Raw genomic sequence first — 505,675 nt, 5'->3', positions numbered from 1 at the left:
GCTCCCCTGCTTTCCTAAACCCTCGACACACACACACACACACACACACTTTTAACTCCAACTTTCTCTCCATCCATCCACTCAGCATCCATGTTTTCTCACACTGGCTCGAGCAGCCCCAACAGAACACCCCCCCACCCCGAAAACCCGTCCTGTCCCCGACGAGCAGCCGCACATTCCAGCAGCAACCCCGCTTATTATTGGAGGGAATTTATAGGGCCATTTATTTAACTGGATCTGAATGACATTGGTTCTGGATGAGTGGAGGTAGGGCAAACTGCCGGGCCATGTGGTCCAGGCAAAACAGAACAGGGGATAAATCAACTGACAGGGAGGGAGCGGACGGGGGAGGTTTGGGGGACGGACAAGGAAATCGGGTAAATGTGAGACGGAATAAGCACATCACTTGTACAGTTGTATCATAAAGGCTTCTGCCGTAGCTCGACTTAGAAGCTGAAGGTTAAGACAAAACATGGCTGTGTCGGTTTTCGTCTGTGTACATCACACTCACATGGACACAAACCCAGTGACTGTGCGACGGCAAACATTCCAGGACGTCTGAACGCAAAGAGAGGAAGTACATTACATACCCAGGGGGATCTGTGTGTGTGTGTGTGAGAACAGACAGCCTGACAGGCAACAAGAAAACAAGAAGTGATGCTTTTAAACAATTGCCGCTCTGTGAGTGCGGGTCATTTTTGAAGTGGTTTAAAAAGAGCTTTAAAATGGCTGTGAAGAGTGAAGCAAAGATATCGCACAGCAGCTCGAGATTAGTTCTTTTTCACTTAACTCTCCCCCTAAAGCTGTAGGACTTCACTTAATGAGCAGTTAAGGGTTAAGAACAAACAGGTAGAGATATTTGACCTATTTTATGTCACTATCCTGGAGGTGATTTCAAATCTCACACCTCAGGACACAGCCACAATCTTCCATCCCTTTAACACCTAAAAATGTCCATCTGGACCTTTTTTTGCACAATTTAACCATTAAAGGCGCAGAACATGTCCTGTAATTAAGTGCTTTTGCCCATTTCTTTTCCAGAATAACTTCCAATATCTGGCAACAGTCGGCATTTGTGTCATTTTCACAAACTAAAATGAAGGATATTTAATTAGTTCTGTCAAACAAGCTGGTATTTTGTCTCTTCAAACACCGTCAAAGGGACGACAGACCCCACCAGGCATGTACATGGGCATCATATCGTGCACGGCCCACAATCAGCAAAGCAATGACCCAGGATTTGCTGTCACCCTCTGTACCATTCACTCATCAGCAGATTTAAATGAGTGCACCTGTTCAATCTAATCAGCCAATCACATGGCAGCATGGACAAAAGGACAAGGGGAGACAAATCTCACCTTATCTCATCTTAATTAAAGGCAAATAAAATATGTGAACACATAATGTCCTCATCATTCACTGCCAAAGTTTCTGGTGCGTGATTGTATTTGTTATTTCATTTAAAATTCAGGCTTAAAGTAAAATGACAAATTTAAAAAAATTAAAACTACTAAATTACGGTAGCGTAAGTAATTGTAATTCATTACTTTCCACCTCTGCTCAACCGTTTGCTGCATTCCCCTTGAAAACAATTACAAATACAAATTTAAATGGGAATTATGGCAACTGTAATTACTGTATATGGACACGTTACCAACATCCTTATCAGATTTGATATGATATTGCTTCTGTTGTTTGTTCTCTTTTTTAAATGAGTATTTATTTACTGTGTATTTTTCTGTTATGTTGGCAGAGGCAGATATGAGGCTGGGATAGGGAGAGATATGTTCCTGTGTTTTGTTTAAACAAATGAGAAAACTTTCTATAAGTATTTAACAGTAATTAAACGCTTCGACATAAAGGGGAAAGACACGAGCGGGAATGTGATATTCCCAAATGTGAGGGACGATCAAAGTGCACATGACACGCATTAAAAGACCCAGACAGCATACTGACCTTCATCCATGGATGTAATAAGAGTTTCACTGCACATGCCAACACGTGATACGACCCCTCGTTGTACTTGAAAACAAACGTGATCCGGTGCCACCGAGCCAACGCGCTCCCCGTGGAACATTTTTCCTATTTTAAATTGGAATGAACGAGATGCGGAATAAAAGCCTTCAGAGGAAACCGGATCCCTGTTTACTCAGACCAGACTAATGCAAACACACACACACACATTGCACTAAGGGACTGTCATGACGGCTGTCACAAGTCACAGGTGGGGGTGAGGAGACGGGGGAGGAGTGTGTCCAAATAATCCCCTGCCTTCAAAGTAAAACCTGCTTTACCGACAGACACAAACATCCTGTAACCATGACAAACAGATAATCTGAATCAATGAGCATCATTTATACGCGTTAATTAGAATGAATAATCTCATTATTTACTGGTTAATGACGGATTACAGGGTTTATTTATTTGTTTTGTTTGACTAGAGATCACCAACAACACAGGTCCACACACACAATTTCTTCAGACGAATTAAATATTAGAACTATAATACATGTTTAAATTTACAAACACACATGCACAGAGTAACTAAATGGGAAGAGGTGGAGTGTGGTGTTCTCACCATTGAAAGCAGCAGCAGCAGCAGCAGCAGTTCCCCGTGGACCCATTGCTGTTTACTTTTCTTATTTTGGTCAAGCTGACGGCTCTCTGTTCCAGTTAGAATGCAAACCCACTTCCTGTTTCTGCCCAGTGCCCCCACTCAACCAGAATACCTGAAAAAGGGAAACATTGGCATCATAAAATATAATAAAAAGAAAACTGTTTTGGACAAGAGGTGACTTTATTTAACCTTTTCTATATTTGTGTTCAGCCGTGGCTGCCTGGTCTCATCTAATGTCGAGTATAAATACTTTATTTATACTAGATTATTACAAATAGTAATAGTAAATAGTAAAAGTACTTATTCTACCACTCTCAACAGGTTGATAGTCGTTTTACAGGAAATTGTAAGGGTAACAATGGATAATTAAAGAAATTAAATACAACCTAATATTCATTATCATACTTATTATGTTATGTGGAGAGTTAAAGCTGCAGTTTGCTTGTTTGTTATGTGATAATTTGGCCTCTGTTTGGACTTTGTGAACAGAAACAATGCAACTGTATTTGTTTGCTGCGTCCTGTCAAGCAATACTATCAGACCTGACTGAGGGAGTGTTTGTGAGTACGTACGAACGAACAAGACGCATATATCCGATAAAATCGGAAAATATGTATTCTTTGTGTTTTCAGTCCGTCGTCTCCCGCCTGTCTTGATATAAACAAATCACTTCCTGTGTGCAGCGCGGGAATGTTGCTGTAATGAGAAACACAGAGACGTGTGGAGACCTAATCAACACTGTGTGAAATCATTTGTCATGGATCATGAATGAAAATAGAAAAAAAAAACGTATGACGTTCACTGCAGGCCTGTAAAAGACATCTGTTTCCTAAACATTCAACGTTTTTTTTTTTTCTCTTTTCTTATCCCACTCACTTTTCATTCTTGTTCCAACACATGTCAGAAGGTCCTCTGAGGTCCAGACTCTCCAGCCTCTGGGATGCTGACCCAGGCCCTTCTGCGATAGGTGAGTCCACCTGAAAGCATTCCTGCACTGGGGGGGGGGGGGGGGGGGGATAGCAGAAGAACTGGGGTGAAGTTTGAAGAAGAACCCACCACCACCACCCACGAAGGCCGCTACGCTCTCTGCTCTTCTGAAGGCCTCCTGCCTACTAATTTGCAGCAGTAAACAAGCGTCCGTGACATCAAAGTGTCGACACCAATGAGGCCTGACACGGGAATGGAACTCACGTTCAAGCATGTGTGCAGGTGTGTGTGTGTGTGAATGCACTTATGTGACAAAAATAAGTGCTTCTTCAACACAGGTCGGTAACGTTTTTCCAACACGTGCACAATTTTGATTTGAAAAATACTCAAAGTCAATTTTTTTTTCTTTTTAAATAAATCAATATTATCTTAAAAAACAGGTCGAGTCCAAACAGCATCTATATCCACTTTCATAACACTAACCCGAGTGTGTATATCTGGATGCTTAAAGCATCCATCACTGTGAATGTGTGTATACATGTTTCTTTAGATGGGCCGCCACCCATGGAGACATGTCAGGTAAATATTTGGAGGGTAGAGGAGGAGGGCGGGCGTCCACAGAGAGGGCACATGCCCTCTGAAGCCGTCCATCCACTCCACGCAGGAGTGGACGCATCTGATATGGACGGAGACACCTGATCCTGCTATTAGGTCGCCTCTGAAGCTGAGCAACATCACGGCTCGCCCCAAACATCAACTTGAACCAAAGGGCCTCTCGCCAAATGACTCTGCACGTGTGTGTGCGTATCAACAAACAGCTTAAAGGATTAGGTTATATGTTAGATATGGTCAATATACCAACTTGCTGCAGACAATATTATATTCACACAATTTTTTTTTTTTCATTTGCAAACTCTACCCGGTTACGCAGAAATGCTCTGATACTCAAACTAAAAAGCCTCAGTACACTTCTCAAAAAAGTCTTGACTAGAGGAGAAAAGTAAAACAAAGCACAGGTCTTCAATGGAGATGTGTTAAAATATAGACAGATAACCTATAGCCATGGTTAGCTAATGCTCTCTTACACTTTACTCGATGGGTATTTGACATGTTCACTGTCTGTTAATGTCACTGTCTCATGTCGTGATAGTTACACACTGCTGTGACTCACACCTTCACTTCTAAGTAGATTAACCTCAGAGGTTCAGAGTTTTTAAAAACATAAAACAGACGGTGGATGTTCCGAATTATAGAATGCAATCACTGTTTTATGCACTAAAGGTCGCCGTAGCACATATTTTACAGATTTATCTACATAGAAGTTATCATCATGATAGCTGAGCTTGTCAGTATTAAGGAGTTGTGTAATTATTTTCAGCCCCTTGTAATTCCTGCATGGACGTGCATGCGTGTGTGTGTGTGTGTTGTGGAGGTTTGTTGTCATATGTCACTTGGAGAGACAGGTGACGACAGATGCTTTTCTCACTCTGTTTTCAACAACAGAGCGCCGGCTGAGGGTTAAACATGGAGGAAGACATTGTACTGAGTATGTGGAGAACAACTCGGAGGATTCTACAGATTATCAGTGATGCGTCACTTTCATTTAAGAGGCTTCTGTTATGCAGGTCAGTAGATTTACAGTGTTTAAAAAAGAAAAAAAGAAAAAGTCAGCTGTCCATCGGAGGGGTAAAAATGTCACCTCCTGCTGCGTTAGAGGAGCCGTGTGATTTATGTCATGGTACACAAATGCCCACCTCACCCCTGCGGTGCCAAGTGCTCTTTCACCAGAAAACCACACAGGGGAGCTACTGCTTTTTCCAAGGTCTGTAACAGAGACACTCACATACTGAGAGAAAAAGACACACACACACACACACACTCTCACTGTGTCTCTCCAGCCAAACATTCCCTTCAATCAACCTGCTGCACAGGCTTCAGCACGGATCAGTGGTTGAGCTGGAAGCTAAAAAGGCAGTGATTTCTCAGCACAGCCAATAAAAGAGCAACATTTTACGAGCATTCAAACCTAACATCTGTTGTTTTTTGGCCTTTTTTTATTGTGATTATTAAAATTCCTCTCTGCTTGTTACATTAAGTTAAACTGCGACTAGGGATTGGCAATAAAACATTTTTCAAAATTAGTCACTATTAATAATCACAATGCATGTCGGATCATTTAAGACGACGTTTTGCTTCTTATTTGTGTTTTTAAAACTTCTTAAATCAAGGTTTTACCTCAAAAATTCACAGTCAGTATATATGTCGAGTGTTTGTGGAATAAATAAAAAATTCATCAATATAATATAATGTTATTATAATGATAAATTATGCATTAATCTGTATATTTTGCCTAAGTACCATGTACACAGTTAGGTGTATATGTATATATATATACATATATGTATGTGTGTGTGTGTGTGCATAGTTCTGCCCAAACTCTAGTGTCATTTTAAACAGTTGCATTCATTTTGTACAGTGCAGTACAAATTAAATCATTTTTCTAATTTCATTGTGATTGTGAAGAAAAAGGGTGGACAAAAATGTAATTAAGAAATAAATCTTTCCACCAAAGGGGGAGGGGGGGGGTTCCGGTGATGTCCAACCCTCTTCCTCTTAGTCATTTTGTAAACACAACTTGGTATCTAGGACAGTGATGTCAGATACGGTAAGAGACGGCACAGCAAGCGAGGACATGTTCTTTTAAATATCATTACATTGAGGCTGGCTGAAAATATGCCACTATGACAACACTCAAGATTAATGAGCTGAGGAATCAGACCCAAACACAAGAGCCATTTCTTTCCACATGCAGCTCGCTCTGGTGTTTGGGGCCTTTTTTCCCCAGTGCGAGCCGCATGGGAAGTTGCTCCATTTCTGCCCGTCAGTGTTGCTTAATTCATCTGTCAGAGGGTCCATCCATATTTTATGGTGCGGGACGGGACGATACGGGCATGTGGAATACCTGTATGTAAGCACGGGGCACAGTGGAGTCATGTCAGTGTAAATAAAGGTGTTCAAAATCCACGGCAAATATTGGCCAGTAAGTAAAAGTCAAGTCATTCAATGAAGAAAAAACTGAAGCAGGAATTTAAATGATAAAACTTGCTTTTGGGGAACTGATTGTTCTATGAATAAGTTAAGGACTGTTAATTTATTGATTATAAAATATAATTCTGTGATTTACCCATTCTTTTATTTGGTTAAAATTAAAAAATTTAAGGTAGTACATAACTACCAATTTAATCTTTCAATTATTTCATTATTAAATAAAATGTACATTTACTGAAGCTCCACATAACAGTTTATTTATATCTTAAAAATATATATATAATTTTAATAATAAGTGTTTGAAAAAGTAAAATTTTAAGTTTAAAAACAGTTGATCTAGTTCATTTTCCCCTTTTTTCGTTCATGTAAACAAATCATATACACACAAAAATGAGTAAAGAGAGACAGAAAAGTAGAAAAACAAACAACTAAACAGAAAACTGTAAACATTATAAATCATAAAGGCCCATACCCGATATGTTAAACATACATTTCCAACACAATGGCTGCCATAACTTTTCCCCTGTCATATTTCTCTCTTTTTTTTTAATAATGTGAGTAAAAATGTATGGAATACTATTTGAAGGAATAAAAATATAAAACATACCAAAAAGAAAACCCAAAGAATTCTTGTTATACGATATAAAAAAGAAGCAATATTTTAAATACAGCCAGAAATGTTTAAAACCTAACCTCGATGAAATAAACACGACTGATTGGAGTTTATAAATTATACTAATTACAATATAATCAAAAAACCAGAAATCTTATCATTATTATGTGCTAAATGAATGGATTCCTTGAGTAAATCTTGTTGCTGCCTCAGAACTTTTTCATGTAATCTCTGGACCTGTTGTTTTCTTTGGGCTCTCAAATGTTCCTCGCCACCTCCAGAGCAGGCTAATGGATGCAGATGGAGGAAGTGTTTGACATTATGGACACAGCAGTGCTTGTTTTAGAGGAGCTGGTCATGTGGTCTGCCCTCGCAGGCCACACAGTACCCCCTTAATGTGACCCAGACCCCCCAGCCAACTCCAGAGGGTTTCAGGAACTGTCCACTCTGGGGGAGCCGAGTGTCAGTTTAGCCCCCTAGTGAACACAAGTCAACATGCCTTAATCCCCCGATCCCCTAAAGTTACACTTTTGGTCTGCAATTAGCCATCGAGCTGGATCTCCCCCACGCCCTACTGAGCTCCGTCTCCTCCGAGCTGGGGCTGTGTGGCCGGAGTGTGGAGCTGCACAAGGGGAACCGGAGCTGCCGCTCGCGTTGCTGCTGGTTTCAGTGGCACAGTGCGGCTCCTGCCACATGGTCCCTCATCTCTCACTGTCACTGTGCTGGAGAGGAAGAGATCAAAACAAACATGTGGTGGCAGGGAGCGGCCGACATGATGAATCGCTGTAATCAGCGCGAGACGGCTCAACCCTCGCTCCGATTGGTGAAGGCTGCTTTTTTTATTTTCCGAGTGACTGAGTGACAAGGCTGACAAAATAAGATCTGTGACCTGGAGCGCAGCCGGAGACCCGAGATGTGGCTGATCCTAGCAAAACCCCCACAAGTCCATTTTGCACTGACTTACGTTTACTTCTACTTTTTCATTGCTGAGGAAATATTTCAAACATGGACGCTGCTTGTTGGGCGCCACGTCCATTATCAACTGGCCCAGAGCCATGCCATCAGGGAGGATGGGGGTGCAAATTCCAGGCTTTGGTATCGGCTCCGTTCTGCACATTGTTTACCTCCTGTGTGACTTCCTGCTTCTTCATCATGGAAGAGGAGCACAGGAAGGCCCAATATTCCCCCACTCAACCCAAATCCCCTGTTCGCCCAAACAAAAAGCCACATTGTGGCTCATTTTCCTGTCTCCTCCACTGTGCATTTCCAACCGGGGGGGGGTGTGGCAATAGCATTCCTCAAGGTCAAATCTCTGCACGCTTCTGATCCCCTAATTTCACTGTCTGGAGTTGGTGTCGAAGGGGGGGGGCAGTTCTCTAATGGACACTTTATGCACTTCCTGCCGCTGCTGAGAGGCCATCTTGATCCTGCTGTCACAGAATGGATTGCCGCGTTAAAACCCCACTAAACACCTTCGGCGTTTCAAATTGGGAGACTCATCATCGTGTTGCTGAACGCTGAGGTCAGGAGAAACGGCATTGTTGATTGGACGACTGTCTTTTAAGCACATCAAAGCATTATGGGGGAATCCATTTACTGAATGAAGTGTGTCTCCGAGGTGGCAATGTGTATGTCTAACTCTCTGCTTAGATATTTTCCCATCGAACCAAAACAACTTCCCATGTCTTCTTACTATCCATTAAATTCAACATTTTTTTATTTTTTAATCTGGCAGAGCAAACATTTTAGTCTGCTCATCAGTACAAATGTGACCCAGACTGGATTTTGCCATGTTGTTCTCTTTTTACTTCTAGGTCAAAAGCTGAAGGCCGGGGACTGTGGAACATGTGCAGAGTGCCAAGGTCGGTCTGGTCGTACGTATGCATGCAACAGTCATTTGACTCCCAATCGCATTATCTGCTTTTTGTTTTGTTGGACTAACACGTTTACATTTATTATAAAAGCTGAACATTGAGTCCGACCACCCTGTGCTAACACAGTTATTAACTTCACCATGGGAGGGAGAGTAGTTAATGGGATATGCACATATGATCTCAAACACATGCACAGTGGTGCTGTTTTGAATGGCCTTTGATTGCAGGTCTGTGGTTTAAGGTTTAAGTTCATGAAAGCAGCAAGAGGAGGAGTCAACAACCCAGGGTGACTGTGGAGGGACAGATGGAGAGAGTGACCGCGGGGATGGAAGGATGGAAGGAGTTGGGGGGGGGTGTTGAGGCGTATGGAGCGCCGGTGGGAAGCGGGTCTCAGTCCTGAGCCCCCTCTGCCAGAAACAACAAGCAGGCCTTCTCATATTCAAATAAATACCAAGCCAGTGGGGAGCAGGGAGGGGCGGCAGATAAGGAGGGGGCGAGGGGGCCAACGGCAGAGTCGAGGATGGCTTCTCTGCTACACTGAGGCCTATTTAGGATCACGGGCCAGGCCGAGAAGAGCAAAGCAGGCAGTGACAGATTTATAATGAGCGTCAGACTCTGCCCTTGCATTTCATACCGGGCTTAAGACGTATTAGAGGAGACAAAGGCCGCGGACCCTGCTCGGGCAGAAGAAAGGCATTAATTAATTTGGGCAGATCACGGAGGCCCCCCCCGGGCCCACATCAACGGTTCTTTGTGGCAGGAATGCCAGCTATTTACCGGCGCTGCAGAAGGGCTGCGGGGAGAGGCGAGGTGATGACGACTGGGGCGGCCGTGCAACAGATAGGAAAAGGATACTTTTCAAAAGCTAAAAGCTTCCCAGTTTTAAAACAAAGACGGGAGGGAAAGAGAAGAAGTGATTTTGAAAAGGGATCTGACTGCAGCAAACCCTCCCCACACCCCACACCCCACCCTCCACCCGTCCTATGTCCTACACAGACATTCCAGGCTGTTTTTGCACTCTCTGTCTCCATGAAATTTCGACTCATAACACAAGTGTTCCACACGGACAAACGCGTGCATCGTCCATTTCTTTCTGTTCTGATTCAATAAATACAAAACATGAGACGGAATCTTATGAGTGTTCACCTGGTTCTTCTTCACAGTGCTGCTTCAGGTGTAGCCGAGCTGCAGAGGAGAGGAGAGGGTCGAGGCCGCGCTGCATCAGCCGGGCAGCTCTGTGGGGCACAGTTGGCAGCTGTCGGCCTCATTCTTTAACTCAAGGGAAGACATGCAAGAGAGAGAGAGAGAGAGAGAAAGGAGCCTTCTTCCCAACATAAACAAATAATGGTGGCACACATCTTCCCAGACATCTGCAAAAGGCAGGGAGAAAGTGATAATTGCACTTTTTTTATCTCTTTTTATTTGGAGAAAAAGCAGCTGTGTGAAGTCGTCAAACCTCAAAATTCAAAACAATTCCGACTCAAAATGTGTCTGCGTTGAATAAAAAGAAAAACATCCCATAAACTGTTCCTTTTCCATTTAATATTAATGAAAAGTCTGATTTTACTTTGTAAAATAATATTAGGCATTATAGAATTTAATAAATTAAGCCAGAGATGATAAAACAAAATTTGCTCTTGTCACAATTATAGAGTGAATTTGCTTGTGATGGTTTGCCATCTTTAAAAAGGTGGGTCAAAAGTTTTGGGGGGAAAAAAAATAGTGCAATTAAAAATATAATTCCAGGAAAAAATCTTTTCATATGAATAATATGAAGTCAACACTCATTTTTTCCCACAGTGTTTTATGAATGTGGGAATACATGATGGAATTTACCCGAGACAGACACCAGGGAATCATGATTTTCACCTTTGCTCGGCCATTGTGTTCATGTCCATTGTGTTTTTATGTCCATGATGACCCCGAAATAAAAGAGAGAACAGGGCTGAACAGGAAAAGTGCGTTTATATGCCAACAAGGAAATGTGGTTTGGGCTTATTTATTTTATCTTCTTCTTTATCTTGAGAAAACGTGGAAATCCCTGTAATATTATTACAACAAAGCATTCTGAGCCACACAGGGGTCACATAAATCTACCAGGTGAAAATCCCTGTAACATTTAACAAGAATTGAACAATATATAATATTACTGTAACACGCCCTTTATGACTGGAAGCACAGGAGTCACTATGTAAATGTAAAATATGATATCATATGAAGTGATTTTGTTGCATTAGATGTGATTGTATTGAAACACGTTGAGGGATTAGTGCACTGTGGTCGCCTTTACGCACGAGTGGAGACTTAATGAATGACGATGTGCATCTGCAAACACCTGTGACACAATGTGAACACAGTGTGCAGCAAACTGTGTGCAGCAAACACCAAACACACGCACTTTTTACTGAAATATCCCACTCAAAAAAAAAATCATACCATCAAGCAAGGCCAGAGGGAGGGGGGAAAAAATCCAAATATCCACCAAACCACGCAGTGACAGATGTAGAAATTAAATTATAAATAAGGGAAAATAAATAATGAAAGAAATCGGTTGAAATGTTTGGACGTTTTTAATGAAAAACGCCAATTATATGTGTTTGTGCTGATGTGGATTTCACATTCCGGGAAAAGAGGTGGATTTTTTTTTTGCTTGGAACCGGCGGAGCGAATGAAGACAAACACACATTTAGTCATCCGACAAATTCAGAGCTGCTGCTGCTGCTGCTGTAAGACCGTTTGCACCTGCATTTATTTTAAAGCTTTTCACAAATATCTAAAGACAGTGGAGTTCATATTATCCTACATTAAATACACAATGAAACACAGATATGTGATTGATTAATGATACAGAACAAGAGAGTCATACTACTAACAATACTATGTTTTATTATATTATTTTTTGATAGAAATAACTTGCCTTTATGATAATCAATATTGATATTGATCTTTAGACTCCACCAAGGCTAATTCCGTGTATGTTTGTCAATAAAACACAATTATGGCTTTTAAATAAAAGTATTTTTTCGCACGGGTAAATGCACAAAATAAATCATGTTTTTACAGGTGATAAAATAAAATAAAAAATCACATAAGTTGTAATTAATTAAAATTAATTGAATTGATTCATGTTTATTTTAATTTCTATTCAAAATTCACAGAAACGAAAGTACTTTCGATCATAAAGGAGAGTCCCTGAATTTTGAATTAAGTATGGCTCGTGTCCTTGACGAAAACGTGATTTTAATTGACTTTTTTGTTTGTTTCAGAGCCAATATTCACATGTGCTGAATCAAAGACATCAAAATAAGCTTGTATCAGAAGCTCCAAAAACTGAAATGAAATGATTTTTCTTTCAACTCACAATTTAAGGACAGTATAGTTTTGAAATGCGCCCAAATTTTCCACACACATTTGTATTTGTATGTATTTCATGGATTTTGCTGAGCGGCCGGAGGTCCTACAGATGACTGAACACTTCCTCCTGGCCTGCATCTCTCCGTGCGTTTCCTAAAGCCCCGCGGAGAGAGCGGACACCCCGGGCTCTCTGCTGTCAGCGGTCAACTGCTCACTTCCTCTCCTCCACACTCAGGGATTTAGAGCAATATTTAGATAGGATAAGGTTTTATACTTGGAGCGCGTCGCCTCGGTCCACATAACTTGAGGTGAACGGGAAAAACAATTGTTTTTTATATACATATATATATATATATATTTAGAACGTGTGATTTATTATCAGTAAAATGATGTTAACTTGACATTACTTTGTTTTATAGGACCGAATATGGCACCGAGACTCTCGTAAAATTAACTGTCTCCTTAACACATGCGTAAAGTGTGTGTGTCCAACAGGTTCTTCCAGATACACCGATGGCACAATTAATAACAACAACAACAGCATAGAACAGCAATTTACGAGATCCGTGCTGCGTGGGTGGGGACAGGACACACGATACCTCACATATACGTGTGCGTCTTAGCGCACGAGGAACCATAAGGCATTGTGATGTTATTGTGATTATTATACTTTTCTCTTTTACTCCTGTGCGTAAAATCGCGTGCCAAATGGCACATGCGCTCTGTAGTTTTGTCCCTGATACCTTACGGTGTCTGTTACTGTACATCTTACTATGCACAATGGTTCAGGGATAAAAGGCGATAAATGAAGCACAAGAAAGAAAAAGTGAAAGATGTGTATTTACATTATTCTTTGTGAAATTTTTAAATCGAATCACGTAGAATTTGATCAGAAAACTAATGCAAAAATAATGCATTTAACATGAAAAGCATTGGCTCTAAAAAGACAACTCATATTTTAACTGCTGTTATTTCAAAGAAAAAAATACGGATGTTCTTTTGAAAATGTCTAAATGTTGCATGTAATCAGTATTTAATGTTGATCCTAATGTCTGACACGCTGAACACAAACAGTATGAAATGTGCTACAATAAATACGCTTGTTACTGGATATCACTGTATTGTTAAATTAAATAATTATTATTATAATAATATGAGCGAATTTCGCTGCTGACGATGCTTGCGTGAGATGTGACTGTGCGTCCGCGCTCTGCCGGAGCCAACAGTGGGTGAACATGGAGAAACAGGCTGCTCACACTTTGCCTTAATTGTAGCTGTCAGGTTTGGAGCGCATGTGTTTACACTCTTCAGAAACGGCACACGTGGCTCTGTGGAGCAGTAAAAATCAAAAAGGTGTGCGCCCATGACGCGCAGTGAAACTGAAAATGGTTCTCTATAAACTATACGCAGTGGTTTTAACTGGACAGCTGATAAAATGTGCATGGTTTCATTTATGGAGACTGCGGCTACACACATTGCTTAGTTTATCGCGTGAACCATCACTTGTTCACTTAAAAATGTTTCAAAATAAAGGGCATTCGTGTTGTTGTGAGTTTTTTTTACGCAATGATTGCAATGAAAAATTATAGATTTTTAATTCCATTGAGTCAAACAGCTTTTTCCTGCCATGTGTCACCTGCACGTTCAGTCTTTTTATACTGAGAGGCGCAGAGGTGAGTGTTTTTGGCCGCTCCTGAGGCCTACGAGCTCATTCCAACACAGACTCATCCCAGTTTCATCTGCCCTGCATTTTGTCTGTTATCACCTTAGTATTTACAAAGGAGGCTTCCGACTTGGCATTGATGAAGTGAGGCATCATATCTGATTTTAAAAAAGGGTTGGAGGAACATCATCAGAGCGCACATGTATGTGTACTATCTATCTATCTATCTATCTATCTATCTATCTCAACACATTGCAGTGGTTTATTTACACTCTCCCTCCCACAGCGGAACATCCAAAACAAACAGGACTTAATCCTCTAACTGCTTTATCCCATTAGAACCCCGCTGCTGCTTTCACACGTATTCCATTGACTCTAGTGTAAATTAAAAGACTCGATCCGGCCGCTCTATCACAACACAATCACAGTCTGGATCAGCTGAGCGCTAACGAGGCGGAGAGGTCAAGTCCAGCTCGGGCCTCGGGTGCCACGAGCAGTGTTTATCCGGCTTTAGGACAGCGGACGCAGGGGAATCAGAGAGATAGAGAGACATGTGAGCAGTGTGTGGATGCGTAAAACTCTGTATCCAAACAGTGGCGCGTATACAACTGTAAAAACGAGTGTCATTTCTTAGATGTAGTGACACATCTGCCATGGCTCACTTCTTTTAACTTGCATTTCCATTTGATTTAAAATCAACGTCCATGTTTATGCACGTGTGTGACAACCTGTTGCTACATTGAGTGAGAAAAGTGACATTTTCACACTGAGCTGGTGCGTAAAATACAGTGACTCTGGGACAGAGTAGCACTATCTGCAGCTTGTGCAGCTAAAATATGCACACGCATGCATACCGTGTATATATAGACCCGTAATTTACTGGAAAAGTGGCGCACTTTGAAGCCGGACATTACAGTGACGTTGGAGAGTTGAATTCAAATGACTGACTGACGGGGTCTTATTGGAATAAAACATCCCGTGCAGAGCGCACACACAGTTTTTTCCCCTCCTGCTGGTGCAGGGGGAGGCGTGGATCTTGCTCACTTTTGACATTCTCGTTGCTGTAGTAGCTTCTCCTCAAGGCAGGACTCAGATGACACCTCCCCGCCACAGACCTGAGGAGAAACAAGGGAACTCGCCTTCTCTTTCTCTCCCTCGCGTGTGTCTTCTATGCGGATGAATCATGTTTTGACACCGGGACGTGTTTAGAGGCTCACCAGATGAACTAAAACACGGGAGAGTCTTCCTCACATTTAATCGTGGGAATACTTTTTAGAGCTAATCGCCCCAGACTCTCGCACCCACCGAGCGCCGGTGGCGGAATGTGAAAACCTCCTTTTTGGCGCATGTTCCTCTCCATTGTGCGCTGCCTTCTCCTGCTTTCTGTGCGACTAGAAAGCGGAGGAGAAGGAGGAGGAGGAGGAGAAGGAGAAGGAGGAGGGACGGATATTCCCGACCCGATCTTTCGCCTATGGACGACGACGGTCCCCTCTCTCCAAAGGCGAACGCTTTCAGTATTGCCTCTCTGATTTCGGCTGCAGAGCGAGCAGGAAACGCTGCGTTTGACAAACAGAGAACCGGCCTAGACAAGCCAGACCTGCATAACCACAGTTCCTTTAAAATGCACTACAGCACTGTGACGCGGGAAATGGAAGGTAAACTGTTTGTTGATGCCCATGTAGAGCTGCTGTAGCATGTGCACATCACAGCTGAAATTACGCGCAACAGCGCGCACAAATGGGTGCGTTGTTTTGAATGCATGGACGCAAGTTAAGGGCAAAAAATAATGACACTAATTGTGGCTCAGTTGTGCAAAAATAACACAAATTCGGTCCTGATCATAACCAGCAGAGAGTCTGCAGAGCAGCCACAGTGGAAAAGAAAAAAAAATCTCCATTCCAAACCCAAAGCTTTGCTCAGAGTCAAGTTTAATTCTTAGAAAGGATTACATACATTTGACAATGAGGCTAAAACAGACCATAATAGGCACATGTAACACGCATCATTCCGTCCATCCATTCAACATGGGGCCTCTATTTGTCCAATAACGAGAACGCAACAGTCACCTGCAGCTGCCTGTTTGTTTGTTCATGCAAATCAGTGAGTGTTTACCTTGTAAAACCGTATCCACTGCGTTCCGCCGCTCACATCCTCTATTGTTTGTAAACGGGGCTGATGATGTGGGCGATACCATTATCCAGAAGTTAAACGAAGTGCCGGAAAGCCCATTTAAAAAAAAATAAATAAAAGGACCGCACTTCTCTGTCAATCAGTCCCCGCGTCCCAAGGCGAGGAAAAGGCGCATTACCTGCAGCTCCTTATCTAAATAGAAATAAGAACCAGTTTTATCGCAAAGGGGAGGCCCTCTGCGACAGATAAGAGAGGAGACGGGGTTAACACACACACTCATACACACACTCACACCTACACACAACAGCAGCAGCAGCGGCAGCGGCAGGAGCAACAGGCTCAGAGCGCAAAGCTAAAACTTCACCACAGGCTCGTTTCAAACACTAGATCAGAGACTCTGCGGTACTTTTGGAAACTTTTCGGACGTTTACTTTAGTTTTGAGATCAGACAGAGTGTGTTTGTGTGTAGCGCGCTCGCAGTGGATGCATTAACCTCAGGGATTAACGAAGAACCGAGACGGAAACTTTTCTTAAACCGAATCGGGTGCGTTTTGCGCCTGACAACTCACTGGGAGCTCGCCGAACCCTGCGTCATTTATTTTTGTCTCACTATCTGTGTTTAAAGTGTGAGGCATTTTAAGTAAATCAAGTCTTTTTTTTTTATTTTTGGGATGATTTCAGCCATATCCAGTCCGTGGCTGACGCAGCTGTCCCATTTTTGCGATGTTGCAGCCTTCACGACGAGCAGCCTGAACAGCCTCAACACGCCGGGGGGCTACCACCTCTCTCCGTCCCCCGGGGACCCGTACAGCCAACATGAGACCCACTTCGAGCCGTGCCCGGCCGCCCAGCACAACTACAACTACCCGGGCTCCAACCCGGGCCCGGCGCCGCCGAGCGACAGCGGGACTCCCAACTGCTCGTCGTCGTCCTCCAGCTCCACACCGAACAGCAAAGCCATCGTGAAGAAGAACCCGAAGGTGGCCAACATTAACGTCCAGCTGGAGATGAAAGCTTTATGGGACGAGTTTAATCAGCTGGGCACCGAGATGATCGTCACCAAGGCGGGCAGGTGAGCAGGACGCGTGATGCATATGTGGGAATATGATTTTAATATAATGCAGCAGCAGCTAATATCACTGATATTACAGGGAGTTGTTATTCTCCTAATTTAAGTTTCTTTCTTTAAAATTAAGAGTTAATTAATTATATATAAACACGTACGTTAAAGGACTACATTTTTATATGGAAATGTAATTTAATTGCAAACAAGTTCATGTAAACAAGACTTTTTTTTGTATATTTTTCTTTTGGTCTTCTTAATGGACTGACTTCAATCTACCATTATTTTATAATAATTTCTTCCACACTTTATTAAAAGTTGACCAAAAAAGAGCAACTGTAAACAAAAGACGCTTTTCCTGTATATGCAGCACACTTTTACACCATTAACCTGTGAGAGATAAACACGCAAGCAGGACAATGCAAATCTACACAGAAATAGAAAATACAAATCAAGTGTTTAACACACACACACACACACACACACACTCATAAGAAGCAGTGTTATTATGGTTATGTTGTCATACATTCAGTGTCGCAATACTAAAGTCTTGGTTCTTTATGTCATATATACAGCCCTGAATTCCTGTACTTGCGTAAGCCCAATTTGCAATTAAGAGTAGCTGCTGTTGTTTCTTTATATAGTACGTTTTTTTGCTGCACACACACAAAAGAGTCCTGCACATGTAAATAATTTCATTTTCAACTTTAAACGGACAAACTTGAACGTTTGTGTTGCTGTAAAGTGGCTGAATTAATAAACACACAAGACCTGGATCAATGCATGTGTTATTAAAAATAATATGCAAACTTTTAAAAATTTAAATAATAATAATATTTATCACATTTGGCTATAAATTAAGGTGTGTGATTGTGCAGTTTTATAGATCCAGTAAATATAATGTTAAGTGCAATATTAGTGTTTTTTAAAATTATTATTTATTATGTTTTAATTATTAATAATGCAGTTATTGAAAAAAAATTAATCTGAATATTTGTGATGCAACGAGAGCTGATTTTATCAAGCCTTTTAAATGAATCCTTATTATTATTATTGCAAAAATAATTCAACTTTTTAATTTATTTTGCCCAAAGTTTGACCCTGACTCCAGTGCAGCCCATAAAATATCTCACTAACACTACTAAATACATACATGTGTGTAACTTTCTCTGCCATGAAGACGCGTAAAAATCATTGATTTAAGTCACAAAAAAGTCACGCAGGGCTGCTGAGCGCGTGCACACGCGGGAGAAAGCGGAGGTGCAGCGGAGCACTTTAACACTTTACCAGCTCCTTCAGCCTCACCAAGCCACAACACTGACGTTAATTGAGCGTTGATTTTTTTCAGGATCCCTTTCACTGACTCGGCAGGATTACTCAACTTTCAGCTGATGTTGTTGGGGGATATGGATCTGCCTAAACAGTAACCTAAACCTGGAGGAGGAGGAGGAGGAGGAGAGGGGGGGGAAGAAAAACAAATGTTTGTGTGCGTGGCCACATACCGAGCCGCTGCTTCTTAACAATCAAAGTGAATCCATTAGGGGGAAAAACAATAGAAACTATTCTTACTTAATCGATAGATGTCAAAAATAAATCACCACGCAAAAATAACTGCCTTCATTATCATACTGGACATTTACCCTCCTGCATCCTCGCGTATGCGTCAAATAACGCAAAAATTAAGTCCATGAGCGCGTGTGTTATTTCCACTCTGCGCGCGCGTATACATGCGTAGGCCTCCGTGTGTCTGGATTCCATCAGAGTAGCTGAAGAAAACGAAATGAAAGCCCCAGTTTGCCAGAAGTTACAAGCGCGGAGTGAAAAGACAACAAAGCCAAAAAAAAAAAAAAGCTGCAGTCAGATCAGTGGGAGCTTTATCTGGTTACGCACGGGCTCAATCGCGTCATTTCCAATAATGTGAAGCCTCTGTCATGTTGAAGCCTCCAGCTCAGGCCACACTTCGAAACTGTGCAGACACCACAGCTGGATACAGTGCGAACATGCTGGCTTTGAATAATAATAATAATAGTAACAATTAGAATAATACTTTGGCAGATTAATTTGTTGGCTCCTCTGACTTCAAATAATCCAAACAACACACACACACGATCCAAATTTGTTTTTAGACAATATGACACAGAAATAGCAGCAGCAGCAGCCGAGGACATCATTTAAAGCCTAAATGTAACCGTCGCTTTGTGTTTTCTGTTCTTTTCTTTGCAGGAGAATGTTTCCAACTTTCCAAGTGAAAATATTTGGGATGGATCCCATGGCAGACTACATGCTCCTCATGGACTTCCTGCCTGTAGACGACAAGCGTTACAGGTTGGTCTAACTCGTGTGGACACCTCCTGCACGAGACGCACCTCACATGTGTCTCTGCGGGACAGTAAAACGTTGCACCCGTTCGTTGGTTTTCACTGATGCGCACAAGCCACATCTTTGCGCAGTTAAATTCCAACAGCAGGAGGGGGAAAAAAAATGTCACCATAAATACAAAAATCCTTTAAAAAATAAATCCAGTCACTTGTGGGCAATGATTACCTTCAATTAAATAACGTTCTTAGTGCCAAACACCGGGAAATGAACAGTGGCACAGTTAGTAAACTTTTGTTTTTAACATATAGGAATATAAAAAATATAGCAAAAAAAATAAACAGTATATGCAATAAATAATAAGAACACATATAGTGTAAACAGTGTAGGGCGTTGCACATAAGATATTTGGCACTAATATGAATGATGCATTTGTGAGATACTGCCATTTTATCACTTTTCGTTTTTTATCCTCAGTGTGTAACTTTTTATGTATTTATTTGGGTATTTTATGAACGTTTCTAAGTAATATTCCTCTACGAGTGTTGAACCACTTTTGTTGTTCCTGTTCCTGCGTAAACTCACAGTCAAATTCCTTACACGTGCGTTCATACTTGGACAATGAATTCTAAATACTGGAAGCTCGTGTCTTACCTCTAGTTTTCTTTAAACCCCGCAGGTACGCTTTCCACAGCTCGTCGTGGCTGGTGGCGGGTAAAGCCGACCCCGCCACACCGGGCCGGGTCCACTATCACCCGGACTCTCCGGCCAAGGGCGCGCAGTGGATGAAGCAGATCGTCTCTTTCGACAAACTCAAACTCACCAACAACCTGTTGGATGACAACGGACATGTAAGTACAGTAACACACAGCACACTAAATGCATAATTTAGTTTAACTACAAATTACTTTATAGTTAAAAATACCTGATATTTCATTTTTATCACATTTGTATTTAAACCACTGCGTAAATAATGACATAAACTGCAGAGAATCACAGTGAAATGTAAATAGTAAAAACTCTCCATTTAAAGATTTAAAGAGTCTGCAGAAGCTGAGCCTCCACTGATTGATACAAGTTATTACACCTTAATTCTTTTTTAAATCTATAATGAGATGTTTCCAAAAGTCTATTTTTCACTGTACGACAGGCTTTACTCCAGAAATGACGGCAAGGAAGTGGAATATTTCACCGCTGGAAATAAACTCACTCCCTTTGCCCGAGAGTTTCCGTGATCGTGTGTCACTTCATTAGCTGTGATGGAAATTTAAAAAAGAAAAGAAAAGAAAAAAGAAAAATGGAACTCTTTATAGTGTAAATTAAGAGTAGCCTACGCACACAACTGCAGCAAACAACTTTGATTAGTGCTTTTAAATGTGGTGTAATCAGCCACATAAAACAGGCGTAATACTGAACTATTACAGATTAACATGCAATAAAACAGAAGCACCAGGTTCTTTCTGCATTTAAATCATTAACACGCTCCTTTAATAAGTTTATTGGAAATGAGAAGCGACAAAAACGTTCTCGTTTGAGCTGTGAATGATATAAATGTATACAAGGCTTTGTTTTATTTTACTTATAATTATTTTCATTTCCTTTTAAAATAATAACGTCCAAGAAATGTTGCATTGCGCGCCTCGAGACCTTTGCTACAATGATGGATGATCATTGCGCGCGAGTGCTGATAAACACTTTTGCCTGTTCCAGATCATTCTGAACTCCATGCACCGCTACCAGCCCAGATTCCACGTCGTCTACGTGGACCCGCGCAAGGACAGCGAGAAATACGCAGAGGAGAATTACAAGACCTTCGTGTTCGAGGAGACCCGCTTCACCGCGGTCACAGCGTACCAGAACCACCGGGTAAGAACAACACGTCACCCATTTAAAATAAATCCACATCTGTGTGATGTACAGAAGTACAATTTTTGAAAATGTAAAAATGACCCGAGTTTATATTAATATAAGGTTTTAAATAAAAAAATAAACAGATACACTGAAATATTTCGTTTTCTAAAATGACCCAGTCTCATTAAAATGTTACTGATGATGAAAATGTTTTATAAAAATGTTTGATTTCATTATTTATGAGGATTTGTGTTCCTATGCTGCCGTGCGTAAAAATGGTGCGTGCGCTCTTTGCGCACAGGTTTGGTTCCCCTCTCGTTTTCCCTTTGCTCTGTTTTCCATCAGTTTATGCTGCGTGTGTTTAGATTCACACACACACACACACACCAGTGCGTGCGTGGGTTATTCAGAGAAAAATACAATATTCAGCTCCTATCAGCAGCTCACGAGTGATGGTGAAAAGTCAGTTGCAGTTTATTCCCGCGAGCAGGAAACAAGTGTTCTGTTTCATTTTACATCATGTAACAGGAGGTAATTGTTTTATAAAGGTTGCAGCTACAGTGGGTGAAGTGTCACTTCCCTTAATAATGTGAATCACAACATTAAAAATAATCCATGCACTTGCAACACAGTAAAATAAATGTTGAGGATGAATAAGGCTATTTTTTTTTTTTTTTTTTAAGTTTGAGGCTGGATTGTGCCATTTGTGATCCAAAGAATGAGACTGTGTGCAGCTGTCAGTGTGGAAATCATCACTGTTCATAACAAGACGAGCGTTGTATCAACTGTCAGTTACATAAATGGACTTTGTTTTGAATACCACACTGCAGTGAGGTGAAGGCACAGTCTCAAACAACAGAGCTCGGACTACTTCCAATCACTGCTCTCCTCCCAGTGCATGCAGCACTTATGTTAACATGATATTATGCTCTTCATTTCAGATCACACAGCTGAAGATAGCCAGCAACCCTTTTGCAAAGGGCTTCAGGGACTGTGACCCAGAGGACTGGTGAGTGTTTACATCACAGAAGAAAACAGTAATGCAGTCTTATGATGTAAAAGAAAGAAGTTGACATCAGCGCTCGAGAGCATTTTTTGCAAAACAGTTTTTCCTGTTTGCTTTATTATCCCTCACATGTAGCAGATGGGTGGAGTTTGTCACACACAAAAAAAGGAACACAATGAGCTGCCCAATGTTTCATCATCACTATTATGTTTGAAAGTCAGTCATTGGTGGTTTTATGACACTGACAAATTACCAGGCACGGTCTAATTGTCACAAGTGCAGTAAACACCACCTATGTGGGACAATAAGACAGCTGAAACCTTGTCCAAACGCATTTATCCAGCTCTTAAAATGTCTTTTTTTCCATTATCACACAAACTCAAGCAGTAGCATTCAAGTTTACGGGGATTTCTTGGTTATTTTTACATGAAACAGGCCAATGTGAATTGTGTGAAAGGTCGCTTCACATTTCAGTCACAGCAAAGTGCAGCCACGTCAACGTGTGAATGCTCATTACACGTGTCAGTGTAAACTCTTTTTTAAAATGCATTTGTCAATTTAATACATAATAAAGAATATGTGCCCTTGACATTCATTAAATGGGTATGTAACTGAATCCATTCTCTCTGCTCCAGGCCCAGGAATCACAGGCCAGGCTCGCTGCCAATAATGAGTGCCTTTGCCAGAACAAGAAACCCAATGTCATCTCCACCTCAGCAGAACGGCACAGAGAAAGGTCTGCGGCTCGCTCTGTGTTTCATTTCACAACACTCACGCACGCTATCAAACATCTGAACATGTCGTAAAATATTCACAAGCTTTTTCTTAAGTCTTTAATTCAAACGTGTGGTCTCAGGCTAATCTACCCGACTTTTAATTTAACCTCATCTATCAGTATCAAAAAACATTCTGATACTATTTTACAACAAAGGAAGAAGCTGCAATGAAAACAAGAGCTGATGATGAATTGATTTATTTGTTACTTAATCCATGTCATGTTTCCTAATTATACTCGGGCTGCACCGCGCCCATTAGAAGCTTTAGAGAGAATCTAATCCGACCTAGTTTTAATTATACTAACACTAATTCTGACAAGTTATACCATGGTTATGAAATACTAATATTATAACACACTAGTAACAACTAGTAACAACAACAATACCTTAAAAGCTTTTGAACCAACTACATGTTTTTAATAAAATAGTAATGTAATATTTAATATAATTTATGACTAATACTAATAATACTTTTTACTACTACTAGTAATGATAATATCAACAATACCCAAGTTATGACATGGCCATAACATGCTTTAAAATAATTTGAATGAAATTGAAATAATTGTATTAATACATTTTTATTTGTAATAATAATAATAATAGTTTATATTTATTGTTTACAGACCAGTATTTATATTTTAGCAGATAATTATTATTTACACTTTCAGTACAGCTTTTTACTATGTAGTAATTTTTTTTATTATTATTATTATTATTATATTAATAAGTGCAGTGTAAACTGTTGCTAGCTCCCACCCACTAACACACTGGTGTCGTTACATGTCATAACATACTGCAGCACAACTGAACACACACACATACACTGCTGAGGCCAAGCATTCCCATGTCGCCTGTCACTGACGTTCCTCGTGTCTCTTCCTCCTCCACAGAAGACAGTCGGAGGGAATACGAGCGAGACCCCAGTGGCACGCCCATACACGCCGACCCGGCTCACCAGCTGATGTCCCGCGTCCTCAGCCCCGCCCTGCCCGTCCCGGGAGGCCTCCACGCCGTCCCACTCACCAGCGGTCGACCCAGCCCTCCCCACGACCTCCGTTCAGACCCCCACGCGATTCCCCCCGACACCCTGCACCACCACCCGTACAAGTACCCCACCACGTACGAACACTACCTGGGGGCCAAGACCAGGCCATCACCTTACCCTTTACCCGGCATCAGAGGACACACGTACCATCACCACATGAACCCAGCGACAGCTAACATGTACTCAGCCACCAGCGGCCCCTCTAACTATGACTACGGGCCCAGATAATGACTGTTGTCCACCTCAACCAACAGTACACAGCACTGTGGGAATGGAAAAAGAAACACAGCACAGCTCTGTCTGTTAATCTGGCTGATGCAACCAGTGGTGCGTTCACAGCCTGAATCTCCTCCGCTGGATAAACCCTGGCGTATTTATTCACAAGGGAAACGCATCTTTGGGGTGAACATGGACATCTAAAAAGGGTCCGATTTGACCTTTGAACCCCCAAGTGACAACAGCTCTACATCAGAGCGCCTCTCACCTGAGCGGTGCAGACATTGAGCCAGCAGTGACGCAGCAGAAATGCAGGACCTCTCCTTAACTCAGACTATACCTTGATCACAGACTGGAACTTCTTTTTTTTGGTTTTCGTTTTCTGTGTTGGATGCACTTTTTGATTTGCCTTGTTTTTATTGCTTTCAAAAAAGCCATATGTTATGTAGTCCATCATCAACCTTCTAGGTAGACGAGATGTTTGCATGTTGAGCTCATCGAGAGAGAGAGGGTGTCGAAACACATCAAATGTTTTTGTTTGAGGGAAGAAAAAATAAACAAATACGAGATCTGATGGAGGAACATTCTGAAACTTTTGAGCCGCTCTGAGAAGCTTGCACCATGGCACTGACTTGCAGCAATACAAAGTAAATAAATGAAGCAGAATGACTGTTCTGTATCTGTAAAATAAACAATAAATTCTTGTAATTCATAAAAAGAGACGTTCTTTGTGCAAATCTTCCATTCAGTGTCCCAGCTGCTGCTGCTGCTGCTGCTCCACCACAGAGGAGGAAGGCTTATATAAAAAGTCGTACCTCGCAGATATTATTGTTGAGGTTTCTCCAGATTTGCTGTGTTGAAACGGGGTGAGGCGTCCACAGTCCTCTGCAGTCGGGACCTGGAAGCTGTCGAAAACATTAAACTGCGCTGCAGGACCAACGTGGAAATCTGCATCTGGTTTTATGAAACAAAAAAAAGAAAGCACATACACATACAAAAATAAGTCAGTGACCATATTTCCTGCTTCTACACACTGTGGAGAATTTTGAGAACAGTCACCATCTTGAAAAATTAGCTTTGACGACCCAAAGCTGAGGTGACAGTTTTTCTGTGTCTTATTTCAGGTCAGTCCAGCTCCGAGGTGCAATTGTCCCTCAAAAGGAAACTGTGTGTTACAGTTGACAGTACAACAACAATTCAAGAAACGCAATAAATAAGGACACAGGACAATGTATCTGCTCGGAGTCATAAGTAACAACAGCTGTTAAAACGAAATCAAACATTAATATTTATCCTGTGTTAAAATATTCATTATAGACATGATGTTAATGTGGAAATCAATCAGTGAAACAATCATTTCCCTTCCCTGAAAATATCAATAACATGTCATGACACAGACTGAGGGAACGGACAGCGCTTACATTTCCCTTCTCCCCCCCCCAAAAGGATATCATTGCTCATGTTTAATGGGACAGTTGGCTGATATTTTAAGAATGTCTATCTGTGCAGCCATTTCCATCTTCTATTTGAAGTCCTATGAGGAATGCTTTGTTGTCGTGGTTCATCTAGTTTTTTTTTTTGGGGGGGGGGGGGGGTTTGAGGGGGTCCTGCTCTGGGATTTGTGCCTGTCACGATACAAAAGGGAAACACAAGCTAATGATTCATTTCAATAGTGTACTTTCCCTCCTTGAACCCAGCTGCAACTGGACAGAGAACGGGCGGGAAGCGACGCCTGAGGCTGCTCGACCTCTGACTGTTTAATGGCTGTAAAGGCGTCAAAGGTTAAATAACGTGTCCATGCGTTTAAAGGCAGACTAATTGGCGGTGTCATTTTTTGGTTTGTTTGCTCAATGATGAAAACTTCGGCTGCATTTACTTTGGCTGGTAATTTAACAACAGAGTGACAACTAAATAACTTATTATCAATGCTAATTAGGCTAATAATGTCAATTAGGTAAATATGTTTATATCAAAAGGTGCCCAAGAATCAACTGCTCTTAAGCAGGATGTAATGGTTGTGCTGCCTCCCCGCCCCCCCGCTGAGCTGGAGCTTATGGTGCGAAGGTAACAAGTGGAAAAGTAGGTTCCAAAGGTGATACTGAGACTAATTATAGGTTTCACAACACAGGACACACACACTCATACACAGGATTTCAACTGCAGCTGCATATCAGCTTTTTCAATGTGAATTTTCCGGGTTTCTTTGCTCCTCTATGAAGGTAAGATCTGTGTGGTTTGTTTTTTTTGCATTTAGGGACACACCAAATCAGTTCATCTTGAATAATCTGATAATGAAAATGATCAGTGAATTGGGCTTGAACGCATTAACGTCACGTTCACTTCTGTGGCTTTCAGTGACCAGTTTCAGACTGTTGTCTAAAATAACAGTAATAGTGTTGCAGTGTTGAAGCTGTACTGAGTAAACACATGCAATAAAAGTAGCACTATAAATTACCATAGCACAGTATCAACATAAAACATCATAAGTGTCAATATATTATATTTTTACATTATTATTATTATTATTATTATTATTATTAATAATAATAATAATAATAATAATAAATCATGCTCAGTGCATACTTTTACTGTTTAAGTTGACATTATTACCAACATACAACAACAGCCTGTTTATTTATTGATTTTTCCACCCCCTGGATATCCACATTGGAAACTGATCAGTTTGGTCTGAAGAAATGTGTCAGGCTTATAAAAATAAGAGATTATATTATTCATCTTAAGCATTTTGATTGAGTTTAATTACACTGATTTACAATAAGAATTTAAAGTTTCATTTACAGGTTATAGAATCCAGGCAATAATACGGATATATTTCTTTGTGCATATCAGGGAAATTGTGCCTGCTGGAGGAATTATAATGAATTGCACCTCAATACCAACCAATCTCATCAGTACAGTGTGTGTGTGTGTGTGTGTGTGTGTGTGCGCTATAAGAAACATTTTCTGCACTACATCTCTGCACAGGAACAAAAACAGGCTCTGGCGTGTTTTTACACCAGGTTTAGGCCAATTTCCAACTCAGGGTTTTGATGCATCATTCATGTCACAGTGAAGAGAAGAGCGACTTGCTCATTTCCACTTACGCTGCAGTACCGCTCATATGCCCAGGTGTCTCAGACTGCAGGAGACAGCGTGCCAAGGACTTGCCAGTGACGTATGAGGAGGCAGAGGATGGATGATGATGGGACCCGAGGCATCATCTGACACTCGGCTGCATCTGGAACATCTGTTCTGACAGGCCCATCAGGGTCGGGATGCATTCGCTTCACCTCTGTACACTTGTGGTGAAAAGACTCACTTGGACAGTTACAAAAAAACAAGACAGGTAAAAGCAACTCGACGTCCACCTAAACAACAGAACACATGTTTCACATTTCTCTGCGTCCTCGCGCATGAGGTCGATGACGGACATTTTATGCGACCCATCAAAACACATCACCATCACTGTGCAGGAGTCTTCATACGTTTGTATTCAATCACATTTGAAAATTTGAATAAAATGAAAAATTATTTTGTTATTATCATTCAGTTTTTTCCTTTTACGTTTTCTAAATAAATCAGATTCAGTGTAAGTGAGAACATTTTCTTTACAAAATTGTCATCATATTCTATTGAAAAAGACCTGAGGCAAACAATTGAGCTCATTAACCTGTTGGGAAAATGTTCACTGAGGCTATACATCAAGTGGGAATTAGGCTCTTTTTCCATAGACTTCCATTAAAACTTAATTTAGTTTTTTTTTTTTGTTACAACCAGCAAAGTTGCCCCCCTGGTGGCAATTTAATATATTTCCACTTCCTGTTTGGCTTCAGGAGGAACTGTACAGGCAATCACTTCTACACCAGTACAATCCAACAGATTACGTCCCATCCCAAAGCCAGGCTGACATCTGACCTTAAAGACCAAGGAAGACACACATTCGGTGATAAGTGAAGCACGGGGCCTGTTGTGCCGACAGCTTCCCTGTCCATTTATTGACTTCCTAAATGATCCATTATGAAGTGATTTACGAGGTCCAGCAGCCACTTCTGAGGCCAGTGGGTGTCCGTCTGTCTGCTCCATTCAGCAGACATCTGCACCAGTGGACGCAGCAATTGATTTATCAGAGAATGGACGGAAGCTGGCCCACGCCACTCCGTGTGTTTGTTCAAAGCCAACAGGAGAGTTAGGAAGCTATTATGAATACGAGATGTCACCAGTGGGGTCACACACAAAAGGTATAGATGGAGCTGTGTGAGGGACAAGGAAAACATGTCATTAAAACCAGGCACTTGGTGGTAGAGGGGGACAACGTCCTTAGTCCAGGGGTTTTGTAAACTGACAAAAGCTTTCAACAATTGATGTAATGATAACACTAGATATCAGTATCAGCTTTCACATCCCTTTACCTTTGACATATTACTGAAGAACAATCCAAAAATGACACCTTCCTAAAGATAATGCTGGCAGCGAGCAAAAAACATAGTAAAAAAGTAGAGAATATCTTATAAATATGGACGACTGCATGTTAGATTCAAACCATCATCTAATGGGTTTACACACCGCTGATTAAGCCGCACATGAATCTCTAAGTATCTCAGTATAGAGGTCAGAGGTCGCCCAGCTGCATTCTTGCGCCGCACACAGGAAGAGATTGACGAGTAACAACATTTAGTAAATCATAACAGCTACAAACTGACAACACAAAGACTCACCCATATAAAATGTTACAGAAGTGAATTCTACTGTTCAAACATCTACCTGCTGAGCAGTGTGAGGGGATAAATGCATAACTGATGCTAATGTATACACACAAACACTCAGGTCTGATAGTTTTGCTTGACAGAGCCTGTTTTCAGGTGAAGAACGCAGCATAGAAATGACGCTACGTCGTTTCTGTTCACGTGGACTAAACGGAAGATTAATAAAAATGTCACAAAAAAAGGTTACACACTGCAGCTTTAAAAACAGTTTCAACACAAAACGCAACTTGAATTCGAGGCGTAACACTGGAGTTACACACTTGTTTTCTGGGACAGTAGCATCACAGTAAGGCAGCCTTGTCTGGTAAATGACCTCGTCTTTCCTCTGCTCACTAATGATCGGAGGCCATTATACCAAGTCTGGCTCTTTGATTTCTCAGGCCTTTCCTGTACTGCACGATGAGCTTCTCAGTTCAGGGTCATCCCAGGAGACAAAGCCTTTATGAAGCAGAACATCTAGCGTTTGAAACTCTGCACCCCCCACCTCCCCCCCGGGGCCTCTCAACACAATGTTGTAACACATGAGCTCTCATGCAGAGATATTATTAGAGATGGTGGACAGAAAAACAACACCTCTGTATTTTCTCTGGGACTTTCTTTCTTGACAAATGTCAGTTTGACATCTGTATTTGCATTCAGTTTAAATGTGTGATCAAAGGGATGTTAAAATACAGATTATTTTACTTTTAAAATGTTTCTAAATTCTCCTTTAGTAAAATACTCTTTTGCCTTTTTTTCCTTCTTTAAATGAAGCTCGAATAAAAACAAATCAGTTCATCGACAAATACCGCTTTCCAAGGAGAGCAGGAGCAAAATCAGCAGCTTTGCTAAACCAACATCTCACTATTCTCTGCGTCCGCTGCTGTGATTAACCTTGTTTGACAAACACAGCTCAGGTCAGGCCGCAGCGCCTGTGTGTTCACCTACGACCTGCTAGAATAACAACACTGGATTACACAGCAGCTCAGGTGCGCGCTGTATAGCACAAATTCAAGTCCACTGAAGCAAATCTCCCATCAGATAAGTCAACACAATCACCTTTAGCTGCGCAAACCATCGCGTCAGGCTTTTAGAAAACTGAAGGCTGGAAAACATCTCTAAAGCCGAATTAAACGTTTGAAAGAGAGAGCCATTTTCACTCAGCTTAACACGAAAAATTATATAATGATAAAAAACATCATATTGAAATGACTTCTGATAGAACATATTAGAAAATTTTTCTTATCCGTTTCGTCACATCTTTATCAAATAACTAAATTGTTTTTGATTCTCTTTCGTTTTTGATATTGGACCTTGGAACATTAGCATATCTAATGTACTTGGCATCATTATTCTGGTCATGACACACAAAAAGAAACGGTTTACAAGGTAAAACACAAGCTAATGCAATTTCATATGGCCTTAAAGAAGTCCAGCTCTGAACCCCATCTCCTTGAAATGTCCAATGTCCAGTTTTCTTTATGAGGTGTTCTTTCAGCTGCATTTTTAAAGGGTTTCATTTTTGGTGAATTGCATTGTATTTCTTATTATCTTTGTACACCCGTTTCAAAAATGTGGTTCGGGTAAATAACAGAAATGCTTCTGTGGTACAACTTGGGGGGAAGGTTTTTTTTTTGTTTGTTTTGCTCAATTCTTTGAGGTCTAATGAAATACTTAAGGTTGTAGGAAATATCCAGCAGCAGTCGAATCCCTGCATCAGTCCAGATGACAACGTTTGAGTCAAAGTCTGTTTGTCCTCCTCCAGCTCAGACGTTCAGCTACTGTTGGCTCCCTCGCTGTATATTGACCACAGGCTGATCCTCTGATCTTTGGATCCGGCAGCCAGCAGTCTTTGTCTGGGGTCCTGATGGTCTGAGAAGGCCACACTTAACACCATGTCACTGTGGTACTGAAGCACAGCCAGTGGTCGCAGCTTCTTCCAGCCAAATACCCGCACTCGGTGGTCCCAGCCTGCTGAAGCCAGAAGCTTGCCGTCCTCCCTGACGCACAGCTGGGAAACACCGGGGTTGACTAACGTCACACTGAGGTCCTGGAGCTGTGAAAGTAAAGGATGAGAACACATTAGCCTGTGTTGGAGTCATGTATGTAAATCTGGTCCAACATTACAAATATTTAAAGCACTGCAATATTCCAACCGGTCAAAAAACCCATTTAATCCTCCGTTTGAACGGATTTTTGAGCCGTGCACATTCCTTCTTACCTCATTTTTGTCAGTGAAACAAAGTCCGGTGTCTTTTCCAACACAACGCTAACATGCCCATTCATCTTCCAGCTGTTAACATAGCCATTAATACAGTATTTGTTGCTAACTTTACTTGGTACAAATGCAGAAGTTCAATAATTAATCATAACTAATTGCATTTTCGTGATTCAATTTCTATTTTGTTTCTATTATTTTAAGTCCATATTAAGAATAGAAAACAACGCTTACCAGTGTGCCTTGATTGGGAATGAAATGAATGCAAAGAGAGTAACATTATTTTATTATTTATTATATTATAAAGGTTGGCCCTTAAGGAGTTAACGATGAAAGCACACTTACTGTTGTTTCTTCTTCTGATTGGTTTCATTTCTGGTGCGTTTGTCACATTTGATGCACAGGCAGTGGGAATACTAAATACTAACCACCTTTTTATTATATTAGTGTGAAAGAGGCATTTGTGGAATTTCTCAGAGAAATCTAAAACCTGTGATCAGTGTTAGCGAACGGGTCATTAATTCAATTCATCACTGCCTCCTAAGAAACCGTGGCCAACACAAACACTGACCGAGCTGATCTGATGACGGAGGTCCAAGTGCAAGGCTAGATTTCTGTCAAACTTGGCCTTAGACTCACGGGACTCAATCAGCAGCCCCGAAACATGGGGGCGAGAGAAAACCTCTCTGCGTCCCACTATTTGGTTTTGGAGTTACGGGAGGCCTGATCTGGAAGCGCGGCAGCGCTGCGTTACCTTTGTCACAGTTTCAGAGAAAGAGAGACGGAGCATCTCGCTGAAACACTTGTTTGCAGAGGCCTTGTTGCTTTAAGCTCCTCTGATGAATTACATTCGCATTGAAAGGTCCGGTCAACAGGAGAAGAGACCCGATAAATACACTGTTGTAACATCTGCCTGCTAAAGATTAGCTACGGCTCGCTCTCCCTGTGATCTACAGTGTCCCAAGGACTGTATCAATCTCTCTAAAAGGGGCAACTTTCTGACATATTATAACGAATGGTGGTGAAGATAGCCATCTAAAGGGCCTGCTGTGTTGGACATTCCTGCCGAGCGAACGTGCTCTTTCTACACGGCGAGGATCACGAGATGGGACACAAACATCTGGATATGGGAGCTGAAATCAAACTGGACAGCGTAAAATTGACTTCATAAGCATTGTCTAAGGAGACTAATGGCCTTGGATGGGAGGAGATGGTGGAGAATGTATCTGCGTGCTCCTGTTCCCGGCAGGAACCATCCACAACTTGCATGTGGAAAATATAAGCCAGGTACTCATAGCCCAAGTGAATAAAGTGGAATGCAAAGGGAGAACGAGAGCAGGGGGGAATGTCATTGATCAAAAAACAAAGCAAAAAGTTCAGAACAGGCAATAATCACGGTGATTTCTTTGAGTCTGTCTTTTTTTACCCCATTGCTGGTACCACTAGAATGAAGCACAGTGATTGGTTGGAACAAACAAACCAGATTCACTGATACAAAGAAACCTGTGGGGGTGAAAGATTGTTTGGAGCTTTGTTATTACCTCAAGAATTTGGTATGCCACAACCTCACTGCATCTGGTTTGCATTAGCCCCCTGATAATGATGGGTTTAAGTGTCTGTTTTTGTTTGTTTTGCTTCCCATAGTTTGTGTCAGGGAAAAGGCATTTGTTTCATTAAAGGGTCAAATGTAAGCAGTAAACGGCTAATGATGTAGAAGTGGTCATTCAGCGGGGTCGGTTGGATACTTTCCACAGTCTGAGAAAGCAGAAAGAAAAAGTGGAAAGAAAAAAAAAAGGGGGTCGTCCTGTTTTACAATTAAGACATAATGGTGCTCATGTGAAGCTATGCTGGTTCATATAGGGCAGTCAGTTGTTGATGTTAAGCCTAGAGTCACAAATCTGGGTTTTAAGATGGACAGTCATTTTAATCAGTGCAGTCCAGCTTTTTTTCATTTAAGACTGTTAACAAAAGAAAAAAATATCCTTTCAATGCAGCACTTTGACACAGTAATCTATGCCTTTATTACATCTCGGCCAGTTTAATGCAATGCACTTTATTTATTTAGCCAGTCTTCCCTCTCAAGTCTCCAGCCTGTTCTGAATGCTGCTGCGCGTCTTCTCACTGGAGCACGGAAGAAAGAACACACAACACCCATTTTGGCCTCACTCCACTGATTGCATGTGAATTTAAGAGTTCATTTTAAAATGATTTTATTTGTTTTTAAATCCTCAAATGCTCTCGCCCCGTCTTACCTCATCTTACCTCTGACCTGCTTCACTCATACACCCTGCCCGGTCTCTTAGATACGAGACGTTTTTAATTGTATTGTTATTAATTTTACCTTTGTTGTTTGTCCTGAAGTATTTTATTGTTAGTTTTAGGTCTTTTTCATTTCTATATTTTATTTATCCCTAATATACAAGACTTTATTTCAGCTGTTGTTTCTAAAGTGCTTTGGATTGGTAAACTGAAGACCATAAATTTTTGGTTGTTGGTCTGACAAAAATAATCTAAAGTCACTACATTTTACTACTTATGATATTTTACATACATAATTCACTAAAATTGGTTTTACTATAATTATTCTTATTACTATTATTATTAGTAGTAGTATAAAATTGACTCCAGCTCCCGCCACATCGCCCATGTGGAGGATAAAGCAGTAGAAAATTAAATGATTATTATTCACCAGATAAAGGAGCATAATGTGTAACTGCACATTATGCAAAGTCATTTAGCTTTTTCCTAAAAAGAAAAATTGTTGAATTATAATGTCATTAAAAGGTTCAGTGTGTAATTATTTTCATTTGGCAGTTCGAAGACAACAAAACGGTTCTCAAATCTATTACGGTGACCTGGTGATGTATGAAGAGTTGATTTTCATTTCCCAAGAATGGACAAACTACACTTTGAGTTCTGATGTTAGCTGAAGACTACATAAGTTCTGCAACACACTTGGAGGGGAAGAGTAAGGTGAGGGACATTGAGCTGCCACATGCAACTACACTTCTTACCCCGTCACTGATCACATATCAGAGATGCACTCTAGTAACACGATTATAAAATCTATCTGTGAGGAAATCCACAATTTCTAACAAGAGAGAGAGAGAGAGAGCCTTGGCCTGATATAGTCTTCTTCCCAGAGTCCACGTTAAGGCTTCATCATACATGTTTTTGTTGTATGAACGCTCCTTCCGGCCCTGTGTTACAGCACAAACACCGAGAGCAGACTTGCTGTCTAAACGCCAGCTTTCTCAGCTGTCAGGAGGCTACCAGCTCCGCTCGGCAGCTGCACGGACCCACAACTCCTGCTGTGGCTCCGTGGCAGATCCAACACAAACTCACACTTAAGGATCCTCTTCTGTATCATCTCACCGACAGAGGAGACGTTCAAAAGGAGCGCCCACTTGGCAGCTCTCACTCAAGCCTCGCTGCACTTTTCTCCCACCAGTCTTGGCACCCATCTTGGCGTTCACGCTGTTCTACTGAAATGTCCCATCATCACTCACTCTCTCAAGCCGAGCAGCTGGGAGGCTTTTCGCAGGTATTTCTGACACACCCCATCCCAGAATCACACTCTGCAGCGGGGAGATTACAGCCTTTTGTCACCTTGCCTGTCGGAGCAGGAGATGGATGTGTCAAACAGGTGAGCAGTCCCATTCAGAAAAGATGACGGCCCGCTTGGACACACATTAGTCCAAAACTAAGACAAACAAGGGTGATGTACCTTTTCCAAGGTCAAATTGAAGCACTTTCCAAGCACTTTCAAGAGCTTTTCCAGCAACTTACATCTGTGGTAAATTTCATATGTGCAAAAATGATTAACTCAAATTTGGTTTTAAATCACATTAAATACACGGTATGTCATTCCTGACATTCTCAATCAAAACAATTACAAAAAACCTAGTTTGATGATGTTATGGAGCAGCATGAAGCGAGACCTTCATCTCACTTCCTGATTAAGCGATTGACCCTATTTTTCTATGTGACACCAACTGGACAAATTCCCCTCCCTCCCTCCATCCTTTCTTCTCTCTCTCTCTCTCTCTCTCCACTCGCTACCGAAGAGCATGATTGAAACTATACAGCTGGTGAATCTCAGCTCCACCAGCCAGCAGGTCCATCACTTTCTCAGTCGCACGTGTACAAAACACAACATATCCTAAATCCATTTCAAAATAAAAGCGTTTATGTTCCCCGTTTTAGCTAATGAAAGTACTTTCCTTTACCTCTCTATCTAAATATTTTTATTAGTTTTACGCTGCTGCATTTATCTTTCTTTTTATTGTGAAGCACATTGAAATGCCAGGTTGTTGAAATGTGCAATACAGATAAACCTGCCCTGCCTTATTCTCTTGATTTACAAAAAAAAATCAATGCAATGAAATGTTACATATTAAAAGAGACGGCGATGCGCTATAAACAACCGAAATTGTGTTTTGTACTAGCATAATCATCGTAAATAAAATAAAAACACATGCTTTTTAAACAAAAACTGATTAAAATGATTAAGGCAAACTGCTGAAGTTCAGAACAAGCATCAGAATGAGGAAACAAGGTGATTTAAGTGACTCTGAACAAGGTACGGTTGTTGCTGTCAGACAGGCTTGTCTGAGAATTCAGAAACTGTTGATCTACGGAGATCTCTTTTAATGTTTCCAATAAAAAGTATCCAGATAAGCATTCGTTGTGAAAGTAATAAGTTGCACTTTCAAACCTTAAAAACACAATATTAAAATTCAAGAATTTCAAGCTTCTGTATGAACACTTGACTGAGTTTGGGCCTGAAGTGACCTGAGCCATATGTCAGATCAGTTCTGACTGACAGGTACAGAAACTGACTGAAGATGACAACCAGGTGAACACAGTGAGGATAGTTTTTACATAGCAGTGAATAAGGGGACCAGGGGTTTCAGCTGCAGAGAACTGTCATCAGTCTCGTGAAAAAAAAGCTTGCCGTCAACCATGCTTGATTTGCACTGCTAATCTTCCTCCGTCTATACCTGCTTTCTCTTCCTCCAGTCCGTGACCTCTGTCTTTTTCTTTCTCCCTGAGCAGCCTGTCACCGCACATGTCAATACATTTGAGTGGCCGCCTAAATATACGTCCGTCTGGCTTAACAGCTTGTAAATGCTAACGCCCACGCCCTCGTCGTCTCACCCCGGCGCATTTTCAAAAAATCCACGCTAGAACGAAAGCTGAAGATGTTGCCTCATTGCTTTGAGGAGATATCAGGCGAGCCAGGTCAAACAGCCGATAAAGGCCTGTGGGAGCCATGTGTAATACATTAACCTCCATTCCTGAGGCTATCTGTCTTTATCCGGCCTTGATAAGCTCACTTCGCAGCCCTTCAGCTTCACTAAATCATAACTGGTGCTGTGTTGTGTCACGTTCAGTTTCCCCTCCATGTCTCAAAAAGCATCTATCTGTCCTGCCAGCCCATCGCTCCACACTGGACTGTATCGCCGGGGTAATTTGTGGGAAGTGGGATGCTGTGGCACTTACAGCCTCCTCAGCCTTTATTGCAGCCTCCCACTGTGAACTACTGTTCCCTTTACTGCAGATGTGTTTTTTGTTTGGTTAAGGGGCCTCCGAGGTTTTGATATTTTTATTACCTCTCAGGAGTCATCCGTCAGAACCCGGGGCCTGGATTTGCCACCCGGCATCTGCCTGCTCCCTTCACTGCTGCCACACAAAAATACTTTTGTGGGAAAGAACTGAGGATAGCTGTCTGGACGTCACACTGAGCTGCACTTTAGGATAATTTAAAATCCCTGAGTTGGATCCTTTCCCTCTCCTTGTGCTTTTTTCCTGTCTTCCTTATCCTGGATTACATGCTGAATCAATATTTTGTTGCTTGAGCAAAATAAACCAAATAATTAGTTGCCTCCTGTTATATTGAATCAGATCTTTTGTTGTGTTTTTCTCGACGAGGATTCAAGGTGGAAAAAAAATCGTTTCTAATTCAAGCCATCATTTGTAAAAAGCCTTGGAAAGAATAATAGCCTTTTGCTTTGCAGGAGTGTCCTGTATCAGCTTCAGGTTCCCCTTGGCTTTGATTCATGAGGGTTGGCTGAGAAATGGGAGCATTCACTTTTGCTCATGAAATCAAGAGAAAATATAGCTTGAAATGAGGCGTTTAGTCTCTGAAGTGTTGGCTGTTACATAAAATGAATTATAGCACAAGGCTGAAGTGATCTCTTTTGCTGTGCAGAAGATAATTAAGGCCATTCCCAAGTATTTGTGTGCATGACAGAGCCTTCGTGGACTGTGTGATTTTGTAAGTTCAGTAGTGAAGAGGAACAACAATTCAACTGTACACAAATACATTTCCTATTTCTTATCAGAGATGTAAAAAAAAAAAAAATACATCGCCTAACCGTTTTTAAATCTAGAGCTGTGGATTTTATGGTGGCCTAATGTGTGACTGTGTGTCAGTGTGTGCATGGGTGGCTACACTCTGGAGTGACAGCTCCAGCCCAGTTCTTGGCCCCTGCCCCTGCCAACACTGTGTAACCAGCAGCTGATTTATGGCCCCAGGAGCCCCACTGAGCCTCTTCCTCTTTGGCCCCTAATGTTTTCCAAAAGAGTCTCGTGAAAGGCAGCACTTTTTTTAATAATAGTTTATGGCATTCAGGCTAATGTCTTAAACACCTATTAGTTATCAGGCTGAGGGTACAAGACCTTAACTGGGGACACTTCAGTAGCCCATAATATTAACAGTGTTACAATAGCCAGTAGCCCAAACAGAACACTGGGATGTACTTCTGTTATTGCCCATGCATTTGCCATTTGCACTTACACACACATATTTTAAAGTTTTCTGTAACTACATGTAGTAACATGCAGTACTAAAAGTAAGGAATTAATGTATTTATTAGATTTATTTGAATTGATAATAATGAATTATTACAATTATCTTTAAAAAAACTAGTAAAAAATACATAGCTGTGGATAAATGATAATTAAATAAACAAAATTAATTAATAAATGGTTTATTAATTACTATTTTTACATGTTGGCATTTACAGGACTGGTGTAGTTGAGGATTTTTTAGTATCATTTTGATTTGTTTTGTTATTTTGAGGCTTTTGTTCTTTTATTCACTTCTGTTTTATATTTATCATGTCTGCCTAAATGTTATGCTGTACTGTACTACAGTAACTCTCATAGGGCTATAATGTTTGTCCCCCTCTAAGTGTGTCCCCTCTGCTGACCTGCAGGTTGTTCTGTCTGTCCAGTATCCAAGAGGAGAGCTTCTTTTCAGAGGAGGCAGATATGCCCCTCAGACGCTTGGTGTCAAAGGTCAGGCACATGATGGGCTCAGGGTGGGCTTTGACCTCACTCAGCTTGCACCTCTGGGTTACGTCCCACAGCAACAGGGACCCGTCCTCGTAACCAGCCAACAGGAGAGGCCCAGGACCAGAGTCTGGCTGTAAAGAGAGAGAAAATGATAAGAGAAAAAAAAAAAAAAAGGAGGGGACGCAAGATGGAAAGAGCGGAAAGATCAGTATGAGGTAAGATGAGAAGAGAGCCGTGTCGTCAAAACCACAGAAACCACTGTGTGATGCTGGAAGCTGAGCAGAGCAGAGGTTATCATGGTGGAAGCTCCCGCTGACACTCAGAGACACTGTGGGCTCCATTCGTCAGCCTGCTGCTCCGTCTTCCCACCACTCCATTACACCACTCCTCACTTTGCTCCTCATCTGTATCACTGAGCCACAGAGCTCACTGCCTGCACCCAGAAATACACCGATGTGAAATACTGCAAAAGTAGCGCTTCTCCTCCGGCGGAGATTGGATTTTCATGCTTCATGTTTTATATGCTGTCATTTTTTTGATGACTGTTTTTACACATGAAGATGTCCCTACTGAAAAAGTAAATTATCCTTAATATTGTTGCTGCACATTGTATCTAAACCTAAACCTAAAAATACAAAACATTTTCTTGATTTATTCCAATTTAATGCCAGGACTGCAGTAACACAACAACAATCCGAGATCTGAAAATGGCAGGATTAAATTGCAGCCGCTGTGATGCACTAATTGTATAACTTCAAATTGCAATTTTGATTATAAAAACAATGAATTATTCAGTCATAAATGAAATAAGGTGCACAAACGGGCACCAGACACAAACACAAGCCATATCAATTGCAAATCTATAGACAAATATGTCTATAAATATGTCTAAAAATGTCTTCCCATCCTGAGGCGTCACAGAGAGCCTCTCAGTATCTGCTTGAGCTTCTTTTAAATGTGTCCCTACTCTGTGACAACTTGTAAATCACTTCGGTGAAACAAAGGTGAAATCATCAAATCGGGGGCTTTTTGTGTCTTCACACAACTAAAGGTAAAGAAAGGACAGAAGAAGGTAGAGAAAGGCTAAATAAATCAAACTTCTGTCCATTCTTCTGCCCTTTGGACACACCTTCTCACATGCACATATGTCAGCTATACCCGATGATTTTAAGATGACCATTTAAGAAGTCCTGTAAGTTCAGAGAAAAGACATACAGTGCACGTTCAGGCCCCAGCAAACACACGGTGCCCTGCAGAAGCGAAGGAGGGAGAGAAATTTTTTCCATATGTGCAAAGGGGCCACGTCTGCCAGTTTTTCATCCATCTTTAAATCCTCTTTCTCACTTAACGCTCCATATTTCTCTTTTTCTCCACTTTAAACAAATTATAGACAGAGCTGTGTACTACTTCCAAACACATCAGTGAGGACGAACACTAAGGGATTATGAAAACAAATAAAAACAACTGAAAATCAGTGGCCCCTGGTGGGGCCGGCAGGGCCGGAGCAGAGCATTTCAGGCTTGGGGCCCACCGTTTCACTTAAGTGGAGGACCTCCTTGATTGATGATGTCATGGGTCAGAGGTCAGGGAACCCTGGGAAGACACCTAATTCATTATATCCTCCACAGGCCTTTCTACAAGAGGACTCTCTGCTGGAGAGGGGCTGGGGCTCAGGGAGGAGATTCATCACCACACAACAGCTGGAAAGACAAATGAATGGTAGCTGGTTGAGGGGAAAGCAGCAGCAGCAGCAGCAGAGAGCAATGAAGCTAACGTGGCTGCCATTTTTCCATAGCTGTATTAATGGAGCACAGTGAAGTGCAATAAAACTGCAAATTGCATGTTAAAATGTGTTGTCACAAGAAAGTCTGTCACAATATCAAGTAAGCAGCTGTGATTGTTATTAACAAGTTAACTGTTATTTTATGAAGCTGCACGTCACTGCACTGGTTCAGACAACAGTTATTCAGTCACATGCACAGCATGTCATTTCTGTCATTAGGAGTCTCTCAATCAAAACAATAAGTACAGACCTAGTTTGCACACAAACACAATTTAAAAAACAAAAGACACTGGTGGTTAACAAGTACAACCGAATATTTCCTTCCTTACTGACGATTCATTAAAGGTTTACCTCAATAGTTATAGCAGAAATGAGTAAAGTGGATGACGTAATTAAAGGTGACAAAAATGGAAAGAAAAATATGAATTTCTACATATTTATTCAAAGTTGTTAACATACTGGCTGAGGTAAGAACACTACTCAACAAAATAAATATATACATAAATATAAATTACATGTAGAAAATGTTAAATTGGTTGGTTAATCAATGTCACTGAACTCAAGACTTGAGGGACATTTCATACTTAAAGTGATATGTTGATTTACTTCCTTTAGTCTTTTCTTTTACTCTAAAACAATGTCATTTGGAAGGAAGTTTTAAAATCCCCCACTAAAAATGCAATGAGGTAACCTGTGGAGACACCAAACCTAATCATTTCAAAGTGCTGAACCATAAGATCTAAATTAAATGTTATTCCTTACAGTTCACGTTAAAGCAAATCCAGCCAAGTGTTGCCACAATTATTTCCAATTACTCCAGTCATTGTTTGGTGAGTAAAAATCATGAATATGATGTCACACTTGCACCTTTAATCTAAAAGTCAAAATTGCTCTTATTAAGGTATGAAAAACATTGCTGAAGGGACCAAATGAACCCAAATGAAAGTTTATTATTACATTCTCTTTTCCACTGAATCATTTAATGAATTATAAACACTGCCCTGTAATTATTTAGAGTAGTTAAAAGAAATGTTTTAACGCTAATTCAAACGAGTAATCAAACACAACCGTGTGCCATGTTATTTGGGGTTTGCAGATATTAATTTAAAGTTAATGTCATTTAATTCTGTTTCTAGTGTAATTAAACATCTGCACATGAAACGGCTAAATATTTCTAAATAAATATCAGACTTCACGCTGATTGTGACTAATTTACACTCAACACGTACCATGTCAAATTAACAAGTGCAAAAAAAAAAAGAAGAAATAAATTCGAGGAAAACGTGCGTGTGACATCGTTCCCCAAATATCCTGAGCAACCAAGAGACCAACAGCTTGTTTGCTGATGTGGCCGCCAAAGGCCCGAAGGCAGGCACCGCTTCCACATAAGGAACCAATCGTTTCCTCCGGTTTTTGTCCCGCTCCGCCATGATGTCATGGCCACAAGGCAGCAAGGTGATGAGCTGAGAGTGATGGATATCTGTATAGGAACATTTCCTTTTCCCCCCGCCAGCCTCTGTTCACATTAAAAGCCTTGCACATCATACATCAATGCTGTCCCCCAAGCCAAGCACTGCATCCCCACACAAGTCAAAGCAACATGTGGAGGTACTTTAGGCTGTATTGTTCTCCGCTTTCACGAGAAATCAGATAGTGAGCTCTGTCACCTTTTTCGGAGGAAGCCCAGTATTTCAACTAAAGGCCGCGTGGGACTTTCCTGAGCGGAGGGGGAAAAAAAAGGTGAAGTTTAACACCACATTTAATCTGTTCCATAAAATCCATCAGAGATGGCTCACAGGCCAACGATAAATCTGTTGGTGAGTCGATCTTGGAAATAATTTCTTCTCTTCTCAACGGAGGGGAAAAAAGGAGGGAAGGATGGTGAGAGGAGAGACAGGCAGAGGAGTTAATTGTCAGTAGCTCTTTCCTGCATGGAGAGTGACAGAGAGAGACACTGGAGCGGAGAGAGGGGGTGAGGTGTGGGAAACAGTGGGTACTGATGTGCATTTTCTATGACAGACAAAGGCAGTTTTTGTCGCTTCTGTTTTTGATTATTTTTGACAAAAGGCACGCAAGGAAACATCGACACAATAAAATATCAAATTGTGATAATGTACTGACACTTTGGAGGGGTGTATTGGTATGGAAATATCTGAGAGTTACCGTGAGCATTTCTCTTAAAATATGAGGGGAATAAAATTGCAATGTGACACTTTGCTTAAAGTATCGTAAAATGTTGTCACATCTGTGTTGGGATATATCCATTCGAAAGATTGTTGCCAATACACAGCCCTACCGAGCACTGACAAAACTCAAACTGCTTGTGCTTGTGTGTGCATGTGTGTGTGTATTCTCTCAGTCAGTGTAACAGATGAACATGCCTCAGCCTTGAAAGGAATCAGCCTGAAATGATTTAAAATCACCTGGGCCCTTCGGCTTTGAAGTCAGACAGCTGCCTGTGCTGTATTACAATGATATTATATAATTTATAATGATATAATTGATCATTATGTTTCCTGGCAGTCAACACTGAAGCAGCATTGGTTCATAAATCAGATGATGAAAGGTGGGTGTTACAGTGAAATCAAAGGAAAAGGAAGAAAAACACAAACACCGTGTCAGCAGGCACCGGGAGACTAGTTGGTCTACACGTCTCCATGAAAACACCACAAACACTACGTCACCTTTATGGCTTTTATATTTTGACTTATAAAAGGAACTCTAATTTGTATTACACAAATACAGGTCTAAATGTGTCCAGAATAACAGTTTAGTTTACAACTGCGTGTAAACTACACAGCCCTGAAACATCCACAGTGTGTCCTCCCCCAAAGCCCCAAATCCCAAGAGTTCATAATTAACCATGAAAATAATTACAAGGTCTCGTTAATGGCTGGGAAATAAAACTTTCGACAACATTTACAAAACAGAAAGCAAACTTTTTTTTTGCTCAGATCAGATTGAATGTACAGCTGCAGGCTGATATATCGCTGTGAACCCACAGTGCTCCAAATGTCTAATTACAGTGTTGGTACTCGCTGCCAGCTGAGACAAAATGCCTGGAAGAAATGGATCAGGACAAGTTGTTGGGCTGTAAATCATGAGCCATGTCTCACATGTGCATCTTTGTTGACTTTTCTTTTAATCTGTCAAGTTAAGGGCTGCTGACCAATCAGAATACAACAGGCCAGTCTAGAATAAGCACTTAAACAAACAGGAAAGGTAGATACTCTGCCGTCTGGTTTTTTTGGTTGTGATGTGAGCAGCAATTTTTTTTTAAGTTAAGCTTTAGTTTAAAATGTACTTTATCAAATATGAGGATCTTAATTACTATTAAGTATTACTTAATTATTGAAAATATAAGCAGAAACCGGGATCAGATATGTTGCATAAAGTAACGCAATGTACATCCGAAACTGCAGCCTGTGAGATTTGCAAGCTACAATTTGGAGAAAAAAAACTGTGCAACCCTTTCAAGAGAAATCACAGATTTAGACATGTAGTTCAAAAGGAACATAAACACAATGCAGCAGTCAATACTTGTACTCACCTGCCACAGTTTGATACACATGACCATCCCCACCTTAGCATCTGGTACCAGGGTGCAGACTGGTTTCTTACTGGGCAGATCAATGATCTTGATCTGCAGAAAGAGAAATGAGAGTTAAAATAAGAGAGCAGTCATGCTCGCTGCTCTATGCAGCAGGGAACAACAATACTTTGTGACATCATGCCTGCATTGAACAGGTAAAACGTTTACTACGATCAACATCCTAGAAAACACAAAGGAAAAATCTGTACATCTACAGGTATTTGATCCTTGGAATGAGTGGACAAAATAAAATGACAGTGTAAGAAGAAAAGTCAGAGGATGCAACATCTGTGAACCCTGAAACTTGAGTTAATATTTAGTTTTTCAATTAAACTAGCCGAGTAAAAAACGCTTAACCATCTGGTACAGGAAGAAGAAAATGACTTTAAGGAGTTAAGATACTGTTTGGGTAAAAAGAGATTTATGTGTCAGCATGTAAAAAAACTTTAAAGCAAGGCCCTTGCCTCAAGACCAGACATTTGAAAGGCCTTATTCTAAGGCTACGAGCAAATTAAGTAATTAAACACTCGTATGAACATATTTAAGTGTAGTATTTTCAATTTCTGCTCATAAACCCCTCTAAAATGTTACACAATGAACCTTTAGGATAAAGTGTTAGTGTATAAACTAGTGCACTTTCATCATTTGTATTTTATTGTACACTTTTACCCTTTATATCACAGCATATTACTGTTCCAGGATGTCTGTTTTCATTACGTGGACCCGGTTACAAACACACACAAATTGCAGCGGTTACTATATACAGTCTGTCTACAAGTCATCATTTAGTTGTCCTCTGAAGAGTCAGGACTTCTGCACATCAGCGTGGCTCCAAACAACAGCACAGGACAATTCATTAGCGCAAAGCAGCCGCCGCACTGTCTATAATAAATCCTGCTAAAGTCTGACCCTGCGACATGAACGGTGTTTTCCTGTACACATTGGCACTGATTCTGATAAAATACACAGCATAATGAAGGCAGGCAAGTGTGTGTGTGTGTGTGTGTGTGTATGTATACACCCACATCACTACTAAAGCTCATTCCTTCGACTTCCTCTGTGCTGATGATTCGCATATTCATCCTCATTAGATGAAACAGGCCTTTAAGGGAGTGATCTGTATTTTAGCGCTAGGCCACATCTGTCCTGCGTGTTTATCCCGGCATGTCTGACAAAGAGGGCCTTTAAGGACTTCCCTGCGCCTCAGGTAATCACTGTTCCTGTGTGGCATCACACACTGTCCCATAAATAAAACACCCACACTATTAATTAATGTTCCCACAATGCCAGCAGTCTGCTGGCAGGAATCTCACTGTGAGTAGTAAACAGTAAAACCACCCACCTGAAACAGTTCAGAATAAACCTGCTGCCTGTCTTCTTGATTACACATCTAAATATTAACCTACGTAAATAGGGCTTATACTATTGTTTTTGTGGCGTATGTATTGTTTCTTGAGGGAATTTAATTACGCGGGTGTTTGATTTGCAGACACGTGATAAGCATCTGTCTTGGACAGTTATGTCTGTGGAATGGGGTGGGGAGACAAAATGACAAAATTGGCTGTGGCCTGTTTTGGTCTACCTTTTATGGGTGTGTGTGTGTGTGTGTGTGTGTGTTTCTGTCTGTCTGGTGTCTGTTGGGACAATGGCATTATTGAGGTGCTGGGAGTCACAGGCGCCCTGATGCCTGGCTTGCTGGACTGGGGTTAGCGGAGGCACGTTTGGCTGGATCAGGTGACTGCTCTGTCCCTTTCAAGTGTGGCTCCTCTGCAGAGGAACAAGTAACATGAATCTGGAGGCAATAAAAGATGGCTGAATCGCTGGCTGCCCTCTCCCCATCCTGCTGCACCGTTCACACACTGGCTCCATACAAATCTGCACAGACTTGTGGGTGTTGAACATTAAATAGGAGATAGATTGAAGGTGATGTCATTCCAGTGAATGACCTAATCAAGCCTGGGAATTCTATCCATACAGCTAGGCAAACATCACTATTTCTTTTCAAAGGTGTTTCTGCAGCAAGGACATCATCGTTGAGTTCTTTCTAGGTTCCATCTAGGTACTCTGGCTTCCTTTCACAGTCCAAAAACATGCAATTTGGTGATTAGTTAAGAGGACACTCTAAGTTGACCGTAGACGTGAACGTGAGAATGAACTGTGCTGGCAACCTGTCCAAGTTATACCCTGCCTTCCGTCCTATGTGAGCTGGGATTGGCTCCAGGGCCCCACGACCCTCATGTGGAGAATAAAGCGGTAGTATATTGTAATATTATTATATCGACTTATTTGAAGGTTTGTATATCAGGATAAAGTTTTGGGCCACAAGCAACCAGCACCTATGCTTTCTGCCTATGTGAGAGGAAATGACTTTCCTCACCAGCAGATACAGTCATCATATTGTGTGTCGTGCGACTGTGCGATGAATGATCGCCGTCGCAGAGGTGTGTTCCAGGCTTTAGACTTAAGTCTTCACTGCGTGGCATGTTAGCAGCTTCCAACCAAAATGAAGTGACATTTGGCCAATAGCTGGTAATTAAATACGGCTTTGTTAATGGTGCTGTTTTGATTGCCGTTTGGCATCTTCTGGCAACAAACTCAATGTTTACATGTCTCAATGACTCATGACCCATTAAAAAGACAATCTGTAACCCCTGATTAATTTCAAATCATATTGCAGTCACAAATTTGATTTCTTGGAAAAGATCAAAGCAGTGTGGCCATGGGAAAAAAAACGACCATGCAAAAAGCAACAAACAGCAAAAAGCCACAAATGAGTGTAAAGACAAAGAAGTAAACTGGCAACAGCAAGTCTTCAGGTTCAAGCAGGATTGGATTAAAAAAAAAAAAAAAAACAGGCCAGACTTTTACAACAACAAACCTCCCACCTGCCTATACTGTTTGAGATGTTCCCACACAGACAGAACTTTAAATACTGAGCCATTTTTATATATTGTATGTAGTATGAAAACACTTTGGCAAAAGTACAAATACTACAAAAAAGAACAAAAACTTTAATATGTATGTATAATCATTTTTATGCCATTAATGTCAGCACAAAATAACAAACCACTGAAATACTGAAGCTTGTTTACATGTAATTATCCTTTAAAATGCAACAGGAGGGCCAGAGCATATCCCAGCATGCACTGGATTATAAATGAATGACACAAAGGATTCCTCACTCTCATTCACAATCTTTACACAGATTCAATGTCTCACCTCCTCTGTCTGTTGTCCAGCAAAGGCCAGCAGGGAGCTTCCAGAGCTCGACTCCAGCAGGGAGCACTGACAGAACCCAACGCTGCCAGTCCATACAGAGTCCACTACCTCACTGCGACCTTCTCTCAGGTCCCACTGGCAGACCTGCATGTCCCGTCCCTGACTGCACGCCCAAAAGGAAAATGGAGAAGCTACATGAAGTGAAAGCTAATCAGAAACCTATGACCATATAAAATGTGTTATCCTGACCTGAGGAGGGCTCCCGTTGACTGCAGTGTGTTGACCCAGATGACCGAGCTACCAGAATGACCTTCTAAGTTCCTCTCAGCCCTCCTGCTGTTCAGGTTCCAGATATGGACGACGCCATGTCCTGACCTGCAGAACCCAACAGCATGATGGCAGTTATGTTACTCACACGGTAGAAACAACAACTCTTTCAACACAAAGTGGTCATAATAAACCAAAAAACATTAAAACTACAGTTGAACAATATTAGGAAACAATGTGATATGGAACAACTTTGATAAATCATGCAAAGACAATATAATTACTAAGAAATAAATAATAAAATGCAATTGTTAAACTAATTTCTTGGCCCAATAATCAGTTGGGGTATGAGGGGATATGAGAGGGGAATTTAATTAAAGTGTGCTAAGCCGCTACAGTATACTGAGAGAAAATTATAAAATAAATAAAAAATAACTTTGATAGTACGCTCTTGGCCAACAAAGCTAGCATGAGAAACAATCTCACAATTATCGCATTTCAGAATGTCTCTACAATACGTGTACATCTTTAGTGAAATCACATATCACAGAGATAATACATTTTTAAAATGTTTTGCAGCTATAATCAAAACCATTTCCACAGCTCTTTGCTTCACTCAAACCCAGCAACTAAAGTGTATCGCTAATGACTGGCTTGGCGTCTACTTATCAATCGCAATAAAACAAACCTGTTGACATGTAAGTGTCTCTGATGATGGACTTAAGGATGCACCAAAAAAAAAGAGGCATAAATTGACAGATACAAATCCTCTCCGTTTGGGGACAAAAAGGAGTCTCAAATATGAATATTGAGATAAATAACTCACCCAGAAAATAAGAGGGGAGTGTCCCCTGCAAGGCAGCTGAAGTGAAGGGTGTTAAGGGGCCCTCCAGCTCCCCTCAGGGTGTAGATGGGGGACGGAGCGGGATGCGACATCCCTGGTTCATGCAATCATTGTTTGGATGCTGAGAGCCACTGGGAACAGAGAGAAAAGTGAAGTTGATGAGCATTTTCAGGTGAAGTCAACATTTTCCCCTCAACAAAAAATGGCCAGCAGGAATAAATAAAAGTATCAAACTTAATTTGACTCGATACAATGTAATGTAAGTCTGGTAACAAATATCAGCAGCAATCCTTTTGGTTTTGCACAAACATTAAGAACAGAGTCAGAGAGCAGCTCCATGTTTGCCTTGAAGCCTTTCACCTCCGCCCAGCAGACAGTTATGTTTAATGCACTGTCTCGATTTTCTCTATTGTTAGTAGCTACAAACCCTGTGGCTCTCTCCATCTCTCGCTCTGTATGTCTCTCCAGTTTACGTGATAACACCTCTCTTACTCAATACGTCATAAATCACAACCTCTGACAGCTTAATTACAGTAAACAGACGGAGATTTAAGCTTCTCACTCTGCTTGTGATCAACAGCCGTTGTCCCAAAGGCAGAACTAAGAGCTGAGGCTTTTATGTTGTTTGTAGGCCGGGCAGCTGAGGAAACCCAACCAACCGCAGGTATGCCGCAAGGAAATAATGCATCAACATTCAATGGCAATATAATCACATGTGAGTGTCTGGCTTCAGATAGTGATGATATCCATCTATTCATGCCATTTCTAAGCTTCTTGATCTTCTTGATCATTGATGCTTCGGGGAGTTTAATTAATTGTCAGTATATTTAAATTAGAAAACATTTGTATGCTCAAAATCAACAAAAAAATAAATCATCTCCTACTCAGTGTAATTGAGAAAAATAAACAGCCACTGATTTAAAAAAAAAAAAAAAAAACTTAAATAATAGTGAACCCAATTAACCCAACATTTTAAATAAAAGCTGTCTTGATTTAACTGTCAAGAAGTCTGTCCCTGAGGCTAGTGAGTAAATTCTTCTCTTGGCACGGTGAAAAACAATGTCAACACTGTTATCTGCAATGACTTGTTCACCAAGTCTACATAAGAACAAATCCTACATGTGTTTTTTTTCCCAAAAACACCAACAGCAGCCAAACCACAACATTACAAAACTCAAGCAGAACTAAAGACTGCGCCTGCTTTACCTTACAGATACAGTGGGACATTGTGGAGACATAGTAGCTGCATAGAAAAATGGTTTTAAACAGGACAAAAAATAGCTAGTACAAGAACTAATAATTAATTTCATAATCGATTCATTTGTCAATTATTTTCTCAATTAGTTTGGTTTATACACTTTAGAAAATGTTCATCGGTGATTCCCAAATTTCAAAACGATATCTTGTTTTGTCCACATAAAATATATTTACATATAAGGAGCTACAAATATTGTTTCAATTATTTAAAAAAAAAAGCCGTCCAAGCAATTAATCTATTATCAAAATAGTTGGTGATTCATTTGGTAATTAATTAATAATTGATTAAACGTTGCAGCCCTAAAATCAGTCTTGTCCACAACCACTTTGGTTAAAACATTGCTGGGTTCTCCTAATGCCTCCAAAAATCAAAAACTAAATATTTTACCCAACTCATTCAGTCCTACTGCCAATACACCAAATTAAGATATTATACATTATAGTTTTATGTTCCTATTTCTGCTCCCTTTTTTCACATGATTCTGCTGATTGACAGGTCACTTGCGGAGAAGGTTACAAAGGCAAAAAAATCTAAAGATGATGATGAAACATTAACACATTTAAAAACAGAAAAGCTATGCAAACGTTTTAGGATATAGGAGATGCATTCAGTGAGACCTGCAGACCTTAAAAGACATTAAGTAGAGATTTTAATGATTAATTAATTGCCCAAAATAATTTACCCAATTAGAATTGTATTAATAAGTTAACTGACAGAATCTGTTTTTATCTGTAAGGAGTTTGTCAGGAATTAAAAACAAACTAACTCTCTCCTCTTGATGTTAAAGCAAACGCAACATGTCTTCCCAGGTTTGCCAGGTTGATATCATAGATTTATAATATCTGTGTCATCACAAAAGAGCAACAAGCAGCTTTTTCAAGCAACAGTCTCATTGTTATACTAGGCTCATATAACTTATGTGCTTCCAAAGTTTAAAAATTAAACTTGCGATTACTGACGAGCTTTTATTAACCCATTCTGCTAACGGTTCAGGACAATGAACCTTTTTTAACTCTAATACAAAATGAAGCTAATGAGAAACACTGACAATCACATTCAACCATTAAGTTCCAGCCGGGTTACTAAGCACATCCTCACCCCTCGACCCCACCTCACCCACCCGACTTGACTTTTACTTATCATAACCCTTGCTCCCTGCAATCAGCAGAAACTGAAACTGGAGCCTGAGGCATTCAGGAGCAGCTCATTTCAGGAGGTTAGTGGTTAAATTGTCCATGTGAACCTGTGAAGCAGAAAGACAGACCTCTGACCAGCCTGCCTAATTAAGGATGATACACCACACAGTCTATGGGACTGTTGAAAACACAGTCAACTCACCAGCTATGCTAAATAAGAGTCAAGTGCTCAGTAAGAATGGATAGTGGCAAATACACAGAATGACCATGTTTTTCAATGTTTCCATGCAAATTTGTGCTGTAATCAAGCTAAAGGCCGTGTCATGGTTCAAACATGTGCCTCTTTGTATAAGCTATTGATCAAAAAAAACTTTCACACACCTCTTTGAACCATACCAACAGAAAGCTTTTCAGTGGCCAACTGCACAAACTTGTTTTTGTGTGGTATGAAGAAAATGGCGAAAACCACCGGCACTGTTTGTGTGAGGGTCTATCAGTTAAGCTGCTTCTCCTTTGAATGTATGGGTAAGGCTGCATTCCTGAGCCAGAGTCCTGCGTTTGTGTGAGTGTGTGACAGGGAGAAGCTCACCCTGATAACAGGTGGATTAAGCGTTCATTATTGTCCTCTAAGAGCAGGCCTGCATGAAGCCGTGAGTCACGGACACAGAGGCCTGAAACTGACTGTTTTCAATACCTCAAAAGCACATGGGAAAGTTTCCGCTGGTAATCACAGCTCGCTGTCAATCACATTGGACAGTGACAAATGTCACTTTGCAGGGCTCAAAGACTTCTTAAGCCAACCCTGTATCTGAAAGGTGAGTATACTACTGGCCACTTTCTCCTGCCACCACTTCCTCGACAAACTGCTCCTTTTCTCTTCTCTCCCTCTCTGCGTCAGAATTTCCAGGCGCTGAATATCCCCCCAACAATGACTCTGTTGTGGTAGCTACAAGTGAGTCACCCACAAACCCAAATACAAACACGGAGGTAGCCCAGGAAGGGAGAGACAGATACTGTAAACAAACAACATGGTGGCAGGTTGTCACTCAAATCTATTTGTGAGGCCCCTAAATTGTTCTCTGAGAGAAAGGACCAAACTAACCATCAAGCCAGTCACTTGTCAAATGAATGCAAAATATCTTTTCAAGAAAAGTGACAGAAGGACTGAAAATGCAGTTCAAGTTCAATGTCCAAATCAAAGAACTATTGAGAAACAAAATGTGTGAAACTCTAAGTATTATTTAAAATAATATGGTATTGATATCAGTATCTTGACCCATTCCTTGATTGATGAATGATTTTCTACACTATTTTCAAAAGCAATTGCATTAAACATTAGGGTACAATTCTTAAATTTTAGCTGGCCCTGTCGTCTTCTTACAGTCTAACACAGAGCGACACATACGCGCCCAAAAACACATGTTAAATCTTGTCTTCCTCTTGTCGTTTGGGAATGAGCTCATTGTTTGGTCGTAACTTCCTGCACAGACTGCCAATCATGAGCACAGTTCGAACTTAATAAAACAGCATGCTGCAAGCTTACTGGCTCCCGACCTCTGACGAGCTTAACTCCTTAGGTACCGAAATTAGATATCAAATGACAACACATTTTCATTATTAGGTAATAAAGAGCAAATTTGACACCCAGTCAATACCACAAACGTATTGAAATTCAATACCCAGACATGCATTGGTCCAGAAGTCTTTTTAATATAAAAAATTATATTAAAAAATTTATATAATCACAACATTTTTTTGGACCGTCTCATAAATCTTTAAGTGACATTATGAAGGTCAAACATCCTCAAGGATAAGATCTCAGCAGTTTTATGAAAGTAATTCTAAAGTGACTGAGCAATAATTAAAAAATACTTTCTTATGAGTCAATTTTACAAGAAAAATCTCAGCAGGGAAAAGCAAGCTAGACCCAATTAAGCCTCTGTGTCATGGAGGGGTATAATAAATCACACTGACTGATTAATATACCTGTGCTGGATATGAGAGCCAGTGGGAAGAGGCAAGAGAGGAGTATTGAGGCTCCTGCTGGTCCTGTAACAGATAAGACAGCTCTGGGTAATCTGACTCTAAGTCCGTGGATAAAGGCAGTTTGTCTCTTCTTGGGCCGTCTGTCCACACCTACTAGGTAATTAGGCCTAATTATGAGAGAAAGGTCCGCTTCCCCTTCATGTTATTAAATAAGAGCCAGCCTCGTTCGCCAAGGATCTTTCAACACCAGCAAGGGGCTAGCGACCTTCAGATCAAACGCAGCCACTATCTGTTAGCCCCCCCCCAACAACCAACTCTCTTCCACTGCTTCTCCACTACATGAGGGCTCGGGGAGGGAGGGGGCTCACGGGGGATTCGTTATGATATGAGGAATCAAAGTTTTTTTGAGTAGAAGTGGGGGGGGCAGTCATGCTCACATTCCTCTCTTAGCGCTTTGGTGTCATGTGATCGGCAGCTACCCACCTGAGCTGTCCCCTTGTCAAATTCTGCCATTCATAAATAAGAGCAGGGAGGGAGGGATATACTGATCACAGGGCTTTATTATAGAAGCTTTATAAAGCCCCAGCTTCACAGGAGCCATTATGGAGGCATGGGATCCCAAGATCTCTTGCTGATACCAGCCTCGTCAAATATGAGATCTGAGCTGCATGATGAAAACTCAAAGTAGATTGCACATAGCTCAAAAGCTGCATTCTAGATAGCCTGGCCAGCAAAAAAACAACTTTATAGCCTATCAAACCAAAGGCATTTTTTTCTGTAATGTTTTTCCCAGCAAACATTCAGCTCAGTCAGTCTAAGTCAGAGGAAAAACACCTATCCAATGCATTTCTGCGTCATTATACCTCAACTGATGGTCATTCTGCTGTTTATCATAGTCAGGCAGTGGTCTTATCTGCTGTTTCCCTGCTTTTCACTGTCTCGCCAAGGAGGAATTTCCAGCTCACTGGCTGTGCAGATGGTGGGTGGTGAGTCCACTCGGCAACCATTAGTCAGCCCTTCTGTCCCAGCCTGCCATCCTTTTGAGGAGGAAACCAACGTGCCAAATACAGAGCTGGGGCCATTATAAAAGTCCAGTTAAACAAACAACAAGGGAAGTAGCAAGGAAGACACACCCTTTATTGTGTCTTGGAAGGGGTATCTGGACTGGATAAACAGTTCCGTGTCAGACAGAGGCTGAAGTCAGACACAAGTGCACCAACACCCACTGTCAGTCACAGAACCAATGAGCGGGAAGAGGTGGCATTGTTCGCTTGAATGGCGTGAATGCTGAGCAGGGGCCACTGCAGATAAGAGCTGAATGCCTTGTGGGTGTCATTGAGGCAGGCACTGATGAAGCACTGTGTCAGAGAGTCCTGATTCAGGAGGTCCTGCCTGTGGTCAACAGGTACCAGAGGCTTTATCTGTTTGCATTATCACCCATTTCCTCCATCAGGTCATTTGCCTGGACACTAGAGGATAAAGGAGCACAAGAGGGTTGACAGCTCAAGTGTCATCATACATCTCCACACATTTTGGGTGTGATGGTATTTTGGGCCTATGGGGATTTTGCTATCCATACAGCAAAGACAAGTAAATGTTACTGTAATCCCAAAGGGGCATTATGCAACAGCGGATCAAGAGTTAGTTACTCTTTGTTAAGCAACACATGCCCTAGTATTAAAACTGTCACCCATCATCAGGGTGTGATGAGTGACTGCCTGAGGCCTAAGCAATGAACAGTATAAAGGTTGACAGAGTGCTAACTATTCCTACATAGCACACAGCAAGATCAATTTTTTACAAGCTCATGTGAAGTCAAACCACATCTTCACCAGGGCTGCAAAATTCTTTATATATGCCATTCCAACACCATAGAAAATAATACTAGAATTATATTATTAAAGATAACAGATTGTTTACAGTTGTAATTCAACACTGCCAGATTGGTTGTTATGGCAATAATAATACATAAATGTAACAATGCCTTTAGAAAATAACAGCAGTAATAAAAGCAGTGCCTATTAATACTGCTAGTGATAGTAATTCTGCCGATTTTATCCAAAGCAGATCCATCGATGTAACCCACAAACTACTTCAATAAACATAAGGTGAAGCATAAATATTGATTTAGTGCACATGCCACAATTACTCCCCATTTATTTATTGTCTTTGAGTAATTAAAATAATTAAAAAATATATTTAATAGGGTTTCTAGGGTTCTCATTTCACTTAATTTGAATATGGGCTCTCACAGATTTAATATAAAAGGCATATTCCTATACTGAGATCAACTTTGAATAAAGGTTTGATCACTGAACAAAAATTAACATGAGTCGTAATTTTAAATTGATCAAAAGTGGACATAAAGCTCATTACGGTAAATGGGCAGGGAGATTTGATGTTAAATTGATAAAATCCTGTATGGAGATTAGTATAATCATGTTTTTTATCATGTGAAGCACTTTGAATGACATTGTTTTGTATGAGAGGTACTACCTACTTAAATAAAGTCATTTATAATCGCAAAAATAATTTAACTTCGAACCCGAAGCATTACTTAGATAATATTGGGCTGATAAACGTTGCTACTCCAGGTGTTTCAGGAAGCATTAGCTTAGAGGAGAAGAAACATCTAGAAATATGACGCTTCTGCCTGCAATACACCAACAACAGCAGTACTGCTAAATGATAACATGTTACGTTTGTCAACGCTGGGTAAATAAGGTCACTACATTCAGGCTGGTTTACACAAAACTTGATAAAATACCATTTCAGAGAGAAACCGCAGCGTTGAGAGTTGTCACACAGACTCAGGCAGAGAGCAGGATCCAAACTGTGCGCCGGAGTGGAAGGACCTCTGTTTACAACAGCTGAGCTGTCCATAAATATGCCTGTACAGAAATCCCATTACATTCAGCGGCGGTTCGCTGGAATGAGAGTATAACTAACTAACTAACTAACAAACAACTAACATTGATAGATTAGTTTATATTTAGAACATATATTATTGATAATTTCAAGTACTCAGGACAGTGTGACATTGACCAAGCAATACAGCCAATGCCAGTTTAATTATTTACTATGAAAGAAACCTTTGGATGCCTTCAGATGTATTTTAAATTAAAATGTATATTTTAATTTTAAAAAGAACACAGGGGAGAAAAGGGTTGGAGCGGTGAGGTTACAAAACTAATTTTGCTCTTTTGAATTCCCACCACTTGCTACTTAACTTTTGACAATACCTATCAGGATCATCAGGATCTTTAAGTATTGAACTTGCTAAGCATGATACTGCCTGAACAGGAGTATCTTTATTTTGTTCAGTCTTTTCAGTCTAATTGAGAAAAAGAGACAAAGAAAACACGGGACCTTAATCCACAGAGCACACAGACCTCTTTCATGGGAGTGCTGGGAGAAACCTTTATTTGTCCATTCCTATCGCGGAGAAAGCGGGTTTCAAGCTCGGCTAGTTCTGAGCTGGAAGATTAGATGAAACCAGAGTGGTTTAAACCTCCTCAGTGACTGTGGATTAGAGTCAGACAGTCCCGCTGCTGCACTCAGAAATGAAACAATAAGGAATACAGGTGGCTCAGGGGAGGGTGCACTGTGTGTAAAGCACAGTGGATTTGTCCAAGCAACCAAAAAGCTTCACATAACGTCTACAAAACAAGGAGACAAAATCTCTCTCTGCATCTACATAGACATGGACATATAAAAAGGAAACAGCCTAGGCATGTTATTCAAAACAAAACAGAAAAGTCACAGGTAAATAATCAAATAATGGTTCTATTTTCAGAGTCCACTATCACACTGTAGAACACAATCATGCCATCATTATAATACATGGGACAAACATTTTCATTGAGGGTTAAGAGGAACTTGTATTTAATTCACTAATCACGAGAGAGATAGATCACATTTACATAATCACTTATTGATATACATAAAAAAAGGTTTGTCCGCAGTGAGTTCAAACCAATTAGTGCAAATGGAGGTGGCAGGAAGGTTGCCTTCCCTCAGCAGGAGGTGGCAGAGAGTGTGCAGATACCATGGACAGATACCATGCCCCATCAATTATTCCTGGCATCTCAGCTTACCCAGGGGCAGAGAGGGCGCGGGGGACAATGTCTGGGTGCACTTCAGAGTCAGTATCTTCGTCTCCCTGTGGGTCCCCGGAGGAGAGAGTGGGAGGGCGTGACATAGCCACTGTGTGTGTGTGTGTGTACAGTATCGTTCATACCCAAGAGACTGCCCAGTAAGGAAATCCCTGGAATCCCACTCTCCCGCCTGTCTGTGGGGGCAGGCAGGTCACTTTACTGCTCATCACCAAATTAGAAAAGGCTGTGGGTCAGACTGAGCAGCGTCCAGACCACAGAGAGATAGAAATAGACGTGAGCGCTGCGATCCAGTCTGCTGACACTCATGCACCAGACTCCTCTCCCATCACTGAGCGGTAGAAGACTTTGCAAGATTCCAGGGAAGAATACTAGATTCTGCCAAAAGTCCATCAAGTCATGGATTCACAGAGTGGACACGTGGGACGGTGGATAGGCAGGGGATTTTTTTGTAGTGTACAACTGGAAAAATATTTAGCAAGAATGCCTGAAGATAACAAAAACTTTGCCATCTACAGAGCTATTCAGTATCAAACTGTAGCTACTATTCTAAAAAGGGCTACAGTTTGACACTCAGTATGTTTACATGCACAGTTTCATTGAGCTAAGGTCATAGTCTGACTAAGACAGGCAATCAGACAACTTGCAGAGTGTGACTATACATATACACTATCGATGAATTGCTCATGTTTCCTGTTGACCTTCACGTCACAGCAAAACAAACAGTAATTGAACCTGTTGCACGTGTTAATCGTGAAACTGTACTGCAGCTTATACGCCAAGTCCGATTCCAGTCAGACTAAGCATATACATGCAGGAGTAATTGGACTATGAATCGCATTATTCAGGTATGTTAGTCCGGCTAAGACTAACTCGATATTAGTCAAACTACTCAAAATCGGACTTTTAACATTCATGTAAATGCAGTTTTACAGTTTTTCTCAGTCGCTTTGGTGCTTTTCTCACATCACTATTAATATTTGCACAGTAGGGCATTTCTCAAAACAAAACTTTTTATTATTACTATTATTATTATTATTATTGTTATTGTCATAATTATTATTATTATTATCATTATTCTTGATATTAGTAGAAGTAGTAGTATAACCTCTAGCACATACGTATAGGTTTGGACGCAAATACAACAGCATACAGCATAGACAATACAATATAAAAACAGACATAGAATTAATAATTAATAAAACTAAAGTCCTTCTCATTGCTGGCTGCACACAAGCGTAAAGCTGTGTTGGTGTGAACCTGTGTGAATGTCAGTGGATGAGCATGCATTAAGATATCAGGACAGGAGGGAGAAGATACACAGCAAAAGGGAGTGTACATTGGAGGAGCAGGTATGATTAAAAGTGATGGTGAGGCCTCCCTGCCTGATGTTTTCCTTGGGCATCTGAGCAGGTGTGAATGGACAGAGCTCAGGGAGGCTGAGGAGTGACTGGACCGTCTGTCACTTTGAGCAATAGAACAAAACACAGCTTTAATGAATCAGCGTGACGCGGGGAAAGGGTGCACTATCTGCACCGCTGGACCGTCCTCCCTCGCAGCGGTGAAGAAGGGGAGGCACTCAGCTTTTAAATTTAATATTCTTATCAGTTCTTTTTGAAACTCCTCTTTAATGAAGAAGATGTTTCTCATGGCCACATCCAGCAGCAGCATGCAGGGGGAAACGCTAATCTCTGAAGCTTTATCAGGTCAGCTGTGTCAGTGATGCCATACTTTTATCAGAAAGACTCCTCTTTTTCCTGCTTTTACACACATTGATTTAATTTTTTTTATCCACCCACTTGATCCCCGGGCCCAGTAAGAGCTGCCCGCTGCTCCTGTGCCTGGCTTGTGTGTGTTCTCTACTGTTGTGTAACAGAGATGGGTTAAATGCAGAGGTCAAATTCACTATCACGAATTGGTATGTGTGTGCAAAGATGACTAATTCTTATTCTAATATTACTGATGTAATGAAGCATTACACTTTTAAATCACCTGCACAAATGAATATATCTATTCATTTACCTTCCTATTTACATCTAGGAAGTGGTAAAGAGTTAGACTTTACTAATCTTCAGATTAGTAAAGATGGACATTGAAAAGGTTATCTATGTCTTAGTTACATCTAGATTAGATTATTGTAACTCCCTGTATTTTGGCTTGCACCAATCCTCTCTCAAACGCCTCCAGCTCATTCAAAACACTGCCACTCCTCAATGCTATGGCCCCTCTGTGCCTTTCTGAGCTTGTGCGTCACCGCTACACCCCAACCAGAGCCTTAAGGTCCTCATCCATGTTTCTGACCAACTGCTGCTGGAGGCTCCTAAAACCAGACTTAAGTCTGGAGGTGACAGGGCCGGCTGTCCCCAGACCCTAGAGACTTTTAAATCCTCCCACAAAACAAGCTTCTTCTCTCTGGCATTCATAAATTCATTTTATATTTGAGTGTTTTTACTGTAATGTTATCGTTTTTCTTGTACTTCGACTGCTGTGTGCACATTTTAAGAAGAATATCATAGTTTTGTGCAGCCGCGTGCCGTCGTCACCCAAAGACCGTGGGACATCTTTGTCCCACTGGTGTACTGACGGTCTAAAAATGCCTTTGGGTGGACAGAACCCAGATCAGTGAGGCGAGACGCATGCATGCTATGTGTCTCCTCGTCCAGGAGACGCCTCAACACACAGTAATGACCACTCTTCATGTTGATGCTGCTACTTCATTTCTCATACAGGGTGACATCCGGGCGAAAGGTTACTCTGTCGAGGCTAATTACTGAGCTGGTTATATTTATATCCATGGTCCCGTCTCCTGTGCATGTGTGTGTGTGTAGTTTGGTTGTGACAGAGACATTTAGAAGTATTTGAAACTGTTGAATTTGTTTCGGAAACACGGCGCAGGCGTAGAGTGTAGCTCTCCACAGCTTTATTTTTAAGGGGGGGGGCGATCACGTGTGCTGGATGCAGGTCAGGGCTCACGTTACTGACACACACACTATAACATGCCATGCGAGTCATCTCTCATCAGACCAGGGACCAACAAATAAACACCAGCAAAACTAACCCCCTTCACCCACTCCACGCAGAATGTATGCGTGTCTGTCTGTGTCCTTATTTTTGCTGCCTCCGCAGGAACTTTTCTGACACAAACACTGGTCATTCAGTCAAAATTAAAGCATTTACTATAACAAATGAAAATGAAGTTGGACTTGGCACCGAGTGACACACGAAAGCAAACAGGGAGCACAAGAGCAGGGAAACTGTATGACTATGCTGTACCTGTATGAACTATAATGCAAAGCATTAATCAGGACAGGTTAAAGGTCAAAGTGAGCTATGCTTCTGCTTCAAAACGTACACTATTTTGCCTATAAGTGCATAAAGAAGGCTTTTTATTCTAAAGGATTAAATAAAGCATCCGAAATGTTACACACTGGACCTTTAAAGGGACATTCTGCCACTCGGGAATTGCTGTTATTGCAGTTTGGTCTTTGTGAATCTGTTAAATAATACTATCAGACCTGACTGAGGGAGCCTTTGTGTGTATGTTACACACAGCAGTTTTAAGGTTCGGGTTGGTCTTTAAATAGTGTGTGTGTGTGTGTCAGAGACAGAGAGAGAGAGTGATATTCATTCACAAATTGCTGATCCCACCACACAGAGCTTTCGTTGGCCAAACAGGAAAGACAGCATAAATCAAAGAGGCATCGACAGCAGCCGGAGGGTGCAGCGCAGCATGCCGTCCCTCTGCAACACATAACATGTCCGTCTCTGCAGCTCACACTCTCTCTCTCTCTCTCTGTGTGTGTGTGTGTGTGTGTGTTATGAACGGAACCATCGGCAGGAATTACAATCGCTGCCAGATATTCTCAGATCTCCAGCCAGACACGCTGTCTGCAGAGTGGGAAGCCACCTTGGCATTGGAGGGTGCTTTGATTTATGTGATGTGACTCACACTGATAAGCCCCAGAGCAGACACATTCAAGTTGGTTTCGATGACCTTTCTTCTTCTTCTTCTGGTTAAAACTTTAAGTATAAAGAAGCTTAGATTCTGTTCATAAGTGGATTATCTCTTTGATGAATGTCAAAGGTCATGTTTTTCTGCTCGACTGTCATTTATTGATTATTTTCTTCGTCTAATCATAAATCATTGGATCGAGCTTCTGCATGCTTTAGAGTCAGATCCTATCTAAGTTATCACAGTGTGACACAGTTACTGTTATTGCCAAGTCTAAAAAAACAGGTAATGCTAAGGACTTTATCATCCTCCAGTATTTGCACCTTGTCTAAAAAATGGGATTTCATATGATGTATGTGTTTTAATAAATATTAAAATCATCCATCACTCTCTGAAATGACATCACTGTGAAAGTCCCGTTTCGACTCGAGGTTCACCCGCGCCCAAACAGAGCAGACTGACGGGAATATATGAATCCTAATTGACTGCAGACAAGCGGCTGTCGGGTCGCAGTAATGCACAGGAACGCGTTCTGGCTTTAGCAAGTAATGTTTTCCCTATAAAGTGTCTTAATTTACATTAGCCTACATTTGTCAATTTGCAATAAATAAAGAACAGACAGAGTATGTTATTAAAGTGACACCATGTAGAATTTCGACCTTCAAATAACGTCTCCAAGATTGTTTTGATGGTATATCAACTTACTAACTTTTTAATTTAATTACAGTTTTTGGCACTTTATTTCATCTCCATAGGGCAGCCACTTAGCAGCTTGATCTATTGGGATTCGAACCTGCAACCCTCCAATTACAAGCAAGTAGATTTTTTTGGGTCCCCAAACACATTTGCTGAAGGTTCCCAAACCTTTTTATTTTAAATTCACATGTTTATTATGTTTTAAAAACATGCATTTACATTTTTAATTAATTTGTTTACCATTTCAAATGATTACTACATTATGCACAAACTTGCACTTGTCACTAATTGATATACATTTTCTTTTTTTGTCACAAAAGTTAGACATTTTTAAAAAGTAGGTATAGAAAGTTTGACAGCGTTTAAGGAGGCAAGACAGAAGTAGCCGTTAGCAGAGGGCAACAAAGCGGAAGTCTATGGGAAAATTTTTCACTTGATTTATAACTTCAATAAACATTTTCCAGGGGAGGCAGCGGTCTTAATCACTAGTTTCTGGTCTTGTTCAGAACATGATGTCAATTTTGCAAAGTTATGTTCCATTTAGGACAGACCTTGGTGTTAGAAAGACAAATAGAAAAGGAGGAACCTGTGGGGTCACATGTCATATGGTTGGGATGTCACACACAGATTTCACACAGGTTTTAGGGAGACTGACTTTAAGGGTCCTCTTCTTCAGTGAACAAAGGGCTATGTATTTTTAATCTGATGACAGCAGATTAAAAGAACAGCTTGATACTGTTCAGTTTCCTCTCTTCCAAGACAGGCTCGTAAAAATCCGCTCTGCTGCAGCGCTGCTTCATTTCAGTGCTACTGTTTACAGCGAGGCAGCAATGAGTATTTTAATCCATGTCATGATCTGTCTGGATGAAAGACGTGTGTTTGATCAGACACGCGGCGATGCAAGACGCAACAACATCCTCATAACTTCTAAAAGTCCGACGACGGAGTGCCAGACACGTCCTGTTTGGATTAAAACACCAGTGTGCTGCTTGTGCTTGCGTCCCGATCGACGTGGTTTTGGCATTGACGCACACACCATCTCACCTTTGTTGTGCACTGTCATCAAACATCAGCTCAATTAATCTCAACTTCCATAAGGTAATGAGGCAACTTCCTTTGCGGCTTAAGACCTGACTAAATGATTTAGGAGTGGAGGCCACTGATCATAATTGCTCTCTTCATGATGTCTGCTCGTCCCAACCACAAACGATGACACTAGAGCTCACACTTTTTCACCCTCAGCCAGAGGCGCTCTAGTCTTCTGCACGAGGCTGTGGTCCGCTGGACACTTAGATAAGACAGAAACCCACCGCAGCGCTACATCCAGCTCCTTTTCAAACACCCACATCCTGTCAGATAAAGGCAGCCGCAGAAGCCATGTGTATTGAATTTAGTCGATTCCTGGGGGGGTGTCCTGCCCTTATCAGAAGGTCAGATAAGCTCATTTCACAGGCCCTCACCTCCACTGGGCTACCAACAGTTCCCAAGTGTGACAACAGCTGACCTCGCCCACCGTTTTTCTAAGCGGGTGCAGTTGAACGAGAAGTCAAGGACGCGGAGAAATCAACGGACTCTTGTTGGAAGTTACAGCTGTAGCAAAATCAACTATGCAGACTTTAGATGTGTGTGTGTGTGGGGGGCGGGAGACACAAGGCAACCTTGACTTTGCTGATGGGGAGTAACTGTATCAAACTAACTTGAAATGCCTTTGTTCTGGTGGGACAAAAGAAACAAAGTATTAAAATGAATGTAGCAACTTTGTGCATAATGTAGTAATCATTTGAAATGGTAAACAAATGAATTAAAACCTCATTTGATGCATGTTTTAAAAACATAATCAACATGTTAATTTAAAATAAAAAGGTTTGGGAACCTTCAGCAAATTTGTTTGGGGACCCAAAAAAATCTACTTTGACCCATCTTTGGGTCAGATTAGAGAGCTTGCTTGTAATTGGAGGGTTGCAGGTTCGAATCCCAATAGATCAAGCTGCTCAGTGGCTGCCCTATGGAGATGAAATAAAGTACAAACAACTCATAGTTGTGTATAAAAACTGACGTAGTTAGAGGAAGTAGGTGAGTAAATATGTTTCTGAAGAGTTATTAGTTCTTCAATTGAAGACAATTTTGTCAATTTACAGGACAATAGATGATCAACAGCAAATATGAGTGGACACCTGAGTGATTGACAGCTGGTTTTGTCCAATAGGCCCCTGGTTGGTGACTTCCATAAAGATTTGGTTTAAAAAAAACAAGAGTTATGGCACTGTACATCCTCCTCTCATCACCTCTGATATCATAATATCTATGTGGCTGTTTTGAACATGGGAGGCCAGAAATCTCCTAGACCAGTTTGGGAACTTACCTTAGCTTATCAGTCTGAGTGAGGGCCCCCCACTACATCAAGCCTCCAGAGGATCTCCTCCTGAGCCACCACACCCTGTCCAGGCCCTGCAGGCACCTCAGCCTGACAGCTATAGAGCCAGATACTGGCAGTACAACACAGCAGTCATAATTGGCCCCATTCATTTCTCAAGGATAATCCTCACCCAGGCTGAGCCTCTTTTTTTTTTTTCTACTAATGTTTACACAAGGTATGTATTGATTTCTCCTCCGGAGGCTTTTGCTCCGGCTGAAGGGCTGTGTATCCAGTATATGTGTTTTAACGTGTGTGTCTGACGGGTTCTGCTCTTCCTTTTTACTACTGGAGCTCAATACCTGAAGTGACAAAGGCCTCGTGAATGTCTGACTCACAGACAACTGTCAGCGTTCAATGGGCTGGATTAAGACTGAACATAGAACCGAGCGCACCCTGACATGTTGACATGTTCTACTAAGTGCATTTCAAGGTGGATTTAGCCTGTTTGCTCCATTGTGGAGGGACAGAAGAAACACACTTGCTAAATGGGGCCCGGGTATTCTTTGTGGAGGAGGGTGAACTTTACTCCCACTGTCTGCGTCGGGACAGACACCAGCTTCACTCTGCGGGTGAGAGAGGCTGCTGTGGATCCTGAGGAGGTTCAGGGGTTTCAGAGAGCTCCGTCCTTAACCAAACAAACACAGTGGAATTTCTGCCATTGTTGGTGCGGAGGGTTGAGTGACAGGGCCGCATAGCAGAGCCGCCTGTCAGCGGAGACGACCCGGGGTCAGCGTGTGACCACCCCCTTGTGACACCGCTCAATATTAAGATGGAGACATGCATTTAGAAGTACAAGTCCAAGTAGTTCTGCACATAACCCCAGGCAAACGGTTTCACCGTCTCCTGCATCAATGTTAAGCAAACTGGCTGCAGGCTGTGTGGCTTCCTATTTAGTCCCTTCCTTACTACCTATTTTTTCCTATTTACACACGTGAAAGAGTCAACAGTCTTCTGAACTGACAATGAAAGCGTATGTTGAACTTTAGGTTTGTACACATTAACTGTGTAATCCTTTATGCAAAACACTCAACACTCAATCAGTCGGCATCATTACTTTAATGGCAACACTGTCAACACTTTACATATAAATAATGTAATGCAAACGCTTTAATGGAAAATGACACTTCTCTATTTACAACTACTAAAGTCGGCAGCCAGGTGACATCAGACCTGCACCACCCAAGTTTTAGGTTTTAATGCAGGTCATCATTAACTGGCTGACCTGAAGGTTGAACCCTGACTGCTTGATGCAGGACACAGGTGAGGTCATCTGGTGTTTGAGACGGAGGCGCGAGGAGCCGATCAATGACAATTAAAAGAAATCATTCACAGTGGAGATCTGACATGAAACATTACCATTTCCTTTTTCAGCTGGTAAGTGGTCGCACCGTGTGTAAGATAACAAGACGAGACAAAGCTGGAGGGAAGTGGAGAGTAAAAAGCAAACAGACATTACAGTTGCATTGACGGCCTCAATGACTTCCCTCGCGCTGCCTCGGGCCCGGCCTGGGGTCTCTGAAGTGGCTCGTTAAGCAGAGGAACATAGACTTGATTACACTGGGCAAACACGCCGCTACCGCTCTGTGTTGGTTGGTTCCGTTGATCATTTTCCCCCCTCAACCTGACCCCCCTGCCCCCCCCCCCCCCCAGGCCCCTGCTGTGCAGCAGCGCAGTATGTGAGCCCTCTGTGCTCCGAGTGATAGAGTCAAGCTGTTCCTGCTGAGCGGAGGTCAGGGTCCTTCAGTCAGCACCTCGGCCCTGAATAGAGCACACAGGAATCCCCCTTCCCTCCCTAACCAGGGCTGAAACTCAGCTCTCTCTCCTCCAACCCCGGTCCAAATAAACCTGGTCTTCGCTGTCTTTTTCCTTTCTCCATCTCCTGGCACGCTGTCACTCCCCTCATCGAAATCATTAATCAGACAGGACAGATTAGACTTCAAATAAAAATAAACTACAACCACCAACCTACTCACTCTTAGCTCCCCCGACTTCTGTAGCCGACAGCCATATTGACAGTTCTCCTCCTCCTCCTCCTCCTCCTCCTCTACTTAATAGACGCAAGATGTCCAGTGGAGGCAGCTGGTTGAACGTATGAGCGTGTTGGGCAACAGTGAGTGTCTATTATTGCTTTATTGACATAAACAACTCACCTTATCTTCGATAGTGATGACTCTTAAGGCCTAACCTGTCAGCCATGTAAATACACAACAGATAACCCTTATCGGTTTGGCACCAATAAAGCCAGCGTGCTCTCCAGCTTCACCCAGAAAATACATCTTTATAAACGGGGATTAAAGGGATTATATGTGCAACCTGAATGTATTCAGGCTTATATTATATCCAGTGATTACTGGATACTATTATGTTGCTGTCTTTCCTGCCTTCAGAATAAATATGGAGAAATGGAGGGTGACAGTGCCACCTTTGGGCGAGGGTGAGTAGTACAGCTGTAATACAGCTCTCATTACTGATGTCAATAGATAGGGCTGTTCTGTGCCTGGGCTGTGGCATCCACACAGCTTCTGACAGCAAATGTTTGCAGTCCACCTATAGACCTTCATGATTTAGGACTGAGGAGGAGAAACAGTTTGGGGGTCTGCTGGACTCTCGGACACTAAACAAGCTAGGGTTTCCCTGGCCCGGGTCCTCACTGGCTGACAGACAGGCGGCCTGCCGACTGTTTGTGTGTGTCCATGGGAAATGGGGCGGTGTCGCTGCGGCGACGGCTCTGGGGCCATCCATCAGTGTCATGGGGGATAAGGAGGGGGTGGGGGTGTGTGGTATGTGTCACCTCCAAGACTAATGGACAGGAAGTACAGCCAGAGAAACAACAATATTTGCAGAATATATATTCAGAAAAACGTTAGGGATCGTTCTAGTTTTCTCGTATGGTTTCAACAAAACGTGGGCACAGGCCTTAATCCTGATTGATGAGCCTGTTTATTTAAAAGAAGCTCACTCTGCAGCTTTGGCTCTCACTAACCTGATCTGTAGTGGTGTGTGCTTTTTAAAAACATACACACAACATGTGTACGTGTGAATGTCCGATACACAGGCTGGGTTATCGCATGACCAACTACACCTAGGCAGGACTTCTATGACTGACCTCAGATGAGACTCCGGTGCACAGGAGGTACATCATAAATCTGATGAGGCCATGTCAGCGCAGGAGAGGGAGGAGGAGGAGAAAGCGCGAAACGCCCAGGCTAACTTCTTTCTACTGTCATTGAGGGAGCCTGTGTGCTCACTAGTGCTCAGAGACCGAGGAGCTTAACCTCAGCAACCGGTGACGGTGGCGTCCAAGCCAGAGCGCTTGGTGATGTGGACCTTGACCACCTCCTCTGCACATGTCGGGTGGATGCCTACTGTCTGCAACAGATGGGAATATGTTGCCCCACACCTGAGACACACAGACACACAGAGAGTTCATTCATGTTGCCGTGACTCCTGACTGACAACTGTATAACTTTTCTACTGCTCTTTAATAAGTCCTGCAGTTTGGTGCTTTCAATCATTTCTGTAAGAGCGCCTTTGTCCTCCACATGGTGTGTGAAATTACTGTGAAACAAAAGCCTTAATTTGCCAAGAACATCAGTAACTAATTAGCAATTAATTATATGAAGTTTCATTAAGACATCAAACAGTTGGTTTCTTGTTGGTAAGATGTGTTTTTTTGGTAAATAACTTAACCTTACTTGCATAAAACTGCCAATAGTGAGGTGCACTAAATCACAAAGTGGGATATTTTCGAATAAAATGTATAAAAGGAAGTACATTTAAAATCCCACATCTCCTAAATTATAGGTTAAAGAAATTAGAAGTGAAAATTACACATTGCTGCCCAGTGTTGAGTGTAAGAAAAGCTGGGAGGTTTTTTTGTTTTATTAATCCTTGCTCTAAAAGTTTTTTATTCATGTTTAATGTTTATTTTAATGTGTACTGACTAAAATATGTTCTTATCCATTTCCGAATTAAAACATATCAACTCAACACCATGACTATTTTCATAGTCATTCCACTGGACTAAGGTAAACGGAAAACATTTGCCTTTGCGTGTATTCTGGGGAATTCATTCCTTGTACTTACTGAAAGCCCATAGCAAATCCCTGTGTGACTTCTCCAGCATTTGGACCAGTCAAGTGCAGACCCAGGATCTTCTGACCTCCATCACGCTCACACACCACCTGAGGAGGTAAAAGTGCACATTTAAGACACGGTGGCAGGTGTTCATGGCAAAGACACAGAGGTCAGACACTGAGTTAGTCTCTGTTTAAATGACAGCAGTGTTTAAATTGATACACACACACACATATATATATATATATATATATATATACATAAATAAATATATATACACACACATATATATATACACATAAATATATATACACATAAATATATAAACACATATATATATACATAAATATATAAACACATATATATATACATATATACATACATATATACATATATACACACATACATATATACATATATACACACATATATATATATATATTTAGATGTTTTAAAATAACTATAAAAACTCAGTGAGTCAAACGTACCTTTATGTAACACTGGCTGCTATTTCGCTCAGAGACGGTGAATTCCAGAGGCTTGTAGAAAGCATGGTAGACCTACACAGACAAACACAGGACATATCACTAGAAGAGAAGATGCATGTTGCAGATTTCAATAGCTCCCTGTGGACCATTACTTAAACCAGAAGAGCTTCATTTCAGTGCAAAAAAACTTTCTAATTATCATCATTCAATTTTTGATCATTATCATGACAAACGTGTGATGTGAGTGAAAGTGGAAGAAACTAATTGTGTCAAACATTTCTGTGTTCATCAACTGCTTATTGTTTTCTGTCCATAAAGTTTAAAAACACATCTGAGGTAAAACAGTCATAGCCATGATGTGATATATCTTAATGTGTGTTTGCACAAGTCATAAACATTATGTTGAAATTGAAGTAAATTATTGATATATATATATATATATATATATACACAGGCTATTGTCACCAGCCATTTTTGAAAACAGTCGTGTTCTTAATGCATCAAGCATGCAAACGAATGCACCACAGTTTATCAATAGAATCAGAAAAGGTAGATTGAATGTGCCATCACTCGTACGGTATTGCCACTGTGCCAATTCTTGCACGCAGTTACAGTCTTTGCAAGAGTTACATCGAAATCTCCGCGTTTACGACGCTGAGAGATTTCAAAGTCTTGACTGAGACGTGTGTCTGGTGCATTTTATTCTATGGGGCTAACGTGCCGACACAAGTCGGCGGCCATGCAGCTGTCGGGGGCCTGGTGCTGCAGCTCCTCCTCAGATCTCGGCGCTCCTGTCATCACCCCATACACACCTCAATCAGGCCTTCTGCTCGCCTGTCAGTCACAGCTGCGAGCCCCACCTCACCGGCTAAACCGTTTATCTACGGCCTCGTGCAGGTGTTGGCGGGCATCGGGCTCACCGTGCACGTACACAAGCAGGTAAGACACAGTGCTGCTCTCTTTTGCATTGTGTGTGCGGGCGTGTGCACGCACACCTCAGTGTGTGTTTAGAGCTTATGGTACATTTATTTTTCATGCACGTTGACAGCAGGTGAAGCCACCAACATTGACTGTGCAACTTTGTACTTTTGTGCATGCGTGGCATGCAGCCAGTCATTTAATTTTAGGAATGTGCAGAAATATTATAAACACAATTCTTTCTACATGTCTCATTTGTTATTTTTAAAGTAGTTAAAGAAGTAAAATACTGGGATGAAATTCCTTCATTCAGTTTTTGGTCAAAACAAAACACTTTTGTGTTGTTCCACTGCCAAGTTAAAGATGTATGTCTAACTGTGGCCTCCTTTATTCCTGGCTTATAATTTAAGACATGAACAATATACTTTTTGCATTAGGTTTGATTTATATAAGCTCTATTACTCTGTGTCTATGTGCACCTAGGTCGTATGAAACCACATTTCCATTCTGATGTGTAAATGAGGATGCATATAAGGTACCTTTGGAGAGCTTTGAGCTAATCACCTTCCTTTTACATCATATTTGTTACCTCTATGCCGTCTTTCCCATGCCTCTTCTCCGCCTCCTCCTCTGACAAACCTACACAGCCGTATTCCAGCGGTGTGAATACTGTGGTCGGCACCTGTCACACGAACACAAAGAAAAATGAACCCAGAACAGTATACATTCAGTTGTAGAGATCCCAACCACAAAATACCAGAAATTATATTATTTACCTTTTAATAGAAGTAGCATAAAACAAGAAGCTTTCTTCAAGATAGAGGAAAACACTAGTGTGTACACATGTCTTACATTGTCATAGTTCATGATCTCAGTGCTCTGACCAGCCAGTCTGTGGGCGAGAAGCTTTCCCGCTTTTATAGCTGTCGGAGTCAACTCAGGACGACCCTGAAATGTTTTTTACATTAGTAAACAAATGAAACATATGGTTGACATTAATTTTTAGAAATATTTGACCTGCTTTTTTTCAAGGTGAACAGATGTAAATACAAACAATTAGTGAACCATGAATGAGTGACTGACAGTGGGGAGTGTTAAATATTTAAACCATCTAGCACACTGTGTTTTTCACTTTATTGATCTGGAAGTCTGCCAAAAGAAACAAACACATAGTCATGGACACATTGATAGACACACACACACACACAGAAAGGTGAGGTGTACAGGAAACAGTAGGGCTGCGGGGCAATTCTAAAGGCATGACATAAACTTGTTAAATTACCACTGCACATCCTGTTGTCCAAAACATCTCCTGCACTTCTGCATGCGTGTGAATGTGTGCACTAGCATTCCAGTAACTGTTTATATATCAGACAGCATGAGTCATTATAATGCAGTTCTTGGCAGCACTCTTTCCTGAGACGCAAAAAAAAACTTACAACAAAAAAACAAGAACAAAAAGGGCAACGGATGAATTGTGAGAAAGATAAACCATCTTGGTTTTTACAAAGGGGGGAAAAAAAAAAGAGCTACTGTGACGAGCTGACAGACAGATTGTGGTGAATCACGACTCATCAAAGCTAGCTGCCAATCAAAAAGATGCTCTGCAAGTGTGTGTGTGTGTGTGTCATAAGGCCTAGGAGGCAGACAGGAAGCACACAGCTGGCTGCGATGAAACAACACTGACATTACATTCAGCAGGTATAACTAGTATTAACATGGCCAGTATTTATGTGATGATGGGCTGGAAAAGCTACACTCCATAATTAGTCGTCAACCAAGTACTTTCTGTTGGAAGAGTATATTTTGTTCCTGATCAGAAATAAATGTAACTTTGAGGTAATGATAAAGTTTGATATTTCATCTTATGTTTGCACATCAGGCAGAGGTAGATAAATTCACCACCAAGTTTAGACATACTACAAATCCAAATCGCTGTCATTTAAAGTTTAGACTTTTATCTTGCAGTCAATCCATTTTAAGGTGTTTGTGTCTTTTCATTTCACAAAAAAAAATCAGAGGAATAATAAATTATGAAAAACATTGTCTTGCCCACAACTCTGCTGTTATTCATTCATTCATCTTCTACTGCTTTATCCGCTTACTATACAGTAAATTGCACATAAACGTTCCTATGTGATAAAATGATGATTTCTGGAGTAAAATAACATCAGTGCAACATCAACCAAACATAATCCTGTACTTTATTTACTTTAGTAAACCTGCATATTAAAATGCTTAGGCTGTAGGCATCTGTTGATGAATATAATATAAGAGTGAATGTGATATAAGTACATATTAATATACACAAGTTCACAAAGCACTTTCTTTGCATATACTCATATTTTTTAGTGTTCGTTCACAACCAATCAGTATTTTCTATGATGGTTGAAAATGTCTGTAAGTGTTTGTTTCCAAATCTTAGGAGGTCTGTTTCTGCTGTGAGAGTTGACAACACTTACCTCCCCAATGTCACCAAAGGCGTATATGTTTGGCATCGATGTGGATTCGTCAGCACCTAAAACTATTTTCCCTGTCTCCTTGTTGACTTGGACACCAAGCTTGTCAAGGCCCAGGGCTTTGGTTTCGGGGGCTCTACCTGAGGTCAAGAAGAGAAAAATGGACAATATTTCTTACCTACTGTACCTTTGTTCACAATTCAGAACAGAGGTGAGGAGATGATGTTAAGTATTACAGTAGTTGTGCCATTGTTCAGAATCAAAGTAGTTTAAACCTAGATGCAACAAATAGGGAGGTTATTTGTGGTGTCGACAGCCAAGAGAAAACTGAAAATGAAATTAAAGCTGTATATCAGTAGCTCTCTAAATGCTAAATGATGTCAGGATGCCAACATCAAATGTTTAAGAGCTCCCATTTAAAAGGATTTTTACTGCCGATGTCATTATAAGCATAACACCTTCTCTCTCAGGAAGCAGACATCAACGTGACAATGGCAAATTATTTATATAAATACTACAATATTCACAGTTGATATTTTGCCGGATGGTGCATGATGAAAAATCAAGGGATCACCAAATGATTACAATACATAATCTGGGAACCATGAATAGGGACACGGAATTTTACACCAACCTATCAAGCACAGGCCAATCTATTGTGAAGACTTTGAAATGACATTACATGTAGTTGAATTGAAACATGCAGGTGAAATGTCAGGAGATAAATAAGGATTCATCCTCTGGGGACTGTTTTGAATCATTGCAAAAAAAGTCACTGTTGACCACAGAGCACAGACATTCATATAGAGTTTCGCCGTCAACAACATCTGGTCAGCTGGAGATACGGAGAACTGATGAGCAGCTGGGCATTGGTAATCCCATCAATCCCATGGGACAAACTAAGGTGCGATTTCTGACACTTCCTGGGAGATGGTTGACTGACACTGTCGACACCGAGTCTCCATGGTGATGGAGCATGAACCACTCATTCCTCCGCCCTCCCCATAGCTCCTCATAACCTGCCTGGGTAGCATAATAAACACCCGGCACTGAGGTACCAATGTAGATGCTATCGGACAGCAAAAATAACAAACCCCCGAGACCCTTTTTCCTGACTGGAGCCAAAGAACAACGTGCTCCCCCTCTTCTCAGACCAGGGGGGCTACAGGGACCTGTCTACTGCTCCACAGCATGGGTGGCTGACTGAGATAGAGAGCACAGAGGAGGAAGTGAGGCAGTCATGAGCATTTCCCAAACGCAGGAGTTGTAAATATTTTCTTATATTCGATTGCTACACTGCTGGAATAGTCCATGTATAGATGTAGCCTCTAAAAAAGATATGTTTCACAATAAACCTGGAGATTATATTCCCATTTTAACACTCATGCTTTAATTCAGTTTAGGAATATTTCACATATTGAATAGTTGTGGTTAGAGAAAAATATATATGATCATTTATGTGTTACCCACCAATGTAATTAGAAGCATATTCTGTAACTAGTGTATAACAAGAACATCTTAAACTGATAATAAATGTAGAGATTTGGCTATATTTAATAGAGCTGAAACAATTCATCAATTATTAAATTAATCGACAACTATTTTGATAATCGATTCATCGGTTTGAGGCTTTTTTCATGATTAAAACAAGATTTCCGAATTGTTTAATTGTTTATTTACTTCATTTCGTTGCTCTGGATGACAAAGAAATCTTACAAACCATTTAAATGAGGTTTGTGGACAAAACAAGACGTTTGAGAACATCATCATTTCCAGGTTTGACGAACACCGATCAACATCTTTTAAGGTTCTCTGATATTTTTTGGACCAAACGATTTATCGAGAAAATAATCGACGGATTAATCAATTATGAAAAAAATCGTTAGTTGCAGCTCTACAGTGCAGTATATGTGTTTATATTATATAGCTTATAAATCTTGATAGAGAGTAGGGAATTTGTGTCCATAATGCTTGACACCCTGTCAAGGTGTTGCCTCCACGACAGCTGTTGCAGCTTAAGTATTACATACTTTCATATTTCTGCTGTAAAATATCAAGTTTCAGCATCGGGAACTCCAAAAGGTCTTAGTATACGCCATCAAAACTCTATCAGCAGAATCTGACGGGTGAGTATAAACTTTCTCTGAACACATGAAGCATTCCTGTCTGTAATTCCGATCAGTGCCGCTCTGTGGCAGTGACCATGGCTCCATTGTAAGGGGATGACGCAACAACAGTGAGTTGGCTCTGATAAGGAACATGGCAGGAGCTGGGACACACACCACACACACTGTGGTCAATTTGAACAAAGCCTGTTGTGACATTAAAAGGAAGCCCCTAGATGGCGAGACTAATTAGCCACAACAAACCACCACACAGCTGAAATGAGAGCTGGACGCTTATCTGATCAATCAAATGAACAAAGACAAAAGGCAGAGCAAAATATGTGGGGACTGTTATTCTAAGGAGCATAGATTTTTTACAGGATGCCATAGACTGATTACATGGGTTTATTATGCAAATTGATAGCGGGCTCACAGGAAACAAAGTTCTTAATGTCTGTGTGAACAACTAAAAATCCACCGTAAAGATTTCTGTACTTGTGTTTCTCTGTGGACAGGTGACATTATGCATCGAGAGCTAAGCAACAACTTAATATGACGGCAGTTTGGCTATTTCATACAATAATTTATATAGTAAACTTGAACCAGAGTTGAAATGAAAATTTCAGAGGCATAAGAACAACTTAGAAGTGCCTAGTTGTTGATTTTAAGACTCAAAATGATCACCACAGACCTTAACAAAGTTGAAAATGTATGTAGATATAATTTGAAAAAGAAGGGTGACGGAGCTTTTAAATAAGACACATGTTCCGTTTCTATGTCAATCACAATTGTTTAATCATTCACTAAATAACCAAAATTAATAGTAAAAATTAAACAGCTCCACTTTTTATTTATATATATATTGAATGATTCACAGTACTACAGTAAGACTCTTAACCATATTTGGTTTCAAACTTTAACAAATGCTGTTTTCTCAACTGCCCTTTGCAAATTTTGCTAACCCAAAGGGAAATGTAAAAAAAAAAAAAAGGAGACAGAGGAGCTGTCTGAACTAAACTGAGAGAGTCTAACCAGGGAATGTTTTTAAATGAGGTCCTTACATACAGCAGAGCAAAGCGAGGAGGAAGACTAATGTGTCCACTATCCGCATGCAGACAGGAAGTGTGGAAATGTTCTGTTTCCTGGTGTGTTTCTGTGGGCACACCTGGACAGGGGAGCGGCCATGAGGCCAGGAAAGAGCAGGGGAAAGGTGGCGGCGGGCAGGGCTGGTGAGAAGGATGTAGCGGACAGTGGTGATACTGTCCCCCGGTCCCCTCTGGCCTTTAATAACTCCACAGAGGCCTGGGACACTGCCTGGCCCCTAGTGTAAGGTCACATAAAGGGAAGTGGCCTTGCACTCATAACTCCTGCTGGCACACATCAAAGAGCAGAGGCCACCATGTTACTGGTTCTCACTGGACTATATGGGAACAAAAGTTGCTATGGATATACAGTGAATATAGGAACCTTACAAAGGTTTGGGCAGTAGCACTGAGGTGTTAAATGACTGGCAGTCTTATGCACAGTGAATTAGATCCAAACTATATATGTTTGGTTTAATAATATCAAGTGCTTGGCCGAGTTTCTGTGACAGTGAACTCTCACTCTAACGAGGATCGGAAACATAAGGGAGGCAAAATCTCCCACATGTCATGACAAAAACCTACTGATACAGGCACTCTATGCTGATTTCATTCTCAACAACAGTCTTCTGCTGAGATGATGTGGGAAAGAAAGAACGTCATTTCAGCTGCAGGGGTCACGCACATCCTTGTCACTGTCACACGCACACGCACACACACACACACACACACACACACACACACACACACACACACACACACACACACACACACACACACACACACACACACAGTCTCATAAAGTAAAAACCTGGAAGTCAGAGTTTCGGAAACACGGCGTTGTCTTTGAAAACACAAATAAAGTGACGGGTGTGACTCTGACGGATGTTCCCTCCATTGTTACTCATGCTGCTGGTGGAAAAGAAGAAGTGAAATGGGGGGAATGGCGAACGTATAGATGAGAAAGAGGAGGCAGGGAGCTGGTAGCAGTGGCAGGCAGAGGGCTGTGGGCAGGGATGGCAGAGACAGATGCAGAGTTGGTTTCCGCACGGCTGGCATAGGCAGGAAAGCACAGAGAAGTAGAACAAAGAGGGGAATACAGTGACCCTGTGCCTGGGTGTATCCTGCCCTGTTCTGCCCTTCTCCTACCAGAGAACCAGCAGTGGGTGATTAACACTTCCCCTGGCCATTCCCATCACTCAGGCTTTATTACTTTGTTTTCAGCCTTGATTCTCCTGTATTTGCTGACACTGCATTCTATTTAGGATGACAATGAAATTAATGGTGGCAGGGAGAACACAATCATAGCACCGTTTTATTTCAGGGACCTTTTATTACTAGAGGGAAAAATGCAGGTGCTGATTTACATGTAATCCCGACAAAGGTTTTAAAAATAGGAGATAAATAGGGAAGTCGTTGTGGCCAAGTTGTATAATAATTTAAAGGAATCAACCTAAATAACTTAAAAGGTCAACTGTGTTACATTTTGGAGGGTTTATTGGCAAACATTTAATATGCTTTCTTCAAGTATGCTTGTATATCATTTTATAATTTTAAAATATAATTTGTTTACATGGCTACAGAATAAGCCATTTATAAGTATGTCATATTTCTACAGCGACCTGAACAGACATATCAGTCGGATAGCAGATTGTTGTTATGTAAACAAACAGGGACATCATCCTTACTTTAATCTAAACCTTACCACCCAATTAATTAAATCAAAGGAACAAGATTTAAGTCTCTAGTCAGATAAAACAAGTCCAAGTGACTTTGTAAAGGAAAAAACATGTACAAGTAGAAGTAGAAATCAAGTTTATATCCAAAATCACAAAGAAAAGTTTGGATTTCCTCAAGTTAAAAGTTGCTGTGAGGTTTTGCAAGACATTAAACTGTCAAGTTAGAACATGACACATTAAAGTTTTGCCTTGCATAGTCCGTCTTGTATCAGGTCCAGACTAATACCAATCAAATGTCCTCAGTTTTGCGTCACTAGCCTCAATTGCACACAATTCTCAAGCATACAAGCTTGGAACTTCCACTATTTTCTGTAACCACCACATATAAGCTACTGCCACTTCAGGGTGTTAATGCTCCATTTTACCTCCATGTATACAAGCTTGTTTCTAATTTACATCAAAAGACACACACTGACTCACCAACTGCCCATAACACGGTGTCGTAGGTGTCCTTGTGCTCGCTGCCTGTCTGGGTATCAATCCAGGTAACCTGCAAGGCTCCCGAGGACAGTTTGTCCACTCTCTTTGGGAAACATTTCCATGCAATCTTGGTACCATATGTCTCCATGTAGTCTGTCACAAGACCTGCCATTTGCTGCATAAGAAAAAAACATATACATATACCTTCAAAAACATGACAAAAAACACAATCGTAACAGTTAGACAATCCAGACGGGGGAGCAATACCTGATCAAACCCCCGGAGGGCGATACTGCGAGCCATCACTGTGGTGTCTAAGCCGATACCTGTGAGGAACCCTGCACACTCCAGTGCCACATCTGGTGCAACAACAGGTTAAAGATTAAAGTGCATAGTTTGCATGTACGGTACACACCTGGTGTGTGGTCATAACACAAGTGATATTCTTAACATCGGATAAATTCTTACAAATCAATAAATAGCTAAAAAATAAAAGTCACAGAGCTAATTAACAAAATACATTAACTGTATCTGGAGAAATTTCACAGTGTAACTTAATCTTGGTTCACTAAATAACCAGTACATACAGTATTGCATCTTCTACTGTAAAAAGTCAAAGCAGTTATTCTGAATGTTGAACATTCAGATATACAGTAACATCTGAGTTTTAAACAAGTACTTAGTGCTATTAAGTAATATATTGCTGAATAACTAAATAATCTGATATCAAAGGTTTGTCCAATTGAGTCAATAATTCAACATTTTCTCAACTAATCACCAGGAGACTTGTGCAGTGTTTCCATTCACAAGCTCTCTATAGACAAAGGATACAGCTGGCTCCAACCACAAGTCTGTGGAAAACAAATAAAAGACAAGCTCTCAGTTGAACCAGTACTACAGTAAAAAAAATACATGTCATCATTTTGTGCAGCACACACTGGCCAAATAAAACAAAAGCAAGCCCATAGTTGAAAAAGTTTACTTTAAATACGAGAATTAGAGAGGTGATGAATTATAAAACTTAATAACCTGAGAGGGGGAAGTGAAGAGGTGTGAAGAAAATGTACCAAAAGGGCCAAAGTAAAGGTTGTGTGTGTGTGTGTGGGCATGTGTGGTCCAGGTGAATCCCAAATCTAATCCAGCACTGACATCTGAGTGTGGAGGAAGGCTAATTGCTAGCATTTAGGCTAATCCCTGCGGATGGGGTGTGCCATGTTCAGGGCTCAAGTCCACACATCAGTCCGTTGAGTGAAGCTCATCGCCCGCATGGATGAGGCCCCCCGTCTGCCTTGTTTTTACCACTTCAGCTCAGTATTCCCTTCTCTTTGGGTTCGCTCCACCTGACAGCTCTGGGTGCCTGCAGCACTTCCTGCGGTTGTCCGTGCTAACACCAACCACTAAAAGCCCCAGTGCCCATTTTCCCCACGTCTGTGTAACGCACAGCTGCTCTTAGCACGTATTGTCAAGTGGCTTAAAGAAGATTAGGCAAAGAGCTTTAGCTTGATTCTGCACTTTCATCACTAAGAAACTGTGTCCTTTCCCCTAACACTGCTTCTTACTCACTGAGTCTGATTGTGTCATCCACTGGTCTGAAGTCTACTCTGGTACACTACATGTGTCAAATAAATGGCAATGCCGATACATCTATATAACCATTTCTGACCCTTTTCTATCATGGTATGAAAGCACATTTGGGAAACATGTTGTGAAGAAATGTGGGGGCATTTCTGCCTCCTCAAAATACAGTTTGGGGGCATTTTGAATCATTTCCAAGGCCTTTTTTTTTGTTTGTTTTTCTTTCAAATGATTTGAAAGATTTTTGTACACTGCCAATGTTCTCCAAATCAGATCCAAACCTTTTTAAAAACCATTTAGAAAAAAAATGCCTTCCATAACACTTGACTCTGGCTTTGCAAAAGTTAACTGTTATTTGTTTTATGAATTTCATGGGCAAATTCATATATCTCAGGGGGACATAATACCCATAAAATGTCAACTATGATACAAAGGTATTTAATAAAATGATGTATATCCTGTTTGAGTGCTTCCTACTAAAAGAGTGGAACTTTTGCAACATGTGATCTGTTAATTTGTCTGCTATTTTAATGTAATGTACTTTGTTTCTATAGCCCTTTACAACAACCCACAGTTGACCAAAGTGCTTTACAAAATAGAAACATTACAGACCCACAACATTAAAAGCAGACAGTAAAAACAAATTCATGAAACATAAATCAAAGCATAAAATACCAAATAAAAAGTGAGCTAAAAGAATAAAAACTACAAAAATAACTGTCACCACACTACTGGGTATTAAAATCTATTCTATGAAAATATGTTTTAAGTTTGGATTAAATCAGAAGAATGCATTTGAGTTTGGTTCCTGTCAATACCTGCCATATAAATTACATATGACTATTTAAATGACAAGATTTTAAGATCACACTAAGCTTTATTGTCATCATGCTGCAGTGCAGAAACAATGGAAACCCACTGATACCCCTGACTTCTGAAAGAGAAAGAATCTTCATCTTATGAGCCACATAAATACTGCACATGGACATATCAATGCTGATGTTGGCCTCAGGGAAAACATAATCTCTGACATTGCTCTGCAGTGTGATTTTAAAGTGCAGTGAAAAGCAGTTCAGAAAATACTAATGAGTCCAGCGGCACAAAAATGTAGTAACATGAATCTGTTTCCTGTTCCCTACTTAGATCACTATCTGTGTCTGAGACAAGCTGCTACACTAGATTAAAGGAAATGTCACAGACAGACATCAAACAGTCTAAACGGTAAATGCGTTTAATAAAAAGTATCCCATGTGGTCTCATATTACACTGGAATAAAATCAGGGGGTGATAAACACCAGAAAACTGTTGAGGCTCAGCTCTTTCAGTAGAGAGGTAACGTGGTTTCAGAGCTAAGGCGTCAACTAAACCCACAGGTCCTGTCAAAGATTTTCTGATTGTTCCTCAGAAGCTTCAAAAATAAATAAACAAAAAGACTGGATTTACAGTAGACACTGTCCTGTGTAAATGATAAGAATATTTTGTCTATTAGTGGTTGGTTGAAGCATGAGGACATACAATATGCTTCAAATATCTGTGCTGAAACACTGAGACTATGGTAAATTCGGTAATTTACTGTACCTTTGTAATTTAAGGAGATAGGTAAGAAGTATTTGTCATGGATGCTAATCATTGATACAATGCAAAAACATATGAAATTATTTATCTGAAGCAGATGACACTTAACTTTAATAAGCTTTTAAAATTGTTAGATTTGTTGTTTTAAAAATTCTACGAGATATATAATTATTTCTCAATCTATTTCTTAGAAAAAAACCATAAAATGTGTACCAAGCATTCAAATAAAAATAAATAATAGTAATGACATATATCTATCTCTATATATATATATATATATATATATATATATATATATATATTGTCATCGGTAACATCTGAGTTTGTCCCACTATGTCATGTTCGAGATGGCTGCTGTAAAAAAGTCCCATTACCCCAGGATAATACAGGACCTGTTAAAGCATTACAAACACATTTAAGTCACTTTGCGTCAGCGAGGCCAAAAACAAAAATAATGGTGGGCTAGGACTTTTACACAGTGCAGTAAATGATGATATTTTCCTATTTTTATTTATTAGTGTAGTCAATACATATTATCAGATTATGTTGCAATATAGAATCCATATACGTTAAAACTGCTCCATATTATTCAAGTACACCTTAAGCTTAAACTTCGACCAATATCAGAGTCCTGTTGGCACGTGCTGAGCACATTCTCCCAGTAACACGATGGAGGTCGTCAGCTCTGGGCTTAGTCCCTGAGGCCAAATCTGTCATTTAGCTCTGTGTGAACTCCAAGGCCCATTAGACACACATCATTCGCTGGGAACCTCCATGTCTTTTGGTCTTCTCCTGCAAAGCTGACAGCTCTGCAGGAGCAAAGCCTGGTGCCCCTATTAATGAAGCTAACGCTAACCCACAGCTAACTGCTCACAGCCTGCAGGGAGGCAGATGACTTCTCTAACCACTGCACTCTTACATGAAAGGGTTTCCTGAACACAAGTGCTTTCCCTGAGTGGATAATTCTGCTTCCTATACAAAGGTGTTTTGCTGAATGGTACCGTGGTCACTGTAAGGACGGTTTGTGAACTGTAACTGATTCTGTGTTGCCACCAAGTGGTTAAACAGCAGAGCACATACAACATAGAAGAAATATAATAGCGAAACCAGTGATGCTGAACAAGACAGCATCACAGGTGAAGTGCTGCATGTTGACTACACAAAATACATAAGCAGAACTTGTCAGCCAAAATAATTAAAATCTATTTGAAAAACAATCAGAATTAAAAACAATTAAAATCTCCGCTCCCAAGGTATACAGCCAAGACACACACAAAGCTTAAATATCCAAATTATTTCCGCTTATCTGTTTCCACCACACAAACCGCTGCAACCCAGGTACACCACAAACTCTTGTCACCGTGCGCATGTTGTGCCAAGAGGAAACGTCAGGGAAAGACCAATTAACCAGGTGATGACAGGAGCTAAATGGTTGGATTAAAGGGCTTGTTCTGTAAAGGTCAGGATGCACGCCGCTAATCTGAATCACGAGGCGAAGACAGGCTGACAGGAAAGGAGAAAAACAAACTGCATGTCACCGATGAGTGATTACAGTGCGTGACAGTAGGACATGTTGTGTCAGCAAGCATGGTAGAACCTGGTACAGCAAGACATTAATACTGCAAAGGTCGGAGGCTCCGTTTCTCTTGTACCTCTTTGTTAAGAGAATCTCGGGGATATCAGTATTTTAGATTTAGATAAGTGTCTTTATATCAAGATCTAATACGTAGTATTGCAGTTAAAAAATTAAAAATAATAATCCTCACGTTTTTCCAGGCGATTTTGTCAGCCAGAATATGTCATCACTGGTGATACCATGCTCCATCGCTCCAGGGATCTGCAATAAAAGTCAAAGTAGCGAACATAACCATCAACCTATCAATGAGCTATCACCATATCTATCAATAACAGTCTGCTCTCTAAAACCTACCATTTTTGGTGTGTTGAGACTTGTGTAATCTGTATGTGCCATAGTGGAATGTTTCCAAAACGCACTTCAGCTGTTTTGTCTGCTGCTGTGAGGTCTTTTACTCTCTCACACGCGTTCATGTCTACAATGAATCCAACCAACCCAACAGCACAGACAGAGACAAACAATAATTTTGATGCTTACATTCGTGGGGTACTTAGGCCGTCCACCTGTAGCGATGACGATGTTCTTGGCAGTGACGACCATCTGTATGACAGAGGGGAAATGAGTGGAAAAAACTCTTTGTTCATATCCTTTTAAAAACAAGGAAATGTTCAATGAAAGCAAATGGTCTCCACAGTATTGTGTATTCAGGTGTTGATGGAAACACTCTGTGAAATCACTGAAACAGCACTTGGCTGATACATTGTTATCTATATACAGTGAGTTAGGATCCCAAAGTTGATTGAACTTAGATTGTGTGTCTTAATTTAAAGCAAACAGAAACTTAAACTGCTACGTTCAAAATGCAAGTTTGAATGTTCACTTCACAAAAAGTAAAGCTTTCAATTAAAGGGTTATAGGGAAAGCTAAATATAGACATATGATAAGTAATTTAAAACAATAAAATATTAATAATACCTTTAATTATGGAGCAGCATTCAAAATTATGTTAAAGTACTTTACAGTTAAAAAAACAAACAATAAATGCATGTCAAACTAACAGTAGTAAATATCAAAACATGAAAATAAATAAATAAATTAGTGTCAAGCCCACTAAATATAATTATAATAGTCAGTAAAGTAAATGTGAATTAGCAGCTGACCTCTTTTCCTGCTTTGGTTAATCCTTTAACAGTGTGTTCGTCCACCAGACTTCCTTTCACGTTAAGATACTTTACTTTCCTGCCAAACAGAAAATGAAGACATTACTGCCACTGGTGCATGAACCAGCAGGAGAACAGACCACTGATTGTTGCAGATTTACTCATAACCCTGTCATCATTTCTCAATAACATACTCTACTCTTTACTTTTAAACATTACGTTTTAAACACATTAGATACAGACATTTTGTATGTGTTTCTAATTCCATCCTTGGTTCTGATAGAAAAACAAACATTTTACTGTCATTTTGTCTATGATGTGGTGATGATAAGAGGAAGGAGCTTACGGAATGTACACTTAATTACAATGTTTTACAAAAAAAACCCTGTAAATTCAAAACAATTAGCTGTAATTAATATTAAACCAATTCATTTTATTTAAACTTCTGACTTATAATATTTCATATAATAATAATTCAATTTAAATAAATGAGTAATTTCTTAAATCAAATTAATGTGGTATCTTACACCAGGAGAGTAAGGATCCCTACAGTGGTATAATTACATATACATACATAATATACTTGCGATAGATAAACAAGGACTATTGGTTACTAATCTGGTCAGAAAACACAGCCTAGAGCTAATTGTTAATTAAAAGAAAACAACATCATATTAAAAGAATTATTAACATATTGGATTTCGGCAAAAACCTCATTGGACAGAAAATATATAATACTAGGAGCTTTCACAGAGAGGTGAACACCTGTTTGCCCTCTGGGCAGTCACTCAATCAACATGTAGTCACTGAGTAGGAGTCCCTTCAGCTGTGGACGCATAATACATCATATCTGCTTAACAGCCGAGAAAAAAACTGAATCTCTCTAATGAAACTCTGTAAGACCAGCCAAACCTACCTACATATTAAATTGTATTAACTTACTGATCTCTTATTACCACCTTTAAATCAATTAATTACTTCATTAAGACTTGATCCCAGAAAGAAACAAGTGTGAATGAAGCGAGCTGATGTGAAGTCACTTACTTGTCCTGGAGCTGAACTCTGTGACCCCAGTTCAGTGACCTGACATGGTTCTGAACAGCATCTGCCATGGTGGCCCTGATGAACACAGCACAGGTATTAATGTAAACACATCAGACCCCTGCAGTCCTGATTGACAGTGCAAAGACGAGGCTTTTCAAAATATGTGTGTTAAGTACACTTCAAAAGAATATTAAAAAGGAAAATAAACCCAAATAAAGCCAAGACAGCTCCTTCTATTAAAAAGGCAAAAACTGACCCACTAAACCACAAACACTTCTCATATCATCTCCTTTTATTTAAGTTTCTTTCAAAAGTCATTTTAATAATAATAGAGACAGCCAAGTGTATAAATGTAATAAGCAAGGACGTCTGAATGGCCAGACAAAGATATAACTCAAATCCAGCAGGATCACTTATTCACACTCTCATTTCGAGTTCATTTCATAACCTTGATGCTGTCATGCTGCAAGTATAGCACTAGATGGTGCTGTTCAGCTACTAATTCTCAGCATGATGACACATGACAAACCATGTTGTGCTTGGATTCCACTCACCAGTCATGGCAGACTGGCCCTGGGATCTGCCAGCCAAACTTCTTAGCATCTTTGACTGCAGTGCCAAGCAGAGCAGCCTGGTGCATGAGCTTCTTAGGAATGCAGCCAACATTAACACACGTACCGCCAAGCCCCCACTTGGTACCTGTGTGGAAAAGCATTTCCAGAGGACTTAACAATGACAGGATCAAATCTTCAAACAACAATTGGTATCACAACCTCTATTTTACCTTTGACAGATGGCTCCACATAATCTAAAACGGCAACCTTCTGTCCCAACTGTGCTGCTGTAGACAGTGGATGTGTCATGGTAATGTTCGATTGAGATGTATATGAACACACTGAAAAGGATTTAATTGTGTAAAAACATTAAGAGCTCACCTTCTTTGGAGCAGGCAAGCCCTCCTGAACCGCCACCAATAACCACCAGGTCATAGTCATACTTCCCTGCACAAGAATACTTGCATGATTATTAACAAAATCAAAAGTGTGTACATGACTCCACTTTCACATAGGATTTATATGTATATGTTTTTTAATTCAAAACACCTGGAGGAACACTATTATTCCCACTGTACTATTCCATAAATGGTGTGGTGATCATTATATACACAATGCATACAATCCTGCTGATGCACGTCAGGAGCAACTGTAATTTATTTTGCAAAGTCTTTTTTTAGTGACATAACATAGCTGCATTTACCGGTCTTTTCCTTAATATTAACATGCATGTACGTTAACCTTTTTCTCAGCTATGTCCTTATTTAACCTCTTCTTGGTGTTATAGCAGTTTGCAACCACAATAAGGCACACTGGTTCTATTTTGTCTCTCATTTAGTTTGTTCTTCTTCTTTGGTGTTTAATGGCACTTGACATCTGTGTTGCATTAACCTTCATTTAAACACATTACCTTTATTTTTCCTTAAGCCTAAACTTCATGTAGCTGTAACCCTTTGTTTACCTTAACCTTTTTTTCCCAGCCATGTCCTACTTCTTCTTCTTTGGTATGTTAAGGCGGTGTCCACTATTACACCACTGTCCATTCTCTATCACCTTCTGTCATCTTTAGTCGCTAAGTCAAGGTGAATTTTCGTCTTCGGGGTGTTTAACGGCAGCTTATTAGCAATACTAGCTCCTTCTTCGTAAAACTAATCAGCTGAGAAAGACGTTGACAAGTGTCATGTCTTTTAAAGGTGAAAGATATCAGGTTTTTCACAGCATAATTGTCACGTAAGAGCATGGTGACTCAACACTAACGATGGCTGCGTTCGGTTCATGAAGGTCAGGGCGGTGTGACAGTGAGACAACATGGACCCTGAAACTGTGAAAGCTGAAATGGAACGCAGCCGTTATTATTTAACGTAATTAACACCTGTGATATGTGATACAGACGGAAATTACATGAACGAATCACATTTGTACTTCCAAAAATACCTTCAACTATAACCAAAGTCTGTCATTTTCTTACTTTAAATAAAACATGATAGTTTTACCTGACAGGTTTCTTGTTAAAACAAACAAACTATGAATCCTTTTCCACCGGTGTCTGCCTCTACACAAGGCAGCCATGTTGTTGTTATGAAAGGACCCTGACCGGGTCTGTAGTGGCCAAAGAATTGCCTGAAAAGAAATGAAATCCTTGAATTTCGACTTCAAACTATATCAACGTTCACACCTTTAATGTAAATGATATATGGACATTGTCATGTATAATTTAAACTATTAATTATAAAACAAATTGTCACTTGTAACACGTTTAATTGTGTTTACAATGTAGAAAAACTGCCTGTGAAATTATAAACATTACTTAAAGAGGTTCTTTTGGCAGAGTTCATTAATTAAATCCACTTTTCACCATATATTTGGAATAATATGGATATCTTTAAGCAGCTGACTGGTGAGTCAGGTGAGACAAATGCATCATTATGCATAAGGTGAAGGAAGTGTCCTTGAACATTATTCACAAGCATTATCCTGCCAATTCATATGGTAACATTTAAAAGAGACAACTGTCTCTACAAACTACAAACTGTGTAGTTTATGACAACCATCCTGGAACTGTACTACATCTTTTCTGGCATTGTCCACAGATTCATCATTGTTCATGTTTTGAAATACTTGATTTTTTTGAAAAAAGTGCAAGTCTGGCAATAGAAAACCTATATTTCTTGTTTTTGTAAAAGACATTGAACACTGCATACAAACCATATCCATATCTAACAACCCTCTTCTTTATTTTCCTTTTTGTTATGATTGTATATGTTCTATGGCACATCAGAGGGGTATTCCAGAAAGCAGGTTATGTGAGAACTCTGAGTTTGTTAACCCTGAGATGAGGGAAACTCTGATTTATCCGTTCCAGAAAGAGAGGTAACTTAAACTCTGGGTCTGTTACTGCGGTAACTTACTCTGTGAACATAACCTGCTCGCTGGCAGGTTTACTATAAGAAACCCAGAGTTTCTACCTGTCTCCTCCCACACGAAGAAAGCAGTTAGACATGGATTGCCCATTCATTAGAAATCCAATCGACATCGAAGCCGTATTTATTAGAAATGCATTACGTCGTGAGAGAATCTTCCGACCCAGATTAGACGTTTTGATTAAAAATAAAAGACAAATTCACATGTGATTTGGTTCTTCTTTATTCTCTAAAAGTACAAAAGCAACAGTCAGGATTTGTAATATAGTTCCAACTATTAACATATTTCACATATTCACCTGTTTCACCATGACAATGCACCCACCTCAACTGGCGTTCAAGTAATAGAATTTACAAGTCTGTTATTCTTATTTGCCGGTCCAGGTACACCATTTCTTTCTCGGTTTTTTGAATGGTTTTCATTAGGTGCACCCTGTACAACTCTTTTACCGGCAACTGGGAAACATATGGACGACATTTAATTCCTGCAGTTCTATATACAGATTTAACATGGTATTGACCGAAAATCTCACTGTGTCAAGCTGTGCTCTAGAAGTTGATGGACCCTCCTCATGGTGATGCCCAACCATGTTCTGTTGAAGGACAAGAATGTGCTAGTTTGTCCATTATCTATGCTCATCACTTCAGTGTACATGTCAAACTCCAAATTCCACTCAAGAATGTAAATGAATATGAATGGGTAGAGCAGTGCCAGTAGCTATACATAATATTAAGACACACTTCAATAGGCCCCTCTGGATCTCTCCCTGTGGCAGCAGACAGCTACATACATATATACATACATACATACATACATACATACATACATACATACATACATACATACATACAAGTTTTATTTAAAAAAAAAAAAGACATAAGTGTATACTTGCATCTGATGTAGGCACTTGTGTCCTGGGGGGTGACAGGCTCAGATGAGCTTCCCCCGGGGATGCCTTCAGCCACAGGGCGACCCCTGTATTGGCTGAGAGCCAGCTCCTCAGCCCCTGACAGAGGTGGTGGAGGTGGCCCTCCACCCGTTTTTCGGGCCTCTGCCTTCTTTCTGTTGGCTGAGCAGAACTCAATGTTTGCAATCTGAATTAATATTTACGTTACGTTTAATAGCCTTAGTCAATTAAAAATAAAAAAATAAATCAAAGTGAGGTGCAATCATAGCCTAGCAAAATATGCCTTACCTTTTTGAATGATGTTTTTATGTTTCATTTTGAGCTGCTTCCAAGTCCTCCTTTCTCCTGTTGGATTGCACCTAAATGAAAAACTCAGATTTCATTCCTACTTATATTCATAACTATAGGCTATGCTACGATCTTACGGTTAAATGTTACGTCAATGGAATAGTACATTCAAACTTACGCGTTGACTCGGGCAGCAATTCTCTCCCATGCGGTCTCTCGCTCCTTCGCTGCTGCAGCTGTGTTGCATGTGCGGCGAAATATGTGCTCATATTCTCCGTAGCCCAGCAAAAGGATCTCCAACTCCTTCGCACTGAAATAAGTTGATCTTTTTTTTTTCTCGGTTGTCATGGTGACTCGTGATATCGGGGCTCCATTGATGATGGCTTTTTATAGTGGTTGTGCACGCGCGTACCTCGAGGTTAACATACTCAGAGTTGATTGAACTAACTCAGATCAGCTGTTCTGGAACCGGATACTCAGAGTTTCCCGACTCAGAGTAAGTCAACTCAGAGTTCAGGGATAGACTCAGAGTGTGTTGAACCTGCTTTCTGGAATACCCCTCTGGTGTCTATATGTTGTACATGACTACTTTTAAACTAAAAAACGTTCTCTTGAATAACAGAGAAAGCACTCAGAGAATGCAGTCTTATGCCAAGGCCACTTTGTTCCCCACAGTGCCAATAAAATAAACAAAATCTAATCATTTCTTCTTTAGGCCATGACATCCATTTCCAGGAAATTACTTTAGCGTGATGTTGACAAAACAGACAGACAGACAGACAAACCTGGAGAAAAACATCAATACAGAAGACTCAAGGACAGGTAACAGTTTCTTTCCAGGCATGGTTTATTGAAAACACACCAAATTTATACTCTACAAACCAGTATTTTTCCATTATGTTTAACAAGCGTAATATTTGCCTCTGGGTATTAGTAAAATTAACATATTACATTCTGTCACTGTGGCATCGCTTCTGCTCGCTACCAAAGCATCAACAACTTTACTCCTCTAAGAAATCGGAACCATTTTTTTTTCTTTTCAAATGACTCTATCTCTTTTCAATGTAACACAAGGCAGAAACCCACCGACAGTCTAAACTAATCGGTTTTGGAGGAGGGGGTGGGGTGGGGGGGTGGGGGGTGCAGGACGAATGATGAATGAATGAATCGAGTGGAGCAAGGAGGGAGGAGGGGCTGACAAGGGTGGAGAAGGAGGAGAGATTAACAAACGGGATGGAGAGATGACAGTTGAGAGGGAGGGACAACGTTATATAAAACACACTTATCTTTATATATCATGGAAAAGGTTAAGGCACGTGATAGGTACAAACACATCTGCTACTGAGTAGAACAGTTACTTTATTTTGACGGTCTTAGATCAGCTTTATCTACACAGGTAGGTTTGTTTGATTCAATGTGTGTCCGCGTTCTGCACTTGTTTTACAGTTGCTGGGCATCGTATGTCGTAAACGCACACATGTGCTGCACATCCACACAAAAACCAACATGTATGACGACATGCAAATACACCTCCAAATCCTTTGGTTGTGGCGTTGCACAGTGCAGCCAGGAATAGACAGTCATATGGGTCTATGTATGTTGTAGTGAGGGTTCAGCACAGACGTCTGAGGGCACACAGTAGGGACGCTGGGTCTTGTGATAACTATATTATCCTCTGAAATTAAAATTAAAATTTATACAGTAAGTTGTTTTTTCTTTTTTTAGTTTATTGATTTTTAACCACAACATACAATTTTTGTAAACACTGTGTAAAATATGCAAGCTTTATAAAGTCACATACGTTGCAAAGAAAAAAAATCAGACTTCAATGCAGGCACATGCTGTTCGACTTGATGACGCATGAGTGTTACCAACTGGGATTGGAGTCTCTGTTTCTGTCTCCTAGTCGAGCTGGATTAGGAGACAGGAAGAAGACTGTACACGTTACCGCTTGATTTTGATTGGAGTCTCAACAAGCAAGAGCAAAATGGCAAATAAGATTCTTTCTGTGGTTTTTCTACACCTCAAACTGCTCACCCTAGGACTTTGTAAAAATATATACTATATGACCAAACTCGTTTGTTTAGATTTTTTACAGTGTAATGCAAAACTCCTTTTCTTTGCCTTGAATATCCAGATCCACTCGTACACACATAGACTCTCTTCCCGCACACAAAATGAATTAGTTAATATCCAAATAACACCACAGACAAACTGGCACTTGGAAAGAATAAAATATAAACATCTGTACAGATTCTCCTCATGCTTACAACTGAATGTTTCTCCTTAAGATGCACCTGTGAAAGAGGATTCAGGGCAAATTTGTCTAAATGCATCTGAGAGAAAAATGAAGGGACTTTTATTAACACTGCCACCTCTCGTCTGCCCCACTACCTCTATCCGATCCCCTGATCCCTCCGCTGTGTCTGTTTTGACAGTTATGTACTCATCGCCTTTAGAAAGAACACTGCAGATAAACTATTTTTTTCCGGAAACCTTATTTTTTTTTCACAGATACAAAATATAAATAGGTGATCGTCGGCGTAACTCGACACCATTTGACACACACTTAAGTCACGTGGTTATTTCTTGTTTACAAACATGGTGACCCTTTATTAAATGAGATGTGCTTTCCAAATAATGTGATTTTAATATACAACTAAGAAGTCCGTGATTTTTTTTTAATTGCTTTTTCCTTCCGTGTTTTTTTCTTCTTTTTTTTTCATTTTGAACCTAATATACATTTATATAAAACCAACAAAAATAAAAAAAAAGGTTTTTAGATGTATCCTTTTAACAAGAGAATAATCCACTGCCTCTGTTTCCAAAAAACACAAATCATTTATAAACAAAAAAAAACAAAAAACCTTATATCCTCTTTAATACACATCATTGACAAAGAGCAACCAACCAGGAAATTCAAGGTACCACGTCATCACATGACCAGAGTGGTTGCACATGTAACCACGGTTCTTTGAATGGCTGGTACATGTCGGACCACCTATGAAACAAAGTCTTTCCATTTTTAGTTTGTAATGCAGTGTTGACAGAAAGAGTTTTTCCACCACTTGTACACACGTCGTCCCTTTCATTTTTCACTCTTTTTCTTTTATATATAAAATCGATCAATCACCACTGAATAACATTTGATTTCAAAGCATCTCAGTGCACTTTTTTGTTGTTGTTGTTGTTTGTTGATAAAAAAACACAGTGAACCAAACGGACTGTAAATCTATGCGAGCAGGTTGATCCACTATGCTACATCTCTTTTTAGGCTCGGTTTCTTCTCCTTTCACTCTCACTTTCTCGTGTCCGTCGCACAACAATCAGTGACCTTCGAATGCACCAAATCAAAACTTTCCTCAAACCATCAGAAAAACATTGAAGAAACAATCTTCTTTCACACGAAAAAAGCTGAAATCAATGACATTGATTCCCCCGTTTCTTCTCCTGCTGGTTTCCATCCAACACCACGTTTGGTCTCACTTCCCTTTTCCCTCGCTCCACTTTGCCAACTTGCCGCCACATTTCCATTCCTTCCAACACCGGCCTCTGTCCATTCCTTCACCGGCAGAGCTCGCCGAGAGTCAACACTGTAAAAAAATCACAAGGTGTCCAGTGGGAATGTAGATATGAGTGGTTTCTTCTTATTCTTTTTAAAATATTCTCTGAAAAGCATGAGAATGCTGGCTGCTGCTGGGTAGTCGCTGTTGTGATCATTATTTATTTTTTTTTTTTTATTTATTTATTTTTAAATCCTCTTTTCTGTACAAAGTCCAACTTCAAAGGTAAGCTCCGTGTGAAATGGCAGTGGCGATATGAGAGGTCCTCGTCGAGCTGGGGCGTCGCGCTGTTCTTAATTTAAGCCTGAAGCACACGGACAAGAGAGGACACAATTAGAAGAAGCCTCTCCTGAGTTTACAGCCCACAAATCTCCATTTCCCCGCTTGTTGATGACCAGTATTAACCAATATTGTACTAAAGGATAATATTTTCAGCAAATTTCATGAAAAGACCAAAATGAAAACACTGTTAATATGATTCTGTTGACCTTCACTACTTGTTTTACTGTAGCATTCATCCTCAAAGGCCAATTTGATGGTTATATCTGCAAAAAGTGATAAAAACAATATATATACAATATAGAGTACAACATATCATTGTACTCTAAAACTATTCTTTGTAAAAATTAATAATAGATCGATAGGTTATAGGACTCATTTTAATGGATTCACCTGGAAATATTTAACTGGCAACACATTAGTGTGCTGAGGATCAGATTTGAGAGCCTGAAGAAGTTCACTCATTAGTTGGTTAAAATAGATAAATTCTGGATTTATCTAATATCTGTTAGAATATGAGTTTTCTCCATTTGTTCTCATGATTTTAAAACTGCATTCCATTCGTTTTCTTGGTTTGAAAAGTGCTACGTGTACAAAATGACTGTTATATTCTAATATTTCCACCACTGTTAGTTTTCTCTAACGAGTAACACGAAGTAAAACTCCTCTCTTGCAAGTAACCTTTCAAACTGCCAAAACTTTTACTTTAAGTGGTATAATTGTACGGGAAGTTCATCTACACAGACGTCACTTGTTTTTTGTCTTTTCATGGAATTTGTTTCCAAAAAGAATTATCTGAATTATCTGTTGAAGTGTCAAATAAAACTTAAGCTCCGAGTTGGAGGCACATTTCGCCCGTGACTGGGTTTGGACTGAAATGCTCCTGTTTTAATCCCACTCGTCTCAGACAGCGAGACAGTCGCTTGGCGCGATCACAGCACTTCACAAATCTCGTCGCTGTCAACAAACGTTTCAATCATGACAGTCCAGATGGCAAACGGAGGCAAGAGACAACAAAACAGATGCTTCATGTGCGAGATGAAATCCTGCGGATCGGTGAAAACGACTTACCTGATGATTCACTCTTTTTTTTTTTTTTACCTTTTACTGAAATGGCAACAATCACAATATACACCAAAAAGGTCATGCTATTTTTCAAGAGTCATTCTGTGATGCAATTTTCAGTGACAATGCGAGAGATGGAGACGAGCCGAACAGATGGCCACTGACAAAGATGACTGAGCTACGAGGAAGACAGGAAGCCTCTGGCACAGGAGAGGGCAACAGCAGTGAGGAGGAGGAGGAGGAGATGGAAATGCTGTGGTGCAACAGTGACAACTACTGAAGCTCACCCAGATCATTTGGCAGCTTTGCAAAAGCTATTTAGTTGACATTAAATTGTTTTTTTCCCCTCAAGCACTAAAAGTCAAACAGTTGCTGCATCGTAAATAAATGGAATTGCAGTGTGTATTTATTTTAATGAACCTAATCTGTATGTTTTTAGTAAAGAACGCACATAGAAACCAGGATCTGAACCGGTGACCTTCTCGCTGAGGCAACAATGCTACTCCCTTTCTTTTCTTTTTTTTTCCCTGTGGCTTAATTTGAAAAATGGACGTCTAAGTTACATAAGAAAGCACTCAGTAATCATTTATACCGTGAATTCAAATATGAAATATTCAAATCAAGCACTCCAGACCTCAAAATGTATGTAAATTAAATTCATGTACGCTCTTCCCTCACATGAATTCACATTACATCTCCGCCTACCGCCATATTATAGGCGAGTTGGAAATGCGTATGCTCTCATTATACAGCATGTAGTTTGGCTTCCATCATAAACTTATCAGACTACATGAATTATTTATCCAAGATCATCTCACTCTGACCCAAGGAAAGAAGAAAGGGTGTGTACAACAGTGTAGAGACAAGATTGTGTATTTATGCGTATAGTAGAATGTGTGTGTGTGTGTGCGTCCTTTTATTCTTTTTCTAGTTCGGCTTTTCATTAAGGCATAACTGAGTCTCTGCAAGATCTATCTCGAGTGCAGGAGAATGATTCACCTTCATCATTTCCCACCAGATTCAGCAAAGGCTGTCAGCAGCAACAGCAGTGTGAGTGTGAGGCTCAGTGTACATTTTAATCAGACAGGTGGTGGCAAGTTGTAAACACACACACACCAAAGTACTTTGGCTCATGTATTACAGAGGAGAAAAGACGCATGGAGGTTGTTCATTGAGTGGCAAAAATAAGAACTGCAGCCTCCTCCGTCAGTTACTGTCGGTTTTTATCACCTGTTGATAACGAGGTAATGACATTTAAAATCCTGCCCCGTGTGTTATTCATGACCGTAGACCATATATAAGAAATGAACGCTGCCTGCTCGTTTGAAAAGTGAAGCTTACCAAGGATGGAAGTAGCAGTGATCCACCAGGGGCTGATTCCACTGCTCGCTTTTGAAAGAAGGTCTATGGGAAAATGAGTCTCACTTGATTTATAACATCAGTAAACACTTTCCTGGGAAGTTGTTTGGTCTCAATCACTGATTTCAGGTCTTGTAGAACAGCGTCTCTCAATCCTGGTCCTCGGGGGCCCACTGCCCTGCATGTTTTAGATGTTTAAACCTGGTCCAACACACCTGATTCTAATGAATGGCTGTGATTCCAGGCTGCTCCTGCAATCAAGAGTGCTGGAGCAGGGCAGCATCTAAAACATGCAGGGCAGTGGGCCCTGAAAATGATGCTCCCATTTAGAGGAAAAGAGGCGATAAAGTACGAGTGGACACGAGTGTATCGTCCAATAGGAGCCGGGATGGAGGTGATGACTATGAATGTCCATTTCATTTGTTTTAAGACTTTGTCCATTCCCTGTGTACGGTCTCGGTTCATGACCTTGGAATCTCTATAATAAATGAAATTGTATTGTATTTTGTCCTTCTCTAATACTTTTAAATGACATCATATGTGGGAGGACATTCTCTTGATCCTTTCCTTGCCTTTGCATGTCTTTCATTTGACCCACCTGCTTGCTTGTTAAACAATTAGCCTCTGCAGCATCCATGTTTTTGTTGCCTAGCAGCACCGAACGTGCTGAATGATGGCCCCTGTGATAATAACAGTAATGTCTTAATCCTATTATTTTAAAACTAGGGTTAGGGTTTCCTTCTGAAGACACTGACATGGACTTCCATTGATTTGGACAGAGAAAACAAAGCCTCATTCCTAACCTTAACCATACTCACAATTTACTTAACCTGTTCCTCAAAAATGAGATTCTGCCTCATTAGGATTTTCTTCAACAACAGAGAGAGAGGGAACACTAATGCACGACCAGCCCTCAGTGCCTGGCTGCAGTTGCTAAGCTACAGCTGAACAATTACAGTTTGACTGAGGGGTTCGGGGCATGTTGAACTCTAACAAGAGAGACACCAGTTTCCTGCAATAGATGCTCTTTCAATGTTTTCAATGTTTTCTTTAGAGTTCAAATACACTGCCAACACGACTTTAAAGAAGACTGAAGTGACTTGTTGCAGGGTGCAGGGTGACAACAGGTTTCATGACACAGAGTGAGGATGAAAGGAAAACGGGCGGAGAGGATGAACGTACAGGGTGCTACGGAATTGTGGTTATTTTTGCGGTGCTTTTTCAAAAATGTCAGACCTACCATGCATGCATTTAGACCCAAGAGTCAACAGGCTGGGGCTTAACATCACAAGCGTCCACCAGACTGACCGCAGGCCTGTTACTCCTGATATAGTGTTTCCTATTTGTGTCATTCTGCGGCCACGGGAGGAGGGGTTAAAAAAAAACACAAAACACAAAGAGCAAAACAAAAAAAGAGGTCAATACATTTCAGAGAAACATTCACACACACACACACACACACACACACACACACACACACAGAGTCATCCAGGATCAGAGAAGCCAATGTTAGTTCCCTGCCTTCAGGTAAGCTGGAAAAGAAGTCCAAGTGATTACAACACTGCAGAACAACACATGCAAAATGAAAGAGGGAGAGAGCGGTTTTACAGCCAAGTTGCAGTCAACGCAGGAGGAACACCTCGGGGGAAGTACAGACGGTAGATTTGAAAAGACATCTTTGGACGACTGCTTCACAGCGTGTTCACGCTGAGGTCAAACATGCTGTGAGTTATTCTGTTAGTGGCTTCACTCTGGCCCCTGAAGATGGAATTGAATAATTACAATTGACTAAGATAGAGCTGGTGCAACATGGACACATCTGTACTGACAACATGTCAGAGGAAGAAAACATCCAAATCAACAATGAAACCTGTGATTTAACCTGTTTTCTTAACGCAGTATAGTGTAGAAGTGTACTACCAAACTTTGTACATGGGGGGACCCACTTTTTTTAAAGATGACAAATGACTGCGACCCAATTTCACAACAACAGCAAATTTTGTGCAAAATATAACAAGCATCTGTGACTATTTAAATGTCACTTCTGTAACACCAGCCATTTTCAAGCAATAGCCTGTATGCAAATCCACTTCATAACTTCACTTTACGCAACGTATCATTGAAAAAGTCATAATTTACTTTTTATCTCATAATTTCGACTTTTTTATCTCATAATTTTGACTTAGTATCTCATAATTATGATGTAGTATCTCTTAATTTTGACTTAGTATCTCATATTTATGACTTAGTATCTCATAATTTTGACTTAGTATCTCATAATTATGACTTAGGATTTTATAATTTTGACTTAGTATCTCATAATTATGACTTAGTATCTCATAATTAGGACTTAGTATCTCATAATTTTGACTTAGTATCTCATAATTATGACTTAGTATCTCATAATTAGGACTTAGTAACTCATAATTAGGACTTAGTATCTCATAATTTTGACTTAGTATCTCATAATTATGACTTAGTATCTCATAATTATGACTTAGTAACTCATAATTAGGACTTAGTATCTCATAATTTTGACTTAGTATCTCATAATTATGACTTAATATCTCATAATTTTGACTTAGTATCTCATAATTATGACTTTTTTATCTCATAATTTTGAAGCTCACATGAAGCCATTGCTTACACCAATAAAGGAGGAGGAAACGAGAGAGTGGAAGAATAAAGAGAGAGTGGTGAAAGAGGGTTATCGTCCTTTGTGGTGTGTCAGTTTTCAATCCCATCATCTAGCGTTTAAGTACATCCAATAAAAATCACAAGGAGTGGAGTAGTTAGGAGTCATCTGTCATGTCAGACGTCCTCCTGTGACTGACGGCCAGTCGGCTTAACAATAAGCAACATTTGGCAGCGATGTGAAACGACTGTCTAATCAGAAGACGACACCTGATAATGCTGCAGTCGGTTCACTGCCAACACAAAGGTCATCTCCACGAGGAGCGCTTGTTGGTGGTTTCTTTTAATCAGTCGCAGATTAATGACTTCATAGATGCCAAAAGCTCCATTAACTGGTGGCTCGCGGATCTGAGGCTTTTTGCTGCTGCAAGCAACATTAACAGAGAAGGACAACTTCCAGCGGATTTGAAGAATCTCTAGGATTAATGGCCGATAATGAGGACCACCACAGGGGGCTGGACGTGACAACATTTCAGTGAGACGTGATTATTTCTTGCCCTCGTCCTTCAGGAGATCAAATGAGCTTTGTTTGTACCTTCAATGGCTCCCGTTCAGTCAGGTCCACGGAGCCGTCGACGGTCTTGTATTTGCAGTCCTTGTCTCTCTGGTCGATGGTGGTGTAACCGTCTAATGAGGTCAGAGAACAAAGGTCACTTAATTGCTCCTGATCCTCGCTAACTCAAAGGCATTATTCACGTGTGGTATTAACATCAGCCCAGAGCGTTCAGAGTGTGCGTATCTCAAGTGGGCAGCTATGAGTTCAGGTGTCAACACAAATTTGAGACTCAGCTCAAGTACTACAATTAACTGGGAGTGAGATCCTACACATTAACCCTTTAACACACAGCTTAGAAGTCACACGTCAAAGTCAATGCGTGGTTATTACGGTAAATTTACCCGCACTGTTGCAGGAAGCTGCTGAATCCGCATCTTTGTCGCCAGAGAGTTAGAAAAAACACCTGTGCATAATTCACTTTTTGGTGTTTTTTTTGGCCTGTTTTTGCACATTGAGACAAAGACTCAAATGTGTTTTATCCCAAATGTCTTTTATAGTTCAAGACCTGATGTTCATGTACAACTACAGTGCTTTTTCTCAATAAAACCTTTTGTTTTTCTTCATTTCAAAATGGTTAATACACTACTTTGACATGCAGTGAAAGGTGTTAAAAGGTTAATTTAGTGTTGGATTATATTCAGATGATTAAAGACTGAGCTGCTCTTGAGTAAAAGTTGAAGAAACCAGTAACATTGTGGTTTTTAGAACACAGCAAAAACGTGTGAAACGATGTAAACGGTCAAAGTGAGTGCACGTGTGATACCATCAGTGCATAATGTTACAGTGTTACTAATGACGGCCCAGCTTTGTACAAACATCTTGTCAAGAGAGGGGTCTTGCACACACAGCATCAAAACAGTGTGTCATGTGCGTTAAGCTCGGTCCAAAGCCATCAGACCAAGATTAGAATGTCGGGAATGTTTTTGAATTTATCGGATTTGAACCACGTGACGGTGTGCAATCACATTAGACACTATGGGACAGAGAAGAGAAGCGGCCAGCTCTTCTTTGGCTGAGGACAATCATGCAGTCTGGCTCTTACCTGGACCCAGCTCATCCATAGGTATCATATCACCACTGCCACAATTCCTGGTGCCTGAAAAGCATTCATATACCATTTGTACAAAGGCAGCACACACTGAGTCACTGAGTCACTGAGCCAAAACTGCTGCTGCTGCTTCTCTCGGGGGTAACGGTTATCGGCGGGCAGGCATGAGCGCCGTGTGCATGTATGGATGCAAACAAAAACATGGCAGCCAAAAGAAGAGGTGAAATCTGTTGCTATGCGATTGACTCCTCTGTCAATGAGATGTTTGTTGTTGGGCCAAAGTAGTCCCTCCCTCCCACGCACATACTGCTGTTGCTATAGAAATCCGTTTTGGGTTTTTTTTTGGCTTGGATAGACTCTTGCAGAACACATGGGTGGAGGAATTTTCATCATCAACTCAAAGCCAAGGATTAAAAAATCAGGTTTCAGTTCAACAGCACCACCGTCCATTTTTGAATCATAACATGTGACACACCACAGCTGTCCCAGGCAGGGGGGTGATAATAATAATAACAATAATAATAATAACAACGTGGTAAGCATAGTGCTTTAATGTAATCATGAGAAAAACACCAGCAAGTGGACACACACTGAGCCAAAAATGATATTTTTTTAAACCTGTTTAAAGGACAATACAGGGGGGATATTCCATGTCAGAAGTAGTTTATATTTTCTATTAATCTGTATCTGCAGGGCTTCATGATTGTATTGTAGTATTGTTTTTTTAATCAAACGAAGTGGCCAAAAAACAAAACAAATGTAATGTAGTGTAATGTGTGTGTAGCCACTCTCTTATATTTTATTTGTCTCTGATATGAAGCTGCAACACTGAGGCAATGCTGCAGCACTGTTCCATTATTAATGTGAACATAGGCACTGTAGTTAAATGTTAATCAGTTTCTCACACACACACACACTCCTGCAGTAAATAAGTATGAAATAGTCCTCCAAAACTTCCATTTGAGTAACAAATTTATGAAAAAATTCAGAAAATGTATCAATATTTTTTTGGTTTTTAGGGACATTCAGTGATATTTTACATCTTTTGCCACCTCATTGTCCTCTAAACAGGCAAAAAAAAATGACCACATGTGCAGCACTTTCACTGACCTTGGTTCTTTTCCATCAGGGGTAGAGTGGTGTCATCATAGCCGGGCTTGCCATTCTTGGTTGATTTAGGGGTGACAGTCACAGTGGGCTAAACACAGCATGTTAACACACCAGAATAAAACATTAGATATTTAACTGTTTTACAGTTCCTTGTAAGAAACGTTATTGATAGAACCGTGGTTCTTCTGGAAACTGTAAATCTCCTAATGTTTAAGTCAGATTTTCAGGGGCTGAAATCACAAAAAAAAAAAGCCTTGAACAAATCTTCACCACGAGCACGGCTGTGTACCTGGAAGTGGCTCTTGTTCCAGCCGTCCTTGGTCAAAGCGTTTCTTAGCTCCTTGTAACCCCACACGGACTGCAGCACGTGAGACGCCGCCTTTGTTTCGCGTCCCGATTGGCTGAAAGAAGCACAAGAAAGTCAAAAAAAACAAAACAACGTATGACGATAACACTCGAGCAATTCAAAAACCTGAAACCAAATCGAAATTCTTCGGAACACTCTGTGTGATAGTTGCCTGTCGCTACTGCTGCTATCAATCTCTTTATTCAAAGACTTCAATTCCCCCGGGTGGCTCCAGGGTCTAGTTTTTAATTCGTTGCCTGATGAGCGCACATTTCCCTTCATTAGCTTCCTCTGAGCCACCAGCATTAATTACACGGGGGTGGGGGCTCACTTCAAAGAAAGATGTTAGAGTTCAATCTTAGCTCTCTGCTCTCTGAGTGTACATATATATATATATATATATATATATATATACAGTATATGTATATATATACATATATATATATATATATATATATATATATATATACTGAGTCAATTCCAGTGATCTGGCCTGACTCTATGTACGACCATAACTGCACGCGTCATGTGATGTTGTGCAAACCAACTTCAATTCAGCAGGTCCGACATTATTGCCATATAAAACACCTCTTTAAATACTACGGGCCATAATGTCTGTTAGCTTTCATTATCAAGTTGTTGAGGAGAACTTTGAGAGAAATGACTAATCACTTACTTGTATAAGCAGCGGCTTCGGAGGCACCGCTGTATAACAATGCCCTCCAGTCCTGAAAGCCTGTTAATTAATGTGTGGCGGGCTGAGTGGTATGTGCATGTGTGTGTGTGGGCTCAGCCTTGTTAGAGTATAGTATTGTGGTAGCCAAGCTCAGGCCATTAGAGACACATTACATTATCCTCCATGAATACTAATTTATTAGGCTCACAACGCATATAGTATTCAAGGTCATGCTGTAAGTCTCTTCTGCACTGTATCTGCGGTGAACATGAATGTGGACATGTTTGTGTCTCTTTGATTCACTGGCTGCTGCATAAACTGTGTGGCCTGCAGTACATGCAGACTGAAAACTACAAAAAAACCACACATGAAAGAAAAAGAAGCCCGGAAAAACCGGGGGCCAATTATCACAGGTTCATTCCGTCTCGCGGAGAGATCTAACTCTCTTTTATTCAGACTGATTTTTATGTCATTCTGAGCGGGCGGAACCAATAACAGAAGCTTTATTTACAAACAATGATATCTGACAGGGAAAAAAAGCAGCAGAAACATCTTTGTTTACAACCGAGACGGCTGCAGCTGATGTTCAGAGGTTCCTTGGATACTGACATTATTCACAGTTATTCCCTTTATTCCAAAAAAAGTTTTTGCACAAGAAAAAAACCTTTTTTTTGCACCTTAATTATATGTATGAAACAACGTGTGATGTACTGAAGAGAAGTCCTACCTGGTCCTGTTGATGGCGACCAGCTTCTCGATGGCTTGGGCCTGGATGAGTGAGCGGGCGTTTTCAGAGCTGTCGGTGACGATCTCGTGGATGGTGTTGAGGATGGCGACCACAGTGTCCTCCTCCAGGTTCTTCGCTGGCCGCTGCTGACCACTGGGCAGGTTGCTCACCAAGTCCCGCATGGCATAACTCCCTGTAAGGTGAAGGCGGATTGTTCAGCAGATAATGGTGCTGTGATGATTACACATTGGATGGGATATCACTGGTTGCCAAAAACAGTTTGAATGGAAGTCTATGGGAAAATAAGCCTACTACACTTTCAGGTGTTTTTCAATAGAACGTGGTGTGAATTATGTAAATGATGGTTCTATTCAGGGATAAAGGTCTTGCAGGTTGCAGGATCCAGATCCAGTTTTTCGCAGCTATTATTATTATTATTATTATTTCTTCTGTCTCTACCTCATCTCCCTCTTGTTCCCCCCCCCCATCTGTCCCCCACCTCTTCACGATCTTCACGGTCCCCCATTTTTTGCAGATGGCTGCTTTGAGTCTGGTTCTGTCAGAGATTCTTCCTGTTAAAAGGGCATCTAAGAGTTTTTTCTCTCCACTGATGCCTAGTGCTTGCTTTAAGTCATTTTTATATTTTATTTGTTTTATTTATTTATCGCAGAGCACTTGGATTGAGGCTAAAATGTTTTGTTTTTCAACCAAAAGACTACATCCCTTTTTATGCATAATCAGACTATGCATAATCAGTCAGTCAAAAACTTTGATATTCAGATAGTTGTGCAAATTTAAGTCATTTGCTACTTGTAAATTGTGTATAATGGAGACATAATGGCACGTTTCCACTACCGCGACTCTACTCGCCTCAGCACGGCACGGTTATTTTGTTTTTCCATTAGCGATAGTAACTGGTACCTGGTACTTTTTTTAGAACCTGCTCAGGTGAGCTGATACTATAATACGTGACGTCGTCAGACTGCCGGCCACTGATTGGTCAGAGTGCCGTCACAGGAAGAGGCACAAGAATCAGTTAGTAGATTAGTTAAAAAGACCGAAAATCTGAGTTAATCTCCAACAATTAGCAACGAAATGTCTAAAATCTCATAATTTAACAGAGGAGTCTGGTGTATTTAGGAGTCTGTGCTCCGGTCATGGAAAAAGTACTGAACAAACCTTCTTAACACGTCTCCGTTTAAAATAGTGTATGTAAAGACTGCATGTGACTGAATGTTAATAAAAATGCTGTCTGGCGTCTGTGCGGTGTTCATGGCCGGTGCTTTTTACCGATCAGGTCCTTGTTGCGGCGGTCGATGGACAGGTTACGCAGGGCGATGGCCACAGCTCGGACCACCTTGTCAGAGTCAGAGCGTAGCAGCTCCACCAGGATGGGAAGGCCTTTCTCCTTGCGCACCGTGGCTCGGATGTAGTTGGACCACTGGAAAGCAGACAGAGGGCACGTCGTTACCTCTTTCTCACAACGTTTACCTTCTTCCTGTAGAGTTAAAACGCAATATCATCTCGGATGCTCATGAAGAATTAAAGATTCTCACTTGAGAGCTGCAAATCCAACTTATTTTATGACTTTTTAATCAACCACTCAGGAACTACAGCCAGCTCAGCACTACTCCTCGGTCTGAGCAAATTCATTCCACAGTGGAGCTCTAAGTTCAACCTCCATATAATTTGTCTTAATTTAAACATCAGTACATTTTTACTTGATGTTTTTGTAACATAAAAGATCAGGATCTACATAAAAGGGTGTCTTTTCTAAGTACTGATGCCCCCGGGGATGTAATTAGGCCGAGGAGAGGCACAGTTTAACCACCAGGTGGCAGTAGCGAGCCTCCCAAAACAGGCCAATCCACTGATGGAAGTGACAGCAAAGAATGAGGATTAAATGAAGAAGCTCTGGTATCCTCTCAAGGAGCAGGGACATCCTTTGTCCAGTGATGTGACAGTGTGACGGCCTGCAGCTCTGCACGACCTCAAGTCTGGCCAATTCTGATCAGCTTTGAAATGTTAAAAAAAAAAAAAATGGAGGATTCCTTCTCAAAGTGCTCACCTTAGCTGAAAATCACTACTGCTGAATTATTCAGATCACTAAATATGAGGCTCAGGGCTGGATGAAATCCTAGGAGTCAAGGTGTATTTTTATTTTTTTCCCTGGCACTACTCGCAGATTCAGAGGAATGAGAGATGTGTTTACAGTCTGACACATGGGTGTTAAGTGAAACACTGCTGTGATAATGCTGCCGTGGGCTGAATACAGCCGGCCCGCTGAAAAACATAAGTGATCGCTGACTTTTGCCTGTTGATAATTCACCGTTGCTCTGACTCGCGGCGGCTCCACACGCAGACTCTCTAATTGGAATAAATGCTTCAACCTGGCTTTAGGAAGCACACATTGACCAGACATGTCATGACATGTGCCCTATTTTAGTTATAGAAATCCACAATCGGTAAACAAGAAAAGTCATTTTTTACAAACAGAATGCATCGACTACACATATATCTAAGTGCTTGTATAAGAAAGTACTGCAAGTGTGATGTATTGCTGTTATGATTTTTTTAAACATTGGCTTTACAGCGCTCATTTTTCTTGTTTTCAGTCTCACACTAGCAAATCCATTTTTGATAGATGTTACTGTGTGAGCGACCGGCTGCCAGGTTTGATTGTGTCTCTGTCTTGAAATGCACTTTCAGTTCTCATCCTTGCAATGCTACTTGACTTTTACTTCTTTTTTTTTTGCACCAATCACAAGCTGAAATATCTGTGTATTATGTTTTGCACGTTTCCCCCAACCCTGGACTCACGGTCCACTGTCCGGCGCTGAGGTTTTGCAGAGCACCAGCTGCAGCCTCTAAGGTGTTGTAGTTCTGGCTCTCGGTCAGCAGAGACAGGTAGAGCCTCACCACTTCGGGCTGATACAGCAGCTCGAAGCCTGCAGGGAAATACAGAGAAACACACACATCCTGGTTAGAGTCGCTGACAAAACAGACAGGGCCATTGAGCTGTATGACGGCACAGGCAGCACACTGCGGGAGGATTCTTCAGCATAAGGAAACAGGAAGAAGAAGGAGCTTAGGTCTGATAACTACAGACAACCCTGAGTATCCATTTAGGTTTGACAGGAAATATATAATGGTAAACAGGCACTGTCCACTAGTCTGCAACACCGTCAAAAGGAAATGCTGCAGTACATTTTCAAATACGGAGGAGGCCTTTTAAAACACTTCAGAATTATAAATGAGACAAGCCGTGTTTGAGCTGTCAGCCCTGACCAGAGTATTTTAAGAGGTTTATCTCACTGACACATGGCAAATTCCACTACAGCCAATCATTAGGCCTCCCTCGAACGGAAACATAATTATCAGCTGCCGTACGACACTGAGCAGACGCAGGGAGAGACAGAGGCGTCAAATCACATCAGATCAGCTCCATTCCTGCACATTCTGATTTTTTCTTACTTTTGGTTTAACAGATTTAACACAAGAATCCAATTAAAAGATCAGTACATCACAGACACTTCCTCCATCAAGGTCATTTTCAGTTGGTCATCTCTCCGGAGAGAGTCATACATTTTTTATGGCAGCAGTTTCCACAGAAGGGAACAGGCACAGTTGATAGCAACTGCATGACTTAAAATGTCTTTTGAATCAGTGGCTCGCACTCATTAATATCTTCTGAAGAAAATGAATCAAGGTCAGATTGATGACATGATCTCAATATGAAGTAAACTGTAGAGACATACTGTAAATGTTATGCAACATAATGAACATTAGGATTATTTAATCTCTATAATCTTACAATATTGTAGAAATGAAAAACAACACACACACACACACAATCGCTGACTATGTTACAAAAGCATGTCAGCAGTCAAACGTGCGTAACTGTGCTTTCATTCTATTCTTACATCGGAACAAATCCCAGATGAGCAAACACGAGTGAGTTCTTGTAAAAACAGTGGGTTTTTAAGAGGAGATTTCTTCCCAATAACAATAATAAATGAAAATAACTAGTACCGCGCGCGGTTCTGAACGGGTTCGAGCCGACCCACGCGGGTCGCCGTGTGCCACGGCTCCCCGCGTGCCTCGCGCTCTCACCCGTTCATTCACCGCGCGCGGTACTAGTTATTTTCAGTAATAGTTATTTTCAGCGGCGTCCCCGCGCATGTCGATCCAAATTTCGGGGGGGATCGGGCAATGTATGGCAAAGTTATAGGGCACTTCCTGTTTAAAATGGCTGACTTCCTGTTCGGTCAAATGCGCGTCCGTTAACGAGTTCAGGGAAGTTCCCTTGTCTTACATATCAAGTTTTGTTCAGATCGGACAATCTTAGAGTTTACTTCCTGTTTCAGGCATTCCACTTCCTGTTGGGAGGTCATCTTTTGCAGACATGCTCAGGACAGGTCCCTGGTGTCAAATATAAGCTTTCGTGCAAATCGGACAACGTACGGCAAAGTTAGAGGGCACTTCCTGTTTAAAGTGGCCAACTTCCTGTTTGTCTCTGGAAACATGTTCAGGGACGGTCCCGTAACTCACATATCTAGTTTCGTGTCAATCGGACAATGTAAGACTTTACTTCCTGTTTCGGGTGTTCCACTTCCTGTAGGGAGGTGACCTTTTACGGACATGCTCAGGACAGGTCCCTGGTGTCACATATAAGGTTTTGTGCAGATCGGACAACGTACGGCAAAGTTAGAGGGCACTTCCTGTTTAAAATCGCCAACTTCCTGTTCGTCTCCGTAAACATGTTCAGGGAAGTTCCCTTGTCTTACATATCAAGTTTTGTTCAGATCGGACAATGTAAGACTTTACTTCCTGTTTCGGGCGTTCCACTTCCTGTAGGGAGGTGACCTTTTACGGACATGCTCAGGACAGGTCCCTGGTGTCACATATAAGGTTTTGTGCAGATCGGACAATGTACGGCAAAGTTAGAGGGCACTTCCTGTTTAAAATGGCCGACTTCCTGTTCGGTCAACGGCGTCTCCGTAAACATGTTCAGGGAAGGTCCCGTAACTCACATATCTAGTTTCGTGTCAATCGGACAATGTAAGACTTTACTTCCTGTTTCGGGCGTTCCACTTCCTGTAGGGAGATGACCTTTTACGGACATGTTGAGGAAGGGTCTGGGGTCCCACATACTAAGTTTCAAGTGGATACAACAATCCCTGTTGGAGCAGCATCAAAAACTATAAATGTAATTCTGTCTGCTGTCACCAGGGGGCGCTGTATTTGAAAATGAATATTTTCATATAGACGTGTTCAGGGCAGGACTGTCTTCAATCCTTGCAAGTTTGGTTCAGATCGGACCAGGATTGGCAAAGTTGTAACAGTTTCTTTTTTTAGAATTTTCTACCACCACCAGGAGGCGCTGTTTTCAAAATGTACCGTTTCAGCAACATAGTCGTCTTCAGCAACTAACCATCCTCAACTATAGCAAGTTTGGTTGGGATCAGACCTTCCATCGCGAAGTTATAAGAGTTTCATTGTCTGTTATGAAAAATTATTATTATCTCCAACTTTGGCGCCCCCTATCTCGTACGCCATACAATATTTTAAAAAGCTTTTGATAACTTTTGATGCTCAACTCGTCCACAATGATCTCACCAAGTTTGAAGGTGATCGCACAAAAGCTCTAGGAGGAGATAATTGAAATACAAGCTGTCATATTGTCTGCTGTCACCAGGGGGCGCTGTTTTCGAAATTGAATATTTTCATATAGACGTCTTTAGGGCTGGACTATCATCAATCCTAACAACTTTGGTTCAGATCGGACCAGGATTCGCGACGTTGTAGCAGTTTGATTTTTTGTCCCAAAAATCCGACTTTGCGTCGTTGCCATGGCAACACCGTTAAACGATTTGTCGTCATATTGATCACGCATCATCTACCATGTGTTTTGACTGTTGTCACCAATTTTGAGTGCTGTACGATTATCTGTGTAAAAGTTATTCCCGAAATCGTAAAAAAACTTTTTTTTTGTGTATTTTCTTTCACCACAAGAAGGCGCTGTTTTCAAACTTCACCGTTTTTTCATAGACGTCTTCAGCCATGGCCCATCATCAATGGTAGCAAGTTTGGTTCGGATCGGACCTTCCATCGCAAAGTTATAAGAGTTTTTTTTTTCTGATGCGAAACATCAGAATCATCACAAACTTTGCCGCCCCCTATCTCGTGCGCCGTGCGACATTTGAAAAAACTTTTGATACCGTGAGCTCCTCAACTGGTCCACAGGGACCTCACCAAGTTTGAAGGTGATCGCACGAAAATTCGAGGAGGAGTTAGTTCAAATACCATTGCTGCGAATTCGCCAAAATCGCCAAAAAATCGCCAATCAACCCAAGATGGCGGATTTCCTGTAGGTTTCACGGGAAAGTCGTCATCGACTTTTTTGACCGTCCCCACCTAATGAACGTGTGTACCAAGTTTCGTTCACTTACAGTAAACCCGACATGAGTTGACCTAATAGAAGTTTTTTGCGTGACTTTTTAGCCCCTCCCACTTCCAATTTTCCACGCATTTTCCTCGAACGACTTTCAGACGTAAATTTACACCACGATTGATGCGGTCACAAAAATCTGTGAGTTTTGGGGTATGGGAAAGGCCTCAAAAATGCGATTTACTTTTAGGAATAATAATAATAATAATAATAATAATCTTTTGCATTTCAATAGGGTTCTTGCAACCTTGTTGCTCGAACCCTAATAAAACAACAGCTTGCTATGATCATTCTTTCAGAGCTCTGCGTCATATGGAGCCTCACAGGCAGCCACATGCTCAAGAATGTGTAAAGTATAACACAAGTTTATGTATCTGTCTCTCCTCTTATCTTCTGTTGTTTGCAAAATGATGTTTGAAAACCCCAGTGCGAGGAGGGCACTGGGATGTAAAGTAACCGTGGTTGATTGATGCACACAGGCTGTTAAGGCCCTCACTATATTTATAAAAGTAAATTGTTTTACTTTGTGTTCTGTGTTTTTGTTTTATATGAATGTGACTTGGGCCTCAACAGAAAACTCCTCGGAGGTTATCCTAGGGTTAGCTCTCATTTTCTTTATTGACGAAAATAAAACAGCGAAGAGTGCCGTTTCAGTGCCGGAGAAATACCACTGACACACAAAAGCTGACAGTTGTGTGCCTCTAAATCCACATCTCACACCAATAATTTGCGGGGAGAGTGGAAACTTCAGCACACTCTGCGACTGCCAGATTCAGACACAGCAGCAACATAGTTGTTAGCGCTCCAAAAGAAGTGTTTTTCATCCCTGCGGCGTCTCCCCTCAGGACCATGCCAAGTCTGCACCAGAATGTGTGTGGGAGGAGCTGCCAGGTCAGGAGGATGTTGCCGCTTCAGAAGTCTTCTACTTCCAAAGAAGCAGCAGAGGCAGCGTCCGTCACACATAAGATCCTACTTGTAACCATGTGCGAAAACATGAATCACATCAATGGGTTTCCACAGAGGTGATGCAAGAGGGCTGAAGTTTGCAAACCAGGCATTCGGCTGCATTCTGCGCGCTCCTCATATTCCTGAGTCTACTGGGTGCGCACTCAGCAAACTGGAGACCGTCTTGCAGACAGTCCTGTTGACATACACTTCATCTCCATGCCAGATTCTCTCTGCACACAACGACAGCCATGTTGAACCTCGGTTGCCAAGTTTGCCTGCACACAAAGATGGTGCCTGTTCTCAGCATCTCTTTTTGCATTTAATCCATTTCGTCTTGAAACTCTGGGTTTTGTTGTGTGCAGTAAGTTACGAAAGTGTATTTTTTTTTTTTTTTTTGAGGACAAAAAGAAAACAAATACTGCCTCACAAAGGAGGATGATAATGGTGAGGAATCCTTGAGTCTTAGGCTTATTCCTTTATCTTATAAGATATTCTCACTGGAAAGCCGCAGAATATCTCTGCAAAAGCTTTCACTCAGAGACCACAGCTGAGGCTTATGTTCAGCACTGAGATTAAGGCAAACAGCACCAGGCAGGTAGAGCTCTGTAAGCATCCGTCTACTGTAGCATTGTTGCTGTCGTTATCATCGTCTACCGCAAGAATTTGGACCCGTTCATTTCTAGTTTTCCCGTTTGTTTGACAGAAATACGACTCAGAGGGTCAGAGGAGTTGCCAGTGTGATATTATTATTATATTATACTCTGACACAGACTGCAAACATGGTGAGATTATAGAAATCTGCCTACATGCAGTGGTGTGGTGGATTCACGGCTTGAGCCAGACGAGAGCACAGCACACATGGATTCAAACAGATGCTGTCGTTAGGGTCTCACACCAAAGTTAAACATGAAAATGTAAAAATTCATAATTAGTGTTATAAGTCTGTTTCAAATGTTATTATGTTATAAGTAATGTTATAGGACAGCTAGCGAGACAGCTAGCTAGACAGAGAGATAGACAGCTATCTAGATAGATAGATACAGACAGACAGACAGACAGCTAGCTAGTTAGATAGATAGATAGATAGATAGATAGGCAGACAGACAGACAGATAGATACAGACAGCTAGCTAGCTAGACAGACAGGTAGCTAGATAGCTAGATAGACAGACAGACAGACAGATAGATAGATACAGACATAGATAGATAGATAGATAGATAGATAGATAGACAGACAGATAGATAGACAGACAGACAGACAGAGATAGATAGATAGATAGATAGACAGACAGATAGATAGATACAGACAGCTAGCTAGCTAGATAGATAGATACAGACAGCTAGCTAGCTAGACAGAAAGGTAGCTAGATAGACAGATAGATAGATAGATAGATAGATAGATAGACAGATAGGCAGACAGACAGATAGATGGACAGAGATAGATAGATAGATAGATAGATAGATAGATAGATAGACAGACAGACAGATAGATAGATAGATAGATAGATACAGACAGCTAGCTAGCTAGCTAGACAGACAGGTAGCTAGATAGATAGATAGATAGACTTGATTCACACTGGGTTAGTATGGATGCTGCATTTAAATGTAAGACATATTTTAATATTTAATATTAGCACTTAGCTACTATAGCATTATATAATTGAATGATGATTTGTATAGTACACATCACCCCTAAAAAAAACACACATAGACATTTAGAAGAGGAATTACCACACTGTCTCGTCCAACCACCAAAAAGACACAAAGAACGACATCAGTGCCAACTCCCACTGAGCTCAGCCCAGTGTGTCTTTTCCCCCTTGCACTAAATGTTGGTGTGGCTCTGGCACACGTCACACACAACTGTGGCCTCCTTCCAAGACTCCTGCTGCGCTCTGCTTCGTAACTCATACAGAGGGAGCGACAAACAAACAAACGCACACACAGACACGCACACACAAATACAAATGGGCACATGCGGGAACATACAGTATGCACGAAATTCTCGGGAGCTCTGAGTTCATCCCTAAATGAGGTGAGAGGGGAGGAGCAGCGGGTTATTTTTCAAAGCGCGAGACAACTCCTGCAATTGAGGTGCAGTTTAATTAGTGCCTGGGCACTGAAGAGGAGAGGCTTTGTCATGCTGCGGTGCATGAAAACTGGGTTAGAAACAAAGTTAAGCTGAAGTGATTGAGCGAACCTCGGCACGGAGCAACAGCATTACGACGCTTGAAGCACTTTTCACTATATTGACTGCAATTAAAGCCGATGTGTGGCAGGGTGACAGGCTGATAAATGATAGTGGATTCACTGATAGGTGAGGTAGGGACACTCACTGATTCATTTCTCCGGCCACCTGCCTTGCTCTAGGATAGTTACCTTCAATTGTGTAGAACTCGATATACACTCTGATAAACACACACATTTACAAACACACCAAGCTGTCACCTGAGCACAAAGGGAAAAAAAAAGCTCATTGATCCATTGTGTCTACATCACATACTGGGCCTCTTCGGGTTTCTTCTTGTTTGTTATCAATATTATATATTATATTGTCTTAGATTTTTGGATACATTCATACTGTGATATAGCAGAGGCTGTTTAGTCATTTAAATATTGATTAAAAATACATTAAATTATATAAGAAAACTCTCCTTTGAATTCGACCATATTTATAGTCACTGTCTCTCCAGCCTGTTCTCATTCCAAGAGCATCATGCTGCTCTTTCACGTCCCTTGGCGTCTCCTTATAGAAACACAGGGTATCACTTCGTGTCTGAAAGAGACGCAGCGGGTGGTGCATGTAACTTCACATTGACTTTCACATACTATTGTACAATTTTAGCTTCCTTTTTACTTATTGTTTCTGTCCCTATTTGTCTTTGTTGTTTCTGCCCTGTTTTTATCTTTGCTCCTGAACTTTTGTTTTCATAGTAAAGGGACAGGGGTTGCAAAATGTAGCCTTGGCTAGAAGAAACCCGTATGCATGACATCTGTTTTGTATTTTATAAGAAATAATGTATAATGTGACCTGAGTTCACAACCAAGACGGGCTTTTCTGCATGGAGTTTGCATGTTCTCCCCGTGTGTGGGTGTGTTTTCTCAGGGTTCTACGGTTTTCTCCTACAGTCCAAAAACATGTTTGTCTTTATGTGTCCCAGTGATGGACTGGGGACCTGTCCAGGGTGCCCCCCGCCTTTCGCCCTATGTCAGCTGTGATTGGCACCAGAACCCCCCCCCCCCCCCCACAACCCTCATGTGGAGGATAAAGTGGTAGAAGATGGATGGATAATGTATAATGCATTTGTCCCTACTAAATAAACGTGTCCATAGACACTTAACCATTGCTGTGAGGATCCAGCCGATACTAAGCAGTCACTGAAAAGGATAATATGATATAATTTATGATTTGTTATTGATCACAGAAAAGTAAAGCTAAGTCTGAGCGTCAAAATGCACTGACAGTGTTGTTTACATCTGAGTCAAATTAAAAGCCTCTCTCGTCCAGATTAAAAGTGCAGTATGTAATTGCTGCTGCTATAGGGGGTCTGTCAATCGAAAACAATAATAGCAGGCCTAGTTTGATGACGTTGTGTTAGCAAAGTTTGGCAATTAGCAGCAAATGTCATTGAGTCACAGTGATCCACGAGTGACAAACACACACAATCAAAAAAAAAAAAAAAACACACATATTGACTTCCTTCAATCCTGAGTTAGAGGGTGCAGTCACCTTCCTTCCTTTACCTGTAACCTATATAATGTGCACAAAAATGTACATGACGACAATCAAGACAGACCAGCACTGCCCCAACGTGAACCTAAAACCCAAATTTGATCCCTTTTTGGCACAACACATGAGCTCTTTCTTCAGCAACACAATCACAATGGTCCGCCATGGTCAAAAACACAAAAACAGATTCTTTATCCGACTTCTCTCAGCGCTCTCTCGCCAACATAATACAACTATCTCCTCTTAGATAACCCTTAACAGCGAGTAAGGTCGACAGCTATATGCTGTAGTTTGTCTGCCTCGGGCTCCTGTTGAGTATGGAGTAGCAGCCCACAATGATAGCATTATAAAAGGCTTATTCTACGGTTACAGAAATAATATAACAACTCTTACACGATGAGAATACAACTGTGTTAACATTTGTGTGGAATTTAATTCATTCCAAGTTCTAAAAGTGAGAAAGAAATGTTCCATTTCTGTGAATATAAACGTAGATTTCTATGGATTGACACATCCCATTAGCCTTGTCATATTTAGATAATATTATATTATATCATTAAGTATGCAATACTTTAAAGAATATTACAGTATGTACAACGAGAACTGAGAAGCATACATCATCTCATACATCAGGACAAAACCTAAAAATATTCAGCTATTATTCATAACCCATCTTGCCCAGACCCACTTACATGACACAGCACTACACAATGATTTATCGCCGTCCACGACTCAATGGGGACTTGTCGAGTCAATACAAAGACTGAAGAAGATATAACATATGATATGGATCATGTAAACAAGTATTCTTGTTTGGACATTTCAAATTAAAGGTTATTCTCTTGACATAACAGAGAACATAGGTGTGAGGTGGGATTTTTACAGTTAGTTTGCGACACATAGCCTCAGGTGATTTGTATGCAAAGCAACAACACAGCAGTTCACTAAACTGGATCAGAGACACAAGCCTTAGGAGGTTGTGACTTTCTGCAGAAGCACAGGTTCAATTCTGGTTTGTTTCATCTCCATCTCTCACACTCAGTTCATTCCATCAATAAAAACAAAATGCTTTTTTTTTATATATATACACATAAACAGGAATATTCCCGTTGCTTCGTGGAAGTATTGTCTTTCTTAAAAATATGGGAAAAGCAAGTAGTAAAAATAATGATTGTTTAGTCTTCACAGGTAAGTTTCACACAGACATGGAAAAGATGAAAAGGAAAAAAAAAAAGAGGAGAAAACTTTCAGAGCAACACTGACCACAGGGTCACACTAAATAAAAGTTAAATGAGACGTTTCCACTGGAGAAGCCTGAAGTCGTTAGGTCCCCAGTCTCATTCCACATCTGAAACTCATGCACATTTAACCCTGCCAGAGTGTCTTTACACACATTCACACAGGAGAGTGTGCTTCAGTGCTAATGAAGACTCTTGCAGGGCACAGACACAGCAGGTTTGATGGCACACATCATTTAAAGTAGTATGCTACCGGTGAAATAACGACTCGGTGACTCCTTCAGGTTCGTTAAAAACCAAAAGGTGCGCAATGGAGCCACATAAACAAAACGCGTTAATTGGCGGGGGTTAGTGTGGGCCCCCGTGTGTGTGGGAGAGTTAATGCCGTTCGGAAGGATAACATTCACGGTCTGTGGGTGAAGTTCAAAGTCTGTGGGCGGAGTTCACAACATGCACTTCACTCTGGAGGAGCTCGATGGGTCACAACGTGTTTCTAAAGCCACAAACAGCGTCTGATCTAGATATATGAGCTTTTTCCCCCCCCGCCTTTTGTTTCTTCTCTTTCTGGGGAAACAAATAAATAGAATGTATATTAATTTTGAAGAGCAGTCAGTGTATGCAGTGCAAGGTGCAACTGTCCAATTTATATTGTAAGCAGTGCGGAGAAAATTGATTATCAGCTAGTGCTTGGCGGTATGACCAAAAGTTCATATCTTAGTATCTTTCAAAATTTCGTATTATTATTTTTTTTCCTTGAGTGCGAGTGAGAGAGGCACAGATGTGTGTGTGTGTGTGCGCTGGTATTGTTGCTATTATTACCACAGTTACTTCTTCAGCTAAGCCCTTAGCGGAATATTCCATTTTTCATATCTTGCGGTATACGAATAATTCATATAAACACTGGTATACGGCCCAGCAGAAATGCGAGATTTGAGTCTATTTACATACAGTGCCTGCTCCTCCGCGAGCCCACTGAAAACAAAGATGCTTGGTTCAGTATGGACTGGTTGCTATCATTGGTTTAAAATATCCTTCTCCTGAAGCAGAGGGAGAACAGGCTGGAGGCTCACCCCCTTCCTCTCCACTGCTCTCCTCTGATAGATTTGGAGCTGAGCAGAGCTAAAGCGGGGGGAAAACTGCCAAGCTGCAAAGACTGTTCACCCCTGGCTCACCCTGTCAAACTGACAGGGTTCAGGAGGCAAAGCTTCATTTTCTCCTCTATTGGCATCACTATGGGCAGAACACATTAGCATACCCTTGTGGTGGATTGGCCTCAGTTTGTTGGATATTAACAAAGAGAGGCAGAAGGTAGCAACTGTGCAGCTCTTCCTTTGGACAGCGAACGATGGAGCAGATCAGATCGAAAGGGAAGACACTAGAGATGGCACAGAGTGAATATGTGGCATGCTTCAGTCCATCTATCCTTCCATCTTTGCCATGTCACAACAGGGGTCCTGCTCCAGCAATAGCAAAATCTGTTCCAAGAATCTTTGTCTCCTACCGCTGAGCACAATAGGGCCCCTTTTCATCAAGCTGCTTCTGCAGCGACGGGGTGAACTTCCTCTTTCCTGTGCTGACATGCCAGCAAAGTCCTGCTGCGAGCTTTTAGTCCACACAGTGGCTGCAAGAACACCGAGGGAAAAAAAAAAAATGACACCAAGTTGTCTGGAACATCCAAGAACTCCTTTAATAAAGTACTTTGGACAGAAACATAGAGTCAGTAAGTCTCTCACTCTTGAGCCACATATATTTTCTGTGCCTCACAGCGATGTGGCCTCTCAGCAGATCAACAGGGATAATGTTCTGTTTGTTTCCAATGTTCCTCCTGCTAATGTAATAGTGTTCCAGGGCCTGAGGTGGAGGTGTTTATATTAGGGTCTCTGCCAGGTGAAGATTTTATTTCCCTTTAGATGAAAAACATATTGACAAGATATGTCACTTTTTCGACTTGTGCCGAGTTTGGAAAGTTGTGCCTTTTTTCATATTTGCCAGTATTGAACAAATAGCTTTCAAAACTAATGTCAGCTCCTGTTCAGACACTGTTGTCAGATAGAGCCTCTCAACTGTCTGCGTGTGAAACCACGCCGGGGACGTGTGATGTTCTCTGTCTCAGTTTATACTGTAACCAGGTGCTGCTACTTTCATGTCTGACAGGTAAAAGCCAAATGTCATAAATCCAATTGCTCTTAGTCGACAATAAAAACAACTTGGACAAGCAGCGAGGGAGTAAACCGTGTTCATGGCTCTGTGTTCTCGACTCTGAACGATGACACCTGTGACAGCACTTACTCACTATTGCTACAGAAGTGTTGTGTTGTTTAGAAGCTTGGTGACTTGATGCCAATTGGTCTGACTCTGGTTCAAGCAGATAAGACAATGGGACTCAAAGATGGCGGACACTGTTTACATTCTGGGAATGAGGTCCCGCCCCCCTACGAGTGGGTCTAAAAAGTGCAGAATTAGCCGTGCAGTTCTAAGCCTCGGACCCAGTGTCACTGGTGGGCACGTAACAAAAAAAAAGAATGAAGATATTTCTCAACTCAGGGGAAACTGAGGTTGGGAAGCGCAATTTTTCAAAAATACTATTCTAAATGCAAATCGGTGAAGTATTCCTCTAAGAACCGGCCTTCCTGATCCAGTAAAATCATGGAAATGCTACAAAGCACAACGTAGTATTACCACTTACCTGAAACTAATGGGTAACAACGAATCACTTTTAAATTGGAATTCCAAACGACACCAATAGCAAAGGTTGCAATTTAAAGAATCTATATTTTATGTGTTCTATGTAAATTAAACAAGTAATACATACATGTTGGAAATAATTCATATCCCCAACCTTGCATTGGAATATACTGTGGCTGTATGCAAACTTGTGTAAAGCAGATTCAGCACAGTGACAAGTATATTCTGCATATTAAAAATAAAGCTCTTTGCATTGTGTTTGTACTTAATTGTATGTCGTGCGGAGCTAAAGTCACTTTCCTACATTGTGGACAATAAAGTTGAGCCTAAATCTAATTTATTCAACTCAATAAAACACAGGGAGACAGGGACTCGGATGTAATTCTGTGTTTATCAGTCGTGTGTGTGAGAGACGCGCTCTGCTTTCAGGCGACAGTCACAGGAAAGTCCTGTGAGGGTTGTCTCATATGAATGGGCCTGAGACTGGCAGCTGTCACCCACAGCTGTCTGCTGGTGTGAACCTCACGCGTCATAAACGCGGGGATCCTTCCACCGCTACCCTCCAACACCGTCTACAGCAAACTTACACACAGAGCCATGATGCTGCTGGAGACGAGACCACTCTGCATCCAACACACACACACAAATGCAGTGTCTGCACTATGCTATTCATTTGGCTGCAGATGGAGACTGATGCTCTATAGATAACATCTATGTTCCTCTTTCTTGCTCTCCGTTGTCCCTCTCACATCCTCCCATATTCCCTCTAAAACAGCTCTGCCTACTGATGTAGACAATATAAACAGATGAAAGAGTACATGATGGTGGTACTAGGGGTTGCTATGGAAACCCACTCTCCATCACCTCTCGTTCATATGAGACGGTTGGGCCAACAACAAGCAAATGAGGACAAGGAAATGATTTTGTAATATCACATCAGTGTGAATACAGACCTTTGTATCCTTACCTATAATTCCCATAATCCCTCAATTCCACCGGGACTGGCCAAAACGCTAGTCTGAAGAATAAGTGCTCCGTCTAAGTTTGTGTTTAGCAGCAGCTTTCAGGGATACACAAGTACTTTGTGGATCGGTGTGTGTGTGTGTGTGTGTGCAAGAGAGAGATTGAGAGAGAGAGGGGGGGGGGGAGTGTTTCAGCATCACCTTGAGTGCGTGTTCTCTTTACCCAGGCAAGTCACGTCCTCGCCCAGACACAAACAGAACTAAAAACTCAAGCATCAGCACGGGGCTGCCAGAGAGAAACATATAGAAGTTGCAGAGAAAGAGAGGCTGAGAAGAACGATAAAGATAGAAATGAGGGGACCAGCGAAAAAAGCTAAGCTGTGCAGTGGACAATGTTTCCTATTCCCCCGTTTATTCGCTGGTCATTTACTCACCTGAGCCTAAAAGAATAAAATAACACGCTTAGGTTGCCGCTAGGATGTCGTGCCCCACAAATTCCAACTCATAGGTGATTCCCGAAACACCACAGTTGTACTTGTCTCGCAGGGGAGGCGAGGAGAGGAGAACATGAAATGTAGGGATAATAAAGGCAGAGATGGGGATGGGATGGTAGGTGGGGGGGTGAGAATGAAAAGAAAAATGGGAGGAAAAACAATGGTGACAGAGGAAAGGAAAGCAAGTGGGGAGAGGCGGAGGATGGAGTGAAAGAGGAAGTCGTGACTTGTGCGGTGGATGGGACACTTCGCCGCTCAATACATGCATGGATCCTGTTCGTCTTAGTCCTAAAAGCCATTGTCTTAATAATGAAGAGTTTTAATTTACACTAGAGATCGACAGATTCATCGTTTCTGCGAATTGATCTGCTCCCTCGGCATCGCGACACTGGTTCTGATCGTGCCCAAAGATCATTCCTCTGTAGGGAGGCTCCACAGCCATGGCCTGACACGAATTATGGGTCAACTGCTATATTTACTAAGTTTACGGCCATGTTTTGCTCACAAACACGACAGTTGCGTTCAAAGTCTTGTCAAAAGAATTCCCAACATGCTCCACACGACTCCCTGTGTTTTAGGTTAAGGAATTAACCCCGGTTCTCCGAAACAAGAGCGAGGTCGTGAGCTCTGCAGGCTCTTGTGTTCAATGAACCTCGCAGTTCTCTTCTGTGATAATTGAGGCACTACTCATTACAGTAGGTCATGATGGAAACACACTTATATCATTTATAAAACATTCTTTTTAATCTTTTTAATATTATATCATTGCACGTTTTCTCTGAATCTCACGACATTTCATTGGCAGATAAATCGGCTCTTGGGTTTCAAACCGTGCTGCAAACAATCATTATTCTACCGGCCTTTAAAAATCCAATATGGATCGACCTCTAGCAAATATCAACGGTTACTTAAGCTAAGCAGCCAAACACACGGGGTTTTTATGACAGAATGAAAAAGGCTCGCTGAGAAACGAGAGGCTTGTCATTGTCTCGCTCGTCTACAATTACAGGCATATTGAGATAAACCAGCTTAGTGGAGCGGCGTGGTTGTGGGTGACCACGTCTGATTCGGTCTTTTAATAACCTGCATCCAGAGAATGCGAATCTGTTTTAAAGGCAATAACGTCTGTAATCCAGCAGCAATGGAGCAAAAAATCCATGTCCTTAAAAGACAAATTAAAGGAAGAGGTGGCAAGATGCTGAGGGGAGGGGGGGACGGGGGGACGTTTATTCTCTGCCCTGCAATAAAATAAAATGAAATATGAGTAAATGAGTATGGCTCCTGGTTTTCTTGTTGCCTTTATTTCAACTTTATTTCAGACTAATGGATTAGAGGACAGCGGGACACCGGTCGCCCTACGACAAGTGCACCCCGTGTCTCGGCTCTTCATCAGGAATGCAGGATGTCGACTGTGATGGCGTTCGACAGGGGAGGGATTTCCCGTGTCTCCGCCGGTGTCAGCAGCCATTTCTCATTTAGCATTTCCCTCCAGCCTCGCCCGCCCTCCCCTCTGCGGAATGGCACGCTGAAGTGTGATGGATACTCTGGATTAACTCTCACCCTGGAGGACGGCAGTCTATGCTTTCCTCCTCATATGACAAACACGCACACATTCATCCCCACGCGTAGCGGTGGTCAATTTTCCAAGGTAATATTCTCTCTCTCTGTCGCTGCATCACCATCATGACAAACAACACCACCTCTAATAGCCACATAATACCACCCTCATGGTCAAGGGCACAGTGCATTGTCCTGTATGTGCTTCAGGGATTACTCATGTTGTGAGGACCTACATTAGTTCACACTTTCCCAGTATGGGGACAAAAAGAAAGACCCTATAAGGTAAATGATGACATTTTAAGGTGGAGACAAGTCTCAATGTCCTCTGTGTGAGGTCTAAAAGACGTACAAACCTATCTTTCTGAGGACATTTTGACCACATGTGCCTATGGTGGGTCCTCACTACGATATAAAAACAAGTTTGTGCATGTGTGAGTATTTCAGTGTGTGAATGAGCATGTAAGACTGAGGCTAGACTGTGCACGGACAGCTGTTCGAATGGGGATTTAAACATGTGTGTGTGTGTTTGTGTGCTTATAATAGTCAAATGAAAGGCAATGAGGATGAGATGAGCTGCCCCCCCCGCTGGCTTAAATGAACCCAGTGTCGAATGAAACGCACATTAAACTCCAAAACACTTCTCATTATAGACCAATCAAAAAGACTGGCTGGAACTCTCGCCATCAAAGAGCGTTTCATGTCAGCGTCTCCCGCTTTCGGACATAAATTGATGTCTTCCTCCTCACGGACCCCTGAGATTCGACACTGCACAGAGACCTTGGATTTTTCCTCCCACTGCCACTTCCACGTCCGTTACACACCTAAAGTGTCACACAGAGCATCACATACGGTGCAGCTCGGCCTGGATTTTATGCTCAGAGTAAAACCTTAAAGGAGGGAACGACCGTTTTCATTGGGCGACTGCCAACGCTTGACTCCTCTCTGCCCCATCTGACCCTCTCCTTCGATTCCATGCAAGGACAGCAGTCCTCAGGGTGCATTTAGGCGCTCCTGTTTACAACAGTCTAGACTGTTTACGACCAATATTTCAAGTACTGTTTAGCAGTAACAGGACAGTGGCAAATTCTCCCGGGTTGGCGGGGGAGCCTTTTGTCTTGTGTATTCACCAGTGCAGGTCAGACTAACATTAATCTGCATTTAATTAGATTAAAACATCTCTTGTGGAAACAAGGGATCTTTTGCCTCAAAAGGGGCCAAACAAAGGTTTCAGCCGGCGAGTAAATCTCACTGCACTTCCACAGACTTTCCTGGAAATCATTCTTGAAGCATAATTATCACTTCATAGCATCATGGGACGAGGAACGACCAAGGGCAGTGAGTTCTTTGGTGGAGTAAGCAAGGTTTAAGAGAGAATGTGGATCACTGTTGGAGTTGGAAACACAGAAGAACAGACCTCCTGGGAATAAAATAATTATGGAAACCTCTTTGCATTTCCTACAAAACACCAGGAGGTGTTCTGCGTTCATTTCCCTCACTGATATCCCAGCTTTTCATCACTATCTGTGTGAAATCATTCCAGAGGAGAGGAGTTCAGGGGGGGGAACTGCTTTTCCCATAATGACTTGTTTATTCTTTCTGTGCAGTGCTAAGTTTTATTTTTCTATTTTCAACAAAAGATCAGGATTCAGTTCTAATCTCAGGTGATTGAGGGAGGGAGGCAGGGAGTGGAAGAGTTCACATCTGGACTGAGTTTTTGGTCTACTATTAGACATGACATCATACGGCTACATTGCACTGGGAAATACTTGCCAATTTCAGGTTTAAGTCATTTTAAGTCAAGTTTACTAAGTAGATCTGCAGTATTCTTTATCTTTAGTATCAAGTGTTCCATTTGTATTCACATGACACTGAATCAACGTACAAATATACACTTTTCTATTTCCCTGGACAGTCAGCACAGTACCACACTTCAGTATCTTTTAACTTTTATAATAATATTAGTGCTGTATCCAGTTTGTGAGGCACAGATCCAGCATGGCACCAAAATGTGGGATTTAAAAGGATTCAAAAATTGGTTTGGAAGATGAAAAATTAGGAATGAGAAAGTGCTTTATATATATATCTCTCTCTCTATATATATATATATACATATATATGTATATATATATATATATAAATATATATGTATATATATATATACATATCTATATATATGTATATATATAGATATATATATATATCTATATATATATATATATAGAGAGAGAGAGAGATATAAATATATGTATATATATATATATATGATACAGTATATTCCGGAGAGGAAGAAGGGAGAAAAACATACCAATATATGGTCTCCAAAAAAGAAAACGCCCTCTTGAATGTCCTGACGCTAACTGACGTGAACAGCACCGAGGTTCCCAAACAGGAAATGTGCCAGTGCTGAGAACAGTTAAAAGAACATTTGATTAACTTTCACTAATTGCCAGTTCATACACTTTTCTCCTCACACGTATCCTCGCGCGTCTCCAATTATCCGATTTAATTGTCTCCAACTTATCTCGCCCACTTATCCCGCCACCTGCTGCAGATCTCAGTTGGCCCAGACGGGCGCTCGCACCTGAAGCTGCCAACAACGTCAGGTGCCAAAAGAACAACAACAACAACAACAACAACAACATAACTAAAACAGACTAACTAGGTTACTAGCAGCTAACCAGTCGTTGCACCACTGCATGAGCAATAACTGTGTGGTTTGGTGTTATTATTACCACTGTGACGAGACCCTGAGAACACAGACAGCAACAGTTGGACGGTGTCTCAGTCTCCAAAGGCTTTTGGCTGCGTTTCCAATTGGCTTATTTAATATCAGATAACATCCACTCTCAATACAACGTTTCCACTCGTAGACAACACTTATCTCATGCTGCCTCTCGGGGGGGATTGTTCAGAGCAGAGACATGATAATAGAATAGCTTTTGGTGGTGCGGTGAAGAATTATTATTTTTGAAGTTTAATTCTAGGTTTTATATCTTTGATGTGATTAAGAAGAAGATACGGCTTTATTTTCCCATTTAGCTCTCTTTCCATTTTAGACAACAGAAGTATGAAACCGTTCAGTCACTACTCTATAAACCTTATAAAACACTACAAAGAGTTTGAGAGGTGCCAGACAGTCTGGATCCATCCATGTGTGTGGAGTGGACCCTGCTGGATGTAGTGTAAACACATGTCTATGTGCTATTGTGACATTTTATATTCTTGTTGCTCTGTACGGGACTGTGTGACGGGAATGTGCAGAAGACCATTACTGTCCTCATGTATTATGTACCTGTCTGATGTGTCTCCTGAGGCTCAGACTGAATCATCTTTTCTCTTTCTTTTTTTATATCTCTAAAAAAAATGCATCAATACAACTCCATGTTCATGAAGTGATGCTGGCCGTGACTTGACTCTATGATTTCACAAAAATGACACAGGGCTGTACATGGAAATATATGCGAGAATACAGAGCGATTGTAAAATATCACCTGGGGTTTCTTATACATAGTTTTCTTTTTTAATTTACAGTAAAAAAAACACAGTTTTCCCTCAAATTAATTAGGAAAAATGTATAATGTTCCTGTATAAACAGGTAAACTGTAAAATACAACTTTATTCTGAAAAAAATATCCAGAAATAATTATGTTTTCTTTAATAATGGTACAAAAAACCTGCAGCTGTGGTTGCCAGAATTTCTACTCTTGCCATGTTTCACTGCTAGAACTACTAAGAGTGGTGTTAAATTGTACATTTTATCGTAAAAGTATATGTTTATACTATTCTCTTTGTTGACCAGGCTCTTCAGTGCTGTCAAAATTGCACGTTTTGGAGTAATCCCACTTCACAACACTCTTTTTAAAATTACAGTTACCCTTAGTGCTCAAATAGGTCACATATTCAGGCTTTAAAATTTTTTTCCATTTTCTTAATCAACAATTGTGCAGAAGTCACAAAATTAGACAGCCAAGTGAACTTTGAACTGTGACGGAGTTCCAAATTTCACAAATTCACAAACGATTTTAAACATTTCGAGTACTTTTTGCTCAGTCATGTTCATACAGTTGGTGAAAATGAATAAAAAATGTTGTCGTGCTGAAAAAAGGATAAAAGACACTCCATACTGCACATTCTTACAGCCTCTGTATAAACTGTAAAAGTTTAAACATAGTCATGGAAAAAAGCAGCCGAAATGCTGTGTGTTCTAAGACTTAAGACTAAATTCAATATTGTTATTAGTCTACTTTTGGGAATATAACAGATAACACCGCACATTTCATTCACAGAAAGTCTCAATGGTTTCGTTTCTTTTGATCATCACTTATTCAGTGCGCACGTCCTTCATGTGTGACATTCCATGTGTGAGTGTGGAGGCTGATGTGAAATTCGACAGCAGGAAGTGAGGATGAGGAGGAGGGCCAGGATTCGGCCCCCACTACCTGGCCGTTAAGATTCCTTGGCAACAGAAACAGAGAGCACCTGCACGAGGCCGCCGGTCGGTTTGAAATATGGAACAAACGATTTGATATTCTGCTTTAACTTTGGCTGTGAAGTAGACGGAGAACAGGCCAAAACTTTACCCCCCACTGGAATTGTGCTACAGTGGAGCAGCCTTGGAAGTTAATGATGCAAAAAAGTCTTTATCTTGAAAAATGGATGTGCTTGAACATATTTGCTCACTGTGGCAGGACGTTTATCGTGCCTCCGAGAAAAATGATAAACAATGGCTTCTCTTGGCATGGCTTATGACTGTGGGGATTAAAAGAATCAGATACGTGCCACAGAGCCATTAAGTGAAATATCTCGCCTCTCTGTGCAGCAGCAGCAACAGCAGAGAAAATACAATGAAAGCCCATCTCTCATTTTTCTTATTGCACAGTCGAGGCTGTGAGTTTCCAAAAAGCTCCGATGCATCAGAGGCAGAGAACTCTTATAGCACAACACTCATTAGACAAGGAATGGATCTCCGTGATATCAATGAGGGTTATGCAACGCAAGACATAACAGCTTGCACTATTGTTGTTGTCAACACTAACCCCGGCTCGTGAGACAAAGCAGTGGCACGCGTGATTTGCACGTCGCCTTGGTAAACGCTGCTGTTTTCTCTCGATATCCCGACGTGTGTTTGTCAGAAGAAAGGGCCGCACCATAAATCTCCCCGGGGGACGGAGAGAGCACTCGAGAAGCAGAGAGCAAGAGGAAAGAGAATTAAGTAAGTGAGGCAGAGGAGTGGGAATGGAGAGGGCGAGCTCATGGAAAGCAGCGAGGCTTGACGTCGTCTTTATTGCTTCTTCATAGTGCCATTATTGTCAGATATAAGTAATTGGTGCTCGCTGATGAGGTTGTGATCAATTGGGAGCTCATCGTGAACGACACGCAGTTTGACACATTGATTCATCGTATGGAAATAAGCTCTGGTGATAGAAATAGTGGATTATTTCCTGATTTTATTATATATATATATATATATATGTACGGGAGACTATGGTTCTAAAACTCTGGCACAAAGGAGGTACTTTAGTAATGGAAAACCTCACCAAACCGTGTAGAGTCGAGCCGAGCCGTGCCGTGCCGTGCCGTGCCGTGCCGTGCCGTGCCGTGCCGTGCCGTGCTGAGGCGTGCCGGTACTTAAGTCATACATCAAGTCCGATGTGTCAAAGGCGAATAATTGCAGTCTTATGCATCTTTTGCAGGGATGTGAGGTACCAGTGAGGTTTGCCACTCTTGCCAACAACTCCTCTTCCTCCTCAGGGTTTAATGAAACGGCAGTGAAAACAAAAAAAACCTCCTTATCTCCAGTTAATTAAACAGGTTTTTGTTTTACGTCTGCTCTCAGAAAAATGAGGTGCACACATTCAGTCGTGGCACATCACAACCTCTGTCTCTCCCTCCTTCCTTCCTCCCTTCCTTCCTTCCTTCCCTCACCTGACCTTTCTCCAGTCTGGCAAATGTTCATGACAAATTCTGCCATCAAAATGCAACTTTTTAAACCTCTTTGCTAGTTTTCATTCAGCCACTCTTTGCTCTTTTCACTGCCGCTGTTGCAGGAATGAATAATGCACTGCCAGTAACCCTGTACTACTCTAATGATGTATGAACTGCAACAGGTCCACCCTCCTGGTGCAACTCCACCGACAAAGTCACTCCATTAATTATTTTTGGACAAACTGGACGCATAATTAATTAGGTTTACGGAGTCAAAACAAATAGAAGAAGAAGGAATGAAACCTTTACAGTAGTATGTGTTGATATACAGCCATATGCAGAGTCGCTCATCGTTACAGTCCCATCGTCTGTCCTTAAAAACAAACATTATTGTGCAAAGGACACAGAAAATGGCAGATATTAAACAACTGAACCATGGATTATATGAATCGATAACGGGGCTTTCAAATAGAGATCAGAATGAATCGGAAAATCGATGTTTTGAGCCCAGCCCTGGCCCTGTGTCTCCTGGATGCTGCTTGCTAAACAACCTTTTTATTTATAGTGATAAATCAATAGTTCAAAATTGTGTTTACTTTGGCCCCACACGGCTGAACACCAAGATACACACTCTCAGGTATTTGTGCAGCTATTCGTCTACGTACAGTTCAAATTCAAATCTTAGCCCTAAACTTAACCACTTCCTCAGAAATGAGGTTTTGGTCCTAAACACACAAACACACACACACACACACACATACATACAAACAAACAACAAGATAAATCACTGCCCACTGCAAGGTCCAGGGTTCACCGCCCCGACATCAGATCAGGCCCAGGATACACATGTAATCCCCAGTATCTTTCTTCGCCATCATCGCTGAATGAGGGTTCCACACACACACACACACACACACACACTCTCTGTCTCTCTGCACAGACGACCGGGAGACGTCGTGGAAGGTGGAGGACACGCCTGAGCTGATGGTGTGTTCCCCACAGAGCAAAAAGAAATAAATGTGCTTTAACAGTCCATAGTCTGGTGATTGAGCTTGTTATCCGCGCGATATCTTCTCCTCATAAACGTCGAATATGATTTGTCCGTGCGCGAGCACACACACACACGCAAACACACACACACACACATTTCAACCGTGACATTTAGGTCTATAACACTAATTGCTTGCTCTGGATTCAAAACTCAACACGGGTGTAGTTTCAACATTGTGTAACATAATCGCAGCAAACTTGTAACCGCCTCAGCTCTGCATGCCAGCGAGTAGAGAATACGAATCATCAACCTCGGAGCGCATCACTCACTCAGCTGCTTATTATAATAAACCTCATGCTGTGAAGTGAGATGTGTTTTCTTTTTACAAAAAGATTTATTTTCAACGCTCACACACACACACAAAAATCACTTAGCAGGTCACCTTTATGAGGCCCAGAACAAGTGTTTCCATAATGGATTCAAATAATTGTTTGACACTCTTAGATTTCTATTTACCATATAAACATAAGACTGAGAATCGATTGCACACTTAACTTTCATCAACAATATAATGGCGAGTGCTTCATGGCTCTGCTCCCACTGTCTTATAGGCTTATGTTACCCCTCGACTACAAGACTCCGTACAAGACGATCCAGACCGAGCGCTACCCTGTCTGTCTTCAAGAAGCTCTTGAAAACCCAGCTCTTCCAAGAGCGTCTTCTGTCCTAACACTTACTCTGCACCACCTTCTCCTTGTGCACTTGGATCCACCTCTGCCCACTCGCCCTTGGATAAAAAGCGTCTGCTAAATGTTTCAATGTTAAATCAAGAAATATTTCCCTTCACGAAGCAACTGATCAACCGTTGAAATCCTTCAAAGGCCAGAATATTTAGTTTTGTGTAAATGGAGGGATTTTATCCACAAAAGTCACATAGTCACGTCTTCTACACAACATCTGGATCATGGAGGTTACACTGGAATATCCAAACCAGTGCTGAGCGCGGAAACACATGAGCGCCTACCTTTCGATGGCTCTGTGCGCTTGGGCAGATCCAGTGTGTCGTAGTTTTTGTCATTCTCACAATTTTTTCTGCCTGAGTGAGAGAGAGAGAGAGGAGGGAAGACCATGTCAGTGTCATATTAAGAAACACATGACTATAACATACTGCAGATACCAGGATGACACCAATATGGGTTTGGAAGGCTCATGTTTTTGGATCATAGCTTATTTTGTGACTCAAAATGCTTATAAAGCAAATTACAAATAGGTTCTAGCTACTTAGGGTGAAACAGACCTCAATTGGGATTGTACAAAGTGACAAAATCGGTCTAATCCAAGATCATAATCCCTTCCACACCCACGGACAATAAAGCATTACACGTGCACACAACACAGACGGCGAGAATGGTACGTACAAACACAGATACTGTCATCTGCTGTGGATTTCTAACACTCGTGTGTTCACATAATAGCGTATATGCTCCACACACACACACACACACACAGGAATAGCACAGTAGCTGAGTGTAAAGAGCTAAAGGTCATCTCACATGAGCATGGGGTCAGTGACTGAGTGAGACTGAAGTTGAGGTAAGAAGTTCTAAAGGTAAAAAATATGCTCAAACAGTCACGTTTGTGAAATCAAGTTTGGAAAAGAAAAAAACTTTCTTTTAAGTAAGTGGAGAACGATAAGAGCCAGTTTGTGTTGTCCTCCTATGATGAAGTGATATATGAACGATCAGTGTTGAGTGCAGATGCAAAACAGAAGCTGCAGCTGTTTAACATTAAAAAACATTATGAAATATGATTTAAATAGCCCTCGCAATTCAATTCAATACAAGGACTCTTCAGTATGAAGCTGTGGTTGCACCAGATAATATGCAACTACGACCATGCAGTCTTTAAAGACACTAATGGCGTGTTTCGACAGGCTCTACTCGGCTCGCCTCGGCATGGCACATGGAGGAAGAACTAATATTTTTTTTAACTGATTCTAATATTCTAATGATTCAGTTACACTGAAAACAACTGATTTACAAGTCACTAGTTACTCGTTTGTGTGTTGACTCCACCCATGTAGAATATAGGTGCTATTTTTGTGGGGGAGAGGCAACCTGAACCGTGCCGTGTCGTGCCGAGGCGGAAAAGGGCCATAAGTGAACCGACTTCAACCTCTGACTTCAGTTATTTCAATCAGCTTTTGCCAAGAATGTGACTAAGTCCACACACACACTCACACACACACAGTAGCAGGGCCTGCAGCAGAGCTTGACATTAACACTAAACTCCATCACAGAGGTTGAAGAAAGTCAGTGGCACCTTTTCCAAATCAGTTTGTTTTTATCTTGAGTCTTAAAGTCTCAGCTCAGTCACACACACACACATTCAGACAGAATCTGTGTTTCAGATTATAGATAATTGGTCAAGCTCTACTTACACCCTGACCAAATGGAATAGACTTACCTGTTTCACCAACCGCTCACTTTACTGTTAATCTACTGTATTTTAAAAGACCTTGGAAGAACTAATACATGGTGAAGACTGAGGATGGTGAGGGAATGAATGCATGTAAATTGAGTGAAATCCCCAGATTCTCTAAAGTCCTTGCAAGTTTCTCCATTTTTTGGAGGACACCCAAACCTACATCTACCTATTCTACAAGCAAGAGGAGGAGGAGGAGCACGAGAGGACGAGGAGAGCTGAAGGGAGAAGGGTTGAAGGGGGTACACTCACCTTGATTAAACCATTCCTCTATAGTTAGCCAAGGAAGCAGCAGCAATGCCAAAAAAAACAAACAAAAAACACAAAGCGGGGGAAAGAGAGAAAAGGCATGGTGAAAAAAATGTGCGCGTAAAGAAGCTGTGCAATACACATGAACCGTTTTCATCAAGAGGGTGAAAAAGTTAAGTGTAAAAAAGCCAACAGGAAGAGCAGATAGAAAATAAAAATTAGGTATTTTATATTATGAAAAGTGCAAAGAGCTGACATTAGTCTTTTTTTTTATAGAGAATGAAAAAAAAGAATCAGAAAAGATGACGAAACAGACAAATAAAAAAGAAAGCTGTCAGAGAAAGTCTAGAAAAGACAAAAATGACTTTCCACTGTCAGATGTTAGGTGAATACAGTGAAACATACAGTATATACACAGAAACCACAAAAAACGGCCAGCATTTGCATTCGTGCTTCGTTAAACCGGCCGACGGCGAGCGTAAACAGCCACGAGTCAAAGTGTTTATTAGCCGAAAACAAAGCACGGGCTGCCGAGCGTGTGTTGATCATAATGTTATGCTTTATAGGGAAAGTGACATTAAACTAAAGAGCAGGACAAACACGGCCTACTTAGGGTGACAAATTACCCGAGCCCGGTGCCGACAGTGTTGTTAAACAGCCTGCCTCCGCGCGCGCTCTTTTATGGCTGCATTTAATGTTTCTCTACCTGAGCCTCTTTCCTCAAACAACAGCTTCGGGGTGTGCAGCAGCAGCAGCAGCGGCAGCAGCGGCGGCAGCAGCAGCAGCAGCAGCAGCAGCAGCAGCAGCAGCAGCATCTTGTGTGCGTGGAAGTATCCGAGCGGTTAATGGGCTTCTTTAATAAATCCGTATACGTTAAAGCGCCAGCGTCGTCCCTGGCCCGTGAATCTGAGGGATCCTCCGGCGAGACGCTACAGGTCAGAGGTCAGTGGCTGCTAGTCACACCTCATTGGCGGACTGATTAATAGCGGCCGTTATTGTTTTACAGCCGCGAGATAACGGCCGTCGTTTAGCTTAACAGACGAGGAGGACGCCGATTCAGACGCACGTACACAGGACATCTGTCAGCGACGACAAAAACCTCCCGACGCAGCAGACGGCGATGATGTCAGCGGATGAACATACTGAGGGCGAGAGGTTACAGTCACAGAATAAAGTGCCTTCTTTTCCTCTCGGTGATGTCTGCACGCACATCTTTACGTTTCCTGACACAGTGGGAGCTCACACCGGAGTGAAATCTTAATTAAGTGTATTATTATTGTGAATTATCCTCTCGTTCTAATGTTTCCATGGCTTTTCGCAGTCATATGTTACCCGAAGTAACATTGTACAGTTGATGACTCAATGCAATCAGTGTAATTATGTAGAAACTGAAGTGAGACCTTTAAAAATTCAGTCAAATATTGGTTTTCAGTTTGCGTCATTACGACGGATTTTGGCTGGAACGTGGAACATGTCGTGTTTCTCAAAAAAAGGGGATTGTATCTATGTGGTTTAACCCTCTTATGACCATGCTTCTGCTCCTTTCTGCTCCTTTTTCCAAGATAACTTTCACTTTCGATATCTATTCAACCAGTTAAAGAGGCATGTTTACTCAATAAATGCCTCTGATTGGTGGTGATCTGGTTTTCCCCGTTCTCACCTTTGGCCTTCTTCCCTCCGAAGCAGCCGGCGTCGTCCTTCTTCTTCCTCTGTGGCCCTGCTGAGCCCGGGGCCTGTGGTGCCGAAGGGTCCTGGAACATTTCCGCTCCGGGCACCTCTTTGTGGACGTGGTACGACAGATTCCTCATGATGCAAACACAGTTCTCCACCGACTGGAACAAAAGAGAAGACGGGAAAATCAGGGCGGAAACTCAGCTGTGGACGACATTTGTATTGAATTCTCTCTGTTTTAAGTCAGACCTTATTGTCCATGTCCTTCTTCCCCACAGCTGACTGGAGAGCGTGCAGCAGGGCGTCCACCAATCCCTCGCACTCCCTCAGTCTGCGCCGGGCCTCTGCTCCGTCCGAGCTCACGTTTCTACAGGAAAAGACGATACGAGTGAGCATGTGATGCCAAAAACCATTATTTGAAACACTATCTTAATTAAATGAAACACAACTAAATTGGTCTTTCTACATTTGCTGCTCATGTGATTATGACTCCTATCTCACTGATACAGCAATTCAAAAGCAAATCAGCCAATATAATAATGATTATTGTGACACATTTCACATTATTAAAGAATGATTTTCGAGCACTTAATCTTGTTTTTAATTTACGACCACTCGAAGTTTTTGCCATTCAGTCGTCAGGAGCAACGCAGGGTTAAGTGGCATATACTGTAGACTAGCAGAGCTGGGAATTGAACCCACAACCTTCGAGTTGAACGACGACTCGCTGTACCACTGAGCAACGGTCGCCACAAAACATTAGATGTAGTTTTCCAATTTGCAGAATGAGAGTTGTTGAATAACCACCAGGGGGCGATATCACTGGATGGAAAATAACGGTTTGAATGGAAGTCTATGGGAAAGTTAGCCGATTCCTCACTTGATAACATCACGCACGGCACAAATGAGTGGACACCTGGCAACCGTGTGATTTTCGTGGTTCAGCATGTGGTTCAGTGGCTCCTTTAGGAACGATCTTGAGAAAAACAATGTGTCTAAATGTCATTTTTTTTTGTTGCTATGGAGGGAAATGGCATCCGTGTTACATCAGCTAGCACCCAGAGCTGCAGAGCTGCTGCAGTACGACAGACTGTGAAAGTCAGGGCTTTAAAGAGGGTTAAGGGATAGCTGTGCCTCCCTGCTCCTCACCAGGGACTTCATTTATGAGGCTTCCAACCCACATAATCCCATTAGCCGACCCCCAGTTAGCCCTGTAGAAGAGTGGCAGCCTTGTGGAGGGGAAGCAGTGCTTTATATCGCTGCGTGGACCGAAACAACCAGTCATCTTCTTGCCCAGGGTGCGAGCGGTGACCCACAACTCACGCTAATTAAAACTCATCGCTGACAAAGAGCGGGCAGATGGCACCGGACATCTGGACCCACTCATAAACCAAAACCACCTTCCCCTTTAAACCGGTCCAGAGGAGCGCTCCGCCTTGGGTTTATTTGACAGGAGAGAGTTCAGGGGCAGACACACACAAAAAGAGGTTTTACTGTCAGCTGTGTCTTTTTCAGGGAGCAGTTGTCTTAGCGGTGGGTTTATGGACGTGCAGACCTCCTGGAAGTCTCTGTTGTCCACGCACTGGTTATCTGACAATGTGATACTCATTCTTTTTTGGTCACGTCGTTGTCATAATAAGTAATAAGCAGTGTGCACTCTGAGGTATTAGGTAATGAGGTTGTGAAGATAAGCCAAAATGAATGTGCAAATTAGGGAAATCGGATGATTCAAAGCAGGACGTGGTGCAGAATTGATTATGTTTCGTCAGTACTGGGATTCTGGGAATTGATGTGGTGATCTGCCCCCTTCAGCTTGTCCGCATTGGGTATTTTCTGGTTGACCCATTAAATCACAGACCAAAGCAACTTAAACTGGTGGCTGGTTGTTAGAATTTTCGAGCACCGCTTTGTGTCTTTGTCCTTCAAATATTTGACTTTTTAAGCTGACTAATCATAAATTAAATTTCCACAACAGTCATGTTTTTCTTGCTGTTTCTTCTTCTCTAATTCTCTAATTGGTCTTTGTCAAATGAATCGTAGACTGCCTAGTTCAGTATGGGTTAAACGTATTTGGGCAATAGTAATTCCACTCCCGAATGCATAATCTGCGTTTGTATCTGGCTTTCACAAATTCGATTTAGTACAGTTTCAGTCAGCCTACCGTGTTTACATGTACTTTAAAAGTACCGTTTTAGTTGGATAGTCGTGTAAACATAGTGTGCGGAGTGGTGCAAGCAAATTAGGTCGTGTCCAAACCCAATTTTGCTATTTATACGGCGTGTAATCTTGGCACAAAGGGCTGGTATTTAGTGTCTGGATTGTTAAAATGAACTTTTAAGAGGCGTGCACGGTCTGGCGGGGTACATCCTGGACAGTTTGCCAGTCCATCGCAGGGCCACACACACAGATAGAGACAAACAACCATTCACTCTCACACTATGGTCAATTTAGGGTGTCCAATTTACCTAATCCCCACAATGCATGTTTTTAGACTGTGGAAGGAAGCCGGAGAACCCGGAGAGAACCCACGCACACACAGGGAGAACATGCAGAAAGGCCCTTGTTCCAACCGGGGCTCGAACCCGGGTCTTCTCGCTGCAAGGCGAGAGTGCTAAACACTACACCACCGTGTTCTGCACACTGTCAAAGCGCTATTTAGATGTGGAAAAAAACAACAACGACAACACAATACCAGAATATACTGAAACAGCAGCTCTTAGAGAAACAAGGACGTTCTCTTTTCCGTGGCAAACAAGTGCAGAAACATCTCCTTGAAATCTTCTTACTTTTCATAAGCTTAAACAACGAGATTTCATTATTATCCAGGAAATACTTTGTGAAACCTAAATGTTTTAAGACGATTTTGACTGTGACAGAACAAAAAACACATTTGTACTTGTACTGTCTCATTATTTCTGGCTTAATGGTGACTATGAGGAGCATTTTATCATTAAAGGCAGAGAGACTGAGTGGGTGTGCATTCAGAGGACCGTCTGTATCTGCACGGACGCTGACGGGGGCCGTCGCCGGGATCTGGACGACGTGCGCCTGCTTTATCAGATTGAGTGTGGGTGTGAAGGTCACTCAGAGTCGCGTGGCCATCACAGGACAATAGAGCAGCTGGGAGGAATAGACTGGAGCAGGACTGAGTGACGGAGACTGATGGAGACGGATGGGAGACGCGGCTGACCTCTGCTATCACCGAGCAAGGTCAACCAGCGACACTGAAAAGGCAATATGTGCACCCGAGGGGTGGGTGTCGAATTCGCCTGCGAGGATTACACAGTAGTCTGGATTCTTGTGTCAAATGTCCCATCTATGCTCTATGTTTGGTCTTTGGACATGAGTTTATTTATGTGGACATCTTAATATGTGATTCTGAAGCCTTAGGTGCACCTGAATTACAGGGTGCTTAACAAATAAAGAGCTTAATGTGTTCCATTGTCTGTTAAGGAAAGGTTATTTAAATAACAAATGACAGAATTTGGTTTTTCTTGTATTGCTATCGTATTACGGAAACACGTGTGCAAACCTGCCCCCCCCCACAGGGTAAACACTGCAAATAAGGCGGCATCTATGGACCGTTATAATAAAACTACCCTGCACTTGATTGAGGTGTACGCTGTGTCTCTGTTGGCACAAGTAAACAGATTCTCCCTGGCATCAGCGCGTTCTCCCCGGCTCGCAGACCCTGCGTCTAGGCAACAGCGGGGCTTGGTTACAGTTGCCATGGCGATGGACTCTCATACGCAGCAGTGCCTGCATCAGGGGGTCAAGGGAATGAGAACGACAAGGAGACTCTGCGAGGTGTGACAGCAGTGGGATAAAGTGTGTGGCAGCGGAGGTGAGGGCGGATAGTGAAAAGATGAGAAAAAGTCACAAAGAATGTTGATGTTTGACATCAGAGCATATTCATCAATGATGGAACTGATCTAATGCAACAAAGACACGTGTGAAACTTTCTGTCTGAGCTCGATTTGAATGTTGCATTGATTTGGGTTTCAACCATCATCCACTGCAGGAGATGTTCTTCCCTGGATTACAGTCTGGGGGGGGGGGGGGCTTTGCACAGACCCCGGGAGGAGACAACGAGATGATTACCCACATTCACACTCCCAGACTTACACCTACTGCAACACCGTGTCATTAGGAGCTGAAAGCAAAATGACAGATTGAGTGAGGGAAGTAGACGAGAGGAGATACGCAGGAGAAGGAAAAGCTACTTGGAAGTTAATAACAGGAATTCAACATTGTTGCACTCAAGTTGTCATCCTGGGCTGGAGACAGCTTGTTTTTTTTCTTTCTTTCTTTTCAAATGAGGATGTTTGAGGTTTTACATTTTTCTGATTCACTTGATCTTTTTTTTACCTGACACCTAAATTACTATCAGGTGTTTTGCTGATGCTCCTTTTCACCATAACATGCAGCGTGCGTCATTTTGAATACAGTGAGGCTTCCAGGGATCTGAAGTAAAGCTATCACTAAGAAGTGTTTATAGTAATGGTTAACCGACCGATGTTCTTGAATTCATCAATTGATGAAATATCTCTTCTGATTTCTCGTTTTTTTGTCATGTACAACAAAAAGAAGCACGTCCTCAGAATTAAGAAGCTAAAAGTAGGTAATACTCGCTATTTTTGCTTCAATTTCTGATAAATCTTTTCTTTTAACGGAGCAGAACATGTCAGGGTTGGGGTTTTCTTTTGTATTTTGACTGCTCACACAGAAATGAATGTGTATTATGCACACAGGAGTGGATGCAATGCATGTATTTGTGGCGTAGAGCTTAAACCTCTCTGAAGGTTCACACAGTTTAGTACATTATATGCATTAGTAGTAATAAAGGTTAAATCACAGCTGTTGCAAAGTGTTCTTATTTTCTAGGGATATGTATATACTGCTTTTTTTCTTTGTTTTTTGTGCATGTGCAAAGTCAGTTTGGATTTGATGCATATTTTCTGTGGTTTGTAATAGATCAGTTTAAGGCTTCACGATAAATCGTTAAAAAAAATTGCGATTTTCTCGATAAAAACACATTAAATTGACATAAAGTCGACGTAAAAAGTCACTTCTTTCCAAGAAAATAAAAGCCCTACACTGCTCTTTACTGTGTTTGAGTAAACGATCTGAAAAAAAGCCCTAGTTCAGTTACTCATTATTCCTGTTCCCTGATAACTGCGGCTCACACGGGGGGGTAAAAGTTTTCCTCATCCAAGTTGACGTCTGCGGAGGACGACAATACTAAAATACAATTTCTTTTCTTCAGCCACAACAAGCTTGAGACTGAATTCATTTGTGTGATTATTTAATTGTAGCTTAGTGTGAAGCTAATGCTGCTCATTGGCCCCAGGGTGAAATAGTCTAAAAGTTACACAGCTCATATTAGAATAAATGAATATATATAAAAAAAATGATTTAAATGCAATGAGGGAAACGTGTACAATTCCCCAAATTACAGTCAATAAAATGTCTTCTTATTGAGTTTTTTATCCCTCATTATCTGCCATGAACAAGAACACATACAGTCCTTTTAGATCGGATCACAGATATTGTAATGGATGTAATGTATGTTCCCATGATGTGGTGTTTTTTTTTATACCTGCTCCTGAGGAAGCAATCAACACCACTTTGGTAATAATAGAGTGGGAGAAAGAAGTATGTCGGTGTGTGCTGTGCAGATAAATTGGGGCTTTTCAACTCATAACCGTTCATTATCTCAGGAGTAAAAATAAGACCCGAGGAAGATTGTGGAGAGAAACCCCGACTGCTTCAACTCGTCATTAACTCAACTTGGCTGCAAAATGTCAGAAATTAAAAGAGAAATGCATCCGTCAGCCAACCTGAAATCTACTAATGAAACCGAGAGGGGTTTGTCACATGGGATGAAAAAAAGAATCAATCAGTCTTAAGCATTTGTCCATCATTATGTAAACAATACAGCCTGAGGAATAAATAATAAACTCATGGACATCCTGGGGGTGTGTGTTTATAGGTCACATATTCAGGCTTTAAAAAATGCGTAAAGTAGCAATAATTGTGCGGAAGTCACAGAATGAGATCATTTTTCTTTTCTTTTTGTGCATAAGAATGAGCCGAGTGAACATGGAACTGTGACGTCATTCCAAATTTCACAAATTCACAAACAATTTTAAACAGTTTGAGTACTTTTTTGCTCAGGTGTGTTTATAGAGTTGGTGAAAATGACAAAAAAAATGTATTTACTGCATGTTTAAACATGGAAACATGGAAAAAAGCAGCCAAAATCCTCTGTGTTCTAAGAGTTAACAAACCTTTGGACTAAACCAGAGCTTCTAAAGCATGAGAGGTCCATGAAAATAAAACAAATACATTTATTTTTTCAGTTTTGTAATTAAGCTTCAGATAACATTAAATATTAACGACTAATTTAAAAAGACGCTGTGCAAATTTGAATTAAACAGCTCATGGATAATTTATGAAGTGCTCTGTTTTGTGTTCCAGTTATCCAGCGCTGTCTTCTGCCTGTTTATGAATGAAATCATCAAGTATAAAAATGCCTCATCTTATAGTCTTGCACGTTGATCAGAGCTGTGATTTAAGGCTTCAGAACATTTTCAGCTGCAACATTCATCGCTTTGGAAACGGCTGAACCAAACAAACCTGAGGCAGCCGGACGTGTTCTTGAAGACGGTGGTCCACTCTGCGTCACGGGGCTTGGAGTCCTCATTGGGTTCGTGCTCCCATCCTGAGTGGGGGATAATGACCTCATTGGTCACGGTCTGCAGGCCGTGGTTGATGATCACCATCTTCAGAGGTTCATAGGACGAGAGATTCCACAGGGTTCCTGCAGGGGAGCAGAAGAGGAGGAAGATTAAGATAAAAAAGGGGGACACATTCAGATGACTGTGATAAGAAGAAAGAAATACAGTAGGTACGGATCATGAGGCTTGAGAAAGAGCGTGACAGTGGTGTAATATTAACACACTGTGACACTGACTATAGGTTTCAATAGCAGAAACATGCGGCGCCCGGGAGGTGACAGAGACTGATTTTTTTTTAAAGCCACGCAAGATAATAAAGCGACGCGCAAGATAATAAGTCGAACACGTGAGATAATAAGTCACACGTGGCCCTATAGTGGAAACAACCGTCATTTAAGCTAGGGTAACTTCGAAAGGATGACTTAGTAAAGCACGCGTGACTTAGTAAAGCATGCATGCTACTATTATCTTGCATGTGCGACTTAGTAAAGCATGCGTGCAACTTATTATCTTGCATGTGCGACTTAGTAAAGCATGCGTGCGACTTATTATCTTGCATGTGCGACTTAGTAAAGCACACGTGCGACTTAGTAAAGCACACGTGCGACTTAATAAAGCATGTGTGCGACTTATTATCTTGCACGTGCGACTTAGTAAAGTATGTGTGCGACTTAGTAAAGTATGCGTGCGACTTATCTTGCACGTGCGACTTAGTAAAGCACGTGTGCGACTTATTATCTTGCACGTGTGACTTAGTAAAGCATGTGTGCGACTTATTATCTTGCACGTGCGACTTAGTAAAGCATGCGTGCAACTTATTATCTTGCATGTGCGACTTAGTAAAGCACGTGTACAACTTATTATCTTGCACGTGCGACTTAGTAAAGCACACGTGCGACTTATTATCTTGCACATGTGACTTAGTAAAGCACGCGTGCGACTTAGTACAGCACACGTGCGACTTATTATCTTGCACGTGCGAATTAGCAAAGCACGTGTACAACTTATTATCTTGCACGTGCGATTTAGTAAAGCACACGTGTGACTTATTATCTTGCACGTGTGACTTAGTAAAGCACGCGTGTGACTTAGTAAAGCACGCGTGCGACTTATTATCTTGCACGTGCGACTTAGTAAAGCACGTGTGCGACTTATTATCTTGCACGTGCGACTTAGTAAAGCACGCGTGCGACTTATTATCTTGCACGTGCGACTTATTATCTTGCACGTGCGACTTAGTAAAGCACGGGTGCGACTTAATATCTTGCACGTGTGACTTAGTAAAGCACGCGTGCGACTTAGTACAGCACACGTGCGACTTATTATCTTGCACGTGTGACTTAGTAAAGCATGTGTGCGACTTATTATCTTGCACGTGCGACTTAGTAAAGCATGCGTGCAACTTATTATCTTGCACGTGCGACTTAGTAAAGCACGTGTACAACTTATTATCTTGCACGTGCGACTTAGTAAAGCACACGTGCGACTTATTATCTTGCATGTGTGACTTAGTAAAGCACGCGTGCGACTTAGTACAGCACACGTGCGACTTATTATCTTGCACGTGCGAATTAGTAAAGCACGTGTACAACTTATTATCTTGCACGTGCGATTTAGTAAAGCACACGTGCGACTTATTATCTTGCACGTGTGACTTAGTAAAGCACGCGTGCGACTTAGTAAAGCACGCGTGCGACTTATTATCTTGCACGTGCGACTTAGTAAAGCACGCGTGCGACTTATTATCTTGCACGTGCGACTTAGTAAAGCACGCGTGCGACTTATTATCTTGCACGTGCGACTTAGTAAAGCACGCGTGCGACTTATTATCTTGCACGTGCGACTTAGTAAAGCACGGGTGCGACTTAATATCTTGCACGTGTGACTTAGTAAAGCACGCGTGCGACTTAGTACAGCACACGTGCGACTTATTATCTTGCACGTGTGACTTAGTAAAGCACGCGTGCGACTTATTATCTTGCACGTGCGACTTAGTAAAGCACGCGTGCGACTTATTATCTTGCACGTGCGACTTAGTAAAGCACGCGTGCGACTTATTATCTTGCACGTGCAACTTAGTGAAGCACACGTGCGACTTATTATCTTGCACGTGCGACTTAGTAAAGCCTGCATGCGACTTATTATCTTGCACATGCGACTTAGTAAAGCATGCGTGCGACTTATTATCTTGCACGTGCGAGTTAGTAAAGCATGCGTGAGACTTATTATCTTGCACGTGTGACTTAGTAAAGCATTTGTACAACTTATTATCTTGCACGTGCGACTTAGTAAAGCATGCGTGCGACTTATTATCTTGCACGTGCGACTTAGTAAAGCACGTGTACAACTTATTATCTTGCACGTGCGACTTAGTAAAGCACCCGTGCGACTTAGTAAAGCATGTGTGCGACTTATTATCTTGCGCGTACGACTTAGTAAAGCATGCATGCGCTTTAGTAAAAGGCGCACATGTGCTTTAAAAAATAGTTCAGTTTGTCACCTCCACGGCTCCATAGAAACACAAACTAAACTGTATTTGAATATCATTGTAAGACTTTTATTATTCTCCCCTGAGAGCTGAACTGATTACCACAATGTTTAAATCAATACTCAGTGTATATCAGCCGTATATGACTGTGAGAATAATATCACTGGAGGGAAAGTGAGGTCACATTAATCTTATGATGCTTTATGTCATTTCTAAACTACTACAGTATTGTGTGATGTATATTCTGTGTGTATGGAATCTATGTGTATATTAACTATAACAGCTTTTCTGTCATCACACATAACACACCACACTCTTCTGCTCACAAACAATCCGAGCAGAAGAAAGAAGAAACATGTTCTGTTTGCCAGCACATTTTTTCCATTTTCCACTTGTGCAAAAGGAAACGGGAAGAAAGAAAACCCGGTGATTCAAACCGAGCTGGTTATGTGCACCTTGAGATTCCACAATGAGAGGCGACGCAGACAAAGCAGAGAGGAGGCCATTTGTGGCAGCACACTGAGGCTGCCAAACCTAAAACGGAAAAATAAAATGCTACGCTGAGGCATCAGCAGTCGAAAGATCAGACACATGGAAGCTGCAGAGCCAGGCAACAAGTAAACAAATAAATAAATTGTCAAAAATGTTTGACAGCAGTCAGAGCTGCTGTCTTTATTAACTCTGCTCTCTCCCACTTTCTCTTCAGTGATGTACTCAACATGTATACTGGACCTTTAAGTTTTTGGGAGGGTATTTGGGTTTGGGTTACAAGAACATCCGTTGTCATCATTTCAATAATAACCATGTGGTGAATGTTATGAAACGCTCATGGGTAAATAGAGACAATAACACAGAAGATTGCTGTGAACTGTAGGTCATTAAAAGCTGCCGACACAGACGACATATGGCAAACATCTCTCAGGAGGGAATTCTTCGATTATATTAAAGCTTGAGTCTGTAAGACTGAGAACTAGCAACTAATTTGTCCCACTCCCTCCCAAAACCTTAACCTTTTAAGGTTAACGCTAGGTTTAAAGTAGAGATAGGAGGTGAATTGTTTGATCATAACCTTTCATCATAACGCAAATTTACGCGATCTGAGAGCAAACATCGCTTCTGCACCAGCAGCTTACAGCCTCACAACTACACCAATAGAGCAATAAGGTAGGGTTTTTAAACCAACACTTGTAATTGTTGTTCCAGGTCCCATACAGAAACTTCCTATGCTGCAAATAAACCTTAAAAAAAATGATAAGCAAGTCCAGACAATTAAGACACTTGAAATCGATTCATCTGTCTTCATTGTACACAAAACAAATCAATCAGTTTTAAAGATTTCTTTCTTATATTGAGCGAAGAAATCTGGAAATATTGGCAAGTAACTTGCAACAAACCGATAAAATGGATGATTCATTTAGTAACCGAGTAATAATCGACTAATCGATTAATTGTTGCAGTCATTGTCATGTGCCCATCTGATGAGAGACGGAGTTGTGATACTAAAATGTGAGTATGTTAATAATCTGTGGATAAAACTCACAATCCCTGTCTCCTGCAGTGTGTAATGATTAGTGACCCTTTACTATTGAATTGTATAATATCGCTGAGGATACTTCAGTAAGTTACTACGACACGAGTGTTGTTTGTTAAAAATGACGCATTCAATTGACCGTTTGCAGTGCACTCGATTAATTTGAGGAGAAAACTTCAAAGACGGATCGATCCTCATGCGAATTCTTAAATTAAAAGGAGTTTTATGAAGTCACATTTATGCTAATTTATGGATCACTCACTCGTCTCATCTCATCTACCACTTTATATTCCAGTCGCGGGAGGAAGTGGACATAGGGGGAGAGGCAGGGTGCACTCTGGACAGGTCTTTATGGATATTTATTCACACACACTTGACTTAATTATGTATCACCAGAATGTGTCCTAGTGAATTTAAAAATGTACACATCATGTCTGTGAACTCTGAGGCAAATTGTCGTAATGGGTGTTTTTTTTTTTTTATCGGTGTAAGGATTTTAAAATTCCTTAATTGCGTCCAATTGCTGCAAACTGCTGACAGAGTCACTCACCGCCGACGTCTTTGCTTCATTTCTCTCGTTTCCAGCTATTCACATACGCACTCACGCAGAAGTGCTTAAAGGAGCATGCATGGCATTGTGTGTGCACATTATAGAAATGCACTGGTGTGCACATGTGCAGGAACCCCCGCACTCGGCGATTCCCTCTTGCCTAACGATAACAGACCATTAGCAGAACAGTCAAACTGTCAAACCGCCCCGCCCCTGTTCTCGGAAATGGTTTCTGTACATTTTCCAGACGGTCAATATTTCCTTTGTTGAATCACGCTCTGTGCACACAAACAGTCTCAGTGGACAGGTCTGCACTAAAAATAGCTCCGGGGGGAGGACTGGATTCCTACTCCAGGCATTGACAAAAAAAATGGTTTTTTTTTACATGCAGTTTCCTCACATCTGCACTGTGTGAATGAATAAAGTTGAGCAGAAACATTGGACGTCCATTTACGCTTTGTTTACACTTGGTGACTGAAATAGAGTCCCTGCAGCAGCTGATCTGTGGCTCCACTCTCAGCCACAGGCCACATCCATACGAGCCTGTTTTTGTTTCATACATTCTGCTCCGGAAAACCGCTGTCATCCTCCACACTGCCCTGGTATTTTAGTAGTCCTGAAAGCTAAGAAGCTTAAAAAAAAAAAAAAAAAAAAAAACTGCTGCTGCTGACTGAATTTGTAAAGTCTGCTGCGTTTCAGTCACGAGTGAAAAAACCGACACAACTGGAAACAATGACCCACATTCACCTCCTGACTGGTTCTTATCCGCAGGGACTAAAGTTACCTTTAAAACATTAGACGTATCAGAGCTCAAACACTCGGTTTTAACTGAAAATACTGTTATTAAATGAAAATGTAGTGGTATGGATGTGGGCTGCAACAACTAATTGATTAAAACTGATTACTAAATTAGGTGCCAACTATTTTAATAATCGATTGGCATGGCAGCACAACATCGCTGTATGAGGAACCTGAAGAGGAAGCATGATGGAGATTCACAGTCGTAGTAAGATAAAGAGAAAACAGTGGATATTTCTGTCCATTAAGGTTGTTTTTAAATTGGCCAAAACGGACACAAATTTGTCGAAAAAGGTAGATACGACCGTGTGTTTTTATGCAATTATTCAGAGACATTTTAACGCGAATCCCTCATTTCTTCAAAACAGAAACTTAAGCAATATCTGGTCAAATATATATTAATTGCATTTCCCTTTTGGGAAGAGAGAGATTTTTTCCTTTTTATGTGATTGATAATCAATTCATCGAAAAAAGAATCAACAGATTAATGGATTATCAAAATAATCGTTAGTTGCAGCCCTAATTATCACACAAACTCAAAAGCAAGAAGAAGTGCATCCGTTTTCTCCCACAGTCCAAAAACATGCAATATGGGAATTAGGTAAATTTAGCATAGGTGGGAGAGTGGATGGCTCTCCACCCTATGATATGATATTGGCACATGTGATTGAACATTTTTGGACAGTGTAGATGATTATTACTTAAGTCTTGCTTCCTTAGAAAGAAATGTCTTGTATGACCGTCATTGACGTCACACTCAACCTCAAACCTAATCCAGTTTACTGGGTGCAGCACATGCTCTGAGTAAACACTGACTGACTGATGCACCACCTACTTTCACAGTAAATTTCCCCAAAGCCCCAAAAAAAAGTAATTACACTGCTACGTGAAAGCTGGTTTCATTTTGTGCTTCCTGTGTTTACGTCAACACTCTCAACAAATATGAAATTGATTTCTTCATTTGCAAGCAATTTGAGATTAAGGTGAAACAAGCAAAGGCATCATTTGGATATGGATGTTCCTTCACCGGCACAACTGGAGCTCTGACACCAGTATTGATACAGTATGGTTTAGTTTTTTGTGTCTATATTAGATATTGTCACAGTCTTGGATCCATTAACTAACATGTGTTTCTGGGATGTATAGTCATGCAGTCACACATACAAATACTATAAAATAATACTACAACCCCAGCTCTTACAGGGTTCCTGCAGCTTAAGGCAAGTTAAATTCTAAGACTTTTTAAATGCCACCTAGGAGTGAAATTTAAGTCCAATTTTTACAATAAAGAAAAACAACAAAGCTGCCCAAAACACATTAGTTAGGTACTACTTTGCCCAGATGTTTATTTAAACTTAAAACATGACTTTTTAGTCCAGTGCAAATGTTAGAATATTTTAATCATAAAGATAATCATAAAAGTGTTCACATTTTCAAGACTTTTAAAAGAGGGATTTAAGACATTCTAATACTAATTAAGGCCTTGTTTTTAGATTTATTTTTAAGACCTTTTAAGGATCCACGGGAACCCTGCATTAAGTTGCTACGTGTTTACTCTGGCAACAGCTAATTTTCTTTTTAATTTGGCTCATTACACTTAAAAAAGATGCTACTTCTGGTAGCAGTCAAGGATGACGTTAATCTAATGTATGAAAAAGTAGCCCATTTCATGCACATGCATGAAATCTCTACATTATTTAGTGCAAATACCTTACCCAACATAATTAAACCCAAATAAATTCCCTTCAAAAGATTTTTTAAATCTCACAAAGAAGCATTTCTTTAGTATCATCAGTCTTGTATAAAGTACTTGAAAGCGATACTTCTAGAATACCTTTTAGAATATTACTTGAGTTAAAGTCTTAAAGTACCTGACATTTACTGTACTTCAAAAGTCAAAAGTCCTTTACAATTTTGAATATGACATTTATTGTGGCTTCTTAACAATAAAAGCATAAAAGGTACAGCAACAACAAGCTGCTGGTGTGTTTTAAGTCCATTTGGAGCCAAAATCTGCCACGAACAGCCAGTACAGCCCGTGGCCAAGTGGAAAGGGCACTTGGCTTATAACCCGAGGGTCGCCAGTTCAAATCCCCACCTGGCTGAAAGGGCTGGGGTACCCCTGAGCAAGGTACCCAACTCCCATTGCTCCCCGGGCGCTACTCAGTGTGGCAGCCCACTGCTCCTAATTCTAGGATGGGTAAAAATGCAGAGAATAATTTAATAAAGTATCTAAAATTAAAAACAACTAGTGACGTCAAACAGGCATTATGTCACCAACTCAACTTTTATTTTGTAGTAATGAAGACGGTTAAGGGAAATGTATCAGAGTAAAAGTCGTCAGAAATATAAATAGCGAAGTAGAGTATGTGAAAAGTACAGTAACTAAGTATTTGTACTTCGTTACATTACAACACTGAGCATCATTTCCTCCGATCTCCTCATTCACAAGGTCAGTTTTGTCATTCAGCCCAACCAAACCCACGAGTGTGTGAGCGGGAGTCATGAATCTCGTTAACAACAAATGCGTGTGTGTGTGTGTGTGTGTGTACTCTGGTGCGATGACAGTGAGCCGACATCCGCGACTGCTGCCGGGGCTGACAGCTTGATTACCCCCACTGTTGTGTCACTGGCGTCCCTGTTTGGACGTGACAAGCGACCTCCAAGCATGTAGTCAACACATAAGGAGGAAATTAGTAATGTGAGCATAAAGACAGGTGACGCACAAAGAAAGCGTGTTTCTCGCACACTGTGCTGCTGCTAGTACTAATAATGTATGAGCTTTAGAGCATTTATGGGCTGCAGATTTTTGTTTTTGCAGGGGAAGATGAGACTAAACAGCACATTAATAAATCACAGAATAACTACTCCTTCATTTGCATCATATCGTAGTGTGATATACATAAAGATTTACCGTCATCCACAACTTGCAACTCCTTATATGGACATCCTGGGGGGGGGGGGGTTGTGTTCGTAGGTCACATATTCAGGCTTTAAAAAAATGATGTGTTGAGTCAAAGTTATGATTCATTAATATATCGCATTTTCAGTCAGCAATGTTTGTGAAGAAGTAATTTTTTTTCCTTTTTGCTCATAAAAACGAGCCAAGTGACCTTTGAACTGTGACGTGTTTGCAAATTTCACAAAATCAATCTAATTTTAAACATTTTGAGTACTTTTTGCTCGGGTGTGTTTATATAGTTGGTGAAAAAAGGGTTATAAGACACTGTATACTGGACATTCTTATAGCCTCTGTATAAACTGTACGTTTTTTTTAACATGGTAAGCAGCCGAAATGCTCTGTGTTCTAAGAGTTAAATAAGGGCTCATATTAACGTCAATACTCCAGTGTATTTAACTACATTTTAAGGTATTTTTCAGATAAAAACAATGTGCACCCAGATGAGCATTTAATTAATAGTAAAACATCTAAAACATATATCACATTACCTCTCAGGTATACATGTATACTGTCCCTGCACATGATTTTCTCCTCTGTAGCTGCTTCTTTAGTTTCAGAGAGTTTATTATATTTTATTTATTTTATTGTTGTGCCGAGGCCAGTTGAACATATACTGTACATGCAATAGCAAATGTACTCCTAATCGCAATTATCTAGCTGTGTTAGTCTGACTTTGAGAGTATATAGACAGTATAAAGCCATAGACAGGATAATAAAAGTGGAAGTCATCTTCCACTTCTCCTGAGAACGCCAATGCAAAAGTAATATTATACTGAACAGCCACCAGGGGACCACTGTGCTGGTTTCAAAAAGCAGTCATTTTGAGTGGAAATCTAAGGGGAAATGAGGAGTTAATGGTCTGAATCAGCTCTTCTTCAACAGCACCGTGTCACTTTTTGTAAACAGACGATAAAGCATACATTGCAGGTGATGTCAGTCAAATCAAGATACCGGAGTTAAGATTCATGTTTGTGGCAGCATCGTCTTTTTTAAAGGTCTCACTTATTGCTCATCTACACTAAAATGCAGCCCCGGAGTTTTCAAACAAAAATGGAGCCGACAGCTTTTTTAAACTTCTTTGTGGATGACAGCCTGAAGCAGAATTGTGTGTGTTTTTAAACAAAAACTAGAGTAGTATGGATGTAGCCTAAGCTTTGATGCCCAACAACCCCCCTCTGGCTCTCCACCATTACCTCCAGCACTTTGGGCTGAAACACTGCCCGGCCTGGTGGAATCACTCAGCCAGCGGGGAGGAAAAGCCATGTCTTTGTCTGTGGCTGTGATCCATCAGGAGCGACAGGCATACAGTCCACAGACAGAAGCATTGTTATAGTGCCGTGCAGGTGACGATCTCCATCCCACGTCCTGCCACTGTCTCGGAGCAGCGACTTCATTAGGTGCACGTCGCGGAGTTATCGAGCAACAGCCGAGTTTTTGAGAGAGGAAGTTAGAAGCACAGAGTGTCACAAGGGGGGACTCTGGACTTCAGCTTTGGACAGCTAATGCAATAACAACCGGCAGTATTTGTCGTAATAGGAGGAGCAGACAGACGACCGCAGTGACTGAACTCATATCCCTCAAAACAGCACAACAAAGCCTGTTTTTGAGGGAAATAAGTACATTTTAAGTATTTGAATGTGTACATTTATGCGTGTATTACATGTGTATGGTCTTACATGAGGAGCCACTTCATAAAATGACAAACAAGGAATGAAAAACTCTGACTACCGTGACTCACTGACCCATTTCTGTGTTGTTTTCTTCTTTTCTGTCTTGTTTATATTCCATTTTTTTTCACTTGTGTCCTGTACTCAAATAAAAAGAAAGAAAAGACAACGTTGGAAACTAATAGGTTTATTTTCTTTACGAAAGGGCTATGTCGTCATTTCGAATTAAACTGAATTATCACCCACATTTGAAGTAACTTCAGAGATGATGTGACTGCTCAGAAACTATGAAATACATTTAATTCTCTGAGTTTGCTGTCGAGCAAGATGATAAGAAAGTTGTCTGGCAATGTTTTACTTCAACGTGTGGGTTTGTTTTCTCCAAAGTTTGCTATCTAATAAAATCCCAGCAGGGTCATAAATATCAAATTCCAAGGCTTTAACCATGACCTTTCATAACTACGTCAAACTTCTTTTTCAGCGTCTGGTTTATTAATGTTGTTTATCAGCCAGAAAACGCTCTAAAGGGGTAAACATGAAGAAAACCGTGTAGAAATGCTGTGTGAAATGAAATAAATGTGCGAAACAAGTGACGAAATAAATTGTGATATATAACAAAAAAAAAATAAACTTCCATGCTTGAATTTCCATAAGCAGGAGAAAATGCAGAGAGGGTAAACATCTATGTCACACCAGCCTTTTTCCTTGATTTCTGTTTTCTTCATCCTCACTGCAATCTTGCCACAGGGCAGGTTGAACATGTGCACCATCACCTGCCGCTTCAATCATCCACTGCCAGCGCCAACTGCCAGTTTTCAGTTGTCGGCTATTTGTCAGCACTTTGTCCGACATGAGCCAACGATGCTTCGATCAAAACTGCGCGTGTAAATAAAATGTAGGGCAGAGCAGGAGAACTGTGAGCTCAGTGGAAACCAGAGCTTTTCTCATTTCCCTATTTACTCCTTTGCCTCTCTCTCTAATACCTAGAAGTGAGGGCTGGAGGGACTGGGAAAGGGACTGGGAAAGGGACTGGGAATGGGACTGAATCTGTGGCTGCGGCTAATTGAATTTTCCAGGTACCAGTGGCAGGCATGTTGCTCCTCATGCAGGGCTATTAACTTAGTTCTGCCCATTACCGTTCTCCTCTTCCTCCTCCTCTTCACCCCTGCATGCCATCCATCACACTCACACTGGTAAAGACAAAGGGTGGGAGACTTTGGGGGGGGGGGGGGGGGGGGGTAAAAATGGTGCATTGGAGAACCATGACAGAGGGAGGAGAGAAGGACACCTCAGGATTCCTCAGTGTGAGACTCTGATACAGCAAATGTCGACTTGTACAGAGAAACGTTGTGTCCTTGAGATCACAGTGGGGAACCTCCAGACGTGCCCCCACATGTTTACACTCATTCTGCATTAGTTAAGTTTGGACAATAAATAACCATAAAGGTAGATAATTGTTTTTTTTATATGTTATTATTGTGTTATTACTGCAACTACTGTACCAAGTGGGCAGAAAAATAAGAAGAGAATATTGGCTAGACCGGGGATTGTGATGTTTGAGAAGGGTAGAGAATAATATGGAGGACTATCTTGTTGAGTGACAAAAATGTACTTATTTTCCCATTTAAAAATGTGAATAATATGCATTGAATTGTGTAGACAATAGGGGATTATTGATTTCAGTGCTTTAGACTCGATGAATTGATTATTAATCGATCACTAAATGAATCGTCAACTATTTTGATAATCGATTCAATTGGTTTGAAGATTTCTGATTGTTTTAGCTTCTTAAATGTGAATATTTTCTTTGTTTCTTTGCTCCACATGACAAGGAAATCATTAAAAGTGAATCATTTGGGTTTGTGGACAAAACGAGACATTTGAAAAAACACTGATCAACGTTTTGTGGACCAAACGATGATATTAAAATAATAATAATAAAAAATCAACCGATTAATCAATTCAATCAAAGTAATCTGTTAGTTGTGGCTTGCAAACTAATAATCCATCACCATTTTTGTAACAATAGTGCACACATTTTACTGAGTGATCATATTATGATCGCATACAGTGAGCATAAGCTTTCATTCACAGTAAAAAATGAAAAATAAACAATAATCTAGAGCGGTGATCCACTGCATTTACATGCGCCTCATTCATTGTTCATCCATCTTCATCCAAAGCAGAAAGACATGAACTTCCCTGACTTCGGTGTTTATTTATGGCATGCCATATCACCAACATCCTGCTTTATTTATATTTCACCATTAAAGGTACGCTCTCCATAACTATGAGTCACAGTTACACACACACACACACACACACACTGAAACAGAGCTGAGGCCAAAATACTGAGCCTAAAATAATCCAGTCATTAAAAATGTAATTGGGTGCAGTCAGTGTCAGGAGCACGATGGATATGACGCCGCTTGTTTGACTGAAAAGTCATTGATCAGCTTGTTTACAGGAAGAATCATTTGTAATGCACCAGTGCCTGTGTTTGTAAGATTAAGTAGCCGGAGCAAGAATTGCAAAACAAACAAACAAATATAACTCAATTATATATATATATATATATATATATATATACATATATATATATATTGTCCAGACAATCCAGCACATTATTAACATTTCTTGATTAAAATGCCTTTAAAGACAACACTGCCAACAAACCTGTGGTGATTTACAAGTACAGACTGTGTAGTGTTTCTGTAATTAACTTAAATCCACTTAACTTAGCTTGACATTGACAACACCGGCATTGTTAATGACACTAACAATGGCAAGTGTGTAACTTTAAAACACATCTGCCACATTCAAACCACTGTCAACTGCCAAATGCTGATTAATTATAGACGTTCTGCTTTTAAAGCAATCAAAGACTCATACATGGGCCTTGTAAATAAATACCTTCTGTTCATATAAAGGTGATACCACTGGTTTGATCTACTGTTAATGTCTCAACAGAGAAACAATTTCTTAACATATTGTAAATATAAGTTTAACATTTAAAGCTGCACTGATCCATATAAATGATGTAATGGCATTGTGTGTCTTGTACACTATGTGTATCTTATTATCCACTTGCTCGATGCTCAGCCGCTCCATAGAGAAAGCTTAGAGCAGTGTGTCTAGACGTCGCCGCCGATCATCTTATCATCAATACTCCGTGCATTTCTCATCCGGATGACACGCGTGCGCAGCAGAGCACCTGTCTGACTGGCAGTGCACCAGACTAAGACGTCTCCTTCAGGAAAACCAGCAGACAAAATCTGCTTCATCATCTCCATTTCCACGGAGGTAATTACCAGAGGGCACAAACAGCCCAGAGCCTACCAGGAGGGGAAATAGAATTACACTAAACAGCACAGAGCTCTAAAAATAAGAACTTCTAGTCTGTCTGTCTTGTGTGATGGAAAAAAAGCTCTCTGTGGTTTTACACACATGGGCTGAGGAAAAGGGGGCCTCTATTTAAACCCCCCCAATTATATTTAATTGTAGAAAAACACGGCCAATTCTAGCCACACGAGCTGAGGCTGTAAGCCGAGCTCGCATTGTGACTGGCCTGTTTTCACTGGGGCCACTGGCTGTGGAAACCTAAAGAGGGAGAGAGAGGGAGGGAGGGGGGAAAAGAGCGAGAGTGCAGATAATGAATCAAGGAGAGAAAACAACATTTTGACTGAGTGAAAGAGGGTAGATAATGAGCGGTAGAGAGCCTCCCTCTGGTCTGTCCTCCTTGTCTTATGGTGCAGCGTTATTTTTAGCTGTGATGAGGAGCAACACGGTGCTGTAAAGGCGATCCTTTCTGCTGTGGCACAGTCATCGCTCACCGCGACATCTTTGTCACACCAAAGGAAACACAATTACACACACGCAGACGCCAGGTCACCAGATGCTGGGATTTAAGGATCGGTATCACTGTCAATGCCTTTGAATGGAAGCTGTCGATGGCCATTATCTCACACTGATATCCATTCTTTACAACTGCAGCGTCAACATAACATCCAGATAGAAACCTTTGACAGCTGATGCACAGCTTGAACACAACTGTCTTTGCTGACACTGGGAACTTATCTGACATGTAACCTATTTTTGGTCTTGGGTGGCGCTGGAAACTTCAATATCACTACACTTCTTATTTTTCCACACGCATTCAATGAAAACAAAGGCCCTTGCTCGGGTTGCAAAGTGTGCATAACAGCCACGTATCAGGTCAAATAGTCATGTCGGGGATAAGCAGAGACAGTTTCACTGTTTCCATGACTTTAGAGGACATTGCATTGACTTACATTCATTTCCTGGAGACTTACTCTAACTTTAACCACAATTACTACTGGCCTCATCCTGACCCTGACCCTGACCTTTACCCTAACCCTAACCTCAATCTAACCATAAAACATGTCTTCACCTTAAAATGTAGTCATTTACATTATTAGGACTTACTACTGTAATGTAAATGACTGTGTAATCAGACTCTGATATCAGTGTTTATTAGCATTTCCATTGAGAGCCCCTCTATTTTCTTTTTGCTTGCAGCATTGTCTAATGTTCATTATAAAATCCCCTATTTTATTTTATTATTATAATATTTTATTATTATTGTCGTTATCATTATTAATATTAGTATTGTAATTATTATTATTATTGTTGTTGTTGTTGTTTATTATACTTATTATAATGCACAACGTTTATTTTCATATTCACAGTTTTCACAGTGGTTTAGCCCAGGCAATAAGTTGCTTACTTTGAATAAATTTTTACATTTTTAATAAAAGGAGACTAAAAAAAAGAAAGTCAGTATATATAAATGTGTTTGAAAAAGACTGGTGTATTAAACTGCTAAATCAAAAATTAAATCAGCATTAGCTATGTTTATATGAACCTAAATGTAGAATTCATTTACATTTGGATGTTTATAAGAATGAGTTGTCTTTTCAGTAGAGATGAGCCACTCCCACTCACTGTAGGAGTAAAAAGCTTCATTAAACAATGGCAACATGCTGTAAAGAGGGATGTCCTTCACTGCTGTCATTTGACAAGGATGTGATTGAGGGCTGCAAATGTCAGTTGAAGCATTATGTTATGAAACGTCTGGTTAAAGCTCGGCGGTGTCTCATCCCACATTTTTTTGTGTGACTTGTTGTTTACTGCAACATGAAAAGTGTTCCTTCTTACCGGTGATGAGCTCTCGGACCTCCATGTCGTTGGTCTTCCTCAGCAGGCGGACGAGCGCGGGGATGCCATCGCAGTTCTTGATGGCCACCTTGTTGTCGTTGTCCTTGCCGTAGGAGAGGTTGCGCAGGGCTCCACAGGCTTTGCGGTGGACTTCGGATTTGGGGTGGTCCAGGAGCCCCACCAGAACAGGAATCCCCTTCAGCTGACGCACATCCTTTTTAATCTTGTCATTTTCATAACACAGGTGCTGCAGGTAGGCGGCGGCGTTCGACTTGACCGGATCAATGGGGTGGCCCAGCATGGCGATGACCTCGGTGAGGTCTGGGTCACGCCAGCGCGGGTCCTTGCGGATGCTGTCAATGGAGGGTGAGCGCCGGCCACCCATCCGATCCAGGCTGGCCATGCTACCCCTCTCGGGCTGGGCCAGCGGCGCTGAATAAATGCCATGGATGTAAGGATGGCGCTCATCGATCATCTCTGCCTCAATGTGGTCATCGGCATACCCCCTGGAAGACAACAGAAAAGAGGACGGTGAGGACAAAGGAGATGGACGAGGCAAATGGAGGGTGACTCAGACAGATTTGTCTAAGAGAGGAATTATTCAGCCGCAAGACAGACTTTCAGAGAAGCCAACTGAGGTGAGAGCCACTGACTAATGAGGGTAAAAGGGAAAGCAGAAGAGAGGGTGGGTGAGAGGTTAAAAGATGTGTGCGATAATGGAGGAAACGGACAGAAAGGGAAGGGGGGACGTGTTGGACTGTGCTTTGGAATCCGTCTTTAATGCAGGACTCTCTAAAGGACGGCGGTGGCACAGCAAACAGCAACCTCCTTATTATTCCTACCTGTCAGGTGGTAGCAACAAACACGCCAGACTTCAAACGACATAGTGAAAGTGATTGAGACACAGGAAGCGCTTGCACAAAGAAAAACGAGGCAGTTCACAAGGAAACCGTGAAAAAAGGCACCACCAAAGACAAAGCTTTGAAGGAAGGTCTTGTGAAGTCTTTTTCTTTGCTTTTTTTTTTAAACCATCACATTCAGTCACGAATGGATTTGATGACTTTTCCTTCAGGGGACAGAGAAGGAGCTGTGCTGTCCCCCAGGGAGGACTTTGAGCCCTCCGATGCCCCCAGGGCTTCCTTTGCTCACAGTGCCGAACAATCATGCAGTTGCTAAAATGTTAATGATGATCTCTCCGGGACATCTCTGGTAGCATTAGCCTCATTGTCATTTCTAGTGTTCAGGCTGGGGGCCTAAATAGGGTTGAGCTATATTAATTTTCCGACAAAGGAAAAAGCTCTGTGTCCCAAGCCTCTCAGTGTCTGTGATCCACACTCTGGAGTTTGATATACTCGTATTACTTAAGGGTCTTTAATCACAGGGATCATTTTTCACTTGGACTGGCAACAACTGAGTCAGGGGACTCACATTTCTAACTGTCAGAAAAATGCTCCGCAGAGTCACAACACTTTTCTTTCTCAAGGCACACCAGTGAGTTGGGACGGGGGGAGAATGTTTGGGTAAGAAAAGTTAAGACACGTAGGAAGGAATTTAATTAGGGTTGTGTACTAATGCAAAGTCCTTCTCCACACCCAGCTCGGGGACTTGTTTACCCTCGTCACAACATTCAGCCGCTCTCCTCTCCCCATCTTTGATGTACGGTGGTTGGTGGTAGAACAGAATGGTGGTCAAAGCTGGTGGTTGGCAGGGAACTCCACGCCCAGCAATAATTTTGAATGAGTTTGCTGTTAATTATGTGTTGCAATGTGCTCGGGGAGATTTTTTAAAACGGAACTAAACCAATTGAGGGGAAAACGTTTGGATCGAAGCACTGTAAATAAACAAGTAAAGTGGAGTTCAAGAGTTTATAGTTGGAGAATCGCTCTGCATTTTGAATTGAGATGACAAAGGAAATGATAACCAAAAAAACCAGGCTTCATTTGGCTCCGTTTCTTGTCTACAGGTTAACCACTGAACCTTTCCTGTATTGCTGTTTTTCCTTCTCCTTCTCCTTCTCTCTGGTGAATTGTTTTTGTACCCTGCTGCCTTCACTCTGTCCTGGCCTGTGATTGGCTGGAGTCGTTGCAACCTCCAGCTAGATTGGACAAATTGCTTCAAGGAGTTTCCACATAGCGACTGGAGACTGACGATCAACCATCAACCACACACCACACAGTGAGGACTGGACAATTTATATTATATTTGCATAGCAATGCATAACATTTGTTGCTGTTGATGCTATTATTCTGCCTCTCTTTGGTCTTTGTGAGACAGAAAGACGTTAACATGTGCAGTACCCGTTCAATATGCACCTGTTTCAGGGGGTGCAAGCTGCTCTTTCAGCGATATCGCTTGCATTTCCACGCCAAACGCCATCGAAGTGAGAAGCGTTGCACACGTGCGATGAAGTCAGACGGACAATCCATACATTTATAGATGCTTATAGGACAGCCACAGACCTTTACATGGTAGAGGAAGAAGGCGAACTCAGAGGCAAATTCAAGGCAACAAGGGCAGGACTTACACTCTCAGAGAAAGCTCACCATCATTGTCGTCTAATAGATCACTAGTAAATCACCCTCGCCTCTCTATTTTCCCACACTTTCTCTCACACACAGACCAGGATGTACACTTGTGCAGATGTTGACTCATTTAGATACGGTCCGACGCAACAGGGCCTTCGGTAGAGCATGCCTCGTGACGCTGACTGATGGGAATGTCAGGATTTGCATTTAAATTGGCACCATTGTGTGTAAGGAGGAGGGGGGGGGGGGTAAATTCATTGGATGTGAAAAGGCTGTCCACTGCCAGACGCAATGCTCCGAGCATGATTACAGCGGATCACTCTCCTCATTTTAATTGAGCCCGCTGAATGTCCAGGGCTATTCCTGTGCCTCTGTCTACAAATGTGTGGGCGCGCTTGTTTTGTTCTAAGACACAAAGCACCGAGTAAAAGATAACCCGACGCTGTCGATATGAGGTTGACACAAACTACAGCATTTGTTTCTCGTCTAGTCTTTGTCACATGATCTCCTTGATCGTCTCTCAGTAACTTCATCGTCCTACAATTGTGGCGGCGGCCCGAGCTTTTCTGTTTACATCTGATGCATTCACATTCCATCTCCGCGACGTTTATGAGCTCTTCGATGACTGCCGAGCACACTGTGCATTTATGAATTACGGGCAATCATTTTTTTTTTTATATGCGTCTCTGTGGGACAGAAAACAAAGCGTTTATGTCCTGCCTCTTTGTAATTTGTCCGCCTGTTTTGACAGCATTGACGACATGTTTCGATTCAATCAAAGGCGAGACACATTGCTTATTAGTTTCTTCGATAATTATAGGGGACACTTCTGAGAGACCTCAAACATGACAGAAGGGATGTTTAATAGTATACTGAGTATTTGGCTCCGGAGAGAAAGCGTCTTGGCAGGTTGAGAGAGGGCTGAGTTGACGAGGATCACATCCCTTTCCACAGGCTGATCCCTGCAGACACCACTGGATTGGAATGAAACCCCTTCCTCTCCATTAAATGACAAGCAAATGTGTATTTACGTGTGTTGATGCCTGGGTGCCAGTGTAGTTTGTGAGAGTTCAAAAGCGGCGATTAATCACCAGGGAACGACGACACACGTGTGCAGAGCGGTGCTCATGCACACAAACACAAATTGGACTGAAGGAGAAAGCACAACGCACTCACATCCAGACAGTGAAAGGGAGACATGAGACAGACATCGTCCAAATCAAAGACAGAGGCGTCCTCACACACCCTGAACCTCACAAACTCGGCCACAGATACGTCAGCATTCTCATGCATATGCTAAGGCAAGAAGGATTCCACAGCAGTGACACAATTATTGCCCGGCACCGACGTGAAAGGCATTTTTGGTACTGAACATCTTAATTTTCAGTGGTGGATAATTAAGGGCTTGCAAGGCAACGATAAACTGTAATTAAACAACTTCGGTTCCCAATTTCATTACAGCACTTTGGGGCTGCAGCTTCCTTTTTTGGGGAGAATAAGAATTGCAGTGAGAGCGCGCAGGAAAGCCTATAAAAAAGCAGACTGTCACCTGTTCTGGGTATATATGTATATATATATATATATAAACATATATATATATAAAGGTTTATAGTATCATGATATTTTGATGTCAGCAGATATGAGAGCACAAACATTTGTGTTTTTATCTGCTGCTGCAATTATTCAGGCGGCAGTCAGTCGTGTGTGGCTTCACGTGAGCAGCTGTCGAAGTGTGCGTGTGTGTCATCTGTGAGTGTGCTGATTTGTGTGTGTGTGTTTGTGTGTGTGTGTGTGTGTTGCTGAAGGGGTGTATGTAGCACTTAGGGCTGTGTTGTGACACATGTAAGGCAGGCTACAAATTGCCTGTCACAGCAAGTGCCTCTCACTTGGTCGGGGAAAAAAGTGTGACTCATTTTCTGAGGATGTGGATTCTGACTGAGTGTGTGTGTGCGTGCGTGTGTGCGTGTGCGAGAGCAAAAGTCCAAAGTGTGTAAAGACGCGGTCTGATGAGGCATCTGCTCTTTTCCTGCCTCGTATACATCAGCGGAGGGGCCTTTCGATCCAGCTGGGCGCCTGCAAATCAGAGCGTGTTTACATACGCTGAATTAAGAAGCAAAACAAACTACTGCGCTGACAAGACGCAAACACACCTGGTTGCTGTGTCACATGATTAGCGGTGACACAGGCTGAGACCCACAATCTTCCCAGTCTGACCTCTTAAAGCATCAATATGCTCTGAACTGCTCGGTGACATAGAAAGAAGCTGTGGCTAAGCAGGGAGTCGACGACATAAAGTCTGCAGATGCATGCAATAGTCACTTTAGAATAGAGAATAGAGTGAATCGCTGTTCTTTCATTTATACATTTGAGTTTTGATGTCACACAAAGACACTTCTGCTAGATGAGGGAAGTTGCTGTGACTTATACGTCCCCTCTTACCTGTGTGTCTTTGTTCATGACCCCATTAAAGCTCCTCTCTGAGATGCCAGAAAGATGTGATTGTCTTTCTGGTCTTGTAGCTGCTTTTGGACCTTTTGGAGCTCTCAAAAGTGATAGTAGAATGTGCTGGCACCTTTGCATAAGATGCACTGAGGTGAGTATAAGTATAAGTATAGCTCTGGCAGTGGAAATCGAACATTTTGCCCTAAGACTGGGAGAGAAGTGCAGATATTTAAAAAAAAAAAAAAAAAAAAAAATCACCCGCCACAGATCAATGTTCAAAAGGAAGTCTTTAAAATGCACTTTCCACCAACTCAACTTCAAACCTCTGCTTCATTTGTGGGTGAGCATTCGTTACAAGCCCACGTTTGGGCAGCAATGAAGTGTCTGGGAGATATTAGGGAGTCAAGAGTTCATTCTGGGATCGTATCGGTAGCAGCTAACATGCTCATACTACTCGCTTTCATCCTCTCTTTCATCCTCTCTTTCATCCACGGTCACATCTCCAATCATTCTTAACCTTTACAACAAGCTCGGTAACTTTGTACAAAACATTAATCAAAGACATGCTTTTTCATGAAACGCTTCATGGAGCGAGCTGCTCGAGGACAATAGGCCTCTGTTTACTTGGGCACGCATGGTGTAGGGTAGTGTTTTTTATAACAAGAGCAAGACAATCATATTCCTACTCTCCTTCAGTGTCAGGGCAAACTCTGCACGCATGGATATTAACAAGAATACTCTTTCCGACATGAAAAGAAAACTATGCATACAGTACATGCTTAAGAACAAAATGATCTCCTTCAAGTTCCAGTTGGCTGCAACCTTCAGGATTTAAACCTGAACACAATATACTCTACATATCTGCAATTCCTTTGCTTTGAGGCATTAGCAGACGTTAGTTAAGTTAGTAGTTCTCCTCACCTGACTCTGGGCCCATCACGGAGAGGCTCCCGGTGGGTGCGGCCCCGGTTGGCCCCCTGCAGGGTACGGCGATTAGCAGTGGAGTAGTCGGGCTCCAGCTCATATGGCTCCTCCTCTTCAGGACCCAAGCTGCGACGATCATCCTCCAGTCCGTACGGTTCAGGCTGGAAGCGTTCAGGCTGCGAGCGGTTCAGGTCCACAGTGCTGCTGCCCATGGGCACCTGGGGTTGGGCCACATGGCCATAGTCATCCTTGCGAATAGGCAGCGTGTAGCTGTTCTCTGGCCGGTAGCTGTTGGGCATGTAGGGGTAGCGCGGTGGGCGAAAGTTGACACCGCGTGACAGACTGCCGTAGTTGTCCGTCAGGTCTGCGTAGCCGTCGTGCAGGCCGTAGTGGCGAATGTACTGGCTCTCGGGGGTTTCGCAGTATGAATCGTTGTAGGAGTTGTTGTAGGAGCGCGTCAGGGTGGAGGTCGCCTGAGGCGTGATGAAGCGGTCGCCTCCGTTCTTCATGTAGCGCCGGTCGATGGAGTCCGTGTAGCTGCCCAGTGGGGAGGAGCCCTCCGGCAAGGGCAAGCCATCCGGGCCAAGGGGCACCTGGCGCACTGTCCGCGTGGTCACCGTCTTCACCATCTTAGTCACCTGTAGAAGGGAACACATACACATTTGGCATATTTGGAAACAAAATGACCTTTCACTCACTACACATGAGTGTATCTGTGCCCTGAATCTATTCTTTAAATTTTCTGTGAAATGATGTGCAGGACCAGTTTATGCGGAACTTCACACTGAAGGGTCCTGGCATCCAAACCTGTGTTAAACAGAGAAATAAGCTCCACAGCAGCTCCTGCAAACGACAGCACTGCACCAGGCGCAGCACGAAAGCAGCCATCGCACAGTGCACATGTGTTCAGTGAGGCTCCAGCCTTAGAATGCCACAAAATCAAACAGGCTGACAAAGACACAAAGGGATCAATGAGGAAAACGCACACATTTACTTAGTCGATTTCGTTAGCAGTCGCTTTTCCAAAATGTTCAACCCTGAAAAGAACTATGGTGCATTAAAGGGATTAAAAATGATAATTCATGAAGCCATGGGCTTTTGTGGAACACTTTCCTTACACCTGCTCTTATCTGTTGTAAGAAAAAACACTGCCAGGAAACTCTTGACTCAAAATCCTGCAAACACCGTCTCAGTCGACCGATCGTGCTGTAACTGAGACATCTTGAAGTGACCGCGGATACTTTACACCCCCCACAGGAGCGTGCGTAGCAGGGTGGCATCGCTGATGACCACTCCTGCATATTTCTATCCTTCTTGCTCACTCAATCCTTCAGCTGAGTAACTTCTCTTCTCATCTCTGCTGCTGTCTGACTGAAGAATTGCAGAGAGGGAACGCTCTTCCATCCATGGGCTCTCCGCTCATACAGAAACCAATTTGCTGTGCAGTGAATTCTGTCGTGGCCAATAATTGGCTATAAATTAATCACCAAAATGAATGAGGTTGATGGAAATAAATCGTCATCAGCAGGGGTGCAGGTCTAATGTGGTCCGTGTTGTGCCTGACGAGGTTCATTCCTACTTGACACTGACAGATTGAGTTTCTTGTAAAAACAACAACACTAGACTCGTTCCCTTTTCTGATAATTGCAATATGCTTTCTTCATTTTCCCCCACCAAGGTCAACATTTTGATCTCAATTAGGGGGAAATGCAAAGGCATGTAACGACATCGAGACACCACAGCGGAGCAGTCACCAAAACCACACAGCAATTGTTCACAACAGCATCCTCATTAACGCGGTTTAAACAAGAAATCTCCGCTGTCCTTGGTTCTTGATTACACACTGCCTGTGAGCCGCATAACAAAGCCAGTTTTAGGAAAAGCCAAGGTTCATTTCCATGTTCAGAGTAATTATTGAGTACGCCGTTCTCCCTCGGCTTTGCATGGTTAAAAATAGACCTCACATTAGCTAAATATGACATGTATGGCCTCCTAATAACAAGCTCACGTCCATCCTCTTAATGCCCGGTGGTAAATCAGGACTCCAAGCCAGACCAGGCTGTTTTTGATGTTCATATCATGGGCCCTGCTCATAACCTTTGTCTCTCAAGAGGACTGCAGCAGCTGAATGTCAAACCCTTCATGAAACGGTTAAATCAACCGTTTGATAAATGTCATTTAGGAAATAATTATTAAACATTATTGATTTTCCTGTATGGGAATCCCAATTATCCAAGTAAAGTTATGCCAGAATGCTTTTATTCTTATCTGATTATTTTCTCACACTTTATTTTCAGTAGCGTCATATTTCTACCATCAAATATTCCATTTATTCTATTTCCTTCTGGCTCCCAGAACTAGAGGCAAGTGCAGCAGCTTGCTAGTCTTCATATGCCCAGCTGCTTTTTAGGCAATTTGAAAGGGCTGCAAAGAGAACCCATCACGCAGTTTTCAAACACTCTTTGAAGTACGCTGAACTTCACAAGGCATTAAACTGTCATGCAAGAGAAAATGGTGAGGAGGAGTTGGTCAAAAAAAAGCCTCTGTAATGTGCCGGAGTGGGGTAAACAGGGCTAAAAGAGAATTGGTTAAAAATGTGACGGCGCGTACATGGGGATGTACTACGCGCGTGTGCACATGCATGGTAAGGCAAGAAAAAAAGAAAAAGTCAGCCACAGGCACTTAGACACATAACTTTACTGTTTACCAAGCTGGTAAAAAAAATAAAAAATGGAGGGAGCAGGCGTCAAACTATCCACTTTACAGCATCGTAAGAAGTTTCACAGCCTCTGTGGCATTCACTTTACCGACTGCATAAATGGATACTGTGGCCCGAGGTTAGCGGGAAAAGCACGAGGGAGTAAGTCGCGCTCTTAAGCTCAGGCTCAGTCATGACAGATTATATGACTATTATGATAGAAAGTATAAATAAGGGGTGTGGGCCCGAGACGCACGTGTCAGGCGGCGTGTGGGTCACAGTCGCCGAGCGGTGGACGCGCTGGGTGATTGGCTGTGGTAAGTGGTAAACAAAGTGTGTCAGAGAATTATTATCAGATAAATGAAACCACATGGATGTTCATGTGTAACTGCAGTGCAGTCAGGGCAGTGTCTGCCATGACTGCATGCACCCGTGAAGAATATCTTTGGAAAGACGCTGCGACACGGAGACGGAAACTTTAAACGTGTAAGAGAATTTTTACCGAAAATAAACCAGTGAAATGTTAATGCAACCCTACTCCAATTAACTGTGCGTGGAAACTGTCTGGCTGAGAACACATACATCCCTTTTTCTCCTCTGTGACCAATGTGATGAAAATGGATGAGTGATTTGAAGGACAAATGCTTACTAGAGGTGAAACAATGAATCGATTACTAATCGATTAATCGATTAGTAATCGATTACTAAATGATTCGACAACTATTTTGATAATGAAGCTTTTTTCATGATTAAAGCAAGATTGTTTAAGCTTCTTAAATGTGCATATTTTCTTTATTTCTTTGCTCTGGATAACAAAGAAATCATTAAAAGTGAATCATTTTGGTTTGTGGACAAAACAAGACATTTGAGGGTTTGACAAACACTGATGAACATTTTTTAAGGTTTTCTTACAGTATATTTTATGGGCCAAACGATTAATCGACAGATTAATCCATTATGAAAATAATCGTTGCAGCTCTTATGCAACTAAAAATGTTAAGCAAACTTCCAAGAATTCCTCACCCAACTGCCCTCGATGTACTCCCGTTAAAAAACGGTTTTAGATCACAAATACTGCAAGGAATGCACGTTCACCCTGTTGCCGCTCCTCTGTAATAGCTTGGGAGTTGTGCTGTATTCAGGGAGGAGTAAATACCTTATTACCGCCTGCTCAAGACTGGCTCCCCAGTGTGTGCAGGGAAGCAAAAGGGCTTTTATTTCTTTGTGTAGCTCGCGCCTCCACTCTCATTAGTTCATATCCAGGAGGAAAGACGAGGAATGCCGCTTTTATTGGCTCCGGCTCGGCTCTTCCTTCCAACGTGACTGGCGTTCCATTCATCGTGTCTGTCAGCAGGAAAACCAGGGCTGGGTGATTGCCAAAAGACAGCACAGCATGCCCGGGACAGGAGGATGGACGTGGATCTAATTGACCAGGTACACGCGCTCGGACTTACACACACACACACACCAACATCGTGGTGTTTGATGGTGTGTAGAAAACACTTCCACGTCATAATTGACCTCAAACAAACCTCAGCTTCCCTTCACACTTCCAGACATTCTCTCATACAGAGCCACCACACCTGCTCCTTCCCAACTATCCTAGCCCAGTATTACTGCTGATGCTAAATCAACGAGAAAATGTGTTTACCACCAAACTTTTTCTTTTTCTGCCTGCAAATCAGGCAGATGGGTGAAGCGTCTGCGTTTCATCTTCCAGCAGTCAGATAGGGGATAACCATCAAGGGAAAGGAGTGCGTTAGCATTAGACAGTATGCCAAGAGTTTGGCTCTCAAGAACAGATAAGAACATAAATAAAAGTGAGTCGCTGCAAAATGATGAGAGAGATAGGGAAGGCGGTGTGTGTGTGTGTGTGTGTGTGTGGGGGGGGGGCAACACATGAGAGCGAGTCAGCCAGAGGATATGCAGGGAGGAGAAGAAGAAGAGAGAGGGAAAGTGAGGAAGACACGTGGAGAGGTGTCTTTGTACATGTTCTCAGCTGAGTGAGGGCTCATTTGACTGCACAGAAATGTTGAAGTTCATCCAGAACTTAAATCTGCTTCCTTATTCCAAAAACAAGGTGTCTTTAGGGGCAACTCACATGCAACATCTAAAAACACATGCTTAACATGTGGATGAAGCTTTTAAAGACAGTGCTTCTGTAGCATCCACTGTTAGCACGTAACAAAATCCTGGATTATCAGCAGTGGATTATTATTCCCTCACAGCAGTGTATAGGTGCATCCTATAGTTCAACAACTGATTCACGAGCTTCCTCTGGACGATGGGCACTGCATATCCTTCCCTTCCTCAGCAGCAAAAACCTTTGTTCATGTGATGCATGTACACCAAAGGAGTTCCTAAATCATATGAGTGTGTGTGTGGTTGTGTGTGGCTAATACCCTTGCAGAAAAAAGGCTGTAGGGCTATAGGCCCTCCCTGGTGAGGCTTTTTAATTACAGTTTTCCCGTCTCCTGAGTGGGAGCTCCACACGGCGCTCTCCACTCCTCTAGAAGCCTACGATCGCAGCAGCTGTTCATCGTAGCGACATAAACATACCAAAACGAAACACTGCAGATAATGTTAGCACGTCAAAATCCCGTAAAATGTCGGTGCTTCCGAGTTTCTGAATGAGAATCAGTATTCCAAATTGGAAGTGAAATGTGGACTGACTCCAAGAACACAATGAACAAGGACACGCTGGTGTGATGAGGGTGCAGATTAGTGATTTCACGTGTGTTATTTTCTCATGATTTGGGGTTGACCCTCAGAGAAACACCTCTCTCCACAGTGCCGTGTAAGTGCTGGAGTTGTTTTAAATGTGTTAAAGATTATAGAGATAATCCATACACAATCATACTGCTACGGGGATGTATAATGTGTTATTGTAAAATACTATTTTGTCTTCTCTTACAATGTTTTTTACGGGATGCTGAAAGATAAGTTCCAGAAACAAAAACAAATGGGAACAAAAAGAGAAGGAAAGCAGAAGGAATACGGAAAACAGCATGAGTCTCATCCCAGGACGTGGAAGCAGCAAGCAGTGACTTGAACTTTAATAAAGTATAGACGGGAGCATTATTTGGCTTGTGATGGAAAAGACTGTGTTAGGCACTGCTGCTGTAGCCTGTAGAGTCGAACATACAATGGCAGTGTGGTAATGTGGCAAAGCCATACTGGTATGAAAGTCCACTCACCTTCACGTTGGCCGACACATCCTTATAGAAAAAAAAAAAAAAAACATAGTAGAGGACAAATCAACAAAGGAGTATTCAAAAAGGCACAAAACTGGGGGATTTGGCTCGTAATAATACAATAACCAAATAAACTGAGCCATGAGAGGGAGATGAAACCACTCTGAGCTTTGGAATTATGGGATTTAGAATTCTCAAGGATGGAAACCAGGGAGTTTGAGGTAAAGGACTGTGCGGCTTGAAAGAAGTGATCTACTTCAACTACAATCAAGCAATATTGAAACAGTTCAGAAGGAATGTGTTTTTTTTGGGGGTTTTTTCTGCTTCAGTTCAGCTGCTCATGTGCCACAACAATACAAACGCTCCGGATTCCTGCTAATGTGTGACTGTAGATGAACATCAGCCTCATAAAGTATAACACGCGGTCCATCGGCTTTAGCAGCAGGTCAGAAACACGGTGACTTTCTAAATCCATCTCGAAAGAAAACTAACTTTTTCATTTTCACAATGCTAACATTAATCAGTATCATACAAAAACAGCATTATGCTTGGCAGTAGAAAGTGTAACGCTTAGGGATGCATGATATTGGACTTTTTGACAATATCCAATATGATAATACAGTATATCTATATATATACATATGTATATATATAGATATACAATACATATATACAACCAACATATATATATATATATATATATATATATATATCACTACTACTGAGTATATCAGTACATATTAGTCATACTGGCACATCTTGGTGCGTGATCTTGTGTTTTTGCCAATAACTGATGATACATTTTAAAGCCAATTGTGTGTGATAATATCGTACAACCCCAGTTGCTCTCTGTTCTAATTCATTGCTCGGTGCACCTTCGTGTTATACCTTGGTTTCTGTGCGCCGCGTGGTGCCGTCATCAGAGGTGACCACCGAGACGTGGGAGGTGGGGGTGCCGGGGTCTTCCTCTATGGTGACCGTCTCCTCCACCACCTCCTGGGGCTCCTGCATCATGGCCAGGGATGTGGCGTTGCTGGGGCTCTGCTCCTGCACAAACGGAGAAGACAGACTTATATACTACTGCTACATTTGTTATTATATAAACAAGAAGGTGTAAAAACCAGCACAACATCCAGGTCGTCTTCTATTATATAAACAAGAAGGTGAAACCTTAAATGGGCCACATTTAAATACAGCAGAGGACAATAGAGCATGATGTATGCAGTGAGAATGAAGGGAAGTAAATATGTCATACATAATTTGCAATAAACCACTTGAGCGTCAGTTAATCAGAGTTTGAGTGTGAAACACAGTAGTTGAATCGTCAAGAGAAAGATAACCTGAAGTACAACAATATCTACTATCACAGTTGATGTATTTTAAAACAACACACTGTCAAAGATATGCAGTCCATCAAAAATGTGTCCTAATCATATACAGAGACCATTTGCATACACACTATCCCACCTTGTAAAAAGAAATGTTGAATTGAGAAGGAAAACACTATTGGTACTAAAAGTTGTGGTTCTGTAAGAGTCACTCACTTTCTCATTATCACAGTACTCAATTCCTCAAAAATACACATGAGGGCTGTTACTCTCTACGTGCCGCCATCGGAGACTGTCCTCCAATAAAACGTACATATAGGTCGTATGCAGGAATTACGACCTATGTTTACGTTTTCAAAACATGCGCCCCTAGCGGTTGTATATATAACAGCAACCACTTCCGCCTTAGACGCCGTATCTAGTGGCTTCGCCGATGTCGGCACCGGCAGTCGGCTCAGTAGCGAGAGCGCTGCGCCGGAGCACGGTCGACAATGGTTCGGTCCCTAACTATACCACCTTTTTAATATTTTTTTTATTTTTACTACCTAACCCTGTCTTTTTGCCCTAACCCTACCCTCAGTAACATCTGTGCATATTCGAGTTGGAAAATACTACCTTTACGTCGCATTCAGGGGTTTGAAAAAAACGACCCACAGTCACGTTTTCAGAAAACGACCTATATGTACGTTTTCAGGGGTTGAAAAAATGACTTATATGTACGTTTCAGTTGGAGGACAGGTTGCGCCATCGCCTCTACTGTAACAAACCAAAAAAGTCATAGTTTTATTTATCATTTTAAGCGCAGGATGGAATAAACACTCCCTGAACGGGAAATCCCTGACAACAGGAGAACGCTCCAGCAGCTTTGAATTAAATGTAATAATGTTACATCAGATGGCAAATTGAATTTCTGATATTATTGACCAGAAACAGATCCAGAGTGCAGCACTCTTTTTATTTTACAATATTACCCGTGCATGAGAAAATGCGCTCAGAGCGCACAGATGTCCCTGGAATACAGATATTTATGAGCCAGCTTACAGAGAGTTGCGGTTACTTACTTAAGACTGTGGGGGGAAAACAAAACTTGTTGAGGAAGTGGGAAAAATCCAGAAATACAGTTCCCTGAAATAAAAGTGGGACACCATACAAAGACATCCACCACCCTGTTGCCTTAGGGCAAAACAATAGTCGGTTCCAGCACCCACAATAATGCATCTGTGAGCACAAGTACTCTTGACAATGTCTGTACAATAAACAAGTAAGAAACGATAAGAATATACTTTCTCTATTTTGTTTCTTGTCGTGACAGTTCATGATTTATTTGGCCCCACTATTACATATCCACACACTGCAATGCAGCGTAGCCAGCAATTCCTCACCTCTCGAGACTTGAAACGGAGTAAAAAGAGGGCTGGAGGGCTGTTTTTGAGTCATGATTCTATGAGAGAAGCCGTGCATCCGTGGGTTTAGGATGAAAGTGAGCGTCGGGACCCCGGCTGACCATGTGTGAACATGTGAGAAAAAGAAAAGTGCTTCTTACTGCACATCCTGCTCATGTAAAATGATACGAAGTCCGTGGTCAGAGGTGCAACGCCCTGGCATGGCACGCTGCTCTGCGTGAGTGTAACAAAATTACAGCGCTCATAATGTGGTGGGGGAAGGAAAAGCATGGGGGATGAAAAGGGAGAGGAAATCTCCCGTAATAGAGAGGGTGGTAAGGGAAACAGCTGGAGTAGGATGTTGTAGTGGAAACATGGGAAAAGGGAGAAGCAGGAAGTCTTATGTACAGTATACTCTAGGAAGGCTGTAGTGACCATAATCTTTTTTAAGGCTGTTTGTGTGCACTTCCTGTTCCTTCCCCTTGCCTGGGGAAAATATAATTTAATTCCACATGCTGTATCTGACAAAACAACACCGGCTTTATCTTCATAACACACTGATAGACTTCCTATTATTATAATAACATAATTACGGTCACAGACAAATAGGAAAAGGATCATGTTTGTCCAAGCAATTACAAAAAACTGCGATGTGAGTCAGAGTCAAGGCCGAGGAGGGAGCGAGAGAGAGATTGTTGGTGTTGTTGTTTATTTTACAGTGTTTTCTTGAAACACTACAAGGGAGAGCTGCAGTGGATGCACTGTGAAGGAATGTCTGATTGTTTTCTTCACATCTTTGAAGACACTTCAGTGAATTGTTTTCCATTGATTGGCTTCAGGGCCCCACACCATCCGTCCTCATTGATCTCTCCTCACTTTCTTGTTGATCAGTCAAAAGTTTGCACACCAATGCCAGGGATCTTTTTCCTCTAACGCAACAACTCTCCAGCCTCTCCATGTCCCCCCCACTATAGGAAAAAGACATGGGCTCACACGGAATATGAAAACAGTTCACCTGCTCCTTTCCATCCACTAAATTTGAGTCAATTAGCACCCTGAACTGAGCCTTGTTCGGTCATTACACTTGCAGAGAGGTCTCATTATTGGGGTTAATGACTAGGAAGGCTACCTGCTGCACAGAGAGAGGTACATTCATCTACACACAACCACTGATGAGCTGCAGAAAAGATATTTCTTACAACTGACCTCAAGCTAAACAACATTTCAAATGGTATTCAGAAAACAGTGATTATTCATCTCCAATGAAAAACCTTATTTTATGAGTTGGTAATTGTACACAAGGCTGGCGACCTGCCCAGGGTGAGCCATGCCAAACAACATCAACAGTGATAGACACCAGGTCCCCCTGCAACCAAGGACACGCAAGGATAAGCAGTATGAATGGATGGACACGCTGACTGTACACATTATCCATTTATATCGTGCAATGTTCCAATGAAAACAAGGCACGTACACATGTTTTCCTTATGGTTCTTATAGCATGACTGTTGCTTCTCCTGCACAGGAGGAGGCAGGAACAATGAACATTAAGTCGCTTCAGTTGTGGACCAAACAAACGGCGTTTCATTTCTTTAAAAGGCTCAATTAGTGAACCCAGAGGTTGCTCCGAGGAAATAAGAAAAGCACTATGTTCTTCTACCTCATCCCATCCACCATCCAACCTCTCATGCTTATCAAATCAAATGCTTTTTAAACTCAGAGCCAGGAACCAGGGGTTGATCTGACGCTGATGTTTTGACATGCCACTGCAACAGTAACAACACAGAGCAGATTTATATTTAGTTGGAACGATTTTGGTCACATTGTGAAGACTGGTCGGTCTTAATTTTTTTTTACACAAAAAGTTGTTCAGTCGAGGTGACGGCATCATTTTGTTGAGATAAGAAAGTGTAATTAAGACATTTGTCTAAAAATGAATGAATATTCATGAGCTGAAGCTGAAGAATTCATCATTTCCCTGCAGTCCTCCGACTTCACCCTCCATTTGTTACAACCTGCAGCGTCCCAATTAGACCTCACAAATTCCTATACAGTGCAACTTTAAATCTATAAGTCAATATTGAACTGATGCTTGATTTAAAATCGCAACATAAATAACTGGTTATAATTGTGACTCTAATCATGCAGCGCTATCCTACACTTTTTCCATATGCAACGTTCTTGACAAAGTGTTTGGCAGAGAGGCGGGAGGAAGAGAAGACGGAGGGATCCTCAGAGGGTTGCTGACAAACTGGCATTTTGATCTAAGCTTGACACGGTGTCGCTCATTCACCCTTCCCTCGCTCTCGAGCGAGAGAGCGGAGTTGTACGAGACGATGCCGCCCTTAAATAAATGATTAAAAGCCGTCTGGCTATGAGCTAGCATGGCTGTCTGCGGGTCCCCGGGGAATACGAGGCTGATTCAGAGTCGAGGGGGAAGACTCGGGAAAGAATACCCTTTACTCAAGGGCAGGAGAAGTGGGGCACAGTGAGTTAATGGCTAATCTGGGAGAGATGAAGGATAAAGAGGCAGAGGGGTACAAGAGATAAGAGACAGGGAGAGAGTGCACGCATGAAGATCATGAGGAAATGACTGGAATTAGCCAATAGAACGGTGTGGTAACCTGCTTTAGAATATTGTACTGTTCACTTGTAATGCCCTATATGTCGAAATATCGAAATTTGGGGAAACACTTATAAAACAAACGTAGATCCTATAATTAAACTTCAGAAAAGAGCAATTACTAATCAGTTTTATATTTTTTATTATTACTTTTTTGGGGGTAACGTTATGGAACAAGCTCAATGATTAAAATGAAATTGTGATCTGATGGTTGGAGGGTAAACGTCTTCCAACACATAATATAATATAATATAATATAATATAATATGATATGATATGATATAATATAATATAATATAATATAATATAATATAATATAATATAATGTAATATGTAAGGGTTGTGCTAGTACTACTACTACACCAAAACAAAGCCCTATTGCTACATTACAACAAACTACGACTAAAGCATTTTGCATGTCATACAAAGAATGAGAAGACACTTAAGAACTCATCTATAACTCAGCATTGTCTGACACAATCAGTGCCTCTAAACAATACTCGAGACAAGAGCCCTGAAGCAATTTCCAGTGGATTATATTTCAGTACAATAGACCACGCAGGGACACATAGCTCCCTAATAGTAACTAATCTCGACTGAAACAGATCGCTGTGCCGACAATGGAAAAAGGAGGAGGAATAAGTCGCATACAAAAGCAAGAGATGAAGTGATAGAGTGGTGTCAATTAGCAGCGGCCTGTTATCGCTCTTCAATCCACACCCATTCATCATCTGCGTTCAATAAGCTGCTCGGTCTAGTCTGAGGCTGGAGAGATAGCCAAGTAAAATGGTGGAAGTGGAGAGAGACGTAGAGTGTAGATGAGTAGATGTTCCTTCCTAATGTAGTTGTCCCTGTGAGTTTAACATTGAATTTATATGTTGTTTTTGTTATAGATTATTTAATATTTCCTGTTGGTCTATGCACTAATAAGGATTGCACTTCATTTTCTTTCTACATGTTGATATTCTGATTCTGAAAGGCTGGTATTTTGTTTTTCATTTTGTCGATTTCATTTTCTGCTATAAAACAAAGTCTGTGTACTATTTACTAACTGATGTCTACACTGCTACCTTTTGTAAACAGTGCATTTTCGCTTGAGGAATATGAACATTTTTCCACAAACCCCTTTTCTATCCAAGTTCTCAGATGTGATCTGTCGACTCCAGTATTGCCATGCTCTGCCCTCACATCCACCTGCAAGATCCTGTTGAGAAAAAGTCTACGCACCTTTACAATCCTCTGCAAGAAAAGATTTCTATGACAGTTTTCTTTTGTCTATTATACTGCAGCAGGTGTATGTATCTCACGCTCTCCTATACAACCTCAGTGCAGAGGAATTAGATTTGTCAGTCTGATCTGTGGGTACTTTCAGGCTAGGACAACACAAGCTGTCTGGAGTCACCTTCCTTTCAGAAACACAACATGCCCAGTCTAAGGCCGAGCCCTGTGCAGTGACGTACAGGGTTTCACTGCTGAGACATGCAAGCAATCATTACATGGCTCTTGCAATTAATCCTCCAGCAAAGATTGTCTGGCTAACCTTGGGTTGTCCAATTTCCAATTAGCCTCTTCTGTTTCTGCCACCCGCACTTCCAGCAGCTCTCCACAGCAAAGGATGATATGATGGAGGTTCAAATGAGAGGGAGGGAAACGACAGTGTGAGAGCTTAGTGCACTAGAGTGATCCATTAAAAAAAACTGTAATCTGCGATTGTGTTGTTTGAGGGATGAAGCTGTGGCAAAAAGGGAAGTCAAGTGGGAGAATGAGGAACTATGGAAGCTGACAATGCATGGCCAAGGCCCAAAACAGCACATTTTCCCAGGGTAAAAAAAGGGAGGGGGGGCTTTCAGTCACATCCAAGGCCAGCCAAGTAGGCCACATCTCAGTTACAGTCAGGACAGAGGTCCTAGCTCTCTGGAATGATTGCAAGCCCAACTGACCGTGATCTTTGTGCATTCTTCAAATCTAAATATTCTTGTAGTTAACGCTGTGCAGGGGCAAAGCATACAGATATGCACAAAAATGGCTGTAGGGGAGAGGGCCAAAGCCCTGATGATGCAGTGGAGAATGATGGGACCTTAATCTCTCTGTCTCTGGTGACTGATCCTGGGCCAAATCTGGATTTCTCTCCCTCTCTCATCTCTTTCACGGTTGGCCTCTTGGTTTCAGACGCCTGCATCATTTCCCACCCTGGTAATGCTTTTTCTACCTCTTCCCAGAAGCCCCCCTCTACTCCCCCTCTACTCCCCCTCCCCCTCCATCTGTGCCCTTTTGTTCCTTTGCAGCAGCACCTAGATGAAGGGACAAAACTCGGGTTAGACAGACTGCTTGACACCCTCAAAGACTGCGATCACCTTCAATTCTCACAACCAACAGCCCAACAAAAAAAACCCCGCAGCTAAAGCTTGATTGCCTCCCGACAGGGAATAACGACTACATTTCCCCACTGCAAATCGACTACCTAGAGACACGTGGAAACCCTAGGTCAACCCTTGGCGACACTCGATACTACCTTCATCTCGAGAAAGTCTGATATTCCCGTTCCAAATGGCCCAGGTGATGTTTTGGAGACGGTGGGTAATTTCTTACATATGCCATCGATTAGACACACAAACACGTGCAAATGCAGTCACATGCCACAAATGTTGCCCTCAAAATTCGAGACCTTGAGTCAAATTAGGAGCCAAAACGAAATTACTCTCAACGTTGAATACAATGGTAGCTCTCAGAAACAAGAAGACAAGAAAAACTAGAGTAGAAGGAAAATCAATATGTTGTGCAGAGAGGGACATGACAGATTTCTTTAAAAAAAAAAAGGGATGAGAAACTACTTGGAGTGTGGAGAGTAAAACTAAAAACAATGAACCTTGTAGAGGGAAGCCTAATGTCTGACATCTGATTATTTGGACAGCGGGTGCGGCCAGAGAAAAAGGATTCAGAGCTATACGAGCGGATTCGTGGTAGCTGGCTGCGGTTGATTGATGGTGGGCGGGGTGACGGGTGGGTGGGTTTACTGTGGCAGTGTAAACTCTGGGTTTTTGGAGGGTGCCCTGCCCTCAGCCGCTGGATCACTGTCAGCATGACTATGTCAGAGGACTAGTGACTGCCGTGCATGGAGCAGGCTGTGAGGCAGACTTTGCCAGAAGCTCAGTTCATGTGAGGTCTACTGGAGATTTAGGAGTTGGAAAGGGAACATATGTTCCACTTCCTGAAAGGCTACCAGTGCAACACTTATTGTTCCCCTTGAAAACCTTTCTACAAAAAGTGTCTCCATGTGCAGCCACAGGGTCCACCATTTAGCAGAAATTTACCACCACCCCTTTCTGTGTCTCTTGTTTGGAAAACAGTAAAGCCTGGGGTGGGTATGATGTAGGATATAAGAGGCTTGGCAGGGTGTTCTCACTGTTTTAGGAAAAATACTTAATGTCCTCCTCTGGGACGGGGATATGGAGGGGTGTGTGCGGGGGTTTTCTACAAGTAGAGGGCAGGATGTCATCAAAACAGCATTATAATTCTTAACAAATGTGTGCTTTTGCTGATCTATGTCCAAATATCATAAAAAAAAACTATATTGAATGGAATGCATTCTTTAGTTACGAAATTTTGGACCAAATGAAACCCCCAAAATCTATTACAAAAAGAGTCCAAGCACTCCAAAGCACCTAGGCCATCACCAGAAATGTGCTTGGAAAGCGGCCGTTGTGCACATAGATAACACCTTGCACAGCTAATGCCGTCCATCACAATAAAAGCGACTGATTTTTAAATATGTACTCAGTCAAACGTGATTAACCCTCCTGTGGGGACATTTTTACAGCCTTGTGCCAACCACCTGGTAAAAGATTGTGCTCATTTTGCGGGCAATGGCACGGCGTCAGAGCCAGAGGCGGAGGACAAGTCGCAAGAACTGACAGATGGAGAAATCCCTGCCAATTTACTGCTAACCTTCAACGGGGCGTGAGATAAGAAAAAGGGCGGATGTATGTGTGTCTCATAAAGGAGCTATTGTGCTGTTGGATAAATCTATCAGGAGGCTTAAGCTATGGCCCAGTTAGTTTTATTTATGATTCCCTTTCTGTCAGATGAAAAGAAATGTGATATTGCATCCACTCTGACCTACTCTGCTCAGGAGGTCCTTTGTAGAAGTGCACGTCTGTCGTTGAGCACACAACAGGTCACTGCAGTGATTCCATATGAACACGACACGGTCTTCAGAAGACGTTTTTTCAGAATTGACAGATTATTTTGCAGTACAGGTGAGGAAAAGATACTTGTATTGTAATTCTCTCTAGAACAATTAGGAATCCATGCTGAAAAATCAATAATCGGATTTTGAAAACAATTCTGCTTGTCACTGCAGCACAGCACTCTCATTATGGATTATTGATGCATTAATAACTGTTTCATAATTGAATCACAGCTCTATGTATCGTAATCAAATGGAATTGTGAGGCACATAGAGACTCCCTCTTCATAAACCACGGCTATTCCTTGTTTTCCGCATAAACTGTCTGATTTAAAGAATTCAAAATGGAATTCTGAGTGACGGGCAATAACCTATCTCTACCAAACACTTAGATCACGTAGAAAAAGGGGCTATTTTCACAGATCTAAAAGCTGTGGGTCACAGACACCATGGCCTCCACATCACTCCAGAAACAAAGAAGACAAAGGTAGAAGCTGGAAAAGAAAAATAATTGTGTCTGAGTCTGCACAAGGAGCGATTTAATGATCTGATCTAGGAGAAAGGCAAGGCAGCCATTTCTGCTCGTAATGCATCCCATGGCCTCCAGAAGAGGTAAACAGGGCTAAATTGGAGACAGCATCTGTATTGGTTTGTGACAGATGACACTGTGTCGCAGTTAAGGTTTTTAATCAGAGATTAATCGTGCCACAAAAAACAACAGCTCATTTACAAGCTAATGGAAACAAGTCCACCTGATTTCCTGTGAATATTGAGTAGATGATAAAAATGCAGAGGAACAATAGACCCCGCTCTCACTCTGGTGCTGTGTTCCTGTGAGTGTGTGAATCTCTGAGACTGGGCGAGCGAGACAGAGTCTTTTAAAATCACTTTGAAAGCTGCAAGCTGATCATGAATATTTTAAACTGGGCAGATATCTAAAATATAGTTTTGGTACCGTGCCTTTTTTTTTTTGCATGCAAAATTAGCACGGAGTACATTTCCGGCAAAGGACACTCTGCAAAAATAAATAGTGCCTTTGAAGACATGGCTTCGTCACTATGAAGTGTGGTTTGCTTTACAAACATTTGTCGGATTAATTAAAAACATCAAGGAATCTACATTATAAATTATTCGGTGAGAACTCGTGAGGCTGTATGCTGCATAACGTGTCTTAATGTGTCTTAAAAATCTGTCATGATGCAACCAAATTACATACAAAGTCAACGCAAAGAGCCATCACTGGCCATCACAGTGACAAACGCACAAGTAAGAATATTTCAATGTGTCATGCTGTTGTGTGATCAGTTTTGAGATTTTACAACGTCGTTTCATTTCCGTCATGGATTATGGACGGATTATAGAATGTGCTCATCCTGAACGCCAAGACACTTGCACTTTCACTATTCCACCTGACAATGTGAGTCATTTCAGTTGAGGATGAGCTGATATGATACTCTGTATCAGCATGAGTGCAATGCACGTCAAAATCACTGGATTGGATATTGGAAAAGGACGTGGTTTCGATTTTAACGACTTTGACTTCTAATCTGCTGGAAATACACTCATCGCAGCCCTTACCATGTTTAGCGACACTCTCGCTAACTCACTGTGTATATTTGCACACGGTGAATATTCACATGCAAAATCATATACGGTCGCTATCCTAGCCTAGCAATTAGCTTAGCGGCGATAACATTGCATACTGTGGTTTTAAGACAACTTTACTGAAATGAAAATTATTTTACAGCAAAAGCTCTGGCTCTAGAGCTGCAATTAACGATTATTTTCATAATCGATTAATCTGACGATTATTTTCTCGATTCATCGATTAATCGTTTGGTCCATAAAATATCAGAAAACCTTAAAAAATTCACTTTTAATGATTTCTTTGTAATCCAGAGCAAAGAAACAAAGAAAAAAATTCACATTTAAGAAGCTTAAACAATCAGAAATCTTGTTTTAATCATGAAAAAAAGCTTCAAACCGATTAATCGATTGTCAAAATAGACTTTTAATTTAGTAATCGATTAATAGTTTTTGGCTCTATCTGGCTCCTCCTCTCAAGGGTGTGCATTGCACCCCAATGACCCTGCAGGGTTAGGGTGTAGGGTGTTGATTTGTGGGTGTGAACACACAGTAAAATGGGTGGGGCAACTTTGAATCGCACTTAATACTTACTCCCCGTCTATTATATTCGTTCTCCCTGAGGTGTATAGTCGGATAGGGCATCTTTTTCTTTGCTATCAAGTGTTAGCACTTCTTAAAATTGTGTTCCTGAGTCATACACTATTCATGCTCTGGGTCTGTGTTGTGTTGCACTACAGGTGGTTAGAAGGAGGAGGACGCAGATGAAATATGGATAATCTCCTCTCAGTGTCTGGCTAAGCCCCACTTTGCTGGCACTGCTGCTTCTCAATGTAGCTCCACTCCCACTCAGCCAGCCAGCTGCAGGGCAAGCATCTGTCTGCTAACCCCCCCCCCCCCCCCCCCCCCCCGCCCAGCCTTTAATCAAGAAATCACGCTATGACTGTTCTGTGCAAAAGAAAAATACTGATGACTTCTGAAGATTTACAGTAAGTATCCCATAAACAGGATCCTGACCCAGAAGAGCTGTAAGGGGAGAAATGACAACAGCACACAGATCCAAACTGTCATATTGAGAGATGGGTCAGGGAAGTACTGGCGACAGATATCATCCAAACACTGGTGAAGACGTGACTCCTGAAAGGAAGGAAATCTCAGCCCAACACTTCAGATTCCTCTGGGACATCAGCCAGAGCCACTTCTAATCCTAAACCCACACAGCTTTACAGAGCCAGTCACTCAGCCTCTGGATATTTATTACCTTTCCCCTTCTCACACCCACATGGATTTATATTTTACAACTGAAGGAGTGATTTTTATAGTCCTGGCCATCATTCTTGTTGGTAAAAATAGCACTGTACTTAGCAGGTTTGCTGCAGAGTCGTGGAAATGCATCATGACTGTTAAACAGATGCAGGAGACATAAGCAGTCAGACCGTTACACAGACTGCCCATCAAGGCCAAGAGAAAAATGACTGCCATTTATTATAGTTCACACAATGACTCATTGATTCAACCTGGACCAGAATTGCTGTCCACACAGTTTACATGTGCAGTGAAGGACAACCAACAACATCTGGAATGCAATAACTCTCCATTCAACCTCCAAATAAAACAATTTAGACTCATTTTCTATGATTTAATTTAAACACAATTACCGTGTTGTATAACAAGTTGTAACAAACCTGAATTGTTCTTTGACGGATGGACCATACTTTCTCCTACTATTAAAAATGAAAAGAGCAACCGCCGTCATGCCATACTTGAGGAAGCAACTGCACCTTCTTGTCTTTAGCTGTCATTACCGGGAACACTGGGGAGCTTGTGTGTTTTGTCTCCGTCAGACAGAGGATGTCCGCTGCAAGCCGGCCATCTGATTACCAACAATTTTGATGCCATGCAGCTTCTCCAAATTAGTTTAGCCCAGTCTCCCGGCATTAATTAGCAAAAGATATGAGTATTTTTCCAGAACGGATGAACACAGCTGTTTAGTAAACACGATTGAACCTGAAACCAGGATCTGACATGTTAATTAATCCAGCATATCAGTGGTTTATATTTCCATGTGACATTATGGGTTCATTTTAATTTGAATCATCTGCTCAAAATCTTTTGACACCCTCAACCTAACATCTGAAGCACATGCACATCATGTAAAGTGTCGACACGCTAACTTCCACAATGGGGGGGGGGGGGGGGGGGTTGGTCCATGTCACCTCAGGTATGCATGTGTGTATCTTGTGGCAAATGTCTGGCACAAAGGGATGAACAGCGAGGGGAGCTGGGCAAACTGTGTGCAGGCAGGAAGGAAACACGGGTGCTCGCACTTTCCTGCTGTCTGACCACTGTGGAATCCAACCCCACCCTGGCAGGCTCAATCCACACAGACACAAAAGGCGAACGAGCACAGCTCTTCAAAACTTATCCAAAAATGGGGCTTGCGTCATTATTATAATACTTAAAATATACAGAAGTTGATGACCCATTGTCTCAGAAAAACTAGAGTTATACAACTTTTGTGTTGTTGCAATTTAGCCAATGGTTAAAAGAGGAGTGTGTAACTTTTTGCACACAAGTAATGATTAGTTTAATGTGAAGACCGATGGAGGAAACAGCAACATTGTCCGAATATGACGGAAAACATTTAAGAAGTGAATTGTACCGCTCAATAAACTCGGATAAATGCTTCTTGTCCCTGTCTGCCTCCTGCACTTCAGCTGTATACACACAAATGCCCCCCCCTGTCAGGTCTGATAGTATTGCTGGACATAATAATAACATTAACAACAAAAATCGCCATACCCACCGCAGCTTTAACACAAGAAAACGATTTCGAGTCCAAACGGTGTTGAAAAGCAGTCCAACTTGCTTCTATTTTTGTCCAGTGAAAAGAAAATCCACATTATATGAGCATGGTGCTCTGTGCTGACCTACTGGGACGGCACTGACAAACACATCAGCTCCTCTGTAAGAAAGAAAACTATAATGAGCATCCTCCTCTGACTTTCTGTGCCCAGGCAGAGGTTTAGTGAGGCTGCATCATCCATGAGGTTACCTCTGCTATTACCTTTGCACCAGCTGGCAAGGGCTGCTTTGTGTGTGTGTCTGTGTGTGTGTGTGTAGAAGTCTTGAGTTAGCAGAGGCCCTCACTCAGGCCCACACAGAGAGAGTGGGGTCCACTCAAGGGGGAGCAGGCCTCTGTCTGAGGGCTTAAAATAGAGCGGATGGTGTGAGATGACTGCAGCCAGACTAAGTTTGTGGAGAGTTTTTGTCAGGAGGTGGGTTTATGAGGTGGAGGAGAAGGAGGGGGTGCTACACTCGACAACTCACAATGAATTCTGCAGCATGTAAGTGGAGCCCAGAAATAACTCGCGACAACGTCGAATCCCGAGCCAGACACATGTACTCTGTCGGCTCCAATACACACAAGTTCTTAATGGTTTCGAGGAGGATTGGCTGGAAAACAGCAGCTGTAAACAGAGGCTACATTCTATTTTAAACACAGCATTAATCATGACATTGTACAAGGTGTGTTAGCAACTCCTTAAAAAAGAATAAGGGCGCTTTCAGGCTCCTCAAGCTGCTGAGTGAAATAACCTCTGGCAATCATTTTCCAGCATGACATCAGTTGATTATTATTACTATCATCATCAGAACATTCACAGCAGAGGTGGACAAGGCTGACTGTCTAAAAGCCTCCCAAACACAGTCGGGTAATTCTCATTTCTTGCAAACACACACAGCTGTGCAACTGAACACACACATATACAAATACACAACGGCAACAGCACTTTTATTTGTGAGAATATTGAAAAGAAAAGAAAAGAAAAGAAAAACAGGACTGTGTCCAAGGATTCTAAAAGATAGAGAGCTGTAGGAAGCCAAGTTTTGGACAATGAAAAACAAACATTTCTTTGGGAAAAACAGAATTTCACCACTGGGCTTTTGTCAGATTTACTCTCCAGAATAAGGCCGGATATGCACGTTTCTGAAAAGGACCATGTCAGCTTTTCACGCAGGACAGCAAAGGTTACAAAAGCTCCATGTAGGAACTGATGCAGGGAGCTTGGACTGACACCAACAGCGCTAACAACAATACACACTAACATCCTGCGCTTTTGTGTCTTTAGCTTTCTTGTCCTCTTCCTTTGTGCTTCAGCAGGAATGTAAACCTCATACACAAATATGGCCTCTGTGAGCCATTGTATTAAAAATGACTCACATGTGGACAATTTCGGTGTTTACAAATACAGGAACCGGTTATAAACTAGTGGAATGGTGCTTGGGGTTTCTTTTCTATCCCCAGGAATAAGATGGTGGCCCATGTGGTTTTCTACTCTACTGACAACAAAATTCAGCCAACCTATCCGTCTGTTAATATAGCTTCCACGAAGAAGAAATAAACAGCCCACTAAATAACTCAATTCAACTTTTGTTGCTACGTTTTATTTACGTATTTAAAGCCTGTGTTAAGTAAAGTATGTATAAGATATTTAGGGTTTTTGGATCATATCAGATTCAGGATGTTTTCTTCTGATATCTGATCCTGATACCTATACTGAGTTTTGAATTGGGTCACCCCTAATCTCTGGTTTGCTCCATCAAACCAGTGTTTTCACAATCACAGATCCACGTTCGACCGCTGAATTTGAGAGACAGACGAGCCTGACGCTACAGGGACTCACGCCACCTCTTCAGCCCGAAACATCCCCAGATTTCCCTGCAATTACTCTGACGATCTTTCACGCGATCCAGGCTGCAACCACCTGAGCACTGTGGAGCATCGCCCTGACGCTAAGCCTGGCAGTGTCGTGAGCCCGTCGCAATTACAACAAATAAATAAGATGTGTAACAATTGCTTCACTTTTAAATCACCACTCTGGATATCACTTTATTTCATTAGGCTGAGATTCTGACAGAGACAAAGAAAGGCAAGACAGGGCCATACTCTGCATGCCAGGGAGTGGTTATATAGACACCAGACACGCACCATCCAATAACAAAATGAACACTCAATCTTACTTTGGATCCCTGGGAAATTGGGACAGTGTTCTCTCTTCAATTGGAGCAGATTTTTATCTAACCACTAAACTGCTGTGCTCAGATTGACTGCCTGCTGGAATGCCCCAGTCATGGTGAATATTTCATATAAGGTCCATTGTTGCCTGCCCCCATTTGGGGCCTCAGCAAAAATCAGCCAATGAGAGAGAAAACAGTGGAGTGGATTCCACAGACTAAAGCCCATTAGTCCACTGGCCCCAGGAAGGAACAAGGCAATATTTCAAAAATGATGAAAACAACTTTTCCGGCCAGCGATGTAGTGAACAAAAACCGATGAAGGATGATATCTGAAGACCTCAGCTAAACCTGTGGAATGTATCCAACTGGGAACAGCGTGTCCTGCATTATGATCCAAGGATGCAAAGTGCAAGTGTGTGCAACAACCCCACGCGGTTGTCCACACACCGGGAGGGAAACGATGACTCTCAACAGGACGCACTGTGTCGTGTAACAAGAAACCAACATCCCCTCCAAACAACATCGCACGAAGAGAGAGACACTGTGTCACAAACCGCAGGCTTCTATGGTCACTCTACCGCAAAGAGAGCTCATCTGTTCCATGTAAGACAACATTGTAAGAAACAAATGTGTCAATAACAGCTACTGGGTGTTGCGGAAATGCTCTTTCTCTCTCTCTCAAAAATCCAGTTTTAATACCTAAATATACACAATAAAAGTCAAAAAGGGGAAACTTATTGTCCCGGAAGTCTTAAAACACCTCACCATCAACATGAGAACTTAAAAATACTGACACGTTGCACACTGCGTTAAATCTCAGTCACAGTCACCAGCTCAGAAGAGAAAAGCTAAATTAGAATGAGGCCATCAGTCAGTCTGGTGAAGCAGACACTCTTGAGTCACCAGCAGCTACTGTATTTAGCGAGCCGGTGGAGAACCTCTCCAATGGCAAAGCTGCTGCAACTGCCATGATGTCTGGCAATCCATCACACCACAGAAGCAGCTCACTGATATCTGGCACATGACTCCTTTGCTTCATCACAGCTGACACTCGGGTGTCTTCCAGCGAGCAGGTGAGAAGTTGTGTGAACCACTGAGATAAGAGAAACTCCAAATTTCCCCTCTCGCACTGCAGGAAGTCACCTTACCGGAGTCTAACCTGCTCTTTGAAGATTTTGCTGAGCCTGGAGAAGCTGTTTGCCACTGTGCTATGATCAATTATCCACATAAAAACAGAGAATATGATTGTTATTATGGATTCATGCACATTTTTAAATAAAATGTATCCACTGTCCTACTTTACAATATTATGACGCTCAATGTGAAGGCAACTCCAGACTGCCGGTCAGTTTTATCAACTGAAATAAACTGTAAATTGAGCCTGAGATACACAATACTGATGTGTAAATGACCCTTTAACATGGTGTGGTGGGCCACACTGAACATTAAACAACATTAATATCAGTCTGAGTGAGGATCATTTTAATACAGACGAAAAACAAGACTCTCTAACGGGCCAAAAAGTGACTTTTTAAATATAGTTGCGTATCCTCTAAAACAATGTAAGACACGTTTAACCTCCACACTTTTTTCAGCTACAAATCACCAGGATCCTTTTGGCTGTTGCCGGCTCTGATACATTACAACCAAAGGTCTAAAAAAACAAATTGAATAAAAGCCTTTTTTCATTACAGAAATTAAAGTCTGGCAAACAATGATTGAGTGAAGTACATTGAGGAATTGTAATAGTGGTATTAATTGCGTTAGTCTTATCATTTCTTTTTTGTATGTCGGGCTCGTTTCCTGCATGTTTTAAACAAACAAATCCTCATTATTTCACATACATATTTCAAGCTCCGCTGGTTTCAAGTGTAGGGTAGGCCGTACTCGATTTGATTAAAAAATGGGTTTTATAGGATGTTCTGAAACCAAAAAAAACTTTTTATTTTAACATTGGCCAATTCAAAAAACAGGGTTCAATTCCAGATTTGTTTGATCTCTTTTCTGGTTCACCAAACTCCAACCTCTATTATCACGATAACATTATTTTCATAATCAGTTAATCTGTCGATTATTGTCCCGATTAATCGAGTAATCGTGTGGTCCATAAAATGTCAGAAAATGTTGAAAAATATTGATCAGTGTTTGTCAAAAGTGGAAATGACGATGTTCTCGAATGTCTGTTTTGTCCACAAACCAAAAATGATTCAGTTTTAATGATTTCGTAGTTATATGGAGCAAAGAAACCAGACAATATTCACATTTAAGAAGCTAAAAAGTCACAGAAACTGGTATTTGACAATTCATTTAGTCATCAATTAATCGAGTAATCGTTTCAGCCCTAGTTGATACCGATATTTATTGCGATAAAATATCAGGTAGAAACAATTAATTGTGTTTAAAACTTCTTTATAGACAAAAAACTACAAAAACCTTTGCAAATCTGTCATAGTAATTAGATAGTGTTTTTGCACAGTGCATAAAAAAATATTGATATATACTTCAACCTTTTTTATATTGATACTGAACATTCCAGTATTATATTTTCAGCACCCAGCACTACCCAGCCTATCTATATATATCTAAATCTAACTATCCACGTACTAAAGCACAACAATCAAGTCACACAATCAAGAACACTGACGTGATGATTTCCGATGTGTAGTATGTGCGTGTTTCAAAGGGCACCATACTACAGGGGTGTATGGAATGGCACTGCATGTGCACTGCATGCCAAAAAGGTGCCACATGGGGAGTGGACTGATATTCTCTCCTGAAAACAAGGGCTTCAAATTCCTCACATGTTGCAGAGATTAGAGAGCGATTCTGTGGAATTTTGGGCTTCATATGGTGACAAGGTGCTCACATCTCCTCCTATTAGAGGTTTGTTTTCCTCGCCAGGAGCTGCAGCACTTGTTACAATGCCAGAAAAGATTAGGAGGAATAATGAGACGGCAAACAGTGTGTCGTGAAATGATGCTCATTTTGACCTGAGTGGTTAATCCTCCTCATCTGCTACTGTAAGTGTAGGCCCTGAACTGTACAGGAGGAGGGGGGATTGAGAGGGGAGATTGTGTTGTGGAGTCACATGGGCCGTGACTCATGTGAGGTATTAGACCCCCCTTGAGTACCTCCATGGACTCGCAGGACAACACACAATGAGTCAGCCTTTGGCTATTTTCAAAGAAAAGAAAAGATTCCCAGCCTGCTCCACTGTGAATCCGGGAAATAAACAATAAGCTCCTATGTTATGCAAATCAAATGAAAGTTTACGGGAAAAGTGCCATCCTAATTTCAATCAATACCACGACCTTCTACCTCTGTAAGTGCTCAGCATTGTAAAAGATGATTAGCCACTATGATGAAATGTTTACTTAGCTATCTTACCAGAGTGTCACAATATCACTAATTGGAATTACCAAACCAAGAAACCACAGAGGTTTTCCTGGAATAACATCAAAACACCACTGCACACAAATTAGGGAGTCACAATCAAAGAAATGAATTAGTGCGACTGTCTGAGTGCACAGCCTCTGTGTTTCATCACACATACTGTTTCACAGGACCGGCCTAATGACAAACACAAAAACAAACCCAGCAGACATTAACATGAAACATGATCCCTGCTGCATCCCAGTGTGATGGCCTAACAAAGGCACGAAAGACTTATGATTCCTTAAGGCCACCAACACCAAAGCAGATGGTTGCATCATCAAGGCTGCCCTGCTTGTCTGAGCAGGGACATTTACAAAAAGAGCGCATATTGCTGACTGATTGGGACTCCAACAGCCCCATTAGCAAGGCATGTTCCAGAGGCATGCAACAATTAAAACAGCTCTGCCTGCCAAGGAGCACTGAAAGATATATGGACATGTGCTCGTCATTCAAAGCAGCCTAACTGAAAACCAGAGGGTAGTGCAGAACTAGGATACGCACGTCCAGCTTGTTTGATATGTATGGCCTAGACAGGTGGATACATTCCTGAATAAATCACCAAGATGGCATTAATCCAATATGAAGGCTTATCTTACATCATATTTTGTTTAGCTTTTCCATATCCACAGGGGACACAACTGTCTGGTCACAGAGATGGTAGAGTATGGCTGTGGCCATTTTCTCCTGGACTCACAGGGAACAGGAGCTTCAGAGGCTGACCCTCTGAAGTTCACAAGCTGCTAAATATTCATATGATTCACACATGGAAACATCTGAGGCAATCAGATGTCAGCATCCATGAATGGATTTTGCAATGTAAACATGTCAAAACCCCATTCAGTAGGGGGAGTGAAAAGAGAAAGTTTTCACCTTCTCTAGACACTGCAGACCTCTTGAACTCTCAAAACAGAAAGAGCAAAGTCTAAGCTACCTGACTAAGTTTGACTTCAAAACAATCCATGAGAGATCAGGTGCCGCTAAGGTTTGGGAATATCTGTGCACTCAGGAAGAAAGTGCATCCAAAGTAGTGAGGACTTTTCAGAGAGCACAGCTGTGGCAAAGCTCAGGCAGGAGCATGAGGCCAACAGGGAAAGTTAATTAGGTTTGTTGGTGTGTGCTGGAGAGAGAGAGAAGACAGGAAGCTTGTTTGCCACGGAGACTGGAGTACAGCACAACAGCAGCAGTGTGTGGCTTCAGGGAACTAGGGTCGGAGGACTGGGGACATCACGCCAGTACTGCAGCCTGCAAGCCCCAGATTGCAATAGCAGAGTGAGGACGGAGGCCTGTGATTGCAGATCGGTCACTGTGCATGTGCCCACTATGATTTCCACACCACAATGTGGCAAGGGACCCAAAAGCTTTTCCTTTCAAGTCCATCCCACATATTTAGTATCCAACTCTCAGCCCCTGCTGCGATGACCATATTTCAGAGTGACTGGTCTGAATAATTCTAGACTCTTTGGATGATGCAGGCAATTTGTCATCACTGAAACACCACAACATATTTGCATATTCATCATTTATAGCACAACAGAAAATACAGTTATGAATTATTTCGGGGGAAGAAATTCACCATGTTCTGCACAATTTCAGTATTTAATCAATGGGGAAACTAAAGTTTGCTAGGTTTGGGCCAACTATACTGTATGCTATGAGAATATAGTATATTCCAGGTAGTGATAACTATCCATTGGTTGTTCTTTAGACATTGAGGGCCACGTAGTAATCAACAGTACTATAATAGTATTTAGCATCAAATGAAAATGGATGATAATAAATCTCACATATGAATGGACATCAGTGTGATTGACAGCTGCTACAGGTGCTTAGTTAGGCAGCCCGTGGCCAAGTGGAAAGGGAACTTGGCTTGTAACCGGAGAGTCGCCGGTTCAAATCCCCACCCGGCCAAAAAGGGCTAGGGTACCACTGAGCAAGGTACCCAACCCCAAATGCTCCCGGGCGCTACTCAGTGTGGCAGCCCACTGCTCCTAATTCTAGGATGGGTCAAATGCAGAGGAATACTTTCCCTAAGGGGATTAATAAAATTAATCTTTAGTTGTAGGTGACATTGGAATATCCGGTCCCAAGTTGTGCCCCGCCTTTCACCCACAGCACCACCCACTAACCTCCTGTGGAGGATAAAGCGGTAAAAAATGGATGGGTGGATGATTGTAAGGATTCAGTAAACTGAAAACAACTGCTTTACAAGTCACTTGTCACTCGTTTGTGTGTGTTGTCAGTAAAACAAAGTCACGGCAGCCATGCAGTGATGACTCCACCCACGTTGAGTAGGGACTATTTTGTAGTGGAACCTAAACCGTGCTGTGCCAAGGCGAGTCGAGGTGAGGCAAGCCGAGGTGCACTGAGACCATCGGTGGAAAAGGGTTTTTTATTATACTACAATTTAGCTGTGGGTAGTTTAGAGAATGTACATGATGGCCTTTGCTCACCAGTCTGTGAGCTTAAAAAATGGTGTCAAGATAATGGAGCAAAAGTAAAAAAATGCTTTGCCCCTGACAGTAGTAAGTACTTTTCTGAGTTCATTTCTGCAGGGAATAACAGAAGGGTGTAAAGCAGTCAGCACACTTTTATCATCATTAGCTGCACAACACTCTAACATGGTCTTGTTAAAACTAACAACTTGAGGGGTGTGAGAACATGGCAGAGCAAGGAAACGGTGCAGTCAATCTGGTGTCCTTCACCTACACCTTCTGGTCCATCATCTGCACAGCATATGGAGGAGATTGATACATGTTCTGCAGGCCAGCTCCAGACACTAGAAGCCTGAATAGTGCCACTGACACACTGTGCACAGAGGACCGTAGATAAGGGACAGAGAAAACAGCGGAGGTGGGTTATGGCTTGGCTAAAAGTGAGGAATGAGTGGTCGCATCTGAGCATTCGAGTCTGGAATGTAACTGCTCCATGACCCCAAAAACACTCCCTGTGCTCCCTTGCGGCCTGAACAACAGAGGCTGCAGCTGGCCACTCCTTCACAGGAACCTACCCCCAACACACACACACACTCAGAGCCAGATTCAAGAGAGACAGAGTACAAAACAAACGATGAGTGGGTTTTATTGGATTAAGACTCTCTTAAATGTACAAGGTTGTGGTGGAAAGAATTTGGAAATTCAAGTAGTTCTAGGTCAACAGTCCTTGTTTGTTTAAGTCTGAAAACTCTGCTGAGTTTAGTGCACTCTTTTCCACACGTCCACCATCTGAGGAGGTAAAAGAAATACAAACACACGCCTGAATACAGCTCATTGATTAAGTAGGGTGCAAAACAGAGACGTCTTGAATTTCTAAGACAAAATAGTTTTGTAACAATGGTATGTCAGAAAAGCCACAGATAAATAAATATGCATATGAATATTGAGGCTCAAGGTGCCAGGAGGAAAATATATGCTGTGATTCTTCACAGCAAGTTACCCAAAACATTAGATGTACAGAAAGTGTTTGGGTGGGGGTTGAGACGAAACACAAATAACGTTAGAAACTTGGGTATTTCAGACGCCCAGTAGCTAATGCACCTGCACCATCAGGTCATGACTCTCCTCTATCTCAAACTGACATTGTCCCAGTGTATTATTAGCTAATAATTCAAGCAAGTACATGCTGAATATTTCATCAAACCAGACAGCAATTTGTGGCGGTGGAGAGTAATGTATGTATGGGAAACCTTGAAGGAACCATGTTAAACTGAAATGCTGGATTCACTAATAACAGCCATGAAGTTTCAATTGTGGTGACAAACTCTGTCTGTTTACTTTGTTTGTGTTGGTTTAGTGTTTTTGGTCTGTTGCACCACCCACTGCCACCCGCCCGATAATGCAGCTCGTAGCTCTTCACCACCTAGGTTGCCGGCAGAGTTACTCAAGCAAAGCAAACACAGGAAGCGATTTGTCCAGTGTTTCATGTACCACCCTGCATCTCGTTCTCAATGACACAACATTTTCCTCTTTAACTTTCAGCTGCCCCCTCTTCAGAAAGTGAACATGCAGCTTCAATGTCCTATTACCGAGCTAAAAGCTTGCTTGGCTGGAGCAACAGGATACTGGCAGCTCTGAAAGCCTACACAACAGGGCCAACACTGCCCAGCACGCAGTGTTAAGTACAGCACCTTCTACTGATGGCTGGCACCTGTCCCTACATAACCACAGACCTGGCTGGCACAGATCATCACAGTACGACGCTACACTTCACAGCCTATTACAGATTCCAAACAAATTAAATATGAGGGTGCGCGATGGACTGGGATTGTATTTTGTGGAGGCCATGCGTGTAGAGGTTCATTAGACAACTCAATAGAGACATGTGGAATGTGGAATGAGGAGGCGCATCACTCCATTGTTCCCCAGTGGCTCCTCTGAGAATGGGCTAAACACATATTAAGAGAAGATGGGGACAGAGGAAACAATGCTGTGCCATCACACTTAATGGTACATGATGGCCAGCCTTGTGTGTAGATGCTTCTCCTGTAGAAAGCAGTGAACTGTACACACTGTTTCATAGTACAATTGGCAGCACCAAAAATGCCAGGTACTTGTGTATCTTTCCCAGTGTCACAAGGTTTTTTTCCTGGTTTCGTTGAAGTGGAGTCAGAGCTGTGCCAGCTTTGGCTGCATGTAGTAATGAGCGCTGTGGCTCCAAGATTGGTCAGCTTGCAATGGTTTGGACTTTCCCTCTCACTCTTTCCTGCTCCATCATTCTTTCTTACTTTCTCCCTGGACCAGAGCCATTGGCAGTTACAGCAACTATTATGTGTTGCAAGGGGCCAGAGCAGCATTCTAATAAAGACCTCATCAGCACACTTCAACCGTCAGAGGGTCAGTAACAGCCAGCCCTCATTTCAAAGTCCCTCCAGGCTTTGTGACGAAGCTCTGACAAATATGGCTCTGCAAATACATGCTGTTGGAAATATTTGAGCCGTTCCAAAAAGGAGACAATAGACTGTGTCAGAATTATTATTGAACTACACGCTGAATGTAAGTGAAAACACAGTTGTTCACTGGTTTGCCCCTCGTCCAACCAATCAACAATTCAGAGCCATTCATTCTATCAATAGCCTCATCCCCAAAGGAAAAAAAAACATCAGAAATAAAAAAGAAAATGCAAGTAAACGTGACGGAATTCCAGAAAAGAAACAATATTCATATTTAAAAAGACACTCAACTAAACAATGTTTAGTATTTTGCATGGCTTTCCATACTTCTTGAATTACCTAATGTCTACCTACTTGGTATTTCCAAAAGGTGGCAACAGCAGCAAGCATTAGTTCAGTGTAATGCATGTGCAGAAGTAACGCCATTTCTGAGGGTCACTGAATGCACTTCAAAGCCACTCATCTAAACGCAACATTCTGTGGACCCTGCATTACTCTCATGAGCTGCCATGCTCTAGAATTGTTTTTTGTTTACTTGGAGTGGAGACTTGCCAAAAACAAATGTTATGGAAACTAATCACCAGAAGAAAATCAGATTGTATACACACATTTTCAGCAAAAAAGGCATTTAAATTAGCAAATATAGCTCAGCCATCAGGCACTATCTGAGCCAGTGTCTGCCAAAACAGAAAATATCAGAGGAGCTCAATCGATTAAAATGAGAAATTGTTTGACCTCTTGTTGACAAGTTTGGAAAAAACAGGAACATTCTGAAGCAATGTTTCTGCACTTTGCTTCCCAATCATTATTGGTACATTTCTAAAATTTAAAACTGAAGTAAAAAAAAACACTACATAAACCGAGGATGTGCAAACTCCTCACACTGCCACAGTGTAATCTGAATGGTTGGTTGGCACTGATGGAGTCCTACTAAAGAGCTGTCAGAGGCAATCATTAATCCCAAAAGGCAGCATGAGACAGATGGTACGATGATGGAGGATCGATGCTCTCTCCAGCATCCCAACTGCTTCCAGCGGCCGGCCCAGAGGCAGGAAGTGGGCTAATCCCTCAAAAGAAAGTTCCAGACTAAACACGCAAGAGGAGCCCAAGCCGACAATCCCACCCCCAGCCCCCACAATTCCACTGGATGTGCTCTGTAGTGCAATGTACAGTGGTACTGGAGGGGGTTAAAAAAGAGAAAGGGAGAAGCGGAGAGGCGTTTGTTCTTGCGTTTCTAGTTGAGAGAATCTTTATGAGGACTTTGACCTTGCCCCCAAGGGCCCCTCTGAGAGGTCCTCAGCTGCAGGACAGAGGAGGTGGAGCCTGTATGAACTATACATAACTGCCAAAAAAAAGGCCCAGTCCTTTTAAAAAGGCCCCAGAATGAAATCCCCTTCTGACTGAGGGTCGGTCTGGACGGCAGCAGTGTCCCCAGCATGGATGGAGCACACAAAGAGTGAGAAAATGGAGGAATATGAAGGAAAACCTTTCTTAATACAGTCTTTGAGGACTCCTATCAACCTTATGCTTGGTTCAGTATAAATGTGAGGAAGTATCTTGTACTTGCAATGCGGCAATCTCTACAAAAACATGTCTCATGTTGTTTGCTTACAGATATAAATGTAATTATTGGATATGGGGACAATATGAATCTCACTCCGTCTGTAGCCTGCAGAGAAAATAGGGAATAAATAAGCCATACATCCAAGTGATGTTCCTGTGTAGCCTCTAGCATGTGTGTGCTGTAAGGAGGACTGACTGACACTATGTCTTTACCACACCTCCTGAGGATTTACTGTATTTGGCAGCAGCGAAAACACAATTACCATTAGCCAAAAGGCCATATACAAGTCACTGAAAGTCAAAGGAACATTGATTTGTTCTTGTGTTTGTCAAAGACGTACATTAAGGCTTTATATGGGATCCATTCTGCACACATTTTTGATAGCTGACACGCTGTAAAGCTGAATAGGTTGGAAAAAAAGAACAGCTCCAGCAAGATAATAAGCTGCCATCTCATTAATGCGCCGCTTCATCTTCCCCAAGAGCTGTTTCCAAACATAGCCGTATGAACGCATACATCTCCACCATCCCTCACAAGTCTTCCAATTTACTGCCACTCAGCCTTTTTTTTTTTAATTCCATCAGCGTGATGATGAAAGCTGAGAGAGTATTATGGTCCTCACCAGTGGTCAAACAGTGAGTGAACGAGCGCAGGCCTGCCTCAGTCACGCTGTCAGTCAGCCAAATGTGCTTGGACCGAAGAAAGTGTGAGTCCGTGGTGCCAAGGGTTGAGTGGCATAGACCCCCAATGCTCCGCAGAACACAACCACAGAGTAAACACCGAAAACCTGAGGCTGTGGTCATATGATCCACAGCAGGAAAATACAGTGCACTATGTATAGTACGGTGTCAAACTTGCTGGGGTCAAATACCATTAATATTTAACATTTTTCTTATGTTTGTGTAACCACACTTGGTAGACCAGATGTCTGGTAAAGTTGCATTAGGAGATTTCAGATAAGAAAAGTCAATAAAATGTCTTTCAGAGAGATACCACAAATAATTAGAACTATACCAGGATTGATTTATGTAAGTTGATTAATTAATTATTAATTATCATTGTCAATTAAGTTTTGATTCATATATGTAGATCTGTACAATTGTCTAGCTAATGTCCTCAAACTGAGCTGTTCTCCTCTGAGTGACATGACTTAATAACTGCAGGGTAGTGACAAAGAGGCAGGAGGGATTTTGATTGTGCAGCTCAGATATTACTCCTGGAGCTGACAGCACTAGTGTCACTGTGTCTGCTTCACAAGTCTACATTCAATCAAGAAAAAAAAAAAACATTGTAATACAATTGTAGACAATAATGTGCAATTCAAGTATAATGAGGAAAAAAAAACAGAAAATGTAGCTTATGTAAACTCAAATTAAGGACGTTTCCAGAGCTCAATGAGATACTTCCAATTCCTTAATTAGTCAGATAATAAGTCCAGAGATATTCAATCTACAATTATATAAACCAGCAGAGAAATCAGCACAGATGGAAAGCTGTATCCAGCACATGTTTTGTTTATTTGCCTCACTCCCTGAGGATAGTGGCATTACAGGTTCTAAAAACCATTCTACCCTCCTGCTGTAATTAAACACTTTCTATTCAACATGAGCATGTTGAAATGGGACACAAAACCTCGCCATTGCTGCCATATTGTTTCACGCCATGGGTCAAGTGCAGCCATGAGGAGTAGTATGGAAAACATGGGTGACAATGGCCTGTATGCATGGACAGGCTGTGTGATGGGAAGGCCATCTGGTATCACCAGTCATCAAGCGTGTGTCACCATATGATCAAAGCTCTTCCCAGACTCTCACCCATTCAAAACACAACAGCCCTCATAACCCCCCTACTCTCATAATTCATTCACCCAACCCCCTTTACATGGATGCACTCTCCACAGCTATTGAGTGCTCATATGTTTCCGGTCATTGGCATTACTCTTGTTGGACCTCCACGCCCCCAAAACAATGCCTCTTCCTCATGCTCTAAATGTCTTCAAATATTGATCTGCACGTCTTCTACAGTCACACGAGCAGAGCCCGAGGAAAGGAACGGGAAAGAATGCACAAGTGCGGTTGTGTTGTCATAAAAATAACTAGATGGAGACAAGTTTGACAGTGATTTTGTTTGTATATGAACTTCGGCAATAAATCAAACAACATCAGATTTTGGGGGGGGGGGACGGTGCAATGTGAAGTTGCAGCGGCTCAAAGCCCTTCTGGCTGTCAGGCATCTGCCAGTAACCAGCGGTCTGAAGACAAGACCTGCTTTAGTCGGGCTGAATCACTGGTGAATTATTTTTGTTATTCAGACGGGTCCTTCTCGCTTGCGGAGGAAGAGTAAAGTCGGCTTTCTGATAGACTTTGGCAAGATGATGACTACTGGATTATTCATGATGTTTTCCTTTCTCCTCCACGACGAATCTGTTGTTCTATTTTTCATGAGCAGAAGACACCTCAGCCTCTGCGACTAAACTCAATAAGGTTTTGGGGGCTAGCCGGCTGGTGCAAAGTTCTAAAATAAAGGCCAGTTTATATTTAACTCAGACGTGGTCTGGTGCAGGCTGCCTCCACTAATTGTGGGATGCAGTAATCCACATTTGCTTACTGTAAGCTCTGCTGCAGCGTTACGGGGTCAAAGTAGAGCAGTATCTCTCTCTCTCTCTCTCTCTCTCTCTCTCTCTCTCTCTCTCTCTCTCTCTCTGTGCCCCTTGCATCTTCAAAATGAAAAGACACAGAGCTAAACAATGTTTTATCGATGACTGCAAACATTTGGTTAGTGGACTACACATGTATATGCATCGTAAAGCTGCACCTCTAAGCCTCACACACACATTTACCAGGTACATTGAATGCATCTTGAATGAATTTGGTAGCTTCTTAGCACTTGAGTTTGTTGTTGCTCATTCTCTTGGATGGGAGACTTTCCCTATAACTTAATTATATTCATTTAAAGTTTGTCATGTAGGTTTGGCCGGAGCACTGATGCTTGTGAGTTAGTTGCTGGGTGTGGGTGTGTGCGTGGGGCGTGTGTTCTCAGAGGCCTGGATAGCATAACTGTGCAAAAGGAAGGCGAACGAAAACATTAGACACTGAAACTGATCCACGCATGGATTAAGTGTGAGTTGGACACATGTTGACCAGCAGGTGCTTTCGAGCTGTGGAATGTTCAGTGTGGAGTTGAAAAGGTCACGCTACGACGCCGAAGTATGCCAACCATCTCAGTCCTACGGGGGGTCACAGTCCTTTGACCTATTTGGGGACGCATATGGAGAGGACATGCTCTCAAGTTGTAGACATGCAATTCATACCCCATTCCCTTAATCCAAGCCAACAAATTCCAATAGGCAACGTTTGCTCTGCTTTTGAGCCATTAACGCGTACCTGGAGTGCAGCCTTCAAACTTATCAAAACTCAGGGATGGAAAGAACAAAGTGAGGGTGAGGGAGAAATCTCTTTTTGGCGGACGCTCCTTGAGTTATCAAGTGGCATCCATCCAGGAGGGAATTGTTAATGCATTACTATCAGAGCTGACAGAATGTTTTTGTCTGCCAAACAGTGGGGTTTGGTAGCTCCACCCCTCTCCTCCCAGCAGAGGAGAGTAACTGCTGATGAGAGGTTGACCTTATTCAATCAGATTACTTTCCCTCCACTTTCCTTCCTTCTTTTTGGATATCGCTCTTCCTTTTTTTAGTGCATGTGAGCGCTGCCAAGCTCGGCGGGGGAAAAGAACGCTGGGATGGTGTAGGCTGCCTGAGTGGATGCACTTCAAACACAGGGAACACTTCCAAATAACGTACGCGCATCATGCCTTGGTACGTACACACCCACACAAACGCAGAGAGACACAGTTTGCGAGAGCTAACAAAAGCACATTCCTGTGGTATCTGTGCAAGTCAAAGACAAAGAGCGTTTTAATGCCATGTCTCTCACACGACTGGCACTAACAGCTCAGGCTGTAAATCCTGTCACCAGGCTCATACAGAGCCTCACAGGCAGCGATCGGGGGGGACAAGACTTGCAATACTTCACTGCTCGTCTGACCATCACACCTCATCATTCTATAGGATGGACAGGTCAGAGCCCAGGGATGTGTCATGGAACCCATGTGTCATCACAGTGCTTTACTGCAGAACACACACACACACACACACACACACATAGGACCACCAGCAAACATATTTCATGGTCAGGACTATTTACAGCATGAAATGGTCACTAAGTGGTGTAAGTACATAGTCCATACAGTATCTCATGTCATTGTAGCACAGGCATGAAATTTCCACACACATACGTGCACACATAGGTTACACACACACACACACACACACACACACACAGAGGGGGGAGAGAGAGCTCTAGCACTATCCTCCTGAAAGATGTAACAGAAATAAAGCTACACAATACACACAGAGAGTCCTGTTGCAGGATGAAAATAGAAAGGTTTCAACAAAATCGACTCAATTAGCAAGAGAAAGACAAGAAAAGACAGACAGAAGACACGGTAAGAGGAGAGAGAGACAGACAGAGAGAGAGAGAGAGAGGCAGTCTCAGCAACACTAACCTGCTTCACTTCAGCAGGCATGGTCCAATATCCCCCCTTCGTTCCCGATAAAAATAAGAAGCTCCCGCGGAGACGCGTGACAACTATTTCCACCTGGTCTGAAAAAAGTTCTCCTTCGCCTCCTCTCCTCTCCTCCCCTCGCGCTTTCCTCGTCTATTTACGTTGAGGTTTCCCTCTGTGAGCGCAGAGGCAGCAGCTCAGAAGCAAGCAGCCATCCTCTGCTCCGCCGTGTCAAGCCGGACAGAGTAAGGCAGGGCACTACCGGAAGTGGGACAAGGTGCGTTTCAAAATAAAAGCACGGATGTTCTCAAATATGAAATCACTAGGGGTTTTTTTTGTGAAGATGCAACTGTTTTCAACCAAATAAAATCTACTGATTTAAGTTAATACACATTAAAGGTTAACTGCGTCACATTTAGTACGGTGTATTAGAAGATAAAACTATTTATACTAAATATATATACGTTTTGGATCATCATTTTACAATAAAAAAAAATATATACATATATATGTTGTGTAGCCTTAGAATAAGCCCTTTAAATATACTCTAGGCAAGGGCCTTGCTTTACAGGGGCCTCCATCTTGCACTGCACCATCTTTACAGTAGCAGTGGTGAAAATGATGAGGGAAAAAGGACAAACTTCCAGATTATGTGAAGGCTTCGTTTATACGTTTATGTCGGTCATGTCAGTTAGATCAATCATCATCACACATCATCTTAGTGTAGTTCACACATACACATAACCGAAAGGGAAAGCGGGAGTTTCCTGACACCCAATGACGTATGTGTATCACTTTATCACAATCTGCAATCTCACCATTGGATGTAACTGGAGTACAGACTAACAGCTACTTTTTGGACCTGTGTGAGCTGTGATTGGACCAAAATCAAAATTCCTTATTCTTAACTATGCTGTTACCTCGTTTCCAGCGCATCGAAATAGACATATTTCCCATTGAACGGTAGTACACTGAATCACACCCAATATGACCAATAGAGGGTCTAATATGTCACTGCTTATGAAGAATATCCCAGATTTCAAAATAATTTAAAGAAACAAAAAATGTTAGCATTTACAAATTATTAATTTACATATTCTTACAGCGGACGATAAGGAATATTTTATATTCTATTACTGGTCATTGATAAACATGCATATCAAACTTTTAAGATGCAACAATGACACTTGTATCATATTTAATGTATTAACAACTACACGGGATACTATATGGTGTATAATATGTAGCAGTGAGAGCAGGAATGCTTTTACTTTGAAATGAGAATGACCTTATCCTATGTGATTTTGGCTACCTTTTTGAAAACAGCTGAAAAGAGGAGCCTACTTTCTCCTCAGCAGAGAGAGATGCTGTATGAATATCTGGAAATAGAGAAAGAGATGGGGGGGGAGCATCGCTTCGCACTACACCCCTCCCCTATAACGAAAGGAGGAATCCATGAAAAGGAATGGAGCCAAACTAACTGTGTATGTGCAATATGCACACACACACACACACACACACACATAAAAGTTGGCCAGAGTGAGAACAAAAACCACTGGGGCTGAGAGAAAGGGGAAAGAGGAGGTGTGTTAACAAAAAGAAGGGTTCCCAGACAGGCAGCAGGAGCTGTGAAGCCGCTTTCTCTCCTCCTCCTCCTCCTCCTATCTCTCTCTCTCTCCACTCATCCTGCTCATTGGGTCTGTGTCTCTCGCTCTATCTCTGGCTCTCTGGCATCTTAGTGGGGTGGGACCAGCTCCCTCTATACACTCCAGCTGCGTCTGTCTGTCAACCCATCAACCCCTCCTCCTTGTTGGCAAAGACAGAGAGAGACCAGGAAAAGGAGGGACAAGGGGGGGGGGGACAGGGGCTCACACACACAAAACAAAAGTTGCCCCTCCTGGAGGAAAGGCACCCCATACTCTGCAGATTTTTTTACACCCTTTTCACACCCTCACATGCACACACAGCTCCTTCTCTGCGACTCTTTGTCCCGTTCCTCTCGCTGCACTTGATGTGAGGGAGGGGTGGAGCGTACGTGGAAGAATTCGCATTCAAGTCGCTGTGACTGTGACCAAGGCTGAATAGGAATGTTAATCTAATAACGTAGATCGACGTTTAGCAAATTGAAAGGAGTTTGAACAGGGGAGAGAAAAAGGATGACTGGTCTAAAATAAACGGGAGAAAAAGGAGAAATTCCAAAACGGAGCGGAAATGGCTGAGGTTTTGCATTCCACCCGCTTGCCAGTGTTATTTCATTTCCCTGAATGTTACTGCATTACATTTGTTCTTAATGAAAGACATGGCCCACCATGCAACATTACATCGAGACCTTTTTCCTTATCTCCAACAGTGTGATTAACAATTCATCCGACCAACGCCACCTTTCAAAAAAGCAGTTAAAGAGGAATATCACACACGATGTCACGTTCCATTTACGGCATTTAAGTGTTGAGTGACTTTCATAACCGTATTTATAAAATCCATTAAGTGCTCTAGAATACTCGTGAGAGTAGATAAGAATGTCCAGTTTTAGTTGACTGTTGGCTCAACGTTTTACAGACTTTCACGTGGCCAAGATTTTGCGATTTATTATCTCAAAACAGTGACTGGGAAGCCCTACGTGCTCACTACGCTTTGCTTTGGCCCCACAAACTGTGCAAGGGTCCTTCATCCACTCCCCTTGGGTCAATAAGAACTATAGGATCATAACAACTTCACATTTCTTCATTAAAATACACAAGTTCAGTTGGATGTTCATGCACGAATAACTTTGAATTCTTTACACGGGATTGGTGAAATGTTCTCTGTTTAATTCAAATTAAACAGACAAGGCAACACCTGCAAGCAGGCTCCTATTGGATGATACCAGCTGTCAATCACTGTCATCATGTTGTATTAAAGAAAACCTGAAACTAGCGACTGAGTCAGGAAAATGTTCAATAATGTTATAAATCATGTGAGAAATAGACTGATTTTACGGTAAACTTCCATTCAAGTTCTTTTTTTTTGCAACCAGATGAGACGCCCCCTAGTGGATAAGTGCTTAGTTCCTTCCGACTTCGTAAGTGTCACTGTTTAACCCTTGGTGCTCACGCATGCTTGGTAAATTGGCGTGGGAATAATACACAACGCCTTATATGGACATCCTGTTTGTGTGTGTTTATTGGTCACATACAGTAGAAAATGCGTTGTTGAGTCAAAATTATGACTCATTTTATGTTGCACTTTTTTTGGTAGCAATATGAAGTTGCAATAATTGTGCAAAAGTCACAAAATTAGACAGTTTTTTTCTTTTATTTCTGTTCATAAAAGCGAGTCAAGCGAACCCTGAAGCGTGGCAAGTTTCCAAATTCCACAAATTCAATCAGATTTTAAAAATTTTGAGTGCTTTTTGCTCAGGTGTGTTTACATAGTTGGTGAAAAAGAAAAAAAAAGTCAAAAATAAAAAGGATATAAGACACTCTATATTGCACATTCTTATAGCCTCTGTATTTACTGCACGTTTTAACATAGTAATGGGGAAAAAAAGCAGCCTAAATGCTCTGTGTTCCAAGGGTTAAATAAAGGTTTGATCTCATCACTGGTGACAAATTGCCATTCTTTGAACCATACTGCCACAATGGTAATGTCCTCAACATCCCGGGCAGGTGACACAGATCATACGGACGCCTGCTACCGACCCGCGCGCGGGGTGTGTGTGTGACATTAATGTACGAGATGTGCGAATAATCCAGGAATTGTAATCAAACCTAACCGAAGTCAGCACAAACGTGTCAAACAGATGGTGGAAAAGTTAATGTGCAGCAACAAGGCTGCGTCGACAGCCAGACACCTCCAGTGAAGCCGCATCTGTTTGGATCGTGTTTTTTTTTCACTTACAGCAAATTCCAGATACCAGAGAGAGAAACAGATGGAAGAAGAAATTAGTTTAAGCCGATAGAGAAAGTAGAAACATAAGCAACGTATATGGTGTTTTGTATTACTATCTTTAACTTTAGGGGGTTTATAATATTCACTGGACAATGTTGGAGCCTGATAACAAAATAATGCATGTGTGTACAGGACCAAGATGATCTTCTCTACTACAGGCTCACTGCTGTTTATTCTAACAATGGAACAGTTTGCAAAAAAAAAAAAAAAACCTTTTCTAATGACTTGTACTATCATGTTTTATTCCCCCCCCTTGAAAAACGGCTACTCAGCGATGCAGAGGATTAGAGTCCAATCTATTTGGGACCTTTGTCTTGCAAAAAAGGCAATTTTCCCTTTCACATTGGGAAATAAAGTTCAGACCAAACGCTTCTATTGTCTGCTTTTATGTCCCAATCCTGCAAGAATGAAATACGGCTATTAGTTTTATTACTTTTTCCTAGTTTTCCATCATGTCACGAGAACTGGGACACGTGCAAAAACAGCAGCATTCTAAATGATTTTTCAGTCATTTTTCATTCACATTCATTTTAAGATAAACATATATATTTGTAATTCAATATATTGAGTACACCGCACTTTATATGTTTAGGTAAGCCACAGCGTTTTGGCAGAAGCTGCATTTGTGACAGTGATGAATCTGAGTCCAGTCGCCATTATTTTTCTATACATTGAATTAGGGCTGTGTGTTATTTTAACCTTGTGATTGATGTTTCTATGTAAAATCACAGATTTATTATAGCACTAACATGTATAGATTCTCTCACTTAAACACTATTTGCACATTATACAGAAAAACAAACTCAGGAGCCACTAAAGCCCTTTAAATTAGGCATAAGAGAATCATTTATTGTGTGTTCTCATATTACGTTGCCACTCTTCTGTTTAACTCACAGTAAGTGCAAACAGCCACCGTTCCCAGAGTGATTAACTGTGCTTGTTCAAGCCTCTTCTTCTTTATATAATGAGTGTATTTGTGACACATAACATCCTCTCTAAGAAAACTCAGAGACTCGGTTTCTATCTGTTGAGCCAGTTTTGTTATTTGACCTTGGCTAACACACTCGCAGTATCGCAGACTATACCTGGCTGTGGAGAGTCTTGAGTGCGTGTTTTGCATTGCACTGCAAGATAGATGACATTTCCCACCTATAGCATATAGCTGGCATTCTTTAGGAATGCTGGGTGTGGCTCTTTGGATGATGTGGGGCGGGTATTCGTTGTCAAAGGTCAGCAGCCACAGGAAGTAAACAAAACACAGCTGCGGTAAAGGCTCGATATTATATACAAATATAACTCAATACAGTCTTTTTGCTTCATTTATTTTAAGATAAATAACTCATATTCTGTTCACTGTAGTCTTTACAGCCTGTGCTTAATGTACACATTTATGTGGCATTTAGGGTTTTTGGAACTCCATTTGACCAATTTCTGATCCAGCAGTATCAGAGGATCAGGATATCTGACTGATATAAATGTAGAATGCGATAAAATCCCCCAAAAAAAAAAGAATCCTATAAATCACGTGCAGCGACTGTAAAATGTCCATAAAAATTCAGCAAAAGCATTTTAGCTGAGTCATGTTTGGGCTGTTTATTTCTTCTTTATGGGCGAGAAAATTGATGTCTTTGACTCTTGGACAAACAGCTTCATAGTTCATAAATGGTCTAAAATGACTGTATCAGAATAATAATATCAGTACATACTGTCCCATATCGTCCCATCCCAAATTGCAAATACTGAATTTCATATTGGCTGAAATGTAATATTCAAAATGTATTTTTTTTTTACGGCACTCCATGGAAAAGATGCTTACTAAACAGTTTGTTTTTAGTCAGCCGCCTGAATGAGGCCGTCTTTTCACACATTCCTGCAGCACTAGCATCACTCTCAGACGGCTCACATACCGAGCCCGACCTCCTTCCACTTCACCCCTTTCAAATCCTGCAACATATAAAGAGAGGGGCCCATAGTCTGGCTTCAGCTGAAGACAAATTGCATGATTTCCAGACTGTGTTTGTGTGTGTTGTTTGACACACACACATGCAAAGGTCTGCAGATTCCTGGCTCTGTAGTGTCCAGTCTTTTACAGTCGGTTTAGCCTCAGGCAATGCCAGACCTCATACAGTCAGTCAGCCTGAGTGCAAAATCATCTCATCTGTGTGTGTGTGTGTGTGGTTGTATGACTGTACTGCTATAAGTTGACGTTGCTGCATATACTGTACGCCCACCCAATGAAAGATGATAAAATACACGCCTGAGTCTTTATTCTTTCCCCAAATATCTTTGATTTCTCTGTCGAGCTGTGGCCCTGGCCTCCAAGCACTTTTAACCAAAGTCAATTTGTTCTATTTTTTGATTCCAAAAGACAGTTTAAAGGCGAACAAAAGAAAAGTTGGGCTCTAAGTCCTTTAGGTGTAAGGAATGTTCTCTTCAATAAAGCGCAAATTTACCCGAGCAAAACAACTGACCGCAGCTTCTGGTCCTCATTTTTTTTTTTTACACGCTTGTAAGTCATGTCGTAAAAATGTCACGGCAGTTAGTTAAACGCATGATGATGATTAAATCAAGACTTTCGAAGAACACCTCAGGCCGCACGACAAACCTCTAAAACTGTTTTCAATTAAGCGTCTTCTGTTTTTGGTTCCGGCCTTGTTTGGATATTCTGGTGGAGACTGAGAGGTGAGGTCACATTCCACAGGTGGCGTAGGTGTCCTGGGAGGAGGAGGAGGAGGACGCTTTATTTCAAACACATTGGGCAAAAATAGTTTAGTCTCTGAACTTAACAGGCAGGTCCACGGTCATCTCCAAGTACGAGGACTTCCACGCACTCCGGCCGTAAAAGACATTTAGCTCCTCTATTCACCTCTGGAAGTACGCGGCGGTGATGTGTGGTCAAGGAAACGGGAGCAGTTTTCACTCCACTCTTGATGCTTTTAGAGAACATAATGGTTTAATGGATTGTGATCAAACGGCAGCGAGGCGCGCCGCGGTCGACACAGAGTCCCCCAGTGTTTGGTTGGCTGGGTTGGAAGAGAAAGGCTTGGAAACATAAATAGCCCACAGTACAAAAATTCTATTTTATAGATACCTCGCTTTCTGTGTTTATCTGAACAAGTGGATTATGCACAACCCCAGCCTTGAGTAAGAAATCTTGTCCTTCCTCAGCGGCTCCTGGGCCGAATCGAGACACAGAAAGGACTTGCCCACCTCCATCATTAGCGGCGTGGTTCAAAGTGTGTCTCCTAATGGCGAGAAGGGAGTGAATAAATGATGATCAAGAACATAAATAGCACCCACACTTCACTGTTTTAGTCGAGCCTGAGCAAATGGACCCTTTTGGCTCCAAAAACTCAGTAAAATGTCAGGATTCACCGACAATCACTGGTCCCTTTGTTAGGTTTACCTGTTGAACTGCTTGTTAACTCTAATATCTAATCAGTCAATCACATGGCAGCAACTTAATACACTAGGCATGGTGAAGCTGACTTGTTGAAGGTCAAAGCATCATGCACCAGGATGGAGAAGAAGAAGAAGAAGGTGGCAGGTGGAAGGTGCAGAACCTCTGCAGTAAGATATACTGGCACTTTGCAGATAGAGAACCACTGGGAAAGTGGAAAATGTATCCTCAGCACTGAAATGATTTCATGGAGTTGCTGCTCCATTTGCATCACTCTGCTGTATGAAGAAGTCAATACTTTCACACAGACTAAACTGTTGAGGTATTACCTCATTTATGGAAACATTGTCAACTGACAGCAATATTGTTTGAATTGAAATGTGAACTTCTCTCACAGGCTGCGAGGAAATAAGCAAAGGAGGAGGACGACGGAAACAGTGCGGCATACAAAAATAAACAAAGAGGCACTTTCACCCCAAGGTAATTAGGGTATTTATGGGAGGCGAGAAGGTTCTTGATGGCACAGGGAGGGATGAAGACAAGAGAAGACAGAGGAAGGGAGGGGGCAAACTAGGGCTCATTGTTAGGCAGGTGATTTACGAGGGTACAGGAGCTCCCGGGCCCTGCCAGTGGAAGGATAGATCTTCTGTCGCTATAGCACCCTCAGCCCTTTGTATCCATTGTGCCTAGACAGGGCTGGGGGAATAAAAGTGGGAGCAGGGCGGGTGAAGGGATTGTTGGGTCGAGTATTTGCGGTGCCATTGCAGGGCCGGGGCCTGTACATCTTCACCGCAGACAGAGGCACGGATCAAAGGCAGCACTGTTCCCTCTCTCTGAAGCTCACGCGCCTTTGAAAATTTCCCACAACATTTGCACAAGGGATAGCATCCCTCAGCCGGGGTAGAATCCCACTGAATATAGCAGTGAATACCAAACACCAGCATTTTATGATGTCCACTGAAGACAAATAATTCACGAGTTCCAGGGCTCAACAACAGTTCACGTTTATCTTTCTCTTGTCAGGGGACAAACGTCACTTGTACGATAATAGGAGGTGATCAAAGAGACAAATGGTCACCACATACGTCATACACATGATATTCTACTTTCCCCCTGCATTTACAATCTCTCTCAATTTTATATACCTAAATATAACGACAATAATTCACTTTTTTTTATTTAATCGTATGGTATCGTCATGTTTTTGGTGCTTTTTTGGACATGCTGCACTGCAAAGGCTGGAGTTTCATCTTCACCACTGTTTTTCTGAACGTTTGTGAGTGTTGTTTGGGCGTATTGTGGGGAAAATCTGCTTGTCTTCTTCATGTATTTAGTTTAAAAGCTGTGAATTGCACGTGATGTCAAGACGCCGTCATTTTCAAATCATATTCATTTCCCTACTAAAGAAATTTCAATTTAGTCTTCAGGCTTGAATGTTGAGCCTTTTCAAAGCTGGGTGATTGTCTGCACTAAGAGAGGGGAACTATGCATGCACCGGGCAGCGGCAGTGGGTAGATTAGACGTCTGGTGTATATGAAATGAGGTCACCTTCTCTCTTCGCTCCAGACAGACATGGTTGTCTGAGTGCTGTCTGCCTTTCTGCACACAATGAACTGTCATCACGCAACACTTGACCTTTCAGAGCCTTGGCGATAACACTCCAGGCAAAAAATCACTTACCGAAGGGTAACGAAGGCAGCGTATGATCTTAGCATGTGCGACGCACATCTCGGGGCCGCGTGAATGCGGATTGCGAGGCGCATCGGTCCATGTCACTGAATCACGACAAAGCACCTCTTCAGTAACGCTAACGGAGTGTTTTTAGCGCAGCATAATCACGGGTTATCTTGCGTGACAACAACTCATAAAGTGTAATATTGAAGTGAGTGAGAATCTGAATTCAATTAGTAATTTCCACCAGCTCTACTCGCCTCGCCGTGGCATAAAAATGTGGGTTAATCTCCAACAACTACCAGGAGTCTCTTTACAAGTCTACTCTGGGTGTGAAACTGTGCCGTTTCGTGCCGTGCCGAGGCGAGTAGAGCCGGTGGAAATACGGAAATAAGGTCTTGGAAGGTGTCAAATATCCTGCATCGACATCAACATAGGCCAAAATAAATATCCCTAAATAATATAAACAATAATAACATGAACTACAGTCTTCCAAGTCATGCACACTCTGGTGAGTTATGTTAGCATTAGAGGGTGATATATTAATTGCTTATCTCTCTTAAACAGTAATTAAAATCCTTTTGCTCACTATAACATACATACTGTATGTGTAGCACCGTTTCACAGGAATCCATACAAGATATTTATTATATGTAAATATTGTCACATTCACCAAAAGTCTCGTCACCGACCCCTGACATCGCGTCAGGCTACAAATCTCATTGACATTAAATTCAGTGAGGAAACGACTCTGATGGCTTAAATCCACACAACGCTGTCAAAACACCAGCGTGTTATTTACTGGGGTGTTTGGCTGCTGTCCAGGGCCCGCGCCTCACTGTTCTGGACGCAAGAAAAACATCTCAGTGACCCTTCGCAGCGGTGATTATAAACCACGCCGATCTTGAACGGTGGGAAAAGGGACTGATGATTAGACACGGTGTGTTCAAAGGTGAGTTCTCTGCAGCGGGGCAGGACGTTGATCAATAACTTCTCCCGCTCATTAGCTGTCTGCATGCATCTGATTTATCAGTCTGGGTACACTGGACCTGAGGTTGTGAGTCTAAACCCCCGAAAGATACTTAATTCATCATGCAGCCGCCATTGCACGCAAAGATGAGATAGAGGGGGACAGAGAGAGACCTGACGCAATCCTCTCTCATGTCACCTCATTATGTGAAATGCACACACACACACAAACCTTTTTTCATATCTTAGTGACGACACACTATGGACATAATGCATTTCCTAGCCCCTTACCCTAACCTTGACCATCCCTAACCCTGAAAAAGCCCTTTAAAGTTGTGGGGCCCAGTTGTGGGGCCCAGTTGTGGGGTCTTTCTTGTACCTTAACATTAACCTTCAACCTTTGACTTAAACAAAACATAAACATAATGCCAACTGAAATTTAAACTAAACCCTTTTGAGGTCTTAACCCTTAAAAAGTAATTTAAAGTTTAAAGACCAGCCCTAATGATGGTCAAAATGTCCTCACAGACTCACACACACACACACTCTCTCTCTCTCTTCATTTTTCTCTTCACGAGGCCAAATTGGCAGCACGCCCTGTAAGAAATGAACAGTGACACAAGATAAATACCACAGGCAAATTTAGCCAAAGCAGCTCCATCTCTTCAGGTTTCTCTGTATCAATAAAACATGAGCGCGCCCACTTTGCTGTGATTAAAGGTGATCCGTCCCGGGCGATGCAGGTGCTGCATTTACGAGACTGTGCTTTCAAATTCTCGTTATTAAAAAAATGTGTCCGAGACGCTTTCTGATGATATGCGGCGCAAACACAATCCTCCCAGAGTTCCCCTCAAAGGCAGGAATCAACCAAACGATATGATGTCTGACCTTGGAGTTGCTAATAGAGGAAGTGTTAACCTTTGCATTTTTTTTTTTTCTTCCTCTCAGCGGTGAACAGTTTGAAGATGTGTCGATCAGCGGGTTGTTGTGACTGCTGACATTTTTCGGGGGGGGGGGGGGGGGGTGACAGCTGTCTCATTTCTACATCACACATTTCCTGCTCATACAGAGTTGACGGGAGCCCTGACCACGACTGTAATGCCCCCGCCCCCCCCAAACACATACTTTGGCCAGAGACGGGCCACATCCAATCAACAACAGCACCGCCAGACAATATCCAAGAAAGGAAAATGGGATTGGATGACAGGCAATGGCATCGAGGGAGGGGGGTGAAGGAGTATTGTCCACAACAGTGTCCCACATCAGAGGGAGACTGAACAGAGATATTATGGAGTTCCGGCGGTGATGAAAAGCAATGATTGGGACCAAACATGACGATGGATGAACTTGCTCAAGTGGAAGGAGGGAACAGATGAGGTGCGGACGTCACTTTGCTGATGGTGCAGGTTTTGGCTGGCGTTGTCATTTACCTGCATCACCACCTGCTGCCACGCTAGTGGTTGGCTGGCGGTGGAGCTGGGAGGCAGGTTGGCGCGCTCCAGCTGCACGGTGACGTTGCGCCGCTCCTCCTCGAGGGCTCGGGTCAGCTGCTCGAAGCGCGCCTCCTGCTCTTTCACGGAGGCCAGGATGCTGGCGGCCGAGCGAACGTCATAGTCCTCCATGTCCGGTGTCGGTCGCGCGTTGTACGGATCTTACTAAGCGGTAAAGGGAGGGAAGAGAAGGGGGGAGGAGGGGGCACCATGTCATTAACGTGCCCCTGACCCAAGGAGGTGGGTGAGTCATGAGCCAAGATAGGACTCTGATGACTTTATTGCATTGCTGATGTTTTAAAATGTACTTTTTTACAAATTCAAAGACTTACTTTGACATTTGTTTGAAGAAACTGAAAATAATAAATAATAAGTAACCCACAAGAACAGTTCAGTTCAGGATACCTGATTTACTGATGATGTTTAAAGAGATAATTCATGAATATGAGATAGTTTTTGTTTTTCTAAATTTTACAAAGCTTCTTTGCAAATGGTTGCATTTATGTGAATGTGGGCAATTTAGAGCTTTGACTAAAGATTATTTCCGTAACCGATTAATCTGTCGATTATTTCCTCGATTGATCGAGTCATTGTTTGGTCCATAAAATGTTTGAATGATTTCTTTGTCTCATGGAGCAACGGAAGGAAGAAAACCTTCCCATTTAAGAAGCTGAAACAATCAGAAATCATGTTTTCCTAATGAAAAAAAGCCTCAAACCGATTTATCGATTATCAAAAAAGTTGATGATTCATCAAGTAATTATTTCAGCTCTAGGGCAATTTAATAATTATTCATAGAGAATATAATTTAGGTCAAACTAAAGGGCCAAAAGCTTCTCATGAGTAATCATCTATTATTATAGTGTGATTTTTTTCTTTTTTTAACTTAGTCAGACACAACAAATTATTGCATATTTATTTTTATATACTTTCCATGACTACCAGCAGCTTGAGGGAAGTGTCTGTACTGTAACTAATAGGAAAAACCTTTGGTGCTGAGCACGAGCCAACTTCAAGCACTGTATCAAACCACTTTAAACTAGTTTCTGGAGTCAACACCCAGATGGAGCGAGGTCAAATTTGTCCCACAGAGGACGCCTGGATGTGAGAAGCGCCCAGACGTTTGAGCTCTATTCTCTCTTGTCATAAAAACAATCACGTTGCAAGAGGAAAACACGGCCCGTGAAACAAAACAGCACGGCACACTGTCACAAAAACAAAGATTCTCGCTTTGTGCACATGAGGCAAGAGGTGGAGAGGAGTGATTTGTGTCCCTACAAACAAACAGTCACAGCCAGCACGGAGGAATGGGCTCGGTTAAATTCATGCACAGAATAATGCATTCTGACAGACAAGCGCGGTTGCAGGCACAAATCCAACACATGCAAACTTCCCCGCAGACACCCAGGCCTGGTATCTCACACACACACACACACACGGACACTGTCCTCTATAAACAATCAGGATTTCTAGATAACAGTTGCAAGCCAATGGTGGTATGATATCAAGAAGGCTGACAGCACAATAACAAATGGGGTTGGAAATATCAATCCACCACAATACAGACCGAGTAGATAAGCGGGCCAAGAAGTGTTAGAAAACAGACATCCCCCACTCTAACCGAGGCAGAGGGAAGAGACCGCGAGAAGCACGGAGAGAGCTGGAAGAGAAGGGAAAGAAAAACATGGGGACGACAAGAGAAAAAAGGGGTTAAAAGAGGAATAAAAAACAGATTTAAGTGGTAAAACATTATGTCAAAAATAATAATGTACACTTTAGACAGGCATTCTTCAACTCTCCTTACAAATAAATAAATAAATAAATGTATTATTTTTCTCTTTGGGCAGAGTGGGCAGCCACCGCGGGGCTCCCCACATTCATAGTTTGTTATTTAAGAAATATTATCTCATTTTTCCAAACCTAATGCGAAACAGAAATTGTGAATTCAGTAAATTGTGCAAAAACGCCCCCCAAAGCCAAGAAACGGGCCGATCCTTGCCATCTCTGTTTTATTCAACAGTTAAATCTTTCCAAAAAGTTTTCCAAGCGATATTTTTCCCGGCTGCGGCGCAGGCTTTGTGTCTTCATATACGTGAGGCTGTGACATCATCTTCTGGACCGTGGAGGAGTTTTTTCCGAGTTTGGGATCAATAAAGCGCACGTATCTGTCTAAGAGTAGACGGATGATAAAAGACATCGGAGTAGGCTGTAGCCGATCTTGCCACCGAGACGCGCGATAATCAAGGAGAGGGAGCGATCAATGCAGATGAAACAAAAACAGTGTGTGTGTGTGTGTGTGTGTGTGTGTGTGCGTAAAAACAAGCTTCATTCTTCACTATAAGAACTGGTGAGTGCAATGCCCTTATTCCCTTTGAGGCACACAATCCCGCTTTGATGTTGGCTGCGTGCGGATGATTTATTTATTTGGCGTGGAGTCTCTTCTGACAAGACTCTTCCTTAACTCCAGCGCTGGTTTTTGTTGTTGTTGTTGTTGTTTTTCATAACAATAAAGTTAAAGTTGACATCCATGTGACTGAAGTCTACCTGCTGTTGAAAGGTTGTTCTCGTTTAAATGATAACATTAATCACAGGGGGTATTTATCGGGATCATGTAGTAGGGGTGTTAAACTGTGGCCCTCCAATCGATTACATGCGGCCCACCCACCACACAGGAATATAGACAGAATATAAGATTAAATGTATTTGTTAGCAATATTTTTTTATCATAGTAATAAGACATCTGGTTGTAATCACTGCGTTATGGTCAACATTAAATGACATCACATTTAAGCTGTTTTAATTACAGTTATCCTCGTCATTATTTGCTAAATTTTCTATTCATTTCTATGCTTTTAATGTGAAATACACATCGTTTCATATCAAAACAAGCACTTTTACTTTCTAATTTCATAATGAATATCTCATATTGGTCACTCACTAATAAAAAGTTGTTGTTTTTTGCACCATTTTTTCCTCTAGACCGGCCCCCCCTTGACCAGACTAGATGCTCATTTGACACTCTTGACAATAAACAATAAATCTATCCACTACTTCAAATAACTGACAGCAGCCATGTTAATTGGTCGTACTTGGTGATGGACTTTAATGATTCACGGCCTTAAAGGGTTATGTGGGGGGGGGGATAGGGGTGGTGGTGGGCGTAGCCTCTGCTTCCTGAGTCATAAAGGGAATAATATGGAAGGCATGTCAGCGACGCCCCACAGCTTATCATTAAACACTGACTTCTGGGCCCGTACTCAAAATAGCCCAGAATGCACAGGGAGGGGCATCTGAAGAATTCCCCTCTGCCACCGTGACAGCCCTAGTTTTTTTAAAGCCTTGGTTGAGCAGATGTGTGCTAATGACCTCGGTCAGATGGGAGGTCTGTAACTTTAACCCCATCTTCAATCACGTACACGGGAAAAGTCAAGTTGTAGGAAGTTTATGAGCGGAGAAGAGCTAATCAAACACATTTTTTATTTCAATGAATTCTACAATAGGAAAGTGTGCAAGATTTGACTTTTCTGAAAGCGTAAACAGGCTCATATTCCATGGGTGGATTGGATGCAGTGTCTTGCCGTCGCGAGGATAATGCCCTTCAGCACAAAAGCTTATGTTCTAAAAATAGGCACCGCAATAAATATATCCACACGCGTGCGTCCGCGAATCTAAGCGCAGATTGGCAGATCAGATGCAGCGGTCACTCACTGGAATAGATCCTTGCCGTCGTATTCATTAAGGCTGACGGACTCCGCTAGCACAAATCCTTCAGTGACAAGAGCCCCTGCTGTCGTAACTCCTCTCTGCGGTCAAATTGAAAGCATTTAACTGTCGTTATTCTCAGATTATACTGTTAATGTCTTATTATTATATGACACAACAACAAAAAAATGATTTCGAATGGGTTTAAGTGAGGAGAATCTGGCTGAGCTAAAGCCTTTTTCGAATTTCCCTCACTGCCAAGATGTGATTCTCATTCTGTGTGTATATGGAAATGTTTCCGCACAGATTCTGACCGGAGCAAGCTGGAATCACAACATTTCATCTTATTCTTGGACTGACATTATACCTATAGACATATTACTACACGTCCAGTCAAAGTCTCTATGGACTGTAGCACAACACTTTCCATTACAGTAGGTGGCGCACTCTTGTTTTGGTCAAAAAGAGAGAATCAAAACGACTGTAACCATGGAAACTTGAAGAAGTTCGCTGGTACCCACACACTTGCAACTCGGCACAAGGTAATACAGAAGAAGTCCCGGTGAATAATAGCCTCCGCCGGAATGGAAAAGTGAGATTGAGTATTCATGCGTGGTGCACTAGACTGACGACGAGCCTCGCCTCGGTCTGAACTGACCTGCTGAACCTTGTGTACGCACATGAGGACATGTGAAGCTGACGCAGAGCAGTAAGAACGAGCCGACCCTCAGCTGCTGCTCTTTACTGCCACTTTTATGTGCTGCTCTTTAATAAATTATGTATGAACTGCTGTATTATGTGTATTGCCACGTCGTATTTTCTGTTGTGCTTTCTGGATGATCTTGAAAAACTCCCCTGCAAAGGGACTATAGACTGACTGTGTCATGTCTATTAATACGCTTTGTCCTTTTTTTAAACTAATAATGAAATAACTGCATAATTCTAAAAGGCAGATGGCGTTGTAGTTTCCCTGACGACTCGATGTGCGTTCTCCGTCCTAGACGTTTGAGTTGCATCAGTCCTCTCGCACCGGTCGACGCAACCCCACCCAATTTGCATATTCTCCAAAATGTCTATTCAATTTTGTCTCCAGGAGTCAAAGAGGACACAGATGAGATCTATAGCTCCTGTGGAGGTCACCCAGCGCAGAGGCAGCATGTGGTGCATGTCCTTAGGGGCATGGATAGGGGGTTATAATGAGGAAAGAGGAACAGATTTGCAGGTGAAAGATGAGGATAATTGAGTGTGACCATCAGTGCCCATTATTAAGTTAGAAACATTCACCTGATTAGGGACTAGGAGGGTGGCAGCCCCTTTCCAGAGGCTGTAATTGCAGTGCAGATTAATTCCTTGTCTAAATCCATCTGATGCCCATCCGAGGATGCAGCTTTCAGTGGCACAAGTGAGAACTTAAGAACACCTGCTCCTGCTTCTGTGTTTGCATGAGTGGGTGGACAGTACGTGTGGGTGTGGGTTTACATGTGAAGATGCGGTGGGCGGAAGCAGTCTTCAACCTGCTCTACCTGCTGGACCTCTTGTTACAGTCAGCCACCTATAGCCCCAGCTCGACTCGCCTCGGCACGGCACGGCACGGCACGGCACGAGTGACTTGATGTTAGTTTGAATTAGTTGTGTTTGTGTAGAACAAACAAAGGTCTTATTCATCATTAGATGCTATAGACATGACAATTGGACACAATAAAACTATTTCCTTTTTGAATACATTAAATAGCATTAAATCAAAGCAGACAGAGAGAGATGCTCTGTCACAGAGAACGATTCTCCCTCCAATTTAAGATTCCAGATGGTGTGAATTTCAGTAACATTTAACAAAGTGTTAATGCTCAGAGGGGCATTACCGAGTGATTCCAGGATAAGCAAAAGCTTAGCAAAGAGCACGGAGCGTCTGTCTGATCACTTTCACAGCGAGAGCGAAAGAAAAGCATCTGTTTATCATTCATACTTTATTCCATCACTTTTTCTGTGAGCTGCCTTGCTATGGGGAAGATATTAGGCGGGAAGATACTGACACACACACACACACACACATGCAGGAAGCGACATAAAAAAATCATTTGAATGCAAATACATGTCTCTGTTACTCTCTTTGAAAGCGCAGAATAGTTTGCGAAGGCTTATAGTATTAAACGTTATCAAAACAAATGTGCCACACAAGGCTATAAGGCATGTAGAGTGCCTCGCAAATAGGTTTTAAATAATTGATCTTTCATTCCAAATTCCAGACGCTGCATTTGAAGTTAGAACAACATGCTTCTAGTCCTACATCAAAAGCAGCCAACAGTAAGGTGGTCATGGATACATTGACACATGTGTGGGATTAAAGTCAGAAAAGCATATCTTATAAAGATATAAGATGTCCAAATTGCAATTAAGACTTCAAACTCTCACTTCCTACAAAGTTGAGTCTGTTTTTAAAGACTGGACGAGTGTCCTCTCGTGTTCCTGTGTAAGACTCACATTTTTAATTGACATTTACCTGCATGAATTATTGAAATGAGAGAACATTCCCTTGAGGAAAACCTCTTGAACACATTGAACTTAAACGAGGGAAAAAAAAAAAAAAGGAATCATATAAGTTTCCTCAATGACAATGGAGTGAATCTCCCTCCAGCGGAGATAACTACGAAAGTTACGTCTCGGGTTTTCAAACCCCCCCAAAACTGCCAGGGTTGCAGAAATGTAATTACTGCAATGATGAGCTGAACAAAGCGTTTAGAGGAGGCTGGAGGTGCGGAGAGTGAGGCGAGGATACCTTTGATGTCGGCGAGCGGAGTCAGACCACGGGTAGACTGAGAACAGGAGCAGCTCTGCTGGAGTCAACACGTTTGTTCGGTTCACAAAGAGAGATCTGTGGATTATAAAAACAAGGAAACATTTGTATTCAGCCAACCCACTGAGATTACACGGTGAACTTTCATGGCATACAGTCTCAGTGCAGTAGATACAGTACAATTCAGAGCAGGTCCACAGCTGTGGTTATTGATGCTCTTAAACTCAAATGACCTTGGGGCCACATTATATCACCATATTCCCTCAAGATATAGCAATAACAACATTTTTTTTTAACAATAAACCATATATAATTCACAATAAAAAACTATATTTCCGAAGCAAAATAAATCTAGAAATATCAAAATAAAAAAACATTTTGAAATCGACTGAAGGCCCCGAGCTTGAGACCTCTGCTCCACTGTGAAACAGTGGCGTGCCACAGGGCTCCCATTCAGATCCGCTACTGTTTGTGTTGCTTTGAAATTTAATGCAGATCATACCCAGATCGTATGTCAGAAAATGTTGATCAGTGTTTGTCAAACTCGGAACTGACTGTTCTCAAATGTCTTGTTTTGTCCACAAACCAAAACGATTTACTTGTAATGATTTCTTTGTTATGTGGAGCAAAGAAACGAAGAAAATATTCGGAAAACCAAGTTTGCAATTACGCACAAGAATTTGTAGTACCCATATTCCGGCTGCTACAGAAGTAAACAAATAAAGATCTAGTGTACTAATCAATTCCTCACTACATCTGTGAGGCAGAAGGCTGTCTGGCCAATATCTGATTCTCAATAAGCAGGCAGCACATGCTCGATACCTTAAACAAGCCGATGTGCCAGCCTGATTTTGGTATTCACACTGTACTACCGCCGTAATATAGACAGCACACAGGAAAAAAAAAAAAAGAGCGGTATTGAATACTGCAATTGGTTTTGATGCTTGGTACCACGGGATGAATCACTTCACCAAACACACCAACCTGTCCAGAGGCGATACGCTGCCTTTTGATGGATGAGGGAACAAGAGCCCGGTAGCAAAACGGTTGAATCGAGTGCAGCCTTGAAGATGTCATTGATGATGGGATTGTAATGGTTACAAAAAAATGCCTTATACTTTTTTTTTTACTGTTATGGGAAGTATTATTATATATATAATCAATAGTTAATCCCAAATATTAGCTGGCGTCCATGCAGCCACTAATACGAGCATAGATCTGCAACTTAAATGTTATATTCGGCCCATTTTAAAACACAGTTTGAAACCTGGAATGGCAAATATTGCCTGCTGACCTTTCATGAGTTTAAACTGCATAGATGTATGCTTAAAATCACCGAGATTAGCGGCTGGTTTAACCTTTTATGTATAGGCAGCAGCGCACATGAAAAGTACTTCCAGATGCAGATCTGAATCTAGGCCATATTTGCATCAGTGTGACATGGAGCCATGTGATGTTTATGGTAGCGACGCTCAGAAGAAGACTCCCGCAGTGAGTCGGAATTCAAATCGATACAAAGTCAACTTTCTTCTACGGGGTTTTGGCTCTGGGATTAGAATATATCTCCCTCTCCGGGGATTGTGTTCATTTCAAGGACAGATAGACTCTGAACATGGATTTCTAGTACAAACATCAAAGGTGAAGCTGAGCCCGGCTGCATTAGTTATCGCTCCTTCTCTCTCTCTCTCTCTCTGGATTCTGGACGAGGCCTCGCATCTCTCCAGAATGGAAATGATCCTGACACACACACACACTGTCACACCTCACAGTAGCGCTTTGATTAATATGCATCATATTCGACTTAACGTGACGCAATGCTCGCGTAAGTGGCCATTACTTCTGGGTTGGCAGCGGCACAACAAGCCAGTTTTGCAAAGTGGGAAATCGAAGGTACGATTAATGAATGAGTGACGATGATTCCGCTCAACGAATGGCACCGAGACAGAGATTATTCCGGAGGGCATATGTCTGACATAATCCTGGCACGTTGCTCAGGTGCTTGAGGTCAAAATGCTTCACTGGGCGGTTGTGAAGAATAAACGTGCATAATAAGACCATTAAAAGATAGATGTTGTGCAGATGCTTGTATGTTTTGTGTTTCTCTGGGTAAACACAGAAAGACAGACACTGCCCCCTGATGCTGCTTCATTTTATGATAATAATAATAACTGCAGAAACTCACCTGCAGTACATTATGCAGACGATTGCATATTCTATCACGACGAGTCGCCCTCTGATCCAGTGTAATTCTGTGATTAATAATTAATGCAGACAGACAGACTGACTGACTTGACTGTGGTGCTGACTCTCAGGGGAAATGCTCCACTTGATCAAGGCCTTCTCTCAGCTGCTGGGGGCCACTGCACACTGCACACTGCAGTCCATCAGCAGCTACTGTGTGTGTGGGTCTGTCTGTGCATCTCATGACCGCTGGTTGGGCAACTGTGTCAATGAAATGCGAAAAAAAGTTGTATGTGCCCATTAAAATGTAAGTGGAAGCATTAAATATGTACGAACGCTGTGCAAGTGGGTTCATCGCCAACAGGCCATCACACGGGTCTCTGATCTTATTGGGACGTCACTGTTTGTCGTCGCCTTACGTAACCTGCACAGTAAATTAAATATTATTTTTTGTATTTGTAAATTTATATTTCAATTTATTTTCATTTATTTTACACTCAGCAGAGTGTAGTTTGTATTTAACCACAATAAAGTATTTAGTTCAACTTTCAATCAGCAGCAAAACTCAATATTTCACTATCTACAGACTGATTTGAAACTGATTTGATTTTCTTTCTGGCCATATTGCCCTGCTCTAGTTGGGGTTATAATAGGGTTTTTTACAAATATAGCAAATAATAACATTTTGGGTAAGGTGCTGATAGTTGGAATGGATGGAAATCAATCGTCCCCTATTTTGTGAGCGACACACAGACTAAAAGAAGGATAAACTGGCTATAAACCTACTCGTATATTGTCCAAATAGCGCCTATAAAACTCAGTAATCAGCCAAACATGCTGTTTTTCAATTTGTGCACAAAATAAAAAAAATGTTTTGCAATTTTCTACAAATTTCTAGGGGATTGGCAAAATGGTTAGAGCGCAAAAGCTGTAAAGCTTTAAAATAGCTTTAAATATTTATAAAAAAATAAAATAAAAAAATGGTACAATGAAGAAATTTCCACATCAATTTGACTTCACCACTTCATCATGACCTTTCATCCTCCACATGAGGGTCGCTGGTGCCAAACCAAACGGGTTGCCAGTCAATCACATACAGAGACAAATACACTCACACCTATGGGAAACCTAGAGTGACCATTGAACCTCTGCATGTTTTTGGACACGTGGGAGAAAACCGGAGAACCTGAAACACACAGAAAGTATCTCACATATCCAAATAACGTGATATCAGCAACTAAAGCCAGGACGAGAAAAGGTCTTCCACCTCATCCGTTCCCTCCTTCATCTTCTCTCCTATTTCTCCACATTACAAAAGCAGTGTGTTGCAACTAGTTACACATGCAAAAAAGAGGAGAAAATAAATCACACAGCACCGTCAGAAGTCCAGACAAACTTTTTCATCATTATAAGACTCATCCTGAGGAGCTGACCTTGACACAACGCGTGTTTAATTTAAGGTCGGAAGAAATAATTCTGCCTCCCCGGAGCTCGCTGCCTCTCAAGATGTAAATACAGAGCGAATGATGAAAAAGAAAGGAAAACTGGCAAAGAGAGGGAGATAGGGCTGCCAAAATAAAGTAGCAAAACTCACTGAGAAGCCTTAAGGGTGGAGGGTTTGTTTGTTCTTTGGATTGAGCACAGTTTTAGCTTCTTCTCTTTCATGTTCCACCGGGGTTTCTTCTTTATTACAGACAGTGATCGGTAACCAAGTGTGAGTAATTACACAGGTGCTCTATGTATGTGTCGCACTGAAATATCTCACATTTATTTTTTTAAATTGCTCACTGCATTTTCAGTGAGTCTTGGGCCAAATAATTAGGTTAAATTAGGTCTTTGTTGACTCTGAAATAAGCTTTGAACTTCCACTAAAATAAGCTTTTTTCCATTACTATGTTTAAACGTACAGTAAATACAGAGGTTATAACACAACTGAGCAAAAAACTACTCAAAATGTTTTAAATCTTATTGAATTTGTGAAATATGTCACCGTTCAAAGCTCACTTGGCTCGTTTTTTAATGAACAAAAAGAGAAATTGGTGATTTCTGCAAAATTATTGCTACTTTATATCACGACTAAAAATGCGATATAAAATGAATCCCAACTTTGACTCAACAACACATAAGAAGACGAAAACAATGCATTTTTGACCTATAAACACACAACCCAGGATGACCATATAAGCAAATTAAAAGTTAAAAACCCTGAAAACATGCGTTAATCTAACATTTAGCAAGTTAATTTCTAAGATACTAAATACTGGTGTATTGTGATAAAGCCATTTTTCAGTTCAGTGACTGCGTCAGACGGAGTCTGTGCTCCGGTCATGCAGGAAGTACTGAACTCATCTATTTAATTAACTGATTTTAAATGATGTAGTATCACTGAAAATAACTCACTAGTTTGTGTGTCTGTGTTGTGTATAGACGTCACGGCAGTTTTCCAGTAATGGAAAACAACAAAGCTGATACTAAACCGTGTCGAGTCAAGTAAGCAGTAACCGTATAATGTGAAAGTGCCATTAGTGAAGAATGACCGGACTTGTTGGAGATGATTAAAAAGACAACAGTAACTCAAATAACCACTTGTCACAAGCAAGTAATGCAGCAAAGCATCTCTGCACGCACACACTGTGAAACCTTGAAGAAGACGAGCTCCAGCAGCAGGAAAACCACAATGGTGCATATATCCTGCCCTTGACTACACACACCATAATGGATGGAGAACGTCTGTAGAGAAGCATTAGTTAAATTGTTCAACTGGAGCTGAAAAACTCAATGAGAGATATTTCTTTTTATATAAAAAATGAAGATAACTTAAGAAGGCTGAAGGTCACCTGCTTTTTCCGAATAAAGAACGATGAGAGGAAAGTCACTTAGGAACCTGCAGTCACACAAAGGAAAACTCTGCACATGTATGAACTGACTGAAGACGTTCACTCTCAATAGGTAGAATGAATTCCTGACACAACAACAGGCCTGACAGGCACTGAAACTGAAAACACCAGCGGCTTCTGTTGATGCCGGTGCATGTTGCTTCAGATTGAGGAGAAATGATGAAATGCAGCGCAGGCAGGCCAGATTAGCTAACAGATCAATAAGTGTGACAGATTACCGGGAGCACAGCTGGTTTATAATTCTACATTTCACAACTCTGCAAAAACTCTCCCAGCAGCAGCTGTTTTATCCTCCATCGTAACCATGACGATAAAGTGTCACTGTTATGTAATGTGCACCTGCCTGGAAGTAAGCACGGAATTCAAATCATAGTAAATCATTTATTTTGATAGCACTTTCATTTAAACGCAGTATTAGGGCCAAACTGAAGAAAACATTAAGTCATAATATTATGAGAAGAAATTCATAAACTTTCGAGAATAAAGTTGTAATAACATTTCTAATATTACGACTTTATTCTCATAATATGATGACTTTATTCTGATAATATGATGACTTTATTCTCATAACATTTCGACTTTATTCTCATAATATTTCAACTTTTTTCTCATAATGTTTCGACTTTATTCTCATAATATTTCAACTTTATTCTCCTAATACTACGACTTTATTCTCATAATATTTCAACTTTATTCTCATAATGTTTCGACTTTATTCTCATAATATTACGACTTTATTCTCATAATATTTCAACTTTATTCTCATAATATTTCATCTTTATTCTCATAATATTTCATCTTTATTCTCCTAATATTACAACTTTATTCTCATAATATTTCAACTTTATTCTCATAATATTTCAACTTTATTCTCATAATGTTTCGACTTTATTCTCATAATATTACAACTTTATTCTCATAATATTATGACTTTATTCTTGTAAATTTGACTTCTTCTCAAAATATTATGATTTTTTTTAAATATTACAACTTCACTCACCTAATATTACAACTTATTCTCATAATATTCCAAAAGTAAAAAGATTCACAAATAGGTGATTTGGGGATGAATAGCCAATACTGGACACAACTATCATTTGTTAAATGCTGTTAAATTGTAAAACATGTATATTATATTTTCCTCTCAGTGTAGACACACTTTGTCCTCTACATGTCTACTACAGCTAACAGGCTTTTCATATTCCAACAACTAAACAAAAAAGAAAAAAGAAACAGAACAAAAAGTGTGTTTCATGTGAACGTTGTGTTTCCTGCAGCCTACAGCAGAGAGAGTATATGAGTCTACTGAAGCATATACTGTATGAAGTTAACTCCCTGTCTGCCTCTTATCTCATGGCCGGGTTGGTGCAGAGGGATAATGAGACTTCTGACACACTGAGGAATCTCTTAGCACCTGAACAATCTCAGTTTGCTGCTCCACTCCATTCGTCTCGCATTTACTGATGAACCGACTGAAACACACTTGTCAGCTGAGTGCAGTCATGAAGCTGTAGCTGCTTTTAAGTTATTATGTACAGTATATATTATTATTCCTATTACTATTCCAGAATGAATTCTAAGAAAAAAGTCTGAATTTTAATCTCAGAATTTTGACTTTAATCTCAGAATTCATGCTGTTTTCTTTATTTTTTCTTTCTTTCTTTCAATGTTTGTGTCCCAAACAAAGTATTTGTTTTCGTCTTTGTAAATTGATTGCACACATAATCCTTTTAAATGGTTAAAATTAAGTGTATTTAATGTTTTCTCTGCTGGCAATTTTGAACGTTTGCATTTCCATTCATAATAAATCGTTGTCTTTGGTCCATCAGCGAATCAAACCTCTAGTCTTTAATTGGGTTTATTTTATATAAGGGTTATTTATTATTATTTATGTTATGTCTTTAGTCTGTTGGCTATTTGATTTTTAAATTTAAAACAAACTCATTTAAAAAAACAAATAGATTGTTTTAGATGTCAGGGATAATCTATCTATCTATCTATCTATCTATCTATCTATCTATCTATCTATCTATCTGGAAGTGAGGAGGAAAGGGGAGGTAGAAAGGACAGGGTGTGAGTACTGTGGGATGTCAAACATGAAATAAGTTATTTTTTCTTTCTTTTTCAATAATCGCTTTGGGACATTATTATCAGCTGCCTCCGCTTGGGGTACTTTTGAGGAGAACTACTGCCACAGCAGGTCAGTCACTGTCTCATAACAAAAAGTGCACTGTCATCGTAACGTAAACACTGATGTGGACAAAAAAAATCAATTCCGCTGTCAAAAAAGGCATTTAGTTTGCGGCGACTTCCCTCAATAGACTCTGACAGATAAGGAATAATACCGCTGTATATACAAAGACTTGAAGTTATTAATGTTTGTTTAAAAATGCTAGACAAGAGACACACAGTGTCACATGGAGGACAAACCGATGGAAGACGGACAAAAGACACTGACAATCGACTGAAGGTTTGATCTAAATAGCACAGAACTGTGAGCGCCTGCGACACACTGTGAATGAAAAGTGACTGAGGCGCTTCCTATTCTTGTTTTTCCCTCACAATGAGTCACAGCTCATTACACAACAATAAACACTGTGTTTAGGCCGATTACTGTGCAGTTAAAAAGGATATATTGTTAGCGGGAGCGGGCGGGTAAAAACTCCAGGAGAACAACTGACTGATAATTGTTGACAATCCTAAATCTAATTGCAGTTAAAACAACAACAACACAGCTGCTCATGAAAGGTTAGCCATAAAGATACACTGCGTAACTTTTGTTGTTATTCTTCTTATTCTGCAAACAATGATGATTTTTATGATCATCTGCAAACAAGGTAATATATTTTTAGACCCGACCGACGGGAGCTTTTGTGTGTATGCAGCAGCAGCACAGGGGTGGGCGGGGCCAAGAAGCATTTATCACTACTAGCTGCTTCGCCTCGCCTCGCCCCGCCCTGCCCCGGCACGGTACGGTTATTTTGCGTTTCCACTAGCGATACAATGCTAGTGCTTTCACAGGAAGAGTCACAAGAATCAAGCCGAACAATGCCGAACTGTAGATGAGTTAAAAAGACATAAGAATCCTAAATATGTGGGTTAATCTCCAACAATTACCAGGGAAATGTCTAAAATCTCAATATTTAACAGAGGAGTCTGGTGTATTTACAACTGCTTTACAAGTCACTAGTCATTCGTGTGTGTGTGTGTGTGTGTGTGTGTGTGTGTGTGTCTGTCGCGTGTAAACCACTTTTCAAGTGAAATAAAATAAAGCTACTATTTTTAGAAGCGAGTGTATGAGGCCCAGTTTCCCGAACTGTGCACTGAACGGTGCTTCAACTGGGCTGGAAGTGGCCACTGGAGACGAGAAGAACATACCAAGGTAACGGCCACAGCATCTCACAAGAGGCCCTTGTCCCTTTTTTTTAGTCATGTATAATTCCACAGGTAACACAAGCCTTTTCTAAAAAAAACAAAAACCAAAAGATTCCCAAGTGGACTGTACCTCTGCAAAAGCTCTGACTTTTCTTTTTTTTTTACTTGCAGTTTCATTTTCAAGGATTTTTTCCACTGCAACACTTCAGAGACGATATGAGTTCTCGCATAGAACAGAATGGCTCATTCCGCTTTTGTACATCATTGTAAAACAACATCATTACAAGGAAACTGTAGGTTTCAAAGTCTAGATTAAAGGAGTAGTATAACACTTGGGGAAAACGCATATAAGAGGATTTAATCGCTATTAAATCACCTTTACAAATGCTTGCTTGCAGTCATTGTACTTGTACGTTGTTCTCGGTATCAGACATCTCATCTCACCATGTGCACGAAAGTGGCCCCTGGACTATAGGATTTTTATTACTCATTATTGTGGTAGCTGGAGCTAAAATGTAACTCAATATACAGTCTGGGAGTTTTGTCTTTGAGTCTCATACTTGTCTAAAAGAAATTCTGCCTAAAAGCACATCATTGTCACAATAAAACAGCTGTTTAATGTTAAGCTTAATGGACATTTGTGAAGAATGAAATCTGTACTTAAAAATGTTCGTACGATTTTCCTCTTTTGGTCTCACGAAGTAATTTAGAGGAACTGAGTGGGGACTAGTGGACCTAACATCTCATATAACTTGATACTTGTTTTTTCTGTATCTACTCCCCCATTTTTCCTTTCACCCCAACCTGTCTAGGCAGATGCTGCACATCTTTGAGTCTGGTTCTGTCCGAGATTCTGTCTTCCTGTTAAAAGTTCTCAATGATGTTGTCTATGTACAGAGCTTTGAGATAATGTATGTTGTGATGATTGGTTGATGCTTCAGTTTCCATACCCTCACCAGTAACCAGTTAACCTGCTAACTGTGGAACCTTCCAGCACAGCTTTACTTTTATAACCACTTCATGTCTGTGGCAAAACTTTTTTTGTGAGAGTCTGTTGCAGCCATCACATTCTTTTTCTGTCAGCAAAAAAAATCCCTTTATCTCTTAAATAAAGGCTGAACAAACGACTGAATTTTGTTTTTGATTCCATTTTGAGAAGATTTTTCGCGACACCTCTTTTACATGTTCATGAGAAGCACCTAATAACTTGTTCTCGGGAGTAGAAAGCAGAGCAGAAGTGGTGTTAATAGCATAAACTGGAACCAGGGTGTAAAGCACCTTTTGTAGTCGATGGAGCTCTTCTGTTTGAAGAGAATGAGATTGATGAGAAATAAAATATTCATATTGTTCAGCCGCACTTCAGCCTGCCGCGCTGCCGCTGTGACCGTCGCAGCCTCTGTGAGATGGCAGCAGTTTGAAGAGGCGATGGAAGTGGAGCTGAAATCTTCTGTCATTTATATTGTATCAATATTCCTTCACAATGTGCAGGCTGATGCAGTGGCAGGGAGTAAGAAGCCAAGGAGAGAGTGAGGCTGACAGACGGGTAACACACTGTCTCTGCGCTGTCACTCTGCAGGACCGAGAAACTCAATCCATCACTCCTCACTCCTCAGCACAGTCCTGCTCTGCGTTACTCCTTCATTATTGACCAAAAAAAAAAAGGTCTCCTGCATCTACTCCCCTCTTACCTTGGACTGTGTTTGCCAAGTCATGGCCCAAATCAATCTAACCTCGATTCAGCTGGATCCAAATGTCAGCGCTGTCAAACAAAGGTGATGTTGGTTTTGCAAAAATGAAAGGGATTGATCCTTTCTTTGCATGCGGTGAGTTACTACACGCTGGGCATGTTTCACAGTCAACATCATAAGCTTACACGGAAAGGAATAGTTTTCTTTTTTCTCTGACTTCACTGAGGCTGCATTCACAGCTTCTAAATCCAATCCTAGTCCTAATCCTAGTGCTTGGAAAGTCCGGTTCGTTTGGGGAGGTGTGAACGCGCAACCGAACTCTGATCCGCACCAAAGACGTGAACTCTGGTCCACCTTAAAACGTAGGTCTCGGTTGTGTGTCGTATGTTCACATAAAACCATAGGATTTGATGCAGCTCCATGTTTTGCTCTTATGTGGAGGAAACAGAAGTTGTCCTGCATTAACCAACAGATGAGACAGTTTTCCTGTTCATTATGGTCTTGTCATCTCCTTCAGCAATTCTTGATGCAGCGCCGCCTCAGGCGAGGAGGGGAATAGGTTATTCGATAGGTTCAATAGGACAAGGGTCAGTTTGTTTCACTAAAAAAGCAAAGTCGGACCGGCTGTATGTTGCAACCCCCAATTGAACCGAGTCCCCAATTGTACCGAGTCTAACGAAGACTATTAGGAATGAAAACGACCTGAGAATGCCACATTTTACATGATTCAGTTTGTTTACAATGCCATAGTGGCAGGAAATCGGAATGTTTTATTTTGTATTAGTAGTTTCTAACGGAGCATCCTATTAACTGCAAAATTAATTTCAAGAGAAAACTGATAGTAAAGTTTGTATCTTATCGTATCGTATCATATTGTATTGTATCGTATCGTATCGTATCGTATCGTATTGTATCGTATCTTATCGTAACATATTGTATCGTATCTTATCGTAACATATTGTATCGTATTGTATCGTATGGTATTGTATCATATCGTATCATATCGTATCGTATAGTATTGTATTTTATCATATCGTATTGTATTGTATCGTAACATATTGTATCGTATCGTATTGTATCATATCGTATCGTAACATATTGTATCGTATCGTATTGTATCATATTGTATCGTATCGTATCGTATCGTATCGTAACATATTGTATATTATCGTATCATAACATATTGTATCGTATCTTATCGTAACATATTGTATCGTATCGTATCGTAACGTAACATATTGTATTGTATTGTATCGTAATGTAATGTTAACAAAGAAAAGTGCTAGTGCCAGTTTTTCAGCTGTCAGATTTCACAGCCCACTTTTGATCCATGGCAATGGAGCAGTATACTGCAGAAGATGACAGGCAGAATATTTCTGACCCTGATAATGCCCCCGGGTGCTTTTCACCACAATGGAAACAGGTGGAGCGGACATTATTGCAGACCTGCAGTATCCCGACAAGTTCTACTTTCTGATAAACTTTCCCTATAATACTACTCTGGAGAACGCTTATAAAGTACATTGCTATAAAAGCATGCAAAATAAAACAAGACATCAGCAGACACTGGATTCTGCACCTGAAATGAAGTGATTATTATAAAAGTGGAATCTGTTGCCTGTGGGCTCCCACTGCTCCATCTTCTACACTCACTTTGAGCAATTTCTATGGCAATGATCCAACTCTGCCGTCTCTCGGGATCTTTGGTGCGGCTGTTTCAGTATTCTGCCGCAAAACAGCTGTCCACCATCTTCATTTTTTTTATAAATACAGGCGGAGAAGAGACAAGTTGCCTGGCACACTGCCTGGTATATGCTGCGGTTATAAATGTCAGCGCGGCTTCCTGCCAAAATGGCTTTGTTTTGGTTGCACAGTGTTGAATGATGGAATTGCCTGATGTCAGATACAGGACCGGAGCTCGGCCGACATTCTTGCCCATGGGTTTTATTTTCCACGCTGTACTTAAGGTTATGTTTATGTTTTAAAATGACCATTACAGCATTTGCTTTTTAGCACACCATGCTTTTTAGGCTACTGTACATTCCCTCGTGTTTCCAAATTTCGCAAATTCAATCAAATTTTAAACATTTGAGTTCGTTTTGCTCAGGTGCGTTTGTATAGTTGGTGAAAATGAAAAAAATAAAAATATATTATATTATTTTTATTTATTCTATATTCTAATAGCCTCTGTATTTACTGTACATTTTAACATAATAATGGAACAAAAGCCGCCGAAATGCTCTGTGTTCTAAGAGTTAATGACGGGAAAAAGTGGCAAACGTATTCTTAAGATATTGTTACCGTTGAGCAGGTGTCGATTTAATTATTGGAGCCTTTTGTTAAGTTGCAAAAATCCTTGTTTTTCCCCCACTGGCTCCACGTCCCACGCTCGTTCTAGGAGACAGTGGCAGCCTCTGCAAAGCCGGTGTTGACAATGTTCAAAACAGTCACACATCACACACTTCAAAATACACCTTTAAGAAGATTAAATAAAATCCCGTACTGTATGCTCCTCACTTGTGAGGTCAGTACGTCCACGTTGGCTTACCTCTATTTAGTCCACATTTTAATCGAACAGATCCCACAGTCTATGCCAGCTTGGCAGTGAGATGCACTGTAGTGTTGCCCAGAGTTTTATTGCTATAATTTAACATCAAATGTCAGGTCTTTGCACACGGGGAGGCGATTAAATCCCTGTTTACCCAAATGAATAATTTACTATTCTGGAAAGAATTACTACATGGTTCTCGAGTGCAGCTCTGCTACAGGCCATTTTCTTTATAAAAGAAAATAGAAAATGCCCTTTGTAGAGATTTGCATCCTTCCTTTTGTTGTGCCGCTCTTGCTGGTGTGTGCAGCTTTATCACACTGGATACAAAAGCGAGGCGTCATGTGACAAACACGCATCAGCGGTGACAGACAAGCGGGGAGAGATCGAGAGGCAAAAATAACTCCCAGGCAGAGAGAGAAAGAAAGAAAAGACCTAGAGTGACCTTGAGCACTGACAGAGGTAAATACAACATTTAACAGCTGTTAATAAAAAACAACATGACCAAAAAAGATGGTGGTTTATCAGTCTGTGCTACGTTCACTGGTCACTTTATTGGGTACACCTAATAAAAAGCGTCAGATGTGGCACCTGGTGTGTGTTCAGAGAGCACGTTGGTTGTAACAAGTGGTTATTTGTGTTACTGTTGCCTTTTCTATAATTCTGAACCAGTCTGCTTATTCTCCTTTGACCTCTGGCCCCATTCGTATCCATTCTGGATAGTTTTCTGCACACAAAATACTCTAAAATACTCAGAATCACCCTTCTCTCTCCCTCTGATACTACATTTTTTTTTTTTAAATAATAAAAAAGTGTGTAAATATATCACCGTGGAGAAACCTCTCGCGAGTTAAAAGAATAACCATTTCCTGGATGAATATAGGCAATGGGGAAATGACCAAAAATAAAAAGAGCGTAAGAGCAGAGAAATCCAGTGTGTATTTAAAACCCGTGGACCAGTTTCTCCCCTCAGATAATGTTCTCTTAATCTTTTAAAAGCCTGGAAGAATCTCTCAGCACTATCCGGGTGATTAAACAGTGCTTCTGTGGCTACAGCGTGGGGAGGAAGGCAGCCAGTTTTTTTGAGCTGAATTATAGATCTTAGAGAAAAGCAAAGTGTTATGAAGGTGGGCACGGACCTCGCCGAGGTAAAAAAAAGATCTGAACACCTAATTAAAGTCATTAATCACACACAGAGGTAATATATATATCGCAGACTGCCATGAAAGATGAGAAGGGCGTCGATACAGTGTATAATTTGCATCCACTGCAACAGTGTTAAAACTAATCTGATTTGTTTATGTAGACATTACCAGCCGATCTGCATGGGTTGCCTTGGTTACCTTGGATGTAGGCGTACAAAACACATGCAACTGGGGGGGGGGGAAAGTGGACGTGCATCATTTTACTTTACGAACAATCACGGCGTCGAGTCGCACTGGAGAAGCGCTCCACCGCACTAATTACCTTGACCACGGAGGAGACTATAATATATGCATATTAGCATGTTCTCGTGAGCGGCTCAGACTTGATGTCATTGTTGTGTCTCACACTGTTTCAAATCTGATTTGAGCAGAGAGTACTGTAGAGTGCACAGACTAAAAGTCATCTGTGGAAATCTAATTTGAATCACCCCCAAATTTGGTTTGAATCATAGTTGGAAAAACAGATTCCTTTTCTTTTCCTTTCTTTTTTTTCTATCCAGACTTTTAAAATAAAACTGGATTAAATCTGGATATGCATTGATTTTCTCTGGCGACCTGAATAAGGCCCATGGAACATTTTTTTCTTTTACCATAAAATAACAGATTCAAAATTAATTTGACAGCTTATTCTGCACCTGAAACTCTGTCTTTGCTCTATTTAAGTGTGGTGAGTGGGTACAGGGACAACTTAACTCTTAGAACACAGAATTTCGGCTGCTTTTTTCCAATACTATGTTAAAACGTACAGTATATACAGAGGCTATTTGAATGTGCAATACAGAGTGTCTTATATCCTTTTTTTGTCAGCCCAACCTAGGCAATCTAATTTTCACCAACTATATAAACACACCTGCGCAAAAAGTACTCAAAATGTTTAAAATCGGATTTAATTTGTGAAATATGGAAATACGGCTCGTTTTTAGGAACAAAAAGAAAAGAAAGACGGTCTAATTTTGTGACTCCTGCACAATATTATTAATACTTTATATCACTATGCGATATAAAATTATACACACACACCCCAGGATGTCCATATAAGGAGTTGTGTATGATTTACCATGGGTGCACCTGTGGCACAGATCCGTTAGAGACTCAAACTGCCAGAATCAAGCCCAGTAAGTTCATCTCAGTTAAGTAGACCTGGATCCATCGGGGTTTGTTTGATATACGGTGACAGCATGTCCAGCTAAAGTTACGTATGATGCTTTTATGCTTTTATTTATTTTTTCCCCTAATCCCAAGTGCAGGAGAAAATGTCAAACTTCATCAATTTTCTAAAATTCCAGGTTGTGATTTTTGCATTTCCATTTTTTCCACTCGAAAAGGCTGAATTTCAAAGATGTTGCATCATCAAACCCCGGCCTCGGGACTGTCCCACTGTGCAGGATGCATCAGAGTTTGTGAAGGACTGAGTCCTTCCCACGGAGGATTGACAAGGATGATTGTGTTGCATACCCACAATCCTTTGCACATGCATGTTTTGTTAAGTGAAACCTTCTCAAGGATCAAGGACAGGATCATAACAATCATGCTTTCTGTGAAGAAACTGCCGTTAGTTCTTCTGAGAGTTGAAGGAGAGGACGTAGGTGAGTCGAGCGAGTGTCTAAACTGTTGTCGCCTCATCTGGGAAGCTCTGTAATCTCAACATTCAGTCAAAGTTCTGTTCATTGTACAACAGCAGAGTGGATCCAAACAGTTACCTTGAATAGAAAGAGTGTGAAAGAGTGTTCTCTCATTTGCCATTTGTGATTATAAACTTAAATTAAGATAAAAAAAAAAAGGCTCAGAGGGAGTCCCGCCTCCGTGAGGCCGGACTTGGCAGGATTCACAATCTACAAAGGAGGGAACCTTGACTTTGAGAAACACCAACTGCTTTCATCCATGTTGTTTCCAACAGGCAGTTGTTTTCAAAGGAAAAGCTCTGATACATCCAGTGTGTGCTGCCTGCAGAAAAAGGGCACACACACACACACACACACACACACACAGTTAGCTGGTGACTATAATAAAGCTTTTAATATCTAAAGGCTCATATTTCCTCTGGGAATCGACAGAGAAAAACACAAAGTCTGAAATAGGAGTAAAATGATGTCACATTCACCGTGCAGACAGGAAAATGACAGTCAATGAATGCTAATGTTGCTCCATGCTGGGTGTGTGTGTGTGTGTGTGTAAATCAGGTGCCTGAATCATCAGCGTTAGAATTATTTGTCAGTCCCTAAATGCCCTGCAGGAGACGAGCATCAGTGAGGTAACTGCTGAAGCTGAACTCAGCTGACTGTTGAGCGTGACGTTTTGATCACTTTGTGATTTGTGTTTACGAAAAAGCGGCCGCCTCATTGGTTGAGCGCGGACATGTGACGGCTTGACAAAATCTGACTACGCCCAGAGCAAACACTGATCATACAAACTGTGAGGTTACAGGTTAATCCTCTTGTTCAACATGACCAGACCAGGTCTTTAAGTAAAGTAAGAATTAAGTAGTCCCTGAGTATCGTAACGGCGGATCGTAGAGCTGCGCGACAGCGCCCCCCACAGACCCGGAGCACTTCTCTATTGAATATGCTGGTGTTTTCTACAATGCTGGTGTTTTGGAATTTGTGTGTGTTTTGTTTTTGCAGCGTGTTTCTGCTGGGTTAGGTGTGTTTTGTTTCCTTCTGCAGATCGTTTTTCTTTTGCAGCTCTCACATTTGCATTTGTTGTTATTTCCGTTTGTGCAGCTCGTTTCTCCTCCTGCGTGTGTTTAAGTATAAGTTGTGATAACTTTGTTGCAATGATGCATTTATCTTTGTACATTTTAGAGATCATAATGTGATTTGACATTTTCTTTTCCCAACATTTGATCCAGTGATTTTGACTTACATGACCTCTCTAAACAGTGAACCTGCAGCATTGTTTGATGCACCTGAGTGAAGTATAAATAACTTTCTACCCTTAATTTGACATTTGTTTCATGTTTGGTATTTTTGTTATTTAAAATTACTGCAGAGGCCAAAGTCTCACATACTGTAATTTGTGAAAATTATGATGAGAATAAATTATATATATATATATATATATATATATATATTCTTTTTTTTATTTTATTAAAAAAAAGTTTCATAAAAAAACAAAATTATTATTATAATTATACTGTATAACATACTGATGATAATAAAATGACTATCAAACACATGTGTTTTTTTTCATTAAAATAATGTGGTATTTTCAAACCCAGCTTCAGTGTCATAGCACGAGTCCACTCAGCCCAATGTTGTTATTTGCTCAGCTCCAGGTGGACACTGGGGTAATGTCACGCTGACACGCTGCAGGGAGCTCACTTGGCCACTGATAACAGGCAGACACTCCCATCACAAATAGCTGCATTAGCGCTGTCAGATTGTGCAGCTGAGGCCGTACGTCTCCATTGACCCTGCAGGGGCTCGGCGACCCTCTGGGGGTCAGAGCGGGGCCCACAGCTGGGGGAAAAATTGACTCACAGCCCCGCTGACAAACACAGCACAACAAGAGGTGACAATCACGACGGCTGGAGTGACAAAACCAACACGTAATGCACAATATAGTCATTAGTATTAATATAAGTAAAGATTTTAGATACTTTTTGGTTATTGGGGAATATATAGTCCATGATAATCTTTTTGAAACGCCACAGACACACCAGCTACTTCATTCCATAGTTTGACTCTATGATTTTACATCGGTTCTCACTTAACTTATTCCTTACTCCTTCCCTGACGCAGCAACAAACACATCATAAAGCCACGTCTCACTTTAATAAACACAGACATGCTGCATACCCACAGAAAGGTAAGAAACTCGGCTAAAAGCTCACAAAAAATATTCTTATATTCACCAAACAATAAGACATTAAAGGCGGCACTGGTTACATGAGTTTTTAAGTTCCTACTGCATATTTTTAAAGGTGATATTTACTTTAAAATGCAACATATTTTAAGTTGAGGGGAAAAAAATCCTTTATTTATGCTGGATTCCATCTGCATTTACTCTGACACAGTGGCATCTACAGTGTTATCTTTATTATAATAAATAATAGTTGCAGAGATATACTATAATGATACTATACTTCACTTGACATAATACAATTAGGAATGCTTGTATTCTTAACAGAATAAAAGGATTTCCAATGGTTTGAAATACTTAATGCCTAAAAATGTTTGTTTGTCTGTTTATAAAGATAACGTGATATATCTAAATATCTTTAAAATCCACTTCAGATTGAACAGGAACTGTAGAATATTTCTTGTTGAGTATGTGTGTTTGTATTTCTTTTTTAGGCTGTTTTTTTTGGTCCTGTGTGAAACTTGTGGGGACGTGAAGAGCTAACGTTAAGCAACGGAAAATGGAAACGGTCCAGGTTTGTTTAAGGCCGAGACCATAATCCTTCCCGACCCACAACCGTAACCGTAACTACGCTTAATCTGCTGCAGTTTCGTGTGGATGTGGATGCCGTGACCACGCCAAATATTTGTGGAAAGTGTCATCATAAATGAATAGTATGTCAACATAACTGCCAGACGACAGGGTCATTACACTTCCTGCAAAATGACCTTCAATTAAAAGCTTTACTTCCTCTTAATTGAGTCTCACAGTCGCACGGAAATGAACGCAGTGCATCGTAACCTTGTGTGTCTCTTTATTTACTGAGAGCGTCACTGTATTTAGAGGCACTCGAGCTATTTAGAAGACGCTGCGGGGATTTTACGAGGCCGTTAAAGCAACCTATAAATTACTTAGGACTTCATTTCAAACAGGAGGCCAAAAATAAAACTGCTACGACGCTTATTTTATTTTATTTTTTTTTACAGTACACGTCCCAACGAGGATAAAGATGATTTCTGTGCATTAATTAAAGGTAAAACACGATGCTCAGTCAGGAGAAGGGCAGCACGGCTCGTGGGATTGTTTTATTCATGGCAGCTGTGAGACTCGATCACACAGCAGCCGAGATAATGTGTACACAACTTCATCCAAATAAGTACGGCCAGAGGCTGAATGACTTTGTGTGCGTGAGCAAAGGCTGCCGTTATTCTGCTCATGCAGGAGGAGGCAAAGGTGAAAGTCCCAAGGAGGAGGATGAGGAGGAGGAGGAGGAGGAGGAAGAAATGAGCCGAGACCTAAGTGGCATTGATTGAGCTGGAGCGTGGCCGCCATCATTCATAAAAAAAAAAATGAAAACTTGTCATTCTGTTGCAGACAATCTGTTGTGATGACAATGAGCGATGTATCCGAAAGACTCCGCGCTGATCGGGTTTAAATTAGGGGCTTAAAGGACGACGCAATTACATATGTAGATGACATGGCCTACAATTAAAGTCTGGAGATGTTTTTTACAGTACGTACAGCATTGATTGTTAGACAGGGTTGTAGTTGTGCTGCAAACTGAGGGGAAATTGAGATGCTACGTCATTCAGGAATGATCAAGAAGACAAATCCGGTCGCAGGAGCTCAACCATGCTTTCGAAAGCAAAGATAAAGTTCAAAGAAGGATGTTTAGCCTCAATCGCTGGATCACATGTGCACAATATAAAGCAGAACAAAGGAAGATTCCTAAATGTGCTCTGGAGGATGGGAATGTTTCTGTTTCCCAGAGTCAATGAGCCGAATCGTTCCAGACGTGCTTCAGCAGGACAACACCGCCCGACACACAAACACCAGTCAAAGGGAGTGCAGGGAATGGTACTTGCAAATATTCACGTGTATCATCCTTTCAGAGCTGAGGACTCGTGTCTGAGAGACAGGAAGCGTCATTCTAATCACTTTGATCTGACAGTGAAACCTGCAGCAGACGAATAATCCCAAACAAACGTATTTCCATCAGGGCACGGCACAGAGGAGAGTCATCCGAGTGGTGCGCGAGTCGTCTCGTTTTTTCCCCACACGGGATTCCTGCGTCTCAGGTGCTGCAAGGCGAGTTTCTGCTGCATGTGATCCCACAGGATGTTCCGCTGAGCCAAGGAAGCTGCGGCAACTGTCTGACTTAACTGCCAAAATATCTTACAACATGGAGGGTGTCTGCTAAACCTACTGCATTCAACTGCTAATTAACACAAGTCACCTTCACGATCACACACACATTTCATGGCATTTTTGTGAAGCAACAGCTGACTTTCACTCAGTTACACATTAATCTCTCTGGAGACCTGAGGTTTTATAACTCTGTGAATAAAAACCACATCATCATTAACGTCACAATATGTTTATGTAGCATTTTATTTTAGTATTTTTTTGTGTTTCCATTAGGAATCGTTATTAATCCCCAGATTATTGATTATTGATATTAACTATTGATTGAAAAGCATAGAAAACGCAGTTCACTGACATCAACAGGATTAAACGTTACACGTTCTTCCTTCTGCTTCACAGCTTTTCTTATAAGAGACACTTTAAAAATTAAGGGTTTTTCCCGTTTCAACAGCCTCCTCATCTTCTTTGTCTTTCTTCTAAGCATCAGGAGCTAAATTCGTGCACATCTGACACTGGCCCTTAAGTATGATGTACAGTGTATTTCACTATAATTCCAGGCAACATCAAGTTGCTCTTTAGTGTGTATGATCTGCTGCTATTTCATTTCTCTACTTCAGCCTTTATTTCATCTGAAATGGTCTTTTATGTGTTATTTAAAGCACTTAAAGAAATACTTTCTCACACTTTCACACTCAAATTACAGGTTTACTCGAGGACATTCCCAGTGCCAGCGGTTATTCTGCCTTGCAATAGCACAACGTATACATCGTCACATAGGCAGCAGAGCATGGATTGAAATGGAGAAGCCAAAGATACATATAGTTTATACTCGAGCCACTGAGTGCCGTATGGAATGCAGGCCTGCTGATAAAGTGCGAGCATCCATCCCCTTCTTCCCTGAGCCATCTGGATCCAGGCGACACCATGGCAGTTGTCTTCCCTTCATCTTCCCTTCAGGGCAGCAAATTACCGGCGGCCAAATGCTGATAAATTTTGGATGCAGCCAGTGAATTTGTCAGCTCTACCAGCCACTCTGGCAGGTCACCAGCTGAATTTGCCTCCATTCTACAATTGGGTTGGTTTGCAAAGTATTCATTTTGGGTTTCCTGTTTGTTAGTTAGTTAGTTGTCATGGCTGCCATTTTCCTTTTCTAGTCGAAGACAAAAGCTTTGCAAGAGCGGCATAAAGACCCTGTATTGCACACACTTGTATGAGCATTAATAATGCAAAAAAAAAGCCTGTGATAATCACCTCCTCTGAATCAGGGCTCCATCTTGGATCATTTGAGCTCATTATGTGTCTCTAGTTGTTCTCTGGGCGAAATGAACGAGCCTCTTCACTGCCTCGGTGTTTACCCTCTCATCGCAGTGCTTTATGAATTTATGCATCAGGCGAAAGAACACGGCGTCGATGAAGACATCCTTACGTCGAGGATATACGGTATGACAGGAAATCCAGGTTATGCATCACCACATGAAACGCACTCTGCTGCAGCTGCGGTACTTGTTGATGACGCCGGCAACAACTGAAGCAGGTGTTGGGGAACAGAACCGCACCACTTCCCCACACTCAGGTATGACAGATGCTGTGCTCCAGCATGTGCCACTACCTCCAGCCCTCAGAGGGGCACTAAGTGAAACCAACATTAATAGCACAATGTACAGCCATGCTGTATCACCTTGTGTTAGCCACTCCTGGGACACTGAGTGCACAAGATTAATTTATTGCAGGGAGGAGGTTGGCACTGTACAAGGAGCAAGGTCATCCCCCCACAACACTGGCTTCATTGTGTTTATAGAGGCAGAGATAGGAGATGTTCTCAGTCTTTCGGGGAGAGTGGCAGAAATGAGAGAGCGCATAGAAATCCAATGTATTTTTATTCCTTTTTTTAAAGGTGTAGTGTGTAATATTTGAACTACTTTCTTACTAAAATGAGTGGGTTTACCTGGGGGGTTTTAAACATACATGAAACTGAGCACCAGTAACTCAATAGAAATAGAATAACCAATAAGAAAGAGTTGACCGGGCTGCCCCCGGAGAGAGTCCGGCCTCCAAGTCTGTTTATATTTTGAAGTCGAACTTAAATCACGCAAGTTTCCCTGGAAATCCGTGGAATCTTTTCCCTGAAAATCGTTTGATTAGTGTTTCCCAAACCCTGGTGCTCGGGGAGCATGTTTTAGATGTTGCCATGATGTGTCCCCTAAGGACCAGGGTTGGGAAACACGTCTCGTCTGCGAGACTGGATCGTCTCGTCTGCGCTTGTCAGGATTAAAACGTAGAAAATAATTTTCATTGCTGCCAAAAAATGAAGCAGATGAAGAAGGAATTAGTAATTTGACCTGAGAGTTAAGCACATTCCCAAATCCAAACCTGATCAAAAACCTGTTTAAACTCTGGGTTAAACTGTTTTTTTGACCACAGAATGTAAGAAATTGATGAGTCCTCCACCCACCCCTCCATTTCCCGGGCACACTGCAGAAATACAGTGGCCTTTGTATACCAGAAAGGTTGTCTTTTTCCTTTGTTTTCATATTAAGCTTCTGCTTCAAAACTCAAAAACAAAGATTCTGAACCAGTCCAGTACATGGCGGCGCAGGATGTCGGCCTCCATTAAGCACGGCTCCTGCCCTAAATACAAATAAAGAACTTATTCCAAGGCTACAAAAACAAAACAATCTCCATTATGAAACAATTACACCCTTATACAAATATACTTATAGGTAGTATATTCCATTTCTGCCAATAAACCTTAATGTTACACACTGAAACTTTAAACGTAAAGAAAGATACATCACTTCTAACTTTTCCACGCAGCTCACTGTCGAGTGTAACCTCATCGCTCACCATTAAAAAGGCACTTTCTTTATTTCTATCTTTAACAGGTAAATGAGGGAGGAAAAAAAAAGGAATATAACAATAACTTTTTACGACCCGTTGTAAAGTGAAGGTAATACTGCCATATGCATTTTTGTGTTAAGGGAAGGACTGTGAAATAAAGTGACGACAATCAGTTTTACAGCTTAGGCTGCAGTTCATAAACATCGTAGCTTCACCGCCACGTTTCGCTTCGGGACGCAGAATCAGTTCAGTCACTGCTGCTTTTAGCATGTGAGCTACAGTTTAGGTTTACAGCCCTGCTCATAATTCCCTGCCCCCTACTGAGTTTATGCATCACTGTGTGATTATTGTGACTCTGACATACACAACAGAAAACATAGAAGAAACAGCCCATTTCTGTTCACTATACTTGACTGTGTCCAGTCACTCACTGCTCTGCTTAGAGCACGGTCGCATTTATCATCACGAAACACACACACAGACACTCAGACTCAAGGGAAAACACAGTATAGGCTGCATCACCACAAAGCTTTTCAACAATCCATAACCTTTGGAACACAAAAACTACACCATATAGACAAGCTGGGCTTCATTATTTGTCCAACCTGCACCGGACTCTTAGAAATGTGTTGGTTGTTATAGTACGCTGGTATTTTTCTCTTTATTCATCGACCTAAACGCAAAGGTTTTTACACAGTAGTGCTCTAATTCTTCATTTTAAACGTTACATATAATGTTGCCATGCTGTAGATTACCCAACCCCAGGTCATACACCCATCCTTCTTGATGGAGGTGGCATGCACGTTTACGAGTGATAATAACATCGAAAAATAACTATAACTAGGACTGCACGTGGTCATCACAGGGCCCTCGTGTCCAGATGCAAGCATCCCCATGCAAGTCAGGGAGTGCAGCAGCTCCTGACCTCACTTTTGAATCCGCAAAACCTTGTGACAACTTTTTGAATTCAACGTGCCTAGCTCATTGACGTAGGGTGCAAATGGCCAAAATGGACAGCAAAGTTCAAAAAAGCTGACTTCCTGTTGAGTTGAGGCCATGGTTACAGTGGGCTTTTTTGTTTGTCTTGATCTACAACAGAGGTGGCAAACTCATTATAGTCCAGGGGCCACATCCAGCATAATTTGATCTCAAGTGGGTCAAACCAGTAAAATAATAGCATAATGACTTATGTTTTACATTAAATTAAGTATCTTTTTTACAGAACATAAAATCTCTTGAGAAAAATAAGTGCAATTTCAGAAATATTATGCCTAAATTTACCATTTACACATGAGCATTACAACCTACTGATCACAGTGGATCTATAAAGGCACAAACGTATAGTCACAGATATCTGGAACTGAAAAATAAAGTATATTATTTGACATTAAATTTTCACAAATCCATCCTGCGGGCCGAATTGGACCCTCTAGTGGGCCAGTTCTGGCCCGCGGGCCATATGTTTGACGCCCCTGTTCTACAACCTTTCAACAACTTTTCACCTTTGATCCTTGTAATACAAATTGGACGAGTCCGCTCATTTACATAGGTGCAAATTGCCAAAATGGAGACCAAAATTCAAAAAGGCCGACTTCCTGTTGAGTTGAGGCCATGGTTGTGGTGGACTTTTTTGTTCATCTTGGTCTATCACATCTTTCCACCAAGTTTCGGGAAAATCGGTGGGACTCACTTTTGCCTCTGTTTTCACCTTAGGGGGGCGCTATAGAGCCCTCGGGCAACGCACGGTTCCGGGAACTATGCCAATATTGCATTTTCACCAGACCTGACCTCCATACCAAGTTTCAAGAATTTGTATGTATTTTAACGCCAGGAGCCGTTTGGGCCCCATGCCATTCGTGGCTCGGGCCCTAACAATTGTATTTATATGCATAATCATAGAAAAGAGTGATATAAAACTAATATAACAATCTATTGAAACAACCATGGGACGAAACGTTATGATTAATGACTGAGAATGACGAGCAAAGGTTATGCAGGTGTATAAACTGTTGGATTTATTATGTCTCAGTGTACGATGGCAGCAACAGCATTAATGTAATTTCCTTTATCTTTTATCCAAACAACATGTCAATAAATACACGTTAAAATGCAAGACAGACGGTGTATGTGTGTGAGTGTGTTGGGAGAGAAAGAGATGGCACCATTAATGCTACAGCATCAACTGGCACCCGAGGCAAGACCCACTCATTTGCAGGAAGGAAGACAGGTTAATGAAAAACTATTGATTCGGTGACAGAGTCCCAGGAGATGAGCGGAAGTAACTCGAACACTTCCCAACTTTGTTTTCCTTTTCTTTTGACACCATTCAGTGGCCCCCACTGGGTCTTTGGGAGCAGAGAGAACACGGGGTGGATCTATGTGAGCAGTGATGCTGCCAGTGGTGTTTAGTGAGAATAAAGGGAGGACAATAGAGGTGAGCGAGAGCAGAGGGAGTGGTCAAATGTTGGACCGACTCCACTGCCCTCATTCAGATGAGCGAGAATGAGAAAGGAAGCTTCAGGTTCAGATATGGTTTTGGTCTGCTGTGTGAATGGATACAATCAGCATTCATTCCTCATGGTCATGGTTCTGCTTATTGTCTATTTTCCTCTAAATGGGAAAACTATTTACAAAATGAACACCATGTTCTATTGAGGACGAGTTAAAACTAGTCAATGAGTTTAAATAATCCTTAAAAATGTTGACTGACTGAGAAGAATGAACCCAGGAGAATAATGTCCACGTCTTATGAATGTTCTATGGTCTAGAGATGAAGACTATGCACTTTTGGTACTTTGCTTTGTTGTTAGTGTCTCCTGCCTCCACCATTTTGTTTCCCACCACATAGTTTATTATGGGGCTGATCGATTTGGGGAAAATACAGTGTCTAATTGTGATTATTGTGATTTGATCTGCAACTAAAATACATTTCATGGTCAGACTCAGTTCAATATTCATTATTTAACTGATGCAAAATATGATGCAACACTGCACGACACCATTAAAATATAGAAGGATAATTACGAACGATTTAGTGAAGTCGAATTACGAATATAACATGGCAGAATTCATAGAAGAGTTCCATAATGCTGTGTTCACACCGCATTACTACTATCGTGCCGCAGGATCATTTTGTACTTTTTTGTGATGTTATGGGAACGCTGGCCGCAAGTTGCCTTATTTTAAACAGAAGTAACAGGCATTTCTTTTCACGTCTGCAGAAAAGAAACCGTCGTCTTGTGTGGTTTCACTCGCTGTAAGCGGCTCTCGAATTCAATGGTGAAACTCAAGCCAAGTTGTGTCCGGCTCCGTATGGAGTGTTGTGAAACCGCACAAGACGATGGAACATGACATCATGCGGAGAATCTCGTTGCATCAGCGTGATTTTGTTAGTTGAAAACGTTGAACTAGTGACTTTACTAACTAACTTAGTACCTAACTCTAACCTGTGGAGAAGAGCTGTAAGACTAGACTAACGTCCATCAGCTGACCTCTATGTGGGATTTAACTGAAATGAATAGAATGCACTATAAAAATGACTGTGTTGTATTAAAGTTAAAGTTACTTCAATAAACGATTGACGAGCAGAATGATGAAAACAGTTGTATACCGTCATCACAGGCTCTAAGGAAAATAACCGTGGCGACATTTCATTACATTTTCAATGGAAACCCTGTGTCACAAACACACACAAAGAGATGATGCTGAAGCAAATGCAACCAACTTTCTTCCCTTATGCGAAACTAAATCCTTGGCGCTTGGCGTCCCCCTCTAAAAATGTATAGGTGCAAAAAAGAAAAAAGAAAAAAAGAGGAACTGCAGATAAAAGAATAAACAAAACAATAGGACTCAATCCCCGGCTGAATGAACTGCAATGTACTGTCTGGTCACGAGACAATCTGACTGTGAGCTACCTTCATCATTTAAGGCTTACACCTAAGCTATAGACACTCATTCTCTCAGATGGGCTCATATAGACAGAGTGATGATGGCAATCTTGCAGGTTCACTGCGTGTCACTCTATGTGACAAAGGTCTAATAGTGAACTCTGTCAGAAAGTCAGATTGTGTGATGTGGATTGTAGTGTTTCAACGACTGTCAACCGCCACCATCCTCCCGTGCTGCACTTGTGCTGTTGGATTTATTTCTTGGCTCATGAGTTACATCACATACAGTGAATTCTAAATCATTTCATGGACGATTTCATGGTGCATTAATGACAGTTTATTGTTTTTTTTTTCTGACTTTGTCACAGTCAGAACTTCACACGCCAGAGCTTTGAATCAACAGTTTCAAATTACATCTGTGGATCGACATCTGGACTCACTTTCTCTCCCCCTCGACTTTTATCGGGAGCAACACAAAGCTGCAAAGACTGACGGGGCCTCAAGTCTATAGCTGGTGGTCTAATATGACAAAGTCCTAAAGGAATTAAATCTACAGACAAAGCGCCTGAAAAGGGCCACACGGATCAACTGCTGAGAGACAGAGAATCAAATCAGAGGATCTTCACCCCTCCCCTCTTCACCTTCATGTGTGGTCTCTCTGGAGCTCAGAGGTCTCCGGGGTTTACGAGTCAGTGAAGGGAGAAATTGTCACTCACCAGCAATCCCACAACGTCAGCCCCTGCTTTTAAAATAAACTTTACAGTGTCACTTATTTGTGGGTTGAGAAAAAAAAAGAATTAGAAGGGATATATATATACAAAAAAATAACCTTTAGTGTTTAAAATAGTTATCCATCCATCCATCTTCTACAGCGTCCAATTTACCTAATCCCATTTACAGTAATGGGATTAAAAATGGAAATAAATGTGCAAACCCCTTACATGACTCTTCCTTAGAGTACCTACAAGTCAAGCCCATAGGAACCTGCCTATGGACCTGGCTTTGGAATTAAGTCTACGTTCGCCACTACAACCCCAATAAATGATTAATTGTTTCTTAACAAAGCCCTAATTTAAACGCATCCCCCCTGCAGTCCTGTGTTTTTCTTCTCTTCTGGTCGAGACGTTTCTGAGAGGGTTACTGAGGCTCACGTATGGAAACATTCTGCATTTCCGACACTGATCCAGGTGTTGAAGAGCTGTTTTTAGTTGGGTAACAGTTGGTGGAGCGACAGACCAAAACACTACACCAAAGCGTTTATTTAATCTATCCTGACATATCAAGGTCATTTTATGACTTAATGTAGCTTTAAGGGAAACTAGAGTAAGTTTATGACGACATTGCTCACCTCCCACTCTGAATGAACACATGGGCAAACAAAGATTCTCTCTCAGCACCTGTGAAAACACTCCTGCAATTTTTAGTTATTACTTACAATCAAGGCACGCCTCATCCACTGCCCCAAGTTCACACTGTCTCAACAACAGCATAATCCCTGGCCCTCTTACAAATAAGTCAATAGCGGCAGCCAGAGTGCGGGTGCACCAAAAAGAGCTTGTGGAGCCCATCAAATCAAACGCGGGAGAGCATATTGACACTGCATGCACTGAGGTTGCAGACTCCAAACACGGTTCAATTTGTTGTTATTTCAGCTCATTGTATTCTGCTTCAGGCTGTAGAGAGTGTTACACAATCTGGAGCATAATGATAGGTAGGAACAGCCTTGAATAGAATACAGCCCAGGAACTATGCTCAGTGTGTGTGAGAGAGAGAGGTTTTACATAATCTAACCTGCAGGCATTGGAGACTTCATTTTTCTTGCAAACGTTGATAATCAAAGAAATATTAAAAAGAAATGAAGCTCTAAGTTCAGTCAGCGAAGACAACTCTGTTACTTGCTTCCATCATAATCTCATTCTCATGCCTTCGATTTTCATTTCCTCAGCAGCATGTGAACTGTCACATCCTCTTGTCTTGTTTTGTCTGTGAACCAGAGAGCTATGTTTGTAATGGTTTCCTTGGCGTAGAGAAGCAAAGTAAACCATCAAATATTCATACGGAAGAAAATGAACTAAAAAACATCCATCCATCCATCTTCTACCTCTTTATCCTGCACATGAGGGGCGCGGTGGCTGCTGTGCCAATCTCAGCTGACATAGGGCGATAGGCAGGGTCACCACCCACTCTCACAATCACCCCTACAGTATGGTCAATTTAGAGTGTCCAATTTACCTAATCCCCATATTGCACGTTTTTGGACTGTGGGAAGAAACCACGTTTTTCCATGTGATCTAGATCTGGCGTAAAATATTCAATCGCGATTAAACAACAAATTTGTATCTGTTCTAAATGTGCATGATGTCCATGATGGTCTGTTCTGAAATGATGTCTGTTCTTCGGTGATTATTCAAATAACAGTTTCGATTTGTAGCACTCCAAAGGGCTCCGAATTAGCATAACTTCAAAACCTTACCACTCCAGTCGTAATAATACACGCGCTTTGATTCTCCCCATGAATCACCTCACGCCCTGTGATAGTGCTGTTTTTCTGTTTTGTTATGAGGCAACGACATGTAAAGCTGAGTGGAAGAGAGGCACGAGAGGAAAGGGAGGGATTCAGAAAACACACACACACACACTCTCTCTCTCTGCATAACCCATTCATTTAACAACCTAAAGAAAGCGTTATCCTAACCAGTTCCAGTAACCCTAACGTTAACCTAACCAAGATTCAAATCTCAACCCTGATCGATCTTAACCAGCTCCTCAGAAATGAGGTTCTGCCTCATTGGGGCCAGGTTTTGGTCTCCATGAGGAGTACTGGTCCTGTCAAGGTCAGTGTTTAAGCCAGAAAAGGCTCTTCCTCTCCCGCGTCTCAGAGGGGCGAGACAGTGGGACATCCTGATCTTTGGTGTATTAAAAGCGGCCTTGTGTCTTATCTGAGAAGCAGACCAGTCGAGCCAATTAACATTCCAAGTGTGGTGTTTTTGCAGCCTGAGAACTGGAGGCTGAACTCCCTTCCTTCCTCCTCCAAACACACAAGCACAAAAAAAACAACAAAAAAAAAACAACTGTCGAGCTAACTAGACCAAAATACCAAGATTAAAGTAAATGTATTTGACACACACACACACACACACACACACACTAGAACTGGTTATGAGAGATGAAAGCACACAGTGACATTTGTGTTTTGAATGAGAGAATAGTTAAAGTAGCTGTTTTGTTTTTTTGTTTTTTTATCTATAGCCAGCACGGGCAGAGTCAGCACTGGAAGGTTTATTCTGGCCTGGCTTCACTGGGTCAATGAGGAAACGCACAAATCCAAGTCTCACTGATAGAAAAGTCCTAAGAGGAGTTATGTTTTCCTAATCTGCCTATTTACTCAGAACTCTTTGCATTTATAGACAGTTAAAACTCTAACAATCAATCATTTTATATATAGAAAATGGGACAAATGACTGTCACATGAAAGGTGCCAATTAAAGTAAAAAAATCACTAAATTCAGCTAGTTCCTTTTCGCTATAGGGAGTATTTGTATATATACATATATACATATATATGTATATATACATATATACATAAAGTGCTCATTTTGCCGCATTTTATTTATTCTGAAGGATACAAATAGCTTGGTTAAATGTTATACGTGTGGACGATTCAGACACTTGGTTCTCTGTTACTGTTCTGCACTATAACACATCTGTGACAACAATCTAATGCAGCTGGATTCAGACAACCGCTGAATACTGTACATTTGTAGTCTCGCCCATGGAGCAGCTCAAGCCAGTTGGGAGGCAATCAGAAGCAGAGAAACTCCCCTTCTTATAGCTGGGAGAGATCACAGCAATCCTCGTAATACAACAACTCTCTTCATCCCCAGCTTCTTTCCTCTGGCAGTTCTGAGACCGAGGCTTTGTTTTCCGTGTCCTCAAGTATCATTTTTGTTTTGTTTTTTCTAATGAAAGGAGGAGCGAACCTTTGGGAACATCTCTGACATGAATATTCTGACATGAATATGGACAAAGATCATCACCCCTGAAAGCATTTGAATACACAACTGTCGGAAAGACAAATTCAGCAAATTCCGCAGTGCAAACTCAGTGCGGAACAAAGGAAATCACACTGTGGCCTGACTCATATCCAGAAGAACCTCAAACTTTGCAGATGCACCAAAGCCATCTGTGCGTGAGGTCCCCACTGGTGAGGGGGTGAGGCGTGAAGGACGGGCAGCAGTATACACCACGCGGGAGGGAGAACCCCCGGGTTAGTTCTGCTCGCTGGTCCTGTGTCGCTGCCACCCCTCTGCTGCATCACCACCACGCAATCCAAGTACAGTCTCAGAACACCGGGGCAAGGACCACGCGGCGCTTTCTCATACGCACGCGCTGGAAACAAACAACAGGCTGTGCCGCAGCATGTGGTCCAAGATAATTATTCTTACAAATAACATACAAACGGCTGTGTTTGGGTATCGCTGTTCAGTAGAGGGAGAAAGAACTTTGCCATTTTTAATAACGTGCATCGACTGACTATTATTTATTTATGTAAGTTTACATGTTTGTACTAAAACTTTCATCCAAATGTATCATATATCAGACATGATTATTCCATTTTATTAATGTCATTACCTCATTGACACATCTTTTCTATGAAAAACTAAAAGTCACTTACGCCCCATCCATTCGGCAGGCGTAATTATGGAAATGGGACAAGCCCTGGGAGACGGTGACCTTTTCTGCCACCGGGACCAGAGTTCAACCTCTTCATACCAATAAGGCCGAGGAAAGGCCCAGGGTACACGCGGCCACTGTTCACTGCAACCCAAACAGCAAGAAATTGTGGCAAGTCACACACTGCAGACGCCAGTACCCCTGGGGTGGGACCATAATTTGTGGCCATTTAATAAAACACCCACAATGCAGTCCCCACTGGAGCTAAGTGCTTTTCCTCTCTGTGCTGCTGCGGGGGATGTAATTATTACTCAGAGACACAGTGAACACTTATACAGTATATGCCCCCGTCGCTATACTAAGTATTCCTCTCAATTAGGACAGTCGGTCGACTGTATTTAGTTGAGACACTGGCAGACACATCATTTTCAACCAAACTTGACCACATTCACATCTGGAGCATCTGCAAATATCAGCTCTCCAGCTTATATTTCCTGAATCTCATGCAATTTTATTATTTCTCACTCGTCGCATGTGTTTTCCTGTACTGAACGCAGACAGGGCCTTTAATCATTACACCCATTTTCTAAAACAAGATTGCATATATGACTGTGGCATGGCGTTGAGTGCATGGCTGCGATCCCATTTCACCTTGTCTCAACCAATTCACGGTGCTGGATGTAGTCATAAAAGAGGCTCCTCTCACTTGGTGTACATTGACTTATTAAAGTCATTTTCCCTGGCCCATTAATATGCCCTCAGAGCATAAAATGATAAACAGCAGCCTCAGGCTTAGTCTGACACTGAATTCATCAAAATGAGTCATAAACAGTATTTGAGCACTTCCTGAAGCGAAGGGACTGGGTGACAAGAAATCATTCTGAAGGCGACATGGCCTAAATGTCACTTGGAGCAGCAATTCTCTCGCGGAATTGTTCTTATTAATCGTGTGAGAAATTGATGTAAACGAGGGAAGGGAGGTACCAAACTAAAACCGAATGAGTGTGTATCTGCACAATAAAAAGGCCACATTAACTCTCATAAATTCCCTTCTATCTTAATTATTTGGAAAACAGGCCATGGCTGTTGCAGTTCAGTGGGCCAGCAGTGCCTCTTCCTTCAAATGAAAACAAAACACCAGCTTCTCAAATGTGACAGCGTGAGAGGGAGAGCAAGAAAATAAAGTGGTACATTAGTGGGAAAGCTGTTGAGTGCATGGCAGTGGGCCTGCTGGTCCTTAGAGACGGTCTGCGTGACTTCTGGCTGAGGCTGCCTTATTAAAACTGCTCCTCTGCACACTCAACGCCACTGTCGGGAAAAGTAAAAAAAAACTTTTTTGGACAATTTTCATTTCCATTCAGCTGAAGTGCAGGACAAAGTCGAGCCAACTTGGAACACTTTTATCCGGGAATAACACACACACACTGCACAGGTGACCTCGGTGTGAACTGAACTGAAAGTCTAACCGGCTTGTTACTGGCCTCCCCCGCTGCCAGTGTCATGGTTTTGCAGCTCGGCATCTCCACAGAAACACTTCATATATCAGACTCCACTCAAAGTGGCACGTTAGGAAACACTGGGGCTGTTTTGTGTCGTGTGAAGGAATGAGTGACGGGAGGCCTGCTTCTATTTATTGACTCACACATATCTCTTCTGAACTGACCGTTCCTCAGTAAAACGATACGAGTCCACGTGCACGTGAACATGTTGGGTCATTCCTGACATTTAAGTTCTTTTTTAGCTTGTTCTGGTTCTGGTACAACACTAACATATAGATATAGATATTAATATTAAACAAATGTCTGCTACGTTCAAATTATTGTCAAATGTGGACTAAGACCATCAGCCAAGGTTATAATAGTTTGGGATTTTTCATTATTTTTTTTAGTTTTTATTTAGTTTTGACCTTTTGTTTTTAAAATTAGTTTGTTTTAATTACTTTTAAAAGTGGGTTTGCTAGTTTTTATTTGTAAATGCTTAGTTTTGATTAGTTTTTAGTTCTTTTGCAAGATTCAAAAAGGTCATAATAAGTATAATAGATGCCATTTTAAAAGTTTATGAGGACAGATGAACAACCATGCCTGAATCAAACATAACAGTCTACAAGAAATTAGCCCGTAGTGCAAAATGTGCCAGGTAAAAATCCAACAGACTAAAGATACACATGAACACAACAACATAAATATTAGTAAATAATCCTGGTGAAACACATCACATTGTTTGTGAGCCAGGAGTCTCAGGAGCTTTAAAAATAACAAATACATCCAATCAAAGACTAAAGCTTTGATTCACTTGAACCAATCAACCCACTTAACTACATAACAAATGTTGTGTTTAACTAACATAACCTTGTGTGTCCCTCAGTGTAAACAAAAACTAATTGAAAACATTGTATTATGAATGAACCAATACAATTTTTTTTTTTTTTTTAAATAAAAAGGATTTTTGTATGAAATAAATTTACAAAAGACAAAAACGAAGGACATTTTCACTAGAACTTCAGCTAGTTTTAGTTTGTTTTATAAACATACAATTCAGTTAGTTATGTTTTTGTTTTTTAAATGTCAGGTTTCATTATTTCATTAGATTTGGTAAACTATAATAACCTTGCTATCAGCTAGGAATAGCCTGTCATTTTTTTTAAATGCGTTTGAAGCTGCAGAACCATTTTGTGAAGGGAAGTCGGGGCATATTATATAATGGTATGTTAATGAATTCATCCCCAAATGTCCAGATGAACTCATGAATGATTAGCAAAATCAGCAGCTAATTATCGCAGCCGTATTAATATGAGCGGAACACCAGGGGCAGCAGCTTCCAGGAGCTCTCACGTGCTGCACAGTTAGAGAACAGAGCTGTTCAAGCATTAACAGGAAAGAATCAACACAAAATTTAAAATTTAAATATAATCTCCTCAATGACTACTGCTGGCTAATCATGTGTGTGATTTGAGCCTCGAAAGACAGATGGTTACTTCTTACGACCTTTGATGAATCATAAAGGAAGACGTTCTTCGACTGCAGAGAAGGTAGAAATAACAACATTGGTTCCTGTGGCTTCTCTGTAATATGCAGCCAGTGATGGTGATGGTGGGGGATCACTCAATGGGTGGCTCTGTCGCAGAGTCTGGAGGGGATTGTACAAAAGCGTGGCCCAAAGAGGCAGTGGAGGTTGCTCAATCTTCCATCCCAGTGCTTTCAATAACCTCATGACAGATCTTGGCTGTCTTCACCATTTTCTGTGAAGTGTTTTCGGTTTTATTTCCCCCCTCAGTCTTTTAAGTCAAGTCTTGAAACTGATATCTCATCTGAGGCCACGTCGTCGTGGCTCCTGGTTGAGTTTCCCAAATGCAAATCACCATTATTTAAATCAAAAATAAATAAAAAACAGCCAGCACAGTCGCTCACTCTCTTAAAACACCAAGTCCGCGACAGAAACACAACATCACCTGGAGTCGGGCTCAGCTTTTTGTTAGCCAGAGTACGAAATGACCGGTTTGAGCTGCCAAAAGCAAGACTGACCTCAGTGGAAATATAGGGAACATCGTACTGTAGTGACTTACACTAAATCAACAGCTAGAGAGAGTCCGGAAGGAAAGACTGACTGCGGTTCTACAGTTAATTTGACATCTCCCAGGCAACCAACATTAAGGCCTGGATTATTTGTAAGGGGCTAAATCCTTGAAATAAAAACATTAGGACTTTGGTCACTTGCGTTGCAGTCAACTGGGTCTGTATTATTTGATTTTAACACAGTTTTATTACCATGAACTAACACAATGTACAAAGAACTACGTTTATTTCAAATAACACTGTGTCAGAAATGGTATCAAGTACTTACATAATCCATGAAAAAAAGAAAATCAGCTCCCTCTCAATTGTTCCCAAATTCACTCTGAACAAACTGTAATAAAACCTGACACCGTCGTCATCTAGTCCTCATCCTGAAGGTTTACAAGCCCGTCGTTAAACCGCGTCGTCTCTGTCATCCATCACTCTGACTCTGTGCTGTCTCGTTCCAGTATATCTGGATGAGACTTGTATTTGAAGTCTGAAAACACTGCACATGAGCCTGGACGCTGCTGAACGCTGCTCACACCGGACCACAACACACGTGTTTGAAAGGAGGCTACACTTACCTTGAGTTGAGAAGAGTGACCCACACAAGAATCAGGGCAGGTTGACATTTATCACTCCCGACGCTCTACGCCTGCAAAAAACATACAATTAGTAGAAATTCATTATTATTTGTGTGTAAATGAAAGTTTGAAATCCCTTCCTGACAAAGCACGAGGTGGAATTCTGTGAGTTCAGCAGCATTCCGTTAAGTAGCGAGAGCTGCTAATAGCTTGATTAAATTTCTTCTGGACGGACTCAGCCAGCTGTTCCCAGTGGGTTTATGGTGAGCTACATTAGCTAAGTGTTGGCAGTCGCCGGTAATTGGCATTATTCACCTTACTCTTGCCAAGAAAGCTACATCTCCAAATGTTTGTATTTTTTACAGAAAGACGAGGCCAATTTAGGCCAAAGAGCTAATAATTTGCCTTATTACTTTTGGATGTGCTACCTATTTTTCCCCAGTTTTCAATGTTAAAGTCATATCCCATGTCATCCACGGGCCTTGAGGAAGCTTAATGGAACACAGCCACCATTAACCTGATCAATAGCAACCCATCCACAGATTTCTTCTGGTTTTAACTCAACCACTTCCACTAGAGGCTCCACTTCAATGGGCGGGATCAAATGTCATCATCCCGACTCTCCATGGTGGAAACCATAAAGACACTTAGCTGATCACCTGCAAAACACTTACCAGCGCTTACCAAACATGCACTCTACACCCAATTTAGGACTTTTCATTTTTAGATCTTCAATAAATCAGGCTGGAAGTTGGCAAATCCGCCTGTAAATGTCCTTTTTCACGAGGTATGGAAACTACTTGTGCCTGCCAATATATTTAGCAAGAGTAACATCAGAGGAACTCCCACTACTCTGGCGACGTCAGTCAGTGGGTCAGTAAATCAGTCCATGACAATCTATCGCATGGGGGCATGAAACGGCAGGTTTTCCCAGTGACTCGTATCCTAAATCTGGCAGGAAAAGCTTTACCAGACATGTGACGTTGAATATGTCGATATATTAACTCACTGAGGTCAAAGATGTTGCAGCAGGCAGCGTGCGGAACCACTGTCACCCCCTGTGGACCTTTAAGTAATTACCACAGCGCTGCATTCCTCATTTGACCTCGTTTTTTTGCCCCGTCACACACATATGGTGCTTTTTCCATTACACAGTTCCAGCACTAGCACACTCCTCTGCACTCGGCTCTACTTCGGGTGCTGTCACGGCTGCTTGTTTTATATGCGACTCAAACTAGTGACGAGCAAAGCAGTTCTTTTCGGTGTAAGTGAATCATTAGAATCAGTTCATTAAAAAGATTAGCTCTTTCAGAAGTGCTGTTGCTAAATACACCAGACTCTTCTGTTAAATATTGAGATTTTAGACATTTCCTTTGCTAATTGCTGGAAATTAACACGTTTAAGTCTTTTTCTCTTGAGTAAAGTGGAAAAGTGCCAATAGAAACAGTACTTTGGTAAATGATGTATTGTGTACCTGCCTTTGACTGCTTTGAGAACAGTGGAATCCAGTTCTAAAACTTTTTATTCGCTCTCCTTGTTCTTTTCTGTCATCGTGCTGCTGTGTGAAGCGGTCTTCACCTGCCTCGCCTGCTCAGTTGTGACGTTAAAAATGCATCATTATCCTTCTGACACTGAAAACAAACATCTGCCACGCGAAGAAACACACAGCACATGTGAAGAACACGTGTGGCGCTGACTGACGTCGTCACAAAAACTGTGTGGACTTTCAATTTAAAAGGTACACACTACAGTTTTAGGACATGAACAGAGGCAGACAGCAGCATGAGGTGACGTTCACGTCCTCTTCGGTCAGGTGATGCTGACAGAGAGGATACAGTCAGCATCCAGCTGATATTCCTCTGCATCCCTGCTCCTGATCTGAACTCAACTGACCTCTTTAATTCACATGTGCTTAATCCCCTGTATCTGACCCCACTGTGTCACTTTACAAACACATGAAATCCAAACGTCTTCTTTTTTCTTGTCTAACTCCAACATTTATTTTCCATGGTTTTAAATAAATAAATAAATAAATAAATAAATAAATAAATAAAAACATCTTTTTTCTGGGAGACCAGGCTGGGAATAAACAAAGTGCCAACTAAATGATAGAAAAGCAGATGAATAAAACACGATCAACTCCTCCTCTCGAACCAACCGTTTTACATCCAAATACAGACACACTAATTGCACTGTATTTCTCATTTGGCTGTGTTGACTTAATTTTATGGGTGTAATTTCTTTTTTCTTCTTCTTCATTTGGTTGTGTTTTGGGAGCTCTCCGAGCTGCTTAAAAAGAAACAGATGAGGTTCCAAATAATCATGACAGAGATTTTTCGGAAAAGCCAAATTAGTCTCTGCATTTGCAACTTCTGCACGGTTACTGTTCGGAACAGAGCCGCACACTCTTCCTGGTGCAAAAACCTATCTTGTTGCAAATGAGGTGACAAGGAAAAGTGACAGGGGAGTTTGCATTCACTGGTACTGCTTGTTCTGAAAGGTCTTTTATATGTTACTATTACAGCTGAACGGTTTATGGTGTTGCTGAAAATAAAGGAAATACAGAATTGACTTCCTTCTCAACGGCCCTGGGCGTCAGATGAGATTAGTCAGAAACAAAGGCATCCGAGGAAATATATTCAACAATCAGTGGCAGCGTCGAGTCATAATTTATCACCTGTGCTCGCTGCACAGCAACGGCAAAATGTGTGAGACTCAACACTGGCGCTGGGGAAGTGATCGTATTATAGCTTTGTTGGGTTTCTTTCAAAGCCCTTGGCGTGTTTTCAGTGCAGGGAGAGTTTTCTTTGTGCTGTCGACACAGCACAGTCGGACGTTCACATTTCATTGGCTCGTTATCAGCCTTCGTGAAACCACGCGAGTATCGCGGCGTCCTTGTAGCACTTTGGTTTTAATGAGCTGCAACACGTTCACGTTCACGAGCTTGGACATGTGAGACACGAGCGGCGAGCGCGGTTCCGTTTTAACTGACAGGAAGTGGCCACCGCGGGCAATCGTGACTACTGCGATGTCATTTTCTGCACGACATCATTAATGATGTTGATCATGTGCATCATCGCGAAACCCTAACAGGAATATAACAAATACTTAATATATATTGATATAATGTTTGTAAGACAATCCATTTCAATGTTTTACCCGTGATTTAACTTTGCTGGTTTATTCTATAAAAAAATCAATCTTTCATTGTGTGAATTATTAACATTGATCAATTTGAATTCTTTTATGTGATACGAGCACTGACTGAAGTACATGACAACTGTCTGTCCTGCCCACACAAACACACACAGGGTCACAGCAGTTTCCATAAATAGAATGGAAAGTAGGCAAGTGGCTGGTGGGAGTGGCTTTGAGTGGGAATTTGATCGATCAAAAAGCAATTTGCTCCCCCGCTCGGGCTTTGCACTCCTGAATGACAGCTCCCCCCCACACACACATGCACACAGTCCAGATGGAGCTTTGAGGGGTCAGAGGAGCCGGCCTGCCCCACCTGCTCCACTATCTACAGCAACCAGACTCCATGCCTCTCTCTCTCACACACACACGCACACACCCATCGCCCTCTTCCATGCTTGAGCCTCAGTCACAGTCTGCTGGGCACTTGGGAAGCAACCAGGCAGAAACACCGGGCAACATATAGAGGATTTAAGAAATGCTGAGACATAGTTAAGACAAACCGGAAGAGAAAGTTGCACGGCGCCAACTTAGACAAGGCATTCATTCTGTTCAGTATACTCTGTCAATGTGCAATGGACCAAAATCTGACTGTAGTGAACCTAATACACACAGCAAAGTGGTGTTTTTTTGCAGTGATACAGCCGCCTTTAACACACAGTAGCACAAATTACGAGGGTTCAAATGCAACTGGACACTCGGCGACTGGACGTTTTTTGGCAGCTGTGTTGAGTCATTTCAGGGTTAGCACATGCACAACAGGGCTGACAAGTCTGACAAGTAGACTGACAGTTGCCATTTTGTTTTGCGATGGAGTCGTCTTTCGGAAAGGAGTAATGAGGTGGACCATACATGTGAAGAAGAAAATAATGAGACTAAAATAAGATTCAGATCAGGGTGACGTCACAAAAAATCAAAAACGAGCAGGAAAACTGGAGAAAATGCATGGGATGATATGAAAAGTTCGTAATTATCCTGATGAAAATAGCTGCTTAATTCAATATAGTACTTCAATTAAATGGGAAAAAATAGTTTGATGCACATTTTAAAGTAAAAATACATTAAATAATGGAATCATTAGAAAAAGAATATTTCAATTAATTTAAATAACTTCCATTAGTACCTTCATTTATGTAAAAGACGCAGGCGTTTTTAAGTCACTACAAATGCAAATGGGTTGTACCACCACAGATTCACCACTATCAAGTTCTATGCCGTATTTTTGGTGAAATAAGCCTTTAAATTGACATTTCCACCGGCTGATAATATGGTTCCAACTCATTTTTTGATAACCTTGTATCTGAAAACTATTACACCATCAATTACTGCCAATAAATTACAGTGTAATTCCTTCCCATCGTCCAAGAACACGAGCCAAAGTTTCACAGCACCGTGAGTTATCGAGCCGAAACTAGCATTATAGGTTATTCAAATACCTAAGATTTACTGGTTCCAACTTTCCAAAGATAAGCTTGTGCTGATTTTCTTTTCTGAATTTACACACAATTTACAACGTGTGTGTGTATGTGTCAAATAATCATACCACAAATTCCTGTGCAGCACTGAACCCTCCGCACATTTCATCACGAAATAATACAAGTCAAGTGCAATATTCAAATTGAACGATGATAAAATTATGTGATAAAGATCAAATGTGTGACAAAACACCACTGTGATGAAATTCTGCAGTGCTGCAAGAAGGAATTCAATGACCCTCCCAAAAAAATCTCGCTCTTCAGTCTAAGTGAATTCATTTATTGCAAATGTGATTAGATTTGTGATAAAAAAACAAAACAATTTTGTGTCAGTTTAAAAAGTTGCTGCGTAAAAGATCGACCACAAGAGATACAATCAAATTAGATAGATATATGTATTATTCTGCAAGGATGAGAAGTTAAAGATAGGGAGAGAGTGTGTTAAATCCTAAAATTGCAGCCCTTGTTTGGAAACTGTGATTTCGATCTGACAATAATGAATTGTTCCGCCTTAAGTACGTATTGTTTGTTAGAAATGTCAAATCTTTTCGGATTTAAATTCTCTTTCTTAAAAATGATCAGTCCAACTAATTTCAAATCACATCTTAAACACAATATCTTATTAAAAAAATAATCCCAATATGATTTCCTGACAAAAATCACTGGATCGGATATTGGACAGATAAAAATGTAAAATCCAATAAATTCTATATGTCGGATGCTTCGCTATGCTCTGGAAAAACGTAAATTAAACTGCAAAAGCATTTTAGCCGAGTCATGTTTGGGCTGTTTATTTCTTTATTTTAGGAGAACAATATTTGTTAAGCAGTTAGATGTAAAAATATGTGTAATATCGGTATCGGTAGATACTTATATCAGCAAAAAAAGTGGTATCATCTCTTAGAACGGACAGTTCAATAGAATATATACTTTATTAATCCACTTAGGGAAATTATTTCTCTGCATTTGACCCATCCTAGAATTAGGAGCAGTGGGCTGCCACACTGAGTAGCGCCCAGGGAGCAATGGGGGTTGGGTACCTTGCTCAGGGGTACCCCAGCCCTTTGACCTGGTGGGGACTTGAACCTTCCGGTTACAAGCCAAGTTCCCTTTCCACTTGGCCACGGGCTGCCCCCTTTAAATTTAAATTTCAATATTTTCAAACCTGTTTTGTACAGTTATAATGTGCATTTACACACACCCTTTCAGCTAACTTTGTCTGGATGAAAACCTGATGTTGATCCATGAGGGGTTTCTTCTCTGTTACCATAGGAACACACGTTGGTGGAGACTGAGTTCAGCTGTAAAATCATGGCTACACCACGTATGTGATAGATACTGTAAAGATGAAATGAACGTGCAGGGCAAATAAAAGACGATTTGAGCTTCTTTGACAGAACTTGATTGTGTCTTTATCTATCTTCATCATTTCTTCATGCCTTCCTAGATTCACTGCACTGACTTTCCCACATGGAACACAGGCCTTAAGCCTGCAGTGTGTCAACTTTTCTAGCCCTTCAGAAACACTTCCTCTGATTATCTTCACTGTTTGCAGCTCCTGGCTTCTGCAGCGTTTGGCCTCATACTGCTCCAGACTTAGTGGCTGGAGGTTAATTGATACTGACAGATGACGTAGTGTGGAAATCATTTGCAGGGAGAACTGGCTTCTTTATCAATGACAGTAACCCCTCTCTCTCACACACACACACACAGAGGCAGGAGGGAGGGAGTTAACAGATGTGATTCTGTCCAGAAGGCTTATTCCCGCAAGCAACGTAAGACGGATAACGACTTAATCCATGCCAAAGTTGCAAATGATAGAAACGAACTTTCAAAATTATTTACGGTGCAGAAGTAATACTTCTGCATCATTCATTATTAGCGCAAACTAAACCACTGGTTAAACCACTTAAATAATCTGAATGATTGAATGAAATAATTAAACTCTATAGTTGGACTTATAGGAAAGTATGCAAGCATAATCTCTTGCAAAGAGTAATTCAATAAGAAGATTAATAATCGTAAGCGTGTGTATTAAATATGAAGCTTAGTCATGCGTTTATATCGTTACCCAGGATGCACACGTACACTTCAGTGGCGGTTTCTGGTCTTTGAAACAGGGGAAGCTTATTTATTGAGATTTTATGAGTGTCCGCGCCCGCCCAGTGCTCCATTGACTCCCTGAGAAGCTGAGCTTCCCTGGAAGCGACGTTTTTGCTGCATTTGTCCAAGCTTCAAGTGGTTTTAATGAGGAGGCTGCTACGGAAATAAGAAAATCACGTAAGATGATCCGTCATCCGTGATAAACAGCTGATTCTGAACGAACTAGTGACATTTTCTAATCGCGTTCTATCGCACGTTTAGTATTGAAATGCAAATACAACACAGCACATATTTGACTTTGACAATTTAGAGGAAAAAGAGCTTCTACTTCTCACTTGACTTATAACATCAGTGAACATTTTCCCTGAGAAGTGCATGGTTGCAATCACTAGTTTCGGGGTTTTAGGATAATAAAGGATAATAAAGTACAGCATGTGAGTGACAGCAGGTATCATCCGCCAGGTATCGGGTAGTTTCCAGTTTCACAAACTGTCATACTCAATTTCAAGGCTTCACAACTGGAATTCATTTTGTAACCAGAATTCATTTTTATATTCAATCTCCAGCTCCAATCAGTGCCTATAAATCTTGTAATCAACAAATTAGAGCTAGTTTGTGTTAATAATAAGAGGTTGGTTGTCTCCATTTGTTTCCAGTCTTCCAGTGAAGCTATGCTAATAAAATTAGGGCAAAAAAAGTGGTCCCAACCATTCCTTTGTCATTTAAATTATTTATAACTACTAACAAGGCCTGGTAACTTTATCCTATCATTCATCTCCTCGGCTTGTGCCACAGAGACAAGGATCACACAGTTAAACTGGTGTCTGTTGTCAGAGGCTCGGTGACCTTGCATGGCTGATCAGAAGTCCCATGAGTTTGCTGTTAATGGGATCAAGGGAGAGTGGGAGTGGGGGGGTTAGGAAGTCTTACTGGATTTCAGCGACAATGAAGAACCCAAATTAAAACCCCTCCGGGAAGAAGGAAAAGCCATCAGAGCTGCCGGTCCTTCATCTTTTCACTCACTCAGAGTGAATGGCTGATTGATATTCTCCTGAATGTTCATATTGAAACACCTTTTTCCAAAGCTCACCTTGACAAAGCAGAAGGTAAAGTCATAATGGAAAGTGGCAAAAGTGCCTCAAAGACTGGATTCAGTGGTTGTGAAAGGGAACAAGTTTCTGGTGTAAAAATGACTCTGCATCCAATCTTTAAACCATGGAGAGGATTTAATACAGGTTGGCTGACTTTATGACCTTTTGTCTCTCGCTTCATCTTTAGCCATAAAATATTCATCCATCTTGGGCACATGGATTAATGAGAAGGATATTGCTGCTGTTGCACAAAATCCTCAAATCACTACTTTCAAGTTTCTGTTCTTGTATTAACATGATTCTTTTTTTTTTTCTGGATAATTTCCTGCTCTAAAGCCTCACAAATCCCAAAACATGATGAAAAACCCAAAATGCATCACTGTCAGTCTTACAAAAAAAAAATTGGAAAGAAATCAAACAGCAGCTACATGAAAAGTCCTAACAGGGTCTGACCGCCAGTCTGGATAGTTTGTAAAAATGAATGCTGCCAGAGAGAAATGTGCAAAGACACTTCCACACACACACACACAGGGACATTTTTCTCTGGCACCAGCAAAGTGTCAAACAATCGTTGCCAAGTCTGCTGCTTCTAACAAAGGACGGGAAAGAATTAGAGAAATGGAAATGAGTAGAGGTTATGAAAACTGGAGCTCAGCGTGCAGCGGCCGAGCAAAAACCTATTCAGACGGAGTTAATGCAGTGTGGAAACTCTTCTGCAGCCCGACCTCACATATCTAACACCCTTGAACACATAACCATATCCATAAGATTCCAGTCAGTCTTCTTTTATTAAAACTCTATATTTAATTGGCCCGTAACACCAGACTACACCTGGGTCTGAAAAAGGTTTAGTCACCTCCTCACTTCCAAGAGGCGTGACCAACGGACGTAGATAAAAGTGCCTCTGTACGCAATTAAGCCCCCTTTTCCACTTATGGTCCCAGCTCGCCTTGACCCGTTTCCACAACATAAATAGTACCTCGTCAACGTGGGCGGAGTCATCGCTGCACGAAACTGCCGTGACTTTGTTTTACACGCGACACACAAACGAGTGACGAGTGACTTGTAAAGCATTCGGATCGGTGAATGAAAAAGATTTGTTTACACAGACTCCATCTGACACAGTCACTAAATACACCAGACTCCTCTGTTAAATAATGAGATTTTAGACATTTCCGTGCTAATTGTTGGAGATTAACCCACGTTTTTCAGGATTGTTAAGTCTTTTTAACTCATCTACAGTTCGGCATTGTTCGGCTTGATTCTTGTGTTGGACGTCTCTTCCTGGCGACGTTGTTTGGAAAGTACCAGGTACCAAAACGCAACTGTGCGAGTCGAGTCGAGCCGGTGGAAACATGCCATTGGATAGACATATGCAGAGCGATGGAAAAAATGTCGTTTTCTAGGAGCGATGGCTATCAAGTAAAGGCCCGGGGGGAGCTCCGCGGAGGAACAGCCGAATCAAAAGAAAGCTGCGTTCATATCTAGTGCCCATTTGTGATTGGTTCCCTTTTTTCATAGATTCTGTAGTTGGCCAGAGAAATCTGTTAAGCGAAAGCAAATCGCTGGCAGATGACTGGTTTCATCAAGTTTGAGTCATATCAAAATGTATATCCGTACAAAGATAAGGTCAAACGATCAGCAGGGAAAAAAAATCTATATTACGAGAACAAGACAAGTTAGGTTATACACATTTCACACAACTCAATATCATGTCCTGAACATTTTGCACATTCAGCCCATATACCCTCGATTCTAACTTGCGTCTCTTTTCACACCCGGCAAAGACACACTATATTGAATTCTCCCAATAGAAAGTGCAAGTGCGGACCTTTCTGACATCTATTTAAGCCTTCAGCCATACATCTTAGTCTGGAAGTTATCCAAGGGTGGTAAATACCCGTGCAGAGGCAGCAGCATTGCAACACTACAGAACAGATTGGTATTCAGAGTGGCAGCTCCCAGAGTTGACGCTGCATAAATAGACCAAACCATTACATAAAGGTAAACAGACAACATAGAGGCAAATCATATTCCGTCTGTGCTGCAGCAGGTGGATACACAGACAAAGCACATCAAATGGGATAATAATGTGTTTTTTTTTAACTCGGACAGGACAAATAGAAGCACAGAGAAACGACAAAAAAGAGAGCAGGAACGGCACAAAGTGGGCCATGCAGTTCAGCACGAACATGAGCATAAGCCTTTCAGCAGAGATGGGGTTTTTTTTGGGCAAAGCCAACCAGGCCAAGCTGTATAATGTGTAGTAGATGATGTCTCACAATAGCCACCGGAGCCTTTTTTCAGAAGTCAAAGATAAAGGACCACACCGACACACACACAGACACACACTGGAGGATCTATTTATTCCATTCACAACAGCAAACGGCCCCACATCTCCTCCCCGCCACAGCCTGAATGTGACACTAAGAAATAGAACAACTGCTTCTCATTTTGTGTTACATCAGCCACACAGCACAACAGTCTGAACCACTGTGTGCTGGAGAAGTCATATGTGGCACCGCCTAAAATGTTATGATTGTAATCATTAGTGGAGTCACTTGCAATGTTCAAGCACCAGCTTCTGCCTTTCTCAGTGGAAATCTAAGCGCAAACAAGACACATAATGTCCTTATTGCTCCTCTTTTACCTGTGTGAGGTCCTCATCCTTGAGACCCAAAGGTTATGAAAACTGGAGCAAAAACTTATGCAGTGAACTGTGAACCAAAATGAACCTCTACCGGAAAGGCTGGAGTGTGGAGAAAGAAAGGATCTGTTCATGATTCCAGACACACAAGCTCTTCTGTGAAACACGGTGGAGGTCATGCCACGACTTGGGCTTGCATGGCTTCTTCTGGGACGGGCTCATTGATCTTCATTTATGATGTAACCCGCGAAATTAGCTCAGACGTCTGTACAGAAACATTTTTGTCTGCCAACTTGAAGAGAGATGCAACCAAAGTCATCGGGAGATCCTTCCTCATGCAGCAACGCGACGACTCGAAAATCCACTTCCCCAACGACCAAGAAGTTCATGAGGGGAAAGACGGGGAAGGTTTTGGAGTCAGTCGGAGTCAGTCTCCAGGGTTCAGGTGAATATGCATACTTCTTTTGTCGGAGAGGCGTTCCGTCCACACGGAGACGACGCTTGAGGACCTGAAACGGTATTTTTTGACAACGCCTCCCAGAGTGGGAAAATCTCAAAACGCCAGCCTCTCGACACTTTGGGAAAACGATGACATCATATTCCCCAGCTCTCTCTTGTGCTGCCATTCATTCATTCATGTGTTTGGAGATTGTCTGACAGTCTCACCTTTAACTACTGTCAATGAAAAGTAACCAAAGTCAGTCTGAAAAGACACTCGATAAAAACTAACAACTGAAAGAGGCTGTGGTGAAAGCATCACAAAAGAAGAATGTGAAAGTTTCAGTGGGTTTGATGCAGTTATTACAAGCACAGTATTTGCAACTAATTTCATTCATTTTAATATAATTCAAGAGCGTCAAACGCAAATGTGCACAATGTACAGCAAAAATAATATTGAATATTGAATATTGATAATAGTGAAATCATTCAGGCCCAGTGAACATCAACGCTGATGTCATTTTAGCCTGCAGTTACAAGGTACATCGTTCCCCAAATCTACATTATGACGCACAATGTCAAAAGTATCACAAATATGAATGTGCAGAACACATTTCGGCATTTTTAGAGCCAAAACCAGAAGAGTTTTTTACTTAAAGAAAGTAACGGGATTTATGGATGCTGCTTTCTGTACTTGCAGGCCAATACAGATGTAACTAATATTGACCAGTATACTGTATCCAGCCTCTGTAAAAGCATTCCATTCTATAAAGGTAACTCAATACAAGCGATCCAACTTTCAACATTTCAAAAAAGTTCATGTTTTGTGTGGCCGATCGCTGACCTCGCTGACACAGGTGTCAGGAAAAGTCAAACCTGCCTTTCATTAAGTGGAAAACTGTGGAATTCACAACTTCCCTGCAATGGAAGTTTTTGTCAAATGTTTTTGAAAATGCAATCTTTTTGTTTTTGTCCACCATTGTTGTCCCCTCCTCGACCCAAGACCCTTACAGGAAGTGAGCATTTGCATTTTGATTGACAGCCACTGCAGGAGATGGATATCACACAATGCAGGGCACAGTATGAGAACACAACGCACAATAAGGGACCATAAGTTCTTTTACTGCCCGGCTGGAAGTCACATGTGTTGCGCTGCCTGTCGCTGACCGATCAGCGGCACATGATTCATTTCAGATGAGGCGCCGACCATGTCGCAGCAACAGGTGACGAGCACTTCACTTCCATAAAGTGACATTCTCCACAACAGAGAGTGTAAAGCAGACTCCACGCCTCAGGTCTCTGGGGTCGCATACTGTACGGTTTCGAGTGCTCGTTTCGTCTGCGTGTGAAAAAACCCACAGCTTTTAGCGAAGATGACACGTCCTCGGTTGCGGCTCGGCAGTGCGCACGCTCGAGTGGGGCTAATTTATCTCGGGCCCATTTTCTCCAGGCTTTTAAATGAGCAGTGAGCAGAACAAAGGTCTGTCATGTGTGATGTTCAGTACAGTACGGGGCAAACTTGGCCTCTGGAAAAACTCATTCCATTCATTTACAGCAAAGAAGGGGATAAAAAGCAGCCCTGCGCCCACTTCATTTACGATACAGAGTGAATTAATGGGCAATGACAAGCTCAATAATTTTTCAGAGGCGACAGATAACAGTTATAATTATCAAGCGCTGAATTAAATATTGGAGGAGACAGTGGAAACTTGTGTATTTCCAATATTTGTCTGCTTATTAAAGCTGAATTCACTGGTGAACCTTTAATGTTAATGTGATATTGTTTGGTTTATTACAGTCCGGTGTCTGCCAGGATCGAGACGACAGAGACAGAGTTTTCATCTGCAGACCCTGGTCAACGGCATATCAGCTCAGACACAGTTTTGTGTTGTTTGTTTTTCATGAAATGCCTGGTTTCTCACGATAATGGCTTTTACAGGCTTTTTTAAAATCGGAGAGAGTAAGACAGAGGGAGATATAAAGTAAGTGTAAGCGTGCTTGGCATCAAAACAAGTGCGTGTATTGTCTCTGGCAGATGCCTGACTTCATTAAGCACTCGCATGCTGCTCCACGCACACAATCCAAAAAGGCTGAAGCCATAAACAACAAATTTTTTTTTTTCCAGAGCATAAGCAGTCGCAGAGGAATACCCACCTCTTTGAACTTGTATTATTGCTCTCTCTGTGTCTCACTGAGTGTGTTGGTGTGTGAGACTCTATTAGTCAGAGGGGGGAACTTTTTGGAGAGCACAGCTGCCCCCTACGGGTGTGAAAACAGCCCGACACGCTGGCAGAGACGCAGCTGTCGTCTCCTCTGCTGGAAGACACAGAGAGGTGCTTTTGTTAGAGCACAGGTGTTTAAGACTAATTAGTCGGCTTATTCCCACTAATGTAGCAGAGCCATCAGACATCGCTCCAGCAGCGTGGAGAGAACAAAAAACAGAGGATTCTTCTCTTCTATCACGTGCACTATCAACATTCAAATTCTGGATTCTCTGCTCTGTGCAGAGGAAACATAAACACACAAGGTGGTAACATGCACGACCAGTCTGGTGTTTCGATTTTAAAGATACAGCTCAAACAAAGTAGGTCTGTATGTACACTGACTGAGGTTCTCCACTGGCTCCTCCACTGCACAACAGAGAGACCTCTCTGGAGAACCCGGAGCTGGGCATGCAGCAGATCTGAGGCGAGCTGTGCATGAATCTTAGAGCAGCCACAGATTATCCCTCTGATCATCCGCTGCCCACTGTGGAATCATGTGCGACGGGATGAGAGGAATACACATGGACCTCCATCTACGCAAACAGTCGTTAACCACATGCACTGTAAATTAATGAACAGGCTTTCACTGTGACAATTCGTCATACAACACGGCACTTTTGTGTTTTCCATTAAGTGATTGATATAGTTAAATAATGCTACATCCCACTAATATACTGTATGACTTCATTCACTTGAAGTTACAGTAAAATACTGCTAAATCACGACGATATATAATATATAGCGTAACGGTGTAGTTATGTTTATATGATATTTTACAGTGATTTTCAGAGAAAAACATGGAATAATTGAGATACAACAGTGAGATCATACTAAGGAAGTGGATGGAAGACTTTTTCCAAATTATAATGGGTTGAACTTTTATTTCAGACTAAGATTTCATTTGAGAATGGCGCATTAGCGATGTTACGGGGGAGAATAACGCTGAATTTGTGCCACTAATGACTGCGATCAGTCACAAATGTATGGCCCCATAAGCGCCCACACAAAAAAACTTTCTTTCACAGTGTGCGCTGTGCCTCCACTCCTAGATTCGTTATTATTATTATTATTATTATTTTTATTATTATAGAGCACCGCTGCTCGGATTTCACACAGTCATTAATATCAATGCTCCATGGATGATAACCGCTCATAAATTGTACACTGAGCACTAAAAGCTGCAAATTGAGATAAAAGGACAAAAATGAATAATCTATAATGATAATTAGGAATTCTATTTCAAACGATTTTGACTTGAATGAATAATGGGCCACACCATCGAGGCTTCCTCACCATGGAAACCAACAGGACAGCAAATATCTGTGTCCATAATCGTCTATAAACTCGTCTATATACAGTGTGTATATGTATATATAGGTCAGCCAAACACTGCAGGCACAGAGATGTGCAGTTATGTAAATGTATTCAGTGACCAACACCCCCCCCCCCCCCCCCCAAAAAAAAAAAATTAAATTAAATTAAAATGAAATGTCTAAAAGTGTTCACTGACACTGGCTCTATTGAAATACAATTTGGCATTTTAATCAGACCACTTTGCATATGATCGCAGAGCAAAGATAAAGGCCAGTTCCCTTCTCCAGTCAGTAACGCTGACAAGACATTTACATTATTTAAAAAATGAATTATTGTGTTGGTCCAACTAAAACCATACTTTTAAATACATTCAAACCTGGTAGTCCAATAAAAATTATACTTTTTTGTTTTATTTTAGAATAGCACACCCAGATAATATTCAAGACTCAAAATGGCTTGAGTTCCCACCTCTGGCTAATACATTAAATTAAGTGATAATAAATCATAAAAGAGGCCTTAAATAATATTGGTTAATACATTTGTGCCGTAAATAAAGGAGAACGACACAGAAAATGTGGTTCTTTAACTTCAGGATACAATTTAAAGTGTTGTCGAGTAGGGCTGAACAATTACTCGATTGCTCAATTTTATGGAAATCGCAATGCAGCCTACTGCAAGGACGCGCAATATTTGTTAAAGCCAAAATGTGTGTTAGATTAATTACTGTTTTGATCTATACACGTCATACTCTACAGACTGAAGAGAACATCACAGATCTGCACACATATCACACAGTAATCATCTTAAATGTGTTTTTCAAATGAAAATAAGAATTCCCTCTGATATCGCGGATCAAATTGCAATCGCAATTCCTCTCAAAATAATCGCAATTAGATATTTATTCAAAATCGTTCAGCCTTATTGTCGAGATATTAGGTTATTAAAGGTTAGTTGTTATAATAGGGCCGTCTTTATAATAGGGCCGACTTTACAGCTTAACATGGTAAATTTAGGCGTAATATTGTTGAAATTGCACTTATTTTTCATCTTATTTCCGGTTGTTCATCATATATTGTGTAAAAAAAAATGCTTCATTAATTGTAAAACCAAGGGAAACATCTGGAGATCTTGTTGTTTATAGGTTATTATGCTATTATTTTACTGGTCCGGCCCACTTGAGATCAAACTGTGCTGTCTTTGGCCCCCTAACTAAAATGAGTTTGAGATCGCTGAGTTAGAAGTTACCAAGAGTAGTAACCAATCAGATCATTTAGCAAAGGCTGTGCACGCCATGCTGAAATTTAAAGACTACATTTCAGACTATGTTGAATCCCACAAAGTTTAACTGGAGGATAAGAAACTGGCTTATAGTTCAGCTGAAGTTGTAAGTGACGCTCGGTGCATATTCCTCGCGAGTGCTTGTATACTGGGGGGCAAAGGGGCAGGAGTCCAATTATAGTCGAACCGGGCCCTTTTCTGGCTGCTGCTTCTCCGACCCGCTCATCCACGGCGAAGATCAACCAGAGGCCAGAGAAGAGCCGAGCGGGGATAGGACTGAACAGAGATCACTGCAGCGTGGAACGAGGCTGAGAGCTGTGGGCGGAGCAGCCACTCTCACTGTTACCAGCGTTACCGCAGCAACACACTCCATTATAGCGGACTGTGCACCTTTGGCTGCCAGACAGTATTTAACACAGCGCCGGCAAAACTTAACCAGTAACACAGAGAGGAAACACTGATTCAGTAATAATGAATCACACACACTCATTCAAAACACTCGTCCTCTCATTTGCTCAGTCGCTCACCCACGCACTTAACATTCAGTCACTTGCTCATTCTGAAGCTCACTTCACTACAAGCTCATTGACTACAAACACACACGCACACATACAGAGGTTTGTGCAGATATTGTTGTATAATGACTCTGCAATGATTTCCATTGTAAACAAAGCCTTACCCTTATCCAAAACAAAAACCGTTTAACGCCTAACACTAACCTTAATCTGACTACATTCCAAACAGATATAGTTTGATATAAGGGAAATCTTTATTGTCATAATATAACCACAAAATCATGAGGTCACCATCACATGGGACCAACCTGACCCCATGTGTCTAACATTCAAACATTTTCTGATGCTGGGAGGAAACCCACGCAGACATGGGGAGAACATGAGAATACCACACAGAAAAAGGTCTGGGAATCAAACCCTGAACCTTCTTGCTGTGTGCCAACAGTGCTAACCACTGTTCCATGGTAATATAGGAATCATCTTCATTTTATGAATTTATAAATACATTTTCCACCGATGGTTCCCGCTCGCTTCAACTCAACTCAACTCACCTCGGCACGGCACGGCACGGCACGGCAACAGTACCTACTCAATGTGGGCGTTTTTTCACGGAATGTTTATACGTAACACACACAAACTCGATTAAGCTTGGAGATTAAGCCACGTTTTTTCAGATTGTTAAGTCTTTTTAACTGATTTACAATTCGGCATTGTTTGGCTTGATTCTGGTGTCCGACGTCTCGCTCGTGCCTCTTCCTGTGACGACACTGTGACCAATCAGTGGCCGGCAGCCTGGTGTCGTCACTGTCTTATTTACAATAAGTACAGTACTGACTGCGTGTTTTTACAAATAGTGGTTGTGACTGTTGAATATGCTTTGCCTTCATCAAAAAATGCCATTACATAATAACCACCATCAAGCTCTTTATTGCCTCAGAATGTCGATCGATATCAAAAACAGGTCACGATTGAACTCTTTTAGAGAAAAACAAATACAAACAGCAGCAGAACAAGGTCGAGTCAAGCAGGATGAACCTTTAACAGACTGCCGTGTCTGAGTTCATTTAAATGACGGGATAAATGCGGTGCAGTCGGTTCATCAATGTTTTCCTTGGACAGCGATGGAGTTCTACGGCACAGGGGGAACGAGATATATCAGGCATGTGCTGCAAAATCAATATTTGCTTTTGAACTTCGTGGGATTTCTTCGACACGAGAAATGAGTGAAGAGAGAAGAAACGAATGTGTTTGAAAACACTAAGTGATTTATTGCTTTTATTGCAGTTTGGTCGCTGGCTCCAGTGACTCTTATTTACACAGGTTACCTCAGCCTTCAGCCAGACCCTGTCGCAATATACAACTCATCAAGATGAGTGACATGGACCGGAATGTGACCCACTAAGGCGGGGGGGGGATAGAACAATGTATTTCACTTTGCAAAAGGCAGTTAGATGCAAACTTTTCCCACAGGTTCACTCCACATTTCATTTATCTGTGCTGTGTTTATTTAAGTTGAATCTTTTCTACTGCTGCTGTAGGGATGTGATGATTTTACAAGTAAGGATTTTTAATTTCTGGATTACTAATTAAGCTTATACACATGTAGGAAATCAACTGTAAGAATATAAGAGTATTTCCCTGACAGCACTATAATCATTTTAACCCTTTAACACCCAAGGCTCAAAATGTCCATCTGAACTTTTCTTTTTTGCTTATTTTAACCATAAAAGGGCCAGAAAATGTAAATTTCTCCAGAATAACTTTCAATATCAAGCAGTTACTGTATTTACAATTGGTAACACTTTTGATTATTAACACCTTAATCAGTAAAAATCTTAATTCATGTCATAATAGAGGTAGAATAAGTGCTTAATAATTACTAATAAAGGGCTAGTGTGCTATTTATGCATGTTAGTGAGCACCTAGTTAATAGTGAATATCTGTTCCCTAATCTAAAGTGTTACCATACAATTTACTGCATGTTTAAGTAGCGTATTAACAATTTAAAATAAAGAAAAACAAAAAGTTTAATTGAGAAAAAACTCCGTAGTTGCACACAAACACCAGATTTTACGTGTAAAATTTGAAATTTGAACAGTGTTACATATTTAAAATAACATTTTGCTTCAATGTGCAAAAGCAGGCCAACAAATTGAAACTCTCTCCTCTCTGGTGACAAAGGTGCTGATTCGCCGGCTTCCTGCAACAGCGCAAGTGAAATTACCGTAATAACCACACGTTGACTTCGACGCGCAACTTCCCAGCTTTCAGAAACCGTTTCCGCTTGACGTGTAATTACGGTAATGCAAAGTGCGCTTGCGCTCGGTGTTAAAGGGTAAAGTTTCACTTAGAGACTAAGAGGGCACTGACAACACTGACCACTGTCCAAACAACTAGGCCTTTTAAAAAAAAACAGGCTTTCTGTGACATTGACATCTGTTAAAACAAACACAGATCCATCACTGTATTAGTAACACCCCCAACACACACACAGCCATCAGAGGTGAATGCATCACTGCTGTTTGCCATCGTCCAGGATAAAAATGTGTAGCACCCACCCTTTCAACATCTTACTTCAATGTAGACATACCGCAAGTTACAACTCGTATTGTAAATGCAAAAATGGTACAAAAAACATACATCTAACTCACAGTTTATGTATTTTTCAAACAGAAATATGCAGAGGCCTGCTCCAAGTCCAACAGCCTCAGTATACCGTGTATCCTCAGAGGAATCCAGTGGCTAAAACAACAGCTAAAATATCTGCTTCGAAAAGGTCAAAGCGTTCACCCCCGGTGCAAATATTTCAGCTCTCCGCCGCAAGAACCACATGTATTTTTAATACTCGTGTTTCCCACACATGATACTTAAGTCTGAGTGTGTGGTTTAAGCTGGTGTGGTTCAGGCTAAGCTTGACAAAGCCTAGTTGTTCAGCGGGATGAACTTAAAACACAGCATTGTTTGAGACAACAGTGGAACACTCGGGCTCATTTTTGGACACCATTGGAGTTTGATGATACACAGAAAATAAGAAGCCGACACTTTATTATCTCACGTGTTAAAACATTAATCTTCAGTATCCCGTGTTCCCAAAAACGTGTGTACTCCACAGGAGCTCATGTTTTATATTATCATTATTATTATTATTATTATTATTATTATTATTATTATTATTATTATTATTATTAATAATATTAATTGGAAAAAAAAATCACAAAAGGAAAAGCCACTCAAGCCACCCCAACCCAATCCCCTTAAAGCTACAGGCGCTCATTTCTACAACAAATATAGTGCAAATATGAATTAAATAATAATTAGGACATAGCCTAACACTTTTAAATGTGGTTAAATCATCAGAGATAATATTAAAAAGCATAAATTATTCATATGTCTTTTTACCATTGATCCCGTATTATCCATGCTCTGATCGTTCTGATAGGTACTTAGAAAAAGCCAAATATACCACAGTAAGTGCTTGTAACACTGTTTTTGGTGTCCTTATATACAATATTTAATCCTGTGAATAGAAAATCTTTCCTCTGCTTCAACTCAATCATACGCTTGTAAAAACCACTTCGGCGAACACCTGTTATGAACCCGAAGAACAATACTGCCAATGCTCCGTCATAGATTTTCAACTGAGGATCCTTGATGCAGACTAATTTCCTCCAGATGGCAGAGATCATGAATGATTTTACGACGCTAACGCTGGGGGAATGATTTGCAACCTGTTCAGTCATCCTGCTGCCCCTCGTATCACCACTCCAGTGAATCTGGCTTGGGGGAAAAATATAGTGTCAAAGTAAGAAAGGGTCATTCATAATATAAGGTATAGATAATATGAGATTAAAGGAGGTGTTGATCAGATTACACAAGAGCAAATATCAGCAAACACTCATTTAGATTCAAAGACGAGTCATTTGACTCAGTCATTTTGGGCTTCACGCGTAATTGCTTATAGATCACATGACCATTTCAGTTAAGCACTTAAAGGGATGAGCAGGTTTGGCATGGATTTGGAATCTAATTGGAAAGCCACCTGTGATAATCTTGATTTGTTCCCGACTGTGAAATTTAACTGATCAACACTTGAGCTGATCAATAACACATTTTTATAACCTAATAGTCTCAGTTTTAACTTGACTAAATGTACTGTATGATGATGTTGCAACACATCCACCATGACAAGTTTGTCTGCTAATAGTTTAATCTTGTTCCATTACTGTAAGAGGCCAAAACGCATGCAAATGAGTGCAAATTTAACTGATTTTTTTAGACTGCATGCAGCCAAAGTACTGCACTGATCCGTGAAGATGAATTCAGGGAGGCGCCTCCAAAAATAGCAGCCCATAAACAATCCAATGCATCACCATATTCATGCGGGCACCCGGCCAACGGGAATGCAGGTGGAAGTAAGTGTAGGCATTTCATGGGAGTGGATACAAGTGAAGTGAGCACGAGCCTCACCTACTGATGAGTGGAGGTTCAGAGCCAAAGAGCCGCTGCAGAAGCTTTACCTGCTCCCACGTACGTATGCAAGGTCACAAATGACAACGTTCATTTGTTCAACGATGATATATGAGAACATGCAAGACATACAATTAAGGGCAGTGAACTGACAAAAGCCTTATTTCCACCAAACAGTACACTGCAGTTTAGCAGTGTAACATGCACGCCACCCTGATCTGGACCAGATGGCGACAGATGTATCAGCTGCTTAAGTAGAAATATGAAAAGTTGGACAAAAAAGTAGCGTTATTTTTCCTCATTTTGGTTCATTTTGGGTTTTTTCCTATTACTGCAAGGAAGTGATGATTCTCTGGTGACCAATCAACAATCCACTGTTTAGGAGCTGGACCACTGTGCTTGAAATGCAAATAATTCGAAAGCAATGTTTGGTTCAGTATTGAACAGAAAAACTGTTCCTACGTGGAAATAAACACCTGATATTTATTTTATTTTTCCTTTTCATGTCATAATTACACAAAAAGTATGTAAAGTTTTTATTTTTATATTTTACCCTGACACGGGAGGTTAAGTTGTCATATTACATTACATTACATTACATGTCATTTAGCCGACGCTTTTATCCAAAGCGACTTACATATGGAACCTTTGTGATTTTCTGTCCCCCACGTGCACTTTTGGGGTGCCCACCTGGTACCTAAAGGCATATTTCACCATGGAAAATGAATGTCTATTAAAACTAGGTCATCTATGTAGTAGAAATGTGAAATAATATTTGAAGCAAGTGCCTTCTTGGCCGAGAAAGGCAGAAAAAATTAATTTTGGCTCATGTAGATGAACGACAACAACTCCCAGCATGCACTTCGCTCGCCGTCTCAAGCTTCGAAGCAGACAGCGCTAGTTGCGTAAACACACAAATCCCTGTGAGGAGTTAAATATTTAATAATTATAAAAATACAAAACAAAATACTTGCCACCGGTGACCGGTGCTCGCCGCGACCAAAGGCCGGTGCTGGCCACCACCGACCGGATTCTAGTTTTCACCGAAATGCAGGTCTTTTTCCCTGCAGCCATATCAGTTTGAAAACTACATTCGATCATTGTTTTTCTCAGATTACTCTGCAGAGCAAGAGCTGGTTAGCAAAGATGGCGGACATAAGGGTTGTGTCTGGCCCTTACCTCTCCTTTTTAAGCAACGCAGACTGCAAAACTACACTGGTTACACAAACTCCAATGCGGAAGGGCCCTCGTTCCAACCGGGTCGCGAACCCCCCCGGGTCTTCTTGCGGCAAAGGCAAGAGTGCTAACCACTGGACTTCTTTCTATCAATTATCTACATTTCTGTCAAAGCTCAACATCAAACCTCAAGTCATGGCACAGAATGTAGTTATGTCAGATGTTCTGTCAGACACATGAGGAAGGACAGAGGCGTGTTGAAGATACCGTCTCCTCTTCCATACATGCCAAGGCATTTAAACCAATCATCAGATTTCCACTAGATGGGTGATTCCTCAGGAAAATGTGCCCAGATTAAAGATTAAAGGGAGCGAGAGTGCACTTTAAAACATTAGTATGTTTCTTCAGTGCATTTTTAAACATCCCATCCTTATTCATTCAAACCAGCTCAGCACAGCATTAATCACATTTCACCAGGCCTCAACAATAACTGCGGTGTAATAAGCCCTCGCACAACATCATAACTCTTAACTGGAACAGGAGCTGTGAAAGCAATAATGTAATGGAAATACTATCTATTGTAAAAGGCAAGCAAAAGCCTCGCACTGTCGTGAGAAGAAGAATCCTTGTGCGGCAAGATTTCATCGTAGCGCGATATGTCATTTTCAAAACGTGACCACCGTCCCTGTCCATATCCATGAAAGCTCCTCCACAGTTAATAGTGTGTGACGTTGGCAACTCAAGGCAGAGAGAACGAGAGGTAAAGTTAGACGAAAGTGAGACAACACACACACTGAAATCATAAAAAGGTACAAAAGTGCCATTCCAGTCTGAGAACAATCTCAGTGTAATTGCAGTTGAGTAAAATGTCTTTGGACAGATGATTGGCTTAGTCTGCAGCAGCAGACGACATCGTTCTCGATGTCGTCTGATGATTTAAAATGATTAAAATGACTTAGACGCAGTATGATAGAATGGAAAATATCTATAACTAAACAGAAGAAATTAAAAAGCGTGTCAGACAGTCATATACAGAGGTAAATATCATTCCCTGCAACACAGTCGGCTATAAAAAGCAGAAAACAATAAATCCCAAACCAGTTTTCACTGTCTGTTTCTGCACTTATGTAACAATAACCTACTCAACATGTTGTGCTTTTTTCAGGAGGCAACAGTCGACCTTTGTGTCCTCTGCAGTTTGTGTTTGTCCTCGGTTGTAAAGATGCAGCAGTAACGAGGTGCTCTAAGGACACAGCTACTCTTCCTCAGAGCTGGTGTTTTTTGGGGGGAAAAATCACACTATTGTGCCTAACAACATGGCACAATACACGATACATGGTCCATAATAATACCACAGTACAGATGATTCTGTGATCATTCTTATATCACAAGTAAATCATAGAGAGATACATCACAATATCTGTCTCTGTGAAGAAAAGAAAACGCTAACGGGAAACGTTCAAAGTGCAGGATTTCTCTATTTATTCACAACAAAGAGAACAAAGTGCATAAAGTCTATGTATTGAATGGAGCATCTCTTAACGCATCTTTCTCCACCTTTATCCCACTGAAAACTCTTTCAGCCGGGTAACTTCCACCGGTTTCCCTCATTCATTTGAGCAGTGCCACAATGTGGAGACAGGAAGTAGCGACGCCTGGCAGGCACTGTTTACTTTAGAACGCCTTAATTGATTAATTAAAATATCTATATCTATTTAACAGAAATTTTAACTGTTCGCAAGCACGGCAGAGATTTGCGATAAACGGGGTTACAGAGCCTTTTCAGTTGCCGCCCCCAGACTCTGGAATAAGCTCCTCCCTGAGATCCATGTTATCACTGATGTGAGCCTTTTTTAAATCCAAACTTAAAAGTAGTGTGGTGACAGTTTTTATTCTGTTTTTTAATTCTTTTTGTTCACTTTTTATTCTTGTGTGTTTTTAATTGGTATTTTCATGCTTTGATTTATGTTTCATGAATACCGTCTGGTTTTAATGCGGTGTGTCTGTAATGCTTTTATTTTGTAAAGCCCTCTGGTCACCTGTGGGTTGTTGTAAAGGGCTTTAGAAATAAAGTGCATCTAACTACATAAATATCATTGACCCATCCCTATTATTGTGTCATAATAAGCACCCAAGTGTTTTGGAATATGTAATAACCAAATGGTGATGGTGATTGACAGGCAATTACACTGGTGTCCATACATAAGTGCTGTGGGGATCATTTTCAAAACTGACATTGTGTTTTACTGACAAAGAGCTGAAACTAGTGACTGAGACATTAACTGTTAAGGAAAACATGAAATCAAATAAGAAATAGGCTCATTTTCCCATAAACCTTCCTTCATCTCAGTTGAGTAGCCCCATCCCCCCCTGACTGATTGACATCTGGAAGACTATGATAAATTCTCTATATCTGGTCTATGGGAATAACACATAGACCACATAGTAAATCAAGTCATAACGTTTTCTTTCCAAGAAAAAACATTCCTGTGTCAAAGCCAATAACAGTGTGAAGGCACGGCTTATATGGTGTCAATATAAAAGCTAATGGCTGTCACTTTTTTATCCACTCCCACTTTTTTTTTTTATTGCCATTACTGGTGTAGCGTTGGTGGAGTGGGTTGTCTTTCAACCTGAAGGTCACAGAATTGATCCTCAGCGCGGCTCGTCTACATACTCAAGCGTCCCTGGGCGAGACACTGAACCCCAAGTTGCTCCTGACTTCTGTGTGAATGGGTTTAACAGATGTGATTATTTGACACACTGTACTGTATGAATGGGTGTGAATGGGTTAATGGCAGAACTGTCGTATAAAGCAGTTTTACACTGAAGACATGTCAATATCAAATCAGCAAATGGCAAATGTTTTAACGTCATAATGACAAGTTAGCGCCATAATGTTTATTCCAGCCTGATTACAATGAAGTGGCGCTATCCATGGTACTGAAAAAAGGGTATTATTGACATATGTGCCTTGTTACCTTTGCCTCTACCCTTTTGTAGCCAATGATCACATCCACGTGTCTTCTTATCTAACTATTACATTTCAGCATAATTTGGGCAGTTATGGGCAGCCCATGGCCAAGTGGAAAGGGAACTTGGTTTGTAACCGGAGGGTTGCCAGTTTGAGTCCCCACCAGTGGCTGCCCGCTGCTCGTAATTCTAGGGAGGGTTAAATGCAGGGTTAAATTTATAATTTATTACTACATACGAAATACAGCATGAGTTACATCCTATCTAGAACTAATGGATTTGGGGAAATGGATGGGACAATCATTTAATAACTAATTTAATTTAATAATTTACATTTAAAGCTGCAAATATGTAAAAAATCACAGTTTCTTTAATTGTAAAACAGTTCTACTATATTAACCCTAGAACACTAACGTCGGGTGATTTTCACCCACACGATTATGAATATGTGATTTTTATAATGTTGCTGTTGTCTGAGTTGCATGGCTCCTTGGGTAATTTCATGCTGTTTACTGACAATATCAAAGGTAGGAGTCTATTTTCTAATTTTTTTATTTTTTTTATTTAGGTTTTTGTGTTTATTTGGTATATTATATCGGGTAAAATATATCTGGCGTTAGTGATAGTGTTACAAAAATGAAAGTTAGTGTTCTTGGGTTGAAATGGATGATGGTTGACCACAGATATCAAGAAATATGAAAATGATCTTGAGCCTTTACTATTATTTTGGCATTTCATGGATTTAATTACAATTAAGTTAATTATTATACTGTTATTACTTGTATGTGAAAAGAGGTGGGGTTTAACATGCAGACAATTATATGAAAACAAAAACGAAAAATCACGTTTTACAGTGCTCTTTATGCCACTACAGCTGCTGCACTCACTGTCAGATAATGGCTGCAATGATTGCTCGACAGATCTGCTTTATGACTGCCTGGTGCATTCTGTACCCAGACTGTAGTTATATCACAAATCCAAAAATCCACAAAAAGAGGAGGAGAAAAAAAAAAACCTATCACCCTGCCTCTCTGTCTGACTATCATGTTATTAGTATAAGCTATAAAGGAAAGGGAGGAGGGAGAAGAGATTAAAGATTCTCGTTTTATAGCGGCTCTGTGCTTGAAAAAGGATGATTTTGCTTTTATGACAAGTATTGATTTGTTACCTTTCACAGGGTGATAATAACTCGTGAGATGATGTCCCTGGACGCCTGTCAGGGGAGAAGATGGAAGATGCCACAATGTGTGCGTTCTCCATTTCCACCTGTGGCTGTGAGGAATATTTCAAGCCTTTTCATTTTCTCATAAAAACGGTGATGGTAGACAGTACGGAGACCACTTTCCTTGTAGTTTAGTTCCTGACATAACACTTTTTGTTACAATAAAAAAGGCTGACAGGGTAAAAACTCTGTCTCAACTCCTTGCATTTGAAAAATAAGCAGATTTTGTGTTATTTAAAAACCACAGATAAAAAAAGTGGGCCAGGATGTAAGATCTTAATCTCTGCAAACAATCTGAGTGGCTAAAATGATTATTATGGAACAACTTGTCCATATCTTTATCTGAAGAGAGTTCAGCCAAGCTGCATGCTTTCATTTCAATGTTAAACAGCACACTGGGATGGACAGCGTTGGTAATATCTAGGGAACTTGGCGGATGTGGCGTCACATCTGCCGCAGCTGATGTCTGAACCAGATTTCAACTCTAGAGCAGTTGTGATATGTGTCGTGACCTAGAATCCGCCGCAGTGTGGCTTAGTGTGACCTCAATATTTCCAGACAGGGCACGTCGACGGCTGCCGGGCAAGCGAGGGGACGGCGGTCCGAGTCGGCTTTGTTAAATGATTTGTCACCAGGAGCCGGGAAGAGGAAGCAGCTTTTAAACAATGCTCTGGACTGAGCTACAGCTACAGAGGCCACACAGCAGGCTGGAGTCAAGTGCTGATAAAAAAGAAGTCTGACTCCAAGTTTGCTGCTTTATAGCTATATTAAATTACTTCCCGAGAAAGATACATATCTTAGACATTTGTTTTGTATTGGTAATAAACTCTACTGGGCGGTACTCGCAGTAGGAGCAGCCACAGGGGCAAAAAAGCATGTGTCACTATGCTCCATACTGAAACTATGGTCTGGATAAAGTCAACGAGACAGCATCTGTAAATCGCTGTCGATGTATGTGGCGGTTACATTAGAACAGACAGTGAAAACGTTTTCCTGTATCTTTTTCCACTGTATTTACTTACTCAGTTACACCATAAAACTCCTCTCCAAGACTCCAAGAACCATGGGAACGTCTCTCTGGTTTATGGGGCCGCTCATAAACACAAATCTATCCGGCTAGTTTTTCCTCAGATGCATCCGCTGCGTGCACAAAATCCAGACAAGCACATTTTCGTGCTCCGACAACTTTTTGAGCTGCTGGGCCCAACGCGGCAATGTGACGATGTCACTTCTTACAGTCTGAACCAAAGGTTTAGAGGTTTCAAACTCACGGCCTGGGGGCCACATGCGGCCCTCCAGTCCATATCATGGGGCCCCACCAATTAATATCGATTTGAAGAGTTATTTCTGTATGTTATTTAATCGTAATATACTTATTCATGATAAATACATTGTTATTGTTAGCTATACATTATTCCAAATCAACGCAGACACTTATTTTTTGAAATTCGTTGAAATATCTTTGCGATATCATGGTGGAATTTTGTGATATAATTTTCAGTTCATATCACTCACCCTCCCACTGAAAACCAATTTTTTCACTTGACTGAACACTTTTATTTTTGAATGTTCTGTCGGTTTTAAGTTGGTCTTAGTGTTTTCTTATGTTGTTTTATGTCTAACTGTACAGCACTTTGGTCAACTTTGTTGTTTTTAAATGTGCTTTATAAATAAATTTGGATTTGGATTTGGACTGGCCCCTTACTGGCCAAACTAGATGCTCAGTGTATGTGCCGTCGGCTTTCAGTAAACAAAAACAGATACTACAGGTGATTCGCACTGTTGATTTCAATATAACAGCAACACTATATATAGGTCCACTTAGAGCAGGCTTATAGCACCTAATCATTTATTTAATCAATGTGTATTAACATTTAGCCGTGTGTGTGCAAGTGTGTGTAAGCTGCTGTCCAAGTGTTGCAGATTAATCGCTTTAATGGAAAGAGGGCAGAGTGGAACCTGAAAGAGCCAGAGCAAGGACTCTCTCTCTCTGCATCACACAAACTGACTGTGACCTACAGAAACAACACTGATTTCATTCTGATTTATGTTTGGTGAGACTAGCAACAAAATGTAAAATGCAATGTCTTTACAAATGCACGGTTCCCCTCCTGCAGCATGACCCGCGTCTCTGCTGTGCATCTCTGTGATAAGTCCGTTCCCCGTGCTCAAGATGGATCATTCTCTAATGGCTCTAATTGCAAGGTTACTGGGCTGCCTTCATTAGAAGATAAACAACCATAAAAATATGAAGTAGATGCAGTCAACTCTGAATCCATTTAACCAAGATACATATTACAAAACGAATCAATGAATCAACCAGCCCATAATTCAATTAATTTCCTTGAAAGGCAAATGGTGAATGCATAAATGGCAGCTCAGTAACATGGTCACAGGGGAGAAGTGGGACTTCCAAATGAATGCAAATCAAATTAGGCCCAAATTAGAATTGCATGCTTGCATTCAAATGTAGAGGATCTAAATATTGAGCTCCATCACTGTAAAATTGTGTTCTGCCTAAAGCACGTCCCCCAGAAGGCCATGGCTTTTCCCTTGGTCTGACCATTTTCTCAGTCCTTTAAATCTAAAAGAAATGGAGTGCTTAATATAAAACCATTATGTTCCATAGGACTGCTGCCAATCCACTTTTCACTCCCTTTTACTTCAAGAACACCCACAATCACGGCCACAGAGTGGCAAATATAAAACGGACCTCATCTCTGAAATCAAACGACTGCAGTGACAAAGAGCCATTATCTGATCACTAGATTTCTTTTAAATAAAAGGCTCTGTATTCATGGAAAGCCTCTAAATTCTCTTATCACCAGACTGTGAATTTAATTTTAATAACACCCATGTTCTTTGGGTGTTTTTAGGCAATCATCATCAAGCATCAAGTCTTTTATTTGTTTTATCCCTCCGGCTTTGCACTCTTCTTTTCATGTAAACAATGTTTGAAGTCTGTGAATGTCCATTTGTTCTGCTTATTTGACCGCACGTAAACAACATATCATAGGACTTCAAATGACTGCAGTGACTGCTTGAAGTACAAATGGGAGCATTCCGTCAGAAGACCGGTCAGACGATCCTTCACAGCCAAGGTAAAACCAATGTCTCTATTCCAAGTCCTTCACATTTAGCTGAAAGAACAGTCCGACATTATGCAAACTGGCTAATTCACTTTCCGGCCGAGTGTGACGTGAAAAGATCAATAATCGCTCTCATGTCTGTCGTTCCATGTGAAGCTCGAGCCAGCAGCTGGAGTACTGCATTAATGAAAAGAGTGAAAATTTAAACAAATGATTCCAAGTCTGCACAAGTGCAATTTGCATTACTGCAATTACACAGCGGGTTCGTGCTATTGGGACAATTCCAAGAGAAGTTGGAAATCAAAACCAACCAGCGTCTTTGTCACCAGAGATGAGAGAAAAACGCCTGAACATAGTTTCCATTGTTTGGCCTGTTTTTGCACATTGAGAGACATTGAATGTTATTTTAAATAATAAACTGTTCTAATTTAACAAATGTAATTGTATTTTCCTAAATAAAACCTTGTTTTTCTTCATTATTTGTTAATATACTATGTTGACATGCAGTAAATTGTAAATAATAGCAAAAGCACTTAACTCACAGGACGTTTTCTGACCCTTTTCTGGTTTAAAATAAGCAAAAAAGTCCAGACGGACATTCGGCATTCTTAGGTGTTAATGGGTTAATGCTAATCTAAGAAATCCAGCTGACAGATCCAACTTGATATTAAACATTATCCATCTTCAGAACCAACTTTCATAAAACATTTCTGTTCTTTCCCCCCCAAAAAAGTCACTACAAAGGTTGTAACTGAATAACAGAGTCTGCTTTGTGACCTTTCTCCACAATTGTGCTGTGTCGACCCTTAAAGTAAGCACGCGTTACAATTGCCGAACAACATCTACCCAGCTGTAAACAAGCACCGGTGCTGTGATAATGCGACTGTTGGCAGAACATGGCTGGTGCACATAATGATGACCGATTGTGTTCCTCGCGGCGTGATTAAACAAAGCCCTGCACGGTGGGACGACATGGAGCTGGCGCTATTCTTAAATATAGAAGCGTGATTGTTACTGACTTTCATATGGTCTGTGCCATAACGGCAAATTATAATAAATGGCTGCCCCCTATAAATCACACTGCATCCTTCGGTAATGGTTTCCTATGCACCTTGTATTCATTTGCCTGCTCAGGTCCAAGCTAAATGGGCTATAAACTGATCCTCTGAGGTTTGTGCAACCTATCGTCGCAGGAAAACGTGTATATCAGCCTGATATGTCTCTGCTCTTGCCAAACAGATGACATAAAAGTATAACGACTTAATAGGCCAGGCAGAATCATTTAATTAATCCCTTGCTAGTGTACATGGGTGTGGGCTTAGTGGCTCCTTGTGAGAGCTAATGTATTTTTGCACCCAGGCAAATGGGACTCTTGTGTCCGAAGGCAGACACGGGGAGATATGCAGACAGGAAATGGAAAGCCCCCAGAGGTCAGACATCGTGTGGCCTGCTAACTCACAGGATGACCTGTCAAAGAGAGTGTGGAGGGACAAATGGACGTCTTACCTTCATTTAATCCTCTAGCGAGGGAAATCCTCAAGGCTACAACGCGGGATGACGTATGTAAAAGTCTTTCAAACTGCAGAGCATGGTTAAAATCATCAAGTTCAATCCACATGACCTTCAACAACAGGGACAGTAGGGTCACCACATTTTCTGACTTCTTTAGGCCTCCCACTTCAACTGCTTTAAGTGACTTTGAACATGACATGGACAGTGCTGGTCTGAGTATTTCAGAAACCGATCTGCTGCCTTGTTGATGTCAGAGAAGAATGACCATCTTTCTTTATAAAGGCAGAAAGACAGAGAAGAGAGAAGGGAATGCAGACAGGCAACTGGCATGCAAAAGATGAGTAAAAACACTGCCAGTAACCAAACTCATCCTTGGGAACTTGTAACCATGTATAGTGTGTCATTATGCATAAAGAAGAGCATCAATTTCCATAACAGTACTAAAGCCTGCATTGATATTAAAATATGACAACAAATCGACACAAAACTAAGAATTGTTCATCCCATCCCTCCATCTTCCTCCACATGAGGGTCGCGGGGGCGCTGACAGCTGAGACAGCTGAGTGCGAAAGGCGGGGTCACACCCTGGACAGATCGCCAGTCCATCACAGGATACATACAGGGACAAACAACCATTCACTTTCACCTATGGTCAATTTATGAACCTTTTCCTCAATGGTAATACGGCACGGCACGGCACGGCACGGCACGACTCGGCACAGCACAAAAACATACTGCACATAACACATAGCGGAGTTGACCCTGCAATATTTTGCAACACACTGATGACTGAACTGCTAAGTCTTTCTGTGCACACTTCAGTGGTGAAATTAAAAGCCACAGGGGGTCTGAACGGGGACTGAATGTGAAAATTGCACACACTTGAGGAATAGACTGTATTAGCTTAGTGAAAGCTCACTGAGAATAATCTATCACCCATCCTACAAATTCCCTCTGAACGTTACCAGGGTTACAGCAGCCATGAGATTTTCCACATGCACTGCTTCAATTTCCATTGCGTGCCACTGAGGCTTTGTTTCCCTGGCGTGACTTCAGTGGCTGCACTAAAGTATACAGTATATTACCTTCTAACTCAATCTAAAATCATGCAATCAAGAGACACAGCAGCACCTTTTACATTTGCCGAGTATGATGATTGGAGCTTTAAAATGTCACGCTCTAATAAAAAATGTAGGTGTTCATTTATGGTCAGAGTAGTTCAGAGGGACGGCACAAAGAAGACGGATAAAAGACAGAGGAAAAGAAGTGATCATCTGTCTCTACTGTCTTTGCCTGTGGGTTTCCCTTGTTTGACAAACGACAAACAAGATAGCAACACTCACATCATCCAGTGCCATCACATCATTAATAACAGCTAATATGAGGTGGCTGGCATTCCACAGAGGTTCATCATCCTGGACAGGAAAGAGTGACATCACGGATGAAAGGTCCATCATCCATCATCAGCGTATGCAGCACAAATGGAAGCATTGTTTGGTGCACAAACAAATGTCCTGCAGCCCTATGAGTTTTCTTAAACACACATAAGCTCAGCAGTCACAGAGTCTGAAGAGATCTAAATGTGGGATAGCAAGTGTCCGAGCCCCTTTGGACCCAGTGGGACTTGACTTATTTAATCTCTCTACACCTCCCTGTCCTCAGCATCTGTTGGAGATTGAGTGTTTTAAAACACCATGGGCTGAGACCAATAATAGCAGATTAGAATGGTACAAGGAGGAGGATGACAGGGAGGAAGAGTGGGGCAAGTTTTCAACATGGCAGAGCTATGAGTGTGCAAAGTTGGCCTTGTACAGAGCTCTATAACTGGCTGTATCTTGACATTTTTTTTTAACGAAAATACCCCAATTAACAAGAATCTAGTGAAGTGTGGGTGTATTGAAACGAACTGTGCAGAATATCAAACGCTGACCCCAAAACTGCTGAATGTCAATTGGAAAAACCAAGCAGGAGCAGTTACAAATCAGGAAATGTGCCAGGAGAGGGAATGACATTTAGAATTGGTGTCAAAGTGTATGCCGATATGTGTGCTGCCAGAGGTCAGATTCACTGCAGTGCTGTAATATCCCACATGGGCAATCACAGTGGCGTATTTGTGAGCTGTAGGAAACAACAGATTTAGATGATTATATGAAGTTCAGTAGGGCTGCATGGTTGGAGTTGTGGTTAGCACTCTTGCCTTTGCAGCAAGAAGCACCGGGTGCGCAATCCGGTCGGAAGGGCCTTTCTACGTGGAGTTTGTATGCAACCCTCATATGGAGGATAAAGCGGTAGAAGATGGATGGATGGATAAGGTTCAGTAGATTATTTGGGGCTGACAAACCTATAACAGTTGGACTTCATACTGTCAACACCATCTTGCACTCCAGATAATAATCCAGATGTCTCTTTCTTGGGATGAGTGGTTAACACCATAAGTCCAAATCCATAATCCTGTCCAGATATGACATCCTGACATTTGCAACGCTCAGACTACACAGCAACACAACTCTCAATTCCACAGTTAGAAAGAGGTTATTGACGTCGAAATCACCTGTTCTATTATTGTTGGATTCTTCCTGCATATTAAACAGCTGGCAGGTCCAATCATGATTGTGTGAAGTGGGCTGATTACATTTTATCTGTGGAGTTTGAATAAATAAGTTTCCCAAGGTCAATCAGGGGTGCATTCAAAGGAACATTCACACAGTTCTTGCTATTTCTATTAAACTCTGCAGTTGAAAAAGTTAGGAAATTAAAGAGTGGATTCAAGTATGTAAGACAAATCAAATCCAGTATTTTATCCATCACAGTTCTGTGAGTATTGTAAATCAAAAGCACACTTTGTTGTGATGCATAAATTACTCAAAGTCACGCTGCTTTTTGATAAATGACAACATAAGTAGACGCAGCCTCAAATCAAATCAGTGTCCTTGATTAGATCAGCGTTCAGGTCAGTGAATTGCTATTACTCTGGTTGATTTTATTACATCACGCTGTGATTTAATTTTGGCCATATGGGACAGTGGAACAAACCAAACACAACAATCATATACTGCACCCTGGCTGACATAACCTAATTAAGTGTGTGTGGGTTGTTTTTTTTGTGCGTGAAGAAAAAGCTGCCTATTTAAACACCTAGCAGACATGAAACAATATTGTCATTGTTTCTGTCCCACAATTCAATTTTTATAACCAGGACACACCCCCAATGACCAACCATTGCCCTTATTGGGGCAGTGTGTCAAAGTGGAAGTCGCTGTGCTATCACAAAGTCTGTCCGCCTGTGTGATGATGGACCAGGGTGACAGGAATAAACTAACTGCTGCAGACTTCCCCATTTCCTATGAGGAGTACAAACTACTGCCACCTGCTGGTGAGGAGAGTCACTGCCTCGTGCAGGTGCAGAACGCTGTAGCAGATGCAGTGTTTTCAGGGCACTGGACTACTTTCACCAGGTAGTGGGTAACGCTGAATGTCTGCTGGTTGTTGCCGGGCAGGCCGAGCACTCTTCCTCTCACTAAACTCACAACAGCTGCGAGTCACAGCTGGAAACATGGTGCATGCGAACCAAAGCAGCTGACAGTTCACTGTGTTAGAACCAAAAAATATGAAATATGATGACCTTACAGAGTTTTTATGGGTGTTTCCAGGTTTTCTCTACATCCATCACACACAGAGTAGCATTCATGTTCCACAGGAGTCTATGTCTGTTCCTATTGAACTGATCATTAGAAAAGGGACACAAAACCAATACTTATCTGACAGACAATGGTGGAGGATGAGGAGCGATACTTTGCCTCCTTAGCTGCTTAAGTTAATCGAAAAACACACAACCACAGAGTGAGAGAAAGTGATTTCTTCCTCTGTAATCTGTGAAGTCACACACAGGTGTTACCACTCTCAGTAAATTGATATTTTCATCACTATCCATAGATGAGAAGATATGCAGATCTGACTCATAACGTAATGAGCAACAAAAAGAGTATTTTTATTCATTTATCTGGAGCCAGCACACTCTCATAGTCTAGGTGTGATCACGTAGTCTAAGGAAGGCACAGCTTGGCATATGCCGTGTTGTTGTTGTTGTTGCACAAATAAGTCAACACATGCACACAATCCTTTAACAAAGCCTACAGTAGATTACATCCTTCACCATGACAAACGCTTCTGGCGAACTCGGGATGGCTTCATCCTCAGCGACACCATCGCTGCAACACCAGGGATCAGTTATTCCATCAGCCCCTCCATTCATCCATTTATTCATCCCTTCCTCTCCCACATCCGTCTCCAATCCAATCTCCAAAAGGTAGTTTGAGTGTGGTGGTGATAGTGTCTATGACACTGTATATTGATGTCCTCATGTAGAGGTTAAGTATATCAGAATCCATCCTCTTATTAGAGCAGGGTTTTGTTTTGTTTTTTACAGTATAACAACACATACTGAAACGCTTGTTTTATTTATACAATATATTCTCTTTAAGGGGTTACTTTCCTATTAACCATGATGTGTTAAAGTGTAATCGTTTTGGAAAAGGTAAGTTAAAATCACATTATTATAGCTGTAGGCACCAGAAGAGCAGTAATGCACCAAAAGCTGTTTGCTTGCCACCGTTTAACAGCAAAGGCATAAAGAGATGCTACCAGATGCTGAAAGTGAGTGAACACATGTGTGATTTGGTTATTTAAAGGTAGTAATTAAGAGGGAAAACAAAGCAGATATGTCATTCCCTATGGACAGCTGCGCACGCGTGTCTGGACGTTTGTAGTGACATTCATGAAGAAAACGTTCTATTTCTGTAACACGCCATAAATAAACCGGCTATTTCCTATAGTATGTGTCACTTCTAATTAATCAAAAATCCATCTATAATACAAGACAACGTTCTTTTTCAGCATTTCTGACAGTTTGGAACACTACAGGGAGAGAGACAGAACACAGAGCAGCCAAGTGAAGTGTAAAAAAGAAGAGCTGCGGGCAACACACTGCTGCGCACCTCCAACTTCTCTGTGAGGTTATCAACTCCTTACACTCTGTCCTGCTGCACATGGCATGAAGCTGTGTGCAGCATTAAGTCGAGCATAAAGAATGAATTATTGTCCGACTTCAGGGAAAAAAACAATGGTTTATTTTTGTTCTGCAGAAATTCTCCATTTAACTACATCTGCATACCTAGTGGAGATAGACTAAATCGATCAGGCTCATAAAACTGGGCAAATATTTGCCATTTTAAATCAAATTGTACTGGTTAAGAGCGAGACTTTACAATATTGTAGAAAAAAAGATTAAAAAAAAACAACAGTTCAACACAGCGAGCAAAGCACTTGGCACCGGTGGCGAGAAAAAAGGGAAGAACTATCTGGCAGAGCCAAACTAAATTATATCAGAGAAAAATGGCCACAAATATTGGTCAAAAATAACCACATCATAGAGTAAATCAGTGAAAAACTCGTAATAATCAACCTCTAACACATATAGTGCAGTATTCTGTGCGCGGTACCTATGAAGAATACTGGCTGCTTCCACTCACTGGACACTGATTATTCATGACATGTGAATTTCTCATTCAGATCTCACTCGGTGCTACTTGTCAATGTATCACGTCGGTGTACAGTGTTGTTCTCTCACACGCTCAGCGTTGCACTGAGAGATCGCAGTGCTCACTCTGCCAAGCTTAGGTTTATTACCACACGGAGACTGACGACTTCTTCTCTCCGCCTTATTAGAGAAGCTGTATTTCCCAAAAGTTAGTTTTCCTACCTGTGTGTGAAACGCACACACACACACTCCATAACTCTCAATAAATGTTCTGAATCATTAAATCAACCTAAGCTCCAGTGATGCCAACTTTTCTCCCTCTCTCTCTCTTCCTCTCCTTCTCTCCCTCCATCCCTACGGACCTATAGTAGCTCAGGCCTCCCACTGAGTCCACATACAGCTGCCTAGTGAACACCCATCACCCATTTAAGAGCGCATCACCAGCCTGCAGGCCTGCAGCTCCACTATCAAAGAGCTCGGTTGGAATGGAAGAGGAGGCTGTCTGCATGAGCGGTGCAGTCGAGCTCTGATTTCCATGCAGGCATGAAGGAGATGCACATTTTTGCTTGTGGAGATGGATCCACATCATTTCATGCTATGGCAGGCTCCTGCAGGGCTCCCATGATGCATGTGTGTGTGTGTGTGTGGTCGTGGTGCTGCAAGGCTGAAGAGCAGAGGTAATGCAAGCCCAACACCTTGACACAAATAGAGGCTCACACACAGCAGGAGCTTCAACCGGGTCTGCAATACAGAAAACTAGTGCTGAAATTCCTGCAAACGTCATGCGTCAAAATGGACACCAGCACGACCACAGACGACATGTAAATCGGTTGAATTTGTTCAACGTACTTGTCAAAGTAGGGCACAAAGAAAATGCTCGTCCAAGCTTTTCCTCTTGGAGAATTATCAGCCATTGAATTTAGGCCAATTATGTGGATCCTGGAGCTGAGTAAGCTCAATTTCTCCAACATGCTCACATCTTTTGCACGAGTGTGTGTTGCATGTACTTGAGTCAAAGAGTCTCACACACGCAGGAGTGTTGCCTTCCCCCTTCTCTGCAAGAGCTCTGCAGCAGCCAGAATTGATTTCATCACAACTACAGCACTGGGAGGCATAAAGACTCTCGTTTGCGGCGCTGCTTCTCCGCGGCGCACGTCTGCATCTGAGATATCAACGCTGCGCATCGATGGAGAAGCTTCGGAAGAACTTAGGAGAGGTTGCCAATTCTCAAAACAAAAGTGTTTACTTCTGCACTTGTCATTCCTCTCCTCGTCCTGGAAAACTATTCTGCTGTGGGAGGCAGGAAAGGGAGTCGTGGAGTCCCAGCTGGGCCAAGCTCCTGGCTTCCACCCTCTGCAGAGGACGGCTGCAGTGCGAGCCCCGCACATCAAAAACCTCTCCCCACACATAAAGCCCGGTATTGATGAACACGCTGGCATCTCCTCCGCCACATTCATGTCCTGACAGTGTCTCTTTATGTTTGCTGCCAGCTCTTAAGTGGGGGAGAAAAACATTTTCCTGTCTTTATATGACAGCCTCTTCACAGGGCCGTCACACATGACCCTCGCTTAAATTAGCTGCTGTGTGCGGGTAAATTCATGTGGGGAGCGTTTCTCCATACATATAGAAATATATAATCACTGTTGTTGATATATAAAGTGGACAACTGTATTACAGATGGGACACAATTTGAGTTTCCGTACAGAAAATACACAAGACTCGATGAAAAAGACAATAGTTTTTAACATTTCTGAAAAGTGTCTTATTGGGTTCAAATTTCAAATACGCAAAATCAGTTGTGTTTTTTTTTAGATAAAACTTTGTTTTTCTTCATTTTAAATTGTTAATACACTATATTAACATGAAATAAATTGTAAATAACTGCCAGATACTGAAAATTATTCTGGAAAAATGGACAAAAGCACTTAGTTACAGGACATTTTCTGTCCCTTTTATGGCTAAAATAAGCAAACAAAAAAAGTCCAGAAGGACATTTTGAGGCTTAGGTGTTAGATGATTAATGATTGTGAGAAGTACATAGAGTTTCCTACTATACAGTCATTTTAATTTTAATTAATAGCAGTTTCATTATATTTATTTAAAAAAAGAAATACGGGAGATCCATTCTTCTCCTCTAGCTCTTGATTCACTGAGTGCACATTTAGTTTATTATGGGAAAACAAGGCTTTAATGAAATGCTGTCACATTCCCTTTCAATTTCATTTCAATGTAAACTCACTCCTTCCTTAAAGCTTCACTTGCTTCCAGTATTTGTACTATGATTTCTCACTTAATCCGCTCAAATTGATTCATGTATTCTCTCTTGCCTTCCACGCCTCAATTGTACCCTCGTGTGAGTGCTCATGAAAAGTTAATAGTTGAGCAGCGCAGCGGGAGAGCAAACATCAATGCAGTCAGAGCAAGGAACTCCATTTAAATCTCTAATGAGGTTTGCACACATCTGCATACATTCTCTTCCTCTATAGACAAAAACTGTTTCAAGAAACCTCTGTCGTCAGTAGAAATTTAAATATTCATGACAATCATCTTTAAAGCTTAATGGAAAAAAATGGTGATGAAATTACAGGTGGCCTTCACTTCCTGATAGAAATGAAGATTTATAGAAATTATAGTAAATTATTCTTGAGGACAGTAATTCCCAGAGACGAGGTCAGGGGAAACTTATTATTTTATTGTATAATATAATATTATGGAATTAGATTTGTGTAAATATTTTTATAATATCGATTTAATCATCACTTGTTCTTTGCGCTCCCTGATTTGTTCTTTTCAATGGACAGCGACTCCGGTCCGTTGAGCTGTCACTCCAAATCTCAGTAGCCAATCAGCAGGCAGCTTCCTAAGGCCCGCCCACAAACAAAAAACCATGGCGCAAAGAACAAGATTATTTACAACAACAATAAAATGCAATATTTTTTAACGATTTAATCTAATTTCTTTTTTGCTTCTGTTGCTGTTTGAAGTTGGATTAATGTATCAAACTTAAAGTGCAGTTGTTGAGCAGCAGATTTACAGAACGCACAATTTGGCTCTTTTCAGGATTTTAAGTTAAAATGGGCTGTGACACTGATATAAATGACCAAAAATGTTTGTGATAATGAGTTACAAAGATCGAGAATCAGCTTGAGGTCCTGGTCCAAGACAACAACTAGCACTGAAAACTAGTTAACTTACTTTAACTAACTGTGTTCAGGTTTTAGCTTCATGTTCACTACACAGATTGATATCAGTCTCCTCTTCATGGGCAATAAAGCAAATAAAGGAATTTTCCAAATGTTGAACGTCCAAATTCAATAAAGTCAACGTAACCTCCTCATGGTATAAACATCCGTGCACTGAAGGGAGTAAAAAGGGGATTCTAAGGGAATGGCTCTGATGTTGTTGTTGTTGCACCAAGGACAAGTTGTCAGAGATTTGACCTCACGCTGACACGACTAAACTGCCAGATGGCCACCTGTTCCACCGAGTCCCTTTAACATGAGGAGACTTTCCTCCATTTGCTTATCCTACTTAAAATATTCACTGAAGATGTCCTTGTCAGTGGAGCAGACATTAGGCTGGAATCTCCAGAGGATCGGGCCTTCGCTCAGAGGAAAGTTCAAGAGGACAGGGTTTTCCCACACTGCATCTCTCATAGGCCAACTCGCCGAGATGAGGGGGGGGTCCATTGACGGCAGCAGAAACAGTACACAATCATGAGGTTGCCTAGATTTACACTGTCTGCCCATTAACTGAACTTTGTACCAAGAAAATCCTACACAGAACAAAGACTATGGGGGAAACGTGTTGGTATATCACTTCAAACGATCACGTCTGACCATTCAAGTCATGTCTGAGCGTTAATGGAGGGGTCGTGACCTTGTTGTTTCAGGGAAATGTCAGTGTAGCTGCTGCAGAGTACATTTATTTACACGTCGCTCTTTAGATGCTGCAGACAAACAGGTGCTGTGCCATGTCATCAGTTTCAACAACCTTTCTCTGGGAAGCAATTACCTCCTAAAGCAAATCTGCTGAGGTGCATTACCCACATGAACCATTCAATTATGTGCCACGACGCCAACTTCCTTTCACACTCTCAAGCTCCATTGCAAACGACAAATAGAAAAAAAAAAAATTTAATAAATTATCAGAGGAAAACGTTCCATGCAAATTGGCTTTTTGAGAATAAAGTGAATGTATTCTAAATAGATTACCTATTTTTTTTCAATCAAATACAGTTCCCTCCAAAAGGAATTAGAGCAGTGACCCTCCTGTGGAGGATAAAGCAGTAGAAAATGGATGGATGGATGTTGCGGTCAGGTTATTCCCTAGGCCTGATTTTAACACAATACTTTTGGATGGGACAGCAGATCTGACAAAGAGGTAAATGCTCTTCCAAATCTCTTTATTTAGGAAATAAAATGTTGAGAATGATGATAATTGCTTTTATCATGTCACTGTCAACTTTGTAAAATGCAATACTAACTGCAGGGATATAGAGTGTTATCTTTGTAATTACTTAACCGGCAAAGATGTGCCTAAATGGATAAATACGTACATCATTGCTTTTCTCTCCTCTCACAGCTCAGCTCAGCGTCTGTAATTAAGACTGTGTGTAAGACGTATTTCATTTACATATGTTTTAACGTGTCGGTGACAGCAAATAGACAACTGGGCAGAAAACATGAGAGAGAGAGTCACTTAATGTGGTCACTGTGGACGTTTTACACGCTTTACAGTGTTGCATTACAGCGTGGTGCTGTGTATTAGGCGTCAGTGTTGCCTGAGCTGGTGCGAGCTCCTGTCTTTACGCTGCTCAAGACAGCTCGAGTGATTACAATTAAGCGGCTCTTATCCCTGGACATAATCGGGACAGGCCAGAATGTAGAGGGTAAGGTTAATCCTCCTGTAGCACAGAGAGGTGGTGGGGCAGGGAGGAAGGGTGGGGGTTATCCGTGCACGTTTCATGACTGCATATAGATGTGAGTGCTTTGTCAAAGCAAACAAAGCTATGTCACTGTTTCAATCCACAGAGAGGTTGACATAAGAGGGAGACAGGTTTTCAGGAGCCATCAGAAGAGGAATTCAATCAGTGCTGGATGTTAATGCGGAGCCACTGACTCAGGAGAGGATTATCAACATGTTACAAAGCATAGGCCGCGGGATGTTCTCATAACAATGCCACCCCCGGTCCCTACATGTGGATAGAGATGATGCCACGGAAATCTGATTTAAAACCAATTTTTGACACATGCGTCATCATGTCTGGTAGCAGACGCGGCGACCTGCACTGACCCCGACGTCTAAGCACAGCATCAAGACAAAAAAATAAAATAAAACCTCCCGATAAAATTATTCATGGTGATGCCACGGCTGGTATTTAAAAGGTTTGATACGGACAGTGGAAACATTTTGTCCATTGTTTTAACCACACAGTTGTATATTTATTCTATGTGCTCCAAGGTTGGATGATAAGGACAGGTAGGTGTGTGTGTTCTGTAATCAGGAAAACATTTTAAGCATGACATCGTGACATCATTTAAAACCCTATTCTCACACTTTGATATGAGTATTACGGCAATTAACGTCCTGGTTGGACCCAAACTCCCTCAGGAGGAAAGTAATATTTAGGATTGTAGTTCAAATACAGGACACTACAGAGTGATACATTAGATGGTGGAAACAAATTCTTACAGATAATTCAAGACTTGAAATGTGTCAATAATGGAAACTGAATCCTGATTATACATGTCAGTCAGTCCTCCATCCTGAACAACCATTCCTCACCTATGCCTCCTTTTTCAGAGGAAAAATAACTGAGATAACAAAGACTGTTCCACATGGCTCCGTTTTAGGCCCGGTGCTTTTCTCTCTCTATCACTGCCAAGCTGCAGTGCCCATCAATGTGTATGACACAGTGTGGAACTGTGTTGCTTATTCTTTACGTATAGTGTTTACATCCTGCACGGCGCCAGAACAACACGCCCAAATCTGTTAACCGTTGATGAAACTTAAAACTTTTTAACCCCTAAACAGAGGCGCAATCCGAGCAAAACTCTGCAGTCACACAGCGTTATCCTAGCCTGACGTGGTCTTTGCAGGACGGGTGATGTCGAAACAGGTGCCAGAACGACAGCGCAGTGCCAGAATGGGTGGTCGACGGAGTAGGGAGTGGGGAGGCCAGCGAGGTTGGAGGTGCATGTTAATCACTCCAGGAGCAGGAGGCAGAGCGGTGCAGGTGTCTGTCCCACAAAAGGACCATTCACGCTAGGTCCGGACTGGCTTTACCCAAATCACTCGTCATTAGAGACCGCTTCAGTCACCTCATGCATGATCCATCACGGGCAGAAGGACTGAATGTTAATCATTTCAGCCTCCTTGGAAATATGTGAAAATACGCCTGTGGTACTTCTAATAATGAATGTGTGCTGTTAGGTTTTGCTGACCATTACCATAATTGATCTGGTACATATTACATTATTGCAGTATAGGTCATTTTTTGTTCACTCAAAGATTTTAAAGTGCACACTCAGAAACAAAATGGTTAAAATAATTGCTTTTAATGTAAGAACTAGGATTAGACCTCACTGTGAGGGCATCGACAGACTTTTTGATCGAATTTTCTCTGAGTCTGTGAGGATGACCCACAGGATTTAGGTGGAATTAACAACTGATTAAAAGAATACTGATCATTTAAAACTCAATGTGTCATTTTCATATCTAAATTCAATTTAAAAATCATTACCTGATGTTAATCTGTCTGCAGCATCATCCAGCCCTGGTGTTTGGATCTGCTCTGACCACTCCTGCATAAAAAAAAGTGATAGAAAGAGCTGCATGGAAAATGACACTTGCACATTTATCCAATTTTATGATTTCTTGTTAATGTTGTATTAATGTTTGATTTACGAGATACATGCTTAATATGGCATTAAATAGATGGGTTAGGTCGCACAGATAAGAGCTTTATATTACATTATATGACTCACCCTGAAGAGACTAAAATAATGTGAGGAACACTTCTCTTACCAAGTAATAAATCCTGCATGATGTCTTTGCTTTAAAACACTGTCGCAATACACTGCAACTAATATTGCAGTGTATTGCAAACACAATTTAATGCATGCAGAGGTGTTTTTTTTCTCTCTTATTTACTCCTTTTTGCCGTGAAGGCTACTGGCTGTTTGACAGAAAAGTGTTGACGTCAACCTTTGGACCCTCAGCTTAAATCCAGGAGCTTTTTGTTTTACCATCATCACATAATTCAACCGACAACGATTCTGTCCCGCTTGGATTGAATATCCCTTTCGATTCTGTCAAGGAAACATTTCACACAAGTGTAAGAGTGCAAGGCTAGTCGATATCCACAGACAGCTCTGGAATAAGATGTTGAAGACAAGAAGACAGAATATGATGTTCAGAGACTTCTATTAGACGGTTGCCATGGCTATCCAGTTTCCACATATTTGAGATTTGACAGTAACCACCATCTATGCTGATATCCAAATTGCCAACGTGCTGCAGGGCAGACAGTACCAAATCTTCTTCAAACACTGTATAATGTAACTTAATAAATGAGTGCATTAGAGCATGCGTTGTTCTTTAAATGAACACTGGCCTCAGGTCTCGTCAAGTCCATGGGGGTCAAATCTGATGCTTGTTTACTTTCCTCCTTCAACTATGGGGATTACCGACATTATGATGTTATGACAGCCAGTAATTAGCTTGTTCACTGACTATGATATGTAGTAGAGGACACATCAACATTGTTACACGATTCATCACGGAGCAATAATAGGACTGGGAAACTAATACAAATGAGCTACTTCCTGGTTGCAGGGAAACTGATATTGCTAATTCAAGTAGGGCTGAAACGATTAATCGATTACTAAATGAATCGTCAACTATTTCAAGTGTTTTTTAAGGAATCAAAACAAGTTTTCAGATTTTTCAGCTTCTTAAATGTGGATATTTTCTGGTTTATTTGCTCCATATAACAAAGAAACCATTAAAAGTGACTCATTTTCCAGGTTTGAGAAACACTGATCAATGATGATACAATGATGGTTAGTTGCAGCCCTAAATTCAAACCATTAATCAGGAGAGCAAGATCCCTCAAACATTTACAATGAAACTCCAGGTAGAGGTAGGTATAAGATCTGCAGTGGCTAAGATTGAATTTGGGAAATGTTGGCCCATGATGACACATGGGACACCCTGAAATATGCATTCATAATTTGACATTTGCTAATTAAAGCCATTAATAAAACGATGAGTGAATGTTTTTCCTGTTCTGTGTGACGGTGTCTGCAGTGCACACAGAGCTCAAATTCACAGGTTCACATTTGGTCAGTGTAAATAACTACTTGGCAGACATTTTGAGATCTCTGATACAGAACTAATCACTTTGGCAGCAATAAACAACATTTATAGTATATTTATATCATGAAAGTCTGGAAATAAATTGGTTGACAAAATCTGGAGCACCTGGCATCAGCACTCACGACCACTACAGCCCCCTCATGTGGATATCATGTCTTTTCCTGCACCTGCAACCCTTTTTTTTTTTGAGTAATGCTCAGCTGCTCTGTTCTACCTTCACAACAGCTCACACACACACATCACTGACCAAACACTATGATTAGAAATGTAATGTAAAACTAATTATTCACATTTCAGCATCGCACATTCAGGAATTACGACGAGACGTATATAAACTTAATTATATTGTGGTTTCAGTCCGTGTTGTTCTTACACAACATTCTATGATCAACTGGGGCCAAAACACTGACCTTTAAACATTCAGGCCTCATATCCACATACATTTGTCTGGATGAATATTTGATATTCCACAAAATTGGGTGGTGCTTAAAGGACAAATTGCTCTCCAGTGGGTGCATGTAGTACCTCCGTGTTGCAGTGGTGTCGCTATCCATCTGTACAGAGTTTTTTGTAAGTGTTAAAGACGAGTGGAAGGAGTCGCTGACAAGTTGCTGACAAAAGAAAACTGGGGAAAAGAGGTGTTATGGACCATATGAACCAAAATATGGACCAGGTGCACCAGGACCGACACCAGGACCAGGTGCAGCACTTTTAAGACAAGTATGTTCCACTCATGGACACAGGTACAATGCTAGATTACATGCAATGTAACCAGATGCCTGTGTGAGTGAGACTGTGTTTGTGTAGAATTCCAATGGCTTTGTTTGGTTTACATTCAAGATCACAAGTAATGCGAGTAAATGCAAATTAAAGTTGTAATTCAGGTTTGTTGGTATCAACACTGACCTCAGCAAGGGCGGTGCCGTGTGTTGGCATTTTAGTGGAAAAACTGATTTTAGCCACTTCTCTCAGCAAGTTCAAATGTGTTGTCTTATGACTTCTCTGTTTGAAGTCTTTAGTTTGGATTTATCCAAGAAGTTCCTGTATCCTCATGAGTTAAAAATGATGATTTTCTCAATGGACTTTGGTTAGGGAGAGGGAGCAGGTCACATACTTGAGTTTCCAGCAGGAAATGGGTGCTGTACAATGAGGATTAAGTAGTGATTATATTCCTAAAGTATCCTTCTGTCCCTCAAAGCAGCCAATATGTCATACCTCAAATAAGGGGTAGGCGATATGATAGTATCGTCAATATTTATCCATTGTAGTTCTATGCTCTTGTGCAGATGCATCACCTTTTATTTTCAAAAATCACACTATTTGACTTAGAGAAACGTCAATCAAACATTCATAGATTTCTCATTTCCCACCCTGTTTGATTTAGAGTGCAGCAAAACTAAGTCCGCACTGTTGTTTAGTTAAAAAAAAAAAACAGTCTGATACACAGCCTCTCGTTAAATGTCCACTGTACTTGGTACAAACTGATTAAAATATAGAGAAGCGGTTTGGTGCACTGTTCAGTAATCAATGGTTAAACATCAATGTAAAACTTTGCCATATTACCCACCCCTACCTTATACAACCACACTTGAAAAACTAGAACTATCCCTTTAACTGCATGTGCACACAGTTAATTGCTTTAATTACCTTCAGCCATGTCCTGCCATTACACTTCTGGCTTGGTGTGAAACCACTGACCAGCCTCTATCAACACTATACTATCCAAGGACATCATCTAAGGTCCGCGACTGAATGAATGAATGAATGAATCGCATTTGCTCGGCCGTGATTTAGAAGCACTCACTCTCACAACCACAACACCATCAACCCAACTACGCCATCAGTCCAGCAGCCACTGACAGCCGCCCCTTCTCCAAATAAGGTAGTTAGACGAGGGAAACCGGAAATACTCCATGGTAACTCACTCACAAACAGGAGGGGCAACACAATGGACCGTAGTGGGGCTGAAATGATTGACAGTTCGCCGCTGACTGCATCCATTAGCGGTACGGTTGTTGACAACAGCGCACCAATGCGCACGCGTATATCACGTTTTATTGAAACACATGGCGAAATAAACCACGGAGCAGCATTAAATGTATCATCTTCTGTCGAACCACAGTAAAAAAAAACACAGGCAATTTGAATAAGGTGGTGATTTAACACACCGGGTCGGTGCATCCTAATCAATATGCGTCATCTACGCACCTGCTCACTCGTCTGTAATTAAGCTCAGCGCGCGCGCGCGCACACATACACACACACTGTTTCTACGCTACATTGTTGTAAGGTTGTTAAATTATCGCCCCCCCTTCTCCCTCTGAGGCTAAAACTTGGCGTTGCGGGATAACCTGCCCCCCGCGTGGATTTTACGCACGGGTTCTTACCTCAGTTACTCCTGCTCATGCTTGTTCCACGCAGACGAGGAGACTCCTCGGTGTGTTGAGCGGTAGTCCCAGCCTCAGCTGCGTTACTCTCTGTGTGCGTATACAACTTGGCTGCCGCAGGGATAACAGTGCTGTTACTACCTCCACGGACAGGTGCTCGCGCGCTCCGTTTACGCGCAAACCTAAAGTATTCTAACTGGTGTTAAAGTTACTACGTATCCTCGCAGCTACACTGCCGTTGTAGGTGACAGCGACGTATTATATTGTTTTTAAAGAGAGTGCAGCCTTTATCCCCCTGCTCGCTCTCTCATCCACCACCACAACAACAGTGCTGGATGCTGCTGCTGTCCGTCACAGCAAGTGTCTCCGCCCCATCACCGCTCAGTGTGCTCTCTGCACAGTAACAGAGGAAACTAGTGACTGCTTATCCCATTGTTTGTTTGGACAATAAACAACTAAATTGTTCATTCTTGTCGTTAGGCCTACTCTTAATTTCTCTTATTTGCGGTTGATATTTGATTCTGTAACTGTATGTTTTTGTTTTTTTTAAATTACCCATAACATTGCCACTAAGTCAGGATATGATGATAAACTGAACCAGTTACATAAGTTTTTCTACTAGGGCCACATTTCCAGGTTGGACGTTTCTATTGTTATAATATATATTATATTTTTATATTATTATTGTTATTATTTTATTATTGTGATATATATATATATATATATATATATATATATATATATATATACACATATACTACTACTACTACTACTACTGTTATTGATTTATTTTATTCATATAGTTAATTCCGTGTCATTATGATATCATTATGTGAACTTTATGTTAACAGGCAATTATGTGCTACTGTACTTTTTGTGTTACTCTCAGTGAAGTGTGTTCATTGTACATTTTGTAAATACTATATTTCGTTCTTTCATATGTTGCATGTTCCATATTCGTGTTTAATGTTATCGTGTTTGTTATTCTATTCCTATCTTTTTGTATCATGCAGCTGCTGTAAGAAGTGAATTTCTCCATGTTGGATAAATTAACGCACTGCAAGTCATTATATATCTAATTTAAATTATCAGAAGCAACACTTATTAGGAGCTAAATTTAAATTCAGTTATAAAAATGGTTCCTGTCGTCTAAACAAAAACCCGAGTGAAAGTGTTTCAGTAAAATGTTTAGTGCTCTTGTTTTGAAGGCGAGTTTAACCGGAAGTGTTACAATTCCTGCTCCGCGCACGGACCAATCAGAGTGAAATTAAAAGCCCTCCTCGAAGTGCACTCGATATGGTTTACGCGTGGTACCGCGGTGGGCGGGACTCAGGACAACGCATGGAAAAGGAAACCCTTCGCGTCCGCAGTGGAGGCTTATGAAACGAGCCGCGGCACATATCGAGGTCACTCTGTGTGAGCACTTCCTTTGTCAACAGCCAGTGTCGAGTTTAGCCGTCAACACAAAACAAGCAAACTAGGCTCAACTCATCTTATTTGCTCTCTAATGTGACGCGCATCACTAAGACTAGGTATGTATTTAAAATTCCCTTTCTTTCTCTTTGACATCGTTACGTTGTTCATTGTAGCAATGCTAAATTTAGCCAGTTTACGAAGTTCTGTTGAAACAAGTTTTCTGGTGGATGCAGAGCTGACTGTGTGCTTTTAAAGATGCTTTAACATTGTTTGGTCTACAAGGAAAGATTTGTTTGTTTCTAGCCAGTATAACCAATAATAATAGCTAGTGTGCCTTTTGGCTAGTTATCGAAGCTATAACCTTGTGTTACTTTTAGTGGTATTATGGCTGTTACCATAAGGTCAGAATGAACAGGTAGTATTGAGTAGCTTCAGCATAATAATGCTCTGAACTTCTGTTACCTCATTTTAACCTTTGTACCGATCACATGTGCAAACCTTTGTCATACTCACGGTAGTCATGGAATTATATGACAGATTTCATGTCACACACAAATATCCACCCTCGAAGGGAAATTGATTCTGTTCTGTTGTGTAAGTGATGAATATTAAAAACAAAGGTGCATGTACAGTCATTAAAATACACACTGGAAATTCATTTACTTACACTAAGGTAAGGAAGAACAAGTTTATTAGCATTGCAGTAGCATACAGATTACATGGAAAATGCCTAAGAAATTTACTTAGATAGTTTTGGTTTTGGTTTGAAATTGTCAGATCGTCAAAAGCCAACATGGAATACCTTTAGCTGCTGTTGTCGCTATCTGAATCATAAATTTCAACACACCCGACAACTTTGTGATCATGTTTAGCACGTACCTGTAGATCATGTTTCCCAACAGAAGTCACCACCATCATACTGCCACTATTCCATACACCAACAGTTACCACAATTGCCTACTGATTTTCTATTTTTCCCCCTAATTACATCTCTTCATTAGATGTGACTAAGATTTGAAGCCGGATGCAGACTGACTGAAACACCTGTCATCACACACCAGTACATCCATGTGTATAATTTTCTTCAAGTTTGACCCCCGCCCTGCATCCAAAAATGCCTACAGGTAGGGCAATTCATTACATATTAACAATGTTTTTGCTACCCAAGGTTCAGCTATGTGAAGATGGGGAAAGAAAGTACAAACAAAGGAAAAATATGATGTCATTACAGTACTTAACAGCTGAGATGCAAATATTTACACATCTTCACAAGCTTTTGTACAAACAAGGGAGCTCCCTCCAAGCTGTTGACAGACATAATGGTGTTTAATCTAAAGACATGTGGAGCAGAAAAAGACAAAGGTGATCAAATGAATTAATCATGTAAACATTTAAATCTTTCCTCATCTCTTGATAAATGTTGTGAGGCTATTACAAGAACCAAGTGGGACTGCGTTTATTTTGTAATCGATTTATTTGTTGATTATTTTTCTCGATGAATTGAGTACTTCTTTGTTCCATAAAATGTCAGAATATGATAATCGATGTTCCTCAAATCTCAAAATGATGATGTTCTCAATAGTCTTATTTTCTTCACAAACCAAAATGATTTAGTTTTACTGATTTCTTTGTTATATGGACGAAAGAAACCAGAAAATATTCCAATTTAAGAAGCTGAAGCCTCCAAGAACTTGTTTTAATTATTAAAAAAGGAATTAATTTATTCATCAATTTATAATCGATTAGTGGACTGGTCGTTGTGGCCCTAAAGTTAAGACAGATCTTTGATACTGTTAAGGGTTTGATGGCTTCAGTAAAAATTGCCACTTGGAAAAAAAGAAATCTATATAGAACTGAAACTTCACTTAAAGACATCACGTTGCAATTGCAAAATCTGTCAGAATAATTGTTTTGCCCAAATTGTTCAGTGCTTTTTTTAAAAGCTCAAATCCAACATTTTCCAATCCTGCATAAATCCATCTTTATCCTCCGTGTGCCCTCAGTGGGCAGCATGGACGCGCTCACTACGAGCAGTCAAACTTAGTTGCAGTGGGATGTGAAATCCAGCTTATTGTAATCCGCTGGAGCGTAACCTCTCCACCTGGCCGTGGTCCATCTCTGTCCTTCCCTCTGGGTGTCTGACCCAGCAGAGGTGTGTTTTGGTTCGTGACTCAGACCTGAACTTGTGTCCTAATCCAGTTACATCAGTGCTATATTTAGACCATGAGTTGCGGAACTAGGTTTCCTGCGTTGTGTTGTCTAAAATCTAAATAAATGAGTAGGTTACTGCGAAAAGGTATCAGCCGAGGGAGTTTCATTAAATACAATTACTATGCTCCCACAGCACTAAATGACAAAATGGTATATCTGCAGGGGAGAAGTGGGTGCATGTGGGAGCACAAATGTGATTACCCACATGCTGAGATTTCTGTGTTTTTCGAAACTGACTTTCTTGCATGCACTGTTCAGAGAATCAGACTTTAAGTCTTGCTGCAATCACCCAACAAGCACAGTTATATGATTTGACCTGTAATTATAACTCCTGTGGTTCTGAAATGGAGCTCTTGAGGACAAAAGTGTCCGTTCCCTTTTGAGTAAATATTCCAGATACATGATTATGTATTTAATGTTGTAAAGAAGTTGATATTTTAAACTTACGCTGGTCCACATGAAAATTCTTGAATGTTATAATGTCATAGCAACAGCACAATTAGATTTTAAAGTGTGCTTGTGCCATGGCTCCATGGAGTGCAATGGTGACTTAACTATCTCAACACCTATGGCATCCAGTTTCAGTCAGACATTCATTGTCCCAGAGGATGAATTCCTTCCTTCTTTTCCTGTAATATGATCAGCACTTGGGGCTGGGTACATTTGTGGTATCGACCCAACTTCCTCTGAATCTCCACCCTTCCATTTTCTACCGCTTTATTCTTTACACGAGTGTCAGAGGGGAAGCTGGACCCAGCAGACGTAGGGCGACAGGAAGGGTACACTCTGTACAGGTCTATACAACCATTTAGAGCTGCAACTAAAGATTATTTTCATAATCGATCAATCTGTCGATTATTTTCTCGATTAATTGTTTGGTTCTCAAATGTCTTGTTTTGTCCACAAATCAAAACGATTCACTTTTAATGATGTCTTTGTTATCCAGAGCAAAGAAATGAAGAAAATACTCACATTTAAGAAGTTTGAAGCCCACATAGACCAGAAGCTCCAATTAACGCTGCGTTTGTGTGTGTATCTGCGTCATTACCTCGTTTATGAAACCCTAAAGTTTCAGAACAAACAGTTCAGCCACTGCTGAGAAAATAGTGTTGTATTGTTTTCCTGGGCTCTGCGAAGTGGATCGGCACTTCCTTAATTTGATGTCGTCATCAGAAATCCTCACCACTCCTCTCACCACCGTAGCGCCTCCCGGTGCGGGCACTAGTCCGGGCGCATCCGGTTGCGTACATTCAACCGCAGAAGAAGAAGAACTACTCTGGTTGTAGCTGCTGAGATGCAGAGCATCCACCGTGCCAGAGGGGGAGCTGTGTATCTGAGAGCTGGCCTATCTATTACGTCACTTCCAGGTACCTGGCCAATCACAGGACAGTAGGAAAGCTCTCGTTGGCTGGCCGATCACAACACAGTCCACATTCTGGGGGTGTGGTTTTGGTCTGAAACAGCGCGGCTGACTAGGAGGTTTTTAATCATGAAAACAAGTTAATATATGTAAGTAGACCTCAATAACTAACATATATGTGTGATACAAGCATTCTATGTCACCTTTTAAACAATCGGGAAATCTTGTTGTAATCATGAAAAAAGCTTTGAACCATTTAATCGATTATCAAAATAGTTGTCGATTTAATATAGTAATCGATTAATAATCGTTTAATCAATTCGATTTTATAAATAGTTTCAGGTCTACAACCATTCACTCTTGCATTCACACCTGTGGTGTCCAATTAACCTCTCCATGTTTTTGGACTATGGGAGACCTTTATATTGAATTAAAACATTTCTGTAATGTGTTGGAAATTTAACTTGAAACAGGACTATACGGGAGTCACTTATATCCTTGAATTTACACAACAAGTTTACAGTATTCTTGAATAGCTTTGATACCTCTCTGCTGCTCACCATCCCTCCTACATTATGCAGCTGGCTGACTGTCACTGTGATCCGAGCTTCATGTGTGATTTTTTTTCCCTCCAGGATCTGATAGCAGATGCTCTCACTTGTGTAGCATCATTAGTGTGAGCTTTGTTTTCAGGCGCCGCCCACAGTGCCGTGGGAACAGGCTGCACTTAGCCTCAGATGCACAGAGGTCCGACCCCGATTAGGTCAGTTTAGTTTATCGGTTTGCGCTTACACTGGCTCCACGGTGCCGTCCAGAAAGATAAAAAGGGAAGTCATTGCCAAACCCAAAGGAATTATACAGCTATAGAGGTCAATACATTTAATTTGCTTTATTTTTGCTAAGAGGTTGTTTAGGTGCGTCTCTATAGCGTTTAAATCTCAGTGACCTTTACCTCTAATTCTTTAAATGTGCAAAACCAGTTAGCATTCGTGCTTTATATGATCTTCCACTGAAATGTGATTTCATAATACAAAAATTCCTCTTTTCCTTTGAGTAACAGAGCAACTTTCTCTGTTTCACAACTGCTAAACAGGAGAGCAGCCGAATGTGTGCTCATGCCACTCTATGGTTGCGTTTAATACAGAGGCCACAACGCAGTTTGTAGCTGTTAATGACTTAAAAATTCACTTACACTTGAATAATAATAATAGCACTTAGTGGGTTAGAGTGCTCACCTCTGGAGTAGGAGGTTGGCAGTTCAAATCCCTGCAGTGTTGTAGTGGGAGGTGCACTATATTGGTCCTATTACAGAAAATGCCACAAAAAAATGACATTATTCAAAACGTATCTGACTCGATTTCAAAAGATCAGCCTCAGCCAGTGAGAAAACCCATATAGGTCGACCTCTAGACTGCAGACTCGCATTTTATTTGTGTTAAAAGCAGAGTAGAATTCAATGAAACTCAAAGTAAATAACGTCGTGGGTGGAAAAACATTTTTCCCCACTGTTGTATTTACTTTTTGAACTCTTCACTGATGCTGTATTAGGATATTTACTCTTTTTTTTTTTTAGAACTACAAGTGACAGGATTACTTCTGTGGACGTATGTGTTCAGAAATCCAGTCCTGGCCTGAGGGAACCTGATCCAACACTGTTTTTCATGGCTTCATCATCAAATGTCCTTTACAACATTTATGAGACAAGTGCCTCCTTGACATGGGGGGGAATTACTTTCATTAATCAATTCTTTCTATCAACCTGTATATGTAAAAGATTAAACGAAGCAGGTGACTCCAGTTCCTTTTCATTTCACCCGCTCCGTGTTTAAATTACTTGTCTGGATTTGTTATGCAGACTTGTCCTCGGGCCATCGTTTTCTTTTTCATCCTCCTTTCCTTTGGTCGTCATCAAAAGGGCACCGTCCTCTGTCTAATCTTGACCTTTTGTATCCTTGCACCCTGAGTTTCTAGAATAAAATAGTTTTGAAGGGGATTGAACACATCTGAGGCCTTTTGTTAAGCTGGGAAACCTACAACTCTTTGTACTAGAAACCTGCGTCGGTAGCAAAGTCCAACACCTAATTTATACAACATTACCTTTGTAAACTATCTATTCATCCATCTTCAACTGCACACGGGGAGAACACGCAAACTCCATGCAGAAAGGCCCTTGTTCTGATCAAGTGATTCAACTCTATATTTAACTGTGATTTTCTTTTACTCAAACCAACATTTAATTGTACATTTCCTGACACAAAACCCTTTTTTTCCCCCCCATAACCATTGCATGGCAGTCAGTCAGTCTGACATTCAGTGGGACAGTCGTGCGTGACATGTACAACAGAATGTTTTTAATTTTAACTGCTAAATTTTGCTGCCACTGCGAACAGTAAAATCAATAAGGTCACAGACTGAGTTTAGGAAATCACTGGTAGTGCTGTAAGAAAACAAATGAACAAATGTTAGCTTTCAACAAGCTTCAAATGAAACTACAAAATCTCTTTTCAAAACCCTGGATTGCAGAAAACTTGCAGTTCTGGGCGAGAAATCCTCTTTAAACTTGTCTAAAAAGAAAACTAATTACATTTTATTTCTCCCACCCCTTCTGCATAGGTCACAGATAAGCTAAGTGTTGTTGTGACTCATGGATAACCTTTAAGAAACTGTAGGGTCAACCTTGCTCAAAGGGAAGGTCCAGTCAGTAAAGGAGATGGGATGTATGAGTTCATGGTGAATGTGCTTCTGAGATCACGTACCGTCTCAGACCCATTATTTCTATCTCCTCAGGCTAATTTTGGCTGCAAACAGAGATGAGTTGTTCAACCGGCCGTCCAAAGCTGCAGACTTCTGGGGGACAAACAATGAGATCCTCAGTGGTAAGTCGTTACACTTCGATCCATGTAACCGGTCTCCAGTAAGTGTGAACTGTTGTGTGCGTGGGACTTTTAACTGTTAGATTCATTCAAACGAGTTCACGTAAGCACAAGTCAATTCCAAGAAAGTTGGTTCTGTTACACTCTGTGTAACTTTTCTTTAACCGTGATTATGGTGGAAAGAGTCTTTTGCAGACGAATGTTGCAAATAGAAAATAAAAAATTCACATAGTGGATCACATGCAGATGTATTTTTTTTATAAACCCATGTGAAAATAATAGTTTTTAAAGAGCAGGGGGATCCTTACGCACATCCTTACACAATGCTAAATAGCTCTCAGTAATCAAGGAAAAATCTATCTTCTTCCCCTCAAAATCCAATACTCCCTGCTGCTTCACAGGACATCTCCACCCTCAGTAAACTGTATTTAATTGATTGATGTCCAATACACATAATAGCCAAGCAGGGGAAATCAATCATCTTTTTTTTTTCTGCTGAAGGAGGAAACGCAGTGATAGCCTCACCGTTCATGCGTCTCCTCTCCCCTCTGTAACAGAGGGGTCAGGACTCCAGAGCTGGGCCTTTAATTGATGGCTGCTTTTATGCGATGCGACAGGAATAAATGGCCGAGCCTTATATGTGGGGGCCGGCCGGTCGGTGGGTGGACAGAGGAGATATTGCATGACGTCAAAGGGAAGTAAGCCATAGCTCCCAGTGGAATCGGGCTGGCTTTCTCTCCACCGTCCCACAGGACTAAGAGCATTTGGCTCTCTTGGTCACTGTCAGTGTAAGTGGCCTTGTCTTTATTGATCACCAGGAAGTGCAGCAGACAAGCAGGAAGCCATGTGTTCTGTGTCGAGTAAAGAAGAGGACGGTGAAAAGAAAACCACAAATTTTACCTATAGATTGATTGATTGATTGTATTTAATTACTCCCAAAGCTACACATAATGGCACTCTAAGAAATAATATATGCTTAAGTATGTGTTTTGCTTGTAGACTTCCTGTAATGCTGTACAGAGAGAAATGTGTTACTAATCACCCTGTCAAATTTGATGATTGAAAAAGAAAAGTAAAATATATATATATGTATGTATGTATGTATGTATGTGTATATATGTATGCATGTATATACGTATATATGTATGCATGTATATATGTATGTATATATGTATATGTGTGTGTATGTATATATGTATATGTGTGTATGTATATATGTATGTATATATGTATATGTGTATGTGTGTATATATATACATGTATGTATATATGTGTGTATATGTGTATGTGTATGTATGTAGATAGATATATACGTGTGTGTATATACATATATACATATATGTGTGTATATATATATATATATATATATATGTGTGTGTGTATATACATATACATATACATATACATACACATACAATGAAAATTGGAGCTGTGCTTTATAGACGGTCCCTTGCTGTTGCAGGCCTGGATCTGGAGAACGGGAAGGAAGGAGGATCATGGCTGGGGATCAGCAAGAGGGGCAAGCTGGCCGCCCTCACCAACTACATGGAAGGACCACAGAGTCCTGATGCACAAGGACGAGGTGAGATACTGGTTTTGTTTAATAATTCTAGAGTTTCTTCTATAAGATGACGGTGTACATTTAATTGTCATGCGCCTTTTGACATCCCAGGCCCAGGACACGCCGCTCCACCAGTCGTCAAACAGTAAAATATTCAAATCAAACCAGGACGGCTGCCTCTGTTGGCATTGTCAGGAGAAAAAGATACATAGCGCATATCAACTCCAGTCCAAGAGCGTGACAGGAAATGAGTTTCCCAACCAGCAGATGCACTTGTAATGCGTATTCATCATTAAAAAATATAAGCCAGAAGAAATGATTAGGTGGTGGGGGTATATAAATTGCCACATTTGTTTATTTTGTCACTTTGTCGTCGCACAGATGCTTGCTCCAGATTGATATGTCATAGCTGTATTAGCATCCATATTAAGTCAGGATGGGATTGAAGAAGAAGGTCCATATGACTGAGCCCTTTGTCGTGTGCACTGTTGCCGTAGTCGTTTGCTTACGTCATCATTCCTCTTGTTTTTAACAGATGTGGTAGACAATGGAGGGATGGATTCTCCCTTAAAGAACTAAATTAGCCACTTCTGCTCACTCTGGCTCATGCATTTAACATGAAATCATGATTATGCATCATACATATTGCAGTGAGGATTGTTTGTTGCAACTTATGTAAACCGTAAACCTTTTTTCAACTGCTCTCGCCTCACCTTTATCCTGGTTCTCTGAGTTGTATAAACGGAAGCTTGCAGACGTTAGTCTCGATCTCAGCCCTTTTCATACAGAACAGGATGAACAGGAACAGGATGCAGGTTATGCCGCTGATTCTGATTTTCCTTGTTTGGTGTGGTGACATAACCACTGGTCTTTCAAGCAATGCATTAGTGGGAGCTTTAATGTCTTTAATGGCCTCCTCTCCTTATTTTCACTTAGACACACTAAAACCACCATTCATTTAATGGAGTAAGTACAGAAAGTACAGAATACACTTATAATGGTCTCACTGGGTCATTTTGCATCACGGTTAAAGAGGAAATACACATCTTTCTGTCTTAAGCTTGTCATTATGATTTTAAAACTGTTGTCCGGATTGGGCTTTTCCTCAAGTACAAACAGGAACTTGCATGGACATGAAATGTGTCTATTGCCTCTTACAAACAGCCATATTTTCTCTACTGTTTTTGAACACACGATTTAAGAACCATCTCTTTTTACTGTCTGTAGGCTTCCTTGTGTCTAACTACCTTATGGAAAAGGACCTGGACAGTTACTCCTACTTGAAAAAGGTATCGGCAGAAGGCAACCTATACAATGGCTTCAACCTCATCACAGCAGACTTCAAGTGAGTGAGCCGTGCGGTCAAATCCATCTCTGAATTGTCCATCCACTTTTAATATTTTGAGAATCTTTCCACCAAGGTTTGAAGCAGTTATACACTCAACATGCTGAATGTATTGCAGAGTTTGAAAGAGTTCTACAAAGTTCTTTATTGTTCAGTGTGGATGATATGAGGTGAAAAGCTGTGAAGAAGCCATCATTGAAGTTCTGAAGGAGCACTTGTTCTTATTTCTGGGTTTTAGACAAAGAAAATCAAGACGGTATTAAAAATAATGATTTTTTTTTTTTTTTTTTTTCCCTCCTCTTTGCTCTGCTTCACTGGCCTGACCGAAATGGATTTGGTGAACGTGTAAAGAGAGTGGGATCAGTGAGCTCTTAAATTACTGTCATGATCGAGGCCCCAGCAGATAATAAACGCTGCCACAGGTCTCAGTATCTGCCAGTGAGGTTGGCAGGTCAGTTCCAACACTGTCCCTGCCGGGCAGGAAAATGATTTCTACAGTGGAGATTGTTGTCTTAAAGCAGCATCTTCTCTCAAAAGGCAGATATTCATGTGTTCTTTTTCTTATTCCTCGTTTTACGTACTTGTGCACGCAAAGCAAGCAATGTTAATTTAAAAAAACACTCTGATGTGACAGTAATACGTAACATTAAATGCAATCCCACAAAGAACTGCAATGTGAAACAGTCCTTGCCTTTTGGAGGTTGTGTAGTTAAGTCAGGCTATTGTGCGATTGTCCTTTTAACATTCACTATTTATTTTAGAAATGTCAGTCATTGTTTATTTTGTGTGTTTGTTTGTTTGATTTTGAGTGTTTGAAGGAGACACCACCCTCTAAACTCCATGAATGCACAGTATTGTTCTTACTGCTCAAGTGATGACATGTCTTAATGATGGTCTACGTTTGGAATATCCACACGAATATCAACAATCCAGAAGCATTAATTATATTATTGGTTTTTGAAAAGTCTTTGAATTTCTCACTGGACGACACATAACAGCAGCTACATGGCTCCGCTGGGTTTGACTGAAGCTGTCACGATATGCAAATAAACCTATTAGGACTGCGCCTGCACTGTTACATCAGCATTCTTCTTTAATGAAAGGATAAGACGCCACCTCACGCTCCTGAGACACCAGCAGCTTGTAAGACTGTCTTTGTTTATTTCGCGGCGACGATAGCTGTATATGGCTTTACTCCCCGATGAGAGCCGCTCTCACTGCAAATAGAGATGCGGCGGTAATGGAAAGCAAGCCTCCGTCTTTACCGCCATCATCACCGGCCTATTATTTTTCACCGTCGTGTGCCCAGCAGGTCGGAGGAAATGAGACATCTAGTGTCTTTCTAGATCAATACCTACATCTGGCGGATGGAGAGGAAGTCTGTACCCAGAGATGGGATTTATGATGCTGATTTTTGGAGCACACTGTGCCTTCACTCAGTTTGTGATTACTCTCAGTGAAATTGTAGAGTGGATACGTAATGATACAAGACATATGGTAGCCAAAACCTCTCCAACACACTTTAAATCCATAGTAATGAATATTCAAGGTTTCATTTTGGTTGGCTATTATGAAATCGAAAATGGAACCATGGAAGCTTTACAAAACTTTGACATCACAGATTAATTAATCGTACTTATTTAAAGGCCAGGGAGCGTGTGTGTGTGGGGGGGGGGGGGGGGGGGGGGGACAGAGGAGGTGGAGCAGTTGAACTTCTGCAATTAATGGTGTTTATGTAAAAATGTATGGTTTGACCGCCTTACTTGTGTTTTATTTGAGTCCCACAGTGGCAGAGATTACATACTGTGTGTTAAATTCATGATAGAGGGATTCAAATCTTGAAGTTGGGACATTATTAGTTAGACACTGTGATTATGAACTTATAACCATTCTATGTATGGATGGATTGAGCCTTTCCTCAGTGGAGCTATATATATATATATATGTATGTATATATACAATATATATATATACAAATCTCACGTATTTGCCCTATTTGCCCTAATTTTTTACTGACTTGATTCAAATGTCAAAATCTGGTCCTTATTGGATGCACAATGAATAGAAAGAGGCAGAGAGAGAAGAGTTACACCTGTGAATTCTCTACTGCGTGCAAAGAGCACGCAGTAGAGAGATCAGCTGATGTTTTCACATGCATGTTTGTTTTAGTTTTGTGGCAAGGACACAAAGTCTTCTTAATGTTTCAGCACTTAACACTGTCACACTATCTTTTAAAAAGCTCAGATTCAATCGTGCAAACCTTTAATGCTACATTCATTAACAAAATGTGTCGTTTTAGACTCTAATTCAACGACTTATTCATTTGGAATAAAATTTTAGGTATGCATAGCCCAGGTAAACATCAGTGTCCATATTAGCGTGAAGTATATGAACTTAGAAGAACACATTAACACAGCTAATGTTTAATCCTTGAATGTATTAGTGAATGACATTAATAAGTAAACATGAGACAAGAGGGTCTCTTGGACTGAAGCTAAGTATTTAACCAGAAACCACAGCAGCCAAACTCAGAATGAATCACAGTAGGTATTGCAGTTGAGCCTATGAATATGACCATAAATGAGAGTGTGTATATATGCACCAAATGTCATGGTAAACCATCAACACAACAGTGGACCATCTATGGAGTCATGTTAAGTAGCTTGGAGATGAAAATGGGCAAAAATGTCTTATGTATGTGTGGGTGTTCATGCACGGATGTGTGTGTGTGTGACTGGAACCGCTAGTACATGTTGTCATTACCCAGGAGCCCCCGCCAACGTGCCCATCTACATTCTAAGCGGATAGCGTTGAAAGCTCTTCCAGCCATCTCTAGGCAACTGCACCACAGCTGGCTATGAAGAAAGCGCTCAGCCGCCGCAGTGTAGAGGACTCTTCGTTGGAAAGTGTGCCGTCCAGCGAGCATACTGATTATGTCTCTGACTGAGATCTGAAAAAGCCGGTTTTCAAGCTCGTCCCCCCCCCTCGTTTTTTTTCTCTCTATCTCGCTGCCCACCGGCCTTGACCTCCCGCTGTTTCCTCATTTCAGCCACAGCGCACCTGATGTTGTAGCCAGTTTCAGGTAGAAACGAATGTATCTCTCCACCAGTATCAATTTGATACACCATGCGGCATTCTGTGTGTAAATAGACGTGCCGTGTTTGAGGTCTGGTTACATTCAGGGCACAGATTCAGTATCCAAATAGTATTTTCGGACATGACAACAGGTGTCACAGGCTTTACAGAGGCCTTGATTTCCCTTTATGCTATGGTGCCATCTGGTTCCCAGTGAGCCTCTATTGTGTATGCAATAATGAGGTGACTGCTTTCACCTGAGTCAACACTGACCAGTGCTGCTGTGTTCATAGTAACCATAGATACACAGACGGAACCGTCTTCTTTTTTTGTTATTCCAGACCGCTCAGCTGGGTTTGGGTACAATTTGGCAACAGGATTGAGGTCTTTGATTTGTTGTCGTCAAAGAGAACATGTGATGCTGCAGCTACAGCTTTGAGGGTTCTCTCGCAGCTTGCCCGGACACGTATTGTCCCGCCCTTAGAAACACAAGACGGAGACGCTCTTGTGCAAACAGTTGAGTTCTGACCTCTGCAAAGGGGCTGGCATGTTTATCTTTTGTCAGGCATGAAAGTGCATGTGAGGTTTGTCGATACCCCCGTGGTCCTCACATTATCACCACCATGCGCCCCCCCAGAGGAAACGTGTAATTAATTATTAAATTAATAAAAAATATGGGTCAGTTTTTCTCAAATGATGATGCTCCCAAGCGTCTTGTTTTGTCCACAAACCAAAATGATTCACTTTTATTGATTTCTTTGTTGTATGGAGCAAAGAAGGCAGAAAATATTTGCATTTAAGAAGCTGAAAAATTAACTTATTTGGAAAAAAAACACTCAAACCAATAAAAGTTTAAAAGCAAATGAAAGGAAAAATTATAATCTTAATTGATCAGAAGTGGTACATTATCAAGATTTAAGTTTTAATTAACTGTTATCTATTACCCGCGCACTTGTGTCACCTCATAACATGTGAAATATTTGTTCATGACTGACTTGAACAAGCATTTTGTACATAGAATATAGAATAGAATAGCCTTTATTGTCGTTATTTTGTGGACAACGAAATTTGGGTGCCACTCCCTTGGTGCAAAATACAAATATATAAATAACAATTTTAAAAGAGAAATCAAAATATTAACAATAAGATAAGAATAAGAAATGTTGTTTGCATTTTTTCCAGAAACTATGACTATGTATACATTAACGTGAGATAACAAAATATAGCAGCAGATAACAAAATATAGCAGCAAGATAACAAATATAGCAGCAGAGAGAAGTGATTGTCCTGTTTTTGTGTAAACAAAGTGACTGAAGCATCAGATTATTGCACTAGCATCAGATTATTGCACTATAAAAAAAATGCTTTTGTTTATTGTACATGTGATGTATATACGGTGTAAGCCACATGTGCGCCTTGTCTTCCTGGTTTGTGTTTTGCCTTTTTGAAACGTGTCCAGTGGAATTGATTGCAGAGCAACAGGCCCGGCATCACATCCTGCTCCTCTCTCACCCGCTCACGACTGGGAAGGTTTCCAGCTTAGCTGCTGAAACGGTGTTGCACCATATTTCAGACTGACTAATGTGAGTGGTGTGGCTGCCATAAAAGTGACATCAGAAAATGTATTTGCCCCGCTGCTCAAAGAATTTGGTCAGAGGTTGTTATTCGCGCTCCTGTACTAACGCTGTCACAGATGTCCTTAATGTCAGATTCGTTTACCTCCCTTTAACTGAGGACTTACCTAAAAGTCTTTATAGGGGTTTTTGTTTTTCTCTTTGTTTGATTTTAGTTTTGTGTCTATTTGAATTGCATATACACATGAAACAACCCTTTTAGTTCCTATTCTCCAGGACTGCAGTCATTACAGGGATGAGCACAGGAAAACACTTTGGCACTTATCCGTTATAAAACGAATCAACGATTATTAGACTAAAACATTGAAATATGCCAATTCTGATATATGTTCATATACTCAAAACATAACGTGGACAAGTTAGCTTCCCGTTTTTGTATGATATGCCATGTTTGTAGTCGAGCTGTGATACTTTGCAACTTTTTTTCCCGCCATCTATTTTTGTAAAATGCTGCCACACTGCCGATGTCTGATTGTAGCCTAAAATGAAACGCTTAAAATTCTTTAATCCAGTTGGGCTAATCCAAAATACTGAAAACAAAGGGGGGTGTTCTCTTGCCTGTGAAACAGGGGTGCCCTGAAAACACCCCCATTAGCACTTGGTGCATTCCTCCAGTTGAAATTAAATTAACCATAGACTGTATGAAATTAACACGGCAAAAAGAAGTCGACCAATCGGAATTTGAGTCGAACCAGAACTCATAAATCGACCAGTCGACTGGGACTTTCCAGCCCTAGCTCTGTGCCACCCTGAGTACCAGTGTTACCGGTGTCACACATCGTAACTCCTGCCACTGCCTTAATAATTACACCGGGACAGGTTTGATCATCGCTAAATGCATTATCTCTCATTTTCTGTCTCACTGTGTCCCGTGTAGAGCCAAACAAGACACTGTGTGTTACTATGGAAACAGAGGCGGCCCTGAACCCATTCATCTAAAATCAGGTCTGTGCTTTTAATATGGTTGCTGTAGAAACTGCTCATTTCACATTTAGCTCTCCTCTCGGCCGTTTGCCCGTTTGCGTTAGACCTGACGTTTTGCTATTGTGCTGCTATATTTATGTGCTGTATATGCTGCGGTTCTTCTTCTGTTTAGTGAACCACATGCTTAAAGGTCACTGATATTGTAGATATTGTCCTGTGTCTTCTGTGTGACTCTCAGCAGGAGTGTATGGCCTGAGTAACTCCCTGCTGGACACTCCGTGGAAGAAACTGCTGAACGGAAAGCGCCACTTCACCAGCGTTGTCAACAACCAGACCCTGTCCTCTGAAGGACTGGTGCAAGAGCTGCTCAACGTCCTCAATAACGAGGAATTGTGAGTGACCCGCGTTGAACTGCTCGTCCCCTTTGCGCTAGATCAACACAATAATTACACGTCATCTTAATTTTCCATTTATGTATAAATTATAGTTTAGTAAAAGGTTGTTTTGTTTTGCTTCGTCTTCATGCAGTCGATGAACAATTAATCGGTCAATTAGCAAATCACAAAGGCTGCAATTTAATTTTAGGGCTTTAGAACGGTAACTCCAAGTCTGGACAGAGGGAGGAAAGAGCTAACTTGAACCATTGCATACCTGAACCATCGTTCATACTTTATTTTTGGGGATTTAAGAAATTGTGGTTTAAGTAGTGAGATACCAAAACAAATGTTGAAAGAGAACAGCTGGGGACCTAGAGTTGTCTCTTAAGCTCACTGATCTACTACGTGCTATCATTAGTTTAGTTTAGAGTGCAACGTACTGTATCTCATCAAAGGAACAACAACAACAACAGGTATGATCATGGCCAGAACTGCAACTCAAGTTGTAAAAAGAACTCCCCACATGTGCCCAGACTTTAAAGTAACAAATATCAAACCTTTGCCAGGAGAGAGCATATGGTGAACTTGACCGAAAACTTAATAGGGTGAGCCCAGCGTGGTCTTATCGCCCTGTGAAAGTCTCGAAACTTCAAAAAGTCTGTAAACTAACGACAAGAGAGATCCTCTGCAGGCGCTGTCACGCAACGGGGTGCTGCTCAGGCACAGGCGGAGGAGAGTCGAGTAGCTTGCTGCATACAAAAAAGTAAACTGTGAACCGGCTTATAATTTTTGGACCAGAGACCTGAATAACACAACACATTTTTCCTTTTTAGAGGCTTTTCCAAACACAAGTATCGTACACACCGCTAGCTCAACCCAGTGACCATTTTTGCATTATATTCACTATGGGAGAGAGGGGTTTTACTGACATGTGACTCCAAAGCATCCTTGTGTGTTGTGTTTTCATTTTTTCAGGAACACACCTGACCCTGCTCAGGAGAGCCAGGGTGAGTGCTACGGCAGGTCGATGATCAAGGCTCTGTCAGCGGTATGTGTTAGAACACGTGATTACGGCACAAGGTCAGTGTCTTCCACACACACGCACCGTCTCTCACCATCCTCTTCTTCTCTGCTGTCTTTACTTGTGAGGTCACTGACAGGACGCGGCGTTTTGCTGCAGGATCACAGAATTGTTAGTACATAAAAACCCACAGTGGAATCAATTCTCCACCGCAAAGAAAGGAAAGGGGATTAGTGGGATAAGAGGGTCAGTTTTTGTGTCATCGCACCAGATACTGTCTGCAAGTGGTGTTTGGTAAATATTTTCAGTGTGGAAATTGGAATATTAAATGATCAGAGTCATACTTTGTGTTATTCTTCTTTTCCTCTTGTTATATTTATATACTTGAACTATTATTTTAAGTTGTAAGTTTTACATTTAATGTGTTTTGTTTTGCTTGTGTCCCCGATGCCACCCCCGACCATTCAGGACCAATACAGTAATCCTGATCGACACGGATGGCAACGTGACGTTCACAGAGCGCACCATGCTCAACTGTGACCTGAGCAAATGGAGCACCAGTTCTTACCAGTTCCAACTGGAGGGGTGACGACATGATGGCGAGAACTCACTGCGTGCCTTTCTTCATAACCACCAGTCCCACACATCCAGCTGATCTTCAGCAGATAAACGCCCGTTGTATGTGAAATGAAGGTCCATTTGCACTTCTTCTTATATATATATATATCTTATATATATATATATATATATATATATATATATATATATATATACTTGATTTAAGTTCAAATCATGCATATTTTGAACAATGTATTATTCATTTAAAAACAATTGCCAAAACTTTGTAGAGCAACACACGTTTCTAAACGGCAGGGTTGAGTTGCATTAATAAGAATAATTTCCATTATGGGCTGCTGTGATTGTCAATCAGCAAGATAATTGAATGTTGTTAATTTATTATGCCTACACCTTGCACAGCTGTGGTCTCTGTGTGAGCTACAGCAATAGTTTTAGGCACTGTGTCTCTGGACTGCAGAAAGAAATACATTTAAAACCTGCTTGAAAATAAAAAAAAAAACTATTTACCCAGGCAGTTACTTTTGGTTCATGATGATATGATTGTTGAGAATGCATAAACCCAACTGCCTGGAACCTAATTTGAACTGGTAACCACACATGTCCATGCTACTGTCTGGTTATTTCTGCATTTTATGCCTTAAAAAAAAAATAAAACATCTGGCTCCTCCTTTTATAGTTGTATTTCATTTCTCCTTATTGTGTCTTACCCATGTTTACCTGTACACGTGTTCAGCCTCTCACCCAGCATGAAATAAGTTACACTTAACCTGAATAAAGACTGTAAATTGTTTCTAAATTCAAAACAATAGAAGGGTTTGTGCAAATGTTTATTCGCTTTTATCAGTTCGTATTAGTCCTCTATGCATTCTGTACTTGGTTTATGGTCACTCTTCAGATATATAACCCACTGTTGACTTGTGAATGCAGTTTCTCACCATATAAACTCTGATTTACTTTCAATTTCCAAGGCTTTTAATGAGCCATGTAGCCACTCCAGACACTGGGGAGTTGATACTCCACTCACACTGAGTTTAATGTCTTGACTGTAACACTAATATCTTATTTCTACTACGTTTGCATTATTTATTTATTTATTTTTATCAAAATCACCACATTCATTTCTTTCCATTTTTTAAATAGGTTCATGGACTGAAGTCAAGAGCCAGTTTAATGTCTTATTGCATTAAACCAACAGAGATATGAGACATCTCTATCCTCTCTGTTCCATTAGCGGAGCTACTGTGCATTAATCCAGAAATACCACTGTTAGTTAGTGACCCCAACTGGCAAGTTTGGATATTGAAGTTGCTCATAGCCGCATATCTGTGTGACACTTGAGCTTGGCAGAACTTTCAGGGAGCCAGGGTCTTTACCCTCCTGAACACTGACAGGAACAGAAAATGTGGCCCACAAGATGACAAACAATTGTGAGTGACCCAATACAATACATATTTGTGCATTTCTGACTATTTTTCTGCCATTTCCTTATCCTCCAGGTAGCCTCAGTTTGAATAGGTAATCCAGACACACTGAAGTAAAAGCCTGCAAAAACATACTCCTGCAACCCATCTGTGTCTCCTCACTCAGTCTCTGGGAGTGACTGCCCTAAAAAGGTCATATTTTAGTAAATATCATCACAAACTTTTAATACAGAGAAGGTGACATAGATATTTCACTCTAGTTTAATATCATTATGGTTATTAAAGCAACATCCACAAATCTGACAGGGGAAATTGTACATTTAGTGTAAAAATATAATAAAATTTAAATAAATAAATAAGTCAATCAATCAATCAATAAATAATACTTATTTTATGGCGCTCAACTCGTTGCCCATCAACCAGACTGGCAAAGGATCCGATTGGTTTAATTGATTGAATCCCGCCATGATCGTCGTTGGCGACTTGTAGCGATGCTGTGATTGGCCCGATTATCCGTCAGTCAAGAAAACGCCGGTAGTGGGAGGCGGAGTCTGGGTCGGTTTTCCGCTGTGGTTCTCTTCAAGATGGCGGCCCCGCTGTCGAGCCCTTATGGCGGCAGGACGAAAATAAAATAATTCAGAACGATAGTTAGGCGCCCAGTAGGAGACAGCCGCGGTGTATTTATCAGTGAGTATTTATTTAATCTTCTACCTGACCGGGTTTGACTTTGCTGACCGCTTCTGCACACGTATATATGTACATCCCCACGGTTGCTCGCTAGCACACTGCCATAGACTGTTAATATTACCAGGGGCCCGCTGTGCAGCTGCCTTTAGAAATGGATGCAAGACAACGAGGAGCTACTGCAATTAACGGAATTGCAGTAGTTAACGATGAATTTGCTTGAAATTTGAATTGGGGCAAATGTGTATCATGTGTTTAAGCAATAGTACTCGGATGTAATGTTCAACCGACTTCTTGTTCGCTATATAGCAACGTCATTGATCACATTAATATTCTTTCAAATTACGCCATAAATCATAAACTAACAGTCATTTATTCCTTTTGCTCGTTTTCTTTCTAGCTCCCAGAAGATCCCAGTGGAGGATGATCAGTGCCCCGATTCCATATTAAGCTGAATGCATTGTGATTTCCAATAATTGAGACAGTGATTCTGAAAGCTGTCTACATTAATGTAAAGAACAATGTAGTCAGCTTAGCATATTCTCTTCTGGTACGTGGCCTATTCAGGGATGTGCGTCTGCATGAATTCTGTGTTTAAATAAGAAGGAAGTGTCTCTATAGGTCAGATTTTTTTTTGAGCATAAACTATCACTTAGTAGTATATGTTTTAGTTGCTAACAACGAGGAAATGGAGATAGATGATGTTCTACCCCCTCTCCCCTTGGAGCCACCTGACGATTTTGGCCAAGATGAGGGCAGAGCACCTCCACCACCTCCCCTGCAAACGTCCAGTGACGCAGAGGTAATGGACGTTAGCTCTGGTGGTGATGGATACACAGACACCCCAGGGGACGGGGAAGCCAAGCCACAGCAGCCCCTCAGCAAGGGCTCACTCACTTTCTGTAGCCACCTCTCAGACGAGGCCAGTCCCAATACGCGTTGCCCACGAACCGCCCGACACGCTCCCCCGGTTACCAAGTTTCTGCCAGACCTAAAGCTGCTCAGAGATGTTAAGATCAGAGTGAGTTTCACTGAAAGCAGCAACAGTAAAGACCGCAAGGTTCTGTACACAGGTGAAGGTCAGGAGGGAGGAAGTGATGATGGCTTAGATGGCCTGAATGGTGAGTTGCATGACTCAACAAGTGATCAGGAGGTAGCTGAGGGTAGCTCTGGTGCAAGAGATGTAGGCCAAAGGTCAGAGGAACCTGAAGCAGACCTAGAAAACAAGGTAGAGTTTGCCGTCCTAGACGAGTTGGATGACTACTACGAGAACTTCCTGGATGATGACAACGGCGAGCATGGAGGCTTTAAGTCAGAGGTTATAGTTCAGCAGGAGCAAGAAGCAGATGACGACACTGTGACTTACTCCTATGAGGTATGTCTGCTATTGTGTCTGCACGATTGCTTGTCATTATCAGCTTCACATCTTTCACTGTTAAATGAAAACATTGTCAGCCTTACACTGTCGATACAGTAGTACATTCTTTAAAAAATAGTGTTATTAAACACAGTCTCTCCTGGCTGACAGTGCTACAATGCACCGTCATCTAGCAATGGCACTTCTATCACCTCTGTATATGATGTAGTGTTGGTTTCATGCCACTTCCCCAGTGAGAGTGTGGCCAAATAGCCATAGATGCAAAAACATTTAGTTACAAAACAAAAAAAAATAGGAGGGAAAACCCTTGCTTGCTTTGTACTACTGTGATGTTGTTTTCCTTAAACAACAATAAGATGAATAATCACAGAATTACACACAAAGCTATGCTGTTGGCTACAATTTAAAAATGGCAATGACAGAAAAAGCACAAATTGGAAGAAATTTGTAAGGGATTAAATACAGCTATAAGGGCTGGGGGGACAAAAGTTCACTTGACACCATTTCTACATCAATAGGCACAACTAGGGCATGATCAAATATCCCATATTTGTTTGCTTATCTTTTATGTTTGTTTGTTTTTTGTCTTTTTTTTTTATTGCTGAAAATGAGGCGTGAGATACTAGAAGCGGTTTGTGGCTTTTTTCCCGCCCATTTAATGCTGGTGGATAATTTACAGCAGGTTTGAAATCCTACACATGAATTTTAAATTATAGTAACGATGCTTTGTGTTCAGCATGTATCAGTATTTCACTTGAAATTCACAGATATGCACAAACATCAGTGTCATTTCCGCTTATTCTTCCACGGACTCTTCGGTTTATCCATCACATCAGCTGCAGGTTCTTCTTAGGTGTAGCCTCGAAACTTCCCTTAAACTGGTGACCTGTGCCTCTCTCCCAGCCCTAACCACTCATTCTTCCAGGAGGAATTTGACAATGATGTCGACGCTCTGCTGGAGGAGGGTATGCCGGTCCCAAAAAAGATGCGCCTGTCTGAGGACAAATACGGTGGGGAGAGTGATCATCAGTCAGATGGTGAAGGAGGTGTTCAGCCTATGATGACCAAAATTAAGACTGTCCTGAAGAGTGAGTGGTGGATCTGTCTGGAACTTGCATTTGAATATGACTTTAGGGTGCAATATGACAATTTATATTCTGTATCTACATGGTTGGATTCCAAGGTTTCCTCAGGAAAATCCTTTAGCAGAGATAGTAAGATCTGTACGACCTAAGTGAACAACACTGCTGTTTGTTGTAGTCCTCCCAAATGGTATCACAGTTCAACAGACGCACACGACGATGGACTGATAAACATGGCTTTTCAGTGATAGCGATACAGATATTATCTTATCTTAAGATTTTGTGCTACTTGTTATAATATTCAGCAGACTGGGAGAAGAATAAAAGCAGTAAGTGGTGACTTCTCACTCGTTAATCGGCTGTTACTGTGTATATGTATGAAACAACAATATGAATGTTTTGGCAGATATTTTAAAATATGTAATCAAATGTTGATTTTCTAAATTTGCGGGAAAAAAAATTGTAGCCATTTTTCTTGACAGACCTGACAAGTACAACGTTTAATCCCGTCAAGAAACTATGTTAAAACGTGTATTGTAACGTGTGCCAGGTCGGGGCCGTCCACCTACTGAGCCTCTACCCGATGGATGGATCATGACATTCCATAACTCAGGCATTCCGGTCTACCTGCACAGAGAAACCAGAGTGGTCACCTGGTCCAGACCCTACTTTCTTGGCACTGGAAGTATTAGGGTAAGTTTTGTATCTAAAACACTTAATTACCCTGAGAAGAACAGTTTACGTGTTTTTCATATAATTATTAGTTTCAGGGTCCATCAGTTCTATCTGTAAACACAACTATTACAACTACTGCTGCCAGTTTGAAGCAGAATGTCAAACCCAAGGGGGAGCTCTCATGTCCGTGGAGCCATGTGCGTCCATCCATCCGTCCTCTGCTGCTTTATCCTCCACATGAAGGTGTCCATCTCAACTGACATAGGGCAAAAGGCGGGGTACACCCTAGACAGTTGAGCCATGTGCAAATACATAGAGAACAGAGAGTTTATCCCTAAGATACTTACAAGTGCAACAGCAAAAATGCCATGTTGGCATTCGTTTCGCATGCTTCTATGTTTTTCAGTTCTCGCCATTCGGAAAAAAACATGACGTGTGGTCTCTGACTCGGTTGCTCGTTTCCTCTTTGCTTCATCCGACAACAGTTATGGCTCTTGCTGTCTTGTTGTACATCAATTTGTATGTCTCGCGGGACCACCTCTGATTTTGGGTCTTTTTCTGCAAAAAGATGTGGAGATGACCCCTAACCTCAGTGCAAAAAGCCATTTAACCATCACAATGACTCTGAAGCTGTTCCATTAGGGTAAAAAAAATCCTGCATAGTTCTGCTTTAATCTGTTAAGATGTGCTACAGCAGAATATAGATGGCTTACATTCTGTTCTAGTTTTTATTTGGTTATTGATGATGTCTAGGCTCTTGTAGATGCCATGGACTTCTTAAAAAAAAATGTCTAGTCAAAGTGCTGATCATATAAAAAAGTTTTTGGTCAATAGCCCTATTTGGATGGGATTGGTTTTACATGGTGGAGTAAAGTAATTTTACCACAGGACACCGCCCTCACCTCCTGTCATCATGCGAGTACTGCGCTACTTCTTGATATCACAAATGAAGACACACTTAAACACAGCGCCTCGATCCATGCCTGAAAATCCACGGAAAACTACTGTATATTTACTGCTGGTCTATTTGCACAGGATTAGTATAACCTGGGGTAATTGTTCCAGACCTTTTTACCCCTGTGTAAAAGTCACTGTACTGACAGTAGGACGCTGAGAAGCTCTGCTAAAAATGACTTTACGTCACCTCATGTAAAACTAATCCTGTCTGAATAAGGCTATAGTTAGACAAATTCAAAAGAAAATTGTCATTACTGCATTTCTTTCTCAAAACTCTACTCTTTAGAAACTATTAAGGAAATCAGCCTTTTGTAAGTTTATTGGTGTTTTGTAGAGTAGCTCAGGATTAAGTCAGCGTTGTAGTCACACTGGCATCACCGCTAATACACTTTGTTCCAACTTTCTTCGTGACACAGAAACACGACCCTCCCACAAGCAGCATCCCTTGCTTGCATTACAAGAAAATGAAGGAAAAGGAGCTGAACGGGGAGGCGAAACCTACTGCAGAGGACTCTCCAGTCAAGCCCACTGTGGAGGCTAATGGTGAAGATGGAGCATCACAGTGTGCTGCTCCAGCAGAGGAGGAGCATGAAGATGTCACTCCCTCCGTTCTGACTGACGGTGGTCCAGATGCAGAGGGTAGCACGGACAACAGCCCGCCAGTTAAAGAGCCCCATCCTTGTGAATTTGCCCATGGAGCCTTGGGACAAGTCAAGGCCAAGGTGGAGGTGTGCAAGGATGAGTCAGTTGGTAAGAGTTTTTAATGGTGCACTGGCAATGAAAAGCCTTGTTGTTTTTGCTTCTGATTTAACATGACGTGATCTGAATTGTTCCTCGCAGACCTGGAAGAGTTTCGCCTGTACCTGGAAAAGTGCTTTGACTTTGAACAAGTGACCGTCAAGAAGTTCCGTACCTGGGCTGAGCGACGGCAGTTCAACAGAGACATGAAGAGGAAGCAGGCGGAGTCGGAGAGACCGATCCTGCCAGCCAACCAGAAACTCATCACACTGTCCGTACAAGATGCACCCACTAAGAAAGGTAACGCTTGTAAAGACAAATCATGTGTTTATTGCCAGTACCTGTCTCCACCGTTGTTATCAGTAAAGCCAGTATTTCAATTTAATGCATTTCCTTTATCTCTGGTGAAGCGAAACAAGTGCAAATCTGTTGTTTTTCATGGTGTATTATACATTTTTTTTCTTTAACAGAATTTGTCATCAACCCCAATGGAAAATCTGAAGTTTGTATCTTGCACGAATATATGCAACGTGTCCTTAAGGTTCGACCTGTTTACAACTTTTTTGAATGTGGTAAGTTTGTTTTTTTTTCCATCAGCAAAATGTCTCTGGTGTGTTTTTTTAAATCTTGATGCTTTTGTCGTCTACGGCACAGTACACGTTTACACTACCCCCTGTTGTAGTATATGAGATTGTACATGAAGTCCCTCGTTTCTACAAGATAATCCTATCAAATAAACATGTTTGTGCCTCACAGAGAACCCAAGTGAACCCTTTGGAGCGTCGGTCATCATAGACGGGGTGACTTACGGCACAGGGACTGCAAGCAGTAAAAAACTTGCCAAGAATAAAGCTGGTAATCATTTTTCACAGCATGAAGTAGTGTATAATAAAACATGATTTTGCTATCCACAGAAGGTTGTTGCTGTGTTTTTATATGTAAATACTTCTGCTCTCACTGCTAATCTGATGTGCGCTGCAGCTCGAGCCACACTGGAAATCCTTATCCCTGACTTTGTGAAGCAGACCTCAGAGGAGAAGCCAATGGAGGGTGATGAACTGGAGGTGCTCCTTCTTTTCTGTTTGTCCTAGTTCATGTTGTCTGTATTACATTCATTACTGTTCAACACCAGTTTAAGTTGTTTGTAATTGAATTCTTTGTGCTCTATCTCTCTCTCTCAGTATTTTAATCATATCAATATAGAAGACTCGAGGGTTTATGAGCTGACCAACAAAGCAGGACTACTTTCGCCATATCAGATTCTTCATGAGTGCCTTAAAAGGTAAGAGGTGAAAAGAAACTAAACTTGAACGTATAAATAAAATGGCATCTTCATGATTTATGACGCCCAAGGTTGCTTCCGACGTCTGTGTCTGCAGCGTGTGAATAGATGTGGGGAAAAAAGCACTGTTACGTTGATGTATGGCAGAGTAACAATGATAAATTTAATAATCACCTACCATCTGATAATTGATTCATCCATTAGTTTTTTTTAAATAATTAAAGCAATTTATTTTAATGTTTCAGCTTCTCAAATGTGAATATTTGAACTGAAATTTAAGAATCTTTGGGAAACTCTGATCAACATTTTCTATCTGCTGAACAAGTGATTAATCAAGTAAATAATCAACAGATTAATCAGTTACTAAAATAATCATTAGCCCTACATGCAAACAAGTGCTAGTTAACAAAATAGTTATTTATTTGTTGTTTTTTTCGTCTTTCAGAAACCATGGAATGGGAGACACAAGCATTAAATTTGAGGTGATCCCAGGGAAAAACCAGAAGAGTGAATATGTGATGACATGTGGGAAACACACTGTGCGTGGCTGGTGTAAGTACTTACTGTCATGGTGAACTGTCAGTTATTTTAGGTGAAGTACATACCAGAACCAGCAAATCTCTTTGTCCTTAATTGACCATGCCATGTTCCTCTGTGGTAATAACAACCAGTACTTCACAGTCTGAAATAGTTGAGGCCTATAGTGACTCATGTTCTACATTTGTCTGTCATAACAGGCAAGAACAAGAGGGTTGGCAAGCAACTAGCGTCTCAGAAGATCTTGCAGATGCTTCATCCCCACGTGAAGAACTGGGGCTCACTGCTGCGCATGTACGGCCGAGAGAGCAATAAGATGGTCAAGAAGGTATGAGGCGTTTTCTGTGCTCGTGCTCTCAACGTTAAACCATCTCACTGACGTTACTTGTGTCTTTAAAGCGGCTTTGTTGGCAGTTGCTGGTTAATTGTTGCATCAGAAAACGGCCAGTGAACACTTGATGTATTCCAGTGCAACTCGTGTCTTGCAGGAGAACTCCGACAAGAGCGTGATTGAGCTGCAGCAGTACGCCAAAAAGAACAAGCCAAACCTGCACATCTTGAACAAACTGCAAGAAGAAATGAGGAAACTGGCCAAACACAGGGTGAGCCAACCTTTTAATCCATTTAGTCAGAAGACTTTTGGGAATAAAGTTGAGGTTTTCTAAGGAAGTCAAATGATAAAGGTTTTTGTGTGTCCGATGTTTGGAAGTCAGTGCAGCCAATTTCCCTTTCTAGTTTAATGTTAAATTATACACAAACTTGCTTCATGTTACTCAAACTTGTTATTTACAACAGTTTTTAAGTCCATATTAACAATGTAGATTAACTTTATCAGTGCATCTCAATTTGAAATTAAATGGATGCAAAGAAGGTACCTTTATGGTCTTTTCTGCCTTCTGTTTCACACAGGCTCTGTTGTAGTGTTAGGCAGATTAATCAACCAGCATGTTAAAAATCCAATTTCCCTAACGTTATGTAAACACGTTAGTCCGACTAAAAAGGAGCTAGTCTTAGTCGGACTAACATACCTGGATAATGCGAATTATAGTCCGATTACTCCTGCATGTATACGCTTAGTCGGCCTGGAGTCTGCGTTCTGCGCATACACCTAAATTTCCTCCCCAGAAGTAGGAGGAGAAACTGCACTACTGATTGTTGCGTTGTATTGCAGTTTGTTTTTGAGTTGCACACAATGATACATGAAGCTTAGTCGAATAAACTTTTAAAGGTATTATTGCGCTCGCTGCATATATCTCATAAGTTTCTGAGCTGAACCATTTTAACACACATTCGTCCTTTATTCCATCACGGAGAACCTGGAGGGTTTACTTTGTGTACATAGTTGGAAATATTGACACGAGAGAGCACTCGTTGAAAGAAAGAGGAGGTGGTGGTTTTTTATCCAGATGAATTACTGTAAATCTGAAGGGTCCCAATTAGTGGCATTCTCTCGGTTACTGCTGGAGTTCCTTCATCTCAGAGGGATTAGTCTGGTTGAATAAAAACTGAGTGCCTGAGGCGTTGAAGACGGATGCTTTATTATTTAAAAAAAAAAGAGTTTCTACACAATAATATCTGTCAGAAGTGACATTTGTTTTCTTGTGGTTGTTTTGTTTTTGCTTCTCTCCGCCAGGAGGAAACCAGGAAGAAGCCTAAGATGACCATCATGGAGTCTGCGCAGCCAGGGAGCGAACCTCTCTGCACTGTGGACGTCTGAAGTCACTGAACCACGACACTGAAGCCCCATCACTGTCAGACTTGTATTACACACCAACCGTCACTCAATTATGCATCACTGAGATCTAATGGCAATATAGCTCCACACAGACCCGGCTGATGAACCGCTTGCTTCCTGCCTTCACTCACTCACTCACTCACTCACTCACACGGATCAGCTGGTAGATACAAGAGTAGGACTCAATGCACTAACAGACCGTAGAGCAAATACCATCTACCTCTTTAGATGCACCGTTAACTATAGCACTAGGCAAAGAACTCAGCCCGGGTGCAGAGAAGTTAACATGACTTGACAACACATGAACCACATGGAAATCAAACTGCATGCTTCTTTTTGACTGCAAAAACAAAAACAGAAACACACTGCTCTGTAGGTTTTGTTTTGAAGTGTCACGTGTTTTAACAGTCAGTACGGGCATCCGTTGATGTTCACGCTTCAAATATTTGAAAGGGACTATTAATACTTGTGTATTTATACCGTTCATTTAATTGGGAGACAACGTTACGTGTTTATACAGTCTTTTAAATGGTAGCTGTGGATATTTTGGGTGGAATTGAATACAAAATATGCTGTTTTGAAACAGTTGCTGTCTTGGTTTGCACACATTTTAAGAAAAAAAACAAACAAAACTGTCGCTTCTCAGAGCTTCTGTCATGCACTCGTGTCCTGTCGGATATTTTTGTTGACTGATGACGCTGTTGGTACAGACATAACTGATGTCGGATTGTTTGGGGGATGATGATTGCTTGTATCTGTTGCCTTTTCTTCTTACTTTGTTTCACTTTGGCAACCACAAACTGACGTCCTGCCCCTCATGCTGACGCTGCAGAGCACAGAGCCACAGAGTATTGTAAGCGTAGAAGATGGATTTTTCTTTGATGCGCTTAGGTCAGCCTTCCAGTCTCGTACTAAAACCACGCAAACAGTTTCACCTCTTAAAAAGAAAAACACTTGGCTACACGTCGCCGCCTTAGTTAATCCATTTCATGAAGGGCTCAGAGTTTATACATCGGACCTAAAACGCCCTTCAACAGGGAGGGGAAAGACCAAGCCCCCTTTTTTTTCTTTCTTTGAAGCATTTATTGTTTAGCCAGTAAAACGGAACAATTGGGGGGGAAACTTGCAGATGGACTGTGTGCGTTTTCTGTGTCCGTTTATTTCACAAGCCTTGCAAGATGTAATTGGCACACTGACGTGACGGAAATGTGACGAAGTCGTCGAGTCCAACACAAGCTGGTGAAACTCTGTATACCAAAGCTTACATGCAGTCTTATGCATTTTATAGACTACACTTAACCTCGCTGCACAACTGTACAGTAGACACATTTCTAATACAGGACGACGACGAAGATGCATAAACGCTGGCACAAAATGGAAACTGCTGTGCAAATGTCCGCTTTTGATTTTCTACACAACATACTAGGACACATGAGTTTAAGACGAGGCTGTCGCGATGTATTGTAGCTTGCTTTAAGAATGTGCTTCCCCCGCCGCGTGTGTAGTCTCGCTAAGTACGTGTATGTCGGCGTGAGAAGTCGGAGAGTAAAATACTGCTTTTATGTGTTGCTGTTGAGTCGTACCAATGAAATGTTTTTGAGATGTTGCCTAGAAAATGAAGTATGTATTGCAACCTGAGCTCCATGACTACAGTGATATTTGTTATGCAAAAATAAAAGATCTTGACTAATGACTCAAAGGGATTTTTTATTTTATTATTCATTCAAAGAAGGATGAAAACAAACTTAATGAAGGTAAAGCTGCTTTATTCAATAGAACCCGCTAGTGCTGTATTGTCTTGAATAACAAAGGAAAGACGGGCTTAAGACATTTCACTGAAAGTGGAACACAGTCCATGTAGCTCAAATTAGTAAGTAAGTGTATTGAAGCACTGATTAACTCATTTTACAGGACGACACTTAGCCTTATAGTTAAACACATGATAGAAGAGAGTGTTAAGGTGGTTTTAAATGTCTGTTTCTAAGGCAAAGAAGCCGTCTCTTCCTGATTATTGCTGGGCGGCTGCTGCTGCTTCTGGGAGTCGTAGTCCACTCTCTCCAGCAGCAGGAGCATCTCAACGTGCATCGTCTGAGGGAACAGATCCACGGCCATGGATCGCACTGGTCGGAATGGGGCTCCGTGGACTCTGTTGGACGGTGCTCTGCACAGACTAACAGGGAAGATACGATTAATGATTTCACTCCTCTATGGACCCGAGTGATCATTTAGTTTTCACGTCATATAATATTAGGCAGTTTCTAATGTTCAAAGACAGAAATTAAACTGTGCAATTGTAAAACAACACATAAGCACAGGACAAAATGAGAGTATAAAAAAAAGTACTGTCTAAAGAAGAACAATTAACCTGTGTCTGTGCGACTGTATGTAATTGTAGTTTCTTGTTTATTGTGCAGATGGCCTTTGGAGAGGAACTCTGAGTCTCTGAATCTGGACATGTGAGTTCTGGCTGCCAGAGGGCAACAGGTCAAAAATGAAAACGCAGTCAAATTAAAAGTCAGCGCGACTCACTCGATGAAGTTGTTCATGGCTGCCTTTGCATTACACGCCACATAAACCAGCCTCTTCAGGTGCTCTGCTCTCCTGATGGAAAGTATCACCTTGGAATCTGCGTTTGGTTGAACCAAAAAAAAATAATGAAATGAAAGTTTTTAATATGCATCACATAACGCAGTTATTGAACTCTACTTACGTAGGCCGGCCCGCGGCGGATCCACAATGGCTGTGATGTGAGGCGACACGAGAGCGCTGAGGATGTTGGGAAACACGTCCTCGGCTTTTCCACAGTGGAACTCGATGTTACTTAGACCTGAAAATGCAAAGGAGCAGTCGTTTGTCTCCTCCATTTAATTAGGAAAAGTACTAGTACTACTTTTATAATCCCGTCGCTATTCTGGCATCATCTGCTGTCCTACCGTTGAGCTTTGCGTTCACTTTGGCATCTTCCACTGCTTCCTGGCACAGCTCGATCCCAATCACTTTCTTCACTCTCTGGAGACAGAGAAGTAGAATACAGGGAATCTGTTTTGCGGCTTATACCATACCATGAAGACAAGATAACGACGTCTCTGATCTCCGACGCCAGACGTTACCTTGGCCAGAGAGATGCCGATGGTTCCCGTCCCACAGCAAACGTCCAGCACTGTGCTGTCCTGGTCCAGCTGAGCCCATTCTCCCACTGCGGAGTAAAGGACCTCAGCAGCTGCTGTGTTCACCTGTCACAACACACAATAAGATAAAACCTTGATTATCATTGTACGAACAAGTCTGGTTCAGCGTTTTACACAGTGATGAACTGTTTTAACAAAAAATTTGCACATTTGTGTAATTTAAAAGTGAATATGTTTATCCTCTGACAGGAAACTGAATATATTTGCTTTTTATTATAGATTTCTTTCACATATATCACACAACAGCTCTAGTGAGAGTGAGCACTTGGTGCCATCTAGTGGACTGAAACGCCAACTGATTGTCCGGTGATGCAATAATCACCATGTATAATTATTCAATTAACATGGAGTGGAATCCTAATTAATGTCCCACAATTTCCTGTCAAAAGTATCTGTTAAGCCACTTTCAATCACATCATTCCATTAAAAGATCACAGAATTCAGATTGCAGTGGTCCAGGCTCTTTCTCACCTGGAAGAAGGAGTGAGGTGAAATCCTGAACCTGAGACCCAGCAGTTCCTCGTGGATGCAGCTCTCCCCAGCGACCAGCTCACAGGGCATGTCCTCCGGGTTCGGCGACGTCCTTCACAGTCCAGACACACAACATGTTCAGCTGAATGTTCTGTGGTATTCTGAGAGTGAATGCTTCTCCCCCGCTCACCTTTGACCCTCTCTAACAAAGTATAGAGAGGTCACGCCGCTGTCTTTCCCCTCTCCTTCTGTAAAGTAGTCCCTCATGGAGTTCTTCAGAGCACCGAGTTCCTCTTCTTCAAGTTTCTACAAGTCAGTGAACAAAATTGAAGCTCAAACTTGTTTTTTTTTTACTTCCAAATAAGTTGAACTGAGAATTTTCTTTCACCTGTGGGTTGAAGAACACGACAGCCATGGCTTGTTTGGTCCTCGTGGTGCGTACAGTCAGCTGTTTCCAGTGTCCTTCATACGTCTCAGGGCTGTACACAGAGTACGGTGTTGTCCTGTTTGCACAAAAAAAAAAAAAAAAACATTGAATTTAAACGCAACAGCGGAGACATTTTCCTCTTAAACACTTGAAAATGAGCAGATATTTTTTAGGACCTGATGAACGTCTGAAACTCGCGGACCACTCTCTTGGCCTCGGCGGAGACGTGGCGCGTGTCGGACGGCCCCACCACGGCACACGAGCCGCCTTTGTATTTCCCCAGGCGGAAACCGATGGTCTTGTCCTCGCCGTCTGCTCCCACCGAGATGAGGAACTCGCACTTGTTTCTGTACTCGGTCTTAGGAACATGAAGAGAACGTCGTGAAGTCATTAAATACGGATTCAAATGTGCAGAGATGGAAAGAGTAGTGAAATATTTTACTCAAGTAAAAGTTCCACTAGTTTCATAACATTTGACTTTAAAAATGTACTCAAGTGGTCTTTATGCTACATGTGGATCTGTGTAAAATAAGGGTGTGTGTGAATATACTGCACCTGTGTAGGAGACGGTTGAATTGTTTCCAAAGGACAGCACATCTTGTTGTATTTGCCTTTCTGTGCAAACAGCCACGGCAGCATGGCTTTGTTGGTGTTTCCAATCTCTCTGTAAAGAAAAAGGTGAGAAAAGGTTAAAATACAGACACAGATTTAAACCTGTATGATGTGAAGAGTTAATACGTAATAATATAGATGAAGTCATTAAAGGAACTGCAGATGAAACCTCGCCAGAGCAGGTACTAAAAAAAGTACTATCACTAATGGGAAAGCACTATAAAGCACCACCTACTTGGCCAGCCTCTGCAGAACCCCCACCACCTCCTGCTCCTTCCTCCTCAGCTGCTCCTCGTACGGCACGTTCCACAGTGGAGTCACCACATTGGCGATCTGGACGCTGAGTGGCTCCTCCTCCTGATCCCCCCCCGCCCGCTTGGACGGCGGCTGCCCGCCCACACTCTTCTCCTCCTCCTCCTGCCTCCTCTTCCTCACGATGGGATCTGCTTTGGGTTTGGCCAGCCTGACACTCAGCACCTGACCCTTCCACTGCATGCCGTGCACCATCTTCATGGCCTTGTCGCGCTCCTCCTCGTTCCTGAAGGTGACGAAGGCGAACGTCTGCTTGCCAAAGAGCTTGATCTTGTGTGGGTTGAGGCCGTGTTTGGCCAGGAACTTCTTCAGGTCGTTGAAGCCGACGAACTTGGGGAGATTCCTGATCTCCACTTTGTAGATCTCCGATGTGAAGAGCTCCTCTTTGATGTAGCGGTACACACTCGGGTCCGAGGTGGCCTCGCTCTCGTCTGCGGCTTTGACTTCAGTCTTAACGTCGTCATTACCGGACACCTGGAGGGGGTTGTCAGGAGTCTCCTCTTTTAATGGAAGCGTGTCAGCCATTGAGCTGCCACTAGCATCTGCCATCACTGTGTTGGACGAGAACACAAAGTGTTACCATTGTTAATTCACATTATTATTATTATACATTTTACTTCATCTGTCCAATGAATTATTAAGGCCCAGAATAATCATTTCTCAGGGTGCACTACTTTCATGACTTTAGACTTTTTAATATTTATTGTATATCGATGATGTTCATAAGCATCATAACGCGACGCCAAATAAAATGGCTGTTGGAAATGTTAAGAATAATCTAAATATAATATACAAGTAAATAATAAATCCAGTTTTTGAGTAAATATAGACTGAATATTTAAATAAATAGGTGTTTACTGACGATTTTAATTAAAATTTGATTTTAAGACAGGCATGCTTCATACGGATAAGGGGAGAACTGGCACTTATAAACTATCTGTACTGTACATGTATCGATGTGACAGCGAGAAAAATGGAAAACAGCTGCAGTTAAATCCTAGAATATGAACTTTAGGATGCTGTGACTGCTTTTCAGTTTGGTCTGTATGCGTTTAAGCTGCACGCAGAGGTTTATTAGTGTTAGCTGAAGTGGTCTTTGTTTAAAAGAAAGGGTTTTTAACTTAACATGTGACTCTTTAAAGTCTCCTGTCCTAATATATACATAATAAAAGAGCACGTGCCTCTGCAGAGGCCTCACTTACCTCTTTATGTTTACGAGTCTCTCACTCAAACCAACAATATGCTGCCATGTTTGATGTGACCACGTGCACACAGCAGCGTGAACCCTGAACTTTCTTAAAGTGGCAGAGTCGTCATTTCGAGGCTCGAGCGTCACGAACACTTTGCTGCTTCGTGTTCACAAAATACTACACTTATATATAAACTTATATTCGTCTCGTGTACTTTGTGGAGACTTGAATAGAGCTCCGGTAGTTATTTGGACTCCTAACTCCTAATTTCTTTATTAAACATTTGTAAATACTTTTAGTAACAGTAGTTTCCAAGCATATGCAAAAACAAGGCAACCAAAAACGTATCTTTGCTTTTACCACAGAATATATATTTTAATTCAGAGAAATGTGTGTTTCTGGCAGGCCATCGCTTTTTAGCACGACACCTGCCGGAAGCGAGGGTGGCGCGCTCCCTGTCGTGCTGTGAGCGCGTGCATACGTAGAAGGAAATTCGGCGCGCGAAAGCTGTAGCAGGAAGTGAAAGTAGCTGGAGGGAAACGGCGGCCAGTTTAGGATTTGAATCTACAGAACTACTTCCACAATCTGCAAACATCTACACCAATATGGCAGACCCAAAGGTGAGGTCACGCATTTTAGGTCATCTAACGCCTTCTGGTGTCTTTAAAATCAAAATTGGGTGGCAAACGTTGCTTTAAACGTGTCATTATTTGTCAGAAAGTTTGTCGAGGAAGCTGCGACCCAGAAATGCCGACAATGATGCAGTCACTCGTGATGCCAGAAAAGCTCGTGTATGTGATTTAAGGCTGCGAGGTGTCAAGAAATAAGTTTATAACGTGACGATAGAAATGTCCACCTTGTTTTTATATTCTTGACACGTTTCCGTAGAGTTATATGAATCAAGAGTGTGCAGCGAGTCAGCATGTTAGCATTAGCTCATGTGATTGGGAAAGGCGATGAGCAGAAACGGTGAGGATTTCATTAAACTATTGCGGTCGTCAGTGGTTTAAACGGGGCAGGGCACGATGTGCGTCTACCGGAAAGGCCGGAGAAAAAGAGGGTAGCCAGGTCCACTGATCCCTGCCTTTGTCTCCCAAGCACATCACTTGCTACTATTCGCTGGCTAATGTTAGCTTGTTTTAGCAGGGCGCCGGAAGTCCATCGGACTGTTAACTGCGACAGTTAACAGATAGTTAAGAGCTAGTTAACCACTACAGACCCTGTCACACCAGCTCCTTTTAAAATATAGTTGGCGACACAGACCAATTGAGAGCAATAAGTCCATCATTTAGCTTTGCATTAGCACGCTAATGGCAGGCCTTGTTCACTAGCTAGGCAACTTTTCAGTAAATTGTCTCGGGACAACACAGTTGAAAAACTATTAAATATTGCCGAAGAAAGTCAAGATTAAACTTTTAAAATGTCTGGAACCGTTCACGTCATTAAAGTAATTTAACTAACTATACAACAAGTTTGTTGTCTAAATTGTCAGTAGTAGCAATGCAGCGTACCTCCGTTAGCTTGGTCGCTATGACCGAACCCTTACATCGGGATACTGCTAACTCACTAAAACCCGCAATGAGATGGAGGCAAGTTTTTCTCTCAAAGATGCTCAGCCTTACACTCAACAGTCACTTTATTAGGTCCAGCTGTTCAAGCACAACAATGTTAAGATGTAAAGGTTTTGCAGGGAAAGAGAATTTATTAGTTAGTGACAGTTTGATGGGCAAATAATGCCTTATGTCAGACGTCAGAGGAGAATGATCAGACTCTCAAAATCTATAAGAGCAGTAAAGAAAATGACCACCTACAATCAAGGTATGAAGATCATCTTTGACCAGTTAGCGCCACTTAGTCCTGCGTACCTAATAAAGTGGAACGTGAGTGTATTTTGTAATGATGAGGCATGAGTGTCCACAGGTCTCAACATGCTCTATCCTGAGTGTTTGTTACTTACCTTATAGATAATAGTTGCCTTTGCATACTTTCTTTGCCATGTATGTTAATGTGGCACATAATGAGATGCTTAGATCAGCAACTGCGATTTACGCCTCCTCCCTTGACAAAAGCTCTCTAACCAGCCCCCAAATCCCTCTATTTGGAGCGTCTGAGGCCTGTCGGTCAGTTGTCAGACCTCTTTGTTTCCACATGCCTAATCACTTTAAATGTGCGCAGAATAGGTCACTGAATATTTTTCTGTCTGTATCTTTCGTGTTTACCCATTCAATGCTTCCCCTGTTAGGACCAGGAAGAGCAAAACACCACCACCACCACTACCACCACCGCTGCTGTTGTCGTCGCCGTCGCCACCGCCACCACCACCACAGAGGGTGCAGAGGAGACTAATCACGATCCCCACTTTGAGCCCATCGTGTCCCTTCCTGAGCAGGATGTGAAAACATTAGAAGAGGATGAAATGGAACTCTTTAAAATGTAAGCTGTTTCCATAGGCTCACACAAGTATTGACTGATATACATTTAGCTGGCCAGCATTTGACTGTGAAGTCACCGTATTGTCTTTGCTTAATGAAGCGGCCATTGTGATTTAAAAAGCGGGTTTTTTTCAGGCGGGCCAAACTATATCGTTTTGCCTCTGAGAATGACCCCCCGGAGTGGAAGGAGAGAGGAACGGGTGACGTCAAGATGCTGAAACACAAAGAGAAGGGCACAATCCGCCTCCTGATGAGGAGAGACCGGACCCTGAAGATTTGTGCTAATCATCACAGTGAGTCAAATTTGCGAAGATCATTCATTATACATGTTTGAAAGGATGACAAGGCACATTAAGCCTTCGGCTGTGATAACATAGCAACTTTCGAAGCCTAAAATGCGTGTAAAACTCTCCTACTGTTGCCTGTACGCTTACACTGTTCTTGTGAAATGCAGTCCTACCCACGATGGAGCTGAAGCCCAACGCAGGCAGTGACAGGGCGTGGGTGTGGAACACACTAGCAGACTATGCCGATGAATGTCCCAAACCTGAACTCCTGGCAATACGCTTTTTAAATGCAGAAAGTAAGTACTGTTCATCTAACCCAGTGTTACATTCGATTAGATTCTGCACGGGCAAACAGCTAAAGCCCCTTTCTCTCTTTTTTTGCGTGGGGGTGTCGATACATGCTTAATTCTCTTTCTTTTGACAGATGCCCAGAAGTTTAAGGTGAAGTTTGATGAGTGCAAGGAGGAGGCCAAAAAGAATCTACAGGAAATGGGTAAATAACACCTGTTAATTAAATTTCTACACATTAAGTGAAGAGTGAAGGTGCTTCCCAATGTGCACTGTACAGTTTAAAAGCATTTAACGCCTAGTCATCCTGTGTGGCATGTATACAAATGTCATGAGTGTGCAGACTTACTCTGTTCTTTGCTGCAGCCTCCAGCCTAGAGCTTTTTGTGTCTGCTACATGAACATGCAGAATGTAACACTTCACTGTCCTTCTAAAAGGCCGGTGTCATTATGTTCTGCTACAATTACAATTCTGATTTTTACACTATTCCATCATCTCATCACTCGAGTAAAATCTACTTAAACCAGAACTGTTTTCTCGGCACAAAAAGAGTGTTCCAGCGTTGTAGTTCACTGCTCATTTCACTGCTTTTCCACAGGTGATGGGGATAGCACGAACAAGGTGGTAGAGAAGCTGGAGGAGCTCTCGGTAAAGGACAAGGTGTCAGAAGACAAGAAGGAAGAGGTCAAAAAGGAGACGGAGAAGAAAGAAGATGAGAAAAAGGAGGTAAAGGCTGAGGAGAAGAATTGAGAACCAAGAACTCGCTTTGCTGCTCTTCAATTTATCAGTTTTTCCTCTTTTTCTACAATAGACTTTAAAAGAACTGAATTTGGACACTTGCATATTATTAGTTTTTGTTTTTTTAAATTCTGTTTTGCCTCAAGATCACAAGTCCTTGATGCCACTGGGGAGAAAAAAAACAAGCGATAGAAATTATGAAAAAAAAAAACCCCTCCCTCCCATCCCTTCACCTCTTTGCACTGTGGAATGCCACGCTCTCCATCCTTGTCATCTACAGTTCAACGAAGCATTTGACAAACTGTGAAAAGAGGCTTGTGATAGTGACAATTCCCACATTGGGGTATTTTTTGTTTTATTATTTTCGGGAGTGTTTTTTGAAAGGGCAGAGGATAATAATGTAGCCTGCTTGTAAGCAGCACAGGGTCAGGGACCAGGCATTATGCAGGTGCATCAAAAATAGTGAAATATTTGTCGTCGTGGGTCCTCCTACCCTGTTCGCTCTCCATGCTTCCACGGTTAGAAACGGCAAGTAAGGTGAAGACTTCTCAGCGAACGCCTTGTAGAAATAGTCCCACCTCAGTTCCTTCCTGCATCAGTTCTGTTGGGAACTGACGAGAAGAGGAATCACCTCCAGACAGTTGAGGAGCATCAGATGAGCTCGCCGATAGATCAGATGCACTTAGCTAAGCATTTTAGTTTCTCCTTCTTTTCTGTAATACCATCGAGTCTAAAGTGAACAGTCCATCACGGTTTGGTGCAGTGATGCTCTGACTTAAGAGTTCTGAGCCAGGAAATAGTTTGTATTGTTTAGGTCATAACATTCCCACACTTTAAAGCATGTAGTGGAGTATATGTAACTTGAGTGTGCCCCGTCAGGTGTGTGCTCATCACCCTTTTTCCTTTTTCTTTCCACTAAATAAGTTCTTAACCTTGCCTCTAAAGTGCATCCAAGTGCCAGTGCATCTGTAAATACATGTACATTGGATGAAATGTTGCTTTTCATTTGCACTCAAATGATTTGGAATGTTTCCTCCACCTTCGAATAAAAGCTGTCAAACACCACACGGGTTATTTAAATCAACAGGGTTTTTTTTTTTGTTTGTTTGGGGTAGTTGTCGAACAATTGTGTAGTGAAAAGGTTTCATTAAGAAGAGTCAATGTTGTTCACTCAAAGAGATGGAAACTTTTATTTACTTTGATCAGGTCATTGGGAAACATTTCCTCTTCACAAAAATAGGAACGTATATACATTTATACTATATATTTTGATACATATTCAACTTTCTATTTGAGTTTCAGAAAACAAAATCAGCTCATGGCCGAATGGATTCATTGCCAAGTGTCAGGAATGGTCCCTGACCTGCAGTGATGTCCATCCCTAAAACAACAATATTGGACTAATGGCAGTCGTCTTGCAGAGAGGAATGACATCGACAGTGTTTTGATATGTGGTCAAACGGGGTTCCGTTCAGGCAACGCAGCAACATAACGGGTCCATTAAGATATTTCAAGATGCTCTTGTTGCCCGGATTTTGACAAAACATGTAGCCCTGCGTGCTGCAGCCTCAGAACAGAAATGTTTTTTGTTTTTAAAAACACTTGATAAATCATGAATGAACATTACCTTGTGTTTCCGTGAACACAGTATAATGTGAAGTAAGGCAGCCGGGTGAGACCTTGAAAGGTCAGAAGGTTGTAAGTACAGCAAGTTTCAGTAACATCCAACCTTGTCAGAAAGCAAGACTGCACCTCAGCTATTGACGTATAACACTTATCTCTGAAAGAAGGAAAAAGAAAACTATGAACAGAAAAGAAATTAGAAGAAGGGAAAAAAAAAAGGTTCCTGGAAACAGTACTTATATATCAAACCAGCTTGTGTGTCACCAAGTACAACGGCTTCTTTTCTAATACAGTTCTAAACTGTCTGTAGTGTTTGTTGCTCAACATTAAACACTTCTACAATAGTGTTTCCACCAGTCACTTCAGCTTTTCATCTCAAAAGGCAACAATGGTTTCTTCAACGCAAACATAGCTGGACCACGTCGATCGCTCTACGCCCTGGGTAACGTTTGGCATGTTGTGGAATCTTCGCCTTTTAGATATTATAGATTTATAGTCCAACGTAATGTTTTAAGACTTCTGTAAAAGCACAAAATAACCTTCAAACTCGGAGGTGGGAGCTGTACCGGACAGCTGCTGCACATAATTATAGTTGTGATACGGTTTATCGTGTTTGTCGCCGAAATCTAAAAGCCCATTCCTCCACATGAGGACAGCACATACTGACCCTATCCAAGATTGGCTTCAGTATTTTACCTCTTTACCCTCAGCTCATAACATTTCATCACGTTTATTTTTTTTTTTTTACACTGCAAGTTAGAACAAGCTAGATTTACTCTCATGAATGTTTACCCATTAATCTTGATATCATTTATTTACCGTGTTTATATAATTTATCAACAAGCAACAGCACTCAAAATAATACATCCATTCCAGGTTTAAGTATCTGTATAAAAACAAGATGTATCAAGCATAGTTTTTGAAAGATGGGTGTATATATTTATATATAATAAAAAAAAAGAAAAACCAAAAACAAACTGCAAAAAAATAATGAATAGGTAAACATTATCTTCATTTTACCACATTTTTTTTACCCTTGCAAATACTATTATAATCTTAATTTACATACACGTTTTTAAACGACATGAACAGAGGACTTGTTTTGGTGGTGCAAGGCTGGACTTGGATAGGATGAGGTATTCTGATCTTTCAGAACACACACACACACACACAGTGACGTCCAAACAGAAGCTGCATCTAAAGGCTAAGCTTAACTCGAGCCCCATCGACACCTGCACTCAAATGAGATGAAGCAAAAACACATTCAATAATCCATGTCAAAATATTATCCCGTGACAACCTCTCTGCTGTTCGCGCTCGTTCCTGAGAGGATCATTTTGCACTACGATGAAGTTGCCGTTTGTTATACTTTCTAATAAATCTTTGTTTTCTGAAACGCAGCCTTTCAAAAGTGATAAGATTTAATTCTCTTTGATATCAGGTTTCCCAGCCTCTCCTGCGACGACCGTTAACGCATCTCATCTGTCAAACTTCTCAAACTTCTCAAACAGGTTAAAGTGAAGCACCATCAGCGCCTTCTCGGAGCAAAGTTGTGTGACCTTTGGAACAACGTATACGCTTGTCCACGTGACCACGTCTGAAAACTCTCACAACCAAGATGACAAGACACTACACGCACACACACACACACACACACGTATACAGTACAGTCTGCACGGGTTATCAACCACCTGACAACCAATCCCTCAGGGAACAAACAAACAGGCATTTGGCAAGACACACCTACACAAGAGCGGACGCATCCTCAGATTGGACTGCACCGCCCAAAAACGGAGTGTTTTTCTTCCGTCGTCAAGACCAAAAACGAGAGAATCTCTCGATAACGGAGTGGCTGTGGTCACTGGAGGCGGCTTACACAGATATCTCATATGTGGTGCCTCCCACGCCTGTCACCTTTTTGACGTTACTGTGGCGGCCGGGGCTGAGGTTGGCGCCCTGGGTGGCGTGGTGGCAGTCCATCTGCCCGTTAACCTTCATGGCCTCTCTGGATGGGAAAGAGAGGAACACACAGAGAGAAGAGAGAGAAGTGGTTCAAACACAACGTTTGGAGCAATGTTCAGATTCAAATGTCAGGGAGGTGAAAATGACAGACACACGGAATGGCGAAAGAGAAAGTTGTTAAATGAAGCGAAAGGCTTACAAATGTCAGACCAGATGGTGAAAAGCATGCAGAAGGGAAAAAAAATAAGAGAAGTCACACACTTTTATTCACTAGACAAATCGTTGACATAATACAAAAATGAATATTAAAGGCAACTATAGAACAAAATGTGTAAGAATTCACATCAGCCACATGCGGCCTCCCAGTCGATGTCCTGTGGCCCTACACTTATTTAAAAATGTCTTTAAAATAATACATTAGGTATAAATTCAACATTTCATTACACACAAGCTTTAATTCCAATTGTCTACGTGTTATTTTTTGACTATTTTTGTGATTTACAGATGCTTTGTTCTGAAATAAGTATTTTTCAAGATGTCATTTTTAACTTCTAATCACTAAACAACTTTTTTCACTGACTGGCCCCGCCCCCCGGCCACCCCCTTCAGACCAGACTAGAAGTTCACTGGCCCGCAGGTATAGTATATATACAGTATATACTATACACCACATAGCTTCACTAGAACACAAGTTCTCATGAAAAGCTGGATGTGTTCCGCACAGGGAGCTGGGTTTCCAGTGAGAACACATTCCCTCCGTACAGCACATGCAGTCCCACAGCAGTAACGTTAGGATTCATACCTTGGGCCCCCGAGACGAGGTGAGTCTGTCCTCTCAAGGGCGCTGATGTAGGAGAATTTCTGATGAGAGTAGGAGGGGGAGCGGGGCATAGCGGGGGAGTGGGGCTGGTGGGCCGGGGAGCGATAGGGCCCCTCAAGGCCAGTGACCCTGCTCTGACTGCTGTTACTACTACTGTGATCTGTGTGCAGGGACGTGGACGAAGTCCTGGGGGCGCGGCCCAGTGCGGAGCCCGCGTGGCGCAACACGGGGGTCCGCTGGCCATAGCTTAACAGCCCGACCCCCACCAGGTTGTCCCTGGAGCCTCCGTAGGCTGGAGGCGTTGGGCCTCTGGAGCCAGGGCCACGAGGCCCATCTGGATAGCAAGCGTTATGTGCCAAACCATAGCCCCCATCAAACACGCCAGAGTCCTGGGCATAGATGTGAGTCTGAGAGTGCCCACGCAGCATATGCCGCTTCTCCCTCTCCTCCATCTGCTTTCGCTCCTGGATGGAGGCCATGATGGTCTGAGAGAGGTTGTCATAGCGCACTGGTGATGGGTCCCTTTCCCTTTGGTGCGGGGATTGCCTGCCAACCCCTCGCTGCGGCATCACCGGGCTGTAGACGACGGGGGCAACCTGGTGCCTTTGCATTTCAGGCTCTCGGATGTGGCACATTTTGGTGGGCAGGTAGGGCGAGTGGAAGCCCATGGACGGCATGCCGCGGTGGGCCATGCATTCGTTGGCGGTGGCTGGAGAGATGTTAGGGTTGAGCAGGCTGTCATAGGACAGACTGCCGTTGCGGTTGGAGAGCGCGTTAGGTGAGAAGACACTCTTGTAAGGCGTGGATGTGGCTGTGTGAGGCTGCAGGACGAGGAGCTGGCCCTTCTCCAGCCTGCGGTGGCCCTGCTTTAAGCTGACAGAGCGGGAGCTAACGGGCTCAGAGTCCAGCTGGAGTGGAGAGGACTGGAAAGTGCGGTGGAGGGTCGTGTTGGTGTACTCGGGCAGATCGAGGTTTGGCTCGGATCGGTAGTCGTGACTAAGGATGCCCTCTTCCAAGATGGCTGATGTCCTCCGATCATCCGGCATGGTAATCTGAAGAGTAAACGGCACAATAATTCTACAGTTTTTGGGTCAAATGTAAATGAGTAAAACTTTCGTATCCATGGCTTTTGAACTGGACTATTAATCACCAAAAATGTATATTTATTAATACATTAATGCCAAACAAATCCAGTCTTACCTTCTCTCCAGCAGTGTGGTAGTGGACTTTAGGCATGGTGCCAAAGGATGGCCTGAACTTGTACATCACTGGAGTGGATGGGTGCGTTTTACCAGAAAGAGAACTCTCTACAACACACACACACACACACACACACAGAAGGAAAAAGATGAACACTGTAATGAGAGTAGAAATGTCACTATAGAGGCTTTAGAGTTACATTTTATCATAGGAATAAAGAAGATGGGGAGACTGAGTTCTTCAAGGCCCAGTATGTAACATTTCCATGTTTGCATCAGCTTTAAAATAGAAATAATTTGGTTTTAGTGGCCTTAGAATAAGCTTTTTATATGTATTTTATGCAGGGCCTTGTTTTACCAAGGCCACCATGTGGTGTTGATGTGTTTCTACAGCTGTTAGTGTGTGTGTTTTGCATTGGGAAGCAGCAGCTTACTATGCCCTCAAAGAAGAATGACCTTCTCTCTGGTGTGTGAAGGCCACCAGAGGCTGAGCAGAGGAATCCTGCATTTGTTACAGTCTGCGTTGTTCGATTGTCACGATTTCTTACACACTGGACTTTTGAGAAACACACCATCTGTTCTACAGATTGTCCTTGACCTTGACAGTGACTCAGAAAAATGAGGCGCGTCATTGTTCCTGTGTTGTGTTTTAGTGAGATACAAATAACTCACACTCCCTAACAATCCACTTAGACCAACTGTAGTACTTCAAACAACCATCAAGCCGCACTGCTGCTGCATGAAAGAGCGACGAGCGTTCCCTCCCTAACATAATGCACCATGACATTGGAAGGAAACCTGCTGTTGAAGGTTCACACTATAAATTTATACCGTTGAATGCAACACAGTAAAGAGCGCATTACGGCTCGCAAACATCCCTCGCGGCCTCTAATTTACACGGAGGAGTCTGAGAGGCACATTATTTTTTAGTCAGAGCAGTGATTGTAGCCTCCACTCCCCTGCCTCCATTTGGCAAAGCACCACTGATGATTCACGTTGCAATGATTCACTCCGAAATTTCTCCATCACGCCACAAATCTGATGCTGATTCGGGAAATGGAGCGCTCAAGCTCGCCACAAATCACGCCTGTTCTCTGGCCTGGCGTAGTGAAGGCCATCAACCTGCCATTGGGGTGGACATTTATTAGGCTAAACAAGAAATGGGGATCTACGGGGAGGGTTTATGCAAATGCCATTTGGTGCAGTCCTTGAAAGGAAAGAGAAGTGGGATTGGTGATGACTGACGGGAGAGAGGGAGAGAGGGTGCAGGTTTTGTTTGTACGTTTCATACCTTCGCTGGATGTCAGCTGGTTTTTCAGCTGGTTGTACCTGTCAGCTTTAGGAGGCAGCGGCGGCTGAGTGTCTTTGTCGTCCAGATCATCCAGGCTGCTTTTGGACTACAGAGAGGAGAGAGTCCAACGTTAAACACATCCAGAACAAATGCAGTGTCAGGTTTACGCCGACACAGTTTGTATAGTAGTAAAAGCGACATTATGCAGCTGCTCTACTTAATTTTTAATGCTTTTTAGGGACTTTCTTCATAATAAAGAATAGTTTTTTCGATCTCTTTTGTCAGACCTGAGCGAGGTGGAGCACAAGCTTCTTTATTATGGCTATTATTATTCATCCATCTCTCAACCAAGTGTCTACATTACCTATAATGGAACGAGACCTGCTGCCAGAGTCATTTGTGTGTGTTATGCTAATGGCAGCTGCTGTATCCTCAGGCCACTACCCTCAAATAGAAACATGGAGCAAATTTGATAGTCCTCGTAAACTAAATAGAGTTTTTTTTTGTCATTTTCAGACTCCTATCAGCAGTTTATCAGGCATCTCACATTTATTTCTGAAGCATCAAAGGGCTTTTTACATATTTTCCCACATATGCAGAAGTTTTCCTTAAAGGAATACTTCACAGATTTGCATTTAGCTATGTATTACTACAATAAGGGTATTATTTTTGAAAAATAGTGCTTCCCAACCTCACTTGGTCCGAGGCTTGAAACAGCAACGCTAATTCCGCACTTTTTAGACCCACTCGTAGGCGAGCGGGGCCTCATTCCCACAATGTAAACAGTGTCCGCCATCTTTGCTAACAGTTACGCTAACAGGACAGAAGTGTCAACAAAGAAAAGAAGGGAGATACAAACACACTTTGATATGTAAACTCCCTTAAAGGTGTTGTGTAGAATGTTGACATGCTTTTTAGGATCAGCCATATTGAGCTAGCATAAGTGAGATGGCTGAAAACACAAAAAACACAAAAAACACTGTATACAAATAGAAAGATACAGAATAGTAACACAGAGAGAATTTTCTCTTTATCTCAGTGAACGGGAAAGTTTGTCCCTGACCAAACTTTAACTGCAGAAAACAATTTGACTTGCAGGTTTAGACCTTAAAAGGAAACTAAAGTGCACCCCCGCACTGGGCTTTAGGCTGATAAGATGGGTGTGTTTTTACAAGCAGAGACAGAAAAGCTGGAATGCAATAAAAACAGCCGTTGCCAAACGTTTCAGGGACAGGGATCCCTTACATGGGGGAACATTTACCAAGGACTCCCCTCATCATCCTGACACAGATCCAGCATATGCCACGGTCTCAACCCAGCAGGAAGAACGATCTGCACGGGTTTTCGTAAATGAATGAACTCGCCTGAGCGCGTTTATCGTACGGACATAAAAAAAATGTGTGCTCGACGCATCAAAGGCAAAGCGCGATCGAAAGGTTTTGCGGATTCAAAGGGGCGTGGCCACGGCGACCATCGGAAATTTGGCAACTTTCGACCGTTCGCCACGAAAGAGGAAGTGCCCTTTAACTTCAGCATACATTGACCGATCGCCTCGAAACCTTGGACATGGCGCAAGTGACCGACCCCGAGCACGTCTACAGCCACAGACTTGACCCAGCTCGATGTCGGCCATTTTGAATTTAGCCGCCATTTCGCCACGAAACGGGGAGTGCCCTGTAACTTGGCCATACATTGACCGATCTGCTCGAAACTTCATCAGGTCAGGGAACTGCTGTTTTATTTTTTTCCCTGAACTATTTTTTGAATTAACTAATCGATTGTGATATATGCAGCAGCACTAAGCCCAAAAACAAATAAGGTGCATTATGTAGTACTGAATTGTAGCATATATAACCTGCTGTGAATAACTAATGTCAAATATCTAAGGATATTCCATTTGCAGTAATAGAACTTAAATGAAGAAGCAGTGAGATCTACACGAGGAAACATCACCTGATAAAAAAGCATTAGCTGCAGGGCAATAACACCCAAGTGCTCTGCTCTAACCATGATTAACTGACCTTGGAGCTGATGATGGTGCTGTGGATGCCGTTGTCGCTGACTTTAATGGTTATTTGTCTGTCTGAGAGATCGGGTCTGATGAACGGAGGCTGGATTTTGACGTGGGGCTTTTTTCTGGGGTCCAGCACGTACCTGTGTGGATGTAAACATTCAGTCCACTTTGTAATACACATAACCCAACAGTGCAACACTGCAGCAGGATGAATATCTCAGTCCTCTCTTACTTAATACATCAAACTTAATAGTCCACTATGATCCCACATTAACCTTTTGGGTACACGGATGAAATCATCATTTCATTCTTATTCTTTGTGAATACTCCCTACTTTCCCATCTCACTGAGCTAAATATAACCCCATTAAGCCTTAATGTATCCGTTTATTCATCTGTTTTGTTTGGCAGAAAATGCAATTGTAAAAAGTCATTATATACTCTTTTTTTTTCTATTTGTTGACACAAATCAATATAATTCAAGGAAACAGAAAAAGAAATTGGAATTTAATAGTCACACAGGACTTCCTGAGATAACAGTGTCTCAGTGAGTCTTACAGGGCTCATTTATAATTCAATTAAAGATCTGTTAGTGTTTTATGGTTAGTGTGGGAACACAGGGAGTTTTTCCCCAAAAACCAACTCACTCTTTCAAAACAAACAAACATAATTCGTGTTATTGGAGCATTTTTAAGGCATGGATTTTTAAGTGATTCACTGTTGTATGTAAAAACAATACTTAACATATAGACAGTTATAGCATTTCACTCCACCTGCTGTTGTCTCTCTGCAGTCACACGATTGAGTTTTATGGGATGGGGTCTATCCCTATATGATATAGAATGGGTGTTCACTCACTCACACACACACACACATAAATAGCGAGCAGGAGAGAAAAACCCATTGACTCGCTCTGTGCTCTGTTTCCCATTAACTCTTGTTCTACACACTGAATCAATTCTCTCAAACAAACACACACATACACTGGTTTCCATGACTTCAGAGGACATTGCATTGCCTTACATTCATTTCCTGGAGGCTAAATCGAACCCTTACCATAAATACTACTGACCTAATCATAACCCTGACCTCTGACCTGAACCTAACCCTGACCTCAGTCACCTAAAAAATGTAGTCATTTACATTATTTTTGTCCCCATAAGGAAGATAAGGCCCCATAATGTGACTGTGTAAACAGATGTAGGTCCCCACAACATAGGGAATATACCAGGTGCACACACACACTCATGAATTGCTAGTCTTGCTGCTGTTAGATGGTGCTGCACCGGTGTTATAGTGTGGATGTTATAGGCTCTGTTTAGATTGTACCTTCATGTGCATGATCACACACAAACACACACACACACACACATCTTACCGAGGTGCCAGAGGACTACATAAGACATACTCCACGTTGCCACAGCAACCCCTGGTGAAGGGATTCACTCCTCCACGAAACTTGCCGGTCACCTGAGGGAGACAAAGCGTGAGGCCTCAGACACACACACACACACAAATCGACACCGAGGTCCAGAGTGTGAATATAAAGAGGGTGATTCATAATGGATGTGTGTGCCGTTTGTTAGCTTCCGTGCTATCCGTTCCTTTTACAGCATGTGTGCGTTTACTGTGTGGACAGTGAAAGAAGTGATTCTTAAGATTCTACAAATATTTCAAAGCTGCCCTCAAGCACGTTCACATGTCGACACTGAGGCAGCGCCAGGTGTTGACGGTTTGTGAGTGTGTGTGTGTGTGTGTGCGTCTCAGGACAGGCATGTTCTCCTCTGCGGGCGTCTGCTCACCTGTTCGTTGGTTGTTCGACCTCGAGCAACGAGCACCATGTGAAAACCTGTGAGTCCCATGACTGGAATAAAGAAAAGCCCCGCAATGCACATCACCACCAGACTGGGCGCGGAGGTCAAGGGCAACAAGAGCAAGCGCGAGAGCATGACATTACAAGATGTACCGTAAATAAAAAATCCCGTACTGAAAGGTAACATTTTGAAGACGTTATTAGATGGGATGGACGATCATGTCAGGTGGAGAGAGGAGGACAGACACGCAGCAGAGGCCGGGGTCATTGCAGGAGGCCACAGCCTGAGGGAGCATCAGCTCTAAGGCCATTTCAAAGAGTTCCCCCATGAAGACGGCACCAGTCCAGGAAATAACAACCCTGAAACGACTCGATGGGTTAACTAACAAACATTTGTCTATATTTAAAAGCCTTGCCAAACCACTGCCTTCAAACCCATTTTCTAAACAAAGTGGGAGGATACGTGACGGTCGTGTGCAGTGATCCTAGCCTCTCTCTGTGGTGGAGGACGAACATGAGGCCGAAGGAAAAAACTCCCATCATGTGGATGCTCAGCGAGAGGAGGAAGAGGAAGAAGTAGCGGTAGTTCCTCCGTCCGATGCAGTTGTTCACCCAGGGACAGTGGTGGTCAAAGTCCTGGGGAGAAGGAGAGCGTTACAGTCACAAAAATATTCAATATTATAAGCTGTAACTACAATAGATACTAATGCTGAATATACTCGTGTAATCCTGACCTTTTACATCGCTTCCTTGTTTTCATAGTCTCATGTTAGATAATAGATAGTATGATATATAATTCTACATCCTGTTTCATAGAGGATTTGAAAGCCCGTACTGCGTGTTATGATGAAGTCTGATCTTTAATTTCATCACGAAATATTACAAACGTTGTGGAAAAGCGTGCGGATTTGTATTTAGTACACGCCTCAGACTCTAAATCTCAGCAGATCAGACGTAATTGTGTTTATATAATCAATCATTCGCCGCGCTCATGTTGACCTAATTATGTAAATTAGTCTTAGGGAGTAATGCATGTATACATTTGTACAACGTTTGCACACACACACACACAGAGACAGACACACACAGACACAGACCTCGACACAGTTGTCACACACACTGCAGTGCGAGCAGCGAGGCGGCCTGTAGAAGTGACAGGTGGCGCACCACTTCATCCGGACCTGGATGCCCTTGATCTCCACGTTCTTGTAGAGCGGCGCCCGGAAATCGTCGTCCTTATCCTCGTCCTCGTCCGCTGTGGAGAAGCGCACACAGGTTTTACACACACACACACACACACACACACACACACTGTGGGAAATAACTGGTTTTCTTCTTGCGTCCTGTAATGTTCTAAAGACAACAACTAACAGTCAAGCTGTGAATGGAGGCTCGGGAAAGTGTATGATAAGGAAGGGTCAACTTAGGGTTTCAACAAATGGCATCTGTTATTCGTCGTAAACATTAGGTGACATCTCAGGGGGTCATAAACGTTGTTTCTTGTGTCTGTTGTTGTTTTACTTTGATGTTTCTGTATAAGTGGTGAAGCTTTTTGGAGGAAGGGGAGAGACCATTTTAGACCGTCCTTGGTGACAGTGTCTCTCCTCCATGCAAAAATCCATGCATGCAGTAAAGATATGATTTACTCAACACTGATGACTCAAGAATTTCTTTCACATTTTGGCGACGAGGATGGGATGGACGCTCCAATGCTCAGGGCCTGGGTTCTGACTGAAGGTTATTACTGGTAAGGAAAAATTCCGCTCCACAAAGGAGGACAGGAATTTGCTTGATGTCAGAAACGGGTGCTGACCAGCGGACGCTCCATCTATTTAAAAAGTGAGTACGGTGTTTTTTAAATCATTTTCAGGTAGACAGTTATAATTCCTTTGTGGTAGACTGTCGAGATATTCTATAATTCCTGTGTGGTTGAATATCGAGGTCCGGTGTAATTCCTTTGTGGTAACCGAGACCGTCTTCATATAATTCCTGTGTGGTTTTGAAGACTAGACACCTAGGTAGATAGTTGTAATTCCTGTGTGGTAGGCTATCAAGATATTCTATAATTCCTGTGTGGTTGAATATCGAGGTCCGGTGTAATTCCTTTGTGTTAACCGAGACCGTCTCCATATAATTCCTGTGTGGTTTGGAGACCGTCTTCATATAATTCCTGTGTGGTTTTGAAGACTAGACACCTAGGTAGATAGTTGTAATTCCTGTGTGGTAGGCTATCAAGATATTCTATAATTCCTGTGTGGTTGAATATCGAGGTCTGGTGTAATTCCTTTGTGGTAACCAAGACCGTCTCCATATAATTTCTGTGTGATTTGGAGACTAGCTTCATTTAATTCCTGTGTGGAATTGAAGCTCTGAATTAAAATAAAAAAAATAAATTAAAAAATAAATTCAGCCAATAAGTAACAACAGTAAGTTGAATATACGGTGCCAGATTTCGAAAGAAACTGTAAGACATGGTATTCTTCTACTAAGTGAAAATTGAGCATAGAAATTATAAAAAAAAGTTAAAGAGAAGAAGAACAAACGTTAAAAAAAAAAAAAAAAAAAAGAAGAAGGGAAAAGTGTTAAATTTAAGATTTCTTTTAAAGTCGACATATATTTTTACAATTGGGACTTAGTAAAATTTAAATTTGGACTATGTGTTGTCTTGTATTGTTTTGTGTTGTTCTGTGAGAAGAAGAGGAAACGTTTTTTAAGAAAAAAGGTGTTAAGATTAGGATTTATTTTAAAGTCGACATATAAATTTAAAATTGGGACTGAGTAAAATTTAGAAATTTTGTTTATGTGTTGTCTCGTATTGTTTTGTGTTGTTTTATGTATGTGTGGACATAAGATCAGTTTTTAGAGCTTGTGTTGAAGAGGAAAAGCTATTTTTGATATGGGGTCATTGCAGGCTGTGAAGTTTGTTTGAGTTTTTTATTTTTTAGTTGAAGTTATTATAGCATGAGCGTTAGGCTATTACCATATTAAGTAAATAAAGAAGAGAAATGGGGTAAAAGTGTTGTTGGAGATGTTCCACTCTGGCACCATTTGACCGAGGAAGTATTTCCTATAATAGGCACATTAAGTACTGATTGTTTGAAAAGGTGTAGGGTATTGTTAGAAGAGAGAAAGGAAAAGAAAGTAAAGAAGAAGGTAGATTGGCAAGTTTTTGAGAAATGGGAAAGAGAAGCAGCTCTGAGGGAAGAAAAATCTGTTGCAGGATGAATGTTAACACAGGAGATAGGAGAAGAAGGTAGACAGAGACGTAGGGCCAGAGAAGTGAATCTGCCTCCTCCATATGTTCTCCCCGTGTCTGCACCCCCTCCTCCCTCAAAGACAAACAGCAGAACAATCACCTACAGCTGAATCCCAAAAGGACTCTGAAGGGGAAAAGGAGAAGAAGCCAAAGCTGTACCCTGATCTGTAAACCCTTCCAACATCTATGAGAAAAAACAAAGGGACTGATATTACGACTCAACCAGCTCACATTGCTTTTCCCAGACATGTCTCCTCTCCATTAGCAGCTTCTTTTGACTACTGGCTCTGGAGTCAAGGGGACAAAGGAAACGTGCACCAGATGCCTATGTTGACATTCCCAAATCCACAGCCACGGCCAACGGATGAAGAGGAGGTAGAAGCTGTGTGTCGGAGGTGTTTTAACCTCAGATGGGCCAACATCCGACCGAGTGTGTTGGTCAGAGATCCACAAGACAAAACAAAAGGAGGGTGAGTTAGCAGCTGACTACCGCACTCGTATGGAAACTGTTTTTGCAGCTCACTCTGGCAGCTCACTCTGGCATCGACGCAGAAAATGAGGCATACGATCACCTTAGCCTCAAGGATTGTGTCATGACTACATGTGGTGGATGGGAAACTGGACAATAGCGAATATCTGGACACACGTTCTGCACGCTGAACGAAATAAGGTTTTACTTTCAACAGATCGTTAAATAAACAATTTGGTCCCTGGGATGAAATGATTGTTCATGTGTGTATCCCTGTGCTAATTGGGTGTGTTTTGTATAACTTTTTGTTGTTGTACTTTTTTGTGTGCACTCACTTGTATGCAAGCTTCTGTGTATAGGTGTATAGGGGGAGTACTTGGAGGTGACAGAACACCATTGTATGTGAAAGTACCTTGTGAACAAAGTAAGGATTGTGAATTGAATGTGTGTCACATTTCAGAATAGGCCTCAGGGAACCCATATAGTGAGATAATTCAGATGAAGAGATAGTATGAATAGAATTGTTTTGTTTTGATGTTTTGTTTTGTTTTGGGTTTTTTTTGGTGTTGTTTTATTTTTTTCTTGTTACGTACTGAGAATTAATAGTTAACCTATACTAATATGTTTGCCATGTGTAGTCATAGAAAGAGTTAGTTGATGAGACCATGTGATTTCCCAAATATATGTTGACACTTTGTGTCAAAAGGGAGGAATGTGGGAAATAACTGGTTTTCTTCTTGCGTCCTGTAATGTTCTAAAGACAACAACTAACAGTCAAGCTGTGAATGGAGGCTCGGGAAAGTGTATGATAAGGAAGGGTCAACTTAGGGTTTCAACAAATGGCATCTGTTATTCGTCGTAAACATTAGGTGACATCTCAGGGGGTCATAAACGTTGTTTCTTGTGTCTGTTGTTGTTTTACTTTGATGTTTCTGTATAAGTGGTGAAGCTTTTTGGAGGAAGGGGAGAGACCATTTTAGACCGTCCTTGGTGACAGTGTCTCTCCTCCATGCAGAAATCCATGCATGCAGTAAAGATATGATTTACTCAACACTGATGACTCAAGAATTTCTTTCACAACACACACACAGGCAACAGGTGCAGAGCAGTGGTTCACAGAGACGAGGTCGGGAGCCACAGATGGATCACGAGAGATTTAAAACCATTATCAAACAACTTGATACTGCACAATGCTGATTAAGCCTCCACACGACTCTATCTCTGTGTCTCACTGTCTCACTGTGTGTGTTTAGATTGATATGAGCTGCACACAGGAAGTGATTTATGTCATGTCAAGACAAACGGAGGGAACTCAAAGGCTCCCTCACATAGATAGTCTTCAGTTAAAGGACAAATATCAACAACAACAAAAACTTTAGCTTTAAGATTTATGTTTAAGGCTTTTTAAAATGAATGCATGAAATGAAGTTGTGATTCTTGTCACACATTATTTGCTTTTGTCGTGATTAAAGTTGGGAATTGGCTCTTCATCTTTAAAAAGTGGGGGCGACGGTGGCTCAGTGGTGGAGCGCGGATGGTGGGTTCAGTTCCTGTCTAGACTACATTGACACTTTTCCACTACATGGTCCCGCCTCCCGCCTAGTACCTGGTACCTGCTACTTTTTTTAACGTGATGTCGTCAGACTGCCGGCCACTGATTGGTCAGAGGGTGTTGTCGCAAGAATCAAACCGAATTAAGACTTAACAATCCTGAAAACGTGGGTTCATCTCCAACATTTGGCACGGAAACGTCTCAAATCTCAATAATTGAACAGAGGGGTCTGGTTGTATTTAGCCTGTGATCGCGAGTGACGAGCTGCAATGAACTGATTCTAATGATTCAGCTACACTGAAAACAACTGCTTTACAATGATACTATGATGACCCTGCCCACATTGAGGAGGTACCATGTTGTAATGGAAACTCTACCTGAACCATGTAGAGTCCAGCTGTGGCGAGGCGAGGCGCGGTGGCACCGTGTAGTGGAAAAGCGTGTGAAAGATGTGTGATTGAAAATGTGCTGCACATGAATGAATGAATGAATGAATGAATGTGTGAATGGCAAAAACTGTAGTATAAAGCAGCTTTGAGTGGTCATCGAGCCTAGAAAAGAGCGATAGCAAAACAGACCATTTAAAAAGTGGGTTCCAATATGTGTAGCCTACTCTTCCCCTCGACACTATAATGAAAGAACAAGTGGCGCTGCTGCTGTTGTCCTTGCTGCAACTCTGTTTGTGCACCTGAGCGCTGAGCCTTTTGGTTTTTGTCCTCCGCTGATCAAAGGGCACATTGAAACAACCTGTTACGCAGCTTCGACTCGGGGGGGAAAATGACTCCGCGGTGCAATAAAAGTGCAGGTAGCTGAACGCACAGAGGATGCAGGAGGAGAGAGGGTGAGGGGGAAACAGACGGTAGAGCACAGAAATAAACAGTTTTCACAGTGGGAGATTGCTCTGTTATTATGGCTCTCAAGTCTCTTCAAATCGATTGTGAAGGTAAACCATCTGCCGAACCAACAGCACTTATGCTTCCAAAGCAGAGGCCTATTTTAAACTCAAATAACAGAGTGAAATGATTATTCCTTGGTTGGTTCTCTGAGCAAGATGCCATTTAAAATCCAGCTTCACTGGTGGGTCTGCTGCCCCTGAGATATAACATCAAGAGCTTAGGTAACAACTCATCCCTCAGTTGTCCATAAAACGCAGCAGGGCAGAGGCAGCAGAGGCAGCAGAAGGCCACCGTCACCTCCGGGGGAAGCAGATAAACTGAGCTTTATACAAGCCCATGATTATTACCCACTTTACGGTCAGGGAAAGCTTGTTCTGAAGACAGGTGCTTATCATTTACAAGCACATTACCGACATCCCTGGGGATGACTTCAATCAACGTTACTTAACTCAGGTTGTGTTGAGGACAGGGAGTGTGCATCAGCAGTGGACAGTAAGTACACTCAGAGCAACTCGCTTCACGAAGGCTTGTAGAACTTCCACCAGCGTCGAGTGCAGGTAATTGGGGTAATGAAATCCTCTGAGAAATGTGATGTTACCTCTATATAAGGGAGAAGTGTGAAGTGTGAGGTGCTCCAATACTTTTAACCCTTTAACACAGAGCTATCGCAGGGTTTTCACTTTGTATTACCGTAATTACACAACGGTTTGTGCAATCAGAAAAAAAATACTAACAGTTTCTGAAAGCTGAGAAGTTGCACGTCAAAGCCAACGTGTGGTTATTACGGTAATTTCACTCGTGCTGTTGCAGGAAGCAGGCGAATCAGCGACTCAAACAAATGTAATTTGAAATATGTTTTATTTAATTTATGTTCATTTAAACTACAGTGTTTTTTTCTGAATAAAACTTTTGGTTTTTCTTCTTTTTAAATTGTGAATACACTACTTTAACATGCAGTAAGCTGTAAATAACTGTCAATAACTGTTATTCATGGGCAAAAGCACTTACTGACTGGACATTTTCTGGCCTTATTATGGGAACAATAAGCAAAAAAACACATTGCTTTTTTTACCTTTTCTACACCTGTCATTTTTACACCCTTTGCTGTTTTGATGAGTCTATCACTGCATTTGCGTAATTGTTTGAGTAAATAATCTTTAGTAGATCAACTTTAAAATAATAATCAACTCTTTCGATAATCACGCATTTGGATTTAAAGAGTTTTTCTTGATCTCAATCTTTAGTTTGTGGACAAAGCAAGAAAATATAGATATTTTACCACCAAAAGGTTAGTTTAGAGAAATCCAAAATATAAAAAAAACATTGAACCTTGTTTCAATTTGCATGTCTATTCATACAAACCTCTGGGGTAGACGCCAGGGTCCATGAAGGTAGCCATGCTGAAGTTGGCCAAGACGAAGAGGAAGACCACGCCATTGTAGAGAGGCACAACGGGAGAGACCACTTTAGTCAACCAGGGGCACCTGCAGAGACACACATGAGGAGACAGGTTTAAAAAAAAACACATTTAAAAAACGTTTCTGTTGCTCCAGTCTAAGTAGTAATAATTATGACATTGTCCTTTTCATTCTTGCAAGTCTTAGATCAACACTCATAATTAGATCTCACTGAGCAGAGAGACAGTGGAGCATCATAGAGCCTTAATATTTGATCAATATATTGAACTTTTGTTCCACTAATGTTGACGAAAATTAGATCACGATATCATAAAGTATATTTTTAGTGAATTATAGCCCAGTCTAGCTACAGATAATGAGCGGTAGGATGTCCTGATTACAACAAAGGCGCGTTCCACTCATCATAAAGTCAGTCGTATTCAAGTTTGTGAGGCCTCCACCTTCAGAATGATGACGATGACGATGTGTTCATGAATTTATATCGCTATCAGGAGATGAGTAATGATGGCATCTTCACCTGACTGTACCCAGAGATCATCTTCAATCCATACGTCCTCCCCTCACCCCACCTGCTGCTTACTTTGTTGAATAATTTAGAGCAGTGGCTGCAGAGAGAGACATGATTTGACCAGCGCACACTGGTTTGAGTGTGGGCTTGATTCATTCTTCCAATATGTGGAACTTCTTTGTTGAAGATGAGGAAGGAAAGGCGAGCAGCTGACAGCGAGCGTAGTGGTGTGGGAGTCGACAGCGTGGGAGGGAAATGTGACTGAGACTGAAAGCCTGGTTAAGACCACAGACTTTGGTTACCATCATCAACACTGTGTACAAGCCACTTTTACTGCTTGTGTTACCATGATACTTCAACCAGGACAGAAAAGCCTGCAGCTCATCAAAGTGTTTGGACCTAATGAATCGGACCGAAGGAGCATTTTTGCTGCCAAAAGTGCTGTAATATAATGAGTGTGGTTCTGTCTGAGGTTAAGTTCTGGAAAGAGCTTGGGGATGATGCTTATCTCTTCACAGCAGGGGATCAAAACACACAGAGATTTAAAAGAAAAAAATTTAAATTTGCATTTCATTGTAATACAAACCGGGCGATGTGTAAACAAGCTTGTATTTTGTATTCAAAAAATACTAATAAAGTAAATAAATAAACAAAATACAAAAGAATACAATAGAAAACTAATGAAATAATGAAAATTAAAATTGAAAAAACATTTTTTAAACTGAAATAAAAATATAAACTAGGGTTAGAAACGATAACTAACTGAAGCTGGATTGAGTGTTTATAAAAATAACTAAAATTGTGCTTAGTTTTCAATAAAACACTCTATAGCTTTGTATCAAAGTTCCAGCATAATTCTACATATTTTCCATTCCAAAAACGAACAGCAGAGGGCTCAATTGAGCTGTGTCTCTCTTTATTGGCCTTGATTGACAGCTCTGTTAGCCAATGAGAAGCAGCAGAACGCCCGGACGTGACGCGACTGGCTGCTGCTTTTGGATAGGGTCCTTACGTCAGCTAGAGACACCCGGACTGTTTTGAGTGTAACACAGGAAGTCCGTCTGAGAGACAGGAGTTTTGTTTTCACTGAAAAATCTACCTTTTTCGCGGATAAACATCAAAAGGTAAGAGCAATTTTACAGTTACAGCGGCGAAATGCGGCGAGTGGGTTGACACAGCGGTTCCGTACGAAGTTTGATATGTAATACTTCATTTAGTTGTAATTTGAGCTGTGTTTGTCACATAAAAATAGCATTGTAGCCCAGATTCTGCTGTTTAATTTGATGCACAGCATCAATATAATCTCTCAGGGTTCACTTTTCACGCCATCTTGTTCACAATTCTTTTTTTTTTTACGCAGAACCTCCCAGGTTCCCCAGTTGGGTGACACTCAGGCTTAGATAACCTTGCATACAATACAGCTTCAGTTCATTGTTTCCTTTTTGAATAACAGAAATTTGTCCAGCAATATTCATGATAGATTAATTCACCAGTTTCTTCCGAAATGCCGATTGAAAACTGTAGTGCGTAACCTTTAAATATATATATATCAGAAAAATTCAGCAGTGTCACCCGGTGACACGTCCACGAGGCACACAGGAAGTGATTTGACAGCCAGAGGCAACAGCAACATTGCACGAGTATGTCTGCAAACACGAGTGAAAACAGAAATGTTTCAGAGGTGACTTCATGCTCGACAGAGCATTCAGTTCAAGGATGCAGCATACAAATAATAAAAATTAATAATAATAATAATAACGGAGCTCATCTTATTTGTGGGCAACAATGATGCTGCGTCTGTTTTACACCAATAAGACACAGTTATCAGCTCAGGCACTCAAAAGTCTGAGTCTTAGCCTCAGCGAACTGATGAACCCTCAGTCACTGCAGTAATACAGATGTCTGTCTTTGAGTATTAAGATTAAGGGTAACACTTTGGCCTCCTCGTGATGATAATCCAGCTCTCTCTACCAAAAAGAAGAAAACACTCAGGACACAAATCCTCTGGAAACCTGAGTGGATTGACAGTCACCCAAAAAAGATGCAGGCCTCGAGTCTGTTGATTAAAAACAATTCTGGTTGGAACACTGAAATAAACTGTGGAAATCCTATAGAGGGAGGGAGGAAAATCCTAATTAGGTACTTAATGAAGAACCTAAATGTTTTTTTTAAAGTGGTAGGATCGATCTGTTGGCACAGATCTAAAACAATCACATTTATCATAAAAGCCATCTACAGAGCCACTACACATCGCAAAGCAATTCAACTACTCAAATCTTCCTGTTCTTTATTTGCCCCCTCTTTTGAATTGGAGTAGAAAAGGCAGACCTGTCTTTGAAGTTACTCTTTTATCTGATGTTTTAGTAACTCTGGGCCTGCTGCTGGTGGGGATCAAAGACAAAACAGAGTCATGCAGAGAACAGACGCAGAGTATCGACAGAAAGTCAAGCTATGGTTGGAGCGTGACTTTCTGTTCAACTGGACTGCTGTCCTTGTCCCAGTACACAAGCGATTGTCATGTATTTAATAAAGTGGTTTTGTTTCTTAATGTTAGACGTTTTACAGTTTAACTTGTGGCCAGTTGTTTCCTTTAAGCTGACGGAGCATAAAACCAGTCTTTGACAGTGCAACAAATGTCCTTGTGTGGATTTCGCCACGTGTTTATCACTGTTTACAGGGTTCTTCTATTATTTCTGGGTGTTGGTAACATGAGCAGAGCACCCAGGCCAGCTTGAGTCCAACTCAAGGTAGTAATTTGACTCTCCATCACATAATCTGGGTCTGTCTGTCTTCTCCCACTTATCTGGGTTGCAGGGGCAGCAGCTTCAGCAGGGAAGCCCATGACACTCCTCCACCAGTTCCTCTGAGAGTACCCTGAGACACTCCCTCCCCAGTGTGGTCTTCTCTGGGACCTGGATCACCTCCCAAGGGAAGTGGCCAGGAGGCTTCCTCACCAGATACCCGAACCACTTCAACTGACTCCTCTTGACATGAAGGAGCAGCGACCTTATGGTGAGTCTCTCCCTCGGATGTCCTCGCTTCGAACCTTGCTTAACTGCGTAAAAAACTAATTTCTAGTGATACCAGCACTTATCACTCCATCCAACTTCAAGGTTGACTTTGTATGAAACAGTAGATTATTTTCAGTGAGTCACAGTGTGATGATGAAAAACTCATCCCCGTAAAACACCGCGGTGCTTTCGAGCAAGAGTGATTGACAAGTGTAACATTAGACAATGCTGTCAGTCCACCGGGAGCACTTACAGCACATGGTGGCTATGTCATCCCATTGATTAGTTCATTAAAGCTGTCCCAGTGGGACAACATGGAAGGCCTGCCCTGCTGCACACTGCCTGCTGAGATCTATTCCAGCCAATTTACATACATGTATCACGATTAGAATATAGGAATTGGTTCTCACTCAGCTTCAAGATTCCAGCCCTGATCTGCATATAGTAATATTCAGAAATATGTCACAGCTCGCTGTCAGAATTGTTTTACTCTTCACACGATTCATGAATGCCAGCATTACTCACTACACTCTCCCCGTGGGAGCTGCCAGTCTCGGGTGCAAACAAGTACCTGAAGCTCTGCATTTACACACATGGCATTTTGTATTCCACACACACAAACAGACACACACACACACACAGCAGCAGCAGAAGCAGCAGCAGCAGGCCTGTTGTCAGTGGAGACGCCAGGGATGTTTGCTGGAGGCGCAGAGCAGTGCTGTTCATGGCAGGTCATGGCAGAAGAGCTGCATAGATTGATCATCATGCGTCTCTTTCCCTCCTTACATTATCTATTGTTGGAGATGTGCAGTGACTTCACAGAGATGCACATTCTAGTCACTGTGTTGCATATGCTCATGCTCTGATTGTATTTTTGGTTGTTACAAATGTTTACAAACCGACAGCCATCACGAGTCACCACAGCCAAAACAACACCCGAAAGGGGACATATTATGCAAAATCAACTTTTTAATGATTTTAATACTTATATTTGGGACTCTGGAGGCCCTACCAGTCGCCAAAGTGTGGAAAAAGAATACTCAGTCCTTTTTTCGTGGTCCCCCTTAGTGTAAGTATAGGCGATAAAACACGCAATGTTGAATTCCCTGCGCATTATGACGGCAGCATGCGCATTTCACCGCGAATGTTACCACCCCACCAGTAAGTTTACCTCGAGAGCTCCACCTTAGCTCCGCCTTGTCCCTATCAAATGATGAAATAATAGATTTAATGGCACAATATACCATTATAATGTTAATTTGTTAATTAACTAGTAGCTGTTTAACAGATTACAGGGGGGTTAAAAGCTTATTTTCAAGAAAGTATAAAGTGTTTACATCTTAAAGCCCTGGTATACTTCCTCGCAAATCGCAGGCCCTGGTATACTCGTGCGTCAGGGTCCTGTAGTATCTCATGTCACCATCAGGCGGGCGGTAAAAATCTGGAAGCAGGGAATAGGACGCGTTCCGACTAAAGAAGAAGACAACGATGCTACAGCTCCCTCCGAGCTTGTCAGTCGGGCAGTTGGGGTGTCAGCTGGTTCAAGGGTCACCAGGTCGAGGCTCGGATGACTATCTTTGGCAACTACTTCTTCTTCTGTTGTCAAAATGTTTTTTTCTGCTTGGTGAGCAGGGCTTAATACTCAGTTTCCAGTTTGGACATGCATACCCAACGTCCTCTTTGCGCACGGTGCCAAAATCTGGGCTGCACGTACAGCCTGCGCGTTGATGACGCAATTTGTGCAATGCAAACCCATACCAGTGCCTTTAAACTGACATTCTGAGCAAAAAGAAACTTTCCACTGTCAGCTGGAAACTGTAAAAGCAGCAAGACGATCATCCAAGTGAAGAAACAATGAGTTAAACACATTTTTTTTATTGGAGAGGGACTCTCCGACTCATTCTGGACAACAGAGGAACGATGACTTAACTATAGCAGCTGCATTTAATCTCAGGGTAATTAGCATTTTCATACGGGGCATAAGAAGTCTTTTTGGTATTTAATAATATGTGCTTCCACATGCTTTGCATTTTACATATTCATCACTGACTTTTTCATTGCCTGTTGGGAAAGAACTTCTGTAGCTTCAACTCGATAAATAAGCAGTTTATTCTGGTGCGTACGAGGCTCATGTTTAATGGAAAGGTTTCACTCCAAATGTACATCAGTAGTTGAAATGCACCAAGAACTTTAATGTCTAAAATTTGATTTGCGAATGCACAATACATTAGCATTCAGATACAAGTGAGTCAGAGGATTAAAGCTTTGTTAAACGGGGAAACATAAATTCCCTGCAGAGTCTCTTAATGTGGTTAAGCTTTGTGTGAGAGCAGATACCACCAGCTGGATCTCACTCGCTGATAAAGACAAATATTTCCATATGGGAGAGGAATGAGGTCATGTGTGTGCTTGTAAGTGTGAGTGTGTCAATGGGAGGGGATTAGCATCACCTTTCTTTCATCACATTACTTTCCTTTATCCTCCTACTCTCCATATGTGTTGTGAAGTATAACACACACACACATTTGATCCACCTCTCCTTTCACTTATACACACACAAACTGCAAAATAAACCGAATAAACCCCCGCAGCATTGTGTGCTCCAGTAAAACAAATAGTGATGAGACTGAAATGGAAAAACACACGCTCTCATCCTCAGGCTTCATTCACACTGACCAGTTATGCCGTCTGGCTTTTGCCCTATTTTTACGGAAATCTTTGAACTTTCAATACCTGGCAGTTATTTATGTGTTAAATTAGTGTATTAACAACAAAAAAGCAGAATTTGATTTAAGATTTTTATTTAGAAAAAAACCCACTGTAGTTGCATTTTAATATTTTAATAAGTGTAAACCATATTTACAATAGAATATTTCGATTGTTTGTCTAAAAATTTTATATTTGATGAAATTTGTTGGGGGGGGGGGGCAAAGACGCTGATTCGCTGACTTCCTGCAACAGCGTCAGTGAAATTACCGTAATAACCGTTGACATTGGACTGCAATGTCTCAGCTTTCAGAATTTTTTTTTCAGTGGCACAAACCACCGTGTAATTACGGTAATGCAAAGAGGCGTGGCGCCGGCTTGTTGGTAGTCATTTCTGTTTAATCCTGTTTACACCCATTGTATGAAAAACTGAGGTAAAACGCACACTTTAATTTGTTTATTAAACAGAATATTTAAATGAAAAAGTAGTATTACGGATGAAGCCTCCGTGTGTAGTGTGTTTGCTGGTGTGTGGGTGTGGAGTGTGCAAATCTCCCCCAGGTGTGACGACACATGTGCTGGCCTCCTGTCAGGCTGCCCACGGGAAAGTGCCATAGGTCAGTTGGAATAAATGAGGCTTACTGGGAAAAGACCCAGGCTTAAAAAGACAAGTGTAGTAAGTATGTGTGTGGGTATTTAAATCACAGTAGCAAGGACAGTCACCTCTATTTGTCCAACTGCCCACCTCAAATATGCATCTCTGTTGAGCCCAATCTGGATTTTGGCCTTTGTGCACGAGTGGGCTGGACTAACGTGGACTCCCCTGCATTAACAGCTAGCGGGACTGCTCATTTAGTTTCAGGCTGGTATGTAGGGAGGCGAAGCAGAAGTTGGCTTGCCCTGTGTCACATTCCAAGCCACTCTTATTCTGAGCGCCGAGCACTGCAGCCTGTATATGTGGCCCCTGTCAAGGACTCCAAGAGTTATGACTCAAACAAGCGGCAGACAGAGTTGTTCAGTCTGTGTTGGACAGTAAATACAGCCTCAACAAGGCTCCAGTGATAGCAGAAGCAGTAGAAACCTAGGATAACTGTCTCAGAAATGTCATATAATACCAATAAATAAGTGTATAATGGCTTAAAATGGCTTTTTGTTTGTGCACTGCTTTGTAGAGGACACCGAGCTGCCACGTTTCTACATCGGCACGATCAGACAAACAAGCCGAAGCGTGTGTTCCATGATTTGAAGTAGAGGCTCACTGCACAAACAAAGAACCACATGCTCTCTGGTAAAGACGGGTCACCGTAGTTCTGACAATACAAGAAATTCAAATGGCTGATGAAAACTATGAGATTCAGATACAATAGGAAGATGAATTATTATTCCGGCTTAATAAAGGTTGCAAATACCCAAGATGTCCATTAAGCTGTCCAATGCATCTTATTCCTCGGTTTATTTTAAGTAAATGTACATTTTTAGCTCCAGCCAAAACAGAGGGCGATGTTGCCACTTGCCAGACACTTAACCAGCAACTGGCTGCTCAAGACTCAGCAGTTCTACAAAGAAGCAGGAAGGAAAAAACAAGAGAAACTGATCTGAAACCTGATGAGGTTCTCCAGAAATACAGCAGATGGTCGAGAGAGAGAGACACACAGACTGGGAGAGAGACACATCTACACACACATCTACAGCTGCGAGGACACATGCATTCCCGAGTGCCTTATCCTAACCTTAACCATCTCAAACAATCTAAACCCAAATCTTAAATGTCTTCACAACAAGGTTTTTTAAATAATACACTTTTATGTATCTGTATCTTTAAGTGCACACTGATCCATCCACACCAGTGAGGTCAGTCCAATTCTCCTCTCACTTCCTGCAGGAAGTGGCACACACACACACACACACACACACACAAAATTGTATCACAACTATTAAAGCAGCTGAAAAGGTTACAGGTTCTTCCAAACGTTTTAGACAACACGTGAGAAGCAGTACCTTTCAGTAATTATGATGGAAGTAGTGGAGAAAGAGCAGCAACTGTGTCTTATTATGGTTCGAGGGTCTATTTTTTCCATTTATTGCCTTTATTTTCAGGCGTATTTCCACCATATAAATTTTTCTGAGGCCAAAACCTAACCAAATTGTGACAGCGTGGCTATACCTGATTATCTAGCAGAAAGCACACGCGCTCCCATCGCTCTGTGTGCAGACATGTAGCGTCTCTGCAGGCGGGTTTGGCGCGCGGCCTGTTGTCGGATTGGCTGCGTGTGTCTGCCTTCTGGTCCTGGTGATATTTACTGTACAACACTCACCCACCTTTGAGTGAACAGGAGGAGGGTTACGAAAGCATAGTGTTCACAACTCGAGCATGTCTTTGCTGCTGATCTCACACGCCAGGAAATGTAAAGCACAACGGCAGTGACGATGCAATCCAACCTCAGATATATTAGAGACTAATAATAACAACGTACTTAAAGGGCCACTGTACCCAAAATATATATACAGTTTTTTATAAATTTCCAGAGATAAATGTGTTATATATATATTATATATGAAACTGCTACTAAGTTTTATGAGTAAAAGAGCTGAAAACTGGTCAAATTTAACCCGACTCTGTAATAGAATGTGAAATAAACAAATACAGCAGCATCATAATGATTTTAGGTTTATTCTTCAAGAGGGAAAAAAAAGGATGAAACTGCCCTTTAATAGGGGAGGGTCAAAATATCAATTAGGTGATATATCGTCGTCCTTCTTCGTGCAATATAATCGATGCACCAGGGCAAATATCAATATTTTAATTCATATTGATATTAATTAAATGCTCAAAGGAATGAGGGGAAACTTGGGTGGACGTTAGATAAGATAATGGAGGCGAAAGCTACGTTAAGAGATGCTCCATTCACGTTCAATACGTAGACTTTATGACCTTTGACCTCTATGTTGTGTATAAACACAAGAAATCCTGCACAGATGTTCGCTAGATGATTGTCTTGCAATATATTGATTATCACACAATTGTTGTATCGTGATATTATTGGTATCATGGACCATTTATTACGTATCATACCGTATTGTGAGCTATCCCGTGATTCCCAACCTAATATTATCCAAACAATGTGTCTTCCAAATCATTACTGATAGACCAAGGCTGCAGAGTCACGCTCAACTCCTGACACAGCTGGTGTCGCACCATGACAAATTCTGGTGTGCATTTGAAAACTGAATGATTGTCTGCCTCTGCAGAGCCCATCAGCCTGATGAACTCTTCATCACTCAGTTTAATGTACACACACTCAGGCTCTGGCTGCTTCAGCAGATGGATGACGGAGAGCTTGGCTGCCGCTAAAGTAAAACAAAGGGAGATGTCCAACACATACTCCTCCCACTACCAGAGGGTAGTTAAGTTTTCTAGGTATCAACCTGAAGAAGACTGTGTAGGTCAGGGTGATGCGGTTAAACCCTCACTTGTGATGAATGACTGCTCTGGTCAGTGTGTCAGTGTGGAGCAGCTGAGAGTCAGCATCAACCATCATTCATCCCAGGAAGACGCAGCACAGCAGCAGAGGCTTGAATCACCCTGAGCAGCCTGAATCCTTTAAGACACCACAAACAGACTGAAGACTCAATGAGTGCCATTACTATCCCATTCTACTCCCTCCACCCTCAGCACCTCCTGCTGTAGGTGACAGTCAAGAGGATGAGGAATGTTCTAAAAAACTTTTTATCTCATAATTTTGACTTTATATCTCATAACTATGACTTTTTATCTTATAATTTCGACTTTTTATCTCATAATTTTGACTTTTCTTTCATAATTATGACTTTTATCTCATAATTTTGACTTTTCTTTCATAATTATGACTTTTTATCTCATAATTTCGACTTTTTATCTCATAATTTTGACTTTTTATCTCATAATTTTTACTTTTCTTTCATAATTATGACTTGTTATCTCATAAATTTGACTTTATATCTCATAACTATGACTTTTTATCTTATAATTTCGACTTTTTATCTCATAATTTTGACTTTTCTTTCATAATTATGACTTTATCTCATAATTTTGACTTTTCTTTCATAATTATGACTTTTTATCTCATAATTTCGACTTTTTATCTCATAATTTTGACTTTTTATCTCATAATTTTGACTTTTCTTTCATAATTATGACTTTTTATCTCATAATTTCGACTTTTTATCTCATAATTAGGGCTTTTTATCTCATCATTTCGACTTTTTATCTCATAATTTTGACTTTATATCTCATAACTATGACTTTTTATCTTATAATTACGACTCTTTATCTCATAATTTTGACTTTTCTTTCATAATATCGACTTACTTTGAGGATATTTTTATTATCAAGGTTTACCTCTTTTGTTCTGATCCAATCTCCATAGAAACGTTTGTCCCGATCTGTTTCTAAAGGATTTCAAACTTGCCGCCCCCCCCAATCAACAAGTTATTTCTGTACGTTTTTGTTTATTAATTGATTCATTTTTCGTCATAAATATGTTTATAGTGTGAACTATTTATAGTTCCATATCAAAACAAACACTTTTATTGCTGAAATTATGCGAAGTATCATCGTAATTATTATTTTCTGACCAAACCAGATCATTTGAGTATGAAATTCCTGGTCTAAAAGGTTAAAGGTCAAAAGCTTTGTTAAACCATTGCATAACAATAGTATAGGTACATGTAATGTAAATAAACTATATTGTTTATTTTTGAATGCTTGGGTAAATATACAAGGTACACCAGTTGAACTAATAGCCAATCACATGTCAGCATCTCTGCAGTCAGACATGTAGACATGGTAAAAAAAAAAAAAAATGTGGAAGAAAGGTGATTTAAGGGACCTTGAATGTGGAATGGTTGTTTTTGTTAGATGGGCGAGTCTGAGTATTTTAGAAACTGCTGATTTACAAGGATTTGCACACACAACCATGTCTGGGTTGTTTTTTTTTACAGAGAACGGCCCCAAAAAAGAGAAACTATTCAGTAAGCAGCAGCAGCTCTCTTGGCAAAAATGCCTCGTTGATGCCAGAGGTCAGAGGAGATTGACCAGACTGGTTCAAAACGACCAAAAGCCAAAAGTAACTTTCAACAGTAACTTATGTAACCACTCGTCTGGTTCATCTCACGATGTATGACATCATTGTCTTAAATCAGTAATTCACGGACATCTTTTTAAGCAGTTTAACTAAAACTGAATGAGTAACAAAGCATTTACAAGTGTTACTCATCACATACTAGTTATACTCTATGCACAAATTTGATCTTGGTTTGTCATCTTTAAAAATGGGTCTCCATCAATAGCGTCCATAGAGGGCGCTAGGGCGCCACCCAACCAGTCTCACATGAAGAAGAAGATAGGAATCATCTAAAATAATTCAAATAAATGTACCACATTGTGGTCATATAGCCAAGATTTCAGCAGCCGCCACTGGTCACCATATAAAAAGCTTGAGGAACACTGTTTTAGATCTGAAAGCACAATCTGGAGCAACTTAAAACATTGTTTTGATGGTTCTGATGGTGCAATAGTTAATACAGGACAAAGCAGTGAGCTCACCAACACATGTGATATTAATGGAGATAATGGTTTGCACACATGTGCGCTACTTTTGGACCACAGCGGAAAAAAAAGGGAGGGGTTCTCGCTCAGTATTGCAGGTTTGGAACGTTACCACATATAAGATGCTACTAAATCCCACACACTGGTACTTTAAATCTGAGATATTATTATCACTTACAAAGAGTTCTCATATGAACACATCTGGCCCTGTCCTTTTCCAAAAGACTTGACATCATGGTAAAAAAAAAAAAGAAGTCGTCATTATTGGACTTTCCCTAAAGACAATACGGGATATTCAGAGTCAGAGTTGGAATATGAAAATCTTAATCCTAAATGATTGTCCATATGCAGCTTAACATGCTGTACTTTACAATTCAGTGCAGATGATGACAGATGTGGAACGAGATTGAATCCACAGTCAGACTCAGTATGAAATACCATGTTGACAGTGAGACAGGCTGGGCCAGACCTTATACAGTATAATATATATATATTATAAACGCTATGAAAATGCCCCCCAGTTTACAGAGTGATTTAAAAAGAATATGCAACTTTGTTTTGGATGAAATATGAGACCCAAAAACAGAGTCTCTCGCATAATAAGCCTTTGTTTAGGAAAGGATGAAACGCTGCTGTCTCACAGGAGTGTGTCACGTTTTATTTCTCCCGTCATTTACAACGCAGCGCATTTGGACCATGTGTGTTCCGTGGCTTTGAACTCTTAAAGGAAAGGTTTCTGTGGGTGGTTGTGGTGGACTCCATTACAGCCCATAATATGCCTGTATGTATTATGACAGGCTACATCCAGATGCGTGCATCTTCCACTGAAGTAGCTACACTTAGCAGATTGAAACTCAATAGCTTCAATCTGCGTGTGTTTTTAAAACATTTAAAAGAGCAAAATGTTGTTCCACATTTGGCAAAATGAACTCAAGAGAGATGTATGTATGTATGTAACTATCTGTGTGAAAGCCATTCCCCCAAAATGTCAAATACCCCAATTAAGACCACATTTCTTTTCCGTAGCATTAATGAACATTTGAGCAATAATTTCCAAGAACCCTGCAGCCAGCTGGCATGTAACGTAAAACCTAGTTAAGGTTCAGAAGTAGCTGCCAATCTGCTCCGGTCTTTGAAGTGACTGTGTCTCCAATGAATGTGGTAATGATTTATTGATGTGGAAATGCAAGCAGCAACTTTAAAAGTTCCTTCCTAATAATGGAGCTTTTGAGGTTTAAACAGGAACACAGAATTCAATCAGAGCATCTTTGGATTTGTGGAGCTTTTTAAGGCAGATAAAAAAAGAAACATCTTGGGACCATTCAAACTATCCTACTTTCTGAATTGAATGAATTTAAGATGAATTAACCCCAATCCCAAATGTGTTTCCCTGTGCACTGTGAGCACAAAATGTCCTTCACTTCAAACTCCAATCCGTCCCACTCAACACATCTTTCTCCGCTTTTATCAGTTGTTCTTCTACATCAATTAGGAGCACAACAGCTGAGGCAGGTGCTCTGAAGAGCTCTTCCTCACCGTCTTCTCCTGCAATCCTCCTCTTCCCTCCCTCTGTGTCTATTCTCCCTCCTATAGAAGGAGCTCAATGGTTCCTTCACATCTGCAGGAATCTTAATTGTATATTGTCAAAGACATTTTTTATACAGAGTGTTTGTGTGTGTGTGTGTGTGGGTGTGGGGGGGGGGGGGGGGGCGATCTGGGTCAGCAGCACTACATAAGAATGGAATGTTCATTTTGAATGGAAATCTATAGAAAAATGAGCTGCTGCTTCTCACTTCATTTACAATGTACTAGTTACTTACAGATTTTAAAAGTAACTAGTTACTAGGGAAAGTAACAATTGTGTTACTTTCAAGTAAATTTTAAATGTATTCGTAAAACAATTTGGACCCCACAATTTAAAATTCATGTGCATGTTCACTTATTTATGATAAATTTGAATATTATAATGAAAATCTAGCTTGAGTTGATTCCTTCGGTGTTAACGGCCACTCATTTTGTGGAAGTGCGTGACGTTGAAAGCTGTTTCATGAGGTCGGAATTGCTTGACACAGACATTTTTGTCCGGGGCATAATGTGCATTTAACGTATACATTTTTCCTTTAATTTAATTGACCAAAACGTAATGGCTATACCTCCAGTTCAAAAAGGCTTCTTTAGGATTAACCGGGCTCACCATTCCTGTTGTTGATCATCTACTCACTTGTGACGATGTGTGTGTGCGACTGCGCTTGCTTTCGTCTGTGTTGGTCTGATGAAAACCGCTTCAATGAGCTAATAATTGAAGTAACGCGCCACATTTTTTGGCTGATGATTGAAACGGTAATTAATTAGATTACTCGTTACTAAAAAAACTCCCATCACTGTAGGTCACATACTATAGGTCAGGGGTCTCAAACTGGCGGCCCGGGGCCCACATGTGGCCCTCCAAACAATATCAAGTTGTAACGAGTCATTTCTATATGTTTTTATTTTTAAATTAATAGATTAATTTTGCATCATAAATATGTTTTATGTATTGTTGCATATTAAAACAAGCACTTATATTTTGAAATTATCCAATTCAACTTTATTTGTAAAGCACAAAACAGGTCATTTGAGTTTGAGACCCCTGCTATGGGTGCAGCTGAAAACTGACATGGCGCCAGATATCGAGGTTTTTCATTTTGCAGCTCATAGACGATGTCCCTTCTTTTCGGTTTCAATGTCTGCAGAGATTGGGAAAGCTGTGACAATCTGCGGTTCCTTTTCCCACATTTCGAAAAAGCACAGAAGAGATAAACCACTGTCATGACAAGTCGGCACAGGCCGGAGCTCTACATTCTGCAGTAGTGGAGCGAGACAAAGGGTCTTATTCATTAACTGTGCTTCAGCAAGACAACACAAATTTCCCTTTCGCAACAGAGGCTGGCAGCACTAAGCAGAATCCCACCAGTGTTCTGTGGGAACTTGGAAACAAAGAAAGGGACAGACAGGGGGAGGGAGGGTCAGTAAACTGGGCTGACCTGTCTTCAATGCAAGCTCTGTAGCTCCCGCGTGCAGCGAGGCACCGCGCGGGACATCAGGGTGGCACGTATGACTGGGCACATTCACACCAAACACTGAACAGCTGCATAATTGATATCACAAAAGAGCATCAATATGTTCTTACACATCAAGAACCCGTTCACACGCCACTGCTGAGTGAGCCCTTATTAATATAAATATAGGGTGTTGACGCTGAACCTTCACGGTGTCCAGACTCCACCATCCAAAAAAAAAGGGCTACTCCTAAAACCTAGAAGAAGAAGAATTTATAAACCTGCTGATTGAAACAGAAGAGGGACGGACAGTATGGCGCCCGTGACCATGTATGGCTGCAGAGAGTTGAGGTGGCAATGTATTTTTTTAAGGGGTGGCAGCTGCCAACCGACGCTGCACTGGTACGTCCCTCCCTACAGGCACAATGGATTATTCCATGTGTTGGCAGTTTTTTGGGAGGTTGGAGTACAAAGGCTGAAGAGCCAAAAATGGAAATGACAGTTATTCAGATGCAGTCGTAATAATGACGAGGATTGATTTATTTGGACAGCGGCATAACAAACCCTTAAAAAACATTTAGGAGGGTTTGTTAGTGGAATTCCAATAAAGAACATATAAATATGTTCATATAAGTTGTATAATCACTTATAAAACTGTTTTTTGCCGCCTCTGAATGAGCTTTTAATCTGTATTTTGGGCTGCCGCTCTGCACCGCCACGTTTCTACAGCATGAGCGGAAGCTTATTACGAAAACAAAGAAAGAACGAGTGACATCATTTGTGGAAGGGCCATGTAGTTCCCTGACATGCTTGGGAAAGGGAGGGGTGAACATCTATTTGTCTGACCATTACATGTCGCCACTTTTTACACAATAAACCATTCAAATGTGTCGTCTAACATCAACTGGCAAACACTGGTATGTTTGGTTAGCGTTACCTAAGTGGAAAAAGAGCATTTCACTTGTGTTAGTTGGTTTTGGATATCACTTAAGCCTCAAATGCGTGCCCCTGCAAGCCAAACCAAACTTTTCCTCAGGGGTTAGTTCTACTTGCCAAACACACTGGCTAATATTAGCATAATTGGCACGTTCACTGCAGCTGATACAATCTGCAGGCACAGTTTTACTCAAGAAAGGAAGATGGGCAAGAGATGAAAAGCCTGTTGCTGAGAATTCTCAGTCACTGATATCGAAGTGATATAGATTTAATCACGGGCAGTGGGAAATAGTATGGGTTGAATAACAGCAGGGTTTAGGGTGGCAAACGTTAGGATCTCCACGGGCAACTCTGAACGTGCCATGAGATGTAAAAATGTATGATATAAGCTCAGTGATTGCTGAAAGAACCGGTGAAGGGAAATGAAAAGAATTGGCTCTTTGAAAAGCCAAATCAAGATTTACAATTTTCTTTAGTGGTATTCACACAGTTGCTGCTGCTGCTGCTGCTGCTGCTGCTGATGCTGCTGGTGGCCTATTTCCTTCTATTAAGGGGATTCCTCTGGATGCCTGTCCTCTGACACTCGGGTTGCACCATCTGCTTCGCTTGCACCGGGGGACTTTATTACGGCACTGACAACCCTGTGAATTGTGACTCTTAATGAAATTGTGGGGCAATATGTAAGGTCTGATCCGCTTAGAAGTCCTTCGAGGTCTCTTCCCCCCCCCCCCGACTGCAGCCACATTAGGAGAGAGCAGCAGGAGCCGAGCTGGAGCCATATGCACAGATAAACACTCATGTCAGGTTGTCACTGATTCAATAAGAGCGACTGCAGAGCCGCTTTGCCGGGCTTTTACAATAACAACATATTCATAATGGCGTGGGATTTCATTACCGGATGGTTAGGTGATCGTTTGCCCGAAAGGTTCAGCGTTGTGACGGTGAATCTGCGAAATGACGGAATGGAGACTGATGGCTTTTTAGTAAGATGCATTCATTTCGCTCTTTCAACTCGTCTTACTGTGAGAGTGCGGCTCAGGGGAGGGATAAAGATTTATCTGCTATGCAGGACAACACAGAGGCCAACATCGACCGCACGTCTCCCTCTTGTTCCTCTCTTGCAGTTTCACTACAGCGCAAACACGAGCTCCAGACGCACACCGTTTTATTCTGGGTGATGTTAACTGGTCCGTTCACGGTGACGCTAATGAGAGAAACTTTGCTTGAAGCACTATTCAGCCCATTTAGAGCAACTATAGCTGCTGTTCTGTGTTCAATGCGTTTCAAAAGACAGATTCCATCTAAAAATACACATGCTAACCCAATTATAGGTGGAGTACAGTCATCTGTGATTTAGGCTGTTTGAAGCCAGCCAAAAAAAAAAAAAAAATAAAAACCTTGAGTAGGCTGGGTGGGACTAAACCAGTTCTCTGAAAACAATTAGAGCTGGAAACACTCAAAAGAAACAGTCAGAAATCCATATTTTACAGGATTTTGATGTATTAATTATTTTAAATGTGTGCAGACTTTAAATCTACTCCAGTGTAAACGATGATGTGGCTAAAATCTGAATAATCAAAGGATTTTATATACGATTGGAGCAGAGAAGCACTGAGGATTTACCTCCTCATGCCAGATAGTGTGAGTCCACATGACTGGGTCCATACACTGTGATGTTCTGCAGTGGTGGGAATCCAAACGCATCCCTGACCGCGTAGAGGAGTCGCCCTCATCTCATGCCTGAGTCCACATGTGCATCCTTTTATCAGGTCTCTGAGGAAGGTTGTTGGACACAGGGTTTCTGCATGTTGTCATCTTTTCCGACACTTTAGGAACTCGTTGAATTTAGCCATGTGTGCACATGGACAGGATTCTTTTTTTTAATTTTAACTACGTCATGACTACAGCACAGTTCAAAGTCCTTTTAAAAAAAAAGGAATCATTCCATCAATCGTTTTCGTCGCATTTCAGATGCAGGGGTGAAAAGGTTAAAAAATCCCATGTCTACCCTCTAATGCTAGTGTGAGAGAAACGCTCTAGCGTGTAAATCAAAGGCATGTTGCTGGTATTTGCTGAGGAAGGGAAGAGTTTCATCCAGTTGGTTCAGGCATCTGCACCAGCAATGTATTGGTTGCAAGCCAAACACAAAGTGCTCATGCACTACAACCCTACAAGACAGCATCAGGCCTCCGGTTCACACCCCGGCAGCCCTTAGGACCCTGCGTGTGATGGGCAAACATCGGCACTCAACCAAAATAGAGCTCTGCTTCCGACTAATCCCAGATGAACAGGTGCTTCTATTTAAAAAGGACCAAATCCTCTCCAATCCACCCGTTGGAATCTGAGCTCCTTTTCTCCTCTCCCACTCTCCACAGTATGTCTTTTTTCTCTCTATTTTCCCCTCGGTTTTTTCCTGCCGTCTCTGGATTACGGAGAGCCCGAAACAAAAGCCTTGAGCTGTGGAAATCTGCACGAGGAAAACCATTTACGAAGAATTTTCTCCACCCTTCCCCTCAAGCGAGATATATACATATATATATGTATATATATATATATATATATATATAAAGAGAGAGAGTATAGTATATGAGTCACCGTATGACAAGGACAGAGTATGAAGACACCAATAGTATATAGTATATGAGTCACCGTATGGACAGAGTATGAAAACACCAATTTAAACTCCTCCAAAATGAGCAGATTGGTGTCAGAATGTTGCACCCTGTAAAGCAGCTATAGGAAAATGTGTTGTTCCAGTCAAGCGATGTCTGAGACGGCAGAGTTGTTACCAACTATCTTGCACCATCTGCACACTCGTTCTCCTATTGTGTGAAGCCGAGTCATAACAACGTAAACAGCGAAGAGTGGCGATTTCCTCGATTCCCAGACTCAGGAAACATCTCAGGAAAAGTTCACGTGGAGTGCTGGGGCAACGTGGACGGCATGTTTGTTATTTTTTGACCTGCAGAAAAAGTGAGAGGCCCACAGGCAGCGTAACACCTGGCAGGGACGGAGTGACTGAACAATACGGTGCACGTCTGGCCCTGACAGCAGTCTCAAGACTGATTGATTGCACATTCTAAAAGCAGAATTGTCATGGTAAAAGCAAACTATGGCAAACTTAGACTCTCATCAAAGCAGGCGAGTTTTAGCTCTAATTATAATTTTCCCCCAAGGGCCAGAAACCAATTTGTCTGTTTTCAGTCGTACCACGTTTCCTCTGTTGCGCTGACAGAGTGGCTCAGGCACTGTTTGAAAAACTGTAATGAAAACAATTTCTTTTACGAGCCAGTGGGGTCCGGACTCAGCCATGAGGAATGCAGAAGGGGCAATCCTTCCACTCCTATCGCTGTAAGTGTATGGGCAATCCAGAGAGCAAGCCGACGTAAATGCTGTCGTATGAGTCTAAATGTGTTATGTTGTTACAGGAGAATAAGGTTGACAGGCCCCTGGGGCGTCAGTCTGGAGAGCCAGCGCAATCACAAACCTTTCTAAATATGAATTTTGTACGGCCTGTGCAGCCTTCGCTTTTGTTGCCAGTACAATATGTCATGAATGGGCTCATAAACATACAAAAAGAAGGAAAGGGCTGGGGGGTGTCTGCGTGTCCGACAGTGTTCCCTCTTTCTTTCTGTGGCTTGACCTGATGGGTTCACCAGAAACAGAGCACCACACAGGCTCCTGGTGGCAGATGTTATGTGCTTGTATACGATACGCTCGATGCTTATTCACAGCAGATCTAGAAAATCCCTCCGACAACTGACTGTGTGTAAGTGGAAAAACCCCAAATAATTGAATAAGGCACACAGAAAGTGACTTAAAACAGCTAAGAGGGGGCCGTGTTGCTTCAAGTGCTGGAGACACACGATATATATGAGCCACAAAATCCACTCTGGGCAATAAATCTGTGACTTTAAAAGCTTAACAACTGTCAAAACACAATATAACGTTGTACACTCTGAGAGAGACGTGTTACAACTTTAAAGCAATAGACAATGATCTGTACTTGTGAGGAAAACTGAAGAAATACTATTTTTGTATTTTTGGGCAAAGCTGAGGCAAAATATACCTTTTTATGAAACAAATTTTTACATATATAATAGGGTTTGCCTCTAAAAATGGTGTAAATAATATACTTTGTGCCTTGATACGCTATGTAAACATGCTGTAGAGTCATTACTGTGAAACTGGGGGAAAAATCTTATCTATGATTAGCTGTGCAATCAAACAATAACAAGTGTCTTTATTGCTGTCTATATTTGCTAACTGGAGGCCGGAACACGCAAATACAGCGAGTCAACATTAGCAAAATGATGTGAATAAACAGAAATACAGACAATGATGACATTGTTTGTATAGCACTGTGCACACCAGCGATAAGGTTAGCTCCGCTGCGTGTTTTTCCTTTTGTTTCTCTCTGGGTGCACATTTGCGAACGATTTCTAACATGAAACAGACTGTCGCGTGATAATTACAGCCGAGCACATGAGTGTGATTTGCCAAGTCGACATTCTGTGATAATCCAATAAAGGACTAAATGAGCAGTAGTTGATCTGGGAAATATTAGCCTTAAATGTTTTATCCACATGGAAACAGGCTTTTGGGAGTGCCAGAGTAAATCAACACCCTCGCTTTTCAAGAATACAACTTTGAGGGAAATGATGATTTCATCATAGCCACACCCCCACTACTTTTATGTACATGCTCCAAATGTTATTCTCCATTTTCAATGTTTTTTGTGTGGCATTGTTACACTGCCACATACAGGCCTGGCATACATATTACAGCATTTACAATCATTTTGGGGGGGTTTTAATGAAGAGTTTGTAAGACTTTTTAAGAATGGAAAATGAAATGTATAGGGAAAGTTTAGTTTCCGTGTGGATATGGCTTTGGACTAAGCTGATTAGCCCACATGAAAGCAGTGATGTCAAGTGATCGCCCCCGTCATTTGACCCTGCTTTTGTGTGGATCACCATGAATCTTGAGTGCTGCCCTTTTGCTGTGATTTCTGCAGTGAGTCAGCCCATGCAAATCTGTCCACCAGGCCCTGGGTTTAACAGCACACTAATTGTGACGACCACATCAAGCCAGACACCATAAGTGTGTCCCATGACGCTCCATTTAAAGGCTAAACCTCTGAAGTGAAGCTGTGACCTGAGGAGGAACCAGTGGGATATGTGAGGGCGGCAGCTTCTGTGCAGCACTTCTTTTAATGACCCGTCTTGATACAACCAGATGAAGTGTATTTTCTGAAGAAATTGCTTTGTGATCCAAATCTTCAAATGGTTTTCATGAACAGGGGGGGGGAAGAGAGCCGGTACGATCCAGTACTGCATACCAACAAAAAGATTCACTCACAGTACACGTTATTGGATAGAGAGAAGAGTAGCTGCCTGTCAAAAACCAGAAAAAGCTCACATTCAATCCAATCACGGTTGCGTGCTCAGCAAGAAAACACATCTGCTGACATTGTGTCACGCCAAACAACACGCTATCTCCTCATCCGTTGCTTCTAAGTCATCGCGTATTTCTTCAGGAATCATCTGTGCTGTGTTTTGATCCACGTACTTTGCCTTCTGCCGACCATCTGATGGTCAGACAGACAGAAAGAGAATATAAAGAATCCTTTCCTGCACCTTGCCTGGTTTAGAAAGCAGAATGTATCATCGCTCTTGTCAGCCAACATCTCTGCACCTCTGTAGGTGTCGCAGTCTTGACCTTATAGAGCTGAACCCTCACTTGCCTTTTCGTCTAGCTAAGAATATCAACTTTAATACAGTTCATCTGCCTCCAACCTCATTCCTGCTGGCACGACATAGGAACACAAATCATTTTCCAGCAGATTTAAGCAGATTGAATCAGCAGAGGGATCTACCTTGAAGTGAAATATTGCTTCTCAGAGGGAGGCTGAGGATTTGGCTTCATATCAGATGTTGATGGTTTATCGTAAGAGCTGTGAGCGCGCGGAGCACCGACGGGGGATGTCAAAACTACTCTTTTACCGCTGCAAAAATTCGATAAACGTGTAAAAGTAAATTGCATCTGCCAAAGAAATGCAGCTTGATTCACATTCAATTTGTGACGGCGGCACACAGCCAAGTGAAGCAGAGACTTCACAGTGTCTCTCTTATGTCTGCTGCATGTGGTGGTTTGTGTGTGTTGGGGTGTAACTGGCACCTCACAAGTCGCTCTCTGTGAGGGAGTGAGAGAAATGTCACAGGATTGTAGGCATTTGAAACAGAAATACCTTTGATGTGTTGCTGCTAACTGGCCGGACTATAAATAGAACACTGTTAAAATTAACTTAACGTTCCACTTTACAGCCAAAAACAAAGTAGTTGTTCTCTATTAAAGCATTCACCAGTTTACTCAGTAGGAAAATAATCAAATTCTTGTATTAGTCCGACTAAAACTGGACTTTTGAAAAGACATATAAACATGTTAGCCCGACTGAAATTGTACTAAATTAAATTAAAATAACACACCCGTCATTATGATGCATGGAGTTTGCATGTTCTCCCCCTGTGTGCATGGGGTTTTCTCCAGGTTCTCCGGTTTCCTCCAGTCCAAAGACATGCAGATTTGGGGACTAGGCAAATTGGACATTCTAAATTGACCGTAGGTGTGAGAGAGTGAGTGGATGATAGTTTGTCTCTATGTGGCCCTGTGATGGACTGGCAATCTGCCCAGGGTGAACCCCACATTTCGCCCTATGTCAGCTGAGATTTGCACAGCAACCCCCGCGAACCTTGTGTGGTGGATAAAGGGGTAGAAGATGGATGGATGGATGGAAAATAAACCAAGACAAAGAAGCCGGTACACAGGATAAGATGACATATTAAGGCCACCTAATGTCGTGGAGATGGACACTTCTTTCAATAATTCAATTTTCTACTAGTGTTTAAATAATGGGACAAGGACGATAATCCAATTAAACGTCATAGTGGCGCTACAGATGTAGTATGAAGTGACTGAAGGAGCTGGGAGATGGTGGTGTTTGCTCAGTGTTGTTCTCGCTGCAGAGAACAGAGCAGGGTATTAATTGTTCCACTGTCAGCCACAGGCGGTCGTCTCATCCCCAAACCATTAATCATAAAGTGAGGGGCAGGCGAAGGGTGCAGGGACAAAATCACATATGCATGAAAGCAATTTGCAACAACAGAAAATCTGGTCATGAAAAAAGGCAGATTTTCATGCCCAGGTTTTGCATTTTAAGATGCTTTCTTGTAGATCTTAAGCAAGCCAACACTTTGCTCAATGGTCCATTTCAGACTAACTAGCATGGAGGGTTTACAGTAAAGATACATGTGAAAGAAGCGTCTCATTAAAACTGGCCACAGACAGAGAACAGTCTGTCTCCCTCTAAATAACAATGAGGCCTCTCGGTTTCCTGGAGTCAGGGTTACGACCAGCACCGGTCTCTACTGAGCCATGAATAAAACGAACAGTTCATGAGTCACAACCTTTTACATCCACACCTATTCATGAGGAGAGGAGAGAAGCAGCCGTTACAGGCTGCAGGCTCCACCTACCTCTCTCAGTTTAATGAATGAATGGAGGCTCTATTGAGCCTGGACAGTCTCTGTTGCTTCAACCCACAGTGGAAAGTATGACAGCTCAGAAGCAGGTAGGGGATGGGATGGCATGTTTTAGAGGTCCTACCACCAATGCTGCTTCCGCTTGACACACGGCAAGTGAGTTGTATGTGTGTGTAGATGTTTAGGTGACAGTTATGACAGTTATCAAGCTCACACAATTGAGGTTTGCTCATGTAAACAATGAGCCCTAAAACCTTTGGTACCTTTACATAAAAGCAACTGGTTCTGTTCTTCTCTCTTTCCTCATAGAGCAGGAGGTCCAACTTTATGAATATCCACACTTCTATGTTTCCATTTGAAGATAAACATGATCTGCATCCAGGAGCATCTCAGCTCTGCCATGTTTCAAACAGCAATTTAGATTTGAAAACAATTCAGCTCTACATTCAGATACAATACTGGGCATGAGGCCCAGTTATTTATACATGAATTCTGCAAACGAACAACTAGATCAAGAAAATGTGATAATTATGTAAAACTGAAATGCTATAACAGTGTTTTTATGCACAGTGTATATGAAAATGGTCTATATCTCCGAGCAAATAACACACAACGACCAGCTATATGTCTACAGACGTCCCTCATAAAGCCCGCCCACTGCTCCACTGGCTCCCAGAGAAGCTGAGCTTCCCTGGAAGTGACGTTTTTGCCGCAATTGTCCAATCACCGTCAAGCTCATCAAAGTGAAAAATAACTATGCTGTGTCGTCCCATAGAGATGGTTAAATGTGGAGGCTGCTACGGGAATACGAAAATCACGTTAGACGATCCGCCATCCGCAATAAACAGCTGATTCTGATGCTATACGTTTAGTATAGAAATGTAAATTCAAGAAAGTACATATTTGACTTTGACATTTTAGAGGAAGCTGAGCTTCACTTGCTGTCTTAGAGCAATCACCACTGCCGATGTAAACAGGAAGCTGATTGTTCTCTGCAGGTTCATGTCAAACGACCCTTTTATCACTCAAAACCAATTACATACTGTGATGTGATTTATTCTCATTATAAAAATGCCAATTATAACCACTTTGAATGCGTGTGTTTATGTGTTACAGCAGTAAAAAGGGTCAGAGGTAGACAAGTGACAAATGCCAAGATGTAAGGATATAAAATGAGGAATAAAATACTAAATGTAAGAAGTGAAATGCAAAATAGAAATAGAGCAAAAAAGATAAAAGTATGTCCCAAAGTTTGAGACCAAAATCACCACATCAGTGAAGTCAACCCCATAGGAGACAACAGGACAAGATTACTGTTAAAAGGTCAACGTGCCCTCCTCCTCCTCCTCCTCCTCCCCGTCCCACGCTTTGACCTCATCAGTGACACAGTTCTCTCCGCGGTTATGCTGCAATGACACACACTGTTCCTCTGACCCGAGGCAGAAATGAGGCTCATTATGTATGAGTGTAAAGTGGCTGCTTGGCCTGAGGACAGTAAAGATGAAGAGTGCAGCACACAGACGGTGTAAAACAAACATGACCTATAATACAGAGCCTGCTCACGGAGAGAGGGAAAAAAAACACATACGTCCTGAACCAAATGCTATTGTGTGCAAAAGCATTACATTTATTTTCCACATTTGGATTCCTTCATATGCATCAGTGTACAGCCAGTGTTGCCATTTGAAAGTCATAGCGAGTCTGTATAATTTTGACTGTACAATTTATCAAACGACAGGGTGACGTTATCTTAAGGACAAAAGAGTGCATATATCTATCAAACTAAGGTGTAGTATATACAGAGTACATGTAAAAAACAAGGGTCATACGTAAACACAATTCCATACTAACATGATCGATTACACTCTTCTCTAAGCAACATGACCACATTAACCACCAAAACAAACCCTGTCTGATTCTTTACCATTGTTTTTAGCTGCACACTTAAAGTTTTAATATGCATCGTACTGCTCTGAGGTACAATAATAACCTGTCTTTTCAATATCCACAAGGCGGATTATCTACCGTGGTAATGTTCCAATGTAACTGAATAGTGGGATGAAAGAAGTTCCCTATTATAACTAATAGATTTTGTCTCTCGGCAGATTACAGCTGAGGGGATATACTGCACAAACAAACACACGGCTTCACTGACATAGTGATGGTATTTAACAGCTACAGTGAAGTGTTATGGTGAGAGCAGGAGCAGTGATTTCTGGCAGCTTCTCAGAAAACTCATCTTCCTCTTTTTCCACCTACCTACACACTCTTAAATGATATGTCACCAGGTAGGTGAACATTTATTCAACAAGCAGGACTTTGCGTCAAGTGGAGTGAGACATTTCATGTTTAAACAATTGGAGACATTTGTCACAGAAAGAGCAACCCACGCTCAGAAACTCTCTCTGTGTGTGACAAAAGCAGCAGAATTCACCAGAGTGTGACTTATGTAATTTTTACTGGCCGTCATTTTCCACAGCTGTCCATTGTCCTCTAACAGTTACACCATCCTGCCGAACTGAGCTCAACAAATGACTTTTCAGAGATGGTAAAGATTGATAGATTAATAGGCTTCTGACCCCCCCCCCCCCTTTATCACAGCCTCTGCTCCATCCTAACGAAGAGCCTGGTCTTGCTTCTACTGGGCAGACATAAGACGGAAAAAGACTTTCCCATTGAAGGCTGTGAAATATTTATAGCTGCTAAATGTAAGAATAACTTATCCGGTCCAAGTCCTACTGCTAACGGGCAGTTTAGCAATATGTAACTGATACTCACTGCCACAGCGACCCTTTGGCTCCATTCAAATTATTATTATCCCCTATTATTTTTTTTTAAAATGAGGTAACGTAGATCTGGTTTTTTTCAGGTATGTGGACACATATATCTGATTGTGAATTCAGGTTTTCTTTTAAAATATTGTTTGTGTTATAGAATGTGGTCCTATACAAACAGTAGTCCATGCAGTTTTTTTTGTGTGTACTGAGTATTGTCGTCATCGACCTGCACTGGCAGTGCCAAATAAAATAAAAGCCAAATATAACTGGAGGATAGTGTCGTTCTCTAGAGCTAAATTTAAGCCAAATAGCTGTGATCGCTTCCATTTCTAAGTGCTCTCCAAAAAGAAATGATCTGATGGTGTGCAAAAAGACACTTGTGGTTATTATGAATGTGAACTCTCAAATTTGAACAAAATGCCGTGTGCACATTCAGTACATAACTTTCAGCTAAAAATGGATTGATTGGTTTGTGGTGGGACACACAGAGCAGGCCAATAATGCTAAAATTAGATTCATTATGATTTCTTAAATAAAATTAAAATTAGATTAGATGAGACATTATTGATCCCACACAGGGGAAATTCACTGCAGCAAAAAAGTGGACAGAGATAGACAAGTGACAAGAGAGAATGTGCAATACAATAATATATAAAAAACAAGAATCTAAAAATATCAACACATTCACATAATATACAATATACACCTTTCGCAATGGAAGTATTATTGATGTGTAATTACTAATTAGTATTAATTGTATTGACTTGTGTAGTGAGTGTTTAATTTCCACAGATGTACAACCTGCACTAACTAACATACAATACAATACCATAACACAAGGGTTAAAATGATGGACAATGAAAACCCAAAACCATGGTGGAAACTAAATAAATGGCCAAAAAGAAGAAGAAACACACTTAACTTAAATGTTAAGGGGGAATGGGGGAATTATACAATTTCCTTGCATTTGATTTTATGTGGTCATCTGGTATTTTAGCGTTATTTTTGATAAATATTATCCAAAAAATAATGCCACTTTTTATTATTATTATCTAACCGCAATTGGATCAAGTGGAACAGTGGGTTATACAACAAGCCGCTTGTGTAAGAGATGATTTGTGTGCTGCTACATGCTTCAATTTAGAGATGCATGATTTTTAGATGATTGACTCCGTCTCCCCCATGACCCTCAGACGATAAGCTGTAAAAACAATGAATGGATGGATGGATGGATGAATAGACAGCTGGTTTCAGGGCTTAAATTGCTACTGACTCACTTTGAATGTATATTTTTTGTTCTGCATTTTTTGCCAAAACAGATAGAGTTTAAATGTTCATGTGTGTGTTCTTCTTATGACACTTTATGTTCTTTGTCTCGGTTGTTCTCATCCTCTCATCTCTTCAGTGGCATCCTCTTCTCATCCTTCTACCGTGACTCTTCTTCTTCTAACAACAACAATAATAATACTTTCAGCAGGCTGTACACCGAGAGGTGCAATGCTGCCTAAACGTGTGCGATCTCTGATGAAGGCACTTTAGGTAAAAGCAGTACATAACTGAGAGAGCGCTGCCTCCGTACTGTGTTTTAGATAAAAGCGTCCATTAAATAGCACATAATAGACACGGCAGTAGAATGTGCTGATACAATAATGGTGGAATTGCATGTTTGCAGTAGAAGTGTCAAATGAAATGTCAGTGAGACGCAGACACGGTGGACATCACTTTAGCAACATTAGCACCTCTTGCTAAGTAGTTAGCAACACCTCTGCTAACCTCTAAGTGTTATGTCAAGCACCACAGCACCAACGGTCAAGTCTGCGCAAAGTAGAGCAAGCTATGCAATTAAACTAGACGAATGTCCTCGTCCAAGAATTAAGTGTGCCAGGTGGCAATATGCCCCCTTTCACTTAGTTAGCATTGGTCAGTTTCCAGTTTAGCTGGCAGCTAGTTGTTAGCATGTCGAAAGCCATTGTGAGTCTTCCTCCCCTCCATGAATTCTTAAATGTTTAAATGTTAATTTCTTTAAACTGGCACAGAGTAAACTCCATGTTTGTGACACTGTTGTCGTTCTCTGTGTAACGGCTTCTTCTTTTATGTCTGGGTTACAACTGGGGGTAGAAACAGTGGAACATTAAAGGAGAAGCCGACTTCAGTGGTACAATTAGTACAATTTTAGTCAGACTAACATGTTTATAATGCCTTTTACAGGTCCAGTATCTAGACTAGCACTATAATCAATGTTTTATGGTGTGAATGAACCCTATGTGTCCTTTCCTGCGAGAGAACTGTAGAGAGAACTGGACCCTTTATTTCCTTTCAACATATCATGACTTCACACCTTCACCACAGAACTGCAAAGCTGTTAAAACAAACAAACAAACAACAAGCTCACCTTAGTTGAGCACCTTGCCCTGAGCTTACTACTGCATTGTGCGGGAAAAGCTTGTTTTGTAAAGTCCGGCGTGTGTTTGTTCCATCTATTCAAGCCGCTGTGCCTCGCCCGCAGGAGAAATGTCAAAACATCTTTGTGTTCAAATCCCTAACTTTGGAGTTTAGCACAAAGTGAAACAGCGCGTTGTGTGTCTTCTTCATGCTGACGCAGCTTCTCTGCCTGCCTCGAATCTCACCTCTGCCCTGTGGGGTCAATCTAATGAAACCTTCACAGCTGCGTGACAGCATCACTAAACCACTAAACCTGCTGACACTCTTTTAAGGGTTGTGACAGTTTTTAGTGTCGAGGGGGGGGTTTATATGCCGAGGCAATTGAGAAAAGCCACTAAAAAGGTGTTCAGAGCTTTTAAATATAAATAATCCATTAAAGCCATTGGCTTTTGTGATTGGATGGTGACCTTTATCTGTCCAGGCAATTATGGGTTTATTTCCTCCTTATCAAGGGTCCTGTATTCTTCTTTAAAATGCTCACACTCTGGATTTATTCTTTATTAAATGTCCCAAAAAAAGTCCCATACTGAATTGGGGGGAAAAACGCTGTTCCACTTTGCTGCTCCATCAACAGGGAATAACTTGCAAAAACAGCTGAGTCTCAGGTAACTGGTCTCACTCGATGTTTTTAGATGAACTCCAAATAACTTTTTGTCATGTGACTACGTGGATGTTGTTAACCGGATGATATCTATTGTTTCAGTAAATCTGGCTGTATTTGTATGTAACCCCTGTTCAAAGTGCTGCTGTCAGGCTTTTCTGGTTACATAAATGTTCTAATTAATAATTCATGCGAGTGCAAATTTCTCTCCTTTCTTAAATGAAATAAAGAAAGCTTCTGAGTTCAATGAGCAAGAGTGCTAATTACCATCAATTACCTACTTAAAAGCAACCGTTATTTAAATCAATCATACCCAGAATTCACTAAAACACCAATGAAATGATCAGAACCCCATTTAATGGCTTGTAAATACAATCTATTTGAAAACAACAACAGAGGCTACCATTGCAGATTAAAGCCTGCTGTAAAATTATTATTTTTCTTCACAACGGGGAACAGTAATTGTCATTGTAGTGGCAATGTCTCCCCGTTTGTTCATGCATTTTTGTTCTCCCCAATTCACCAAACCCAATTTCCTCTGCGTGACCAAAGACGTGAAGCTGCTGTTTTGTGGTCGACCAACGCAGGAATTAAGTTGTAATTCATTCATGGAGAGGACTAAAGGACAAAATGTTTTAGTGTTTTTAGTTTTCTAGTAGTGTCCACTTTCCGCCACTTCTACTGCATACTGCAAAATATGCTCTACTGCATCCAAAACAACCAAGTCAATAGTAAAATCAATGACAAGTAGCTATTTATGCATGTTTGAAGTCCCTAATTGAATACTTGAACATGATTTTGCCATAACTTAGAATTTTAAGTATCAAAAACAACACTTTTTCTGACTTCCTTTCCTTTTACACATGTGCAGACCTTTGTCGGAAGATGACATGAAATGAATATTGACGCTTAAACACGATTCATCTGAGTTAACCTGCCACGTTTTATGGATTAGCTCGCATTATTGTTATGCTGGATAGACGGCAGTAGAAACAATTTCTTGAATGATATGTGGTGATGATATAAATATACTCAAGCACTTAAGTACTGAAATTATAGCTGACAGTTCAATCAGATGTACTCCATGCAGCAGAGGGACTGTGTGTGTGTGTGTGTGTGTGTGTCTCCTGCAGTAAGTCGGTATCTGTTGTTGGACTTGTCTCTGCCAGCTGTGACATAACAGACCATTTTTGGCATGACGTTGCAGTATTTTGTGGGCGAAACCAGTCAGAAAGTGACATTCAGCAATGTCAAGTTACAACAAAGAACTATGAATCGTCCATATTTGCACTCTGACGTTAGTATTTTAATGGTTGGCGCGGAGACGGCAAGTTTGAGAAATAAACTAGAAGAGAGCACTGCATTGAGAAATTACCGTTATTAAAGTAAATTAAAGAAATTAATTGAGAATCTTTTAATCCTGCTATCAAATATATGACACAAAAGCATAACCCTCCATGTATTATGTGGTCCAAGGCCAATTTGGTGCTCACTCACAGAGTGAAGTGAGCCCAATTCATTCATTTAATGCCTGAATTAAAACAAAATGCTAACTTTAAATGGTGATTTGTTAACATGCTGATTTTGCTCACGTGTTTCTGAACGTGGTCAATGGCCAAATCATACTTTCCATGTCTGTGATTATACAGTGGTCCACTGTGGTCCACATGAAATAGATGTCATAATACGGCCATTACGACTGTGCGTAAATGGTCTGTATTTATGTAGCACTTTTCTAGTCTTGGTGGTCATCAAAGCTGCTTTACACGACAGTTATGCCATTCTACGGCGCCCCAGACATGACATGGGGAAAAAAAACTCTGTACTCTGAACTGATTTGTTCCCACGAAATACTAATACCGTTTACAGGTAGCAACGCAACCCCGCCTCCGCCTCGCTGAATGCATGCGCACTCCTGCAGCAGGGGATACAAATTCTGTTAGGGATGCAACGACCTTGGTATGGCACTTGCAATTCCACGCTTTTGAGAATATCTAACTCATTCTCAACCTAAAATAAAACTCAATATAATCTCTGTCCATCCCAAAGCTTCAGCCCTCTTCACTCACTTTACTTGTGCAGCTCTCCTGGTAATTTATGAGTGTGTACGTTTTACCTATTTCTTGGGAACTAATTAGTATTTTGTGCGCACGTTTTACATACGGGGGTAGAGTGGCTCAGTGGTTATCATCATGTTATCATCAATGGTCGCAAGTTCGACTCCACCCCTGGCTGATTGTACTCAATTCCATTGTAAGTCGCTTTGGATAAAAGCGTCTGCTAAATGACATGTAATGTAATAGGTATTTCGTGGGAACAAATTAGTATTTTGTGCTCACGTTTTACCTATTTCGTGGAAATTAGTATTTCGTGGGAACAAATTAGTATATTGTGGTAACTAATTAGTATTTTGTGGGAACAAATTAGTATTTTGTAGGAACTGATTAGTATTTCGTGGGAAGAAATTTGTATTTTGTAGGAACTAATAAGTATTTTGTGGGAACAAATTAGTATTTCATGGGAACGAATTGGTTTTTTGTGGGAACAAATTGGTGTTTTGTGGGAAAAAAATAGTATTTTATGGTAACAAATTAGTATTTTGTGCGCACGTTTTACCTATTTCGTGGGAACATATCAGTATTTCAGGGCTCCATACCATTCACACATTCATAGAGCACATCTATGTGCAGCACATTTTCTATCACACAGCTTTCATAGCCATCAACGTGAGGTTACGTGTCTTGCCCAAGGACACGTGCAGAGCCAGGGATTGAACCCACAACCTTCCAGTTGAAAAAGGACTCGTTCTGCCACTGTCACTCTATGCTGTCGTCCACATGCATCCCAAAAGTTAGTGAACACAGACCGTATGCGCTGACCGCACACGCCCCAAGTAGGACAATACACTGGAATGGAATGGGGGATCAGGTACACATGCATGGGATGCCAGACTGCAGTGGACCCTCATTTTAGTAGGAATGGAATCGCATATATATAAAGTATGGAGAGGCCTTTCTGAAATAGCTCACAGAGAATGCCAGCTCCGTGTTTGATGCTGTTCCTTTTCTTTATTAACGACTCCATTGTTCTAGCTTTTGTGTGTGACGAGCTGCATTTAAATAATTCCATTCTGTATTTTGAATGGCTCCGTGTTCAAAGCTGCAATTTTTGACATTCCTATTCTGACATCCAACAGCACACAAATACATTTGTGCTTGATTCTGGACATCTCCCTCCACAGCTCCAGTGACTTTACGGTGACGTCCAGCGATCGCTCAGTGCAGGCCTCATTAGCCCACAGCATCAAAGGGATTGGCAACACTTGAGCGACAAAGTGTTGTTGAGACGCTCCATTTCCTCTGAGATGCAGCAGGTGTTTTTGAGGAAAACTGAGGACAACTGATCCTCATTTAGGGCTAATGAGGAAGTCATTATTCAGACCGTATTAAAATGTGCTTGAGGTTGTTGATGCTTTGATTTTCTAAGCATTAATGTGCAAAATTGTGTTATTTTATTTCTTCAATCCAATCCACCCTGACTCACCCTGAAAAAGAGGGTTTATAGTAGAAAAGTAACCTCAGCAGTCATTGTTAAATGAAGGCTTTTTAAGCACTATCATATCAATGTATGTAACAGCCTTATAATTAATTAAACAGCCACAAACCCATGCTTTTATTTTCAAGGTAAAATATATTCTGCAGTCTGTTTGAATCAACGCCAAAAGCCATACATTGAATTCAGTATTTTTTTCCCTAGTTCTTAGCAAAATAAAAATGTATATGTTGTGCCTTCAGGAAGTGAAATAAGGCTTCAGTTGAATTACAGTACTTATAATTCACTTAGTAACTGTAGAAGTATTCATCTGTGGCTTAAACTCATACACTCTGCGCCCCACCCTATGCTGAACTGTTTAAGGAAATCATTGGGCCTTGATATGGGCTCGGTACAACGTGTCTTTCCATCAGATCAGCCGTAACTTCTACTGTCGAACCGGGAAATGAAATCCCCCCCAATGTAAAAGTCAAAGTGTACGAGGCGCAAGTGGTAAAATAGAATCTAAATCACCACACTAATATCCCGCCACTGACCTTACTGATAAAAAACCCAGAGTGTAAATATGCGCAGACGACACATAACACATAAATTCTCTCTGAGGCATGAAACTCTTGCAGTGCATCACTGTGACATCAAGCAATTATCCCCATCTGGCTGAGACTGATCTGACCTCAGCCTACATTATGAGATCTGTGCGTGTGCGTGTGTGTGTGTGTGTGTGTGTTCGTCACTGTTGTGATACACAGGTGTCATCAGCAGAGTCACTTCCCCACTTAAGCCACAGGCCCATCTGTTCCATTCATACCCAGTGGAGGCAGGTCACAGTTACAGCCAGGCATTACAAGTAGACTGACGATCAGCAGGTGCTCAGGCATTATGCGGGGAAGAAATTGTGTGAATATCAAGTGTAACAGCTTGTGATTTCTCCATCAACACCAACACATGGAAACATCACGTTTGCTCTTCCCCACCGTCGGCCAAATACCAACCTGATGCATCATATTTGGAAGAAATGTTCATTAGTTGTGTTTCCTCAGTAAACTGCCCCAGCCGTGTCTGGCTGATAAAATATGTGCTCTGCGTAGCGGTTTGAAGATAAGCGCTGGCAGGCGACCAGTTCAATGAGCACAAAAAAAAATCCACTCTGATTTTTTTGTGAGTCTCACAGAGAAATTAAAGCCTAATTGCTCCCAGCAGCAACAGCCCACAACTGCTGTGGTGCTGTTTTAAAGGTCCAGTGTGTGAAATCGAGGGTGGTTTATGGGCATGAATTGAACATACTACGTTTGTATATGGCTGTAAGGTTTTCATAACCTTAGAATGAGACTTTTATATGGACTTTTGCCAATCCATCCATCTTCTACCGCTTTATCCTCCACATGAGGGTCGCTGGTGCCAATCACAGCTGACGATAGGGTGAAAGGTGGAGTTACGCCCTGGACAGGTTGTCATCCATCGCAGGCCCACATAGAGACAAACAACCATCCACTCTCACACCTACAGTGTCCAATTTGCCTAATCCCACGCACACCCCGGGCAGAAGATGCAAACTAATAGATCAAAATCTAAGAAGTAGAAGCTGGAGAAAAATGTATGTCATCCTTTTTGGTACGTGAAGGCCACCGTAGTTCCCTGAGGCACTCGTGTGGGAAAGAAGGAGAACAGAGGTTTGTTACTATCAGATGCCAGTCATTCTTACTATAAAGTCCTTTTTTTGAGTCTATTTTCCCCAAAAGGAGGAGAAAAGGTGATGGGAAATGAACATGATCTACACACACACACACCAATCCTTAGTAGCTGATTAACTACCTACCTTTTAGCTCTGTTACCCAGAGAGAGAGAGAGAGAGAGAGCACTGTGCTCCAGTTACAGGCGGGAGTTAAAAATAGGCCTCACTCAGTCACTACTCAGCCTTGCAACGTGGAGAGCAGATTGTAAATGAGTGCAGTGAAGTGGTTGAATGGCAGCCCTTGTTGCTTGCTTTTCTGGGCTCCGACACACACACACACACACACACACACACTGAATGCAAAGCAGCAGCACACACTGCTAACGACTGAGCAGTAAACACACTTATCCGCGTACTAAGTGTCTGGTTGCATGTCAGATAAGGACAACGGCACCTCTGGGGCTCTCTGCACGAGTGCGAGAGGGAACGGCGTCGCGCGTTTTTACACTAAAATGTCAACCGTGAAACTTCACTGCTTTGCTGTTTGATGCACGTGAAGCAGGCGTGAAGCGGTGTGTGTGTGTGTGTGTGATAATGAGCGACACAGATTGACACGGAACATCTCGTGTTCTATCACGTTTTCGTGGCTAATCTTTTATCACGCGGTCTTTGCACTCGCAACAACGACGCTGCAAATAAGCCTATGTCATGTACGAAACATAAGAAAGATAATCACCAGTAGTCACAGTTGACACGTTTTTTTAAACAAACAGCAGATCAGCTGAAGACGTGACAGTCTGACGTGGGAAGATTCCCGTGTGTGATTGTATACACACAGTTCAAGATCAGTTTAAAAACACGCCCAGTCTGACAGAAGGATCAGCGTGTGCTGCACAGGCAGTGAAAACACTATCACACAGCTTTTAATATACAGCTTCATTGTGTGGAAACAATATTTTTAGCTCGTTCGTGAGCAAAACCACAAACTCTGTTCCTCCTAAATGTTCCACTATGTTACTGTGGGCTCATCAAAGTGTGGTCGCTACGGTAATAACAGCTGCTGTGAGGGTGAGACTGAACTACAACCGTGAAGTTGTGGGCCTTCAAATTTAAGCCATGAGATGCAGGAGAATTTTAAAGTTGGTAGGATTAAGATGGATGCATGATTCACGGTATTATATGTCGTCATTTATTCTGTTTAAGGATTAGTGAAGCTTTAATAATTCCTGTTTATTTCTGTGGTCTAATTTTCATGCCACTCTTCAGCCTAAACGCGCATACGCTGCTGACGAGAAACCCGCGTCACAGTCCTGTCACCGCGTCTCCAGTAGCTCTCTCTCCGTTGTATAAAAAAGAATTGTCGTCTAGCTTCGTGCATGGGCCATCAGAGCGAGGAATCAATACGGCCTCTCGTGCTTCATTAAGAGCAGCGTGAGGCATCGCTGTGACGGGGGGGGGCCTTAAAAATGTGTTGTTAACCTATGCATGTGCATAGGTTAAGGTGCGGGGTCAAGCCAGGCGAGGAGTCTGAGCGTCTGCTTTGCGGCCGTTTAACCTCAGGTTGCCTTAATGATGCACATGGAAGGCTGCGGGCCTGAGCTCATGTTCCTCTGTGGTCTATATTCAGTGCTGAAATCAGCGTTTGACCTGAAAATGGATCCTGTCCAGTCACCAAAAGCTGTGTCTGGTGTGTGATTTGCATTGTATGTTGATTCTCTCTATGCATGTGAATTGATTTTAATTAACTCCTTTGCAAGAGTAAAATACATTATAATACCAACAATAAAAAAACAACAAATCATTTGTATACGAACTTCAGCAGCTCAGCGATTGGCTGACTAGATAACCTATATATGCATCCTCGTCCAGTTTAAATGAGACTTTTACCGTCTTTTCCCCACGAGAACAGCCTCTCTCCGCCCGTTACTATGACAAATTACATTTCCTGCGACTGCACACGCGGTCAACAGTGGCGACGGGCACATTTGTTCACGTCGACGTGACAGGCCCTTCGAAAGCTTCCGAGACAGATGCTGTGATTTGTGTTCGCGACGGTCTAAAAATACTTTGTGGGAACTTCTGTTCTTGTCCTCCTCTTTAGAGTCAGCTCTGCATAAACGTAGTAGTAGTAGTAGTGGTCTCCTGTTCCATCTGCCGCCACACCTCCACCCGCGCCACATGAAAGCGGGCTCCATGGGCAGCTGCTGTCACCTTCCCCCGTCGCCCCCTGCAGGAGGCAGACCTTTATTCAGACCTCCAGACACAACACCATCAACCCCGTCGCCCATCGCTGCCCGAGCTGAGCTGACATTTCTCTTGAAATTTGACATGTGAGCTACGTCTGCGAACACAGGCTCCTCTGGGTCTTTACTTAGCTCGGGGAGGGAGACAGCTGTTACTGCTGCTACTCTGCACTTTCCTGAACAATTGTTTACGTTGCCGGTGCGTCTCAGAGCCAGGTGTGAGTTGTGACTGCTCAGCAGTTTCTTTGCATGTTCTGCTCCTCCTCCTCTTTCAGGAAATGTTGGACTGACAACGTTGTTTAAGTACCACCCTAGTTCCCGCACGTAGTCTCTTTAAATAAAACCCTCAGTCGCCAAGGACGACGTCTGGAAACCCACAAATACTGCATACACTGTCGGGCGACTACAATTATCCCACACTAAATGATATTTTGATAATTGATTGATTAGGTCTTTTTGGCCTTTTTATCTCATAATTTCAACTTTTTATCTCATAATTATGACTTTTTATCTCATAATTAGGACTTTTTCTCTCATAATTAGGACTTTTTTCTCATAAATTTGACTTTTTATCTCATAAATTTGACTTTTTATCTCATTATGACTTTTTATCTCATAATTATGGCGTTTTAGCTCATAATTAGGACTTTTTTTCTCATAATTTTGACTTTTTATCTCATAATTATGACTTTTTATCTCATAATTTCGACTTTGAGGATATTTTTTATCATCATGGCTAAGTTTTACCTCTTTTTTTTTCTTCCATAAAAATGTGAATAAACTGAGACTCATTCATAATATTCTGTGCACATACTTCACCACAGAAATATGCTGATGGAACAAGGCACGCTGAGGCCCATCACTGATAAGCGTTGCAACTCTGACTGATTCAATTAATACAAAGCGAGATACAGTATATTGGCCACGGCAGGCTAAATCTGAGGGGCTTTAACCTGCTACAGTGAGACGATGAAAACATGCACATCTGCTTAGACAACTCACACTCATGTCTGGGAAGCTCTCGTCAACCAAACAACAGCAGCATCCTGCTCTCCATTTTGGCAAAGACTTGGGCAGATTAAAACTTTCAGAGACAAAGAATGTGAGCTGACGCAAAAACACACATCAGATGAGAGGAGCGGGATCAGAATGTGAAATTTACTAAAGGAGGGCAGTGTGTGCAGGGCTTTGGTACGACCTTGTGTCAAGATCGATAAAGCAAACAAATTGATATTCACACGTTAACCTGCGTGATAATGGGTGACGCTCGGACTCAGGCTGCTTGAGGAAACAATGCCAAGAAGTGCATTATAACCACTATGATATTAAACCAGAGCGGGCAGAAGGGAACTGAGGTAATGCTTGAGTCAGTGGGAGGTACAGTAAATATTCACCTGGCACGTGGTCAACGTTGTGCTGCTAAACTTGGCTGTTGCCGCACATTCATAGACACTGTACGGCACAGAGGATGAAGCTGGAGCCTTCACTGAGGAGGGGGGGGGCTGCAAGTCTGAAACATGATCTGTCAGAATCTGGCACTGTCGACTGGATACAGCTCCTCAAAACATATACAGTCACCTCTCTGACATTAATCTAATTCATTTGGAATGAATTGCATTCATATCGTTGCTACTGGTGCCTGCTTATTACTCTTTCAATTAGTTTGTTTTATTGAGGGTTGGATTTTATTCAGCTTCCATATCTTAAGCACTTTGTACATCACTTTGATAAATGCTATAGATAAAGATAATTATTATCATTATTATGATCATAGCCACCAGGAGCTACCAGGGACACTTGTTAGGGTCAATGTTTCTCCACGTCTTTGTGAACACGACTAAAACAATTTGAGCGATCAGCTGGGTTTGACCGGGTGGCCTCACAGACAGACCCAGAGCAGTTTAATCTGGTCTTTAAAGATTATTCACACTGTGTAGTGAAGGCGGCGGAGCGCTGAGCAACAGACTGCACACACACACACACAACTACGTCTGCCGTTCATGTCACTTCTAATCCAACTGCAGCCGTGTGCACGTCGGATTAGGGACTAACAAAGAAGCAACTGAGATCCTACCATGGAGTAAAAGAGGCACCGTTAAAGCTGCGGTGCGTAACTCTTGGTCTTTGTGAACAAGAGACAAAGTGACATAGTTTTAATCTGAAAACAGACTTGAATAAGGGAGCGTTTGTGTGTATACAGCAGCAGTGCAGAATATCTACATCTATGTCCTCTTGACTTACAAATAGTCCTACATATTTTATTATTTTTGTTCACATTTATGACTTTGCAGTCCACCTGCAGTATCCTCACAGGCCACCAGGAGGCCACAACTCACACTAACGAAGCACTCATTAACCATGTTGTCATCTGCATTAAACAAAAATTGGTCTTATTACTGTAAGCCAGTAAATAATGCTGTCCAGCTGCTTAGCGTATATATATATATATATGTGTGCGTATATATGCTTATATATATACATATATATATATATATACACATATATATATATATGTGTATATATACAACTAGAATATATTGTAAAAGTTTATTAAAACAAAGTTTAACTAACACTAACTGGCAACCTCCTCCCCAAATTTAGTCCAAATTCAATTTCAACATAACCTGAAGCCACAACAACTAAGAGTAGCCTTGTTAGTAAATGAGGTGCTTCTGGGTAATTCTCAATACTACAACAAAATGCAAATCTTCGTGGGTCCCTGGGCAAATTCCATATTTTGTTATTTAGTTCTAACGTGAAAAGGAGTTGGCTAAACAAACCCTGCAATAACAGTAAACAACACTTCCATCCAAATGTTACTTTTTCTTTTCAGTGAATTTGAAAAATCACTTTCCTGACCGACTGCGTCAGACGTTGCTGATTTTCAGTCGGACACATTCTTCCGTGTTTCCTGTGCCCACAGGCTGCCACACAAAACCCCCACACTTCCACCCCCACACTCAACAGTTGGAAGGCAAAGTTATCTCCGAAAAAAAGCCTGGTGATCGTGGCCAAAGAGCTTAACTGTTTTTTCATCATCTGTCCACAGTGTCTGCTTCCAAAACACACTCCGGATTATACAGACGTTACTTTGCAGACTTCAAAAGTTGACTTTGGTGTTAAGGTCATGGACACTGAGCCTGTTGGTGGAGTGGTTTCACCACTTCATCTGTGTTTAAGTAAAAACCTTTTCGGCAGCTCCTTTACAGTCATGTGGGAGTCGTGCTTTGCTTTTCCACCCAGTAGAAGCTGCTTTGTCTGCTTTGGTCTTTCAGAACCAACCATTTCAATCGTATCTCGAGCTGCTCGGCTTCTTTTTGACCTTTCCTTGCTTTACAGCCATCAGTTGATGTGCACGAGAAAGTATTCTCAGCTAATGACTGTTCTTAACCTACTTTACAAGTGCTAACAAGTCAATTAAAGCTCTAACGCAGAACCTTTATCACCCCCTGTGGATTTCTGAGCAGTTACCAAAACAGTCTGCTGTCTCTTAGACCCCACTGTATTACCTAGTTCTCTCCCCCCCTGCCGCTACCCACGCTCACACAAATGCACACTAATGGTGCTTTTCCATTACACAGTTCTAAATTCATGGTTTTGTTTTGGCTTTAAATTCATTAGGGCTGGTACCCGCTACCTCTGGCAAAGATCCAAGATAAATGTGACGTGAACAGACTTATTGGTCAGAGAGAGCCGTCACTGGAAGAGTCATGAGCGCGACGTCCGACACAAGACTCAAAGCGAACGATGGGGAACTTTAGTTCAGTTAAAAAGACTTAAAAATCCTGAAAATGCGCGTTAATCTCCAACATTTAGCAAAGGAAATGTCTAAAATCTCAATGTTTAACAGAGGAGTCTGGTGTATTTAGTGACATGAGACGACTCCCAACCAGTTCTGCCGTATTTCACCGGAGTCTGTGCTCCGCTCATGCAGGAAGTACTGAACTGAATGATTCAGTTACACCAAAACAACGTATAAACGTATACGAGGGCAGCCGAGTTGTGCTAGAGCTGTATACTGGAAAAGCGCAATTAGTGAAAGAGTGAGAGAAAGAAGCAATGCTGAAACGTGTGTTTCTATGCTAATTTGGTAAATTATATTACGTATATATATATATATATATATATATATATGTCTTCAAGTGCAGCATTTCTTGTGCAGACTGGATGGAGGAAACTTAAATTGGAGCTGCGTGGCGAAGGAAACAGCAGCAGCTGTGATTCTGTGTTTTCAACATCGTGACGATTGTGATGAAAGTGAATCTTTTCGTGGATGTTTCTTGGTGTTTTCAGCCACAGTGCTGCTGTGTGAAGCTGTATCTCCTTGACTTGCGATGTGCGTGTCTTCGCCTGCTCAGTCGTGCTGTAAAATGCATAAGAGTGGAGTCAAATTGAGCTGATTTGTATGTCTGCTGCAGAGGCTGAACCTTCTTTTCACTTTTACTCGTCTAGACAAAGGCAATGATGATCTACACTAAACACACTGTTATTACGTTTTTTCCTGACACTTTTGTTGCTCGTGTATCTGGCTTTGGAAACTTGTGTGTAGAAATTTAAAGGGCGGACAGACCCTGCTGTGTCTCCTCATGCTATGATTTTTGCAATCACTTATCAGGAGACGCTGAGCAAACTCCAGAGGTAAAATAAACCAAAAACATCCTCAGCCTGGAAGAGATAAGGCTGCATGAAGGGAAAACATCCGAGGCATCCTGCGAGCCGCTGATCCCCCGCTGCACACTGCCCAACAAAAACATACAGATTTTCACCATTTAAGTGCTATGAGTGCTTTATCACAAGATCATGTGGAAAGGTGCTATGAAAACAGCACACATTCTTTCTATTACATGAACCTCTGGAGCAGGTGATGACAAGCAAACGAGAAGTAAAGAATTCTGCGTTTACAGATTAAAAGTCGAACTTCCTGGACCTTATTTTCCGACCGCGATTGTGACTTTATTAACTGTGCGTGGATAACACTGACTGCACAACGTGGAGCCAAAGAAAGCAGCGTAGTAGAGGAAATCCACAGCTCTCAGCTCACTGGATATTCTCCAGCACTAAGTTCAGAGTCATGTCTCAGTCACAGATGTGGTCAACAACTTCCTTCCCCCAAATCATAACCATTAATTCAGTACATGTTTCTTTTTCTTTTTTTTGTCTATTTGATGTCTGTCATCGTGTGTTGTGGAAACAGCACGGCTTTGTAAGTTAGATTGTACACCCTGCTCAGAACATTTAAAACACAGTGGACACAGTCTTACGGTTTGAAAAGGACAGAGAACGGAAGAAGTGGCATAAAAACTCTTCTTTAAATGGAAGTCTGTAACTCTACAAGTCTTCTTCTAGAGCACGATGCTCATTTTGTAAATGAAGCTCTAATTTATATCCATATTTGGGGCCAGAAGAGTTCACTCACCATTTTCAGCAGGAGGAATAATGGAGCAAAGACAGCTGTGCACACTGAACCATTATGAATTATTGCATGTATTTAGATATATACTGTATGCACATGTGAAGGTATATAAAAAGCATTATTCCACTCTTCCCGAAATAGAAAACAGCACGACAACAGTGGCCACCGCTGAGGTGTAAAAGACCATTTATCCTCCCTTTATTTTTGGCTGGGATTAATATTAATACGAGAGTGACGTGCAGTCGTGAAACTGTCCAGAGAGGTCTGACATCAAAGCATGCGACAGATGTGACAGGATAAGGTCACCTCTTCCAGGGAAGTACAAAGAGAATGAGTTATATTAGACCTTTTGGTAACACTTTATATTAAGGAACACATATTCATCATTAACTAGGTGCTTGCTTAAGTAGCACACTAGCCCTTTATTAGTCATTATTAAGCATAAAATAACCTTATTCTACCTCTATTACGACATTTTTCCTAAATAAGGTGTTAATATGTGCTTAAAAATGACTAATAAAGGGCTAGTATGCTACTTATATATGTTAGTAAGCACCTAGTGAATATGTGTTCCTTAATATAAAGTGTTACCAAACTTTTAATATGTCCAGATACACAGATATGCGTGAATAGATGGCTTCATATTTACAAACCCTGGTTGCAAGGAAAGCAGTTTGCTGCAAAGACTGCATCACAAAACCTGTTGTGTTAGTTGTTGTTATTCTGTGTCTGTTTGGTCTTCTTGAATGTGTATGCTGCATCCTTTCGACTAAAAAAAAAGGGGATAGTATTGATAGATGTTTGTGTGTATCCAGCAGCAGTAGAATTCACTTCTGAACCTTCTTCTCCAACCACAGCTCCTGAGCTGAGCTTTGTTCCCTCTCATCTCCACAGACTTCTAAAAAACGATTTACTTTACTGCAAAGATGCGGAAGGCCTGCCCTTATAATCACAAAGTCTATCTGCCCGTCTTCCTCTGTGTCCCACAGACGGACACACGGACACACTCTTGTAAACAGCGCAAGCCTCGGCCCGCTACAGACGCTCAGAAGGCCACACGAGCCGAGGGTGTCAAGACACGGAGCTCTGTTTCGACTTATTACCAGTCATGGTCTCCCTCTGACAAAACAACATGAGGAAAAACTGGGTGGAGACACCCATGGAGAGGGAGAGGCTGGAGGTCTAAATTAATCCCACATGTTCCCCTAGAGTTGACTCTCCAGGCAGCCTTGGCGGGTTGGGCTGGTGGGAGGGCGGCGGAGCACAGAGAGCACCTCGCTGCACGTTCCCGCACTTTTTCGCCCACACACTGCTGTGCACTCGGTCCACATGGATCCATTTAGCTCAACTATGGCATCAGAAGGCACAATTAACTTTTTTTTTTTTTGGCGAGCGCCGCGGCTCCAGAAAATTCGCCGCTTCACCGAAAACCAAAAAAAAGGTTTTTAAAATAGACAAGCGCAGAGGAAAAAAGGAGCACTGTCACACGTTTGCAGTGAGACACGGGAAAGGCTTCTACAAAGCTGGAGGATAAATGACACTTTTGAACAAAGACAATTACTCTGTATAGTCTGCAAAGGCTCAGAGCTCGGCTGAAAGAAAATGTGCAGATTTCTAATAAACATGTAGGCGGTTTTCTCAGTGTGCACACATTCATAATTCAAAAGTTTTATGGTGTGCAGTACAATACAGCACAATATTCCATATACATTTTGGATTTCTCGTTATTTCTCCATGAGATCATTAATATTACACACAAACCAAAGACGGGGACACTTGTCTCAACTTGAAACGTCATGTGATCTTAATTTGGCACCGGTCTGTGTGGAATGTAGTCACCCGGCTCAAAGATGTATGGCAGAGATCCAGGTGAGAGGATCTCTCATTATCTTAACCCAGTATAGTGACAGGAAGGCTGGGCTGAAATGAGCTTAGACAACCTGCTCTTTATCTTTACGTCTCTTTTTTTTTTTACTCATCAGTAAGTAAGTAGACTACTGCGCTGGCATACAAGAACATTGAGCTCAGCCAAACTTTAATAAAAGCACTTTTTTCTGTAGTTTCTATAGGAACGACGTGTTGAAGCACCACTGATGGACTCCTGACCTCCAGTGAGAAACATTACTCCACGGCTTCACTCTGAGAAGACTCAACAGCTGGACATACCATGTCTCCACAGGCCAACTGATCTATGGTAGTTCCCCGCTGCAGCGGACAGGATCTGGTCTGTGAGCGTGATTGGACGTATTAGTTAGCATTGGTTTGCCCCAAGCTAAGAAAGTTCACATTCATGAACCACGACTCACATGATTAGATCAAGACATTTGTCAGGAACTCGCATTTGATCCCATTACTGTCAAACAGTCAGCAGCTAAAAATACATGAGGAATGGAGTCTCGCTTCAGAAAGTGAGTTCCCGTCGGAAAAACCGCGGCGAGTTCACCTCTCTTTCTTCACTGTTTCCTCACGCAAGGTCTACACACATTTAAAAGTCACATTAGATGCAAGCAGACACTCAATCAGGCCAATGACTGCAATTCCAGTGATTTCTCGTCCACTGGCCGACATCACAAATGAACTGGAAATCTCTTAGTGACACTAAATCTTGACCTACAGTGGCACAAGCGTTGTTTTATTGTTGATTCCGATCACTGTAAATGGAAACAACTGAGCGAGGATGAATTTAAAAAAAAGGAAATTCCTGAGATTGAAGCTCTGTGACGGTGGCTCTGCCTCTGCATTGATGAAATCAGGACACTGGGGGATGGTACATTACACAGGAAGGAACCAATTGTGACCGTAAGTGCTTCACAGTGAATGGAGAGTTAACCAACACGCCGCACCGTGGCGGCTCTATCAGCTTAAGCACTGTGAAACTGCGGAGGCAGATAATTGGTCAATCTGTAATTATGTCACACGCTGTAAAAGCATAAAACCATAATAAGAACGATTTATTTTTTTTAAAAAAACACCAAACAGGGTCAAAATATTAGATCAAAAGCAAAAAGCTTGAGGTCAACTTGTAATTCAGTGAACTAATGTTTCCGTCTCCTTTCATTATTGCCTGCCAGCTTAAGAACCGCGTGCAGCAGAGGTGACACACGTCTGTCAGCCCCTGAGACCCTCACTCCAAGGTGCTGAAGGACAAAGACCCACAGAGGAAATGAAATCCTTATCAACGCGGACAAAGCTGCAAACATCACACCAACCCAACGCTGCTTTTTATCCTCAGTGACAAAATAAAGCTGATATCTCTGCAAAACCAGCGCCGCATAGACTCTGTGTGAACAGGCCGAGGGGGATATTTCAGCCCTGGTGAGTTTGTTCATCTATCTGCTGCTTGTCGCCTCTTCAAAAATGATCAAAATGTTATCCTCTGTGTGACGGGGGGGAAAGCATCACTCATTATCCTCCTCGGCAGCGGGGATGAAAAACTAATGCTGTGACAGACAGTGTGTGTGATATTTCAGTGAATGTTTCTGATGGCAAAAATTGACAGGTGAAGATAAACACCGGCGAGCTTATCTGAAGAGCTGAGGTCTGACACATTTACCAGAACGATGGAATATGTTTTAAAGCTCATATGGAAGTCAAAGATGTCACATTAGAGGTTGAGATCCTCTAGGTTTCAATATCACTTGGCAATATCCTGCTACTGAGAAACACTATTGAGAAAAGATGCTATTATTCTGCTTAAAAATGCAAAACACACACTTTTTGGCCGGTTTATCTGCTTTAGGGCTCTTTGTAGAAACATGGCAGTGCAGTGCTTCCATTTATTTTCTAGTTAACACAGAGCTTAAACGTTACACAGGAGGAAGAAGAAGATAATTAAAAAAGCACTCTGGAAAAACACGACCACCAACGCGGCGAGGCATTAGCGATTACAAGCTTGTTAGCGCAACCTCTCGACAAAGATGACGGCGGCTCAGTGTACGTCCTCGCGAGCACCGCACGGATTAGGGTCCATGAACACGCGTTCAATTACAGATTTAGACCTTTAATTAATAAGATACAGCAGACCGTGGTGTCGCACGCAGCCGAGTGGAGCGGGAGGTCAAGGCTTTAAGGGGCCTGTGAGCTAACGGTGCTACGTGGTTCTAGCACGACTTGGCTCGACTTTTTTGCTTTTCCATTAGTGACAGTATCAAACCAAGCGATGCCAAACTGTAGATGCGTTCAAAAGAATATTATTCTCCAACATTTAGCAAGGAAATATCAACATTTAACAGAGGAGTATTTAGCCACAGCACTGCCGAAATCCAGCGATTGTGAGCCGAATCACAACCCAGTTTATTGGTTAATGGTCTGTATTTACACAGCACTTTTTTGGCACAGGCGTCAGAAGCAAGAACATTTCGGCATGTAGACGAGCGGGACCCGGGAATCGAACCCACGCCCTTCAAGCCACGGAGCTACCGTCGCCCCAGGAGCGAGAGAGCGTGGTGAGAAGAGCAGCTAATTATACCCACTGTCATACTACGCTAACACTGTTTAGTTTTTCTGTTGTGTTTTTAAACATTCCTCTTACACTGTAACCACCTCTGTTTCTTTACAATGTCAACATGTGACGCAATACTGCATTATCCGCTAATGTAAGGTAAGGCTAACAAAATGGCTAGCTTACTCGCTTCAAAATCAAATGGTATCTATATCCCAATATGTGCTGTGAGTGATTGAGGTTTCTTAAGTGTCAGGAAAATGTTTTACCGACACTATAAATCAAGAGAAAAGTGGGGTTATATGCTCTCATGGATACAAACACACTTATTTAAGCAACCAATGGAGTCAGGAATACAAGTTTCTGGCACTTTCCTATCGGTAGCCAGTGAAGCAGACTGTGTTCGTCATGTTCCTAATGTTACTCAAAATTAGATGTAACCTACTTAGCCGACGCCATTGTGCCTATAAATGTTGTCAACTGTGACATGGTGTCATCGCTGTAACCCAGAGACTTCATTTGTATATATTGTATATACATATGTATATATATATATATATGTATATACATATGTGTATATATATATATATATGTATATATATATATATATATATATATATACACACACATATGTTGCAGCAGTGGTTCACAAACTGGCCACATAACCACTGCAGGAGAGTCCTGGGTGTCCAGGGGAAACTAGGTTGAATGAAGAGGACGAGTAAAACAGCAGGTCTATGATAAACCCAGAGACATTATTCTCTATATACTGTATATACTGTGTGTGTTCCAAGACCTAACACCTAAGAGGTATAAACACAGTGTATACAAAGTGTCACAGCTGACTGTCACCACCCTCTTCCGCCATCTTCTGACAACTCAGCTGACGACTACTGATGTTGGCCAACGCGCTGGAAACTCAGAGGGCAAACAATGCCTTCTTCACGATGTGAATGAAGTCAGATTCAGAGGGATCTAAAGTGAAAAGGAGGAAACAGATGTGGAAGCTGAAGATTAGATTTCTGTAGGGCCTGCCCCCATGCACGCCCTCTGCATCTCGGCCAACGCGGACTCAAAATTCAACCCCATACGACCAAAACTGCTGAGCACAGGTCTTATGATGGGTGGATCGATCCATACATCGAGATCTAAGCATGTGTACGCTTAAGTGTGGACTGTTAGGCCTGGAAACAAACGAGAATAACGTTCAGGTTATTCATTTGGCAGATGGTCAAGGTTCAGTGATTGAGCCATTCTGAGCACTGCCTTACTAAAGGGGGGAAATAAAGCTTCTTCAGTGGAGCCATACACGACTAGGACAAATTTAGACAGCGGTCTAAGTTACTGAATAATACAATCTCATTATAGATCCAGCTATGGCCGGGCTGGATGTTATTTGGATCATTAAACCATGACTTAAAGCTTATCTTCAGTATTTTTATGGTTCGTGGGCATGTGCTGAATCCATCAATCACTGCGCTAATGCACTCTAATTCAATCTCTGTGTGAAAACACACAGAACGTCACGCACCAGCAATCCAGTCAGCGTGTGTGTGTGTGTGTGTGTGTGTCAGTGCTGACCCCAGGTCTCATCCGCCGTTACTGATATGACACCAAGTGGCCTGTTGACAACAGTGAGACCTTTAACACACTGCAGCATAGGAAGAAAATAGATTTGTGGCCCCGGGACTCTGCTGTACATGACGGGGAAGTTCTTTTCAGGTCAAGTGTGAGACATTTTTGGATGATTTACTGGCAGACGTTGAATAGACTGCCCGTACGTACGTTTGTATAAATGTATATAGATGCTTTAAATGTCAAAGGCCACCATCTGGCGAGATAATAAGGAGGAAATCTAAGGTTCTACAGCAGCAAAGTCAGTCAGGTATAGTATAGACATCAACTAACTAAAATATAGAGTATGAACTTAATGTTTACAGTGTAAACAAGGACTGCACATGAGAAATTCTTCACTGATGTGAAATTACAATGGTTCTATTGCACAGGGGATGAGTAACCTGCAGTCTAACGAGGGCGGTGTCACAGCTGATGCACGACGATGACTGACACAGACTGAACTGTGGGCTACAACAGAAGATATAACATGCTATTAAGTGACAGCAGGTTGTAGGGGTTACACACACACACACACACGAGAAATCTCTGTGTGTAACATGGCTTTTTTTTGCCGTGTTAACAGAACACTGATGTTACTGATGACTTTTAAACTATGGAGTTAGATTTGTGCAACACTTTTTTTTTATGAATTGAGCAAAACAAAAATGAACCACAAAATCAAAATACACAAATTGCAAATAAAATATCATACACTTTCTGTTTGCAATGACCGGAATTTTGTTTGCTCCGACTCTTCTGCGTTTGCGCAGAAGAGGTTTTTTGTTTTTTGTTTGCGATTCTGACCATGGGCGGGGCTAAGGAAGCTGCCTGCTGATTGGCTCCTGAGTTTTGGAGCGACAGCTCAATGGACTGGAAGAGTCAGAGCAACCGAAATTCTGATCATTGCAAAGAAAAGGTGTATTTTCAAACAAATAAAATACAATATTTTTGAATGATTAAATCGATAATTTATTTATTTCTTCGAATGAAGTATTGTTGTATTGTCTGTTTGTTTGTGTTTCCGCAGGTGCCAATTTGACCAGCAGAGGCCGCCAGAGGCTTGTTGCGTGAATCGGGAGAAGTCTGCCATTCCTGATTGCCTTGTTTTGATTATTGTGGTTCATTCTTGTTTGCTTAATTAGTAAGATGTTGCTTTGATATATGAAATATTGACACAAATCTAATTCCATATGAAAAGCCTCCGAGTTGAACTACGGCAGCCTTCAGACTGACAGCATGAACGTTTAAACGTTTAAAAAGACTTGTTTTATAAACATGTTACTCGTTGGACCACATGACTGCGACCACAGACGAGGCCGCACTGTGCACAGGATAATAGGTGTAATGAGTGTGTGTTGGAGAATGAGGAGTCGTGGCCTAGTTTGGACATGCACTGCTCCCCGGGGGGGGTTCCATTAAACGTGGGCCTAATCCTCTGGGCCTTTTACTGGGAAATGGAAGAGCAACAGAATAACATCTTAATCCTCCATGTGCTCAGTGTTATAAACATTAAAAGAGGAACTCATAGTGCATTAAACAATAAAAGCAGCAAGGCTTCTACGTCCAAACAAAGCTGAATTTTATTGCATTCACTGTCCCAACAAGATACGTGATTCAGGTGATTTGTTTATGCAAAGCCTTCGACCGTCCGTCCACTAAGGGAAAGGTACAGCCACATGTTTCCTTTAGTTTCGGTCTTTGACCCAAGACTGAGAATGCAAAACCAGGCAGGGTGCAGCTGAGACATTTTCCATGTCTTCATGCATTTGTCCAGATTGACCAGGATTTCACCGCGCACACACACACATCTTTACTGTGATCTTTAAATGAAAATGCATAGAAAAATGCAATATATGATTCACAGGCAACGTTACAAACCCAGAGCCACGTCGAGGAAACATCATTCTGTCCTCAAGAGTCTGAGGAATCGCATGCAGCGGTTCTATTCTGTGACAGAGTGAGTCAGAGTGAGGACAGAACAAGCTTCTCTGCACATGTGAGATTGAGTGTGACGCAGATTTCACTGATAATCCATTCATACCTGGGGGGAGGTAGATGTAGGCACTGGAGGAGGAGGAGGAGGAGGAGGAGGAGGAGGAGGAGGAGGATGTATGTGGGAATGATCATTCAGACCATGGACATCACTATCTCTATCTCTCTCTACTGTCATTGTCTCCTCATGCTCTGCATGCTGCCTGTGTTTTAGTCACAGTAGTAACTTCCTCACGTCAATGATCGTATCATGATGACAGCAGCAGCAGCTTTACCTGCATGTTTGGTGCGTGTGACGCTGGCTGATAAGCCGAGCGACTGTGTCATCAGTGTGATTGCAGCTGCTGACGACGGCGGCGGCGGCTTATCACAACAATTCGAGTGAATTAAAACCTCACAGTTGCACTGATTCAATCACCACATACGACCGCTTTATTAGGTACAAGGACTCCTCATAATGTAGCAGCTGTGGCCCTCTACTGCTTTAAAGGGCAAGGGTATGAGTATATATGTATATGTGTATATATATATATATATATGTATATATATATAGATATATATCTATATATATATATAGATATATATACACATATACATATGCAAGTATGATGATACCACATTTTTGTGTCCCATACGATACCGATTTCCAAAACCCGATATTATATCGACCGATACAGTCATTTATGATCAACACATTTGTGCCGAGTCATTTCAAAGACATAATAATTCTCCCAACTGTGCGACAAATACTGTTCTCCCCTAAAAAGAAGAAATAAACAGGCCAAACATGACTCAGCTAAAAAGGCTTTTGCTGATTTGTATTTGCACGTTTACAGTCAGTGTGAAGTATGGGGATATACAGTATAGGACATATATATATATACTTTTATATCTGTCCAATATCAAATCCAGTGATTTTGACCAGTATTGGACCAATACTGATTCCCATCCCTACAAATTACCACAAATTAATTGTAGAAAGATGAAGCCGTGTTGATTCATTCATTCATGTCCCAAGGAAACTTCTTCTCACTCCTTCTTGAGAAGAAAGTAATGAATGTGAATGATTTGTACGTTCAAAAACTAAATTCTGACCTCTCTGCCCAGAGAACTACAGCTCACTGGGTGTTTTCTATTTTCTTGGACCATTCTCTGTAAACCCCAGAGAATTGTGTGAGTAAAGATTCCAGGTGATCAGCAGATTCTAAAATAATCTGACGTACGAGCTCGTCCAACACCAACACAGCACGCCACGTTCAATCAATGAAATCAGCCTCTTTTTCTCCTCATTCTGACCCTCTGTGTTTGGATCTTGGATATTGCACTTGGTCACGTTGTGATATTTTGATTACTTATTGTGCCATATGTGGAATTATGAAACTGACATGTAACTGGTGCTTTATAACACAACTTCCTAACGTATAAATAAAGTTATTTGAATTGATTTGCAGGGTCTATGGGTGGAGCATACATGGTAAGTAGATGCACTGCATAACTCTCTTAATGTCACTGTGACAAGCCTCATCATCATAATAAGTGTGCATGAATTAATGAAACACAACCACCTACACACACGTCTGCTGGCACAATGTAACCACTTTAATAGTAACAACAACTGGCTGCAGCATTTCTTCAATGGAAAGTGAGCGGCTCTGACTTCAGCTGTGGTCTCCTGCAAAACCACAGCCTTGGTGAAGTTGTAAAGGCTCATTGGGAGTTGGATTTGTAGGTGTCATGACTGACTGCTCTCACACACACACACATCTTTAAAGTCACTTATTTCCACCTTGAGTGGCTGAATCTCATGCAAACTTGGAGCTGCGATCCACAACAACAATAATAATAATAATAATAATCACCATAATCTGAATGCATGTGTGTGGGTGAGAGAGAGAGCAAGAGAAGAAAAAAAACTTACGTGAAAACGAAAAATAAAGTGGTCGAACCCACAAGGAGTGTGGCAGCAGTGGACACTGGGATGTATTTGGTGGGTTTAAATCTCTTTCCAGCGCTGTTGGGCATTCTGTAATTTCCACATTCCTCACTTAATTATTCCGGTTGCAGTCGCATGTAGAGTGAAAAAAAAGAAAGAAAGAGAGCAGGTCCCGGGTCCGGTGTGTGTGAAGAAGGCCTTTGATGAGGCTGTGGAAGCTACAAGCGAGTCCGAGTGTGGGAGAGAGCGAGAGAGAGAGAGAGCCGCTGCCCGATGAAGCCGCATCGATCCTCAGAGAGAGAGAGGGAAGAAGCAGCAGCAGCAGCAGCAGCAGCAGCCGGAGTGAGAGGCTGGAAATCCCTCCCTCACAATCCAACCCACTGCTGAGGTCACTGGAGTGAACCGCGTGAAAAGGTGGAGCCTCAGTCTGTGACTGTGACTGCAAACTCTGCTGCTGCTGCTGCTGCTGCTGCTCCAACTGTGTGATCATGGTTTCTTTGTATTTCATAATATCTGTTTGTTTATTTATTACAAACGTTATTCGTGCCTCGTTTATTCATTTATTCCACTATATAGTGAGATAAGAGATGAAAGTGTTCCATGCCCCCCCATGTATATATATTTATTTGACATCTATGTGTATATATGTACATATATGTATATGTATATATATATTCAGACTCTTCATATATTTTCAGACTTTTATATATATTCAGACTTTCATATATATATACATTCAGACTTATTATTCAGACATATATAGATAGATAGATATATATAGATATATATCTATATATCTATATATATAATAAAATCTATTATTATTATTATATAAATGTATAACACATATAAATGTGTTATTTGATCATCAGACAGTGGATCTGAGACTTTAGAGGACAGAGGCTCACGTGATCCAAGACACCTCATACAGTATTTATTAATGAAAAGATATTATCTCAGAGTGGCAAATCCTGTTCTTACATATTTATTCATTTATTTCAAGCACCGTCGTCTCAATTTCACAGACATTACAGCACATTTTTAATTGATAATTGACGCCTGCGTGGCTGACATAACTGCAAAATTTGAAAAATGAATGACCCAAAAGGACAATGTACCTGTTTATGCGGTTGTTTTTAGTTTATTTGCACGCACACCAGTTTAGTGATTGGGAATTTGATCTTTGCATTCATTAACCCATCCAAGGAGAGTTGGGTGCCTTGCTCAGGGGCACTGTGGGCCTTGATCTGTCCCGCAATTTTAACCAGTGACTCAGGGTGACCCTGAGGGTCAAATTAGTGCACATCTGTTTATCTAAATGTATCAGATTACAGATTAATTTGTCACTTCTGGGGATGCACGACATTATTGGCAGATAGTTGCTTTAATCAGATATTTGCAAACACACCAACATCTGCTGATATGACTAATGACTACAACATGAGGCTAAATAAGCTGCTACTATGCTGGCACCCTTTTTACGTTTATTTTGTTAAATAAGAATATTTATATCTACATCTGTAGGCAAAACGTGTTCATTTCACAACAGAAGAGACTAAATGACCTCTGCAGTTGGACGCAGGGGAAACCGTACATGTATATATCGGCAAATTGTATATCGACAAAAGGTCCTATATCGTGCCTCCCTGGTCCCTGAACAGGTTGATGTCACATAATTAACAGATAAATACATGCAGCAATGTACACATAATGATAACCAGCGAAGCCTGTATTAAGTACAGTCATAAAACACAATAAAAAGAACAGTATAAAGTGCCAATAATATAAAGCACCATTGAGGATTGTTTATTGCCCTTTATAGAGCAGTGTATATTGCACACTTCTTTCTTCTTTTCTTTTTTTTATTACACATTGTCCGTGTACATATTCTTGAGAAATGATTGCACTTGGCGGTTAAATGTGTTCACAGACCTGGTTAAGAGTCCTCATCTAGTTTTTCCCACATGTGTTGTTTAGATAACAAAATAATAACCTTTCAAATAGATGACAAAAGGACATTTTCTATTCCGACCTGCTTCCCTTTTGAAAAACTAATAATGAAAATCAAAGCCTCAGATAAACTTACACAAGAGTAAGTATATATAATAAAAAGTGGTCATTTACTGAGGGCAGGAGCAGCCCTGGTCATCTGGTGCTTAAATTACATTTAAATGATAATTTAATTGGTAAAACCTAAGTTGTAATCTTGTGTTTTTGAAGCTCTCTTTATATTTGTCCTTCTGACATGTTACACGTGAATGGCTTTGATATTGCCAGGGTAACAGAGAGTGGAAAAGGGGGGCTTTTACTTTGCAGTTGCATCACGGCAGATTTAGGGATTAGAGCGCCCTCACGTGGCGTAACTTGAGAACGCATATGGGGGGGCAAAGTGACCCTTTTGGCTCCTGCGGGCTACCGTAGTGTTTATAGGAAACTGAATAGATTAGCTTGGAATCTGTTGTGCCGACTGCGCTTTCAGTTTCTAGCGACGAGTCACAACTCAGCGGATAACTGTGTCACAGGAAGCGCTTTTTATTTGTTTTTAGTTTTCTGAACCTGGAATTAAACCCCAGATACACTTTAGTTAAAACAAAGCGGGAGAGAAGAGATATAGCCTTCACACGTCGGCGACGGTAAGCTGAGCTAATTAGCTAACAGTAGTTTGCTGCCTCTCCGACTTCCGAGGATGTCTTATAGGAAAACTATACAACTCATTTGCGGGATTGCGGGAGGCTCTGTGGCCCTGGTGTGCGCCGCTGCCGCTGCAGACTCCCGCGGATACTTCGGGGAGCAGCACGGAGAGGCGGCCACACGGTGGTCGAGATTTTCCGTTCTTCGCGCTGCTCAGCCGGCGTGGACACCTGCCAACCCCACACCAGCTCCGACAGGACACGCCTGGGATTTCAACTGGGACAAGTAAGGTCACGCCGTGTCTCTACGTTATTATTTACACCCGTTCTTGTTTGAGAGGTCACAAGATAAACACCCTAAATTATACACAATTGCAACAATAACTCAATAGGGCTGTGTATAGGTCTAAATAACTGACAGGAGTGGAAGAAGAGTAATATGGACCAAAGTCTTCAGCCAAACTAGTGGTCTGAGATTTAAATACAACACAAAGTCACTGTTCAGAAAATGTCTTTATATTCATGTACTGACATCGTGTTTCTTGACAATCAAGTGAGCAAAAGACCAGATGTTTGAAAACACCACATGTCATACCTTACACACCCTTTAAGTAGATGGTCTACAGCAGCAGAAGACCACACCTGTGCCACTCCTGCCATGGTACAAAGGACAGCCTCAGTGTGTGTACAGTACTGTTATACTCGCTCCATTTCCCCCATATTCAGGTTTCTACGGGTGGACTGTCACTCCAAATCTCAGTTAAATATCAGATTATTAATGGACCGTACACTATTAAGTTGTGGTGTGATTTTTGTGATCCTTATCCCTCCCTCATACAGTTGTAGTGTGTAAAAACAGAGTTTGGTCGTGGGATTTTTTAATAGAACTGGGGCTGTGTCTCGGTTAATCCAGATTTCCGTGCCGTCAAGTTAACCACGTTCGACAGAGCCACAACTAATCTCAAGATCACAGTGTCTCACAAAGTTCAAAGTTGTTTAAATGATCCTCAACAGAAGGGAGTGACCCAAAAAAGTTCAACAAAACAAAACAGTGAAACGTTTCCATGAAAACAGGAAAGCAGACAAACAAAGCACATCTGCTGGTGAACTTTGTGGCACACAGCATCCACAGTTTGGTGACTGCGATGATCATGGACCAGCAGGTGTAATAATCTGTGTTCAAATGTGTGTTTAGGAGAGACCCTTCCGTCGTGGCCAATGGGAAGAAGAAGGAGAAGAAATCTGAGGACCTCAGCTCTGAGCAGGACAACAGCAAACCCAAAGCTACGCGCAACATTCTCCTCATCAGACACTCCCAGTACAACCTGAGTGGGAACACCGACAAGGAGAGGATCCTTACTCCATTAGGTCTAGTTGTTTTTTCCCTTTGAGTAACTTGAAATCTATAGCTTGTGACTGTTAGAGAACGACCCTTCTCCTGGACGTCCCATCCAAATTTCACACTTTGGTTACAGGTCTGATTGACCAGTTGTGTGTTAATGACCGTTACTCCACCTCCAGGTCGTGAACAGGCTGAATTGACGGGCCAGAGGCTGGCAGCGCTGGGACTGAAGTACGACGTCCTGATTCACTCCAGCATGTCCAGGGCCACGGAGACGGCTCATATCATCAGCAAACACCTTCCAGGTAGTGTTCACTGCCTCTCACTGATGCACTGTCACACACCCAGTCAACACAGTGTGGCAGGTGAATGAATGGATAAACTAGAATAAGTATTGATCTGGATTCGGATCACCAACAAAAAATCGAATAGTTTTTTAGTTTGACATCTTCTTCCAGTTAAATTGCCTTGTTTTTTGATTAGAACGTGGCATTTGTCATCCATATTCTGTTTATGGCTTAAAGTTGCAACTATTTTTGATGAAAAAGTAAAAAGTAAATGTTTCTGAGGATATCCTCAAACTATGCAAAATACCCTGCACTGATCCTGTTCATCTTTACAATAACACCTACAGCTGAAATGCTGAACGTCACAAATGTATATTAACATATTTTCCTTGTCCTTAACGTGGTACGGGTCCAGGAGTGGAGCTGGTGCGCTGTGATCTGCTGAGGGAGGGCGCACCAATCGAGCCTGTACCTCCGGTCTCTCACTGGAAGCCTGAAGCTGTGGTGAGAGAAACTAAACCCACTCGACCACAGGGAACAGACTGTGGATTCAAACATTCTTTATTTGCATTTCTTTGTATAGATTTTTGCTTCTTGTGTGTATGTACAGGCAAACATGTCAAATGCTTGTTTAGGATTAAAATGATGCAGAATACGTAAATAAAGCTTTACTTATCCAGCACAAAACGCACAGTGACAAAGTCCTGCCCAGTACACTGTGGTTATGTTCAGATTAACAGCCACAATCTGATTCAAACCAGATCAACCAGACATTTCCAAGGGACTATTGGTGTGTTTCCACCGGCTCGCCTCGGCACGGTTAAGTTGCGTTTCCACTAGAATAGTGTCATTTTGGACAACATACTGTAGTATGACTTTTTCAGGCGATTTTAGACAACATATTACAGTGTGACTTGTTTTGTCTCATTTTGGACAACATACTATAGTATGACTTTTTTGTCTCATTTTGGACAACAAACTATAGTATTACTTTTTGTCTCATCTTGGACGACATACTATAGTATGACTTTTTTTGTCTCATTTTGGACAACATACTATATAGTATGGGGCCACATGGAGGTATAGTGGTTAGCACTCTCGCCTTGCAGCGAGAAGACCCGGGTTCGAGCCCCGGTTGGAACAAGGGCCTTTCTGCATGGAGTTTGCATGTTCTCCCCGTGTGTGCGTGGGTTCTCTCCGGGTTCTCCGGCTTCCTCCCACAGTCCAAAAACATGCAATGTGGGGATAGGTAAATTGGACACTCTAAATTGACCATAGGAGTGAGTGTGAGAGTGAATGGTTGTTCGTCTCTATCTGTGTGTGGCCCTGCGATGGACTGGCGAACTGTCCAGGGTGTACCCCGCCTATCGCCCGATGTAGCTGAGATTGGCACAGCACCCCCCGCGACCCTCTGGCAGAGGATAAAGCAGTAGATGATGACTGACTATATAGTATGACTTTATTGTCTCATTTTGGACAACATGCTATAGCATGACTTTTTTGTCTCATTTTGGACAACATGCTATAGCATGACTTTTTTGTCTCATTTTGGACAACGTACTATAATATGACTTATAGGTGATTTTGGGCGACATACTATAGTATGACTTTTTTGTCTCATTTTGGACAACATGCTATATAGCATGACTTTTTTGTCTCATTTTGGACAACATGCTATAGCATGACTTTTTTTGTCTCATTTTGGACAACGTACTATAATATGACTTATAGGTGATTTTGTATGACATTCTATAGTATAACTTTTTTGTCTCATTTTGGACAACGTACTATAATATGACTTATAGGTGATTTTGTATGACATTCTATAGTATAACTTTTTTGTCTCATTTTGGACAACGTACTATAATATGACTTATAGGTGATTTTGTATGACATTCTATAGTATAACTTTTTTGTCTCATTTTGGACAACGTACTATAATATGACTTATAGGTGATTTTGGGCGACATACTATAGTATGACTTTTTTGTCTCATTTTGGACAACATCCTATAGCATGACTTTTTTGTCTCATTTTGGACAACATCCTATAGCATGACTTTTTTGTCTCATTTTGGACAACATGCTATAGCATGACTTTTTTGTCTCATTTTGGACAACATGCTATGGCATGACTTTTTTGTCTCATTTTGGACAACATGCTATCGTATGACTGTTTTGTCTCATTTTGGACGACATACTATATTTTGACTTTTTCGGGTGATTTTGGACAACATACTATATAGTTTGACGTTTTTGTCTCATTTGGACAACATGCTATCGTATGACTGTTTTGTCTCATTTCGGACAACATACTATAAAGTATGACTTTTTTGTCTCATTTCGGACAACATGCTATAAAGTATGACTTTTTTGTCTCATTTTGGACAACATGCTTTAGCATGACTTTTTTTTTGTCTCATTTTGGACGATTTTCGATGACACACTATAGCAGGGGTGCCCAACCTTTTTTGACCCAAGATCTACTTTTCAAGTAGCCAACCTCCCGAGATCTACCAGTCCAGTGTCAACATTGCAAACCAACACACATTGTTTCCAGCATGCAGTAACTAACCTCTGTCACACCCTGACTCTAAAGGCATGACAAATATGCGAGACACACCACTTTAAGGAATAACAAAGTAATTTATTGAACAAAAGTCAAATTACGAAATGAACAGCTAAATATTTACTATATACTTACTATATGTAATACTACTATATACATATAGTGTGAATATCAGTGCAGTCAGTAGTGTAAGGTGTGCATGAGGGGTAATGTGTGTGTAACTGACCTTAATATGAACCAAACAGAATAATAATAGGTACTTTTTTTGTAATGGAGATGCAACGTGTGCCGTGGCGAGCCGAGCCGGAACCATAGTGGAAAAGGGCCATATGTTTCCATTTGTTGGTTTCCAAAAAGCCATTAAATTCTCTTCGTACATTCCTCACAGTGTGAATGAGCAGCATGTGTTGACTGTGGTGTGATGGAGGGATTCACACTGAACCTCTTTCATGTAACATGAACGGCTCTCAACCTCTCTACCGTCCTCCAGCAGTACCACGAGGACGGGGCTCGCATCGAGGCAGCCTTCCGCCGCTACATCCACCGCGCCAACCCCGAGCAGAAGGAGGACAGCTATGAGATCATCGTGTGTCACGCCAACGTCATCCGCTATTTTGTGTGCAGGTGTGTGTGTCGCATGCAGAGGGGTGTTCTGGCACCAGAAGGTGGCCTCCTGCTCTGCTATGCATTGTTTCTATGCTGCAGATTTGTCTCAGAAGAGTCTCTGATTGACTTCATGTTACTCTGCTCTTAGTGGTTCCCATGCTTCTGGTTTGCAGGGATGTTTCTTTAATTTTAAATGTAAATATAAAGTAGCTTCAGTAAATGCTCACTTTTGGTCATTCCTGTTCTTTCAGGGCCCTGCAGTTTCCTCCTGAAGGCTGGTTACGCATCGGCTTGAACAACGGCAGCATCACGTGGCTCACGATCCGACCCAGCGGCAGAGTCGCCCTCAGAACTCTGGGAGACGCGGGATTCATGCCGCCTGACAAACTAACACGGACCTGATGACCGCACACAAACACGCAGAGTAAAGTTTTGGGACTCCTTTTAAATCTCAGTTTTCTCATTAAGTGTCTTGAAAGTTGATTTTGATGTTAATATTTGTAATTGAACTGTAAACTGTCAAATTATCAGGGACTCTGTCAGTGGTGTTGCGTCCGTGCCATAGGAGGCAAGAGGTCGATAACGGCAACACGTCCTGAATGTAACTGAGACTTTTTTACACACGAGGGGGATTTTTAAACCAAAACTGAGGTTGTATTTGTATAGCTGTTGTAAATGCAAGTCGTGCTGTCAGCTTTACCTGTGATCACAGAAGAGAGAATCGTGTTGTACAGTGCAGGAGCCAAAGTGAATAAAGTACCATTTTTGAACGCCACCGTTTCTTTGCTTGTTTGACTTTGCTGACGCCGCTGTTGCAGAAACGAGTGAAGAACAGCACTTGGACACACTGGGCGTATTTTGGACGACATACTATAGTATGACTTATTTGAGTGATTTTGGACGACATACTATAGTATGACTTATTTGAGTGATTTTGGACGACATACTATAGTATGACTTTTTGGGCTGATTTTGGACGACATACTATAGTATGACTTATTTGAGTGATTTTGGACGACATACTATAGTATGACTTATTTGAGTGATTTTGGACGACATACTATAGTATGACTTTTTGGGCTGATTTTGGACGACATACTATAGTATGACTTTTTGGGCTGATTTTGGACGACATACTATAGTATGACTTATTTGAGTGATTTTGGACGACATACTATAGTATGACTTTTTGGGCTGATTTTGGACGACATACTATAGTATGACTTATTTGAGTGATTTTGGACGACATACTATAGTATGACTTATTTGAGTGATTTTGGACGACATACTATAGTATGACTTTTTGGGCGTATTTTGGACGACATACTATAGTATGACTTATTTGAGTGATTTTGGACGACATACTATAGTATGACTTATTTGAGTGATTTTGGACGACATACTATAGTATGACTTTTTGGGCTGATTTTGGACGACATACTATAGTATGACTTATTTGAGTGATTTTGGACGACATACTATAGTATGACTTATTTGAGTGATTTTGGACGACATACTATAGTATGACTTTTTGGGCTGATTTTGGACGACATACTATAGTATGACTTATTTGAGTGATTTTGGACGACATACTATACTATGACTTTTCGAGTGATTTTGGACGACATACTATAGTTTGACCTTTTTCAGTGATTTTGGACGACATACTATACTATGACTTATTTGAGTGATTTTGGACGAGATACTATACTATGACTTTTTTGGCTGATTTTGGACGACATACTATAGTTTGACCTTTTTGAGTGATTTTGGACGACATACTATACTATGACTTTTTGGGCTGATTTTGGACGACATACTATACTATGACCTTTTTGAGTGATTTTGGACGACATACTATACTATGACTTTTTGGGGTGATTTTGGACGAAATACTATAGTATGACTTATTTGAGTGATTTTGGACAACATACTATACTATGACTTTTTGGGCTGATTTTGGACGACATACTATAGTTTGACCTTTTTCAGTGATTTTGGACGACATACTATACTATGACCTTTTTGAGTGATTTTGGACGACATACTATACTATGACTTTTTGGGGTGATTTTGGACGAAATACTATAGTATGACTTATTTGAGTGATTTTGGACAACATACTATACTATGACTTTTTGGGCTGATTTTGGACGACATACTATACCATGACTTTTTTGAGTGATTTGGGACGACATACTATACCATGACTTTTTTGAGTGATTTGGGACGACATACTATAGTATGACTTTTTCGAGTGATTTTAGACGACATACTATACTATGACTGTCTTGGTGATTTTGCTTAATTAACTGATTTTAGTGATTTGATCAAGTTACACTGAAAACTGCCTTATAAGTCACTCGTCTAAAATTATGTCACCACAGCTTCACGCAGCTGTGCAGTGATGACTCTGCCCACGTAGAGTAGGTACTTTTTTTGGAATGGAGATGCAACCTGTGCCGTGGCGAGCCGAGCCGGAACCATAGTGGAAAAGGGCCATATGTTTCCATTTGTTGGTTTCCAAAAAGCCATTCAATTAATGAGCAGCATGTGTTGACTGTGTGGTGATGGAGGGATTCACACTGAACCTCTTTCATGCAACAAGAACGGCTCTCAACCTCTCTACCGTCCTCCAGCAGTACCACGAGGACGGGGCTCGCAATGAGGCTGCAGCAACTCAAGTCATCGCCCATGTTTTGTTTGCTTAGTAATGAATGACTCAACAGGAGAGCAAGTATTTGTATAGCTGTTGTAAATGCAAGTCGTGCTGTCAGCTTTACCTGTGATCACAGAAGAGAGAATCGTGTTGTACAGTGCAGGAGCCAAAGTGAATAAAGTACCATTTTTGAACGCCACCGTTTCTTTGCTTGTTTGACTTTGCTGACGCCGCTGTTGCAGAAACGAGTGAAGAACAGCACTTGGACACACTGGGCTGTAAAGGAGGAGTGATGTTTTTATTAATTAATTAATTGATTGAAAGCAATGAGATTTCCAACATACAGAAAGAGAATCACCATTAAAGTTCTGGGTTGTTTTCCTTTTTTTATAAAGCACAGAATGCTAAAAGCACACAAAGCTCATTTTAAGTTGTTCAGGTGCGTTTTTGCTAAGTTCCACATTCATGAGACCAGAATCGGATCAGTCGTCACCTGAGAGCACGACAACGATGACAGTACAATCTTCTCAGTGAAGTAGTTTGTGCTCCCGGATAAAAGGTTTAAAAAAAAAAGAAATACATTCAGAACACTCATTTCTCTCGTCTGTAGCTAAACAGAAAGGATCAACTCATCCCCTGCTTTAAAATACTGTCATTTGGATACAGCAGGTTTTCACACACAACTGCAGGATTGTGCCAAATTGAGGTGGATGACAAATAACTGGGGGTGTTAAAGCTCCATTAGGCAATATTCTTCTATATTTAATATGTGTCAGATTAGTAATTGTACCGCTGTGAATCGATATTTAGCTCCATCGAGCTTTCAGCCAATCAGATTAAAGCCATTAAATGAAAGGAACACCTAAATCACACACCTGTGATGATTGGCGTAATACAGCGTCAAGGAGGTGTCAGATTGAGCCAGTTTAAAGTTTAGCCAATACTTGTTTTAATAATATAGTTTAGTGATGGGTGCGTTTGTGGTGGAAAATATATTTCAGGGGGGTAAAAAAGAAAAATTGCAGAGTCTGAGGCTGCAGTCGAGACACGTCCAGAAACCACTGAGAGAAGATAGAACACGTATGCATTTATTGAAGAACAAAATAAAAACATGGAAGACCTCAGTCTCGTCGGTTGTTGCCATGTTTTTGCCAGAATCGCTCGTGACCAACACAAACAGACAGAGCGACGCCGTCACTTCAGCAAAGTAAGGCAATTCCTGGACTGAGGGGAGAAACACAGGAAATGGCAGTCGGTTTTAATAATACCATTAATAATAAAAACATTTAAATTTTTGTGCTACTGACCAACATACAAAAAAATAAATTTTAAAATATTGACATTGAGCCTTTTTTTTTTTATTTCTTTTTTTTAAAAAGTGACAGAATCCTCGCCACGGTTTTAGTGACCAACTAACGTTTTGGGGGCAGGGCTGCGGCTTCCATTCAGAATATTGAAAAAAGGTCGACTACAGGTGCTTCACACTCGCCACAAATGACACGACTGTCAATTCAAAATGGTCCAGACCCATACAGTACGTACATGAGCAGAGTTTCTTTTCGTTTTTGTCCTGTTTTAAAGTCTTGAGTGTACACCACGACCCAACGTGATGAGAATTCCTGTGTTACATAGTCGGAGTAGTAGTAGTACCATACATTAATACAAATCTTCCAGACACTTGTGCATATTTGTGTTAGGTATGTGGTTTCTGAGCTCTGGAGGAGACGACGCCTCGCTCGCTGCAGCCAGGGGGAGTTTCAGTGGGGAGGAAAGGTGGGGCTTAAGAGGGAGGGGTATGGCCAAAAGGGGAGGAGGTTAAATCGCAGGCTCGTTTAAGTGCTTGAGGCGAATGCGCTGGATGTAGCTCGCGTTGGCAGGGCTGTAACGGCTGGGGCTGAAGTCCGGCGAGGCAGCGTGTCGCGCGGGACTGAAGCGACTGCTGGGAGACATCAGGTCACTGACCGGGGAGCCGGGAGTCTGGTGAGGCATCCTGAGGCGCGGTTTGACCACCGCGGGGCTCGGCCAGCTGGACAACAAACAAACAAAGACCGGTCAGTGCTAAATAAAACTCTGATTTCATACTTAAATATCAAGAGATTGCAAATTTAATCAAATTTATTAAAAATTCAGTAAAAGGAATTAGACGGAGAATAATAAGAGACAATGAGGTGAATAAATAAATAATAACTACGATTAAACAATGATTCACTGAGTAACAAATTAATCACCAAGTGTTTTTTTTTTGTTTTTTTTAATAATTAAAACAAATTTCTCTGATTTTTCAGCTTCTTAAATGTGAATATTTTCTGGTTTCTTTTGCTCCATAAAACAATTTCATTGCAATAATTCAAAAATATAAAAACACACTTAAAAGCATTGCATATACTGTTGACTTGACTGTACCATCTCTCATTTACCACCTCCTGCCATTTATCACAGGCTGTTCTCACTCCCATTATCTTCATCTGTTTCCATGCATAAATGAATAAATGCACTTTTCTTAGACGTGAATGAATTTCTTTCACCAAACAACTGAATCAATGAATTGAGAAAAATGATCGACACATGAATCAATAATGAAAACGATTCATCATTGCAGCACAAAACTTAAAACGTCTTTGTCAGTGAGGGGAGATTTATACACGTCTGTCATCATTAGAGACACTCACAAATTAAATGTCTGTACTGTTGCTTTAAAAGGAGATCCTGTTAGTGCAGATATAATACACACAGGGTTCCCACACCTTGGTTGAGATCAAATTCAAGGACTTTCCAGGACCAATTTCCTCAAGTTCAATGTGCCGACACCGCTTAAGATGGGAGGGCAACTTCTGCACATGGTGTCCACGGTCTGTTCTCGGGATCTTGGACAAACCCGTCTTTGTTATCATGGAATTTTCATTTCCCAGACATCCCATCAAGTTACAGTAACTTCTTTCTTGCACAAATTTCAATGTCTATTTACGGTGATTTCAAAACCTGACTTTCAACGACCTGTGGGAACCCTGTGTATACTAATGTTGCTAGAAAAGAAGACTCCAGACTCTGAGGTCGTGCATTTCTCTGCTCAAACACAATGCTTTACTCACCCCTGCATGTCTGAGGCCGAGTATGACGTCATTGTGCTCTTCCACTTATGAATGCTGGGAAACTTCTGAGGATCGATGTCTATGCCGTTGACCGCCGACAGGACCTCTCTGTCCAACTTGGTTGGCGACTCCCTGTGAAAACACGGAGGGAAGTGAATCACGCGTGCAGATAACGTGCAGATAGTTGCTTTCCTCTTCAAGTGCTTTGTAAAAGTGATGAAGAATATCTCTTGTGACTTTGTCACCCCACAGGAAAATGTGTTACTAACCACCCTAAAAAACTAAAGAGGCTTCAAACCATTCTCAGCTCTGAGCCACTGGAGGACAAGCTGCAGAACATTAATGGAAACGCAGCGGGATCAAACACCACAAAAGCGGTTTAAGGTAGAGCTGAAACAATTAATCGATTACTAAATTAATCCGACAACTATTTTGATAATCGATGAATCGGTTCAAAGCTTTTTTCATGATGAAAACAGATTTCCGATTGTTTAAGCTTCTTAAATGTGAGTATTTCCTTCATTTCTTTGCCCTGGATGACAAAGAAATCATTAAAAGTGAATCATTTTTCTGATATTTTATGGACTAAACGAGAAAATAATCGACAGATTAATCAATTATGAAACTAATCATTAGTTGCATCTCTAGTTTAAGGACATACTCTATCAGAGGTACCTGCAGCCTCACAGCAGGAGTCTGTTCTTCTTCATCTTTAGCAATTTTTTAATACAGTGGCAGAGATTTTCTGCGTGTTTTTGCATAGATCTAAAACACATTTTTGGGATAAAGACCAAAATAACCAAATAACTAGCTCGCAGAAGGCAGCAGTGTAGGACCAGATACTAACATCATCTACAGTATCATTTCAAATGTAACTATAATTTCTTAGTTTGACTCACCCATCGATGAAAAGTCCTCTTCTCGTGTGCGGTGGTGTCCTGGGTAGGAATTCATTCGAGTTATCCAGAGACTTATAGGAAGACCCAGAGGATCCTGAGCTGCTCAGGTCTCTACCTCCATGGTCCCATGACTTGGACCTAGCACAAGAGTTGCGCCCCCCTGTGACTGACCCCCTAGTCCTGCCCAGCACCTCCAGGCTTTCCTCTGCTTCAAAATACTCCTCCGAGCTGCCGCTGCTTCTCCTCTCTTCCGCCTCCTCTCCCTCGGCTCTCCAGCTCGGACCTTCCGGCGCTTTATCGTCCTGACCGCTCTGACCAAGACACATGCGGTTCAGCCCTGAATTCAGGTCTGCGGTTGAGTCCCGGGCGTCCCTGTGCCGACTCCCCCCACTGCTCTTCCTCTCCCTGCTGCTGCTGCTGCTGGTGGTGGTGCTGGTGGTGGGGCTGTCCAGCGGTTCTTGCAGCGACATGCGTTCAAACTCCACCAGGAGGTTGGAGATGGGCGACAGCAGGCAGGAAGAGGACGGGGAGGTGCGAGGCGACACCTTGTCTCCATTGTGAGTCCTGTCTCTGGAGGAGGAGCAAGCGCCATTTATGCAGACGACGCCGGGCGACAGGAGGCCGTTGCTGCAGCAGCACAGCAGGTCCTGCTCGGCCGCCGTCTCGATCAGGTCGGCTCCGCGGTGGTGCAGCGGAATAGGCAGGATGTGGAAGTCGTGGCCGCCCACTGCTCCCTTCAGGCCATCCTTGGACGCAGAGGAGGTGAGTGCTGCGTTCTGACGGTTCTTCATCTCCTCCAGGCTGATGTCGTCGCCCTCATCCAGGAAGGCGCCGACAGAGATGGAGTTGCAGAACTTTTTGGGCTTCCCTGTAACCAGTGATGATCAGTCACCAAAACAGACAGGGACATAAATCATTGTCAGCGTCAATTTTTTGGGTATAAGATCTGATATTGGGGAAATGTGACGTAAATGCTTCAATAAGCACATGTGACGTGCTGTAAAGAGAGACATGTGCAGTTAACGCATCAGTACAAATGAGTTTTTAAGAGCTAAGTTGACGAGGTAAAAACTGTGTGATGCACATAAGTGAATAAGTGCTGTGCTGTGTTAAATTGCAGTTACTACAGCTGGAGGTGAAGACGAGACGGAGCCACAGAAGCAGCTTTGAGCTCCGCAACCTCCACCGAGGCGAGGTTGGATCGATTCATGTTAAATAGCATTTGGACAAGTTAATTAAGAGGGAGGGGGAAACTCGCTCACGCAAGGAAAAAAACTATTTAATTTTGAGATGAGTAACGTCTGTCTGTGTGCTTTCACACACTAGCCCTGAGTGTGTGTGTGTGGTAGTAGGTCTGATCACAGACATCTGTCCAGGGTGTGAAACCGCATTTCTCCCTATGTCAGCTGAGATTACACAGCACAACCCGTGACCCTCATGTGGAGGATAAAGCAGTAGAAGGAAGATAGATGGATGGATGGATGGATGGATGACGATCAGAAAGCAGAGAAATAGCTTTGTGCCCATATACTTGTCATTACGGTAGAGCCTCACAGACGAGATTCACCAGCGCGTCACACGTTTTTTTCAGCCATGAAATCAAAAGGCGAGTGTACCTGGAGAGGGGCTTTTGAACCTGTTGCTGGTCTCGTTCTCTCCGGCCTCCTCGTGAGCTCGCGGGCTGAAATCCCTCTTGCTCAGAAACTCCTCGAGCTTTCGGAGTCCCTCGGTCGACGACAGATCCACAAAACTGTCCAGGAAGTCCCAGTACTCAGCCCATGGGTGACCCATCTCATGAGCCAAGTCTCTGGAAATGGGAAACCACTTCTCACTTAGATGACATCACAAAATGCAAATCCACCACATTTCTGTGATTCTAATACTGTTTCTACTGTTCTCATGTAGACTTTATAAACTGATACTGATTCATACTGCAGACATGGTTTTCAAGGAAACTGGCATTTTATTCTCTCACAAAATCCCAGTTGTGTTCAGTTAAGAGTGGAAATAAAACAAAAGATGAACCAGATTTGAACTCGGTGTGTCACACGTGACCCGATTTGTTCATAATCCCTAAAGAGGTGTATGACACACTGGTGCAAATCCTTTCCACCAGTGAACTCCCTTCATGTGTCGCAATCACCAGCTATGAGCCAAGCAGTATCAATATATTTCTGCCATCACACATTTGAATGAATTTAATGCCGCAGACAACAGAAAGAGATTTACAGAGATTTATCTCATAAAAAAGAAAAGTGAGAGGTGAATCAGCTGGGCTTACCTGCCCACTCTCTCTACCCCACGGTATGGATCAGACTTGAGGATGTGGTGGAAAAACTCAGCTCGTTCTCTGGGTGGCGTTTTCCAGGACCGGCGAAAGTCATCCGCCTGCAGGGGGGACGTTCATTTTATTTATTTATTTATTTTTAGCAAAGACACTGCAAGTGAAACACACTCTGATCACTACATATCACAACTTTATATCATTAAGTGTGTTCATGAACTTGCTTTAGAAGGGCTGAGCGGGCCTGCAAAGGCTGTGACGGTCATCAGTGGATCCATGGGGCTCCTGGGGTGTCGCTTGATCAACGAAAGGTTTTCCGAGGACTCGGGTGACCACAGATTACCGATGATGGGCTGAGAGGTGTTGTCGGTTGCCCTCAACAAAGGGATATAGCAGCGGTCTGAAACAGTGGACATGACACGGTTAGACAGACGTGACTTCTATTCACAGAACCACACCACTGGGAATTCATTCTCAAGCTGGCCGTCCACTTGAAAACAAAATCTAATTCGGTGCGTTGTCTCATTCGAGGCTGTTGCCGAGGGACAGTGAATCAAGATAAACAGTACACAGATCCTGGTGCCAAACGCTACACTCACAAAACTCTGTAAAGAACCTCAATTAAATTGTAACTCTCAACCGCACAAACATCTGGGAAGATTTGTAGACAAGGCACAGAACGCATGGATCAAAGCACAGCTAAAAATCTGGAATATGATAAAAGACGAGTATAAATTAAGTAATAAATTACAGATAATCCAATGGTGTGCCTATGATCCGGAATTTAGGCCTAACACGACAGATAAGGGATTTAAACATGGATTTCGAAAAGGAATAATGACATACTACTCTCTCACAGAAAAGGGACAATTTAAAAACTTTGAAAAGTTGAAAGAAGACTGTAACCTTAAAAGAACAGATTTTTTTAGATTCCTCCAGGTACGTGTCTGCTTGTGAACATATCAGAATCATATAATTTTTATTCATGCTTACCAAAGTAAATGGAATAAGGGTGTCATCTCTAGAATTTATAAGGGTCTACTGTCTAAAATAGACAGAGCATCACAAAGTATTATGCAGCATGTTTAATACTAATCTAACTATGCAGTTTTCTACATTATTTTTAGGAAATTCGGATTCACAGGTACTACAGGATTCAAAGCACTGACAAGGCGTTGGCTTCTCCCTGATCCGCCCACAATACAGGAGTGGATAAGTATAGTAAGCGACATTTACCTCACGGAGCAGATTACCTTCTCCATTCGCCTACAGAAAAACATATTTATCGAATTGTGGGCCAAATGGCTAAAATATGTTAGTTAGTTAGTTACAGACAGAAGTATTGAATGGATGATCCTGTAATGCTATTTTTATGCTTTATTTTTGAATGTTTTATTTGGCTTAACGACGAGTGTGTTTTGTTTTATTTTATTTACTTAAAAATACATTTCTTTATTTGCTCTTTTATATACGTCTATCTTTCCCAATTTGTTCGAGTTCTCAAGTATACTTTCATTTGACTTTCTGTATTATTTTGTTTCTTGTTTTGTATACAAAGATTTCAATTGAAATACCATTGTATGTTATTTGAAATGAAAGTAATTCCTGTATTGTAATAAACAAAAAAAAAATGTAAAAAACAAATTTATCCAACTACTTTTTTTCCCCTCAACCTCACAGGAGAAGTGATTTGCACAAACTGTCACACAAACACAAGTGTAAAATTCAAGCAATCTTCTTTTAGGTTCTTTTTATAAATTAAAATGACCAAACAGTGTTTGTTACCTCTACTGACCAACAATTTCAATTTAGATAACAGCACTACAGCTGTAAGATAACACCTTCACAATAGAGTTTAGAATCAAACCGAGTCTTACCACCACCTTCCTCACGACCTGACTGACTAGGCTCGTGATCATGTTGACTTATTACATAATTGTTTTTTAGGAGCAGACATGGTGCAGACAGTTGGGCCCGAACTCTAATTCACAAGGCAAAACTTGTGATTACCTAGGACCCAATGGCCTTATCCTATCAAATTTGAACCATTTAATACTTGCGTCCAAGTTCAAGTTTGTCCAAAATTTGAACATATTCCTTCTTTATGTTCTTGAGTTATTGCATTCACAAGAATGGGACGGATTTGACAAATAAAAACTGACTTAGTATCATGTGCATGGGGCACTGCCCTGCATATCCTCTTTTTATTGGCACCTGCTAATAAAACTATTGGATAGTTATGTGAATGGCAGACAGACAGACAGACAGATGATCCAACATACATGGTTTGTACATTTTGTCCTATTTTTTTTATGTATAAATGAATGTCCTTACCCTCCAAATAGTCATTTATCTTCTGCTTCACTTCTTGGGTTTTGTTTTTTCTGCTACAAATAATCTGCAGAAGGGAAAAACACACTGTCACTGATACATGCACAGACATACAGTTCAGCGGGAGCTGAATCACATAAGGAAAGAATTTGCTCATCTAAGTTTAGCTTACAAAGCACACCGAGTGTCTGTTGCCAAAAGATTTGAAATGCAAGCTAAAAGGTCACAGCTTTAAAACCTGAGTGAGCATAACTGTATCTCCCTCAGCAACTAATGCCAGGATGTCATTGTTCTGAAGTATTGTGCAAAGCTGTGTGGCTGCAACACAGCTCTTATATGTATGAGAACACATTAATAAACGGTACAGAGGGTGTTCTGGGTTTAATCTCAAGCAACAACAACAAGCACAGGTGAAGCGGAAACTTCTGTTCAGAGCACATTACTTTTAATAAAACTCCTTACGTCACAAGGCTTCTGTCCGTCCTTGTTTTTACGGTTCTTATCGACGTCAGGGTGCGAGCACAGAACGTTGACCACGTCTGGGCACCCAAATTTACAGGCAAAGTGAAGTGGTGTTTCAAAACCCTGGAACATGCAGACAGAGACGGAGCAAGGTAGAGTGTAAACACAGGCCAACTCACAACTTTTAGAATTTAATCTGGTTCAAACGGTGTGTTACATCAACTCACAGCTTTATCTGGAGTGTTGAGGTAAAGGTCTACAATGTAGCGGATACGTTTCTGCAGCATGTCCTCCTGGTCGTCTGGGTACATGAGGCGCATGAACTCTGGGTTCTCCAAGGAGTCCAGCAGCAGTTGAGCGATTCCAGCCTGGTTCTCCTTCGCTGCCACATGCATGACATTGTACCGACAGCCCTCCTAACCAAAAGAAATGAATGGTGGAATGAAAACTACGGATTTAAAGAATAATTTAATACGCTCTTATTTTCAGTGAGGGATAAAGCAAACAAATAAACGTTACGTTGTTTCTGTTATAAGACCATACAAAAGGCAAAATAATAACATAATCATAGCCAGAAGTTACCAACTGAAGCTTTAATTAAAAGATTAAAAAGACAAATTGACAGAATAAGAAACAATGTCTTACTTTTGAGTCCAGGCTCATTATCCAACATTGCCACGGACATAACATCTACCTTTATCAGACTTCCTTAATCTGCTACTGCACATTAAATGCTTTTTTATTATTAACATTATAATTATTATTAGTATTTAGTTACACATTTTTAAAGTTTTCAAGTGGTCCACAGAGGAATTCAGTTTATGTCCTCACCTGCACAACAGTGGGATTATCTCCTGAACCAATGAGATAGCGTGGGTTGCTCCACACCAGCTCACTGAAGGCAACCTCGTCACCCTTCTCCACAGCTTTGCGCAGTTTGGCAGTCAGGTCTTGTGTGCGCGGGCTTTTGAAACTGTTGGCACGCTCCCGGTTGATGGTATCAACCTCCATGTTGTCTAGCAAAGAGAGGGAGAAGACCATGAAGGAAAGAAACTACTCCTAAAAACTCCACATACTGTTCACACTGAGGCAGGAAAGATAAATAAAACTCCATCTTTTTGTCACATGATATTGCAGCTTCTACGGACCTAGATAAATCACAAACAAATCTCTACTGACCTTTTCAAAATGACAATAATTAGCTCAAACATTTATCCCAACATTTAAAGGAAAAAAACATAGGTTGATGTTGATTACAGACACATAAATATACATACCTTTGCTGACGATCAGGCCTGGTTTGACAGGAGACAGATTAGGTATGGATTTGCTTGGGGAAGGGAAATAGTCGCAGACGCCCTTGGCGAACTTTTCCGCATCCTCACGATTGGGAAAGGCTTTAAAGCGAGCACCCTTCATCGTTTTTACAGCCTGAAGAGCGTCTTTCTTATCCGTGTACACATGTGCTCTTTCTGAAAAGAGAGAAAAAACTCAATTTGCTATTTTATTCCATCAAATTAATCCCACATAAGGAATATCTGCTTTTTTCTACTTTTGTATATTATACGTTGTTAATGTGGCTTTTCCAAGAGGGAGGTTTGTCATTCTTTCCCTCTCTGTTCAGTCATCAAGCAAAGCCCCATTCTGACAAGGCTCTACAAAGTGCAGTATAAAAGCTTGCCCTGATATATTAACATGAACAAAATTGATTTTTGTAGTAGCTCAAGATTAATTTAGATCAATATTCTATTCCAGAGAGGTTAGACAGTCTGACTGCTCTGCTGTGCAACCACAGAAACAGCAACAAATGCGTTCATCCACTTAAAAGACAAATGTGGACGTCAAACTACAACAGCAGCAAGTACTTATAAACAAAAACTGGGACGAGAAAACAAAGAATATTATTCAGTTTGGATAAACAGACAAGTAAGATGATGATTTGTTTGTTTCAAAATCTGCTAAAAAATATTGTAGTAGAGCTTTTTGTGTTTGTAATATAATGATGCATTTTAAAATTATTATTAGTAAATAATGCAGTAAACAAACATGCTTTATCTAACTACAACATCACTGTTGTGTAACTGTAAAATGGGTGCATAGGTTTAAAGAGACAAGAATAATTTGTGTATTAAAAATATCTTATCTATCTTTACAGCCTCCAGTAATATTTTTCATAAATTATTAAGTGGCAAAAACCCTCTAAGGTTTTACTTTTTAGCAGAGCTAAATCAATAAGCTGATTAATCAATTAATTGTCTGACAAATGCTTTGTTGAACAATTAATCCAGAGGATTTGATTATCAAACATTAATCACATTTGTAAGACAAAACAAAAACTTGCAAACCAAGAGTCTCTTACCATTTCTTGCCAACACGTCCTCCCACAGCGGACATACTCCGTAAAAAAAGGTTGGGGACACTTGTGCAAGCTTTGAGGGGGTTTCTGTTTTGGACTGAGAGTTGCTGCCTTGAGCAGAGCTGTTGGTGGTTGTTTTCACTGAGATATCCTCTTCCTCTGGAGGGTTAAGACCCACTCCATAGCCAAAGTCCAACTCTTTGACGACATCTTCAAAGGGGCTGCTGGTTGTTGCAGCAGTGGTGGATGCAACTTCAGAGGTGACATGATCAGCAACGGAGGCTGCGCTGCTTGATACTCCTGCAGAAGAGCTGTTGTCTGATTCAGTGACACTGCTCTCTGGCCCAGCCAGGACACGGGCTAACTTCCTCTCAAAGGTGGCTCGGGTGGTAGCTGTGATGGGGCCATACTTGACATTCGCACGAGCAAGCTCTTCTCGCAGTTCGTCAGAACTTAGGTCCCTCAGCCTGCTCAGAACTGCCTCCATGCTTCAGCTCCCTGCAACACACAGAAAGTGTCCTTCAGCCATCAAGTAGGAGCTTTCATTATTCCCAGTTATCAAGCGGTACATCACACAGTACAATTTAGTTCACACTAACATTACACCCCAGTCACAGATATCATAGTAAGATTACTTCTACAAATTTGTCAAAGGCCAAATGAAAGCAGTTAACACGGTTAAACTGATATTAAGTTGTACATGAAAACTGAGGAAAACACTCAAAAAGTGCAAACCTCTGTTTCCAAAAACAAGCACCCGAATAACCACCAACATTGAATTATTCGTTGGGCCATAATTTATGGAGATGACCGGCAGCCTAATTTTACTTTTTAAACTCAACAAACATTATACCATCTGGCTTTGACAAACCTAGACAACGTTTACACTATTATTTAACATCTCTACAATCATAAAACACATAAAAACCTGCAAATAATCTGTGTGCACATTAATAGTGTATCCAGCAGGCGATTAAGACTGAAAAACACAACACAGACAGAACCCAACGACAAATGTACTTCAGTTTTACCATAAAAGCGACACAGATGCATTCACGTTAGCTCAACAGCTACTATGACTTTCACAAACAAGTCATTATCAAGCAAGAAATCAAGTAGTACTCAAACGATGTGCACTCATTGACACGTTTACGAGAAATATACATTTAGTTTCTTATCAGAATCGAGGACACCAATGTGGGGCTAGCATCTGCGAGCTAGCCTGCTAAGCAGCAAGTCCGCTATAGCAGGCGGGGAATGTGCCTGAGCAGGCTAACGTGAGGGAAACCGCTCATGTGAAAAGGCACACATAGTTCGGCTGGATTGTAGACGCATTAGAGTCGATTTTAAAGACCAGAAGTAAGCAATAAAGGGAAGAGGGTACATTCCGATATTAGTCGCGTTAATTCGCACGCTGTCACGCCCAAGTATGTCATTCGAGGTGGGTTTAAGGCTGTAACGTTTGGTATGTCTTCGTGGTGACGATGCCGATGAAAAAAGTACATAATGTACACAATGACAACAGACGTGTCCCTGTACTTACCCGGGAACATTTTTATTGAACACAAGCTGATAGGTGGGAACCCGCTGTTAGTTTTACACAGGGACAGTTGGATACACACAAAGCTGGAGACGGTCGGGACTAGACTCATTGTTTACAACATGTTAGGCGCATGCGCAGTTCCAAGGGAGGGCGCACGTTGCATTCTAGACCGGTGGGAAAAGTCGCTGCTGAACGACAGTAATGTGGCGGGTTCTGACATTAAAGCCAATTTATCACATAAAACAAGTGTTATGACAAAACGACATCGCTTGTAAGATGCAACACCGCAGCATGTGAATTATACTGCTGAACTCACTCTACGTTACACACTTCCACGTTTCCATTATTAGTGTTCTATATTTAACATTTTCTATAACATTAATCGGGGTGACTTCTGGTTATCTAGTCAGTTGTGTCTTATGTTTTTTTTTATCTCAGACGAAGTTACTTAAAGACGACTTCGTCTATGTCTTTAAATTACCTACTTTCAAAAGGTGTGAATGTAGCATCATGCTTCCACATAGCAGACGTGACTAATCCAACGAATCTATAACCGGATACTTTCATGTCTGATCTTTTTTTTGGTAATTAACGTGATATATAATTAAAGGAAATGACTATTTGTGTCATGGAAATGTAGCCGCATATACAGCGTGCTCAAGAACAACTTGACCAGGCATTATGAGAAAAAGACAGAGAGACAATGGCTCCCCATGCACGTTACATAAGAACTGAGGTGACTTTACAGATCACAGCTCTTTAAATGTGGATGCAAGGAAATCCAAATGACGTAGCGACACAAACCAAATTGAGTTTAGCAAGCATGCTAACTGTCATTAGCTGCTTAGCAAGGCAGGAGCTAATTACTCAAGCTGTCGCTTCGCTAAAGCACGCGTTAATTAAAATATACGGCAAGAACAGAGTTGTATTCTTGATACCATGAACTACTGATAACTACAGTAGCTAAAAACATTATCGATTTAATCAATCCATGCCCACCTCATCCGCTCTCCCCGGCTACTGTTGCTAGGTGTCTTCTCACCGCTACGGTTTCAAAATGCAGACTGGGAAGGACCCCATTATGTCTAATAGCGCCTGAACAAAAATGATGTATAAATGTGGGGGAATCAGACAGAACCAACAAATGGAGCACAGGCTGTGATGACAGATGAATAATAGTGCAATTTTATGATAAATACAATCACAGCTCCCAACACAAATGTTAAAACAGGAATGAATCGAGTCCAACATTTGAAGAAAAAAAAACCAACTACAACATACAACCAGATTTATGCATACAGCGCAGATGCACCAACAAATGTTATTACTGTCTTTATGTTACAATGAAATAAAGTTTGGAAGATACAATTCAAATGACTTTTTTTTTCAGAACACAATATAGCAATAGTTTTTTGTTATGACTCCAACAAGCATTCTCAAAATATTTACTGTCCCTTTTGGAAAGATCCAAAGCATACCATGGTGATTCAGAAACATTTCTCTTTAGTGTGGGAATAAGCACTAACAGTGGCTGCAGCACAGTTGCATGCGGTCCAATATGACTCCCTCTACAGTGAAATGTTAGTGCAGCTGTACGAAAATGACTATCAGCTTTGATTTAGGTTTTGCGTTTGATGCTTGCATTTAATCTTCTTTACACTATCAAACAATTATGATAAAGTTACAATCATACAAAAAGAAAGTGTATTTATATATTAACCTCTGGAAACAATTAACTTAGCCCCTTGCCCGTGAAACAACATAACAAGTACAACATCTGATTCAGGGGTTAGTTTTTTTTTTTGTAAATACAGTATGTACCAAATGTAACAACAGTAAATAAACACATCTGATTGCACCTGCTGATAGAGGTAACACTTCCACGTCATACTACTACTCCCTCAGTCAGTTAAATTTTGATCATTTAGTGTGCAGTGTCAGTTAATGAGACCCATTTATCTTACAATAAACCATTCTCCAGATAGATTTGCACATAAACAATATAACATACAACATCTTGCACACATCCTCCACAGAAATACATTAAATCCAAACCGACTTAGTCCTTTACAGCATTTTAAAGATTCCTTAAGGCTTTATTGCGTGCGAATTACTGCAGTCCATGCTATTCAAAACACTGTACTCTGACTCCATACATAACCGAGATTTTTTTTTTCACTTTAACAACCCAAGGTGATATGGTAGCAACCAACCCAAGAAACACTGAGAAGCCATACCAAAAAAAACTGATCACAACTGTATATGACTTTTAACTTCCTGAAAGGCAGTTATGATGTGTCGTCACAAGCATCAGTTAAATCAAAGATAGGCAATTTTACTCATTCACAGGCACAATGAAATGGAAGAACAATTCATTGCCAGTCTGGAGGCAACAGTAGTTTCTGTCAAAAACACTATTTAAATCACCGTCAGCCATCATTTTTCTATCATCAAAGCCACTGGTTTATTTTGATGATTAAATACTTTTTAGTGAATAAAACGATTGATTTGCCGGGGGAGAACTGTCCCAACAGATCAAATGTTTAAATGTAATTCTTTAACTCTAAATAAATAAATGTGACAATAGCAAAACATAAATGTGAACAATCATCAAAAAAAGAGGAAAGAATAAAGCTATGGTATTATAGAGTATTACTCTGCGAAAGCACCTCTGTGCCAATGAGAGAATGCCAAATGTTGGCAGCAATTGTTAAAGAGAAAGAGATTATGGGACTGAAAAGTGCCTTTGTGGATAAAAGTCCACTCTCCCTCTATTGGCCTGAGAAAAGTTCTGTTATGATTGCTGCTGCTGTTCTGCTTCATTGTTATTTTCTACCACCATATTATTTAGCGCTGTTGATGATTTGGAGATGTTGTTTTCAAGCTCCAGTTCTGAGTTTGTCCATGAGCTCACTGACTCATGTACTGTTACTGTGTGTTCCTCCATCTGCCGTTGGAGGCTGTCCATCTCCTCCCTGAAGACAAAAAAAGCACATTACAAATATTCTGGCATTTGAATAATAGCTCAACACATCAAAATGTATGTTTTTAATATGACAAAGTCATTCAGTCACAACAGGCTGCTTACTTGAGCTGCCGGAGACAGTTGTGCAGGTTGTTGAGCGGCTCCTTGTTGACAGAAGTTGATGGTTTCAACAACTCATCCAGCAGGGAGGCAGGCACTGGACAGTCTGGGATCTTTACCGGTGTCACTGGGTTGGATGGGTTCCCCTCGCTCTTAAACTCCATGCGCTGCTGCCCCAACGACATCATTACAGGGGTGTATATATTTATTTATTTTTTACTTTGTATAAAGTATTTGAAAACCATCCAGTTAAGATCATTTAATAGCCACTTAACCCTTAATATTTTCAAGTAAGTTCTTAATCAAATCAAATGTTTAGTTTTTTTTTCCAGAATTCAAATAATGCAATGGCTACAGAGCATGTCAAATTCACAAAAAAATATTCACAGTGAAGAAACTGCAGTTTACCTTCCTCAGGCGACTCTGTTTGAGCTCCAGTTTGAGTTGCTGGTTCTGCAGCAAGACCGTCTTCATGCTGTTCCTCAGCTCACCCACTTTGGCCTGCAACATAAACTTGTCTTTCCTGGTGCTGCTCAGGTCCTCCTGCACTGACTCCAGCTCCACCTTGATGCTCTGGACGCAAAAGAAAATGATGTTTCTTATAAACTATTTGGGAAAAAAACAAGGGTTGTAATCATATAAATACTTTACATTTGTTACTATATTTCTCACTTGTGTGCCTGAAGACTGTGACGTAGGTACTACTATTTAATAACTTGACAGTCTTGTGTCCGTATTTTAAGTATATTAAGTGAATACTTGCCTGCAGAGCTGTCTGGAGGTTGTCCAGCTCTCTGTGATGGCACTGCTCCATCATCTCCACCTGGTGCTTCTGAGCTTCAATCTCTCTCTGCTTCTGCTCCACCTCCCACTTCAGGTCCTCAACCTGAAGTAAATTTTAGTCATGATATATATTCAATATCAAGGACAGATGGGTCAGACTTAGGCTAAATATTTCAGTGTGACCCTGGTTCAGAATCCCTACCTCTTGGTGAGTGAGGGGCTGCTTGGCCAGCTCCTCGTTCAGCTGTTTCTGGAGGATCTGGAGTTGTGAGTGGGCCTCAGCCAGCTCCTCCTGGAATCTGGAAACTTCCTGAGCATGCTGCTCATCCTGAGCCCTGCAGAGTGACATTTTCGCTGATAAATGGCTTGTTAGATATACAGTTACAGGTTTTTTTTCCCTCAGAAACAAGCACATACTGTAGATTGTGAGCTTCACTCTGCAGAGTTTTCACCAGGTCCTCTTTGGCCTGCAGGTCCTTCTTGATCTCGGACAACTCCAGCATGGCTGCCCTGTAATGCCTTCTATTGTGGGCTGCTTCAGCCTTTGCTGCTGCCACCTGAAGGACACATCACATTATTACAACCTAAAAGAGCCGAGGAGAGTAAAATGGCCCAGACCTAAAGGAGCTAGCAAAAACAAGCTATCCATTTTGTAAAGATGGCAGCACACCAATATCTAGATTTTGTGTCAGATGCTCCTTCTTGTGCCTTTCTGATCTCAAGCTAAATATTTACATGTTTGTAAATAATACTCTCATTTGTAAGGCAAAATAATGTTCACCTGGCACTTTAGCACAGACAGAAGAGGAAACACCACATGCAAATAGACCTCCTACCTGTTCCTTTAGGTCCTTGACTTTGGTTTTCTCTTTTTCCAAGGCAAGCTGGAGAGTTTGTACCACCTGCTTCATTTGCTGGTCCTCCTCTTCTTTACGCTTCAGAACAGCTTGAACCTAAAAAAGTTGAATACAAAACGTTTAAACAAAATATTTATTTTTGTCTGCGTAATTACAGAAACCTAACAACACTGAGAGTTACGAACAACAATTTTGTCACCTGTAAGTTGAGTTGAACAAGATCAGCCTCTCTCTTAGCAAGAGCCGATTCCAAAATGTTGGAATGCTCCCGCAGTGTATTATGGGATTGTGCCAATCCTGCCAGTTTCCCTTTTTCATGCTCCAGCTCAAGAGCCAACTTCTTGTTGGCATCTTCTAACTTTCTGATCCGCTTCTTGAAGCACCGCGATTCTTGAAGCTGTGAAACCAATTTAAAATAAGAAATGAATAAAGATTAAGAAATCATACATTTCGCAGCCGGGGTGGGTGTCATCGTAGTATCATACATATCATATCACATATCATAGTTCACCTCATCTTCAAGCTCCATGACCTTCTCCTGATACTCCTCCAGTTCTGTGGAGGTGAGCGTGATGACTTCCTGCAGCTCCTTCTCCAGCATAGTCTTGCTTTTGGTCACAGCCTGCAGCTCCTCCTGCAGAACCTTTATCTTTACCTGAATGACAAGTCCAACCACACTGTTGTTTAGTCTTATTTTATTTTATCTTTATTTATCATTCATTTAGCCAGGAAGGTCCCATTGAGATACAAGATCTCTTCTTCCAGGGAGTCTTGGCCAAGATAGCAGCACAAATAGTTACGGAGACAAAACAATTCCAGATATAAAACTCACAACAGAATATAAAGCTAATGTTAAGTTTGAAATACTTAAGAGGTGCAATTATCCAAGATTATTCACCAGGAAATTACACATATTTTTTTATAAAAAGAATGAATAACCTGTTTTTAAGCAGGATTCTAGTATCTGTGAAAAATACTAGGAAAACAAACATCTATACTTCAACAGTTAATGTCTTGCAGGTAGCTTTTAACAGTACCTGTAAGGCCTGGCTGTGTCCTTCATCTGACATTTGGGCCTTGAGTTTGACCAGTTCTGCCTCAGCGGCCTCCTTGTCAGTCAGAGTCTCCTGCAGCCTCCTGCTCAGGATGCCCACGGCATTCTCGTAGGCTTTGTGTTTGGCCTTCATCTCCTTCTGAGCACTTGTCAAATCCGTCCCCATCCTCTTCACGCGCACCTTCTGCTCTGAGATGGCCCTATATTTAATGCATTTAAAAAATTGTGAGGTTCACAGCCGACGACACATACAGTGCATAATCACAATGTGTGTGAACTGTAAATCTTATATGAACCATATTTTTATTTTGAGATGTAGTTAAATGGGAATGGTATATTCAATATCCCATACTTCTGCATGAAAATAGCACTTAACAGAGATCTGATTTGTGGTCTAAGCCATAATTGCAGGACTCACGGAGGCTCCACAAATCTGAATGAGCACATGACTCACTTTTTGGCTTCAGCCTCCATTTGCTCCACCTGTTTCCTGAGGACTTCATTTTCTTGTGTAACTGCTGCTAGTTGGCTCTGATCAAACTGTAGAGACTAAGATGGGAGGGAATCAGAAAAGCTGACATTACAGATGAAAACGGCTATAACACTTTCCTTTAACTTTAGTTTTAAAGCACAGTAACTCAATGGGAAATACCAAATTACACTACCTGGATGTGGGTTTCTAGCTGATCCCGTTCTGTCTGAATAGATTGCAGATGAGCTTCCATGTTATTCATCTGCTCCTGGACTCTCACCACCTCCCTCTGTAGCCGAACCCGTTCCAGCTCTGCCTTTTGCTTGTCTTCCTGGACACCCAGCAGGTCCTGCCTAAGGTCCTTCACCTCTTCCAACAAGCGCTTTTTGGTCGACTTGAGCTCACTGATCAACTGGTCCTTTGAGCTGGCGTCGCGCCGATATGCTTCCACCATCACCTGTGAGGTTAATGACATTATTTTGTCTTGTAAAATGTTCATATGAAACAAAAAATCATTGTCTCCGTTCAAGGCTTGCTCGTGTTTCAGTGTCTCAAATGAGGCAGCAGGCAATTTCACAGCATACTGGAGGAGAGAGTGCTGTGACAGGACTTCACTCACACACTGCATCAGCTTTAGGCTTGAGTGAGATTCATTTCACTTACACACACACACACACATATATACATTGTGTCCACATTGTGGGGAATGAAAAAAGCAGTACAGTTAGCTTGCTAGTCATTGGAAACACCTGCTGATATGAAGAATGTCTCACAAATTGCCTGCAGGAAGTGCTATAGTTCAGGGAAGACTCTCCCAAGAAGTTGAAACTTAAAGGGGACATATTATGCAAAATCAAATTTTTAATCATTTTAATACTTATATTTGGGACTCTGGAGGCCCTACCAGTCACCAAAGTGTGGAAAAAGAATACTCAGTCATGTTTTCGTGGTCCCCCTTAGTGTAAGTATAGGCGATAAAACACTCGATGTTCAATTCCCTCCGCTTATGACGGCAGCATGCGCATTTCACCGCGAATGTTACCGCCCACCAGTAAGTTTACTTGGAGAGCTCCACCTTAGCTCCACCTTGTCCCTGCGAGAGCGCAGGCGTGGGAGGAAGAGCGGTATTATGTCAACGCGGAGGGACAGGTGTGCTGTTGGTGGCTGCACAGTGGAGCACAGTGTTTTACAATTTTATATATGAAGCTAATGTGCCGGATAAAGTCAGCAAACATGTGGAAGTGTGTTCGCACCACTTCACATCAGACTGCGGCCAGCGGTCGCCGTATTTAGTCAGCGAACGTATTTCACCGACGTACAAACACACACATTGTTAAGAAAAGGTCACATAGAGCTCATAACTGACCATTCTGACACGTCCTAATTAAAAATATTTGTTCAGCACAGACTCTGATAGTCTGATACAGTCACATACAGCGGCAGTTTATGCAGCTCGCCGGTGGCGATCAGCGGTGCTGTCCCTATGTCTTTTTAACTGATTTTCACAGAGAGTGCAGTACCGCTGCACAGAGAGTGCAGCACCGCTGATCGGCACTGTTCGGCTCGATCCTTATGTAGAACGTCTCTTCCTGCGACGGCACTCTCGCTGTTTTCCGCGCACGCTGCGATGTTGATATTGTCTAGTGGAGGGAGGGGGGGACGAATGGAGCTGAGGTAACAGGATCTGAGCGAGTGAGCGCTTTAAAGAGGACAAATCAGAAACCCCCTGGAAGAAGTGGGTGTGTGTTTGCCTGTGTCTCATTTGCATATAAAGGGACCATGCACAAAACCGAGCGTTCTGAAAGGGGTGGGTTTAGCAGGGTTATTGAACTGCTATGATGCTTCATCCTTATGGTATTTTGACCAAAGCATGTCACTTACATGTTCATTAGGACACCAGGGAACTATTTTAATGGGGGAAATAGTGTATAATATGTCCCCTTTAAGTAAGATGACTACGACTCTAAATGTAGAATCATATCTTAGCAGCGGAAGATGTACAGTAATTAGCTTTACATGGATTTCTGACTGCATTCTTAATACATTCTAAGAAAAAAAAAAGTAAACTTTGACAGACATTTGTGTCAGTTAACTTCACCATCTTTATGACAGCCTGTCATTGCAAAATGAGCAGCCTCCTTCATTGCTCAATCCAACGAGGCATGTCAACCAGCACTTTGTATTGTTGAACAAGATGGCTGTCATTTCAGAACAATACCCACAATCCCACAATAGCATCAGCCTTTGGCAGCTGTGAGGGTTCTGACAAGTGTTTTATAAATGCATGTAAGTGAACACAGGCTACACTTGGTTAACTAGTTATACCGTTTCACTAGTAATGTTACACAGTAAGAGAAACGTACACAGTCACACTGGAGAAATAGGGAAGTCTTACCTTCTGTTGTTGGTACTGCTCCTTAAATTTCTGTGCCTGTTTCTTCAGGGTACTGTTTTCTTGTTGGAGAGCTTCAATCTGTAACACAGCGGGAGCTTATTACTGTACATGGTGGCATTATCGTTAAAGCAAAAGAAATCTGATGCAAAATACTACTTACATAAGAATGAACAACTAATAACTGAATTTAAGTTTCAAGTGATAAGGAAAGTTGTGTAAATTAACAGAGTGCAAGATAATCCCTGACCAATATATACGAGCATAAAACAGTTGCTGCTCGTCTTGGCTCACCGTGTCTTCTTCAAGGTGTCAGAGGAACTAGACAGAAATTCAATTATACCAAAGCGTACATGGTTATGTCAATATTTGCTGTACTGATAATGATAAGGTCATGTGTGTGTGTGTGACCATTTCACCATGCATAGATATTTAGTTCTGCTGTGTTTTCATTGTTTTCTTCTCCCACTCTCATACCTGACTGGCTTTGACCTGGACTTCTTGTCTGAGCTGATCCAAGACATCCGAGGCCACCAGCACATCGTCTCCCAGCCGCTCAGCACTCTCGTCAAGTTGACTCTTGTCAGCTCGTGCTGCTTGCAGCGCTACCTCCAGGACAATTTTCTCATTTTGGAGATATTGGATATTATCATCCTTGGTGTTGCTATCCGTCTGCAGCTCCGCCAGCTGGGTCTCCAGTTCCATGTAGCGAGCCTCAAGCTGGTTGATGGACTGCTCTTTGGTGTGCAGGTTCTCCTGAGTGGTTGTCAGCTGGCGCATTAGCTCCAGGTGTTCTTTCTGGAGTGACTGCAGCTGCTTGTCCTTCTGGGAAAGGCTCAACTTTACCTATGGAAGACAAAGCACGTTAGCAAGTTTAGAGCAGAATACAGTAAAAAGTTGATCACCCACAACAGATGAAAAACAGATTGTGGATACAATTGGCATTACTACCTGCTCTAGTTCCCTTTCCAAGGTGCTGGCTGTGTTGGCTAATTTTATTAAGTGCTCCCTCTCCTCCTCGAACTCATCCAGTCTTTGCTGCAGGTCATCTTCCACCATGGTCTTTGCATCCTGGATCTGTTTATAAGCTGCTTCTTGGGTCAGCATGTCAGCCTGCACCACAGACCATAAGAGGTTTTACATAATAGAGTCAACAAAGTTATGTGCACAGTGGTAAAAACCACTCCTGTCAATTTAAAATAGCCAGATTATTAAAGAAATGCTACTGGATGAATAATAGCCTTCCTAAATGGATATAGAAACTTTACAAGCATTAACTGTTGAAGGCAATACCTCAATGCTTTGCAGCTGAACTGCAATACGCTCTTTTTCTTTAATGGAGCGATGTTGTGTCTCATTGAGCTGGTGAGACAATGTCACATTTTCCAGCTTCAGATGTTCCAGAACACCAATCTGAGTCATCTGTCCAGTCTGGGGGAAAAAACGTAACACCCAAGATGAAATATGTTGCATAGGATGTGTCATCTTTGACATGACAGATTTTGGGTTTGTAAAGCATGATGCCTGAGCCGCAGGCACTGGTCAACCCTTACCTGCATGTTGGCCATTTCACTTTGCAGACGGACTCTTGCCTCCTGGGCCAGTGCCAGCTGCTGCTGGTACCACTGTCTGACCTGCTGCAGCGAGTCAATCTCAGCCTGAGAAGTCTTCAGTCGGCTCTGCAGGGTGCTGCGCTCCAGATGAACCTGTTGAAGCTGGTTCTGAAGACCACCCATCTGCTGACGCAACTCATGCACTGCAAAAATTAAGGACCAAAAAGCATTTTAACAAAAGTTTAAGGCGACGACATCTAGTTACACTCAGCTACTTGGGTCGTCATCAATCCCTCACCTGTATTATCTCTTATGGTCACAGTGTTTTGCATCTCCTCCACCTTCACCATCAGCCTGTTGTACTGATCTTCAGCCACCTTCAGATCATTGCTCAGAGAAGACAGACTGGCATTCTTGCTTTCCAGACTCCCCTGAAGCTCCACCATGGCCTTCTCTAGCTGGCTGCAGTTCTGCCGCAGTGTGCCAACCTCTGTAGTGAGGGTGCTCTGTTTCACCTGGCTCACCTGAGCCTCCTCCTTCTTAGCCTGCAACTGAGCATTCACTGTAGCCAGTTGGGCCTGAAGCTCCGTCTTCTCTTTGAGAGCCTGGAGTAGGTGTTATAATATTTTGTTGACCATGATACAAAATGTAAATGAAAGGATGCTTTGTCCAGAAGAACTTGAAAATAATGAATTTTAGAAATAAAAACGTTATAAAACCTGATTAGCCTCCGATGACAAGGATTCCAGTTGACCTTCGAGTCTCATTTTCTCTTTCATAACTTGGAGCATTTCATCATGGCCCATCACGGAACTCTCCAAAGACACACTGGAACAAATGTAAATTGTACACAAATGTCAGTGCTGAAAAATCCAGTAATTAAAGGTCCAGTGGGTTAAATGTTGGTGAAACTATTTTTGTTTGGCAGAAATACGTGTGCAGTCACCAGATTGCATGAATTGTTTTACCTTTCCCTCAAATGAGCTTTTATATTTATATCAGGAGCCTGATCAGCTTTTTGGAGGTCACCATGTACATTAGCCCAAAACAAACAAACTAAACATCTGCAACATGCACCCATACATTTTACACACTGTACCTTTAAAGTAGAGAAAACGATGTATATTAAAATAAATGTATAGACTTTTTTTCCACCAACGTCAACCAAACAATGCCAGGAATTTGCTAAATGAATTCTATCACTGTCTGACAAATATGTACCTGCTGGAGAAACTGTCCCTGCGACTCCGAGGCTCCGCCATCTCTTCTCTCTGCTGGTCCAGCTCCAGCAGGTGCTGCTCTTCGCTGGCTGCCTGCAGCACCTCCTGCAGGGAGGGGAACTGACCCATTGCCTCAGCAGTCATCTCCCTCCCCTCCACTGTGTAGGGCACTCGCTGCCTTTCGACAGCTGCAGAGAGCAAACTGTACGTCCCCCTGGTGGACACGCTGCTGTAAGACGAGCTGTCGCTGTCGTTGCCATCGTTCCCTGGCCTTGTTCCTGACTCGCTGCCGTCAATTTCTGAGACATTGTCTTGAAACTGAGCACCAGGTTGTGCATCTGTCTCACAGGTGCTGCCCTCTGACATCACACTGACCTCAGACAATGTGGACACTGAGCTAATAGTGGACTGGTGGGAGCTCATCGTGTTGTCTGCTGTCCTTACTCCGACCCCACCACCGCCTCCACCACCACCATCGTTCTCTGGAGACCTATAGTCTGCCAAAGAGTGGATCTTGCTGGGACGGGGTGACCTGGACTTCTTCTCCTTAGAAGGGGGAATTCCCAAGCTACCCAGTTTGGGACCACGTGGGACACTGGTCCTCAGGAAGGAATACTCTTTCGTCATGGCAATCGTGTTGGCACGTGGCAGAGCCTCGGGATGCAGCATGAGCTCTGGATCCAGAGTGCTGAATTGTCTGCTTTTGGTGGAGGTGCGGTGAGACTACAAAACAGAGCAGAAATAAATACAAAGTATTTTCATGGTGACAAATTGGAGCGAAACCTGCACCCATGTAGAATATTTCTCCAAATAGAAGAGCTATGGTTTCCTCCTACCATTAAACTGCATAAACTGCATCTACCAAATTTCATCCACTGCTAAATATTTCTCTAAAAAAAACAACATTTATGGGTAAAAAATGAAAAGGCAATTGCTGAGAGGATGTAGAAGGTGACTAATGAAATACAGTATGACTATTTTTTTTAATGGATCTACAACAGAAGCCTGATCTGGTTACAGTTGATGCAAACTTGGTGCCATCTTTAACCTTAGAGCAACTCACGCCACTCACCCTTTCCTTGTGTCTTTGTACTCTATACTGTTTGAGCTGCTCCTCCAGGCGCCGGCGAGCATCCAGACGAATCTTCTCCTCATTCTCCATCTCCAGTGATGGCTTCTGGTGGGCTGAAGGTAAAGTGTGTTAAGTTGAGCACAGCACGATACATGGCCGTCTACCACTGTAGAGCCAATAGCTTGAAACTTTTCAAAATTCACATATCATTCATTGGAATTGTGTTATTTACTTGCTTGTATACATATGTGTGTATATATATATATATATATATTATATATATACATACATACATACACATATATATATATATATATATATATATATATATATTATATATATACATACATACATATATATATATATATATATATATATATATATATATATATATATATATATATATATATATATATATATACACACACATTTATAGTTTACACACATAAATACATGTACAGTGGATTAGTTGTGTTCATGTGCCATCACAAAATGGACTTCATATTTGCCATATATCAAGTGCAATTTATGTGAAGCCAAAGAAAATCACCACCTCTAAAATTACTACATTTCACATTGTGACCATGGCACAGATGCCTTTAAAGTGCCACCAAAAAAACATAACAGAGGGATTAGTTCGACAACACAGCAGTTAGTCCAACTGACTGTCAACTGAAACACCAACGTCTACTCAAGCAATTAAATGCATTTTGAGGGTTGCAAAAAGGGGAACACTCCAACAACTAAAATAAATTCCCATTTAAACCAACTGTTCACATAATATACAGACAATGGAGTTAATGTTAAAAATAATGTTTACATGCACAAAGCAAAACATCCCACAGAAAAGTGATGTTTAAGTACACGGGTGGTAAAAGGGGGAATTCACTCCATATTACTTTGTGCTTACACAATTCAGTCTCCTGCATAGGCATACTGAGTTTGAGCGACTGCAATGCATCACCCGTGTGAAACGGGACCTCAGCACTAGCCCCCTCAGACTTCTCTAGCATCATGGGTGGATAAGCAGCCACACCTGGGGATGGCTCTTGGGTCTGGGAGCTCAAAGGGGAGCTGCTGCTTTGTGGAGGGTCTGTGAGAGGCAGGGACCCATTCAAACAGGTGTCACCTGCAGCACCAAAGCCCTCTGTCGGTCTTTCTCCATTCGGCAGCACATTTGAACTGACAGGACCTGAAAGATAAGGAATGTGACAATAAGACAGTGAGTTCTTGAAAACCAGAATGAGTGGATGCGACTTTCACGGAAACTGGTTTGACAACATTGTCATGCTACAACTGCATTACTGAAAAAATGCACCTTGTATCAATAAACAGAGTTACCAGGATTATCTGGTTAAATGCCAACTTTAAGGTCCTGTAACCTTGTGTATGGCTTGTTATCAGCCTTAAAACAAATGCAAACATAAAATAAATACTTCAAAAATGAAATGGAGACATTTCAGGATTCAGCTTTCAGCATCATTGAAACAAGGTCGGGTTCAGCTTATTAAAAAACCCTTTCATATCTCTATGGATCCATTTGAGTCCTTGTCAAGGTTGTAAAAAAACAAACCTGTGTTGTATCAGGATATATCTCTTCCAGCGGCAGTTGCTGGTCTTTCAGGCCCAGATATTTAAACATAAATTCAACCCACGTTGATAAAAATTCATGAACGAGTGAACAACTGGAACAAGGAAATACATAATTTACGTAAAACAAGGAAATGCTTTATAGTGTTTCTATTTACACTTTAGTGTATACAAACAGAAATGGGCTACATTGCTGAGCAAGTGACACACAACGACCAGCTATCTGTCTACAGACCTCATCGCAATATCTACACAGGACTGAGACAGAAAATACTACACTGTTGTGTATCAGACAGTTCCTACCACCCCATCCACTGCCTTTAAAGCCGAGCTTCCATGGAAGTGCAGATTTTGCCACATTTGTCCATTCATTGTCGAGCTCACCGCAGTGAAATAAAGCTATTGTGTGCCACCCCATAGAGAACAGTGGAATGATGATCCGTCATCCGTGACAAACGCAATGCACTAGTGACAAGTTCTAATTGCGTTCCATCGCACGTTTAGTTTTGAAATGTGACTACAACACAGTACTAATTTGACATTCTAGAGGTAGCTGAGCTTCCCTTGCTGTCTTAGAGCAATTGCCACCGATCTCTTCATCCCCATTGATCTCTTTTTTTTTATGTCATCTAACCTTAATTTAAGTATTTAAATCGCCAAAACAAATGTGTTTTCTCTAACAGGTTCAATGTTGTAGACTATTAGTGTTCACTTCAGCTTTTCAACATATTTGTTTAAAGAGTTGTATAATAATTAGAAGGCCCCAGGCCTCAACTCAAGCCACCAAAGCCACCAGAACAAGTCAAGCATGGAAGCATGGTGTTAGATAAAACACATCCTAGTGAAATGTCTTGAGGGGAAAACTCAGAGTCGAGAGCAACGTTGAAAATGGGTATAGCACAGCAAGAAGGCATGTTATTCGTTTCTATGCACATTACTTAGCTACATCATGTACATGAAGTACATACATCTATGTGATGGTCTACTTCCTTCCACAGTCTACTTCCTAGAGTGTCCAACATAACAATGGTCAAATGAGTCTTGTGACAGTAGGATAGTGGCCACACAACTACAGTCACTGGCCACTATTAGATCCACCTCTTAAATTCTGACAGCAAATTATGTGGGAGAAACTCAATGCAGTTGCATGCAGACATTATGAAAACAACCTGCTGATGTTCAAAGTGAGCATCAAAATAGAGCAGAAAAGTGATTTAAGTGACTTTGAACCTGGCATAGTTGCTGGTGTCAAGTGGGCTGGTCAGAATATTTCAGAAACTGCTGATCTTTCCATGCACAACTATCTCCAGGGTTTACAAAAAAACAGAAAACATCCAGAGACCAGCAGTTCTCAAAGGGAAATTGCCTTGTTGATTTTCGAGATCACAGAAGAATGGCAATAGTGGTTTGAAATGACAGAAATCAAAGGGCCACTCAAATAACCCCAAGTTACAATCTAGGTATGCAGAAAGCAATCTCTGAATACACAACATATCAAACTTCTACAGCAGCAGAAGACCACAATGGGTGCCACTCCTGCCACTTTGTTATGTGCCCTGTGTGCCTAATGAGGTGGCCAGTGGGTTTAAGTGAAAGTGACAGCACTTGCCAAGTCTAACACTGAATCAATCATATCCAAAGGACTATCAGAAAAGAGCAAACTGGACCACACCAGCAAGGAGAATGACTTTAGTTCCCTGAGGTATAGAAAAGCAACTGCATTATTTGGTAAATGAAAAAGGCAACACAACACTCAAACACTCGCAAAATATGATGATCAAAAAAGCCAAATCAGAAGTCCAGTATTCTGTGACATCACTAGAAACTCACTGGACCATTGTCAAATCATACTGTGATAACATGGGTCATCAGGTTTTGCACAACAAAGTAGAGTCCATTTTAACTCAAGTATGTGGACTCAATAAAACAAAATGAGGAAAATAGCTAAGATTAGCTAAAAATACTAAGATATTCACACATATATACACATATACTGTATACACACACACCGCTTAATTAGATCCTACTGAGACAGCATCGGTACTCACCATTACAAATATTCCCTTTAGCATTATGCAAGTTATCCTGCGCTTGGTGATCAAGTTGTGTTTCTCCCTCTACAGCATGGGTTTCAGCCTCTTTGGATTTTATGACATGGTCTTCTTTATGAACACTGGCCTCCATTTGAGCTGCTTCTGATTGAGTGGTTTGCATTTCCATCAAGAAGCTGAACGGTCACTGTATTGCTGATGCGCCTCGTGAGAGAAGTTCTCACAAAACCATGTTAAAGGCAGGGCAGCTGGGACACTGGTAGCACTAAAGAGAGGAAATATTTAGTTCAATATCTGACAGCTCTTGTCAAGAGAATATGACACATAATAAAGATTAACAGATGTTACAGAGGAATGTCTGGTTCCACACAAGTGGGTTATGCAACAACTCAAAGCACCTTAATTTTAACATAAGCTTGAGTCATGGGCTAAGAACCCAGTGACTACAGATTAAGTTGGAATAAACAATTTCTTCTTCAAAATGTACACACACACACACAGATTAATATACAAATACAACAGACCAGTGACCGGCTAAGGCTCAATCTGGAAACACATAATTAACATCACTGTAGAAATATGTCAAATCTGCTGATAAGAAACACAGGCATCAGCAAATAGCAACGAATGAGCGAGCATACATTTAAAGTTCAGTCTTTTACCTGTCAAACTGCAATAAAGCAATAGCAACTTGAGACGATGTCATGTTTGTTGAACGGAGACTTGAACGTTGACAGCTCAGCTCTGACATGAGCTACTCTGTCGACAGGAAGGCTTGTTTTGAACGACTGTTTGTTTCAGACCGGTATAGGGCGGAAGTCTATGCAGAAGGACTTTCAAGTCATATAATTTATAATTTTATTTGTTTCATCTGAATTTGATACCATGGCCGTGTTGCTAATACGTTAACATTTGCTATTTGACAGAAGCCTCTGATCAGCACGTCATTTTAGTAGACGCACTAGTTCGGAAGAGATTAAATATGAGATAGTCGCTGAAAAGACAATATTGCCCTTGTATATTGCCTGGGTGACGCTAAAATCGGTAACGATGCGGATTTAAAACTAAATGACTGCTGAATAAAACAAGCTTTACGATGCTAGTGAGACAGCTAGCTCAATTTGTATACGACGGGACCTGTCAGGCTAATTTTGCTAACTCGCTAGCTGGAAACACAATCGTCGGTGCGGGAGAGATATCTAGATATTTTTGAATAGTTCAATGAATTACCTTCTGTCTCGTGAGCTCGTTATAAACGCCACGTGTAAATTGTGAAATGACAATTTCGGTAAATGTCACAACAGATAGTAAATGTTTACCTTTGGAGAGCTTCGCCTTTTACTACGTGGCTGTTTGGGTTCCGTCCCTTTAATTGTCCGACCAGAAACAAAAGGTACAGATGAAACAATTTCAATGAACAAATATGCCTCCCGGAAGGCGGCGTATCGACTCAAAACGTTTGGATTTTTAAATACAATAACCACTGTGTTAATTTTGTGTTATACTTATATTAAATATGTATGGCAACCATTAATCGATTGCACGCACCACAATACAGAACGGACATTTGTTTTGTCTTGTTTTCAGGCAGTAGGATTGGCACCCAGAGGATTTGTGAATAAGAAGGCGCATGAAACAAATTGTTCGTTACAACAAGATAACGCCACGAAGAAAATTGACGTTATTTTGTGGAAGACTTTTGTTTTACTGCACATATTTTTCTCTTTTTTCACGAGGTAGTTTTTGCCATTGAAACAGACAGTTTTCTGTTAACATTGTGTTATTTAACATGAGTATTTCAAAATGAATGTGTAAAGATGAAAGGGAGAACTTGTAGAATCTGTTAGATTCCAATCAATGGTTCAAAGAACCTTTTCCACCTGCTAGTGCCACTTTAAGAGACCACTCTCTACATGGATCAGTATAATATGTACATAATTTCCCATGCCACAACCTAATTTAACGACATTAAAATGAAAAAGTTTAACTGGGATTCTTGTCGAACCAACCTCTGAATAACGCCCCATTTTGTAGAAGATAATAAAGCAGTAAGACAGTGTGGGGTTCCAAACTGTCGTACTTTGGCGCCACTTAGTGGTTATATTAAGAATAACTGTGTGACAAAATAATGGGCTGAAAACCAAATGTAGCCATCAATTTTCACCATAATTGTTTTGTTTTTCGAAACACTAAAACCTCCAAACCATCAGAACAACATTGACAGTGTTTAGACATATTTTCTGTGGGGTTAAATGTCTCCTGTGCACCAAATAGTCTCTGTTTTGATCCATTTCCATGTATCTTCTTTTGTAAAACATTGGAACCTTAATATGATAATCATTTGTAAATTGCTTTGGATAAAAGTCTATGTCAAATGACTAAATGTAAGTTAATGTGTGCCTAAGAGTTCCTAGGGACTCTTAAGGGTTCATTTAAATTTAACACTAGTTCATTTTAAATGTACTGCTAGTAGTCCAAGATGAAATCTTAACATAAAGTAAACGTGGGATCAAAAGTAGTATTTTCAATCGCTTTAAAAAAATGTTTTAATGTGGCACTGTAAAACAACAACAACAACAACGCATCAAAATGAATGTTGCTGCCAATCATTGAGCCATCTTAACTCATTGGCTGTCAGCCATTTTCAGAGCAGTGGTCGAATTGACGTCTATAGCAATCAGTGGCAGCCTAATAATAACAACCAAATACTCCTTGAAATGTATTTTATTGAATTTATGGTAGGTTTTTTTTTTATAGAAAACAGTAGTGTAAACACATTGGCCTTTAAAGGGTTAAAATCCCAAAAATATAATTAATATTTTATATGTATATTTCAGGCTGAAGTAGTTTTAAAATATTGACTTGTTTAAAGTGGAAAACAATATGAATATATAGTATTTTTACAGCTGTTTTGGGGGAAGGTGACATTTTTTGCCCCTAGGAACAAATAAGTCAGGATGTTGAGGGAACTCTTATGGGTTAATTCATCAAAATTATACTGTTTTTGTGGTAAGTATTTGTGATAACACGAAATGAAAGTGGCAATAACATTTTGAAAAAGTGAAAGACACTTGTCTGATTAAATGCAAGTTACTCAGATAAGTAAATAAATAAATAAAAATAAATGACATGAATGTGTTATTTGGGATCAGGGTGAGGAGTGGAGTTGTCAGTTGGGGGTCTGGTCCTGTGTTCGAGTTCGCCTATGAACGATGGAAGCGCGCACCCTTCACTTCAGGTGAATGAGAGGGAAGCAGAGGACACGGTTCACTGTGCGTCGCAGCAACAAAAAAAAAAAGGATCAATCAGTGGAAAATGAGTTGTGTCACGTCGCCTGGGCAGCACGTTTTTGTGACAACATATCTACTCTTCGTGATGGGATGCGTTGCCCAGAAGGTAAGTTGACATTTGGTCACAGAGGGAAAAAAATAATAATTGACTAACTTTTACCCCTGAGTACTGTGCTCACTTCCATGCAGAGAATCAATCGTCGAACTCCGTTCGCAAATTCTGTTATTCAACAGTTGTTTGCTTCTCTGCAAATTGAATTATCACACGCAACTTGCAGCGTGTTACTTTAAGACAAGCTGGGTGCCAGTGTTCACTTCGGCATATATCTGGTAGACAAAAGAAGACTTTTATCAGCTACATTTGAAAAACAAATTCAGCTCGTCTCCTCGAGCACAGTTTTGTACTATCACAACAGTGCGCCGTAGTAGGCTGTAGCTAGTGTAAGCCAGCTTCTTTAAGTTTGGTTTTAAACACTGTTTATGTGTTTTTGTTGGGTAACACGCACGCCGATTATTACAGAGAACTGCCCTTCTTCGAAAAACGTCAACGCTTATGTATTTCACTTCCGAAAAGCGTGTTATTTGCGATGCTATTTCGAAATGTACATTTTTTTAACCTGGGGTTTCGCGCACGTTGTGTTTGGGACTTGAGACAGTACCATCTGAAAGCGCAGGGTTGCTGCTGCCTCTGAAACTGCGACTTGCTGTGTAGTTAACAAACTACGTTCAATTAATTGGCTGTCAAAATTGTCATATAGTTGTTATGTGTCCATAAAATGTAGCCAGCAAATCCGCGTCGTTCGGCGCACACACTACTGTTGCCCTAAATTGACTGAAAGTGCTTCAGTCTCATATTGTTTATTTTATGAAATATACACAACATTTATTTCTCAGCCAAAAACCCTGCCAATTCTAGAAAAACAAAACTTCAGCACGAGCCCCAGCCATACTTTCTTGCACCCTTGCCATTCACAACACAATTATGAAAGTTTAAGGCTATATTTCAAAGCTGGGGGACTGGAGCAGTATATCCTCTGGGCTCTTCAAATGGATGTTTTGATGGCACAGGCATGTTTTGATGTTTATGCACTTCACAGAGTTAGAGAATGGCATGCAGAGTCCAAACTGCTGAAATGAGAACCACATTGAGAGCATATTAACCTCATGCTGCACTTCTCACACTCACTGTGGCTAATTCCTGAGCTTTCACTCTTGGCATGCAAGGTGATCGAGTTTGCTGCGACTAACATAAACACAAACAGTCAGGGATTTCTACTTTGGTGGGGTTTCACCTTCAGCGAGGCTGTCATTCACGTTGGACATGTTTTGACGTATCCTGTGGTGGAGACAGAGCTCAGGTCAGGTTCACTGCTGTCCATGGTGGCTCTTGGTTGTGTCCTCTCTTGTTTTGACGCCATAACCTGACGTGGTCATTTTATAATTTGGATGATGTAAATGCCTGCATCAGTAAAATAACTACATGTGACTAAGGATGAGAGGACTTGTCAGGTCATGTTTACTGGTAAACATGTGCCAAAAATGGAATGGTTGGGGCTGGTTATTTGGTAATAGTCCTAATAGGAAACACCCAAAACTACACACCATACTTTACCAAACAGAACTGTTCCGTCAGACAGAGGCGGGGTGGACTATGTCATTGCTCAGGAAAAACTGCACTGTATATTATTCTTGTGTTGGAAATGGACTTGTGTCAAAATGACAATGATGGGCACTTTCTATTGTACTTTCTAGTATCTGTTTTCCTGTCAAATTTCATTGTATCCAACTACCCAAACAGTAAATTGCACCACCCACCCAGTTGTCTGACCACACATTCTTCCTTTTTTTTGATTTATGGGATGCAACATTGAGTAGTTTCCCCCCCCCATGTGAGACACTGACTGGTGTCATAACATAAAGTGATTACCCTTAGGTTTTGGCTCTGATCTCCTGCAGGTCATCCAGACAACGTTTGCTTTGAGGAGAAGCTCTGTGGCTTCCACCTGTCAAGAGCCGTCCTCTTCCGCTGATCTACAGTGACAGCTCAGCAGCACAATTCTTAGAACTAAACAACAAAAGGCCTTGGTATATTGAATTGTCGGCCTCCACAGCTTTAGTTCCTGTGTGCATAGGGTGCTCACTATCTTTGCAATTATCTGCCTGAGGGGGCACGGTAAATGATGGCTTTGTCCTCCGCTCCCCGTTTGTATTAAGTTGATTTTTGGAACAGCATAAACAAGCTTGGAATTTATTCTATCCCCCCTCAGAAAAAATGGGAGGCATCCAAGTCTGTTGGTCCACAATTCAGCACTGTGGACAAGTGAATTTGAGCCTTGTTTTGTTGCTCTGCTTGGTCTTTTTCGCAAGGGTTTATTTGGGCTGGAGAGCGGGGGACATTCATCTCTAATTGAAGAGTTGTAGGACCCCACTGAACTGTGAATTCACTTATTCCTCCCATGAGTTATCTCACAACAGATATACACCGCCTGTCAACAGATCAACATACAGTATGGGGGAGAGGTGGGATGGTAGAGCCAGAGATGGAGCGAGAGCAAACAAATACTATGTAGTATAAGTTAACTTCTGAAGAAACTCTTTAAAATATTGGTATGAATAACATTTGTTTCTGTGTGTATTCTCCATAGTGAGAAAGTCCAATATAAGTTGCACCTTCTCTTTTACGATAATAAACTCCATGTGGATGAAAACCGCAATAGAGGTCATTTTTTTCTCTGTCAAGATCATAATCGCTGCGAGTTGGTAACTCACATGTTCCCACTACATTTGAGTCACACTGCTCAGCATGTTTTTTTTTTTTTTTTCCAAGAGTAAATACGCACACGTCTTTGAAAAAACCAGAGGTTTGTCTTAACAGCTTCTTTTTTTACAGTTAACAACTATTTCCCAGAATCCTGCCCTTTCAGCCCTTTTCTGCAAGTTGCAACAGTTTCCTAACCCAAACAAACATGGCAGTCAAACATGACGTGTAGTGACTGAGTGCATGCAAATGATTTAACTATCATCTGTACTTGTTTATGTTTAAGTCTTCTAATGTTGTGAATACAAGAGAAAGGAAACTGAGAGACTGACTCAAAATCAGAATATTGAGTCTTTTGCGGATGAAAAAAGAGATTACCGAATTAACTGTGATTAACTGTGAATTTTGCTCCTGTGGTTGCACATGGAAATGTTATCTTATATGTTTGGAGCATTTAGATTAATTGCAGATTTACTGTCAGTACAGTGCATCCCAGTCTACATGATGGGGCTTCTCATTGAGGTGCTGCCCAAAGACTAATTATCATGGATGCGTTCACTGGACCACATTCCGAAATCTGGAAATGATTTCACCAGTGGTTGAAACCACCCTGAAGATAAGGTCATTCCACATGCCTGCTTAAACAGCTACCACAGCAACAGCAGCTCTTTTTAGAGGAAATATGTTAATAGGTTTTACACCACAAACATGGAAGAGAGAGTCTGCATCTGCTGGTTTTCTGTGCCCACCCAGTAACATATCTGTGCGAGTTTTAGGACCAAAGCGATAACAATTTCCTGTGTTCTGTGTTTTCATGCGGGCTTCGCTGCGGTAAATAAAAATGTTGCTCGAACAGACTCGGGCTTTCACAGAAAGTCACTCACGATGCACACGGTGGTGAAAATGTGCCGAGCCGGCGGCACAGCGGCCAACGAGGGGGGGGGGGGGTGACCCTAGACGTACCTGGGCTTAGTCAGGCTGCCACACCTCCTGGCTTAAACGTGCAGCCAGTGACATGAGCCCACCCGGAGAGGCATTGATATCAGTGTAGAGATAAGGCGTGGAATCGAGTATCAGTGCCTTTTCACAGCTGTGGAGTATGACGTCAAGGAGCTTCTTGTCTCGCTGTGCCATTGGAGGGAGCTGTATAAAATACAAAAACGCAAATGGGTCATCATGCAAAGATTGAGTTGCAGCTGCCTTTGGTCAATCCACACAGGTCTACTCCACTTCCTTTGAACTCCATATCCCTCATATAAATAACATAATATGGGAAGTCAATGTATTTCTAAAGTCGGTTTAACTCTGAAAGAGATCAGCACTTCCTAATCTGTCCTGTATTCTTGTGTCTGCCTGCACTCTTTTGCATTACTTTGTATCACATGAAATAACACATTTGTCGCACTTTTTCTTATTCTAATTGAATTAGTGTCCCTCCTGAGCTTGTTGCACTCAAAGAGCTCAAGCACTTCAGCTCATGGTATGGATGTGTAACGTTTAATTTTGAATATTGATTCGTCTTCACGTCTTGGTCCCCGACGCCTCAAATCAAATCAATCGGTTTTAAAACTGGAAATTAACTGAGAGTCAAGTTTTAAAACGGTTATGTTTATGTGACCTGAAAAATGGAGTGTGATTGTTTTGCATCATGAGTGAACTGCTGCTGCTGCTGCTGCTGCTGCTGCTGCTGCCCAAGCCTGTGAAGCAGTGTCACTTTTCTCCTCCAGTAAACAGGGCTGGTGAGGATTCCTGCCCCTTTTTAGGGGCCCGCCTGCCTGTTTATGAGCCAGTCCAGAGCTGTTTGTGTATGAGAGGCACCGTGTGTGTGTGTGTGTGTGTGTGTGTGGTACTTCAGCAGAAAACCTGCTCGTGCTGCAGAGTTTTCACAGTGGTGTTGTCAGTTTACAAAAAAAAGGCTGATTTAGGGTGAACGGTTACATCAGACTGTTCTGTCAAATGATGGTGTTTTCAATATTTTAGTTTAATGCTCAAGTACACTGACCTGAAATAATTGTGGTTTAATTGTTTATACTTTGAATAATATTTGCTGTTAAATTACATAATGGAAGATTGTAGAAACAGCCATCAGTGGATTTAAAGGTGCCTAATTAGACGGCCATGAATACCGTCTTGGAATGTGATTGAAACATATTTTCTTTTCTTTAAAAAAGATGTTCTAATGCAAAGTGAGAACAATAGAACAATACGATTTGTTAAGGGCCTCTTGGTAATGACAGGAGCTGCTCTGATGTTTCACTGAACAAGTCATTTTAGTCAATTATAAGCTCACTTGATGTGCTTTTGTGCAGGGTCGCCTCTGTCGGTGGCACAACTGGGGCACAATAACCAGCCAACTCTTATGTAAACTTTACTTATTAGCATCACTTCATTAAAATATCATCCACCCTCCCTGCTCGTGGAGTGGCTGACTAAAACGGCGCGGAAGCCCATTGTTTAACCATGAGAAAAGTATGTCCTTAAATAATTAGCGGCCCGCCAGTGGAGCGGCCTGTGATGAAACACCAACTGAGACGTTTGGCATTATAAGAATGTCCTATTTCCATTCGACACTGTGGCACTTTGGGGGGCCCTTTAATGTGTAGTGTAGCATGCACAGCTCTGGGTGCAGGGGACCTCCCAGCTGCCTCATCTCAGTGGGAGAGATGACACCGCCTCCATCCATGACACAGTTTCATCAGATATAGGATACTACTATTCATTTAAATTGAGTATTAATGCAAATCTGTATATTTTTTACAGATTAACACAATACCACACCATTTTAGGGTGAGTGAATCATAAGAGGAAATGGAAGCAGAACAGCAACAATGAATTACCAAACATACCTTCACTCGTGACTGGTGTTTTTGCCAAAAAAGGGGACATGCTGTCCTTCTGTTCCCCCTGTTATGCCCCTGTATTGTGAGGTGGCCCCACTTATTGCGCAACCTTACTCCAAAACAGTGCAAACAAACCCCAAAACAGCTCACTCTGTCGTAACCTCAGCTCAACAGGAATGGCATTTGACCTGTTCCTGTGTAATTCTTCACTAGAGGGAAGTGGACGAGCATTGCAAGTGTAATATGTCACGTGATGTATAATTGGAAAATAATCCAATTTAATCTAAAGTAATGAGAAAATGAACATAGTGGATGCCACAGGTGCAACGACCTGACCTGACATGAGACAGTGAGTGAACCCAGCACACACGCAGGGAGCCATATTATTGTTCAAATCTGCTTCACATTTGATTTGACAGTTCACATTCATAACAACAAGGGACGTTCTGGTTGTATGTATTTAACCTGTATTTAACCAGGACTAAAACTCACTGAGATCAAAAGTGTCATTAAAAGGTCACATTTCCTATTAACATGAAAGTGTTCGCCACTTTCAAGGTAATAGGAAATGTGACCTTTTTTTGCATGCAACTTTAACAAAATGTCATTTTCGATACTGAAGTCAGAAATAGGTCAGCAATGGAAGCTAGCACTGCAGATTGGTGGATGAGGACAGCACTCTCCTCCATCTTTGCTTTTCAGCTGGTGCAGATAGATGACAACAACACTTGGCGTATGAGCAAAATGTGGCATGGCGTCTGTTCCTATATGGCTGTTCTCACTCATGTCACATGGCCAAATATAGGATATATATTCAGATCTAGGAACGCACCCTGAAGTGATGAATCTGATCTGAGGATGTTTGTCTTGGTTTAACTGTGATGACTTCTGTGATGACTTCTCTCTCCCGTTTCATTATTATTAATTATGTGTAGATATATGTACTGAGGAATGCCTTTGATAAACACATTCAGATGGGCATATATTTCTGGTCCATAGGGCAATCAGAGTCTCCGTCTTGCTCCTTAGACTTAAGCTTTCTGCATTCTCAAAGTGATCTTCAGGGCTTTTAGCCCAGTTCAGACCACAAGTGTTGCCCACGGGTGTTGGTGTGTTACCTGTTTGGTATGGGGCTCTGCCAGTCTGGGTCCAACAGGAAAGCTCATAAACACTTTGGCCCCCTACAAAGGTCTGGTCATCAGCCTCCTGACCCAGCCACACATCTGCCGCTGCTTAGGACCTGAGTCCCCCTTACATCCCCACACACCTGGGAAGAATTATAGCCAGCATGTTTTGAAGAAATACCTTCCTTAGGGTTACCCAACAGAGGCAAAACACAGGCTTTGATATGGAGGCAGAACAGCGGGGTTGAACAGTTCAGTTTCAAGCTGCTTTATGTCAATGAGAAGTGCAAGCACAACGTGAAGGTATGTTTTGCCGATAGCTGCTGGGGTTGTTGTTACTTCTGTCGTGGAAAACAAACTCACTTAGTGGCCTTTATGTGACTACATGATGCATCTCAGAAATTAGGCGGAGTGTAATATAATACCACCACAACTCCTTTAACACCACCACAACTCCTTTAAACAAGATGCCAAAGACAAAGTCATAAATACTGGTTTGAGTGGCACTGGTGTGAATCAAAAGTTCTCACCTTGGCAGTGCTTTCTGTGTTCAACCTGTTGAACTGCATGACTCATGACTACAATGACTCGTTAATTGCCACTCTGAGAAAGGATATCATGAAATAACTAGATTACAATGCATGATTCCCTGTGGTAGTTGCCGGACTTAAAAATCTGATTTAGATTTGTGACGCAGTAACTCAGTGTTGTTCATATTCCAGGTGTACTTTGACTGTGGTGCCAAGGTGGATGTGGTGGACGTCCAAGGTCTCATTCTGTCCCCCGGGTTCCCCTACAACTACTCTTCTGGAACACACTGTGTTTGGCTCTTCATCGTGCCTGTCGATTACCAGCTCATTCTGGAGATATTTGATTTTGATGTGTTTGAAAGCCAAGACTTTGAAGCACAAAACTCAGCTGTTTTTAATTTCGAGGAGGAAGAGGCAAACGAAGAGGTGACTTTCACCCCGGGCAGCTTGGCAACAGATGACATTTTGTCAGCAGCAAAAGATCCTTTGCTTCTGAACGTCAGAGATGTTGCAAAGACTCAACAGTCCTCCCAAGATGGTGAGGTCAAGCAGGTTGTGGTCCAGGAACAGTCCACAAAGATGGAAATTACCAAAGTTTCAAACTCTGCCAAAAGATCTGCAAATGCCTCTACTGGCCTACCTTTGTCACCTTCTTCCTCTCTCCTCCTTTTACCTGGTGTTGTACCTTCAAGAGACAAAACCGTCAACTCTGCCTCCTTGTCTCACCTCAAGGGAGACCTCAATCCAAGTTCTAATCCAAGCACACTTGTGGACGGGACTACAGTTCACTCACTACACACTACTGACACGCCAGCTGTGAGTCCTGAAACCCAGCAGCCAGTGCTAGACGCCTGCCCTCATGATGTCCTCTACATCTCAGACCTCATCACCTTCTCCTCCAGGTTCTGTGGCTCCAACCGCCCTCCCACCAGCCAGCTGGTTTTTGGCTCCAGGCAGGAGATGGTGGAGGTCATCATGGAGCTCATCACCACCACACACTGGGGCCGCGGCTTTGCTCTTCTCTTCCATTACCACAACCTGACTGAGCCAGGGGGGGACCATCGTGTCTCCACTCCCGCAGCCAGCAAGGTGGACTCTCTCCTGGCTGCTGTGAGTGGAGCTGCGTTCTTTGCCATGATACTCACAAGTGCCCTCTGCATCATTTTCAGGTAACAGAAGTCCGTTCACTTTGTTCAGAAATCAAACACAAAAAAATTACACAGGCAATCCAAGTAAAGGACAACAATCAGCGTAAAACAACAAAGTTGTTTGCCATTAATGAATAGCAACAACACTGCCGGGTTCAATCTTAAATGTGGGATTAAACTACAGAAATTGACCTCAAGAGAAAGTAAATTGTGGTCATTTTTATGAGCATATGTTGCTCCTTGTAAACAAGGGGAAAAAGGTTTTTGGCCACTGTGGAAGCCTGACTAGTTCACATTTACATAAATACTCGACTAGAATCACGTTTTTAAAGACATTCACGTCTCCAGAGGATAATCCAAGAAAAAAAAATGGTAGAGGTAGAGGCTTAAAAACCTAAATTAGAAATATGGTTATCTGCATTTGCCAATCACTGAAGATGCAGTCTATAAATGTTTGGACTCTTATGTAGAAAAGAATTTGAGGAAATGTAATTAAAAAAGTATTGGATCATAGTCTACATAGGATTTCTTGAATAGTGGCCAAAAATGTTCTTCTTGAGGTCCTGGTAACATGAATTTGTGCCAAATTTGAAAAAGATTCTTCCAAGTGTTCAAAAATAACCTCATCAACCTTACTTGTTTATTAGCAAAAGTTAGCATGCGAGTAAGTCAAAGTAAGATTAAATGGTGAACACCATGGTTTACTTTCAACATAAATCACACGGCTGTTTATTTTTAAACGCCTAAACTGTTATTGAACCTTTGTGCTGAAGCATTTACCATCGAGCCATAAACAACTCTCTCAAAAACAAAATACTGTAGCTGCATAACAAATAACCTACGACATGGCAGTGACCGTTGTCTGTTGCCTGTGCTCAGTGATATTTAAAGGAATACTTCACCGAGCTTTGTATTACTAGAATAGGGGTAGTATTTTTGAAATAATTGTGCTTCCCAACCTCAGTTTCCCCTGAGTTGAGAAATATCTTCCTTCTTTTCTTTGTTACGTGCCCACCAGTGACACTTGGTCCTGTTAGCGTCACTATTAGCAAAGATGGCGGACACTGGTGGTCCCGTCCCCCTACAAGTGGGTCTAAAAAGTGCGGAATTAGCATTGCAGTTTCAAGCCTCAGACCAAGACTCGTAGGGGGACAGGACCTCATTCCCAGAATGTAAACAATGTCAACCATCTTTGCTAACAGTTACGCTAACAGCACCAAGTATCACTGGTGGACACATAACAAAAAAAGGTTGGGAAGCACAATTTTTCAAAAATACTACCCCTATTTAAGTAATACAAAGCTAAATGCAAATGGGTGAAGTATTCCTTTAATCACATCAGATTTCTCTTCTTTCTTTTTCTGACGTCTTATAGCAAGTATTGAATTGGTGCGTCCCTACTCTTACTTTTCACCTTAACCCTAAAAAAATCTATTTGTCCCAAACAGCGAACCAACTGCTGTAGACTTGTTGAGACATGTTCAGTATCTAGTTTTCTCTAATAAAACCACTGCCGCTTTGTTTGCCCATCAGCGTCAGAAACAACAAAAGTACGTCCTCGGTTGATTGTTGATTTTGATTTCTCATGAATGAAAATGGGTTGGTCTAACAGGAAACACACACACACAGATGCATGTATTCGTACATGCACAATCACTCCTTTTGTTATGTTGACTCGGCTGGATGTCCCTGATGTGGTGACCCCTTAGTGATTAGTTGGGTTTGGCTGCAACTGTGCGGCGTCCTTGATGTGGAGCATTTTTTTTTTACCATATACGGCAGGGCATTCAAGGTACAACACCTGGCATTAATTCCAGCACACACACAAAACACGGAGGCTCCATGAAAGTGAATGGGTGGAGAAATGGGCAAAAGGGGACAACAGGGAGAAATAAATGTCAACGTGAGTTTGGTACCGACAGCATTGTCAGACAATCAAAGGGTGTAATTTACAAGCTATTCCCTTCTCTATCCCAGGGGACAATGGATTCATAGTGAGGGTTAAGTTTGACGTTTGGTAATATTATCTGCTCTCCACCTGTACCCTACAGGTCCATAAGTCCAGGATCCAGGGAGATTTAGATTTCCAACTGCCAATCTACACATAATCTAAATAATTAGATTGCATTTCAAATGCAGCTCAGTGTCTCCTACTCTGTCAGATCCAATAACACCACAGTCCCCAACTATTAATGACAGAGAAATTGTAAACACATGTTCAATAAAAATGAAAGTGTAATTAGCAAGAACAACAACACGAGTCATTCAGAAGCCAGGAAATTCAATACCATGAAATGTCAAGCCCGTGAGCACCCTCCGTTTTCACATTCAGTTGTTCCCTATTAATTTTAAATGAGGTTACAGGAATCACTGGAAAACAGCTAGCCTGAAGAGCTGGCCGAGATCTTACAGAGGTTTAAACCAGCAGTGAGATTAACTCCGAGAGTCCCCGCTGGTCAGAAAACAGCCAGAGGTGGATGAGAGTCACAGAAGGAGCTGCAGCCAGTTGACTGGTGGCGAGTAATGAACTCACTCAGCTGTAAGAATCGTTTTTAACAAGAAGGAAATTGCTCACGTATTTCTGCATGCTTCATTGGTTCATATGGACTTGGACTAAACTGACACAGATGTTAGATATCCAACTAAGTGCCACAATGAAAGTGGTAAGTGGGTTTAATCTTCACATAAGTGAAATAATCTGTTATCGTTGGCCTTCTGTGTCCCTGATGAGAAGCTGTAAGTGGCAGAATAAAAGTAAATCAATGCGTATTATGACCGCTTTCTGGATCAGCCATAGTGTTCTCTGAAAATATGACTGGAATGATGTCGCAGTAACAGCAGTGCGTCCCGAGACATGACATCTCAGTAACAAGCACGACAGGAACTGCTGGAGTCATGACATTTGTGTGAATGCAAGATTGCGGTGCATCTTGCTCCATCACCCAACACCACAACAGAGCAACTATTGAGCGGTGAATAGCCACAGGTATGTTGGAGCTATTATACACTGTTGCTGTGTCAGAAAGATCCTGGTTTAGTTCCGCTGTGTGGGACAGTGTTCATTTATACCACAGCCCTACCAAAACTGTGTACATTTCCAAAAGCTGGCCTTTAGATATGTTTGTGCTTACAAACTGAATTGCCATGGTGCTTCATGTTTTCCAGACCCAAGCTGTGCCCAAAAAGAGCCAACTCCTGCGCTTCCAGCAACTCTGAGGTACAGACACACTCCTGTGCGGCCTCTCGCCCCATTTCTCTCAATCTCTGCCATCCCTACAAGTTCTGTACCTGTCTTCTTCTTCTCCTTATTGCCTTATTTGTCAGACATTCCTCTGAAGACACAGTTTTATCTGGGATCACTTGGACATTTCTTTTAATATTCTTTGCGGCTCAGGCCAGCACTGTCCACTGCTCTAGGTCAGCCGCTCCCACTCCCCACACAGACACACCGGGTTCACATCAGGTCACATAAAACAAAAATAGACCTACCTCATGATGACACGGGAGATGATTTACATCATGACGTCCGATGGAACATTTTTGTCATTCGAGGCAAATCTCTGCTTCATGCAGAGAGAGACGTCTGTGTGGAGAAAACATGGAAACACCCGGTCGGTTTAATGCGATACAATTCAGCAGCATCACAAACTGCGAAGTTGCCTCCTGTTTATGTCCCCAATAAACTCCCAACTTGCTATATGTAAGAAATATATTGTATTAGGCAATAAAATTAAGACGTGTAAAATGATTAGAGATGAAGGAAACATGATATCACAGCTAGTTAATTAACAATTTAATTGTTGTAATTGCGGGACACAAAATTTGTCTTTAGCTCCACCTATTGCCACCAACCCAGTAATGCAGCTCTTAGCACTTTGACATCCGGGGCAAACACGGCGAGCTTCAGCCCTGGGTTAGAAATGCCGAAACATTAATAAAAAAAAAAAAAAGCCTTCTAACCCCTCAAAAATATGTCTCGACCAGATGAGAAGAAAGTTGAGAATCTGCAGTGAAGAAAGCAGAGGCTTTTTCAAACGGAAGCCGGTGTATTTTCTCCTGGACAGGGAAAACAGAAACCTTCAGTCTCATACATGTTGTCAGTGGATATTTAAAATACTGTATATTATGTTTTTACATATGTCTGTTAGATAAAAGAAAGAAAGAAAACTAAATAGGTTCCATGTTAAAGGAATACTTCACCAATTTGCATTTAGCTTTGTATTACTAGAGTAGGGGTAGTGTTTTTAAATTAAATTACAATTTAAAGTAAATTGTGCTTCCCAACCTCAGTTTCCCCTGAGTTGAGAAATATCTTCCTTCTTGTCTTTGCTACGTGCCCACCAGAGACACTTGGTGCTGTTAGCGTAACTGTTAGCAAAGATGGCAGACACTGTTTACATTCTGGGAATGAGGTCCCGCCCCCCTACGAGTGGGTCTAAAAAGTGCGGAATTAGCGTTGCAGTTTTTAACTGGTGGACACGTAACAAAAAAAAGGAATTATTTCCCAGACAGTGTCCACCATCTTTGCTAACAGTTATGCTAACAGAAACAAGTGTCTCTGGTGGACACGTAACAAAAAAAAGGAATTATTTCCCAGACAGTGTCCACTACCTTTGCTAACAGTTATGCTAACAGGAACAAGTGTCTCTGGTGGACACGTAACAAAAAAAAAGGAATTATTTCCCAGACAGTGTCCACCATCTTTGCTAACAGTTATGCTAACAGGAACAAGTGTCTCTGGTGGACATGTAACAAAAAAAAGGAATTATTTCCCAGACAGTGTCCACCATCTTTGCTAACAGTTATGCTAACAGGAACAAGTGTCTCTGGTGGACACGTAACAAAAAAAAAGGAATTATTTCCCAGACAGTGTCCACCATCTTTGCTAACAGTTATGCTAACAGGAACAAGTGTCTCTGGTGGACACGTAACAAAAAAAAGGAATTATTTCCCAGACAGTGTCCACCATCTTTTCTAACAGTTATGCTAACAGGAACAAGTGTCTCTGGTGGACGTACGTAACAAAGAAAAATGGAAGAAAACTGAGGTTGCGAAGCACAATTTTTCAAAAATACTACCCCTATTCTAGTAATACAAAGCTAAATGAAGTATGGTATGGGTGAAGTATTTCTTTTATTAAAAAAAAATCAATCACACAGTGAGACAGTTAAGTATGCTGTACATCCAGCTCCTTGCAAGTCTCTGGGTTTTTGAAACCTCTGTCAACTTCACCTTTCAGTGTTGGGTTTGCAGTAACTGTTTCAGACACTAAATGTCACTGTTGTGTATAATTTACATACATACACACACGCATCCCCTACAGGGAAAAACACATGTACTGACCTTGATGTCTTGGCCTTGGATGTCAGGATGAGGTGAACAGTCCTGTGCTGTGTTGCAGGTGCCAGAGGGCGTCCAGAACACGGGGGCCGAGGTCAGTGAGCTGCAACTGATGGCGGAGAATCAGACCAGCCTGGAGACGAGCGCAGAGCAGGCCAACAACAACGCGAGGCCACCACACACAGGTGGGGAGGATGCTGAATGTTCACACACACACACACATATATATATATATATATATCTATATTGTGTTCATCTATTGTAAAGTACTGCATGTATGACAGAAAATCATTAATAGCCACTGCAGCAAGCACAAAGGTCACATCACACTACTTTGGACGTCATTCATTCTGATTCATATTTACCATTTGTGGTTTAAACTTCATTCCTAAATAATTTCAGGAATGATAAAAATACATCGAGGAAGATAAATCTGCCATTAATTTGTTTTTTGGCTAGTTTTACTGCAGTCATTACAAAGTTGAAGCCTGGGGTTTGAGGAGTGTTCCTCAATTCCTGGGATGTTTGCCGGGAGATGAAATGTCTGTCAATCTCAGTGTGGGACTGACACTTTTCTGCTGACGAGCACGACTCGATGCTGCTCTCTCTTTGTGCTTCATGCTCACCTCCCTGCTCTTCTTCTACTCACTCTGAACAAATAACACATGCTTTTTTTCTGGAGATGGAAAACAGGAAATCTCTCTTTCCTTGCAGAAGTTTTCCTAGGAAAGATTTACCCTACTCTTGAGTGTTGCACTTTCTTAACTGGTCTAAGGATGAATCGCTTTTGTGTTAGGAGTAGGTTTTAAGCTATTACTCAAAAAAAACAAGCCATTTATGAGGAACCCTCTCTGTGGGCTCAGCATAGGATTTTCAATGGAAAGGAAAATTGTATTAGTTGTAGAGCAGCACAAGGGCTTGATCCTGGAACAATCCAAAGCCTTCTCTCTCACTCACTCTCTCAGTGGGACTGAACTCGGGCTGAGAGATTTGTGGGTTGTGGCATTTAACCCACAAAGCAGCCTGGGAGTAGTTGGAACAACGGGGGAATAGAGTCTCCTTCTCTGTGTGCTCAAGTCATGGTGTCAGGAGTTTACACCAAAACATACAGAACACACAGCCTGGAAAAAAAAAAAACGTGCACGGGTTGAGATTAGCCGACGCTGCGTGTTGTTTCCTTTAAAGCGTTCATTCCGTCGTGCAGTAATACAAGCTCAACCCAGGTTATACCAAACATATAGACGATCAGATTAAATTCACTTTTGATGGCAAACTTTATTATAATGTTGAGTTTGAGAGACTTATATGACAGCACAGTGTACAATTTAATACAGTAAGTTCATATTATACATATTTGACCATACTGTACATATTTTTAGCCCTATTTTGTAATATATATATTAATTAATGTTTTAAATTTAAAAGTTTATATTGTATTGTCTCTTTTTGCTAATTCTTAAAAAAAAAAAAACACCTCTGATGACGGCCTTGTTTTTCTCTCTGTCTCTGCAGTCAGTGCGTCTGTGGACATTTCACAGAATGCAGAGATGGACCTCTCCTGCAGCGGTTTGACCGAACTCGACATCGGTGCCGATGACGTTTTCATCGCGACTTCAGCTCCCAACTCGTGCAGGCTGCCCTTCTCCCCTCACACGGTAACAACCACTTCCACGTGCAACGCAGATGAGTCGGGCTGGAACAGTTACTCGATTAATCGACTAAATGACTACTTTGGTTTCTTTGCGCCACATAACAAAGAAATCATTTAAACTGAAAACATTTTGGTTTGTGGACAAAACTAAACATAATTTCCAGGTTTGTGCAACATTTTTCGAAATTTTTTGGCTCAAACAATTACTCAAATAATGAAAATAATCTTTAGTGACAGCCCTAGTGTCATGTACTGTAGTTAAGACATTACATGATCCAAAGGTGTTTACTCAGTACTCACCTGGCAGCTGGCTGTGTGGCTGGGTTGGTTGGTTGGTTAGTACCGACAAAAATACTGCATCTCCAAAACTATTGGATGTATTATATTCATAATTCGTAATCCCCAGTGTAATAGACTGTAATGACACTTATGATATTAGACACAATATTATAATATCTACTTGATTGATAAGGAATCTTAGCTGCGTATATATTTAAATAAATCTGAAAAAATACATTCTACATTCTTCATTTTCTAATGGCCCTTTTCCACTATGGTCCCGCCTCGCCTCGCCTCGCCATGGCACGGCACGGGTTGCATCTCCACTACAAAAAACGCATAGTACCTACTAAGTACTTGGAACCTCACCAGAGCAGGTACTAAAACAAAGTACCTGGTACTAGGTACTATGCTAGTGGAAACGCTACCAAGAGCCGGTGGAAACACGCCATAAGTGAATTCTCCTGCGCAAAACAGCTTTTATACAGTCAGTTATTGTTGCTGATAGTTTTGCTTGACAGAGCCTGTTGTCAGATGAAGGACGCAGCATAAAATAATGTCACATTGTTTCCGTTCACAAATAACAACTAAAAAAAAACTACTTACTCACTGCAGCTTTGACGTGACGCAGAGACTCGTGGTTCTCAGGTGGTGCAATGACTTTGTTAAACTCCCCGGATTTTATCCGGCGCCACCTTCTGGTCATTCTTGTTCCGTAGTTTGGTTTATGACGAAGTATCTGCAAAACTAATGACACCAAGTGCTTGTTGGCAAGTTTTAGCACGTCAGAACCGACGTATAATTGAGATCACGGTTGACAATGTAATTGCTAAATTTACAGACACCGTGTCCAGGTAAGTGGAGGAGAATAAAGTGTCTGTTTAATTTCAAGGTCAAACTCTGTGTGGGTGATCTCTGCTCTCTGAGGAAATGATCCCTGAACCAGTAAACATCAGAGGTGACAGGGCATTCGTTGCTTTTTGAATTGACCCAGTGTTCTCAAAAAGACTGACACCATTTTATTGGCATACGCATGGTACAGCGATGAAAACTACGAGGACATAAATGGGAAACGGGGATAATTAAATGATGGGAGGAGCATTGAGGAAGCAGCAATGGTCTTATTCTTCTCTTTGCGCTCTTTTGTATTCTCTTGGAATAAGAGTTGGCATAAAACGGCTCTGGCAGCTTTTTGAAGGACTGGCAAGCCGTTTTTTTTGCAGCCTGGGCTAATGGAGTATTATCAACAAGGCCAGATTCCCAGCTCTAATTGTGTGTGTTTGTGTGTCGGTGTGTGTCATGCACGCTTTGGCACACAGTGTGTGGTCTGCCTGTGTGTGTCCTCGATGCAGACTCTTGTAAACAATGACATTTTGCATGGACACAGAAACTTGGATTTGCCAGGTGACCCTCGAGGTGAGAATGACACACCTTGTGTCTTCACCTGATTTATCAAACCCAAATCTTGCAATCTTGTATTTGTGGGGCTTTAATGACCAAAAGAACATTTTGTATAAACCCTGAGCTAATTCTTGTCTAGACACAGCTAGCTGCTAGTGAAGGATTAACTACACCCATTCTGTCTGATGGGTGCAACCCCTAAAACCTTCCTTCCCCTGACCAACAGCAGCTGACTGATCAGGAAGGATAAAGCCCGGTGTGTAAATAGTACTTGTGTTGTACTCTTTACGCACAAACATCAACAAATGTAACTGAATCAGCTCCCAAAACCTCCACAATTCCCCCGAGTGCTTTAATTTTCCTAATAAATGAGGACATAGATTGGTAGGTGAGCCACATTTGCTCAGCTGGCTGGCTGCACGACTGAGTGGGCCAAATGAATTGGTACAGTTCCTTCTGGTTAATCCATTCATTTATATTAAATGTGATCAGTACAAAGGAATTCAGCAGTGAGGTGGCTGCACCTGGTAGCAGGTGCAGCCAGCAGCGTGGCAGCCTGAAGACTATGATGCTGCACTGAATCAGTAGCATTTTTAGGAAGCATGTAATACATTACTAACCGTGATTATTTGGTAAAATAAAATATAATATACATTTCTGTAATGTCTTAGTCATTGTGCCTTGTGATGCACAACTTCAACAATTAGTCACAAAACTGGATACCTTGTGCCAGTTTCCTGGCACTATTGTACTATCGCAGTACAATTTACATTAACATTTAAAGGGAAATTATTCACTGCCACTGTTATCAGTGTCGGATATTTTTATCTTTATGCAGTGTTTTAATTTCATTTATTATTAATTTTTCAAAACCTATTAATCTGCTGACTATTTTCCAAATGTATAAACGAGTTATTTGGTCCATAAAATGTCAGAAAAAGTGTTTAATGTTGAGAGGCGTTTCCCAAATGATCTCAAAATGACATCCTTAAATGTCTTTTGTCCACAAACCAAAGATGCTCAGGTTTGTTTGTTGTGCACATTAATGAAGTATCAAACCCACTTGGTTTGCCCTCTTCATACGGGTTCTGAGCGATGCTAATTGTCTGCATTTCCGTGACTCTTAGCAGCAGGAGCGGTTTCTGAGGCACAGCGACACTGGTCCCAGCCCTGCGAGTGACTGGCCCTCACCTGCTGGAGGCAGATCTGCCAAGGACAGTAGCAGCTGTGCCAGACCAAGGGCGTGGAGCGTACGCACCTTCCAGGACTTCCTCCCTCCACTGCCACAGCTGCACAAGAAGTGGTGCAGCTGGAACTCCACCAGCCCCTTCACCAAACTGGTGGACAGCGTCAGTACTACAGCCTGATCATGTCTTCTCAATGCGTCTCAAAATCCACTTTGTGAACAAACGAGCTGTCATTTTAGGATCATGTCACAGGACTTTGTCCGCAAGGCCCTGCTCAGTCCTGGAATTAACATCCGTCCTAAGTGGTGTGTCCTCACATCCAAGCATGAAAACCACATTTGTAGGTTGTTTGAGGATGCATGCGGCCACATTCCTGAACGTGCATGAAAGAAATCTGTCCTCTGGATTAGAGTCCGCCTCCTCAGCTGACGTCCTTTGAGCAGCTGCAGTTTCACAGCATCTTCTGCTCTATTCAGTGCTCATTTGTAGCTATTTGTTGCCAGCGCTATCACAAGATTTATTTCTCGACTGCATTTCATGAGCTCATCCATATCACCAGGGACAGATTTTAATATCAGGTCTGAATGGGGCCTAAAGGCAGGTTTTACATACTCAACAAATCAATTCTGTGCATACTGGCTTATGATACACTAAATATTATATGGAAGAACCCTGTAGTGTAATTACATCTGCTAAAAAACTGTGACTGTTTTCATTGCAGACTCAATCTGGTTTGACAGCTGACTGCAGGGGAGATGACGGTAGGAAGGTGTTCTCTGAGATACACTTGGAAGCCAAGGCAGACAACAGCACCATCTCTGACTCATCCATCAGCAACGCCTCCTACCCACTCACGCAGCCTGCCCAGCGTCAGCGGCGTCTCAACTCCACCAGCAACCTGAGGCGCTCGCGCTTCCCAGGTCCTTGCTTTGGCCTGCTCCCTGCGACAACAGACCCAGGAAAGGCCTCCAGGGTTCCGCAGACCCAGGGATCCCCGTCAGAGTCCAGCTCCAGTTCTTCCTCCTCCACCCAGTGTCAAATCGAGAGCAGCCAGGCCGTGAAGAGGCGTGATTTCCCAGGTGAGTGCGATCACGTCAGCGTGCCAGTGTTTGCCATCTCTGAAGAAGAAGACCGGCAGCCTCTGGTCTCAGCCGAGCACCTGGATCAGACATCTGCCCCGACTGCTCTGAACGGACTGGTGAGGGGGACATACGAGGGGAAGCAGCCTGCAGGAGGAGCCGTCAGCCACAGCCCAATCAACCAGAGGGCCCGGCCGGAGTGGAGACCATGGGGGAGCCAGGTGTACGGAGGAGTGAGTCCACTCCTCTCCAGCACACCCACCATGACCGAGTCAAACACAGTCAGTGACAACCAGCTGTGTCTGACTCACTCGACAGCGCTGTGCAGTGTGACCAACCAGATCTGAGGGGGAGACTCTGGTGGGCCAGTCGTGTATTCTCTGAACTCTGTTAGTGCCCCTTTATGAAGTATATATCCTGCTACTTTAAATTTCTGAAATAATGTTACAACTTTTGCAAATTTACTACATATTCTCCTCACTCTAGATGATTTTCTTTATTTTTAAAGTTGTGTTTGGACAAAGATGGAACAACGTGCTGCTTACTACGTCGCGGCTGAATGCAAACATAAATAACTGTTTTCTAAGCGAGTACTTCATAACCGCCATCTCTTAGTGTCATTTAGTAATCAGATTTATTAACCAGTTTGATGCTTTTCATTCAGTCATAATCCAGTCTTTACACATAATCTCATTCATCATGGATTTTGTGCTGCTCCATCAGCTTTCTTTTTTTTTAATAAACGCGCAATAGTTATCCAAAAGGATATATCATACATTATCAATGTTGGAATAGGGCACACACACGCACACACCTATGGCTGAAACTGGGTTATAAAAAGGGAAATCAAAAATAATGTAAAAGCATATACAGCACTAATACACGTGTGTAGAAAGAAGAGAGGACTAGCAATCACGAGAGTATTTAAAAATGAGTAATTAATTAATGTAAAGTTTCAATAAAGGTTTGTGTCATGTACGTGTTTTGTCCTTGAACTTCAGACAAAACTGGAATTTTAAGTCTGGATCTTTTGAGCTCAACATGAGACCATTGGGAATGTGCACCTCCCACACCCAGTTTGTCTCCATTAAAACATATCATACATACAAATGAGTAAATTAAAGCGGGGTTTGTTGCGTTTATGTGCATGAGCATTGCTTTCTCTAGGTAATTATGCAGATACAGTCATTTAAAATGTCTTATCACTGAAGTTTCCACACCACACACCTGAGTCTCGACCATGACTGGCTTCTTACCTGGGTTGCGATCGGGGCCGTCGATTGACTTCTGCTAGTTGTGATGTGTATGGAACATCCTGTACAATACCTGCACGTCATAAACTCAGATTTCAGGTGAGCACAGAGAAATGTGAACGTTAAAATAGTCCAAAAAAACAAAAGAAATGACAAAAAAAGGCCCATTCTACTGCTCTATCTGTATTTTAATCTGTCAATGAAAACAGGCAGATCAGTTCCATTTCAAAGACAACTTTAGCATTGCTAATACAACACACAGGGTAAATAAGCATTTATCAAACAGTTGTTGCATGTGCCTAGTGCTACTCTATAGTGGATTATAGTCGAGACTAATTTTTGCATTGCATACAAGGTTCACGGGCACCGTGGCGATCATCGCATATCAGCTTTGAACTGACGTGACTCTGGTGCCTGTTCAGTCTCCCACACACCTGGAAGCTGTGATGAGGTAGAACGAAACCTGCCTCTTCGGCGACTGCTGAGCAGCTTGATCCACGCATAGCGAGTAAATATTTGCCTCCACATACAACATAACCCTGCACATCCCACCCCGGGGAGAATGCAAAGCACTCCTTCAAAGCCTCTTTAATTCCAATCCGTGATTGGAGCGGCCGGAGGCTGCTGTTGGCTTAGGGTGCCCAGATCTCCTGGAGGGAATAATTAAAATCTAGCCACTCTGCTGGGGGATCGACCAGGCTTGTGCTGAGGGCCTGAGCCGCTAAGGAATGCCAATGTGAACCCACCATGACTGAGGGGGGCCAAAGAAAATAAAATACACCTAAACCACCCCATGCTAACCCCACAAATAAACTAAAGGAGCTCAGGCAGAGGCCAGGAAAGTGCCCATTCATAAACCAAGACTTAGAATGAAACTATGAGGAGCTCAATTCCAAAACAACACATAGTGTGTCAATGTCATTACGGCTGATGATACCAACACTACACTAGAAATGCTATTAATATTATCTTCCAGAAAAAAGCATCTCTTTACATGATTAAAAATCTGATTAGACATTGAAGGAATATTGAGCTCCCGTACAGTGATTACAGACACTTGTTCTTCTTCCAGGATGTTGTTGTTTCAGACTGTGTACACTTAAAAGAAAATAACTCTTTCAATGTGTGTGAGAGACACATAATGTGCAAATACCTTAAGAGTCATACAATACAGACACATCGAGCAATAAAAGACTTATTTTTTTAAAACAAACATTGACGTGTAAAACTAAACACACCGATACGAGCCGAGGCCTGACTTCAGTGTACGTCCTCCACTATTCTTCAAGTTCACCAACATTTTCTGTACACAAACAGTAATCCCTACAAAAATAACAACCCCAAAATGACTCGTGTTTCAATTTACAACCAACAGCATCTTGAAGTAAAAAAAAACAAAAAAACGTGGGAAGAGAAACCCTGAAGGGTGATTTGTGGCGTCTACGTCAATACTGGTCGTGTGTGTTTGCGTGACGGGGACTTACTGACACCTGGGTAAGTTATAGTTACAGATGAGACGCTGATGTCCAGTGACACAGAGCCTCAAAAGAGCAGCTCCGCAAACTTGAGTAACCAGAGGAAAAATCTATTTTTCAATCTAGATTTAATCTCACTAAATTCAACACACTAACAGAAACTGAACAAATGTAGATCAACGCGAACGTGAGATGAGCTATGACATAGTGTATATAATTAAAACCTAAATAACAACATACACTGTTGCGTTTGTATTGGCACAGTTCCCTAAACTGTTACATATGAAAACTCTTACAAAAAGGAGCATCAGCTTCATGGCATTTTAACCATCCCTGGTCGTTTGAAGTGCAGTCTACGCTTTCTTCTCTTAGGTCGTCATGGAACAAATGCATTTTCCTCACAGCTTAGCCCTTACTACACAGTTCTCAGAAAAAAGAAAAAACGTCCTCGTCTAAATGACTTTAATCACCTTGGAGATGATTATCCAGAGCAAAGCATACAAAAGAGGCCCCCGTGCCCTCTGACAGTATTACAACACATTGATTCCATTCCCACAGACGTGAAATCCCTTGCAAATATCACATGGGATTAAAAATCTACCCTAGTTTTGTGTGAGGAGCTTTAACATGGCTTTATGCCCTTACAAAACAGGAGTAGACCCTCAGAGGTGAGACGGGGTCTCTGAAGCTTTGATAGTTGTATTACTATTATAGTGCTATACTATTTTACTTTAATTAGCATCAGATACTGTTTGAAGTCCTGCATTGTAACTAAAAAAAAAAAGAAATCCTTACAGAGTTGACAACTATAAATACATACAGTACATGGCCATTCTCCATCCAGATTGCCTCGATCGCTCAAAATGGAGAGGAAAACTTTATGTCGCACGGGCTGGAAATCAAATATACCAGGAAAACACCTTTTTGACCACCAACTCAACACAAATAAATTAAAACCATGTTTGATTACCCGGTCAGTTATACTAATGCGTGAGCCACAATCTGAGCCCAGCCAGGTCTTAACTCCCTGCACCCTGAAATTAAAAGGTAAATGTGAATGTGCATAGCATTATTTCACACAGCCCTGTGTCGACTACTGTAAATGCATAATGATTGTTATGTCAGCATTAGGTTATTGCATATGGAAGGCAGTTAGCTAGATACATATGGACGCGAGTAAAAGGAACAAAACCGTATCTGATGTCCAAAGCACGAGACGCTCCGTAATCAAAGCGCTCTGCTGTGTCAGTTCTTGAAACGCGTCTGCTCGCATATGTGGTTGAATTTTCTGGAAGACAAACAGAAGAGAGGAAAACACATAAATGAGGTGTAAAACAACAAAAAAACGTCTAGGAGGTGAGATGACAAACTTCTTCTGGTCCTCAAACAGCAGCACAAGCACTCCTTCTAGTGGTGAAATACGTGAACTACAACTACTACTGTTCCATATCTCCCATCTCATGTTATGTGTAGAAATATTCTACAATTTATGTCTCCACATCCTGAAGGCTCAGCAGTACCATGTCACAAAAAACATCCAGCTGGACTGAGCTTACACTAAACCCTACAATATATAAGTATATTTATATATATATATATATATATATTTATATGTATATATATATATATATATAAAAAATGTGCAGAAACTCCATAAATATGTTTAATGTCAAATAAAAAAAAACAATGTCTCTGATTCTATTTAACAACCAAGTAATTATTTGAATAATATTGACATTTTTCTAGCATTTAAGCATAAGGTGATGGGCATTGCATCATTTATGATGGATAATAAAACCAGATGGAGGGGTCCATTGTTCACTGGTCACTATGGCTATTGGTAAACAAATAAGGAAAACAACTTGTTTATTCAGCACAAGAAACCCTCAACATGTGAATATAATAAAACTTATGAGGGAACACTGAAAGACACAAAGTGCCAGTGTTGTAAGAAGGATACGAGTTACTGTTGTGTTTTGTATTTTTCTACCATGCAGCAAACAGAGGGCACGTATGCTCTCAGAGAAACAGGGTTCCAGGCTGTCCAGGACCAATTCCCTCGCATTCAAGGACAAATGTGCCGACACAGCTTAAGACGGGAGGGCAAATTGTAAGAGCCGCTTCGCCCATGGCGTCCACTTTCAAGTGATTGTCCTTGGGATCTTGGACAAGCCAGTCTTTGTAATTTTCTTTGGTGAGCCAGAGATCTTGGAATTTGCATTTCCCAGGCATCACACAGTTTGCTCCCTCTCGCTTAACGTTACTCGCTCATTGTTCTGCACGGAATCTCACGCCAACGGCAGAGAGAGAGAGAGAGAGAGACAGTGGACAGTGTCCTCAACATTGCTAGTAATTATGACTCAACGTTTGTTCTGTGTAGTCTACGTACATCAAGCAATGCAGGGCATGAAACAGTAGGTGGCGTCATAACAAACAAGGCAGGCATTTACCTAAATATCAACTTTCACGTCTTGCACACATTTCAAGCACTTTCAATGACCCCTAAATTTAGGGCACACATTTATAAGGATTTCAAAGGGACCCATGGGAGAGCTTATTATATACGGTGTATAATAAGACTTACACTGCATGATGGGCCTTCACCTGCGTACGACAGTTGCGTCCCCAGTAACAGTCGGGACGAGATGTTACAGCAGCTGAGGGAAGAACATGAAAAGAAAACTGTGATTTCTTTTTGTCCAAAGAGCCTAAAAAGCTTCAATTTCAATTTCCTTTTGTCTGACCTGGCAGTTCAGATGGAGGGATGTTCTGTCTGTACTGGTATGCCAGCTCCTTGAATGCTCGCAGGCCGCAGCACAAGCACATGACGGTGTTGGCAGAGATTCGGCAATCTGACACAGACAGAACAAAAGCACAATATGAACTGTGCTTATAGTACGACCTAAACTGCAGTGAATCGCCCGAATGCATCTGTTTATGTAACTGACAGGTTTGCGAGGTTGTGGTTTGAACCCTGTCTGTCTGTGTGTGTGTGTGTGTTGCAATTGTTTTCTCCTGGGTGGAAACACATCCCCCACCCTTTTTTTGCGTGTCATGCATAACTGAGCAGGACATACATAAGCTGCTACTTTGCAACCTGTCGTAGATCAACTCACCACAACAGCGTAAGGGAATACCGCAGATAGTGGCAGCAATGCCATGCTGACAAAAACATTTTTTAACAGCTTTGGAAAGCATTGCTGTGTGCTCATTAGAAGGGTCGGCATAGCACCATTTATTTATCACTTAAATGAGGATCATTTTAAGGTGTTTACCCAATTGGTTTTGTCATTGGTAAGTGTTATTTTGTTCCAGCTTGCTGTGACATTTACATTTGTTTAGATAGATTTTCATCAGTCGAGAAGAAAATAAAGGAGCTGTGAAGCATCTGTTTTCTTTAATCTAATGGCGCGTTTCCACCAGCTCTACTCACCTCGCATCGGCACGGCACGGCACAGTTAAGTTACGTTTGCACTAGCATAGTACTTTTTTTTAGTAACTGCTCTGGTGCGGTTCTAAGTGCGCTGAGTAGGTACTATGTGTGACGTCACCAGACTGCCGGCCACTGATTGGTCAGAGTGCCGTCACAGGAAGAGACATCCAACACCAAAATCAAGCCGAACAATGCTGAACTGTAGATCAGTTATAAAGACTTAACAATCCTAAAAACATGGATTAATGTCCAACAACTACCAGGGAAATGTCTAAAATCTCAATATTTAACAGAGGAGTCTGATCTTTTTAGCGACAGCACTGCCGATCGTGCCCGGCCTGACAAACTCGCCGCTGTATTTCAGTCCAGTGACTGTGTCAGATGGAGTCTGTGCTCCGGTCATGGCGGAAGTACTGAACAAATATTTTTAATTAACTGATTCTAATGATTCCGTTACACTGCAAACAACTGCTTTACAAGTCACTAGTCACTCGTTGAGATGCCGTGCCGTGCCGAGGCGAGGCGAGCCAGGACCATAGTGGAAAAGGGCCATAAGCGCTCACCTGTCAGACGGTAGTTATCCTGCAAACCCTGCACAGCCTCCTGAAGAACATCTCTCCAGGACTTCCCTTTGGAGGACAGGTAGTTCTGGCGGAGGGAAGGAACATTTCACATGACAGTGAGCACAGATGTGTATTTCAAGCATCTCTTTCAGTCATACAGCATCTCAGTGGACTCAGTTTGTCAGTGTCGGTTATTTCCAGTGGAGTCAAACATTAAATGGCATTTTCTTTTATTCAACAATGATAAATATATATGAGAAAGTCAAGGAGAAATGTATTCAACATAAATTAACGCACTGGTTTTGTCACACACAGGAACATTTATACATGCTATTGGAAAGTAGGAGCAGGTTAACCCTTTATGGAAAAGAGGACTGGGAAATACATCAAAGAACAATTTTGTTGTGAGAAAAAGTCTGGTTGGTCACAGCTGCCTGAAAGATCTTTTGAGTGCGGAAGAATTGTCAAAAACATTTCAATGAGTGAGTGCTTCTTTCTGCCCCTTTTTCCAAGATAACTTTCACTTTCGATATCTGGCAGTTACTCAACTGTTTAGAAATTTCCAGTACTGAGAAGCTGACGTCACAAACGTGTGACGCGCTGGTGAATCTCGTCTGTGATTGGACGGTCGTTCTGTTTAAACTGCAGCCATTGCTGCCTGTCATGATCTACTGGTCCTATTATGACACTTTTTGTAATAACTATTCACATACACACTCGCATTTATAAACATAGGGCCCAGGTTGAAAAATACCGGAATTCCCCTTTAATTCGAATTAAAAAAAAAGAAAGAAAGAAAGAAATACAAAAAAAAGGTGAATATAATAAAATATATAAATCTAAATTAGTTCCATCTTACCTGGAGGATCTCTGATTCATAGTTATTGTTGTTCAGCACCCCGTCCAAACACTTGTCTGTCAGATTGAGCTCTGCAATAAGGAAGAACCACGTTTTCAACTACGAATCATCATCATTAAAAACTAAAAATGTTTTACCTTGACACGATTGAAAACAATTTGGACCTCAATTTAGAGAATATCGATACCAGCTGAAGCACAGCCACACCTACTGAACAGATACATACTAACAATAAGGGTAAGAGTTGAGATTCCACCAGAAGAGTTGCTCTGCTGAGGCTGATACGTACCACTGAATCGAGCCAGGCAGCCTTGACAGCGAAGCCCCTGGCAGCCCCAGTACATATGACAGAAAGGAAGCTGGCACAGCATACCTGCCAACACAGACACAACACCGTGAATATGAGGTGTATAATGTAGTTTGTGCTAAAAATCTATGCATGAATGAGAATGGAATGCAAAGTTGCACCATTACGATCAGGTGATTTGTACATCTGACTTGTAATATTTATGAATTTAAAAGTGTAGTGTGTAATTTTACCATTTTAGTCTGATACAATAAGGGAGGGGTTTGTTATTTTGGTACTATTCCTCTCCCGATCCACTCAAAAAAATTACATAAAATGGAAAATACGGCTTAATAAGTTCAGGGAGCACTCACATTGTTGAGGAGGGACCTGCTGGCTGTTCTGCTCTGTGTGTCTGTCTGGCATCGGCGAGAGGCAGCAGGTGCAGAGGACATGGCAGCCCTGAGGGGGGCAGCAGAACTCCTGAGGAGCTGCAGACAAGTCACGAAGTAGGCAGGGACACTTTCAGACGGGTGCCAAGATGTGTACAGTGCACAACAGTGAAAAGTTTACTTTTCGCCAGTAACCTTTCTTTCTGCTCGGTCATAATCACCTGAGGGGACATCAGAGGATGTTGAAGGCTGCTCCGCTGCAGACTTGGCAGACCCTTCCTCAGTCGCTGGTTTGGGTGAAGCATGTGTAGGTGGAGGAACTACCCCAGCGAACCAGTAGTTTGAACCTGTAGGAAACAGCACCTGACTGACCTCACCCCTGTAGCCAGGACACTGTCGGCACAGCACAAGAGGCTGACTGAAAAAAACAAAAAGGGGAAAATGATCACGATTAGAGAATTTTAATAACAGCCTTTTAAGGACACATGATCGGAAATATTGTGTTTCCTATTATTATTTTTACCTAATATCCGAGGAGTCACTGTCATTGTCAGAGAGCTCATAGAGGTAATCTGAACTGCCCTCCTCATCGGAGAAAGAGCGCTCCACTTTTGGCTGCAACATGTCCTGAGTTATCTTGTTACGGCCGTCCATGCTCTTCAGATCCTCCTTACTGCGACACTTCTCTGCGGGACAGAAAGGGACACACAAACACAAATAAAATTGATATCTTGCCAGATATAGAAGAAGCTAGCACTTAAAGTCCTGATGGTCACTCGTCACGCGGCTTTGTCTTCTTAGGTCATGACACAGATGGAAGAATACGTGTTGTCCGCTGCCAGGTAGTTCTTTCATTTTCCCTTTTTCAGTGACAAATATAGACGACTTCATCTGCTTGGAAAATTACTTTCCTCTCACGCAGGAGAACAAAGCACATGCCAGTTGTTTGTTGGCTGTAGTTGATGTGGTGTGTGCAACTGCAGTATTCTTCCCCTGACACATCGACTAAGGCTGCATTGTCCGGAGTGCTTCGCCGTGAGTCGACCCTTTAGGTCATAGGTCACTAATAGGCGGTCAATGAGTTTTAATCAGTTGTGGCGGAGATTAAATTTTGACCAGCGACTCTTTCCCTGACAGTGTTTCTGCTGTTTCTACACACTACTTAGTGAAAGGGACATCCTGCCCGTCTCTGATTGGCCAGTACTAGTCAGCCAATCACAGGCAGAGTAGGACGGGCCTTCATTAAATAGAGGCACGGAAAACAGCTGGCGCTCTTGACAGTTGCGGTGACAGAATTGAGAAGACAAGAGAGAGAGAAAAGTGGCGAAAGTGTGAGTCAGTGTATCATGGCTTGTCGAAACGGCGCAAGGTTGACAACGAAAAGGGGGCTTTTAATCTGGAATGTACCGAGGCGTTCATGGTCATCCTTCCCTGAGGAAGCTTCAAACCGCTGAGTTTCATCTGCTCTGAGACGGTGGCGGTGGATAAAAGAGGGGATGTGAAACGCCACTACAAATTATTACTATAATTATATTATTATTATTATTATTGTTGTCGTTATAAAAGTGATTATTATTTAAAGATCTCAGTTGAATGTCCAATTTATTTTATCTATTATTTATTATTCCTCCAGATTTGCACTGAAAATAAATATTGTTTAAATTGAATTACAGCTTTCTTCATTTGATTTGAGTCCTTGACATCACACAGTGCAGGTATTGATACAATGTCAATGCTACTTATACATAACTTAATTGTAATGTATAACTAAATTATAATGCATTATAAAAACATGATGATGCTGCGGACCTGTACATGAGAACATTCTCTCTATCTGGACCTCCTTAAATCATAATTGGCTGCTCTAGGTGATGTGTGTCCTTGGCTTAAGAAACTCATGAAATGATTTGGATCAGTTCAAACCTGGATGCTGGATGAGGTAGGCCTCTACAAGGTTGTTGAGCATGTGGTTCTTGCGTATCCTCTCCACAGGACACCGGCAGGTGGGGCAAAGCGAAGAGCGCTCCATCCAGCCTGAGTAGCAAGCAGCACAGAAGACGTGCATGCAAGGCTGCAAACTGAAGCAAAGACAAAACTTTCAGAATTTAACTTGGAAAAACACGTCCCTAAAACATTGATCTAATACCCAGTGAGATTTTACCTGACACAGTCGTGCAGCAGGTCCTGACAAATAACACACGTCAGAGTCTCCTCCATCTTGTCCGTTTTAATTGATTCCACATGAGGTTTGGAGTTCACACTTCCCTTTATAGCACCGACAACTTCTGAACTGGAGGTTTGTGGCAAACTCGCATCATGATTGTAATCTGTAAACACAAACACTGTATATTACATCACACACATGAGTTTTTGGGAGTCTTCTGGTTTGACACACAGAAACCAGGCCGGTTGAAACAAAAGCTCTAAAAGTCTTAAAAAGATTGTAAACTAATGTGAAAATTAATAGGAAGATAAACGAACCATTATCCTTTTTCCTCCGCTTGCTTTCTGGCTCCATGTTGTGCAGGTCCTCTTTAACTTGGTCTAATAAAGCAGATGAACAGACCGAGGTCAAGTCATGGTGTTAATACTTAGTCGTACATTGGTGTAGAACAATTGAATTGATATAGTTCATAAAAGGGATTGTTCATTGCTCATTACAGCAGCTGCAGCATGCAAAGTAGGGTTTGACTAGTTAAAGTAGATATAAATTCTGATATAAAATAATTTCTCAGCTCGTACATCAAACAACACTCTGTCCCATTAAAGATCTCACATTTCCTGGTTGTAGTCATTTTGTAATCTCGCCCCCAACCCTCAATGGAAAGTCAGTAGAAAATGAATGATCTGCCCTCTTGTGGTCCCAGGAGATTATTGCGTCTAAGAGCTCAGTCGACCACCAGCCTTTGCATCTTGTATCCATCATTTCTGTCACTTTTATTGATGTGGCTGTATCACATTGACAGAGGCTTGTGTAACAGAGAGAGCAGTAGTACATTTGTTATTTTTATATATTTGTGCTTGCACAACACATAATCATGGGATGTTTGACAAATGTTTGGCTGCAACTACTTACAGACAAATGTTTCTTTTAAGCTGCTCTTGTCTCAGCAGCACCGTACCAAGTATGATACTGTATATTCATATACAACAGCTTGGTAATGTATTTATGTATAGCTATAACACACAGGGGGACAGTGAACCGAGATGCTGGTTCCACACAAGGAGCTATGAAAGTAGTTTTATAACAATAGCATTCAAGACAAAGCACAGGAAGGAAAAACAAAACACAAAGGCCATTTACTTCATCACCAAGCAGATATATTGAACACAGTGCAGGAGTGTGGTGCCAGAATCTGACTCAGCTAAGTTGTACTTTATTGTACGTTCACTATGTGGGCAAAAAAATCAGAGCAGCACATCTATCAGAGAGACAATCGGACATTATTTTGTTACTATGTTTATTACCAATAAATATAATTTGAATAAATGTGTTGTAATATTACAGATACATGTTTAGGCCTCATCAACGGCTCATCTCTAAATCAGAGTATTAGCAGAGAACCTACTGGAGGCAGAAGAGGCTGGCGTTGCCATGAGTCCAGAAGTGAGAGGGCCCTCGATACAGAAGTGAGAAGTTGAGGTGGAGGGCTGAGGTTCCGCCTGGACTGGGTTACAAGGAGCCTTTGTGAGCATTACTGGCTCCACAGAGAGCAACATGTCTGAAGCTGGAACAAGAGCAGGACTGTGGGCCGATCTCTCCATGTCTGAAGTTCAGATAAAGAGCAGTGGGGAGTCAGTCAGGCATTAATGAAGCGGAATAAAGGTGGTTGAAATCAGACTACTTACCATAATTAGGTTGTGAAATAATAGGCTCCGTTTTGATTGAGTGGAAAACATAAGCAATATCTGCATGGTGACAGGAGAGAAGGTTGTCAAATTGTATGTCTTTTAAACTCATATCTGTTGTTATTGTCATAGCTAACAATAGGAACTACTTACTTTGTTCTGGTTCACTTTTCCTATAAACAAAGTAGATGACATCACCATTCTGCAGCATGTAAGTTTGCTTCTTGACCAGTTTGGACATGTTAATCACTGTGCCATTGGTGCTACAAACAAAGAAAACGGTCAATTATGTGTCACTTTACACTTACAAGGTTTGTTGTGTTTGTTCAAAGAGATATGTCTAACGTCTAAATCAATAGTGGCCCACAGACCTTGTATTATTTAGCTCAATCAATCAGCATGCACCTTAATCCACCGAGATGTTAATTAACACATGACGCATGCAACACTTGTGAACTGCATTTTGGTAAAACTGATAGGTAAACATTGAGCACACAGTACCTCATGTCTTCAAGCCACACCAGCCCTGAGCTTTCATCTTGCACAATTTTGCAGTGTTCCCCTGAGACCAGTTTGCTGGCTGGAAATGACAGATAACATCCTGGCAACACAATAATAGAACACCATGAAAACACTTAATTGTAAATAAGACAGGTTACTAAACCTCTGCTTACTCTTACTTATTTTTCCCTTGTCAAGCTCTTTATTTAACTCACCATGTTAAAATATGCATCTGATTACAACCATAACAACATGTCTTAATGTAGATTTCCCTCCCAAAATAAACTCTCGGCTGATAAATTGTCACAGTTCTACATTTTCAGCCGAATAAATCAAATGAAATACATGAAAATTAAAGCTGGCACTACTGAGATTCACCTGAAAGCACGTTGCCATTACATTATTTCAGACCCATCAATGCCCAGACATAAGCTATAAGCTAACCAATTAATGCTGGTTGCTTTGCATTGCAAAAAAGCAGACCTTCAAAAGGCTCTCAACAAAGCAGACACTGGGGGGAATATAGGACTAACTTTCTCTTAAGCAACACCCATACAAAAAAATCTACTTAATATTCCACACGCATGTTCTCAATGGACGCCTTTTGTTATCATCACAAGGGGCTGTCTAAGTTTGGTGCACTAAAAAAAGGCTTTGTGTTTTCAAGGGGGAGGTTTGTAAAGGCTCCAGACACTGACAGCAGACACTATGCTGCAGACGTGGTTGATTTTTGTTGGGGGGGCTACACAGCACTCTGGGTGTTTTAAAGCAGGATGACACATGAATGGTTTTATGAAATAAGATATATAGTGAATCTTTTAATCTGTATAACATTACATGACCCAAACGAACTGACCTGTTTTTCTGCCCACTGTGCATTCCTTGCTGAAAAGCAGGACAGTTTCACTGGAGTCAACTTTGACCAGCTTCCCCCATGGACGTCCTCTCCTACAGCTGTCCATCTCTCTCTTCTGTAAGAAATGATAAGAGAAAATGCACTCAAGGTTCTCAATTACATACTCCAGTCAACAAGTGTGACGGTGTATGTATGGTGGGGTTTATCAAAAAATGTATTGGGTCAATAATCCAGTTTGAATGGTTCTCATGGCAGATGGAACTTATTTTATAGTTGTTGTAATTTTATACATAATATGCATTTATACTTCAGGAGATATGTAAAAATTATTCTAAAATGTCATGGACCAAAACACTGACATCATTAGTCTTGGTAAGTTGATTTAATATTATTAATTGTATGTTTGGATATTTCGTGTATAAAACATGCCGAATTCACAAGTGCACTTGACGGATCCAGAAACGATTATGATTACCGTTCTAAAAAAACTACATTCACTGAAATAATCACCGAACTCATAAAAGTTGAGGAGTTCCTAACGAAGTTTTGTAAAAGAAGCCAGTGGGTTAAAGTCTGCCACCCAGACCTCGCTGAGCTTGTCTTTCTCTGAACCTATAGTCTGACTTTGTCATGTAATAATTCGGAAAACACCGACTTTTATACTCGTAAGACAACAGTTCACCATAAAATAGCATCGGTATTTATAATGGAGCCCTTCACGTAAACACACAACTTCGCTCAATAATAACACTAAGCTAGCGCGACTGCTAACATTAGCAACGCACCGTAGCAAGTATCCGACACAAAACAGGGAGAACACAGCGACCACGGGGGTTGTATGCGACGTTATGTCTGTGTCAGGTGTGAAACGGTTCATTTACCGTCAAAAGATGAGTTCGTTGCCCCAGTAGCTGAGAGTACGACCACCTCTTCTCCTCATGTTCCAGCTATGTGAACAAGATGCACTCACTTCCTGCCAAAGAGCTCAGGGTTGACAATATCAGCTGATGGAGGAGGGGCAGCAAAAGTTCATGTGCTGAGGCTGAAGCTGCGAAAGCAACAAACCAAGCAAAAGCATCTTCATCCTCATCCTCCTTCACACAACTGGGACACCTGCTAATACAGCAGGTGTCATATGTACGTTAAACCTCGTTAAAAGATCATTATTATACTAAATAATATCCAGTTGTGTATAAGGTACCAGAAAATGACTTTGGTAGAAGTTGAAGTCACTTTTTACAATGTTGTATATTTTCTGTACTTAAATACCAAAAGTGCTGATACAAAATGTACAGAAGTAAAAGTATTATAAAAGTGAGGAGCTATGGTGGCTCCGTGGTAAGGCCAGTTGTCGCTCAACCAAAGGTTGTGGGTTCAATTCCTGGCTCTGCTAGTCTTTATGTCCTTGAACAAGATCTCTTAACTCCAGGTTGAAATGTGTGAGGGTGAAAACTATTTATCAAAAAGTAGCTATAAAAGTAGAATAAAGTACAGATATGTGAACTTTGTACTACAGTAACAAAGTATTTGTACTTTGTTATATTACAACACTAATAATATCATAATAAAAGCAAGCCAACACAATAGGGAATATTATCTGACTCACCTCTGAGCAGAAATATGTCATGATACATTTGATTTGTTTCCCTTCTTTCAATAATTTTAATTTAAATTGTTGAAAGTGAAGGATATGGAACACAATAAACAGAATAAATGTGGGGTTTTATTTAGTTTAATTTTCTGTGATAATGCAAATTGGTCTTTATTTGTTTATTCTACTTTTAAATGATTCAAATTAAAAACATAATTAATTAAATTTGATTTAATTTAAATTGAAGCATGCATACACAGATTTGTGCAACTATTCCTATGAGGGCACTGCAAAGCATTATCCCTAACGTGATCAGTTAATGCACAACCCTGACCTCAACCTAACTGCAATTCAAATCTTAGCCAAAACTGGTCCTGACAAGGTCAGTGTTTATGCCAGAAAATGTTCTAAACAGGTAACAAATATAAGTACATACATCTCGTACAAGTACTACATCTTCAGACACTTAACCATTCTAACTCTAATCACAAAACCAAGTCTTAAATCTCAAAAAGACCTTTAAAGTTGTGAGGACCAACCAAAATGTCCACACAAGGTCAAAATGTCCTCACAAAGTTTTGAATCAAAATGTGTCCTCAAAGCCATTAAATCTATTACGACACGCACACACACACACACCATAAAATGAAATTAAAAGCGAAAGCACTCAGAGAACACAAACCTCCACCAATGCCACTCCTTAACCGAACAACAATTCTATTAATACCCCCTAAATGTAACCATTTTCTCAGAAATGAGGACGACTGGTCCTGACAGGTCAGTGTTTATGGCAGGAAAGGTCCTAAAATCCAGAAATCAAATCATTTTTTTCCTGGGTTATAAACTTTCATCCTGAGAAAATGGAATAAAAAGCTGTTCTTAACTTTTTCAGTCCTGCTGCTCAGAATGTTATGTCTGTGTCGGGTGTGAAACGGTTCATTTACCTTCAAAAGATGAGTTTGTTGCCCCAGTAGCTGAGAGTACGACCACCTCTTCTCCTCATGTTCCAGCTATGTGAACAAGATGCACTCACTTCCTGCCAAAGAGCTCAGGGTTGACAATATCAGCTGATGGAGGAGGGGCAGCAAAAGTTCATGTGCTGAGGCTGAAGCTGCGAAAGCAACAAACCAAGCAAAAGCATCTTCATCCTCATCCTCCTTCACACAACTGGGACACCTGCTAATACAGCAGGTGTCATATGTACGTTAAACCTCGTTAAAAGATCATTATTATACTAAATAATATCTAGTTGTGTATAAGGTACCAGAAAATTACTTTGGTAGAAGTTGAAGTCACTTTTTACAATGTTGTATATTTTCTGTACTTAAATACCAAAAGTGCTGATACAAAATGTACAGAAGTAAAAGTATTCTAAAAGTGAGGAGCTATGGTGGCTCCGTGGTAAGGCGAGTTGTCACTCAACCAAAGGTTGTGGGTTCAATTCCTGGCTCTGCTAGTCTATATGTCCTTGAACAAGATCTCTTAACTCCAGGTTGAACTGTGTGAAAGTGTGAAAACTATTTATTTAGGTAATGTAGTGGAGTAAAAGTAGCTATAAAAGTAGAATAAAGTACAGATATGTGAACTTTGTACTACAGTAACAAAGTATTTGTACTTTGTTATATTACAACACTAATAATATCATAATAAAAGCAAGCCAACACAATGGGGAATATTATCTGACTCACCACACAATAAACAGAATAAAATTTGTTTTTTTAGTTTAATTTTCTGTGGTAATGCAAATTGGTCTTTATTTGTTTATTCTAATTGTAAATGATTAAAATTGAAAACATAATTAATCAAATTTTGGTTTTGACCAACCAAAATGTCCTCAAAGTTTTGAATCAAAATGTGTCCTCAAAGCCAGCAACTACTACTACTACTACACACACACACACACACCACAAAATGAAATTAAAAGCAAAAGCACTCAGAGAACGCAAACCTCCACCAAGGCCACTCCTTAACTGAACAACAATTCTATTTATACCTCCTAAATGTAACCATTTCCTCAGAAATGAGGACGACTGGTCCTGACAGGTCATTGTTTATGGCAGGAAAGGTCCTAAAATCCCAAAATCAAATCATTTTTTTCCTTGGGCTACAACTTACATCCTGAGAAAACGGAATCAAAAGCTGTTCTTAACTTTTTCAGTTCTGCTGCTCAGAGACAGACAGACAGACAGACAGACAGACAGACAAACTGCTACACAAGCACAATAACTCTGTCAGTCAGACAACAGAACCACAGTGACCTGGATGTTAAAGAAACTTCAAAAGTAAATGTAGTTTTCTTTTGAATGCTCTGACTGCAGTCCATATCACATTTAAAGCATATCCAGATTGATTTGTTTAAATAAAACTAGTTGTTCAGTAGTTATGTTAAGTTTTTACTACATATTTATATTTGGTTAAATGCTTTGTTATAGGATCTGTTTGGTAAGATGCTTTGCGATTTCTGTTCATAGTTTTGTTTTATATTGTGGTAACCTGTTTTCTGAATTCATTGTCACTAAACTGATTTTATTAGCTCAAGTTTAAGTGTGACTGTTTGTGGTAACTTGTGGGTTTTTCATTTTTCATTTCAAGTCATTTTTGAAATAGCGCAAGTTATTTTTTTTCTTCATTTGTTTTAAGAAAAATTCAATTTAATTAAACTGTTTATAGTATAGTAGTAGACATAGATGTCCTGAACACAATGGAAACATTTGCTTATATTGCATCACAAAGTTGATAATATTTTTCGATTACAAAGTGTGAATATGGGACTTTTAATTTGAAATTTAATTTGAAAACATTATTCAGTAAAAATGTGTGATTTACAGCATTGAAGTAGCCATAGATGTCCTGAACCCACAAGAGACTGCGTCTGAAACGTGATGACGTTTACTAGCGTGATAACGTCTTCTTTTATTGAAACTTTATTTACACACGCGTATCTCATAGACACTTGTTGACAGAGACTTTTATCCCGGTGTGCGACAGGAATAGAGAAGAATAAATACTCGTGTTGACTTTTGTGAACACAGAAATGTACTTTCTGTGAAATTTGTGAATAATTAATGTCACTTTGTAAAGTATGAAATGTCATAGCCAAACTGCTAAAATATATAAATGCCGATTGGAAAAGTTCTTTGAACATCACGTTTACACAATATAGTATCACGTTTTTGTGATATAATTATCACGTTTATACAATATAATATCACGTTTATGTGATATAATTATCACGTTTATACAATATAATTATCACGTTTATACAATATAATATCACGTTTATACAATATAATATCACGTTTATACAATGTTTATACAATATAATATCACGTTTATACAATATAATATCACGTTTATACAATATAATATCACAAATTCCACTTTGAACACACACTTTGAATAATTTCATTTGTTTTTGCAAACTTCCAACATCATGGCAACCTGTATGTTACAAAAAGGTGTGTTTAATATAGGCCTACATTTATTGAATGTCTTATTAGTCTGTAGTTTGACATGTTGTTCAACTGGACAGAACAACGATTAGAACTAATAAAAGTCTACTTGATCAGGTATTTAACCTGAAAGAAACCCTCCTAAAATTCTGTGCTGCTGTGGTCCAGCTGGTGGTAGACAGAAGTTAAGTAGACAAGATCTGCTGAGTATGTCATTAAGGAGATGTTACCTATTTCCAGGAAGATATGTGAAACATTGGTATCTGAATCAAACCCAGCCAGTTGGACATCAGTAGGTCTTTTGATGAAAGTAAAACAAATGCACTGAAACCCTTGATTCTGCACAGGAAGTTGTATAACTTTCAAATCCATGTAATGAATACAAGTGTTGAATGATATATTTTCTTTATTTTATACACAACAGACTATCCAGCAGACACATTCACTACCCAGGGATTACAGGCGCCTGAGGATTGAATTGAATTGAATTGAATCCTTTTATTGTCATTTATACCAAGGTACAAACGAAATTTAAAATGCAAACCTCCATGTGGTTTAAAAAGACATACACACAATCAACAACAATAAGACAGTAAAATTCAATATTGCACAGCTTCCTAAAGTGCACAGTCAATTTTTAAAGTGCAGTCAGTGTTTTCAGTGTCAGTCAGTGTGGGCAGACAACTATGTGCAAGAGTTCAGTTGCCTGATGGCGCTGGGGTAGAAGCTGTTGGTCAGCCTGGATGTGTGGGACCGTGATGATCTGTAGCGCCTCCCGGAGGGCAGCAGCGAGAACAAGGAGTGGCCTGGGTGGAAACTGTCCTTGATTATGTTTTGTGCTCGTTGTTGGCATCTGGTGTGGTGTATGTCAAAAAGTGACGGCAGTTGTGTGTGTGTTATTTTCTGGGCTGACTTCCTGACTCTGTCCAGGGCTTTTCTGTCAGCCGCAGTACAACTGTTGAACCACACTATGATGTTGTATGTGATGATGCTTTGTATGGCACAGGTGTAAAATGTCTGGAGCAGTTTCTGAGGCAGATTGGCTTTCCTCATTGTTCTTAGAAAGTACAGGCGCTGTTGACCTTTCTTCGCCAGGGCAGAGATGTTAGTGGACCAGGTGAGGTCACAGGAGATGTGTGTTCCGAGGAACTTGAAGTCACTGACCCTCTCCACTACATCTCCTCTGATGTGGACAGGGGCAGGGTCTGTTCTTTTCCTGCGGAAGTCAATCAACATTTCCTTGGTTTTGGAGGAGTTGAGGGCCAGGTTGTTTGTGGAGCACCAGGTGATGAGTTTATGGATGTCGTCTCTGTAAGCAGACTCATCGTTGTTGTGGATGAGCCCCACTACTGTAGTGTCGTCAGCAAATTTGACAAAGATGTTGTTGTTGTGTGACGGTGTACAGTCGTAGGAATTCCTCACACTCCAAGGCTTTCTTGTAATTGCTCAGGAAGATATCCAGGTTCTGCCTCGCTTTTGAGGAAATGTGGCTCTGAAGCTGTTCCCCAAGCTGGGTTATCTTGCTGACAAGACAAAATGATATAGCAAAATAATTAAGTCGTTAAAGACACTCAAATACATAATAAGATATAAACTGAAAATTGGATTAACAGTTTCCTAAACTATCCGGCTTACCTTGAGTCAAACTCTGTGCCACGCATGTACATCTCCTTGGCTTTGTCCAGGGTGATGGAGTGAACAGCTCTGAGGGCGTATACTGTTGCCTGTGGCATGAAGATTAAGATTTAAGATTGTGTTAGACAGTGACCATGTGTTAAAAGGAGACAGACATATGCAGTCATATAAAACATGTAGTCTACAAATCAGTGTCAGTGTCTGAGATCTCACCTCTGGCAAAAGTACATCCATTACGAATGCCACTGGATCTGCAGACTTCTTGTCTGTCTCAGTACGTTCGAGTACTTCAGACAAGAAGTGCATGACTTTGTCCACTTGTTCATCATCTTCAAAAAGAAGGATGACCCTGTCCTGTTTCTTGGCCCAAGGAGACACCGTGTTGCCTGTGATGATGTTCTATAAAAATTGTATAGGATTTTAGTTTGGGTATTCATATACAAATACACAAACACCACACTAAATGCCATTGTCACTCACTTTAAGGTGTTGCAGCATGCCCTGATCCTCTGTGATTACACTGGTTAACAGACAACATGCCTCGCGTCACTTCTGTTGGGCTTGTTGGGCCCTTTCCTAAAATTAAATTACACATAATATGCAACACTGAATACATGTGATTAAGAACTTTGAATAAGACATTTTCTTTCCCTGATTATTTGCACTTCCTCTGATAAGAGGTGTCATCCTGGCTGGCAACTTGTTTGGCCACAGTAACATCACTGCCCTAAATGGATATACAGATAAGCCTGTCTGAGAGGCAAATTGTTACATTATTTCTGAGAACAATCATTATTATCAGGGGCATCTATAAAAATGCAGGAATCTTGAAACTTTTTCTCAATATCTAAATTCTCAACAAGAGTGAAAATAAAATACACATTGACTTAAGATTCTACACACATGAAGTACAGTACACATAGATGAAATGGCTCCAGCATTAGTTTACTTTACTTTACTTATTTTGAGTTTCTGATACTCAAATGGATGAGTTGAATAGTTTGATGGTCACAGTTATCCATGGTAGGACAAACAGAAATAACATCACATTTCATAATACATAAGGCTCATGGGGAAATTAAAGCCTTTCAGCGTTGAAATGAAAAAATATTTGATCATTTAGGACTTACCACCGTACTCCACCATTGACCTTTGGTGTCCCTGCAGATGAGACACAAGCTTTGCATAGCTCCCCTTTTTTGTGCAGATCGGACACTGATAAGTGTCCGAGTCGCATCTCCTCAGCTCAGGGTCTGCTCCTTCACTGAACGTAGTGTTGCTCTATGAGAGAAAATGTAAATTAAAATTGTATTTTGTATTTTTTATCATGGAAACATTATTAATCCAGAATCAAGTAGTAAAGAACTGGACTGCATTTGCCTTTAAGACTTTCCCTGTCCTAAAATATAAGCAGGCTAACTGAAATAAATCAAATCAAATGACACTGTTGACTGTGATTCAACAGAACTTCTAATTTCTAAACATGAAAAATATTATTCATCATCAAATCTTTTATCTTAACAATTGTAGAACTGAGGTCACACGTTTTCAAATGAGCAAAGCTGTCATTTAAAGATTAAAAAACAGATAAATACTAATATATAGAGATCATATAGTTTATCTTATACGTTTCTTGGTTGAGATGATGAGACAATGTTATATTGTCAATGTTATAACCTGTACATATAAATGAAAGAAAAAAAGGAAAAAAAAGAAAAAAGGGAGAAAATCGCTGCGTCTTGCTTGCTGTTACAATCGCTATCGTTACAGCATGCAGACATAACTGGTTAATAAACCGCACTTAATTGATATAATGGATACAAATAATGACTATTCATCCAGTGTTCAATATCTAAATGTGTTTTTTATCCATTCTTACCTTTTCCTCCGTTATTTTCCCCATGTTTTAACCGTGTTACTTTTTCGGGTTCCCTCTTCATACTCGGTCAACGTAAACTTCATCACGTTTCAGACGCAGTCTCTTGAGAGCCAATCAGAGTGTCGGGTAGTGTGAGGGGGTGTTTCGTTGAGTGTGAGGGGGCGTTTCGTTGAGTAAAGGGGCGTTTCGTTGAGTGAAGGGGCGTTTCGTTGAGTGAAGGGGCGTTTCGTTGAGTAAAGGGGCGTTTCGTTGAGTGAAGGGGCGTTTCGTTGAGTGGTCTGCGGGTCTGCAGCTAGACCCTTCTCTGACTGGACGCTGTTTACCGTAAAACCCTTTGTAATTCAGTCGTCAGATGTTTGACCATGGAGAAACGAGTGTCGAATAGCCTGACCGTAGTTGTTTACTCTTAGCTTCCGTCGTTGTTTTTTAGCGCCTTGTTTTACTTTCTTATATGACGTAACCACATAATAAATATGGTCCTCTATTCTCAAAAACGCTTAAAACATGTCGTATTTAACTTTTCAGCGACCTCTCTATCTCACAACTTCCACTTCTGTCACGTGACAGTTTCTTCTTCGTCTTCTTTTTTTTGAGGTTTAAGGGCGGTAGGCAAACAACGACTTGGTGCATTACCGCCGCCATGTGGCATGGAGTGTGGATCAAAATGTTGGCAATTCTACCACTGCAAAAAACAAAAACACCATATTTTATCTATCTCTCTCTCTCTCTCTCTCTCTATATATATATATATGTATATATGTATATGTATATGTATATATATATATATATATAGCTACTTAGCTTGAGTTTAATGATGCTCTTCACTTCCATTTGGCTTGATTGAATTGCTATAGTGCACAGTCCTCATCTTCATCTTTTGACAGTCCACACAGGTTTTTGTAGAATCAGATTTGTAGACAGAGTCGTTGAAACCTGCCCATTCTCCTTTGGCATAGGGAACATCAGGGAAGTACCTTAAATATGAACATATTTGTGTCGTTAATTTGTGAGAGGAAAAGGGTAGTTTTCATAATACATAATAAACCTAAATACACCCAGTATCACTCAAGTGATGAGTATGAGCTTTAACTTAAATTCAAAACTAAGTGAAAACAATTCATTTGAAAAACTTTTCAAATGTTTGACAAATAAAGCAGTAAATGAACCGTTTCCCCCCCGTTTCTTTTTTCTTATTATATGACATTTGTTGGAAAATGCCTCTTGTGCCAAGCTTCTTCAGAATAAGTCATTGTGTTGTTTGATGTGTGTCACTGTCATGACCAAGACAAGCCTTTTTTTTTTTTTTTTTTTTTTAAATCAGTTCACTAAATCAAATCATCAAATAAATAGTATGAGTTGTATAAATCAGCAAGGTCATAGACGTGGAATGTGCATGACTGAAGAGTGTGTGTGAAATAAAATAATACATGCAAAACAACAGAGAGAAGCATCAGCAGCTGTGACCTCAGCACATGTAATCACTTACCTGCAATAACAGTTAGACACACCTACAGCATGACATCATAAGATAAAGCACATTCCTACATGACCCTGCAGACATAACCCTTAATGTTCAAATAAATATTAAATTAATTAAATAAAATTGAATTAAATATATAAGTATTCCTTTAACTCTCTCTCTATTTCTGTGTAGTTGGGTTAGGAGTGATAGCACATTTCTTCTTTTATATATTCCTGCAGAGGCAGTAAAGCTGTTTCCATCATGGCACGGTATGCTTTAGAACAGTAAAGCCCTGGGTCAGGCTTGCGTTTCAACTTTTACTTGGTAGCTGGGGTGTGACCCTGACCTACTGTGGTATCCCAAAAGAAGGGTGCCAAAAACTGGAAGAGTAGAGGCTGGTTATTTTGGTACTATTCCGAATGGAAACGTAAAAAAATACATACTGTAATGTCCCAAACTGACTGTTCCACTCAGAGAAAACGCGGCTTAACATTCGTTCAGAGCGCATTCACATTGTTGAGGAGCGACCTGTTGGCTCCTCTGCTCTGCCCCTGTGTGGAATTGGCTCGAGGCAGCAGACAGGTGCCAAGATTCACATTTGTGTGTACAGCTCACAACAATTCTTGGTCGGTAAGTGAAAAGTTTACTTTTGAGCAAGTAACCTTCCTATCGACTCACTCAAGCACAATTGAAGAGGCATCAGAGGATGTTGAAGGCGGCTCCCCTGCAGACTTGGCAGAGCCTGCTTCAGTCGCTGGTTTGAGGTGGAGGAACTAGCACAAACCAGTGGTTTGAACTTGTAGGAAACAGCGCCTGATTGACACGTGTACCTCACCCCTGTAGCCAGGACACAGGGATGAGGTCACATTAAAAGAGATTGATTGAAATCCACAAGGTAAACAATCATCATATGGAGAAGTTGTTCACTGAAAGTAGGAAGAAGCTTCTGACAATGATGTTTTTTTTATTCATTATATTAAAGATTAGAACAGCCTTATAGAATAAATGCTTTGAAATATGTTATAGTGCGTTTCCTACAAATACTTTTACCTAATGTGTGAGAGCTCTTAGAGGTAATCGGAACCGCCCTCCTCATCAGAGAAAGAGCGCTCCACTTTTGTCCGCAGTTATCTCGTTACGGCCGTCCGTGCTCTTCAGATCCTCCTCACTGTGACACTTGTCTGTGGGACAGAAAGGGACACACGGTCAAAGACAGCAAGTACAGACTGTTAAGCCCCAGCAAATTGTGTTTGTGGTGCTGGGCTATATAAATAAAATTGACTTGACTCAACCCAACTTGTCCGTTTTAATTGATTCCACACGAGGTTTGGATTTAACTTCCCTTAATAGCACTGACAACTTCTAAACTTCTGCTTTGACACATAGAAAACAGGCTGATGAGCAGAGGTGGAAAGTAATGAAGTACATTTACTCAGAATTACTGTTACTATTACAGTAGGTTGTTGTAATTTTAGTATGCTTTTTTGGAAGTACTGTACTTCACTACATTTTAAGTCACATCCTTTACTGAGAAAAAAAAAGGTTAGTTAAAAAATTAAAATAAAAAAATAAATAAATCATGCACCGGAAACTTTAATTAGCGTTAGGCCCCTGAGTGAGAAAATTAAAGCATTTGTGACCTTTGACCCATTTTGACTGATACATTATGTGTTTACATATTTTATTTTGTCAGCACTTTAATTTGTAAAGGTTTACCTTTAATTAAAAACAATTAACGTGAGATTTGTGTCCCCTTGTCCTTTTTGCACAAGAAAGAACCCCAACCTTGTAACCTAAGTAACTTTTACAAGGTACTTTGGTGATGGGTTGTATGAATTTATGGTTGAAACAAAAGCTCTAAAAGTCAGAAAAGATTTTAAACTAATGCGAAAAGTAATTGGAAGCCATCTTCTTTAGCCATCAGCTTGGTCTAATAAAGCAGATGAACAGACCGAGGTCAAGTCATGGTGTTAATACATTGGTGTAGTAGAATTTAATTGATATAGTTCAGAAAAGTGATTGTTCATTATAATATAATTCTTAGCTTGTACATCAAACACTCTGTCCCATTAAAGATCTCACATTTCCTGTGTGTTGTCATTTTGTAATCTCGCCCCCAACCCTCAATGGAAAGTCAATAGAAAATGAATGATCTGCCCTCTTGTGGTCCCAGGAGACTATTGCGTCTAGGAGCTCAGTCGACCGCCAGTCTTTGCATCTTGTATCCATCATTTCTGTCACTTATTGATGTTGCTGTATCACATTGACAGAGGCTTGTGTAACAGAGAGCAGTAGTGTTTATATATTTGGTTGCACAACACTAATCATGGAGTGTTTGGCTGCAGCTACTTACAGACTGCTCTGGATTTAGCAGCAAGTATAATACTGTATATTCATATACAACAGCTTGGTAATGTATTTATGTATAGCTATAACACACAGGGGGACAGTGAACTGAGGTGCTGGTTCCACACAAGGAGCTACTTCTGAATGAATATGAAAGCAGTTTTATAACAATAGCATTCAATACAAAGCAGATATATTGAACACAGGGCAGGAGTGTGGTGCCAGAGTCTGACTCAGCTCAGTTCTTTCTCATTGTCGGTTCACTGTGTGGGCAAATAATCAGAGCAGGATGGCTCTTATAAAAACATAAATTAGAATTTCAAAAAAAGTGGGAGTTAGAGTAATTAATCTCTTCTCTGCCTTTCTGTTTGCACCACATCCAGCAAATCCACATCTACCAGAGAGACAATGTTTATTACCAAGTATAATTTAATAAATGTGTGACATATAATTTTTACGCCTTATCGATGGCTCGTCTTTAATCAGATTAGCAGAGAACCCAGAAGTGAGAGGGCCCTCGATATAGAAGTGAGAAGTTGAGGTGGAGGGCTGAGGTTCCTCCTGGGCTGGATTACAAGGAGCCTTTGTAAGCATCACTGGCTCCACAGAGAGCAACATGTCTGAAGCTGGAACAGGAGCAGGACTGTGGGCCGATCTCACCATGTCCCTGAGCTTTCATCTTGCACATTTATTTTGCAGTGCTCCCCTGAGAAAAGTTTGCTGGCTGGAAATGACAGATAACATCCTGGCAACACAATAACAAACACAAAAATCAAAATAATACGGGTTACTGAAGCTCTGCTTGCTTTATACCTGATAATACAGGTGTCTGGTGTCAGACGTACGTTCAACCTTGTGAAAAGACACATAATATTTACAGTAAACTCCCTGACTGACAATATTTCCTCAGAAATTTAGTCCGCAGAACAGAAAGAAAGTATCAAAGCTAACAAATACAATGGGGAATAATAGCCGCCTTGCAGATGAGTAGAAATGTCACTGTACTGTACATTTGATTTTTCAATATTTGAATTGCTGAAATTAGAAGAATAGTAGTAAGGTTTGTGCTGTGATTCTTCTAAGGACACTGCACTGACTAACCTTAACCCAACAACAATTCTATTTATTCCCCTAAATTTGTGATTTCTCTGGGTTCCGACAACATGCAATATGGGGATTAGGTAAATTGAACACTGAGAGTGAGTGGTCGTTTGTCTCTATATGTGGCCCTGCGATGGACTGGCGAACTGGACAGCTGAGATTGACACAACACCCCCTGTGACCCTCATGTGGAGGATAAAGCTTTAGAAAATGGATGGCACTTTTCTACCAGTGCCACTCAAACATGGCAAATGTAGACAGAATGTACTCAAGTAAAGGCAAAAGTACCATATAGATATAGTAGTACATCTACAACTGAGTATATTACACAATACTTAAGCCTACAGGCCCACATTCCCATGCCGCTCACAGGAAGACAGATGGAGGCAACTTTGCTTTAGTAAACTGAGACAAACGCAAACACATAGGAGAACGATGAAAACACAAAGAGGCTTATAAAAACCCAGTCGCTCAGCAGTTTAATGGAGTAAATGCTCCTTGTCCCCGCTTGTCCCGACGCTACTGCTGTATAAACAAACACTCCCTCAGTCTGGTCTGATAGTATTGACTGTCAGAGTGTGTTTTCATGTGAAGGATGAAGCATACAAATAATGCTACATTGCCTAACAGAGGCAAACATTACACACTGCAGCTTTAAGACCACGTTAATGGTGGAACGTGGTCTCCTTTCCTTTTAGGTTCAGCCCAGTTACAGTGACGAGGATTTCCTGCCGATCCTTCAGGTTCAGGTGCAGAGTGGGAACATGTTTGATAAACAGCTGGCCTGTCTATTAAGAAGTGCTGTTGCCCTCAATTCTATCCACAGCGTCTTTCACAAGCACGTAGAGCAGAGAGGGTCTGGAAACAGATGTGTTGCTTCAGTTTCCTGAGCTTCTTTTGACAGTTCTAGTGTTGGCTTCAGCTCCGCTGGTGCAGCTGGAGTCTTTACTCGTCGCTGTGTTCAGTCTGCAGACTTTGGACTCCAGTGAAAACTGTCACTTCTCCCGCTTTGCCAGGAAGCCGCAGGCATCACCTGTGGAGTTCCAGCCGCATCCAGCTAACTCTGGATGAGATCTTCTTCTTCTTCTTGACAGTTTCATTCACCTCGTGGAAATATCCGTCAGTGTGATGCTTGGCTGTTACAAGTGCCAGCTGTTGGACAGCGATGTTGGGGAGATGAATCAGGCACTCCAGAGACTCTTTCCTTGGAAGCTGTCTGATGTAGTCATGAATAATGACAATCTTCAGCAGCTGGAGTTTAAACATCTCCCTGAATGCAACCAAACTCTGGCAAAGATTTATTTGGTTACACGTGTACATGCTCCTACTCCTGCAGACAATAAACGTGAATTGTTTGACTGTACTCCCAGTCACAAGATTCATTATTGGAATGTTTTGTTTTATGAGACGAAGCCTTTTAATTGGCGAAAAGACTTGACAGTGAAACCTTTGAAACTTGATGTGTAACACTGACGTAAAATGTGACATCAAAAGTTGAGATTCATAAAAAAGTCAGACACCTGAGAAGTTTGCAGGTTGTGTTTCCAGCTGTCGAAAGTAGTTTATTTTAAGTCCACTTTTAACTTTTAGCTTCCAGATGCTTCATTCTTCATTGTTCACATATGCTTCAAAGGGAAATGTACATTTTACTCCATTACTTATATATATTATATACACTTTCTTATTCTTTTTCATAGAAGATTTTGCATCACCAAAGTTTCCATTTATTTTTCTTTATACTAACTGCCACACAATTATATCCAGGCATAACTGTAACAAAATATGTACTTTTATACCTCAGAAATAAGTTTGGTGCCTCCACTTAGAACATGAAATAAAATATGATGATTCCTACGAAGAATTAATATAAATTGAAATGAAATGTTCCTTTTTTTTGGTTCACTCAATATATTCTAACCTTGAAATAATAGTAATAGTTATTCTAAAACCCAATCAATATTTATAATGAATTCCAATTATCACTCACACACAGTACTTTATAAATAAATCAGTGTATTACACACATACCAAACTTATCACTTGTTAAAGGCAATAAACCCACAAATGTTTCAAAATATTCTTTGAAATAAAAATGGTGCAGGCCCGATTTGAGGCTCAGTGAGGTCAGAAACTCAGTGATGCTTCACTTCAAGCATAATAATAAAAAGAAATAAATGCAATTGGTTTTTTGTACTCACACTGTCCGTCATCGGTTATCTTGTGATGTGTGTGTGAGGGGAAAACAAAGTTATGGATGAGGAAGAGGGAAAATAGGAGACCCAGTGACCGCAGCCTTGACCAACGTGGCTTCTCACTCACAGCCGATACCTGCCGCTCATATCTCCAAGGGCAAACAAGGGTCCAAGAAGTGTATTCTGGTCCTGTCCTCTGGCGAACATACATACTTGTCCTTTAACCAGTCAATATATACAGTCTCTATGCGCCTCCATGAGCTCATTTCGAGTTCACATAGCAAACAACAGTAAAACACGCTTTAGCACAACAAGCAACGTGAGGCTACTACAGCTTAACATGTGTGCTAACAACCGTTAGCAAGCTAGCGCCAGCTAATCGCTAATTACGTTTAGCATTCACATTATTAGCAGTAACACAGTCCGTGATTAGCACAACCTAAACATTTACCTTCTGTATGTTGTTATATGTCCATATACCATTGAGAAACTATGACAATACTCTGGCATTACAGTAAAATCACTGCGTCAGAAAGATAACAGATAACAGGTTAGGCTAACAGTTAGCCCACCCCGGTATCTCACGATTGGCCAACAGTTAAGTGACAACTGAGAAGGCAACCAAGTGACTAACAGTTGCACATAACATTACAAATATATGAATTACACGACGATAAATAAACCCTTTTTCATGAAAAAATGTATTTATTATTTATTTATTTATTGAAAAGATCAACTTCTTTACAAACTAGTGTTATTTCAGACCGGGCTACAAAACAAACACAACTAGACACATCACTCTGATCTTTTTTTTTCTTTCTCTCCACTGGCTGCCAGTACATTGTAGAAATTATTTTAAACGTTTGTTGTTTGTTTTTAAAGCCCTTAGTGGCCTTGTCTATTTAACTGAAGCTGTTCATGAGCACATGCACAGGTCAAGATATAAATATTAGGGAGGCTGAGCCTTTTCTGTTGCAGCCCTCAGGCTCTGGAATAAGCTTCCACTGACCTGCGTGTTATCACTGACTTGGCCTCTTCAAATCTAAACTCAATTTATGCTCTTGATCTTTTTATGCTCTGATCTAGGTTTATGTTTATATACTGCATGTTCAGCATCAAATGTGCAGCCTGGTTGCAGTCACATATCAGATGTTTATGAGGTGTTCGCACTTTCACCAAAGAAAGAAAGTTAAAGACCAGAAAATCTTATTTTTAAAATCCCACTGTCACCAAGTGTTAGTAGTTTAAACTAGATAATGTTGTAAAATGTCGCTTTCCACATAAATAATAACAAATATGACACATATTATACACAATTGGGGCATTTTTAACAAGAATTTGCAGGAAGAGGTATTGTATAAACAGCATTTACATAAGGATACAGCTGCTATAGTGGAAAAGGATCCCTATTTAATTAGTACTTATATGTGTAGGTTTGCACAGTTTTTGAACATTTTTTTTACCACATAAATACAAATAAATATAAAGTTATGAGATACAATTACAAGGTTAAAGAGAAAGGTAAACTCGTCTGTGGGTTTGGTCACACTGTAAAGTGAATATGTAAATTAATCACGTGAGTGAGTGTATCTTTCTTAATCAGTCTCTTCAGCTCATAAGAAAACGTTTTTTCTTTTATTTACTATTTAGTTTAGTATTTACATTATTCTCATTTAACTGAGTTTTACAGAAGTGCGCCGCACTGCACACACATAAGTGCCGTTCAATTAATGCTTATTGAAGTGAAGCAATTTTGTATTTGGTATACTTAAATAGTTTTTTGGGCAAACAATAGTGGCCAAAGAATATCAGCATCATATATCTGCCTTTGACCTTAATTGGCATTGATCGAAAACCCCACATCTGTCAATCTCTACATGTACTTACAATATTCATACTGTTACACCTGAAGGAGAAAAACGGACGCTGCCGCTCTTTGACATTGCGTGCACTGCCTGTTGAAGGTCAAATGACTTTTTCATGCAAATGTATTCCCATAATACTGCAGACATGTGGTTATTTTAATGTTTGTACCAGTGAAGTTGTTATAATAATAGCAAACCCTTCACCGTGTCCATGTTGAAAAACCCCCAGTGGAGTTCCAGTCACTGGCCTCAGTGAAAAGGAATTACACAGCAAGGCTTTCGCTGGACTGCACTGGCAATTTTGATATAGGATTTTACAGTCCAATTACAAGTGGGCTGATCTTTCTTGTTTAAGAAAGACCAACATGTCCCTGGAATAGAAAAAGCAAACGAGTCCTTAATGCAGGACTAATCTCAGCTGCGGCCCCCACCTCCTCCCTGGCAGTACATTATTAATGGGCTGTGGGGAGGCTGGTGAGCACGGGGGCTTCTCCTCGCTAATGTGCTCATTCCTCATTGTTACACGTACAGTGAGGAAAAAAAACGCACACACACTCTCTCACACACACACACGCGCACATGCCTACACACAAAGACGTGGCGTCCGTGCATGCTGTTATGTTCTTAGCTGTCAGTCAGCGTGGACTCTGAATCCTCCACAGATCCTCCGATAAGGTCACAGCAGCAAATTAAACGCGTCTTATTGAATCCCACACCCACTCTGTCAATCAGCATTGCCTAATTGGATCAAAGATTACGTGTGGCAGCTGTATAAAACATCAAACATGTAATTAAATGGAATAATGAGAAAATAAACCTTAATGTTGCCAAGTGGGAATGGAGGCGCGCCGAGGAACGTGATTCCGCGCGGCTCTTTGAAATTATCTCTCTCCGGCGTAGGCTAATTGCTGGAGGATGTCCTCTTAACTGAGTGTGAAAAGCTGTGTCTAATTACTGCAACATTAATCAGGCATTAGCATGTTATCACAAGGTTAACTTATCAGGAGGGGCCCATGAGCAGCTGGAGGTGCCATTTACCCACGCTGCATTGGGCCAACTGGGCCACAAGGGGTAGTGCTTGTTCTTCACATGAATCATCACTCACTGAAGCCAAGGGCTTGAAAATCACACGGCAACCATGTTGGATTGAAATGAGGGAGCACTGCGGTTTCGAGATTCCTTTCCCGTGTAGAGTGGGAACGACCAGAATCAATATCAGCCATTTCCTGCTCATTGTTCAGCTGAAATGGACCCAGTTGTCCTCGGAGGGATTCAAATTTTTGAGGTTGCAATTTGTTAACATCATACTTTGCACAGACACAGCGGAGGAGAGCTCTTTACCACACACACACACACACACACACACACTCTGCAAGAGGAATTACACGCACTGAGAGAATCTGTAAAATCAATGTCAAGCAATTGTGTGCTTGGTGGAGCAGTTGAGTCCAGCGTAATGAAGATTGACTGGACGGTGAGTGCATCCTAAATTACACCCACTAGTCAAATATGAATACAGATATCACACCGGACGTCACTGATTGCTGAAAAAATGTAAAACGCAAACTGTCGCCATCCAAAAAAAGCAGAGGAAAAGAATTTAAAAATGTGTTGCGGCCTGGAAGGAATTATGTTCCCGGACACAGGAGAACAAAGCTGCACATGCACATTGGAGCCGCTGCATGTTAAATTACCTGCAATGTAGATTAAAGGTCATTCCTTTCAGTAGGTCGGGGGGTTTTTCGGCCCCCGACTTTATTACCAGCGGCTCCACAGAGTATAGTCTCATCAGAATTCCGGCAGGGCAGAGACGCCGCACCTCCAGCAGCCCCTGCCAAAAGCGCTCATTTGTAAGGGAGGCATGGAGATCACAGGCCGACAAATCACCCATGTCTCCCAGACATGTCGAGCTCTTTGCCTGCATATTAGAGACAAAAGAACAGGACTGGAGAGCAAGAGAGCAGAGCAGCCGCTCTATTTAAAGATGGTCAGCCATTTAAACCCCCCCCCCCCCGAGCATGCTCTTTGAAAACACCCACCAGCCTGAGCGCGAGAGATTACAAGCAAATAAAATGACGCTCATTGTGATATTTGATTTCATAATGCCCCTGGAATTATAATCACGCCGCACTTCTCATTTGAAACCATTCGGTGACAACAAAGACGGAGCGGAATGGGCAGGTCGCGCATCTAGTGAGCAAAAGTGCATGTTATCAGGCTTGTTTCACCAGAAATAACATTAAAAGGGAGAAGAATGGAGGCACTAATAGGAGTGTAATCACACGAGAGAGCAGGATTTAATGATATGGAACACAGGGCACAGGTTATTTTTATCTGTCAGTCTTTCTGGCGCAGCAACAGGAGAAAAAAGAAAAATGCAATATGGAAATTTAAATTTTTTATTTTTTTTTACTTAACTCACCTACACACGGATTAAACTCCCAATCATAAGTCTGTCAGGGTTTGCACCAAATGCACAGCGGTGTGTTACACGGGGAATGTGGGCATATGCTGTCTGGCTTAAACCAACAAGCAGAAGGGAAGAGATAAGAGGCATTCTTGGGCGGCACAGAGAACCAGGAATGAGAAAGGGGGGCCAGCTTGATAGCAGTACTTGTTGTTCTGATGTGTTAAATAGCTGGCCTTCAACACCCCAATCAATCGCTGAGTGAGCCACTGTGTAGCCAAGGGTTGAGTGAGATAGCCAGATGGCTGAAGCCAATGGAGCTTTGCCTGGTTTCTTGTGTCACAAAGGGATGATCATGAATCTGGCCACACAGACTGGGGAAGAAAAACCCCCACAACCCCACGTGAAATACTGCACCACGAGTGTTGATAAGTCAAATAGGTATCACTGATTAAAGCGAATCAGCGACAGAACAATAACAACAGTAACATAGTCGGCCTTGGGTGGCTATCAGGCACATTTTTATTCTGGCTCGCACACTGAGCTTGTCTGATGTGATCTCACTGTGTCTAATGATGCCTACCGACCATTGTGTGCTACCCCAGCCGTTTGACACAGGGAAGCAGCAGGCAGCCGCTATGCCAGTGTGCACGTATACGACAGCGTCTGCGGGGCGAGGACCTCCAGAGGGCCCGCGCTGACTAATCTGCAGACAATCCGCACTGCGAGCCCCACCGCGAGTGGGAGAACAAGCCCCTTAAGCTGTGACATTAACGAACACAGCGAGAGATAAGATAGGGTTTGTTATCTCAGTGCATGGAACTCCTGCCCAGATAGGAGATAAGAAGCGTTCAGAGCGTGTTCGCTGCCAGACACATTTCCATGGAGCAGGGGAGGCAGGCAAACGCTGGGCCTGGAATGTGGAGCGCTCCCACTGAAGCCAGTCCTCCTTCCCCTTCTCCACCTTATACAGCCTCGTTTTTACTAGGTCTGCGATTGACTCACTGTTCCGGAACAAGGAATGAGAGTCCAGTAATGGCCCTCACACAAAGTAAGCAGCGCAGGGACAACCACTTATATATATATATATATATATATATATATATATATATATATATATATATATATACATATACGTATATATATATATATATATATATATATATATACCACATATATATATATATATATATATATATATATATGTATATATATGTGTGTAAAATTAATATGTTGGTATAATTAGTAGAATAATGCAATTCTAAAATAATTACTGACACAGGAATTTGCCTACAAGACAAAGAACATAAATTAAAGAAACAGTGAACAAAACATAGTGACATCTAGTGGTGTGGTTACAAACTGCAGTCACCTCCAAGTAATTCTTTCTCTGTGTTAACATATTTTGATTTAATCTAAAGAAATATCATATATATACATATATATGATATTATTTTAAATTAAATCAAAATATGTTAATATATATATATATAAAAAAAAAAAAATATATATATATATAAAAATAGAGAATGCTCTCGATGCTATAAGTGAAACGTCGGTGAAGCAGAACACTTTATAAATGAAACAGTGAACACTGACATCATTCATATTAGCTCTTTGTTTTCAGTAGAGCAATAGCACGGGTGTTTGAATGTTTTATTTTCGTTCGCGTTATTAATTCATAGGCCGTAAAAACAACTTCTTTTTTTTTGTCAATTTCATAATTTTACATTGGAAAGGAAATCCTCACACACGTACGCCAAGAAATAGGTATTGCATCGCTGCCAGCTTCACACTGAGTAAATGCTTCTGAATATGCCCACACCACCAGAGGGGACGGACTGAATCGTAATTCTCATTCTGCGGCTTGGAAAAACTTCCTCCTTCCCCCCGGTGCCAAGCGGCTCCGAGGCGATCCCAGCGATGAGCCAGGGAACACTCTGCTAACTGAGCTCTGGAGAAATTCGGTCACGGCAAGATCCATATTCAAATAAACTTCACTCTTGGCCCGTGCACACAAGCCGTGTTGTCACCAGCTGGCAGTGCCTCTCGCCGCCCCCTTCAAATACTGAGCCACTTTTGATTAACGTCTGTACGGCTAATCATGTGCGCTTGCGGTGCCAAATTGGACGAGCCATGTATGGCCTCCATTCGCCTTGAAATCTCTCCGATATTTTTTTATTTATTTTTTTTGTGAGTGCTTCCCTTTACACCACCCCATCCCTCCCTTAATTCTTCTCCTGTCTAGTGGCCATACAGAGAACAGAGAGCGTGGTGTGGTGGCATCAACAGAGAGGCTAGTGTGGCGGCATGGTGCCATCCTGTGAGGACTATCTCTGCCAGATGCACCCAGCTGCATAAATGTTATTCATTTTTATGGCTTGTGTACATAATATGGCCAGTGTGGGAGATTTTGAGGTCCCACTAAAGACTGGAAAAATCCTCCAAATTGAATCAAAGTGGAAAACTTATTTTGGCTGGTGGCTGCTCTGGACCTCCTCCTTTTCCATCTCCCCCTAATTCTCTTCCACTCCGCCCCTGTCTCACACCACGCTCTCTGAGGTTCCTCTGTGAGTGATTTACACTATAATCTTTCTCCTAGGCTGCGTTGGCCGCTCTCCTCGCACAGCCAGAGTGGTGGTGGTGTGAGCCAGCCAGGATATTTGTCCTGGATCCAGAGGTGCAAAGACATTAGACAGCACTTTGTCACCAGGGTCTGGAATTCACACCATTTGGCTGTTTCCAAGTCAGCTCCTTCACCGCCGACTGGCCTGGACTCTGTCAGCTGCCACTCTGTTGACATTGAAGGCTAAAAAAAAGAAAAAAAAAGATGGCAACACACAAGGGTGGATGCTGCTGGCCTTTTTAGGTGGTCAAAACAACACGCGGTCTACACTGACATCTAATCCCATATTTAAACTGGGTTTTCACTCGTGGGAATGTGTTTAATCGACACTCACATGGGTTTTTACAGTAATTCAAATAATATGAATTAGAGTCACTAAGGTACTCTCGCTCCATCTTTATCTAATGTCACTATAGTGTGTGAAGTGTATGTGAGGAAGAGGTGGATGATGAGAGAGAAAATGATGATGAAATATAAAGTATAATGTATAAAACCACTGATTTAAATAATTTAATAAAGAAGCCCTGAAAGGCAAGTAGAAAAAAAGTAATTTTATTCTTTTTTTAAAGATAAAAAAAATGACTTGTGTTGGGATTTGCATCCACCTCTCTTGTTTTGAACGGAACTTTATTTGTCAACTGATTTTACCAAAAGATTCCTTCAAAATACACACTCTAGAGTGGTGGCACAGCACCCCCAATGGCCAAAAGCGGTATTACAAAAACAAACACAAAAATACTTTTTCTTTTTGCACAAACTCCTCCTTTGTGACTCTTTCTCCCCCAAAGAGTCACAAAAAAAGAAATGTTCCCTTGCTGTTCAGGGCGTCCATAATTTGAAGAGGGACCAACATGAAAGATGCAAAATAGTAAGCGCCTTAACTTTATCACATACCACGCAGTAAATGTTTTTCTTCCTTGGACTCAGCGTGTCTGTAACATCACAATTCACGCATGAGTAACTCCCTCCAGGGTGAACAGAACCCCACAGAGCACAAGCACTGGCAACAGGAATGGTGTTAATCGACCTTTTTTTCAACCGCTTCATCTGGGTTCTTAAAATCCCGGGTATTCCCATTATTTCCCCGCAAAGGCGGTTTCAGACCGGCTCGTCTGGGTTTGCTTCTCCCCACAGAGAGAAGACGGTTCTGGAAACCCTGCAGCGCAGTCTCCCAAATCACCCAAGCCCAGTGGAGGCCGCGGCAATCGAAACGTGATAGAGTCTGGGACCTCCCGTCTCATTACCAATCTCAAAACAGCCGTCATATGGGAACTAATGCATTAGCTCGCATTGGGGGGGAAGAAGAAGCCTGGGCAGCCGCTGCACAGCGGCTTAAAAACACTTTCATACATGATTTATTAGCGGGGAGAGAAAAGGAGCTCGGACCCAACCATTCATTTGATGCCCATCGTATTAGCGTGGTGCCGTGTTATTAGCAGCCATTGTGGTGCGTAAAAACCCCTTAGGTCTGTTCCAGTGTTCGCTGAATCCTCGGTGAACTCTGTGCCAAATGCTTTTTTTGGAAGAAAGAGCATAGAAAATTCAATCCCAAACCCCCAGCAACCGAGTTTTCTCACAGATAAATCAGGAGGATTAGAAGGACACAATAAAACCGCGATACCGTAATGAAGAAACGCGCGATCTTATATTACAGTCGGCTCTCTGTGACGAGCCCAAGACCTGGAATAATTCATCAAATAGGGCCGTGTGTAAAAATAAAAAAAACGGTTCAACATTAAAACATAAACAATGCCAGCAAAAAAAAAAGAAGATAAAAGCGGGGAAAAAAAAGCCCGAGGGTGAAGAATGGCTCTGGAAAAAGAGCTGACAATCGCAGATACTGTAATAACCCACCTTGGGTTGGATATGCTAGACAATGTGTCAATTGATTCCCTTCTGATGATGGACTGTGTGTTGAAATAAATTGACCTTGCCAGACGATGAGTGAAATTGATGGAGCTTTTCATCTCCGGAGGGCCGTTCTTCACTCCGCTGTAAAATGGATGGAGCACAAGACACAGTGATTGAGTCGGGGTGGGGGGGGGTGTAAGACGTGTGTTCTTCTTCTACCAAAAGCTTGTTTGGTAAATAATAGTTACAGGAAAAATCACTATGCAGTAACTGCAGGGGTTAAGTACCGTTTGTTGACTAAATGATTAGACCTGGAAGCACACGGCGCTAAAGCGAATCCGGCCACGGGCAGATGCTACCCGCTGAAGGAATATCTGGCTCAATTACCGGGGGTCTAAATTGAAAGTGATAGTGATTTAAGTCTTCCCAATACGCCAGGCCCATTCTGGCAAACGGTCTTTTCAAGGAGCCTTTTTTTTACACACAAAAAAACAAAAAAACCTCGCTGGAGTGTGTGAGACAGAGGAGTGCCATTGATTTTCAGTAACATCCCCTAATGACCTGGCCACGGTTTGATCCACGCTGTTATTAGCGGCTGATACCCTGGGACAGGATTGGTGGGTCTCATGACACACACACAGCATGGAGATGAGTAGTTGAGGTATTACCGGGATGAATTGGTCGTCTCTGGACCGAGGTCTTGTCAATATTAGGACGGGGGCACCTCAGGGCTCTCTCCGTGGCCCGCACCAGAGCACCTTCTGGCCTCATTAGAAAAGCAGATGAGTGGTGTTGCACGGGGAGAGCGGGTGGGGGGGTTGGGGGGGATGTGCACAGCATCTCCTCCACCATCCGATAACCTCCCTCCCAGACATTGCTCCTTTTAATGAGTCCAGACCGTGGGTCAATATGCCACTGGGTTGCCAGTCGA

General features: G+C 41.4%; 14 protein-coding genes, 3 long non-coding RNA genes and 1 other non-coding gene across 46 annotated transcripts; 8 read left to right on the top strand and 10 right to left on the bottom strand.

Moving 5' to 3' along the window:
- Positions 1–15,160: 15,160 nt before the first annotated feature.
- On the top strand, positions 15,161–25,224 carry tbx1 (T-box transcription factor 1). 2 transcript variants are annotated; one of them, XM_058635392.1, is made up of 8 exons: positions 15,161–15,751; positions 16,959–17,298; positions 19,513–19,614; positions 20,285–20,456; positions 21,316–21,471; positions 22,398–22,465; positions 23,098–23,198; positions 24,132–25,224. In XM_058635392.1, the coding sequence occupies exons 1-8, from the start codon at positions 15,568–15,570 to the stop codon at positions 24,512–24,514; spliced, it is 1,506 nt and encodes a 501-aa protein (XP_058491375.1). In that variant the 5' UTR covers positions 15,161–15,567; the 3' UTR covers positions 24,515–25,224. The 2 variants fall into 2 exon arrangements, with proteins under 2 accessions (XP_058491375.1, XP_058491374.1); XM_058635391.1 differs by having other exon boundaries at positions 16,908–17,298.
- A 3,217-nt stretch (positions 25,225–28,441) lies between these two features.
- gnb1l (guanine nucleotide binding protein (G protein), beta polypeptide 1-like) lies at positions 28,442–55,700 on the bottom strand. 2 transcript variants are annotated; one of them, XM_058635394.1, is made up of 7 exons: positions 55,617–55,700; positions 48,452–48,600; positions 47,608–47,733; positions 47,359–47,521; positions 44,098–44,190; positions 38,680–38,895; positions 28,442–31,300 (listed from the first exon to the last, which is right to left on the bottom strand). In XM_058635394.1, the coding sequence occupies exons 2-7, from the start codon at positions 48,559–48,561 to the stop codon at positions 31,019–31,021; spliced, it is 990 nt and encodes a 329-aa protein (XP_058491377.1). In that variant the 5' UTR covers positions 48,562–48,600; positions 55,617–55,700; the 3' UTR covers positions 28,442–31,018. The 2 variants fall into 2 exon arrangements, with proteins under 2 accessions (XP_058491377.1, XP_058491376.1); XM_058635393.1 differs by lacking the exon at positions 55,617–55,700 and adding an exon at positions 52,850–52,994.
- A 9,979-nt stretch (positions 55,701–65,679) lies between these two features.
- Positions 65,680–86,399, bottom strand: txnrd2.2 (thioredoxin reductase 2, tandem duplicate 2). Its single transcript, XM_058636736.1, has 17 exons — positions 86,294–86,399; positions 85,182–85,247; positions 85,031–85,087; positions 84,801–84,945; positions 84,247–84,321; positions 83,203–83,281; positions 82,580–82,642; positions 82,233–82,303; positions 78,148–78,167; positions 77,584–77,675; positions 77,317–77,491; positions 71,974–72,110; positions 70,364–70,459; positions 70,101–70,193; positions 68,594–68,665; positions 68,115–68,212; positions 65,680–67,428 (listed from the first exon to the last, which is right to left on the bottom strand). The coding sequence occupies exons 1-17, from the start codon at positions 86,367–86,369 to the stop codon at positions 67,305–67,307; spliced, it is 1,539 nt and encodes a 512-aa protein (XP_058492719.1). The 5' UTR covers positions 86,370–86,399; the 3' UTR covers positions 65,680–67,304.
- Positions 86,400–87,425: 1,026 nt separating this feature from the next.
- LOC131464374 (uncharacterized) lies at positions 87,426–87,997 on the bottom strand. Its single transcript, XR_009241164.1, has 2 exons — positions 87,754–87,997; positions 87,426–87,676 (listed from the first exon to the last, which is right to left on the bottom strand). It is a non-coding gene; the product is annotated as an uncharacterized LOC131464374 (long non-coding RNA).
- Positions 87,998–89,758: 1,761 nt separating this feature from the next.
- arvcfb (ARVCF delta catenin family member b) lies at positions 89,759–296,232 on the bottom strand. 17 transcript variants are annotated; one of them, XM_058635404.1, is made up of 24 exons: positions 295,926–296,232; positions 291,902–291,962; positions 248,862–248,932; positions 213,428–213,523; positions 208,520–208,612; positions 206,893–207,117; positions 165,812–165,970; positions 164,927–164,947; positions 159,029–159,669; positions 153,141–153,646; positions 137,866–138,049; positions 131,476–131,593; positions 131,216–131,387; positions 129,559–129,576; positions 127,847–127,918; positions 104,660–104,787; positions 103,130–103,337; positions 101,840–102,032; positions 100,380–100,491; positions 100,091–100,178; positions 98,975–99,028; positions 97,912–98,003; positions 95,923–96,035; positions 89,759–92,283 (listed from the first exon to the last, which is right to left on the bottom strand). In XM_058635404.1, exons 6-23 carry the CDS (start codon positions 207,082–207,084, stop codon positions 95,934–95,936), a joined length of 3,060 nt encoding a protein of 1,019 aa, XP_058491387.1. In that variant the 5' UTR covers positions 207,085–207,117; positions 208,520–208,612; positions 213,428–213,523; positions 248,862–248,932; positions 291,902–291,962; positions 295,926–296,232; the 3' UTR covers positions 89,759–92,283; positions 95,923–95,933. The 17 variants fall into 17 exon arrangements, with proteins under 17 accessions (XP_058491387.1, XP_058491386.1, XP_058491389.1 ...); XM_058635403.1 differs by lacking the exon at positions 291,902–291,962; XM_058635406.1 differs by lacking the exon at positions 291,902–291,962 and having other exon boundaries at positions 89,759–92,009.
- A 1,067-nt stretch (positions 296,233–297,299) lies between these two features.
- tango2 (transport and golgi organization 2 homolog (Drosophila)) lies at positions 297,300–314,429 on the top strand. Of its 2 annotated transcripts, none has more exons than XM_058637205.1 (9): positions 297,300–297,457; positions 298,343–298,465; positions 303,700–303,788; positions 305,248–305,367; positions 306,574–306,691; positions 312,278–312,345; positions 312,566–312,716; positions 313,677–313,781; positions 314,191–314,429. In XM_058637205.1, exons 2-9 carry the CDS (start codon positions 298,410–298,412, stop codon positions 314,309–314,311), a joined length of 828 nt encoding a protein of 275 aa, XP_058493188.1. In that variant the 5' UTR covers positions 297,300–297,457; positions 298,343–298,409; the 3' UTR covers positions 314,312–314,429. The 2 variants fall into 2 exon arrangements, with proteins under 2 accessions (XP_058493188.1, XP_058493187.1); XM_058637204.1 differs by having other exon boundaries at positions 312,563–312,716.
- A 1,852-nt stretch (positions 314,430–316,281) lies between these two features.
- On the top strand, positions 316,282–326,483 carry dgcr8 (DGCR8 microprocessor complex subunit). Its single transcript, XM_058635960.1, has 14 exons — positions 316,282–316,409; positions 316,807–317,781; positions 318,710–318,872; positions 319,417–319,559; positions 320,915–321,248; positions 321,339–321,536; positions 321,707–321,808; positions 321,993–322,091; positions 322,218–322,300; positions 322,418–322,518; positions 322,964–323,070; positions 323,256–323,383; positions 323,544–323,657; positions 324,689–326,483. The coding sequence occupies exons 2-14, from the start codon at positions 317,095–317,097 to the stop codon at positions 324,770–324,772; spliced, it is 2,343 nt and encodes a 780-aa protein (XP_058491943.1). The 5' UTR covers positions 316,282–316,409; positions 316,807–317,094; the 3' UTR covers positions 324,773–326,483.
- A 1-nt stretch (position 326,484) lies between these two features.
- trmt2a (tRNA methyltransferase 2 homolog A) lies at positions 326,485–330,352 on the bottom strand. Its single transcript, XM_058635961.1, has 11 exons — positions 329,724–330,352; positions 329,432–329,540; positions 329,053–329,234; positions 328,838–328,952; positions 328,640–328,755; positions 328,450–328,561; positions 327,901–328,023; positions 327,724–327,799; positions 327,501–327,617; positions 327,320–327,416; positions 326,485–326,960 (listed from the first exon to the last, which is right to left on the bottom strand). Exons 1-11 carry the CDS (start codon positions 330,347–330,349, stop codon positions 326,771–326,773), a joined length of 1,863 nt encoding a protein of 620 aa, XP_058491944.1. The 5' UTR covers positions 330,350–330,352; the 3' UTR covers positions 326,485–326,770.
- A 1,101-nt stretch (positions 330,353–331,453) lies between these two features.
- On the top strand, positions 331,454–335,801 carry ranbp1 (RAN binding protein 1). Its single transcript, XM_058635134.1, has 6 exons — positions 331,454–331,610; positions 333,233–333,423; positions 333,558–333,715; positions 333,877–334,005; positions 334,134–334,202; positions 334,597–335,801. Exons 1-6 carry the CDS (start codon positions 331,596–331,598, stop codon positions 334,746–334,748), a joined length of 714 nt encoding a protein of 237 aa, XP_058491117.1. The 5' UTR covers positions 331,454–331,595; the 3' UTR covers positions 334,749–335,801.
- LOC131464733 (small nucleolar RNA SNORA77) lies at positions 334,337–334,465 on the top strand. The gene has a single exon (XR_009241232.1). It is a non-coding gene; the product is annotated as a small nucleolar RNA SNORA77 (small nucleolar RNA).
- A 92-nt stretch (positions 335,802–335,893) lies between the features above and the next one.
- On the bottom strand, positions 335,894–405,409 carry zdhhc8b (zinc finger DHHC-type palmitoyltransferase 8b). Its single transcript, XM_058635133.1, has 11 exons — positions 405,044–405,409; positions 352,993–353,114; positions 346,555–346,712; positions 345,921–346,093; positions 345,447–345,549; positions 345,023–345,114; positions 343,653–343,785; positions 341,632–341,737; positions 340,342–340,448; positions 339,124–340,193; positions 335,894–338,364 (listed from the first exon to the last, which is right to left on the bottom strand). The coding sequence occupies exons 1-11, from the start codon at positions 405,145–405,147 to the stop codon at positions 338,232–338,234; spliced, it is 2,301 nt and encodes a 766-aa protein (XP_058491116.1). The 5' UTR covers positions 405,148–405,409; the 3' UTR covers positions 335,894–338,231.
- On the top strand, positions 354,561–398,985 carry LOC131463435 (uncharacterized). Its single transcript, XR_009241042.1, has 3 exons — positions 354,561–354,680; positions 356,371–356,568; positions 398,147–398,985. It is a non-coding gene; the product is annotated as an uncharacterized LOC131463435 (long non-coding RNA).
- Positions 405,410–407,476: 2,067 nt separating the features above from the next.
- On the top strand, positions 407,477–413,266 carry pgam5 (PGAM family member 5, serine/threonine protein phosphatase, mitochondrial). Of its 4 annotated transcripts, none has more exons than XM_058637211.1 (6): positions 407,477–407,974; positions 408,884–409,056; positions 409,210–409,337; positions 409,729–409,821; positions 412,379–412,509; positions 412,743–413,266. In XM_058637211.1, the coding sequence occupies exons 1-6, from the start codon at positions 407,745–407,747 to the stop codon at positions 412,891–412,893; spliced, it is 906 nt and encodes a 301-aa protein (XP_058493194.1). In that variant the 5' UTR covers positions 407,477–407,744; the 3' UTR covers positions 412,894–413,266. The 4 variants fall into 4 exon arrangements, with proteins under 4 accessions (XP_058493194.1, XP_058493196.1, XP_058493193.1 ...); XM_058637213.1 differs by having other exon boundaries at positions 407,478–407,974; positions 409,210–409,335; positions 409,733–409,821; XM_058637210.1 differs by having other exon boundaries at positions 407,478–407,974; positions 412,376–412,509.
- Positions 413,267–415,523: 2,257 nt separating this feature from the next.
- Positions 415,524–429,185, bottom strand: ankle2 (ankyrin repeat and LEM domain containing 2). 2 transcript variants are annotated; one of them, XM_058636563.1, is made up of 13 exons: positions 429,114–429,185; positions 426,575–427,069; positions 425,493–425,687; positions 425,047–425,231; positions 424,443–424,631; positions 424,216–424,338; positions 423,757–423,820; positions 421,647–421,822; positions 421,420–421,526; positions 420,755–420,945; positions 419,139–420,006; positions 418,240–418,371; positions 415,524–417,176 (listed from the first exon to the last, which is right to left on the bottom strand). In XM_058636563.1, the coding sequence occupies exons 2-13, from the start codon at positions 427,056–427,058 to the stop codon at positions 416,966–416,968; spliced, it is 2,925 nt and encodes a 974-aa protein (XP_058492546.1). In that variant the 5' UTR covers positions 427,059–427,069; positions 429,114–429,185; the 3' UTR covers positions 415,524–416,965. The 2 variants fall into 2 exon arrangements, with proteins under 2 accessions (XP_058492546.1, XP_058492542.1); XM_058636559.1 differs by lacking the exon at positions 429,114–429,185 and adding an exon at positions 428,115–428,264.
- A 91-nt stretch (positions 429,186–429,276) lies between these two features.
- golga3 (golgin A3) lies at positions 429,277–445,695 on the bottom strand. Of its 4 annotated transcripts, none has more exons than XM_058636267.1 (24): positions 445,563–445,695; positions 444,241–444,508; positions 441,513–441,794; positions 440,603–440,715; positions 439,532–440,253; positions 439,030–439,138; positions 438,609–438,915; positions 438,311–438,513; positions 438,051–438,188; positions 437,709–437,870; positions 437,235–437,603; positions 436,761–436,838; positions 434,559–434,822; positions 434,348–434,442; positions 433,877–434,093; positions 433,351–433,494; positions 433,039–433,236; positions 432,819–432,935; positions 432,400–432,539; positions 432,185–432,317; positions 431,963–432,085; positions 431,608–431,772; positions 431,203–431,369; positions 429,277–431,089 (listed from the first exon to the last, which is right to left on the bottom strand). In XM_058636267.1, exons 2-24 carry the CDS (start codon positions 444,410–444,412, stop codon positions 430,909–430,911), a joined length of 4,599 nt encoding a protein of 1,532 aa, XP_058492250.1. In that variant the 5' UTR covers positions 444,413–444,508; positions 445,563–445,695; the 3' UTR covers positions 429,277–430,908. The 4 variants fall into 4 exon arrangements, with proteins under 4 accessions (XP_058492250.1, XP_058492252.1, XP_058492253.1 ...); XM_058636269.1 differs by having other exon boundaries at positions 431,203–431,366; XM_058636270.1 differs by having other exon boundaries at positions 441,639–441,794.
- Positions 445,696–447,412: 1,717 nt separating this feature from the next.
- si:dkey-112e17.1 (uncharacterized) lies at positions 447,413–467,549 on the top strand. Of its 2 annotated transcripts, none has more exons than XM_058635116.1 (7): positions 447,413–447,639; positions 454,978–455,954; positions 459,099–459,150; positions 461,335–461,458; positions 462,786–462,928; positions 465,735–465,953; positions 466,513–467,549. In XM_058635116.1, the coding sequence occupies exons 1-7, from the start codon at positions 447,559–447,561 to the stop codon at positions 467,215–467,217; spliced, it is 2,301 nt and encodes a 766-aa protein (XP_058491099.1). In that variant the 5' UTR covers positions 447,413–447,558; the 3' UTR covers positions 467,218–467,549. The 2 variants fall into 2 exon arrangements, with proteins under 2 accessions (XP_058491099.1, XP_058491098.1); XM_058635115.1 differs by having other exon boundaries at positions 447,414–447,639; positions 465,732–465,953.
- Positions 467,550–468,290: 741 nt separating this feature from the next.
- Positions 468,291–484,773, bottom strand: chfr (checkpoint with forkhead and ring finger domains, E3 ubiquitin protein ligase). The gene is made up of 19 exons (XM_058636239.1): positions 482,873–484,773; positions 481,219–481,385; positions 480,338–480,452; positions 479,482–479,581; positions 479,134–479,243; positions 478,981–479,040; positions 478,701–478,898; positions 477,613–477,675; positions 477,293–477,458; positions 477,055–477,209; positions 475,655–475,817; positions 475,353–475,549; positions 475,114–475,230; positions 474,743–474,826; positions 474,454–474,524; positions 473,595–473,679; positions 472,343–472,450; positions 472,183–472,255; positions 468,291–470,886 (listed from the first exon to the last, which is right to left on the bottom strand). The coding sequence occupies exons 3-19, from the start codon at positions 480,441–480,443 to the stop codon at positions 470,844–470,846; spliced, it is 1,899 nt and encodes a 632-aa protein (XP_058492222.1). The 5' UTR covers positions 480,444–480,452; positions 481,219–481,385; positions 482,873–484,773; the 3' UTR covers positions 468,291–470,843.
- A 4,915-nt stretch (positions 484,774–489,688) lies between these two features.
- On the bottom strand, positions 489,689–496,576 carry LOC131464333 (uncharacterized). 2 transcript variants are annotated; one of them, XR_009241160.1, is made up of 5 exons: positions 496,447–496,576; positions 496,002–496,191; positions 491,407–491,537; positions 491,035–491,193; positions 489,689–489,868 (listed from the first exon to the last, which is right to left on the bottom strand). It is a non-coding gene; the product is annotated as an uncharacterized LOC131464333 (long non-coding RNA). The 2 variants fall into 2 exon arrangements; XR_009241159.1 differs by lacking the exon at positions 496,447–496,576 and having other exon boundaries at positions 496,002–496,425.
- Between the last annotated feature and the right edge of the window lie 9,099 nt (positions 496,577–505,675).

This window comes from Solea solea, chromosome 8 (assembly GCF_958295425.1).
Source record: "Solea solea chromosome 8, fSolSol10.1, whole genome shotgun sequence".
Lineage (NCBI taxonomy): Eukaryota > Metazoa > Chordata > Actinopteri > Pleuronectiformes > Soleidae > Solea > Solea solea.
Note: the sequence above shows the minus strand (reverse complement) of the source record. Positions and strands in the feature narration are given on the sequence as shown.

Excerpts from the sequence above, each read along its gene's own strand:
- tbx1 (XM_058635391.1), top strand. The coding sequence starts at position 15,568 with ATGGACGACGACGGTCCCCTCTCTCCAAAGGCGAACGCTTTCAGTATT. Across the intron at positions 21,472-22,397 it reads CAGCGTACCAGAACCACCGG|ATCACACAGCTGAAGATAGC; the intron begins GTAAGAACAACA and ends TCTTCATTTCAG. Across the intron at positions 23,199-24,131 it reads GCAGAACGGCACAGAGAAAG|AAGACAGTCGGAGGGAATAC; the intron begins GTCTGCGGCTCG and ends CCTCCTCCACAG.
- gnb1l (XM_058635394.1), bottom strand. The coding sequence starts at position 48,561 with ATGTCGCATCCCGCTCCGTCCCCCATCTACACCCTGAGGGGAGCTGGA. Across the intron at positions 47,734-48,451 it reads ACTCCCCTCTTATTTTCTGG|GTCAGGACATGGCGTCGTCC; the intron begins GTGAGTTATTTA and ends TGGGTTCTGCAG. Across the intron at positions 47,522-47,607 it reads TCAACGGGAGCCCTCCTCAG|TCAGGGACGGGACATGCAGG; the intron begins GTCAGGATAACA and ends TTGGGCGTGCAG.
- txnrd2.2 (XM_058636736.1), bottom strand. The coding sequence starts at position 86,369 with ATGGCTGCCTTGTGTAGAGGCAGACACCGGTGGAAAAGGATTCATAGT. Across the intron at positions 70,460-71,973 it reads CCTTTGGTGACATTGGGGAG|GGTCGTCCTGAGTTGACTCC; the intron begins GTAAGTGTTGTC and ends AAAACATTTCAG. Across the intron at positions 67,429-68,114 it reads GGATTTGCTATGGGCTTTCA|GTGTGGGGCAACATATTCCC; the intron begins GTAAGTACAAGG and ends TGTGTGTCTCAG.
- arvcfb (XM_058635404.1), bottom strand. The coding sequence starts at position 207,084 with ATGGAGGACTATGACGTTCGCTCGGCCGCCAGCATCCTGGCCTCCGTG. Across the intron at positions 159,670-164,926 it reads ATGTGTCGGCCAACGTGAAG|GTGACTAAGATGGTGAAGAC; the intron begins GTGAGTGGACTT and ends TCCCTTCTACAG. Across the intron at positions 99,029-100,090 it reads CCTGATGGAAAAGAACCAAG|GCACCAGGAATTGTGGCAGT; the intron begins GTCAGTGAAAGT and ends AATGCTTTTCAG.
- tango2 (XM_058637204.1), top strand. The coding sequence starts at position 298,410 with ATGTGTATAATTTTCTTCAAGTTTGACCCCCGCCCTGCATCCAAAAAT. Across the intron at positions 303,789-305,247 it reads AAACAATGAGATCCTCAGTG|GCCTGGATCTGGAGAACGGG; the intron begins GTAAGTCGTTAC and ends TTGCTGTTGCAG. Across the intron at positions 313,782-314,190 it reads ACACGTGATTACGGCACAAG|GACCAATACAGTAATCCTGA; the intron begins GTCAGTGTCTTC and ends CCGACCATTCAG.
- dgcr8 (XM_058635960.1), top strand. The coding sequence starts at position 317,095 with ATGGAGATAGATGATGTTCTACCCCCTCTCCCCTTGGAGCCACCTGAC. Across the intron at positions 319,560-320,914 it reads TTGGCACTGGAAGTATTAGG|AAACACGACCCTCCCACAAG; the intron begins GTAAGTTTTGTA and ends TTCGTGACACAG. Across the intron at positions 322,519-322,963 it reads CTTCATGAGTGCCTTAAAAG|AAACCATGGAATGGGAGACA; the intron begins GTAAGAGGTGAA and ends TTCGTCTTTCAG.
- trmt2a (XM_058635961.1), bottom strand. The coding sequence starts at position 330,349 with ATGGCAGATGCTAGTGGCAGCTCAATGGCTGACACGCTTCCATTAAAA. Across the intron at positions 329,235-329,431 it reads TTCAACCGTCTCCTACACAG|ACCGAGTACAGAAACAAGTG; the intron begins GTGCAGTATATT and ends CATGTTCCTAAG. Across the intron at positions 327,800-327,900 it reads TCGGCATCTCTCTGGCCAAG|AGAGTGAAGAAAGTGATTGG; the intron begins GTAACGTCTGGC and ends CTCTGTCTCCAG.
- ranbp1 (XM_058635134.1), top strand. Across the intron at positions 333,424-333,557 it reads GAAATGGAACTCTTTAAAAT|GCGGGCCAAACTATATCGTT; the intron begins GTAAGCTGTTTC and ends GGTTTTTTTCAG. Across the intron at positions 333,716-333,876 it reads GATTTGTGCTAATCATCACA|TCCTACCCACGATGGAGCTG; the intron begins GTGAGTCAAATT and ends TGTGAAATGCAG.
- zdhhc8b (XM_058635133.1), bottom strand. The coding sequence starts at position 405,147 with ATGCCCAACAGCGCTGGAAAGAGATTTAAACCCACCAAATACATCCCA. Across the intron at positions 341,738-343,652 it reads GCACCATCATCAGCTCCAAG|TCCAAAAGCAGCCTGGATGA; the intron begins GTCAGTTAATCA and ends TCCTCTCTGTAG. Across the intron at positions 340,194-340,341 it reads ACCACACTGCTGGAGAGAAG|ATTACCATGCCGGATGATCG; the intron begins GTAAGACTGGAT and ends TTTACTCTTCAG.
- pgam5 (XM_058637210.1), top strand. The coding sequence starts at position 407,745 with ATGTCTTATAGGAAAACTATACAACTCATTTGCGGGATTGCGGGAGGC. Across the intron at positions 407,975-408,883 it reads TGGGATTTCAACTGGGACAA|GAGAGACCCTTCCGTCGTGG; the intron begins GTAAGGTCACGC and ends ATGTGTGTTTAG. Across the intron at positions 412,510-412,742 it reads ATCCGCTATTTTGTGTGCAG|GGCCCTGCAGTTTCCTCCTG; the intron begins GTGTGTGTGTCG and ends CTGTTCTTTCAG.
- ankle2 (XM_058636563.1), bottom strand. The coding sequence starts at position 427,058 with ATGGAGGCAGTTCTGAGCAGGCTGAGGGACCTAAGTTCTGACGAACTG. Across the intron at positions 424,339-424,442 it reads TCAACACTCCAGATAAAGCT|GGTTTTGAAACACCACTTCA; the intron begins GTGAGTTGATGT and ends TGCATGTTCCAG. Across the intron at positions 417,177-418,239 it reads TCGGCCTCAGACATGCAGGG|CTGGCCGAGCCCCGCGGTGG; the intron begins GTGAGTAAAGCA and ends TTTGTTGTCCAG.
- golga3 (XM_058636267.1), bottom strand. The coding sequence starts at position 444,412 with ATGGAAATGCAAACCACTCAATCAGAAGCAGCTCAAATGGAGGCCAGT. Across the intron at positions 438,189-438,310 it reads GTGAAATGGCCAACATGCAG|ACTGGACAGATGACTCAGAT; the intron begins GTAAGGGTTGAC and ends TTTTTCCCCCAG. Across the intron at positions 432,540-432,818 it reads TCAAGGACCTAAAGGAACAG|GTGGCAGCAGCAAAGGCTGA; the intron begins GTAGGAGGTCTA and ends TGTGTCCTTCAG.
- si:dkey-112e17.1 (XM_058635115.1), top strand. The coding sequence starts at position 447,559 with ATGAGTTGTGTCACGTCGCCTGGGCAGCACGTTTTTGTGACAACATAT. Across the intron at positions 459,151-461,334 it reads GCGCTTCCAGCAACTCTGAG|GTGCCAGAGGGCGTCCAGAA; the intron begins GTACAGACACAC and ends GCTGTGTTGCAG. Across the intron at positions 461,459-462,785 it reads CGCGAGGCCACCACACACAG|TCAGTGCGTCTGTGGACATT; the intron begins GTGGGGAGGATG and ends CTGTCTCTGCAG.
- chfr (XM_058636239.1), bottom strand. The coding sequence starts at position 480,443 with ATGGACAGCTGTAGGAGAGGACGTCCATGGGGGAAGCTGGTCAAAGTT. Across the intron at positions 474,525-474,742 it reads CTGCCTGGCTCGATTCAGTG|AGCTCAATCTGACAGACAAG; the intron begins GTACGTATCAGC and ends TCCTTATTGCAG. Across the intron at positions 473,680-474,453 it reads ATGAATCAGAGATCCTCCAG|AACTACCTGTCCTCCAAAGG; the intron begins GTAAGATGGAAC and ends TCCCTCCGCCAG.